Genomic DNA, 470,644 nt, shown 5'->3' with positions numbered 1-470,644 from the left:
GACAATCCGACATACAGGTGATACTTGATCATCAGATATACAGATGATACATGATGATACTAGACAATCCGACATACAGGTGATACTTGATCATCAGATATACAGATGATACATGATGATACTAGACAATCTGACATACAGGCGATACTTGATCATCAGATATACAGGTGATACATGACGATACTAGACAATCCGACATACAGGTGATACTTGATCATCAGATATACAGATGATACATGATGATACTAAATCATCCGACATACAGATGATACTTGATTGTCCACAATTCACGCCATACTATTAGTTAATGTGTAAAGCCACAGAAAATTTGTGTATGCATTTGTAACCATTAGCTTCAGTGTAGTTTTGATTACATGTTACGTGGATTTTAACAGTTTGTACCCTATTCTGTTCTTCATTAAATTTCTTTGTCCAAAAACACGTAAATTAATTTAGCCAATCCCTCTATAAATCCTGTGATACTTAATCTGGCACACATATGATACTTAATAATCCGACATTCATATGATACTGAAATATGCAACTATCATATGATACTAGATCATCCAACATACATATGATACTAGATCATCCAACATACATATGATACTAGATCATCCAACATACATATGATACTATAGCATCCGACATACATATGATACTAGATCATCCGACATACATATGATACTATAGCATCCGACATACATATGATACTAGATCATCCAACATACATATGATACTAGATCATCCAACATACATATGATACTAGATCATTCAACATACATATGATACTATAGCATCCGACATACATATGATACTATAGCATCCGACATACATATGATACTAGATCATCCAACATACATATGATACTAGATCATCCAACATACATATGATACTATAGCATCCGACATACATATGATACTATAGCATCCGACATACATATGATACTAGATCATCCAACATACATATGATACTAGATCATCCAACATACATATGATACTAGATCATCCAACATACATATGATACTATAGCATCCGACATACATATGATACTAGATCATCCAACATACATATGATACTATAGCATCCGACATACATATGATACTATAGCATCCGACATACATGTGATACTAGATCATCCAACATACATATGATACTATAGCATCCGACATACATATGATACTAGATCATCCAACATACATATGATACTAGATCATCCAACATACATATGATACTAGATCAACCAACATACATATGATACTAGATCATCCAACATACATATGATACTATAGCATCCGACATACATATGATACTATAGCATCCGACATACATATGATACTATAGCATCCGACATACATATGATACTAGATCATCCAACATACATATGATACTAGACCATCCAACATACATATGATACTAGATCATCCAACATACATATGATACTAGATCATCCAACATACATATGATACTAGATCATCCAACATACATATGATACTAGATCACCCAACATACATATGATACTAGATCATCCAACATACATATGATACTAGATCACCCAACATACATATGATACTAGATCATCCAACATACATATGATACTAGATCACCCAACATACAAATGATACTAGATCATCCAACATACATATGATACTAGATCACCCAACATACATATGATACTAGATCATCCAACATACATATGATACTAGATAACCCAACATACATATGATACTAGATCACCCAACATACATATGATACTATAGCATCCGACATACATATGATACTAGATCACCCAACATACATATGATACTAGATCACCCAACATACATATGATACTATAGCATCCGACATACATATGATACTAGATCACCCACATACATATGATACTAGATCACCCACAAGCATATGATGCTTAATATCACCTGACATACATGAGATGCTTAATAATTCGAAATATATTTGATGCTTAATAATCCGACATATATATGATGCTTAATAATCAGAACTACATGTGATACTTGATAATCGGACATACATATGATAATAGATCATTGGACATTCTTATGATACTATAGCATTCGACTTTCATATGATACTGTCATAATGCAATATACTTAATAATAATAATTCAACATTCATATTTTACTAGATCACCCGACAGATATATGATGCTTAATAATCCGGAATACATGTGATACTTATTAATCCGACATACATATGATGCTTAATAATTTGACATACATGTGATACTAGATCATCCAACATACATGTGATAGTTAATAATTCGACATTTATATGATACTTAATAATCCAAAATACATATGATAATTAATAACCCGACACATGATACTAGATCATCATATGATGCATCATCATGCCAATTAAATATGATACTTAATAATCTGTTACGAGTGTGTATTTTCCGTGGTTTGAGTTGTTATTTATTATTATTGCTGTAGTTGTAATTGGGTCACAACATTTAAGGTTTTCGTGTTAGTTATTATGGGTCACATTTCCTACAGAAAATTATTTAAGCGACAGGCCTCTAAGGCAGTACTTTAGAATTACCTCCCTTTGCAAAACATAAACCCGAGACTACTATTGTTCTAGAGCTTTCCACGTTAGTGGCGATGGTCGTATGTGCTCAAACTTTCAGGAAATGACTGAATGTATATAAATGCTAGTTGCCGTGTTGTCGACGGACACGGACACACTATTATTGGATTATATACGAGGGTTGGCTGAAAAGTTCTAAGCCTCACTGTGAAAAAAAGTTACAAAGTCCACGTTTGTAATTTATTTTTCTACATAGTCCCCTTCCAAGTTCACACGCTTTGCCAGCGATGCTGCAAGGCCCGAATCCTGGTCAGGAAGAAATCTTCTTCAGCTACCCTAAAAAAATCAGTCACAGCGGAAATGACGTCATCATTACTTGCAAAATAGCGACCGGCGAGTTCCTTTTTCATTTTGGGGAACAGGTGGAAGTCAGAAGGAGCCAAATCAGGTGAATAAGGAAGATGGTCAATGAGTTCAAAGCCACAATCGCGGATTGTTGACATGGCCACCACCGATTTGTGAACAGGCGCATTGTCTTGGTGGAAGAGGACACCTTTAGCGATCATCCCTCGTCGTTTGGCTTTGATTGCTTCTCGCAACTGGATCAGTAGATCAGCATAGTATCTGCCGTTGATAGTTTGACCTTTTTCAAGATAATCAATGAGCAGAATACCCCTGGAATCCCAAAAGACTGATGCCATCACCTTTCCAGCTGAAGGAACAGACTTGGCTTTCTTCGGAGCTGGTGAATCAGGACGCTTCCACTGTTTTGACTGTAGTTTTGTTTCTGGTTGAAAGTGATGTATCCAGGTCTCATCCATGGTTACAAATCGTGCCACAAAATCATCGGGATCTGCTTCAAAACGACGCAAATTGTCAAGGGACGTCTGGAACCTGACACGTTTCTGTTCTGCTGTCAAGAGCTTTGGCATCCATCTTGCAGAAACTTTAGTCATTCCTAATTCGTTGGTGATAATATGCTGAACCCTCTCATGACAGATGCCCACTACACTAGCAATGTGTCGAGTAGCCAATCGTCGATCATCCATCAACATATCGAGCACTCGCGTGATGTTTTCTGGAGTGGTTGCTGTTGAATGCCTTCCTGAGCGTGGGTCATCATCAAGGCTTTGTCTGCCACGCTTAAATTCTGCAGCCCACTTCTTTACTGTGGAAAATGAAGGAGCATCATCCCCTAGAGTGGAGACCATGTCAGCATGTATCTGTGTTGGGGACATCCCTTTCTTTTGCAAGTACTTGATGACTGCCCTGTATTCAGTTTTGTCCATTTCTGATGATTTCAGAGGGTAGGTTTACCAAAAGAGCTGTAGTTGAGATAAAACTATTAGTACGTTTGTAGTTCTTGTGTCTATGATTCACTAAATGATTGTCCTCATTGGTGGCAAACACCTGTCTCTACCTGGTGGGGAAAAACCACTCAGGTTGAGAACTTTTCAGCCAACCCTCGTACATCGACAATCCCCGTCAACGCTTGATCTACATAACCGCTGCCTTACCGCTCGCTACGTTACATTCTGCATAACTGTTCTCGCACTCTCTGTTCTGTCTCTCGCAGTAAGACTTTGGTGAGTTTCCTATATGTTTTGTGACCCATTGCCTTAGATTTTGTATAAGTTTGTGTGGCACGTGTGCTGAACAAACCCTTAAACAGTTTGCATGACAACATGAAATGAGACATTATTGACAGTTTTACGAGCTGCGAGTGGTCAGAATATGTTTGTTCACGGTTCAAACTAATGTTGTTTCAGACCTGATTAGCATCATTAACAAGACAAATGGTTTTGATTTTCTTGTAAAATGTATGAGAAAATCAGGGATTCGCGTATTGAAGCTGAGTTTGAATTATACTTGATGTAATAGGCGTAACCTAACCGACATAAGTGTAACTTGATTTTCTAACTGGCACAATTACTATTTACCTGCAAGTTTCAATGCTTTCATTTCAAAGTTTGAGTATCAAAATATTTGGAAAAGAAACGTGAAGCATTTGAATGTTTTTATCCCTTTGTTATTAGAAAATACTATATTTTCTTATTTCCTTATACTGCACCAAATACTCCTCACCCCACCCCCACCCCACAAGTGTGCAGAAACGTTAACGAAAACAGTCAAGGATTCAGTTCTGGACTATGACAAATCACGACAAACTGAAACATCTGCAAGGAGCTAGCATGGCAATTTTACATTAAACAAATTAACTTTAAGTTTACTTTAAATCTACTGGACAAGCTTCATGTTGTTTGTTACTTTGCACGTCAAAAGTACGGTGCGTGGTTGCACTGAAACGTATAATCTGTCGGACCTTCTACGGTGACCTCTTGGATCGCGTTCCACTAAACAGAGAATGTCTTTAACTGGAACCGAAGCCTCATCTGGATCATCCGACCATTTGGCTTGTTTCTAACCTTTTGTTGTCAATCTTCTTTATGAACTTCCAGACCATTTTTAGTCACCATGCACTACATTAATGAATGAATTTACATCTGGTACTTGTCTTGGATTTAAGGAACTGTGAATATCCAGTGATGGCTCTAGGAGCTATAAAATTCTCATTTTTTCAGGCCCTTCTTCACCAAAGCTCTAGTCATGAAAACTTTCTTTTGGTTTTGTGCATTACCACTGCAGATGACATGTTTTGTCTATCAGTCACAAAGCAGCTGAGCATGGGATATGATGTTGTTTTGTACATAATTATATATTAATTTCCTCAACGATATATCATTCTCTTTGTATACTGATGCACAGAACATCCATACTAAACTACGAGGCACCCAGCAAGCCAGAAAGGAACTGTGATAACTCCCATATGTTGTTAATTACGTATTTTCATTGTCTGCTTTCCAGTAATGGCAATTATCTTTACAAGATTACGCTAAGTGTACTTATTATAAACTTTTAAATCTCTTTTAACTTGAGGAATATTTGTTATGTGATGAGTTTCCTCGATATTTAGTATTTGCTAGAGATTCAGGTGTTGTGATTTTAAGCAGCCGTGGAAAGAGGCAGATATTCTGATATTAACTATTAGTTAGTTTATATCTATCCTACAGAGTGACAAATTGGATATGATAAATAAATGTATGCATATTCTCATATCATGCAAACAAGAAACACAAACTGTACATACTGTAGAATGTGCCTATGTGTTACATATTATAATGACTGTATTCTGGGACGGAAACCTGTTACTGAATAAAATGTCTGTCTGTCTGTTTTCATCAGTCACCCAACAAATATGTTGATAAACTCTAAAAATCTTCTTCCTGCGTACCTTTGTGGCTACTAAATTTGGTATCAAGTGACAAAACTCACACCGACTGTGCAAATCACGTGCGATATAAATGTGATTTCAGAATGGAATTTAAAATGTGTATTGTTACGCAAATCGTTACTGGGTACGTTTAAGACAGGTGTAAACTATAATCGGCAATTCTAAGGCTGTATAAACTAAGTAAGGTGAGGATGTGGCATGTATGTATGTTACACGGCTGTGACGAAGTTACGTTTTGAATATTTCTCGTTCCATACTAACGTAACTGTTCAAAGTATCACGTACCTGTTACAATTCAACTGAACACACAAAATATCCTTTTCCTACACAAAATTGCTGAAGCAAGAAAAATTAGTTGTGATACGTTATTCTGCAGGCCTTCAACGTCTTTGAAAAAAAGGTTTTGATTAACTGCAATCAGTAGTTACACCCAAACCCACAGTATTTACAGTAGCAGTAACGTATCTGTTCACCTGCGTACACAGTTGGTGGACCTCTCAGTAGCAAATGCTGTGCTCTCTGATGACGATGTGAAACGATTCTGGTAAGATCCACTCATACAGGATCTACACACCTCTGTCCCTTCAACGTAGACATGGGGTACGACTGGATTTACTCGGAGCTGGTGTAAAGGGCTATTTTACTCCTTATTTGCTGAAAGCCAAACTTCATCCTAACCAAACGTTGAGAAATGTTTTTGACTTGAGGCTCCCTGCTTTAAGTGACCTAGCAAACCCACATTGATAAGGGCTTTTCCCTGGTATATGAAGATTTCCTCCATGAATGACTTGACTTTCAAACTGATCAGTAATATCGGGGATAATGTTCTCTTTTGTGTCATGACGTGGAATGGCAATAGAAGTCACGTGAATGGGTGACAGTCACACAATGAATAATTCATGTGTGTGAGTGAATGTTACGCCGCTTTTGGCAATATTCCAGCAATATGACAGCGGAGGAGACCAGAAGTGGCCGTCACATATTGTACCCATGTGGGGAATCGAACCCAGGTATTCGGCGTGACGGTCGAGCCCTTCAAACACCAGGCTGCCTACCCGCCCTCATGTGTATGAATACACAATGCCATTTAGAAAGTGGTCAAATGTAACAAATGTCATATTTGGAATTACACTTCATTATCAAAGTACAGATTCTACTACTTTTGTTGGGTTGAGTGCCATCCGGGATTCGAACCCACATTCTCAGAGTCAGGCACCTTAATCGACAGCAAAGTGGAAGGCGCGGGTGCCGACTAGGCCAATTAAGCGGCTGACATTGTGTGCTGGTTATTAGGTGTTTTATTATGCTTCGTGTTTGGGGCTCGCAGTTTGACAGACTATACACCGCTGACGTAAGCCTGAGAAACACACGGAAGGTCAGCTATTAGGCATGTAAAGAAGAACCAAAGCAATAACTCTCAAACGTGACAAGGATCTGTAAATAAGATTTGATTGTCGTAGAGAATGGAATGCTTTCGCTCGCCTAATAAAAAATCATTAAGTCGTTTAATAAATGGTGTTAAACGGAAGGTCTCTTTATATTAACAGAGGAACAAAAACAAGGACTCAAGGTATTTAAAGAAAATATACATCAACTTTGAAGTGACGACAAAGTCGGTTATTAGGCTTATCGAACACACTTAAAAACTTTGATTTCACTAGTTATACTCTTATCAACGATTCTAAATTCTAATATCCACATATTAGTCCAAGAGGAGAATCTCAAAAGGGGCCTAGAAATAGAATTTCGTATCCTCCCAGGTACTGATTTAGTTTGGCACTATTTTCAGTTAGTATGATGTCTTGGGCTCATGAAAAGGCCTGTAATACTCTCAGATTTTGCTGTCAGTTTTTTTCGCATGCCAGTTTATGTGGTGGGGGTCTGTGAGCATTTTCATGACATTTGGTTTGCTGCCCGACAACATCTCAAAGTTAATCATGGATAGGTTTACTACTATCAGTCTGATTACTTTCATTTGTGTGACATATTTTTGCTTTTGAAAATAATTAAAATAACCATTTCGGCCGCCATCTTGAATTGTCGTTAAATTTACATAAAAATTAACACCCAATGTGTCCATTGACATCCAATGTTGATACTTTTGATGTTTTTTTACACTTGTCTCTTCTAGAGTGGTGGAACCCATGCTTGCCATACACGACGTCAGTTCAACCAATCCACGGGGAGCAGGATCTCTGGACATCAGAAAAGGGATAAGCTGACCATCACAAATGCTCCAACCAGGGCCAACTACACTAATTCCCCCAAAGTCTGTAAAGCAGAGGAATGAGAAACTCCACACAACAAATGGGTCACAATTTTGATGTTCACGAAACACTCGTTACAACTTGTGCACAAGTTTCTAATGCTATGTATGTACCAAATAATCTAGTGGTGTTTGTAGATGAAGTATTGACAAAAACTCCCACCAACATCCAACAGTCTGAAACGTCTTATTGAGCGAGTTAACTACCATATGCATGTGTGGATACAACCAATCATGAAGATTCCTTCACCAGTTGGCCCTGGTTGGAGCATTTGTGATGGTCAGCTTATCCCTTTTCTGGTGTTCTGAGGTCAAGAGATTCTGCTCCCCCTGGATTGGTTGAACTGACGCCGAGTAGATGCAACAGGTCAGCATGCCAGCAGAGAGATCTATGTCAATGCAGATGAACTGATTTATTGTGCGCAGAGACCTGTCTCTTTGTATGGCAGGTGATTGTTGCCCGAACAGATTTGGCTTGTAGATGACTCCAATTCTGACATGATGTAACAAGTGATATGAAAGAGAGTTAATTGTAAGCTTCTGAATGTATCAAAAGTGATTAAGAGTTATCTGACTGACCATTTGAATAGCGACAAGAGCTTATATTTTAGGAATGTGAAGCTTTAACATTGAACTTCACTTTTTTGTATACTGTGTTAAACACGTGACACCAAATGAATTGTTTTACATATAAGTACAAATTTAGTCCTCTGCTATGCATAAGTAGTAAAACTACAATGGCGGCCATCTTGGCAACCATTTTGAATACTGGGTAATATGAAACAATTCCATATAACATGCTGTCACTCTGGAAGTAAACAGGAAACAAAAACAACTCATTCTAGTTACAAGAATAATGCAAACTTTCAATAAATAAACCACCACACATTTCCATGAAAAGTCGGAGAACCGCTAAAATCTCCTGTCTCAAAGGATAAGCTGTAAAACATTACATTACCACGACATGACCATACAAAGTTCTTGTTTTGTGCCCAAGCCACCACTCTAGAAGAGACAAGTGTCAACAAACATCAAAAGTATCAACATTGGATGTAAATGGACCCATTCGGTGTTAATTTTTATGTAAATTTAACTGCCGAGAAGGCAACACACAATTCAAGATGGCGGCCAAAATGGTGGTCATTTTGATCATTTTCAAAAGCATAAACATGTCAAAGAATATATACATCCTTTAGCAATACACAAACGTCAAAATGAAAGTAATCAGACTGATAGTAGTAAACCTATCCATGATTAACTTTGAGATGTTGGGCAGCAACCCAAATGTCATGAAAATGCTCAGAACCCCACCACAAAAAATGGCCTGTGAAAAAATATTGATACCACAATCTGAGAGTATTACATGCCTTTTCATGAGCCCAAGACATCATACTAACTGAAAAAAGTGTCAAACCAAATCAGTACCGGGGATGCTTCGACATGAGATTTTTCAGCTGCCTCCTCCTGGACTAACACAGGATGCTTTCATCTATGTCATCTCCACATTGTGAATATTGTCAGATATAGTTTAGACAAATACCTGTACCCCTATATGACATACATGTAATTAAGGTTGGTAGTTGGTCTTTGGCTGCTTGTATAATTTCATTAAGCCTTTTCGGTATATTTCACAATTAATTGAAATCATGTTACAATTGTCACACTAGGAGCATTAAACAAAAAGAGCTTCACCCATGCTGTACCCAACTTTGGGATTGAACCCCAGTCTTCAGTGTGGTCATCGAACACATTAACTACTACACTATCCCACCAAACCCCTTAAGCAAGGACTATCTGGCTCAAGAGTCTATCCTTTGCCCCAGGTGTATCCATGTCAAACATGCAGTTAAGTCACTAAGTGAACTAGCTCTACAAATCCGAGACAACTACCATGATACACATCCATGTAACATCATACATCAATACAAAACGCATGTGATCTCATGAAAACTTTATTTACACATTGGAAGTTTAATTCTAGCAGTCATTATATAGTCCAATGAAACTTGTTTCAAACACAAGGCTGTAACAACACTTTAGCCACTATGTTGTCAGCCAAATTCTACAAAACAATCATGACAAGAAACAGTTCACATTTTATCTAAGGGCATGAAGCTGTTTGCCAAATACATTTTGGTTTGATAAACTGAAGCGGTTCAGATTTGTGTTTCTGCCCACATGTACGTGACTATCAAGGTTATGAAATATTGCATTGTATCACCACCCTGACACTGTACATACCAAAACAGATTGTACTGTCCTAGTCAACACATATAGTGTACACACAAGCAGGGATGTACATGCTTCATGACATGAAATGATGTTCTGTTAGTATTTGTTCATAAAAATCCTAACCCTCCAATATCAAATTGGATTCTCTGACACAGATGTGTGGTGTATCTAAAATGCCATACAGGTAAACTGTCATAAGAATGGAAGAATGAACATCCAACCAAAATATTCAGGTATGTTCTATTGACAATTTATTTCAAAATCATAAAAATAGATAATATGTACAAGGATAGATAGGCAAGCACCACATCAGATCAATTAATTCAAAGGCAACATATACTAGTTCTTTCATCACAGTCGACTTATGCTGGGCTACAATACAACTTGAAAAATAAAAAATGTAATCATTTATCTGATACTTATGGGTTATATTGCACCAGGCCTATTCGTATTTGCTTTACAAAACTGCCCACAACGAATGTTTCCAGGAAGGAATATTAAGCAAGCCTATGTGACATCCCAAGTACCACCGGCAAAATGAAATAAGACTTTTTAAAACAATTTCATTTCATGAAATGTTAGTCTCCACTAAACCCAAACAAACATTTATGGAGAAACATGTTCAAACAAACTTTGTTGATTCCGAACAGAATATTAATAAGGCCATCAACCTGATCCCATTAGTCATGGTATTTCAGTATCACACTTTCTCTTACACTAAAAATATTTTCCAATCAAAATGACAGGTAATGATTCAGTACCAGCAGTTGTGATGACAGTCCAAGTGGTGATTTATATCTGACACACTGGATTTACTAGGATACTTTCTGAAGCAATGTACGAGATTCCCACAACATACAAGTAATGCACAGATAGAAGTTATTGTATTAACTCAAAAGTATGAGATTAAGATTTAACTGAATCATACTCAGTGCTCCAAAGTCTAACAGAACATTTATAAATAATACATATATGTTCTGTACATTATTTCGATACATACCAACACACAAATTTGTCAACTATTCCAATAATGTCACCAGATTACAGAGATGCAAAATTTGTAAGCGCTCATAAAATGGGATACATATAAATATAATACAGAAGCTTGTTGAACCCTTTTGCAGTCTTCAATGTAAATAATAACAACAATTTATTCATATTAACCCCTTAACCCACTCCCATGGGTTTGCTACCAAATCAGACTCACTGATGTCTTTGTTTCTTTGTAATAGAATTTTTTGTGATTTTCAGGATTCAAAAACTGACATGCCAAAGACAGCTGTCAAAATCATTTTAGGGTTTGGCTTCTTGTGATACGTGTTACCTCCCTGCCTTTTGCCTTATAGCAATGTTTGGCTGCTCTGTAAATATGTCATGAAAATCAAGAGTGGGCAAAATGCAATCTTATAAACCATGGGAATCGATCTCTAGGTTGGTGCAGGCTTACCCAAGTGTGAGCCCTGGTCTCCCTATATAGCAGCAATCTGTCACCCACCTATATGCACAACACAACAATATATTCTAATAATATTCATACAAGGGAGAATCTTGTTTGCAATTCTCTCCACAGCAATTTGCTAGTATTGAGTTCAACCCAACTCAACATTCAAATTTGCACACGAACAAAAAAGTTATTTCTGCATGTAACTATTAATCTATTGGGTTATTCAGAGTATGTGTTAACTAATCAATACACAAGAACTCACTTCTGTCAAAGACCAAACGAGGTTTTGCACTTTACAATGGTCATGCAGAAATGAAGCAGAAATATTCACAAACCATTTTCCCCCAGCAATGGCATTTGTGCACAACACCCAAAAATGCTGTCAGAGAAAACAACCCATTCAGAAATTAACACTATTCATACACATTATTGATAGTATATGTTTGGTCCATATTCATTGATTTCTGTCACTTCCAAACTCCCTCAAACAATTCCTTGATTTACAAATACACTAATGCTACCTTAGTGATCACTGCAGCTATCTAGTGCAGATGTCACACTGACGGACGTAAAGACATTGTACAGAGGTTAAACCATATTTACGACAGGAAAATCATAACTGATGCTGGACAGTCCTTATATTTGAATGTAAAATGGAATGAATTTGGCTACTGTATTATCTGTAAGTACAGATGTGTAGAGCAGATTATGCTTAATGCATATTGTATAGCAGTTGTTGATATAAGATAATGTTTAGCTTACTTACTACTGCATGTCTCATTTTCATTTGTTATCTCCAATTGGACATTTCTAAAGCACTGACATCATATTTAGTGTTACTAAGGCCTACAAAAGAAATTTTTTCGACGTGCAGAAAAACATGGAAAAGCCCACACTAATCGTAAACACTCCCAACTAAAAACATAAAACTGTCGACTTTAAGTCACTAAAACTGGATAAAAAACGAAAAGCCTGTAACTTTGTTTTAGCGCATGTGCACATGGAAAAGTAAATTCAATCTCATGTTGCCATTTTCCAGTTTGGAAAAGAGTTCCATTCCCTTTGTAAAGTATTTCTGTTGTGTTATCTTCATCATACTTGTGTGCACACTTCTTCAGTTCATTTTCCTCGCGTGAAATGATTGGTGTAATTACTTCAACACATTCAAAATTCTTTATATGCAAGGCGAATCATAGTTGCTCAGAAATTTGAAAGAAGTGCGGATTTTAAAGCACAGTAAAGGTCTAAGATATAAAAATGTTGCAATATCATAGTCTTCTGTTGCCGATTTTTACGGTTTCGGTAGTGAGGTAATGTGTTTATGTTGCTATTTCCATGATTAATGTGGACTTTTCTGCACAGTGGGAAAGCTTTCATTGGTAGGCCTGTTAACGCTACACTGAAAAGGTATTGGCTGTGGTGCAGAAATAACCCCTGGCCTAGGAGTCTTCAGTGTGTTTTATCCATTGGATGAGACACCTACTATATGCAGGCAACAAAAACAATCACAATAATATTGGTTATGTTACAGACTATATGCAGGTATACAGTGGTACACAAGTCTAACTGGGTAGGAATCTAGCCTAGTTTACAAAACAAGCACACCGCCTATCAGTTGTTCTAATTTGAACATGCCCTAAATTACAGTTACAAAAATGTCATTTGAAATGAATCTGTTACTGCTGCAGAAAGTACCTGCTCTCTCAAGGGGCCCTGATTCAAGAAAGATGGAACATCTTCACACAGTGTTCACCAACAAATGGTGACATATATTTTCATTTTCGATTTCAAATCTCTTGGATATTTTGGGGTCAGTCATGGTGAATCTGTGTAAATGGCCATGTACAATTTCCAATGTTGTTGTTAGCAACAATGAATCTCTCTAAGACCAAACTACTTTACATGCCCTTAAGACCTTCCGACGTTGACTACACAATACCTGAAATGCCATATCATTAGTTGGGGTAAATGACAGCAGATTTATAAAAATTTCATTTCATAAAATCAAAAAGCATTCAACAAAAGATATACTGTTCTTACAGAAACAGACATAAAAATTGTCATTACAAAGATCACATACTTTAAGTTTTATGTCAAACTAAAAAATTAACAAGCTACAGTTCCCAAACTATTTAAAATTGACACCTGTCAATGAACATCCTTTCAGTAAAGTAAATAAGTGAACAATATACATGTGTGGATCACTGACATCTTCTGGCTTGTTGAAATTTGAAATTTAGGTATGTTTGAAAACAAATGTCTGCGCTGTTTCATGCAGCTGCAAGTGACAAATGTATATTAATACAGACAAAAATAATTTGTATGGTAAGTAGAGAGTCTCAGAGATGAGGAACAGCACATAAGTTATGCCTGACCACATACACAGGCTGATTGTATTTACCGAAAACAGATATTTTCTCTAATAGATGTCCTTGCTGAGTGGGGATCTGACAAGGCTCCACAGATAACTGTATAAGATAAACAATGGCAAAAAATTCACTGACATCCTTCACAGAGGATGTCATATGTCAACAACTGATCTATTTTCATTTTTCATTCTCCAAACTGGGAAACCCTCCCCGAATACACATTCCCTTGACTGTACTCCCTCTTGGGTTAGATGCCATGGCAGTCAGAAATACAAGGGTGTAGCAAATATCCACAATAGGATGGCAAGGTCCTTATTTAACTTCGGAACTGTATGTTCATATTTGAGATATGGTGATCAGATGAGCTACTCTGAATGCTTCACTTACTCAACTTAAAAGCCTTGACATTGTTAAGCTGATTTGAATGTCCACCTGACACACTTGTCTTCACACACAAATCAAGGTGCAATCAACTGAAAATGTCAATAACCTGAGAATCGCCTTGCTGTTATCCCTACAGTGACCCACTTCTTCACAAGACTGAAACCCCAGCAGGCTTCCTCTATACAAAATGGGAAAAGAAAATCTAGAATCTTGTAAACAGCTCTTTTGGTGTAGTCTAATATAGTAATAATGATGAATTAGCATGACCGAATAAAAAAATGTAGTAAATAATTAAATGCTACCGTTCAAAGTAATGGGTAGTAAAAGTTTATTGGTGGCCGGAACCCTGCTCATCAGCTGTTTTTATGGAGTATCATGATATGGCACAAGACAGATCAGACATGTCCATTATCCTAATTGTATGCATATTACAACCTCTGCATTATTACTATTATGCTCACTAATCAGTAAACCAAGCCTGTCCTTTAACCTCGCTGATAACTGGCTGTCTTCATGATTGGCAAAGTTACCGAGAGACAAGCAACTATCAGATACCTTGGTAAACTGACGTAATCCACAGAATTCTAGACCTGATTCTCAGCAATCTTGATGACTAGATCATTCCTAATTCAGTTTTATGTACACAATGGTTTTATGAATGCAATTTCTACTGGAACATTTGTTACTGATTTTACAAGAGTTCAAATAAATCATGTCAGAAAAACCCCATCACACAATAACCTGAGAAACAAAGTTCCATAGAGTCTCAAAACACGAAGCGCTGTGAACACAAGTCTGACACAAGTCTGAAGAACACATTTACTTCCTGACAAATCTGAGCTATGTCCTCCATGGCTGTGTTTCAAGGCTTCGGTCATACTGTGTACTGTGTGTACTGTGAAGAGGCTAGTGAAAGACGGGGGCCAAGGGCAGTGGGGTGGCAGACATCAGATTACACAGTAGCTACAGGAAGATGAGTTAGGATGGGGAGAACCTAGAGTCAGGCCCTGCTTGTCTGTCTCCCACAGACCTGGAGTCTGGATGATCTGCAACAGAGAGAAATTCATATCACACTCTTGCAAGAGGCAGTGGTATGATCATGGTGATTGTGTATTAACATGTAGTGGTACATAGAAAATCTGTATCTGTCTACTAACATCAATTATACCACACACAAGCTGATAGTTACAAAATATCAGAGGCATGCTGAGGATATTTTTAGTCTTATCAATCAGTGTTGATATATTTGATATCAGAAGACAAAAGGGTGAGATTTTTTTCAGTATTTATCATAAAAAATCACTCCTAAGTTTTCAATGAAAAATTTACATCTCTGAACACAGTACTGCTATTAGATTTGCAGTGCAGTGATGTCATAGCACAGTGATATCATCAGGATCATGTTGTCAGGGCATTGTACAAAATCAAAAGTCATAATGATATCTCCTACATGATATCATGCAATATCTCTAAGGGAACACAGTTTTGGAAGACAACACAATGTTGTAACAGGCAGTTTTGTGATGGTGTATTATCATGTAGTGGTATTCAGGGGTTAAAAAATACAAACACCAGAAGTCAGTTTTCATTTCAGGCAATCAAATAATGGTATCTCACTTGTCCATGGGTTAGTAGGTAATTTATGCTTACAGTTTCAAACTGCAAATAAACTTGGATTTTGTTTCATATCTACCAAAATGTAGCAATCATATTTTGCAATGATAATAAAGTAGAGGTATCGTTCTTTGCTGTTGATCACTTTTTGATAAATAGTTCTGTAAACATTAAGTTCAAACACCATGTTGATTTATTTGTTTATAATTACATTATCATGATTATGTCATAGAAATCAGGGCAAGTAGAGAATTAGTCAGGACATATTTCTTTCTTAAAGTTACTTGCCCGGTATTACAATGTTGTAACAGGCAGTGTATTATTCATGTAATGTTATAACAAATTGTAGCAGGTAACATGCAATGGTGCAAATTTGTATTGAACAACAATGTGCCTACACTGACACCTGATCCACACTGTATACATACTGTAAGTCTTGAATTTTACAGGAATCAGTTTATGCCATATGTTCATGAAATTCCTACCAAAATAAGCATGCCACAAAAATACCTCCACTGTTCAAACATTGATGTGTAACCTAACCTGAACTTGAAATACCATACCTTTTCCACGAGTTCTTCAAACGCACACTGTACCCCTTCTTTGGTTTTTGCACTTGCTTCAATGAACAGCATGTGGTGTTTGCGAGCAAACTTCAAGCCCTCTTCCTTGCTGACCTCCCTTCTCTCCTGAAAAATGAATCAACAATGAAGGTATGGAATGCTGTCCTCATAACACATTGCAAAACTTCAGTAAAACCCTCTTAATCATTAAGACTGGTACAATTTCATTTCTTTGCATTGAATTATTGTGCGAGAGATTTTACATTTTGAGACTACAACCCAACATACATGAGTAACCAGCTGTATTCAGACACAAACATTTACTTTCAGCTCATGAGGATTTAACCTCAGAGATTAGTGACATGTACCCAACATGCATGCACATGCCACATTCCGTGACATCAGTGGTTTCGTCCTTGAGACGTGCAATACGTTGTTGTACATGCATTCCAGGAAAGAGAAACAGAGCAAATGAATGCCATACAACACTGTCGCTTTGGAAAGCTCAATCCCTGCCCGTAAACGGCACAGCACGTCAAGGCTAACATCTGCACAACGTCACGAGGCCATTGAGATGGTCCATCGGGGAATGTCTCCATGACAAGTGGCTGCACATTTCCACTGCAACTGGAACACAATTTCTGCACTGTTCAGACGCTACCAGAACACAAATGCCGTCATCAATCAGACAAGTTCTGGACGTTGACGTGTAACAACAACACAGGACTGATGGATAAGGGCAACCCATCTTCGCCACAGGTTTCAGACTGCAATGATGACTGCCTGGACCATCCCGGGACTTTACCGTATTCACCCCAACACAGTTCAACAACGTTTATATCATCACGGGATCAGACCACGACGTCCCGCTACTCAACCTATCCTGACACGACATCGACAAGCTCGCCAAATGTGGTGCCGAAATCATGTCCGCAGACCCTTGTTTTGGTGGAGAAATGTTGTTTTTAGAGATGAGTCCATGATAAACATTTCCCATAGTGACGGATGTCAATGTGCCTATAGACATGTGGGATAATTTTATGCGCTTTGGTGGTGGTTCCATGATGATTTGGGGTGGAATAACAGCACGCCAAGGAACTCCTCTGGTGACTGTTCAGGACAACTTAACTGGTGTGGGCTTCAGGGATCAGATTCTTTGACCTGTGGCAATTCCTTTTCTGCAATGTCATGGCCCTGGGTTATCATTCCAACAGGACAATGCCTGCCATCATATGGCAAGGGTTGGTATGGATTTCTTGCAACACCACAACAATGAGTGAGTGACTTGGCCTGCAAATTCACTGGATCCCTCCCTAATATCGCATGTTTGGGACAAGATGGATTGACGTCTATGCAGTGTTCCTCATCCATCAGATAACATCACTGACATCGCAACAGAACTTGAGAGAATGTGGCGTGACATCCCACAAGCCTTCCTTGCACATTTGATAGGCTCTATGCATTATCGATGCACTGTTTGACCCCTGTCCCACTTGTGGACTTGTGACGTCATTGTGCTTGACATTTCAATTGAAATTCTCCTGACTTGTTATGGTCTCATGATCCCTCCATTAAAGTTTATATGTACCTTTGACATTGTTATCAGTGGACATTGCACAGTTTCTTTACATGGCTAGTATACTTTGAACTATTTATGAACGCTGAGGTACAGGCACGAAGTGTTACTGTTAGCTACTTTGAAGTCAATGTGAATGCTGAGGTACAGGCACGAAGTGTTACTGTTAGCTACTTTGAAGTCAGTGTGAATGCTGAGGTACAGGCACGAAGTGTTACTGTTAGCTACTTTGAAGTCAGTGTGAATGCTGAGGTACAGGCACGAAGTGTTACTGTTAGCTACTTTGAAGTCAGTGTGAACGCTGAGGAACAGGCATGAAGTGTTACTGTTAGCTACTTTGAAGTCAGTGTGAATGCTGAGGTACAGGCACGAAGTGTTACTGTTAGCTAACTTTGAAGTCAGTGTGAACGCTGAGGAACAGGCATGAAGTGTTACTGTTAGCTACTTTGAAGTCAGTATGAATGCTGAGTTACAGGCATGAAGTGTTACTGTTAACTAACTTTGAAGTCAGTATGAATGCTGAGTTACAGGCATGAAGTGTTACTGTTAACTAACTTTGAAGTCAGTATGAATGCTGAGTTACAGGCATGAAGTGTTACTGTTAACTAACTTTGAAGTCAGTATGAATGCTGAGTTACAGGCATGAAGTGTTACTGTTAACTAACTTTGAAGTCAGTATCAGTGCTGGGGTACAGACATGAACTGTTAGCTACTTTGAGCTGATTGTGAATGCTTGGATAAGGCAGGAGCCAACTATTACTCACCTTGTCAATCTTGTTCCCTACCAGCATCTTGACCATATCATGCTTTGTAGCAAAGGTCTCCAGTTCGTTCAACCATGCATCCAGCCGGCTGAAGGATTGCTTGCTACAGACATCATATACTACAATGTGAAACAAATGGTTATTATTTACTCAACTAGGTTTCATTTGACAGTCTTAGACAATTTTAAGGAAGAAGATCCATTTGGCAGTTCACTAGAGTTGGTTGTCCTCCTGACCAAAGTATATATAACATTGATTAAATTTTTGTAATTTAATTTGTAGTTTAATTTAATTTAATTTTTGTAGTTTTGCTGCTGTTGCACTCACCTAATATGACTCCTTGAGCGCCCCTGTAGTAGCTGGGAGTGAGGGTCCGGAACCTCTCCTGGCCTGCTGTATCCTGACCATCATAGAAGACAAATATGTCTAAATGTGCAATATTAAACAGATGAGCCCAACGAGAAGCACTGTAAATCATACGTATCTTGTGACATGTACAGGGCACCCACATTTGCTGTTGATAACAGCACAGATACTAACACGGTACATTATAAGTTGTTCACTGGTCACAAAGTTAGGGAGGAAGTGGGGAAAAGCATGGGTTGATGCACCCTTGATGTTTGTTTATGTTCCTTCAGCCCGAACAGAACATAAACAAACATTGATGGTGCATCAACTCATGGACCCAGACGTACTCATGAACATAGTATTTATCTTATCGAACACCTAAATGTTAATTTTGAATTGTTTGGGACACAGGGACAAAACTTTTGGCAGTCGAGATTTTGCAGACGAGAAACAGATTTAGAGTTATCTCCCTTTCATCGATTTGCATTTGGTACATCAAACGTTCAATGTTATTCAAGATACTACCTAGAAGTACCAAACAAATTTGGCATTCCCAGCCGGGTACATAGAAATGTTCCTTGCTTGTACAAATAACAAATAACAGAAGTGCACTCGGCCTATCAGATAGCGACATTTATGAGTAAGGAAAGATACAATACAATACATCAACCTACAAACTCAAACTTATACAGTTATATGTGATGTGAAGACATACTAAAATAAATATAGTAGAATCGAATATTTTAGAACTTGAGACTCTTTGTGCTGGAGCAGAAAATAGTATTATCATGACTATTAATCATCTTTTAACACATATCCCAAAGGTGAATCATTATGAATCTTTGTGAATCAATACATAGCCTATGATCAACCCTTCACTACAAAACTTCAAACTGATGTCAAACCTATATAGTGTTCCACACTGGAAATCCTCAAGATAGCTAGTATACGAGGGTCCTACCTTGCCTTGTATTCCATAATACAAGCAGGTGTACTGAGGAACTACCCTGCCTGGAAACCCATAATACAAGGATGTTTACTGAGGAACTATCCTGCCCTGGAAATCCACAATACAAGCACGTGTACTGAGGAACTACCCTGCACTGGAAATCCACATCACAAGCAAGTGCACTGAGGAACTACCCTGTCCTGGAAACCCACATCACAAGCAAGTGTACTGAGGAACTACCCTGCACTGGAAATCCACATCACAAGTAAGTGTGCTGAGAAACTAACCTGTCCTGGAAATGCATATGACAAGCAGGTGTACCAAGGAACAGACACAAAAATCAACTATTACTCACCCATATTGCCAACTTTGTCCTGTTTCCATCAACTGTAAGGGTCTTCACCTTGAAATCCACACCTAGCAAAGATGGAAAAAAAAACTTCAATTCTGAATGATCTGTTTGCCATGTAAAACACTGCATTTCTCTATCAGTAGTGTGCTAAATCAAACTTTATTCAAAGTCAGGGCAAAAGTGATGTCTCCACAAAAGAGACTGTAAATTGTTAAATTCTTGTCATAAGTGTCTTAAATGTTGCCATATTTAAAGATGAAATAGTTGTAAAAGAAATATATTCATCCAACAAATGTGAGTCAGTTTCTTTTAATCAAGAAACTTGATACCAAGTTCAAGAAAGCAGTTAAAACCTAAATTTATTGTTATTCACAAATTCAAACTTAAGAGTCGCAAGTCAAGTTTGTCGCTATGTTTGTTTAATGACATTTTTTATACTCTTTTAACCATTACATATGAATGACTTGTAGTTAGTCTTAAAAACATGTGGTTTAATTAATTAAAACCAAGAGAATAAATGTTGCCAAAAAGTTGTCTGCTTCACTCGCCCCCACCACTGAAACCACACACGTAACTGTCGCCAGAGCACTGCAGCAAAATGCAATGACATCATGTGAGAGAGGATTTTCAGGTAGTTGTATACAGAATGTGTAAGAATTTTGCTTATATCTTGACATCAACAACGACATGGCAAATTGTTGTATTGCTGTCAAATGCTCCTAGGTGTGGGCTGATGTTCTCACCATGCACAGATATCAGGATCCCTCAGTTTGTGCTCAATGCGTTGTTTGCGAGTGTGAGCAAGCTTTGTGGAAGCCTGTACATATATAAATTGGGTGGTTCGACACTTACCTCGCTTCTAAGATAGAAGATGCTATTTAGATTTGTTATCATTGAATTTAGGATGATAAAAAGGATTTTGCATGACACAGCTTATAACATAACAATTTCTTCCATGGAAGCGGTTGTGGAGGAAGTGAGTATCATATTGACACCCACCTTGCTTCCATCAGTGCAAAATCATGGAAAATCCTATTGTCCATCAAGCAAAGACATACTTTACTACCAGTAGAAAGTAGTTTAGATTTTGTAACTCAGTGAAGACAATAAAAAGCAGACTGGTCAATGTTTGCAATAGGGCGCAGTTATATTTTAAAATCATGGCTTCATGTCAGTTTGAGAATCAATTAGAACTTAAATTATGGCTTGTTTTCATCAAGCTGAAAAATCAAAACTACTTCCTACTTGTTGTAAATATGCTTTTGAATCGTGACCAGAAAGATTCTGCATGACACTGCTTGGAGCGATTTATAAACATTATAACAACAAGAGATCTTAACAGAATCATCTGTGAAAAACAACAGTATCTCCGAAAATAAGCAAAACAGGTGACAAGATTAAATGGTAATAGACTGTGGAAACATAGAGCTTTCATTTTTCAAAACAATTGTCATGATTGCAGATTCAAACATACCTATAAACAAGATAAACTAACCCCGGAAATGTACAGGAATACCACAGCAACCCACATAGGTATACCTCACATTATGTCACATAGGCACATACCTCTGAGTCTTATTGGTTGAAATTTCGTGATTTTCACAAAGTATTGTGCACTATTGTAATAAACATTGATATAAGGTAAAAAACTGTTGTAATGAGTAGTATTAATGACAATGTTTCATTTATAATGATGTCAATAAATGGGTTTTTTTGTATTTGTATCCCCTTAGAGTATGTGATCTTTAACAGGTAACAGGGGCGGATAAATCAAAGCAAATGAATCTGGTGCTTCCTGTATTTTGCATTGCACGTTCATCAGCGAAAGTCAATTATCAATCTATCAACAGACATACAATTGATACTACATCAATTGTTTTTAGTATCTACCATTGATCAATTGCTAAACGTGCAGTCTATCGATAATTTCATGCATCGTTACAGCTCTCAAGTCCACACCTACCAATTGTAGCTGCCTGTTCTGGGTCAAAGGTGTCATCTGTGAAACGCAGCAGCAGACTGCAAAAAAGATACAGACATCATCTAAATGATGACTAAATTGCTAGAAAAAAATTAGATTGTGTTCTATTCCTCTTACACACAATTTTCAGTTCTCGATGGCATTAGAGCTGAGAGTGATGAACATTTTAACACAAACAGTAGTAAGAACAGAGCCCCCAGTATAAAATGACAGAATCAATACAAGCTTATCTTCATGTCTACCCTATTAGTCCATTCAGAAGATATATCATCATTAAATGTTTCCATTCATGACAACTTAACAATGATGTACATGGAAACCTTGCAACCCAGGGTCTTAAAGGGGCACTGATGAGGAGCAATTTCCGTGGACTGGTGGTTTCTTTTGTTACTGTTTTTCCCCCGGGAGTACCCGGATGATATCCCAGAATTCATGACTGGTTCATGATCTCTGCCGTGCCTCCCATATGCGCAATTGATAGTTTATGTGTAGACTGATCAACACAGATAAAGTCATTTTATTTCACTATTTTGAAAACAAATCAAACACCTTGAAGTTTACTCATCTGCCAGTGATATAAAAAAACATGTTAGGACTGAAAAATAATGAAGTCAGTGTACGTCTTTAGTTCCTTGTCACATTTGTATGCAGTTTGAAAGTTAATAAAAAAAACCCCACACTGTCTGCTTATACTTACAGTGAATTTCTAACATGATTTCAATATCTAAACATTGTACAGATTGCCAACGTGAATCATATTTCACACAGACCCTAGTTGTGACCTAGTGCATGTTTTCTGTAATACAGATTCTGCTGAATGCTACAAGAAATAAATTAAAACAAAATTAAATTTAACACAGGCGAAAGTTATAACAATGTCAGGCTATTACCTCGTTTAGGAATGTATCCATCAATATCCACATAAAAGAACCATATTCCATTCATCTGCAGCTGGTAAATAATCCTGCTCTATGTCCTGTGTCTTTCAACAGTCTAATATGCGAAAAAGTGACATATCGTTTGAGAAATTTTCACACTGGTGTATACATAATCTCACTGGTCACCCAGGACAGCACACCTGGCAACTAACTGTGTGATGTCCGCCATTAATTTGCCAATAATGAGCAACAATCAATCAATCAAGGCAGTGGCGGCTAATTATTTGTAGGAAGGATGTTGTTTTTACACTTGTACTTTACGACAGGGTGTATTCAGTATAGATTACGTAAATCTACACTCATAAACACTGCCTTTTTGACAAATCTGCTGTGGAAGTAATTAATCAATCAGTGTGTTATCGGTTAATCCTTTGATCGATGTTTGATTTTGTAACTCAGCTGACAAACCCTCTTGCATCACTTACATGCACATATTACATAACATGCAATACATTTGCCTCTACAGACCTAAATTTATAATGTTGCGTATTTACTCCAGACAGGAGAAATGCCAAATGGGAACCTATGTCGAGTACTTTTAGTAGTTTTACCACTATTTATACCTGTTATAAGTTCATTAACTCATTAAGCCCGAGAGCCACTTCACTGCTCAACACCTGGAGCCCCGTGCTGATTGCCTGGCTGGCTGTGGTGAGGCTAATTCACACCTGATATCCCTGGGTCATGGGATGGGCGTCATCAAAGTTCCTGAATAGTATGTTTTGTATCCCAACTGTTCAATATAGTCCCTGATTTGTTATCTATGACCAATCGTATCATGAGATACCTGTCACATAGGAAATGACAGGTGATGGGGCGGGGGCTAAATTTCTGAAGAGCATGTTCTGTCACTAGACAGCTTGGATACAGATTGACTATTGGTTAGATCGCTGACCAATCGATATGCTAGATTTCGGCTTTATCAACTCTAGCTATCATGAAAAAGTTTGTGTATCGTGAACATACATAATTGTAAGGATGCCTGAAATGTACACGTAGGACTAACAAGCACTTTGACGAGTTTATTTTTCTCTGAAGTGCTCAAAGCACTACAATCTGATTATTTTTATTCCCGATAACCCAATCCAAACATTGAGTAGAGATAGTATTTATTTACATATACATTTTGCGCACACTACTTGTACATCAAACATAATGGCTTGCTGAACATTTCAATATAATCTGCACATTGTTACGAATAAATATCATAATTCAAGTACATGTATTATAGAATTCAAAAAAGTTACGCAATGCTGATTTATTGTGATGTATACACTTGTAGTTGAATCTCCCCAAATATTTATGAAGATATTTGTTTTGAAAGCAAATGAGGTTCAAAAGATTGACAATGGGCGTGACTCCACTAAACAGGTTGTCCAATGATGTAACAGCACATAAGTTTGTTTTACACTTGTCACGGGACAAAACTTTACCTGGCCATGCATTTGGCCATAGGCTGTAATTTTGAGGTTGAAAGAGGTTTTCATATATCTCATTTAGTGTTGTCTGATTGAATGGTTATATGCATCAATTCCGTAACTGATATATTATCGTCCTTTTATTGACGATGGATCTGATACACGTGATCATTACACTGGATAATTACAGAGATCAAATACAAACGTTTCTCACACAATGCTTATGTAAACTGCATGGAAAAATCACATTTCAAATCAGCATGAAACAGCTTGAACAAAATACCCCAATTACCTTTGTATGGTTTATGTGTACTATATATGTATATTATGAGTTGATGCAAGAGTTATCACTTCATATTCGATTATGTATTATCATCAACTTTAAAAATCAATAGTCGCAAATTAATTAAGTCTAAATTACTAACTTGGTTTATTTCAAATCTACACGAACATTGGTGTAATACAGTATTGATATTTATGTCTATTATGTCTATTATGTGAACTTTTACAACGAATGAATAAATGATTTAACTTAGAAGAAGGTTTAGTAACCTTGTCACGATTAATTCAATCAATGTGCAAACATAGTATCTTAGTATTCACTCCCAATGACGAGTAACAAACACTTACCTCCTGTAACAACATCTCACAATCCCCTTTCTCGCAGACATGTGTTCATTTGCCTGTATAAGCCCCCAACATTGCAAGCAATTGTTATCAAAACACATTAATAGTTCTTCTGATTAACACAGAAAGTAACCTCTCTCGTAAGAAAAGCTAATCTTTGATCATTACAGCTAAATTGATTGAAATTATAGGTACAGTACGAATTTAAAATGTAAAACGCATATCCGAGTCTCTTGTTCAATAAGGCGTGATTTTCATAACGCCCAATACACGGCTCTTGCTGTGAGAAGATAATTAATTTGCCACACATACGTGGCTCTCGGCCTTAATGAGTTAACTGACCATCAAGTGAATGATGACAAATAACACATGTAGGTTTATACCATCAAACGTGAGTTACAGCAAGGAAGATGTAATCTCTGTGTCGCATGCAGCCTGGAAACACTTTTGGGCTGAAACTGTTTTGAGGATACCAATGGAACTTCGTTGTTACATAAGAAATGTACATAGGTATTTGCTGTGTACTTGGGTAAATGGGTATAAATAGGGGTTTTTTTTACGTAAGAAAATTTTCAGATGTCTCTACCAATGGCAGAGTCATTTTTACTAGTTTGTGAATTCAGATAAATCAACTGTGTGCTTTTTATTATTGTAGAAAAGAAACCAGGGTCGTAAATACCAAACTTTACGTATGATGTCTGCCATGACAGCTGGGCCAACCCTCAAACTATCTACATATAAAGCTTTGCAATCTTTCGGACTTATATGAAACAAATAGCTTGCTACGTGTATGTAGACATCATATTTTCATGTGACATGATTAAATATCGAGGTAAAAAACACAGAAATAGGATCAAATTGGATCAGTCACTATACCATCCAGGCATCAGAAGAAAACTACACTGCTGGGATATTTTGTTACAATCAAATAAGAAATTCCATGGATATTTTTAAATAACAGCATGTGATGGGCATCCGGCCTTCTCACTATTTAGGGTGAAGAAATTCTGCTAATGTGGACAGGAGCCCAGTCCCTTTGTCCGTCATGGTCAAGGGAGTGGGTGCTGACCAATTTGCTGCTTGGCTTTGTAATTAGACCGTTGGCAAGAAACATTATTCACTCCGCATCATTGCCCCTTTAAGAACCGTCAACCAGTGATATGATATCAATTTACCAAGTTGTCTTGTATTTCAAAAAAGAAAACAAAAATGAATAATAATGCACAACTCTTATGAGAACTGATCTGAGTTTGTTTGTGTTTTCTGTTATTTCATATTGCTGGCCCTTGATTATACTTTGTTGTTCCAGCAACTGCATTATAATGGTATAATTGTCTGCTTTCCACCTCTACCAAAAACATCTGATTCTGTTTCATGTCATTTAAGAACTCTGAATTCAGCCAACTGTAAAATCTCTAACTGTCATTTTGGAAAGCCAAGTGTAGTTCTTGTCAAGGTTCTATACACTCCTGACATAAGCCTGAGGAAAACACGGTTTTTCATTTATATCATCAACACTCAATATTCACTACAAGCATCTATAAATAAGATTCGAATCTCATACTCATAGCCAGAATGACACGCGAGACGGAGAGAGGTGCTGCAAATGCATGTCTCTGTACTGATGCGCAAAACAGCTGTAACTGGCCAAGCTGGCAAAATCAAAACAAAAGATTTCACCTTGACTTTCCAACTCCGCTTTCACCTATAATCAGGATTTTTAAGGTCGTGAGGATTTCTTGCTCGTCCATTAGTGGAACGTGGTATCAACCCTAATGGTAACTTGTGCAGATGGACCTAAATTTAAAGAATGTTCTTCTTATTACAACGCATCTATAGATCACGAAAATGGCGTAAACAATACCACATGAGCAATTCGTCATCAGTTCCGTAGTTCCAGTTTGTTACAGTCATTTTTATTGGCTCGTACTGGAAGATCTTATGCGCAGATGTCGCACTTCGGCATATGCTGGTTCCCGGCTCCCCTTGCGCGGGTCAATTCATGATATGCGAGACGGGGCCCAGCCTAAGTTTCTGGTATGGACCTATGGGTAGGAGAGTGCAGCGATGTGACTGTAAGGACTAGATTAATCGGAAGCTCCGCAATCGGTCGTGAACAAATGCTATCTAGCGTTTCAGTTCTAAAGAATCACTAGCGACATCACGCAAGTGACTCATTATCCCCCGGCATGAAATGCGGGCGAATAATTTCGACGCCTCGTCTGTCTGTCCGTCCGTCAGCCCGTCCGTCTGTAATCATTTTGTTTCCGGAGCATAACTCAAAAACCGTTCAATATTTTTAAATAAAAAATGATAGATATAATAAACTGAACCTATGGTTGTGCCTTTTGCTAATTACAGATTTTTATCATTTTTATGTATTTGTTTATTTATATATTTATTTGGTCTTAGTTTAATGGGAGGGGTACGCTTTGTGATTTATTATTTTCTCGGTTTCCATGGAAACGTTTCGGACTTCTCGAAATAGAAGGATGGGCTTCGTTTCCGGAGCATAACTCAGTAACCGTTTAATATTTTTCTGCAAAACTTAGTAGATATATCTATCATAACCTAAAGTGGTACCTTTTGCCATTTACAGGTTTTTGTGATTTATCATTTTCTGGGTTTCCACTGAAACGATTCGGATTTAGTCTCAGAATGGAGAAATGGACTTCGTTTCCGGAGCAGAACTCGAAAACTTCTAAATATCTTTCAGAAAAACTCGGCAGATATGTGGGGTGGGGATATGTCATCTTCTTTCTATGAACTTAATACATCCACATATAGTCCAGGAGGAGGCAGCTGAAAAATCTGATGTCGTAGCCTCCCCAGTACAGATTTAGTTTGACACTATTTTCAGTTAGCATGATGTCTTGGGCTCAAGAAAAGGCCTGTAATACTGTGACAGTGCACGATTTGTCTTTGTATTCCTCATATCCGTATATTTTATATATGTATGTATTTTGTATATATCTTCCACGTATATTTTTCTGTATGTATGTATTTTGTATATACTTGCCTGAAAGTTCACCTTCATTTTCAAGATTTGCTAATACTGAAATGTCACTTTAATTCGCCTTCATGTCATGGCTCAAACTGATGTAACGCACCTGGCAAGGATAATTAACAGGTCATATGCCAATGAACATGTCAAGCTTAAAGCTCAAGCTATTTTTTATCGCACCAGTAAATGTCTAAATGGCACACTGTATAGACATCCAGACCACAACTGTAATAAATCCAGTCTAATTAGCCCCAACTACTGTTGTCACGGCAAGGTGAGATCAGCTGTAGGAACTTGTAAAACAAACCGTAATGAAGCCGGTGTAATAATCCTGTCACGGTCACGTGACTGCCCCTCCAAAAATTCATTTCTGCTTGTCCAATCAGGAACCAATAGTAAAAATATCTGATCTTGGTCAACCAATCAAAATCGTAATTGTACCTTTTCGGTCAGTCACAGAAGAATTCCAACATTGATCGGTGATGTTTCGGCTATATAAAGAGGTCAGTGATTTCTTATCAACACACTTGACCTCAGAATAAAGGTTGAAACATCTGCTTGACTGATCATTGACTTACGGAATTCTACATTCTATTTAAGGATCTAAACTTGTTACCCCACACAACCAGCTAACAATACTCTCAGATTGTGGTATCAGTTTCTTTTTTCCCACACATATTATGACTGCATGAGTGTTGTTTTTACACCGCTTTTAGCAATATTCCAGCTATATCACGGTGAGCAACAACAAATATAGGCTCCACACATAATTCAGATATGGGAAATAGAATTAGGGTTGTTTGGAGAGTCATGAGCGAATGCTTTAACCATTCGGTTATTCGACGATCCCCATAGATTTAAATGCAAAACAAAATATGTCGGGACGTGAAAAAATTAATCTAAATTTTAAACTGAAATATTGAAATACTTTACCAGCAGTCGGCCAGTACACTGATCCTCAAAGTGACCATCCGGGACTTACTTTGTCTCGAACTACCTATTGAAGGACGGAATGGTGGGTTAAGACTAAGTTATACTATCTATAGATAGCATCGTACAGGGCATGCACGAAGGGGGCCCTATCTACACTAACCCCTAATCTACCAGTCAAGTGCAGTCAGCATTGGGTCTACTGGGGGTGCTGAAAAGACTGGGGCCACAGAGTGTGCCAACCCTAAACTAGCTGGGTTGCTGTAAAAAAACATCCTGACTGTACAGTCAGGCCCTAGCACCGAACCTACTCCATGTACAGTCGGCGGGGGGCTACGCGGAGAGCGGATGTACTATGGAGCCACCATGAGACAAAAGCTCATCCCATCGGTTCCTCGAAAAGCCAGTGTACCGAAGTCCAGGTGGAAGGGTTTAGAGGGACACAACACCAAATCCAGAATGTGCCAGGGTTCCTGCGTCTGAAAGAAATGAGTCATGCATAAGCATCAGGAATCACATTTCTCACGTATATAGATTGGTTTAATAACAGTGAGTAAGTGTGGTTTAATGCCGCTTTGGCAATATTCCAATAACGGGCCAGAGAAGTGGGCGTGAGGCATACTATTTAAGTGGGAACTCGAACACTGGTACTGAACATGGCGTGCTAACACTTGAACAAATAGGCTACACTACAACTTCGTTTACATGCAGAAACCAGTATCAACCTTTCCCATCTATACCTAAATGGCTATATACTATCAGAGAATGAGTGTGCACTGTATATTAAACAGATATTCATGAAGACGCATATTTTTTTCCAAATAGATTTGGAAACACCTGCCTGTCTGGTCCTCTGTCGCCCTTCCGAAGAGTCCTTGAAGTCGTCCTACCTCAACAGGATTTCAAGACTTTCTGTCCCAGAACGAATATTTCACATCAGTTTGAGTCAGTGCTCGGAGTCAAAGCGGGCTTCTGTCGCTCGCGTAAAGTGTGCAGCTGGAAACGACAAAGGGTAAACCAGCCACCTTACACAACCTAATCCCAGTCGACGAACCCGAAACAAAGGGTTAAAGCTATTGAAAACACCTCAATCACAAATGTTAGCACAGAGAGTAGTATAGGGAATGGTGAGAAAAACCGGTAGCGGGTACACTTTGCTCAGAAGCTTCGGAGTATAGCTAATTCTGCTACCAGCATATATATTCAACAAGACCCTTTCGATAAGACCACTTTTCGGCTGCTCCCAATTACTCCCAATTATAGTGTATTCCCAATTAGAGCTATGCGGGTACATAGACATAGAAATATGCCAGGAACCAAGCTCTCGCGAGAAGCATATACCGAGATCCGATCGGGTCGTTTGTCCATTCGGGAAGCGAAGAGGAAGTATCACATATCGCAAGCTCGATACACACGAATCCGAGGTGGTATAGACAAGCCCACAACTCCCGATATATCCGAAGACTTGGAGGCCCTGCTGCAGAAGTGTCGCCCTATGTTGCTTTCCGACCGAGAGAAACAAATCCTGGAGCAATCGGGACACACCTTCTACGAACACTACCAGATCCCCAAACAGTTTCTCGAACTCTACTTGCTGTGCTTTCGTCCACTAGTAGAAGCCGGCAAAATAGTTGATTTCGTCTACATCTGCCCACCCAACCAATTTCGACCCTCGGCGGGCAAACTCCGAATCATTCTCGCTGATAACTGCTATCCGGGCCCCAAGGACAGACACAACCGATGCACCGACTGCCTAGCCACTCTATCGGAACTGCCTGCTCTCTTCGGACCCGACAACTCTACGTGCAAGTGTGGTGCCACCGACCACTGCGTCGACAGCAAGAAATGCATTCTCTGGGAACAGAAAGCGATAGACTACACACCCCAGGAGCGACTTCCACTCGAGGTTCCAGAAGAGATCGAGGTTGGCAGCTGTTGTGTGAATATAGAGAACCTATACGACAACGCCTGCCTTTTCTGGAGCATAAAATACGCACTCCTCATCAACAAATTGATGGACTGTTGTACGTGTAAGGAGAAAGAGTCTTGTATCTTATGGCGGTTATCGGAGAAAGCAGAGGTACCACAGGGGCGGGGTAATATTTGGCATACCCCATTACCCGACTATGGTGGACCCAAGCATATGGAAGTAGCACCCCCTCCATGTAGCGAACACAAAAAGGCTGCGAACGTCCCAGAAGGAGTCTACTTATGCAAAAAGTTTGCTGTAGCGGGACACGAAGGGAAGAACCGGCTGTTATTGCTACTCGATCCCCCGACTGGGGAAACGATTCCAGTCTATGGCTACAAGATACGAGAAACGATTCGGGCTGCCGGGGGAATAGAACGCCTACGGTTAGTGCGGGAACCGTTTCTATGCAAGCTCGGTAAAATCTGCTACTCACCTATATCAGAAAAGAAAGACGATAGAGAAATCGAATTACTGCTTCCAGACATTGGACGAGAATAGGTCCGGCAGCTCGCCTAGTATTTTGGTAGATGCAGTCGTGGGCTTACAAAGGACGAATACTTATCTAGGCTAGTTTTTCGTATTCCAACTGCTTTTCGTGGTACCCTACTACTTTTTTCCCTCAAAAAAAACAACACTCTACTGCATAATGAAGGGATCCCCACGTTTCGTCTTGGGTGTTTCTACCTTCTCGGTCGGTGTGTGCACTGATTTGCTGTGCTTCCAGGTCTTGTAGACGACCTTCCAGAGAAAAACAGCGGCTAGCGAAAGGTAGGTCCACCTTTGGGCTGTTTCTAGTATCTGCCGCACCTTCTGAATATCCAGATGGGTCTCTTCTTGTTCCTCCTCAACGTTTTCTATTTCCTCTTCCTCATTGTCCTTATCCAGCATCGACAAGATGTCGACCAACAAATTCGTGGTTTGCTCCATATGAGCCGACAACGTATTCGTGGTTTGTTCCAAACGAGCCGACATCGCTGCAGTTTGCTTCACACTAGCCTCTAGCCTCCCCAAGCGGTTGTAGAAGTCCTGGATGGTGGACACAGTCGGCTCTGCAGCAGGCAATACGCTCTCGCTAGGGGGTAAGATGGCCGCAGGCAATACGCTGCCGGCAGACGTCTCACTAGCGGGAGCAGGCAATGCGTCTGTGCTGGTCGGAGGTTCTACAGCAGGCTCTCGCCATATGTCGTAGAGTCTTGTGGATCCAATACCGAAGCGCTTTTTGACCTCGCTTGCTGGGAGCACCCCTCGAAGGGAGCGTATTTCTTGGACCTTTTCCGAAGACAAATCTCTTCTTGGTGGCATGGGGTGTTTTTCCTGGGAATATATATATATACCATACTTCCTACTTGTCTATATAGGAACCAATCCTCTCCCAGGAAACTTCTAATAATACTTAGCAATGCTTAGCAATGCTTAGTAATGCTTAGCAATGCTTAATAATACTAAGCATTTGCTAAGCATTACTAAGCATTGCTAAGCATTGCTAAGTATTATTAGAAGTTTCCTGGGAGAGGATTGGTTCCTATATAGACAAGTAGGAAGTATGGTATATATATATATTCCCAGGAAAAACACCCCATGCCACCAAGAAGAGATTTGTCTTCGGAAAAGGTCCAAGAAATACGCTCCCTTCGAGGGGTGCTCCCAGCAAGCGAGGTCAAAAAGCGCTTCGGTATTGGATCCACAAGACTCTACGACATATGGCGAGAGCCTGCTGTAGAACCTCCGACCAGCACAGACGCATTGCCTGCTCCCGCTAGTGAGACGTCTGCCGGCAGCGTATTGCCTGCGGCCATCTTACCCCCTAGCGAGAGCGTATTGCCTGCTGCAGAGCCGACTGTGTCCACCATCCAGGACTTCTACAACCGCTTGGGGAGGCTAGAGGCTAGTGTGAAGCAAACTGCAGCGATGTCGGCTCGTTTGGAACAAACCACGAATACGTTGTCGGCTCATATGGAGCAAACCACGAATTTGTTGGTCGACATCTTGTCGATGCTGGATAAGGACAATGAGGAAGAGGAAATAGAAAACGTTGAGGAGGAACAAGAAGAGACCCATCTGGATATTCAGAAGGTGCGGCAGATACTAGAAACAGCCCAAAGGTGGACCTACCTTTCGCTAGCCGCTGTTTTTCTCTGGAAGGTCGTCTACAAGACCTGGAAGCACAGCAAATCAGTGCACACACCGACCGAGAAGGTAGAAACACCCAAGACGAAACGTGGGGATCCCTTCATTATGCAGTAGAGTGTTGTTTTTTTTGAGGGAAAAAAGTAGTAGGGTACCACGAAAAGCAGTTGGAATACGAAAAACTAGCCTAGATAAGTATTCGTCCTTTGTAAGCCCACGACTGCATCTACCAAAATACTAGGCGAGCTGCCGGACCTATTCTCGTCCAATGTCTGGAAGCAGTAATTCGATTTCTCTATCGTCTTTCTTTTCTGATATAGGTGAGTAGCAGATTTTACCGAGCTTGCATAGAAACGGTTCCCGCACTAACCGTAGGCGTTCTATTCCCCCGGCAGCCCGAATCGTTTCTCGTATCTTGTAGCCATAGACTGGAATCGTTTCCCCAGTCGGGGGATCGAGTAGCAATAACAGCCGGTTCTTCCCTTCGTGTCCCGCTACAGCAAACTTTTTGCATAAGTAGACTCCTTCTGGGACGTTCGCAGCTTTTTTGTGTTCGCTACATGGAGGGGGTGCTACTTCCATATGCTTGGGTCCACCATAGTCGGGTAATGGGGTATGCCAAATATTACCCCGCCCCTGTGGTACCTCTGCTTTCTCCGATAACCGCCATAAGATACAAGACTCTTTCTCCTTACACGTACAACAGTCCATCAATTTGTTGATGAGGAGTGCGTATTTTATGCTCCAGAAAAGGCAGGCGTTGTCGTATAGGTTCTCTATATTCACACAACAGCTGCCAACCTCGATCTCTTCTGGAACCTCGAGTGGAAGTCGCTCCTGGGGTGTGTAGTCTATCGCTTTCTGTTCCCAGAGAATGCATTTCTTGCTGTCGACGCAGTGGTCGGTGGCACCACACTTGCACGTAGAGTTGTCGGGTCCGAAGAGAGCAGGCAGTTCCGATAGAGTGGCTAGGCAGTCGGTGCATCGGTTGTGTCTGTCCTTGGGGCCCGGATAGCAGTTATCAGCGAGAATGATTCGGAGTTTGCCCGCCGAGGGTCGAAATTGGTTGGGTGGGCAGATGTAGACGAAATCAACTATTTTGCCGGCTTCTACTAGTGGACGAAAGCACAGCAAGTAGAGTTCGAGAAACTGTTTGGGGATCTGGTAGTGTTCGTAGAAGGTGTGTCCCGATTGCTCCAGGATTTGTTTCTCTCGGTCGGAAAGCAACATAGGGCGACACTTCTGCAGCAGGGCCTCCAAGTCTTCGGATATATCGGGAGTTGTGGGCTTGTCTATACCACCTCGGATTCGTGTGTATCGAGCTTGCGATATGTGATACTTCCTCTTCGCTTCCCGAATGGACAAACGACCCGATCGGATCTCGGTATATGCTTCTCGCGAGAGCTTGGTTCCTGGCATATTTCTATGTCTATGTACCCGCATAGCTCTAATTGGGAATACACTATAATTGGGAGTAATTGGGAGCAGCCGAAAAGTGGTCTTATCGAAAGGGTCTTGTTGAATATATATGCTGGTAGCAGAATTAGCTATACTCCGAAGCTTCTGAGCAAAGTGTACCCGCTACCGGTTTTTCTCACCATTCCCTATACTACTCAGAGACATGTTTTCTGATTTAGCGTGAGCCAAGTAAGACCTGATAATATTCTTTATTGAAACAAAATTAAACAAAAAAATCTTTAATTAATTACAGACTTATTTATGTAAGACGATATAATTAAAACATAATCAACTGCTAATACAATACAGGTATGACGCATTGTAAATTTAAAATTACAAGTTAATTACAAGTTAAAGTGACAGGTGTATGGATCATTCAATTCAAATGAATTACAACAAACTGTCGTCCGTAGGTGGGAATGTTGTAAATTGCTCTGTGCTTCTCCCTGCTCATCGCATTCGTGACTCACTCGTGTCATTCTGCGATTACAGTCTGTTTGCCGTGAAAACGTATAGATGAATGTCTCTTTAAACAAAAGAGTAAATCGAATAAAGTGAAATTAAGATCGCAAATTCTTATAATTTTACCTTGCCAACTGAACATTTAATTCTCAGAATTGTATTCAACTTAGGATGAAAGTTGTTTAACAAACGATCATAATTTCAAATCACTTTCTTTGTTTGTATTACAAGGGGGTATGCACATTAAATAAAACGCCGAGAAGAATTTGGGTTGGTCTAAGTTAACGCTCATCACGTGCCTCAAGTGCTCTAGTTTCAAAGTTCAAACTGCTGCGCTTACCCCCTTGCAATGCGAACCAGTGATAACGATTTCAATTTATGATCGTTTGGTAAACAACTTTTATCCTTTGCTGAATAAAATTCTAAGACTTAAATTTTCAACTGACAAGATAAAATTACGTGGATTCGAAATATTAATTTCACTATGTCTGGTTTACTTTTGTTTAAAGTGAGAAATCATCTCAACATGGGACACCGCCATATATGTACATGAGACACCACCATCACATTCACCAATACGTGGCGCACCACCACCGGCATTACATGGGTACACCACAACATCCACGGATTTGAATGAATTAAATCTCTCGATATGGATGAATTTTACGTTAAAGGAATATGCATTTGAAACTACAATATTGACATCTAGGTGATTTGCAAAGTACATATGGTATACTCCCAGTTTTGCGATATTCTAAAAACACAACAACAATATAACTTTAAACACATGACGCCTTTTATTGATAACAGTACTTCTTTTTTGTTCTTTTTACCACGTTTCAGAGCTAATTCTTGCTCCTAGTCAGCTATTTTTTCCAGATGATAAGATGTTATGTTTACTAGCCTGTGTTTAGAATACCTCTTGGCTACATTTTCAGGTACATGTACTTTTGCAGAATCAGCTATCACGTTGATACAAGTCATAGTGTGGATGCATCTTCCAGTCATCGTGCACTGTAGGTTAAACATTTGTGGATTTAGATCTGGTTTTACATAACCGTAGATTGTACATCTGTTTATGCAGATTTGCATCTAAATGATCGTAGATTGTACATTTATGGATTAAATCTGGTTTTGAATAATCGTACATTGCCCATGCGTGTATTAAGATCTGGTTGCAGACAATAGAACATATAAATTAATACATGTTTTATATAATTGTATCAAAGTCCGATTTATTCCCTTAAAATTTAAAGATATTCTTGTGAAATTCCGATGTTTTAATGACCTTTCTTGTGTCTTGTTTCGGGGAAGGGCATAGTCGGTAGACTGGATCAACTGCACAAAATGATGACATAATAATATAGGACTTCACTAAACGTGAGAATCCTTGAGAATGGCTTTAAAACTAACATTTTGGAGGATCAAACGTACACTAATTGTCAAAACACTTCACTCACTTACTCAGTTTAGTCTGGACGTGGGGATTTGATGGCCGCGTTGTATGCGTATACAATCTGGAACATTCTCTGACATTACATTGAAGTGTTTTGACCTGTTTCCACAAGGTGTTAATAAGACGCTGTCAGGTTAATGAAAGATTTGATTTGGGACGGTTTTATATTCAAACTGTCCACAAGATATAATGACCGACAAAATCCTGATTGTGACCTAATTGTGTGAATGTAGTTGGTGAGTTTCAGATGACTTCAGTAAGACAATTCCCATTGTCCAATGTTCTACATGTTCTAAAATGGTACGAAGTGATAACACACCTTAAACAAGATTGCCGTCTGACGAACGGAATCGCCGTAATTCATACGTAATGGGGATGTGTGCAGACATAATATAGTTGGACATCAGTTGCAATACGTTTGTACAGTTTCCACCGGGTCAGCTCCGTTCGCAGACAGACGAAACTCGACCGCATTATGTTCTTAGTTACTTTGGTATTCCGGGCAAATATTCTCAAATCCAAATGATTTGTTCTTAAGAAGTTTGTAGTACATTTCTACTCGGTTCTGCAAGAGCGCAAATGGATTCTCATCAAGTTCTACCCGTTCTGCGTTTATGTAGGTCTCACACAGGTCTTACTATGTCAACACTGTGTGCATTATGATATGACACGGTAGGGTATACAGACATGTGTTTTTAACATGTTCTCCATTTGGGATAAAAAAATTCTGCCTGTGAAACATGAACAAATTTGCAACTATCAACATGCTGAATGCTTATTTCCTTCAATTTTTGTTGGAAGCAGAACAAGAGTACAATGGGTTGGTATAGCAAGAAAGGAGGAAACGAAAAAGAACTTCTTTGGTGAGAAACTGGCTTTAACCTGAGATGCCATCAGCTGTGGAACATTTCGTCAAATGACACAGGATCTCCGCCTTGATGATCATGAGTCCTACAATTTCATTAGAATCACCCACCCATGTTTGATTAACTTTGTTCACATGGGGTGAAGGCGCATTTCTTCCCAGTCTATACGTAATACCAACTGTCCGGGGATTGGGCACAGAAGAGGTAGACATACTGACAACTGATTATGATCAAACGAGAGCATCGTAATTTATATAATCATTACACGTTCTATTCCATCCAATCTCTTTTTTAACAGTTATTGTTAAGACAAGTCAGAACGTCCTAAGAACTACAAATGTACCATGGTGTGCTTCGGGACTACCAACATCTAGCATGGCCGGACTAACAGAACCCCATCGTTCGTTCGTATGTGCGACAAGACAAGACTTGCTGATTTGTCCCAATGTCTTGATAGTGGTGTGTTTTTACGAACAATCTTGACTTCTTGTGCCGTTGACGATCATGTTTCATTCGCTCCCCTACTTTGACCGACTCTTATGGCAGGTGATTGTTGTGATTGTTGCCCGAACAGCTTTGGCTTGTAGATGACTCAAATTCTGACATGATGTGGCATATGATATGACAGAAAGAGAAGAGAGTTAATTGTAAGCTTCTGAATGTATCGAAGTTATCATTTCTCAATTAGGGGAGCATTATTAACATTAAAAGAGTGTTGTATCAATTATACGTTTATGCATAAAAAGTAACTTATAAAAATATTATAGGGGGCAGCTGTATCCCTGCTTCGCCGACCTTGTTCAACTAGAGCTTAGACGCAGTTATGAGCCTTGAAGCATAGTTTTCTTTGGATGATGTTATTTCATCAACTAGTTTAGGCAAATGACGCTTTCATAAACCATACCATTGAATTTTTGTTCTTTTTCGATATTATATAAAACATTTGACATCAAATGAATTGTTTGTTTACACTCGTAACAGTACAAACTTAGTCCTCTGCTATGTATAAGTAGATAAGTAGTAAAACTGCACTGGCGGCCATCTTGGCAACCATTTTGAATTCTGGGTAATATATGTTATAATTCCATATAACATGCTGTCACTCTAGATGTAAACAGGAAACAAAAACAACTGATTCTAGTTACAAGAATAATGTAAACTTTCAATAAATAAATCACCACCACACATTTCCATGAAAAATGAATCGCTAAAATCTCCCGTCTCAAAGAACAAGCTGTAAAACATTATGTTCCTACGACATGACCATACAAAAACTACTTGTTTGGTGTCCACGCCACCACTCTAGAAGAGAAAAGTGTCAAAAAAACATCAAAAGTATCAACATTGGATGTAAATGGACACATTCGGTGTCAATTTTTATGTAAATTTAACTGCCGAGATGGCGGCAAAAATGGCTGCCAGTTTGATTATTTTCGAAAGCAAAAATATGTCAAAAAGTTCTAAGTCCTTTAGCAGTACACAACAGTCAAAATGAAAGTGATCAGATTGATAGTAGTAAAACTATCTATGATTAACCTTGAGATGTTGTTGGGCAGCAAACCAAATGTCATGAAAATGCTCACAGACCCCCACCACATAAACTGGCCTGCTAAAGAAAACTGATACCACAATCTGAGAGTATTACAGGCCTTTTTCATGAACCCAAGACATCATACTAATTGAAAATAGTGTAACCAAATCAGTACTGGGGAAGCTATGAAATCCTATTTCTAGGTCCCTTTTGAGATTCTCCTCTTGGACTATGTATGCAAAATCCCCTGTTGACAAAAAGCCCATCATGTAGGACAAAAACCCCAAAACGCCAAATGAATAATGATTGTGTATTATTCAAATATACCACCTTTAGTTTTCTTCAGTAACTCCATGCTAGAATGCTGCTGCTTGCTTAGTTTATGGAGCATATATGTATACCAGTTGTATAGTGACAGTGAGTTGAAATACTTAATAATGTTTACATATCTATATACTAAGTTGATTGATTACACTTTTAGTTCTCTTGAAATAAATAATGAAGCTTCACCCTTAATAATGTTTACATACGAAATACTAAGTTAATTGATGAAGCCTGTTAATCTATATCACTTATAATCCTTATTACTGATTCAATGAAAAGAAGTCAATCACCCAGAAGCTAAAACATGTTTGGGGGTTTTGTCCTAGGGATTTTGTCCTAAAGTCGAAAGCATTGATAACATTGATAGCATCACCCGAACACAAGCGCCCTCAGAAAAAAACACATTCGAAATGTGTGGCACGAACGCGACCCACATTTCACACATAAAAGCTACATGTAATGATTCCTCTGGTACAACAAGCGAGTCCTAACTTCATGTTTATGATTGATATTGTCCCTCCGTGTATGATGATGCCTGAGAAACAGACTGGCCTGCAAGGCCACCTGATCTTAATCCCACTGAACATGCTTGGGACATTATTGGAAGTCGTGTTTACAGCCCCCATGCTCACCCCCAGACTCTGGATGACCGTGAATAGGCGTTACAGAGAACATGGCAAAACATTCCATGACAGCAGAGTGGTCATTCTAATGTGTGTAATAACATTTACATTCGTCAGGGAGATTATTCTAGTGAATGCTAAAAATATATTTGGTAAAATGATTATTCTAGTGAATGCTATAACTACACATATGGCAGATGGATAATTCTGGTGAATGGCATGACACATATGTCAGAGTAAATTCTTTTGAATGCGATAACTGCATATATGGCAGACTTTATGTCTGAGTGATACTTTAGTGAAATATCACACGTTTTACATATGGTAGAGTGATAATTATAGTGAATGCTATAGTTATATACATTTCCACCGTGATAATTTCAGTGAATGATATAACTATACACCTGGTAGCTGTAATTCTAGGGAATGACATAGACATAATACATATGTCAGCGTAATAATTATTGTGAATGATACATACGATAGAGTGATAATTCTAGTGAATTAAAGAGTTGGACATAAGGCATACTGATAGTTTCATAAGACGCCTGGTCCACCATTTGATAATTTGTACGATGTCGGATTAGCAAGTCAGTAAGCAGCTGGCGTAAAGAGAATTGTAATAGAGAATGCTCTGGAAGATATTTTCTTACTTACCATGGTCGAGATGAACAGTAACTTGAACAGATCCCGCACTGGTGTATTGATTTATACTTTCAGCTGTGAAAACGAAGAAAGACGGTGCTGGAGGTTTTACAAATCATATATAATCATACACATGCAAAGGATAATACGTTTCCAGTACATATTAGATATACGAGAATTAAGGTGCTGTTTTCCGTTCCATGCTTAGATGTTCTAAAGATGTCTATTAAAAGTATTTATCACCTAGGAATGTTGTGTTATCAGATGTCTCTAACTGTTAATTCGTACAAAGCTTGTGTTTTCTGCTAAAGTTTACCAGCAATGTTCATAATACAGATATTCATGATGAGTGTATATGTGTGAACCTTTACAATTCGTGCTGCTTTTAATTACAGTTGTACGTTATATATCCAACGCGATACGTTTCGATTCGCTTTGGTTTTGATTGTCAAAACTGTGTAAAAACCTAAATGAGTTTGGTTTCAATTTCAAGCAGTTGGGTTTGCAGTGAACGTAGAAAGACTTGGGATTCTGACGCGGAAAGATAGCACCCCTTTACGCGAACAAGATCAAAGCCAATGACCCATATCAAGATATGTGGTAGTTAACTTTCACACGTCGGATTTCTGTTATAGAGTATTAAAATAGTATATCACCACTGATGCACACCAGAAATTAAACTTTGGGATTAATTTAAACAAGCTTGAACACTTCTGTAACCACACTGTTACCTGTTACATGTGTGTCAGAATGATGTGAAACACTGGGTAACATACAGTAGAAGTGTAGCCTCTCAGCTGATGTCTAGGGACAACTCTTAACACCCAAATCAGGATGCATTATAACATCTTTTAAAGGCATACTAATTGTTCTCTGTATGTGAACTGTTGTGCAATGAATTTCTTTAAGGAAAGTTAACAGTTTGAAATGTGTGTAACAGTTGTGATATTCCTGACATTACGTCTAGTGTAATAATACAGTATCATGCATGTGCTTGTGTTTTGTTAACATTCAAAGCAGTAACTGACTCCCACCTGGGCATGTTTTTGACCCCTGAACTGTCTCAGATTTAACAGTGTGTGTGTGTGTGTGTGTGTGTGTGTGTGTGTGTGTGTTTGTGTGTGTTTGTGTGTGTGTGTGTATACAACTGTGTCAAAAATACGTTGATTTAATATTTTGAAAAAAAGTACAAACACATGCACATAAGACCAGTTCCTGGTTTAAGACTAAACTATCCTTCATGACTTTTACTTCATTTCATGAAGATGTTTCCTGCATTAATACGCATATTTCCTACCTTATATTGTACCTAACTGCATATGAAATATATTTACAGACAGTTGTGTTTAATTTTTGAAATTTCTTATTTGTGAGGGAAAGTTAAGAAACAGTGTAATAGTTTTGAATACATTATGCGAGACTCTTTAATAATACCTAAATAGAGTACATAAATCATGAATGGGTAGGTGGTTTTGTGTTTGTAAATGTGTTACTTGGTAGGTAAAACAGAAAACCAAACAAGAAAAACTATTCAAGTTTATATTTTGTTGACGGGACTCCTGTTATCTCTCGCCCACATCTATCCTTTAACTATTCCAGTTCAGTGCCAACCTGCATTCTCTCACACTTTTATCTACCTCCACTCACACTGACGGCTTCAGTTCATGACAGGTCCTACAGGAAGTGTTATGGGTGTGGATAGACATTCAATAAAAGACGTAAGCTCCGAGGAGATATGGTCATCGCATTTACACCAGTCTCAGGATTAAACAAAGGAAAACAACAACTAACCCGCAAAACATATATTTCCATCTCCACGTTCAGTGTGCAATGCAATAATTGGATCCCGGGTTTATGATGAAGAATATCATAAGGGAACAACTGACTCGTGCTCACGGGGAGGAATTACATGTAAGGTTCATTGTCATTGAGGACACTGAATAACAAGTCATGTTTACAAAGTCTATACTGTCAAACATGTCTGATGTGGATAAATAAAATCGATAGGCGGGCTTGAAATGCATAGGAAGTATAATGTCAATGATATTCATTTATTTTTCTTCGGGGTACAAAGCATGATCAACTATACATTGCATCAGTCATACCGTTTGCCTTCACTAATAAAAAATTCCGTTCATGAATGATATTGTGTCATGTATCTTAATGTAATCAAATGCTTTGTTACATAAGAAATAAAACATTCATATAATGATAACTGTAATATTCCCTGGTTATGAGAATGTCTTAGCACAGACCTAATTTACATACTTCTGCACTTACTTAGGCTTCCTCTATACAAATATGAACCATTTCTATTTTTGAGTATTCTTGACTTATGAGTAAACTGTTACAATGGCAGACATATGTTCATCAACCCCTACCCCACTTCCCCATTACCTCTAGTGATCCACTGTACTGTCCTTTTATACTGAGAACTGGTTCTCCTTGTCTACATAACCTTCAAAGACGTATATTTGAAATAAATGATTATTGTTCCAAAGACATTTAGTGTGGTGTGGGCCGTGGCTAGTTCGTTAAGACTTCGCTGCTTCAAGCTACCCAATGCCTTGTCTCTATGGTGAAAAATAATACTTTATATGATAATTTCTAAAAATTAATAAACAACAGTATTGTCCGCTTATCCAGACTTGCCCCTTTGAGGTTAGAATTACTATACATCCACGTGCAAAGCAGTACAGCCCTGGAGCAAAGCCACCGAATTCCCAGTGTAGAAATTACTGAAAATCTTTTGATACAAAAAACAAAAAGACTTACTGTAGGTATCTAGCAACCTTACATCATCATTGAAGTCCCATGCCTAAGAATTTATCCTTCCTTGAGAAGAACAAAACAGCAAGTGAGTTTAAAGTCTGGACATTGAAGTTACGCTGTGACCAGCTCGGTCAGCTAGTGAAACAAAAGAAATGGCAGAGAGCTGGGTTATGGAGTGTTGTAAGCAGAACATATATAAGGCTTTTACAGATGTTCTTATCATTAAACACAGTAAGTAATGGGAATAATGTCACCCACCTCACTAGTCAATATAATCTTCATAAACTTTAATTTAAAAAATATGTACATATTTCAAAATATAAAACTGCACAATTCATATTCGTCACTGAAAACGCTGAATTTATGTCCACTGCTCTCAGTCTCCTCAAATCTTCGAATTGCTTGGTTTCCCGTGGAGACGAGTTCCTGCGCGAGTTGTACATGGTTACCGGCCATTTCCGAACCGGAAGTTTCCGGACATGTAGCAGAAGGTATTTGAAAATATATTGAAATTGTTTCCCGCGCTTTTTGGGGCTGAAATAAATTCGTTTGCCATTCTTCCTTTATTTGTATTGCATATATCAATAATTGATTTGAAGACACCTTCAAATTTATTGCTGATACCATTGGTTTTAGATATCAGTAAATAGCAAGAATTGAAGATTTCTATTATCGACGTAAATATATCTCTAATTGACAGTGTCTGAAATAAACAGAATTCAAGATATCTTCAGTTAACTTATAATACAAGTATGTACACAACGATTGTATTTGTTTTATAGACATCTTAAAACACATTTCGAGATGTCACGAAATATGTTCTAGATGTCTCTATGTAACATTTTGAGATAATATAATTCAGTAATTTTATTTTGGATACGAGAAATAAAAAAATCTTCAATCCTCTTCTGATGTCTTTAAAGCATTATTGATATCTTTAAATATAATACAATGGAACAATTGAAGATATCTTTACTTCTTAATAAATGCGAAAACGGCTTGCCCTGCGGTTTTCCAGGAAAGATAGCCTCCCTGTCTGAGAGCATCGCTCATACCACGTATTCATCATGTATATCCTTCTGCAAACAAGCTTGCTCTACTATTCACTTCTCAAATTAATACCGTTATAAACAACATTCCTAGATGTATATTTCAGTTATGAAAAACGTATGAAATATTTTGTCTCCAGCTGATCTTGTGTTCACATCTCTGTACAATTATACTCTGACTTCATTCCATCACTTATGTGTATAAGGGCCGGTGGTTCCCTTACCGAATAAACAATCCAACCGGCACCACTTTGGGTTTTTATTTCACATGTTCAGACTCCAGTTACAGGTTGAAGATTGTCCCTGGTCAAACATTTTCTGTTGAAAAATATTGTTGTGTCCAGTTGTGCTCCAAAAACGAAATGATTACGGATAGACGGGCAGACTATGAGGTGTTCACATTAAATCCAACAATGCTTCTTTTCAGTCAAACAGAGAGTACGGCCTGATACACAGGATTTGAAAGACCGCACGAATCATGTCGTCCTAAACTTCGTACAACGTCCATCGGCAGTATCGCTGTATGGAGTATACGACAGACCCTGGTCAGAAACGTCCACGAAAGCCTTTGCCGTATCAGACACTAAGCTGGTCCCCGACTTCCATTGCGCGATTCATCTTGCGCGCAAGCTTTCGATATGCGAGACGGGACCCAGCATAATTGGGAGCCTGTGCAAACGTCATAGGTTATGTACATCCGGTATACAGGAGCGCCATTTTCAAGTGCGAAGTCGTTGGCTGTCAAAATTGACAAAAAATGTGAGCATAATATATCTATGCCTGTACTAAAGTAATGGAATCTATTCCTGTGACAATACCAGGTCACAAGGGGGCATTGACATGATAGAAAAGTTCCATTTATAAGGTTCTTTTCCAGGAAGGACTTCTGCTCGTAACCCCCCTTTTTAACCTAAGAATCTAGATGTTCTTTTCTTTTTGAAAGCCTACCCCAATCCTAACCCCCAACCCCTCGAAATAATCATAACGAATTGAATACATTTCAGGTGGGGGATACGAGCGGATCTCTTACCAATTTTACAAAAATCCATCCTGAACTCATTTCATGAAAATAATTTCTGCAACACTGCAATAACATGTTAGTCTGTTGCAGTTACCTCTAGTATGGATATAACGTATGAGTCAACCTTGAGCCGCAGGAAAGAGCCCCTCCTGTTTTCCGATGTTCTTTGTTCCGCAGATTAACAGACGTAATACTAAATGGTTCAACTCTATATACTGTACATAGTTTTGAGAGATTTCGTTATATTTGTGAGTCCTCTAGCAAATGTTCTGTTAGGTGTTGTTAATAATTCTAGTATGTATTAGTTTATAAGAACTATTATTTGGGATGGGGGAATGGGAGGAACACTGAACGACTCGCCAAACTATTTATATATTTACTGCTTTTAGTGATTTTTAAAGGCCATGACACAGTCGTACCTAAACTGTCATTACTCATTGTAAGCTTTGTAATGGACAGCATTTGGGTCGTGGTTAACAACAATGGCACTTAACTGCAAATAGAAGAGAAGAGACATGCAGAATATCCACATTTGTCTTCAAGCAAATATTTATTATTTCTTAGTCAAGGGTACAGACCCATGCAAAAAGTATTCTTCAACTTGACCGAATTTCCATAATTATCTTGCCCATAATCACATAATTTCTACATAATTTTGTGTTGCTCATTATCAAATGGCAACAATTTAATCAACATGTGTACAGTGCCATGAACTCCTTTAAAATGGTGGCCTATGGGATCATGCACTGCGGAACTACAAGCAGTGATAGAAATTAAGTCACCCCCATGCCCAAGGTGAATTAAAACCTTGCTTGGCACTTGGCTTTACACTGTTTGGCAACAGGGATATGTGTCATTGATTATGAAGATGGAAAGACTTCCATCCACGTCGACTACTCTGATAACTGCTAATAAAGCCTCATCATCTAAATGTGTGTGCCGTAGTGCAGTTGACTTGCCATTAAATGATTTTAACTGTTTACATTCTGATAGAGCACTCCTTGTGTAAGTTGTTATGCTGACCTTGGAGTATGTAGTTGTCTGTAAAATACAATATAATGGCCCAAACAGTTTCTGACAGTTTCATAACACATGATGGTATTAGAATATTCTGCATCAGCTAGACTTCCTATGGACTAATGTGCCATTTCTCCCCTAGATGTTCCAGGCAGTGTGGACGAGTAGCTGAACAACACAATGGATTACCAGCAAGAAGTAGAGACGTTTCGTTCCAAGCTGCAGGAAGCCAGGGAGAAGTTCAACCACTGGACGGGAGATGAACTACGACAGCTTACACAAGATCTTGCTCTAACTTCCAACAAACTCCTTCAGGATTCACTTGGTTTGTCAATTATCTGGGATTTATTACTTGTACAATGCCAACTATTTAAAGTGGGATTTTGTGAAATTTTTATGCGTTTTAGAGCATATCCTCTAATGAAATTTCTTCATGGTCAAGTGTTTCAGGTTAACTTGAATTCCTGATACAAAATCAAATGCAAGACATGTTTCTGTAAATGGTTCGAAACATTATCGACAATGTGACTGCGTTATTGCTTAAGCAGCCTATGCTCAATGTATGTGTTTCAGTCTCAAGATGTTTAACTACTGAAATGACATCAATGAAATGACATCACATGATCACTTCAGACACTGAAACTGGTTAGTTACACTACACTCAATGCGTATATTATTAACTTCTTTACTTTATGAGATTTCAGAGTCAATTCTTAAACCAAGATCAGTTTTTATGCTGATGTAAATGGCAGTGTATGAAATAGCGTCTGCCTGGTGGCCCGCTGCTTGCTGGATACATGGTGGGCTTACAACTTTACTTTATAGCCGTCCCTGTGTGCCAATACATTTTCCAAGGCTACATATTTGACCATGTCATTGACAACAGGAATTTTTCAAAAAGGATTTACAGTTGTGGTAACTAGTTGATGTCTATATAGTTCATTATCAATCAAACTGTAACTTCCACAGACCAACCTACCCATTTATCTAACACTAAATGTGACTGGTCTAGTGAATGCTTTCAGCCAGTAAATAATGATGTTCTTTCTTGATGGCAGTTACACTAAATGAATAAACTGTGACCACCAAGTCATGGTTTTATTAAATTCGCTTTGGCACATGTTTAAGTTTACATATCCCAGTTTCCTTTATTTAATCCTATAGTTATACAGAGCTGGTTGCATGTTAACTGGGCCGGCAACATTTTTAAGTTATCAGCCCCGTGGGCCTCCTGTCATTTTGAAGGCGTTTCATACACTGTAAATGGATTACTGAGAAGCCTGGTAGTTAATTGTTATAATATCGAGATAGAAAGGACACATGTGCTGTTAATGATAACACACGATACAACAATGTTGTCTGTTTTTGAGTGCTGTGTTGGAAGTGTCTTGTGTTATGTGTCTCAGCTATGGGGCTCTCTTAAGGTTGAAAATATAAAAAAATTACATTTGTATCATTGAAAGCAGTGATTTGGTATCCAAAAATCAACTTGTAGTTGTATAGTATATACCGAACTTGGTCGTTATCCTTGCACTGCCAACATATCTTCAATATTATCAAGTACTGGAGTAAGCTGCTAGGAACTGATAACTATATTCTACGTGTGTGTTATGAATATATATATGACAAGTTGGAAACAAATGGGCCTTTCAGGTTAGGTATATTCAGAGAACTCTTGTTCTTGAATGTATCTTGTCTGCCTATCATTGAACAAAGACTCACTGATCATGCTTCCAGTTTATTGGAAGTCATCCTTGATACATGTATCTCCAGGGCATAATTTCTGATGAATCTTTACTATACCCTGGATGCCTCTACGGGTCAGCCTGATAATGTTATTACCTCCCTTTGCTGGCTCTGCATTCTCACAGTAGACAGTCAGCTAAGCCACTGTTACAACTGAGCTTGCCAGTGTCAACAAAGAGTCACAGCTGTGAAGGTTTGGCTGATATTTTGGGGAAATCATACACACAAATTGACAGGTCTGAAACTTTAACAACATATATGCAAGAACCTCTTCCATCTCTTCCAGAAAACTTCCGCATGGCTTCTGTTGCCATATTTAATCAGTTAGATAATTCAAAAAGCGAAAGTGATTTGTGATTGCTGCACTCAACTTCCCTGTGTAGGCACCTGATTGGCTAAAAAGCCAACCAAGGGAGGTAATAAATTCATTGGGCTGAGCCATAGATGCATCCAGGGTATAGTGGAGATTCATCGGAATGTATGCCCTGGAGATATCAAGGATGAGTTTTACTGAGGGTAGATTGTATAAACATATTATTGACATTTTCACTTTAAAATATTATCTTCAATAATAAATTCCTGCATTTATACAAAATATTTGTCTAGATTTCAGTTCTATTCCCATAACTTATGTATTGAAACAGGAAGGTATAATGATGTTGATATAAACTAGAGAGAGAAGTAAATTGACAGCTGTAAGGGGATGGGACATTTATGATATTGACATATGTCAGACACAGTACTATATGTTTAAAGATATCAAAATATCCAAGGATATATATTGTTGTGTGTATGAAAAGCATTACTTTTCTGCAAATATCACAGAATTGTTTTCACAAAAATGTGCGAACCCTGTGATGTGTTTGCTGGCAGTAGGTGATCAGTCTAACCAAGTTGATGTCCAAGGACTCTTTGTATCCTTCAGAACACGTTATTACTGTTAACAAACCAACAAATTTAGGAAAAGGATTTAAGATACAAAACATAATCTTGCCATAGTTACCATTGTGACTTTTCACATGGAATATATCATCTTTTATCTTTTGCTATGGTGTCAATTCTCTATCAGTGCAACAAGATCACATGATAAATCATATTGCTTCAAATAGAGAATATGCTTAAAGGGAATTTCTCTTAGGCCACTGATTGTCTCAATTATACCAGTATTTCTGGCATGGTTCAAGGACAATACTTACTGATTTACATTTTTCCTTTTCCTGATGCTTATTATGCTTATCTCCTCCCTTTATGCGAAGATAGAACACTTGATATCCCCTAAAGTCCCTTTCTAATTCAAGCAGATGAACAAGCCATGCTTGCCACTCTCTCCTTAATTGCCTGATGACAATGACAATGACCAATGACTTCGACATGACTAGCGAGAGCCTATGCTGTTTCAGTGTTTGTCCTTCGCATGCAAACCTGTTTGTTCTTCCAGTGTTTGCTGTGAACTTTGCAAGAATTTAGCTGATTCAGAATTTGCACTATATTTATATTCTGCTCAAAGGCATGCGAAGGACAAACAGCATAGGCTCTCGCTAGTCATGTCTAAGTTGGTTGATTCTGTGTCTTGTATCTGCATGTTGTTAACAGCTGACATTTGTAATTTTTGTGATCAACCAGACGTACTCCAGGAGCATGGTCGAGATACCATTGGGTCTTCATCTAGATCTCAGAACAGAACGCCATCAGAATCGTGATCATCTCAACCTGAGAAGTTGAAGGCGTCTTTGTCAAAGACTAAGTGTTCAACTACTAGACCTGTGCTGAAACAACACTCCACTGAAAAGTCTTTCTGTGATGAGATCATCCTTCTCAATGAGCGTAACATCTTCATCAGATACAGACACATGTAGAAAAGAGCGAAGGCAGTCACGGAATGGTAGTTGTTCCAGGGATGCATGTAGACAGGAGGACCACGCTCACACCCGCTGCATGGACATCGTTCTCCACTTGCAGAAGGACAGAGATGGTCATCATCGATCTCCATCACTGAAGGAAGCCCTCTTCTCAGACTCAGAGATTGTATCAGGATTATGACAGTTTGGACTTTGTCTCTAGATTGAAGGACTCCAATGAGGCTCATACCTGTATGATGAGTAACAATTGACCCTTTGACGTTTCAGCTGATATCTACCATCCTGGAAACTTTGTCTACAGCCTTTCACACGGCGACTAAGTATCAGTAACAACACATCCTGGCCTTCAGTGCTTGTCGATTCTCACTTCATGATAAGGTGCCCTTTATGAAAGCACCCAAAGTAGACGCATCATACAAGCTCATCAATGAGACTCGCAGTAGATCCTACAAAGTGAAGGCTTAGCGACTGGCTCAGCTGAATACAACCACTATCAACGAGACTCTCATCTCCAAGTTCAACAACTTGGAGAATGAAGAAAGGATGATCCTCTCTGCAGTTATGACTTAGAAGAAGGATCAACAATTCATTCCAGAGCATCTACCCTCGATGTCTGCAGGATTGAATTTATTTCGCCAACAATCTCTACTGTCAGGGTCATCTTGGGGTGACAGCTTTACTAAACCCTTGTATAGAACTCCCTGGTCAGCATCCAAGGTATCCAATGGTAGAATGGTAGGATGCTGCTCAAGCCGTTACTTGGGACTTGAGGAAGTAATGATGATGAAGTTGATCGACACTTTAACTACTGTCTTCAAGCAGACTTCTCAGTGTTACTCCAAGAAGTTAAAGTTCTCGGGGGTTCATTGAGCAAGGGCTCATTTTGTCGCTCAACTGGAGGAAACAGGTGCTCACATGGAACAGGACACACTGCCAGGAGTGCTACAGGAGGAAAGCCCTGAAGTTCAGATTTGGAACAACGGGAGCCTTCCACCCCCTGTCATTCGTGTACAACCTCGATGAGTGGGTTGATGTGTACATTGCTACTGGAGGAATTGGGGACTTCTGAACAACGATCTCATCCTACGACAGGATCCCACAAGAGGCAACACTACCGCGCACAAGACACCCAGCGATCTTTGTGTATGCCAGGGATCAACAAGACAAACTAGCTGACATCCGGACCCCAGGAAATATCTGCACTTCCTATTCAACGGTCAGCACTACCAATGGATGGTTCTACTATCTGGAATATTTTTGGCTCCATGGCTGTTTACTCGTGTCACCAAACCAATAGTCACTTACCTATATCTGCGGCTACTTCACAACGCCTTCAACCTGGATGACAGCATTCAAGTGCATGATGAGACAAGTCACCTCTACCACTACATATCTACTATGGTGGACTCACATATCAAATGTCTCCGCAGGGACCTATTTACTAGTGCTGGTCTACAACAACCATCCCTGAGTACATGCATTACTACAAGGTCGGGGTGCTCACCTAAACGAGATGACAGTAGGAATGCATTCAGCATATCAACCACCTAGAGATGATAGCTGTAATCAATTCAGTATGGCATTGGTTCAGATCATAAAAACCCACAAAGGTGAACCTTTCTACAAAGTTGACAGTTACGTAAAAAGTAAGGGTCATGATATTAGGCGATTTCCACCCTATCCCTGTGACCTTAATCCCATTGAAATAATGTGGGATATTGTCAAAAGAGATGCTGCCAGATCAAACACAACTTTTAGGTTGTGTGACACAGAGGTTTTGGTTATTGAATCCCTTAACAAAATCACGACTGAAACTTGGCAAAACTGTGTCAACAAGGTAGCTAACGTCATTGAAAAGGTTACTGGTCTTGGTATGGCGTACAACAGGCAACTGCGGCACCACTTGTCATCCCTTAAGTCGTGACTATGACACTACGTCAGAAAAGGAACTAACAGGTCTCCCGAAATAGATTTTGAGATTGTCCTCTGCCATGACTGGATGTTCCGTTTCTGTGGTGTCACCCCGCTGTGACAGATAAAAACTTTTGCGTTTTCAATGATGATACTTGTAGTTTCTTAAACAACTTTTTTGGTGGAGTCCAGAAATGTTCAAATATAAGAAAGCTGTTGGGTATTTGTAAATGATAAACGTGTACTATTTATATTTATGTGGCAATTTTGTACAATGATAAAAGTTGCAATTCATTGGTCCGTTTCTGACTCAAAATGGACTATAGTGGGATGCCAGCTGATATATCATATCTACATATCATGTTCCAGTCAACGAATGCTTCAAAAGAAGACAAGTTTGACTGGATGTGATCGCCTCCCATTGCACAGATGTATATTGGAAGAACATGACCACGGGGAAGTACAGAATATACTTATATGGAAGTCAACAGAATCTAGAGTGGCCTGACCCACCACTGTTTCTGTCCGTCGGATTCTGGAAGTATAATCAGCATGAGTCATGATCAGGAAAACAATGTAATTTTCTGAATAAGACTGATATTTAATACTTATCCTGACTCGTGATGCCAAGCCCTCCCAACCACCCCTTATCAGCGCTATATTCACAGTAATTCTTGAGTTGGGCTACTGAAATGAGGAGAGTGTGGCCAGGATGGCTGGTCATATGACCATATTGGCAGGAAAGGGAGGCTCTTGATGGGTGAGTGTATTGTATGTCTGCTTCAGTTAGAACTTCAAGGTATTTCAAGTGTTCCACTATCTTCACACAGAGGGTGTAGATAAGCATAATAAACATGAGTCAGGATAAGGGTAAACTTTCATTTTATTCAGAAAGTTACTTATCTGTTCCCACTGAAATCACAATGCAGTTTCTGTAGTTCATGTTTTTTGTTGTGAGCTCAAATCCTTCTTTACGTATTTCCAGAGAAGAAGAAGGATCATGAGGATGAATTAAACAATCTCAGACATAAGTGTCAAGTTAGCAAGAAGGGTAAGCAACCAGATACAAGCAGTGACAAACCTGTGTGTAGTCTGTAAACCAGATCATGCAGATCTCATAAACTCATCAAACATCAGAAAATGGTCAAATGCAATATATGTTAAATTTTGGGTTACACTTTCTCTGTAAATTGCAGGTGCTAACAACTATGGCACTTGATATGACTAGTTGCAGCTGTTAGGACAGATCAGGTCTTAACATGATTTCATTTTCTGGTTTTAGATTTTTCTGATTAGCACAACAGAATTTTAATAGTTGCCTGTGAATAACAATTTGTTGCTTTTTCTTCCCAGATAGGATATATATAGTATTCTCTCAAGATAACATAGCCAGTTGGCATGTGGGCATCCTCGATATCTCCAGGGTATACGTTCCGATAAGTCTCCACTATACCCTGGACGCATCTACGGCTCTGCCCGATAAATTTATTACCTCCCTTTGCTGGCTCCACCTTCTCACAGTAGCCAATCAGCTAGGCCGCCGCTATAACCGAGCTTGCCAGTGTCAACAAAGGTAGCGGTAACTGCGATGGTTTGCTTGCAGTGCGTCCCAGACTTTAGGGAAATCATACAAACAAATTGACAGGTCTGAAACTTTAAAACAACATATGCAAGAACGCCTTCTACCTCTGCCAGAGAACCTCTGCATGGTTTCTGTTGCCAAGTATACTCGGTTAGATAATTCAAAAAACGAAAGTGAGTTGTGATTGGTTCGCTCAACTTCCCAGCGTAGACACCTGATTGGATCAAAAGACAGTCAAGGGAGGTAATAAATTTATAAAATTTATACCCTGGAGATAACGAGGATGGCATGTGGGTTTAGTTTTACAAAACTTTTAAGCAATATTCCAACAATATCATGGTGGGGGACACCAGAAATGGACTTCACACATTGTACCCATGCGGGGAATTAAATCTGGAATGATTATATTCATAAATGATGGAAAATTTTCTTATTTGAATGTTTCAGCTCTTAACGAACACATAGCAAAAGTACAGGAGTTGAAGACTGAACTCAACCGCCTCAATGAGGAGTCTGATGAAAGACTTGAACAACACAGACTGATGGAACAGGAGGTATTAAGTGTAGGAGAAGACATCAGCAGGGAGAAACAGTGTAAGACTTTCTTGTATTTCTGTGGAGAAGTGTTGCCCTTGGTTGTGCCAGTGATCAGATGTACTAATTGCTGATTACACCTGCAGGTGTCTGCCTTGGTGGTCCTTGGTCTGGTGAGGATCCACTGATCAGGTGTTCTAATTGCTGGTTACACCTGCAAGTTTCTATCCATTTTTCAGAATTTTTTTCATATGAACTGTAACATGAACAAGGAACAGTGTCATGGGCTTGGGATGTGAGGTATGCTCCATTAGATTTTCATGGTATTTAGGACAGACTCAAGAGATATTATGAGCAATACACTGAAATTAGATTCTCCCCTAATTTTTGTCATATTACTACTCCCATGTAAAAGCATGAAGTGATGAATGCCAAAACACTTTATATTTATAATTAGATGTCCAATCAAACAACACACTATCCAAGAAAAAGTCATGTATTAGTCACCCTGCCCTAATTCCATTGTCTCCCATGCCCTTCCTGTTCCTTGTTAGGATATATGGCCAGTCTTTAAGATTGGAGGAAGTCAGCTATTGAAGCTCTTCACATACATTGTGGTATACTGTATGCGTTACAGTATTAGTTACACAGTGTTATGAAAGGGTGTAAGGTACTGTAAGAACCAAGTAAATTCTATATATCCTTTGGCTGCGACTCAGGAAATTTAGATTTTCCAAGGGTCTTACAGTCCATACACCCTTCATAAACACCACATTATAAATTGATTACCCTTAGGATGCTTAAATTGAGCATATCATTAATAAATGTTTTCCAACACTTTCTGAAAATGTCTCCATAAAGGGAGATAACTCAAGATGGGAACGACAAGTGAAATACAGAAACATTTTGTTTTGGAGACATTTATTGACACAAAAGGAAATTATGGCAACAAGTTTATTACCATGTTTACACTAATTGTAGAATAAGCCTTCATCACCCCATTGCTTGCGATAAAAGCTGACTATGCTTGTCGTAAGAGGCGACTAATGAGATCAGGTGGTCAGATTTGTGCACTTGGTTGACATGTCATCAGTTCCCAGTTATGCAGATCGGTGCTAATGCTGTTGATCAGTGGATTGTCTGGTCTAGACTGGATTATTTACAGACCGTCACCTTATAGCTGGAATATTGCTGAGTGTGGCATAAAACTAAATTCACTATACTCATAATTGTATGCATCAACTAAAAACTTCAAAGTGATCAGTCATTTGGCAGCCACATTCCACCTAAGATGAAGGTAATTTGTACAGCTCATGTAGTGTGTCACATGAGAGATTTGCTGGGGTATACGGTTGGTATTGACCTATCAGAATTCAACAAATTTATCTTAAGGGTAATAAACATCACTAAACTCTGGCAACTTTTTACAAGTTCCAGTACTTGGCTAGCTATGTCCACTGCTACTGCTACTGTTAACTATATATAAAATATTTACAGTGTTGTCTGCTCAAGAGAAAGCTATATCTGATAAGTTGACTGAGCTGGAGAGAGCAGCTGCCATGTTCCAAGACAGACTTGGACTCAAGTTCAAGAAAACATCAGGTAATTCTCACAGATTAGAATTACTCATAGAATAGAATCGAAATATAATACACTGAAGAAGCAAAGATATTTGAACCCATACTCAATACATAGAACAGCAGTTTTTAAATACTGAAAAGCTGCTCTATCGTTTGACAGGTGGTCGTCTCCAGGTGGTGTTCACTTGTGTTGATGACAAAGATCCAGATGCCCGCTTCTACTTCTATGTGCAGATTAACCAGGGACAGTACATAGGTGAGTTTATCCACCACTGACTAGCTTCTATATCCAAGTGCAGGATCTTTTGGCTTGAGGATATTCTGTGCTAGAACTAACTGGATTGGTGGTGATGTCTCCCTCAATAATCTGGGCAGACTTCATCATTCTCAACTAGAGCCATGCATGTGCATCAATCTGTATTGTTTGGGGCAAATATGTTGCTAAAAGCAGCAAGATCTTACTCAAGTTGTCAGCCCAATATTAGAGTGATTCTGTATCAGTGATGTTGTGGACAGGTGGTAGAAGGTTACAGTATTAGTCCTCAGTATGTTTGTTCATATTAGAGCAGACTGAAGAGGTATTGTGGTTACAATGCATGTGGATTGTCTGCCTTAAGACTTGAAAATTTACATTTGTGATGCTACCATGCAGTAGGTCAAGACTCACCCTTACGCTTTGACCATGATTCATACATATTCAAAAATTTTAAGGATGTTGTGATTGTTTTGTGTTCCAGTTTCTGGCTGTGAGCCATTGGTGGACAACTTCGATGTCTTGGTGGAGAAGCTCAACTCAACAAACAACTTCCGATCTTTTGTCATTGCTGTAAGAAAAGCTTTCAAATCAACTATAAAAAACTGAGCAAATACAAAGACTTACTCCCATGGGTGTAAAAGGGAGCTGGGTATGGCACACAAAAACATTATTTGATGGAAATCCAGCCCTGCCTACCTGGCATATTTCATATGATTTTTTATCATTAAATACAATTATACATTGTAGATTGTATGCAATCAAACTATATTCATCAAAAAATAGTTTCATTCCAAACTATAGTTCAACTTTTAGTATTGACCATCATTGAGAAGGTCCTTGTCTGATCTTCCAATATTGTTTATCAATGCCAACATGCATACCCAAGTCCTACTGATATTCTCTGATTGCTTATGAATGGCAATAGCATTGCTAACCAAGCCATGGACATGCTCCCAGACTTGAAAATCCAAAAATTACCCTTCAGTCAAAGGTTTCTTCAGAAATACATTTCCATCCCCAAAATAAGCAGATCCGCTAAAGAATGTGTGTTGTACATATTGCTGTGCAGACATTAACATTGTGCATTCAGGAGACATGCTGGGAGGAGTTCAGCAATATTATATTCCTTATGAGATTGTACACGTTTATGCCTCAAAATGCACTTTTAAGCCACCATGAATACATCTTGAAGGCAAGTGGGGTAGGCAGGTCTGGAAAACTAAGCTTCCAGACATCATGTGGACCTTGAACACATGAATGTTGTGATAATTATAATTGTTCTCAGAAGCTCTGTGTATGTACACTTCTTTGAGATGTTCAGTAAGGTTTAGTTGTATATACATACACACATGTATAAATTATTTAAAGAAGTTAAAACCAAGGTATGTTGAATTCACTCATAATTATGTGCTTCATGCAATCTGGCTGATTAAAGAAGTTTTTAAATCATTAAATGTCTATTTGTCTTGTAATCAGTGTGAGAAGTAGCCACAGATGGCCTAGCAGGGCAGTGGCTAATAAAAAAACAGTCGGGCCAGTAAATCTTACAAGTTACTGTGGAACTGTCTTGTGAATTTTCATCTGATCATTTTTTAAATACACCATGAATAAAAAGTTAAGCACCACTCAGTATATTTTGCTAAAATATAGGTTGGCACATAGCTTTTTTCTGAAGGATTTCCTTTCATAATTTGGTTCAGTGCTTTTAGTTTAAAAACAGAGCCATAGTGGAAATTATCTTTTACTTCCCACATGATGCATGCCCTTTTGGAAAACATGCATTTTGTTTTCCTAAAAAAGGTTACCTTCTTTTGAAAAGTGAAAACAGAAATGACTAACATTTCCCTATCTTATCATCTTAGTTCTGAAATAAGCTGGCATTTAACTTTTTCTTCTCGGTATGTACACTGTATTCAACGTATTAGGTTACAATACACATTTGAATCATACAAAATTATTGTCTGATGAATGATAGTTGGTTAGCCTAGTAGTTAAGGCATTCACTTGTCACACCAAAGACCAAGGTCCAATTCCCTACATGGCCACAACATGTGAAGCCTATTTCTGGTGTGCCATGCCATGATACTGCTGAAAGTGGTGAAACTCTTTACTTGCTCACTCCCATGTACATGTCAATCTATTTGAACGTTCAGGCCAGTAATATGCACGCCTAAAGTAGAATGACATCTGGCTTCACTCAATTAATTATGCATGTGTGAGCCGATATTGGTTCAAATAAAGCATCTGTCAACCTGTTTCAACCTTTGTAGGCTAAATATTCACCAAAAGAAACAAATACCAAATAAATGATCTCTACTGGTTTGAAAAAAAACAAACCCATCATTTATTATCACACAGGCAGACAGGGCCAACCTGGTGCAGGTCAAGTGCATTGTCACTGTCAAACTCCCTGTGTGGGTGGTGATAGAGTGTGCACCACTGGCTTAATCATAGTCGTTTTTCAACATTATTGCCTTTCATCACACTGCTGTGGCTGAAAAAAAAAATGTCCTCACACCTGCACTTTACAATTTCAAAATGAGCCAAACTATGTTCATGTTTTCATTTTGGAAATGTCATAAATTCAACACCTCTCAAACACTTTGTATAAGTCGGGCAGATTGGCAAGCTGCAATAAACTGGCATCCTCTGCAAACTGTCTAGGGGGAAGTAATTGTGTCCGAACTGCTGGGTATATGACATGTTCCACCGTCCACCGCCAATTATCTCCCTTGGACTGTGATTTTGGTATTTCCTTGAAAAAAAAAAACATTTACACTTAGAGCATACTTGAATTAATACTTTAAAAAAAAGAACAAATCATTCAGAACCTTATGTAAACTGTAACCTGAAGTTAATATCCGACACCACAGCAAAGGTTATTTATCAACAAAATACAATTGTTGGAAAAATGACTATGATCCTGATTTTATACCTGATACATGGTGTCTTAAATACAGAGAGGAACTGGTGGTGTATAACTTGTTCTGCCCTGATGCCATCACTGCTCCAAGTTATATTCCCGAGGATATATTGCCCTTACATAGGAGGAGATTACACCGACCTGTGAATCCTCCCCTTGGCTTGGTCTTGAGAACAGACTCTTCTTGATGCAGTAGAACTCGCTGGTTTCTCGGCAAAAGGAGTCAAAACATTCCCTCTCCTCCTCCCAATTCACCTGAAGTAGAGAGATGGCATATAGAGAGGGCTTGCTTGGCTCGAGTGAGCAAGTTTGGTTTTACGCCAGTTTTAGCAGCATTACAGCAACATCACTGCTCGGAACATCAAAAATGAGCTTCACACATTGGAGTCTTCGGTTTAAAGCGAATGCTTAACCACTAGTCTACCCCACTGGCTTTATTGTGACCATGGGACTCACAGTATTAATATTGGGAGGCTGAAGCCATAAAGATGAGATTCTGCACACAGTACATTCCAAATTTGATAAAATATGTACGATTTGTAGACTGCTGTTCTCCCTGTACACAACACCACTAGGAAAATTAGCAGACAAGCATGAAGTCAACTAACATCAATATGCAGATGGCAATCAAATCTATTCTTCATTCCCTACGACAGGAACTTGGAAACTAAAACAGAATCATGCTTACTGGATCAAAAGCAAAACTTTCCAAACTAGACAAGCCATCTTTCCAGATAGGAACTACTACCATAACCCTAACTCCAAAGGCCAGAAATCTAGGTGTTATTCTCGATGAAAATCTGAAAATGGACAAGCATATTTCCAACATCATTAGCACAGGTCATTGCTCAAACTCCCCAGTTATCTGCTGACACTACTTCAAAACTTGTGCTATCTCTGGTCATTGTCCTACTGTAAAAGCCTTCTCAACAATGTCAAACCAAGATCAGCTACATCGCCTTCAAGCAATCCAAAACTCTGATCAGAGACTTTAGACTTCAGCACATTACTCCAATACTAAAAGATTTACAGTGGCTACCAATCACTACAAGAATTGACTGCAAAACCATTGTAATGACTTACAAGTGTCTCAACGGAATGGCCCCTGGCTTCCTTGCAGAGTTACTGCCCCTGTATGAGCCCTTATGCTCACTGAGATCACAAAACCAAATGCTTGTGACAGTCCTAAACATCAAAACCAACTTGCAGCAATGAAATGGAATGTGCTACTGCTTGAACTCAGAACTCACTAACATCTTTGAAGACTCCCCACAAAACATACCTGTTCAAGTGCCACCTTCCATCATAAGCGCACAGAGCATTTACCAGCGAATGATGCACTATACAAATGCAATTATCATTACATTTGTACTATTATTATGTTTTACAGATTAAAAATGAAAAATGCAGCAGAGAGGGTTTGGTTGACACTGGCACAGTCAGGCTAGTAAGGCTCATCATTAGCTCAGGGTCCTCGCACCCCCTACACGCAGCCAAGACAGCAAATGGGGCTTCTCCCAGGAAACACTGCCTAGTCGAACCCACCAAGAACTTTCCGGAGAATATGGAAGCTCCCCAACACTGCAGCCTTCTGCATTACCCAGATTGTCAGAAGGGCTGTGCTCCCGGTGGAGAACCCGGACACTCTGCTGAGTTCAGGAGGTACCAAACCCAGGGCAACGAGAACACCAGGAGTCTGATGACAATGTACTTGGGATGCGAGTGAGACATTTCAAAGGCAAGATCTGCATATTTATCATGCTTTTCCTAAATCTTGCCAATCACATTGCTGTCAAAAGGGACAGAAAATTCAATGATATAAATAATTTCATTGGCTTTGTCAAAAAAGGACAAGATCAGTTTTGTTGGCTGGAATTCGTCTTAGGCTGTAAATTGGTCTATTCCAGAGGTTTTTAAAAGCATCATTTTCCATGACGCCCTGGACATGTTCAGGGTTGTACCATGGATGAACCTCGGGGTTAAAACCACAGGCGTGGAGACAAAAGCAGAGAGCCATGCCATGATGTCTTCAAAGATATGCTGTTTGTGCCAAGGAAGGGCATCCACTGACAAGGTGTTGGACAGTCTCTGTAAATTCATTGCATAATTAACATTTCATGTTAATATTTTGATTAAGAATCACATTCTGATAATTGTGAGTGGAAAGTGACTGGTGCTGAGTAGCGAAAAGGAAGCCCTCAGTTTCACACTTGATACCAGCCGACTTCATCCAGGCGAAGGAGTCAGTTGGACTGTTCAACACACTTCACTTCATGATGCAATGGCTTCTTCTCCTCTTCATTGTCTTCTTCTTCTGATGATGATGATTTAAAGTACATTTGCCTTCATGTCATGGTGAACAAACATCTTTTATTCATGTCTGGTTTGTTGCTGCATGGTGTTAGTTTAGTCTTACACCATTCTCAGCCATATTCCAGCTATATGGCAGCTGTCTGTACATAATTGAGTCTGGACCAGACAATTCAGTGATCAACAGCTTGAGCATCGATATGTGCAATTAGGAAACAATGTCCTGTGTCAACTAAGTCAGTGAGCCTGACCACCCTCGCTTCTTATGACAAACATGGGTTACTGAAGGCCAATATTCTAACCTGGACCTTCACAGGTACTGCTGCAGGGAAGTAGATTTGTACAGTAATTTACTGTTGAATGACAGACCAAAAGGACATTGCACAGTAAGGCCAGACTGCTTCCAAAATTAGAAAATATGTATTCAACATACACATGTTCTAGAGAAGTCAGCAGAATGTCTTAGTTTGGGGTACACATGTTGTAATTGTACAATACAAGAACATACATCAGATTGTAATGGATCACTTAATTAACACATGTGATGACAGTATGTTTATAGAATGTACGTAATTGATTAGTTTATAAATAAATGAATTAGCAGTTGGTATACTTCTAATTATTTTTAATGGTATAAGACAAAATGTTGAAGAACAGTTACATTAGAAATCATTTCTTTTTTCAAACCACTCATTAGCAAAGGCATGGCACTATGGTACAGTAATTACAGACAAGTGGTAAAGGCATGGCACTATGGTACAGTAATTACAGACTAGTGGTAAAGGCATGGCACTATGGTTCAGTAATTACAGACTAGTGGCAAAGGCATGGTACTATGGTACAGTAATTACAGACTAATGGTAAAGGCATGGCACTACGGTACAGCAATTACAGACTAGTGGTAAAGGCATGGCAAGGCATGGCAGTACGATACAGTAATTATAGACCAGTGTTAAAGGCACAGCCAAGAATATCTGAGTGCAATAGTTATCTCCCACTGAAGTCCATGGTTGACTGATCATTACCGGGCCCATATGATATTGCTGGAATATTGCTAAAAGTGTCATGAGAACCTGAAGTAAACGGAATATAATGCAAGGCCTCATAAATATACTTTGTTTGCATTATGTCATTGTGTTAATGTGATGTGTAGGCAATACAGTTTTCCTACCTGCAACAGTCACAACAAATCATGCCAGATACACATATTCAAAAGCAAACAACTGTTTTTGAATGAAGGCCCACAGGGATGATGTTTGAGCTTGATTCAGTCTCTACATGTCACTATTTATCATGCTGCACACTGAACCATGAACCAGACTGGAAGCAACAGGAAGGGCCTGTAATATGTATTGTTGCTTGTGCCTATTCAGAATAAAATTTTATATATAAAATGTTACCACTTTTGGAAATACCTACTAATCCAAATGAATAAACAGGAGAGCATAAGTGAGCAACTTCTTGAGCAAAGTATTAACTTCAACACCAAAAGCAGAAAAAAAGAGAAAAAAACCAAAAATACCCCCCCCAAAAAACAACAAAAAACCCCCAAAAAACCAAAAAAAAAAACAAACAAACAAAAAAAACCAATGCAAATTCATTCACCAAGTTCAAAGTTTCACACTGAATAAGATAAATGAAAAAGTCCTTTCCCCTCATTGAGAAAACAATCTTTACCTGCTATAGTACAGACTTTGCATACCCCTTTGATAAGTGTACAAAAGTGCTAGAATATGTTCCTTATCAAGTAAGAGAAATCCCAAACACAAATTGTTATGTAGTGTCATAGTTATACAAACTTTGTGGTACTACTTCCAAGACAAAGATTCAAGCATACTTCTGTTGCAAGCCGCAGAATATAGAGAGGCAGTCCATCCAGTACAGGGTTGTAGTTATCTAGAAGCATTGGCAGTGTCAGCAGGTTTCCAGACTAGAAACAAAACAAACACTTCATTACTTCTAGTCAAAACACAGAATAGTTTTGATGCAGAAAGGTAAAATCTGTATCAAGAAAGATAAATGTTGAGAAACTATCTGTAGGGAAAGCCACTGCCCTCTTGAAGAAAGTGCATTCAGTACCTTAATCTTGAGCAAGTCCACAAATGGGGCAGGTCTTACTCACCTTGTCCACCCCTAGGGAGAAGTAGTACTCTAACATGTGTACCTTGAGCTTGAGGAAGTGCAGTAGTTCCTGCATACTCACCTTATCATCCAACATGGGAGCCTCAGTCTTGAAGTGCATGATGTACTGGGCTTTTTCTATACTCATGTACCTTGTCCACCTCAAAGGAGAAGTAGTCCTCCAACATGGATGCCCTGGGCTTGAGGCACTGGGCGTGTTCTTACCTACTCACCTTGTCTCAAATATGGGTGCCTTGGGTTTGAGGAAGTCCATGAGGTACTGGGCCTGTTCTTACCTCCTCACCTTTGTCTCCAACATGGATGCCTTGGGCTTGAGGAAATGTATGATGTCCTGGGTCTGTTCTTACTCACTCACCTTGTCCACCTCTAGGGAGAAGTAGTCCTCCAACATGGGTGCCTTTGTCTTGAGGAAGTCAACAATGTATTGCGCCAGATCCTCCTTGGGTCCATCTGCCTCTGTCCAGCCACTCTCTGCTGAGTCCAAGGCCATCATGGCCAGGTCGTAGATAGGAGCAGGTTCCTGATGAAGGGAGGGTGTTTGTGAACAACCTTACTTGAAAACTTGTTCAAGCAGATTGATGATGATTTCAGTTTTCAGGAAAAGAAATTATCACTATATGTTCTAGTTCTGTCATCTAAGACGTCATGTGATTTCCTAACAGACATTTAAAAAATGGAACCTTTAAATATCATGAAAGTTTGCATATTCAAAATGCCTACATTAACAACCATTGTAGAATGTTTACTGGTCTGAGACAAAACCAACCAACCAACCAACCAACCAATTACAGTTCAAAATGACTTAAACCGCAATATTGAAGCAGCTGATGGAAAATATGATCTGATTCATGTTTTCGTCTGGTAAACTGGTGCCTTTTTTCAATGGTGGGATCTATATCTGATAATTTATGCATTCCTCCCAGATACTGAAATCCAAGGGCTCAACTGGGCTTGTTACTATTTTGAAGGGCTGTTCTCTAGGAGTTTAAAGTTCTAAAATATCCATGTTTGGTACAACGCTGCTGGATGAAGGTTGGTGGCATATTTTAGCACTGATCACATGTCAGTAGCCTCAGTCGGAGTAACATATATGATTGGGGATCCCAGGGATGAGTCAACCTCTTCATTCAAATTAATAGAAATCTGATCCTGTCTCAGTGAGGTTTTGATCACAAATCAAATTTCTGCCCTTGAAAGGTACTCCAGTGTGAGTGACTGTGTGGTTGTAATCTAATGGTGTGAAACACAAGGCCAGGATTAAGCTAGTCAGCTCTCCCTGGTCTAGTAGCCATGACAGCAGGCTGCAACGTAGGCTTATATTTTCGGGGAAAATTAGTCATTTGTGAAGAATAAACTGAATTTCTATCTTTTTGTCAAAGTCAGTATTCCTTTGCTCCTCATGTCATGAGGGGTTTGGAACCTTGTGTCACAACTTCTTAGTGTCCCCCTGTCTGTCCTCAACAGCTTCAATGTTTGCTGATGTTCTTCCCCAACGGTACTTTTAATGGTTTGCTTCAGTACACGGCACTATTACTTTATACACAGTGTCATAAAAATACAGAACAAATGAACAAATTAGATACATGACACAGAGCTGCATCAGAAATAAGAATGTGTACTGGCAACCCTGTCACACTTGTGAAGGCAATGAATCCCATTTTAGTGTTTTCTGCCTTTTTTTCAAACATCATCAACACACACATATATCCCAAACCATCATGCTCAGTGACTCAAGTAACTGTTTTGGTTGGTTATGTCTGGGACTTTGACGTACTTTGAACTTGTTTGCTCAAGACTGATCATTCGGTGTGTTACTTCTCCATACTGATCTGATCATACCATTAGCCCCTGTGATCATACTTTAGACCTTGTGATTGTTCCATTAGATATGGCTGTGGACCTAGGGACCCTTGGACTATACCTTTCGACCTTGTGATCATTCCAGTAGACCTTGTGATGATACCTTTGGACCCTGTGATAACACGTATAGACCCTGTTATCACACCTTTAGACGCCGTTATCACATCTTTAGACCCTGTAATCATACCACTAGTCCCTGTGATCATACCTTCAGACCCCACGATCATACTCTTAGATAACTTTTTGAGATGCCATCACCAGTAAGAATTTTGTATCAAACTTTGTGCTGTTTCTATAACTTGTGATAATAATTCTATGTATGGTGACACATTTTCACAAGACAATGCCAATCAAATAAACTATTATTAATTTTCCTTTGACCCAGAAGCTTATGTGAGACAGTTGATATATGGGTTACTTACTGATAGCCTGAGAATGCCAAAGTTGCCAAAGTCTGCCAACAGTATCTGATACAGTAGTTCCTTGCTGGAATGTGAACATTGAACACTAGAAGTAAGTGAAAGCATCACAATGTGTATGTGTGTGTGCTTGTCTACATCTCTTGTGACCGTGATTGAGAGTGGGCTGAAGCAGAGATCCAGGGAACAAATAATAGCTATCTAAGATTTGAAACAGTTCCCTAATGACTTCTCTCGAAAATCTTGTTTTGTATGTTGACGTGTAGGGAAGGGAGTGAGTGAGTATGGTTTTACACCACTTTTAGTAATATTCCAGCAATATCATGCATGGGGACACCAGAAATGGGCGTCACACATGCAGGGAAGTGACCTGGGGTCTGATATTTGTGGACCTCCCAAGTCTTCGTCAGCTTCAGAGGCCACCCTCGCAAACACAGGGATGATTACACATTGAAGAGAGTTCCATTTTGTATATCAAAGATGAATGGTGATATTTTAAATCCATGTTTTGTGAAGTCTTTGTTATTCAATTATAATTCATGGTTCTTTTTGGTGGTTGAAAAGGGAATCAGCCTATGAGTTATGACTTGATAACCTACCTTAATTTGGTGGTGTTAGCAAGGTAGAGTTTAGTCTGGTGTTGAATCAGGGCATGCTCTTCACTTACACAGCCCACAAATGTCATACTCTGGAGTATGTCTCTCACACCTGTAACACAATAATGAAAGTATCCTGAAGTATATCTCTCACACCTGTAACACAATAGTGAACACATCCTGTATATCTCTCACACCTGTAACACAAAAGTGAAAGTATCCTGAAGCATATATCTCACACCTATAGCACAAAAGTGAAAGTATCCTGAAGTATATCTCTCACACCTGTATCACAAGAGGGACAGTACCTTGAAGTGTAGCTCTCACCTCTATAACACAACTGTGTTTAACACATCAGGCACTTTTCAGAGGGCCTCACACTGGAGACACAAAGCTCAGACATTGAAGTACCTGTGTGTTTTTCATACTTGTTAAAAGGAGGCCATAAACAACGGTCAATGGTTTTAGAGAACAACCAAACATTTGGCTAGCTTCTTATACACCACTGAATCGTTGCATGCCACTTGAGCAATGTTCACCCAACATCACAGTACAGTTGGTGTCGTATGGGCAAACATTTCTGGTTTCTCGGACACTGATAGTTTCAGACAAAGCATATACATTGTACAGGAATGAATTGACTACTTGAGGTACAGAGACTGTAGGCAGTGTTGCAATCAGTGGTACTGAAGCTGTATAACCATTATGTAAAGTCTGGACCCGGAAACCCAGTTTGTTGATAACATAAGCAACCTAAAGCTCTGTTACAGTCTGTGTAGAACGATTGTGGTTAAAGCACTAAAACGTTCAGTTTCTTTCACATTTCAAAGTATAATTTCACATTTAAACCAAATCATATGTTTCCCTTGGGTGCTTTTAGTAGCCAGTATTGCCTGGTTTCTTGATAAACATAGATATGAGCCACATTTGAGCCATGTGGCATTGGTCTGTAAATAAATGAGTCTGGACCAGACAATCCAGTGACCAATAGCATGGACACCGATCTACACACCTGGGATAAAATATCACTGACTAATGTGTTAGTTGCCACCTACAACAAGCGTGGGCTGCTTAAGATTCATTCTGGATGTTTACAAGAGTATCATAAGTGTGTTGTTGTCTGAATAGGGCACATTTACAATAACTATAACAATAATCATCAACATCTTGAAGTATGTACAATGAGCAAGGTGGTAAGCATATGCATCTATGGTGTTTTCGGTGTGATGTACAAATGCTTTATACATTAGATCTTCCCATCCCTGCCCCATTTTGGAGGAACGTAGTGCAGCCTTCTCCCAGGTGATTTGAGGCACCATTTGCAACCCCTACTGTAAATAGCAGGATGCTGTCCTGAGTGAAATCAAGATTCTGGGTGTGTTAGGATGGTTCTGTAACAAAGGCACCAACAAAATCTATTAACACAAAGCATACGACTCTTCCATCTTGAAGTCAATCAGTCTTAACTTTCACGAACAGAGCCTAACTGAATCACCACCTCCCGTCCTGACAATTGGAACTCTCATACACATCAAGAGGAACAAAGTGATTTCCCCAATGAGACATGATATCAAAATGCAATGAAGATAATGTCCCACTGATTCAGACACGAGGTTCTTGTTTCAGTAGCTCTGCTGGGCACTCACAGACTCCTTATCATCAATCAATTCTGTAATTATCCACAGGATGTCCTGTCGCTCTAATAAGTCATGACAATTTTGAGGGAAGCATCCCACAGTTCCAAGTAGGAACATAAAGACAGTGAAAGTCTTGGTAATTCCATCACTTGATGGACAATGTCTCCATATTGATGGCCTCACTTGTTCTCTGGTTATCCGCTGTGCATTTCTTAAAGCAATGGATGCTCATAAGACACCTCTGTTAGCGTCTTTTAGGTGTGCCAAATCTGATGATTGTCCTAACTATAACTATATACTATAACTGTAATTTTCATATTCTTGGCACATTACCTTGGCTTCCCTAGAGAAGTAGTATCTGTGACCTAGATCAGTTTCCCACACACCAAGATGAATTACAGGGTGGTGGGGTAGCCTAGTGGTTAAAACGTTTGCTCATCACGCCGGAGGCCCAGGTTCAATTCCCCACATGGGTACAATGTATGAAGCCCATTTTCTGGTGTCCCCCGCCATGATATTGCTGGAATATTGCTAAAAGCGGCGTAAAACTAAACTTACTCATTCACTCATGATGAAATACTGATCATGAACAGTGACAAACACCAAAATTAGCTTTAACTTTTCATAAGAATTTTGATACTTAATACAAAATATACAGATTTTGTACAACAATGAACTCACCTAAATCAGTTTTAAGTACCCACATACATGTATAGCTGAACACAGTGTGTATAAAATTCATTGTGTATGGTGCATGTGCTATTTGGCAACTTAATTTAATGTATTTTTCGAAAGGTTTGTTGTATAGTTTTATGCTATCATATATGCTATTTATTTTGTGATAACGAATACAATAAAATCATATGGGTTGCCATGTCTGTTCTATGTTAATGAGTTTTCTATGTTAATGTCTTGTCTATTTTCTAAATAATGTGACATGCAACTAGGGGTTGGTATTGCAGAGATTTTTCATATTGCAATAAATTGTGATGCGAAAACATATGTTTCAACAACATGTTTCCTAAATCCATATATTATCTTGTGCATATGAACTGTGACTTGTCAGCGCTTTGAACATTGCCTTAGCGTGGTGGAAGTCAGTGCCATATGAATATTCTTTTTCTTCTTATTATACTCCGATACAGATTGCAATATATTGCAAGGTTATTTTTAACTAAAACCTACTTACAATAGAGTAAATGCTTGATTTATATAACAAAAACACAATAAAATGACCAAGCTTGATTAAGAGTTAATAAAAACCTTTAATCATGATAAGATAAAAATACTAATATTTGGCACAAATGAAACAAGGACACATCAAGACTGTGGTTACTAGTTTTGACCTAGTTTCTCCACTCTCTTAAAAACCAAATTTAAAACGTTCTGATCCAAAACATTGCAAAACACTTGAACAAAAATTAAGAACATGTCTGAACTGGTATCGGTAAACTGGTTATATTACACAGCCATACACACTACCATGATGACACTGAAAACGGCTTCATTCTGATTGGTTAAAAAAAGATATTCCTTTTCCTACTGAACTCTTTACAACATTCAGCCTTTTCACACAAAATCAATGTGTATATATATATATGTATACAGCTATGCAATAATAAATTGGTGCTAATCAAACATCAGAACTGAAAATCACATTTGCAAAGTAGGATGCTGAGTCTCTTACTCACACAGGCTCCTTTCAGAACATTAGGTTTATCTGTGGTGGTGTGAGGTGCTATGAAAAGAGCCCTGGGCACAAATCAGTTGAAGTTAAGTAATGATGGTTGCAGGCAGACCTAGGATGGGGGACTGTATTTGGTGGCTTGACTCTTGAGAGTTTCCATGATTTTTGTCCTGCCCCACAATGAGGCAAATGTGAAATAAGTGGTCCCACACTTGGCAAGTGACTTTAAGACAGTAACTTGTCCTGACAAATTTTCTACTTGTCCTGATTTTCATGGCATAATCATGATAACGTAAATATGAATGAATAAATCAACATGGCATTTGATGATAATGTTTAGTGGACTATTTATCGGGAAGTGATAAATAGCAAAGAAACATAACTCTTCTTTATTATTATTGTGAAATTTAATAGCTACATTTTGAGCACATATGAAATGAAATCCAAGTTTATTTGCAGTTTGAAACTCTAAGCAGAAATTATCTTGTAACCCACAGACAAGTAAGATACCATTATTTGACTGCCCAAAATAACAACTGGCACGTCTCAGGCGTCGGGTGATGCAATTTTTGAAAGCCAGATGTTGTTCATAAATTGCTTCTGTTCACCAAGCAGTAAGTGGGTACCTAGTGGGATAAGTAATAGGACCAAATCCATGCATTGTTAGTGAACTTACCTCTGGATTAGTCCTGCTGTTTCACAGATACATATGAAATTTTAAACACTAAGTCACAGATATTCCTAGTGCCATGACTCTCATATTCCTGAGTTATCTCCCCTGATCCTGACATGACCATATTGTTTAACTACAACTCTTCAAATTTCTTCTCAAAAAAGACCAACATACATATATGAAATCTTCGAAGGATACAACACGGGGACGATATCCCTATAATCCAGAGGTAAGTTTAATGACAATTACTAGCAATACATGTAATTGTTTCTAATTATAATGTAAACCTTCCTTCTGGATTATTGTAGCCTGTATCGCAAGTAAGGAAGGAAGGTTACACTTAGAAGATAATACCCTCTATACTACTAAATGATAGCTGATGACTAAACCTCCAATGGTTTAGTCAGAGATAAATAGAATTATCTCCGGAATGGTCAGTAGGAGAGAGGGAATACATTCCCAGTGATGGGGAGTTTTCCAACTTCCTTTGCAAGTATGGTTGACAGAACTGATAATATCACAATCCGAATCTGTAAGTAATGATGTTTACATAGTCTCTGACAACTTATCCTGCGTTAAGATAGTTCCCTTTACTTCCAGAATGATTCTATCTGATTTATCACAAAATACCAGTAAATCTAAAATCTCCTCTGGATTCTATGACATCACTTCCAGTTCTATGAACTGATCTCTAGGACCACTCTGTTAGGAAAAGTGTCCTCAGTTGCCACCTTGTGATGTCACTTCAGGTTATGACTCCATTTCCTGTTTCATGACATCACTTCTGGTTGAAACCATCACTTGGATCTAACCATATCTTATATACACAAAGAACTTAAGATTCTTACTCTCAGCTAGTATATAGTCAAACACAATATATATATATAGTCAAAGTCATAAACCATAGCCTGGAAGTTAGAACCTCTGTCCATCTTGTGCTCAGTTAGGTGATACTCATGCATATAGAGGTTCCTCCCAAGACATCTTTGCCTTGTTCCAGGATGTCTCATTGTCCATGGCTCCATCTTTCACTGCTTGCTTCACCAATCTTGTAGTTGTAGATGATAGATCTATCTGGAGTCTACATAAGTCTTGCATGAAATGATCAATCTACGATGTATTACGACATCTTTGGTAGGCATTCTAGAAACTGAGTAGAAGAAGAATGAGGACTATGATTTATGGATTTACAACTTTTTTCATTCAGTGAGTGTGACGTTTCGACAAAGATACTAATATCGTTGTCAAGCAAATGGTCATAGTCCTCATTCTACGATGTATTACGTCTAAATGCTGAAAAACACTGAATATACATGTGTAGGGCACGTATGTCTTGTCTGTCTGATCTAGAGGTAGATGAAGGAAGCTGATGTATACCATACTAGGCACATAAAGAAACTGTGCACACAAAAATTTAAAATGTAAATTTATCAAACCTGTGTAGACACATAAGGATTGAAACTTTGAGATTAGTGACATGTATCCAACTGTCACTTTGCCTGCCCTTGCGATCGTTCAAAATATTAAACGGTTATTGAAACACATAGCATGCCAAGGCTAATGTCTGAACAATGTCATAAAGCCATTGGGATGGTCAGTGGGGGAACGTCTCAATGACAAGTGAATGCACATTTCCACTGCCACCAGAACATCGTTTCTGCACTGGTGAGATGCTTTGATGGTGGTGGTTCCAGTGATGATTTGGGGTGGAGTAACAGCACACCAAAACATTCCTTTGGTGATTGTTAACTGGTGTGGGCTACAGGGATCAGATTCTTTGACCTATAGCAATTCCTTTCTACGATGTCATGGCCCTGGGTTATCATTCCAACAGGACAATGCCCGCCCTTATATGGCAAGGGTTTATATGGATTTCTTGCAACACCACAACAATGACTGACTGACTTGGTGAACTCAAGTGAACTTGAGATAGCTTCCACACATGTAACACAAGTTGACTGACATTCTTGTGAAATCTGTTGGGCTGACTGATCAGATTGTGCCATAACGGAAGACATAGAGGTCTGTCTATCAGAAGCTGTCGTAGAGTGGGGTACCAAGGTCTCACAGGCAATGCTCGAATAACTGTGTACACCAGACAGTCATGCTGTTGAAGTTTTAGAAGAACTCAAGCTCTAATGGAGGGAACACATAGGCTATCATTTTGTCTGCCGAGATGGAGAGAGAATTAACTGACCAGGTCAAAGGATAAGGAACCGGCACTGGGCTCACAAAGGTTGGAAGCCTATTGTTGCTGGAGGTGGTATGCAGATCTATACTTGGCGTTTCCCAAGTCTCTCCTATTAAATTTGAACGCGTCTTCCTTCAGCTTAAACTACTGTGTCCTGTCGGGGGAAAGAACTCAGAAAACAGATTTATTTGACCTGGAATGTGGTTCACCCTGACAGAGCATTTTATGGCATCCCCTTGAAAAAGATCCTGAGTGATCAGAGTAGCTGTTGAGATTTGGTACAGCCCTGTGTGGAATTGTCCAACACCAACATGAGATTCTTCCCATGTTAGCAACACACCCAGCAATAGAGTGCTTTTAGCTGTGCAAACATCTCCAGACAGTTGATACGTAGATTCTCCTCTAATGGACCCCACATGCCTTCAGTCTGCCAAATACCTGTGTGTGCTTCCCAGTCTGAGTTTGAGGCAATCACATAGAGGGTCAGCTCTGGCATCAGAACACATAGGGAGACTCGCAGTAACATGTTCATACCCACAGTCCACCAGAATATCTCCCGATGAACTGAAACTGGTTGAGCCAGACCTGTGGAATCCTCAATCTTACCCTTCCTTTTACAAAAAAATCCTGGACTGAAGTGAGAGATACTATTAGGGACATCCATGAGCAGACTGACACGGCTGGTTATCTTCGTAGAGATTTCTGACCAATGTTCCTGAGAATTGTAAATGTGGCATACCCCCGAATTCAAGATTGTTCCTAGAAACTTGATTCACTTGGAGGGAATGAACTCTGACTTGACAGGATGCACTATTAATCCCAGATGCATAAACACATGGATGATAAAGTTGGTTTGTCCCATGAGAACCACTGCCACCATATGCCTTGCCAAAAAATTGTCCAGGTATCTGTGAATTGCAATCTTCTTTTGATGTAGAAAGGCTAAAATCGGGGAGATTACTTTCATTAAAAGCCACGGAGCCAGTGACATTCCGAATTGCAGTACCCTGAACAGAAACCTGCATCCTGAACTTGGAAGGTTTCAACAAGAATAGCTTGTTAAAAGTTTTTAAGTCTATTATCATGCACATTTCTCCAGTGGCTGATGTACTGATAAGTTTGCTCTTGCAAACAAAACCTGAAGACCCTCTGAAAAACTTGTCACTGGATGCTGCTTGCTGTAGGGAAGTACGAATCCTCTGCTCAAGACTGACAATTATAATAACCTCCAATGTTCAAGTAGTAGGCCAATCTGCCCCCAACTGGAAACTGAGACACTGGGTGTACAAAATCTAAAATCAAATTCAAATCAAGGGATGTTTCAGATTCATAAGGAGGAGAATGCCGTACAGTGAGACCCGAGTCAATATTTCTTGGAGATTGATCTTGATCCTCAAAAAGACCTACCTCCCCTACCTCTATTCCGAGATGAAGTTGAGCCTCTAGTAACAGAGTTGTATGCAAGACAATTTCTGCAGTCCGAGGCACCGAACAACGAAGATCTTTGAAAATTCTGAATATAACGTGACGTAGTTGAGGTAGATTGAGTCGTGGTCCTCTTCTTGGCATGGAATCTGACCTCCCTCTACTCTGGAGTATGAGTGCCGACCCAACCACTGATTCAAGTTCCTTGCAGTCAAAGCATCACAAGCCTTAACAGCTTGTTGACACTGTCACTAAATATGCTCTGATATTCCAAAGGTTGTTGAAACAAAGCCTCCTTTGATACATCTGGCGCAGTCCAGCCATAAGGCATCCCAAAATATTAACCTGAGTGGCCATCGCATCAGCTGTACTATGTCCAGGAGTGAAACTGCAAATACCACCTCCTGAGCAGTCATGAAAACCAAAGTATCCTTCTTAACCCCAGTAAAATCTTGAAACACTGAAGGAAGCAAGGCACAAACTACAGCGGAAAACCATTTTGGATAAGACAGAGTATCAATGGCTGCACGAGCCACAGTGTCCAGTTCCTTAAAGTTTTCAATTCTTTAAAGTGACCATGAGTGTAGAAAGGAACCCTTGGGGAGCTGTTCTGGGGGTAAGTTCCACGGGTATCTGTATCTCCTGTTACTCAGACGGAGACAGAAGAGCATTAGGATAACATCCATGCAAAAGCTCCATTGTCTACTTAAATGGCTGCTAATGTGTCCATGGGCCACAAAAAACGACAACAAACTCCCTTTCCTAGATGTCCATGTATCCAGAGACCCTGCAACAAGAAGATCAAAACCACAGTCACCCACGCTGACCAGTACATCCACTTCAACTCCAACCACCCCCCTAAAACCAAGTCTGGTGTCATCTCAACCCTGACATGACACGGCAAGAATATTTGCTCCAGCAGCGATGACCTACAACAGGAACTCAGTCACTTACAACATGTCTTTACCAACTTCAACCAGAATCCACCTAACCTAGTCAAGAGGACCATCTCCACCATGCTCTAGGACAATCCCAAACCGACCAAGCAAGAAACCACCCACATTAGAATTACCCTTCCTTACATTGGCAAGACCTCCCATCAAATTAGCAGACTCCTTAAACACCAAACAGGCACTGACACCATCTTCTCTGGCTCTCCAACCATCAAGACCATCCTCCAAGCCAATGGCCGTAACCCATCCTCCAGCATGCAGCCCCAAAAAGGAGTTATTTACAAGATCAACTGTGAATGTGGCGATTCATATATAGGTGAAACCTCCCGCCCTGATGACACCAACATCAGGCCCCCCTAGGTAATGGAAGGAATTACGGCAAATTTGAAGGAATTGCATCTCAAATGTAAACAAACGCAATCCACTCATGAAACAATTGCAGCGATATCAGAAGTTTAGCGGCAATAACATAAACACAACGTCCCTATCGGAAACAATGTCGGTAATACTTGAAACAAGATCGGCCATCTTCGGAGAATTCTTGGCTCAGTTCCGTGATTTGTTGGTCGCGTCCTGAAACTCACACATCAAAACATAGGGTCACAGGAAGGAGCACCCGTCTTGGTGAGTTTTGTTTTTCAGTTTCTACTGTTTTCATTTTCATAATTATCCATCTTTGACCACCCGTGCTGAGGTGTTGTCGAGAAGCTGTAAATGCTCAGACGTAAACAACTTCCGTGGGCATGACTTATGACGCTCTTTTGCAGTGACGATCTTTTCCTAAAAAAATAATTTAGTCATTAGTCTCATCTGTCAATGGTTCCACTGGTTTTTCTTACCTTCTTACCTTGTTTGAGATTGGATTAGTTCACATGATCCCGACAAAACACTACAGTTCCTGTGTAGGAGATAAATAATGTCTGCCAGAGGCAATAAACCCATATACCCTTCAAGACAAATTCAGGCTGCACATGGATGTCTGACAGGGACTATGAATCCCACATGTTATAGACAGAATAACACTGTCTATTTGGTAAAATAATCAGTACAGTACAGTACAGTACAGGTAGCCCTTCACAGAAAATAACGAATAATACATCAACACGTAACTTGTTATTGTATCCTTCACTTAAAGTACTTAGTTGTAACCAAATGTCTGTCATATGTTTTGCCTCACAGTGGAATGGTTGCAGCCCTATTCTCTGCAACAGCTTCCGTCATAGACAGTGTGTGCATGTGTGGAAGGCATAAAACATACATAATTGCCGCAATGAAGACTGACAGACCTGGAAATAGAGTTTTATAATGCAACTACATCAAAGGGTGGGTACACCTAGACAAGTCCACACTACAGTCTTGTACAATCCTTATATACCAAGAACAAGAATATGCTGTGTCTGCCCATGTGGGATGTGTTCAACACAAAACTAAGTTATCAGGCAACCAGAACCATCTCACATGGCTTCAGACAGGCATGCAATACTGCCATCAATCCTGTGACAGCCTCGTACATGAAGCCACTATCAAGTTGTATAATATACATTAAGTTTCACATTTATCTCAATTTGACCCTGATGCAGAAAACTGTCAACGAATTAAATTGTCTCAACAAAGGCGCTAAAAGAAGCATTTGCCAAAAAATCCCTTGGTAATTGCAAAATGGTTGCTGTGACAAATGGTCTCGTTTTGATGTTTCTGTTCTGTGAACATGACGGATGTCATCTTCATCGAAATGGAGGAAAGTCACATCCAGGGAAAGGAAGGGATGTCACGTTTAAAAACACCCGATAGATGTCAAGTGATGTCACATTCAGCGAAAGAGTGGAGTGTCATGCTGAGTGAAATTCTGTCATGTTCAGTGACAAGAAACGTCACGCTGAATAAAAGGGAGGGATGTTATGTTCAGTGAAAGGGAGGCTGTCATGTTCAGTGACAAGCAATGTCACGCTAAATGAAAGGGAGGGATGTCATGCTCAGTGAAAGAGTGTGATGTTATGTTCAGTAAAAGGAAACAATGTTATGTTGAGTGAATGGAAATGTCATGATCAGTGAAAGGGAGGGATGTCACGTTGAGTGAAAGAGTCATCCAGGGATGTGATGTTGAGTAAAGGGAGGGATGTTCAGTAAAAAGGTGGGATGTCATGTTGAGTGAAAGAGTCATCCAGGGATGTGATGTTGAGTAAAGGGAGGGATGTTCAGTAAAAAGGTGGGATGTCATGTTGAGTGAATCGTATCCAAGGAAATAATTTGAGGTTTCCCTTGCTTTTGTTTAGAGAGATAATTCCTGCACATAAACATAACACCAGGAGGAGCACTTGGGAGAAAGACAACACAAAACCATGGAAACTTTCTATTCAAGCTGAACATAGACAAGGATTCAAAGACAAAATTTAGGAAAAAAGTAATCAAGTGTTAGAGGTAGTATTCATAAGAATCATACATTTAAAGAATATAACCTTAAGTCCCTGGTGATAACATGGTCTTTTGGTATGCAAAGCATAATTTAAGAATTTTGCTTAAGATAGTATGAAAGAGACCAACGAAGGATTACTGCCAGACACACAAAAATGAGAGAACGCATAGACAGACTGATTACTACATCCCTGTTAGAACATGTACTGATGGTATCATTACAACACCCATGCATGGTAGGTTTCATTTACTTCAAACTTCAACTTCTAACATACAGCACAACAGAGACAAGAATGATTCTTAGAGCAGCATTTAAAGTGTAAAGGACAAATTGCAGAATACTGACATAAAACAACAACCCACATCATGTATAACTGACCATTTCCCCTTTTCCCCATCAGCTTCAAGGACAATCATTTTTTGCTGCAGTATCTGTTTTATTAGTCTGTTGCCATCAAAGAAGATGAATACAGACATTACTGAAGGATGAGGACATGAGTCCAGATAAGAATATGGACACAGGTTCATAAAATCAGAATAACACACCTATTCCTGTAATTACCTCTGTTATCACCAAACACCATTAATTTGAACAGCCCCTTTAAGAAGCCTACAGAATATATTCTTGTATGTTCGGCACTGAATCAATGATCACTGGAAAGTAGATGGTTACAGTCTATTCCACCAGGCCAGCCACTTACACCACACTGCCTAAAGCTTATATTCTAGCAGACTGACAGCAATTGGATCTGGTGGAGTGTATTGAGCAAATTACTTTCATCGCTGTCATTGCTCATCATGGAGAAACATTGGGAGAAGTAGATCATCAGGGAAAATAACACAACTAATGAGACCACATTTAATTTCTTTCCCTGCGGTGTGAAATCATCCCCTGACAAAACAAGTAATACTGTGTTCCCTGAGAGAGTGCTACATCTTTGTAGGTTGAATCCCAGAATGTTGATCTGTCTGTGAACAAAGATAATCCCCTGTATCATACCAATACCAGGGGTCCTGCTACTCAGTAAACTCATGATCACTTCTGTGCTTGACCTAATTCAATTTCCATAAGCCAAGACATTTCCATTGAACTGTCAATAAAGAAACTGCTCAGTGTGAGACAGTGAATCAGTGAGTTTGGCTGGACTTTGTATCTCAGCTCAAATACAGGGATCACAATGGGTATGAGTGAGAAAAAAAGAGGAAAATGAGCTGGGGGTCTTGTGTGTCTTACTAAGTGAAACAATGTAACATGTATGATGAATGACCCTAATGCGATTAAATCTGAGAAATTCAGTGGATTCATGGAAAAATCTCATCCCAACAAATACCTTTTTAGCTAATTGAGTCCATAATCTGACACAAATGATAATCAACTGTCACTGAGGTACAATCCATAGAAAGGAATATAAGACTAGCATGCATAACTGAGGTGCAGATGGGATTCAAACTCATGATTAGTGGGTCCTTGCATTCAGAGCCCACTCGGCCACCTGCTGCTTGGATCACCTGGATTTGGAGATAGCACACTGCAAGGGACAAAAGTAAACAAGACCCTGCAGATTCTGCAATTTACAGCTAACTGGGCAATACTAGAGAAATGGCATACCATTTATGTTTTTACATCAATATCACTTGTGTGAGGGTTATACTACACAAATCAGAAATCAGATTCTGCAGTGTAACAAGTATGTTTCATAGCACATCTAATGCACACTGAATAATCTGACAGGTATCATTGGATGATTTAGTGCAAGTGTTTTGTGTTTCTAAAATGTACATCCAGCCAGTGATTAAAATAACCGTATATTTCAACATTTAATGTCGTTTTCTTTTCTTAACATAATGATTTATATTGAATGTGTGCTGAGATATACTGGGTGACATTTGGTGCTGATATCTGGATGGAATGTTCAGTTTCCTGTAATCAGAAAGAGAACTGGTTAACTTAGCAAAAAATTTGTTTTTGTTATTGTGGCTTTAACTCATTAAGATCGAGAGTCTCTTCACTTCTCAACACCTGGAACCCCGTGCTGATTGCCTGGCTGGCTGTGGAGAGACTAATTAGGGCTATTCATGCCTGATGTCCCTGGCAGGTTTCAGAGATTACAGGAAACTGTCTTGTAATATGAGCAAGTCCTGATTGTTTAATTGTTTAATTGCGTTGTAAAGATATATGTTGAAAGAAAGCAGGTGTGAATACATGTAATATATGTAACATTTTATGTAATTTTATTGTACTTTCTCTTGTAGACTTTTGGAGGCGTGTACATATGTATTTTCTTAACACGTTTGTATTGTTTGAATGTAAGATATACTTAAACAAACTGCCCCTCTCATATCATTGTATGAAGTTAAATTTTTCAAAACATCTATGTCAATGGCAGTAAAGAAGAATTTACGTACATGCTTAATAATCTTCTGTGAAAGAAGCGTTTTCGCTGATACATTGCTGGTGTATACTGAATATTTTAAGGTAAGTACTAATAAGTTAGTCTGTGACTTACATGGAGCAGATTCACAGTTTGGTTCATCTAGATTTAATGCAGAAAATTCATGTTATCATACGAACATACATGCATACATATTGTAAAATACTATTCCTTGCACATATATAAGACAAAGGGTCATGGGATGGGGCATCATCAAAGATCCCGAATAGGACGTTTTGTATCTCAACTGTTCAATACAGTGGCTGATTTGCTATCTATGACCAATTGTATCATGAGATACGTGCCACATGGGAAATGACAGGTGATGGGGCGGGGGCTAAATTTCTGAAGAGCATGTTTGGTCACTAGACAGCTTGGATACAGATTGATTATTGGCTAGATCACTGACCAATCGATATGCTGGATTTCGGCTTTATGAACACTAGCTATCATGAAAAAGTTTGCGGATCGTGAACATAAATAATCGTAAGGATTAACAAGCACGTTGGCGAGTTTATTTTTCCTTAAAGCTCTCAAAGTGCTACAATCTGATCATTATTACCTCGGATAACCCAATCCAACCACACTACTTGTACATCAAACATAATGACTTGCTGAACATTTTAATATAATCTGCACATTGTTATGAATGAATATCATAATTCAAGTACATGTATTATAGAATTAAAAAAAATACTGCCTTATTATAATGTATACACTTGCAGTTGAATCTCCCCCACAAAATTTATTAAGAATGCATATTTGTTTTGAATGCGAATGAGGATCAGAAGATTGATAATGGGCGTGACCCCATAAAACAGCTTTTTGTTTTAAAGGCTGTCCAATGCACATTAGTTTGTTTTACACTTGTCATGGAACAAAACTTTACCTGGACATGCATTCTGCCAGAGGCTGTTATTTCGAGGTTGAAAGAAGTGTTCAAATATCTCATTAATCTTCTCTGATTAATGATTATGCACAAGCGTATTAATTCCGTAACTGATATATTATCCTCCTTTTATTGACAATGGATCTGATACATGTGATAATTACACTGGATAAGATAATTACAGAGATCAAATACAAACGTTTCTTACACAATGCTTATGTAAATTGCATTGAAAAATCACATTTCAAATCAACATGAAACTTTCAACAGCTTGAGCAAAATGCTTCAGTTAGCTTTGTATGGTTTATGTGTAATATATATTATGTATATATATATATTATGAGTCGATATTCCATATTTGATTATGTATTATTATCAACTTTAGAATTATCTAAAATCAGTAGTCACAATTGAGTTAGGTCTAAATTAGTATCTTGGTTTATTTGAAATCTATACAAACATGGGTGTAAGACAGTATTGCTATTTATGTCTTCGATTCATTATATAAACTATTATAACAAATGAATGAATGATTTAATTTAGAAGAAGGTTTTGTGACCTTGTCCCTGTTAATTCAATCAATGTGCAAATATAGTATTTTAGTATTCACTTCCAATGACGAGTAACAAACACTTACCTCCTGTAACAACATCTCGTGTGTTCATCTACCTGTATAAGCCCATGACATTGCCAGCAATTGTTATCAAAACACATTAATAGTTCTTCTGATTAACACAGAAAGTAACTGTAAATTGAAAGTACTGCTAAATTGATGGAAATAATATGTATAGTACGAATTTAAAATGTTTAACGCACATGTGAGTCTCTCGCTGAATGAGAGGTGCTTTCTGGTGACGACCATGTGTGGCTCTCGCTGAATAAGCAGTGTTTTTTATTACCGCCCATACTCGGCTCTTGATGTGAGAAGCTAATTAACTTGCCGCACATACGTGTCTCTCAGCCTTATTGCGTCAAGGTCATAACATGCACATATATACATTTAGTGGCTGTTAATGAATTGGTTATTTTTAAGACAATGTAATGGTACTGTGTAAGCCTAACGGAAAACATTTGGTCTTGTGTAGAATGTGAAGTGACACAGGAGTAGTTGATCAACCTATCATACGGTGATCCTTGTATCATGATACAATTACTGTATTGTCATATCATCACACATTAAACATTGTAATTTGGATTGCTTGGCCAATGGTGAACCAGGTGTCATAAAATGGTGACTTGAAATTAAGCAGTGTACACAATGACAGAAACATTATATACTGTATTATTTCTTGTTTGAAAGAGTGAGCTTTGTCATACGCCGCACTCAGCAATATTCCAGCTATATGGCGGCAATCTGTAAATAATCGCGTCTGGGCCACACAATCCAGTGACCAAAAATATGAGTATCATTTTGCGCAACTGGGAACCGATTACATGTCAACCAAGTCAGAGAGTCTAACCACCCGATCTCGTAAGTCGCCTCTTACGACAAGCATAGTCGCCTTTTATGACAAGCATGGGTTGCTGAAGGCCTATTCTACTCCAGGACCTTCACAGGTCTTGTCTGAAAGAAAACAGACTACAAGAAACCAAGAAAATAAAGTTTCAAACAGAACATGACACATTTCATAAATGCACATGATTGGATGATGTGACCAACTCACTTCAAGTTTCAATAACCAGATCGTCACTATTGATGCCTTGAAACCAGCCTCAGCTGCCATAAGTGACTGCACAATACTAAGTCATACATGCAGCAACACTGGGTTTATATTCAAGCTTGCTTGATGCTCCACTATCATTATAATAGGATATTTATATGGCGCAAACGTCCAGGCAACTAGTACATCAAGGCGATGGCAACTTTCCCCCTCGATTATTAGATGTCAATCTCAACACCACATGTTATTATCAAGGTCAACTTCTTAGGGAGCACACAACTCTTGCAGTCACTAGACTCATTAAGTTATTGGGGTATCTCATACTTACAAGTCAAGATTATACTAGGATCATCCTTGCACTGTTTCTCCTTCATGAGCCTTCTGGTTTCACAAAAGGCGAAGACAAGACACAAAGTTTACAGGAAAGACTCACTGACATAAGCTGACAACTTTCACGGTGTATGAACTAAATATGTACAAAGTTTAAAACAGCATACAAACAAATGTAAACTCACATACATAAGGTACATCTGTACTTCTTCATACGTATCTAGATTTACATCATGTACCCCCAGCCTCTGTTGAAGATCTAACCTAGCACCCTGTATCTCTCACTCTCACAGATGCACATTACACATCATTTACAATGATGTAAAGAAATTTGTCTCTGTTGTCTCAAGTGGCAACCAGCTGCAGCTAGCAACTGACAGAATATTGAAAAGCAATTTTTGAGAAGAAAACTGATGGATGTACTTAGTCCCGACTGAGACATGCTGGGTAATTACCTGACGCGGGGATTCACACACTTTGTGGAAGACATTGATAATTTTCCTATTTGACTACACTCTATGGTACAGGCCAATCAAAGATAGCTGACCCATTCAAGATATTTACAATCTGACTGAACTAATTTTCTTTATCAACTACACACATCAGCTGAGACATTGCTACACAGTGTAGCCAAGTGACAATGATGGTGTATTAAACAGCCGTAACTGAGTCAATATTGGACCATGTAGCTAAGAGTGAGTGAGTGAGTGAGTGATGTCAACGTCTATATTATGTAGCATGTCCTTCCTCCGTCATCAATAGTAAACAAGGTGACATCCATTCAACTCTCTTTCGTATGTACAAATTACTTCTATATGCCATGTAAAGACCTGTAGTGCATCTTCTGTACATAAAAATTAATTAAGCAACACCTGTAGTGTTTCAGACTGTGCAATGCAACTGAGCATCATTGTTTTACAATTTTAGTTAAAATAGATAGAAAACAAAGATGTTAGGCTCTAGGGTTAAATTCTCTGACCAAGGCTGGCTCTTGCCATGGGGTTGTACTGACTCTATACAACATTCAAAAGCTACCTGTAAGAAATTGATTTTCAGTTCCCGTGAATAAAATTGCAATAAACTTCTTGCAACAGTGGCTCTTGCTATAATGCTCAGCAACTACAAGCATGCCATTTGGAATGAGTGAGTTGGGATTTACTTTCACTTATTCTGGGAAAATCATGCGCAGACACCAGAATGGACTTCACACATTGTGCCCATGTGGAAAATCGAACCAATGAACCCACTAGGCTACCCCATCAACCCCAATGCCATCTGGAAACCAACTGATCCGAACTTAATAGATACCCATATTCTGTTGTTATAGCAACAAATTCACCTGTTGAGGACAAGTAGGTAACTTGCAGCATATTCATTATTACAGAAACCCATGGGCTGTAAAGAATTCCGTCATTTGGCAGTTGCCACTAAATGCTTTAATGATAACAGTGACAAGGAACAGCATCAGTGGAACTCTGGCAATTATGTTCTTCATGTTGAAGACCATGATTATATACATCAACCCTAAGTTGACCTTCTGAACACTGTCTTGCTAAGTATTATCTGGTGTGGATGATCAGTAATGGAATGACCACAAGAATGGGCGGAAGTAACTATAGGTTCTGTGGTCAGTGGACACTTGTGATCCTCATCAATCATATGCTGTGGTCTTGTCCGGCTGTCCTGGGTAATTGATGGACACAAATCTGGAGTGCTGGTCATCAGGTGATCACTCTCCACGAAACAGTCTCCTGGTCAATAGATATATGACGAATCTCAGGCTGATGACTTCAACTGTCCATCAACCCTCATGCTGTAGGTCCACTTTCTGTGTTTGTTGATTAATGCAATAACCATACCACCATATATCTACACCAAAACAACTTGTACAGGAGTCTTGGAGAGAAATACAACTGGCTATCAAAAGGGCCCATAGAAGAGTCATTGACAGCAGTACTAGTATCCTATAGCACTCAGTACTCAAACTACTGTCATTCACTCTTAAATGTGCTTTACCGGGTGGCCCTGGAGGACCAAAACCATAATGACTGCTCTGTACTCAGGCTTATCCAACTCTGACATTCTGTAGGGGTACATGTGATCACATGACCATAAACTAGTGACATGCGCATGTCAATATTACATTTATGTGCACAATATAAGCCACTCTTCCATATCATACTGTCATTTTTATCATGCATACATCAGAAGTATTTTAGACTCAAAACTTTTTGTACATCCCCCGAAGACGTTTGGTATGACAACATGGAATCAACCAGGACACTGACCACCCAGTCCGTCTGGTCATGATACTCTAGTTTCCCATGCGTTACCTAGAATAAGAATATTTTGTGGTAAATTGATATACCCCTATAAATATAGTTGATATGATTACCAGATTTCAGTGACAAAACTTGCATTCGATTGAGGTAAGTACTAAATGTATTTTCCTGGGTAGAATCATAAATAGTTTTATTGAACAACACTAAATCAGGTGCATTTCATACATAAACAAACCCTTATATAGCTTTGGAGCCATTCTAAGCATTTGCATGTATGAACTGCAACTGTGTCATACAGTTCTATTCCAGAATAGTCAGCCCACATGTAACAAAGACAGCAGATATGAGACAATTAACTTGGTCAATGCTTCAGTGAAGATGGTCCTGTAGTAGCAAATCTCAAATGGGGATGTCACTAAACAAGTGAATTTCTTAAAAGGGCTTGCATGTACAAAGAGTCTGGTGGTCAGTCAGATCCAGGACATGGATGGATGATCACCTGGGAATGCCAACTTGATAATCAGTCTACCACATGCAGGATGGGTCAAGCCAGATGTTTCATACTCTAGTCAACAAAGTTACACAGCATCTTGACTGGCTCTAAATAGCAGCAACATGGGCAGCACAGCCTGGGATTTCTGAGCATGTGAATCCGGGACATGTTGGTTAGTTATAAGAAGGGTGAGGGTAAGTGAAGGTGTGAGTGAGTGAGGGTGTGGGTCAGTGAGATGTGAGTCAGTGAGGGTGTGGGTCAGCAAGGGTGTGGTCCAGTGAGGGTGTGAGTCAGTGAGCGTGTGAGTCAGTGATTGTGTGACTCAGTGAGGGTGCGGGTCAGTGAGGGTGGGTCAGTGAGGTGTGAGTCAGATGGTGTGAGTCAGTGAAGGTGTTGGTAAGTGGGTGTGAGACAGTGTGGGTGTGGTTGAGGGAAATCTATGTGTCACCTGGGGATTGTCCATTCAGCTACCTTTCTGAAAGGTACGACACAGGCTTTAAACACAGATAAGGGTGCATTGTTCTTTTGTACCCTAATTCCTATGTGGAGGTACTAATATTGTTCTTCCAGTTATCCACGCTGATGAAGTGAAAATCTTCCCTGACCTGTTTATTTCAAGATGGTCAATCTCCAAATACAAATCTTCAGTAACATCTGAATTAAATGCATCTAAATGACAGTAATCTGAGCTAGTGCCAAGCAGTCGCATAATATAAATGTTAATCAAGCTCATGTGAGCCTATTACTGCAATATAAAACCTCCCAAATTGGCCATTAGGCTTATAGGGATCAAACCACCGTTTTCATGTAAACTGATTACAGAAACATCATTTAATGCTGAGAGTCAGATTGGAGGTAATTACAACTTACTTAATTTGATTTGTACTTGTGCGTTAACAATAATTTGTCCAGACACTGAATTTGAACACACTCAGTTTCAATGCTTAATCTGGGAGCACATATAACTCAGACATCAACATCGTGCACCACAAACATCACCATCACATTCAACACGAACGCGATACAACAAACATAATAACAAAGCACCATAAAACCAAAAAAAACCCACCTACAACAGAAAAACACCTACAACAGAAAAACATCCTACAACAGAAAAACACCTACAACAGAAAAACATCCTACAACAGAAAAACATCCTACAACAGAAAAACATCCTACAACAGAAATACACCCTACAACAGAAAAACACCTACAACAGAAAAAAACCTACAACAGAAATACACCCTACAACAGAAATACACCTACAAAATTATTATACAAAACCAAAACATCCTACAACAAAATAAACACCATAGACTAATACTTGGTCTCTGAATATATAAAGGTTTGATAGTAACAAACAAACCCATTTTTTAATTGAAATGGAGACCCACAGAAATCAGAGAAAATCACTGCAGAAAAAACGTGGCAGAAGGGAAAATAATGTGCTTCAGGGACTGTGAGACAGAATATAAACACCACCAAAAGCAAGAATTACACAACACAAACATCTTGCAACAACACAAACATTATACAACAACACAATCTGTGAAATTGTAATGTGCTATGAGCTAAGTTGAATCAAATCTTTAACTGGCCTCTAACCACCCGACCTCTGTCCCCACCCTGACATCGGAACCTGTCAATCATCTCCATGCTCATGCTGCATGCTCAGATGATCATGTGACAATCTGTATCTGTCATTCTCATATTGGAACTTTCTGTAATCTGTGATGCGCATCAGGATAGGGAGCATCCACCAAGGGAGTACGAGAGAATTCCAAAGTAGATGCAACAAACAGCGGGATGAAAAGTCACTTCCGTAACCTGCAGCAGTCCTTAGAAGCTGCTATGTAGGCAGCAGTAGAATCATAAAGGTACAGTCCAGCTGATCCAGTAATTGATTTTTGGTAAGAAAATCCCACCGCAAACCAAGAAAAACCTTTGCAGCAGCTGTGACCAGGGCTAAAAGAAAAGGGGTCTTAAAGGTGAAATGCTCAAAATCTTTCTCTTCCAGAGGTTCATAATCTGCTGATGTAAGGTGAGTAAGAATAATGGAAAGATCCCAAGCCGGAGGTCAGAATTTCTGGGACTGGTCGGCCAGCTTATAAGACCTCAGTAGAGACTGGAGTTCAGGGACAGTGGATATCTTCAAATTTGAAGTCGATGCAACAACTGTAGTATGGATGGCCAAAAGTCAATATTGTAGAGTCTTGAAGCTTCTTCGAGGTTCTAAGATGCTGAAGGTATTCTGCTACCATCTAAAGTGAAGCCAGACCTGGTGGAGGTGTTATGTGCCGTAGTAATGGTAGCAACTACAAGCTTAGAATATCCTTTAGCTGTCAATGACTGATGAAGATGCACCAGACATGAAGATGGAGCGTGAGCAGAGACCAGTAAATTTTCACAATAGGGAAGTGTAACTGGATTGGATTCGGCAAGCTCCAGAAGATCTACAAACCAACTTCTGGCTGGCATGAAGGGCGCGACCGAAAGTAGGGATATCCCCTGGGTAAGCTTTGAGATCCTCCCACGGAATTGACCCCAAGCCAATTGGTTCGGAAGTGGAGACAAACTGAGGCTACTGATGATTGATTGACTCGTCAATGGAAGGCAAAAGGTCCTGAACACCTCTGGATGAAGCTTCCTCTCTGTCAGAGAAGGACGGCTTGACCGCAAGTCCACAATGACATTCTTCACTCCTGGAATATGGCTTGCTGGAACCATTTTCTTGAGAGAGTGCACCAGGTTGAGGAACTGTTGTGTCCATTCCAGAAGTTGAGGTGACCCCATTGACCCCATCCAAATGATGTGCCACACCACTGCAGTGTTGTCTGACTGGATCATGAGGAAAGTCGCTAGTAGAAGGTCTTGCCCATGAATGATGGAAAGGATCACTGTCCTCAGCTCTAAGCTCTAGAATGTTGATGTGACAAGCATGATCTGCTTGAGACCACTCCCCTGGCACTTGGTGATCAAGGAGGTGAGCACCCTCACTCCTGTGCAGAGACGTGTCTACGTACAGGTGGTGAAAAGGGATAAACATCTCTAAACAAATTCCTCCGCAAACGTTCGATCCACCAAGGGAGATATAAGGAGAGAGAGCAGGTTCACCCAATCTGAAACAATTGCAGTGGCTGAAGCTGAGGTTGAGCCCGAAGTGTCAGTGCTTGAGCTGATGACAGAATTTTTTCCAACATTCCGTCCTAGGTTGTTTTGATGATGGATAAGGATGGACCCTCATCCAATCTCTGTCTGACAAACATTGACTCGCTACTCGAAGATACTCTGAAAAGGCTTTGTCATCAGGACCAACACAGAAAGTACAACGTTGCAATCATTTGCAATGCCCCAAACAGTCAACACACGTAGCATGTGGGTCTGCCACAGAATTGCTATTACAACTGCTGCAAGGTTTCTGTTTCTTTGAGACGATGACGTAACAAGAAAGAGAATTGCAGGTACTGATCGCCACATGATCATCTAAGCATGCAGCACAAGCATGAAGATGACTGACAGTGTCAGGGTTGGGGCAGAGGTCAAGTGGTCGGAGGCCAGGAAGATTTGATTTAACCTAGCTCATAGCACATTTCCACACACAGCCGTAGGGGAAGAGGAGAGCTGCATAACATGAGATAGGATAAGTTTAAAAATATTACAGAATAACACAAATATTATACAATATAAACATTATATGACACAAACATCAAAATACACTACATAAAAAGATAACACAAACATCAAACAACACAAACACCAAATAAACTACACCGTAGGACCCATGACTTAAACTAAAAACAAAAACAACATACAACACAAACATTCTACAATTAAAACACAATACAAGAGTGAGTGAGTGAGTGAGTGAGTGAGTGAGTGAGTGAGTGAGTGAGTGAGTGAGTGAGTGAGAGTGATAACCAGCACATGCTGACCAATGTGGTTCAGCACAAGACTGGCCAGTGTGGCAGCCAATGACTGATATATGCCACTCTTCTGTCAAACAGACCAATGCAAGTCTAGATCATGTGTCTACATTTCCACACTCTCCCTGTTTGCTCTCAAAAGTGAATTGGAGACACTGCTCCAAAAACGTCCCTCACCACTGACAGTAGGAAGGGGAGGTGTTGAGGGCAATAAATACAAGGGAATATCAAAAAGTAGTGTTCCCTACCATGACAATGATATAAATGCAGTTGTTTTTATGTTATATTTTTCTACATAATATCTGTGAACCTGAGGCAAATTGGTTTTGCTATGTTCCACCCCCATGATCACATGTTGTGTGACTTTTTATCTTGATCCTTAGAAAACAGTGCCTGTCTAAATCTAAATAAAGCAATCCAAATCTTTGGATTTTGATGATGACAGGAATTCTTCCAAGACCATTCTGAACATATTTTACACGATATTATCTGAGGACATACCATTATCCAAGAGGTACCAAATGGCATTTCATTTTCTGCAATTACATGTATTTTACAAATATTATACCCCAATGTGTTGTGATCTCATGAACCAGTTTACCCACAAATATGTGAACCTTTGGACCTGGCTTTGCTAATAATCCCTTCAGAATCAAATGGAAACATTACAAACATTGGACATCAAGAATATAAGTTGAAACACTGATATTCAATACCGTGTGATGATGACTACTTCGTCTCCTGTCCTCCACACGCACACACACATACCATCAATATTGAATTGAGTGAGTGAGTGAGTTTAGTTTTACGCCGCACTCAGCAATATTCCAGCTATATGGCGGCGGTCTGTAAATAATCGAGTCTGGACCAGACAATCCAGTGATCAACAACATGAGCATCGATCTGCGCAATTGGGAACCGATGACATGCGTCAACCAAGTCAGCGAGCCTGACCACCCGATCCCGTTAGTCGCCTCTTACGACAACCATCAATATTGAAATTGACATTGATGCTCATAGTTGTAAGTTCATAACAATCAGACACTGTGGAGTCATAAATGCCTTGACTGAAGACATCATCCAATTACTGGATGTATTGAAATAAAGTACTTATTACAAAACTATTCCCCTCACAACATACATAACTTATATATGTCAGTGTGCTGTATGTATTGTGGTCAAAGATAAATAGGTCTGAAGGGATGCATGGTCATAACCCTCCATAGGAAAACAGAGTCTCTTACCAGTAGGTCAGTGGTGTGGTCTTGTAGGAACACCCACAACTAATTATTCTAATGTTTATCTATATTGCTGCAATTCTCCTCTCACACAGTGGTGTCACTGACACTCGATGAATGTATTTCTGACATGGGATGCTATTTACCAGAGTGAGGCACTGATTTTCTACTGCAAAAAATATATACAGTATGTCACAAGAAAAAAACATACCATGATACAAATATGTCAAAACATAATAACTACTTTTTCTCAGTTATCTCAAAAAAAAAAAGAAAACAAGATGGTATGACCTCCCAAACCTTAATGACTCTACCACAGCTACCACAGAAGCAAACTCAAGTCAAGTTCTTACCTTCACTACCATATCACCATGGGGTACAGTAGCCCACCTCAATAATTTTCATGAGCATTTGCTGGTAATACGAGGATCCTGTAGAGTACTGGTGTAGTGTACGTTCAGATAATTAGTTTCCATTTTGCAATGAACTTGTGATCAAGTGGACAGATGCCATGATTGATAGGTTACACAGCACACATGCATACTTAACTACTCTAGCTGTGTTGTAGGTATCTATGGTCTCGGTATGCTTGTGCATCTCTTCAGATGTAGTAGTTGAGGGGATTTTTTAAGAGAATATTCTCTACATTTGTGCATCAAATAAAACCTTGTTCAGTGATAATCAACTTCCTTGGGATCCATTGTGTGACACAGTCGGTAACTGCAGCGTCAAGTTTCATGCGTTTGCCCTGATCAAGTATACAATAAGGTGAAAAACACCTCTGAATCAGACTAAAATACAGAATTATGACCATGCACAACCACATGTAATCAATTATGTGTGATACATTTTCTCATACTACAGAGGAACTACACTGAACATCATTTCAAAAACAGCTGAGACACACATAGATAAAATGCTTCTAGTTGGAAAACTACCAAACTTTGATCTTGGGCCCTATCATTGACTTGAAATAAGTTGTTCAAAACTCATTATTAACCAAAGGTGATCTTCTCTCCGATAATGTTAAACTAAATTTGAAAAGATAACACAAGTAAGGATATGTGAAATCAACAGATGCCTCCATTTTTTAATGAATGAGGACACAAGCCTCTTCATCCATGCAGTTTGTAATGTTAAGGGCATTGGTGTTTCAGGACACCTCATTTCAGGAGTAACCTCCCCTTTCATATGTCCATGTTGACGATGTCATGGGTTGTTGGGTAACTGCCTTGTGTCAGGGTGTAACCTGAAATTCTTGGACAACTCATTAAAACTGGCCAAAGCAGCTCCCGCTTGGTCGTCATTAATAAAACATGGTGTCAGAAGTGAAACAACGGGTGTAGAGACCTGGGACTACAAAAACAAGTGTGTGTACTTTGAACTCCAAATAGCAAATGGAAACTGGGACAACTTCGAAAACTTCGAACCCCGGGAGAGATCGATGTGCACAATGAAGACTGCAATATGGATTGTCTACTCTGAGGTGAACAAAAGGTGATATTGTTCTGAAATACCAGCTTGAATCAAATACCTGAATTACATACTGTAAACTTAAGACTTTCATTGCATCAATATTGTATAAAAGTGAACTTTTCCAGTGAGAATTGTAACAGAGGTCAGTCACGGTCAAAACAACATGGTGGCGCTATTCCAGATCTGACCACCTGAAAACTTTGATTTTAGGAATCCTTGTCAGTGGGAGCAATGGTACAGAAGGATTAAACGTTTCAGAACATCCTATCATGAAATGATAATTCATACCAAAATTCATTATTAATTGTAACCAGTACAAGCAATACATTAGCATTCAAATATTAGGAAAATATAAATATAGAATATTAGTTTCATCATGTATCAGTAACAGCTTAGACAAAGACTCCTGTCAAGAGCAGTAAAACTTACCTCACAGACATTCAACATATGTCATATTTGGGATTTCACTTTCTTAGTAAAGTACAAATTCTAGTACTTTTTTCGGTTGAGTCCCATCCGGGATTCGAACCCGCACCCTCAGAGTCAGGCACCTAATCGCCAGCACACAAAGTCAGCCGCCTACCCCGCTCAGCCACCACGACTTCCACAAAAATGAAAGTCGGACAACTGGTAGTCTAGACTGCGTACTTTGTGTACCCCTCTGATGAGTGTAAATTGGCACAGCTCCCACGGCCGAAAGCTATGATTACACGATGCCATTTAGAAAGTGGTCAAATGCAACATATGTCATATTTGGGATTTCACTTTCTTAGTAAAGTACAAATTCTAGTACTTTTTTCGGTTGAGTCCCATCCGGGACTGAGGGTGCGGGTTTACACTCATCAGAGGGGTACACAAAGTACGCAGTCTAGACTACCAGTTGTCCGACTTTCATTTTGTGGAAGTTGCGGTGGCTGAGTGGGCTAGGCGGCTGACTTTGTGTGCTGGAGATTAGGTGCCTGACTCTGAGGGTGCGGGTTCGAATCCCGGATGGGACTCAACCGAAAAAAGTACTAGAATTGTTACTTTACTAAGAAAGTGAAATCCCAAATATGACATATGTTGCATTTGACCACTTTCTAAATGGCATCGTGTAACTCACAGACATTCTGTTGAAAAAGGTATAAGTTATGACCACACAATTTCACAGAGTTAAAATCCTGGTCTGAGGTAATCAGAACTCCACTGTAAGACAAGCCATTCACTAAGACAAGGGTTATGTCCAGACACTAAGACAGATTAATAAACTGCTTTGATGAGGTAAACATGCCATCACTTACAGTAAAATAACATTATGCAAACACCACTTAAGGGCCGTTAAAGATCCAGCCCAGAGTAAGCAATCAAGCCAATGTAAGCAATGTACCAACAAGATTAATGCCACTTAGAATAGGATTAAAAGATTAAGTACTACCCCTGTCTGGTCATTGAAGTTGTTCTGGTAGGACACACCCCGTTTTGTTTATTTTGTATTTCATTGGCTATTGTAGGTTACACCCTTTTCTGTATCAGTCAGCAAATCCTAATCTTGATATTGTTTCAGTTTTAGTTCAATAGTCTCCACTTCCATTTGCCCATCAGTAGGGTTTAGATTCCCAAAACAGGTCAGCTCTAGCCCTCAGCCCAGAGGGTTGTACCGACTCTCGGTGGCCACCCTTGTTATTCTATCTCTTGTAAATAAAATTGTAATTAGCTTCTTGGGACTTCGGACTCTTTGCTGACTTAATTCCCCCAAGCAAACCAGCATGCAAGTTAGATAAGGGATTTCACTGGTTCCCTCACTTGGGACCAAGACCCGTATCATAACAATCCTCTAAACTATGTGACGAGAGTCACGAATATCAAATAAGCACTCTGATTTCCTCAACGGGTTAAGAATCAGAAGACATCCTCTCATCGTTCAACGTGTCTGAAAGAAACTCTACAGATTACAGCAAATTAGTAGAGAAATTTCAGTCGTTCTTTGTGGTCAAAAGAAATGGACCTGTAAAGTTCCTGGGGTAGAAGAGGTCTTCAGCAACCCATGTTTGCCATAAAAGGTGACTCAGCTTGTCGTAAGAGGCAACTAACGGGATTGGGTGGTCAAGTTCAAAGACTTGGTTGACACGTCATCGGTTCCCAATTGCGCAGATCAATACTCATGTTGTTGATCACTGGATTGTCTGGTCCAGACTCAATTACTTACAGACTGCCGCCATATAGCTGGAATATTGCTGAGTGCAGCATAAAACTAAATTCAATCATTCACTCACTCACTCAAAAGAAATGTGATATTCGAGAGAGCAAAATTTAACAGTAGAAAGCAGGAAGTGGGCGATTTTCCCAGTAGATTCATTCATCACATCACTCTACGTACTAGCTGCGTAAACCTTAAACTCAACTTTGCCACAGATGTGAAGAGGCAAGTCATTTGAATGCAAAATGTCCAGCTAAAGAGACTAAATGTAACACATGTCACAAGAAAGGTCACTGGGCTAAAGTTTGTCAGAATGCAACAGCTCATGAGGTTATGGAATCTCGAGAAGATCGAGAATTTCTGGGATCTGTCGTCAGCGAACCAGTTGACTCAGTGATAAACACTATCACTAGATTCAGGTAAACCATGGCTTGTAAATATACAAGTATCTGGATGTCCAGTACAGTTCAAGATCAACTGTGGAGCAGATGTTACAGGAAATTGGCATCTCAAGTTCCTCTCCAAGACTCAGACAGAAAACAAACAGAAGTCGGTGAATACAGAATGAAAGTCTGTGGGTGATTCGATGCGGATCTTCGGTTGGAGGACAGACAGACTCGGCAGAGGGTCTATGTAGTCAAAAACTTGGAAGTGCATGTCCCGTTGTTAGGTCGACCAGCGATTGAGTCACTGGATCTGAGCACTAAGGAGGCCAGGATAGACGCTGTATGTGTGGAAGAGAAAGAGGAATTCAAAATTTCCTATCCTAAACTATTCACAGGAATGGGAAATACTAAACAGGAATACAACATTGAACTAAAGTCTGACGCGAAACCTTTTGCACTGTCGCACACCAAGACGAATAGCACTTCCCCTGATGCAACAAGTCAAGGAAGAATTGACGAGAATGGAGGACTTGGGGCTCATCTCCCCAATATCAAAACCAACAGAGTGGTGTGCAAGCATGGTGGCCATACCCAAGCCAGGTAACAAAGTGCGAATTTGCGTGGACCTGACAAAATTAAATGAGAATGTACTCCATGAAAATCATCCTCCACCAGCAATAGATGAGACTTTGGGACAACTGGCGGGTGCCAAGTACTTCACTAAACTGGATGCCAACTCAGGATTGTATCAAGTCCCTCTAGCCAAAGAATCAGACCTTCTCACCACTTTCATCACACCGCTTGGGCTGTATTGCTAAAACAGACTGACATTTGGTATCTTGTCAGCCCCTGAAGTATTTCAAAGATAGATGACCCAAATCCTAGATGGAATTCCAGGAGTGATGTGTCAGATGGGTGACATCCTGATTGCAGGCAAAACGATAGAGGAGCACATCACTTGACTGAAAGCTGTATTGGATAGAGTGCAGGCTGAGTGACTATAAACTTTGACAAATGTGAATTTGCTCAAATTCAGATTAAGTTCCTGGGGTTCATCATCAACAAATCAGGTATCAGAGCTGACCCTGAAAAAGTCAAAGCTATTAACGACCTGCAAGAGCTATCTTCTATTGTAGAAGTTCGTCGTTTCTTTGGAATGGTCCACTTCCTTGGAAAATTCTCACGAAAAACAGCAGAAAAGTCCAAGCCAATAAGAGATCTACTCAGCCGATTCTGCATGGTGTTGGGATAAACCACAACAGGAAGCACTCTGACAGATCAAGGAAGAGATAAGTTCAACGAAAGTCTTAGCTCACTACGATGCATCAAAAGCCACCTAGGTATCCGCTGATGCTACATCATATGGTCTGGGACCTGACAAAGACTGGAGACCAGATGCCTACGCATCAAGATCACTGATAGCGACGGAACAGAGATATGCCCAAGTGGAAAAGGAAGCTCTAGCTACAACATGGGCATGTCAAAAGTTCTCAACCTACCTGATTGGGCTGGACTTCATCATCGAGACTAACCATAAACCATTGGTAGCATTGCTGGGATCCAAGGATCTTGACTTGTTGCCACCAAGAGTACAGTGGTTCTGAATGAAGTTGATGAGATATCGCTACTCTGTCAACTACGTACCCAGAAAACCCCTAGTTGTCACTGATACACTCTCTTGTGCACCTCTTAAGTCAACAGCCTTGAAGTCAGAGCAGGAGATCAGTCATGAAGTTGTTGCATATGTGAAACAAATTACCCAAATGACTCCAGCATCAGAAAAGTGTCTCGATGAGCTGCGCAGTGAACTCCAACAGGATGAAGTTTGCAAAGAGTTGATGAGACTCTGTCAACAAGAATGGCCTGACCAGAGAAAACTGCCTGGAGCTATCATACTGTTCTACCCCTTCAGACATGAATTGACTGTCGAAAATGGATTCCTTCTCAGGGGCAACAGATTAGTCATCCCCATGTCGATGCGTCTCGATATGTTAGACCAGTTACACAAGGGACATCAAGGCATAGTCAAGTGCCGAAAACAGGCAAAACAATCAGTCTGGTGGTCTGGACTTTCTCAGCAACTACATGTGTTGGTAGGAAAATGCATGGGCTGCATCAAGGAAAGAGTAAATCATCCTGAACCACTCTTGCCGTCATGTCTACCAGATCGCCCTTGGCAAAAGATTGCAATGGACATCTTCCATCTACAGAACACAGACTACTTACTGATTACTACTCAAGATACACAGAGATAACCAAACTATCTCAGACTACAAGCTTGGATGTAGTGAAGCACCTGAAGTCTATTTTCGCCAGACATGGTATTCCAGAGATAGTCATGTTCAACAATGGACCACAGTTCTTGAGCAATTACTTCGATGAATTCTCAAGGGGGTACGGATTCACTCATGTAACAAGCAGTCCTATCTTTGCTCAAAGCAATGGAGAAGCAGAAAGAGCGGTGAAGACTGTCACACTTCTGCTAAGAAGGAAAAGGATCCCTATCTAGCCCTGTTATCCTACCGGACGATGCCCCAACAGAACGGTTACACCCCGCAGAACCTCTTCTGGGACAGCGCCTACAAACAACAGTTCCAGTACTTCCAGAGCTACTCAACCCAAAACTACCAGACGTCAGCAAGCAGAGGTTAAAAGACCAGCTCAAAGCAGACCAGAAGCAGGTCATATTGGAGAAATCGACAGCAGTTGGCATCCATGCCAGGACTTCCAGATCCGCCTGCATAACAACAAGCTCCGATGCTTCAGTGAAATCACAGCAGCTGTCAACATCGCCCTGTTCACCACTGAAGATCAGATCCGGCAGATGTGTAGTGCCACTCAAAAAGCTGAACTCGTGACTTTTAAATTTGCATTTTATTTCATGTTGAGCTTAACGATGATATTTAATTTTAAGCACCTCAGTGCATACTAAAGTTGTGACTTTCAGGTTGGAATTTGTGTTGCATCAAAGGTTAGTTTCAAGACTTGTGTGTGCCAAAGAGACTTTTAAATATGGCCAATACCTTTTCCCTTCATCAAAGTTATCAAAGAAAAGGGGGACGTAATGTTAACCGCATCGGTGTTCCAGGACACCTCATTTCAGGACTAACCTCCCCTTTCGTATGTCAATGTTGATGACGTCATGGGTTGTTGGGTACCTGCCATATGTCAGGATGTAACCTGAAATTCTTCGACAACTGATTAAAACCGGTCAAAGCAACTACCTCTCGGTTGTAACTAACACAACTTGGTATACTTTGTTTCCAGACTGACAAGCTTTCCTCCTATCTACTTTGTTTCCAGGCTGACTCCTATCTACTTTGTTTCTAGACTGACAAGCTTTCCTCCTATCTACTTTGTTTCCAGGCTGACTCCTATCTACTTTGTTTCCAGACTGACAAACTTTCCTCCTATCTACTTTGTTTCCAGACTGACTCCTATCTACTTTGTTTCCAGACTGTCAAACTTTCCTCCTATCTTTCTTTCCAGACTTACAAACGTTCCTCCTATCCACTTTGTTTCCAGGCTGACTCCTATCTACTTTGTTTCCAGACTGTCAAACTTTCCTCCTATCTAAATTGTTTCCAGACTGACAAACTTTCCTCCTATCTTTGTTTCCAGACTGACAAACTTTCCTCCTGTCTACTTTATTTCCAGGCTGACTCCTATCTACTTTGTTTCCGGACTGTCAAACTTTCCTCCTATTTACTTTGTTTCCAGACTGACAAACTTTCCTCCTATTTACTTTGTTTCCAGACTGACAAACATTCCTCCTATCTATTTTGTTTCCAGACTGACAAACTTTCCTCCTCTCTTTGTTTCCAGACTGACAAACTTTCCTCCTATCTAGTTTGTTTCCAGACTGACAAACTTTCCTCCTATGTATTTTAGATCTTTTGTCACTCCAAAGAAAATCTGTCACATAGAGCAACAAGGAAAGTGACTGGGAAATCAGGAAGTAATATCACTATATAACTGGGTTTTGATAACAAAATGGACTCAGTGACTGCCAGCCTACCTACAGGCTTCATCAGTCCATTAATTAATATTAATATCCTGCCTTAGCTCAAATAAAGTTCATACTTCAGATTTCTGCAAAATTTAATTCAGAGAATTCTATACTATGGATTCCATCATACTGTCACATCATTATTACCTCAGCAACTTCTCTTGGAACCAAGCCAGAGGCTCCAGATGCATTAGTTCACTCGAAGTCCTGAAAACAGGTATTGCAATCAAGACAAATGATACACAATACAAAGGAGGACTGCCTGGCATAAGGCAGTAGTTCTATACTGTCAGCGAAGACAATCATCACAATCCAGCAGGAAACGTTTGAAGTCCCTGTTGGAGTAGATGATATTACCTGGTATTTCTGCACAGAATATACATCAGGTGGCAGATGGTCACACTACTGTCAAATATTGCTAGACCAAGACAACAAATGATTTTTGATGGAAGTACAGCTTCAGCTTTCACATCATTGCAATATGCATTATATTTCCTTACATTTTGACTGAATTGGCCAAAGGACAAGGGTTGTCCATAGACGACGAGGATATGGAGTCAAACGCCTTCTCAAAGTCTCAAACATAGCCTTCATAAGACAAAACATGTTAAAAATTTTAAAATTGTCAAACTTGGGTTTTCACATGTCAAACACAACACCAAAAGTTTGATGGGAAAGTTGGTGAGGAAAGTTTGACAATTCTGAAATTGGTGTTGATAGTCAGTTGTCAAACTTTAGCTTGCCATGTGAAGCTCACTTGAGGAGAGGCATACTGAGAATGTGTTTCTGTAAATGAGATGGCATGTTGCGAGAAAGGTATGAGATATTCCATAAAAATGTGCAACAACTACGGATCTTTTGATATATGAGCTAAATAGTGCAACTGCATTCCCGGTTGTGGTGGGTGATAATACCAGTTAACCGGTATATTGCAATTTGAACTTGACAATACAATATATGGTGGTACACTTTTGACAAACTGGTTGATTTCACCAATAATTTTTGCGATGCTCTCAAAACTACTAATAACATTCGTATTTTTTTTATATAAATGTACATTAATAGTTCTGAGAATGTGTACTGGTCATACAATTGCATCTGTGTGACATTTAACCACATGAATAATAAAAATTGATTGGTATCTGCCCTCACTGTATGGATAAAAAAACAAAATGACAGACATCAATGCAGATGCCCTTTCTAAAGTTCCAAACTTCACAGCAAAGTCTTCAATTTGGAAACACTTTCAGTTATCACCTGTACAATCACATCTGAGTCCGTATAATGACCATGTTGTCGTCATCAATCTCTGGCCTTGAGGTTGTGTAATGTAAATCTGTGTGATCTTCACAATAGATACTTTCATACCCTGTGATAACATGAATACAACTGAATCTATGACTCTAGCTGTGCGCAAAACAGTTTTCGACATGTCATGTCATCCTGACCAAATCACGGTATGCATGGTGACAGCAGTTGTTATATAATCCACCAGTATTTATAAAAGCTATGTGAAGTTTTTGAATGTTATGCTCACAAGAGGTTACAAATGTAAATATGTTCTGAGATATGGTCCTAAAACTGGGCAAGTCTGGGAACAGGGCATCAAAGTTTCACATTTCGTCTACTCTCCCATTCTGGCTATTTGTGTGAAGACCTGTCCATTGATCATATCTCAGGGTTTCCTATTATGATAAGGGTCTTGAGTCCAAGTGAGGGTTCCGGTGAAATTCTTTATCTAACTGGCATGTTGGTCTGCTTGGGGGAATTATCTCAGCAAAGAGTTTGAAAGGACAAATAATCTGAGAGTTACTGATTGCTTTTTTAAACTAAGTTTGAATTGTTCCCATGGAATTCATGGAAATTATAACTGCCATATATCTGTAACCAGCAAAGTCACAATTTCAAGATCTGTCTCATATATCTGCCAAAAACTGTTGAAAGATATGAAATGGTCTTCGAGTTGTGCTCTGGGAACGAAGCCCACCCCTCCATTTTGAGACTAAGTCTGAAATGTTTCCATGGAAACCAAGAAAATAAAATACATCACAAAAACCTTTAAAAACCAAAAGGCACCACTTTGGGGTCTGCTTTTGAGTTCTGCTCTGGAAACGAAAAAAAATGTCTGAAACATTTCCATGGAAACCAAGAGAATAATAAATCACAAGAACCTACAAATACCAAATGGCACCACTATAGGTTCAGATTGATATATCTACCAAGTTTTGCAGAAACATATTGAATGGTTTTTGAGTTCTGCTCTGGAAACAAAGCCCATCCCTCCATTTTGAGACTATGTCCAAAACGTTTCCATGGAAACCAAAAAAATAAAAAATCACATAAACCTGTACATGGCAAAAGGCACCACTTCAGCTTCGGACTGATATATCTACCAAGTTTTGCTGATATTGAACGGTTTTGGAGTTCTGCTCCGGAAACAAACCCCACCCCACCATAAGACTAACACCAAAATGTTCCATGGAAAAACAAAAAAAATATAAATGCCAAAAATCTGTAAAAAGCTAAAGGCACAACCAGAGGCTGAGATTACTATATCTATAAGGTTTGGTCTAAAAATATTGAGTTATGCTCCGGAAACAAAATGATTACGGACGGACGGATGGATGAGGCGTCGACTATATCCCCCCGCATTACATGCCGGGGGGATAAAAAAAAATAACAGTACATTGCCTAGTCTAAGATTTATTATTCCACTGTTAAACGGGGAAGGAATGACCCTGAAACAGGACCTCTGATGGGCGATTTTACCTGATGTTACTCAGTTGACCAAAGCTAGACAACTGAATACGGAAAGCTAGGTCACTTATTTAGCATTAGCACTCTAGAACCACCTCCAACACAGGTCAAAGTTCACCTACAAGTCATGGACGTCTCCGCCAATCAGAGAATACCCAACATATCTAGCGCCAACCACATGGCTTACCCAATGTACCTAGTGCTACGATGAACAGTCACCCTGGTTGGAAAGTTGTCCCGTAACAGAGGCAAATGAAACAATGTGCTTCAAGACCAACTAATACACAGTTATTCTATATGTGGTATGTAATGATGAAATATTCCTTCATGCACCCCCATGCCCTGTACTTATGAGACCATTTAACCAAGTTTTTCTACAACTGTATGCTTGGATGCTTATGGTATTTCAATAATGCTTGGATAGATGTGCTTCCTCAGGGCCATGCCTTAATGACCCTCCATTGGTGGTTGCTTAATGCCATGACGTGTACCTCATCAAAGCAGTTTATTAAACTGTCTACACAAAACTCTTGTCTCATTGAACGGTTTGTCTAACTGTGTAGTTCTGAATACCCCAGGCTAGGATTTATCTGGAACAACAGTGAAATTGTGTAATCGTAAGTTATACCTTTTTCAACAGTATGTGAGATGATTTATACTATTTTTGTCTTGAGTCTTTCTCTAAGTTATTACTGATATATGATGAAAAATCTATATTTAAATTTTCCTAATAAACTACTCAAAAAAAGAAATGCATTGGTAGTATTTTTCCACGTAACTTTTTGAATTTGAATCATTGGTGTCCATGCAATCCGTATATCTATGGTGAACGCTGTCTGCAAACATTTCCGAGTTTGAATCCATTGTCATTGAGGACAACTCGTCAAAATGCACTAAAATCTGTTTTCCTAAAAAAATGCAATAAACTGTGAACAAGAAGAAATTCATGTGTATCCTTTTGCGTGCACATTCCAAGCATCATTTCCAATGAAAGTCGGGGGGTTTCAATGCTCTTGCAACAGTTGACTTACTCTGGCTCAACACAACAATGCGATTGGTCATTTGGAGGCTGGGGAGTCTCAGTGTGCGACTGCAAGGCAAATGAATGTGTCACAGAGTACCATAGCAAGACTTTGGCATCGCTACCAGCAGCAGGGGTCAACAGGTGATCATCCCAGGTCAGGTTGACCCTGTGTGACCACTCAGGACAGGCTTATTTGGCTTCAACATTTGCAGAACAGGTTCACCACAGCATCCTCCACAACATCGGTAGTGCCAGGACTCATAACAATTTCTGATCAGACTGTTAGGAACCGTTTACATGAGGCTGGTATTCATTCCAGAAGACCTTTGCAAGGACCTGTCCTTACACGTCAACATTGGCAACAACACAGACAGTGGTGTCGCCAACATCACCCATGGCCATTCCAAAGGTGGATATCTGTTATCTTAAGTGATGAGTCACGTTACATGCTGCAACTTCCTGAAGGAAGAGCATGTGTATATCAAAGTCTAATGAACACTTGCTTCAAATTGAGTACAGGAAGTGGACAGATCTTATTCAGGTCCCGTTCAATTTGATGAACTGCCAGAACATCATTTTTCAGCATGATAACGCTTGGCCGCATACAGAAAGACAAAACCAGGGATTTCCTGGCCCAGATTACCATTCAGGTTCTTTAGTGGCCCACATGATCACCGGATCTTAACCCTATTGAACATTTGTGGGACGAATTGGCCCCTCAGCCACAGATGTTACCTGTTCAGTTTGTGGCCTTGAGGGAAGAGTTCCAACTCATTCCCAGGCACTTCATCTGGAATCCAGTCTATGGGACACCAATGCCAAGTAACCATTGATGCTAATGGCCACGCAAGATACGGACTACTCTGTGACCTTGACCTTGGAACACTTGTAATTTTTGACATACACTTTCTTACAGCATTGCACCGTTAATGTTCATTCATGTTTTCTTCATTACTGCCCTGCACTACTGAACCTTAAGTGTATAAATTGACAACAATTTTCATCTATGGGTTTCTTTTTTTTTTAAGTAGTATATCTGAATGCTAATGTATTGCTTGTACTGGTTAATATCAATACTGTAATATCAATACTAGTATTCTATATCTATATTTTCCTAACATCTCAATGCTCATGCATTGCTTGTACTGTTAGAATTAATAATGAATTTTGTGTGAATTATTACTTCATGATATTTCTTCAGCCTTCATTCTTTCATACTTGAACATTTGAAAACAAGCTTCCATTAACTATTCAAAATCCCATTTGTGTGTAATTTTGAAATATACTGTGACATGTTGAAAATAAATACCATTATCTACGGGAATGTGAATAATTCTGTGAAATCAGAAGCAAAAGTATCTGTGAAAGTACTGTACATGTACAAGGTACACAGGTAAAATGAGATGTACTTGTGTCAAGTGTTGATGTTATACAGACATTGTTGATGTACATGTATTGTACAAGTAAACAAATCCTACACCTCATGAGTAACCCTCTTTATAATCATGGGCCAGTGGCCGACAGTAAAGACAAAAGAATTGAGCTGGTATTATGCATTGAGCTGATGAGAGTGAATGGACCCCCATGCTCTCTACCATGTCCACTAATTCCTGTTTGTGACAATTCCACTCAGATATTGATGTTGACCTTATTACTTACTCCCTACTGTGACGTCTGACAGATGAGACATCATGTAAAGGGAACCAAAGTAATCTCACAAAGGATCTGCTGACAGCGTTTCCTGCATGCATGCTTTAGAACTTATACCCTCTTAACCCTCAAAAACTTTTGTCAAGGCTAAAGGCCAAGGTCCTGCTCCACCAAGAGTCAATAAAAGTAACAAATGCCTTTCTACACCTATTGAAAACAGCAGACAATTTTGATAATATCATGAGCCAGTGTTTATGAACCTGTCAGAACCTACCAAGTGTTTGTGACAAGGTGAACACGTCCTGCCCCCTGGTGGCACCCATCATACAAACACATACAGGCGATGACTAGTAAATCATTAACATGAACAAAAGAACCAAATGGGGACCTTCCACCTCAAAAGTTGTAAAATGTAAACACCAAAGACTGGAACTGTTGGAATGTTGAATGAAGAAATTTTAACCATTGGAAAGTCAAATATTTTTCTTGTCATAATATTTGGTGGAGAGTTTCTTGTCCCTCCATGCACTGCTCTATATATGCAACACATGGGTGTTTTTCACTGGTCCCATTTATTTGAAGGACTTGGCTGTTGGGTGAATGATATGATTCAAATTAAATTCATGTCACTAAAATTATTTCAAGACTAAGGCATTTTAGTGAAAAGGGTAAATGATACACAAATGACTTTCCTCTGACATTAACAATAACGTAGGTCAATCAGGAGCTTCTCCCATTAAGCCTTTCCTAAAGGGGATGCAATTTCATTCAAATCAAGTCTTAGTTCTTGATAAAGCAAAACCTTCATCTGAATCCATCCCATGATGTATCAAAACAGATCAGTCAATATAGTATCAAATCATATTTAAAAGAGTGTTCTGAATGACAGTTTAACACACTAAAATGATAATCTATATACCACATACTGAATCTCTCAACAGAGAGGACTGTACTGTCATACAATCTTGGCCATCTAGCTGACATTCAAGAATGCTCTGATGTTCAGGTTTCAAGTCTGGAATCAAGATCTGTTCGAATATTTGCAAAGAATATCCTGGAAGGGAACTTGCCAGTTTGAACCAAGAGGAAAGGTATAGCATGAGAAAGCTGCTTTTTGATTGTTTTTTGTTCACATACATGACAATTTGCTAAAGGTCATATTTATATGACCTGTGGGGGCGATGTCCTCAGATATTTGTTCAGTGGCAACAAGAAATAGGTTCTGAATTTAATGTAATCCAATAGGATCATATGTATAAAATTTCAGAGCTCAGTGGTGAACAATCTGAGTTTCTGAGCGTGACTTTGATCAATGAATGACCAATCAATGTAACAAGAACAGGATATTATAGACAATACACTATTTGAGAAGTGTGTTTCATAGCAGCTGTCAAATTTACACATAACCTCAGGAACATTCTTCAAAACAAACAAATTACACCTGGGTTGGGTACCATCTGGTCATGAACTTATGGAGTGGTAATTACTTGTAACATGTCATATCTGGGATTACATTTTTTTTAGTAATTACCTGCATGACACTTGTCAAGGACATCTTGGCGCAGCTCAAGGACACTGGTCAGTTTTATTTCTCGACGGTGTTGTGCTTCACTGCTTGATGTGCTTGGTTGAGATTTTACTGCTTCCCCGTCACTAGATAAAACAAATATTTCTTATTGTAAATCGAAATTAAAGTAGACAGCTCTTTGAATCTGAATTGTTCCAGCAATAGTACTACCCCACTGTATCCATGAGGTTGACACAGTCCAGGAATTTGAACATGGTAAGTGAACCATGTTCAACCTCACTGACAGAACCAGTCATAACATCAAAGCTGGAAAGTATCATATCTATTGCACCTATTCAGAAGATCACAGAAAATACTTCCAGAAGAACTTCCATTGTGATTTCCTGGACACTTACAAATTTAACAAAAGTTGACAAAATCACAGTGCAATATTGATTTTGATTGGCATGTAAACAAGTCATTTCCAACCAGTCTTCAAACAAAAATGAAACATTCGACAGGCATAGATATATAAAAAAAACTTAATCATTATCATTTTAATGATTGTTTCTGTAGACATATAAACACTAGTGACAAATAAATAAGTGGTTGTCTGTGGCCCTGAGAATATAGCTCAATCAGGTCAAGTAAAGCAAAGTTGCGTGTGGACAGTGCTAGGATGGGTGACCTTAATTGGCAGCGAGACTGCTGAAAGTTTCTAGGACTTAGTCATGTCCCAAAACGATTTTGAAGCACGTGTGATACATGTGGTCTCACCTTAGGCAAGTGAGTTTGTTCAATATTGCCTCTGTTCGCCTTGCAGAAAATGGGTATCCAGTGGGATAAGTCATGTGACTACTAACCTTAGAGCGCTTTGAGCATGTCCTTCCATGCTGCAGAATTCAGCACATTACAAATGCCCTTACTAATCAAGAAACCAATACATTAATTAAGACACTGTTAGTTCAGAAACACTTCTTCCTCATGTATGTGATTTTTCTCAGAGCAAATGATGTTAATCCTCTACCTGTCTTCATCATTAACTTCCATGATATTATCGATACTAGTGGATGGTGATGGCTGTTTGCTACCACTAGCTGATGGTGCATTCAGATTGGTTGAAGTGACTGTTGCTTCCTTCTGATTGGTGGATGGTCTGTTCAAGAAGGCATCAAGCTTCTGTTCCTTGCTGTCTGTTCGGACAAGGTGATGTGCATATACCTTCCCTCCATCCCCTGGAATGAATTCAGTGGTACATATCCTTCACTTAAGTTGGTGTGGGGAACAATGAATAAAAATCAGTGTGCACAAGGCTGATATCGACAGATTTTAAACCTGAAATCTGTATGAGGTATCAACTGATAAATGTTCATACCTTCTCTTGACATACTAAATACTTATGCTTATGCAAGTGCTTTTCTCATCCAATACTGGTTTCCAGAGGAGACATCACTTGAAGAAGACAAGTGAAATCACCTAGGAGACATTGTTTTGGTAAGTTTTGAGCTAATTGCTGATTGGTCAATATTTTTTTAGGCTACTTTCATCTTCCTCAGATGTGAAAAAAAATCCAATACATTTTTAAAGTTATTTTTTGTTCATGATTTATTCTAATGACATTAAAGTTGACACAAAATGTCACCAAGAAAGGTGAACCTTGCGCAGCACAGAATATGAAGTAAATTGTCGCGTGCGTATCTTTCAGGATGTAATGATGTCACTCTTTCCCTTTTCCATCACTTTATTCATATACAAGTCTTCAAATAAACTTATTACAGGTAAGATCTTGTTTTCAATTTCTCTACTTCTTGTCTAAGACGTCTATCCTTCTCACCATGCTGTTTCTCAAGGATCAGTAAACCAAACACTGTGAAGAAACATTTTAATTCCCATTTTTATTGTTAGTCATCTTAGAAGAGTGTTTTAATGAAGTGTTATAAAGAAATCAACAGATCATATAATTTAGCAGGGAAAAATTACCCAACTTATGTGAGATTTTCAAATGGAGGATTCTCTGTCATAATCACTGGTATGTGGAATCTCCTAAATAGAGATTTGATAGAAGACTAGATCCCTGTACCTCTTCCCTAACAACTTGTTAAAACAGTGACCAAAGTATTGCCAGACACACGCCAGCTATCCCCCATGCTCCCACCATCAGTCGCCAGTTAGTCCACTGTTGTGACACTTATCAGGAGACTAGAGTATACTCCAATACTCAGTGCTGTGAGTCTTGTCATGTTACCTGTAGTGAGATCCGACTTGCCGCTACTGTCTTCCTCCAGAGAAACAGGGGCTCCTGGTAACAAGGCCTGAAGAAAAGAGGCGTCCTTACTGTAGTACCAAAGAACATGCCACTTTGACTGAAGTCCAAAGGGTATTTTTCTTTGGTTTGAAACTGCCATGACATCATTCAAAGTGACATCCCTTTGGTGACATATAAGCAAAATAGAAACTTCTCAAATACATCAGCAATGTCAAAACAGAATAATGATTTATAGGTACATATACATGAATTAGGAGATACTGTGCTGGAAAATCTGAGCAGTAAAACCAAACTTTAATAGCTCAAAATTTGATATAAAACCAAATGTTTAGCATCAGGTTTTAAATAAAAAATTTAGAGCTATTATAATGTCGCTATATACCTGTGATTTTCCACCAGTATATTTATCTCCACTCTACCATACCTGCGTTATTCTAATTAAAGAAATATACATACAGTATTGGTAAATCACATGAGTACATATATAACATGATTACATATCTCTGAATTACTTGGATTAACCAATCACAATCCAGTATTTACTGAAGCCATTGTAAAATGTATCTTTGCATGTATATCATCTGTCGTACAATGTCAACAGATCTAATTATGGTAGATAATGCTGGGCGGGGTGACATGGAAGGTGTCATGTTTTCTGAATCCCACTGTGCAGTCAGCCAGCCAGCCAGCCAGAAAATCTAACTAGGAGGATCCTAAACAAACAACAAGAGTGAACACCTCAGAGATTTTCAAAATATCCTAATGAAACTACATACTTATACTTGCATAATTGGCATACACACAGTCTAAGTGTCACTCATAAGCATTTCTGCTTTGACTAGGGTGAGTGAGTAGAAGTTTACACCACAAAATTCCAGCTATATGGCTAAATGATCGAAAACATGAACATCTATCTACGCAATTGGGACATGACGTGTCGGTGAGCCTGATGACCCGATCCCTTGCCTCTTACGAAAAGCATGTGTTTCTGAAGATTAGTTCTAACCCTGATGTTCTTGATTCTCAACCAGGTAGAAAATTAGACCTCTACCTTAATATACATGGATGTATTTATATACACATCCCATGTATAAGTAAGTATAAACCTTATCAAAGTTAAAGATGTGTTGTGGGTACAGAGAATAATAATGTGCGCCCTCTATATGCACTGATTTTTGTGTCTCTTCTCACAATTTGTGCATACACTGGACGCACATTTGAGAATAGTGAGACTAGAACATTTGTACATCCCTCACTGAAATGGGTTGTGCAAGTCTAGTCAGCTCTCTCTCTTGCACGCACGCACGCACGCACGCACGCACGCACGCACGCACGCACGCACGCACGCACGCACGCACGCTCGCACGCACGACTGTAATACAGCTGACCATGTTAGTGTCAACATGTGTAACACAGCTATGTGGTGAAAACTGTAACGAGGGTCAAGCTACCTGAAGAGAGTCACGTATGCTTGGACTGGTTACTGAAGCTGACAGGTGCGTGTATATTTTTGCTGACGATGGACAGTCTTGATAGATGACCATCGGTATAAAGAAGTAGTTCATGTGGGGCACTGTGTCAGTTAAACTGCCTAGAATAGTAGGTGAAGGATCACGACCAGATACGTCAGCCTGAGGCTATAGGCCAAGTGTCGACGACCAGTTGTGACAAACAGCTTAAAGATGTCGGTATGACATACCTGACAAAAAAACGTGATGATAGAGTCACGAATTGGGTCAGGGGGGCTCAAAATAGGACGCACACTTCTGCCCATAAAAACGAAGGTTTTTCGAAGAGAGGCGGAGAGGCGGCAGACAGCGTCAGGCAGACGACCGAGACACAACCAACAACCATCTCCAGCAGCCCGCAGCAGAAAAGGTCCCGAGCGAGACTGAGGGTCAGAGCCAGAGCCAGAACCATCGCCCGTTTAAACCTGTACTTTCTCCTTACAATAAAATTAGCCTGGATTGACGAAGCGTGTTGTGTTACACGTAAGGGACTCCCTCTTCTTTTTTTGGTGCCGTGACCCGGATCCAGGCAAGATCAAGTACTAGGTAGGTGACTTTTGGTTTCTCTCTGATACCATATCTCTCCTCGGGTACCATTTCTGACTGTGGGCTTGTTGTTGGTAATTGTTAGGCATTCGACACAGTAGATAAGGTATTACTGAGGAAGTAAGTCAGTATCATTTGAAGAAACAAGTAGCTAGGTAAATTGAAGGTTAGTGTATAGGAAATTCAAGGGATTATAACAAAAATGGCAGAAAATATTGAAACTCTGTTTGGGCATATCGCTGTCCAGCTGGGAAATCTCCCGGAAACCATAATGGCTGGGATGAGGCCATTGTCAGTGACGGTGGAGTCACAGGTAGGGCAATTAGCTCAAGCTATAACGTCTCAAAGCCTGTCCCAATATGTACAGCCATATGAAGGCGACCCTAGAAAGTTTAAGGAGTGGATAAAATCTCTGGATAAGTATGTCAGTTTGGCCGGCATTCCCGATGATAGAATCCGATTAGTGGCTTTTCAAAGTAGTCGAGGTCCAGTGAGCGATTTCCTACAGAGGTATATCCAAGATAACCCAGGCAGTACATGGGCAGTAGTAAAGAAAGAACTGGCGTCACGTTTCGCAGAAGTTACAGACCCCCAGTACGCATTCGCGTTACTACAAAAATTGAGGCAACACCCGGATGAAAGTGTACAAGTGTTTGCCGAGAGGCTATTAGCCTTGGCAGAAGAAGCGTATGTAAATCAAGGACCAAACAGTAACACTGCGGTAGAACGCCAATTGATAGGATTCTTTGTAGAAGGTCTAAGACACAATTACTTGAAAATGAAAATCATGAGGGATAACCCGAATACTTTTGCGGAAGCTGTAACGATAGCAATGAAGGAACAAAACTTAAGAAAGAGATTTGATTTGAGGTTGGGGACACATGAAAGGGTTGATAGAATAGGCAGGGCTACACCTGAACCTATGGAAGTAGACCATTACAGGACGCCAAAAAAATGTTTCAAATGTGGCATTCCAGGACACAGGGCGAAAGAATGTAAACGGGGAACCATTAATGCAATTACCTCTGAAAACAAAACGCAGGATAACAGGCTATGCTGGTATTGTAACCGCCCGGGACATTTCAAGGCACAGTGCTCAATTAGGAGACAGGACATAAACGCGGGACGGAGAGATCGTAGGCCTTTAAACTAAGTATGTCTCCTCCTGGTGAGGTACAGGCGGGGACTACAAAAGGAAACACCTTTACTATTAATTTGGCAGGGAATCCAAACTCGTGTGTAATAACCATAGGAAAACGTAGGTATAGGGCACTAGTGGATTCGGGGGCTGAGGTATCATTGATTCACCCCAGGGTAAAGGAAGCCTTACGGGGAACCCCAACAACAATATCTGAAAGTATTTCTTTGCAGTCAGTGGATGGCAATCCGTTGACAGTGGAAGGATGTATAAAGGTACCGTTCAAGATAGGGAGACAAACTATGGAACATAAGTTTTATGTTGTACGAGGCATCAATCGCAATGTGATTCTAGGTCGTGAGTGGTTGACAGACAACGGAGTACGACTGTATTTTGACCTAGGGAGGTTAAAAGTAGGTGAAGCTTATGTTCCCTTAGAGGAGGATATACAAATAGCATCAGTAATCAGACTCACAACTAGGTCAGTCATCAAGCCCCAGACAATTAATGTGGTCAAAGCCCGTACTAAGAAAAAAACATACTTTGATACAAATACTTCATATGAAATCCAAGGGAAAAGTGAAGACTATATCAACTCGGAACCAGGTTTAATGCTAGGGAATTCTGTAGGCAAATTAAATAGGAAGGGAGAAATACCTGTGATGATAGTGAATAGCACTAATAAAACTTTCCGATTAAGGAAGGGATGTATCATAGGACGGATAGAAGCCGTACCTGAAACAAATACTGTAGATCTGAAAGAAATAACAGACGAGCTGAACCCCAAAGTGACAGAACAGATTAATGAGATAGTTGAAACAGAGGTTGATGTACCAAGAGAACACAAGGAAGTTGTTATAGGATTACTCAAGCGGAACCAGGACTTGTTTGCACGGACTGATATGGACTTGAGTCACACAGACACAGTTAAGATGACATTAGACACTGGCAACCATGCCCCAATTAAATTAAAACCTTACAGGACCCCTCTGAACAAAAGAAAGATAGTGGACAAAGCAATAGATGACATGCTAGCGGCAGGGATTATTAAACGGTCTCGATCACCATGGAGCTTCCCCATTGTAGTAGTAGACAAGTCTGACGGAACTAAACGCTTCTGTACCGATTTTAGAGAACTGAACCGTATCACTAAACAGATATCTCATCCTCTGCCGATCATTGACGATATTTTGGCGTTATTAGGCAATGCAACATACTTCAGTTCGCTGGATTTAAAATCAGGCTATTGGCAGGTGTTAATGGACGAAAATGACCGTGAAAAGACGGCTTTCACCTGCCACAGGGGTCTTTTTGAGTTCTCAGTTATGCCATTTGGTTTGAGCAATGCACCTTCTATCTTCATGGAACTCATGAATATAGTGCTCCAGGGTTGTGAGGCTTTTGCTATAGCGTATCTGGACGATATTCTGATATTCTCATCAAGCAAGGATGAGCATATAGAACACATTGGCATAGTGCTTAACAAACTACGAGAACACAGTCTCAAGTTAAAGCTGAGTAAGTGTAGCTTTATGAAGGAGGAGACGAAATATCTGGGTTTCGTTGTCAATAAGGACGGAGTGAAACCAGACATGAGAAAGGTGGAGGCCATAAGGTCGATGTCCCAACCTTCCTCGGTAAGAGAGGTCAGGAGCTTTATGGGAATGTGTAGTTATTACAGGAGGTTCATACCGAACTTCTCAAAAGTAGCTGAACCTATAATATCACTGACAAAGAAGTATGCCAAGTTCAAATGGTCGATAGCGTGTCAAGAAGCATTTGACTTCTTAAAAGACAGCCTGACTGTTGTCCCATTGTTAGCATATCCTGACACTAACAAACCATATGTGTTATACACAGATGCTAGTGACACTTGTGTTGGAGCGTGTCTTACTCAGGCTTGTGAGGGAGATTCATGTTTCCTCCCAGGCATTCCCAATGAGAAGCCAATCTACTTTTTATCACAGAAACTAAGTGACTCTCAGGCTAAGTGGTCTACAATAGAAAAGGAAGCTTATGCTATACACTTTGCGTTACAGAAGCTAGACCACTACTTGCACAATGCGGAATTTGTCATTAGAACTGACCATAAACCCCTCAAGTATCTATTGGAATCGCCAATGCAGAACAGAAAGATTCAAATGTGGGCGATTGGAATTAGTGGCTACAACTGCAAGATAGAATATATTGCGGGGACTGAGAATACATGTGCTGATTTATTGTCTAGGCTACCGGAGGACAAAGCACCCGTACAAGCTATGACATACGAGGCTGATCAGGGTCAGAAAGGTGAAATTGAAATCAGTGAGAACACATTTCAGATCAATGCACTGAATTCGAATAGGTTTGCTCCAAAGACATACGCTAGTTGCGATATCGAACAACAGGAACCCCCTGTTAAGTCCAAAGCAGGAATGTCGGGATATGACATGGCAACTGAACAGGCGAAAGATGTCGGAATTATGGAGGCAAAAAGAGCTATTCAAACAGGACGGGGTGGCAAGGTAGAGCAAAATCGAATGATCATCATGGACGACGTAGTATACTTTATATCTGACCCTGATGACGACCCAATCATGCGACTGTGGATACCAACACATCTTCAAAAGTTAGTTGTACAGCAGTACCATGACGACAATGGTCACATGGGTATTGACAAAACTTATGACTCCATCAAGCAAAAATATTACTGGCCCAAGATGTACAAGCATCTCTATGCATACATCAATCAGTGTGTCTCCTGTCAGGAGAGAGTAATGAGAAAACACAAGACACCCATTCAGGAAACAGACATTCCCCCATACCCGTTTGCGAAAATAGGATTAGACTTATCAGGACCTTATCCCAGGTCTCTGTCGGGAAACAAATATATTATCAGTTTTGTGGACCATTATAGTGGATGGCCAGAGGCTTTCGCCGTACCTGACAAAAGTGCAGAAAACGTAGTACATCTTTTACTTGAAGAAATTTTTCCCCGATTTGGCTGCCCATTACAAATTGTCACAGATAATGGCACTGAAAATGTGAATAGAGTAATGAGAGAAACATTGAAGGCATTAAACATTGATCACGTCACTACCTCTTATTACCGGCCCCAGGGTAATGCTAGGGTAGAAAGGTTTCACAGAACCCTTCATGATGTACTCTCCAAGAAGTTGAGAGATGACCTCACTACATGGGACTTATATTTGAACCAAGCCTTGGCTGCAGTTCGTTTTAATGTAAATGAATCTTCCAAATTTTCCCCTTTCTTCCTACTCTACAACAGAGATGTTGTGTTACCCATAGATAACCTTCTGAAACCCAGACGAAAATATGCAGGCGATGAACAACACAAGATAGCCTTGCAACAGCAGCACAAAGCTTTCATATTAGTGCATAGACACTTGAAGAGATCAAAGCGTAGGCAGAAACATTATGCAGACAAGGGTGCCAAGCCAGTAGAAATTAAAGTAGGTGACCCCGTCTACTACCAGCGTAACCAACGGCAAAGCAAACTTCAAAGTAAGTGGGTTCCATATTATCGAGTGGTTGAACAAAAGTCCCCTCTTACTTTTGTAATCAGAAGTCAGTTAGATGGATCGATTGTCAAGGCCCATGCAGGAAATTTAAGGTCAGCCAAAATTGATGAATGGGAAATTCCCCAACCAGAAAACAGTAGAGCCCGTAGAAAGGCAACCTTGGTAGTACCCCCAGAGAGTAGTGAATCAGACAGTGATGATGACAGTGACACCCCTCTCGATAGAATAGCTAGGAGATACAGGAAGGAAAGGGATGACTCTTCAGAGGAAGACGATATCCCCCTCATGGAATTATCTAGGCGTATGAGAAGTCGGTTGCACGATGCACATTCAGAAAGTAACTCTGAAATCACACACAAGAAGGTAAGATTTGCTGGACCCACAAAACTTGATCCCGTCCGTAGTGACAATGAAAGTAGTGACATACTAATGGACTCAGATACTGAGTTGATGGAGGTCAATACCATTGACAGTAACAGACGAGACCCAGAAGCAGTTGGTAAAAAAAGAACACAACGCACAGACAAGACGATTACTAGAGGCGATTGTAAGCCTTTTGTAGTGAGTCATCCTAGGATGAGATGTAGAAATATATATATAGATGACAGGTTATGAGTTGTTGTCTCTGTTCACAGGAGAATGACAACCACGGTAATCTTCTTCCTCTTAGGGTTAACCATTGTTAATTCATTATTAATACGTGAAAATGTAGTGTTCCGTAAGGTGAAGGATATTTCCATAATGAGGTCACATTGGCTGGTAACATTTGTTATAGACTTGAAACCTTATGAACGGCTTATTGACAAGTTAGAAGCAGATATAGAGGGAGTTGCATCAGTCACAAATAGCATAGTCAGTCGCAATTACAGCCCAACTAAGAAGGATATTTTTGTGCTGTTCAGCGGGTTAAGCAGTGATATTTCATCACTGAGAGCTACACAAGTGAAGCTAAGGGAAATGTTTGAAGACCTTCAAACATTAAGTAAAGGCAGATCTAAACGATCGGTACTGCCCTTTGTAGGAAAAGCCCTGAGTTTTCTGTTTGGCACAGTATCCGAGGAAGACCTGGAAGCAATACATAAGAATGTGGAAATTTTGTTTAGGAATCAGAAAGCTCTAACGCATGTTGTGGAAGAAAGCCTCTCTATACTGAACACTTCCAGGGTTGAAATTTCAGAAAATAGACATATGATCAATGAACTAGCAGATGATTTACACCAAGTGGACATGAAATTCCTGAATATCACCAGAACATTAGAAGATAGAATGTTAAAGTTTGAACATTATGTAATAGTGTATTTGGGATGTTCGTTGGTCGTTGGAGAAATTCGTGAAGTTATACAGAAAACAATGTTTTATCTACAACATTTACACTTACAGTTAAACATCCTGGCACTAGGAAAATTGACACCAAGTACTATTACCCCATCTAATTTGAAGAAATTACTCATCGATATTGGTAACCACTTGCCTCGTACAGTACAATTGCCAGAAGATCCTAGCAAAGAGTTATGGCGATTTTATAGAACTTTGCAAAGTTCTACGGTTATATATGAACATAAGATTTCAGTGATTTTAAAAATTCCTTTGTTAGATGTTAGTGGAAAGTATGAAGTTTATAAAGTTCATAATCTACCAGTACCCAGGTTTATGGAGAATCTCCAATCTAATGAATTAGATAACATGGTGGCACAATACCAGCTCGAAGCAGATTCACTTGCGGTAAATGTGGAGCGGACTAAATTTGTATTACTTACTTCCGAGGAATTAGAAAAATGTACTAGGCCCGTGACTGGTTATTGTTCTATCAAAAGCCCTGTTTATCCTATAAACCTAAGTAAGTTGTGTATCACTACGTTATTCGTGAATAAGAAAGCTGACTTGGAAGACAAATGCAAAGCCATTATCAGGTTGAAATCTGTTTTACCTTTAGCAGAATACTTATCTGATGGCGTGTGGGTAGTTACAACCATGAGAAAACTAAGCTTCTCTGTTATCTGCCACGATAATGTAGTAGTAGCCTCGACAGTTATTGTTGAACCCCCATTAGGCATCGTGAGGCTAAATATAGGCTGTTATGCCTCAAATGATCACGTGACATTGCCACCACATTACCAGAAACAAAGTCAATTTCCTGTAGAAGAATCTTTCTTTGAAGCTATCAAAGTATTTAATATTACAAGTCTAAAATGGTGGGAACCGGTTCATTCTACCCTCAGTACGATGAACACAACGAAATTGCCAGATCAGTTAAAAGACCTCGAAACAATATCAATGGATCAGTTAGTGAATGAATTGAAGGGAATGCAGAATCAAGTTATGGAGGATAAGGATCCAAAATGGCCATATGCCATATTGGCTATAGTAATCGTAGTTACTATCATAGGGATAGTTTTAGGATACCACAGGTTTAAGAGATGGTTAACCCGGAGAGTGAGGGGTAGGAGAGATGCCAGGGGCACTCCTAGTTACGAGATGGCGCCGATTAATTCGGGAGGAGAAGTTTCATCCTTCAGACACGGTGGTTGTTCTGCGCCTCTACGTCAGGACGGAGAAGAAAACACAGGGCTGGTCGTGGGACACCACGTGGCGACGGTGGAACCGGAGGGCAGGGTTATTGCCCACAGAGGGGAGATACCCTCTGCGCCATTTAAAGAAGAAGACGTGGAAACTGTGAACCATGCAGTGCGTCGCCTCTATCCGGCTTTGGATTCATGAGGAAAGGTGTCCAGGGAAGGCCAGAAGGGTGTGCTCGTCTGACGGTACGACGGTGTGTTCCTAGAGCCCTAAGGGACGGGCATCATAATGTGTACATAATGTGTAAGTTGGGAGACCTCCTCAGTGCAACCAGTGTGATGTTGATCTTCCCGGTCTACAGTGAAGCATAAAAGGGACTAATGGCCGCACTTAGAAGTGAAACAAATGCACCGACATTCAAGGACACTTTCAATTAGTGTTGGGAGGACGGAATTCTCCACATGCGTAAATAGAAACAGTCAATACATACATAGATTATAATGGTGACTGGAATTGTTAATAATATTGTGACAGTGTGTGACCCTAACTCGGTTAAAAGGAAAACACGGACACTGACAGTCATGTATATCGAATATACTGATAAATCGGTCAGCACTTGTATGGATAATAGATCAGAATTGTACATCTACATGTATAATTGTATTGTTAATGCGGAGATGATTGTAATATAATGTGAATATGGGCATTATTGTAGTAGACTTGGTTCTGTTAAACGGCTCTGAAACTGGCTCGGTTTTAAAGAAATCTCCTCCGGATATTTCTTAGTAGATGGGGGCGAGTGTAACACAGCTATGTGGTGAAAACTGTAACGAGGGTCAAGCTACCTGAAGAGAGTCACGTATGCTTGGACTGGTTACTGAAGCTGACAGGTGCGTGTATATTTTTGCTGACGATGGACAGTCTTGATAGATGACCATCGGTATAAAGAAGTAGTTCATGTGGGGCACTGTGTCAGTTAAACTGCCTAGAATAGTAGGTGAAGGATCACGACCAGATACGTCAGCCTGAGGCTATAGGCCAAGTGTCGACGACCAGTTGTGACAAACAGCTTAAAGATGTCGGTATGACATACCTGACAAAAAAACGTGATGATAGAGTCACGAATTGGGTCAGGGGGGCTCAAAATAGGACGCACACTTCTGCCCATAAAAACGAAGGTTTTTCGAAGAGAGGCGGAGAGGCGGCAGACAGCGTCAGGCAGACGACCGAGACACAACCAACAACCATCTCCAGCAGCCCGCAGCAGAAAAGGTCCCGAGCGAGACTGAGGGTCAGAGCCAGAGCCAGAACCATCGCCCGTTTAAACCTGTACTTTCTCCTTACAATAAAATTAGCCTGGATTGACGAAGCGTGTTGTGTTACACATGTGCTGCAAGTTTTCCAGCAGGATCTGCGAGGGATAAAGCATCTGTTTGATAATCATTCTAAATGATATTAGTTTTGCTGGAATGGTCCCTTGGAGAATGAAAAAATGTAAAATCTGACAAAATATTTCTTTAGGCACACTCCCTTCCTTCATTTATCAGCAACACAGCAATCCCAATCAATCTGTGAGTGGAGAAGGTTGTGAGCAAGTCAAGTGGTTCAGTAAGCATGCCTGCTATACCACAGGGAGCTGGACACTTGACAGATGATTAGTAAATGCCAATAAAAACCTCAGCCAGTTCCAAGATGGATAACAATGCCCCAACAAGAATTAATGATGCAACGACAAAAGTGAAGAAAAAAAATGATATCAAACAAGTTTCGGAAATGGATAAAATGTTTGCATACTTTTTATTGTTAAAATCCTCCTTAAATTCATATTTGCAGAAGTGCAGAGTGATAATATGTGAAGGAGAGTGAAACAATATTTCCATTAATGAAGTGCTTGCCTGTGATGTTACATTGTTGCATATTCTGTGCGATTCATATTTCTGTGTGTTGTATGGAATCATATTTCTAGGAATTGGAGATCCTGTGATGGTTCTAGCTCCCATTTGAGTAGATTTACAAGCCATCCTAACTGTGTTAGTAGACAAATGGTGAAATCTAGCTGAAGTCTGAGATGACTGGGATCTTGATGTATTTGAATCCCATCGTTGACGTAGAAAGCACTGCATAGACCTCGTTGATGTAGATTTTGTCCGATAGGTTTGGTCACTTGAGCAAACAGCCCGGGGGATGCCAATATTCAAAATGGTAGGACGCACAACTGAAAGTGATGCCCCTTGAACAGGAACTGTAGACATTTTCGCAGGTATGCGCTCGGAGATCTGTGCTTGTGAGGTAGTCTGCCAAATGTAGGAAGAATGTAAGAAGATGTATCGCCTTGAAATCTGCACGCTTTTCATATTGTATATGAGACGAAATTTTTCTCTGGTGTTTTTTGTGAGAGCTTGAAAATTAGGAAATAAAATCCTAGTGTGAGGTGAGGTCAAACTCCTTGGCAAGTAGAGTTGTGATGACACCGTCCATTTTTTCCATCTGTTTGATCGCATAGCTGAAGACAATTGGCTCTCTTGTTCATAGTGGAGTGGCTCAGTGACTCAGTCTTGTATCCTCTGCACAGAGCTTGAGACACAGTGGTCCTGTAGTATTCCCCAATTTTCCCAGTACTGTTGATGTCGATACCACTTGCTCTGAACCTGAACTTCAACGCTTGGAAAACTTGGCACCTCTAGGTGAATGGCCTCATCCTGAGGTGTTCTTGTTATTTCCTATAGGCTGACAAAAACAGCCTCTTCTGCCTCTGGAGACAGAGAACTTTCTATCCTTGTCCTTCTGTACCCCGGAAATTTGGATTTACTTGAGTAATGTTGCAACATCTGATGTATCACGTTGGCGCATGTGTCAATGGATTTGATCATCATTACTTTGAGGGACTCTGAAGGAGCATTCATTGCAACTGCAATACTGCAGTCAAATAAAGTTGAGGCCGGCAAAGGCATTTTAAGTAAAGGTTAAGTGTAGTTTTCACTCCAAGTACATGCTGAGAGGGCTAGTCCAGCAGAAGTTGACGTCAAGTGTTCAAAGATAATATCTGGTCTTTCTTAGGGGATAGTAATGCAGGTAAGATCATTCAATCTTCCTCGGAGTTTGGGTCCTGGAATTGTGAAATCATGGCTTTGTTGAGGACACTTGATCATGTAAGTCCGTAAAACGAGCATCAGGTAGTTGTATCCAGGTGTACAAACTTCTTATCTTCAACCTTTCAAGACCTGCTGCGAGACTCTGATATAAGCTTGTAGTCTTCGTCTACATCAGGAGCCATGGTAAACGGTTCCATGCAGTGCAGGGGAAACTTCTTTGGGTTGAACAGCGGTATATGCTGATCCTGATGTTTAGCTACTTTATCAAAAGCTGTGTGTAGATTCTCTGGAACCCTACAGATAGGTTAAATTGGCAGAATGGTGAACATGTCAAAATCGTCATAAATCATCTTATAAGTACAATCATCCCTCACAATGACCCGCTGAGCAATACTTAGAATTCGGTTAAACCGAGGGGTAATCCATGGCTCCCATATAAAAGGTTGAATTGTAACCACACCCCTCCAAGAAATCGAAAATAGTTCATAAAAAATCTGCTGTTGTGCTCAGATAAATTACATAAACTAGCGAAATTCAGTGTGGATGGCAACTGACAGTGTTTATCGTACATATCCACTGCATTTCAGATGCTTAAAACATGCAGGGTTTTCTCAATAATAATCATACCAACATTATAGTAGTAACTTATGAAAGACAAGACATGCCATCAGTTGAATTATAGGGTACACAACAACACATTGGGCTATCGCGTGGTAAAACACACTCGGATCGGATTTACCTGAATCACCGGTACACTGGACCCAAACATCTGAGCACAGCTGATCGCTATTTCCAGCTTAGTTGAATACCAGGCAGCATATAACAGGAACAACAATTAAGTTATCATGTCTAGTGATTTTTGACCCTCGTTATGGCGAGGGATGACTGTATGTGCATCATTAGATTCCTTGGAAGGTGATGTTCAGTCCAAACCATCATCAATCCAAGATGTTACCTCTGGGTCTGGACAAATGACAACCCCTTATCCTCAATTGGTAAGTGTCAATGCACACAGGCTTGTGTGCAGGTGAGCACTACTGATAATCATCTCTAGAGGAGTCCTTCATGCAGATAAATCCCGAGATTCGTAGCCTCAGTGATGATCCTCCAAGTCTGACAGCAATGAAGACTCATGCTTACGGTGACTTGAACAATTTCTACATGTAAAGTCCCTACGCCTGCGTCATCTGGAGGTGGTTGACTGTTCCTCGAGGTAGACTGATAACTTCTGCTGTCCTGTAATCCAGACTTGGACTGAACACTTGCGTGTGGGTGTCCTCATGCAGGGCATCATCTTAAAGGTGAGCATCTGATCAGCTGCCAGTGGCAGCTTTGTGCAGGACCTTGTGACTATTGTATTCTTGGTCTGATTGCATCAATGTACTTGTAGCACTGCCACATACGGTTGCTGACAGCAGAGTGGAAGACTTAAGAGTTTTTCTTCTGCGAAGTATTTCCATTGTGGACATCATCTTCTCCATAAACTGCTGCATGAACAGGTCTGGGTCAAAGCTCTGCGCCGAAACTTGTGGTTGTGATGAAGGGGATGACAAGTGTTGTGTCTGCGATTGCTGTAGGGGTTCACCCGAGTCCTGTGCAAGAGTAGAAACTGTCTCTGTTGCTCTAGCTGGCGTAACAGGTCGACTGAAAATCAGGTCAGGTTGTCAAAAACAGGAGTATCTCCGAAAATGACCTTGACTTCTGTGAAGAAACACGCTGAGAACTTGACAAAGTCTTCAAAGCTTACAATTTCTACTTCCCAACTGCCCATGCAGATTTGTGCTTCTTAGTCTGGGATGGCAGCAACTCATAAGATGATGACCTCTTCTGGTTGGAGACGGAAGATGCCACTGCACCAGATGACTGCTCCCGGAAGCCACTCTGCAATTTACTGGAACGATGAATTTCAGCGTCGGCCAACAGACGGTTATTAGCGCTGTTATTAATATTTTTACCTGACATGACTTATTTATGATTTCTATTATAATCCTTTGCATGCTTGAGAACAGTACATATATAAATACTGAATTGCTTAATTGTTACATTTTTACGAAGGATACAACGGGAGCTGAAAGAGCAAAACCTCAATACAGGACGGATGATATAAATGCGGGTTAAACACAGATAACCAATATTTGCAACGTAAACAAGTTTTCATCAAATGTTACGATATATGCAGCGATGAATACAAGTGAAGAGAGGAATAAATTGTGTAAATTATGCAGCGATTTCCTCACCTGTGTAAAGAATGTCCTGGAAGCATTTGAGCCAAGAAGCTTGGACTCCACTGTAGCCTGAATACTCTCGATGATGGCGTCCTCATGCAAGAAGTGAACCTCATGCTTCGTTGGATGAACATTGACATCAACATTCTGAGGAGATATCTCTAGGCTGAACAATGAACACTGTCATAAGTACAAACATGTTTGCCTTCTCTCTGATCTTTCAAACGCATTTATATATGTTGACTAATAGCTCAGAAACTGGGAAGGGCAATCCCTAATCTCTGGAATAAGACAAAGACAGTAAGTAAACAACAGACCAATCCAGGGGGCAAACAATGACTTTGAAGCGATGTACTTCAACTCATGCCATTTACACTTGCAACATCTATTTCATGTTACTGTGATTTGATGTGCACCATTGAGAAAACCATGACAGTCACGATAAAACATTTGAAGTGTATCAGTAAGTGTGAAACTTTGTGCTATAAACACAGATGATTCTCGTAACTAAAAAATTTTTCAGTCAATATTGGGCATTGAGATGGTACACCATAAAGCTGAAATGAGATAGGCTAGAAAGCTATGACATAATATAAACAATTTTGAGAGTGATCTGATTTCAGTTAGGATCCACCGAAATGGGTGGTGGATACTGCTGCCTTCGCTCCTTGATATTTTTAAATATGTCACACATTTTACCATGTTTAAAATTTCAGAAGCACAATGTGAAGGCTTACAGTATCTGGAAATAGTGCAAAATATGCAAGGAGAATTGTGTGTTCTTTAGTAAAAGTGGAAAGGTATTGAAATAATAATGAATTATTGAACTGATTCATAGATCAGATTCATATGATTTTAAAGCAGAACTAGGCAAACAATTTACCATTCTTTTAAATCACTAAGATGACAGAAACCCATTACAATTTTTTGAAAAGCAAAACAAACAACAGTTACTCTTCCCCTACTAATCTCTCTGACGTGTATTGCTAGATAGAGTAATTGGTTTGAAAGAAACTATGCTAGTATCCTAGGACTCTCAGAAGCTGGCTGAGATGAATTTTCATGGGGTATAAAACAGTTTTTCACTCGCAAGTTTCAATCTGTCAACTATAATATATTAAAAATCAAAAGTTTAACGACAAATTCCTCTTTTAATGTGATTCATAAACGATGGATACCAAAGTAACCATAAGCAAAATTCATCATTTGCATTGGTAACAATTGCAATCACATTCCCCCAGCAGTGACACCATTGTCATGAGTTATTGGCTGTCCCCCTTAGTACTAAAAACAAAGTAGGTGTCGGGCTTAACAACCCAAACTGGATTGGTTTATAAGTACTTAGGCAAGGGGAGTAAGCTGATCTCTGGAAGAGGCAAGGACATTAATCTGAACTCTGTGGTATAAAAAGGACAAAGGCCAAAAAAAATGACAATAATAGCTGTACACAGTAGATGATTTCTGGAGTAGGTTAAGGGCAGCAGACTGATCTCTGGAATAGGAAAAGGAAATAATTCGAACTATGTGGTAGAAAAAGGACTATATGTTGACAGTAAGAATTGGACAATGGTAATAAGCTGATTTCTGAAGTTTGATAAGTTTCATAAAACATACTGAAATGCATACTGGGCATAGACTATATGTTACTGGAAGATGAACAATCATAAAACACTTTTTACCCAGAAATATATTACAGCATTTGGTACATCACCAAAGAGACAGTAACTGACAAAGAAATTTCCTAAGTGTGCAACATCTTACCTCATATACACAAAAGGGTGAGTATTCTTGGGGAGGTAGGCTTGATACACTGCATCTAAAGCTTTTCGTAGACTTGTAGAATCAACAAGGCGATCTGAAACATATCAAAGAAAACTTCAGCTAAGCTAAAATACATCACACAAATACAGTTGTTCTCAGATTAGAAATCAGTTAATGTCATTTATCCAAAGAATTCATACCCTTGAAAATTCTGGCTGGCATATTTCGGACTACACTTTCTCAGTAAAGTACAGATTCTAGAACTTTTGTCAGAGGGGTATGCAAAGTCTAGACTTCCAATTGTTCAGCTTTTGTTTTGTTAAACCTGTGGAACTGAGTATAAGCAAATATAAGCAAATATAAGTTGGTCGTCTGCACCAAAGTTACGAATTCTCAAACACAGAAAAAGGTGTTGGTGCTTTGTCATCAAACCTACTCAAGATGTGATGTGTACTGCCGACTTAAGTTTATATCGATGTTTGAGAATTAAACTATGAAGGTCTGTATAACGTTTTTGTTGTTTTTCCTAAATGTTAGTAAATGTTGCAGAATATTGAAAAATAGGGTGCTGTAAAGAAAGTAAAACACCTACAATATCACAGATATACAGTTACAGCTAGCAAGGAATCATAAAAAGATATGTCTATATATATATTCTTTTAAACAAAAACAAAAACAAAACAAAAAACTTTACATAGGAAAAAATCGAATTTTAGGAAAATATTTGACAAACGAATCCATGCCGAATCCCAACATGTGGGGGAATGGCTGCTGCTGATGTTTCAGTAATTTGTAAAGTGATGATTGTACTGTAAGTGTGTAAGTGTGCAATGATGTCATGTTTGAAACAGTTGTATGCACTCAGTAAATAAACTCCAAAACAGAATGTCAAGTTTCTTTTTTATGAAGCGTGAGTGAGTGAGTTTAGTTTTATGCCACAGTCAGCAATATTCCAGCTATATGGCGGCGGTCTGTAAATAATCTGGACCAGACAGTCCAGTGATCAACAACCTGAGCATTGATCTGCACATTTGGGAACCGATGACATGTGTCAACCAAGTCAACGAGCCTGACCACCTGATCCCATTAGTTACCTCTTATGACAAGCATAGTTACCTTTTATGGCAAGCATGGGTTGCTGAAGGCCTATTCGACCCCAGGACCTTCACAGGTCTATTTATAAAGAGTACATAATACATAACAAAAACAGGCTACAGACTGCAATCAATTGAAAGGTAGGTCATCATTCAGACTTGCAGTACATTTCTTACTGGCATGGACCTATATTAACAATTACGGAACATCATAGAAACACTTTTTTCTTTGAATTTTGGGGGACTTATGTACCCTCCTAGGCAGACAAAAATTTTACAATGCTTTAAACTACCACTAGTAATCTCAGTTGTTAATTTAATCTACCAATTATATAATACCTTTTGTCTGTTTACAAAATATGTAAGAAACTTTCAATCAAACAAATGAAAACTGACATGAATAAAAAGATTCTTTTTGTAAGAACTTTTGAAAAACTTATCCCTTGCCATGATCAATATCTAGAGAATGACTGCAATACAAAATGGAGGACCCTCATCCAGGGCTCCAGATAATTTTTCAACATGAGGAGTATGTACACCTTATTTTTTTCAATATAAGAGTACCGGGAAAAATTATGAGTACATTTAGAGTACTGAATCTATACATGGGGTATAAGATCTTACGTTTTTCCAGCTGTTTCACTTTCTACTGATGATGTCAACCGGCATTTGATAGCAATCCAGGCACTTCACAAGAAAACTTCGCATTTAATCCGAGGTAACTGTTAATATCCGAAATAAAGACCATTTTTTTATATTGTTGCCTTGTTTTTTTTTACGTATATTCTCTGCAAATAAATTTGAAATGGCCACCGATCCAGATATACAAATTACATGCCAGCTGACATGGTAAACAGACATGAGAATGACAAATTGTAAAAAAACACTGAAACATCAAGCCGGGGTCAAGCGGAGGCGCTCTTTCCAGACGGTAGGTCAGTAAACAATAACGCAATACTCTCTGAGATAAATACATCCGTAGATGATTCTAAGATCATACACCATTGTTGTGGTGTGTATCTGCTAAATTTTCCAATTTTTTTCCTACTGTATCATGCATATTTTGTATCTGTACATACGCTGATACAGCCCTTATCTGGAGCCCTGCTCATCTTTTAATAATTACTTATGCAGGTATCTCTAGTGGCCAATATGGCATCACCTTAATATGACCTCTTCAAAAGTGGACTGATAGGCCAGGTGGGTGCCACCAATAGTTGACTGTTTGAACAGACACACATTAACACTGACAGCTCACCTAAAGATGTACATTTATAAATGATTTCATTCTTGTGACTAGTCAGATCTGGAATGCTTTTCAAAAGACAAGATAAAACATATACATCACAGAAATGTAATCACAAACATCTTGCATCAAAGACAATGAAAGAAATAGTGATGTTCACATGGATTACCCAACATGGAGGATGATTATAAATAACCACACTCTCATGATTGCAACTTAAGCTGCTTGAGACAATAGGTAGTGTCTTAAGGTGTTTAATATGCATGAAAAGTACAGTAAAACTGAGGTATTGGATGTTCATATACTTGATTTGCAATTTCTCACATCTAGAGATTGTGAAGCTGTTGCTGTGAAATGAGTAAAATTAAACTCCCTCACTCACAACTTCTGATGATAAACTGTTCCACAAATGAATCATAAATGGGAAAAATGACTCATGAGAAATATTTTTTCTAGTTTTTTGGCAAGGAAATATTGCTCACATTTCTTATATTACAATGGCTTCTACAGTCTACACACTCAAGAAATATTTCTTGAAGGTAAGCTGAACTTTCTTTCTTCCGAAGATAATATTCTTCTATGTTCTGACAGTGTTACAAATGAACAACAATACAAAAGAAAACTTACCTGCTAAGGGATTTTGCTACCTAGCTGTGAAACAGGTAGCAAGTACTTGCGAAAAAATGTTAATTTCGAACACTGGTTAATCTTAACTAGGTAGAGAGAGTGGGTGAGTGAGTGAGTGTGAAGTTTTACGTCACACTTAGCAATTTAGTGGTATTAACAATGCTATTCTAGGATAATTAAGTCATAACTTACATGGCCTTGAGATGAAACATTATTTCACTAAAGATTATTAATTAATTTTTGGTTTATGAGACAGAATGTGAAAAGTTTGACATATAGTTGATGGTGAACATTACAAGTCAAATTTCTTTGAGAGTAGTGAAAATGTAACTTTTCTCACATTCAGAAATCTCGATTTCCACAAAAGTTGATTACCAATCATTGTATCCAGATATTTATATTCTTCTACTGTATCTACTGTTATTCAATAGACAATGGTTTTATTTTGTCCTTTTTGCATCAGAAGTCAATTGTCATTTCCTTTGATTTCATGTCAATCATACACATACTCTGCAGTTCCCATGCTACCATCTCCCAAAACTCCACTAATCTCTTATCCTCCTCTCATATTTGTGCACTGATTAAAATATATTATGTTTGTATATCATCAAACAATACATAAATAGACATTGATGTCTTTTGTAACAATATCTTGATTAAAATCACTATTTCTGTATATACAAAAAGATAATTGAGATGAAAACATGATATACTGAAGATCAGATTGCACATTTGATTTAGTCTCAGTAGTTGGATGCCTGAATCCAAAGCTTTTGACACTAGTCTTATTTAAGTACTACAACTTGTATGTAACATCACACATGCCCATGGTAACATCAAGTTATGGCTCAGTCCCAGTACACATGCCCATGGTAACATCAAGTTACGGCTCAGTCCCAGTATACATGCCCATGGTAACATCAAGTTATGGCTCAGTCCCAGTACACATGCCCATGGTAACATCAAGTTATGGCCCAGTCCCTGAGTACACATGCCCATGGTAACATCAAGTTATGGCTCAGTCCCAGTACACATGCCCATGGCAACATCAAGTTATGGCTCAGTCCCTGAGTACACATGCCCATGGTAACATCAAGTTACGGCTCAGTCCCAGTACACATGCCCATGGTAACATCAAGTTATGGCTCAGTCCCAGTACACATGCCCATGGCAACATCAAGTTATGGCTCAGTCCCTGAGTACACATGCCCATGGTAACATCAAGTTATGGCTCAGTCTCAGTACACATGCCCATGGTAACATCAAGTTATGGCTCAGTCCCTGAGTACACATGCCCATGGTAACATCAAGTTATGGCTCAGTCTCAGTACACATGCCCATGGTAACATCAAGTTATGGCTCAGTCCCTGAGTACACATGCCCATGGTAACATCAAGTTATGGCTCAGTCCCAGTACACATGCCCATGGTAACATCAAGTTATGGCTCAGTCTCAGTACACATGCCCATGGTAACATCAAGTTATGGCTCAGTCCCTGAGTACACATGCCCATGGTAACATCAAGTTATGGCTCAGTCTCAGTACACATGCCCATGGTAACATCAAGTTATGGCCCAGTCCCTGAGTACACATGCCCATGGTAACATCAAGTTATGGCTCAGTCCCTGAGTACACATGCCCATGGTAACATCAAGTTATGGCTCAGTCTCAGTACACATGCCCATGGTAACATCAAGTTATGGCTCAGTCCCTGAGTACACATGCCCATGGTAACATCAAGTTATGGCTCAGTCCCAGTACACATGCCCATGGTAACATCAAGTTATGGCTCAGTCCCAGTACACATGCCCATGGTAACATCAAGTTATGGCTCAGTCCCTGAGTACACATGCCCATGGTAACATCAAGTTATGGCTCAGTCTCAGTACACATGCCCATGGTAACATCAAGTTATGGCTCAGTCCCTGAGTACACATGCCCATGGTAACATCAAGTTATGGCTCAGTCCCAGTACACATGCCCATGGTAACATCAAGTTATGGCTCAGTCTCAGTACACATGCCCATGGTAACATCAAGTTATGGCTCAGTCCCAGTACACATGCCCATGGTAACATCAAGTTATGGCTCAGTCCCAGTACACATGCCCATGGTAACATCAAGTTATGGCTCAGTCCCAGTACACATGCCCATGGTAACATCAAGTTATGGCTCAGTCTCAGTACACATGCCCATGGTAACATCAAGTTATGGCCCAGTCCCTGAGTACACATGCCCATGGTAACATCAAGTTATGGCCCAGTCCCTGAGTACACATGCCCATGGTAACATCAAGTTATGGCTCAGTCCCAGTATACATGTCATTGGTAACACCAAGTTATGGCTCAGTCCCAGTACACATGCCCATGGTAACATCAAGTTATGGCTCAGTCCCAGTACACATGCCCATGGCAACATCAAGTTATGGCTCAGTCCCAGTATACATGCCCATGGTAACATCAAGTTACTGTCCCAGTACACATGCCCATGGTAACAACATCAAGTCATATCACATCTGTCTTGACGTCTGACGTTATATGACAGACAGACAGACAGGCATGTCTCTATATCACTCACTCCAGCTTTCTCAACACATTAAGTCAAGACTAAAGTGTCCAGAGCTCAGTTACATAATTGATTACAAATCTAGGAGTACAAAAAAAGAATCACTTAAAACCCAATAGGTCTATGATACCCTGTGTACTTAGTCAATTAACTAATTGGTTTGCCTATGATTCATCATGGCTCCCAATCTCTACAGCAGCATTAGTAAATGGTAGTTGATACCCATATAAATTACATATACTGTTATAGCAGTAGCCACTGTCCAGAGTTTACGCTAACAGTCATATGACGTCCATGTTGGGTATTTAAAAATGGCTGAAAATCATTTGGTAATAACAGCTTTTAGTCGATTGAGAAGCACTTATACATGTATTTATAAATGTAGGAGAGTTATTAAGGATAAGAAACTCTGTGTAAAAGTACTCAATTCTTTTAACTAGTGGGAGTATACAACATACTAGTTACTCCTCAAAACATGCAATTACTCATACATAAACAGACATGGGAGTAAATACCCAATTGCTTGAAAAATTATCTGGAGCTCTGAGTGTCACAGTAATCTGAACAATTGTTCTTCTGAAATTTTGCCTTTTTTCAGTCAATATGCATCTTGAACAGTTCCTTGTACTTGTCTGGACAATGTTACAGTGGCTCCTTTACGTAACCTTGTAGACAATGGGATGTCAGGACAGAGACAATCACGTGGAAATTTAATCTCAATAGCAACCATGTACTCCTAGGCCAATGAAGAGAACATTAACATCAGGTAATATGACACATCGGCCTTATCACCCATATTGCATATCTTGATGTTGAACACCTGTGCTTGTCGCCATCCATCAGATCACATGGTTAATACTCAAGTAGTTGATCTGCAAACATGTGGACAGTGTTTCAACAGTGGGACAAACTTTGTTTGTTTGGAGGAACCTGATACATTCTCTGGCCAGTTCCATATCAACAAGAAGTTTTGGTGGGTTGAAGTGTTTTACTAATTACTGGACAACACTGTTACTGCTCCCAAGACATCCTAAAAGATAGGGATATTTCAAGCATTTGGCTTAGGACTGAGAGGGAAAACATTTGTTTCATAAAGCAAGGTAAACTAAGGGAATGCAAGAAATGCTTTCAAAATGCTCTTTCACAATATTTGATAATGGTTCATGTTGCAGATTCAAAACTCATATATAATCATTTACACCAATCTGACCTAATATAGCATATGAGTAATCATACTGATTACTAATAAGATACTGAAAACATTACAGAAAATTCATGTTAGAGACACTTCTAAGAAACAACATATACTGTGACCCAGACTGAGTGACAGCATTCATGTGATGCTCCAGCAGTGTATGGCAAGGACCATCTCAAAATATCAAGAGTCAGTATCACTGGTGGTCAAGGACTCAAGAAGATTTACAACAGGTGCATTTCAGCTGCTGTTCATGCCATTATTCGTCCTTGATTTTGAGAACACAGTCTTCAGCCACACTTTTGGAGTAATTCTCGCAAAAGAAGCATGCACAAGCTCTTTAATTTCTGAAAGCTTGAATGTGACATTATTGCAAACAATAAACTTCTTACAGTTACCCCAGATGACCTCAATGGGTTCACAGTGCAGTACAGGTGTACATAAAACGATGTGGCCTTGTTTTGCACCTAGTTCATCAGTGAAGTGCTGGATTGGCCTTTTGTGCTGTTGGATTTTACCCATGAATCATTGTTCCTGATTGCCTGTAAAGCATGTGACAGGAAACGAGAAAATCCTGCAACTGTCTCAGCCATGAGATTGCTCATGGAGGGTGTGATGGGACCAGGGACATACAGGTTATGGTAACTGGCGTTATCCAAACTGATAACGCTTGGTTCGTCCAGCAGTGTTAAAAGTTGATTTTTGAAAACATCCAAAAATACCTGCCCATTCATTTCACTATGGTAATCACATCTGATCAGTTAAGTGATTTTTATTACATCAGGTTTCATCAAGGTATATAATTTGAAACCCCAAATTGTGGTATTCTTCGACTGTTCTGAGGTGATCACATGGACTTGCGGATTGACTACTTTTCTCAAAGCACAGCTAACCTTTGGTGTACCTGAACCCTATTTCTACCACAGCTACAATAACTGCAGTTTTCGAGACATTTACTGTATCTTTCGTATTTATTGTATCTTTGATCTTCTCTTCTCTTTTACCATATGTCAGTGGGGTTTTGCCTTCATACAGGTTAGAAACTGCATGGCGCATGACATCCTTATCAGAGCTATCCAGTTTGTGTTTGTTACCTGGTTTTGATTTTAACACCATCCCGGAGGTAAGAGATTTGTTGACAACTTTGTACATCTAACTGTATGTCAGATTAAGGGTTTTACACATTTTATAGTAAACTGTGTCCTGTCTGACAAGAGGTTTTCCCTTTCGTTTCTCCAGCATGAAATACTGGTATAAATATGAAATTAATTGTTCTGCAGATATATCAAGTCACATGTTGCCAGTTCATGCTCATACACGAAGTGAAATGTCCATGGGCTGCAAGATGATCTCTGTGGTTTAACTTAAGACTTTTTAACAATTATTATGAACATAACAGTGTGAGTTCCATCTTTTTCCAAGATGTTTAAAAAATCCCCTAAACGTTTTGCTATCATATATGTAATCTAGCAAGTGGAGGCTATACATCAATAATTATAGTCTGTATTTCAAAGCCACAGTTTGTACTTGTACAGTATATTTATGAACATTGTTAGACCAAATTTCATCCTGTGAAGGCACCCCTCCAGTGTATTTTTTCCTCTGAGCTTAAATATGCAACTGGGCAGAGCCATACATGTATCATGTATGTACTTTTATGTTGTGTCAAATTCATTATATTGATATTGAAGCCAAAAGGCATTTTCCAAGAATCTCCAGAATTACATTAAACCTAGTTACACTCCAATACTATGACATTGTTACACAAGTCATTGACAAAACAAACAAATCTGTAAAGTTTTCGAAGTTGCACAGCAGGGATTCACCTTGAGTCCTGTACCTGAGGGTTCCTGGGGTCCAGGGCAATAAAATGGGGGGCCCCAACACTTTGATATTATGATAAATACAGTTACTGTAGTGTGTATCATGATCGTCACATTAAATTATGAAATTATGAAATTATTAAATTTCATAAAATTTATTATTTAAATTACAAATGATACTATTTCCCAGCTTGCAGCAAATTAAGTGGTAACTTATTGTTACTTAAGTGGAATTTTTACAAAAAGTATTAGATTTCATCTGAGTTCCTGAGTCTGTGCTTAAAAATTTTGTTGCATCCATTGTCAATTTTTATAGGATGCAAGAATTGGTGTCCTGTAAATCCCTGACCAGAGGGAGACCTTCAGGTAACATCAAACTTCAGAAGACAGTGACAGAGACCTTCAATATGTTTACCATACACGCGGTTTATCAATGGTACCCAAAGTTCAGGAGGTCAAATGTGCACCATCAGGCCCAAACAGGATACGTTATTTACAGTTTATGTTGGTTTGCCTTCAGCACATACTGATCATAAGGTCAGAGTTTTATGACGGCTTGGAATGTTCAGCTGATACCAAACACCAACCTCCATAACAGAGCTATGTTCACCACTCTCTACATATATGACATGTCTACAGATCTGAAAGCTAAGTCAAGATTTTCCCATAAAACCTATGGTATTTTTTAGCTAATGTAAACAGAATTAGGATTCAATACGCCAGTCCAGATGAGACAGCTTTGAACACCTGACAAGCCTACATGTCAATATCTGTGATCACTGCTGCTGTGATTGGTCAGATCCCAGCCTAGCAGCTGACACCACCACATCGGAATGTTCTGTAAGTCCAAAGCTGATATTCAGTGCTACAGTAATGTCTCACAACACATGTGTCTGTATACTCCACTTTTCAAGACAACACATGACACAATAACGAACTCAAAGTCATTCAATGATATTTGACAGAATTGTAATGTTTTTGTTTCTCAATAGATTAAGGCCTAGTCTCCGAATATATATAATTTTGATACAAGCAAACCCATTTTAATTAAAAAGGAGCCTCAGGGAGACCGTAGATTCAGAACCTGAGGAAATCTAGACTTGCTTCATTGAAGGCTTTAGCACTGCAAGAGAAGGTTGTTATTCCAAGCAACCAATAAAGAGATGTGTCTAAAGATGCCGTCATACTACAGAGGCCATGTCCACAGGCTCAGGGAGACTGACAGTTGAGATGGCTGATGGAATGCATGAAACACTGTCACTGTGGAGTTCTGAAGAATATCATCATCTTGTATATAGAACAAGTAAGACTGTTGTTCTTGTGAGTGTGACACGTCTCAGTGTCACTGTATGATGAGTCTTAAGTACTTTAATGTTAATTCTAAGCCTCAAGCAGATTCAAGCAAACCCAAACAAAGCATATGACACAGGTCCTGTGAAATAGAAGCCAGAAGGACTTTTGATACTAAAACAAACTGATGATGAGCAGTTGTCTTCATCAGTAGATTGGCTGGGAAAGGAGATTATTGTCCCTGGGGGGAACATGGTTATATTTGAAAATACCATGGTCCATCTTGATAAAGTAGCCTTATAGCCTAATGTACCGAAAGTTAGCCAAGCAGGTATTTGTGTAGCTCAATGGAAACATTGCCTTTGGAAAAAAGAGGGTTGGGAGACACAGAACATGAGGTCATTATAACACATTTCATAAATGATGTGAAAACAACAAGATGTTGATGAAGTGGATGGTGATTTCAATGACTCCCTGGCGGTTGTTCTAAGGTACCAGTATATTACTGGTAGTTCTTAAAGGGCACTGAAAGATGGTCATCATGGTCTCATGGGATCAATAAACACACAATATTTCCCTAATTTTCAAAGAAAATAATTTCTGACTTTTAACCCCTACCTTCCTGGACATACATCACACAGAACATAATGTAAAATATGTGACGGAACAGAGGCAGCTAGCAACTAGCCTGTTGTCTTTCTAAACTGGACTGTGCCTGAGACAAATCCTCGTGGGAAGACACACTGAAATGAAAAATGGGCCAGAACACAGAGATTATTTTCTTGCAGTGGAAGAGAAACAAGTGTAGAAGTGAGCACAGCACACATAATCCCGCTTCTCACTTTGGAACATGGAAATATTGATATATACTCTTTAAAAAAGCAGTGGTATTACATTGCTTTTATTTACGATTAAAAATATTTTGGAGATTTATTAGAGTCAATCAATGTTGATATATAACTGAATGTTTTGATAGTGCATCACCATTTGCACTTCCTTACAACCACAGCTATTTGGACTGTACTCGCTGTTGAAAGATGATTGGTGAATGGCATGTAATTTGCACATGTACAAAAACGACAAGAAACAAACACTAACAAATGTGTGATGTGAGATGTGTCAAAGTTAATATTCTAAGTGATTTCTTGACCTTCTTGAAAAACGTCAAAATAAAAAATAGGACCCCTTGCACGTGTATGCGACTCCACGTTGTACACGTGCATTGTGCAAGCACACGTGCGTTGCGTTTAGGGGTGATAACAGAGGGAAATGGTGGTGCGTTCATGAGATGTCTGTCCTTGAAACGTTTGTTAACATCAAAACTGAAAGTTCAGGTTCCTCTACTTTTTTTGAAGAGTATACAATTTGGCAAGGATCAGCAGTTCAGTTAACTTTCTCCTTGACTGTACTAAACTTCATATACATGTTAGATAATTGTCTTGATATGTACAAATTTATTTGCATATATGAAATGAAAAAAAGTGAGTATTTAGAATCAATAAGAACTATATTTGTACTTATGACATGAACAAAACTACCCATGTAGATACAGAAAATAAATCACATTTTGATAACATCAAGGAAATAGCTAATCTAGATACTGAGAATAAACCACATATTGGTACATATGATATGAAGAAACACCATGAAAAGTGAAAAGTTAACACAACACTTTGAATAATCACATTTTGCGGATAAATAGCATGTGGCATATATGTGTGTCATGGTTTACTTGTGTTTTAAGTTTGGTGAACTGTGAATATATAGTTCCAGTGGTATGCTGTGGCCAGGTAAACATCAAACACATTTTGCACCAAGTCGTGTTTCCATGAACCCAACAAAAACCAAAATTCTGAAACTTCAAAACAGCAAAAGGCAAAAACTTTAAGAGATGCGCTGCAGGGAAAAAAATCATCAAACACATTTGGCACTAAGTCATGTTTCCATGGAAACAGCAAAAACCAAAATTCTGAAAAACTTCAAAATAGGAAAAGGCACATCTATGCCTAATGATTAACATGTGTGCGATGTTTGGTGAACTTAACATGCAAACTTTAGGAGATATGCTCCGGAAAAGGTTTCAGGACTGACGAACAGAATGAACACTGTAAACACCAATGGAAACAAGGCATCACTTCTTCAGTTAGTCAGATATGGAATGTGGAAGACTGATTAGGGCTCCCTACTGTCAGTTTTAGCAACAGGTACCAGTATTTCTACTGAAATGTTTTGTGAACAAACAGCCATACTAACAAATATAGTCATTTTACACATTCAATAAAGTAACATGCATGAAATTTGTTATGCATGCATACATATTGTAAATCATGAAATTAATGGAAGCATTTTGATATTCCAAAAATTGTGTCTGTACTCTTCTCGTATTACTATAACAAGCATTGTCACTAAGGTTCATAATCCCCTGCTGCATACTATCAAATCAAACTCAAAAAGAAATGAAAGTGAAAGTCGTAGTTTAAGATGAAGTAAAATGGCAACAGAAAACATTACTTTCAAATTCTCTTGATATCTTGCACCGTAGTTGTTCAAACAAACATATTTTGGAGAGTCACTTAGACCTTGACCAGTGGATGAAACTCCTAAAAAAACAGCTGCAGTGACCTTGGAACTTAACTGAATTTCACCCAAATTGACTGGGCCCTGCACCTTCCCAAGAATAGGCTTGGTGTTGATTATGAAGATAATCCAGTGAACGGTTCTTGAGATATCCTGCTGACAAGCTTAACATGCAGCTTACATGTTGAAATCTTCAAAGTGTCGCCGCAACTTTGAAAGTCAACAAATAATTACGACCTTGAAAGTCAATGAATAATTAACTGATAATGAGACATTTTATAGTTACCATGTCTACTTTTGACAAATGAAGACAGAAAACGTAAAAATCATGTCAGTGTTTGCTTTCTTCAGGTTGGCATTCATCATAAGAATAAAGAATATGACAACAATTTAGACATCTCTCATAAAAGTAATTACAAATGAGCACAAATTTGCATGGCACTAACTGATATCCATTGAACCTACTGAAAGGCAAATCACCCTACCTCAAAGTGTTGACCCTACACATTTCACTGATACAGGTCACTTCCTCGCTACAGGTATCTCAGGTCACATGTAGATATCACTCAAGGTCACTCAAGCACGCTAGCCAGCAAGACCAGTTATGGCCATGGAAAGCGAAATCTGGATCAAACCTCCTCAATCAGATTTCGCAGGAATGGTCAATCTACGTTGAATACAGATCTTCACATTCCCTAGGCTCTCAATACAGGAGAAAAACAAAGAAATGTGAGTTGTTGTCTGATATCGAAGTCATGGTAGAAATTTGATAAATATATAACAATAAATGATTGAGTAACAGGCTGTTCACCAATAAGTCACATATAGGTGGAAGACTGAAGATGGATCAGGTCAGTGACATGATCTGTGTAGTCCATGACACCGATGATGTTGTTGACGAGGTTGTCCTTCAGTGACTGCAGGCGGGTGTCAATATTCCGGCATTTTCTCTTCCTGGGTGGGACTGTTCAATGTGCTCCGATCCACTGGATGCCGACTTCCATGTAGGAGTGTTCTTGCTGGAACAGTTTAACAATCTCAAAAACGTTCGGATGGCTCTTCCTGACAAGTTTGTTTATTCTGTGGTTCCATCCCTTGATGTTGGTGGTGGTTCGATGTCAAGGATTGCCAAAGTGGTTCCAAACTTCTGGTCCAAACTGGTGATGTTCCACCCATGTTGTCATAACATAGACCATGAATGCTCAGGCTTTAGGATCTGCAGAACTGTCAGTGATGGTATGAAGCCAGACTTCAACCTTGTCCAAGGGAACAAGAGGCAAGACAGCAACTCTCCTAACTAGTCATTGGACCTCTTCATCATCCTTGTACTGTTATTGTTAATTATCTTAATTGTTAAAAATAGCCTGATTTATTCATTTACAGTGTCTTTATAAGAAACAACTCCCATTCAGGTAGCTCTCTACTCAGCTTACTCAGGAAACAGGAAACTTCATCTCAGTTAAGAAGCTCTCAGATGTGTGCTAATCTGAAGTATGGGAATCCAATATTTTCATAGCATCCACTTTCACGGCACTTCTAGCTGAACTCTGGTTTTCGCTTTGCCGTGAATGGGGATTATTGAAATTTTGCTTTCCCAGGCTGACACCTCACCAACCATGCAGGATCATTTTGTGCTCTTTGCTCAGTTCTGAAGTGTTTCAATTCAGATTACGTTTAGAAATGTTGACAAGTTGTGAAAAGGCAAATCATGTGATCAAACATGACAGTGTAATCAAAACATCTTCAGCTCATTTCCATTCATTGCTTAACAAGCTCAATTCAGGTTATTTGGTAAATAATGTGTGAAAATAATAGAGGTGTGACGATACAGAAAATTCATGATACAATACATTTTGCGATATCTGGGACTGATACGTTTTGATTCAATGCACATAATGATATGCTATGTTTAGTTATTTTCTTTTAAAGTGTATGTTTTTAATTCAAGTAGCAGTGCAAATTTGACATAACCATCAATTTCTAGTGAAAATTAACAACTTTAAGGTATCACAATACATCAATACATTTATCGTCTGATTAAGCATTATGATTACAGATACTATGATATATCATCACAGATCTAGAAAATAAACATCAAACATTCAAGGTGTCACATTTCATCAACAAAGATTCCTGAGTGCACATTAATTTCGTGACACATTTTAGACTAGACCCATGCACTCACATTAAAGTTGTGACAACATTAATTTCATGATTTACAGGTATCTTCCCATTCTGACTACTCCCATTCTGACTACTAATTAAAACACACATATAATGGACCACCCATTCACTTAATAATGTACTGTACCCATATTCCCAGTTTGGAGATTACTCCTCTACAACCCAAACTAAGGTACTTTGAAAATTTAAAATACAGATTGATTGTTTTGGAAGTACCCAAGCTATGATAATCCTTCTACTCTGATCAAAGATATAGATACTCAGTCTTCATCCATACTTTCATTTGTTTTCAAAACTGGACATATTTGGAGATCACTCCTGTACAACACAAGCTAAGGTAATCCCTCTACTCTGATTAAAAAAATAAAATGTTTTAACTACCATATTTATCAACAAGTATATAAGACCCAGTTACACGTATTTTGTATTTAGCTATGGTTGGTGTTCAGAGAACAGAGTTAGTTACATCACAGAGAGGAGCCCGACAAGTGTTGCATGCTGGATTTCGGTACAACTTGAACAAGTTTGGAAATGTGTCTGACTACTGGAAATGTGTTGTTCCTAGGTGTAGAAGCAACTTGTCAACAACTGGAGAGTTCATCAGAGCAGTTACTGGCGAGCACAATCATGGGCCCGACAATTCAGCCACAGTTAGACTGCAGTTGATGCTGCTGCTGTTGCACAACCTCTGTCCAGTGTAAAGTCAGCATTGTATAGACACAGAGGAAGACAACTCCTGCATTGCCTGAACATCGTAGAGATGTCAACCTTGACGGAAGATGGATTACTACATCTGATGGTTGTCGTTTTCTTGATGTTGAAGACGGAGATGGTGACAAATTGCTGGTGTTTTCTACAGAAGAAGCACTCTCAACGTTACAGCAGTCTGATGTCCTCTTTATGGATGGAACTTTCTATTCGTGTCCAAGACTTTGGCATCAGTTGTACGTGATTCACTCTCTCACTGGCTATACTATGATTCCCTTAGCTTTCTGTCTCATGCCTGATCGTCAACGTGCTACCTACTGTAGACCTTTACATGCGCTGAAGGATGCTGTTCAACAAACAACTGGCAGACCTCTTCTACCTCTGACTATCCACGTAGACTTGAGTACCCTGTTCATAAGACTATCTCTGATGAATTCCCTAACACATCTGTTAAGAGGGTGTTACTTTCATTACACGCAGTGCTTGTGGCGCAAAATTCAGGACCTGGGGCTTGTGACGATGTACAAAGAGAATGATGACTTATCTGAGTTGTTTAGATCTGTGGTAGTCCTTCCTTTTTTACCTCCTGAACTTGTCCAAGACACCTGGCTTGAGGCCATGAACCAAGCACCAGACATCCAGGGATGTGAAGCATTCAAGGACTGCGTTGTGAGTGTCTGGCTTGATGATGATGCAAGTTTCCCCATTCCTGTGTGGAACCATTCAGAAACAGATGGTCCATGGACAAATAATCACCTCGAGGGTTTTCACCACTCCCTCAACCAGAGCATCAGACACAGTCACCCTAACATTTTTTAATTCATCCAGGCGATCAAGAGAATTGAGGCAAAGAGAATGTAAGAATTGCCCAGCTGGAGTATGGAGCACCTGCACCCTCAAGGAAAAGAATGTACAGAGATTTAGATGCTTGCATCCGTCGCTTGCAGGATCAGCTCCAGAGACAACAGAATAGCTATGTTTCGAACATAAGTACATTCAAAGTTTTGAAGAAAATGTGCTGACATATTTAGCTTTTAATTTTGGACTTATTGTTGATTTATTTCTCAAAAATTGAGATGCACCTCGTGGAAGTTACATTAAAAAGTAGGTTGTACTTTGTAATATTGGGCTGCACCAGTGATAGTAAGAAAGCGCTAAATTGAGCCCATCTTTCTGTAAAGTACATCCTATGACAGTAGAGAGGGCAGGTTGTCGTCAGGTCACATGGTACCTGAAGTATCAAGCTGCAGATGAGACATTTAACTTGGTGATGTATAGATTAAGAAATTAAGTCTTCATAACTGCCATACCATCATACTGAACAGGTGTTTTGAGGGACGGCTAAAAACCATGTGTATCTCCAGAATTCTATTTTGCGTTTGTGCCAAGCTGTTAGTAACCATTCTAACATAGCCTTCACCATGGGACACATTTAGTACTGAAGGTCATGTAGCAGTGTGTCATGCAGAGAGTCTGAAAACCTGTCATTTGATACTTAGGATCCAAAATTCTAGTCATGTTTCCCCTCTTCCTGAAACTCGTAACAACCCTCTGCTGAGATATCAACCTACTAAAACCGAAAACAAAGCACCAATAAGCACATCAATGGACATAAACCAGAGTAATCAATGGCTATTCCTGACGATGCAGTATGGTCGGCAACTATTGACCTACAACACCTGTAATTATGAAGCACTACTGAAAGGCTTTGATCCTTTGCTGGACAAATACAATACATTTTGCGATATCTGGGACTGATACGTTTTGATTCAATGCACATAATGATATGCTATGTTTAGTTATTTTCTTTTAAAGTGTATGTTTTTAATTCAAGTAGCAGTGCAAATTTGACATAACCATCAATTTCTAGTGAAAATTAACAACTTTAAGGTATCACAATACATCAATACATTTATCGTCTGATTAAGCATTATGATTACAGATACTATGATATATCATCACAGATCTAGAAAATAAACATCAAACATTCAAGGTGTCACATTTCATCAACAAAGATTCCTGAGTGCACATTAATTTCGTGACACATTTTAGACTAGACCCATGCACTCACATTAAAGTTGTGACAACATTAATTTCATGATTTACAGGTATCTTCCCATTCTGACTACTCCCATTCTGACTACTAATTAAAACACACATATAATGGACCACCCATTCACTTAATAATGTACTGTACCCATATTCCCAGTTTGGAGATTACTCCTCTACAACCCAAACTAAGGTACTTTGAAAATTTAAAATACAGATTGATTGTTTTGGAAGTACCCAAGCTATGATAATCCTTCTACTCTGATCAAAGATATAGATACTCAGTCTTCATCCATACTTTCATTTGTTTTCAAAACTGGACATATTTGGAGATCACTCCTGTACAACACAAGCTAAGGTAATCCCTCTACTCTGATTAAAAAAATAAAATGTTTCAACTACCATATTTATCAACAAGTATATAAGACCCAGTTACACGTATTTTGTATTTAGCTATGGTTGGTGTTCAGAGAACAGAGTTAGTTACATCACAGAGAGGAGCCCGACAAGTGTTGCATGCTGGATTTCGGTACAACTTGAACAAGTTTGGAAATGTGTCTGACTACTGGAAATGTGTTGTTCCTAGGTGTAGAAGCAACTTGTCAACAACTGGAGAGTTCATCAGAGCAGTTACTGGCGAGCACAATCATGGGCCCGACAATTCAGCCACAGTTAGACTGCAGTTGATGCTGCTGCTGTTGCACAACCTCTGTCCAGTGTAAAGTCAGCATTGTATAGACACAGAGGAAGACAACTCCTGCATTGCCTGAACATCGTAGAGATGTCAACCTTGACGGAAGATGGATTACTACATCTGATGGTTGTCGTTTTCTTGATGTTGAAGACGGAGATGGTGACAAATTGCTGGTGTTTTCTACAGAAGAAGCACTCTCAACGTTACAGCAGTCTGATGTCCTCTTTATGGATGGAACTTTCTATTCGTGTCCAAGACTTTGGCATCAGTTGTACGTGATTCACTCTCTCACTGGCTATACTATGATTCCCTTAGCTTTCTGTCTCATGCCTGATCGTCAACGTGCTACCTACTGTAGACCTTTACATGCGCTGAAGGATGCTGTTCAACAAACAACTGGCAGACCTCTTCTACCTCTGACTATCCACGTAGACTTGAGTACCCTGTTCATAAGACTATCTCTGATGAATTCCCTAACACATCTGTTAAGAGGGTGTTACTTTCATTACACGCAGTGCTTGTGGCGCAAAATTCAGGACCTGGGGCTTGTGACGATGTACAAAGAGAATGATGACTTATCTGAGTTGTTTAGATCTGTGGTAGTCCTTCCTTTTTTACCTCCTGAACTTGTCCAAGACACCTGGCTTGAGGCCATGAACCAAGCACCAGACATCCAGGGATGTGAAGCATTCAAGGACTGCGTTGTGAGTGTCTGGCTTGATGATGATGCAAGTTTCCCCATTCCTGTGTGGAACCATTCAGAAACAGATGGTCCATGGACAAATAATCACCTCGAGGGTTTTCACCACTCCCTCAACCAGAGCATCAGACACAGTCACCCTAACATTTTTTAATTCATCCAGGCGATCAAGAGAATTGAGGCAAAGAGAATGTAAGAATTGCCCAGCTGGAGTATGGAGCACCTGCACCCTCAAGGAAAAGAATGTACAGAGATTTAGATGCTTGCATCCGTCGCTTGCAGGATCAGCTCCAGAGACAACAGAATAGCTATGTTTCGAACATAAGTACATTCAAAGTTTTGAAGAAAATGTGCTGACATATTTAGCTTTTAATTTTGGACTTATTGTTGATTTATTTCTCAAAAATTGAGATGCACCTCGTGGAAGTTACATTAAAAAGTAGGTTGTACTTTGTAATATTGGGCTGCACCAGTGATAGTAAGAAAGCGCTAAATTGAGCCCATCTTTCTGTAAAGTACATCCTATGACAGTAGAGAGGGCAGGTTGTCGTCAGGTCACATGGTACCTGAAGTATCAAGCTGCAGATGAGACATTTAACTTGGTGATGTATAGATTAAGAAATTAAGTCTTCATAACTGCCATACCATCATACTGAACAGGTGTTTTGAGGGACGGCTAAAAACCATGTGTATCTCCAGAATTCTATTTTGCGTTTGTGCCAAGCTGTTAGTAACCATTCTAACATAGCCTTCACCATGGGACACATTTAGTACTGAAGGTCATGTAGCAGTGTGTCATGCAGAGAGTCTGAAAACCTGTCATTTGATACTTAGGATCCAAAATTCTAGTCATGTTTCCCCTCTTCCTGAAACTCGTAACAACCCTCTGCTGAGATATCAACCTACTAAAACCGAAAACAAAGCACCAATAAGCACATCAATGGACATAAACCAGAGTAATCAATGGCTATTCCTGACGATGCAGTATGGTCGGCAACTATTGACCTACAACACCTGTAATTATGAAGCACTACTGAAAGGCTTTGATCCTTTGCTGGACATTTGTCCATTGATCTTTCAAACATCATTACTGACTGGCCACTGCACATGACCTGTGCATACATCCTAACTTGCAAGTCAAACAAGTGTTTGCCACTAAGATGGCAATGTCCCTCGTCGCTAACAAAGAATGTAATATTTATAATACATTCATTACTCTTTACTCACACACAAGACGAGTGAAATGACTGGTGTCTGATAATCACCCAATGTATGCTGTCAACAAAATTGAGGACATTGGTTGCAATATTTTATGGAATATTGTGTTAACATAAGTTTGAAAAGTGGACAAAGTATTGTGATCATATTGAAAATAAGATCAAAGACACCAAAATAAAATGGTGTTTGCACAATCCCCTAATGCAGACTCACCAAAGGTAGGCTGTCACCATATTTGAAGACATCAAATAAAATAGTTCATGAGATATCTTCAAGTGTATTCAAAGTGTCATAGTGACCTTGAAAATAAAACCGACTGGTGTGTAATCTCCTAGTGTAGGCTGTCACCAAGTTTGAAGATATTGGGTACAACAGTTCATGACATACCACATTAACAAGAATCTGAAAAGTGTCCAAAGTGTCATGGTGGTGACCTTGAACATCAGCTCAAGGTCACCAAAACTGATTGGTGTCTGGTGTAATCCTGCAATGTAGGCTGTTACCAAATTTGAAGATGTTGGGCGCAATAGTTCACGAGGTTTCCCTTTAACAAGAATCAGGACGTCAAACACATAGTCCTCGGCTCTGTTTTGCTGCAGATGACAATCATGCATAAGACATGATCTCATCCATGTTTGAGCATTGAGTAAGCAAGATTTTGAGCATTTGGAACTTGTTTACATGATGAAAACTGAACTAAGATCTGTCTGTAGTAGTGAGTTTAGTAGTAGTGACTTGTGCCTTGATGATCTATAGAAGACTTGTAGTGCTATGAAGAAGAACTAATTTTATCTGATTATTTTGAAGGTGGCCTTAGCATAGAGGCATTATTTCTATTTAAAACCAAATATATATATATATATATGTGTGTCTTGTTTGGCCCAGTAACTGGGTCGCTTGAACAGAGACTTCTTTCAGATCTTGAATTTATCCTTAATTTGACTGTTCTCAACTTGATGCAAATATTTTAGAAAAAAAATAAAACTTTGATCCCACTGACCAAATTTGTTTCCAACATATCACATACATAACTTTTCTTGTAGCATTTGTACTTTCCATGTGACAGTATAGGAGATACGAACAAAAGTTAAGACATCTTAGGTTAATGAGAGCTTTATGAAATGGGGCCCAAGTAAATATCATTCACACAAACATTATGCCGATATATCTTAATCTCTGAATTACGCCATGTAAAAAAAACTTTTAAAGTTCAGTAAGTTTTATGTCTAACTAGGCATTTTGCAGATACTGTGTCAAAAGACTAAATGCCCTAATAGACAAAATGTATAAACATAGAGTAAAAGATGACTGGAATATGACATTTTGTCTTTTCCCAAAAAACTGTGTGAAGGACAGCAATATAAGGAATTTCTACTATAAGCTTATCCAACGTATCACAACCATCACAATCATTTCTTCATAAAATAGCTGATAGAGGATAACCTATGTACATTTTGTCAGTAAGAAATTGAAACTGTTCAAACTATGATAAATGAGTTCAAAGTATGGTCTGAAATTAGAACCTATTTAAGACTTACATATGAGCAATTTTCCTTCTTGGCTATCCAAAGTTGAATATTCTTGAAAACCACCTTTTCATAATTATCAAGTCTTATATTCAAAATTGTCATTACAATTGCCTTGCTGAGTGTCAAACACAACACTGATGAATTAACGTCAAAATGACCCAGCTCCTACCTCTTGATTATCCACCTAGGTGCACAAGTTTGCATGCAGTCATCTATGTAAACATCAAAGTCCTCTGTACTGGTGTAACTGTGTGATGCGTTTTGTGAGGCAAGTAAATAGTAATAAAATGCAAAATGTAAAGACCTTCATTTAGTAGTGTATTCCCTGGAGATGAGCCAAAGAAACTTAAAATGATCTGTGAATACTACCGGTGTATGTAGATACACATCTCACAGATTGAGACTGAACATGTAATCTGGATTGTTGATCTGACGAAGGAGAGCAGTGGAGACCATTCGGAAGTGCTGAGGTATCTCCAGATAACGAGCATTGAAAGTATCAAAGGTGGAGGTTTAAGTAATCAGTGCTAGAGGATGATGAAGTAAATCAACTATGGCAGAATCATAGACAAAACAAGAGAGATTGTTGACTGAAGTCATGTTCCAACTATGGACATCATCTATGAATGCGGGAAAAGAAAGTAATCACAAAGTCTGTTGACAAAAGATTAAAACTGACAGGACTGTCAGAGGCCATGGAACATACACAGACAAAGTTGAAGGGATCACAAGACAAAGCTGATGTATGGACCAATTCTTACAACAACCATTTTCTAAGTAATAGACAGGATGGGTGTCAGAGTACTGGATGGTTGGAAGATACTCCCAACTTTCTTGCCATGATATGCGTCTGGACCTAGATTTTCAAAGCCCTCTTAGTGCTGAGATAGCCATAAATTATAGTTCATGTATGGCACTAATGACTATGTTAGCGCTAAGAGAGCTTTGGAAATCTAGGCCCAAGGGAGCATAAAAGGAAAGAGAGTATCGCCAAGAGACAAATCAAGAGACTTATCTGCTGACGGGAACAGTTGTGTCACTGAACTGAACTCACTCAGTGCCAACAGCGTACGTCATAGACCCTTTGGCCTAACAGACACTCGGTTCCAGAGAAATGAATCTTACACATAATGAGGGAACTGAGATAATGGCAAAAACGTCACTACTACACTAAACCTGACATGTAAAAATACCATTAAACCAAACTACGTCTTTGTTTTCAGTCCTTGTACTTCTGCCTATTACTTCTTTATGAGTTGACGTATCATTCCTATGAACTTCAGCCCTTACATCTCCTACAGATGCAGAGTGATAAAGCTGGTATGACTTGTTACAGCAGATGTAGTCATTCATTGGTGCAATTACTACCAGTTTCTGAGGGGCACCCAGGGGGGATGTAGAGGCAGTCCACACAAACAAATGGCTAGAGCACACCAGAATATATACGTCTTCATCACTCTCAGGCATTTTGTTTCCATACTGCTGTGTAGGACGAAACTCTGTACATGGTCAGGCTGTGCTTGTTCACATGAAATATTCATTAGGCTCAATAATAAAAAGTGAAACGTTTCTCGTGCATTGGCATGTCACTTTTATTTGTGCACATAGCGATTTTTAATTGCTATTAAGAAAATAATAATTTTGACTTTACAGCATCCCATTCATCCATTTATCCACTATAAGAATGTGTGTCATAAGCTGTATTTCTGAGTAAAAAGATCAAAATCAGGCCCAATAAAGAAAAGTCCTACCATCCTCATCACTTTTGAATAAAAATTGCCCAAGAACCATTTGATTTATTTTTTTTTATGTAGCCTCAGAAAGTGAGATATTCAGGCAACACAGTCATACAATTTAAATATAGGAAATTGATTTACTTTGTTTTCTTGGAGCCTGCAGACTAAATTGCTGGCATCTCACATCTACAACTTCATGAGGATTCAAATAAATATAACACATGTAACTGGGAGATGATGTATCTCCCTAACAAATCGCAAAGGTGTGTACAAGAAGAATAAACCTCCGAATGTTTAAGAACTTACAAAGGTTTCAAAAGCATTAACAACATGGAAAATAACAAGGTGAATGTGAATGTTTTCCGGTGTAGTTACTAAATCCTGAGCTGTCACATATTGGCTCACATGTCACAGATAACGTGCCTGGTCCCCTTCTCAGTAATGCCTGTTCAATAAAAGCTGGAGGTGTTTTGGTTTACATAATGTGAATATATTCCCCACCTGAAGTCAGTACTTTCCAGTGGAGTCAGTCCTAGCTGGTAGAGTCAGCCCATTTAGATGGGTCAGCCCTTTTGGGTGGAATCAGTCCTTTCAGATGGAGTCAGTCCTTTCAGACGGAGTCAGCCCTTTTGGATGGAGTCAGCCCTTTTGGGTGGAGTCAGTCCTTTCAGTTGAAATCAGTCCTTTCAGACTTGTTTGTGTGCTGTCCAATCCCAGTGCATAAGCCAGTGACACAACAGGATGATTGATCAACTGCTCAAAGACGACTGCCCCTGCCTCTGCTGGGCATCAGGCACTAATAGTCCCCATTTTGTCTGAAGACCTTCTTGAAACAGGACAGTTATAGCTAGATACTGGCAATTACAGCTGTAATAGCAGAAAACCAGAGAAAATACCTTGTTTACTTTTAACTCTAGACTAGATAATCATAATAACTAACAGCATCTGTAGCTAAACAACTATTCGTTTCAAAGTTTTATTATATTTCAGAACACGGACTTGCTTTATTGTCATTTGTGTAATTTTAAAATGTATGTGTAAAAGCTCAATCAATTCTGTTGAGCTGCTTTTGTGGAGAAGGGGATAGACTTCATCTCCTGTAACGCAACATTCAGATAGAAATTCAACCACATTTCTGCAAGCTCAAACGGCATTCAAATTGGAAAAATAAATTAAATACAAAATCAAAATATGAGTTGCACACGTTTAGAGCCCCAATAAAGCACATGTGTAATCTAAATGAATTCCATACTGTAGTTTTTGAGAAGTGGATGACGCACACCCCAACTTCATCCCCTTTTACAAAATCATCACAGGGAAATTTTGCAAAATGTAATTAAGTTCAAGATGTCACTAAACTAACATAAAATCAATAAAATATAAAAACAAAATGGGAGATGCACACCATTAGTGTCCCAAGAAAGCTAATGGTTAAGTTTGTTGAATTCCATAAAGTAGTTTTTGAGGAGAAGTGGATACATAACCCCTGTTTTGGATGGATGGACATGGAGGGTAACCCTATATGAACCCCATATTATGATGGGGGCATAAAAACAAATTGGGTATAACATCTTAACAGGCAATACAGTGTGTCAGATAAGTGTGAAAAGATATTACAAGTCAGGGCACTCAAAAATATCAGAATCTGTAAGTCTTAGGACAGAGTCCTTGAATGGCTCACATAAAGGAAAGATTTTATGATGTAAACTTTATTATCACAATGTAACATGTATCATAGTGGATAGAAATGTGTTCTCTGTAACAGTTGACAGAACTGTGTTTTCACTGTAACAGTCAACAGAACTGTGTGTTCACTGTAACCGCCAACAGAACTGTGTTCACTGTAACAGTCGACAGAACTGTGTTCACTGTAACAGTCAACAGAACTGTGTGTTCACTGTAACCGCCAACAGAACTGTGTTCACTGTAACAGCCGACAGAACTGTGTTCACTGTAACAGTCAACTGAACTCTGTGCTCACTGTAAGAGTTGACTGAACTGTGTGTTCACTGTAAAAGTCGACTGAACTGTGTTCACTGTAACTGTTGACTGAACTGTGTTCACTGTAACAGTCAACAGAACTGTGTTCACTGTAACCGTCGACAGAACTGTGATCACTGTAACCGTCGACAGAACTCTGTGTTCACTGTAACAGTTGACAGAACCATGTTCACCGTAACAGTCGACTGAACTCTGTATTCACTGTAACAGTCGACAGAATTGTGTGTTCACTGAAAGTCGACAGAACTCTGTGTTCACTGTAACAGTCGACAGAACCGTGTTCACTGTAACCGTCGACAGAACCAAGTTCGCTGTAACAGTCGACAGAACTGTGTGTTCTCTGTCACAGTTGACAACTCATCAAGGTCGCTGGGTAGAATAGGCTTTCAGCAACCCATGCTTGCCATAATAAGCGACTATGCTTGTCGCAAGAGGCGAATAATCGGATCGGGTGGTCAGGCTCTCTGACTTGGTTGACACGTCATCAGTTCCCAATTGTGCAGATCGATGCTCATGTTGTTGATAACTGGACTGTCTGGACTCGATTATTTAAAGTCTGCCACCATGTAGCTGGAATATTGCTGAGTGTGGCGTAAAACTAACCTCACTCACTCACTGCAACAGTTGACAGAACGCTGTTCTCGTTAACAGTCAACAGAACCGTGTTCTCTGTAACAGCTGACAGAACCATGTTTACTGTAACAGTTGGCAGAACTGTGATCACTGGAACAGTTGACAGAAATGTGTTCTCAGTTTCAGTTGACAGAATTGTGTTCACCATAAGAGATGTGTGTCTTGACTTGACATGTATTTCGTGAATCCAAGAGGAAACATTGTTTAACTGGAAGCAGGAAGGAAAAGTCAAGTCACAGGCCCCATCGCTCCTGTCTCCACGTCTACATTATGGAAACATTTATGAAGCATCTCAAATGTAGTTTCAGACATGAAGTAAATCAACTTTACACAAGTTCCTCACTGTGCAACTCTATGCTGAGTGGTTAATGAAAGTGCCAAATGCTGGGATGGAGCTTTAAAGAACTGAAGCAGGTCACTCTATTTCACAAACTGATGTAGGTGAATCACAATAGGATGCTGAAAATGTGCCATTTTATGAGCACCTCGATTAGGAAGGCTTCAGTTATTGGGCACTAACAATCATCGGAAATGAACAGATAGTAAACAATGCCACACCCACTCTTGTCAGATTATATGCAATCTTTGGTACAGTCACTGTTGTCACATTACACATACCTCTTTGTCACACAGCATCAGTTCCTTTTCACACTACATACACTCTGACAGATTACACATAATTTGGTCACATTATATGATCACTATTGCCATATTACTTTCTTTCCTACATTACATTCAATCATCCAGACTATAGATGCTATATGCCCACTATTGTCATAATAAAATCTTTCCTACATTACATTCAATCATCCAGACTATAGATGCTATATGCCGACTATTGTCATATTACAGTCTTTCATACATTACACTCAGTCATCCAGACTATAGATGCTATATGCCGACTATTGTCATATTACAATCTTTCATACATTACACTCAGTCATCCAGACTATAGATGCTATATGCCCACTATTGTCATATTACATTCTTTCATACATTACATTCAATCATCCAGACAAAACATGCTAGAGAGTTATAGCCAAATGACATATCCCACTAGGTATCCATTTTCTCCTGGGTGAACAGAGGCAGCTTATGAACAAACTCACTTGCCTATGGTGATACCACATGAGTGCTTCATTGTGGGACTGGACTCACAGAAACTGTAAAGACTGTCCACAACCATTCAACCATTGTAGCTTAACTTCAACAGATTTTTGAACTGAGCTCTATGCAGAAGACCACACACCGCCATGTTTGTTATTTCCTGATAATTCATAATGATACAGTTATCTTCGACAAGTATCAGGTGAAGGAGATAAAAGGAGCTAAATAGTCAGTACAAACATATTTCCCTTCACCTGATACATGCTGAAGCGATCTTTATACTAATTACCATTTAACTTTTACAGATAAACATATTTGTTGACATTGGAGAGATTGCCTGATGTGAGAATGCTTGAAAACACAAATAACTCTTCAAATTACTGTTTCAACCCTAGAAAGTAAGACAAAAGTTGCTACCTCACATTACAACAGAACATTATGAACGAGATAATGGATAACACACGATCAGAATCAATTAAATCACTACAGGCATGCAGAAGTGAGTCATAGTCATCTCAGTAACAAACCTGAACAAACAAAATGAAGCTACTTAGCAAATAATGTGAGATTTTGATCATAAATGTCAAGATATACGAAACACCACTGAGTAGCTATCTAATTTTTATATTCATCACCCCTACAACTACTGCAGTGCATGAAGAACGAAGAACTGGAACAGTAAAGATAAGGTATTAGGCTGTTCATGTTTTAGTATGTTTCCAATCTTCTGCTATTTGTAATTGCAATGAGAACTATAAAGTAATCTGATCTTGAGTTTCATGGCCCTCTTGGAAATTTTCACTGAGACCAACGTACTCTTTCCACTGTGCACTCATTAAAGGGGCACTAATGCGGAGCGAATAATGTTTCTCGCCAAGGGTCTAATTACGAAACCAAACTGTTGGTCCAGCCCCGCTCCCTCGACCGTGACGGACAAAGGGACTGAGCTCCTGTCCGATATTAGCAGAATTTCTTCGCCTAAACAGTCAGGAGGCTGGATGCCCATCATATGCCATTATTTAGAAATATCCGTTGTATTCCTTGTCTGATCGTAACAAAATATCCCAGCAGTGCAGTTTTTACGGATGCTTGGATGGTATAGTGACTGATCCAATTTGATCCTATTTCTGTGTTTTTAACCTCGATATTTAATCATGTTATGTGAAAATATGATGTCTACAGGCACACAGCAAGCCATTTGTTTCAGTCCGAAAGATTGCAAAGCTTTATATTTAGATAGTTTTGAGTGTTGGTTCAGCTGTGATAGCAAATATCATATGTAAATTTGTTTATTATTTATGATAATAAAAACACACAGTTGATTTATTAGAATTCGTAAACTAAAAACGATGACTTTCCCTTTGGTAGAGAAATCTGAAAATGTTCTTATGTAAAAAAACCCCAACCTCAGGGTGCATGCGACACAGAGATTACATCTTCCTTGCTGTTGTAAACCTACACGTGTTATTTGTCATCATTCTCTTGGTGGTCAGTTAATGAATTTATAACAGGTATAATTATTAGCAACACCACTCAGGTTACTCGACAAAGGTCCCCATTTGGCATTTCTCCTGTCTGGAGTAAATACTTAACATTATAACTTAACTCATTAAGGCCGAGAGCCGCATATATGCGGCAAATTAATTAGCTTCTCACAGCGAGAGCCGTGTATTGGGGCTAATAAAAAGCACCTCTTATTCAGCCAGAGCCGCATATTGGGGGTTATGAAAAGCACCTCTCATTCAGCGAGAGCCGCGTATTGGGGGTTTTACATTTTATTTTCGTACCTATAATTTCAATCAATTTAGCAGTAATGATCAAAGATTAGCCTTTCTTACGAGAGAGATTACTTTCTGTGTTAATCAGAAGAACTATTAATGTGTTTTGATAACAATTGCTTGCAATGTTGGGGGCTTATACAGGCAAATGAACACATGTCTGCGAGAAAAGGGATTATGAGATGTTGTTACAGGAGGTACGTGTTTGTTACTCGTCATTGGGAGTGAATACTAAGATACTATGTTTGCACATTGATTGAATTAACGGTGACAAGGTTACGAAACCTTCTTCTAAATTAAATCATTCATTCATTCACTGTAATAGTTCATATAATGAATCGTAGACATAAATAGCAATACTGTATTACACTCATGTTCGTGTAGATTTGAAATAAACCAAGTTACTAATTTAGACATAATTCATTTGCGACTATTGATTTTTAAAGTTGACAATAATACATAATCGAATATGAAGTGATAACTCTTGCATCTACTCATAATATACATATATAGTACATATAAACCATACAAAGGTAACTGGGGTATTTTGTTCAAGCTGTTTCATGCTGATTTGAAATGTGATTTTTCAATGCAATTTACATAAGCATTGTGTAAGAAACGTTTGTATTTGATCTCTGTAATTATCTTATCCTGTGTAATGGTCACGTGTATCAGATCCATCGCCAATAAAAGGAGGAGAATATATCAGTTACGGAATTGATGCGTGTAATCATTCAATCAGACAACACTAAATATATGAACACTTCTTTCTTCTTTTCTTAGAGTTGATGAAGCCGAAATCTAGCATGTCAATCTGTATCCAAGCTGTCTAGTGACCGAACGTACCCTTCATAAATTTAGCCCACGCCCCATCACCTCTCATTTCCAATGTGACAGGTATCTCATGATACGATTGGTCATAGATAACAAATCAGGGACTATATTGAACAGTTAAGATACAAAACGTCCTATTCGGGAACTTTGATGACGCCCATCCCATGACCCTTTGTCTTATGTATGTGCAAGGAATACCATTATACAATATGTATGCATGTATGTTCGTATATTTTCTGCGTTAAATCTAGATGAACCAAAGCGACAAACTGAATCTGTTATATGTAAGTCACAGACTAGCTTATTAGTACTTTCCTTAAAATATTCAGTATACACTAGCAATGTATCAGCAAAAACGCTTCTTTCATAGATTATTATGCATGTGCGTAAATTCGTCTTTACTGCCATTGACATAGATGTTTTGAACAATTTAATCTCTCACAATGATATGAGAGGGACATCATTTGGTTTAAGTATGTCTTACATACAATGAAACGGACTGGCAAACGTCGAGACATCAAATGCAGATGTTCAAGCTGTGATGTGTTTTTGTGCGTTGACTGTTTTGAGGCCTACCATAAAGACTTGTTCCATGGACGGTAAAGCTTTATGCACTAGTTGTGTTGTACAAATGGTACCGTATACCATTCTTGTCAGTTGTTGGGCACAATGTGTGAAGCCCGCGCGATAGTGCTGGAATATAGCTAAAATCGCTGTAAAACTAAATTCACTCATTCTCTTCAATTGTTGCATTTCAGTCGTTATTGTTTTACATGTCCAAAATACTAAGACATGTGTGTTCACCATCTGAGAACGAATACACTCATCATAGTGTCAGTCTACTCCCATATGTCTTATGTGTTTCTTTCATACATCATTACAGTAACTGATGTTATGTTTACAATACACAAATTGTTGCATGATAGTTGATACAGCCGAAACACAACATAGCCATTGGTCAACGATAAAGCCAATAATCAATCTCTACCCTATCACTTTGAGTGTCCAAATGTGCTCTTCAGAAATTTAGGCCACGCCCCATCATCTTGCCCTTCCAATGTGACAGGTTCTCACGATACGATTGGTCAAAGTATCAGCCAATATAATAAGTAACTGAGATATAATGTGTTACATTCGGGATATTTTATCCCTTCACATGACGGGAAGCTTTGTTTAGCATCGAGTAATGATAAACGTATCATGCAGTATGCATGTGTATGAATGGTGATGTATGTTTGCAACGTTAAGTTCAGATGAACAAAGTGACAAACTATAAATCTCTATATGTTCCATGTTACTTACACACCTATTGATACTTTCCTTGAAATAGTCAGTAAGCACGAGCAATGTATTGGCAGAAAATCTAGACGATTATAATGCAAGCCCCCCTCTTTTTAAACTCTATTATAAATAATATATTATAATTCAGTCCATATGATGAGAGAGACAGGAGGAATTTGTATATTTGTTCATCTCGTACGTACAAAGACCGCGTAGGTGTTGATAAAAATACAGCACACACTGGCAAAGGGGTATGAGAGACACAGGTAATAAATTACATGAAATGCTGTAATATATGTATTCGCATCGCCCTCTTTCCCATTTACATCTTTACGACACAATTAAATAATCAGTACTTGTTTGTGAGGCTAGACAGTTTCCTGTCATATTCGAGACCTGCCAGGGAAATCAGGCATGATTAGCACTAATTAGCCTCGTCGCAGCAATCAGGCAGTCAGCGAGGGGTGCCAGGTGTTGGGCAGTGGAGCGGCTCCAGGGCTTAATGAGTTAAGGTCTGTAGTGGCAAATGTATTGTATGTTATGTAATATGTGCATGTAAGTGATGCAAGAAGGTTTATCAGCTGAGTTACAAAAACAAACATCGATCAAAGGATTAACCGATAACACACTGATTGATTAATTACTTTTATCTTCTACAGCGGATTTGTCAAAAGGCAGTGTGTGTAGATGTACTAATCTATACTGACTACATCCTGTCGTAAAGTGCGAGTGTAAAAACAACATCCTCCCTTCAAAGAATTAACCACACTTGCGTTGATTGATTGATTGCTCATTATTGGTTAACTAAATTACTTAGAATGGCGGACATCATACAATTAGTTGCTGGGTGTGCTATCTTGGGTGACAATGAGAGGTTTATCAGGTTTTCACCAATGTGAAAGACGTGAAACGATGTATTCGCAAAGAATTTATTCGTTGTAAGAAACACGATATAGGGCAGGATTATTTACCAGCTGCAGATCAATGGAATATCGTTCTTTTATGTGGATATTGATGGATACATTCCTCAACAAGGTACTAGTCTGTTTTACATTCATTATTTGCATTTTGTTTTAATTTATTTGTTGTAGCATTCAGCAGAATCTATATGACAGAAAACACACACTAGATCGCGTATGTGTGTGAAATAGCATCCACATTGGCAGTCTATACAATGTTTAAATGTTACAGTCACGTTAGAAATTTACTATCAGTATAAGCAGACTGTGTGTTCTTTTCTTAATTTTCAAAAATCATACAAATATAACAATAAACTATTTAGGGACAAAATATAGAGACGTACATTGGCTTCGTTATTTGTCCGTCCTAACAGTTTTTGACCATTTCTACCACTGGCAGATTATTAACCTTCAAAGTGTTTCATTTGTTTTCATAATACATTTGTAATGATGTTATAATGACTTCACTTTAGTTGATCTGTCTATAATTACACTCTCAGTTGTGCATATGGACTGCACAGCAGAGGTCACGAACCAGTCACGAATTCTGGGATATCATCCGGGTACTAATGGGAGAAAAACAATAACAAAAGTTTCCACCGGTCCACGGAAATTGCTCCGCATCAGTGCCCCTTTAAAAAAATAGGGCAGTTTGATCTTTCCATGGCTGTAGACTCAAAATAAAGAGCAGTGCCAAGTTGTTAAGCAGATTTATGCATAGTAAAGATTATCTAAGATCCTCATCAATGACAGTGAGTGACTCTAGTTTCATGCCGCTTTAAACTATATTCCAGCAGCATCACCGGCAGGGACACCAGAAATGGACTTCATGCAATGTGCCACAATTTCTTGAGGAGTAACTAGCATTTTGCGTACTCCCACTAGTTAAAAGAATTGAGTACTTTTACACAAACTCTCTTATTCTTATTGGGTATTTAATTCTTCTAATACAAAAAAATCAATTAAAAGATTTTAGTAATTGCCTTATTGCCAAACATTTGGCAGCCATTTCTAAATACTTATCATGGAAGTCATGTGACTATTACAGCAAACCCCGGGCAGTGACCACGGCTATAACAGTATATGCACACAATTAGCCATTGCCTACCTTTAACTAATGCTGTTGTAGAGTTTGTGTGCCACAACAAATCATATGCAAGCCAATTCAGTTAACAGAGTAATGTACTCAAGATATTATACATCTATTGGGTTTTAAGTGATTCTGATGCGTTCTTGTACTCCTAGATTGAGTAAATTAATAGAGTAAATATGATTTTGATGAGTAAAATATGCAAATCATGCTTATTCAGGAGTTCTGAACTTCAGATTTGAAACATTTTTTTCCAAAATAATTCAGCTGCTTCTAGCAAAAAACAAAATGAGTCCTTGAATGGTTACCAGTTGTCTAAAGAAAATATAGGTTTAATGAGAAATGCGTAATGGACAATGGTAACAGGGCTATATGTGTATATAAAATCTGTATACAAATACAAAATGTATATTTTCAGCCAAGCTTCTGTCATCACATTATACAAATATACCAATCTTTCCCACATCTTTAAAGGATTTTTAAAAAGGTTAAACACTATCATTTTCATTACATAATGTCATTTAAACATGAATATATACCACATCTGCACCATCCATTTATGAAAAAAAAGTCTTAAATATAAATATGAACGAAAACCACTTTAGTACCACCCACTTGTATGCATATATTTATTTTTAGCTGTCAGTGGGTGTGACGTCATCCGCTCGTTGAGTTTACATTTCATTCTACCATGACTTGAGAAAATACTGGATTCTGATTGGTTGTTTAGAAAAATCACACTGCATTAATTCCGGATTGATGCTATCTGATTTTACGATGTTCCACCTAGCATTAACAAGTCTTATTGTGAGAACTACTTCCATTTGACCACAATGATGGTGGGTCATAACAACAACAACTCCATGGATTTTGACGCTGACTCTGGAATTTGCCAAATAGGTCTATTCAGTTCGAAATTTTTGGATTGAACATGTGTCTGATTTCACAGCGCTTCACTACGCATGTATACACAACATTGCCGCACTACTTGACCACCAACATGACTGATATCAACACAACAGACATGATGGAAATGCTGATAAAAAACATTCATTCAAACTAAATACAAACTAAATACAGTTATATGATATTTCCTCCACAATTACATGGGAATTTCACTATCATAATACCCTCTATTATAAAAACATTAAATTACAATACATAATTACAATTCAATTACAATACACAGCCCCTAACATTAACATTTTCTAACACATAAATCAGAATGCCTTGCCAAAATACACCCCAATCAAAATTGTGAAGCAAAACGTTAGTAAACATTTACCTACCTGGAAAATGGGATGTTTGTTTCCATTTAGAATGGGTAATTTGCAAGATAACGGTCTGGAGAATCATCAAATTTATGCTACTTATACTCCATCATGTCACAATAATATATGTATCTATATCAAAAAAAAAGGGAACCACCAGAGTTCTGCTCTGCCATCCTCCCCGCAAGGCAGTACTAGTCACTGTTATGTTCGGACACTTTGAGAAAAGCTTGGCCTCAGTCCATCCCCAAATGATGAAAACAAAGTTTCCAGGAATCCCAACTTAGTCGCATGTACACACATTTTGACAAATGGCACTGTCACTCCTTTGCCGCATGCTGGGGTGGAGGCAAGTACATGAAAGCACAACTGACACTCGCCAAGCATAAATATCAACAGTTTTTGATTAGTTACAGATCGTAGGTCTATCAGAAAAGGATCTATTCTTCGATTCTGGATGTTTCTGATTCAACATCCAATCAAGTATTTTCCACTTTTACGTCAAATTTCAAACTTTCGCAAAATGTAAACACTGTCTCGTCCACCATTTCAAACTGCTGCGTAACTCTAATTCCACAAAAATAAGTAGGTCAGATGATTCCATTATTGTGTAACCAAGGGGGTAGAGTATCACGGCAAACAAAACAATAGGCTGGTTTCAGTCATGTAGAGTTGGGATTATAAAAAACAAGCCCTTAAGCATTACATTATTGCATCGAATAAACAGTTGTTTTGTTTTCTTTAGACACAATATTTTTTACGTTGAAATGTTTAAAAAATACAAAAGGCACCAACCACTCTTTTCACAGACGAGGTTAACTTGCCTCTCATCCCTCACTGGATCACACAATGTGTTCCGCAAAGTGAGGAAGTTTAAATGGGTCATGGTAGAATGGAGAATGGAGATAAACCTACTGTGTTTGAAAATCAGAGACATGCTGTACTGAATTGACCGCGACTGAATATTACAATTGAAACCTCATGCTGCCGTTCAGTTCCCATTGAAATTTAGTCGCCATCAATTCAGTACAGCAAGTCTCTGATTTTCAAACACAGTAGGTTTATCTCCTAATTGAGTTGAAGGTGACATGAAGTGCAATATTTTGAATAAAGTGTTGTTGTAGTGATGTACTGAAAACTGACAACTACATTTCAAGTTTTGGTGATTATCCAGTTGTGTAAACAACATTGATATACATTTCCTGAGCAATTCTATTTGACAAGAAGGTCATTGATTACTTTCATGCAGATTTTGTGAACATCTCCACACTTGGTCATCTGTGTTTGTTACATATTTGGAAAAAGTATGACAGACCATAGAGCTTGCGAAATATAAACATGAACAGGCAAAACTTTATAAGGATGCACTTTATTAGGCATTGGTTTCGACATGGTAAACAAGCACAGAGGCCGAAATGTCAACTTGGGATGGAGACTGAGAGAGAGTTGCACTCTGGAAGTGATGTTGGTTGCAGGTGAGTTTTAAATGTAGTTGCTTTGGAGCAACATAAACACTCTAGTAGCTGGCTATATAAAGAAATGGTTGATATAAAAGTACGTCATAAATTGTGTTCATGTTCTGTTTTTGATCAGAGATGTTACGAGTGTATTTTCTGTATATTTTGTTTTTAATTCTGTAATAATTATTATTGGGTCACAATGTTTCGTGTTTTGAATAATAAATACGGTGTGTCGCATTTCGTATGATAGATGATCCGCATTTTTAGGATTCAGGTTTTCCAGGAATTATCTGCCCTTGACTTCCTGTTTGTTTACATTTTACAGTGCTGGCGATGGCAGTAAGTGCTTGTACTTTCGGGAAACGACCGAAAGTATATATAAAGGCTAGTTACCGTGTTGTGAGCGACACAGAGACACACATTCAGACATTCACTGGAGTTACATTGCCAACGCTTTATCTGTCAACGCCTGATCTACTGCTGTCAGACCGCTCACTGTGTTCATTCTGCACGACTGTTTCTCTCTCACACTAAGACTTTGGTGAGTTTGCTATACTATATATTTTGTGACCCACTGCCTTAGATTGTGCCGGATTTGTACTGTATTTGAAATTTGTATTGTGAAATTGACTTGTGACTTTGTATAACTTGCTCTCTCGTTGCTAAATAATATAATATCTGAATGTTATAAACTAATCTTGTTCTGTTTTGCTGGTTCACAGGGGATTTCTTACATTGTTTGTCATGGTAAATTCTTAACCGTAACAAAATATATTTTCACAGCCAAAGTAACTGTTACTCAGTAGATACAAGTCACATATTTCCCTAAACAGGTGTGTTGTGGTGTGTGTGAGCATGTGTGTGTTGTGTGTGTGAGCATGTGTGTGTTGTGTTGTGTTGTGTTGTGTTGTGTTGTGAGTGTGTGTGTGTGTGTGTGTGTGTGTGTGTGTGTGTGTGTGTGTGTGTGTGTGTGTGTGTGTGTGTGTGTGTGTGTGTGTGTGTGTGTGTGTGTGAGTGTGAGCGTATGTGTGGAGGAGTGGTATGGGTATGGACAAATGAGAACTTGCAACACATGGAGGTGGTGACAAGAGAGAGCACATAATTACTGAAAAGTAAGTAAATATGAGTCATATCAGATAATTATCCATCAGGGACTGGTCCCCACATACTTTCAAACTGAAAAGGCTGTATGTATGTGATATTATTTGCATCTAAAATCTAGTACATCATCCAAAATCAGGTTTGACTTTCTGGATTGATTTATTTGATAAACCAGAAGCAGACCTTAGTAAGCGAACAGGCTCTGTACCACTGTATTTTCCGTGTGTTGATAAAGTGACTCTCGGGTATGACGTCACACTACCATGTTATCACCTACCTCATTATCTTGTGAATTGATGAAATACTTACAAGGGACGTGCATTTTAGATTGCCAATAGACGTCGTACAATGAAATATTACTGTTTATATGGTATTTTGTGTATATTATATGGATCTAGGTGTTCACTAAGATTGAACATAAACCATGGGCAGTGGCCTTTTTAATAATCCATTAAGAATTGTAGAAGCATATTTGTCAGTGAAATGGTGATTATTTGTGAATCAAATACTTTAACAGTGTGAAAATATAGTACTTACCCACAATGGCTATTTTTTTTCAGTCATACATCAGAAGTAATATTATAGTCTAAGAAAGAAAGAACGATATTGTTGCTATTTCTTCATACATGACATTGTTTGGTAGAAGACGGTGATATATAATATAATAGATGACATCAAATTAGTATTTGTAAACTATGCATTACCTTCATTTACAGACTGATTCTAACACAAAAGTTACTTTCTCCCAGTTCGAGTGGTTTCCATGGTAACCAGGTTTTGTGTGGACGATGATGTCTGAAACAACTCAGCCATTATCACACTTTACAAAAGCTACAAAGTTCATGAAAACAACTCCAGGTGTGATTCAGTGTCATAGACAACAAGTACATAGCAACCCTTTTATGTCAGTTCTTAGAAGCTATGAGACACCTTTTTGACTTAATTCCCGAATTTCCAATAGTTTGGTTATTATTGAGCTAGGGAGAAATATACTACTCATCAAAGGTTTAGACTCACTTACTTCAGTTAACTGTTGTAAACTAGATTTTGCAAAATATTACAAGGTGTTTACAGATAGTTTTTGCACATGGACTGATGGACTGTAAAACAAATTCATAACATTGAAAACATTATTGTGATGAGTCCAATAAATGATGAAACTCAGTGAAAATTCTTAACAACTCTACACCAAGGCACAGCTGTTCACATGCATGATATTTTAATATGCTTGATCCAACAATTTGTGTAAGATTTGCAGTTGGTTCCCCCAAGTAAGTGGAAAAATTCATTTTTGGTGAAACAACATACACATACATGACATATAGTGAGTGCTTCAAGTGAGTCTAAACTTTTGATGGGTAGAATATAAATGGCTTTATGTTCCAACATATCACAGAAACATGTTTAATTGGTAGATCCAATTGTTTCTTAGACTCCAAAAAGATTAATCTTTATTGTTCACAATGTCATTTACCACTTCTCCCATCAACTATTTTCATCATGACATTTCAGTACTTTAATGACAATGCTCCGACATATCCAATAGCCGAGTCCAGAATATATGTGTAAAGGTGTGGATAGACACACTGTAAGTAACTCCCAGCATGTGCTGCCAGACAATAGTCCCTGCTACTTTCCTACAGGATTGGCTACAAGCTAGTCACCTCCAACACCTGAATTCAAGCAGCAGTACTGAGAGACATCCTCTGTGCTATATTGATCTCATCCCCCTCACTCTATATACTACCTTATACTCCATCCATCTGCTGCCTGGACACTCACGCTCTATACTCCACCAACTGTAGCTCACTTCTTAAAGTGGACTGTTGGCGCCAAGCTACAAGACTGATCGTGAGACTTGATCAGGTTCCTGTTTATCTGCTGACATGGACCTGTTACGTTTCTCTTAGTGACCAGCTGCAGACGTGGAAAAAACAGTTAGGTATTTTGTATCGTGACATTTGTGTTGTGTGGGGCTGGAGGGACTGTTGTGACACAAGATCCGAAGGAAACACAATGTGTCATGATGTGTCTCCTATGTGGACAGCATAACATTTAGATGACAGGTGATGCAAAACTGGAGACTTGTTTCTCTAAACTGTCAGATTCAGACTGTGTCAACACTGTCCATCTTAAAGGAACATATCAAGGTAGGATATTTTTATATTTTTGATTTATGAGTTCCAGTTGGTCCATCAGTTACAGATAAAAAATGCAGCTTCCGTTTTGCCGAAAATTAAAAAATGTCTTGTGTAATAACTAATGATGACAATTTAAAAAAATAGTGTGTAACAAATTATAAACATATAAAACAAGTTTCTTTCCAAACCTATGATTAATTCAGTGAAAATAATTAGTAAATCAGGAAACAGTATCAAGCTGAGGCCATCATATCCTAAACATTTCCACAAAGGAAGCAGGAAAGTAACATGGTGATAGTCACTCTGAACTTGTCAAGTTCCCCTCTTGTGTTCCCATGCCAGCAGTGGCATGGACAGCTTTTGGGCAATCACTGATTCAGGTGATCCCGTCACCCTATTTATCATGAAGCACAGAACATTAAAAAGAAACAATAGACTTTTGTTTGATAAATCAGTTGGTCGACTGACAGCAAAGTGTTGAGATATATTGTGATTTACCACAGCTGTTCAACTGTGCAACACACCAGAGCTGTTCGGCTGAATGTTGTATTGTGACACTAGAGCTGATCATCTGAGTGTTTTATTGTGATACACCATAGTGTTGCCTCATGATAGACAACTAACAACAGCTTTTGAGTCTTTAATATTGCACCACATGCTTCTTCATGAGCCAATTCTTTCAATGTGTTTCTAACTACTCATCCTTCCTGTGTCACTTAGATATGACAACTAAATCTAACCCATATGAAAATATTTCTATTAAATTATTTGTCAAATCCACACAGCTGCCTCGGTCCTCTCAAACACAGTGACGAGGCTGAGTGTCAAACTGCAAACACAAAAACACTGTAATACACAACTGATGGTACCTAATGATGCTACAAAAAGGTCAGAGATCTGACAGCACCATGGCATGACTAAGCATAGATCATAAACATGTACTGGGGTGTGGCAGGTGGAATGTTTTGAAAAATGCAATTAAAAAATGAAAACCTTGAAATCATAAAAGAGGTATACATGTATTGATTTCAGAAATTGGATACATTTATCAAAAAAGGACAATGGATTCTCCGGATGTTACCTTTGATCCCCACAAAGAGATTATACATATCATACAGCAGTAATTATATATACTCACTCGACTGTCATTACTGCCAGTTCATCTATGAAAACGCATGTATTTTGTCTTTGTTATCTGTCATGTCAACCACACCACAGCAGCAGGTAAGGTTATCTTTATGAAAAGCAGTTACATGTAAAACATGAACACTAGCTGTGCTGCCTTCAAAACTATGGAACAAAAGTCTGAAAACACTATTTTGCTATTATATATACATATTTTCAAAAATCTTTTTCTTTTCTGGACGTTTATATATAATGTCATGCATATTCATATAACATACATGCAATTGGGAGTCAGTTCATAGATTGCACAATGGCTTGCACAGTGTTTTATATTCAATACATGTGTTCCAATGTACATAATTCAACTATTACAGCTTACACATTTTATATTTGTACATCCAGAGCTACAGATAACTTTTTAGGTCATATATTGTACCAAAGTAACTCAAATTCAACTGCCTATTTTGCCATTTCAGCTTATTGCTAAAACATAATACAATTCAAATGTTGGTTTATGTATTTGTTATTTATGTTTGATCTGTAAAATGAGAAACGATAAGAAAGACTGCAAGTTGCCAAGTTCATGTGCTGTCCCCTCAACATGCTTCAGTTTTTGTACATAATCTGTGTGAATATATGTAAGATCAAATTTATTGAGCATTTTAAAATATTCAAGTGTATGCCGCATACTTTATGCAGACATATACTTATCTGTATTTTGTAAATCAAATGCACCTACATGCTTGCTAGTATTTTAGCACTGCAAATTAAGTAGTCTCAACTAGTTTTCAACCCTTCCTACATGACACACAATACATGCACATGGTTTGCCACACTTAACTTTCAGCTGCAACACTCTCAACAGCTTGTGGGTTGCTGTAAAATACCCTTGCATGCCGTGAGGAATACCTACAAGCTAATTCCACTTTCATGAAAAGCAATGCTTGGTATAAATAGTGAATGATGTATTTTGGAGAAAAAATGATTTTTTGAGTATTATATCAGTATAAAACAGTTTCGCAAACATGAGGCAAGAAACTTGGTCAGTAGAAATGTAAGTTGTGATAAAATATTACTTGACATATAGATTTACCATTTGAAATATATTTCTGGTTCTGCTAAGTATTGTTCAAAGGCAAAGATAATGATGTGCATCTTCTCATTATCTATGCAAGCAATACAGATCACACGCACACACATTTCTTCCACATCTACTAGTGACTATAAGGAGAAAAAAATCCCATATGACAAAAAGAAGTCTTGGTCATAACAAGGAGACAGAATGACAATCAGTGGCTGCTGAACATTTTGTCTGAACTTGGCATGGTGCTGCAAGAGGAGTGGAACATACACAAACAGTCATTGAGCCTCTCATCACAGTATGTGAAATTGTGCTGGTTTTACGGGCTAACTAGGGTAGTTTTATGTCACACTTCACTGCCAGAGGTAATGCCAACTCATTCATTATAATTATACTTATATTACTAGAAACAGTGTCTACATGGCCTAAAATTATTCAGTTAGGTAGGTACAGTTCAGTAGGCTATGTGGGGCTTCATGCCTCACTGGCTTTATGGGGTGACGATGGATTATTGCTGGACTAGTCTATTATTGACCACAGGATGGATGGATCGTGAGAAACAACAAAGCCCAAATATTCATTCAATAAATGGTTGGGATGAGGGTAATTTCAGTCATTGCCTGATCCAGTATTTTTTCTGGAAGGTTAATTATACTTCTAGCTGCATTGCTCACTTTCCAATCACTGTTGATGTTTCTCACTTTATTGCTTTTTCAGCTGTGAAAACTAGGTAAATGTTAATGTTGAGCTGTCAAGCTGAATCAAATTTAACTGTTAGGGTTTCACAGTATTGCATATGTTATATGTTATTGAAACTAGAATTCAAATAATGTCGTGCTGTACAATCATAATCTAATACAACATAATAATGTAACAGGAAGACTAAATTACATTTACTACAGTACCAGTTATCTGACATCATGTTTCCAGTTGTTATGGGCCTAAGGTAATGTCTTTGTGTTGTGAAGAAACATCAAAACTCATTGAAAGCATGGATTCTGCACAAACCTCATTAATCTGCTGTATAGTTTGGGAATTGCACACCATACACATAAAACTACATTTATTTTCCCAGTCTCTATTGGTCCCCAGGAGGAGTGACCACTATTATTAACAAGAATAAACCCATTCACCATTCCTCTCATTCTAGAAAATAATATATTCACATTTGATATAATGCGTAATATGTGAGAGAAGTGGAAGGAGATTCCAGTTTATGTGCTGTCAGAGACTCTGCCGGTAATACTTTTTTCTGTATTGCATGTTTTCATAATAAACTTTCCTTTTGTCAAATATGATTTATTTATTCAAAGACAAATAATGTCAACTTTTGAAAAGAATCTGTCTGCAAAGTACGCAAAATATATTGCTTTACGATCTTTACAGTCAGAAATCAATGAATTTGCTTATGTGTTTCCCAGTTATAAATAATAAAACCCATTATTGCCACAAGGTGAAAAATTACCAGTGCCACACACATACACATATATATATACATATATAACTTTTGCCAGGCAACCATTGTTTTTCTTCTTTCTCTGTGACATCATTAAACAATTGAATGTGATGTCAGTTAAGGTAGTCATACTTGCTTACCATGTTTAACTGCACAAAAAGTATGAATAAAATGGATAATAAAGAAATTGTTACACTCAAGCAAGTGTGTCATATGTCACATCAATGAAACTCATGAAAAATCATTTGTTTCATTTAAACCATAAGTACTAATCTGTTTATTGATATTACATAATGTAAGAATGAAGATTTTTATGGATATCAACTTCTTTATATGAGAACACAATGTTTTGGAGTTAATTCTTACTCCTTCATCATATCAACTTCTTTAAATGAGAACACAACGTTTCGGAGTTAATGCTTACTCCTTCATCACCTGATGAAGGAGTAAGCATTAACTCCGAAACGTTGTGTTCTCATTTAAAGAAGTTGATATCCATAAAAATCTTCATTCTTATGTATTTCACTTCTAAATGCCCTCCAAGACTTGATATTACATAATGTGTATTTTACTTCCAATAGCATTCACTAAACCAAACACTAACACTACAAGTAACATTACAAATATTTAAATTTCTGAAGAAATTCCATAGAAAAGTAAAAGTGTGTTAAGTGCTCCTGTAAATCAGTAAATGTGGGCTACTACACACATGAAGGTGCTTGTTCAGCTAAGCAATTGCAGATGGTGAAGAGACAATATTTTTCAAAAGTATGATTTTGTTTTTAACAAAAATAGATCATCTACAAACAACTATTCAGTTGTATACACAGAGGGCATCCAACCTGCACTTTGCACCTATTTTTGCCTGGTTCCATACATTCATACAGTCCTGGAGACTCACAGAAAACAATCTTTGGGCCTCTAAGCATAACCTTGATGTCTGATCACAGTCTACAACTACGCTGGCTGCTGACATGCTACACTTGACTCTGTAAAAGCTTCTTGAGGTCATTAGGAAAAACTGCCTTCATCTAATTGGACTTGGTGATTTTCTTGTTTGGGACAGATTGGACATTAGTTCTGAAGCAGCTTGTACTCTCCTCATTCTTGTATTATGTACGATACTGTGACCATTATCAATGATACAAATTTGCAAGTTCATGTGTACAGCGAATACTAGCCGTGAATACAGTGCAGTTGGTACACAGAAAACCTGTTACCAGTTTATCTGTCTTGTACAAATGCCAGAAAAACTCCACCAACACAAAATGTGTAAACTTAATTGTACTTGTTTTGATTTGGGCAGCTAGTATATGTCTCACACTCATAGTGAGTTGGAGGATGTCAGTCTATCATACTTCATCTCAATTATAGAAATGGGTCAGACAAAGGTAATAGTAATCAGTTGGATGGGAATCACCATATTTCAGCTGGCAGCTATATGCCAATACACATGTTAAAATTAGCCCAGTGGTCAAAGTGTCAGCTCATCATGCTAAACACGTAGGTTCAAATTCCCACATGGGTACAACGTGTGAAGCCAATTTCTGGAGTTCTCTGCCATGATATTGTTGGAATGCTAAAAGCAGCATAAAACTAAATTCACTCACTCACCGACTCACTGAGTTACTCATCCTGCTGACATATGAAGAGAGTTTGTCTGTAAGTTAAAATATCACTATTTAATGTTTACAAATTGTAGATTCTCACAGAACCCAGTACAAGGGGCCAACAGACATTCTTCTTGATAAATATAGGTCCACTACATTTTTCACTACAAGGTTCAGGATGATCACAGGAATTGGTCACAAAACACAGGCATGTTCAGATATATCCGAAGGTTTGTTATCACACATGTTAAATATACTTTGTGGCTGCACTGGATGAATATGTGTCCATTATAAGTTTGAGGTACAACAACAATTCTGATGAGGGCAAGGTATGGATTTTGTAAAAAGTTATGGTAAATCAAAGATTGACCCTGACATACCTACATGTCAAATACCAATGTCAATAATGGTCAGATCGCAAATTCTTTACCTCTGAGCTACCTACCTGAATTGAGAAAAAATATAGAGCAGTGAAACACTCATCTGATTCATATGCAGAACATTCAGAGGGGCAGAAACGATGTGAAGACATCATGTGAGTACTGTCATGTTGTCAAATCATGGAAAACCTGTTAACATGCTCCATTCAAAAACATAAACTCATTCTATGACCTCTAATATAGTATTGTTTGATAATCATGTCATACTTGGAAAAAACATCAAAAGACTGAAATGAAAGATAACAATAAATGAAAAATTGAAAGCGCTTAAAAAAAGAGAGACTGTGTCAGATGGATTTGAATTTTGAAACTTCTGAACAAGCTCATTCACAAGGGCAATGAACCCTTAATCAATCAAAGAATGACACATAATTTTTTCACCTAGTTTCATTAATAAAACTCACATAGATAAACTTGTGATTTCCTTTTTACAGTTTGTTTTGGTATCAGCTAGTTTTAAATTGTATCAAAACAAGAAAGGCCTTAAATGGGTCTGATTTTCTAACTATACTGGGCCAGTATTGGCCTGTTTATGTGATGTTAGCAGAGGTAAGATAAGAAGATTTCAAAGAGCACAGTATGGCTCTTCTTCAGAACATCAGGGATGCAGAATTTATGGCCTTCTCATCATTGAAAGGTCTGTGTTACTCTTATTTGTACTAAAGCATTTCACTTGCATACATCTGTGTACTCACTTAGCTGATGTCTCCATGATCTAATCTATATAATCTTTTCTTTAGCTTGAAGCAAAACTCCCGACAAGATACTAAATAAAGACACCTGTGAGTAAAGGCAAAATTTATTTATGACTGTATGCAATATAATCTGTTCATTATACTGGCTCGAGATCTTGTTCTAGCGGTCCTCTGGATGTTCATTGTATTTAATGTGACATACCATTCCTCAGTCATGTCACTGTTAGGCATCTTCACATTTCACCTGAATACTCCAATCATCAGTCCATTCAGTTAAATATCAACTAACACCAAACTTTCATTCAATCCAGGTAAATGTCATGGAACACTAAACCTTCAATCCATTCTCCCGATGAAGTGTTAATGGGACGAAAACTCAAAGCAACAGAGTACCAAATATTACAATACATAAGCCAAATTTTGAGAACCGTCACAAGCAGTCTGTAGAAGGGGTCAGCTTATCTATGGGTTACACTTTCATCAAACTTTTGTCTTGTAGTAAGAAAATGACATCAATGAACATGAGAAAACTACTTCGTCAGCGAAGACATAAAATCTGCAATTAAACATCACTAGACAAGATAATTTTCCTTTTCAGTTTTAAATGATTGTTGCTAGGCATTGTGTTATATGCAGGGATTAAGATTACCATACGTCTCATCTATGTTACGAAGGAAATCTTCAGAAATACATAAAGTCCCTGGGGGTCAAAGCGATAGCACAATATCACTGACTCCTTTAAGTATTCTGTGAAAACCCTAGGGGTCAAAGCGATAGCACAATATCACTGACTCCTTTAAGTATTCCGTGAAAACCCTGGGGGTCAAAGCGATTGCACGATATCACTGACTCCTTTAAGTATTCCGTGAAAACCCTGGGGGTCAAAGCGATTGCACGATATCGCTGACTCCTTTAAGTATTCCGTGAAAACCCTGGCGGTCAAAGCGATAGCACAATATCGCTGACTCCTTTAAGTATTCTGTGAAAACCCTGGGGGTCAAAGCGATAGCACAATATCACTGACTCCTTTAAGTATTCCGTGAAAAACCTGGGGGTCAAAGCGATTGCACGATATCGCTGACTCCTTTAAGTATTCCGTGAAAACCCTGGGGGTCAAAGCGATTGCACGATATCGCTGACTCCTTTAAGTATTCCGTGAAAACCCTGGCGGTCAAAGCGATAGCACAATATCGCTGACTCCTTTAAGTATTCCGTGAAATCCCTGGGGGTCAAAGCGATTGCACGATATCGCTGACTCTTTTAAGTATTTCGTGAAATACCTGGGGGTCACAGCGATTGCACAATATCGCTGACTCATTTAAGAATTACATGAAATCCGTGGTTTAACAGATTCCCTGTAACAGATACAGAGCAGAAGCAACCAGCTGTTCTTGCATCTACCATGATGTTGGTAAGGTGGCTTATGTGTAAGACATACCATTTTCATACAGATTTTAAGGATCAAGTTAGGACCTAGTTTTATCTACAAAATTGACTTATCTATGGTAATATACAGTAAATGACTTTTTCAATCTGCAGTTTCACTGTCCACTGTAGTTGTTTCCAATTTCATGTCTGCAACTTAATTGTCCTGACAATGGTTTTCAAGGAATCAGTGCCCCTGACAAGTGGGAGTGTGGCCCACCTTGTATGTATACATGTCAGGATCAGTATTAGCATCAGTGTAGGGGCCTATATGTCAGGCTTTTCAGTTCAAGTTCTGCTGATGTATGTAGAAACAAGCCTGGTTGTTTCTGGATGAATTGGTAATTCAGAAAGCCTCATAACAGGTTCGTGTCTCCAATGATTAATTCACTAAAACTTTCTTTAAAAGTTATATATTTCTTGTTATTCACTTCACTGTCAGTTAATGTCTTTATTACAAGTATCAATTACTAAGTGTGACAAGGATGCATAGTTATCATTGTTTCACTTGTGGCATGTCTCATGGCCTGTCTCATGTCTGTTGCTATTATTCAATCACAGATTGGGTTATAAAAAGCTTTGAAGTGTGAATATATTACATTTTGTTCAAAATGCACACAAACTATCATCAAAGGATTAACTTGACAATACATGGCTTCATCTAGTGGTATTCTGATGATCACAAATAACTGAAAATCAATTGAAAGAAGGATTAAAAATCATTATCAACTGTCATAAAAACATATTTATCATTAATCAGAATTTTGTTGTTTCAGTATAACACACCTGAATAAAGTAAGGTAACTATAAAATTTGAAGAATGTCCACGAGTAAACATGCTCAAAATGTAAAGCTATATGACTTGTGAAATTTTAAACACTTTTTATGGTTTATTACGATTCCAGTGTCTTTTGTGTATTTCATTTCATGAGAGTATTGGTTAAAACAGACATTAATTAGAAAATAAAAGAAGTAGAAATTGTTGATTTGAAAAAAAACAAACCCTGCAGATATTTCAAATATAATCGTTAATCAGTCCTCCGATAATTGATAGTGATTTTGTTTCCGATTTCCAACACTATGCTTCATCGGTTATATTATGCACCCACTGACAATATCACTGTGTTATAAATCTAAATAAATTTTTTATTAGCAGTAGTTTCCCTGATTATGTCCATAACACACTAATTTTAATTCCATGAAGAAGCAACTGATCGGTATTTTGATGCTTTTAAAGATGGAGTTTTGTTTCTCATTAATGTCAAAAAGAATATGAACTGTGAGAACCTGAACCTGCATACTCACATATATATCATAACAAACCTGTCTACCTTCTTGAGTGAAGTGGGTTTTGCACCACTTTAGCAATAACTGAACCTGGGTCTTCAGCATGACAAGCAAACATTTTATTACCAGTGGGTTACACATATCTGCTGGCAACTTCCATGACTGAACAGAGAGCACTATGACTGCAGAGAGACAATTTTATCACCTTGCCTTGGTATGGACAGGAATTCATTACTAGTAATGTTCTAGGCAGATCCTCTGTCCACAAGGGACAGAAAGAAACTATTCAGGCATTTTATTGAACTGAGAAAAGTGGTAACCCTGCAAGATTGTGTTGGCCACTTGAGATGCTACAAACCATGTTGAAGCCATGTGCTGGGACCCCCACAGACTTCATGCAAACACCTTGAATAATAAGTACCTTACTGCATTTGTCTGCCACACACTGACTGAAGTCTAAATCCTGATGGTCCATTAAGTAGAATACAACTCAACATCTGGTAATGACGTGTTGACATTATTCCTGGATATTGTGTGAGAACCCATTGTACACGGGGAATTAATTCACTGTTGAATCTAATCAAAGTCAAGCTATTGTAAACAAAAATCGCCCTGTAGCTGTTTACGATTCTGTAGTAGACTGAATAATCTACATGCTCATGTATATAAAGAAACTAAGACTACAGCAGCTAGTGGAATAATTACATAAGTAACTATACTTGTTCACTTCCAAGTTGATAAATGTGCAGCATTAGTTAATAATGAAGGTACCCCAATCATTATGGACAATAATGGAACAAAGCATCAGCATTAATCTAACATGTTTACCATGTCTCCGGTAACAAACAAAGCCATGGCTTCTGTGCTACAGCATCACAGAAAGTGTCTGGTATATCCTTCTGATTCTTCAGCTGAGATGGGATTAACACCAATACTCCGCCGGCCACTTCTTCCCCTGCACTTCCATTATAGGCACAATGAGGAAATCTGTGGCCCATTCACATACATGCACTGAGGGAATCTCACACATTATCTGTAAGGGTCCTTGAAATTACCTACAAGCAGGGATCCTAGCACTCCTTGCTTTTTAAAATCATGAAATGGTTTGAAGGCCTACGTACACAAATATTCCTGACTTTTTCAATGTCAATAAACACTTTATTCATGAACAGCATATTTTTGGTGAAGTTATCAAACATATATACACATATTTTAGTATGCTGCTAACAATGCTTCTTTCATGTATTGTTCATTTTTGTCACTGCGTTTCTAAGGAGATGCCCTATCACAACCATTTGAGTGTATGTAGATGAGAGAGCACGTTGCTCTGCAACCCTATCAGATGAACAATCCAACCAATTACACATGCTACTTAACATTTCATATCAGACACCTTCAGATTGGATTGCTGTAGTACATCCCTACTATGATGGTAGTTTCTGGGACTTCTATCTTACCCCAGAACAAGGCACATGCTATACATGTGGTCTCATCCTAGGCTTGTGATGTTTGTTGATAAACTGGCTAGCTAGCAGTGTTATCATTATTACAATTCATGCTCTGAAACCAGATTTTAAGACACGCTTCTGACAAAATGACACACCAAAATGCTGTACATTTTCGAACAATAAAAACTACCAGTGATACTTCCAGTAAAGCAAGTAACATATATTTTCACCTGAATTATACCACATCTAGTTAGGAAAAATTTACATCCAGGCACAAAGCCTGTTATAAACTCCACAAAGAGATATCAAAAAGACATTTTTAATGGCAACACTTCTCACTTGGAACAAGACATGCCAAAGGCAGTCATCCTTAAAGCAGAATTTCCCTACACTGCCCTCCACTTACCTTAAAAAGGAACCTAAAAGCACAACTGCCTTGATCATCAGATTAAACCAATCATGTTTAGTTTATTCTTGTTCAAATTACTAATAATTAATTTTTATTATTAATTACTATTAATTTTACATAACATATTTATAGGGTTTGGTTCAGTGTACAATGTCAGTGAAATTTAAAAAAAAAGCATACCCACAACCTTGACGTTCCTAACTTCACTGTGCCTATTTCTGGAGCTGAACTTGAAACTTCTTAATAACTTTCAGCAAAACTTAGCTGATATGTGAGGCAGATCCCAGATTTTTTCAGTTTCCATGGAAATAATTTGGACTTGGTCTCAAAAGGGAGGGGTGTGTTTTCTTTCTGGAGCACAACTTGAAAATTTCTATATTTCTTTCAGCAAAACTTGGCAGATTTGTTTGGCAGGTATTGAAGTAGTGTCTGTTGCTATTTACAGATTTGGTGCCTTTACATATTTTATGATTTTCATGGAAACGATTTGGTCTTAGTCCAAAACAAAACATCAAGCTGGTCTTCACGTAACTGTCAGATGATAAGTTCTTTCTAATAATGTGTAGGAGCTGGAGGATATGTCATCTTCTGATGACTCGTGTTAAAATAACTGTTGTCCTTTCATACGTCTACCATATGTTGATTTTTCCAGCACATTTGACTTGTCATTAGATAATTTGACAGTTCCCCTTCTGGGACAGAAGGCACCACATACCAACACAGTTTGATTAGGATTTACTAACAAATTTTCATGAACAGTTGGAACTGTATGTCAGGCACAGTTTTCAGTAGATATTTCATGCAATTGTGGAATTTATTATTATTCTTGACTTACGGGTGTAATGCTTGTGTAATGATTTGGATAAGTGTCCCATCATGGGCTACATACTCTTAAGACATTGTTACCCACAAGAGGTATTTGGAATCATTCTGCCCTGTGTTTTATCTTTAAGCATTATGCTCTCTGTGACCATTTTCAGTTGGAACAATAGTTTTGTGCCACTGAATTTTTCTCAAAAAGATGGTGGTGTTTTTTCTTGCTGTCCAGGATAATGTTCTCAAGACACTCTCCACTGATATTGTTGGTCATATTTAAGATATACAGTTTGACGCACTATCATGTATAGTGTAATAAAGCACACTTTCCCCCTGAACTCTTATAGTTAAAACATGAGGAGGCTTGCATCTGAGTGCTTTAACTTTGTATTAGGTCGCATTGAAAGTGTGCTTTATCACACTATACATGGTGGAACAGCGAACTGTATTTCTTTTCTAAGATGTCGTATTTAATACTTTCTAAGGATAATATCAATTAATCTAAGGCAGAAAACAAATGACGATGTCTGTAATCTAAATTAAGAAAAATAACTGATGCGCCATTCTTTTGACATGTCTGCCCCACTTCACTGAGATGAACATTACCAGAAGAACACATGATAAACAATTTGGTGACAATTCATGTTCGGGTTAAATATCTTCTCTAATAAATTATTTTCATTACATCTGTGATTAACGTAAACCACATGGGGCAACATGAACGTCACGCTTGTACTACCAACTTAAGTATAGTTCATTACATCCAGATGAAGCTGACCCGTGAAGGTCCAGGGGTAGAATAGGCATTCAGCAACCCATGCTTGCCATAAAAGGCGACAATGCTTGTCGTAAGAGGCAACTAGCTGGATCGGGCAGTCAGACTCGGTGACTTGATTGACACATATCATCGGTGTCGATGATCATGTTGTTGATCACTAGATTGTCTGGTCCAGACTCGATTATTTAAAGTCTGCCGCCATATAGCTGGAATATTGCTGGCATAAAATGTGGCATAAAACTAAACTCACTCACTCACTCCAGATGAAGCTGACTAGTTGAGCAACATTACATGATTGCATTGTGGGAATGTAAACATGCAAACCCATGCAAAACAAGAAATGGGATGCAAAGGAGTAGTTTAGTAGGAGGCTATATGAGGTGATGACAACTGACATGCATCATGACGTTGGTTACATTGTGACATAATGCAAAAGTGTTTGATTACGAGGAGACAGACTAAATTGGTGCAGTGACACCAATACACTGTGACGTAATGCAAAAGTGTTTGATTACAAGGAGGCAGACTAAATTGGTGCAGTGACACCAATACATTGTGACGTAATGCAAAAGTGTTTGATAACGAGGAGGCAGACTAAAATGGCGCAGTGACACCAATACATTGTGACGTAATGCAAAAGTGTTTGATTACAAGGAGGCAGACTAAAATGGCGCAGTGACACCAATACATTGTGACGTAATGCAAAAAATGCGCATTATCATCTGATAAAGGACTGTCGGTGCCTAAGTGATGTTTCACCGGAGCATCTTAGAATTATTCTTAATATCAGTGTTTTAAAAATCTGTGATAACCATTTCAGAAGACAGACTGAAGTTTGATGAAACAAGTCATACAATGCTTTGATCTTGTTAAAAAGAGCATATGCAACTACATTTGAAATACGTGAAATATGCACACCAACAGTGCCTAACAAAAAAGAAAGTTGACAACTTGAAAGCTGTCACATTCTAAAAATGAACAGACATGGCAAGTTTGTCTTTTTGAGGTGGGAATATCAAAGGGAGAGAACTGACTACATGTGCATTATTGGACGAAAACACAGCATAAATATTCCTAAAGCTTGTTCTACTCTTCGCCAAATTCCCATTTTGTCCATCAAAAATAAAAGAAGAAAAAAAGATTCCCTTTAAAGAGCAAAAACACAGAAATCAAGTGACAAGAGCAGATGATGCCCATGCATATGCTGCCTTTTTGCCTTAATTTTCTATCTTCAGACTGGTTCTTATGAGCAAGTCCAGCAATTCAAACGTTGGTTCCCCTGTAAATTGTGGATGAGAGTTCCTTTCATTTCTCACAGACTGTTTAGAACCTTGAAGACAGAAATCTAAACATATCTGTCTCGTGACCTATTTCTCAGCCTTCAAGGGATGAAGTTCACTCAAAGCTTTTTAGCTCAGATGGGAATGGGGAAGTTTTGCAATACACATATGATCTGTGGTGCTAGAAGTCACTGAGCAGATTTTTGCACCTTAGTTTTAAACATGGTATGCTGACTGAACGTATGAACCTGAGCTGGTCTGATTGTGATGCTTTATTTGTCAGCTACATTGTGAGTGACTATAGTTTGATGCACTGCAGTTGTAGGAGAGAATTACGACATTGCTGTTGAGGACTACTTTCATAAGGAGGACGACAACCTTGATTGTGCAGGTCAAGGTGATTCATTAAGTCTGACACGTCAGTAGATGATAGTCTTTTTGTAAATAAAAATAATTGAAATCCAAATTCGCTCTTTTCACTTATGCAGGAAAAGGAGACAAAGTCATCAATAATACCTAAAGTGTAGAATGAGTTTGACAATGTCAAAAGTACGGTTTGGTGTACCTTAGTAATGTTGATAATGGACATAGAGTAGTACTGTTGATTTGTGTATATAGGTCCTTGGACACCCAAAAATGGAAGAACCACCACTAATTTCAGTCAAAGTCAAACTTGTTGCCATGAAAACAAAAACATTTGAGTTAGAAATCCAAAAAAGTACCACCACTAAATCAAGAAAAAGCAGCACCGCCAATTAAAGTTGAAGTTAAACTTGATGCCATCAAAACATACAAAATATTTTATTCAGAAATCCAAAACTATCAAAAGACATTAGTTCACCATAAGACGTGTCTATGTGAAAAGGTTGGTGAAGAAATATTGAACAGTTTCTATTTTCTGGTCCGGAAAAGAATAAATACAAAACATCTTAAAAATTGTCTGAATGTAATTTGAAATACATGGTCATAAACCTCAAGCTTTCATTGCGATCTGAGTACAAGTGGAAGACTAACAATCATAGAATCATATGAAACAAGAGATCTAACTGTTGAATTACACCTCAAAACATACACAGAAAATTCGCAAAATGCTGTTTTCTGACCTTGCTTACTTCTAGTTACAATAATTATATTTGATTGGTCATTTAATGAAATATTTGAACATATACAGTCTTTTTTAATGAGATGTTTAATAAAAAATATACGTGACTTATTTTCAATAGCTAGTGACATTTGGACCGTGTCTTTGGAGCAGGTCACATGCACTCATTAAAAATAATTCTGCAACATCTGGGACCTCTAGCTTTTGAGTTTTGTCCAGTGTTTAGTTGTCATTACAAGATATAACTGTCATTACAAGATATAACTGTCATTACAAGATATAACTAAAACAATGATCACGGACGTGTTCAACATTAACCCAATCACAATAACAAGTTGATGAGTGGATTTTCGAATCCCACTGCTACCTAATCAGAAACAGATGTCTGCCAGAGACACGGCCCAAGGTCATTAGAGACTTTCTCCAGCACCTGCCATGTTCTACCACACTCACCTTCAGAAACCTTAAAACAGAACTAAGCTTGGCAATATTACACAAAGCTGATACCCCCGACATATGTAACATTACACTCAGTTGTACCATTCACCACTCTTGATGTGCTGATATCCCTTACAAATGTAATATTTTGTACAGTGATACATACACAACATATTTTACAGTGTGCTGATACAATTAACAAATGTGATAATCAACCTTGCTGTGATCACAGCAATTTTGGCATTCCAACAACTGGCTCATCTGGTCTTGAGTTATTTGTTTAGATGCTACAATAAACTGATGGCTACAGATTTTGTGGGGTGTCAAGTTACATGTCTAAATTATCACCTGATACACCTCACAACCCAGTGTGTATTCCCTACTGCTGTGTGGTTGGTAGATTGTCATACAGACCCTGAAACAAATATATCCAAGAGAGCCAATGTAAGTACAGAAAATGTGGCAAGTCTACAATTCCACAGCTTATGAAAAATACAGAAAGTTTCAGGACTCCTATTCATTATATTATATTGTTTTTTACTATGAGATGTGGGGTTTTTTTTGTAAAATGTTTCAGAGACTAGTTGTTAGTCTAGCAATAATATTCAATGAATGTTTGGGTTTTATGTTTTGGCAAATTGACAGTAAAAAATTTGTGGATTTTAAAAATGGATTTTAAAAAATAGGGATTATAAAATCGTCTGACCTTTTTCAGTTATCATCTAAAGTTAATCAAGGAAATAAATATCTAGGAATCTAATCTTTACCAATCTAGTTAGGCATTTACTTTATGCTTAAATTTATGTAACTCTTCTTAATGAAACTAATTATATTTTTGTTCAATTTAATTATATGGTTTGACTATGATATTTCAGTTGAAAAAACAAATCCACAAACTATGATTTCACTGGAGATTCTAAAACAAAAGTCTGAATATTGCTGTCTTAATTCATATCTTACTGAACCACGAGTGAACCACAAAATAATGGGCAATCCTTAAATAATTTTGTCCTATATGTTCACATATTGTCTTGCAATCACACAGAGATCAAAGAGAGCAAGGAGTGACCCATCCCAAATACAAATACACATTGTAAACTTCAGTGCAATAAAACAAGATAAACTGGTGATTGGGAATGAGATTGCTTATAATACCACAGGGTTAGCCTTGATGTATTCAAGTGAAAGACTAATTGTCTTACTAGTTCCAGCTGATAGGGTTGCTTGCGTTAGCATGATTTTCCAGGGTTAGATTTCAAACAAACTTTGAAGAAAACACTTCACAGTAACTTGTTAGGTAGATATCTTTTTTTGTCTCCTCGGAAAAAATCATCCCCTGTTAAGCTTGAGAAGAACTTGGCTTGTATGGTGAACTTTCTGATTGGCTTAACACACATTCACCCTCTTTCTGTATAATATAACTGAAGCATTTTTTGTAGAACTTTATTAGATTTGTGGTCCATTTATCCACCAAGGGCACATCACGGATCAGTTAATGTCAAATGCAAAAAATGATGAAGTATTTTGTTGTTGAACTGACAAGATTATTTGATTTGTTTACAGGACGACTGTAAATTAATTTTAGAGGCAAGCTGTGTTTTAACTTGATTTAATATAATATTTTTTGTAACAAGTTAACCATCATAAACACTGACACATGTACATCTAGAATTAGTACAAACATATAAGATTAAGGGTGGAAGATTGTAAATAAGGTTTCTCTCACCTTTCTAAAGCACTTAACATTAGTGCAACTAACATTAGTGCTTCAGAAAAGCATGAAAAATATTTGACAACATTACAAAAGACAAATAACTTCCTTATGGAGGCCTATGTTTCTGATAATTCAATTGTATAAACCTAAAAAGTGAGTGAGTTTAGTTTCACGCCGCTTTTAGCAATATTCCAGCAATATCACAGCGGGGGACACCAGAAAATGGGCTACACACATTGTACCCATGTGGGGAATCGAACACAGGTCTTCGCAGGTAACGAGCGAACGCTTTAACCACTCGGCTACCCTACCACCCCTATACCTAATAAAGCCATTGCTGACATCGTACTACAGTGTCGTGGAATTGGGCACGTCACTCATCATCATGCAATAATTTGTAATGAATGCTTTGGCTTTTCCATTTTGAAAAATTGACAATCAAAGCAATATGAAGTTCAAATTGTCTGACCTTAGTTAATCATGATTTAGAGATAATAAAGATAATCAGTATTTAGAACAAAAATTTAGGGAGTGAGTGAGTTTAGTTTTTCACTGCTCTCAGCACTATTCCTGCTATATATGGCGGTGGTCTGTAAATAATCGAGTCTGGACCAGACAATCTAGTGATCAACAACATGGCCATCGATCTGCGCAATTGGGAACTGATGACATGCGTCAACCAAGTCAGCGAGCCTGACTGCCCGATCCCGTTAGTCGACCCTTATGACATGCACAGTCGCCTTTTATGGCAAGCATGGGTTGCTGAAGGCCTATTCTACCCAGGGACCTTCACGGGTCGAACATAATTTAAGCTGCTGAAGAAAAATTGACCCATTTTAATGGGTTGTTGGGGTGACCTTGTGGACAAAGAGTTTACTCGTCATGCTGAAGACCTGTGTTTGATTCCACACATGGGTACAAGGTGTGAAGCCTTTTCGTGATGTCTTCTGCTGTGATATTGATGGAACAATGGTAGATGTGGCGTAAAGCTAAACTTACTCATTTTAAAAACTCTTCCACAAGATGGAAGGGTGAAATAGGTGGAACTTCAGTAACAGTCACAGTTAACCAACAACTACAGTCAGTGGAGAAAAGATGGATGCAGAAGTTCTGCACCTAGCAAAAACAGTAGTCTAACAGAACAATTCCCTAAGTATGCCTTTAAGTGAAAAGTGACTTTCCCTGCATTAGCATAGGTGAACACCTACACTAATTATTCAGGTGTTGAAACATGTCTAAAAACAATAGGGAAATCTCTGCGGGACAATCATATAGGTGTCTTCCTCTCCATGCTCTGTCAAACCTGTCACTAGCAATGAAATATTTATTCCTTCTATGATGTCAGTGGGTAGTTCCGTGCTGACTATTTGGGGTGTTTTCTGAAGCAACACCACTGACAGTCCCCTGGGTTATGGACAACTACCAGCTGTCAGAATGTGGCTGCTAGGACTTACTGTACATATCCTGGCCAAGACAGTGTGGTCAATGAAGAGAAGAGAAGAGTAGCAGGAAAATACAACAATACCCATTCATTTCTGACTGAGGTCAGTGACTTACGTAACATTGTGGTTATAGCTGTCACTTGCAATGCTGAAGACCTTGGTTTGCTTCCTTACATGTGTACAATGTGTGAAGCCAATTTCTGGTGTCCCTGGCCGTGATATCGCTGGAATATTGCTAAAAGCAGTGTAAAAGTAAACTCACTCAATGACTCCTTTCTGAGGAGGGAAGGGGATACACTTTTGTCTGACGCAAACGTTTTCACAGAAGCAATGAACAAGGATCAGTTCGAAAGTTCCACTCCAAATAAACATCTTGATATCTTATCTTTACCAGATGGGAAGCAGGTGAACATGCAAGTTTTCCATCTGATCAAATTAACTTCCTAAATAAAAATGTAAGAGATCAGGAAACTAAAATAAGTAAAAACTTCAAATCAGTTTAATCAGTGTTATTTGGGATCAAAGGAATAACAGGATCTGTGGTCAAGCTCACCGACTTGGTTGGCACATGTCATCATATCCCGGTTGTGTAGTACACTGTTCAGACTGTTGATCACTGGAGTGTCTGCTCCAGACTCGATTATTTACAGACATCAGCCATGTAGTTGGAATATTTCTAAACTAAAACTAAACTCACTCACTCACTGTGACCATATATTTGCTGTTATCATTTGCTTAACAGCCAATCTCTCTATCATGTTTGTTTTGTCATTTCAAACACAAGCAATAATTGATATTTGTGCAATGTCATAATATTGGCAATCTACAAAGAACCCAAGAACGATTCAGAACGCTCAGTAAAACCATCTCTTTGTAAAAATCAATGACACTTCATAAACTCACCATTTTCAGAATTAAAATTTCTTTGTGGGTTGACTGAAAATGTAATGTATTTGGTCTATTTTTTTATTGGAAATTTGATTTTGTCAAAAAATTAGGGATGATTGTTTGCTACAAATAAATTCACCCACATCAACCAAGTTTTATTATCAATGCTGCTTTATGCACAACATAAAAAATATCTGAATACTTAACACAAGACACTATTGATCTTCCTAGATTGATACAAAAGATAATCAAATCATTGAAATCTTTCCCTTAAACTTTAAACAACTCATATGAAACAGAAAGAGAGTGTCCATGCATAGAAACCACCAAACAATGCAGACATGAAACTTTAATAGGCTAACTAGAGAATGGACTGAGGCACACATAAGTATTTCCACTAGCAACAATGGTCTTCCTGAAATCTCCACATCATCAGTGTACATACATGACACTTGACATGCTCAGTGCGTTCATAATCTCTTCCATTGTGAAACTGTACAGGCTAGTTAGGTATTCAGCTAAACAGTGCATGGGATGATGTCTGGAGTTTATGTCACTACAGGGAGTTATATTTTCAGGAGACTTACACTCAGTTTAAGTTCTCCTACATACAAGTATCAAATGTGGTCACTTAAATATGTTTTTCACAACTCATGCTTAAAAGAGGTTGGGGCTGTTGCAGTCATAATTAGTGCAAGATTAATGGTTGCAGCTGACTTTTATAGGAAGTCACACTCCTGAGTGGTTTATTCTTTGTTTGTTATATGCCCTGATCCAGCCAGCAGTGGTTGGCACGATGTGATGTGACTCAACATTTGAGCACCTTAAGGGCAGCTTGTGTAGTGGCCTCCACAGGGATCAGTGAATGAAAATCTAGGTAAATATAACTTGGTGAAATACAATATAAGCGTTTATGATAATCACTATCTTACAAACGTGAGTCAATTGATTTGGCAACCACAGGATATGAAATCAAGATATGATTCTTATACACACAGCTGACATGACATTTGCTCTGCAACGTAAACCCATAGACTGGGACTTCTAGCATCGTTATTTCTTGGAACTGTCTTGAAAAAGGGATTAAAATGTTACCTGGTGAATACATCCAATGTTTTAGTTTCATTATGCCCTGGAATTTTGGTTTATTAGGTATTTATAGATTTATTAAAACAGCAAACATCCATATGCTGCTGGTCTGCCTTACCATGGGGCCACCTTTGCAGTGATTCAAGTAGTTTTGTAATGACAAGGACTGATATCAAGTGACCAAGGGCTCCATTGGGGTTACCTTCAAGCATAGGAAAAAGTGCACTTGTAAGGATATTCACATTCAATTTATTGCAAAAAATGTTTTACATAAATCACATAGGGAGCAGGAAGGCATGCTTTGATCTCAGTCACTAATATCAGATTCAAAAGGGTTGCCTTGATAAGTTCTACATTTTCCTTTCAGCACTATTGTCCATTCTTATCTGCCACAAAAACGCACAAGAACAGTCCACAAGGGACTTGGGAACAGCCCTGATATACAGGGTACTAGGGAAGAGCCTAGAGATACAGGGTACTTGGGAACTGTCCACAGATACAGGGGGAATAGCCTCCAGATACAAGACACTTCGGAAAAGCCCACACATACAGGGTACTTGGGAAGAGCCTAGAGATACAGGGTACTTGGGAACTGTCCACAGATACAGGGTACTTGGGAACAGCCTACAGATACAGGGCACTCACCTTTAGACACAGGGTACTTAGGAATAGCTTAACAGATACAGGGTACTAGTGAAAAGCCCACAGATACAAGGCGCTATAGCACAGTCCACAGATACATGGTACTTGGGAACAGCCCACACATACAAGGCGCTATAGTACAGTCCACAGATACATGGTACTTGAGAACAGCCCACACATACAAGGCGCTATAGTACAGTCCACAGATACATGGTACTTGGGAAAAGCCCACAGATACAAGGCGCTATAGTACAATCCACAGATACATGGTACTTGGGAACAGCCTACAGATACAGGGCACTCACCTTTGGACACAGGGTACTTAGGAATAGCCTAACAGATACAGGGTACAAGTGAAAAGCCCACAGATACAAGGCGCTATAGTACAGTCCACAGATACATGGTACTTGGGAACAGCCCACACATACAAGGCACTTGGGAACAGCCCTCACATACAGAGCACTTGCGAACAGCCCACACATATGGGGCCCTTGGGAACAGCCCACACATACAGGGCACTTGGGAACAGTCCACACATACAAGGCACAAGAATGAACCCTGAAATTCACACAGATCAACTGACTAGATTAATTAAAAGTTATGGGTTGTCAGTTTAAAAACGTTAATTTGACTCTAATCATGTGGTGAATATTCTGACACCACAAGACAAGTTCAAGTTTGCTGTACATGATCAAAGCATGTCATCTCAAAAGTAGGGAGTTGAACATCACCTCTGACAGAACCGTGACACAAACGCAGAAATACAATGACAGGTTAGTGATCTGTGGTGGCATCATTGCAAGAGATAAGCTGCTTACTGACAGCAGCTAAATACGACTGGCAACAAGGCATCACAACACATTAGTGTTGACACTCCCAAATGCATATAAAACTTGTCAATAGCTTAATGAACTGAATTATCCTTCCATCTCTTGATCATGGAGATACCATGGATGCTACCATAATAAACAGGAAGTTTACAAAGCCTAATGGTGGTGTTTATGTGTTTCATGCTATAATTACAAAGAGATTTTGTGAAAGGTGCTTTGTGCATAGTTCTCAAGGTATGACAAAATGAGGAGCAATAAGACTTAAAGGTTCTTCAAAACAAGAAAATATTTCAACATGTTAAAATCACTTTTGGGCAATAACGATGCATGATACAATTACCTATGCTCAGTCAGAAATGAATTGTGTTCTGTCTACAGATCAAGATAGAACAATAACAACACACTGACTGGCCTACACTAGATATGGGTGCCAGGCTCTGGAAGATATTCCATCAACAAACACAAAGGATAGAGGGCTATTCAAGAAGGAGTCTGGACAACAAAACTGTATCAACATTATGCAGAGTGTATGTCTAACCCCCAAACTGGCTAACTGATAATTCAGTCTCAAATGAGAATGTGTCACCATTGGCATCCTTCTCCACGGTTACTTTGTTGCTGAAGCATCACTTTACATATCACAGGTCTCTATGGTCCTTCAATAATATAGCACTGACTCTAGGGTATATGTAGTTTATCTGCCTGTAATTTCTGTGGTGTATCTGACAAGTAGCACAGTCTATCTATCTGATAGTACTGTCTTCATCAGTCATTCAGGGCTGTCTCTATGTTCTATTGGTCATATCAATCTGTTTCTAAGTTCTATTGGTCATACCGATCTGCCTCTATGTTTTATTGGTCACACCGATCTGTTTCTACGTTCTACTGGTCATATCGATCTGCCCCTATGGTCTATAGACTGTTTATCTGTTTTTATGTTTAAATATGAAGGTAATGGAGAGGGTACTTCACAGTAGGGACTGTGTTCCGTGGCGCCAATGTTCCAAGTAGTTCTGGAGGCTGTCATATAGAGTTACTCTAAACGAACCAAGGCTGAATCATCTTATGTATAATGCACTTCATATACTCTCTTATTAGACCAGCTATGATCTGTCCTACACAAGGACATTTGCCTCTGGTGTATACAGCCTCAAGTGTTACACATTCAGTATCTATGTCTGGATCAAACTATCATCATTTATGCAAGTATTATTCTACTAGATGTAAAAGGCTTTGATAGTTGGCAAAACATACTTTCTTAATTATAATTTCCTTTTCCATTAATTTATTCATAAAGTTTGCCAACATGTCAGTTTTCATCAACAACCATGTCAGTTAGGATGCATACAGAAATTACAGCAGACATTTTATAACACCAAAATGCTTTAAGCACTGTGTGGTTTTTCAGTATTCTACATTGTCCTGGGTACACATCCTGGTACCTGAGAGACGGATCCCTAGCTCATGATGTGTGTGAGCTGTATAACAAACAAACTGATCAACAATTACTACAGAAATTAGTGAGTTTGTGGAGTGGTGTAATTCAAGTTTTCTATTTTTAAATGTAAACAAAACAAAGGAAATGATAATTGATTTCAGGAAAGATATATTATCTAACTCGCCAGTAAACATAAATGTCAAGGACATTAAAGTAGTTGAGGAATACAAATATCTCAGCAGTATTTTAGACTCATAATTATCATGGAATTCTAACACTAGCAGTATATTCAAAAAATGTAAGCAGCGGTTTCATATTCTATAGTTCTATAACTTATAGTTAGACCAAACCATTATGGTGCTTTTTCATAGAATGTTTATCCAGTCTGTTCTAACTTGTAATTTTCTATGCTGGTATGGGAACCTGTATGTTCAAAACAAAAACAAATTGCTCAAAAGTCTTAATACTTCACCAAAAATAATTGTTTACCTTTGGTAAGTATCGACTATTTTTATGAGCAACAAATTATCAAAAAGATGAACAAAATTCTACGAGACCCAACTCATGTTCTATTTTTGGAATATTCCATTCTCCCTTCAGGTCGTAGATTGTGTGTGCTGACATGTAGCATGTCTTTTATACCTTCAAGCATATGTGAACTAAATAGGGACTGAATGTAACTTTCAAGATTGCTGTTCTTTGATGCTGTTGTTGTGTCTAGATGTTTTTTTATGATTATTTTAATGTGACTGAGACATGGAACTGTGCAATGAACATTTCCACTACATGGGCAATAAAGTATTATCTTATCTTATCATATATTCTGTACACTCTGTCAACTCCTCAATCAGCTAAGGAACTCTCCCCTGAGATGGGTATCTCTTGACACAGATCTCAGTTCCCCATGTGAGCTACACACAGTCACTCCCGGCATCAACTTCGACATCTTTGTTATACATCAACTAATTCTACTGTAGGTGTCTCAGATCAGGCTTAGAGCTAATACATTGGTAACAGTATGCATAATCTGTAAACAATTAATTGACAATGAAATATGCATGACACGGACGTGGTATCACCGTGGTTACGGATGTCGCAAATGTTTCATTTTACTCTGGACACAGGACACGGAAACAAGTACAAATCCTTCAGGGCATCAGGGACGAAAACAGATTGGAGATAATGAAGTTTGGCTGATCTGTAAATGAAAATGATGCTTTCATTCCATATAACCATGTCACTCTCGCTTATCCCTGGCAAGACTGCCAAAAGCTATGCAGTAGGGCTCAAATAAGCTCACTGATCTGGAGGCAGCATGAATCTTCATGTTCTGACAGACGCTGTGGGCCTTTTGATTTGAATAGAGGCACCTGCTAAGACGAAATTGGTATCTCCATGTTGTTAGAAGATGATCTTGCCAACTTGATATTTGGGATTACACTTTTGTGTTAAAGTACTTCTTGGACTCCTTTATGTTATGTCCAAACTGGGACTCTCTCTCTCTCTCTCACGCACGCACACACACACACAGAATGAGGCACCTAACTGCCTGCACCGAAATTCAGCGACCAGGCCTATTCACAGGGGTTTCCACTAAATATAAAGTCCAAAAACTGGTCTAGATGAAAGACTTTGTGTCCTTAACTCAGTAACATAGTGTAGCTCAAAGTGTAATCCCAATAGAAAAAAGTGCTAGATTCATACATTAATGAGAGGGTGTAAAACAAAACATGATCACATTTATCACACTCTACAAGTGTCTGTGTGTCCATGTTAAGGCCCATTTATGTTTAGTTCTTGTGGCATGCTGGTTTCCACGAAAACAATATCACACTAGAGTTAAGGGAGCATGTGACAGGTTCTTTCATGATGAAACAAGGTGATTTACTCCAAGTGTCAAAATGCTGTGTACTTCCAGCCCCCAACATTTCTCCCTGACCTTGACCTCCATCATCTAAGTGCCAGGTTTCAGTGTGATGAGTGAATACTTTCACCACTAGTCTTTCCACCATCTTGCATGTTTTACAAAAAGATAAGAGTTAAACATAACATTTTACTTGGTCTGACGTAAACCACAGCAGTGCCTCATCACAGAGAAATCAAACATCATTAATACTTGTTTGAGAAGTCTTACAAGCCCTCCAATGAGATGTTTCTATTCAGTGACTTAGCCCTTTGATCTCGATGCATTTGTGAAAAGAATCCTACCAAGACATTTTTTACCTATGCTCTCTAGAGAATTATGGTTTGAACATATATATATTCCTAAAGAATCCAGTTTGGTAAACAAGCAGAACTTTGCCTATATCAAAACCAGTACATATAGCATTGAAACAAAGTAAACAAGAACTGGATACAACAAACGACAAATCAAATCATATACAGTGCACTCTGTCTAATTTGGACTGGTGTGGGTATTGTTTGTGGCTCAAGAATAAGAATAAGGAATTGATCATTCGTACAATTATCAATTATTATTATTTGTACAATAAACATCGAAAATGATTTCTTCATGGTTTCTAGCATTTTTCTGGAAAGACAATACTTAAAACTTTGGAGACAGTTTATTATAGGGCTAACTTTCTTAACAATATCTTCAGTATGACTTGTCCATGCAAAGTCAGAGTTATGTAAAGTTATGCCTAAGTGTTTATGACTTTCCACTTCTTGTCTCAGCTCAATTCGTGTTCGAGGTCGGAATCGTATCACTTTTATGTTTATGAGAGAAACTGATTGTGTCAGTTTCATCAGGGTTGACGTCAACTTGCCACTTGTCTGCCCAGCCAGATATATAGTTTATATCATCATTCAGACACAATTATCCTCCCATCCTTTTCATTTAAAATTTGACACAACCACGGTTGCCAATTTCACCAGGAATATAAATATGAATGGTAGGGTTTTCTATTCAAAATGAGTCAACAACAGGCTGTTAAGGATTTTCTAAAATAAGCCATACTGCTCACTTATCTTATTTAGAGTATTTACAAAGTCTCATGACATTAACCACAACAAACTATAATGTTCCTACCAAGCAGTATTTCGATAAATAAAATCACATAAAAGCACCAAACAGATATGCATATATTGGGCATGGTGGGCGAGCTGGCTAAAGCACCAGGCTAGTGATCCATTGAGCTGGTTAGGTGTCACGATCAAGCCCACCTGTGACCAGATGTTACAAACCTTGCAGTCATCTTTGTGTGCAGATTCTTTCAGTGTTGTCACAACCTCTAGTGTACAGTACACAACCCTGTGCACGTAGAAGAACCCACAAATCTGCTGGTAACTGACCAGATGGTGGCTACATGAATATATGCAAATACCAAGTTGCAGGTACAGCGACATGCAGTAAACTTGGACAAAAAAACCTGTAATTATGTATGTCCCAGCCCACGCATCTGTAAATGGGTACATGTTAAAGATGAGAAGGCCACAATATCTCAATGCATCTAGTGGCTGCAAGAGTGATCCCCGAGGAAATGAGATTGATCATGAGATGTGCAATTGATAGTGACATCCAATAATCAAGGGTAAACATATCAGCACCTTGAGCACGTACTAGTTGAGTGGATAAATGTGCTTTATATAAACATCCCATAACTACATGTTTCATCCTGAAATAGTCAACAGCATCTGAATTTGAACTGAAAAAAAATGAAAATTACTAACCAAACTGCATCAAAGTATACAATGTCCAAATCATGAAATAAAGACAAATCAAAGGGCATCAGTACTGTAGTTTAAAATATGCTTTAACACCCCTACTCCCTTATATTCACTCACACATATCATATAGGGACAGGCACTGACAGGAGTTGGGAAGTGGTACAAAATAATAACACACATTGTAAGGACTATTTTTGTAGATACTTCAGACAAATTTGGGTCTTCTTTACCATACAGTTAACAACCAAACCTCTTCTCGGAAATGACTGTATTTAAGATGACGAAAGTCAAAGCTCCCCTACTTGTGACCATTATGAACAGAACAAGAAGTTGTCAATTATTAACTGTGGTAGAAAATTGTACACCCTGGTGGGTTTGTGAAGATGTCAAACAATCCAGTCATATCAAATACCCAGGAATGCTCCAGGGATCCCTTGGATAACAGTGACAGTGTGTAATGGGCTGGAACTGAAGGTTAGAGGTTGTAGAGGGCGGTCTGAGTAGAATGTGTACTGATGTTGAGAAAGTATCTCTACATTGTAAAATTACAACAAAAACTAGTACTTCAGTTTAAACATATCCTATTATGATCTCAACTGAGAAACAAATAACTAACTTGACAAATGGTCAGTGACAAGTGTTTCAAGATGTCCTTATGGATTTACAGGTAACCTTGTGGGCAAGATGTAAAACAATGACAGCCAGATCATCGTGGATCAAGGGGTAGTCTCATGTACATGCCACAGTAAGTCATGTTTCTAGAAGTCCTTGTTGATATGTAAGTAGCCTTTTGTTTGTAGAGATCCTTGTTGATAGATAAGTAGCTTTCGGCAACTGATCAGAGTCAAATGTTTATAGAGATCCTTTTCAATAGATAGGAGCCTTTTGGCAACCAATCGGCGCAAATGGTTTGTAGAGATACTTATGAACTGACATGTTTGTGGGCAAACTAGGTGACAGTGTATGTGTTTCTAAACATCACGATGGGCTTTGTGGGCAGGGCGGTGGGGTAGCCCAGTGGCTCAAGTGCTCACTTGTCACACTGAAGGTCATGATTCGATTCCCCACATGGGTATAATGTGTGAAGCCCATTTCTGGTGTCTCCTGCCATGATATTGCTGGAAGATTGCAACAAGTGGCATAAAACCATACTCACTTACCCTTGTAGGCAAACCATATAACAAAGTGTATGCTTCTGTTCCCTCTGTCTGTGTCAAGTGTGTGTAGAGGTTGTTACGTAATGACACATACCATTACAGGCAATCAATGTAACAAAGTCAGTTTTTTTCATGACACTCTTGCAGACGGACATGTAACCTTTTGGGAAATCCATGATCAATGTCAGTTTTTTCCAGAAATCTTTGTTGAATGACGTGAAGTGGTTTGGCAGCCTATGATAAAGTGTGTGTCTAGAGATTGATGTTCATTTCCTTTTGGAAACCCATCTTAATTCAACTTGAGATGTATGTAGATTGGCATGTAACAATGTGACAATTGTTCATGGGTTCTACTTAGAGGAAGCCAGGTCTGGCAGATAACTTTTTACAGGAGAATATTAACACAAAGTTGTTGTTTTTTCCATAAACATTCTAAAAGTCACCTTCCATAACTAAAATTCCCATTTAAACAGCCAACAGAAAATATATGGAAATATCTTCCACGATAAAAGAACACGCTAACATATTTTGAGATATACCCTTTCAGACAAATCCCTACCAATTCTCTATATATAATGTGGACAGTAAACAAAGAAGACTGTGTAAGTTATATTATTGGTGTCAGAGTAATCAAGGTCACATCATCTGTAGTTCTAGTAGAAGTCTGAGGGTATTCAGTGCACACAATCATCATGGTGATTTTCATTAATACTGTAACATGAGGACAGTAGAAAAAACCTTCTCTCGTGGGACTTTCTCCATGCAACAATCAAGTTAACGCTCTCACTCACCTTGTGCCTCCTGCTTGAGAATATCAAGTATTTAATCCAAGGACAAACAAGAGATCCCTTGAGACATGGTGATGTACAACAATGTTATGTCAAATGTTTTAACAAAGTACATAAAATACGTCATGTTTATCTTTTGGGGATTTGATTTGATACTCTGCACTAAGTGAACACATGTAAAACTTTCTAACTGATTCTAACCAATTCTCTTGCAGGACGTCAATTCACTCCATTATTTAAAGGTGGCTGTCACAAAAGGAGAATATTACTGACAGTAGATGATGGTGGGGTAGCCTTGTGGTTAAGGAACTGACTTGTCATACCCATATGGGTACAATGTGTGAGGTCCATTTCTCGTGATATTCCTGGAATATTGCTAAAAGTATTGTTAAACCATTCTCACTCACTCACTGACAATGGCAGCAAACATCCAAAAACCAGAAGACACAGGAAAATATCAGTGATATCCTCTATGATTAGAGTCCAGGTGACTAGCCATTTCAATATGTATATGTACATGACACATACATTGTGCTAAAAACACGGAAATATACAGAATTTCTCATCATTTTATGTTGTTCATACACATTTCTTTGTTCGAATTGAAATTTACACACTGAATGAGGAAAATCAGTTATTGACTGTCCAAATTTGAAAGTATTATCAGAACTGAAATATCACATAAATATGAAATGGATCATGCAATAAATTTATTTTTTTTAATTCAAACACTGAAATAACTTTCTTTCATTCAATAAGATGTCCATAATGTGTCCATTTTCAGATAATATGATAATATGATAGCATTTCGCCTTAATGAGTATGTCAATGAAACACAATATGTTGTGTCAGTTATTGTCCATATCACACTGTTTGGCATCAGTTATTATGTTCGTATGACACAACATTTTGCATGCGTAAATATGTCCACAAGATAAAAAATAGTGCTGCATGACAGCCTCACACCTACATGACACATCCTGGCACAACCTGACACAATATAGCCACCTCATTCGTTTTTTCCAAGTACATGTGTACTCACGGTTGATGAAGAGGAGTAGGGTCCCTTTCTTCATGGAGTAGTTGGCATTGGAGACAAATCCATGCATCTTGTAGGCCAGATGCTTCTCCTCATTGCTTACTTCAAGCAGCTCTCTGAAACACCACAAACAGTAAAGAAGGCTACATAATTGTATTCTGTATGCATGTGGGTGTAAGACAAACATCCAGACTGCAAGGACTTCCAATAAGGAACAGATATATTGCATAAAGGAAATTACCATGGTTACTGTTCAAAAACATCAGGCAATATTACACTTTCACAGGATATGTCAAATCCTCCTCAGAATACCTAATCGTTGAGCTGAGTTAAAGTTTTATGTCAGTCGGCATTGGAATGGTAATGCAAGAGGGAAACAACAGCCAACTCATTCACCTCCTTACCCACTCCCTCCCAAACCAAACCCTTCCAGCTCACCCACTCCCTTCTAAACAAAACCTTTCCAACTCGCCCACTTCCTTCCAAACCAAACCTTTCCAACTCACCAACTCCCTCCAAAATCATACCCTTCCAACTCACCCACTCCCTCCTAACTCATCCACTCTTTTCCTAACTTACCAACTTCCTTCCTATTGTGACTCACCCATTCCCTAATACACCCACTCCATTCCTAACTCCCCCACTTCATACTTCCTATCTCAACCACTCTGTAACTCCCCACCTCTAACCCACTTTCTAACTCACCCACTTCCTTTCTACCTCACCCACTTCCTTCCAAGTCACCCTCTCCTTCACCCACTCCTAACTCACCCACGTCATCCTTCCTAACCCAACCACTCTCTAACTCACCCACTCTTACTCCCGCCCTTTCTAATTCACCATTTCCCTTTTTCACTCACCCACTCCCTTCCTAACTTACAACTCTATTTGTAACTCAACCAGTTCCTTCCTAACTCACCCACTTCCTTTCTGACTCACCCACTTCCTTCCCAAATCACCCACTTTCTTGTCCACCCTCTTCCTAACTCACTCACATCCTTACCCACTTAATTCCAAACTTAGCCAGTTTTTACACACTAATTCCAAACCCACCCACTTCCTTACCCATTCCCTTCTTAAGTTGGTAGCCTTGTGGTTAAGACACAGATTTGCTCATCATGCTGAAGACCTGGATTCCCCACATAGGTACAATGCGTAAAGCCCATTTCTGACAATATTGGTGGAATACTGCTAAAAGCCCCATAAATCCATGTCAACACTGACCCCAAAGTACGGTGATCCACCAATAAACTCCTCATGTGTTGCCCTTTTCACCATGTTTTGCCACATGCCTAAAAGAGATCTCTCAGATATTTACATGAATCATAATGCCAAATTACCAGAAATCTTAAAAGCTTGGATGCTAAGTGTGACTGGAGTTGTTCATAGTGTGTCACTTGACATCCCTTATCATAAATAATATACCAGCCACATTGTGGTGAGGACTCAACAAGGAGAGTTCAACTGTTAAATACTGTGGGGGACCTCTGTACCATAGGTCTCAATTACACAAAGTGGAACAGAGTTAGGATGCTCATATGTCAGATGTTAACAATTATAGAAAAGCTTGGGGCACTTTCACGCTTGTGTGAAACTTGCACTAACCAAAAGAGCAGTGGTCAGCTGGACAGTTTGAGAGGTCAATGACTGGCCTGCACTGTAATGGATGAAAAGGAGACAGGGTTTAATGTCACCGTGAACTTATTCCAGTTATATCATGGTATGTTAGCTCAGTGGAGGGGAAAGCCCAAGTGTTGCAGCTCTTACATATCTGCCATGAATTGGAAACCTTTGAGTGTGTCTATGGAACAGACAAACCAAGAAACATAATCAAGATGATTATTCAAACCCACAATCAAATGTTGCACACAACTCTGCCCCTTTGTAGCACCTTAGACCACACCTGCCCGTTTCACTGCTGGTCATGAATGTTGAACCATGTGTAATTAATTACAGTGAGTGACTGAGTTTAGTTTTATGCTGCTTTCAGCAATATTCCAGTTATATGGTGGCGGTCTGTAAATAATTGAATCTGGACCAAACAATCCAGTGATCAACAGTATATGACATGTGTCAACTAAGGTAATGATAACCATGGGTGGTTGAAGGCCTAATCTACCCTGCACCTTCACAGGTCATAACTCATTACACCATTTACTATATTTGAGCAGGAACTCCAAAAGATAGCTTTGGGTCAACACATCAATAGCCTCCTAGCAGACAAAGTGTTAAATACACAAACTTGGTATCTATTCAGATTGCCAAGTACTGTGTTTTTAATGAATATTATGATAATCTTATTCAAAATTTTTCAAAATACCCATGAACGTTTCAAGAAAACAGTTTCTTGCTCAGTGTTGTAAGTTGAGCAAATTTTCTTCAACGTCAGTTCTGTAACTCATCTGTCTTGAATTTATCAACACAAGTGATTGTGGGCAAATATAGATTAAGAGATACCATGCCTAGTAAATCATTCCGAGACATCTGGACCTCCGTTACAACCCTTACAACATGAAGCACGTTCCACCTCTATGATTCCTTATGGTACATGGAGCCAGTGTTTGGTTTTACATCATTTGCAAATACATTACAACATGACGGGAAACAATGACCTACAATGAGACTCAGTGAACTCTGGCTTTTGCCATGAAGAGCAAGTGCTATGTCAAGTGGGCTACCACCAGCCTATGACAAGTCTGAAGCACCAGGATTCTACTCCGGTTTGAGGGCCAATGTCCATGTTTGTTAGTGCAGTGCCTGTAAGGACTGTCCTTCCAAACACCTCTTTCACAGAAATGTTTTTACTCCTTTTCAGTATAATTCACTTAAATTATCAAACATAAAATATTAACAAACTGTTCACATCTGATCTTGAACATTCAAACAAAAATGTATGTCCTCAGAGATTGAGTGGTTGACAGATTTAGTTACAAAGTCCATAGAACTAAAACTTTGTTTCAGTTACAAGGCATGCACAGTTTTCACTTAACAAATCCTGTAATGTGTACATGAAAATATGAACTGTCATCTAAATGGTTTTCCAGTGTCAATAAGTTTGGTATAGAATTTGGTTGGGGTGTATACCAAGAATGATTAAGACAGCAAATACAGGTCCATGATTGGTAAATGTAACTCCATGGTGATGACCGGTGGTCAAATTATGATTGGTTACTTTCTATATTGTTAAAGATCCCTCAGATTTGTGTTGATACTCAGTGGTATGATGATAATCTACGACAGGGATAGATCACTCCCTTGCTTTCTTCACCATTTGTGCTAATTAGTGCGTGCCTCGTCATACTCCAACGCACGTAGTGACGTGGCTTGTCTTCAGCTGTGTTTAACAGAATTTCAGCCAGTTTATTTTATCAGTCCGAATTTTACAATGAATGAATGAAAGAATTACAGTAAAAGTTACATAAGAATCATATGATAATGAATGAAAGAAAGAAAAAGAATAAAACAAAAAAGTACATATGTGAATGAATGAAAAAAATAAATAATACACCACGGCCATCCCTCACAAAGATTATGAAACTATCACTATTACTTGCAAACACATTTCGCCTGATAGTATATTCCCCCATAAAAATTAAAGGTGTATGTGATAGATGTTTTTGAAGCAATAACTAGAAACACTCAAACAACGCTGTGTAGTATTTCAATGGTGGATCAGATATGTCATATTTTTCACATAGCTCAAATCACCGTAACCATTTTTCTAAGTCATAAAACTATCACTACTACTTGCAAATACCTTTCAGCTAAAGGTATGTTTCCCTTCTATGAATTCAATGAATGTGTGAGAGAAGTTTTTATCGATACAATTTAGTCTATTTTTACACTGAATCAAGAATGGAAGCCAGTAAGCTGTGACATACTGACTTGAAACTTTACTACAATCTACTGTCCTAATACTGACACTAATAACAACTATTTGACTTAAACTGAAGTCACAAAATGGTTAACATATATCTTCTACATGTACATTTTCAGTTGTCACAACACTCAGCGAACTTAATCAGCTATTGAAAATAAACCGGGCTCACTCCTAAATACTAAGCTGCCGACCATTTTGGCTACATTGGTTACGTTATGACTCGCGACATATGTTCAGGGGCTTTTCGCGGAGTTTCCTCTCCTTCTTATATATAGTCTCTCTGATGGATGTCACAGGAATCAACTCCTGGTCAGGCTGTACTACACAGCTTTACTTGAGACTATTTAGCATATCAAAGCCTAAGTTGTTCTGTCAGCTACTGGAACCAGCCTGACAGAAGTCCACTTACACAGACAGCTGTCAGACATCACAGCACTGCTATGTGTTGGGTGAGGCAGTTGGGCAGATCACCTCAGTAATGTCCCACATATATGAAGCAGGCTGACCAGATCTGTACAGCTAGTAACCTGCCTCATTTCTTGTCTTCAAAACTATGCCTTCATACACCTTGCACATGTTGATTCGGAAAGAACAGGGGCAGTTTTTCTGTGTGTCAGGAAAAAAAAGCCTTACAAAAAATATAATTATATGGGAAAAAAATAGTTACATTTTTTAATCAAATAGGAGCATTGCAAATAATAAGAATTATCAAAGATTAATTGTCTAAAAAAACTCTTCAGTTGTGTTTAACAAAAAGTGCAAAGCTTTCAACCAACAAAAAAAATTTCAAATTTGTCTACTGAAACTTGATTCACTGTACCCAAATAAGAGATAAAGATGATATAAAGGAACCACTGGCAAAATGCTAGACTTGCACAATGTAATAAATAACAGTTTAAAAGATAATTTTTAGAACCAACTAATATCCCTCTTAGCATACTAGTACTGTCCAGACTCTCACAAGGACAGAATTACTATACATCAATCAGCCATCAGTACAGCCTTGGAGCAAAACTAGCTACGTCCAAAAGTTTATACACCTGTTTATGTGTCATTATAGACCTTATTTCCATATTTGAATAAAACATTTAACTGCCTTATGTAAATGAAACAAAAATTCTATTTATAATTTTAATCAAAGAACATATGCAAATTCACACATGCTGATATAATCAATCGCAACATGGAACATAATGACAATAATCAATGGATGAATGCTTTACACATGGCTCCTTCAAAGAATCAACATGGTTAGTTTTACATGAATGGGACATTTCCTGCAATGATTGCAGATGTACAATCATGATAGGTGATCATGACTTGTCATGCACATGTACCATAGCAACTGCAGTTGCAACATGTCACTGGTAATGTCACATGTCATAAGATAATTACAGCTCATGTGACATAACTCTTACGTAGAAGGGTTTGGAGTCATCCAACGGATGACATCCTCACCCTGTCAACTTACTGTCAGGGTTAACCTCTTTGGTAATGTGGACAAGGCGGGATTATCCTCTTTTGTCATATGGACAAGGCAGTGTTAACCTCTTTTGTCATGTGGACATGGCAGGGTTAACATCTTTTGTCATGTGGACATGGCAGGGTTAACCTCTCTGGTCATGTGGACATACCAGGGTTAACCTCTCTAGTCTAGTGGACAAGGCAGGGTTAACCTCTTGAGTCATGTGTACAAGGCGGGATTAACCTATTTGGTCATGTGTACCAGGCCGAGTTAACATCTTTCATCATGTGGACAACGTGGGGTAACCTCTTTGCTCCTGTGGACAAGGTGGCATTAACCTCTTTGGTCATATGGACTAACATACCTTTTGGTAAAATTTTGATCAATAAGTTTAAAGTTGTTACCATTCTTACGTTTTAATTTGTAAACAGCTGTTAGTCTTGGAAAATCTCAATATCCAAATAAAAAATTGAACTGCACATCTCTAGGTCTCCAAACTGAAAAACAATCCAACCCATAGTTTTGCAAGGACAGACAGACGGAGAGAATACCTTTGTATAATGATAATAATTGGCCACTTACGTAGTGTTGAACTCCACACAACAGAGACATGCTCTAAATGCATACAGCATAATGGACATTATTACCCCGGATAACCCAAACTGCCTGTGAAGTGATGGAAGCTTAATGACTAATACCACTGGCTACCCATTTTCTGCTGGGTGAACACAAGAAATTTAACAACCTCACTTGCTTAAGGTGAAACCACATGTCTAATGTGCTTTGTTGTAGGGCAGTACTGGTGTCTTAGAAACGCTCAAGAGTCAAGCTGTGAAACACCCATCCAAGCACAGTCTGTAGTCAGTGTTGCTTAACTTCACCTGATTTGTGACCTCTGGTCTATTCACACCACCAGTGTGCCCTGTCCCCAAAGCTGAACCAATGATTCTGAAGTCAATGCCAAAGTATAAATTGTATTAGAGTCACAGTGCCAAAACTGAATTATGGGACTAAATGACATTAGCAGAATCTATAAATGTCAAAACTGACTTCTGCAATGAAACATGGCAAAATGCAACTCTAACAATTCCAGCATCATAAAACATGATTTTAATATCATGCTTGTTGATTATTTTTTTCAGTTTCACGTTTGTACAATAGTATTTGCAACTGACATTAATCCAGTAGTAACATTTTCTTGTTTTCCTTTTCAGGTTTGTCTGAGAACTGGATGCAGCGTGGAAAAGTCTGGATATAAAGAACACGTCTGCTGGTATCATTTCCATTAAGTAATACCTACTGTCATCACTGTGCAGATCAAACAGTCCCAGCCTACCTCCCACCAGCGGCCAACAGACTGGGCCTGACAGAGCGCTCAGCTTTTGACATCACAAACTGTGGCTTGTCACAGGTACAGCATTAGGATAGCAGCGGAGGACTGCATCAGGATCATGTTACCAGCAGGGTTACACAGTGAAAAACACTAGTGGCAGACAATATTGATGGTTGACACAAGCAAAACGTGATTGACGAAAAAATGTTACTAAACAATTAAAGGCCTCAAGGAACATACAACTTTCAAATGAAAAAGGATTGTCCCTAATATATAAGATTTCTACACAAATATGAATCTTTTCTGACTAGAAACTGTTTGGATTAATAGAGGATCCAAGAATTCTCAGACACTGTCTTAGATGTGATTCAAGATGTCAGATTATTAATTGTGGTCTGTATTGAAGAACTGGACAGAAACTTAGTCCAAGGATACTGCCTAACGACATTTCCAGTGTTCAGGAAACAAACAATAGTATTGTTCCTGACAATATTGAAAAAGTTTAATTGTTTTTAGATTAACAATAGGCGTCCTTTAAATATATCTCCCTCTCTGACTTCTGCATCTTTATCAACAGTACACAATGTCAATATTAAACATGAGTACAGTGGCAACTTTGACACCTAACCTGACCCAGAGAATGACGAGGACCTGGACACTGGAGGAGCGAGCACAGTTGATTCTCACCCAACCTGTTGCTATCATCAGTCTCATTCTCTGCTTTCTTGCTATCGCCGCAAACTGCTTCTCAATTCTTGCAACCATTATGGGCCCGAATGGTATGGTAACACACAACAAGCTGATAGTCAGCCTTGGACTGTCGGACATCCTGCTCAGTTTCAGCGTGGTGAGTCACACCGTCAAAAAGGTGTTCATACCCTACCCAAACCCCAACTCTACCCAACAAGAATTCCTCACATTCTATTGCATGACAATATTTTCATTTGCACTCTACACAATGGCCACAGTTATCTCCCTCTTGAACCTGTTTGCAATGGCTGTGGATCACTATGTTGCTATCATGAAACCCCTTCATTATGCTGCATATCTGTCTCGGGCACGTGGCAACTGTTTAATTGTTACCATATGGATGCTAGCAATTCTTTGCGGATTTTCAGTGTTTTTGTCTGACTTCCGGAACTATGGCAAAAGTGATCTGAATTACTGCCATTATCTGAAGAAAAGAGATTTCCAAGGGGAATATCTCATCATTTCTGTTGCATTCTTCTGCCTCCTGATTATCCTGTACACATATCTTCGTATTTACCTTGAAGTAAGACGAGTTCACAGACAAGGCCCATCAGCGCGAATGGATTACATACGAAATCGAAAGGCTCTCTTTACAACCTTGGTCATCATTGGAACATTTGCTGTCTGCTGGCTGCCGACATGTCTGATGCAAATAATCCTGACAATCCAAGCCAAACAAAGTCCACAGTCCATCATCAAGCACTTCGGTGTCCTGCTGCGCCTTCAGCGCTATCTCAACTGCCTGATTCTAGTGAATACTCTGTGTGATCCCATTGTCTATGCAGTTCGTCTCAGAGATGTTAAACTTGGATACAGAAGGATTTTCCAGAAGTGTCTTTTTTTTCGGTCCAAACGCCGAGGCAGCCTACAGCTGACCATGGAGCGCCGAAACACCCAAATTGCACGCCTGCTTACGATGGATAGTATCGCAATAACCACCGACAAAGAGGCAGGCACCATACCCTGTGCAACCTCAATTGACAAGTGCAGTGATTCACCAACTAAAGAAGACCAAGTGTAATCCAATCAGTTGCTTCTACTCAGCAGGTATGCAATACAACACCATATGTTTCACTGCAGGGGCTCTACTGCAAAGCAACTCACTTCATAACATGAGGTATCTCAATGTTACTGAAAAAGTAGCCTGTATATAGATGACTATCTTTCTCATTAACAGCAGCAAATGAAAGGTATCACACTTCAGGTTTCTTCAATTGATACAAAATCACTATACAGAAAGGTGTGTATGGAGATCTTTTAGTTGGAAACACAGAGAAAGACTTCAGCATTAAGTGTTAATTCATACACACATTCTAATTACATCTCAACCCAAGACTTTGACATGTTAGGATACTAAGCATATCCTGGCATCAATAAGGAAACTAACTCTGCATGACAAATCTGAATGTGCAGGACCTCAGTATAGTACTTATCATACTACAAGTTTGTGTACCTTAAGGTATACCTCCTGTAAACACACTAATATTTCTAAAATTTTGAAATTGAGTACAGACTTAGACACAGATGGGCAAGGGATGCCATATCATGAGTAAAACATGAATCAACACAATAGGTAAAGTCTATCACTCCAGGAGTGCATATGAATAAAAACAAGTGTTTGCCACTAGCATAGCAATGTCCCCTGCTGCTTAAGATGAATGAAATATTTATAACATATTCATTACTCTTCATCTTTTGCTCAAACACAAGATGCGGGAAATAACTGGTGTCAGGATAATCACCCAAAGTAGGCTGTCAACAAACTGGAGGACATTGGATGCAATGTTGCATGGAATATTGCATTTACATAATTTCGAAAAGAGGACAAAGTGTTGTGATCATGTTTTGTTTGCAAATCAATCCTCTAATGCGACTCACCAAATGTAGGCTGTCACCAAATTTAAAGACATCAAGTAAGAGTTCATGAGATATATTAAAGAGTGTGAAAAGTGTTCAAAGCGACCTTGAAAATAAGACCAAGGTCACCAAAACTGACTGGTATCTGCATAATCCCAAATGTAGTGTCACCAATTTTGAAGATGTTGGGTACAAAATGAGATATTGCGTTAACAAGAATCTGAAAAGTGGCCAAGCATTGTGGTGAACTTAAAAATACACTCAAGGTCACCAAACCCCATGAAAATAAGCTCAAGGTCACCCAAACTGACAGGTGTCTGCGTAATCCCCTAATGTAGGCTGCTAAGAAATTTGAAGATATTGGGTACAATAGTTCATGAGACATAGCATTAACAAGAGTCTGAAAAAGTGGCCAAAGAGTCATGGCTGTACTTACAGACTCTGCTGAATACATAGTCTCCCGTTCTCCATTGCGGTGGGGGACAAATATATTATATTCATTTCAACTCATTTACAACTTAGGACAACACAAAGCAAAAGTCAGGCAAGTAAGTGGATAAAGAAGTGGGTTTTTTTCATGATGACATATTGTAAAATGAAAGTTTTTTATTCCTGCTGACGGAACATAGAAGAGAAAACAGTGCTGAAGTTGTCAATTTTGTAGTTAGAAACAAATCATCCTTTTTAGTTCACTTTACATGACACTTTAGGACATGAACCCACCAGAAAAATAACCATAGCATGCTCAAGAAAAAACCCATAGAGCCACAAGGGTCCACAGCTCAACTGACAGACAGACAGACAGACAGAGAGAGAAGTTTATTCAATAAAAGGCCACAGGCCCATCATACCGTAATATGCGTATGGTATTGATGGTTTAGTGCACATTTCTAATGTGATGAAGTATATAATACAGAAAAATACTGTCATCTTTTATGATACAGTTATTACTTGTTTTCATAATGATAATAAAGTTGGCATTTGGATCAAAATCAGTCAAATATTACTGAATATATCTTAAACCCAGATCAGAAAAGTGTTCACACTTTAGGAGTAAATGAAATTCATCATCAGTAACATTTTCGCCATTCAATTTACAAAATTTACATTACCTCTCACTGTAATTAACTTTACTGTACATTCTAGTTTCAACTGCTACATTAAAATGACATCCAATGTTCAACAGTGCAGATCAAACATGTAAAGGAATATCAGAACTTAGATATCTTTCCCCATTTAAAGGTGTCTGGAATTGGGAGTAATAAAAACATTTATTAGAATTTTGAAATGAAGTGAACCAAAATTGCTTAAGATTATCCGGAAGTCTCTAATCAAACAAAATTATAAAATAGTCAACACTGCCAGTATCCTGATTCATCCATACATGGCCAAAACCATAATTAAATACTGAATGATACAGAAATAATGGTGGCCACATCCGGTGGGTGATTTCACATCAGATGTGACTTCCATGTACAGTTTTTGGACGCAATATGTAATGATTCATACAGTTTGTATATCCTAGGAGAGTTGTTTTCAGAGAAGATTCTAAATGTAAAGGTCAATCATGCAGTCACATGGGCCAAGATTACTGTTGGGAATTTGTTCAAATCTCATTACCAATGAAGAGTCATCTAAAAATATTGGTTAGCCTTAATTTTCAGATGTTCCTATCCAGGTTTTTATTGCAAATATGTATAACATGATGCAACTTGACACTTTAAAGTGATGACCAATATATATCATGAACATACATTTCCTGGAGTCTTCAAGAAATATTTAATCATGACGTTTGAGTTAGTGAAGTGTGTTTTCTAAGAACTGAAAAAGCTTACAGGTCTTGACAACACTGAAGATATCGTTCCATAGTCAAGTGTTTCAAAGACTATCATAATAGTTCTAAAATTGTTTGTGTTTGATTATGAAAAAATGCAATTGACTGCTTGGTCGTTTGGTCACTGTGACTAATCTTTGATTATGTCAATTAATCGGAATACCACCAGCAAAGACACATGCTAACATCACTACTACAATTTTCAGTTGATAGATTGAGCATCCAGTTGGCTAGAAAGTATGTTTTTGTGTTGTGTGTGACGTTCATGGTAACAAATGCATTGATGATTTAACTGTATTTTGCCTGTAACAATCATCTCCACATGCTGCCTGGGGGTAGTCAGCACTGTTCAGGTATTAAAGTCCGAAACAATGTTTCATCTAGAAAATATCCCCCTTGTGAGATGCTAGATAACAAGCATATAGGTCAAAAATGTGATTAATACCTCAAACATTAAAGATTTGCAGAAAGATGAAAAGTAAAGTACTTACAAGCTATTTCACAACACAAAAGGATTGTGGTATAGAAGAGGCTTTGTATGAAAACTTAGACGTTATTTGACAAGCATCAAAGTTGACTACAGACAGAAATTACTTTAAAACATGAATCTTGTCTGAAGATATTAACAGAGAATTCTGACATTTACTTCAGGCAGTTGTAGACAATCAATACAACTTGCACTCAGCACTTTACGCTGACATTTACAGACCTCACAAGACAGTGAGAGAATAAGGAGAGTTGGATGCAAGTTCTAGTGCAACCATGTCAGCTTGACACCATGTAAGGAAAGGAAGCCAGCTAGTGGTAGCACTCCCCGCTGGGCCACATGCTGGCATAGTCAGGCATCATTCTGTGCCATCCTTCAACACATTTAATGTTATATGTTTCAGATACATGCTAGAAATTACAGATGAAGTTGTCTTTTGGATATTTTCACGAACTCTTAAAGTAATCTTTTAGAACTTTTAATTCTTTATTTTGTGACACTGTTAGACAGATCTTAAGTAGATCCATACATCAAAACATCCTATAGCTTTCAATAGTAAACCAATGAGAAAGAACATCATTAAGACCTGACCAGTTTTATATCTTGTTTTACAGATCAGCCCGTTGTGTTTTCACAAGAAGAAAAAAAAAATATTAAATTTCCCTTCTCAAAACATAAAATCCAAACGTTTTTATTGACTTAAAATGTAAACTTACCAGGCTTTTTTAGATTATGTTTTTGCCCCATTTACACTTCATAAATTGTCAGAAGTAAAATACGCGTAGCATTTCACAGGAATATTGCTTTGTTGATGTTGTTTCTTTCCTGCCCTTAGGTTTTCTGAGAACAAAACCATAATACAAGAAATCAAATTGGTCTGTCCAAAAAGTTTAAAAACAAAGATCCATGGAAATCACATCCCTTGTCATCAGACAGCCTTTAGCTGATGTCAGCTGACCCAAGAAATTAAAAAAAAAAGGGAAAAAGGTTGACATTCATCAGAGTTAGTCAATCAGAAAGCTGATGTCTTAAGAAAAGTGTTTGTGTACTGAAATTTGATAGTTCTTATTTCAAAATTTGAAAACTGAACATTCTTGAATGTGAAATACTAACCAAGTAGCCAATAGATAGTTTAGTACCATTACATGGCTTGGCACCATCTCCTCCATTCACATCTTTTAGTGAAGCAAGAATAGAAGTGTAAGCAAGATGATTCATTTAAAGGATCCACCTGCACTTTTTGTAACTTACAGTTGGAACACCCTGTGTTAACTATTTCAAGACTAGATAATTAGAAAACACTTTCCAAGAGTCACTTTCCTGATCTTGTAGAGACATGGTTGCATAACAGGTACATCTGACATGACCAGAAATGGGATGCTCTCGGAAATGTTTTCAGGAGTTGCAGGAACTAAGAACTTTAAAGATTTGGTGAGATGCATTTCTTTATAATGACAAAAAACAATTTTATGGAGATAAGGCCATATTTTTCCAAAATTTATTTTGGCATCAATAACAAAAAGCAGTGGGAAGTCACTAGTGAGTGTGATGGATTTCAGATCATGTCCACTTGATGTACGAGGAGATGCGCAAGTCTTAGATGTTTGCCACTTTGGCAAAACTCATTAGCATGAACTTTTTCTCCATAACCGCAACTTTTATGTGTTGGATAAAACAAAACATATAAACTATTACCCATTTGGTTTCACAACCTTCCGTGCATCACCAAGTATAGGCCAGTTGTTACCTGGACAGGTTGCAATATGTTGGTAGAAAATCTCACATTGTGTTTTGACTGGAAATGTCAACCAGTGTCCAATAGCTTCAGTAACTTCCAGTCATCATGCATAACGTATTAGTACAGCACATAGGAACCATGTTAAGACGATGCATAATTTTTCTTGTGTGACACACAGACACTGTAAATACATCTAGTGCATGTTTGTCGTCCTTTTAAAATATTTGTTGATATCAAATGTGCACTTTGTTACAATTTATAACATCAGTGTACATGAACTGTTTTCTTCTAGCTTTCAATAAATAAATTCAAACAACACATTTCACTGAGTGGAGTCAATTTATCTATTACAGACCTTAGAATCTATTTGAAATACTAGAGCAAAACTGGAATGTCTTCACCTTGCTAGACGATTCCAACATTGTACATTTAGTGTTGAAATGTGAATGGGAAGAACCATGTTTGTGTGAGGAATTCAGCTAGATCCTCTTGTTGAGAACACTACTAATTGTCAGTAAAATCTCTTCCACGTGTTTGATACGGACAATAGTTCAATAGTTTGATAGACAATAGTTGTAACCATTAATACTTCAAATTACATCCCATTCCAATAAAGGAATATTCAACTTAACATCTGCAGCTTTTGCATCAAAGTCAGCTGGGTTTGTGTAAGCATTTGCATGGATAACTTTATAAAATATAGTTTGGTCTGTGTTAATTTCAGTGAGTGAGTGAGTGAGTGAGTGAGTGAGTGAGTGAGTGAGTGAGTGAGTGAGTGAGTGAGTGAGTGAGTTTTAGTTTTACTCCACTTTTAGCTACAGTCAAGCAATATCGTAGCGAGGGACATGAGAAGAGAGTGAGTGTGACACGATGCATCAAGTTACATAATGTAGACATCAGTCAGTCATTTGTCTGCTCTTTCAACAAGCAATAGATACTTGACATGTATGCATCATGTATGCAAATCATCACCCATATTACTGGCATACGAGGGTATAAAGTTGGTGGGTATCAATTGTGATCAATGCCATATACAGGTTCTTATTCATACATCATGTACATACATATGCACAGTCATGAAGCAGAAGAATTCTATTTTTGAGGAGTAATGCTGCACGTAACAATATTCCAGTAATACACTACCTGTAACTGCATCTGGACCAGACAAACCCATGACATGAGCATCAGTGCATACAACTGTGATACAGAGACATGCCACCAACTAACTCAAATGACAAAACAATCCATTTAGTCTTCTCCTTCCAGATGGTTGCTGTGGAACTACATCCCTCCCAGAATGCCCCTGTGTTCAGGAAGCACGGGCATGGAGAACCAAAGCAGACACATGGTCTTATTGGCCATATAGGGGAAGATCCGGTTTAAAACGAACTGTCAGTAACCCATATTTATCAAAAAAGGCTATTAATGAGACGGGGTGGTCAGACTTGCGGACTGGGTTGATACATCCCATTGTATCCCAATCAAGTAGATGCTGGGTTGTCTGGTCCATATTATTTACAGATCACCACAAAAACTCAACTCACCCACTCACTCACTCATTACCCATACGTTTTAAAAGCTGAACTTAGTAATTCAGTCACCAAAATCTTTGCAGAAGAAGAATGCCATGTTGTTCCTCAAACGTTGTGCAGTGCAGATACAATGTTTACAGCCCAGATGGGAAGGAGAGCACAGTGTATTAGTTTCCTGAAAGTCCCCATTAATGTAGGTTACATCCTTTGGTGAATGTTGATTGGCTGATTCCAGCCAAAGAAATAAAGCCACATCACACAAGTAAATATACAGGGATTCCCTACATCACAAGTTTCCTTACAGAGAAAATGTTATTTTCATTTTAGCATTCTTATAGGTCAAAACCTGACATGGGTAATAAAACAACAACCAACTGACTGGAATGACAAGTCTCGAGAATTATGTAATGAATACTCTGATACTCTGTCATTCCCATCACTCGTTAGTTATTGTACAAGCATTACCCATCCTGTGACATTTCCTCCTTCCACATGCAAAGGTTGCTGTGGAACTACATCCCTTCCGGAATGCTCCTGTGTTCAAGGGCATGAACCAGGGGCATGAAATACCCAAACACACGCAAAGTTGCATTGCAAATCAGGTGATGTCTGGCATATCCCATATATCTGTAACAACATCCTCATGAAGGTCACACTTTATATGTCACAAAACAACCGCCTTCATTCATAAAACATATGAAATACTATTAACACGACTCCCTACAGATTTTAGTGGTCAGTCAGTCAGAAAACAATAATTAAAATCAATCATAGTTCTCGCTACTGTTAAACAAAGATCTATGGACATCCCATTACTGGTCACGACTGAGCAACCTTTCAGAAACTGTAGCTGACAATTATTAGCACATGGATCAATTACAGACACAATGTCATGTTATATTCATTGACCTTATACACAGGAACTACCGATAAAGCAGCAAAACAGTGACCACTACTTCTCAGCAAGATGCACACAAACACAACATGTTGGCATTCACCCTACAATTCATTTATTTCCAAACCAAAATATGTACCTGAATGTCAACAAGGATTTAGTGAAAATGTCATGCTGTGAGCAAATTTTGCTGCAGTTAGGTGAGCGAAGAAGGAAAGAAGAAATTATTTTAAGTAAAAGATAACAAAGCAGCATTTATGAAAATATTCACATAAAAAATGAACAAATTATGTCTCAATACTGCTGTACCACTGGGAATACAAAATTCAGTGTAATTAACAAATCTCTAGCATGTTCTTTCACATGTGTCAAAGAGATGAATGATGTGTAACTAATTTCCTTATTAGAATACCGGAGAAACCAGCAGAAATCATCCCATTGATTATTTTAGCTGGGCTGCTGCATTGATTCATTCTGTCTCTATAACTGGGGATGTTCATGGACAAACATTTCTTTTGCATGGCAGATATATGGCATGGGTAGTCAGAATATGCTCTAGATACTTCAAAAGATATACCTATTTTTAGTAATATGTAACATTACAATGACAAGCAGTCACATTTATATTCATTAACAATGTCGGCTGGATGATTGGAATGGCATCATAAAGTGAACCCATGTTCGTCTTGTACACTCAAGGATGATGCAAAATGTTCCGCTAACTACATATACAAATGTATCTGTACACGTGTAACAATATAAATACATAATTATTACTTACACAGAGACACAGAAGACATAGCTATACTCTTTGAATTACTGAGGGGTACAGGCAAACTTCACCGTTAGGGTGCGTTTTTAGCAATATTCCAACAATATCACAGCAGGGGACACTCGAAATAGGCTTCACACATAGTACCCACTAGTGTTTGTCAATTATGCATGCTAATACACATCAACTGTCAGGGTGTCAGTATATAACTCATGACAAGCTGGGGATAAGATTGATACATCATCATCACATGGATGTTTTGAGAAGTTAAAAAAAAGAGGACAAAAAGTCCTTTTAAATTCGTTAGTAGTTGTATGATGCCGTTTGTTATTGGTTTCCCCTAAGAGCTGTCTACTATGATAATCAAAGTTAAAGCAAAATGTGTGACTACACTGGGCCTGATCAGCTAAAGTGTACCTTTGTTGCGCGTTTCGTACGAAGTGTACTCATCAGACGGAGATACTGGAGGCGCGCGTGCCTTTTTATAGAGAATCTCAGTAGTGGTGTTATTTGTGACGTCACAGGAGTGTTCTCATGTTGTGATGCTTGGCGACACAACTTGTCGGTGGGAGATTCCCTGTCGGAGAACTGCGATGTGGACTGACCATATTTAGTTGGTTGAGTAGGCTTTTTAAATCTACCCTTGTTTGGGCGTGTGTTTCCGAGTTGGATTGTTGTGAGAACACAGTGGGTTTTGTGACTGTATTGTCAGAAGGATAATCTGACAGCTGTTGTGAAATAAGGTATTTGTAAATGGGATTAATTTGTAAATACAAGAGTCATCTGAAGACCTGGCAGCCACATATTTGAAAGGACAAATCATCTGACAGTTTCTTGATGTTTTCTTAGAGTATGTTTGAATTGTTTGAATGCAAGTCATGAAAAATATAAATGTCATATATCTGTAAACAGCAAAAGGCACCACTTCACGATCTGTCTCACATATTTGTCAAGATATCAAATGGTTTTCGAGTTGTGCTCTGGAAACGTTTCCATGTAAATCCAGATAGGAATAAATCACAAAAACCTGTACATAGCAAACGGCATCACTTCAGGTTCTGATTGATATATCTACCAAGTTTTGCAGGAAAATATAGAACGGTTTTTGAGTTCTGCTCCGGAAATGAAACACACTCTCACTTTTGAAACTATGTCCAAAACGTTTCCATGAAAACCGAGAAAACAGTAAATCATAAAAACTTGTAAATAGCAAAGGCACCACTTTAGGTTCTGAGTGATATATCTACAGTCCGTTTGATTCCATTTGAGACCGATGAATTGCTCACTAACAGAAAATCTAATAATTTCAACAAAACCAAATGTTGCACAACCACATGAAATGTGACCAACTCTAATGATGTGTCTCATAATTTGGGACACCCGATTAAAAAAGTTTTTTAACAAACAATCATCATCTTCTTGTCACCTTTCGCTATTTTGTACGAGGGGGGGTCTCTTGCTGTTAGAACAGCCAGGTAATCAACAAGCGTGTGTTGTGAAGATGGGGTCATCTCAAAAGCCATTATCTGGTTACCACTTGAGATGTTCAATGGGAGTCAGTGTTGCCACTTTCAGAAGATGCTGTTGTCCGAATTGGTGTCGCTTTCGTCAGAGTCTACCCTGATGAAGACAGACTTGATGGTGGCATGGTCCAGTCCACTTTGTTCCCAATAATGTCTTTCTATTTCATGCCCCACTTTATACTGCTAGCTCTGTGACAGTTAGTAGCATTGAAGTTTTCAAAATGTCCTCATGGGTAGCTCCAGGTTTGATCTCCTGGTACTCTTTAAGGATGTTATCCAGGTTCGCAGATTGGCGGGGGATGTAGCCTTCTTCACTGGGACGGATTCTATTGGGGACATCGTCCTGATTTTGCTGGCAGTACACCACCCATGGCTCGGTGATAAGTTCATCTTCGTCAATGGTGTGCGACTAGTTATGAAATGGCGGGACTGGCGTGAATCCCACGTATGTGACCGACTATGTGGCTGGGTGTTTCCAGACGTTTTTGTAGGTGGCTTGACTGGGTCCTGGTTTGGACTTAACAATATGTAGGTGAAACCGAAAGATGTTTCAGAATCTGATTAACAGAACACTAACTGATAGCAGGCACAAGCGCGACAAACCCATCGCACTTCACTTCAATTTGGAACACTGTAGCAAAATGATCTACAATTCCAAATCATAATCCAACTCAAAGACAATCCGACTCAGAGACAACCACGAAAAAAAGAAGACTTCCTGAATTAAAGTGGATATATGAGCTCCATACGTTCCAGCCACAAGGACTTAATGACAGGATTGTAGGCTGAAATATCCCTTTCACCTTACCTACTGTGATAATGAAAGCTTAAAATCTCCTTTACACCTTGTTCCTTCCCCTCCGATTGTTCACAAGCGAAGAATGGAAGAAAAGAGGCTATTTACAAAGCATGTTTTTCACTGGCAGGGTCAAATCATATTTGTATTTGTATACCTTCAGATATGATTCACATATCATTTGGACATGTGGACCTGAAGCTGAGTACCTGAGCCTAGATTTTCCAAGCTCTCTTAGTGTTAAGATAGTGGTAAGTAAATGTTAATGGACTTATGAATGGTAAGAGAGAAATTTAGGCCCTGGCGTGTAACACATGACTCATTCACGGCATACATGTTCTGGCAAGGAAAGTAGAATGACAAGCTGCGACCACCGATGCATGGACAGTCTTAACAACAACATACAACATAACAAATAAGGTCAGCATATGAACCGAGGCAAAAACCTGCTGTCCTCCATGACATCTGTCAACTGGAAACCTGAACATATGTCCATTCGTCTTTTGTACTCCACTCCAAAGCTCCATAAAATCCACACAGAGACAGCTAATTAAATTGCTGGGTCAAGCATCAAATCCCAGTGTCAAAGATTGTAGTAAATAAAGAGGCAGTAGAGACCAATCAACTTCTGGTTCAGCACTGACAGAGTGACCATCTCACCTAGCCCACCATGTTTCAGATTTCTTTTATAGTACTGAGGAAAATGAATTCCAGGAACAAACTGGAAACCTCATATAGTAACAAAGACAAACACAACATTTCACGGAATCCACCATGCCATCTGGGAGTGAGTGAGTGAGTTTGGTTTTACACCGCTTTAAGCAATATTCTAGCAATATCATAGTGAGCCCATCTGGGAAATGAATGAGAACATGTTCATGGCTCCCAATAAGCCTTGATCCCGGAACTCCAGAGTCTCTTGTGAGCTCTAAGGGGCTGCTGGTGTTATAGTGGGATGGAAGGTGCTTTACAACCAGCTACTTACACACTGCTTATTTCCCAAGTAAACAGTCCAAGTTAGTAGGTTCAAAAACAGTTGCACTTATGGGATAATTCTTGCATCATAGCTAAAACAGACACATTATTGGTTAAATCACTGTGATTTTGTGATGATGTTCTTACAATGCTATGACCTCATTTTGCCTATACCCTTATCAAAAACATTTATGGCTGACTGCACATCACGAAAATGTTGTTATACGTTTCAGAAAATGAACTCTTCCGCTAATGAGGCATACTTCCACTAATGAAAATAAACTCTTGTGCTGGTGATTTATACATTAATAAAGTCATATTTAGTAGTATAGGGAATAGGGGTTCTGGACCACTTTCAAGAAATGTCTCTACAAAGCCTTATTTAGTAAATAAGGCTTTGGTTGGGTCATTAGCTCTTGCTACTATTACCCCTACTACAAAAAAGTTGGCGGTAATTACTATGCCTACTTTGTGTTGGTAGGAGGTAACACTGTGCCGTACGGTACGATCAATAATTCTTCTCTTACAAACCCCCTACCCGGCCCATCCCTCAAGTAGTACAAGTTAGGTTCGTCGGCTTTCATATCCACTTTATCTATGTTGTAAGTTTTGACTGACCATATAGGATCGGTGGCTCGCTTACGGCTATCGCCCTCGTGTTCCCCCGGCTGGTATAGATACCTCACTAGGGCCCTATCTGGTATCTGTTTCTCCTTCCCACGCAATGGAGCGGCCGACTCTGCAACTATTGATTTTAGTTTGATAGCGTCTGCCGGTTTCTTACCGGTGAGACGGGTGACTTCATGGTTGATTGCCGACACCACCTTGGGTAACCTCGTGACCCATTCAGTCGATCGTTTTCCAGGGGTGGCCATCTCCCTAGCATACTGATAGCCGAACAAGCGCTCAGCCAAAGTCCTATTAACTATGGCTTGGCTGCGATGGGCTCCGGCCGTGCCACGCCTGACCTTTGTATCGTGTTTGGCTAGCAGTTGTGACACGGCACCCATGAACTCCCGTCCGGGGTCAACTTGCAGCTCTGTTGGCCACGTCAGCGGGCTGCGTTTGTATATGCGTTCGAATCCTCTGGCTACCTGGGCCGAATCTTTCGTGGTCAAGGGTTCGGCTTCCTTGTAACGACTGGCTACGTCCACTACGGTTAAGGCATACTTGTACCTCTTGTCGTGGGGTAGGAACAGTAGGTCTGCCTGGTGAACGCTATTAGGTATGTTAATACCGAACCTCCTTCTAGGCACGTAGCGTGGTGCCGGCAAATAGATCTGCCACAGGGCTTGTTTTTCAAGCCACGCTTTGGCTTCCTCCGGGGGTACTCGCGCTATTTTAGCTAGCTTATCTACTGCGCTAGCTCCTTTCCAGTACCCACGCGGGCTGCAGTAAATAGCCTCAAATTTTTTCATGTCCATATGCATATGTGTTTATCCCATCAATAGCTATCCAACGTTTCGTGTCCATAGGCGACAGGGACGTCTTGTTTATAGTCAGTCCGTATATCTTATGTCCATCACTTCTAAGTGTGTTCATTTTATGCCTAAAGGTATGGGTCTTGAACAGGGCTTCCTTGAATCTGGCGTGTTTGATGTGTTGTTTCACCACATACTTCTTAACCCCCTTAGCCTTCCGGATCTCACTATTGTCGGCTTTCAGTATGGAGTACATCTTAGGTCTCAAACCTATGTACTCGGCTATGGGCGTGCCAGCACACTCGTCCTTCATCTTACCTAGGACCTTTTTATTTACAGTACTGTGTATGGCATGGGTCTTAGGGTAATCGCTGGTGTCGTATAAATCAAGGTGTTTTTTCATGTCCTCGTACACGTCCTCGGTTCGAATCTCCATCAGCAGGGAATCCGTGTCAGTGTACAGCACTTCACACCTGTCACCGTACTGTTTCTTGAGCTCGTTGTAGTAAAAGTCGTACATCAGGTGTTTGGATAAATCGAGGATGCTCATCCCCACGTAAACGGGCCGGTTGAATTTTATGTGACTTTTCTTCATGTGTAGGGCAACCAGGTTGTCTGTGAATATCTTACTACGGTTGAATGCCGGACTGGCTATCAATCTCCTGAGCTTGTCTTCCTCACTCGACCGAACCAGCTTCACGGTCACGCGTTTCCTCAGGTTCTCCATAGTCTTACCAAACACCGAGTTGTTCATGAGCTTGTAGAGATTTTTCTCAAAATCACTGGTGGCTTTTTTTCGTAGGTCTGTGTTCATTCTGATGTAGGGCTCCATCCATGGACTCTGGTCGAACATGAGCACCCTGTGTATTTTGGTCAGCCTCATACCCAACGACAGGTACAGCTGTAGGTTGCGATAGTGAACGATGTACTTGGTCTTATTCATTAAGTTAGGCACGAGTTTTTCAACGTCTGTCACACGCCCACCTGACAAGTTATGTTGGTACTCAGACATCCAGTCTGGGTTAACCCTCATACGTTCGGGGGCCAGGGGGTAGCTGTTGTGCGATGTGTGTAATTCCTTGGGATACTCTAAGTCAACCTCGAGGATATAACCTTTGTTCGAATCTGGTGCAACCCCCATAACATCAACGTGGGGTACCCATTCGAATCCCCCTGTAGGTAGATACTGACTCATGGCCCAGCCGTACAGGTTGTTTGCGTCGAGGTAGAGAATGTGATTGGTTGGTTTGTTAGGATCGTAACCTTTCACGTATTGATTATTTGCTTTCGCGTATCGTTTGGATGCCATGGAAATCCCACCTCGCAAGCCTTTCTCAATGAATAGGTGCATGTCGTAATCTGTGAGCAATTCCAAATTAACTCCGGTCTTTTTAAGCAAGGCATCCCACGACAGATCTGGGCTGGTGTAATACCATGCGGGGTCGAGTTTATACTGCTTGAAACATGTCCGCCTAAACGTTTCAAACACGTCGGCTAACAGCAGTACATCTGTCCTCAAGTACAGGTCGTGATAATCACCCAGGTTCTTACAACCCAGTTTATTCCATACGTTAGTCGCGTGCGAGTAATCATCTCGTGAGACGGACGCCTCATTCAGCTTGCTATAAAAGCAGTCAATAGGGGGTAGTCTGGTCTCGGTGAACTTGACCCAACTATCCATGTACTCATAGGGGTACACACCCTTCCTCATAAGCAGGGGTCTAGTCTCGGCGTCTGTGTATCGATCGGTGATAGGGAAGGTATTGTTGGCCTTGACCAGACTGTCGAGTGACGACAGGAGGAACTGAAACGAGTCAATGAACCTAAGTCCGTTTAAGCTGAAGGAGATGTATCTCTCCATGTTGTTGGGGATGCACGTTATATTACCATCGATTTTCGCGATGGCCTGCATGATCAAGTGTGAGTCGTACCCTCTCAAGTTGTGAAAGACAACGGGAATGTTTATTGTCTTAGGGTTGATTTTAAGCTTGAGGTTGCACGCGTTGTGAGCGGCGCCTCTATACTTACCAGTTATGTGACAGTGATCTCTCACCGAATCACCGTTAAGTGGTGATTCACACACGTGACAGTTAGTGCTACTAGCGTGGGCTAGCCTGTCGACTCGGGTCAGACGCATGGGAGCGATTTTATACAATGCATTCCTAATAATTTTTTCTTCCTCCTGCAAACACTTTAGAAACCTTTCAGCCGCGTCAGGCCCCCTATACACTACCGGAGCTTTCGTTTCCCCGTCACAACAGACGACAATGTATCCAAACGAACAGGCTTTATGCTCTTGTGTTTTGTGGGTGATGGGAGCCTCGCCGGCGGCAGCCACTAAGGCTTCGAAGTCGGCATATATAATATAAGGCACAGACATTTGGTTCTTGTGGTTATTGAATTTTAGGATATTGTCACCTTCCTTAGGCATGTCGACTCGTATGGCCGTCTGCCCCACACCTTGACAATCATCCCGGTGGGATTCTAATAAATCAGCTCGGGTGAAGCCATGTAGACATCGTTCACAGAAGTGGGTCTTTCCTTTGTATGCTGATTGGTCATACAACAGCTTGCTAAAGTGTTTTATCCATGTGTAGTGATACTTGTCACCTCGCTGGATCATGAATATATTGATAACTTGGCGATCCTTCACCGGGCTGACCCTGTGTACTATTGTTGTGTTACCTTCGTGCCCAAAGACATTTATAGCCAGATTATTCTGTTTTTCTATTTTAGTGATCTGGGATATGGGGGTGGGTTCATCTATACCATCCCAGTTGAGCCCATCGTCTTGGGGATAGCTAGAAAGCCTATCTGAATGAGTGCCAGCTGGAAATAAGGCTGACCTGATAGCTAACCTCAGGCAATCGTTTCCTCTATTCTTAACGTTTACTATGGCATGTTTGTTTCTATAGTAGGGAGGCAAGGCTAGGTATGACCCGCCTCTGAACGGCACGTAGTTAGCTATGTCTAGATAGACATTATCGATTTTATCTACAACCCACCCGGACCCCAAGTGTGTGTAGCGTTCTAGGTATTCTCGTATCTGCTGAAAACTGGTATCGATTGATGTATCAATGGTCTCTGTATGTGTGGCGACCTCTTGTTGACCTCGGAAGTAAGGCTGAACATACTCAGTGGTACTCCCAACCTGCTTATCGAGCGACATTTTCACTGTGATCTGAAACTTGATACTTCCTAGATTATTTAGTTCCTGGTTGACCTTATCAGCTATCAGAGGCTTGATATCTGTAATGTCTATGTTTCTATCAACGTGCATGCGCCAACCTCTCAAATAGTTGCCTACAGCGCGCTCAGTGCACACGAACTGTAGGTCAATAGCTCTATTCTGTCGTAATAATTCTACAAGCTGTGGTTTTCTCATACGGGAATACCCGCCTAAACCCAAATCGTGTGCCTCGACTTTCAGTTGTTTTACAGTGAGAGGTTTTGCTACGGGGGCATGTGATAACAATGCGGTTAACCCGGCTCTCCCCAGGTTTGAATAACCCGTGTATCCAAGCTGTTTTGCTTGAGCTTTTAATTGTTTTACTGTAGGAGGGGCTTCTAAACCTAGTAATCTCAACAATGCTGACTTCCGCATTCGAGAATACCCGATCACACCTCTCTGTTTTGCGACCCGCTTGAGCTCGCTTACAGTAGACATCATGTTTACACCTAAGAGAACCAATGTCTAATTGGTTCACAGTAAGGGGAGGTAACCCTTAAGTGGCTATCTTGAGCAGTCGCCTACGTTCTTTTATGTAGCCTTTTTTATTCTCGTAGATGAGTTGATGTCTGACTACGTTCGCTCCGTGAGCTTTACATAGACAGTAGTGTCCTTTAACCCCGATACCACACACAGAACACGTGTAGTTAGGACTTCCCATATGGAAACAACAGAACCCCTGATTCCTGCATTTCCTACCACAGGCCTCGGTCTTCCCCATAAGTATATATTCGCATCGGTATGGAGCGGGTCTCATGTTTACTTATATAGGTATTTTAATTTAATTGCTTCGCAACCAACGCAGTAGCTGCTATACCCAACACTATGAAGCCCAGTTCACGATTCATTTGTCCCTTGGATGGTGTGTAGTACTGAGCGAGTGTGGGTTTATTGAGCGGTTCCAATTGTTTACCAGTTAGTAGGTAGTATTCTTTCATTGCTTCATCGACATCGTAGAATGTTTTAATGGCATGGTTTTCACGCTTGAGTTGTTCGTTAATAAAATCGATCCTCTGGAGGCGTTTTTTAACGTACTCGTCCTGTGCTCTTTGTAATTTCTCAGTAGCGAGATCGTGTCGCTTCCTTTCTTCCTGTATTTCAGCCGCGTGATCATCTCGTAGTTTAGAGAAGAGGAAATTACTCCCGGAAAATGCCAGGGCATTCACTAACGCCCCACCGACCATCATAGCTATCGTGGCCATCCCTATATTTATTTCATTATATTATCAGGTATTATTCCTTGTTTTACTAGGATGTCTTTTGTGGCCATCGCCATACCAAGGTTCATTATGAGCATACCCATATCCTGCAGGTTGAAATCTAGCTTGATAGTTGGTTGTTTAAGCACCATTTTAGTCAACCGAGCGTACCCTACTGCTAGACTGGCTACCACTGTGGCGTGGTATGCGTCGTTGACGAACGTTTTCCCCTCAGACATTATGTATATATAAAAAATATTTTAAATTATAACATGATATGCGGGTCGACAGTGGGGCCTGCCGGCCGGTACCCCCACGTATAACCATGTTATAACCACGGCAGCAGTTACGCCTACAGCCAACAACAGTCGGGGGTTGGTCACTTTATGTTGGTTACACCACCGTTTTTTACCGGCAGCTACTCTCTTAGGATTCTTCTGCCTGGTTACTGTGGGGGGTACCCCCACTGAAGGGGTTTCCACCGTCACTGTTGGGGGTGGGGTCTCCACCGTCACCTCGGGAGGGGTTTCCCTCACTGGGGTTTCCTGTGCAGCATCCATCTATACTATTATTATTATTCTTTCTCTCAAATTGACAATGTTTTGCCGTGATAATCGCCGCCGTCACTGGAGCCAACAACATACCATATTTGTGGTACAGCCCGCAGCTGATAGAGCTCACGGCGTGTTCGATAAAAGGGTCTTTATCTAGGTCCTCCCACAGGTAAAGTCGGCGCTCTGGTGGAATGGGAAGGAAGTGTGATACAATACCGGTGTATATCTGGGTCATAGCCGATCCTATTGTCTTTGTCATTTCTGCTCCGAGCCGGGACTCGTATCTAGCGTACAGCTTATCGATTTCTTCGGCTGACATTTTGTGAATTTTATCCGGAGTGTAGTCTCCAAAGTAATGTTTGGCTTTGCCACCAACAGCCAACGCCACCAGTTTCTCTCGCTTGGGGGAATCCCCCACAGTGGGGGTACCCCCCAACTGTTCGAGCAATTCCTCACACTCCATCTTATAATATAACAAGTAAGATTTAGTTTTAACTATATAATACCCGATGCAGACAAAACACAGAGAAATGAAGGTTAAGTTGCACACGACAAATACTTCAAATATCATAGCTATATGCTTAGCTTTGCTTAGCTTTGCTTAGCTTTGCTTAGCTTTGCTTAGCTTTAGCATACTATATATGCTACTGGTTGGTCGGTCTTTAGCACGAGCTTAGCGTGTTTAGTTTCAGCGAGCTGTTTCTTTACCCGTTCCCGTTCTAATTTACTCATCTCATCGTTCTCTCTCAAACACTCCTCGAACGAATCCCTGTCCTTACAGTGAAATAAGGCCACCCATCGCGTCTGCTCCCTGAGGTCTTTCAACACCGAGTTGAACTTCTGCGTTAGCACCCAGACGCTGTGATTTGCATGCCGGCCGGAGAAGGCCAGGTACGATAGCATGTCTCTCTTTTTTGTTATCTCGCGATTAGCGCTGCAGTCATCCAGTATGAACAGCGTCGGTTCCCCTTTAAATTTCTCGTGAAGAGCTTTCAACCAGTCCTGCAGGCGTGTTCCAGGGTCGATTTTATGTACGTCCGGGTCCGTCATCACCCAAGGTCGCGCGTACGTTTTATTCATGCTCAGAGTAGGGCACATGATAACGATGTTATCGAACACATCCTTGTAGTAACCCTCCAACATATCCAACACGAAAACGGTCTTCCCACAGCCAGTCTGCCCGCACACTATGGCGCAGTGTGGGTCAGTGGGGAGGTGGGGGTACCCCCGGGGGGTGTGGGGGTCTCCCCCACTAGTAGATGGCTTGCACGAATCTCCCATTGTCTATATTAAGTTGCGCGTCCATAATAACGTACAGATATAATTTCAACTTACCAGCGGTTTGAGCCTTCTTAGTAATCTGGATGGTTATCCCTTCGCTGCCGTTATCTATACGGCGCCCGCTACCGTGCAGTTTATCATCATCCGTGGATCGCATGTCCAACCATAGGGCGTACTTGGTGGTCAGGTATTCACCGATCTGCACGGAGCCGAGGTCCAGGTCCTTTGTTATATAATCCCCCACTGGTAGCTTTTTTATCTCATCCCACTGCTGGTGTGGTCTCATACCATGACTGAACAGCTGGTTGGGCACGCCCTCGATGGTAACTTCCACCTTTTCAATCTCGGGGTTGAAAAACTTCTCGCTGTCCCTCCGGAATGGATCGTAATCCTCCACGGGGACGACCAGGATACCTTTCATCGATCGCGCCGGCACGTTCAGGTTGATATTCCACACAGTGTCGCTCTTATCTCGCACGACTGATCTATGCCTCAGTACGCGATCGTACAGGATGGCCATCTTCCCAGAGTACTGGCTTCGAACCTGCCTGGCCAGCTCCGGGCTAGTGACCATGTCGAACTCAAGAGAGATGTTGTCTATGGCATAACTAGCCTCATCACCGTTCGGCGTACGCACTACTTTGCTATAGTCGTTAAACGTGAGCTCGTATTCGAGCCTATCACCCAGCGCGGCCTGGTAAAACGGCGCGTGTCCCGTGAGCAACTCGAAGTCGAGCGGCACGCAGAATCGATTCCCGTATGCTAGAGCGATGGCCTTTTCACCGTCCGATAGCTTGTCTTGCTGGTCTTGCGTGAAGACATACCCTATGCGCGCCCGGGTTGATTTGCTGATGCCCTGGTACACATCATTGACTCGTTCTCTCTCGCTTTTCCAGAGATCCTTGTAGCAGTGAAACACGTCGCTGTCGTCGATGCTCAGCACCTCGTTACCGCTGATCTTGACGGTCGTTTTCTTGATGATAGCTCGACCCACGTTCCGCACTAGCTCGCGTTTGTCGTTGTCGGAGGTCAACGTGATATTGAACGCCAGTCGAACAGTGCCTGGTACAATGAGGTCATTCTCACCAAGGTTTGGAAATCTAACCAGCAGAGTTTGATTCTGGTCTATCTTGCTGGGATTGTTGGTGATGGTCACCGACTGGCGCACGGCTCTGGCTCCTAATGGCTCTCTCAATCTTCTGAAAGGATCTAATTTTCTGCCGTACATTGTTATATAAAAGAAATATATTTTTAATACTAATGGATGAAGACATAGATATGACGGAGATGCCGGGCGCTAGTGCCCAGGCATTCGATGATGAGCAGGAGACCTCATTTACTAGTTCACCATTGAACCAAGAACTCTTGGAAACAACGGTAAATGATTATTACGAAAGTTTAAGAAGAGATAAAAACTACGTTGAACCACAGGGTCGATACCATAAGAATTTTTTTATTGATACAAAGGGTGTTCTACGCCTTAAGTCTGACCCAGGGGTTGACCTCTTTAACAAGAGTAATAAAAAACAACTGGCCTTGTCACCTCTAGCCAGCCGCCATGGTGTCGAATTTATCCGTGAACATCTAAACATGCATGATTACGGTGGTGCAATACCTAAGGCCGTTAAAGAAGATCTGCAAGCTACCAGATCCCACCTCACCACTAGAGATGAAATGACACCACAGCGTGCTACAGAAGCCTCGGACAGCATAGAAAAACTGTTGAGCACCTACTGGGACAAACCGTTACCGGGGTTTGACTTTCCGGTAAGGGAACTGCGCGGCTTAGACGAAGCCGTGAAACGCGTGCGTGGAGAACTCGTGAACAACATGGGGAAACTGAACGAAATCGACGAGCACATCGCTAGGGAAAAAACTCAACGAAACTGAAAACGATGATATGAAGCGTCGTATCAATGAACGAATATGTGATTTAGAAGACGAGAGACGTACACGATTGGAAGCCGCTTCCTCGAATCGTGAACAGCTTCGATCCCAGATCAGTCGTATTCGGGAAACAATCGATAGAATACTGAATGAGGATACAACTTTAGCCAACAGGATTCGGATATTGTTCCGGGAGCAAGGGATCACCATCGCCAGCATTCTAACTGCATTGGGTTTCATCATATCAACCCTGGTGGTGTCACTGACAGGGGGAACCCCCTCACCTGCCGGCGGGGGAACTCCCACTCCCACAGGCGGTGGTGTTAAAGACTGGATAAAAAAACTCGGGGAAGGCCTAGCTAAACTGGCTGGTAAAGCCGCCGAAGCCCTTCCCGGCATCCTGGGTAGCATCGTCTCGTGGTTGTTGAGCGCTCTGTCTAAAACTGCCATGTGGCTCAGTCAAAACCTGTGGGCAGCCATCGTCGCCGTGGCGGGTCTGGTGTACGTAGCGGCTAAGAAATCTTTAACCAAATAAGTCCCAAAGTTACCCCACCAACCACTAAGGCTGTTTTATTATCAATATGCTGCTGATAGGGGGCCTGAATATGGGGGTGTGGTGTTGGTCCGGGGGCGGCGCCACTATACCCGTTTCACGTGGTGGGATGTGTGGGATATAGGGGGTGTTAATATCGGGGTTGATACCCAACTTTTGATCCGCCGTGGCTATGACTATTTTGTTGTTATAACCCACCACTTTTTTTACTCTCAGTTGCATATCATTCGGAGCCATGTACAGCCCCACGGCGAACACGTAGTCGACTTTCGACCTGGCGTATTCTAACACGTTTTGGTAGCGTTCGATAGCCCGCGGGAGATCAACTGGAGAATTGATAGCATCCTCAACGTTGGAAACGAATTGTGTCTGAGCGTCGTAAGCAGTTCCCTTACCGAGGATGTTGGAACGCGTCATCGACTGCGCACCCAACAGCGCCCACACGTACGTTCGAATCGAGTCGTTCAACCTGACTACCCCGGCACAAGTGAATCCTTTCGACGTGTCCAGCATGAACATTTTCCACCCGTCTGAGGTTGACTGCTCCACTTTCTGGACTGTGAAAGCAACCCCACCTTTAAAGCTCATACGATCATCCCTCCATTCATTACTCGACAAAGCAAAGTCCTGGCGTAGTATATCTCGTTTTAGTAAATCATCACTGACTTCTTTCACTGGTCGCCCCCCATCATAAGGAATACCCAACCCGTGGTTCGGGCCCGGCAAACGCCAATCCGTCTTCGGGTTTATTTCGAATTCATTGCAAATACGTTCGTAGGCCCGTCTATCGTACGGGTTGTTTGTTGCGCCCCACGCTTTGTCCTGTGGGAGGGGGGCGCTGATCTCTTTAAGGATATGTCTGACCTGGTAGTACACGTGGAACTTGAACACAGACTGACTCAGCGGTCCACGCCGAGTGTCGGCCAATGTCACACCACACCCCGTTGTAGCGCACCACACGGCAAAGTTTAATTGATTCTGCCAGAACTGCATAGGGTTGTTGAACCAAGCGTGGACTGCCTCAATGTTAGTCACCGAAAGCTTATACTGATCGAACACATCTAAAAACTGGGCATTGAAATACAACCCAGGAGCAACCACGATCTTCATGGGGGAGAAATCTACGTCCAGTTTAGGGTAAAACACACCAGGGGAATACATTTTAAAACTATTATATAATGAGCATATATACTCTAACATGTACATAACACTTCCAGGAATAACGAGCGGTGAGGCCGTTCAGCTGACGCACGCGATCGATAACATGCCAGGTCAACTCGAAGTCGCACTCTGCGATATCACCTACCTACCGCAATGGACTAACATCAACGCCAGCAACAATAAGCTGTTCGTCAGTGGAACTCGCAGTCAGATAACTGACGGCTACTACAGTGTGTGCTCTCTAAACGACGAGGTCTTCAAACCCCTGGGAGCCGAACTCAAGATGAACGACTCAAACGGCACAGTGGTGTTAATCAACAACGGAAGAACCTCCTTGAGGCTCGGCCGACCATTAGCGAGGATACTCGGTATGTCTCCTGACGAGATAAAACCAACAACAACCGTCACAGGTACGAAGTTACCCGACCTAGTACCGTACCGAGAGCTGTACATTCATCTCGATCAGGTGACACGCGGAGACACGCGCGGTTTCGACGCTCCCGGAGTAGATGGTAAATCGTACGCCTTGCAACTGAAAAACAACATTTACAAACGCGTTGAAATCCCCTCTGGTGGAACCCTAAGTGATATGATAGATACCACAAGAGCAACAGTCAACACTAAGTACGCCCTTGTCAACACCGGTGATAATAACTGGATAATATACCCATCGTTCGGGGGTAAACTGTTCGACTTAGACGATGTTGAGAGCACTACCGTCGCCCGAAACAAGCCATATATGCTCGTCTTCACCGAAGATGACAAGTGGGTGTTGTTACCCGATAACGACGACTGGTTTCTCAATATTAGACTCGTCTCTCCCTACGTGTTCACGGATAACAAAGACAACCACCTAAACAAAGTCGTGAACAATGGAACCCTGCTCGTGGCTTACGTCCCAACTCAGAGACGTAGCGTAGTCGTCAGCCCAGTCAACACTATGGCAGCCCACATGCTATCGAGTAAACCGGCCATACAAAACGTGAAATTGCAGTTGGTGTCTGAATTCGAAGGCGTGGTCAAGATACTAGAGAGTCTACCGGCAAACTCAACACTGGTCATCAAAGTCTACCTAGGGGAACCATCAGGGAATGATATCGAGATCGTGAAGGGGATCAAACTCGGGTGGGTGAAACGACACCAGTATCAAGTTTGCAACGTTTACGTGCGGGTGGGTGTTGGAGCCGACACCAGTCTGCAGGGGGTCAACGTGATCGTGGAAAACAAGATATCACTAACCAATATCTTCCTGCCTGACAACATACACTTCATGGGTATGAAGTTCACCCCTGAATTATTATCAGAAAACCAGTTGGAAATTATATCGTAATAGTATAATAATGACCAGTCATCGTCCCAACACTACGCTTAACGACCTGGGAGATACGGAGGGATTCGATCAGCCTGGTGAGGAAGATGAATTATATATCCTGCACTTCAAAGACAACGTGTACAGACGGGTGTCGTTATCAGATTTTAAAGAGCCCAAATGGCTGATCAACTTAACACTCACCTCACCTTATATCATATTAAACGAAAATAGGTTTGTCTCTAAGATTAGGAACAACCGTATCTGGGTCGGGGATTTCATTCCGGAGGTATCCATATCCATAAGAAGTAACGGGAAAAATAGGTTAAGGTCTGTATTAAAAAATAAATTAACATTTAGCAATAATCCTTATGGTAAAGATCTTGTTGATAGAATATACTCCTCTTTCACACTCATCATAGAAGTCTTCTTTAACCAGGAAAACATCGCAATAGTACACCAAATTTTACCCGGGGTGTCAATACGCTGGCATGCCGTACACACAAACGAATATTGTCGTATTGTTATACAACGGGATACCCCCACGGGTCCTATAAACCACTTAATAAGCCTCCGTAAGGGAGTTTATATTACAACAGAAAAGTCTATTAGCCTCTTACCTATTACCATAACTGATGGTCTAGAACTTGTAGACTTCAAATTCATTGATAGATTTTTAACTGAAACCCAATTAAAATATCTTTCAAAATATACATTATAGGATGGGTCTGTACCCAGTCGTAGAGGAAGTAGCGAAGACGCTGGAAACCGTAGATGGGTTCCGCTTGAGGCAGTTATGTGATGTGAAACGTCAACTAGAACAAGACCGTGACACGCGTAAAGCACTATGTAAAAAGTACAATAGAGCTTTCAATATCGTGGACAGGGCTGACACTACCCTTTTGGCAACCAGCATGGGACTAGGGGCGGCAGGCGTTGGGTTGTTGGCTACCATCGTGGCTGCACCTATAGTGCTAGGTATTGAAATAACAGCTGGGGTGGCAGGGTTAGCAGGATTGGCGCTTAAGTTAGTATCACGCAGACTTAATCGTAAGGCATTGAAACACGAGATCAGGGTTCTGGCCGAAGCAAAGCTGAACACAGTGAGTGAGCGTATTTCCACGGCACTCTCTGATAGTAAGATCTCAGAAGAGGAGTTTCGTTCAATCCTATCTGAACTCAAAAAATATAACGGAATGAAACAAGATATTCGATCCAAGTCTCGTAAGTCTGCTATCAGCGAGGACGAGAAAAAAAAGTACATAGAACAGGGGATACAAAAAGCCCAGCAAGCCTTTATTATGAACACCAAAGAGATCGTAGGCGGTTCACGTTAAACTGTTTCATCGATATAAACATGACATAGGGGAACACGAGGGCGATAGCCATAAGCGAGCCACCGATCCTATATGGTCAGTCAAAACTTACAACATAGATAAAGTGGATATGAAAGCCGACGAACCTAACTTCTACTACTTGAGGGATGGGCCGGGTAGGGGGTTTGTAAGAGAAGAATTATTGATCGTACCGTACGGCACAGTGTTACGTCCTACCAACACAAAGTAGGCATAGTAATTACCGCCAACTTTTTTGTAGTAGGGGTGATAGTAGCAAGAGCTAATGACCCAACCAAAGCCTTATTTACTAAATAAGGCTTTGTAGAGACATTTCTTGAAAGTGGTCCAGAACCCCTATTCCCTATACTACTTATTTTCAATAAGTTAAAACACCAGTATCATCACCATGATGAGTCACACGAATTAATCACATACATCATCATCAGTGATTTTAATTCAGTCACACAACAATTATATTTTTTCACAGCATCACAGTTTTTCATCCAGTTGCGAGGTGGAGAAGGTAGTCCTTCAAAGCTGTAAGTTGACACTAACCATTCATTCTGTATCAGTAGCTAGCATGAAGCACTCATTCACTCAAGGTTTCACTAAGAACTGGTCTCCCTTGTATGGAAGTGTACTGGTGCCATAGTTGACATTTCTTATCTCCTGTAGTAAAGATGCTTTCATCGGCAGGAAGTAAGTTATTATCATCTACCTTGTACTGATGTCATGACCCAGGTGCCTCCTGAAATGACATGACCTCAATACTAAGGTCACGGTACAGCTTCACAAGAAGTATCATGATACTTCATTTCCAACACTTTCTCCATAACAAACAGTCACTACCCTGATGGCAAGCTGACACCATAGCACGCCAGTCCCCAAACACCGCTTAACAGGCAATCCATGTCCTTAGTCATATGTCCCCAAACACCTGTTCACAGGTAATCCATGTCCTTAGTCATATGTCCCCAAACACCTGTTCACAGGTAATCCATGTCATTAGTCATATGTCCCCAAACACCTGTTCACAGGTAATCCATGACATCAGTCATATGTCCCCAAACACCTGTTCACAGGATATCCATGTCATTTAAGTCATCATAATGGCCCCAAACACCTGTTCACAGGTAATCCATGTCATTAGTCATATGTCCCCAAACACCTGTTCACAGGTAATCCATGTCATCAGTCAGATGTCCCCAAACACCCCCTGTGAAACTCAGTTCATGAAGTCTTCATGAAGTTCATGAAGACTTCATGAAGACTTCATGAAGTGTTCATCAACTTTCGCTTTAATCTTCATGAACTTACTTCATGAAGACACACTTCATGAAGACTTCGTCAACTTCATGAAGTAATTTCACACATCATGAAGTTTTGTTACTTCATGAAGACATACTTCATGAAGAGTTCTTCAACTTCATGAAGTTATTTCACACTTCATGAAGTTATATGTTACTTCATGAAGTTTTTGTTCATGAAGTAAGTCTAGTCTTATTCACTACAAATTTCCAGAGTAAACTACATTAAAAAGAAAATACAGAATAAATATTACAAGCTACAATACTTTTATTCATGTTACATAAGTTGTTATGTAAATGATTACAGATGAGGCATAAACATACTTTCCACATATTTAATTAAGTTTAAATTATCTGTAAATCCAATCTCTTGTGGCATTACTAGTTTTTGTCTAGTAATCTTTGTTGTTGTTTCATAATTTATACAACAAACAATGCATGAAAGAACGCTAAACGATTCTGTGCCTAACAGGAGTTGTTTTAGTAACATAGGGACTGTTCAGGTTAAAACTTACCTTCCTAAAATAGCTGCGTAACCAGTTGGTACTGTGGAAGTTTTCTACTTGTCTTCCTTATTCATATTTACTCCATAAAGTAAAGTTTTCCTGTCAAAATCGTCTCATTTCTTTGAATTTCTCCCGTGATTGCTCACGATCGGACATGCATGCAAATACTTTACTATCACAAGAATGTCTTCCGCAAAGTTCATAACGAAGCAAAAACATAAAACTGTCAAAAACATTAACAGTCGACTCGGTACTAGAAAAAAAAGAAATGTGGAAAAATATTTTGATATCGCCATGCTTCTGACAGCTTTCATAGCCCGCAAGTTGATCTTTTCGTTGAAAACATTCCATGCTCTCGATTTTAGAACACATTCCACTGTCACTCCCTTTCCAGCACGATATGACCCTAAAACTACGTCAGTTTAGACTAATGAAATAAAATTTATGACCAGGGACATGTGCATTATAAACTATTCTTCCAAGTTATGATCGACAACGGAATGTAAACTCAGAACATGTTTTTACGGGATCCTCGCCGTTGACAATAATACGACATGTATATTGACAAGTTCTAATTTCGATATTGATACCTAAATATTGTAATTCTTGCCATTATTTGTTCATAAGATGAGAAATTATACACTGTCGGTATGATGGAGTAACTTTCGCGCCAAAACTGCCCCGCCCTTCGTTCTTCAGAAATCTATTGCGACTTTAAGAACAGATAACAATAATCATACGTCTTATTTTATTATAGACACGATTTACTCCTGATCTAAGCTTTATATTTACACTTAATTTTTCTTTTCTATCAAAAAATGTCTTTACTTCAAACTTGCAACATTCTATACGGAAAGACGCGACCGTTTCCCGGCATGACACCATTGCTGCTGTCTTCGAGCGCGAGAGCGAGAGCGAGGCAGAAGGCGCCAAATGCAACTTCGCCAACAGACAACGATTCAGGCGATGAATATCACTAATGAATTTGCGATTCGCGCATTTCGTGGATAATACAACGATGGATATGTCAAGAACTGACTCAAGATAAAGGAATCGACTAGATTAACTGCCTATGGATGCATCCCAAGGTGATTTCCATGAGCGGTACGTAAATAACAACAATTTTGAAATTATTTTGAGTGCCGGAATATGCATAAACAAACATTGGTGAAGGGATAAGCTTTAGGGAGAATGACAGAAACAATTTTAAACATATAGCAGTGTATGTCTCAGAAGGAAAATCAGTAATGTGTACGGAATGATAATGTGAACGTTGTGTACGATGGGACTTACACAGGGGCGTGTAACGCTGGTGACTTAAATCTGAGCACATGCAGATGGTGTCAGAGTTCAAGGTACTAGTTTGGTGCTAAGTTTGTTTGGTTTAGATCATAAACAACAAAATAAATTCAAATGAAAAGGGAGATAATTGCTATAGGCACTTTCAGGGATGTTTCATTTTCTCTCTGTCGTTTTTGTATTCACTTTTGGAATAATTACAGATTGTCAATTAAAAGTGAATGTGCCACAATGTTTAGTCATCTATTTGAGTTGGAAATAGGTTCAGTTACATGAAGATACGTTTTTCTATGTTATGATGTGCTGATTATTTTAAGTGTTGGGAAATGCAGAATGTAGACTAGTGATTTAGAAGCCAGTTTTGTTACTTGATATGCACTCTTTGTATTAAAAAAAATAATTTAAGGTCATCAGTGTAAAATTAAATTATTAAATTATTTAAAATAGTTTAATTAATCCGGTGAAAAATTATCTGAAACAAGTTATATATACTTAACATTTTGAGCAATTTTTTTTTAAAACAACAAAGTTTCAGTATTTGCTTTAGACTCTTTGAAATGGAAAGACTATGATTAAATGTTGTTGGTTGCAATGTTTTTCAGATTTCCACTGGGCGATTCTGAGGAAATGGGGGCGATTCTGCAAATGTTGAAACACAAAGATGAAGTTCTCCTCGATGATTATATTCCTGAGCCAAAGTGGTCACTCTTCGCACTGAAGACTTGGGTTTGATTCGTAACATGAGTACAATGTATGTAGCCCTTCTCTTGGGTTCCTTGTCGTGATATTGCTGGAACTCAACTCACTCAGTCACTAACCATTCTTAAACCAATGTGGGCATCTTCAGTGATGTTACCACTGCTCTTCCTGAAGGTTCTTCCATCCTGTGTCTTCTGAGATAAATTGTGATGCCCCATGTACAACTTCCAGGTAGATGATTAAAGGCCCTGTTGTAAATTCTCTTTTGGTTGTGACTCTCATTGTCTACTTAAAAAACATATAGTCTGAAGGGATTACACTTTCTGAAATTGTATATTACAATCTACTGCATGAAATGGTGTTCCTGAATAAGTTCATTTTCCTGGATACAGACTGATTGACACCCAAGCTGTAGTAAAGATAGAACAAGTATATATGGATGACAGCTTCTCTAATTCTAGAGCACAATGTTTGGATACAGGTTTTTGTGTTGTTTTTAAATAATTAATCAGAATTTTCTGCTGAAGATTTGAATAAAAAGGAAATCCCATCAAAATCTAGTTTTCTGTTTGTGTCCTCTTTGCTGCTTGATATTTAATTTATGTTACATCTATTGGTGATGAATTTATATGTTGCCTGCCAGCTTGCATGGCATGGTCAGATTATGTGACTTAATGTGTTGCAGAAAAAGGCCGAAAAAGCTCTTCAGGAAGTCTTCACGAACAGTTCAGGGGGGTCTTCATGAACTCTTCAGGAAGTATCTTCATGAACTCTTCATGAAGTATCTTCATGAACTCTTCATGAAGTAGATGTCTCATTTAATGTTCATGAATTCTTCATGAAGTATTCATGAACTCTTCATGAAGAAACTTCATGAAGTCTTCATGAAGAATTCATGATCTTTTCGCAAGGGACCTGTTCACAGGATATCCATGTCATTTAAGTCATCATAATGTCCCCAAACACCTGTTCACAGGCAACACTACCCTGACGGCAAGTTGACACCATATCACGCCAGTCCCCAAACACCTGTTCACAGGCAATCCATGTCATCAGTCATATGTCCCCAAACACCTGTTCACAGGCAATCCATGTCATCAGTCATATGTCCCCAAACACCTGTTCACAGGTAATCCATGACATCAGTCATATGTTCCCAAACACCTGTTCACAGGCAATCCATGTCATCAGTCATTATAATGTCCCCAAACACCTGTTCACAGGATATCCATGTCATTAGTCATATGTCCCCAAACACCTGTTCACAGGCAATCCATGTCATCAGTCATATGTCCCCAAACACCTGTTCACAGGTAATCCATGTCATTAGTCATATGTCCCCAAACACCTGTTCACAGGCAATCCATGTCATTTAAGTCATCATAATGTCCCCAAACACCTGTTCACAGGCAATCCATGTCATTTAAGTCATCATATGTCCCCAAACACCTGTTCACAGGCAATCCATGTCATTAGTCATATGTCCCCAAACACCTGTTCACAGGCAATCCATGTCATTTAAGTCATCATATGTCCCCAAACACCTGTTCACAGGCAATCCATGTCATTTAAGTCATCATAATGTCCCCAAACACCTGTTCACAGGCAATCCATGTCATCAGTCATATGTCCCCAAACACCTGTTCACAGGTAATCCATGACATTAGTCATATGTTCCCAAACACCTGTTCACAGGCAATCCATGTCATCAGTCATTATTATGTCCCCAAACACCTGTTCACAGGATATCCATGTCATTAGTCATATGTCCCCAAACACCTGTTCACAGGCAATCCATGTCATTAGTCATATGTCCCCAAACACCTGTTCACAGGTAATCCATGTCATCAGTCATATGTCCCCAAACACCTGTTCACAGGTAATCCATGACATCAGTCATATGTTCCCAAACACCTGTTCACAGGCAATCCATGTCATTAGTCATATGTCCCCAAACAGGTCTAAGTCCTTAAACAAATAATTTCACAGCGGATCAACTCATAATATTTGTATGGTTCCTATTTATGCCATAAACATAATCGAGTACATAAAAATCACATGATGCACAAATGTAATAAACCCTAAAGCGAATTTCATTGGTCAGTTATCTGACCATGACCTCCATGACCCCTTTGGAATGTGGAACTACTTTTTTCATTCATAACTTTTTACTACAAATTTACTACGAATGTTCAGTCTCACTACTACGAGAACAAACCAAGGAAATGCTATCAAATACAAAATGTTACAAACAAGCAATTTTTCACACACCGTGTTTATTGATATGAGATTTCACGAAAAGGTAAAAATAAATTCGGCTCAATAAAGACAAGTGGAGCACTGGCTCACTGGTGAGAAACAGCTAACTAATCACAGTGCATGCAAACATATGATTCAGAAGTTCCAAGACAATAACATATCATGCAAGTCTCTGGACATAAAAATGTACAGAGTGTGAACAATTATTCACGCCTTTCTGATGCATAACACTGGGAAATAGGAAATCTGTTGTCTTCGACTGGAAATCAGCCTGCCATGCTTCCATGCTCGCATCGCGCATCTTCAATCGTTCCGTCATCGGCAGTTTGTCCGAAATAAATCTAACATCCCAATGCATGTCATACAGAACCACAAGCAAAGCCTTGTCTAGTGATGTTGTTCACACTATCTTTAGAGGTCCAATATACAGGGGGAACATTCCACATCAAAATTGACAAGTCTTTTATGGCAGTGAGACTGAGCCGTTACAAACCGTCGCCATGTTGCTCGCTCTCCTCTCATTGATTCTTCTGATGATGAAAAACTTTCCCATTAACAATGTTTCCAGTTATACAATTCTAACAGTTACTTAAGTTGATAAAGATTTTTGAATTTCAATTCAAAATGTGTTTGTATTTTTTGTCTTCGTGATTGTAAATATGTCGAGCTCTTTTCTTAGTAGCATTAATTACACAGGGAGTTTACGTCCATAGTGCCGTACCACTGTATTCTTACGCGACCTGGACCTTTACGTCAAGCGACAACAGCTGATTTCATTTTACGTGGAGCTGTTTAGAAATAAAAAGTTGGATAATAAAGAAATTAACATATTCGCTTGTGTATTATTCTCTATATAGGCATGTGAACTTCACACTACATTATTGCACCATAAATTACCTTTTAAAAGGCTTGAAACTGCAGCACTCACAATGACAGAATATACAACAATATGAATGACAACTAAACAGACCTGAAATCTAGCACTTCTAACAAGAATTTTAAAAGTCACCATACTTTCAAAACATCAAACAAAAGCTCTTAAAATGGAAACAAAACTCAAACTTTAAAAGCACTGAAATATGTTGATTTGTTGTTTTTTTGATGGAATTCAAATGAGTTTATCATGGACTATACTTCTGACAGGTTTTACTTGAGTTCAGCATAGTTCTCACTACGCTGGCAGAAGTAACACATATGACAGGTTGGAAAAATGAACAAGGATATACAAAAAGGAGGTATGGTTAAGAAATGTTTTTGTTGGTTAAAGTATACAAAACTTAAAGTTTGATGCTATGATAATAATATGTGAGAATAATGAGAATATTTATAACGAACCTTTTCCAGGCTAGATTTCCTGCTCTAAGTGCACAATCAGATCAGTATTACCACAGATAACCCAAGCTGCCTGTGAGGTGCTAGAAGCCTATAGTCACATGACTTATTTCCTGGGTACCCATTTTCTGCTGGATGAAGGCAATATTGAACAACATCACTTGTCAAAGGTGAGACCACATGTATCACAGTGAGCTTTGTTGTGGAGCAGAACTGAAGACCTAGACACTCTCAGGAGTCGAGCTGCTGACATGGTCACCTAAGCAAGGACTCACTGCGCTTAACCTTGCCTGACTTCAACTGATTTGGGACCTGAGCCCTAGACCCCACATTTGTATCAGTGAATATCAATATCAGCCCTTCAGAGACTTCAGCTAGAACAGCTGAAAACAGACTTCAGCTAGAACAACAGCTGAAAACAGACTTCAGCTAGAACAACAGCTGAAAACAGACTTCAGCTAGAACAACAGCTGAAAACAGACTTCAGCTAGAACAACAGCTGAAAACAAACTAAGTATTGTCCAACAAAATGTGAAATCAGAGATAAATTTTCACTAGATACCATGATTAGCAAATGAATTGTACTTGCTGTTCTCCTTGATACGGATACATACGTAGACTTGAAGAGAACACTGTATGTCCTCATAAACTAAGCTGGGAGCAAGCAATCAATTGTACGCACATTTCTCTTATTTCCAATGGTGATTTGGTTAAAAATACCCAATACCATAGTTCAAAGAAATTTGGTGCCATGATTAACTGTAAGTATTATCTAATCAGGAATCATATATGCCAGTATCAAGTTATCTGAGAGGTAAGTTTTACTACATACAGCCAATACAATTTAGTTAACTGATGGCTTCTACCAGATAATTTGTACATAAAGGGAGACTTTGATCAGTAACCACTGACGCCACACAAATGAAATAATTGACTGAAAACAAAATACAATAACATGATTATTAAAAAGCTATAAGAATAATATCAGATAGTTGTTAGTGCTGTACAAAGAAATTTGTTCAATGAAACAATATAATGCATGAAAATATCTAAAACGTTCTGTGAGAAAAAATGTGTTTGCTTCTGAAAAGATTGTTTGTTTCAGCTGTTGGTTGTCATGCTTCACTGGTTTAAGTAAGTGTCAGTGAGTTCAGTTTCACGCTGGTTTTAGCAATATTTCATCAGTATCATGGCGAGGAACACCAGAAATGGTCTTCACACACGTGGGGAATCAAACTCGGAACGTGGGGAATCAAATAGCAAATGCTTTAACCAGTAGGCTACCCCACTACCCTGTCTCATTGGTCAGCTTAGAAACTACATTCAGCATCTATGTTCATCTATGGTTTTCCACAAATTTCAACTTAAATTGACAACAATAACAACCACACAACATAGTTTGGGCTAACCCTCTGATCTCTATTGTCTCTACACATGCACCTAGAGGTGTGTGTATTCCTAGAAGCATTCTGGCCACATTTACACATATACAGTAGAAAGGTTTTTGCAAGCATGATCTGATCAAATTTGAGAATTAAAAAGTATTTCCCTGGCTTTCTATGAGGCTTTCACTTTCTGGTCCAGACGTCATTTGCTGATGCTGATTGACATCTGGTAATTATGTGGGCTGATTTACATGAGGCAGTCTGGATGTCCAGAAGTCTTGTTTCCCTCTAAAACCAAAGCACTTACACCCACTGTACATACATGTGGCACTTACAATAACATTAGAATCCTCTTATCATTCACATACCCAAACGTGTTGAATTTTCCTAAAAACCTAGCAGCACCTCTCTAATGACACATGGAGAATGTTTGTGGCCAGTATTCTTTAATGGACTTGTGTCAATCAGTATGAATCTGTTCGTCAGTGGGGTCTGGATTCAGCAGCATCCATCTTTGTGAAGGGATATGACACTAGGAAGTGACACAGCAGCTGTAGCATCTTCGATGAGAACCAGCAAACCATAAATAACATCCAAACAACAAATCGCTAAATAGCTGGGCTACACAAACTGATGCCTGACCCAGCCCTAAATGGTATTAATCGAAGTTCATCATTTCCAGAGTCTCATGCTGAAGCTTTTACCATCTTTAGCTGTGATACTGCAAGTGTGATCACTTGCTGAACCATCTTGGCAAACAAGTCATTTTAGTCCAACCAATCTTGGTGCCATCATAGCTGTCAAGGAAATAATTGGTCCATTATAAACAGTAATGCGATCCATCTGCCTCTGACCTTGGCAAGAGACTGTACATGTGTACTTTAGACTGGTTGAGTCCTCTCTGGTGAGGACTGCAGGGGTAAAAGACTAGATCACAATCATGGACGATGATCCAAGACATTGGTCTCCTGAAAGACTCTGCTCTGAAGGTGACTCTCTGCTTAGGATTCAGTTGCTGGGTGAATGATGAGATAAATATGTTACATCGCATTTCCCTTACGATAGCCTCACAATATCCAACAAACAAACCAACAGTTCGTATGTTTGCTAGTATGTCGTCAAGGCATTAGTCTGTTTAAGATGTCTGCAATGGGTAGACATGTGGGCAAAAAAGATAATGAGTAAGTGAGTGATCAAGAGAGTACAATCAAATGTTAACAATGCAGTTGGACAAAATGATTGGGCTTTCCAATTTAAAAATTTCTTGTGATCCTCATGTCATCAACTATTTTCAGTAATTCATTTGACTTTCAATATGGAATTTTTCGTAAGATAATCAAGTTTGATTATTCTCTGGAATAATCATTTTATATTTATGCAGTAAGTAAAGGTCAATATCTTCTTTTTACAAAGATGTCATGGTTAATTCATGACAAAATTCAAGAATTATCTGATTGTATGGAAACAAAATAGCACTACCTACCTAAACTTCACACGTTATCACCACTGACTATCTTATCACAGAAATGAGATTAATGCATTCTTCAGAATTTGTATTCCTGATAATGCAGACATCAACTTTTTGTACAGGTGGCATCAAATAATTCATTTCTACACACACAGGTGTTTTCTGGACAATGGGCCACATAATGTACACATATTTCTCAATTCATTCAGATATGAATTGCAAAACTCATGCACCAACTTAAGAACCTGTGAATAGGATTCTTGCAAAAGTGAGACCATTGGTTTTTTGCTTCATACCTCAATGAACAGGGCTTCAATTTTTTTTGTAAAAGCCAAGCGGCAGGGCAAGTGACTACAAGAAAGTAACTTGTCCTGACTAATTTTCCTCTTGCCCTGATTTTAATGACAAAATCATAATGATGTAATTATGAACAAATAAATCAACATGGTATTTGATGTTCATGTTTACTGGACCATTTATAGAGAAGTAATACATAGCAAAGAAAGATAACTCAACTTTATGATCTTGGGAAATTTAAGAGCTACATTTTGAGCAGATATGAAATGAAATCCAAGTGTATTTGAGTTTGAAAGCATTATAAAGGAGAAATTCGTAGCCAACAGACAAGTAAGATACCATTATTTGATTGCCTGAAATGAAAACTGACTTGTCCTGGGCGTCGGGCTATGGGATTCTTGAACCCCTGATGAAGCAAAAAAGAAATACATACTCAAATCTTTATAACTGTGTCAGCAATGAAAACATGTAGTATCTTACTAGTTTAAGTCCCTAACCAATCACACAAATAAAATCAGACTACAAATGACAAGATTGGCAACATGCCAGGTGAAGAAACATACACTGTGGTGTGGTGTGATCCTTGTCACAACTTGATTTGTGCACATAGCTTGACATGCCAATACATTCAGTAGCTAATCAGAGTAGCATCCAAGTTAATAAGATGTGTCAATCAAGGCTAGAGATGAGAACAAGTCAGGCTGCAATGTATAAGGCACAGAATATGGAAACAAATATGTCAGGAAAACAGTGGTTGTTTCAAAAGACATGGTCAATAACCCCCACTAGGTTCAAATACTTGTAAACTGAGAACGGCTAGAGACAGCTGAAAAAATTGATTTTGAAATGAGTGACCGACTGAGTAGATTTTTACATCACTTTCAACAATATTCTAGCAATATTAATATCATGGCTGGGGACACTAGAATGGGTTTCACACTCAGTTCCCATGTGGGGAATCGAACCTGGGCCTTTGGCAAAACAATCAAACGCTTTAACCTGTACACTATGCTAAAGCCCTCGAGTTGGAAATGAAACCTTAAGTTTCAGTTATCCAGGCAAGTAAGAGAAAAGCTGAGAGTACATTCCAGATCTGAACATATTAAGGAAAATGTTTTCATCCGTCCAAAGGGTGGTTTAGGTGAACCACACCAAGAAAGTTGCCAAAAGTCACATGAATGATGTTGCAGCTAATCAGAAGAGGTGTTCCTGTGACTGTAACAGGGATCCCGTGAACTCCCATGTTCTACAACAAAGCAGTGAAAGTAGAGCACATTGGCTGTAGTGGTTCAAACTGTTTCATTAATTTGTGAACAAGTGGTGATCAACATATCAACCAAATGTTTCAGTGTTTCAGTGAAGGCAACACAGTGGTTTCTGATCTGTGTTTAGTGGTTCTCAAGAATTTACATGACTGATATGGTATTGTTAGTTTGGACTATTTTCTTGGACAACACATGAGTTAGTGAGTTTGGTTTTTTGCTGTGTTTAGCAATATTCAAGGAATATCACCAGAAATAGACTTCACATAATATACCCATGTAGGGAATAGAACCAGGGTCTCCAGTGAGATGAACAAATGCTTTGACCACTAGGCTACCCCACCGCCCTAAACAATAAATGTAGATACAACAACAAACCTATATTGCTTATCAGAATATTTCTAGAGTATAATATTTATTTCAGAAGGCCTGACTAGCATTAGGAAAGACCAACTATTGTCAACAAAATCTCCAAAGCATAGCTGCAAATTTGACAGAAGCTGGAGACACTGCAAGTGACCTAATGGGTGACAGATTATTAAGTGTTAAGACGAAAGTCTCAAAGACCTACTGTTATAATGTATTTCTTCTTTTCATTATTATTTGTATCAATTTTGTACCAGCTCTCCTGGCCTAACTACTGAGGCAATTTCCATAAATCTGTCAGGGATGACAGCCTATATATTGAAATTGACAGAATGAACAAAAATTCCTGATTTTCGGTAAGGGTAGATAACCAAAAATGTGAAAGGTTTTCAAGCTGAATATCTCCAAAACTATATGTCCTATAAGAGATAAATTGACCAAATTTTCAATCTTTGTAGACAACATCATTCATTATCGATTCAACACATAAAGGAAGTTGCCCACCATGATGGATTTTCCACCATTTGAAAATACTGAAAGTTTTGTCAAATTTCGCATTTTGATGGATATCTTGAATAGACTTTGAGTTATCAACCTTGAAAGTTGGTCAATTTTTCCAAGATGTGTTTTTATTGGGTTCATAAAAATGTCATAAATCTGTTCAATGTACCAAACTATAGATAATTGAATTGGAAACACTTTTGCTTCACATTATAGTTATGTAAAAATCAATACTTACGTCACTATTACGATATAAAGACAAAGATTGTAATTCTTCACATTTCTGCAGGTTCTGACAGTGCCTTCTCCTTCTCTTGAGTGGCAAAAGGCACCAATGTGTTTGATGCATCGCTGTGAAGCCCACACTCCAGACTACATAGATTGCTCAGGGCCCACTTGCACAGAGCAATCTTAGTTACAATCAATCTTAGGCCCCCTAAAATCAACTTTACAGTCAAAATACAATTGCTCTAATCCACTTGCACAAAGACGATCTTAAGACAGCATGGATTTAAGATCGCAATCTTAACTAAGATCGAACTCTTCAACATTGGAGGCATAAATTTCTTAAACTTGACTCCTGTCTACAGTTGTGTTCATAGCATGCAGCGCAAATAAAACGTGGAACTGGTTACTGCGTGCAAATGACATCCCTTCCTTAATCGAACCTTGCAGATTTTTCATGAAAACCAAACCAAACCCCCCCAAAAAACCAACCCAAAAACCCCAACCCACAAATCTTTGAAAGAAATGATAACGTTGAAGAAGGAAGTGATAATGTGGACGGTAACATGCATAATCACTCGTACCTCAGGGGCTATTCTCTAATTTTTCTACATTCTAATTTTTTATGAACTAAACATGTGATACTGCAACCACAGAAATATCATATTTTATGTAAGTACTGAAATACAAACAAATACGTTAACAAATTGGGTCTTGAGTTATTGACCTAATAATCATGAAATTAAAAGATAACACATAGATAAAATTTCCTTATGATATAACACCTAAATATACCATGATTTGTCAGTGGCTGTCAGTTGAACATAGTTTGGCATCTCGTAGGTGTTACTTGGAGTAAAATCCCAAATATATCCCACAAGCATTAGATTTGTAAAGATATGAAAGTGTGACATGACTGTGGGAGTGTTATGGAAAATTCATAGCAGGGAAATATGAAAACGTTATTATTTCGTGTGTGTTGTACGTGTTGTTGAATGCTCATCCACAGTATATTAATTACTTTATGCTATTTTGTTGATAATTGTAGTTTCGTTTTGTTAAACAAAATGCTTTATGCAAATTTCACATACCCCAGCAAGTGTATTTTTCCCATTTGAAGAATACTTGAATTATATTTAAAACGCATAGATTACAACTCTTGTCTCTCGTCAGATTCAATTTTTACAAGTAGAAAAATTATAATTTTGCATGTTATCCAACTGTAGATTATTTCTATGATAAACTAAGACAAAATCATTAACCTGACAAGAAACATGTGGAGATCTGTTCTGTCACAACAGAACATGCATTGTATTTGGGCATGGAAGATTTTACAGCAACGGCATAACATGCAAAGGGAAACCACTCCCATCTTGCGTAAAAAGAATAGCTGCCCTTGAGTTGGAAAGGTCCTGGCCACTGCTAATCGCATGCAGAGACCTTTTGTTACTATCCTTTCCTTGTTTATCAGAAAGGTATGGCGTTCATACTTTTTCCAACACTGAATCGGGTGAGAATTGTACCCTATGATATCGACTCCATAATGATGTTGTTCACTACCTCAAATAACAATATTTCCGACGTTAATTCGACGTTGCATTCTCCGTGTTGTTGAAGTGTTGAAGTGTCATGCAGTTTTATGCAATATAAAAGCAACCCCCAAATGAAAGCTAATTATTGGCGTGAAACTGACAACTTGAATGCCATTTTGCTACTGACTACAATGATCTTAGCTCCTTACAACTGGAACATTTTTGCTTTGTCATGAAGATTAATTAACACCCACTGTCACTGCAGGGTATTTTCATTATGTACTAGTTTCTTGTAAAATTGTAACTTGAAAAGCATACAGACACTGAAATATCAGCAATCTCTTGGCTGTATTAAAACGAGAGCAAATAAAACACTGTAAAACCCAGGTGTGGAATTTAGCTACGTAGTCAATGATGTCTCTCTAATCAGCAGTAACGCTGCAGTTATATCACCCTTTACCGTAACCCCTTGTTTCTAAGAGAATCCAATTATAAAGAATGAAAATAAAGATCAATGTCTGCATATCCATCACCAAGATCAATTTCCAACAAACATAGATTCTTCCAGTACATGTTTGAAAGAGGGCAAACACATTCAGCTGGGCAGGACACACAGAAAATACACGCACATAGACACACTAACTCTCTCACTTGGTGAAACTGGAACCAGTATAGATCAATACAGTAACTACAACATGGAAGTTGGAAATCCAGGCTTTGAAAGCTGTAGATGTATCAGTAGCATCTAACATTACATGAAAGAGAAATTGCAAAATTTAATATTATCATTGCACAACATATTCAAGTCATCCATGTCCATAAAAAAACAAAAACATAATATTATTAATATTATTACTGTAACTGATGGAATGTATGAGGTAAACATCTTATCTACTTCCACAGTTTCCATGCCAATACAGAGCCATGGAGTTGTAGCTCACCTGCATCCCTTCCTTACAATTCTGTCACCAAATATCATCAGTTAAGAAAATTTACACAAAGCCTTAACAAACATTTCTACATTTGTTCAACACTCTAAGGATATGTACAATTTATGTCAGCAGAAGTTCCATGCCAAAGTTTCAGTTATCCAAGAGCAAACCTTTCCGAGTGGAAATTGGAAGAATAACCATGGTCAAAAGTCAGACTGGCTAGGTCAAGGCAAACGACTGACTTGAAACAAAAATTCCTTTGGAAAAATAGTGAAACACAGGAAAGGTCAAGAATTCAGGCATATATTAAGCCACATCAAAATGGAAGCAAAACCTGGGGTGCAGGCATAAAGGGGCCCACAGCGAATCAACTAAACGTTATCATATTTCAATTTCTACTGTTATTCTGATATAGAGCACCATTACATCACTGACATTTGTTATCATGTTGAGCATCTCTTATTGCACTAATACATGATGCACAGCCATTGCTGCAAATAGCATGTTGCACAGCCACTGTTACACTTAACACAAGTTGTGCATACCATGCCGCACTTAACACATCCTGCACAGCCCTTGTTGCATTTAAAACATTTTGCATAGGCTGTGTTACATTTAACACATGTTGCACAGCCCTTGTTGCACTTAACACATGTCTCACAACCAGTGTTGCACTTAACACGTCTCAAGACCAGTGTTGCACTTAATGCATGTTGCATGTCATATGTTCACAGTACACATGTTGCGCATAATGCATGTTGCACAGTCCATTATACACTACAGTGACTTTGATTTATTACCTGCCACCTTATAAACTGATCATATCGTCTCAAAAACTCACATTTTAACCAAACTATGTGACATGACAGATGACAGCATTCCATCAAATTAGTATCAATAACTAAATGTCCACCCAGAGTGTACCCCACGCCTAATGGCATTGAAACATTGACAGTTATGATATATCTTAGACCTACAGCCAAGATCTATCAACCAGTCCACAACAGCATGCACTGTCCTACACATGGGCACATAGTGCAGTCTGGGCTTGTTGTCTTTAACAGTGACAGGATCAGTCTTCTTGTGCCAGAAACATGAGTCAAGACAAAGCGAGACTGTCTAATGGGACTGTCACACAATCGTTGAACCCTGCAATCATAACAGGATTGAAAGATATTGTTATAGGACCTGGTTTGTGTACAAATTTCAACAGTTTAAGTCAATACAAAACATTCTAAGCCTCAGCAGTTGTATCTCTTTGAAGAATGAGACTGTAGGCCAGAGGAACAGACTCGGAGCAGCTTACAGAGGCTGCCAACAGATACACCTCAACCAGAATGGGTAGCTCAGGGCTAGCTACATCATATTGCCAGTATAATGTGAACAGAACTGGCATGCTAGTATCAAAGATGTGTAATGTCACAGTGAAACCTTCATGGTGCCAACCAACAAGGGATAATAGAGGAAAACAGATAAGCTAATTAGGGAGATTCAAGCCATTAACTATCAGATCCTGGCATGGCAAGACCTCTTTCACTGGGGTAACAGATAATTCCTCTCTTGACGTTTTGACAAGGTGAGGTGAAATGGAATTTAACATCGTTCTTCAGAATATTTTGCTGACATGACAACATGCAAGCACGTGTATACGTGACTGCTCGCACTAGCCCAGACCAAAGCTGGTTTCATAATGCTAGCTCCCTGAAATACCATGCCACAGTTAAGTATGAATACCCCACTCGGACACATTATACATACTCCTAGCCGACCAGTCCTTGTAGCAGCTATTAATAATTAGCTCCAGGAAGGGAATAACAAGTACCATATTTCAACGTCTTTTGGTATGACAAGGTCAGGCTTTGATGCCACAACCTTCTGTACTCCGGGCAGATGCTACATTCACTGCATCACAGAAGTTGTTTTCAGACATTGAGACAAGGTGAGTTAAAATTTGAAGCTGACCTCATTTCTTCAGAACCTTTCTGATCCTCCTCAACGAATTTACATATAAACTGTCAATGTGCAGCTGAACACCTGAATCAGTCAGACAGACATTGCAATAATGTGAAGCTAATCGTATTTACTGTGTTCAGTAATATGGTCACCTTAGTGATGCCACACTGAAGCAGCCAGGAGTTCAGCCAAGAAAGAAAAATCCTGTCTCCACCTGAGGAAACAGAGCATCGAACGACATGTCTCTTCAAAGGGAAATGTCAAAGAAACAATGAAGTAATTCAGTCAGCCAAAATGAGGCCAATTTTAGTCCAGGAAACAAAGAGAAGTTGCTGAGAGTGCTGTCTGATTGGTGTACATGGCTGACATATACAGGTTTCCAGTCTTTCCAGGTTGACATTTCCATGGTGTTGAGGGAGAAGAAGAGATCACATTTTCTAAAGAAAAAAAAAATGAAAACAAAAAAGAACTAGAAAAAGAATTCACAAATACAATGAATGAATTGAGGGTAGGGATTGCTTAATTTAAGATTGTATGTATGTCAGTGACTGAAATTTTGAAAGACCTGGTTTACTATCATGCCTGTTTATGTGATGGCATAGTGTTAGTGTGACAATACCGTCTATGTGATGGCATAGTGTTAGTGTGACAATACCTTCTATGTGTTAGCGTGAAAATACCTTCTATGTAATGGTACAGTGCTAGTGTGACAATAACTTATATGCAATGGTTTAGTGCTAGTGTGACAATACCTTCTATGTTTTAGTGTGACAATACCTTCTATGTAATGGTATAGTGCTAGTGTGACAATACCATCTACGCAATGGTATAGTGCTAGTGTGACAATACTTTCTATGTAATGGTACAGTGCTAGTGTGACAATACTTTCTATGTAATGGTACAGTGCTGGTGTGACAACACCTTCTATGTAATGGTGTAGTGTTAGTGTGACAATACCTTCTATGTAATGGTATATTGCTAGTGTGACAATACCTTCTATGTGTTAGTGTGACAATACCTTCTATGTAATGGTACAGTGTTAGTGTGACAACACCTTCTATGTAATGGTATAGTGTTAGTGTGACGATACCTTCCATGTAATGGTACAGTGTCAGTGTGATAATACCTTCTATATGTTAGTGTGACAATACCTTCTTTGTAATGGTATAGTGTTAGTGTGACGATACCCTCTATGTAATGGTATAGTGTTAGTGTGACAATACCTTCTATGTAATGGTACAGTGCTAGTGTGACAATACCTTCTATGTGTTAGTGTGACGATACCTTCCATGTAATGGTATAGTGTTAGTGTGACAATACCTTCTATGTGTTAGTGTGACGATACCTTCTATGTAATGGTATAGTGTTAGTGTGACGATACCTTCTATGTAATGGTATAGTGTTAGTGTGATGATACCTTCTATGTAATGGCATAGTGTTAGTGTGACAATACCTTCTATGTGTTAGTGTGACGATACCTTCTATGTAATGGTATAGTGTTAGTGTGACAATACCTTCTATGTAATGGTACAGTGCTAGTGTGACGATACCTTCTATGTAATGGTACAGTGTTAGTGTGACAATACCTTCTATGTAATGGTACAGTGCTAGTGTGACAACACCTTCTATGTAATGGTGTAGTGTTAGTGTGACAATACCTTCTATGTAATGGTATATTGCTAGTGTGACAATACCTTCTATGTGTTAGTGTGACAATACCTTCTATGTAATGGTACAGTGCTAGTGTGACAATACTTTCTATGTAATGGTACAGTGCTGGTGTGACAACACCTTCTATGTAATGGTGCAGTGTTAGTGTGACAATACCTTCTATGTAATGGTATATTGCTAGTGTGACAATACCTTCTATGTGTTAGTGTGACAATACCTTCTATGTAATGGTACAGTGTTAGTGTGACAATACCTTCTATGTAATGGTATAGTGTTAGTGTGACGATACCTTCCATGTAATGGTACAGTGTCAGTGTGATAATACCTTCTATATGTTAGTGTGACAATACCTTCTTTGTAATGGTATAGTGTTAGTGTGACGATACCCTCTATGTAATGGTATAGTGTTAGTGTGACAATACCTTCTATGTAATGGTACAGTGCTAGTGTGACAATACCTTCTATGTGTTAGTGTGACGATACCTTCTATGTAATGGTATAGTGTTAGTGTGACAATACCTTCTATGTGTTAGTGTGACGATACCTTCTATGTAATGGTATAGTGTTAGTGTGACGATACCTTCTATGTAATGGTATAGTGTTAGTGTGATGATACCTTCTATGTAATGGCATAGTGTTAGTGTGACAATACCTTCTATGTGTTAGTGTGACGATACCTTCTATGTAATGGTATAGTGTTAGTGTGACAATACCTTCTATGTAATGGTACAGTGCTAGTGTGACGATACCTTCTATGTAATGGTACAGTGTTAGTGTGACAATACCTTCTATGTAATGGTACAGTGCTAGTGTGACAACACCTTCTATGTAATGGTGTAGTGTTAGTGTGACAATACCTTCTATGTAATGGTATATTGCTAGTGTGACAATACCTTCTATGTGTTAGTGTGACAATACCTTCTATGTAATGGTACAGTGTTAGTGTGACAATACCTTCTATGTAATGGTATAGTGTTAGTGTGACGATACCTTCTATGTAATGGTACAGTGTCAGTGTGATAATACCTTCTATATGTTAGTGTGACAATACCTTGTTTGTAATGGTATAGTGTTAGTGTGACGATACCCTCTATGTAATGGTATAGTGTTAGTGTGACAATACCTTCTATGTAATGGTACAGTGCTAGTGTGACAATACCTTCTATGTGTTAGTGTGACGATACCTTCCATGTAATGGTATAGTGTTAGTGTGACAATACCTTCTATGTGTTAGTGTGACGATACCTTCTATGTAATGGTATAGTGTTAGTGTGACGATACCTTCTATGTAATGGTATAGTGTTAGTGTGACGATACCTTCTATGTAATGGTATAGTGTTAGTGTGACAATACCTTCTATGTGTTAGTGTGACGATACCTTCTATGTAATGGTATAGTGTTAGTGTGACAATACCTTTTATGTAATGGTATAGTGTTAGTGTGACGATACCTTCTATGTAATGGTATAGTGTTAGTGTGACAATACCTTTTATGTAATGGTATAGTGTTAGTGTGTCAATACCTTCTATGTAATGGTATAGTGTTAGTGTGACAATACCTTCTATGTAATGGTACAGTGCTAGTGTGACAATACCTTCTATGTAATGGTATAGTGTTAGTGTGACAATACCTTCTATGCCCTTGACATTATTGGGCATTATTCTGATGAAGCTGGCAGTGAATTCAGATTGCCTCTTTTCAATCTGTGAATAAGTAATAGTATAATGTTTCTCCAACATGCTTTTGTGCAGCATCAGTGGGTTTCTTTCCATATCAGACCATATCCAGTACAAAACACACAACAGCATCTAGACGGACACACCTTTAAGACTTCAAAATGAAAAAAAAATCACTGATGCAATCTACAGATATACTAAGCACACATGAGAGTTGGTAATGAGATTCATTCTGGAAAGGCAGTTTTAAATAAGTAGGTTTTAGCTGATACTGGAAGTTGGCAAGAGTTGAAGACTGTCTGAGACAGAGTTAGTGATTGTTCCATTTCTATACTGCATTGAAAGCAAAGGAACATTGTCTATATTTCATACACTTCACAGCTGAAACTTGCAACATGAGCTTGTTATCTGACTGAAGTGAAGTGAAGAGCTGGTTGTACTCTGTGATAGAACACAGATTTTGTGGAGAATCTCAGACAGGCATCAATACAAGATGTAATAGCTGATTCTATATCTGATGGGCAGCCACTGTATTTCATGTAAGATGTGGGTGAGGAGGTCGTAGTTCTGACGTGACTGTATTCTGTCAATACCTGTGTATCAAATGTTGTTCTCGCCCTACATCTGCCTTCAATAAGTGTGTACTATATGTTGTTCTCGCCCTACATCTGCCTTCAATAAGTGTGTACTATATGTTGTTCTCACCCCACATCAGGCTACAGTGTATGTAGAACCGGACAAACATGAACCTGATCCTGTTACTTGGTGGAACTAATGCCATTGCTCATGCAAGTAGCAAACATAACATCCAACTGAGTTTCTGAGGGCCCCAGGTGGTTTCCTGTAAGCAAGTGTTCCCCAATTCTAGTCCCCTAAGCACTTCACATCAAAGCATGTTTGGACAGCTAAACAGCATCTGCTGTAATGAGGCAAGACTTGTTTTTCTTGAACTGATGACATAATCTTCAAAACAATTTCTCCTTAAATCTGAATAATTTTGCCTTTTCATTGATGTATGTATTTACAAAAGTAAATGCCACAACAAACTCTCTATACATCCTTGAGCTGTTTGTACTAACACTGCCTAGCTGACCGAAAACAAAACCCACACAAACAAAACACTTCTTAAAAGGAGTCAGCGACCTGACCCAATTTTAGTTGAATTTCCAACAACAAAATACTGTCACACCGTGGTTGTCTCCTGTGGTATTTGAGTTATCTGGGGTTGAGGACAAATGACTCCAGTTATCACCATTGACCAATTAAATGTTTCCTGTCTTTCAAGCATGCATGACCTATTATGTTTAGGCCATTATGACTGATGCATATACTCACTTGGGGTAATTACTCTTTCTCTTTGTAACATTTCAATTCATCAGGGTAGTTATGTTGATTTAACTTGGACTATGAGACTGAGTTTGACACAACTGAGATAGACAAGTCATACATGAGAAACAGTTTGCCAGGACTGTGAGCCCAAGTGGGAACTGACTCATACAGGTTCAAGACATGGGTTTGACCATAATAAGACACTAAGGCACAAGGCAATAGCACAACAAATTACAAATGATTTTTTACAGTAGCAAGGAAAACTTGCCGAAATGTACCTTGTACGCGGTCTAAGTGAGTGTGTCAGGTCTGCATTTCACTGCTTTTCAAGAATAATATTCCAGCAATATTATCGCAGAAGACGGGTGTCACAGATTTTTTCACATGACAATTGAATGATTTCACCATGTAGTGATCCCATCTTTCTTATATACACATATACGTAATATACACTAAGCTTAACACAACCAACATCAACTGACTCCCAAACAAGGCTATGTAAGTCTGCCCCAGTCATTCTATGAGAAGACAAGGACTCAGGGGGTTATTACAACCTTAGCTTATACATACTGAAAACAACAAACACAGACGTTCAGAAGGAAGTGAGTGAGGAAGCAATGAATTGGGGTTTAATTATAGTTTGAACTATATTTGAGTCATATCACAAGTTTCAGCTGAATGCTGGAGGAAAGTGTTGCTTGTTGCAGACATTTGGGGAATCCCATGAGAATGGCTAGGATTATCCAAGGATCATGATTAGAGAGGGCAAGAAACAGCAGTCCTAGGCCAGGTGTCAGCTGTTCCACCGACCAGATGAACACAATCTATCATGTGCATTGGCGGATCAAGAACAGAAGTTTGAGATGACACAGAACAATGAAATATACAAAGTTTGATATAAACCCCAGGTGAACGAAAAGTCATACACAAATAATTTCACAAACAGCAGCAGATTCATCGGAGTTTCCCTGACAATAACCTTGAAGGAGAATACTATTATGACAAAGGTCTTGGGTCCAAGTGAAGATTCCTGTGAAATCTCTTATCTAACTGGTGTGCTGGTCTGCTTTGGGGAATTAACTCAGCAAAGAGTCCAAAGTCACAAGAAGCTAATTACAATTTTATTTAGAAGAGATAGAATAACAAGAATTGCCACAGAGAGTTGGCACAACCCTCTGGGCTGAGGGCTAGAGCTGACCTGTGTTGGGAGTCTAAACTCTACTGATGGGCAAAATGGAGTTGGAGACTATTATTTAACTAAAAATGAAACAATATAACTAAAAATGAAACAATATCGAGATTAGGATTCGCTGACTGATACAAAAATGGGTGTAACCTACAACAGCCAATGGAATATAGAATAAACAAAATGGGGGTGTCCTACCAGAACAACTTCAATGACCGGACAGGGGGAGTACTTAATCTTTTGATCCTATTTGGCACACTTTGGCACACATGTACATCTTGTTGGCACACTTTCTGGATGCTTGATTACTTACTCTGGGCTGGGTCTTAACGACACTTAATTGGTGTTTGCATAATGTTATTTTAATGTAGGTGATGGCACGTTTACTTCATCAAAGCAGTTTATTAAACTGTCTAGACATAACCCGTGTCTTAGTGAATGGTTTGTCTAACAGTGGACTTCTGACTACCTCAGGCTAGGATTTCAACTTCTGTGAAATTCTGTGGTCTTAGCTTATACCTATTTCAATAGTATGTCTGTGAGATGAGTTTTCCTACTTTTGACTGGTGTCTTTTTCTCTAAGCTGTTACTTGTACATGATGACACTAATAGTCTACATTTATATTTTCTTTATATCTGAATGCTAATGCTGGTTATAAGTAATAATGAATTTTGGTATCAATTAGCATTTCATGATAATACACTGACTTTTCTCACCCAAAAGTGTCTACTACTCAAGCCTATAAAAGTTAAGCTCGGAGAGAGTTGTGATGTTCATAGTTACATGGTGTCTGTTTCATTTCATACACGTTCAGTTTCAAAAACAGAATGTTCACACTTAACCTTTCCATCCACTAACCATACCCAAGATGTGCATGTTTTATAAATCCAGGAATAAGACATCACTTGATACGCTTCATCCGAACTTCACCGACAGCATCGAGGAAAGCTGATCCAGTGCTCAGCTAGAAGATCAAAACAAGATATTGAACCTGCAGACTCCGCATCTCCAATGGATTACCAAACACAGACAAATACGTCAGAATATCCAACACCATTTCAACAGATTTCAAGGCAATCATGTCCAAAGAAACTACATCACCATCCTGAGTCAGAATGGAAATGTACAAACGTTTCCTTTAGGCCTGAACAAATGCCACATTTGACAACCAAGTTCTTTTGTAATATTGCAAAATACTTTAAACTACAAGCAATTAGAAACTAAGCTTATAAAGTTCCCAAAATTGTCTTTCCTGTACACACTGGTTAAAACATATCTATTTCTGGAAAATTGTACAGAAACAGGATCGTCAAACAAGCAAAAAGCTTATACTACAGCCTCTCCTGACAAAATGACATTTGTGATGTGCATTTCACAAAATTACTGCAAAAGTACATGATGTCACCAACAACATTAAACAAACAATGTACATGAACAAACCATCCACACACTGAAAATACTTTCAGTTCTACAAAGGGCCAAATAAGAACTTAAGATTGATTAAATCTTCTAAAAGTGATAATAAAGTTCAGTGTTTCCAATGGCATTTTACACTTGGACAATGTGACTAGTTAGCATTCAAATACCATCATTTGTAAGTTTTACCGATTAAAAGATCACTCTTTTCATTGTACGTGAGACCTTGCACCAATCAGAAATGTAGAGGCCTGGATTTTCCAAATCTGCTATTTTTGATATTTGATAACATCTTGATGTCATTAAGAAAATGTAATCTTTTAGGAGGAAAAATACAATTGACAGAGGTAATTAGACCACTGATTTTAAAATATGTCACACACAGTGACTGACAGTCTTTGACTTACTGAAGTTACATACTGTTTTGATGACATCAAGGTTTATGGATCTAGGTAATTATGGGGTTAACATACACAGCGCCATTTATATAATACCCAAGTTGAAGCAGAATGAACACTAGAAATGTCTTGATTTGTTTGATTGGCATTATTAGAAGCTGGTAAGGGATAAGAGGGTAAGATTCTTTATGGATAACAACTTCTTTATTGCATATTTATTGTTATCCATAAAGAATCTTACCCTCTTACTAGAAATGTCAGCAAAAGTGCATCAATGCCTTCCAGGCAGACCTTGACAAATTACAAGGCACTACAAATTATGTGCTCTTCCTGTTTTGTTGCAACATCATTAAAAAAATATTCTGATGAAAATCCAGCCATAAACAGAACAATTCTCTGGAAGAGAAAAAAAGGTTTTTACTTTTGCTGACATTTACACCCTAATCAATATTTCCTTTTCTTTCAACAGAAACAAAGACAACATTTCACATAATTCCCTCTAGTAATGACTTTTTGTTTATTAAATATAGGGCACATTGCCAGTGAGAGTATTTGACTTGACTAAAGAGCACAACAAATTTTAAAAAAGGGCAAATATCTAGGTGGAATGAATGGTTCATAGGTTACTGAGTAATTATGGTATCTTCATGAATACTGTTGCTTGTCAAACCATCTTTGATAATGTAAAGGCAGTGTGAAAACAATGTATTGTGTTAGATGTTCCACAGTCTGGGGCATCATAGTGAGTCTGCAACAATACTCGAGTGCTGTATTCAAGCCAAGATTCCTACAATGCCTCATAGAGTCCTTATGAGCTGAAATGAGGACATAGATTCATTGTTTGTGAAAGACTGCCACTATTTCAGACAATTCCACCACAGAGTGTTGACACAAACACTGGCACAGAACCAATAGTACTGACTGTCACACAAGGCTGTGAGGAATAGCTATTTACATCGCACACAAGGAACACTCCTTAACTTCATGTGCCTGTATGTGCTCGGAATGCTTACAGCTGACATATTTGACCAGTCATATCCATACGTAAAAAGAGAAGGCTATCATCAGTACACAAAATGTTAAAAGCTATTGGTATCAAAGCAAACAACTCACTGATTAATGCATAAAATGGCACAGTGCCAAACATTTTTAAGAAACACTTAACAAGTTTGTTTGTGTAATTCATAAAACATTGTAGTAAATGTGTAGTGACAATAAAGGGAGGAAACATCTAAATTGCCTTTATGATTATTGATTCCACCTAAAAGATCATCCGCATGATGACAATGTTCTCTAGCAAAGGTCTACCATTCCAAGGGATTCAGATCATTCACACTTGTTTTCTTTTCATGTCACCATTTATGAGCTGTTTCTACAACTGAGCCTGTGTCCAGATTACAATGTTTCTGCAGGGGTCACAAACTCTATTCCTTTTACAGCAAGAGATGTTCCCTTGAAAATATCTGTCATCCCAGGTACAGATCACAGAGAAGTATGGTGTGATATGTCAGGGCTGCATCAGCTCAATGTAATGTTTTTTAAATGTAACATGCTACCGAAAGTACATGTAACATTTGTGCAGAGTCACAGTGGGTAAAGCAATCATTGATATCCAATCTTTGTTACATCAAAGCTGGTCCACCTGATCCTGCTACAAACACAACCATTATCAATTAGTATAGGATTCTGTGTGATCAGAATTCTGTATGATATTGTTCAAACTTCTCTTTTCTTTAACTGTAAAGAGGAAAAACAACATTCTTATGTAAACACAAAGAAAAATGTGATATGAAATATTTTCTACAACTACAGTTGTATTCCAATTTCACTAAGAAAGATCATGTTTTTCAGTTCCACATCATATTGCAGCTGAAGTCACAATAAAAAAGACTCTACACACCTTCATACATTTTCAGCTCTTTGAAGTCATTGTTTCTGAACGGAAGATTCTTTAACAGTTTTGACTACAGGAGAATAAATTCCTCAAATTACAATACAACTTCCAGTTGTACGAAATCTAAAACCTGTAATTATGTTGTAGCACCTCATATCAAAGCAGTGTTTCAGTTGTCAAAGGCAATGTCGTAATACATAGGATTATGGTGGGATATTCAATAGATTCTCAAATAGTACAACTGACAAGCAGTGTAAACATTTTACAAATGGTTCAAATATTATGACTTCTAAGAACATTTGTCTGTTTTCTCAGTTCTTTCCATAATGGCTCCATCCACCAGACCCCACCAACATTGACATCATGGCCCCATCTACCAGACCCCACCAACATTGACATAATGGCTCCATCCACCAGACCCCACCAACATTGACATCATGGCCCCATCTACCAGACCCCACCAACATTGACATAATGGCTCCATCTACCAGACCCCACCAACACTGCCATCAGGGCTCCATCTACCAGACCCCACCAACATTGACATAATGGCTCCATCTACCAGACCCCACCAACATTGACATCATGGCTCCATCTACCAGACCCCACCAACATTGACATCATGGCCCCATCTACCAGACCCCACCAACATTGACATAATGGCTCCATCTACCAGACCCCACCAACATTGACATCATGGCTCCATCTACCAGACCCCACCAACATTGACATCATGGCCCCATCTACCAGACCCCACCAACACTGCCATCAGGGCTCCATATACCAGACCCCACCAACATTGCCATCATGGCTTCATATACCAGATCCCACTACCATAGACATAATGACTCCATCTACCAGATCCTACTAACATTGACATCATGGCCCCATCCACCAGACCCCACTAACATTGACATCATGGCTCCATCTACCAGACCCCACCAACACTGACATCATGGTTCCTTCTACAAGAGCTAACCAACATTGATATCATGGCTCCATCTACCAGACCCCACCAACACTGACATCACAGTCTTCATCTACCAGACACCATCAACATTGCCACCATGACGCCATCTACCAGCCCCACCAACATCATGGCTGTATCTGCCAGATCCCACTACCATCGACATCATGGCTCCATCTACCAGACCCCACCAACATTGACATCATTGCTGCATCTGCCAAATCCCAGTACCATTGACATCATGGCTCCATCTACCAGTCCTACCAATATTGACAAAACGGCTCCATCCACCAGACCCCACCAACATTGAGAAAACGGCTCCAACCACCAGATCCAAACAACATTGGTATCATGGCTCCATCTACCAAATCTCACCAACATTGACAAAATGGCTCCATCTATAATACCCCATCAACATCAGTATCAATGCCAATTACTCAGGCATGTTATCAATAATGTTCCATGGTGCCATGTTGTGGTAGACAGACATCTACAGTTCAGTCAATTCTGCCAATGTTATCATCCATTTCCAACCTACACATACTGGCAAGACACTGAAGAAAAAACATCCACAGCTCAGTTGTACTTCCAGGGTCTTCCAGCTGGCTTACCAGAGTAAAGAAAGAGTTGAGAGTTGTACGACACCAAAGGAAAACTCTAAGATGGAGACAGACATGATGATATGAAGGTGTCAGCAAATGCCATCAGTGCTTCACCAAGTGTCATTTACAGATAGTGGCCAATTGCTACTAAGTAAACATCTTCGTGTTCGACTTTGTTTGCAGGCACTACAAGGAGTGACCTGCCTCACAAGGGTTAAGTATGAGCAGCCTCTCTCCACAAAGCTGTGTAAGCAGTGCAGTGCACTACAAAATGTCAAGGCTGTACTAGATATCAAAGTAATGGATGATAAAATTAAGTGCATGCACTGAAACTAGATTTGTCTGATTAATTGGAAGAGCTATGGTCACAAAAATGCCAATCTTGCATTACTAAATACAATGAACGCTCAATTTCTGTTTAAAAAAGTTCAGTAATAGGGCAGTTGTGCTGCAGTGTAAAGGTCAGACAGACACTTAGTAAGACACTACCCCATCAACCTAATCTGCAGAACAACAATCATCAGACATGTTACTGCTGCTACATTTGTCCCTCTTCTATATTTGGCCTGGGCAGGCGTAAATGCACTTGCTGCTGCTCTAAGGTTTCAGATTCAGAATTAATAGAAGTACATGATAAATTGCCCCCTTGGTTACAGCAAATTACAGTTTTGAGAATTTGATACTATGAGAGGCATGTCTGCTCATAAGCCTCTATTTAGCCCCCACAGCTGTCTACAAATATTCCTAACATGGAATTAGAAATTTTCCAATTCATGCTGCATAATGTTATAGTATTGTACACTTTTGTAGACAAACAATTTCAGTAAAATAACACTTTTCTTCCCAAAATGACTGCCACATTGAGTTTGGAACCCTTGACAAATCCTGTCATCAAATATGGCATTCAATGAAACAACAGAACATTTTTATTGCTACTGGAAAATTATGCAAATATGCCTATCTATCAATACTACATCATCTGAATATTAAAGCCAATTTGTGAATGTTAAAATTATTTGTTTTTACACCTTCCTGTTATTAAGGACCCATGAAGATCCAGGTTAGAATGACTTTCAGTAACCCATGCTTGTGGTGAGAGGTGACTAGCGAGATCAGGTAATCAGGCTCGCTAACTTGGATTACACATCATTGTATCCCAGTTGCATAGATTGATACTCATACTGTTGACCACTGGATTGTCTGGTCCATACTTGATTACTTAAAGGCCACCACCATGTAGCTGGAATATTGCTCAGTGTGTGGCATACTCGCTCACCCAATCCTGTTATTAAGCTCATTAATTCAAAATGGTAAACACTGGAATTACCATTGACTCAGGGTGTTTTCTGTCACATGCTGGTGTTTAATGGAACCTGTAGCAACTCCAACCAAGGTAACATTCTCAGTGCACACCATTTATTGGAAGAACAATGATTACTGTAACCTATCAATCACAATGTCTCATTAAACATACAGGACCTTCCTTCCAATATCATATTCACCATACCAACTGATATTTTTTCTTATGATTGTTGGATTTGTGGATGAAACATTCAGGTTAGTAGTCAAGGAAACAGAATCAACTTTCAAATTTGGAAATTTTAACCATAAATCGTATACTTACATCCTTGTCCTATCTCATGTTATGCATCTAACATATGAGACAGGATAAGTTTAAAAATATTTATACTGTCAACATGAAAATGTTCAGCAAGCATAGAACTATTCACTCTGAACAATGGGGGCAACCAAATCATTCATACGATGTATTGAGAAACTTGTTTGATGTCACTTGTCATTGTAACATCCTAATGTTTCTCACTATCTATATGCATCATAACTTGCCTCTCAACTGATAGTTTGCTTCAACTGTTTGACCAGTGTGTCATGCTACCCATGCGAAACAGCAGCATCTAGCTTCCTCATACCCATGGTTTCAAAAAATGAAAAATCAGTTTAGTTGGGATACAGTGAACACTAAATCAATATATTTTTGGCTAATTCTTTAAAGAATGTATGCTTCCACACAGGTACCTAGATGTGAGTATGTTCCTGTGTGTTTTAGTAAGCCTACATATAAAATGACTTTTCAAGAATACACTGTGCAAGGTAACAGTAATGATTAATTAATCAATCACATATTATCAGTCAATCCTTTGATAATGTTACTTAATATAACAGGCCATTCCTCTCTTGCTGCACTGCCACATGTAAATCACACAGTACCGAATAATTGTGCACAATCATACTCCTTCCATAACTGACTCTCAGACCGAGTAATTACATTGGACAGGAAATACCCAGTGTGAAGCACCAATTGCTATACATCCTTGATGCCCTCATGTGTGGGAGGAAACTCTCCCGTAATCACTGACTAGAAAATAATTGAAAGTATACATTTTGTTTAATAAAACATGTATGAACAGAAGCAATAATTGTTGAATTGTCTGCAATGTGCCTGAAAAGGGAAGAGGAATCCCTGGTTTTAGTACACAGAATGACATTCACTGATCCCAAAACAAGAAAAGTCTTCAAACAGGCAATGTCAGAGGTACATGAGTAAATTAATAAACTTGAGACTATTTAGGGGTGAAGATGATTTTAATGTTCCTCCATCTAAAACATGGTATTCAAGATCAGTACTCACATAACAACTACAGTGCTCTCATCTCCAGTGTATGACATTTTATCTCAAAGGTCCTTGTTATGTCTAACCATATCTGGAAATGAAGTACCAGTCACGAAAGGAGGAAACATGGTCTTGTATATTGCTTCTATTTTATGGCATTTTATGACTCATCCCCAAGACATGAGATTCTGGGTTCGCACAATGAGTGTTAAGATGGCACAACATGCATGTTAAGTACTCAGCACTCGCGATACTGTTACTGAACATACCTCTCAAACTGATTCTGGGAAAGCAGTCGGCCCTTTGCTAAATTCCAGGAAAAGCTAATGGGTGGTACTAACTTGGAATGGATTTTCAAAATTGTGTGCTGAACTAGTACAAGTGTGCTCTATTTCATGTAAAATTATTTTGAACTGAAAGTGAGTCAGTCTATTAACACTTTTCATCAGTATGGACAAGGAATGGGTTAATATTGAAGATGTATAGCAAGTTTGATTCCCGCACTAACTATGCAGTACATTTGGGTAATAATCACATAGCTCCTAATTGGCAATTAGCTGTCCATCCAAGTTTATGTCATAGTGGGAAATTTCACCTTTACACCTCCATCCAATAATATGTACACATAACTGTTGCATATTGAAATGTACAACTGTACATACCTATTTAAACACATATATACATATGTATATTTGCAAGGTGATAACATAATTCAATCAACTATGAGAATTCAATTGCTTTCCCCTGCTACTAGTATTCTAAAAAGCTCCCTTGCATGTGCAAAACCCAGTTTCTTTGATGGCTGGACAGTTAAAACTTGGACCATCAATCTATAGCCCTGGACTCCCAGTTAGATCATCAAGGTGTAGCCCTGGACTTCCAGTTAGACCATCAAGGTATAGCCCTGGACTCCCAGTTAGATCATCCAGGTGTAACCCTGGACTCCCAGTTAGACCATCCAGGTGTAACCCTGGACTCTCAGATCAAGGTATAGCCTTGGACTCCCAGTTAGACCATCAAGGTGTAGCCCTGGACTCCCAGTTAGACCATCAAGTTATAGCTGTGGCCTCCCAATTAGACCATCAAGGTATAGCTGTGGACTCCCAGTCAGACTATCAAAGAATAGTCCTCAACTTACAGTTAGACCATCAACGAATAGCTGTAGCAACAGCACTGGACAGATATCCTGGCTAATCGTACTTTAGTCAAATCTCAAGAACTCAGACCACCATGGCAATGCAGTCATCACAAACACTTGAGCTAGGTAGCATGAAAACATGTTGTTTGTTGAAGCATTTGCGATGTTGTCTGGTTGCTATCCAATTACAAACTGAGGTAAGTTTTTACTTTTCGCCCACTTCCATGTTTCCTTTGGGAGACTGATAGGCTGTTTATTGTTCATTAGTGAAACAATTGTTTGATCATCACACATGCAAGGAGGATGGTATTGAAATAGTTGATGGGTTGCCTGTTTGATTGTATTTGTTGAAAAAGAAGGCCAGTGTTAATTAATTATCCTCCTCACCCATTACTTTTCATACAGTGTTGTGGCAAGTTGCCGTGCAGGCTGTTACAGTATACGGCAATGTGCAGCTCTAAGATGACAAGACAAAGTACAGTAATGAATAACAGCTGCATCTTAGCAATGTGAACCTCTGTCAATACTTGTAATCTCTCAAAGTTATCAAGCAAATTAATCCATTTAAAGGGGTGTCTGTGCAAATTAACATATGTGTGCCTGTTTTATGATGAAATTTTAGGTCCACTTTAAAGGTACATATAGGTTATCACGCAAGTGTGCTTGGGATGGTTAATATATATGGTTAATAAGCCTTGGCTGCTAAATACACAGTCTTAATTCCCAATGCAGGATATTAAACATCCAAAAACACACGTGTGGGATAACCTATTTATCATATAATGTCACTCTAACTTTAAAATCTAAACAAATGTGATTTCATGTGCCACAGATCATGAAACTAAACTTCATGATATGTGCCCGCATATCTATGACGTCACAAACGTGTGTAGTAATACCTGACGTCACAAGCTCGGTGATGCAGTTTTCTATTGATCACCCATTTGACTGCGTTACATCATGTAGTTCCCAGTCAGCTTTTATGTTAAAGAGCATATTGTTGTCAACAAATATTAACTTAGTTTGAAAAATCACAAAAAACAAATAAATTTTCTCTCATTAAGGCACTCACAGTACCATAACCATGGTCATCAATCTGGACATGATCGCCGATAGTAGGGGGTGACACCATGCTTGTTTACAGTGTGAAAGTAGTCCCTAAAATTTGCATATGACCTCTCTAATCTGCATCAGTATTCGGATACTAAAAATAACCATTGGCTTTATCCTGCAGAGAATACTACCCATTGTATGATAAAAGGTTTTATTTACAAGCAATGTAAAACTGGTATGTAAATAATGAAAGCTGAACTCTTGCAATGTTGTTTGTCGAAAGCTCTGAATACATTCCTGATGTAGAAGTAAGAATTTCAAAATTTCAGAACCTTCTCCACATGCCATTCAAAGTCATAAAGTGACATTAAGCATATAGCCTTGGTATGGGTTCAGACTAGACTGCATATCATAAGGCACTGAGCATGAAGATGTTTCCCTATAGTATTTGTAAATGGTTGGTTTGACTAATCAAGAGAGTTTCACATCTTCTGAAGTTCTCATAGTGCAACCGATTATCTAAATATTAAATCGAAGGTGATGTAACAACGCTTGCCTGGTGACAAGAAGTTGAATCAGCAATGCCAGTTAACTCGTGACAGAGAGGCAAATCAGTTCGTCAGTGTTACTTACAGTCAATTACCATCATAACTGGATTTTCCTACACATTCTCAACTGGAACCAATCATTATTGCATCTGCAGCAAGATCAAACAGTGCAATCAATAAGTCCTTGGAGGATACAGAGAATATGAAAACAGAATTAATTTTAAAACTGTAAGCTGATCCTCCTTCCCTCCTGATCAGGACCAAGAGAAACCTCGAGGAAACCCTAGACTGGATCTGTTTGCTGTTGCACAGCTTCCCAACATATCAACATAACATAGGCCCCCACTGCAGGTCACAAAATCGATAGCCCCAGTTTACTATCCAAGCTCCCTAATATATAACATATATAGGTGCATCACAGATATGCAGCAGCATGATCGAAAACCAGACAATAATGCAGTCATCAATTAATATTTTGTAAGTCTCACAAGTATCAAAAGCTTTTGTCCATATTTCCAATGTGTGTTGGAGGCATATACACAAGCTTTCCATGGAAATGCATTTGTTACTTTTTTTAATTACCAAAGACCGAGTTGCTGTGCCAGAAGTATACAAAATTAGATCGTCAGCGCTTGACTTCACTAACTCCCGCGTTCTGACTGGCTAACACATCACACTGATTGAATGGATTTTTAAGTGTTCCTTTCAAAACATATTTTCACTCATTTTTTAAATTATTCTCAACAAATCCTTGAATGAAAGACGTCCCAATTTCCCCTCAATTTCGTGCTTACATTTGTTGTCATTGGATAGAAAAGCAGGACTTAGTTTATCGATTTTGTGACACTATGAATGTGGTAAGGTAATATTTTCACATTTCATTTATTTGTGTAAATACAGTACCATTCTAAAATAGTTTGGTAGTGGTATTGTTTTTTATCAGAGTAGGTTTTCTAGTAGAGTATGTATGGTATATGTATCCAGCTTGATTACCCCAAACTGGATCTTGGCTCTTTTGTGTCATTGTGGGAGAACAGGGTGTTCTTTTGTTCTCAACTCAGAGGGCAAGCTATTCTTTGATATCTGATTGGTCAGTTTAAGGTTGAATGTTTTCTTCTGTACTAACACCAGCACATCTTAGTTAGTCTACCACATACAGCAGCATAAGAAGCACCTTCATATATGACAGAGTAGTGACACTTTCACAGACGACTGATTTCTCTTTCACTACAACCTCTCTGTTTAAGGTTACTAAACTTTATTATTAACAGTAAGAGTTCCGCCCGTACCCCCCTCCCAAAACATTAACTTATGAACTGTCACTCAAATTAATCACTATTTATACCATCAATAATGTGTGTAAAGCATGAAAAACAATACATGACTTGCAATAACTGCCGTTCCCGTATTCAGCCTCGGGAATCGAACGGGTGTCCACATCTGTTGAGATCAGCGTAACAACATCGCCATATGTAAGCTATTTTCCATACAACTTATCAATACTCAAGTAAAGTACAATGTATCTCTACTGGCCTCCCGAGTAAACGGAGCCAATGTCCTCTGCAATGTTTCTCGGCACTACAGCGATACATATACTCGGCTACATGTAGAGCAAAGTAAGGTCGCCGAGTGTGTGTTGTCGGTAGTTCCCTTTTGATGCACCACCACCGGTTTTCAATCAGGTTTGTATCATAAGACACCGTTAGTGGGATTTAGCACTAAATACTAATCATCTTTACTGGAAATGGCGGATTAATTGCAAATCATTTCGCGCGCATATACCATACTGCATGCACTTACCTTAAAAGTTCTCTAAATGGTTGACTGTACTATGGGTATAACCCAGGTCAGACAGTCCGTGTCTGCGTGTGACATTTTATGAGCAAAGCAGTAGGTGAGCAAACGGTTTTTCTCAGTGACAAATTCGAGAATACGCCAGAGAACCACGTACACCTCCGTGCTGGAACTTGATTTTTGTTACTTTTTTAACATACTTTGCCGTTACATTAGAAACGACAGTCGGGAACCTTACCCCTACGATTAACTGTGTAAGTGCGAGTTAGTACTTGCTGACAGTTAGGACAAGTTGCTTGGGCTGGTAACACCCTGTACCGCTGGCAAAAAGAAACAGTGCTCTCGGTGCTACCTAAATGTGAAAGTAGACAGAAAAGATTTGTGGGAGGGGTGTGTGTAGCATTGTCCAGAACGTGTAACAACCCAAGGTGCTGGATGAGGTGCTGGGGAGAGGTTTCGAAGGGGTGACACGTGGGGGTGTGGGGTGAGACACTGCAGTGACAGGTGAAGGTATGTGAGGGCGTGGAGGTGAGACAGACTGGAAGGGATCTGCAGGAGTTAAACTGCACTTACGGAGACGGCTCGTTTCAGATGGTTCAGTGAACGGGACTTTTGATAATGCATTTAGGGCGTGTTTGAAGGAGACGGCATACTCGGATTTGCAGAAGATACGGGAGCAGTGTTCTTACTATTACTGCAGGCGTTAATATTTTGAGTAAGTGAAAAAGATACACCTGTGCTGGACACTGAACTATTACCGGGCTGACTGTCACTCGTTCGTCGCTCAGTTGATGGGTCACTGACGCTTGATGAACCCGGTGAGTCCTCGTTCAAGTCGTCAATCGCTCTCTGACCTGGGTCGATGTCACCATCCGATAACGGAGGAAAGAAATACAACAGTGGATCTGGTGAAGGAGAGGGCTCACGATCTCGTACTACGTTAGGGGGAATATCTAAATTAGAGTATGACGACATTTCTCTTACACCGGGAATGTGTACCACGCCCAGCTTGGGTCTCGCATGGGAATGACAAGAACGTGTATATTTTACTCAAAAAGCATTAAATCATGGGACATCATTACATACAAGCAATCGGTAACAAAATCATCAGATGCACGGGAAAAGCACAACAAATTTCGCACTCACCAACAGCGTACGACATCACAATTCCTTTACTACAATTAGTTGTTAAGCCACTATTACCTCCATATGTCAACACGGTAATGGAAAAAAATAAATTCACGGGGAAGGGGGTTCGATCTCATGAACTCGCCATCCTTATCTCATAGTGTGTGTCCACTGTTCCTCGGAGCCACCGAGACTTCTGAAATGATCTCATCAATTAATACAGTACAACCCACGCAGAAGCCTGAAAACTAGCGTCTAAATACAATAAGTTCCGCTCTGTCGGTCACCAATCTCAGTAGCACTGAGGTAAGACGGAGGACTCTCAACCAGACGACCCGGGTTCGGTTCCCAGAAGCGACGTCGTTTCTTTCAGACTTAGTTAGATTCTTAGTGAAGTTAGTTTAGTTAGTTATGTAGTTCACTTGAATGCTTACACCACTAACATTAGACGTATGAAAGTAGTATGATAATTCACAGGAAGTTGCCGGTGACGAGAAGAGACGGGCGGAGCAAAGACAGAGGAAGAAACACGGACACAGAGTAGATGGACAATAAGGCGTTTTATTTTTTATCGCCTCTCCCTCCCCCGACTTTTTGAATATTACCCCCAAACTTCTAAACCCCCATTAAACGCTTTAACCCCCCCAAAATTTATACCAGCGCCCCTTTTTCAAATCGGGGAATAAATCCCCGAGACTGCATTTCTTACTGAAAAAAGAGGGGGGGTACAGGCGGAACTCTTTCCTTATAAACATTTAATGCAAGACATAATATTTGTTAAATATAGTTACATTATATATATCATTCTTGCTCAGGTTATAATAATAATGTGTGATGTGAAGGTATGAATGTGTTATATGAACAGTGTAAGTAAAATAATATGTGTTTAATGGCATGATTTTCATGTTTATTGCATCAAGATTATTACTACAAATTTACAAGTAAATAATTGAAATCTTTTACAGCCATGTTTTATACCTGTTGCTGGTAAACGTTTTTGTGCACCACTTGAGATGCCATATCATTTTATAACTGTTTACAGTATATATTTCTGTGAATATCACAGTACATATAATGTTGTGCTGTAGGGTATATACATATTATACAGGTTTGTTTTATAGAGTTGGTTACTTAGTGGTTTTATGTTATTTATACATGGGGCATGCTGTGAAGATATGGACAGAGTTCTACCCATACCAAACTCATGGAATATTTCCACCTTCCCCAGTGTAATATTCCAACACTGAAATAAGTTAATTGATTGTTTGTTATTATATCTGTTATAGTTTATCAAATATATCTTTAGGATCAGCCTTGCAGGTCAGTTTGTAGCTTTGGCTTTTGACTGGGGTGAGGGGTACGAGCAGAACTCTTACCGAAGATACCTTAAGGTAGACTACACACCATCACCTAAGTATCACATACTTGGTATGTATCTTATCCTTTTTTAATGTGTTTGTATTTCATATTATTATTGCTGCTAATATGTGTGGAAACATATGTATTTTCCGTCATGATTACAATTGTAATACTTTGAGACAGCAATTAATCGATATGTTCTTGTGAACTGCATGTGTTAATTAATGTCTACCTGGAATTTATGCCGTTCAGTTAATTTGTATTAGTATACTGGGATTGTGTTATTAGTACACATCTGGTATGATTGTTTTATTGATTATCTTTATCATGTTACAGGGTGGAAATTGAAACCAAAACCAATAAATTGTGGCGTCAGTCACAGCTCAAACCCCAGCAGGCATTGGTCATTATTGAGTATAGAACACCCTATATTCTGCTACATCTAGTTGACAGTTATCATACGTTCACAGGTTTAACCTGACATTTTTCTGTAACCAGCTGGACAGCAAAAGCAACACAGGTTTCATCAAGTCACACGGGATACATTAGGTCACCATCACTGTGCTTGCTGTGTACCAAGACACAAAACTCCTTAAGGCACACAGGCATGGAGTTAACTGGATACATTAGGTCACCATCACTGTGCCAGCTGTGTACCAAGACACAAAACTCCTTAAGGCACACAGGCATGGAGTTAACTGGATACATTAGGTCACCATCACTGTGCCAGCTGTGTACCAAGACACAAAACTCCTTAAGGCACACAGGCATGGAGTTAATAGGATACATTAGGTCACCATCACTGTGCTTGCTGTGTACCAAGACACAGGGTATACACATTCACAGCTCAGGGGACTCCCCAGTACATGGCAAGTCATCACAACAACAAATAAAACCAGTCCAATGTCATGGTTACACTCACAGGCAAATGATGTGGCTGGATGAAAGATTGATCATGGCAGTCGTAGTACACACAGTTAGTTTCATCAACCCCAATGTTTGATGATGACAATGTATGAACACACAGGGTTTATGTTGTTACTGTGTCCCTCCAACAGGTGAACAACCATCTCACCACACCCAGCAGTCTTTAATTACTTGTTACTCATCAAACATCTCTAGGAAATCCTTGGGCAGACAGTAAGGTACTATCTCACTCCCTCTGGTACACAAATGGTTCAAGACCTATGGCGATCTGCTGTTGACAGACTACTGTAGTTCTCAGTGAAATGCCCCTGAAAAACTACTAATCCAGACTACAATTTCAATTTTAAAAAATTATCTGCACTAAGTACAGTCACAATGACTTAATGAGGTTGCCCCAAGTTTTCAATAATCTTATTACTGTCTGTGACTGCAGATCGAGTCAGTGGTCAACAGTGATGATCAATTTCACTACTACGAGAACTGCACATGATCTGTTGTTAGTTGCTTTTCAAATGATAATTTCCTTAATGAGTTAATTTTCTTTCCAGCTTGAACATTGTAAGTAAAATCAGCTTGTCAACCATCATAATTTACATACAACAGAGTCTGGCCTTTCACAGCATGAAAAAAGACTTGTTTACATGTTTTATTTCGATAATTGATTCACCTTAAAAACATGACAGGAAAAGACTGCTGTCATTCAATTGTGGAGGAAAGAATTACCTGTATTTGTCACTACCTGACAAGAAAAGTCACCTGCACAAGCAGTATTTAACCTACACTGGTGCAGACTGGATATAGCCAAATCGATGAGTGTTATCTCAGCAAAGATAGAAAATCCATTATTGTGATACCTCTTACTGAATAGCCCCTACATCTGCTGAACAGTATACTATGGACAAGGTTCCCTACATCTGAAGTCATTGTGCCGCATATCAGTAATCAGTGAGTGAGTGAGTTCTAGCCATATTCCAGCAATATCACAACAGGGGACACCAGAAAAAGGGCTTCACACATTGTAGGAGAAACTGATATCACAGGATTGATCGGTTTGAAACAAAAAGAGCAGTAATCTTCGGATCAGTGGAAGCTTGCCATCCCTTGTACTAGACAGCTTGTTCTCAGTCATGTAAAGGAGGGCTTGGGTTCAGTGTGGACAACATTATATCATTTCCACACGCAAATTTACATTGTACAGGACACAATCAATCTGCATCAATCTGCGCAGCTGGGAACCAACGACGTGTCAACCAAGTCTGACCACCCAATCCCGTTAGTTGACCTTTGAGACAAGCATGAGCTACTCTACATCAGTTCTAAAGTGAACGTTCATTGGTCAGAAACGCTACAGTGACAGTGAGCATGACAGTATCAGCCATGGCCAACCCAATCCCGTTAGTTGACCTTTGAGACAAGCATGAGCTACTCTACATCAGTTCTAACCTGAACGTTCATTGGTCAGAAATGCTACAGTGACAGTGAGCATGACAGTATCAGCCATGGCCAACCCAATCCCGGTAGTTGACCTTTGAGACAAGCATGAGCTACTCTACATCAGTTCTAACCTGAACGTTCATTGGTCAGAAATGCTACAGTGACAGTGAGCCATGGCCAACCCAATCCCGTTAGTTGACCTTTGAGACAAGCATGAGCTACTCTACATCAGTTCTAACCTGAACGTTCATTGGTCAGAAACGCTACAGTGACAGTGAGCATGACAGTATCAGCCATGGCCATATTGTCAGGCATGCACAAAAGGACATCTTCACACCTAATTGTACAACTATTGTCAAATTGTAATTGTTGAGGGAGAAACAATGGAAATAGTTCTCTCGCTTTAGTGATGTTAGCCATTTCATAACAGGAGGAACCTTCAAACCTAATATTCATGAAAATGATCATGAAACCTGTTGAATGAACTGAAGTTGAGGCAATTCTACCTGGCTGGCAGCAGATTTACAAGGAGAGCATCAGTTAGGATCAAAGCTGGATCATACGCCAGCTGCCACACTTACACAATGGTTTGTAGGTCAAACCTCCCATTCACTAAGGTTGTAACATTACGACATAATGGAGTATGAGGGACACTGTGTGAATGGTAATTTATCTCCCTGGAAAGAGGGCTCCTTTCGCTTCATATTACAACAGCAAAAACAGCCTAGCGTCTGTCAATCAGACCATGTAATTGACTTGGTAAATCCTTACATTACACTCTGGCCATCAGCAAAATGGTGATAATCTTGTTTCAAGAGAGCTCAATCTGATCAATAAAATCTAGCCTCTTCACGTAATAGTCTTGACAAGACACTGCACACCAGACAATGGCCAAATCATTTAAATATCTGTGCAATACCAGAAAATATGAAATTAGTTAAATTTACAATCATACCTTGCAACGGAGGCTCCAAAGATTGTCCGGATATTATCAACATGTGTAGAGTTGACAGGAGTGCGTACATCCGCCATACTTTCACCATGCTGAAACACAGAATCCAGTCAAAAGTTATGCAATGGAGTATCAGTTTAACTGAAACATGGTGGAATAGTGTGGCATGACATAAATGTACAATAAGAAGACAGTTTATAATATAACGGATCCGTGAAGGTCCGAGTTAGAATAGGCCTTCAGCAACCTATGCTTGTCGTAAGAGGCAACTAAAAGGATCGGGTGGTCAGGCTCGCTGACTCGGTTGACACGTCATAGGTTCCCAATTGCACAGATCAATGCTGTTTAGACTCGATTATTTAATGACCATCACCATACAGCTGGAACATTGCTGAGTGCATCATAAAACAAAATTCACTCACTCACAATATAAAGAGTGGCAAAATATACGAAGAAAAACACAGTTATCTTATTACAGAAGATGTAACAGAATTTCTAAGAGCAAGAGCATCTTAAATATATAACAAACCATTAACAAGTGTTTGCTGCTAATGGTGCTGCTAATGACAAGAAGATTTATTATCAGCACGCTATCCTGTCCACATTATGGACAACACTTATCTCTAATAAATTTATATGCTGTACATTCAAACATGAAGTAAACTTCATCCTCATTCAAGTTGTAGTTACCCATTCTTCATATCTTACCAAATATTAACATCATCCCAAAGAAGTAACATTCGCGTTCTACATAAGAAGCTATTGTACTTGGAAGATTTCATCGAGACATCTCACAGATCCCACAAGACACAATTTGCACATTGTTTTTTTCTGTCAAGTACACCGAAGTGAATCCATTCTTTATTGCCTTTAGTTACTATCTCATCCTTGTGTTGCACTTAATTTCTACATTCTTGATATAGCAGGGTGAGATTTAGTGCTTTGGTACTTGTACTGGTGCAACCCAATATTACAAAGTGTAGTCTAGTTATGTCTTAACTTGCACTCAATTTAAGTCAAGTTTTGAGAAAAAGATCAACAATAAATCTAACATTATAAGCATAAGAATCTCAGCTCATTTTACTTCTATACTTTGACTACATATGGCACCAAAACATTGCTATTTATAGACACATCTCGGTTATTACAGTTCTTGACAACATGGATCAGATGTGTCTCTGTGTTGCTATGGTTTCATTTGTACTTCATCACGGAATGTGTTTATGTCCATCAAAACTTCTGACATTTAATGGACTACATTGTGACTGGAATTTGGCTGCTGTAACTAGGTTTATATGTCAGGTTGCACCGGGTGTAACTAGGTTTATATCTCAGGTTGCTCCGGGTGCGATTAGGCTGACATCACTAACATCGAGCCCTGAATAAAAGGAGCAAGTCATAACAAGTGAGCACTTGAAAGACCCCTCGAATCTTTCTTTCAAACACCCTGCAGCATTTTACTGATATATACTGCAGTTTGGACAAGAAGTATTGTATCAACATTCCTCTCTAGCATGATCAAACCTCAAGTGGAGGTGTGTCTTATGGGAATCAAATTTAACGAGAATTGGGCATGAAGTATTTAAGCTGACTGATTGATGGAACATTAACCCCGGTATCATCAAATTGTCCATATACTGGTAATGTCAAATTGTTGAATGTACAGGACAGCAAGGCAGTGTCACGAACAGTCACCACTGACTCATTACCATTAACTTATCTAGGCCTGTAGTAATGAGAACAGCAGTATCACGAGAGCCTTGTAACTGGGTTAGTGATGCATTCAATTAGTCTGTTTCCATGCATGGATGATGGAATGTATGACATGAAAGGCACCCAAGAGCAGATGAATCAGCCATAAAATATTTGTTCTGTTGAAGATTAACTAGTGAGGGAAAGACAGTCTTTGGGTTCAACGTTGTCATGAATGAGTGGTCTTACATAACTTGGTGTGTTTCGAAGAGGAAACTCTTTACTGTCATGAATCATACTATGTTAATACTTTGGAAACACCTCAAGCACTAAAAACGTAATAAACAGTAGATGACAGTCAATGCTGTTTTCCATCAAAAGTTGAAACTGGATAACTCTAATATCTTCAATGGAGCCATCATTAAATTCTTCAACCATGGCTATAGCCAACTGCCTTGTGTGAATTTCTGCTGGTGCCTTGCATTAAACAATGCCCCAGATAGCATTCATAGCTGGCCCAACAGCTGCCAAACACTGAGCCAACTATGAATGTTATCTTGGGTATCAGTCTTCCAGCTTCACCATGCCCTTCCATATAGGGTATCTGTGTAACTGAGGGAAGAATGCCCTTCCATATAGGGTATCTGTGTAACTGAGGAAAGAATGCCCTTCCATATAGGGTACCTGTGTAACTGAGGGAAGAATACCCTTCCATATAGGGTACCTGTGTAACTGAGGGAAGAATGCCCTTCCATATAGGGTACCTGTGTAACTGAGGAAAGAATGCCCTTCCATATAGGGTATCTGTGTAACTGAAGGAAGAATACCCTTCCATATAGGGTATCTGTGTAACTGAGGGAAGAATACCCTTCCATATAGGGTATCTGTGTAACTGAGGGAAGAATGCCCTTCCATATAGGGTATCTGTGTAACTGAGGAAAGAATGCCCTTCCATATAGGGTATCTGTGTAACTGAGGGAAGAATACCCTTCCATATAGAGTACCTGTGTAACTGAGGGAAGAATACTCTTCCATATAGGGTATCTGTGTAGCTGAGGGAAGAATACCCTTCCATATAGGGTATCTGTGTAACTGAGGGAAGAATGAATGACAGTTATGTATTATCAACGGTGACAACTATGTGTCAGTCACTTTTGCTACATCATGCGGTGTGGTGGAGATCTAAAGTGTTGGAAATGGGTCAAATTATTTGAAATCTGAATAATACATAAACTGAATCCCATGTCTCTAACAACTTGCCTTTTTCAGAGTGAAGCCGATCTTGCTGTTGTGGATTGCATACCTGCAATGGAGGGAGAGAGCTGTGAATTTGGCAGATGATCATACACTGAAGTCATCAATATACCAGGCATATCACACAGTTGTGCATCATCAACATATCAGGCATATCACACAGTTGTGCATCATCAAGATACCAGGCATATCACACAGTTGTGCATCATCAACATATCAGGCATTTCACACAGTTGTGCATCATCAACATATCAGGCATATCACACAGTTGTGCATCATCAACATATCAGGCATATCACACAGTTGTGCATCATCAACATATCAGGCATATCACACAGTTGTGCATCATCAACATATCAGGCATATCACACAGTTGTGCATCATCAACATATCAGGCATTTCACACAGTTGTGCATCATCAACATATCAGGCATATCACACAGTTGTGCATCATCAACATATCAGGCATATCACACAGTTGTGCATCATCAACATATCAGGCATATCACATAGTTGTGCATCATCAACATATCAGGCATATCACAAAGCTGTGCTTTATCAGCGTACCAGGCATTTCACCCAGCTTTGCACCATCAAAAACATAGGAATATCACACAGTTGTGCCTCATCAAGAACCAGACAAATCACAGTCGTGAATCATCAAAATACCAGATATATCACACATTTGGCATCGTCAAGATACCAGGTATGTCACATAGCTGTGCATCGTCAAGATACCAGGCATATCACACAGCTGGCATCGTCAAGTTACCAGGCGTATCACACAGTTGGCATCATCAAGATACCAGGCATATCACACAGCTGTGCATTGTCAAGATACCACGCATATCACACAGTTGGCATCATCAAGATACCGCATAATTCACACAGTTGTGCATCGTAACTCCTAACTTCCAGGCTATCCTAGCTCACCTGCTCAAAACCTCCATGATATCCTAACGTACCTGTTCAAAACCACCTGGCTCTCCTAACGCACATGTTCACGATCTCCAGGCTATCCTAACGCACCTGCTCACAACTTCCTGGCTATCTTAACTCACCTGCTCACAACCTCCACAATTTTGGAATGTTCCTCTGCTGGGCTTCGCAGAGCCTTACGTCTGGTGGCAACATTGTAGAATAAGTCCTCCACCTACACAGACAATATATTGAAAATTGTTGAAAAGGAAAATGTAAGTTACAGACCAAATGAAGGCTTCAGATTTATACAAAAATCTCTAAAAGAATTTTAAAATAGTCCTCAGTGTAGAGAGAGACAGTCTCACCGTGATCTGTGTGCCCTGGTTGCCTGCACAGGGTTTTACAGCCTCCTTTAACTTGCCATCCAGGAAACAACCCCTACAACAACAGCACTAGCTGTTCACACAGCATCTCACAACATATTCAATCGTCATATTTCTTTACACAATACTAATGCCCTGTAAAACCATGTTTGATTGTTCCCCGGTCAAAGTGGAGACAACTCTGTACAATTATCTCCCCTTTACTCTTTCCAATCACCATCTTAGTTTTCACAGTAAAGGGAAAAAATGTAAGTATAGGACCTGTTTCTTCAATGTCTTCAATGTGGAAAAGTGTGGTGATAGTGATGCACCATGTTCAACTGTTCATTATTAATGCCCTGGTGCATAAGTAACCTTTATCATTTGCAGTGAGTATGGATTTTAGCAGTTTTAGCATTATTCCAGCAACATCATGGCAGAGGACCCCAAAAATAGACTTCATACATTGTACCTATGTGGGGAAAGAAATTTATCTGTGTGAAAAATGTCACTTAACCTAGGATTCTTCATTAGTCGCATAATTCCTCATTTTGTGCACCATACAAGACTACTGAAGAAATGACTATATTGAGCAGGTTGAAATAAAATAGTATACATACCTGTAGGCACATTTAGATTCTGCAGTCCTGGTTGTTATGGTGACATGGGCCACGTGACTGATGCTAGCCAGAGCTTCACCACGGAAACCATATGTTGATATAGACTGAAGATCCTCAAACTTCTGTAACTTGCTGGTTGTGAAGCGTTCACAAACAATCTCCATATCTTCTTTCTTAACAGATCAAATACATTAAGATAATGACAATATATATCAAGAAAAATACCAGATTTGATCATGAAAAACGATGAATGATTGTAACCTTAAAGCATGAAATATCAACACATTTCACTTTGATATTTGGCATGTTTCAATGGAGAACTTGGCCCTGAAGGAAAGGCAACGTGAGAGTGAATGTTTCAAAGGGATGAGCATATACAGCACTACCCTCCTGGTCATACCAACCTACCCTAATGCCTGTTCCATTCTGCTGTATCTGTAGCAGCTTTGGACCTCCTGGTCATATCAACCTACCCTAACGCCCGTTCCTTTGTCCTGTATCTGTAGCAGCTTTGGACCTCCTGGTCATATCAACCTACCCTAATGCCCGTTACATTGTCCTGTATCTGTAGCAGCTTTGGACCTCCTGGTCATATCAACCTACCCTAATGCCCGTTCCATTGTCCTGTATCTGTAGCAGCTTCGGACCTCCTGGTCATATCAACCTACCCTAATGCCCGTTACATTGTCCTGTATATCTGCAGCTGCTTTGGACCTCCTGGTCATATCAACCTACCCTAATGCCCGTTCCACTGTCCTATATCTGTAGCAGCTTCGGACCTCCTGGTCATATCAACCTACCCTAATGCCCGTTCCATTGTCCTGTATCTGTAGCAGCTTCAGACCTCCCTGTTTCACCGTCACTTGGATGTTGGTCGACTTGGCATCAATACTACAAACAGCAGGAATGGGGCTTTGTAAAACATGGTTCCAATCCTGATACATTCTCTTCTTCTCATCACTATTGAATCAGTTACAACTAACACACCAGCTTCTTAACAGAAGTATATTTTCACACTTCAAGAGTCAAAACTAAAATGGTCACACAACATAAACTCAACAATGATAACACAGGAAACACTTACTCACAAAATGAAACGGCACTGTAAATATCAGGGGCCCTTGAATATTGACTTCGGACAGTAAAACTACCACTTTGGATACATAAAAATACTACTAAATACCCTATGATGTCACTCATTATGGTTGGGTGCCTTCTACACTAGTGTCAGCAAACTGACACGTCTATCATAGGTAACATAATGGGTCATTTAACAAATGTTTGCAATGGCTTGTTTATCCAACTTTTGGAAAGGCAAAGAAGAACCTGTACCCAAAGTACTACACTGTGTTTGTGGTAAAAGCTCAAACATGGCTTCCCTGTATCATATATATGGGCAGAGGGGTAACCAAGTAGTTAAAGCATCTGCTCGTCACACTGAAGACCCACATGGGCACAATGTGTGAAGTCCACTTCTGGTGTCTCCCTCTGTGATATGGCTGGAACATTGTATCATTATCTGTGCTATGTGTATCACTTCACTAGCATCTGGCATTGTGAAGCATCTTCCCAGCCTTGCAGCAAAACACCCCTTCATCTCCTTCTAACATACCAGTTCTCTATCACCTCCTTCTAATGTGTTAGTTCTGTATCATCTCCTTCTAACATACCAGTTCTCTATCATCTCCTTCTAACATACAGTTCTCTATCACCTCCTTCTACTGCATTAGTTCTCTATCACTTCCTTCAATGCATTAGTTCTGTATCATCTCCTTTTAACATACCAGTTCTCTATACCTCCTTCTAATGTTTTAGTTCTGTATCATCTCCTTCTAACATACCAGTTCTCTATCACCTCCTTCTACTGCATTAGTTCTCTATACCTCCTTCTAATGCATTAGTTCTGTATCATCTCCTTTTAACATACCAGTTACTATCACCTCCTTCTACTGCATTAGTTCTCTATCACCTCCTTCTACTGCATTAGTTCTCTATCATCTCCTTCTAATGCATTAGTTCTCTATCATCTCCTTCTAATGTGTTAGTTCTGTGTCATCTCCTTCTAACATACCAGTTCTCTATCATCTCCTTCAATGCATTTGCTGGCCTCTGTATCACCTCTCCTGCTGCTATTCTGTTGACAACAACTTCATCCAGCTTCCGGATGGATGGCGCAGGAGCTTTATCACTCATTTCAATTAGTTGAAACTGTAAATGAAACAACATAGATGTTACGAAGAACACTTGATTCCTCAGGAACTCAACAATGATGTATTTGCACAATAGTACATTAGTATTCCACTGATACTGATACCTCCGTTAGGACAGGATACTGAGATACATGCTTTGGGTTTGTCTTAGATGGACCTAAGTTCAGCACTGACAGATGTTCTCAAGTGCTATAACACAGGTAGTTAAAAGTTACAGCTTGATACTATTTTCTGAATGACAACCCTTTTGTTCAGTGGTTTTACAGAACACTTAAACCAATCTCAGTACACAGAAAAGTTTACCAATGGTTATAAGCATGCTATGTAGTGTACATAGTATGGTTAGAGCAGTATCTTGACACTATAACTTCCCATGCAAACCTGATGATATTCACGCCTTTTGACACATGGAGAATGAAGCATGTAACTGGGTCATTTTCAAAATTCATGTGAATTTCAGAGGTACACAAATGACAAAACATTCATTACTGAAATGCAAATTTTAGTACCTTATTCATATAACTGATAATCAAAAAACACCAATATGATAAAATGCAACCTTAATGTGTCTTTTTTCTGGCCAAAAATGAGCATTTAAACATTGAGGTCCAAAGAATATTTTCCATCCTGTTACCATGTCAAAAACAGTACAGTATGAAGATAAACCTGAGGGGAAGTAATCCAAGATAATATCTTACCCAAGTCTCTGCATTGTGTTTGTAATTAACAATATCTACTTTGTTGTAGAAAATTCGAAAATTGCATGTTAGGCAAATGGACAAACTGTCTGAAAGAAACTGACAAGAATAAACCAAGAACACAATGCAGGGACAATTTACACATTACCAATTGTCATCATGAAGCAATAACTCCATTTAGTGAAGAAATATTATTTATTTCGTATCATTTATTGCATGGTAACAGGATGGAAATGTTGGTACCAGGATATACTAAAACGGTAACAGGAAAGAAAAGTATTTATGTAAACCTTCACAGATTGTTAATCACAATCTTGTTCATGGTAATTAACTGCAAGTACCATGAACAGGTGACGTACTAACAGGTGAAGAAATAAATTTCAATACTAACACTCAAATATTTAAAAAGATTTTGTGGAGCACAGTACTGATAGTAACAGTATGGGATCTTTGTAACACAATGGAAAGACCAGAGCAGTAACAAGAAGGAATTACTTTGAAGACACTGTAACTCACTGATGATCCTTACATTTTTCCATGATAATGAACTGCACCTAACATGAAATGTGGCTTCCGTCAAATGAAGAAATGTTTGCTATGAAAAACACTTCAAATGTTGTTGTTTTTAAATATTAAACAATAAACAAGGTAACAGTATGGTACATTGGTAGCAGTATGGAAAATACCGTAATAGTAATGGGTTAGAATTTCTTTGAAGATACTATAATTCACTGATGATCCTTTTCTTTTGTTCAGTCAGAAACTGCACATTATGTGAAATGTAAAAAATGAAAAAAATCTATGAAAAGCACTTAAAACATTGTGAAAAATGGTAAACAATAAACAAGGTAACAGTATGGAACATTGGTAACAAAATGGATATGATTTTTATCAGTGCAAGATCAAACATGCTCACTGTTTTGAAAAAAATGCAATTTTAAAGGAATCACAATAACTGATATGGGATGATTTGAAGAGGAGTCATTCACAGCAGTGGGCCAGTATCTCCTCTAAGAGGAATGTATCTATGGCATAATGATAGCCGTTGGTAGGTACAGGAGGTGGAATTACAGCAATGATGTTTTCAAACAAATACAAACCTCTATCTTTAAATCTTGTTGGCCATGAATAAATACTGCTTTTTCGCCCACCTTGGTGCATGCATCATTGATGCCTGTATATGTCATCCCTTCATATATGACCACCACATACTGGTCAAGTAGATCATCCTTGTTTATCTCATGATTCTTGACCAAACCATATAGATCACTTTTGTGATCTCCCCAACCCCGGCTTTCTCTCCACCAACAAGCCCATCCTTCTCTGCACCAGCAACTTCTCATTTCTCTGCACCAACAACCTCACACTTCTTTCCACCATCATACTCGTCCTTCTCTGCACCATCAAGCACATCCTTTTCTGCACCATCAAGTCCATAGATGTGTATTTAAATAAACTTTAAATAAAATGCAACAGTGAGTAAAGGTATATGCACTATCAACTGTGTTACCGTATATTTTTGTGTGATAAGCAACAATCTTATGATATCTCAATACGTTTCTGTCCTAACAGCAAAATTTCTTTCATGTTACCCATTTTTGTAGAAAGACGAGAGCACAAATACAAATAGATGTTTGTTTGAAAATACCTTGGATAAAATGCAGTAGCTGAGTACAAGAATATTCATTTTCATCTGTGTTGCCATATATTTTTATGTGATATGTGGTAATTTAATATTTGAATAAGTTTCTGTCCTGTTACCAACGGTTTCTATCCTGTTATCCATTTTCACAGGAAGATGAGGGCAGAATTGACAGACTGACAGATGCTTTAAGTTAAAAATACATCAAATACGTGTAATACGTAAAAAATTGTAGTGAGATATACATCACCTGTGTTGTTATGAATACTGCTTTGATAAGTTCTTGTTAAAGCATATATGGCAAATTTTCACTCCTGTTACCAAAACTTTCTTTCCTGTTACCAAATATGTGGTAATAGGAAAGAATTTAACAGGAGAGAAAATTATCCACAATAATTGCTTTAGAAACAATTAATGATCCCCAATTTCTTTGGAAAGGAGCTGAGTGAGAGATACCATAGAGCACCTTCATAGCTGCAACATTACATATTTCATATTGGCACCTGCAGTCATTTAATGACTGATAACAGGAGAGAAAACTTAAAGGGGCACTGATGCGGAGTGAATAATGTTTCTCGCCAACGGTCTAATTACGAAACCAAACAGCAAAGTGGTCAGCACCTGCTCCCTCGACCGTGATGGACAAAGGGAGTGGGCTCCTGTCCACATTAGCAGAATTTCTTCACCCTAAAAAGTGAGGAGACCGGATGCCCATCACATGCCGTTATTTAAAAATATCCATGGTATACATTTTCTGATTGTAACAAAATATCCCAGCAGTGTATTTTTTCTGATGCTTGTGTTTTGTATCTGTGTTTTGTACCTTGATATTTAATCATGTCATGTGAAAATATGATGTCTACATATACGTAGCAAGCCATTTGTTTCATTCAAGTCCGAAGGATTGCAAAATTTTATATTTAGATAGTTTTTAGGGTAATCCCAACTGTCACAGCAAACACAAATTTGAGTAGCAGTGACCCTGGTTTATTATCTATGATAATAAAAAAGCACACAGTTGATTTATCTGAATTCGTAAACTAATAACAACGACTTTGCCATTGGTCTGGAAATCTGAAAATCTTCTTACATAAAAAAAAAAATGATTATGCCCATTTACCCAAGTACACAGCAAATACCTATGTGCATTTCATATGTAACAATGAAGTTTCGTTGGTACCCTCAAAACAGTTTCGGTCCATATGTGTTTTCAGACAGCATGTGACACAGAGATTACATCTTCCTTTCTGTAACTCGCGTTTGATGGTATAAACCTACACATGCTATCTGTCATCATTCACTTGATGGTCAGTTAATGAATTTATAATGTGTACAAATTGTGGCAACACCACTAAAATTACTCGACACAGGTTCCCATTTGGCATTTCTCCTGTCTGGAGTAAATATTCAACATTATAAATTAAGGTCTGTAGTGGCAAATGTATTGCATGCTATGTAATATGAGATGTAAGTGATGCAAGAGGGTTTATCAGCTGAGTTACAAAAACAAACACCGATCAAAGAATTAACCGATTGTACACAGATTGATTAACTACTTCCACAGCGGATTTGTCAAAATGGCTGTGTTTATGTGTGTAGATTTACATAATCTATACTGAATACACCCTGTCATAAAGTATGAGTGTAAAAACAACATCCTTCCTACAAATAATTAACCGCCACTGCCTTGATTGATTGATTGTGGCTCATTATTGGCTAATTAATGGCGGACATACAGTTAATTGCCAGGTGTGCTGTCCTGGGTGACCAGTGAGATTATGTATACATGTACACCAGTGTGACAATTTCTCAAATGATGTGTTACTTTTTCGCATATTAGACTGTTGAAAGACAAAATACATAGATCAGGATTATTTACCAGCTGCAGATGAATGGAATATCGTTCTTTTATGTGGATATTGATGGATACATTCCTGAACGAGGTAATAGCCTGACATTGTTGCTTAAATTTAATATTTACATTTTAATTTATTTCTTGTAGCATTCAGCGGAATCCATATTACACAGGGTGTGTGTGAAATATGATCCATGTTGGCAATCTATACAATGTTTAGATATTAAAATCATGTTTGAAATTCACTGTAAGTATAATCAGACCATGTTGGTTTTTTTATGAACTTTCAGAATGCATACAAATGTGACAAGGAACTAATTAGGTTTATAAGACAATACAGACCTTCACTCACTTCGCTACTTTTCAATCCTGAGGTTTTTATCATATCACTGGCAGATGCGTAAACTTCAAGGTGTTTGATTTGTTTTCATAATAACAAAGTAAAATGACTTCATCTTTGTTGATCAGTCTTCACATAAACTATCAATTGCGCATATGGGAGGCGCAGCAGAGATCACGAACCAGTCACAATTTTGGATATCATCTGGGTACTTACGAGAGAAAAACAATAACAAAAGAAACCACCAGTCCACGGAAATTGCTCTGCATCAGTGCCCCTTTAAAAAGTACTACTCACACTCTGCACAATGTAAACCAAAAAGTTAAATCATAAAAACAGGTATGCTTCAGTATGTGTCCACCACGCTCAAGAACAGGAAGTACCCTGCATATGGTACCAACTTCACTTTCAAATCAAGGAGAAGTTTTCATTTGATTGTGCTTAATGGTTAAAAGTAACAGGATGGAATCAAACCTTGTGACAAACATATTCTTCACTTTTTTTCAATAAAAGCATGCAATGATAATGTTGCATGTTTGTTGAGGAGAAAGACAAAAATGTGCAGATTAACAATATTTAGGAATCAGAATTTTAAGGAATACGATAATTTTATCATTGTTAGAACCATTGTCAAAGTTACAATTTTCAGCATCATTGTGACATACCCAACATGGTAAACTGTCGATATTTAAAAAATATCAATTTGTTCATGAATTCGAATGTTATTTCTTAAAAAATTATGCATAACCCTTCAGGAAAAACTATAACATCAAAACATTTTCTTGAAATTAAATGATAATGTCACGTACAACCTGTGGGACAGAAATTCGCACGAATTCTTAAAATGACCCAGTTACACGTTATCTGACCATGTCATTTCTATATGTCATTTGGGTCCATGATTCAGTTACCTATTTCTCCCAAATTTGTTGTAACATGCAACACAATATTGTTATTACAGATCAGCCAAGAGATATATTTCTGACAGTTACACTCTGAACATGCTGGTTCCCGCGGTCTTGTTTTCTTGCATGACTTCCGCTTAACGGGAATTACCTCCCTTGAAGAATAGCTGGAGGGGGTGGTCTCAAAAGTCAGTACAGTTTTGTTAATTCATTCTGTGATTTGCTGCATGTGATACATTGCAGAACACAGCAGTTAAAGGTTATATACACTCACACAACCACAGGTGTTCGAATCACTGTTTGAGCGAAAGAAAAAAATCAATTAAAAAGCTAGACTTATGCAATCGTACGTTGTTGTTTTAACTGTTATGATTAACATTTCAACGAAATTGGCTAAGAAAAGAATACATGAGAAACTTTTACGTAAAGAGGGGGTGTCTGCATGTAAAGGCACACGAAGGCAATGTCTCAGCGTCAGTGGATAAGCAGTTGAGGACTGTGAGGTAAGCTAAAATTGACGATTGCCCTATTCAAGATCAACTGATTATACATCAGCAGGACACACTTTCGATAATGACGGCGGTGTTTTTGTTTCCCACACGGTGCGATTTAGAAGGTCAAGCCAATGCCTTCAACTTTATCCACGTAACCTGTTTGATAGAAATAATTCAACTCATACAGCAACGACAAAGTGTTGGACAGAAAACCTTTAAACCTCTGAATTTATGTTCGTGCAGTTAGAGATTTGGGCCTTGCATCATACTTGGTATGGTGACAATAACAAAGGCCATATTGTGTAACAAGTACATGTACAAAATATACAATTCGTAAAGTGTTCTAGAAAAATAAACTATTTTAGCATGTCCTATTTATCTGCTTTGGATCAATTCAGAACACCTTAAACAATAATACAATTGTCAGTGAAAAGGTTTATATTTACACATGTCCATTATGGATTCAAATTCACCACTGGGTCATGGATTGAAAGTAGTTCCAATGCATATTAAACAAGTGTTAAGGAGGTCAGGTACAATGTATTTTTGATGGAGCATTATATATTCATATACATAGTTTCAGATTTGTATTATACAGACGAAACTACAGTAAATAAACCAGAAGCACAGCCTCGACGGACCTTGGTCTTGTGTTGTTGAGTCATCCCCGTTACATTGCACTTTTTGTGGCATTCTAGGAGAACTGTTTTTTTTCTTGTGTGTTGGCGAGGTGGGTCATATTTGTGGTTAAAATATTTGCTCGTCGAAGACCAAGGTACATACATTATATAACGTACAGTCAGCGTTCGAAACTAACTTGGGTCTTATGCCTGAACCCGACTGAAAAACACTGGGACACACACCCTTTGTTTTCTGCAGATCTTTATGGCCGACAGTTTTTTCATCCCCACTAACGAAAAGTGGTATTTCAGAATATACCATTCAATTTCTAGTTTGAATTTCTAAATTAAACTATTTAACCCATGATCAGTCTGTTAGTAACTGTTGTCATATGTTTCGTTTGCTGGGAATTACTTTTGTAGCTAAAATATAGGGCATACAGATTCAGAGCAGGAGCCAAACTTCTGGCTTTACCAAACAACATTTTTTGATGACTTAAGTTGTTGGATACATAGGATCCCTGGGTCCTTAAGCCTGCATCTTTGCGGCAAACACTACACTACAGTCAGAATTGCCGTTAAATCGTTGTATGTAGCATTCTCCAACACATACTTCAATACAAAATCAAGGTTAATCATCAAATCTATCTGCATGTGCAGAATAGTAAATAGTACTTTACAATGTCACAAATCATGTCATTCAACGTTCGTATGTTTTAGAGAAAAATAGCTTTCCCTCACCCCTTTCTGTTTCTCCCAATTGTACTCCACGTCAAAACTTAGATCACTTGTGCATGCTATGCGTTACGTACAATTTGACACCTATTATCAGTGTTTTGGTGTAAGGTATATGGTCCAGTGTCCATTATGACCCGGACAGTTAGAAGCTTCTAAAATCACGGGTGTATGGCGCTTGTATTTCCCGCAAAGTCTGACGGAACACTTCTGATAGTTTGACGTATACTTTCAATCTGAGTTTTTAATACCACGATCTTTGACACTGGAAACACATCTGATACTGCACGTGCACCGTTGATTACGACAGTCCGCTCATGTCGGGCCAAACACGTGACAGATTTACCAGCATGTGTGACATATGATGAACAATCAAAATATGTCATTTTGGTGAATGTTTTATTGTTGTATATGCTTTAGCTATCAAATGGTGAGCGGCCACATATAATGTATAAGATATAGTATTGCACCTCCACAGTAGTAGCAGGTAGACACCAGCGCCTCAACCTGGTGAAATGTCTGACGTGATGTGAACGCTGGATGGATATGAGAATAGATAAACACCTGTGTAACATTCTGCAATGCAGGTTTAGTAAGAAGAGCCCCGACCGACTTTATCAATGGTGATGTTAACAGCGTTCCTGCAAGTATCTGATCACCACAGATTTGTCACCTAATTTGTCATGTTTGAAAGGCGATACTGTCCTATATACTTCACTGACCTTCTTCACTATTTGTAGATATGACTCGACGACATCTTTGTGTCCAAAACCACACCCAAAGATTTCACAGTCAAGCAGTTCCTTGGACTATTTTGGCGAACACCTGGTGTCATCAATGATCAGCCAGCCATCCGATCAATCATTGATTATTTTAGAAACCTTTCGTCCATATGCTTACAAATGCACATATATGGTGACATCCTCGATACCGTCCAGGGTATACGTTCCGATTGGAGTGGGATTTATCAGAATGTATGCCCAGGAGATTATCGGGGATGTGGTGGTGGTGGCATTATACATTATATCAAACTTATTGTCATACTTCTCTTCATAGTCATGAAAAACAGGCAGAACTGTTTCATATGGTCTTTTCCGTTTTCAAATAGTTTTATTTATTTATTTATTTATTTATTTATTTATTTATTTATTTATTTATTTATTTATTTATTTATTTATTTATTTATTTATTTATTTATTTATTTATTTATTTATTTATTTAAATGAATGTATATTTGCGATTGTGATAATGTAGTTTGAACATATTTACGTCTTGTTGCATCACAGTTAGCCCTTTACGGAAAATATCTGGCTACATACATTCATTGTTTCTCAAAGAGAAAAGTCCTTTTCTTGACTAAATAACTTCTGATGCTTCATTTCCCTAATTCAGTAAAGACACTTTTCTGCTTCTATGAGTGGCGGAGTAATATAATTGTATGCTGCTTTTAGCAATATTCCAGCAATATCGCGTTAGGGGACACCAGAAAAGGGCTTTACACATTAAATTGTGACTGTTTTGGCAATCGAAAGAAAACAAAGCAATTAGAAAAGACTACATGTCTAATATTTGAGACAGCGTCTACTATTTAGAAAAGGAGACTTCACATAAGCAACGAAATTTCTCCAAATGCTTCTTCAGCTGCAGAATGTTCAGAATAAATGAAACAGGACTTCCCTTTGTTTAAATTACTACGCTTTAGGTTCATTTTGGCAGCCAGGATGTACTTTTTGTGACAGCTTATAGTAAATGATAAATAAAGCATGTGTAACCCTTCGTCGGAATAATTTTCAAGAACATGCTTCAACTGTATGTTGATAGACTAGATACTTTTGTGGTAAATGTTATCGTAATACATATTTCTATGAAAACATAATTGTTTCCTATATTTATTTCTTGTAACATTATCAAGGCTGGTGTTGCTGATTTTACGAGCGCTTTCCGATATGATGCATATTTCTGATAGTAATTTGGTTATCTCCCTGTCAATATTGTCAGATTTTTGTTAGATTTTAAGTGGCGTTAGTGGTTTCGGGAGTAGAGATTTGGTACTTACGTTGTCACGTTTTGAACATTTTGTTTTTGTTTTCACTGGCTTTTGGTTTCATTTTATATAATGGCATGTTTAATTTCATGTTCATTTCTGGAATTAAGTTGCGAAACACAGCCACGTGGGCTGCAGGAATCCATATGAACTCTACTCATTACCCAAGTATGTTTTACCATTTCGTTTATTAAGAACGTGTCTGTTAGAATTAAAATGTTATTGTATTGTTTGACGAGCGTTAGTGGTTTCGGGAGTAATGATTTGGTACTTACGTTGTCACGTTTTGAACATTTTGTTTTTGTTTTCACTGGCTTTTGGTTTCATTTTATATAATGGCATGTTTGATTTCATGTTCATTTCTGGAATTAAGTTGCGAAACACAGCCACGTGGGCTGCAGGAATCCATATGAACTCTACTCATTACCCAAGTATGTTTTACCATTTCGTTTATTAAGAACGTGTCTGTTAGAATTAAAATGTTATTGTATTGTTTGACGAGCGGGTCGTGGAGTGCTGTTATAATGCAGTAAATACTAATTGGCTTTCTGGGTGTCTGTAGGATTCAGTTTGTGTTGAGGGTTTGTGGATGCCGAAACCTGTCCGTTCTGATTCGTTGGGTACGTCTGTGTAGATGTGGTACCAATTTGGCCAGTGTTCATTGTTTGCGTTTTAGTGTTGTTTTGGGGCAATGTTTGTGTTTGTGTTTTGATCGCAGATAACGGCACTGCTGCAACAATGAATGATTTATAAGTGGTCAAATAACCTAGGCTGTCAGTGGGTATGAGTGTGGTCGCATGTCAGTTTGTCGTACCAATGTCTTTCTAGTATGATAAAGATAAAATATGGGAAAGGTGCTGATTCACATGCAAATGAATTGGTTCATGGTTTCCAGTAAACTGTCAGGAAGATCCGAGATCCGACACCTGGACTGATCAGCCAGAAGCTGGCTTCTTCGAACATATACTCTCCCCAAAAGAAACGCATAGGTGATATTCATTTATGGAATTAGAAATGTTTTTCAAAATTAGAGTTTGATTATAACATGCCATTATCATGCTGATTTAGCACATGGAATGCACAACACAAAAACGCATTACCGGAAACTTTTATGCACGTTTATGTTTGAAAGTGTCAACTTGCATGAAAATGTCATTCGCAATGTGTGGGCTGATCTCGGACGTGTACATGAACGTCTACCGGCGTCCTAACTCAACGGTCTCAGGTAAATGGAGGAATACGCCAGAATTCCACAACGTCCATTCCAAAGACTTAAACGGCGCAGAACAGTTTGGGTGGTGGGGGCTTATGGTGGTCACAACGGATATTGTAGACAACGCCTAACTGGGAACGAATGCCTTCACGTATTGAACTATTTATAAGCGACATATGGTAACAGTCATTTGATTTGTTATACTGTGAAATTAGGTTGCGACCGACATGTGTTATCTCACAGTTAATTTAAACTAAGCAGATTACATTCGTGAGGAAATAAAAACAAAAAAGAAAGAAAAGAAAAAAGCCCAAAAAAAACACCTGTAGGTATCCTTCCAGGGAAATCTGAAAACCAACTAACGGCTTGACAATGTAAAGGATCTGGTGAAAGGCGGGTGACGATGAAAGCGCATCACACAACCTTATTTCCACTGTTACAGCGAGCCCAGGTATCCGAGGGTTGCCGATGATCCGTAAGTAGACGGATTAGACATGGGGGTGCCATAGTTACAGGAATACGGAAATATTGAACTCATTGGGAGGACCTGTGAAGGTTTTAAAGAAATCTAACATTGTGGTTTCTGAAGAGAGAACAACGTATGTACATTTCGTTGATAAACCGAAATCATATGAACAATATCGGTGAAGTATGATGGCGGGTATCTAATCCTTTCATGGCTGACAGATGTAGTGCCAAAATGGTCTTATCACTCAGTGAGTTTGGTTACAGTACAGCACAACGGAAACAGTTTTTATGCTCAATAAAATTAGAAACTTGACACCAACTTTATTGGTAATAATTGTGGAGGTACATTATAATCGCAAGATGATAATAATAATTCACAGAGAAGCAACGCCTGATGGAAAATCTGTCACAGTACACAGTGTGTACCCGTTTGTTTCGTCTCACTATATTTTATTCGCAAAGTGAAAAGGATTTCAAGGAAAGTCTTACAAATTCTTATACTCCTCTCCCCGTCTGCAACCGTGGCAAATGGACCCAGGACTGGGGCGCCGCTTGTTACTTCACCCCAAGATGACGTTCATCCGCCGCAAGAAACATTTGTTCAGACCCCCAGGAATCGACTATGCACTGCATATTTCCAAGCTAGACGACCACACACATCAGAAATCTGGACCATCTTGAGGTAATTTCATTATGCTCAACGTTTCCACTGATTTAGCAGACATGGCAGGTTCAACCAGATCCAGCAGAACAAAGTGAAGGTTGTTTTCAGTGACGACACTGTGCTTCACACTGTGTTTTGGCCATGCTTGGGTGCGTGTAAGGCGTGTGAGGGAGGAACATCACGTGTTTCGTTCTCGAGGGTGACCGCTGTAAAGGGGGGACACGGAACATATTATTGTCATCGTCTGGCCGCCCCGCCCCCTTGACCCGACCTAATACATTTGGGATGAGTTGGGTGGACGCAACAGATAGTTGCAGGATACTGTCAAATAGCTTTCGTTGACTAGTCTTGACTAGTCCAGGTAGAGTGTTCCTACAGGTTCTACTGTTCATTAGGAGATACTGTGTTTTCCCCCTGGGAGACCACACTCGTTATTAACTTCTGTCCCTCAGTTGTGTGAGTGTGAAGTTCGCGTTAAGTGTTCAAGAAACGTCATGTATTATGGCGTTAGTGAAGGCTGAAACGTTCCTATAGTCTCTCTCAAGTTTCTTCTCATGATTTATTTTCACTGTAGGTGAACATTGGGAAATAAATAAAGGAACACTTAGTTTTCATGTGTTTCCTTATTCGATTTCATCGGTAGATCTATTGTTCTGCTGCCATGGCATATGAATGATGAGTGGATAAAGGGAGAAAGTAAGTAGGAAAGGGAGGGAAAAATAATAATGAATAAGCGAATATGCGAATAATTTATAGACAGATTTTGACATAGAGGAACAAACAAGCCTCTGTAAGCCAACTACATAAAAACGTCACGAAGAAAACAATCGCTGATGGAGTGACGACCGAATGAAAAGTATACATACCGTCAGAGACCACACATATAAAGATGTGGCCTCTGACATTGTTAATTATCAGACCAACAAAGGAAGACAAGACGATGGCTGTTTGGACACACAAGGATGTAAACTGCTGACGTATGCAGATATGCACTTATCCCGTGAGTGCCTTTGACCCACTGACCAACGAACCCGCACACAGCCTCACTCTTTACCACGTCGACATTGTGAACAGCTCTGTACGACGCTTACCATACAAAACTACTCACACTATCTGCAGTACAAGTGAAATGACCCAGTCTTTATGCCAGCAGTCTGATTTCCTCTTTTCCTCTTCGTCTGTATACTGCAGAGATTATGTTACAGTCGATCACATTACAAGGATTGTCGTTCATCTTAAGAAAGGAATGTAATATAACCTTTCAATTAGGTACATTCAAATGTCGAGACATGTCTTGACTTAACACTCACACATGGGATTGTTGACGCACGTATTTTGGTCAGCATTTGAAGGTCATTGGTGTTGGTGTTGAGTTATCACGTGACTGTCATTTTACGCCTGCTTGAACGTGTGCACAGTATATTTGATGCTGCTAAGTATCTTAACCATGCAACTGTCTCATGAAGCGAGCACTCGAGCAATTATAAGATGAATAATGGTCATTCCTCGGGTTAAGCTTATGGGGCGGTGGGGTAGTTTCTTGGTTCACGCCGAACGTACATGAGTACAGTACGCGAAGCCCATTTCTGGTGCCCCCCGCCTTGATATTGCTGGACTATTGCTAAAAGCGAGGTAAAACTAATATACTCACTCACTCGCTTACAGCTAAATGAAACGTGTGTTACCAAACGGGAGAACGACCATGTTTGAGTTTACTAGCCTCCCCATGAAGGTACGTGGTTAATCAACGCCGGTGATGTGTCAACCTGACGGGTACCCACTGACCAACAGTAATAATGGAAGGAACCATTTGTTGCCATCTTCTTGAAAACGTCACCATTACGATATCAGTACGATATCTTCACAGGATTTAAAATAGTGAGACACCTATAACGTGTTGGAACATCAGCAAGAAATGTTGTACAAGTTTACCAAATCTCCTGATAGTTATTGCATAACGAGTCGTGGGCAGTGATAATCTCCGACATGTTGCCAAGGTAACTCTGCCTTAGCTGTAACTAGCATGCGCCTGGTCTGGTATTTGCAGGCCTGTGAGTGTTAAAGTTATCTCTGGTCTCGTGATAGGGACAGAGTGAGTTTCCCCAGTCCACTTCGTCCCTAGATATAAGCTAACCAGCTCTCAACCGCGATACTGAGACCTTGGTATTAATTACACTGTAATTGATATTAATTTAGAGCGAGTAATTTCAGTCCCGGATAACACTTGGACGTTGCGTGGCCGACTTTCGGAAAATGTTTAGAAAATCTCCCCCCCAATTCTTCACCCCCGAGGGACTAAGCCGCTCACCCCACGGGGAATCTTACTGATCTACAGAGGATTGAACTAGGTAGAGTCCCATGCTACCAGATGGGCCTACAAGCAAAGACGACGTTATAACAAGGCGGGACGGAGTTAAGGAAGCCAGAGTGAAATTAAAACGGAATATAATGTCGTTAGTTTAAGACAACGAAGTGGCCAGATGTAAGTAACACAATTATGAAGTCTGGGTCGAGTTTCAGCTTGGTGTGACTTGTGGGCATTTCAAATGTCGAGGATGTAAATGTCCTGTGCAAAAACACGTTGACATTCAGAACAAGTGCTACTATCAATGTTGATGGTCATAGAATCATGTTATTATACAAACTGTGTTGTATGCACGTGTTGCCGAAGGGCTCGGTGAACACCGCGATAGTTGGTCCACTCAGAACTTGTGACTATTATCAAAGCCGAGACTATTCGAACCTTAAAGATACCCCAGAGCAGAGGTCTCCCAGGTTTTGATTCCTAGGAAGGAGAGATTACCTTTCGGGGACATATCTACCCTGCAGCCACAACTGTGAAGTTGTCAACATGAGAAACACCGCTAAAAATGTCGAAAACGAAGCTAAAATAGGAATACCATAATTTCTTGGATTTTAGTAAATGATGAGAAGACCATGACAAATGATCCTCGAGAGTTAGCCGTTCTGAAAGACATTGTTGAAGATATGCTTCCAGTGCTTTGACTTTCTTCAGTGGGTGCACGTATTGTTGTTGTGGAACATAAACTGTTACACGTTCATGGTGTCCCGTATAAGTCTTTATCGAAAGTGACGAATTCTACATTGATTCAGTATTCAAAGTTGCAATAGTTGGAAATACGACCGTATTTCTCATACAAGGACTGCATTTTACATGACAACATTCGCTGAAACGTTTAATACAATTATACAAGTGATTGTATCAGACAATACATAACGGTTGCTGAGACGACTAGATTGAAAGACGCCACAGCTATCGTTTTCCCCAACAGTGGAGCGCACATCCAGCAGGATCAGTAGACAACGAGCTGTATACGATGTTGTCAGGACAAGACAGCTCGTGCACAGTTTAAGGTAGGTGCACCACCTTCTGTTGTATTGACATAGTTCCGCGCCACTTTGAGCCTCGTAGGGAGAAAACAGCTACATGGACTTTCTAGATTAATTTTCATTGAGATACATGCAGGTCGCGCTGACAGTGACGTCACTCTACCTTAGAAGAAATGGGTATTTGTTCTTTCACGTTTTAAAGCATTTCACAATATTACCATTAAATTCAACACGTGATATTCCAATATATAAAACAAAGCAGATTCACATAGACAAGTAATGGCAAGTTGATCAAAATTTATAGAATCAACACATATTACTCTCAGTTATCACTGAATACTCATAATGTTATAATAGGCAAATTATTCAATAATTTATTAATGAATTCATTTTATTATGAGCACAACAATACACAATGACGGAATCAATCGACAAGCGGAAGGCGATTAATGCATACATATAATAAAATTAATAGCATTTACGCCGTCTTGTTACCTGTCTCCGTGTTAATCTCCATCGTGCTATAGCCTGGAATGAACGTGGTAGGTTGGCAAGGTTTCCCAATTACCACATCATAGTTATATTTTATCTGGACTACTTCGTTGACGATGTACGGCTCTGTCTGAGTTGTCACAGAGTGTAGTTGAAGCAGGTATTTCACGGGCTCTTACAGGAATGTACCTTCTTAGACCCACGCAGAAAGTCGTAAAATTCGTAATGAATTTCTTTGTATGTTAATGGGTAATATTTCACACAGTATGCCTTCAGGAATTTACGTTTTTTTTTGAGATCGCCCAATTTTCGTTAATAATATAGCTTCCATTGTTGATGTGCACGCCTTTCCAGCGACGAAGTAATATCCGGATGATATTTGTAAAGGATGAGTTTTGATAAGAAGCTTTAATGACACAAACGTTCAACTGATGGCTCAGAAACAATGATCAAATGGTAATGAGCCCATCACACAGGGTACACACACACAGACACACAGACACACACATTGGAGTATATATATATAACGTTTTGGTAGTGTTTCTGTATGAAACGTAAAGAGTCTCATAACTTGCTCTCTTAATGACTCCCTAGTACTTTACAACCACTATCTTCATTTCTTTCTGGATAAATAGGGCACAAGATGGCCTTACGGGCCTCTTTATTCATTAAAGCAAAACTGCCGCTCTTAATTAGCATGTAAACCCTCAAACAGATAAATGTACAATTATCTATTTATACTGTTTACTTTATCGTCACAGAAATAACCCGTCAAGATCCAGGTTAGAACTCGTCTTCAAGAACCCTTGTTTGTGGTTCTGGGTAATCAAGACTAACGGGATTGGGTGGTCAAACTGGCTGACTTGATTGACACACACCATCTCAACTGTGTAGACCGTTTTTGTCATATAGTGGATCACAATGCATATGTGTGTGTTTCGGACAATTTGTTGCTGATCTGAACTCCTAACCTTAAGGTAGGGACACATGACCGAAATATTCGGCATCGACTGTGTGGTGCTCATGTACTGGATTCAGTGGCTGAAACTGATATGAGTCGCAATCAAGAAACAGAGAAGTATGGAAAAGGTACCACTGACGAGTCATTATATTTAGGGATAGTACCGGATAATGCACTCGTCTTCTCTCCATTTCACAGGCGGCGGGGTAACCCAGTGGTTAAAGGGTTCGCTTGTCTCTCTGAAGACCCGTGTTCGATTCCCCATATGGGTGCAATATGTGAAGCCCATTTCTTTCTTGATATTGCTGGAATATTGCTAGAAGCGGCGTAAAACAAAACTCAATCACACCATCCATTTCGTGAAGTGAAGAAAATAAAAATCCTTCCAAAATAATTTGTCTTCATCATTCATATTTTATTTTCTAAGACAGTGATAAAAAGTGGGAAAACGGCCCATGTTGTTTGATAACTGTACATTTGCGGTTAAGGAACCGCATCGGTTATTACTTCACCTAACGAAACATACAGTGACATAACTTGAAGGGATGTTTTGTGTGAAGAACCTGTTCCTTCCATACTTCTTGTATCAGAACACGTTCATTGGAAACGCTACACTTGCTCATTCCTGTTACTTTTTGCCCTGATTGAACGGCTGAAGAATCCAGGTGTGAATTCCCTTTTGGCTACTAACGATGTTGGATGGGCACGCTCGATGTCTTGGTTGATACTAGTACATATACTCAACAGTAAAAGAAACGCAAGTTTAAAAAATGAAATCTCACAGAAGTAAGCGTACATGTTTATGCCCCCTGTTTAAAATCTTGACAAAAAGACAGTGTTGCGTTTCTTGTGCTGTTCAGTATACTATAACATTAGGGGAGGTAATTGCTCATAACACCGGTCAGTCGACTGACAGGATCCGCCTCGACTACTTGACTTGCAACTTGATTGTTGCCAAGTGACAAACAACGTATCGTGTGGAAATTAATTCAAATAAAGTTGTGCCACATTCGTCTTATAAAGATAGGCTCGATGTGTGAAGAAAACTTTTTAGATAGCCAGCTTTTGGTTCGGAGCAACTTTAACCCACGTTTAACACAATTAATGTTATCTGTGCTCTCGCTGATAGTAGTGCATGTATTCACCGCGCAATGGGCGCATTTGTAGGAAAGGGAAGGTTTCCAGAGCGATTAATTCATGCACTCCAGATCAAATACTAAATATCTAAACTTGCGTTGCAATTTCGTCTAATACAGCCATACGTTAAAGCAATATGAATCTACCATAAGGTTTTTTACCGTCCCCGTAGCTACCGCTGAGACAATCGTTCACTTATGAGTCTATTCCATTTATAGGCCCTTGGTTTGATGTCATGATCGGCCATAACATTAGATGGGTGTATCTAAACTAAACTAACCTCAAACCCACATCAGAGTGAAAACAAGCCTTATCAAGCAAATTAGTGTTTTCAAAAGAGAGACCTTATTTTAAGAGATAACTCCGTGGCGGGGATCGGATTTTTACAAGTGAGTGCCAAATTGAATCCGGCGGAAAAAATCAAGGAACGCCATTACAACACACAGACTTGGGCTACAACCGCTCGTTTGTGTGGAGTGGAGGTGTTGTCTTTTTCATATATAAATGTAGCCCCCCCCCCCCTCCCCCAACTACCCACTCTCTCTCACACTCACTCACTTCATCATCTCTCTCACTGCCTACTCTAACTCATTGCATCCTGTCACTCAAATAATCCTCTCTCTCACTTCATCCTCTCACCCACATCCTCTCTCTTACTTCCTATTCTCACTCACTTCATCCTGTCACTCAGATCATCCTCTCTCACACTTCGTCGTCTCACTCACAACATCCTCTCTCTTACTTCAATCACCTCCCCCCCTCTCTCTCTCAGGGAGGTGATATGGCTTGGTGCGATGTATGTGTTTTGGGGTCTATGAATGCCATCTAGAAGTATACACATAAGGAAGAATGTTGTAAAAGTTATGAACATCCATAAAACACCCTTTCTTACCCATTTTTGGTTTGAAAACATATTCTCGATCTGTCAGAATTTAACTATCGATCGACATCACAGCTAATACGATGTTGCCCCCATTGCTCCAACACTGAACTGAATGAGGATGGCTACTACTCACTCCAACGGGACATTGGCATAACATTAGTTTATGCTAAATCCTTGTCACTCACAGGTAAAATGAATGTATGCCTGTTTTTGTGTGTGTCAAACCTTGGTTGTAATAGGAAAATACCGAGGTCTATCCTTAGGCAAATAGAACTTATAACCTCGTGTCACGTTTGATAGTTCTGTGAGATATATTCGCTCAGCCTAGGGGCTCGCTGCTCTCCTTCCCAGTCGAGTACCTCGTTCCTCCTACGACAAAGAGCTCACGGCTAACAGAGCGACTGAATGAATTAAGCTCGGTGTAACGTGATAGGTCGCCATTGCAAGCACCAGTGACCGAAGGAAGAGACTGTAACACGGACTTTTTTGAACAGTTAAGATAGTTTGTATGCCAAACCATTTTATTGTGAAATTCACCACCATTTTCAATTTTGCTCTCATTGGGACATAAACATTTAGTATACAGTATGGACGTGAAGCGTACTGCTACAGATAGATTTATTTTCCCTCGCTCATCCCGTTTTCACTTATCACCCAAACTGTTTCATTAATTCCGTACTCGCTCTGTCACCCTCATCATGTTTCTCCCTTGCTTTTTAGTATCACTAGGATTGTCCAGACTCGATTACATGTATTTACTATATTTACAGACCGCCGCCACACAGCTGGGATGTTGCAGATCTAGTGTGGCGCAAACTAAAGTCACTCACTCTAATATCACTCTTTCGGTTGCTAGTCCGCCCGTTCCTCACTCTTTTCGGCCCTCCAAGACATCTAGACCCTAAGATGAAATCAGTGTAGGGTTGATTGAAAAGTAACAGAAAGGAAGGCAATGAATCTCATCACGTTTCAGCCTGACAGCGAAAAAGTATTCTGATAATTATAAATCTATGGAAATCAAGGCGAGCCAAACTATAACAGGCTCGTTTTTTGACAGATTTTTAAATATGTCGGTATCATTGTCTGCATGAGAGACTAATTCTATTTCTCGTCTTTCTCTCTCTTTACTAAAAATTTAGATTCTCTGTCTGTGATTATCTGGTCACTTTACTGTCCTTTGCTGACAGATTTTATAATATAACATCATATATTATCAATAGATAAAGTCACAATGTAGCAGAAATAATGACGGTGTGTTTATAATTTTAACTCACTCACTCTCACGCCGTCGAGTTTTTACTATTTGTCTCCCACCCACTGTATCTGTGTGTGGCGGACGCTGTCAGTTGTGTCATATTGCTGGTTGCGTCGTGTCTCTCAACCGCACCAAGTTGCTTATCCATGTTCAGATATTATGAAATTGGCCGCGTTATTTGACACATTTCGCCATGTTTTGAATAACTTAGGTCACTCGTATGTGTGTATTCTCAGAGTTTCATTTCCGAAACAAAATATTGGAACAGAGGGAATTATCAGGACTGTGACAGGTACCTGACTCACACATTGCTCCATTTGCTGACAACGGTTTGAAACATTGAGTGTAGTTTTCGTCTGAAATAAATAATTAGTTTGTTATGAAAGTACTTCACAGAGTTCAAAATGACGCACACTTGCTGTCTGCTGCAGTGGCATGTTCATGCAGGCCACATCGAGGCAGCCTACCCTCGAGCATATAGACGTGGTTTCTTGACAACGACATTAAATGAGAACTGAGAATTCAATATAGTTACCCATTTCCGATACCGATATATCAGACAACAAACTGTGTAATATGTTATTAGCTGCAGGTGAACGGGTGTGTGACCGCCCCGGGTGTTTGGGTTGGCAGTTTGGGGTGTTACGACACGTTACATGGGAATGCTTACTGTTGTACACCGTGTTGTGTTGCAACAATCATACAAGACGTCAGTGACAAAGTAAAATCCATTTTACACATACAATAGTTGTCTGTTTTCTCCATTACGACCCAAACAAATCAATTCTAAAACACTGAGAGAAAATATACTGAAAGCAGATGCCATACATCGGCAAGAGAAACATACGATAAGTGAATACCACACATCGGCAAGAGAAATAATATACTGCAAGTAAAAATGACACATCGGCAAGAGAAATAAATTACTTTTAGTGAATACCACACAACAACTAGAGAAATATTATACTGTAAGTGAATACCACACATCGGCAAGAGAAATGATACATTGTAATTGAATACCACACATCGGCAAGAGAAAATATACTATAAGTAGTACCACACACAGGCAAGGGAAACATACCGTAAGTGAATACCACACAACAGCAAGAGACAAAATACTATTAGTGAATACCACACATCGGCAAGAGAAACATACAGTGTGTGGATACTATACATCGACAAGAGCACATTTGAGTAAGTGTGTACGTCAAACGCTGCTTACGTTAACAACACATATACCTCACACATCCGTTTTAAGACTTGTCTGCAGAAACACATGCTTGTTATCCGACATGGGTGTCCAGACTTGGTCAGTGTCTCGGTTGATACCTGTCACTGTATCCCAGTCCGTTCATGTCAGTGACTCATGTTTGGTGAAGACACCATTATTTACATGACGGTGCCATATTAATGTGATTATTGGTGATTAACTATTCTTCGTGATCTGGCGGGGACTGTAAATAGTCTCTGGTCGATGACGAGCTGTCTAAGGCGCTAGGCTAGTAATCCAGCGAGCTTGGAGGTGCCGGGACTGATCCCACCTTTGACCGGGAGCAAAAAACCTTGACGTCGACTTTGTGTGCAGACTCTTTCAGTGTTGTCACAGCCCCTAGTGTGCTGTACACAACGCAGGAATCCGTTGTTAGATGACCAGATGGTGCCCACACGAATACGTGCAAACACCTAGTTGCGGGTGCAGTAAAGTGGGCAAAGTACTGTGACTATGTGTCCCAGTCCACCCAGGTGTGAACGGGTACCTCGTAAGGATGGGAAATCCACATTACCTCGATCGCCTAGTAGGCTGCAGGAGTTGTATGATCCCCAGGGAGTTGAGATTGAAATTGCATCTGTGTGATGGACATCCAGTGATCGGGGGAAAAACAAAGTGCCCCTTAGCAGTTCAACTGGCGAAGTGGATATGGGCGCTATATAATAGCATAATAATAACAGAATATACAGACAAGGGTTAATGGGGAACTGGAAACACATAAAAGAAAGCCTACTCTAATCATATAGCGTCTGTTTGACACATGGGTTACACAGCAACCAATGCCGTGCATCTCGAGACACACGGAGACAGTGACACGCCCAACAAGGACACACGCAACACCGATATAGTTGGACAGTGACACACCCAACACCGATATAGTTGGACAGTGACACATCGAACACCTATACAGTTGACCTATACAGTTGGACAGTGACACACTCAACACTGATACTCTCGTCAGTGACACACTCGACACCGATACAGTTGGACAGTGACACATCCGACACCCATGCAGTTGGACAGTGACACACACAACACCTATACAGTTGACCTATACAGTTGGACAGTGACACACCCAACACTGATACCCTCGTCTGTGACACACTCGACACCGATACAGTTGGACAGTGTCACACCCAACAATGATACGCCTCAAACTGATACTCCCAACACCAATGTTCAACTAGGTGGCAGTCACAAAGAAAGTTATATAGATTGCTTGATCAAATTGTAATGTTTTATCTGATAAGCTGCAAATTAAATTAGAAAATGTGAGACATAAATACTTCTCCTGGGACATTATCACACGAATATGTTTGATTGACTGTACGGTTCCTGGATGTAGTCAGTATGTGAGCTATCTGTGGTATCTGTGACTATCGGGAGATCACAACCCGAGAGTGATGTATCGCGGCACCAAAACTCATCTAATCACGACATGTCATGTGTGGGATGCGCAGATGCAGTATCTACGTCCGACTCGTAAATCTACGGTATCATAACCACGCCTTGTTATCTGTCGGAATATCATCATGGCTGACGGAATGTGTCAAATTACTGACTTGATAGTTTATTTGTTAATAACATCAATAGTGCGACTACAACTTTGCTGCTACTACTGCTGCTATTGCTACTAGTACCATTAATGTCATACCACTTGTGGCATCGAGCCATAATACGTCACCCGTAGCAAATAACTGCAGACAAGAACGCCGACTAAAGTGACAATCGGTAAAATGTTATCACCAAGTGTTTCCATGAGTGTTTCTGGGGCTCAAAGGGCTTTTGTACACAGTGGTCATCGCTGCAGTCGACCGAAATTGGTATCAAATCAGGATCTGACTGCACTACTAACATGCCTGGCTGAGAAAATATCTTAATGGGATAGCGGTACACATCTGGCGTAAAAATACACTCGTTCACATTGTTATGTACACAATACGTGTGGTGGTGTATGGTCCTGAGGTCACAAATCAGTTGAAGTTAAGCAGCGTTGGGCGCAGTGAGTCCTTGGATGGTTGACCGTGTTTGGCAGTTTGACTTCTGACACTTTCTTGGACTGTAGTCAAGCAAGTGAGTTTGTCAAAATTGTCTCCATTCATCCTGCAGAAAATGGGTACCCGGTGGGATAAGTTAAGTGACCATAACTGCTAGCACCTATAAAAGGCAGCTTGGGTTATATGTTAGCGCACTGAGCGTGTACAAGTGCGTAATAAACGGGCCTATAAATGGCCCTTTTACTTATGGCTAGTATTAAGTAAAAATAACTGAAATGTCCAGAAACCTAGCGATGCCTTGCACGATTCCTCTCAGGGGCAGATGTTACGGATTAGTAACCCTTATAACTTTTAACTTGAGAAGGATTTGTTAGGTTATGCGTGATCTATGTAAGTGACGATGTCTAGGACAGGTCACATGCCTGCACTTGCTGCTTAGCTGAGATTAGTGGAAAGTTGTGGGGAGGTGGATATATAGAAGGGCCGGTCAGAACACACTGCCAGCTACAGTGAACCTCAGGTGTCTCTGGAGTACCAATCCTACTTGTGGACTACCTCGTACCCCAAAATAAATCATAGGTAAGCATATCTTACTACAGTTATCGCGAATAACAAACAATACAAAGTGAATCCAGATTGTGGATTTGCACAGTAACCAGTTCTAGATTTCCAAAAGTAACGGGGTTCCTATCGCCTGTTTAAAGTAAGGCTGTCCACTGAGATGGGATTCGCTTTAGACGATAGTGAGAAAACGATGGATAGTGAGTTTTTTTTCTTGCAGCCATGTCGGTATCGTCCAACATGAGCAAGTATAATTGATGAGCATGCGAACCCCATCCCAACCAACTATCAGGCCCACCACAGCTGGACAGAGATAACCCAGCCTGTGCCTGGATTCCTGGCTGACGGGTTATCTCCACCACACGCCCCGGCTGCGTCAGTGTCTCCAGACAAAAGGCGGGTCAGCCATGCATCATATGTATATCATACGTGAAATCCTGTCCATGGTTCGTCATTACTACAGATGTCTTGTTTTGTTTGTGTAATTTGTATCCGCACCACTATGCCAGGAATGCCACAAAAGTGCACTTGACATCAAATCCCCGGCCAGCTTGCCAGGTCAGTTGGTTCTTCCAGTACCTTTTGACGGTATAAGAGATCCCAAGTGTTTCGTGTGTCGTTAGAAAGAACGAAAGAAACAGATAGCACTACTACTTTATTTTATATTTATGTTTGAAACTCAAAAGCGTACCATTTACCAACCGTCATACTATCGTCAGCTGCATGGCAACTGAAAGTCCATGTCACATAAGGGAATTCCTGTCGATAATATAGTCTTGTGCTTGTTTCATTCGGACTGGGGAAACAAAGTAACGCCGAGAGACCGCAACTATGTGTTCACCCAAACTATATCTGTTCCCCATAAGACAGAAGATGGTGTTAGCTTGTATATATAGTGAAACCCAAACTCGAAACATAATAACAAAGACTCTCTTCAAGTAGATAGGCTTATCAAACTGTAATATTCAACTCATTACTGGAAGAGATTACTCAAAATATTTAGTGATACGATCTTTGTTCAAGCACGCCATGGAGTTCTTTCTGGTTGTCTCTTTGTACAGATAGGTCTAGTTAGGTTGTAACTAGAGAGGATCTGTTCGTCGACACGGCCGGGGTATCTTTGTTATCTTAGCTATTGACTTGCTAGTCCGGATTATCGTGAAATAAATGACATATTAACAGAGACACGTGGGAAATATGGGGCTTTAACATAGACTAAATCACCAGCCACGTTTATTGCAGATAGACAAATCACTGAAAACGTTTGCATTATTTTGAGAATGGCGTGGGCTCGAGAGGAAGTTAAAGTTGTAATTAGGAGGTGACTAGACGTAAACGAAATCGATGAGCGCTTAACACAACATCCATCCAGCACTACAACATTCACCACAAACTACAACATTCACCTCAAACTACAACATTCACCACAAACTACAACATCCATCCAGCACTACAACATTCACCACAAACTACAACATCCATCCAGCACTACAACATTCACCACAAACTACAACATTCACCTCAAACTACAACATTCACCACAAACTACAACATTCACCACAAACTACAACATTCATCCAGCACTACAACATTCACCACAAACTACAACATTCATCCAGCACTACAACATTCACCACAAACTACAACATTCACCTCAAACTACATTAATCTCAGACAAAACATTCACTTCAGACAACATTTCATACAACGTTCAGCTCAATCTACAACATTCACCACAAACTACACTATTCATCTTACGCTACAGTACTCAACTGAAACTACAACCTTTAGCGGGTACTACAACATTCACCTTAATCTACAATATTCACCTGAAACTGCCACCTTTAGCGGATACTACAACATTCACCTAAACCTACAATATTCACCTTAGAAACAAACATTCATTTTGCACAACAACGCTCAAGGTATATTACAACATTCATCAAACGCCAAAACATTCACCTGCACACTACAAAATTCAAGAGTAACAGTATTCATTTTATACAGCACTTATCCATATTACAGTATTCATCTTATACAGCAGTTATCCATATTACAGTATTCATCTTACACTGCAACATTCACGTATGAAACTATTCATTTCACACTACAACGTTCACCTATCACAGTGTTCATCTCACACTACAATGTTCACCTATCACAATACTCATCTCACACTACAACGTTCACCTATCACAATACTCATCTCACACTACAACGTTCACCTATCACAGTGTTCATCTCACACTACAACATTCACCTATCACAGTGTTCATCTCACACTACAACGTTCACCTATCACAGTGTTCATCTCACACTACAACATTCACCTATCACAGTGTTCATCTCACACTGACGAGATCAGGAATCCAATCAATGTTATTCAAACCAAAGAGGTCTACCAAATACTAGACTTAAGTAAACATTGTGTGCATTCGATTGTCGGGGAAAATGCACCATCCCATATTGGGACTGTACATGTACCTTCTAATTATTCTGTCATCGTTTATAGAGATAACAGGGACACATTTGCGCTTTCATTTGAAACACCATGATTCCTTCACCACGTCTTTTTTGTCAACTCATTAAACCTTATCGTCAACATCACCATCACAGGCTTATCTTCTTCATGAGATTTTCCCAACAACTTATGGATTGTTTTGTATGTGATCTAACAATAAGAAACGCCGGCAACTATCAGTATGGCATGGTTGAGGCGGTCAACTGTTTCTGGAGATGTAATGCTGAGCTATCAACTCGCGCGCCGTGTATATTTACACACGTTTTGTTACAATAACGTTTTACTTATTGTTTGGTCTTTTGTATCTACGGCATGAGGAAAAGGGGTTATGAAACATTCTTGGCCAGGTCACACAGGGCTTTAGATAATGTATTCGTCTGGGGATCGAACAAGAGTATTCTATACCTTCACCAGGCAGGCTACCCATACTGAGTTAATTTGGAAGACACATTGTCACACTTGAACACGTCATCATGCTGGTTTACTTAAACCATACTGTAACTAGAAGACACAGTGTCACACTTGAACACAGCATCGTGCTGGTTTACTTAAACCATACTGTAACTAGAAGACACAGTGTCACACTTGAACACAGCATCGTGCTGGTTTACTTAAACCATACTGTAACTAGAAGACACAGTGTCACACTTGAACACGTCATCATGCTGGTTTACTTAAACCATACTGTAACTAGAAGACACAGTGTCACACTTGAACACAGCATCGTGCTGGTTTACTTAAACCATACTGTAACTAGAAGACACAGTGTCACACTTGAACACGTCATCATGCTGGTTTACTTAAACCATACTGTAACTAGAAGACACATTGTTACACTTGAACACGTCATCATGCTGGTTTACTTAAACCAGTCTGTAACTAGAAGACACAGTGTCACACTTGAACACAGCATCGTGCTGGTTTACTTAAACCATACTGTAACTAGAAGACACAGTGTCACAATTGAACACAGCATCGTGCTGGTTTACTTAAACCATACTGTAACTAGAAGACACAGTGTCACACTTGAACACGTCATCATGCTGGTTTACTTAAACCATACTGTAACTAGAAGACACAGTGTCACACTTGAACACAGCATCGTGCTGGTTTACTTAAACCATACTGTAACTAGAAGACACATTGTTACACTTGAACACGTCATCATGCTGGTTTACTTAAACCATACTGTAACTAGAAGACACAGTGTCACACTTGAACACAGCATCGTGCTGGTTTACTTAAACCATACTGTAACTAGAAGACACAGTGTCACACTTGAACACAGCATCGTGCTGGTTTACTTAAACCATACTGTAACTAGAAGACACATTGTTACACTTGAACACGTCATCATGCTGGTTTACTTAAACCATACTGTAACTAGAAGACACAGTGTCACACTTGAACACAGCATCGTGCTGGTTTACTTAAACCATACTGTAACTAGAAGACACAGTGTCACACTTGAACACAGCATCGTGCTGGTTTACTTAAACCATACTGTAACTAGAAGACACAGTGTCACACTTGAACACGTCATCATGCTGGTTTACTTAAACCATACTGTAACTAGAAGACACAGTGTCACACTTGAACACAGCATCGTGCTGGTTTACTTAAACCATACTGTAACTAGAAGACACAGTGTCACACTTGAACACGTCATCATGCTGGTCTACTTAAACCATACTGTAACTAGAAGACACATTGTTACACTTGAACACGTCATCATGCTGGTTTACTTAAACCATACTGTAACTAGAAGACACAGTGTCACACTTGAACACAGCATCGTGCTGGTTTACTTAAACCATACTGTAACTAGAAGACACATTGTTACACTTGAACACGTCATCATGCTGGTTTACTTAAACCATACTGTAACTAGAAGACACAGTGTCACACTTGAACACAGCATCGTGCTGGTTTACTTAAACCATACTGTAACTAGAAGACACAGTGTCACACTTGAACACAGCATCGTGCTGGTTTACTTAAACCATACTGTAACTAGAAGACACATTGTTACACTTGAACACGTCATCATGCTGGTTTACTTAAACCATACTGTAACTAGAAGACACAGTGTCACACTTGAACACAGCATCGTGCTGGTTTACTTAAACCATACTGTAACTAGAAGACACAGTGTCACACTTGAACACAGCATCGTGCTGGTTTACTTAAACCATACTGTAACTAGAAGACACAGTGTCACACTTGAACACGTCATCATGCTGGTTTACTTAAACCATACTGTAACTAGAAGACACAGTGTCACACTTGAACACAGCATCGTGCTGGTTTACTTAAACCATACTGTAACTAGAAGACACAGTGTCACACTTGAACACGTCATCATGCTGGTCTACTTAAACCATACTGTAACTAGAAGACACATTGTTACACTTGAACACGTCATCATGCTGGTTTACTTAAACCATACTGTAACTAGAAGACACAGTGTCACACTTGAACACAGCATCGTGCTGGTTTACTTAAACCATACTGTAACTAGAAGACACAGTGTCACACTTGAACACAGCATCGTGCTGGTTTACTTAAACCATACTGTAACTAGAAGACACAGTGTCACACTTGAACACAGCATCGTGCTGGTTTACTTAAACCATACTGTAACTAGAAGACACAGTGTCACACTTGAACACAGCATCGTGCTGGTTTACTTAAACCATACTGTAACTAGAAGACACAGTGTCACACTTGAACACAGCATCGTGCTGGTTTACTTAAACCATACTGTAACTAGAAGACACAGTGTCACACTTGAACACAGCATCGTGCTGGTTTACTTAAACCATACTGTAACTAGAAGACACAGTGTCACACTTGAACACAGCATCGTGCTGGTTTACTTAAACCATACTGTAACTAGAAGACACAGTGTCACACTTGAACACAGCATCGTGCTGGTTTACTTAAACCATACTGTAACTAGAAGACACAGTGTCACACTTGAACACGTCATCATGCTGGTTTACTTAAACCATACTGTAACTAGAAGACACAGTGTCACACTTGAACACAGCATCGTGCTGGTTTACTTAAACCATACTGTAACTAGAAGACACAGTGTCACACTTGAACACGTCATCATGCTGGTTTACTTAAACCATACTGTAACTAGAAGACACAGTGTCACACTTGAACACAGCATCGTGCTGGTTTACTTAAACCATACTGTAACTAGAAGACACAGTGTCACACTTGAACACAGCATCGTGCTGGTTTACTTAAACCATACTGTAACTAGAAGACACAGTGTCACACTTGAACACAGCATCGTGCTGGTTTACTTAAACCATACTGTAACTAGAAGACACAGTGTCACACTTGAACACAGCATCGTGCTGGTTTACTTAAACCATACTGTAACTAGAAGACACAGTGTCACACTTGAACACAGCATCGTGCTGGTTTACTTAAACCATACTGTAACTAGAAGACACATTGTTACACTTGAACACGTCATCATGCTGGTTTACTTAAACCATACTGTAACTAGAAGACACAGTGTCACACTTGAACACAGCATCGTGCTGGTTTACTTAAACCATACTGTAACTAGAAGACACAGTGTCACACTTGAACACAGCATCGTGCTGGTTTACTTAAACCATACTGTAACTAGAAGACACAGTGTCATACTTGAACACAGCATCGTGCTGGTTTACTTAAACCAGTCTGTAACTAGAAGACACAGTGTCACACTTGAACACGTCATCGTGCTGGTTTACTTAAACCATACTGTAACTAGAAGACACAGTGTCACACTTGAACACAGCATCGTGCTGGTTTACTTAAACCATACTGTAACTAGAAGACACAGTGTCACACTTGAACACAGCATCGTGCTGGTTTACTTAAACCATACTGTAACTAGAAGACACATTGTTACACTTGAACACGTCATCATGCTGGTTTACTTAAACCATACTGTAACTAGAAGACACAGTGTCACACTTGAACACAGCATCGTGCTGGTTTACTTAAACCATACTGTAACTAGAAGACACATTGTTACACTTGAACACGTCATCATGCTGGTTTACTTAAACCATACTGTAACTAGAAGACACAGTGTCACACTTGAACACAGCATCGTGCTGGTTTACTTAAACCATACTGTAACTAGAAGACACAGTGTCACACTTGAACACAGCATCGTGCTGGTTTACTTAAACCATACTGTAACTAGAAGACACAGTGTCACACTTGAACACAGCATCGTGCTGGTTTACTTAAACCATACTGTAACTAGAAGACACAGTGTCACACTTGAACACAGCATCGTGCTGGTTTACTTAAACCATACTGTAACTAGAAGACACAGTGTCACACTTGAACACAGCATCGTGCTGGTTTACTTAAACCATACTGTAACTAGAAGACACAGTGTCACACTTGAACACAGCATCGTGCTGGTTTACTTAAACCATACTGTAACTAGAAGACACAGTGTCACACTTGAACACAGCATCGTGCTGGTTTACTTAAACCATACTGTAACTAGAAGACACAGTGTCACACTTGAACACAGCATCGTGCTGGTTTACTTAAACCATACTGTAACTAGAAGTCACAGTGTCACACTTGAACACGTCATCATGCTGGTTTACTTAAACCATACTGTAACTAGAAGACACAGTGTCACACTTGAACACAGCATCGTGCTGGTTTACTTAAACCATACTGTAACTAGAAGACACAGTGTCACACTTGAACACAGCATCGTGCTGGTTTACTTAAACCATACTGTAACTAGAAGACACAGTGTCACACTTGAACACAGCATCGTGCTGGTTTACTTAAACCATACTGTAACTAGGAGACACAGTGTCACACTTGAACACAGCATCGTGCTGGTTTACTTAAACCATACTGTAACTAGAAGTCACAGTGTCACACTTGAACACAGCATCGTGCTGGTTTACTTAAACCATACTGTAACTAGAAGACACAGTGTCACACTTGAACACAGCATCGTGCTGGTTTACTTAAACCATACTGTAACTAGAAGACACAGTGTCACACTTGAACACAGCATCGTGCTGGTTTACTTAAACCATACTGTAACTAGAAGACACAGTGTCACACTTGAACACAGCATCGTGCTGGTTTACTTAAACCATACTGTAACTAGAAGACACAGTGTCACACTTGAACACAGCATCGTGCTGGTTTACTTAAACCATACTGTAACTAGAAGACACAGTGTCACACTTGAACACAGCATCGTGCTGGTTTACTTAAACCATACTGTAACTAGAAGACACAGTGTCACACTTGAACACAGCATCGTGCTGGTTTACTTAAACCATACTGTAACTAGAAGACACAGTGTCACACTTGAACACAGCATCGTGCTGGTTTACTTAAACCATACTGTAACTAGAAGTCACAGTGTCACACTTGAACACGTCATCATGCTGGTTTACTTAAACCATACTGTAACTAGAAGACACAGTGTCACACTTGAACACAGCATCGTGCTGGTTTACTTAAACCATACTGTAACTAGAAGACACAGTGTCACACTTGAACACAGCATCGTGCTGGTTTACTTAAACCATACTGTAACTAGAAGACACAGTGTCACACTTGAACACAGCATCGTGCTGGTTTACTTAAACCATACTGTAACTAGGAGACACAGTGTCACACTTGAACACAGCATCGTGCTGGTTTACTTAAACCATACTGTAACTAGAAGTCACAGTGTCACACTTGAACACAGCATCGTGCTGGTTTACTTAAACCATACTGTAACTAGAAGACACAGTGTCACACTTGAACACAGCATCGTGCTGGTTTACTTAAACCATACTGTAACTAGAAGACACAGTGTCACACTTGAACACGTCATCATGCTGGTTTACTTAAACCATACTGTAACTAGAAGACACAGTGTCACACTTGAACACAGCATCGTGCTGGTTTACTTAAACCATACTGTAACTAGAAGACACAGTGTCACACTTGAACACGTCATCATGCTGGTTTACTTAAACCATACTGTAACTAGAAGACACAGTGTCACACTTGAACACAGCATCGTGCTGGTTTACTTAAACCATACTGTAACTAGAAGACACAGTGTCACACTTGAACACAGCATCGTGCTGGTTTACTTAAACCATACTGTAACTAGAAGACACAGTGTCACACTTGAACACAGCATCGTGCTGGTTTACTTAAACCATACTGTAACTAGAAGACACAGTGTCACACTTGAACACAGCATCGTGCTGGTTTACTTAAACCATACTGTAACTAGAAGACACAGTGTCACACTTGAACACAGCATCGTGCTGGTTTACTTAAACCATACTGTAACTAGAAGACACATTGTTACACTTGAACACGTCATCATGCTGGTTTACTTAAACCATACTGTAACTAGAAGACACAGTGTCACACTTGAACACAGCATCGTGCTGGTTTACTTAAACCATACTGTAACTAGAAGACACAGTGTCACACTTGAACACAGCATCGTGCTGGTTTACTTAAACCATACTGTAACTAGAAGACACAGTGTCATACTTGAACACAGCATCGTGCTGGTTTACTTAAACCAGTCTGTAACTAGAAGACACAGTGTCACACTTGAACACGTCATCGTGCTGGTTTACTTAAACCATACTGTAACTAGAAGACACAGTGTCACACTTGAACACAGCATCGTGCTGGTTTACTTAAACCATACTGTAACTAGAAGACACAGTGTCACACTTGAACACAGCATCGTGCTGGTTTACTTAAACCATACTGTAACTAGAAGACACATTGTTACACTTGAACACGTCATCATGCTGGTTTACTTAAACCATACTGTAACTAGAAGACACAGTGTCACACTTGAACACAGCATCGTGCTGGTTTACTTAAACCATACTGTAACTAGAAGACACATTGTTACACTTGAACACGTCATCATGCTGGTTTACTTAAACCATACTGTAACTAGAAGACACAGTGTCACACTTGAACACAGCATCGTGCTGGTTTACTTAAACCATACTGTAACTAGAAGACACAGTGTCACACTTGAACACAGCATCGTGCTGGTTTACTTAAACCATACTGTAACTAGAAGACACAGTGTCACACTTGAACACAGCATCGTGCTGGTTTACTTAAACCATACTGTAACTAGAAGACACAGTGTCACACTTGAACACAGCATCGTGCTGGTTTACTTAAACCATACTGTAACTAGAAGACACAGTGTCACACTTGAACACAGCATCGTGCTGGTTTACTTAAACCATACTGTAACTAGAAGACACAGTGTCACACTTGAACACAGCATCGTGCTGGTTTACTTAAACCATACTGTAACTAGAAGACACAGTGTCACACTTGAACACAGCATCGTGCTGGTTTACTTAAACCATACTGTAACTAGAAGACACAGTGTCACACTTGAACACAGCATCGTGCTGGTTTACTTAAACCATACTGTAACTAGAAGTCACAGTGTCACACTTGAACACGTCATCATGCTGGTTTACTTAAACCATACTGTAACTAGAAGACACAGTGTCACACTTGAACACAGCATCGTGCTGGTTTACTTAAACCATACTGTAACTAGAAGACACAGTGTCACACTTGAACACAGCATCGTGCTGGTTTACTTAAACCATACTGTAACTAGAAGACACAGTGTCACACTTGAACACAGCATCGTGCTGGTTTACTTAAACCATACTGTAACTAGGAGACACAGTGTCACACTTGAACACAGCATCGTGCTGGTTTACTTAAACCATACTGTAACTAGAAGTCACAGTGTCACACTTGAACACAGCATCGTGCTGGTTTACTTAAACCATACTGTAACTAGAAGACACAGTGTCACACTTGAACACAGCATCGTGCTGGTTTACTTAAACCATACTGTAACTAGAAGACACAGTGTCACACTTGAACACAGCATCGTGCTGGTTTACTTAAACCATACTGTAACTAGAAGACACAGTGTCACACTTGAACACAGCATCGTGCTGGTTTACTTAAACCAGTCTGTAACTGGGTGACACAGTGTTCCACTCTCACACTCCTTCATAATGGTTCACTTAAAACAACCTGTAACTGGGAGACACAGTGTTACACTTGGACACATCATCGTGCTGGCTCAGCAATCTGTAACCGGACGTTGAATGGTACACCTATCCCAGGTACACGTGCCTGACAGTGTACATATTTGCTATGCCGTATGAAGATACTGAACGAACGGTTTCGATCCTTTAAATTACTCTACCACTCCCCAGCAAATACATAATGTGCTCATTACTGTACCAACTGAGACCTATCAAGGACGTGGATGTAATATCTCACAACAGCATGCATCTTTCAAATAGTTTGCTTTAACTTTATATAGGGCCGTGCACGTATTTGCCGAGATTAAGGTCTCTATAAGCACCGGGACAGAGCTTCTATTGACCTGTGTTGTACCTGTTCCTCAGAATTCACTCCCACCCTAATCATTGACTGAATGGACACACAAGCACGCACGAGGGAGCACACATACACGTACGCACGCGCGCAAACGCACATACGCACGTGTGCGTGCGAGCGTGATTGCATCTAATATATATTTGTCGCGTCTATTTACACTTTGAGCGATCAACAAGCCTGTGGTAATGAGCAGCCATGCTAAGCCCTCGCTGTAGGTAGTATTTCAGCAGGCTCAGAAAACTGCTACCTGTTCATTTGTCTGTCTGTACAGCGTTAACTGAGCGTGTCACGAGTAGGAAACACGGTCGTTTGTTCTCGTTTGCAAACGAAGACATAAATCACCGCGTGTGTTTCTAGGGTGCGGTGTTACCATAGTATGAAAAAGTTTGAGGAACAAGTGCGTGTGTGCGGTGTTCGAATGTAATTGCGCGTTCTCCTCGAGATAAACGACCACGCTAAAGGTAGGCGCGAGCTGTGCTGTAATAAATATCTCGCCATCCTCACAAATCTAGGTAATTATGTTCGTCAATGCTACATGTTTAACTCTTGTATTGTCTATGTGGTATATAAATTAGATATTTTCCACGGCGTTTTACGCAACCACACGACATGGAACTTACATAAGCGATAACATATGCCGTAACTGATGAAGCTGGTAGCTTATGTATCGGAATTCACTTGTCTTGCGCCATATGTCACCTCCTACAGCGTCGGCGCATGCCCCCGGAGCACAGGTTCAGGGACCGCGTCACAGCACAACTTGTAACGCAAATGTTACTTATTGTTTCCTTGCCTGTACATTAAGGGAATAAATCACTGTGAAATTGCAAAGTGGGAACTCAAGAAGATACCGACATGAACCCGGCCATATATTCATCCCTCACACACACACGCGCGCACGCCCACACACAAGCACACAATGTGCTTTAGCAATGCATGCGATCTTAACGCCCTACCACGTCTCCTCGGTAAGGGGATATATACGTAGTCACCGTGATTGTCAACCAATTGACGTGAAGATATCGCATGATTTCGATGCACGTTGGGATGTGACAAGTCTGTTCTTCTACAAAGCACATATAGAAAGTTATCATTGGTACTCGGTAGAAGTGTGTGGTCTGTGAAACTGGCGACAGAGACGGCTGTTTTCGGTAACAGTGCCACTTGCTACCAAGGTTGCTGATCTGATCTACAGATGTATTGTTCCCATCAAGATACCACACGAGTGCGGATACGAACAAGCATTGTTGAATCTAGCGGTATTACATCACAAAATAAGTATTTAGTTAGGGAGTGTTCATAATTTATGGGTAGGATGAGGGGGTTGTGCGCGTGTGGTGATAATGATGCTTCCTGCAGAGAAGCACAATAGATCAACTAAGGTTATGTGCAAAAAGTGCCCCCTTCACCCCTCCAACAATGTATGCAAAGTTGATGCCCACCGTACCTCCCCTGAACAAAATGGGTGCCCCCATCCCTTAAAAAAACACAAACCACCACCACCCCCAAGCCCCCCACCCACCCCCTTGTGAACTTAGACAGATACTTCAACAATAACCAACATCTCTTCATCTATTTCCAAACTTCCCGTTTCTCTAAACCCCGACCATTTCTTTCATGACGGTGACAGCCAGCTGAAAATTGACACTGCGAATGTAAAGGTGGATACGTTAAGATATGCTAATTTTGATACTCATATCTCCGCTGCAAACAGATGGCCTGCTGTAGATAAGGTCGGCTTTCAATTTGTAGCGAGAATGGCCTTCATAGATGCACCTTACCGCTTGGTTTATCAAACCATTGCACCATGCGCACCATGCGCACCAACCACCGTGAGCAATCTCCCAACACTGACCCTAACACATGTTCCTGCTGGGACTACGCATATCCGAGGCTTTGTTGTACGACCTTGGCTTTTTTCGCAAGAACACACGGATACAACCTTTAGCATACCAATTCCATGTTCATTATCACAGCGTTACAGTCTTGGAAGATATAAAACCGCAGTCTAAAGGTCAGGATACGTTGAGTTTAGAAAGTGAACAAGCTGATCTGCATCAAACAAGAAATATGTCCTAATTCCCAAAGATGTCCGTATTAATGGAAATACGGTCATCCGTGGCACAGGTTAATCGCTTATGGTGGTCCTGGTGACCCTGCCTTCGTGTCCACACCAGACACCCCCAGGGAGGCCCCTTAGTAACGCATGTGTTACTTTGTGTGGGGATGACAGACCCTGAATCGACCGCTGGGTTGTTGGTACCTGGGTTAGTGGTGGTTATACTGGATGATTTTCCCTGTCTTCGTGGAGTGCCGGCACTTGTGGTGATGGGATTTGAAGTGTGACGGTTTGTGGGTTTGTGTTGGTTGTCGCTGGTTTGTTAGTGGTGACTGAGTGTTTGTGTTGGTTGTCGTCTGGTTTGTTAGTGGTGACTGAGTGTTTGTGTTGGTTGTCGTCTGGTTTGTTAGTGGTGACTGAGTGTTTGTGTTGGTTGTCGTCTGGTTTGTTAGTGGAGACTGGGGGTTTGTGTTGGCTGTCGCCTGGTTTGTTAGTGGAGACTGAGTGTTTGTGTTGGTTGTCGTCTGGTTTGTTAGTGGAGACTGAGAGTTTGTGTTGGTTGTCGCCTGGTTTGTTAGTGGAGACTGAGTGTTTGTGTTCTCTGTCGCTAGATGATTTGGTGGTTTGTGAGTTAGTGAAGGTTGGCGGTTAGTGGGCGATCACTCATGTCTCTGTGTTGGAAACCAACTAGATTCTTAAAGTGATTTATGGACACCAAAACAATGAATTTCAGTTACACTGACCCGATCGTTATTTACTCCTGTCTCGAGCTCACACTGCTTTATGTCGAATGTTCCCATAGACATTTGATGTAAGCTAACCGCAGCTTATTGCAGGTAACGTCACAATTATTGCGTCACATGCAAACCAGTGGTTGTTGTTGGAAACATCAACACATGGGGCACAACTAGTCACGGTGACGCTACACCTCCTGTAGGACGTACTGTTCATATTCCATTCAGTTTGGGTGGGGTAGCATAGTGGTTAAGGCATTCGCTCGTCACGCCAAAGACTCATGTTCGATTCCACACGTAGGTGCAATGTGGGAAACCCATTTCTACTGACCCAAGACGTGATCTTGCTGGAATATTGCTAAAACCGTACTCACTCACTACTCCTCTCAACTATCGCCTCGACTGAAGCTGGGGAATGATGTTGACCAGGCCGTGGTTTAATCATCCAACAAGCATGTCTGAAGTACTGAAACATGTGCACATGGAGTGACACATTACACATTCATGAAATATCTCTATATACAAACAAGCCCCTGATAATAGTGGGGTTACGTCAACTTTGGATTTTATTTAGTTATAATGTCTGACAGTAGTGTCAACTGATTTCTTATTTCTCTATAATTCTACATGCAAAGACCATGTGCAGATTAGTAGTTGCATGGCATACACAGAATGTGAACTTCACCGTCCAGAACAACTGTCACGTAGGTATATCTGGAAATAATCTGGAGAAACATTTTCACTGTCACAGGATCAATGTGAAACAGATTAACAGCCGCAGATATAGTTGGAATAATTCCTCCTCCAATACGTTGCCCATGTCTAACTGAGAACGGTTGTATGTCTTGCCACGTTTCCCCAGCGGCTGCTATATGGGTAACATGCAGGGTATCGTGTTTAGTGAAAGTCATGTTCTGTCGGTCGGTGATGGGAATATATTATCAGTAGGAAAGAACAGTCTTTCGGTGGGAGACGTGTGTGTATGTGACTGGGTTTGTGCCACTGCATGTGTTTTGTCTAGTTATGAAGGAATAGTTGTACTGTTTACCTTTTTGTACATGCCTTTAATGGAGGGATAGTTGTTTGCCTGTACATGCCATGAACTCACGTCTAAACACCCAAACATATCTGTCAAGATCCGGGTTGGAATTGATCTTAGGCGACTAACGGGGCCGGATAATCAGACTCGCTGATTTGCTTGGTTTCATGTCATCGTATCCTAATTGCGTAGATCGGTGTCCATACTGTTGATCACTGGACTGTCTGGTCCAGACTCCATTAATTACAGACTGCCGGCATATAGCTGGTATATTTCAGTGCGCGGCGCTACACAACAACCCAAATAAAATCAACTCAGGCCCAGCTCACACAACGCGAGCCAGTCAGACAGTTTTGCAGTTTTCCACACACCTGGTCTGTGCCCCATCTGCGGCAGTGGTTGACAGGTGACTCGGACACACACGTGCGTACACCGGATGCGTTTATACAAACGCTGGTGTGATGACAAGTCGACAGGAAAACATTGTTAACATTACGTCACTCAGCACTCCCATGTGGTGCTCGCTTGTTCTGGAAACTGTTGTACAATACCGGCACACCAGAACTCCAGTACTCTCACGTCTACCCAGCTGGAAGATGTGGGGGTAGTAGCCTGGTGGCTCATCATGTCGAAAACGCAGTTTGGGTGTCTCGTCGAAAAACCCAGCCATTTTATTCATCGCTGTGAACTTCTAACCATGCATGTATCCTCCGCTCTCCATATCTATTACCTACAATACCTATGAAGATCCGGGTTAGAACTGTTCTTCAGCAACCCATGCTAACGGGAACTTGCTATCTATTCTCGAAACGTTCGTAGCCCTACGAACTTCTTAAGCCCATTCTTAACACATTGGCTACGATCAAAGTTAAGAAGTCTTAGGGCTACGAACGTTTCAAGAATAAGGGCCCTGGTTACTAACGGGAATAGGTGGTCAGGCCCGTTGACCTGGTGGGGTCACGTCATCGTATTCCACTTGCGTAGATTGATGCTCATGATGCTGATCACGGGATAGTCTGACCCAGACACAATTATTTCTAGATCGCCGAAATATGCCTGGAATATTGCTGAGCGTGACATTAACCAACAGACCAACCAACCAACCAAAGTATTCCTTTGAGGTTCAAGCATCTCTCGTATAGCTCCAGTCAAATCCTAGAATTGACCGTGCTAGCTGATGCAGTTAAATGTGCTATTTGATCCCGTGTACATGTGCTAGCTGGTTCAGTGTACATGTGCTAGCTGATCCAGTGTACATGTGCTAGCTGACCCTTTCTACATGTGCTAGCTGATCCAGTGTACATGTGCTAGCTGATCCAGTGTACATGTGCTAGCTGATCCAGTGTACATGTGCTAGCTGACCCTGTGTACATGTGCTAGCTGATCCAGTGTACATGTGCTAGCTGACACTGTGCACGTGTGCTAGCGGATCCAGTGTATATGTACTAGCTGATCCAGTGTACATGTGCTAGCTGACCCTGTGTACATGTGCTAGCTGATCCAGTGTACATATGCTATCTGACACTGTGCACGTGTGCTAGCTGATTCAGTGTACATGTGCTAGCTGATCCAGTGTACATGTGCTAGCTGATCCTGTGTACGTGTGCTAGCTCATTCGGGATTCAGCTGATCCTACGTGGTATTAGATACCCACCACCTTCTTTAACACATGACTCTGTGTGGTACATGTCTGAATGATACTGACTGTATTCATTCACTTTCTCGGTCATCTTACAGAACTTTACCATATGTTACAAAATATATATCTGATTAATGCGTTTTACATTTTAACCAAGAGCCCTCAGGAGCAGACTGGATCAACTGGCACTCTGGATCCAGTACCAAAGGCGAGCAAGTGGCACACGAGATCAGCTGGCTTACGGGATCATATAGTTCCCAGGATCAACTGGCACACGGGATCAGCTGGCTTACAGGATCATATAGTTCCCAGGATCAACTGGCACACGGGATCAGCTGGCTTACGGGATCATATAGTTCCCAGGATCAACTGGCACACGGGATCAGCTGGCTTACAGGATCATATAGTTCCCAGGATCAATTGGCACATAGGATCAACTAGCACACGAGCTCAACACGTATTTGTGACGTCAGGAGCGAACACAAGATCAGCTAGTTTACAGATTCAGCTGCCACACAGAATCAACCAGCCTACACGATTAACTGGCACATAGGATTAACTAGCTTATAGGATCAACTAACTTTCACGATCAAACGGCTTACATGATCAACTAGCTCACAGTATTAATTGACACACAGCATCAACTAGCTCACAGGATCAACTGGCACACAGGATCATCCAGCTGACAGAATCAGCTAGCACATGGGCACGTCTAGAATTTTTGACATCATGACGTTATGTTTTTAGTGTGAGAAGCAAGCATTTTCTAAACTATATGATCAAAGCATGGTTTTGCTGGGATGCTGGTACTGAAGACAAAGTTATCTTTGTCTAATGTTGGGAACAATAGCAACATGCCTGTGCGTCATAAAGTATAAAGTGTCATGTTCGTAACATTGATATTTTGATGCCAGATATTGCCTTATATTGATATATTGTTTGTCATAATAACCCGGGTTGTAAGTAAATATTTCTGGTGATGTATTTTAGGAACATGTTGTATTGCGTGTTATCATTCCTGATCATGAGTGAGTGAGTGAGATTAGGTTTACGTCGCTTTTAGCCACATTCCAACCATATCAGGACAGGGGGCACCAGAAATGAACCCTGGTCATGAGCTTACATGAAAGTCAAAAAAGTCGCTCTACTCTTCCAGTAGTCGCCAGATTTAAAGACATCGAAAGTAATTTATACATGCGACATTGCAAAGTGCTTTATTCTTAACTGTATTTTGATAGGACTGGCGATATCCCGGCATTTCCCAAAATCTCCGACTCCCTTTGGCTGACTTGTGTCCCCAACAGAGTCCGACCCAAACCACGTAGACAGCGTGTAGCGGACTTGTTCACGTGTGGCCTGACAATGCGGGTCGTCGCACTTGCATCTAATCTGACATGGACAGTATTATGACAACCTTATCATCCGTAGGTGTCACATGACAGTTGCTGTACCGTGAGAGAACTGAGTACTCTAGGGTTCGGGGTGGGGGGAGACATGAGGGAGGTGCAGCCATGCTACATATACTGAATACAGTATCGTTTCTCCCACAGTCACGACAAAGACGGCGTTATCACTGTGCTCATCGAGAGAGCGGACTGGATCGGATTATAGACAGAGCACAGAGTTGTGACAACCTCACACAGACGTGTCTGGGAGGGGACATGCAGCTGTTTTCAATGTGTGGTCAAACCGAATCGACATGTTTATTTCACGTGGACGCTTGGACCGTATATGGCCATTGACTGAGGACTTGTGTTGCAGTACGGACATGTCATAGATTCAGGCTGGAGGCGGACATTGTCGCCTTGGTAGACACACTGGTAAGACATGCAGTTGGAGTACGACTCTACAAAAACAAAGCTTCCAAAGACTTCAGGAAATTGGTTCGTGAACATTTGTGCTTATCAATGTGATCGGATAGACTGGATTGTCCCAAGAGTTATGCTAAATGTTGCATTTTGTCATTGGCTGGTGTTTCAGAGAACGTGGTGTATTCAGGTTCAGATATTGGACTAAGTATTTGGTTTCGACATTCTTTAGGTTTGGATTAGAATCCGGGTTTGAACTGCATCCCCCTGCTTCGCATTCCACAACGTTGATTACATTGTAAGAGATATGTTCTAAAAGTCAACAGACATTCGGCCATCAGGCTGAACAGCCTCGTTTCTTGGATTAGATGTGCAGACATTTCTTTCATGATCGTATTGTTATCCTTTCCCATGGTCTCATACTGAGAATATATTTATTGACAGTATACTTGGTGATATTGCGCTGTCCTGTCCTGTCTTTCCTGGCTGTTTTTTTTAACTTGGTTTGAAGGTGTTCTTGTTGATGAATTATTCTAGGTTTAATTAAACCTTAGTATTGGTTGTGTTATAATTGTTTTAATGAAGTCAGTTGAAGTGTACCCCTGTAGTATTCCATTTTAAGGATATACTCGTACATACATTTATGCTCATCCATCCCCGGACGTTATTATACATAGCCAGTCCTCCAACAGCATTGCATCATTTCTCTACCAGATCAGTCTCCCGCTTGCGATCGGGTTCTTTGGAAACGTTGCCCGTGGATGTGTCGTACATATATCCAAACAACTTCAGTGAGATGGCCATGATCAAGACTCTCACAGTGCACAGTTCGAGATCACAAAACCGGAAGTGACGGTGCTAAGTCCAGTGGTTTTCCGTTGCACATGCTTAGTGTTGTACGCATGCGCAACTGAAAATCAACGGCGCTGGTACTGATGTCGTCCCTCTTTGGATAGAGCTCCAAGTCAGAAGACTCCAATGGACAATGAATTCATGTATTCCCGGGGAAGTACTTATAAACGTGTGACAATAATATTCTTCTCTGTTATTTGTTTGTCTTTTAATGGTATATGCTGATGCAGGTGGCAATTATTTAACCAAATCATAAAGAATGATACCCACTTTCGCCTGTCAAAGGTTAGAGTCTGGCATATATCAAAGCCTGGTAGCATATTTGTTGGAACAATTGTTGGTATAACTTGGACGTCAGGCGCGATGATAGTCGATTTTTTCGTGTAATCACAATAGGTTGCAAATTATTTTTATGCAGACTTTATTGATGGATCAACAATGTACAACCTCGAATGTTCTTAGACTATTATAATGGTAGCTTCGCCGACCTGGAACGTGGGTACAATTCCCCACATATATAATCCATGTGGAGGTCCTGACACGTGACTCCGCCTTATACTGGATATTTCCATGCAACTGTACCCACTCACCCACTCACTTCTACACAGCTGGTCAGAGTAGTTGGTCCTGTAGTTGGACGTATATGTGAAAACCCGGTGATGTGATGTTCACGCGACCCTATCATCGTGTTGCACCATATCTGGCATGACGTTGAGACGCCCGCCATGTGGAGGCAGATGTATGCAGCCGCCACCACACACTGATGATGAATCTGTTATAATCAGTCATGACTCCCATGGTGGGAAAATGAAGATCTATCTATACTACTATACTATTCTGACTATATATGTTACCCTCTTTACCCACCTGGGATAACATGATGGCGGTGGATCATTTCAAACATTCTAATGTTTACATTTGTCGAAGACATGCGTAAACGGTTTCAGCTGATAGTAGCTTTACCGAGCATGTAGACAGGTTTACTTAATGTACATATAGTTGGAGTTAACAGATCCTTAAAATGTAGTTTTAACTGCAAACGTTTCAAGGGCAAAGTCGAAATTTTGTTGATTAGACAAAGCATTGATGTAACACTGAATGTATCAACGTCAGTCTGTCACAAAGGCACAGGCACGTGCACACCATACACACGCAAATGCATGCGTATAATATTGATATGCTTCGTTTCATATGTTCTGTTTTAACTTAATAGCGGATAAGGCGGGCTTAATGTATGTGTGCAGACGTGACGGGACATGATTAGTGGATATTGTATCACTTGCTTTATCAAACAATCTTTATTCGTGTAGCAAATATTGTCTCTCACACAAAACCTGTAAGCAGAGGCGTTGCATGGGTGAGGCACCTCACGCAAACCCAGTGTCAAGAGTGGCGACTTGTCCATGACTCCTTCTGGTGGAACTACCACAGGCTCTGTGTCTACAACCTGGGACAGAGCACTGAGATTTGGTGGAACGAGTCTTTGATCTTTGAATCTATTTGGCGTTTGAGGAAAAAAACCCAATGCAATTGCATGACAGTTATCGATATTCAGAACAAAACTTGTCTGATCCTTGCTAATTCTTGTGCTTTTTCTGCATAGAGTTTGCTACTTTGATTTCAGTTTCATTAAAATATTTAATTAGAGGGGAATTGCAATAGTTTGGATATTTATACGTAGAACTGTATATGGAATGTACCCAGAGAGAGACTAACTAGTATGTCAGCAATCGTAGACTACACGGCTCAACTAGCACACAATGTTCACTGGGAGTACAGACAGCTTGAGAGGTCAGAGTTGTCTACAGGACATAAAGGGGGAGGGGGTGGGGGTGGTGATCTTAGCTAAATACCAACTTGCAGATACACATATTCCCCACACAATCTTGATAACCCCAGGTAAAGCCACGCGAGATTTACTCAATCAACAATGTAAAATTACAGGTTCCATGTTGTTGTCAGACTTGATACAGCACTTGGGCTCAGATGTTACACTTCTACATGTTCACATTTTTCACAAACATAAGACCACTTCAGCGCACAGTGACACTTCAAAACACATTTCCACGTCAGCACAAATCAGACCTACATTTTGACATATGCCTACATTTGAGCCGACATTCACAGATCTGGACATATTACACACTTCATTTCGTAGTTAGCCAATGTAGTCTTCAGCACAGATTTACACTTCATCGCAGAATTGCACCCGAGCACAAGTTTATACTTCATGCGCATTTACAGAGAGATTTGAACACAGTTTATGACTTGAACAAATACTTACATTTGAAGATACACAGCTATCACTTGAACATATTTCATCGTATCTTACACCTGAAAACACGTCACCACCACTTTACACTTGAGTGCACGTTGCCACCACTTTACACCTGAACACACGTCACCACCTGCATACTCCTGAAGAAACGTCACCACCACTTTACACCTGAACAGATGTCACCACCACTTTACACCTGAACACACGTCACCACCTGCATACTCCTGAAGAAACGTCACCACCACTTTACACCTGAACACACGTCACCACCACTTTACACCTGAAGAAACGTCACCACCACTTTACACCTGAACACGCGTCACCACCACTTTACACCTGAACATACGTCACCACCACTTTACACCAGGAGATGTGACAAAAAGCTTACACCTGAACAAACGTCACAACATCTTACACATGAACACTCGTCACCACCTGCGTACTCCTGAACAGACGTCACCATCACCTTACACCTGGACATACGTCACAATCATCTTACACATGGCTGTCTGTTCACAAGGGTATTAAATCCCAAGCTGATGTGCTAAGGGTAACTGGGAATTATGACCCAACGTAACTAAAGTGTGAACAATCCCACGCATGACCACATGAGTGTACACTCAACAAAGTATATGTTTCACAATCATTCAAAATAAAACGATGGGACGAGATTTTGAAGCAACAATAATAGAAGGTCATCCTACAGATGTCAGAGCGCGTCCAGTATTTGTCATAGCTGAAATCATTCAACACGAGACAAGTGCTCGGGCCTGGACTGGAAGAATTATTGAAGGAAACAGGTAGTGGCATCGGTACCTTCAAAGATCTACAGGTGTCCCGTCCGGAAAGGTCCATAACTCTAGAGTAGAAGGGATATCGCAACTGGCGTTGTCTGGCTTGAAGCGGTATGCGTGTTGGTGTGGTACTGTGATATGCTATAGCGTTTTAGTGGTACCATTGTGTGATATGGTACTGTGATATGCTATAGCGTTGTAGTGGTACCACTGTGTGATATGGTGCTGTGATATGCTATAGCGTTGTAATGGCACCATTGTGTGATATGGTACTGCAGTCGCCTAGCGTATGGAATACGCCCAAAACCATGCCAGAAATCATGGCTAGTAACTTCAAAATATTACTGTTCCAAATTGGATTTAACAGTGTAGAGAATCAGAAGAAAAGGTACCGTCATAGAATATGTTCGCCACCTTGTTTTGTGACTATTTTACCATGTATATATATATATAGACTACGAGCATCGGGGAATGAGAAACGATCCACGCCGGGGTTGAGATAACAGCATGCTCATAACAGATAAATAGAGAGTCTTTACGGTAAGCTGGAACAGGCACCTGGAGGGTGTGCACCCTTAACTGCCTGTATGTACCGACCATAGCATCATCCAGTTTACTTATGAACAAGCATTACCTCCACAAACCTGGCTTAAACACCTTTTTTCAGTAATCAATGCACAAGAGAACCAAAGTAAATGTTTAGACATCAGTGATAGAAACCCCGATGTGCTGTCACGGGACTGTGACTGGAAGGTAATGTTGAATCTTTGAGATTCAGGGCACGAGTTGATACCAATAACAACAACAGTAGCGAAAGACCTGATGTCCCTTGCAATTGTCAGCAGTGAATGACTTTCGTGCTGAGCAGTTCACAGTCAGAACGCTGGTTTCTCCTGGGAAGGACAGTACGCAGTGATCAGCTGTTTGTTTTCTGCTGTGCCCCATGACAAACAAGGCGTAGTGTTGACTCATATTGCCTATTGACTATTATTGAAGATTGTGCAGTGTATATTCCTGGTAAACCACTCAGTATGTGTAAGGTTGACAGGAAAAGACCGTGTACTTCTTGGTCATTTTAGGACCATTACAAGTACGTCTCTCAGTTATAGTGATCGAAGCGTCTTTGAATCTTGACACGATACCAGTGTGTGATGGATGTGTTGTAGTGTAAAAAAGATTTGGTTCCCCATTATAGTCCGTTTGACTAGTGGACCAATGAACTGCAGTCTAACTCGAAAACTGTTAAACATAGTATACTCAATGAAACGCTGATTATAATGAACACATCATACCATATCTGTGAGGTCTGTGAGGTTTGTTAAAACTCTATCATAAAAATATTGACATGATCGAAATCCGGACAATAATGAAAAAGTGTTCAGTTTGCTTTATATGTTAATTTGCTGTACAGTTTTCGTAAACTTAAAAAATTAAGTTAACTTAAACACATTCTGGTGCTTGCTAAATTCTGGTAACTGGTCACAAGCCTAAACCTTGATCTCGTCCGATACATAGTGCTACGAAGCTTCGCGAAAGATGAAATCCTTAATCCTCCTTTTTAAGTTTTCTATGGTGCTGTGGTGAGTGTTGATCCATTGTGATATGATGCTGTGGTGAGTGCGTTCCGTTGTGATCTGTTCTTGTGGTGAGTGTGTTTCCGTTGTGATGTGTTTCTGTGGTGAGTGTCGTTCCGTGTAATATTGTGCTGAGGTGAGTGTGGTTCCGTTGTGATATTGTGCTGCGGTGAGTTTGGTTCCGTTTGAATATGGTGTTGTGGTGAGTTTGGTTCCCTTGTGATATGTTGTTGTGGTGTCGTATGGTGCTGTGGTGAGTGTGGTTTTCTTGTAATATGATGCTGTGGTGAGTGTGATTCCTTTGTGATATGATGCTGTGACGTATGTGGTTCCGTTGTGATTTGGTGCTGTGATGTGATTCCGTTGTGATATGATGCTGTGGTGTGTGTGGTTCCGTTGTAATATGATGTTGTGGTGAGTGTGGTTCCGTTGGAATATGGTGTTGTGATGAGTTTGATTCCGTGATATCGTGTTGTGGTGTTGTGATATGGTGTTGTGGTGGCTGTGGTTCCATTGTGATGTGTTGTGTGTGGTTCCGTTGTAATATGATGCTGCGGTAAATGTGGTTCCGTTGTGATATGGTGGTATGGTGAGTTTGATTCCGTTGTAATATGATGCTGTGGTGAGTATGGTTCCGTTAGAATATGGTGTTGTGATGAGTTTGGTTCCGTTGTGATATCGTGTTGTGGTGTTGTGATATGGTGTTGTGGTGGCTGTGGTTCCATTGTGATGTGTTGTGTGTGGTTCCGTTGTAATATGATGCTGCGGTAAATGTGGTTCCGTTGTGATATGGTGGTATGGTGAGTTTGATTCCGTTGTAATATGATGCTGTGGTGAGTATGGTTCCGTTGCGACATGGTATTGTGGTGAGTGTGGTTCATTTGTGATGTGATATTGTGCTATGGTGACTGTGGTCCCGTTTTTATATGATACAGTGGTGAGTGTGGTTCCTTTGTGATGTGATGCTGTCTGAGTGTGGTTTCATTGTGATATGATACTGTGGTGAGCGTGGTTCCGTTGTGATATGATACAGTGGTGAGTGTGGTTCCGTTGTGATGTGATACAGTGGTGAGTGCTGTTTCGTTGTGAAATGATACTGTGGTGAGTGTGGTTCCTTTGTGATGTGATGCTCTGGTGAGCGTGGTTCCGTTGTAATATGATACTGTGGTGAGTGTGGTTTCGTTGTGATATGATACAGTGGTGAGTGTGGTTCCGTTGTGATATGATACTGTGGTGAGTGTGGTTTCGTTGTGATATGATACAGTGGTGAGTGTGGTTCCGTTGAAATATGATACTGTGGTGAGTGTGGTTCCGTTGGAATATGGTGTTGTGATGAGTTTGGTTCCGTTGTGATATCGTGTTGTGGTGTTGTGATATGGTGTTGTGGTGGCTGTGGTTCCATTGTGATGTGTTGTGTGTGGTTCCGTTGTAATATGATGCTGCGGTAAATGTGGTTCCGTTGTGATATGGTGGTATGGTGAGTTTGATTCCGTTGTAATATGATGCTGTGGTGAGTATGGTTCCGTTGCGACATGGTATTGAGTGAGTGTGCTTCATTTGTGATGTGATATTGTGCTGTGGTGACTGTGGTCCCGTTTTGATATGATACTATGGTGAGTGTGGTTCCTTTGTGATGTGATGCTGTCTGAGTGTGGTTTCATTGTGGTATGATACTGTGGTGAGCGTGGTTCCGTTGTGATATGATACAGTGGTGAGTGGTTCCGTTGGAATACGATACTGTGGTGAGTGTGGTTTCGTTGTGATGTGATACAGTGGTGAGTGCTGTTTCGTTGTGAAATGATACTGTGGTGAGTGTGGTTCCTTTGTGATGTGATGCTCTGGTGAGCGTGGTTCCGTTGTAATATGATACTGTGGTGAGTGTGGTTTCGTTGTGATATGATACAGTGGTGAGTGTGGTTCCGTTGTGATATGATACTGTGGTGAGCGTGGTTTCGTTGTGATATGATACAGTGGTGAGTGTGGTTCCGTTGAAATATGATACTGTGGTGAGTGTGGTTTCGTTGTGATGTGATACAGTGGTGAGCGTGGTTCCTTTGGAATATGATACTGTGGTGAGCGTGGTTTCGTTGTGATATGATACAGTGGTGAGTGTGGTTCCGTTGGAATATGGTGCTGTGGTGTGGTTCCTTTGTGATATGGTGCTGAGGTGTGGCATATAGACATGAGGCAAAACACAGGAAGGGTTTACATATAAGTTTCCTCGGTCAGTAACAAGAATCGCCACCTTGAGTCAGGCACCGTCGCCAGTAAACGTCCATGAAACGCCAGTAAACAATTCCATATTCGAAAGGGGACTGTGTGGCATTGCTGGAGGATGCAGAAGTCCCTCCATTTCATTTAGGCGTGTGAAGTGGAAAATGAAGGATCTTGCTCACCAAGATATCACATTATCATTGTTTTGATATTCCTGTTCACCTTGAGTAACGTGTTATCTGCTTCACAAGAGACGGTGATGTTTGGCGACAGAAGTGCCACCAATAACGGATGCAGCTGACGTGTAGACGGCATTGAAGTGTTCTTACTGAATATAAGGTGTATTTCGGGCTGGAACCTATGTGGGTGTTGCGTGGTTCGGATCAAACGGTCTTGACGTGAGATCAATACTGGTAGTGGGATGGTTTTTAAACATTGCAATAGTATCGCCACGACTGCCAAATCATGTTTCTATGTTGAATTGACGGTCAAGGTACTGAAGCATACCTGTGGCTCTCCATCTATCTCCACTTTTCCCCGTTGTGTGATATGGAATATTACTGATTTTTAGTGTTGCCACTAAAAAGTTACTGTTTCCCACACCTTCGCCTACATAACTTTAACGGCTACAGTTTATTAGCGGGGCATATGTGGTCTTGTTGCGTCTTCCGTTAAACCTTCTGGCGTGAGATTCACCGCATGCAGCTCGCATTCATTATTTGTTTATGCTGCCCACTGCAAATCAATGTCAGCAATAACAAATATAGAACAACAATAACAATAATGACAAATTGTGAATGTACACAGTCTTCAGACATCCCATTTTTCTTGATGCCCTTGGTTTGGTACCTCCTGATCTCTTGGCGCAGATCAGGAGAGAGCCCGGGATCTCTTCTGATAATGGGAGAGTACAACAAGGAACACAGTCCTTCTGAACTCTGGGTAATACTAGAGATTGAAGAGTTGGGATGTTTCCGCATCCTACTGAAAGAGTTGGTGTGGGAAGCGCTTCCTGGATGAAGTGCCATTCGCTGTCTGGATGGCTTGAGTTCTGATAATTAGTTTAACCAGATTGATTGCAATGATCGCATGCATCATCCTTCTCTCATGTATTTCAGTCTGTGAAACATAATTACAAAACATGCTATGTTATAGAATTCAGACAGGCACACGGACCAGTTCGTGTTGAAACTGGGTCAGTGACGCTGTGACAGGGGCCGTTTGTCTTGTTTTTGGAGGAAAGACAATACGACCGGAAGGGTCAAAGGATATAATACATTCAACCAGTCATGCTGATAATTCATCTTAAATGACTAGGTAATTGGATGTTTTCCAGGTCAGATCCTTATCATCTTAGATAATTATGAAAATATACGAATACCTTGCCCGTCTTAACCGACATCCTAGGAAACAAAAGAACGACGAATTCGCGTGGGATATTTTACCCAAACTAATGTGGCAATAGTCTACCAGTGCTAAACTGTGCCCTCCTGTCGCCCTGCAAGTGAAATGTTCTGCCGGAAAAAGACCAAAATGATTTTAAATTTCAAGCAGGGACATATTCTTTCTTAAACCTGCCGTAAACAAGCATAAAAATTCGCACGAAAACAGTCAATTCGGGAGGTTGGGGATAAGAAGAAAAGATTGCACCACTGACAGACATTCTAATCTTGGAGTACACGTGCTGATAATCCCACATGATTCATGCAGAATATACATTAATCTCCCACTGTGGCAAACACTGCATAAACACTGATCACATGCAGATATAGCCTCTTTCGATGTTAACACTTCGACGATAGATTATCGACTAGGCCATCTATAAATATAATCCAATACAATCGGAGCAGCACTGGAGAGATGTTCACCAGCACGAACTGACTATTTGTGATTGTCACTGACAACAATAACAGATGGGTCTGAGTAGCTAGTTGTGATACATAACACATTGCGACATTTCATCGAGCACCTGAGAACGTATGCAGCTCACAGTACGATACGTTGTACACCGAAGGAACATATTTACCAAGCTAGATGAACTAATCTCAGATAATGAGTGTTCTGGGATAGATTAGTGAGGTGCCACGTTTACCGCATTGGTGAGCCGAGAGGCTAACAAGACTAAATCAGGGTTAGAACTCATAGACAACTCATGTTGGGAATCGAACCTGGGCCGATGGAGCGGACGATGAAACCACATGGCTACCCCACCGCGCCGTGCGAAGTAACTATTATAATCTAGCTCCTAAGACCAGTGAGAACTCCTAATGTCCTGCAGTTTAAGGCTCGGGGTTAACCAGGGTGAAAAAAGAAAGGCGTTGGTGGAATAGCCAAAGGAACAAATAACAATTATATTACAGTCGCTTCTGCCGCTTGATGTGATTGATTTTTCAGTGCAGATAAAACCTCTCTTCAACACGATGTCATCTGACATCGACACCAAGTTTGAAAGCCTTTGAGGCGATATGTTTTTGGCATCTATCTCTGTATGCCAGTATATTTCCTTAAATCACGGGGCAATACTTCGCCACTTATCTGCCATTATACTCTCTTACATACCACAACGGTATTACCTTGCCACCAGTGGCATTAATGAAATACGATGTATATTCCGATGTTACTTCGCTTTCAGCAGTATTCTCGCAACCTCACGACGAGGGATATAAGAAATGGGCTTCAAACATATTGTACCCAGTGGAGATTCCAACCTGGGCGATCGGAGTGACGAGCGAACGCTTTAACCACTGGGCTACCCCTCCGAGCCTACGTATTTATGACATGCTCCAGGACTGCATGACAGTACTATACCTAACTCCAAATGACAGGCAAATATTATTGTATCACCATTGAGATTTTAGCGAGCCTCGAGCCCCTGTGAATCTCAGAATGCATGAGATAAGGAGTAAATATTTTAAACAATAAAACAAAGTCACTCTCATTAGTTTCTGTATCGGTCTTCCCGAGGGACCTTTACATTAACAAGACTGAAATGTCTGAATTTCAATGTATTTGAGATTAATCAATTTGTGCCAGTACAAAAGATTGACATGTGATATGTTTGTAGATGGACAAAAGCCAAAAGGCTGCAGCTTCCAAGAGTTAGTACTTCATTTACGAAAAGGATCATGGGTTCTCCGGAAAGCCGTAGACTTCAGCACAGTGCATTCCATTTAATCTAGAGGTACCAGACGTTTCGCCAATGCCGAGAATTCGTCCTGGTGGTTTCATTTGGCAAGAGCAGAGTTTGCGGTCTTTGAAAAGTTACTCATGGCATGATAACAGTGGGATTCTCTGTAGCATATATTCTATTTTGGTGTGGAACAAAAGATTGGTTTTACGGTCAGATTTCATCCGAGAGACCTGCCAATAGCTGCTCCCCCTACTGAGGATGCACTCCCGCAAGACGATAAATTTGATTAAAGTAGGTACGACTAACATTTGTATGGGTTTACTTTATCGCTTAATTAGCGCCGCTTGCCATGATTATTGGCGCAGCTCCGGCACGGGCGCCCTTCTTGAAGTCTGCTCTCAATCATATCTGGGAAAACAAGATGGCCGCTGTACCAAAATGGCGTGTGGCATTTATAGCATTGTACAGTTGATAGCGTCAGATTTATTTACGTCCATCTAAAAGTCTACAATGGCCGTGTCTACTTGAACTGATAGTGATTTAACTACTCGGTGTACATGTGCTCTTAGCGGGGCAGGAGATCATTGCTCCATAGAAAAACCTAGCGGTTGCTTCATTTCAGTTTTCAGTGAAACAATTGCTGACTTGGCACTGACCATTATTCATGAACTCGGCTCTGGGATGTTGAAATCATATGGCAAGCATTTTCTCGTTGAGAGTCAGGTGTATTCCCGATGCATCTGGTCAGATCACATACTCTTTCCGAGTCAAGAATCATCAGGTTTTTGTGTGGTATATTATATTGTAATTCTTGTAATACATTGACCTGAACAATATCGTCATAAAACTAGATTCATGTCATATGATGAACCTCGGCTGCATCGAGTAGTGGAAGTATGTATTCCTGCTCTTGTTCAATATATGTAATACACAGTTGCGTAAACGTAGATACCATATTGCCTGTCCCTGTTTTTCTTTACAATATGATTTTTTCCAGTGGATGTTTCGCAGTTTTCATTATGTAACGGGTGACAAGAATTATTTAACTTGAGGGACTGTGGAAAAATGTTCGATAAAACAATAAGGTATCTGAGGAACATTTATGCTTGCACACTATATGCGCGTGGTATAATTTCGCCGGTATATTACTTCATAAACACGTACTCCCACGATACTCTTGATTACACGATGTGTATTGATTTTCAAGCCTGAGCAAGAAGAAGTATCCCTTTTCCCGACAGTGAATATATAGATGATGTAGGCAGAAGTCTCCAGTGGCTTCTACAAGCATGGAGGACGTTCCCCACTGAGGATTACAGCATCGTGTGGCCAATCAGAATACCTTTGATATGGAATATTTTTTATGAAACTAATATATAAGTTTATTCCACAAGTACTGTTTGAGTGTTAATCTGATGAAGGTGAACGTCCTTCCATAACCTTCCTCAACACCCGCGTAGTATCGTTTCAAACCCAGCCGACTCACTCACAGCTGGTTTTGGCTCCAAATAAAAGAATTGCCTTCTGCACCACTTTTTCCATTTCATCATGCAAGACAGTATGCTCCTTGCAAAAACTACTTGCGGGCATCTACGGACCACCCGTATCAAGTGACACTGTATTACAGGGAATTGTGTGAAGGTCACTGTAACACTCCGGGCTCACAGGAATAATAAAAAATATAAAAAATGGGAGGGCCGTGAAAAAAGTGCCAATCGTGCCACAAACATTGTTTTGTTTATACATAAACCCTTTTAAATGTTATTGGTAACTTACAAATAGTTTAACTACCTCACACTTACATCAATGATATACACTGGTCGCCACCTAGCTCTACCCAGACATACAATACCTTACTATTAATTAAATAGCATACCTTTGTCTGTAATCTTTTCTTTCAACCCCAAGGTGCCCATATCATGCCTATCACATATCTCATTAGCACACATGTCTTCCTGGAGCTTGTGAAGACGGGCATATGACTGTGTTACGCCCCATCGGACAAGTAAGTACTTTGTTCATAGCGGGATTAGAGACCCGCTGTTAACATGGACACCACATGGTATGAGCGACGAAGATACGTTTTGGACTGGTAGATTAACAAGTACTCTGTTTTCGTCATACCATCCCTTGGTAGAAACAATTCAATACTCTGGCCTGATTAAATCAGATCTATAGCGCCTTTCGTGAGCCATGGATTGACAGTCAGTGTTACGGTCGACTAGCTGCACTACCAGCTCCCTAGTAAACAAGGAATCGCTGATATGTAGTTGAGGTTCTCAACCCTAAATGTACTAGTAAATGTCAATTGTGCACTGACGGAGTTGACACTGTCAACTGAGACGTCTCCTGTAGCGTGTTGCTGTAGTGAACGGTGCTCCATCACCGGTGTCCTTGAATTTGATCCATTCTGTGATGATGATCTCCCGTGTAACAGGGGTGTTTACCTTCAAACTCACAAAAAGTACATGATTTTGTATCCATTATCCCGTCTGTGATGATGATGATTATGACGATGATGTTGGTAATAATTAGGATGGACAACAGTGAGTGGCTTGATTCAGTCACTTTCATAAAGGATTTTTGAGGAATATGCAAATCATTTTGTTACCACGCATGACAATATTGGTGGAACAATGCACTTCCATTGCAATGAATTACTTCAATCAAAAAAATACTTGTTTTGCCACCACAACTCAAACTCGATGTTAATAACCAACTATATATATGTCCACTTTGTTAACTCCTTGAAGTTCTAAACCTGACTGATTTCACCTTACAATGAAACAAGTATCAGGGACAAGTACATATTTTAGTTGAAGCATATCAACTCTTCGTCAGACCGAGCGCCAGTCTAACTAATAAATCGTACGTGTAGTCAGAGGCCCTTCAAAGACCACGACAACATTAAGCAAACACTGGAGCAGCTCTTATATGCCGCCTTTGAGTGCCATGTTGCCGTCAAGGGAAGACCTTTAATCCTTGTCCCCTCAACCCTTTGTTGGACATAGCACAGTGATTAAACCTGTCCAGGAATCATCAGGAGCTTTGGACATTAAGCCATGGCTTGTTGCAAGCAGTGCCCTGGCGAACCATTCCAACCCAATATTGAGGAATATAAATTGCATTAATGTTTACTCAGGCGAATTGAAAATATGTAAATTGTTCGGTGAAACGTATCCAGTTTTTAGACTTAGTTACCGTGATGCTGTTTATTCCCTACTGCTTGTTGACTCACTTCCCTGATCTTTCCAAGATGTCAGATTTACAAAGTGTAGAATATTTTCCCGCCTTTAATGATCTTGTCGTCCATGATGTATTGCCGTTTGAAAATCCATGTTTCCTGAACCCTCGAAACATGACTCCCCTGCGCCAAGTCTACGTGGCAGATTTGTCTGTTATGCGTCTCAATACAGAGGAGGAAAATATTACTCTAAGTGTCACGTTCTGTGGTATGCTAATGTACTCGTTAATGAAGTTAAAACTTTATTACGTACATACAAACACTTACATACATATCGATCGTAATGCAGAACAGGTTTCAGGGACACGCTAAAACATTTGTGCGTGCGTGCGTGTGTGCGTGTGTGCGTGCGTGTGTCAAATATGTCTGTCTCCCAAAAACAAAAACAGGGATGAATTTGGGGCAGGGAAGAATTTTACGGTAAATCCAACGCATATGAAGGTCAAAGGAAACATGGGGAATGCCATATTACCCAGTTATTATTGCTATGTTGGTTGCCTTCAGTCTTGTAATAACTTTAATATCCATGCATCGATATCATGGCTCGCGTAGAGGAGAACACGCTATGTTGAAAGGCCGTCTTCGCATCAAGATGATAACTACTCGAATGTTTGGGACCCACGTTGTGAGCCTCAATCAGATCTCGTCTGGTAAACGACGACTGAATCTTCATCGATGAAATCTCGTACAATCTTACAAAACCAGTCAAATTGGCACACTTAATGGAAGTTGTCTTCCTCTTGGATATGAAGGTAAGTTCACACCTTAATTTCCACTCCGAGATAACATAAGCAGAGCGACCCTTTACAGCATGTTTTGACGATTGAACATTATGACTATACTTGCTAACAAACAATGGATTTAGATTAATATATCATATTTAATGTGATTGTTGCATTGTTTTGCACATTTGCGGGTTGTACTGAAACTAGGTTGATGTTTTCATTCAGATAAAAAAAATGTAGTGAAGACATACGAGTAGAATATGAGTACAATAATGATTCACCAACTTAGAATATGTTTTCCATTGCTATAAAACTAAGTTGTTTAGTCTCATTTATTTTCACGGTTGTTGTTGTTGGTGTTGTTGTCCATAACGCAAGGACATAGTTCATTCTGTTGTGAGTTCTTAATAGCAATCTGCCATCATGATCTTACTCTATGCACCATAATACTTAAGCAGAATATAGACTAAGTTCATCCCGCTATTTGCTCTGAGATGGTATCCACGAGTCTATCATCAATATTTCTAAGGTTTGGTTATAATATACTGTATATTTCCGCACGTTAATACCCACTTTGGTATACATATTGTATTGAAGGGCGTGACTTTACAATAAGCTCTTAGGTTCAGAAACTGTAAAGATCTGCACTGCTACTCAAAAGGAGTTAAGGGTCAACAGTAAATATCAGCATAACATTTAGATACGCATAGCAAACACATAAAACAGAACTTTCAAGCATGATAATGTTAGAATTGGTTTATGCTGTCCTAAAGCTGATAATTGTATGCAAAACATCTGATATCTTATCTATACAAACACAACAACTGTGGCAATCTGTTGGAAATTCACTCATTGAGCAAAAGAAATGGTGACCAAAGCTGATTGCATAGCACGAACTCCTTTTGGTATTGCACGTGCAGTCTGCGGTTTCTCTGCACAGTTTAAGGATAAAGTGGGCCCCGCTAACATGTTGTTCTCAGCTGAATTTTCCTCCTGTCCCGATCTCGACGTCATGCTTTTCGAACACTTCTTCCAAGTCATAGGCAACTGGTGCACACGTGACGGAGGCAGGAGACATTGTCAGTGGGACGGATACTCTTCACGGACGAATCTAAGTTTGCCTTGTACATACAGACCCATGCAAAATGTATTCGGACACTTGACGTAATTTCCATAGACTTACATGGTAATTTTAGTGTAGCGTAAATAATTTTCAAGAATTTAATTTTCGTAAGACCCAAGACAAATTTTGCACATTAGTGGGGAATCATCTTACCTACAATCACATAATTTCTGTTGAATTTTCCGTTGCTTATTTATCGAATGGCGACAGTTTAATCAACATGTGTAAAGTACCGCTTCAACATGGCGGCCTATGGGATTGTGCATTGTGGGACCATTCTTAAGCTGATAAGTGTGATGTCATTAGTTATATAGTGGTCGGAAAATTGAACTGAAATAACGTGCGCAAATCGGAGATAATTTCCAATTTGCCAGTCAACTTGTACAAAGATCCACACTAAACTCACTTCATGAAAATTATTTAGGCTACACTGAAATAACATTTCAGTTCATGGAAATGTGTCCGAATACTTTTTGTACGGGTCTGTAGTTCAACGGCCAGGTGAAACGTTTGCTGACGTCGACGTCAGACAGCATCATCCTTTTGACAGTGGTTCGGTGACTGTGTGGGATAGGATTTCTGTGTACCTGACGAGAAATATGAAGTTTTTACTGCTTTTCGCCAAACTGGAATTTCCCTGAATTGGTTCTCTTCTTCAGGATGATAATACTAAGCCACATCGGGTCAGACTTATGGATGTTTTTTTAATGAAACTGACATTGTCAGAATGGACTGGCCTGCATACTTTTTACTGCTCTTCGCCAAACTGGAATTTCCGTGAATTGGTTCTCTTCTTCAGGATGATAATACTAAGCCACATCGGGTCAGACTTATGGATGTTTTTTTAATGAACCTGACATTGTCAGAATGGACTGGCCTGCATACTTGCAAGATATGTCAGCGACTGAGCAGGTTGGTGCGGGACAATCGTCTTCAACCTGGTAATCTTCAGGCATAGAGGCAGGCTATCCCAGAGATTGTTTTTCGCGGTCTAACTGACAGTATGCCTCAACGATGTGCTGCTTGTTTAGAATCAAGTAATGGTTTCACCCGATATTGACATACCCGTTATTTCGTTAAGTGGTGGCGAGTGGTCCTGTGTGTAGTACTCAGGTCAGAGATCAGTTGAAGTTAAGCTCTGTCGAGCTCGGACAGTCCTTGGATGGGTGGCTGTGTTTGGCAGTTTGACTCCTGAGAGTTTCTAGGACATCGGCCCTGCCCCACAACGAAGCACATGTCTCACCTTAGGCAAATGAGTTTCTTCAAAATTGCCTCTGTTCATCCAGCAGAAAATGGGTACCCGGTGAGATAAAGTCATGTGACTATAATCTAGCGCCTAACACGCAGCTTGGGTTATCCGGGGTAATAATAATGATGTTCAGTATGTTATGCGCTTAGTGCATGTTCCTTAGTCATGTGGATCAGGCGCCATATAAGTACTAAGAGGTCAGCCCTAACTGGGTGATGTATGTTCAGTTCAGGGAATAAAATTCCCCTATCTAGGTCCACCGCGAAGATTCGTACATCATCAGGCCCTTATATTAAGCGAGATATGCAGCAGAGAGGGAGCGGGTGATTCTGGCACAGTCAGCCTGGTAAAGATCATCAGCTCAGGGCCCTCGCCCCCTCTACACGCAGCCTAGACAGCGAATGGGACAGGAAACACTGCCTAGTCAAACCCACCAAGACCTTTCCGGAGAATATGGAAGCTCCCCAAAACTGCAGCCTTCTGCATTACCCAGATTGTCAGAAGGGCTGTGATCCTGGTGGGGAACCCGGGCACAGGTACCGGGTACCAAACATAGGGCACCGAGAATAATGGGGAGCCTGACGACAGTGTACTTGGGATGCAAGCGAGACATTTCAAAGACGACGTCCGCATATTTATCATGCTTTTCCAGCTTTTCCTGCTTATTGTTGTTATTAACTGATAAATTAAATTCAAGGGATGCTTACAATAATTGAATTTGCATAGAACATATTATTTCCACACAGTGCTCAACTTTAGGACAGCATAAACCATATTTATACATGGAAATCCTGCTGGCTACGGATTATTAATTGCCATGCTTAAATGTACCTTAACTTCTTTTGTGCAGTATATGTAAATCCAGCATCTTCAAGCCACAACCTTTAGAAACGAAGCTGGTGTTTTTGGCTTAAAGGTGGATATCATCATTTACATCAACCAGATCTGAGATGAGATGTTGGGACTGTTTGTTAAACATATTTTCTATCATCCAGAGATTTACTGGGGCTACTTAGTGGGTTCTGGACAGTTAAATTTGTCTCACCAACTAGGGGTCCGAGATGGATGCCATGCAATGAATGTAATAATGATAATTGAAAAAAAACTCTTGCTCATTTCGTAGATGTTTTTAAAAATCATATTTTACATGCAATTTTCTATATACGTTTTACTAATGTTTGTTTGCACTTGAAGAGGTACTCGAACCTGCATCAATAGACATTTTATGTGACAAAGATCATTGTTTTGCTATTATTTGAAGCCCACTCCTCAGCATTCACTCCTTTGCAATCAATACCGGGGCAGTATTCACTCCTTTGCAATCAATACCGGGGCAGTATTCACTCCTTAGCAATCAATACTCTAGTCCACGTGACTTACGTGTGCTCAGAGGCCCGTATTTATAAACACGTATAGAATTCCACAACTGAAAAACATCCATGCTATAATATCAAGAAATTATGTTCCGTTTCTTATTTTTTTAAATAAGATCGCAAAGAAATGAAATTTTGAAGAACAGATGAAAATTCTGAACATCAGCATTCATTCTCAAGCATGTTTTTGACTTTTCTGCGACTCAGAACCTGCACTTTGTAATTTTCTCTTTCTAGTTTTATCAGGTAAATCACTGCCATAATACCAATTCATTCATAGTTATAGTATTTTCACTTATTTTTGAATCTTATTAACATATTGTCAATTTGAGACATGTAAGAGGTCCTCTGGAAACAGTGTTGGATTCATCCATGTATAATTTGAATGTGTGAATTTAGGTATACTCCGCTTTTGACAATATTTCAGCAATATCAAGACGAGGGTCATTAGAAGTGGGCTTCACACACTGTGCTCACCATTAGGAATCGAACCCGAGTCTCCAATGTGAAGAAGGAACGCTTTAACCACTAGCCTACCCTACCACCCACAACCACGAATACGAAAGCAACTCATCCATTCATAATGCATGTATCAAACCAAGGGACGATGATTAATACTTTGAAACAGCGATTATGTATCTTTATTTAGTATAGATCAGGGTCATATACGCCTACATTCAGCAAGATTCATTTTACAGATGTCCACGCTAATTTTGAAAAAGGACGTTACTCAATAAAAGGCATATACCGCAAAATTGTATCATCCACGTCATATTATTCTTCTTGTAACCAGATCATTGAATTTGAACTAACTAGCGTTCTGCTCATTCACTGAAACAATGGACACAACGATATGTAATACTGATTTCTCTTGACGAATAACACGTTGCCATTTGGGCCGACAGGGATCCAGTGTCACCATATACAAACAGATCTAGAGATCCACTATATTATCTAGATACCATCATCCCCGGTCATTATAGCATTCTGTGTAGGAAAAGTAACTGTTATCGTAAATTTGATATTCCTGATTTTCTAGATTTTTAAAGCACATCAGTTGAAAGTGAGATCCCGTGGAGGAAAGTGTGGAAATGCGGGATCAGAAAGCAAATAACATTGTTAAAGTGGAATAGCGTTTAATTGTTGAATATGTGTTAATCAGTATGATTCATATTTAAAATACGCATGTTCCCCTGGTCAACGTCACGATATCTGGCGATGTGATTAATCCACCACGGTGGCATTGTGGTTGTTTAGATAACCAGGAAATAGACGGAGTGCATATATACAACGCTTCCTAATTATTGTCCCCCGTGGATGTGTGTCGTAATAGTGGTCACTATAATGACGAGCATGAGTTTAACCTCTGAACACATTACTGTATGTCACGCATACACAGAATAATAACTGAAGCACAGTACGCCGCCTGACTGTACAGGGCATGTGACGTGTTTGCAGCATGAACATGAAATGTTTTAATCTCTTGCACGATCATTCATACTTATTTTCTCAAATCACATATTGAACTTTTCCCGATTGATACATCTTTTCAAATGTGGTTAATTTGACAGCATATTGCTTTACAAAGTGAGAAATATTTTTGTCTTCGTGTCATCTTGAGTGAAATGACAGTTGGCCGTCAATATCAGCTTGTCAATGTCCATTTGACGTACCACCCCTCTTGTGATATCAACCGTGATAAAAGACACGTACAATAAATTGGTGTATACTAGGGACCATCGCTGGACATCACGATTATTTTAGCCATCTGCTCAACAATGTGATTATTTCTCCTTTGATGTTTCAGTGAACTAGAATAGGAAACTGATACTGACAACGACACAACACAACACACTGGCCATTTGTGTCTTGAAGTTTACCCTTACGTTCACTTCAGACACAAAACTCACTCTGCACTTTGGGAAATAACTACCATTCTTTTAAAAAAAATAAAATTAAAACCCATGCAAATGACACTAATGTTGTGCAATGATCAAAATACATGATCAAACCGACGTTTGAGTACGTTGGTGACATCGCCAATCAGTATACTGTACACGATACATAAGGTATTTCGAACGTACAGAAACATGACACATAAAGAAACATGGCACATACAGGAACATGACACATATAGGAACATGACACATATAGGGATATGACACATTCAACGGTGACATATACAGGTACATAACACAAACAGGAACATGAGACAATGCTGCATGCAGTGACTAATATAATACACGTGCAGCACACCTACACACGTGTAGATACAACTTTCATATTATACAAGTACGTGATACACAAGGTACAAAACCCATACAAGTACACGATACATACAGGCGAGTCAGGTCAAAAGGTTCGATTTATTATAGATGATTGCACTTGTCAAGATATCCGTGTATGTGGCTGCATGTGCTTGTTCAGTGTAACGCATATTTCACTAGAGTGTATTTTACCAGAACATATTTTGCAAGAGTATTTCACAGGAGCTTATTTGAATAGCTTGTATTTCACCAGAACATATTTTCCTAGAGCATTTTGCCAGCTTGTATTACACCAGAACATATTTTCCACCTTGTATTTAACAAGAACTTACATATTTTACCAGAACACATTTTACCAGATGGTATTTTACCAGAGTATATTTTATCTAATGGTATTGTACAAGAACATATTTTACCAGATTGTATTTCACCATAACATATTATGCCAGACTGTATTTTACCAGAGCATCTTTTATAAGCATGTATTTCATCAGAGCATGTTTCACATAGTTAAACGTGCACTGGAAGTCGTCCCGTGACTGAAACATGTAAAACACAGAACTTAAAAACTCGCACGGCTCTCTATTCACAATGTTCCCGTCAAACCGAGACAGCAGGGTGTGGGGTTCAGTGGAAGCCTGGTATAAATAACACCCTCAGATTTATACACTAAAGCACTGCAGGATTGGTGGCGCTGTTTCCTACATAGGTTTAGGAATGAAATGGGTTCAGCAGATACATTTTATGTTTACATAGTTTTTATGATTGACTTAAGGAAATTGAATTGTCCGGAAACATCTCATACAATTCTTTGTAGCAGATATCAAACCTTAAACGCACGAATGATACTTAGCTTAATAACTTACTATGCTACGCCAGACTGACGTTTATGTTGAGTTCTGAACTAAGCGATGGTGTATGAACGGATATCGCTGGGGATTGGTGCGATAGAAAAATGTCACATCGACCAAACCATAGCTAGGTGGAGAGGTACTGCTGGGATTGCGGTGTCAGATTGTAGAAAAATAAACCGCATGTTCTACTCTCAAACTTAACGCTATATTGTTAGTCATGATATTACTTCACGCAGGAAATGACCAGATCGATTACTAACAAAATTCAGCTGGCTGCACCACCCCAAACACCAAGATTACAGGTTGCGGGGTGAGACACAGTGTTATTTAACACTGTATTCGAAATGTTATTTAACGCACCGTTACCACTGTATACATACAGGCAGGTCCTTTAGTCTCCAAGTCACGTGGGCTTAATGATAAACCTTGTTGGAACACATCCACGGCCTACCGAGAGTATTTCTCTCACATTGACAAGACAAACTGTGAGTACAGTAGTGTAACATCGTATAACCCATCTCTGTATCGCGTCTACCATGTCTGTTTATTATTATTCGTCCAATGATAGATACTTCAGTCTACTGTTTATATGGCAATATCGCACTAGTGTAAGACCGCTGGCCGCATGAAGTCATAATGGTTTACATGTATGACGAAACAATGCTAAAACATCAGTTACAATGGTACTGAAACCCTGCTTGACTCGCGAAAAGCTGAGAATCATCACCCTTTAGGCAGTTTCTATCAGTTTATGTTGGAGTGCAATAAACAGAATACTAAACTCGCTTCCGTGAAATACCATTTTTATTAAAACGAGTGAATGATTTTTTTATGAAACGATAGAAAGCGAGGGTCGTTTAGTACCCCCTATATGTTCATCGATGTCGCATATTCCACTGATACAGTAGAGATGTTATCGGGAGCACTGTTTAGCTACATGCATCGTGAAGGTTACCCATAAAGATAAACATTTAAGTGAATGATAAAGGGCTTATGAATTCACACGGAATTTGTTTACACTTTTTTGGACATGGAGATAAATATGTATAAACATATGACCTTCGTTATAATAATCACCCAGTTGCAACTTTACCACACAATGGCAAACTTTCATGTGTGCACTATCTCGGTCTGACAGCGGTTTTTGTTGTCAGAGTGGCACATTGGGGATCAGAAAGTAATGTACTAAACAATCAGTATTTAATCGTATCTACACACGCAGGATCATGTCGTTAAAACAAGCTTTAACCATGTAGGGGGCTCATGTAGTCTCAGTACCAGGCCAGGAAAAAGTACAGAATTGAACATAATTATAGATTAGTAGGCCAACACGTCTTGTATATGGGACAAATAGACGTGACAGTCAACATGTTGCGTCTTGAAGTACTGTGTTGGACATTCCACATTGTGAAATTGTCGACATTCCCTTACCGAAATGAAACACTGTACTGAAATGAAGTCTCCCACAAGATTCCTATGCTTTATTTCCTCCCTTGTGACGAAGAGCAGTACATAAAGGAACAACACAAACTACAAAAGAGTAAATCAGTCATAAGACTGGTATTCTAGTGAGAGTAGATTGATGCTTATAGTTTTCGTAAGATGAAAGTGCCTGCCTTACTGTCAAACTCCAAAGGGGTTTTGGTTATGAATTCTCCACATGTCAGGTTTTCATCACGTCATGTAGGTTGTACATGTGAATAATTTCAAACAGTTCTGAGACAAAATCATTTGGATAACTTCTTAATCCTGCAAGATATTTACCAAATTCCTGCTGAATATTATGGAACGGCTTTTGTTTGGGTTATAAACGAGGCGCCATTTTGTGTGCGTGTGTGGATGTGGGTGGGGGTGGGGTGGGGGGTGGGGTGGGGGCAATAATTCAATTCAATTCAATTAGAGATTACATTCCGTGAGTGGTAGAGCTCATGAGCATCATCAGCTAGTGTGTTGTTATTATCCATGCTTATACCACATGTTGTAGTCTGCAATTCTTTTATGAGGTCATCATTAAAACACAGATGAACCATGCAGACAAAACTCTTCCTTTGTCTCTTCCTTGAGATATGAAATGACCCTGACGAACACCTTTGAAACATAACGTATGCTTGTGCTGTACTGTACAAATGACAGATGGGTCGCCAGCACTTTGAGTTTATGCCTAGGTCAAATAGTTTGTGAAACAAGCCATCTTGCCATACGCGGTCGAAAACTATTTCATTATCCAAGAACTTTGCATAAAGAGGATACTTAGAGTTGATGTATTGAGTGATGCATTCCTGGAGTGTCCATGCATTTAGCCATCTGGACTCCGTTCTTCTTTTGGAAGCTACATTGTAAAAAGTCTGGAAAGTTAAGGTCGTTTTGCTGAATCCATTGTTCTGTTCTGTTGTATGATCAAAAGGTTTTCCGATGGTCGATGTACTTGTGATACGTTTATAGTTTCTTGGACCTGATTTGTCTTTGCCCTGTTGTTCATAGATACGAATGATAAAACCCGTTCGATATGATTTAGGAGCATATTAGAATTAACTGTTCTTGGTTATTACTTTCTTCTGTCAGTTTGTTTATATCTAACTCTTTGAATTAACCTCTGTAGCTAAATCTATAAAGTACTCACGCCAGAGGATTGTAGTGTTTTGTTGTGTGTTTTGCTGTTTCACCGCCGTAACTCATCAAAGTAATAAAACTGTTTTTTTCTCTTGAGTCGTCTAATAGTTTTTGTAGAAGTAGCCAATATCTAAGTCGGAGCTTATCTCTGTGTCTTTAATAATATATTATTTTATTTTGTTACCGATTGTCGCTTTATCCGTTGAAACGTTCGTTTTGATGCCTTATATTTACTGTAACTATGCGACATTGGATCACGTGGTCGTCCGTCTAATTTCCACCGACGACGAGAATGTCTCATACGATAATGATCAACATGAAGGTCATCACTTTTTTCGGTATGGTTTTAGGTAGGATCTGTATATTCCATGTACAATGTACCTTTCTGACGCAAGTAGCATGCTTTGTACAACCGTTGTATTATAAACCGACGGGCAAAAGAAACTATACCAAAACAAATGTGTCTCTGTGAAAACAAGAAGAAATGTCAAAAGTTATGTAATTCATTGTTCAGCCATTTGTCAATGGATATTCATAAAATTTACAGCATTTAGGGTTGACATTACAAATGTACAGAAGTGTAAATGAAGAAGGTGTGATTTGTAAATTTGCAGTTGTTAAGCGACTTATTGGAGCTTGTTGAAATGATCAGTACACAGTTCAATATCAGTAACGGGTATGCACTCCATATGGATCGATGCATGTTTAAACACGACGTCTAACAGAGTTAATCAATCGCGGAGTAACGTTGTTTCCAATGGCCTACCACTCCACTATCAATGCATTTACCACGTCTTGACGATTTGCAGGTGGTGGGTTACGTGAACGAATTTGTCTGTCTAGGTGATCCCACAAGTGTTCAATCGGCGAGAGGTCTGTGGATCGAATTGGCCATGGCAGAACATTCATGTTGTTATGCTGGAGAAAGTCCTGTACAATCCTGGCAGTATGGGGCCTGGCGTTATCTTCCCGAAACATGACACGCCGATGTTGCTGTAAGAATGGCAACACAACAAGACACAAAACTTGATCAATGCAACGGTGGGCTGTTAAGTTTGCAAACTACCAGCTGTGTCGTCAAATCTCTGCATATGCCGCCCCAGACCATGACACTCTCTCCACCAAAAGGAATCGTCTCTTAAATGCAGCAGGGTCCTGTTCTCTAACCTCTGCAACGGCAAACTCGAACCGGACCATCTGCACGGAATAACTGAAAACGGCTTTCATCTATAAACAGAATTCGTTGCCAGTTCCGATTCTGCCAATGCTGCACAGAGCGGGCCCACCTCAAGACTGTCAAGGGGTCAAGGTCATCCCACGAAATAGTCGATAAGACGAATACCATAATGTCTCAGTCGTCTGGTAACTGTTCTTCGACTGACCACATGATTCAACGATGTTGCTGCTGATGACGTCACAGCGATGAAGCGATTACTAAGATGCAATAAACGCAAGTACAGGTCTTCACTGACGGTGGTAACTCGTGGTCTGGCGCTCCTTGGCCTGTCAGCAGTGCTACCTGTTTGCCCCAGTCTTGTCTGCAGCCTTGTTATTGTTGTTCGAGTGCAGCCACAGGTGAGCATGCCTGGCCCCCAGTTGGAGTATACCAATCACTCTCTCACCCTATTCTCAGTTACTCTCGGCATGTCAGTTGAAGTACTCTTCTTGTTTATGGTCTTGGAATACTGACTGTAGAGTTTTTATACCCATTACCATTTCGATCATGGAATCCTCGTGCATTACATTTTTCATAACTAAACCTGATTTTCGCAGGAACCAGTGCATTTTCACATAACACGTGCTCAAATTATGTATTAAATTTATGTAATCTGGAAACTAAATTCAGTTCAAACATTCAAACTACTGGAATCCGAAATTTGGTATAGTTTCTTTTGCCCGTCAGTTTAGCCTTCTATATTATGTTTCTGTGGAACTCCCTATCCTTATCACTAAAGCTGATCCCATCTCTAGAAACTTTTAAGTTCAGTCTTAAAACCCACATTTTCAAGCATTATACCTTAAATAAACCATACCATTGGGAAGACCTCAACTGCCTCAGTCTGTTACTATTGCTATGGGCTATGCACTTTGAGCATACACATGGCGTGGATATAGCGCAATATACGTGCCTTTGTCTTTATTGTATTATCAAAAATGCATGTATGTAATTTTCAATATTAAGCGGAGGAAATACAAAATTGGGTTAAAGCATTTCGTTGGTTACCAAGACTGATGACATTTTTAAGTAAAGGAGTTGACAAGAACGGATCTCGCTGGTGTTGACGGGAAATGTGCCGATCTTGTAGAGAGGCGGTGACCCTTGGTGGCTCCGAGGAAGGCATCTATATAGTGCTGTATCGATGCTGGAGACAGTAAATCGTGGTTATTTTAACGTGGAAATGACGGGCAACATTTTGGACAGACACTCCATCTTCCAAATGTCAGATACCCTGGTTTCTTTCAACGAGTTAAAATTGACATTGTCGAGCAAGGAGTGATAGACCCAACTTTTGTGCAGTCTTATACCCACCAATGGTGGTGGCAATTCGTGCATGTCCGATTTAACTTGGTATGGTGCGTTTTATTGATTCCTTCTATTGATGTGTATTTACTCTGGCCTTCCAAAACGCAGCAAAATTATTAAGAACACCATAAGTAACATCTGTCATTTCTAGGGACGATCTGTAATGACAGATTCTCTTTAAGATACAAGATATCAAGCAGAACTAAACATGGGCAGGGTCTGCTGAAGACAGGTTTCATATGCTGTTAATGTGTCATCCCATCCCTTCCGAAAGTACGATATACCAGTCTGTCCATATAAACCCATAGCTGTCATATCTGAAAATGTATGCCTTAATCGTCAAATACTGTACACTTCTGATTTAAATAACGTCAATTATGTGTGAGCAGCCTTTAGTGATGTCATTGAAGATAAAGCTCAGGATATGACTATTGATGGAATATGGCTAACCCTTTCCAATATTTATCATCTTAATATACACGGCCTTAGCTTGTATGTTGCATTATTGCTTTGTATAGAAATGAATGAACATTAATATGTGGTGACAGATGCAGTGTCCCTGATTCCTCCATTGCATTAGGAGTGTTACAAGCATATTAGCATCACATGAGGAGGAACCGAAATGGAATGCTGTGATCTGTTAGATGTTTGGAGAGACTCAAACAACAACTGGGATCTTTGTATGATCAAGATTAAAAGAATACAATGACTTGAGGAGAAAGATACTTAACCGTTATGGGAACAAATATTGTCATGAAAAGCCTGCGATTCTTAAAGTTCAACCATCAAATGCAGACAATCCATCACCCTTGAAAAGGAAATTCCAAAAGAAAATTCACTGCACCACAGGTAGTCTCACAGTCCCTGAACCACATTATTTTCCCTGCAAACTGGCTCTTCTTGAAAAAAGCCCTAAATAACGCAAGTCTAGACTTCCTCAGGTTCAAGATCTCGGGTCACTATTGGCCGCATACAGCACTCCAAGTACAGATAAGAACAGGTCAATGATCCGGATACAATAGGTGAATATACCAAGTGCAACAGTTAAATATATCGAGTACACGCATTCAATGCTGTAGGTACGTAACGATGTTTTATACAATGTAGACTTGATGGACAACAACCTCTGTATTTCGTGCGTACAATGTTTCTGTACAGACTTATTCCTACAGACAGCGGTTATCTGTATCGAAACGCTGCACGCGAGACGTAAACAAGTTGCTTTCTATGAAGTTCCACTATATTGTACTTCCCAACTTCTAATATGCCATTCCAAGACGTGCCATGTACTAAGTGCAAGAGGGCAAAGTAAAGTGTAACACACTGTTCGTGTACAAGCTACGAGAACTCAGTTGCAATGTACTGATCATATACGTAACCCAAGAGATAAGATAGGATAGTACTTTATTGCTCGTGATGAAAGATTGTGTACACAACAGGTATATGACATGATAAAACAGATGGCACGATAAAATAGACAATAATATTTAAGACATCCAAAGCAGCAGGACATATACATCCACTAAAGGTTAAACACAATAAGTGACAATAATGATAAATGACAATACCTCCGAGCCTAACGTTACAGATAACAGAATAATTAGCATTGGTTATATATTCATGTTGTGTTGAAGCTTGATGTTATGTTACATGGCCACGCAAGTGTGTAATTTAAACTTAAATTAAATATCAATTGTGTTTAATGCCGTAAGTTCTATGGACGTTCGCTCAGCCTTGACTATAACGGCTGGGTTAGCAAAGAGTTGAGATTAACGCACGCAAACCTTCACATGATTCCGATTACAGTTTTTGTTAGTCCGAGCAATCCTGGGCCACAGGTCGCACGCTATAATCACTGTTTATTAAGTGCATGTGACGTTTCCTGTAATGACCAGTATGTTTCTGATGTTAGCGCATTAACTGTATCAGCGTAAGAGCGATACTACGTACAGCAGAGAATCAAGTAGCTCCTAACACCGACTCAATCTCAACAGCCAACGTCTTAAAGCGTTTCCGTTCATCAGCTCGGTTTCACCGTACATCGATAGTGTCAACCTTCATGTAAGTACGTCCTGACCAGAAACTCAATATGACCACCATTTCACTCAGCACAGTTTGTTGTTAGTTTGATATGGTGATTTATCGTTTATCCGATTTCCATCACTTTTGACGTTGGGTAGTGGCAGGAGATTGACAGCGTGAGGACGGTGTAGCGAGGATGGGCGAAATGAGACATGGAGGTTTACATTCCGCCAGTTTGTGTACTTCTCCAGACGCCAGGAGCACATGGGTGTATTGTTCATCGTAGTATGGTGTATAGAACGGATCTTGATGCACCATATTGTCCTCCACGTTATTACTGAAACATATTGTCAGGTGACATTTTAAATACACGTGTGACCAAATCTAAAGCAAGTATAGATCGTAAGTATACCTACGTACTTTTGAGTTATGCGTGAGAGGGTACTGTTTATATATGATGAAGTGTGTGTGTATGTGTGTGTGTGTGTGTTACTTCTCTGAGCCGAAGTTGCCCTGCCATGATTAGACGAATGATTGTTTTCATACTTAAACCTACTTACCACAATATATATGATTTAGAAATGGCCACCAAACATCATAGCGTCCCTTGATATCTGTTCACCCAGATTTCGAAACCAATATTAATTCTGACTATATATTGAAGTTATTGTTATGTCCTGCCCATTGCCCAAAGAAGACGACGTACCATACTGACTGGTATTCGCAGCCCCGAGAACCTGATACCTTCACACCGGCTAAGGGGCACAACTCCAGTTCCTTCCTTTGTTTTCTTATGATACCATTCGGAAGCTGTATGTCCTACACAAATGATTGATCTCAGTATGTAATAACAGTATCGATATGGTGCAATAATGATTGAGTGGGTAATGGCTAATCAATATCCGATTCAAGGAAAAGCATTTCGCATGTTGGTGAGTAAACTGAGCGACGGACGTGTGTCACCTTTCTACTGTGTTATGTACAGTCATCAGTGTACTGGTAGTGTAGAGGTTATGTCAGGGTGACACTGTCAGATGTCACGGCGACTTACCAGAGCGTTAAGGGGTGTCAGTACCATGAATACAGTTGTAGGACTTAAGTAATAGATAGACCACAGATTAAACATCACATCAGCACGCAAACCCCAACACGGGGTGGTTCGGGATTTGCAACTATTATCTGTAATGAAATTAACACTGTTCGATAAACAATGTTCATGTACAATTCAAAAGAAGCAAAATCTGAATTAAAAAATGACGACGTTTTTCCCTTCATATACAATTCAAAAGAAACAAATTCTGTAATTAAAAAATGACGTGTTCCCCTTCATATACAATTCAAAAGAAACAAATTCTGTAATTAAAAAATAACGACGTCTTCCCCTTCATATACAATTCAAAGAAACACATTCTTTAATTAAAAATGACGAAGTGTTCTCCTTCATATACAATTAAAAAAGAAACAAAGTCTGTAATTAAAAAATGAGTCCTCTCGATTTGTAAGGAAATCTGTACATGAATGTAAGGAGCTAATGCGTGTTGGATTGTTTACCTCCCAAGTGTTCATAAAATACTTTTGGTTGAACATAAGTAAGACAAAGGCACGCTGTCTCTTGCTGAGGCCACACGTAGGGCTGATACAGACAGGAATGGCGTTTAAAGATGCTGCTAGACATTGTAATGTTCATCTTATACAAAAACATTAAACATTCTCTTTAGCAACGTTATCTACAGCCTGGCAACTCTTATTGCCCGCCTATGTGACGATACGTCACGTCCCCAAGACAACCCTATTCGGTTGATGTTTCCAGCAAATTAATTCCAAGCTGCGACATGAACAGTCCATAGACCGCCTTGGGATGAGGTCAGTTTGTGGCAGTAACAGTGAGAAGCTTGCTCGGTCGGCAGCACAACATCCGACCACGAGTCCGGCGACAAGGTCAATGCGCTTCCTTGTCACCGTCATCCACACGCATAGGTTCGCGTGACTCTGACAGTACACCATTCAGATGTTATCTCAGTGTCCAGGAGAGCGTTTCATTACTCATCCCAGTAATGTAGGGACATGGGCAGTGGCGCCATAACTCGTTGTTGAAGGCTGTTTGAAATGGTACAGGTCCACCATTATGTTCTGCCCATTGCCACTGGCACTGTCATGGTTTTGTCAACTTAACCCTGTAAATATTGAACTATTAACACACACTCTTAAGATGCTGATTACCATAAAATCACAACCTCCCTTACGCACACACCTCTCTCTCCCCTGCCTCTCTTTCACACACCAAATAAATAAATAAATAAATAAATAAATAAATAAATAAATAAATAAATACATAAATAAATAAATGAATGAATGAATGAATGAATGAATTAATGAATGAATGAATGAAATCAAACACTCACACAATCAACCACTCACACAGACATACACTCACACGCATACACCGATATCATGCAGGCGGGTTTCAGTAAGTCTTTATGTATTTAGCAATGATCCTCACTACATACAGCTAGTATTACGTGATAAACGATGTAACTGAGAAACAAATATACACGTCTATGGTCCGTTACCCACTCACTTGTACACATAAACAATTATCACAGTCTTGTTTTTGTGTTACTGTTTGAAAAAATAACAAAAAAGAAATGTTACTGCAACTTTCAATATCTTTATGTGCTGACCATGAAGTATTTCTTCTGCACCAGTATGTTGTAAGATCTTGAGTGACAAGGAACGATTTGTCTGGTACTGCCCTCGTAACCACTGCCTGAATGACGTCATATAGTACAGGGAATGACTGTAATGAACTGCTAAGACCAGCTAAAGGAACATCGCGCCAATTTGTACTTCGTTAGATATTGAAAATGTAATAATAGATCAGCATTACGGCAGTTATATGCCAAGACGTTTCTATCTTTGCAGACATAACTATCCTGTCCATGAATACTGATAATAAGCGTGAGTTGGGGTTTTAACAGATTTCACTTATATTACGGTATATCGCAAGTCAATGAAAAAGTATGGCTTTACGTGGCTTTAGGTAAAGTTCAAGGCCATATCACGAAAATGCTAACCGCGTAGTCTCGGAGACAAGTGAATATTTCATTAGCGATGAGTGAAAGCTTTGAATCACTGGGATACCACTCCCAAAAAGGAGGAAAAGGTTCGCCACTTTGTGAGATTGGGCGATGAGGTAGCCTAGTGGATAAAGCGTTCCCTCGTCCTGGGTTCTATTCCCCACATGGATAGAATGTGTGAGGCCCATTTATTGTGTCCACTGGACATTAGTGGGCTACTGACAAAAGCGGCATAAAACAAAACTCACTCACTCGCTTTCTGATATCCTCGAGTGGGATGTTGACAGACCTAAGATCACACGTGTGACGTCATGAACTAATACAATGATAACTTTCACGTGCCTCTCACATAACAATGTTCAAAAATGATACTACGAGCTTGTGATATCATTAAATTAACTCGAAATCAGATGTCAAAATCACCTACACATCACAAAGAACTAATTTTAGCAGCGAGGCATGTTCCTCGTTCATCATCGTGGCGGTTACACAAACGGTGAGTTACATGGCATAAGAGACTGGTCCACTGTGTAATGTGGTTGAGACATCGTGAGACAGTTAATTATGTAATCCATGAATGATGAAACACTGCTAGCTGTTTGGTAATCATACCGCGCGTGAACACCTCAGTTATACCAGCACCAGACACAAAAATAGTCAACAGACAGAATCGAAATGAGATCAGATCCTGACAAATGTTAGATCAAACTATAGATTTGTCTGTCCTCCTCGGATACGTGTCGTGGTGTCAATGGATGAATGACGGACAGATTTTGTATAGTGTCAGAATTAACTTTTGCTTTGAAACATTTTAAACTCCAGCTACAAATGAGTTAGCGGTTGGTACTTTCGTCCGCCCAGGTCCCAGGAGGATGAATATGCCTCCCATGCATTATCCATGTCTGTGAAATCACACTCAGGCAATGAGCTACTTCCCGTCTAAGGTATGCATGGGCATGTATGTTTGTCACTGTCGCACCGTCGGTGTATGGGCGTCAGTGTTCTAGTCTCACTGTAGTGCCGTCAGTGTATGGACGTTAGTGTTACAGTGTCACTGTCGTACCGTCAGTATATGCACGTCAGTGTTCTAGTCTCACTGTAGTGCCGTCAGTGTATGGACGTTAGTGTTGCAGTGTCACTGTCGCACCGTCAGTATATGCACGTCAGTGTTCTAGTCTCACTGTAGTGCCGTCAGTGTATGGACGTCAGTGTTGCAGTCTCACTGTAGTGCCGTCAGTGTATGGACGTCAGTGTTGCAGTGTCACTGTCGCACCGTCAGTGTATGGACGTCAGTGTTACAGTGTCACTGGTATCGTCAGTGAATGGACGTCAATGTTCTATAGCTAGTCTCACTGTAGTGCCGTCAGTATATGCACGTCAGTGTTGCAGTCTCACTGTAGTGCCGTCAGTGCATGGGCATCACTGGTGCAGTGTCACCCTGAAGCGCCGTACCAACAGCGTCTGATATTTGATCATGTATTATATTTCAAATATATATCGCTGTTATACCTGCATGCTCAGTCTTAATCAATGTATGCTCTGAGCGTTGAGTACACTTTCAGGACGCTCTCACTAGCTCTCTGTTGTGTTCACAAATGTGTATGGGGAGACGCGCGATTAATATCCAACATGACGTATGAAATGTCCTTGAGACTTCAGGATAAATGGTGCGTCCAGTAAGTCGAGGATGAACCCCCAAGGGATGGCAGCGCCACACCTGTTATTTGGTTAAGCTTAATGCTATACACAGAAACGTCATTGAGTATCTCTCTACCGGACATGCAGAGACAAGCCACAATGGAGCTTGACGAGAAAGAAACTTAGGATTGTGATAAGTACCCTGAATCATTAACAGTCTGAACGTTGACCCGCGAGGTAGTGGGGACACCCCTTAGAAAAACCCAAAGTTATTAACTATACAAAAATATGTTGCTCTTATTCTCGTGTTAATGAACGACTTGTTTCAGCATCGGCGGGTCCCCAAAACACAAGCTTTCTGAAGTGAGAACTCCGCTCGACAACCGTTTCAGGTTAGCTGCGGACGAAGGGTGCCTGCAATAGCTCGCAGTGATAAGATATTCAACGCTACAAGACTACTCACGACCAGCGGTAACGGTGAATGGAGAGTGTTCACTGGAAGCCATTCAGTGTGGACATATTCGATCTGAATCAAGTCTATTCTTGGATCCGTCATATGAAAGTGTGCTGGCATCGGATTCAGCGCAATCCCACTCAAGTATGAAACTTTCGTAAGGTACAGTCAATATTATAACACAGTTTTTAATTTTGATGTTTTGTTGTCCGATGTGTTTTTTAAAGTGAATAATTTTCATAACATATTTTCTTAACATAGGTTTAGAATATAAAACGGTAGCTTGTATTATTACAATACTTTTTTCACAGTTTGATTATTATTTATTCTGTATAGATGTTCTGGTAGCCATCCACAGTGTTCTGCTAGTGGGACTCAGTCTTTGGCGCCATCAGCTTGATTTATTCAAATCAGTGGGCAAAGGAGAGTATAATTAAGGCGAGGGGATAAAGGAGCCTCAGGTCATTATCTGGCGAGTTTAAAATAATCCGCATGCATTTGATGCCATTTGATTTATTTGACAGATTCCTCACACTGGACGCAATTATTCTTCACTCAAACAAGTGAGCAGTGAACGTACAGCAACCAAGGATACCTTCGTCAACGTCGTTGGTAGAAAGGTTTGAGTATTTGACGACGATTTGCTGTCGTTCACGATGCCAATGTTTCATACGCTGAAATGGCACCTAACCCAGAACCAAACTTGGAAGTCGGTGATGATTAACCTGGACTGACTTAGCTTGTAAGATGAGACATTTAATTGGGTAAGGTGGAAGCAGTCTGTGATTAACCCGCTGGAGAGACATACTTTATAAAGACAGACTTTCTGAGGTCCAGAGAAAATGAGAGCAGAGTGTCATTGTTTGTTATTCCTGTACGGATTAATAGCGACAGACTAAGGACACCCAACGAGACCTGCAGGTAGGGACATAATCTTGTGCTTAATTCCTTCACAATATGTGTATGACAGTAATAATTGCTGCAGATGGATGAAGAATATGTTATGTTGAACATCAGTCGGAGGCCTGAACGTATTATGTCAAATTAAATAGACGCCTGTAAGTCCATGTCAATGTTCATATCTCTACCAGCTGTTCAGATATAACACACACAGCGTGCTCTGCACCTGTGATTGACGTGGAAACAACTAGTTACCTGAGTAGAAGAGCTTACATTGCTGACTCCACCATTTCCCATTGTAGACGGACAAGGCTTTCAGACTTAACGTACACATCGGTGCAGCATACAAAGAGCAAGTGTGTCCTACGAAAAGATTGTGAAATTTTGTATTTCCCGAGCGAAACGCATTTTGTACGAGCTTCGTAGAGGACATCTGACACACTTGCTCTTTATTGTCCATGTTTTTCATGCACATTTGTGCAGTACGTAGAACACGGTAAGCAAGTGTGAAGGTCATGTTCATTGTGTTCAGTTGTTTAATGAGCTCACAGCCAGCCAAATACAGAAACTATAGCTGCTAAGCAAAAATGATGTCAACTCATGTTATGTATTACCCACGTGGTAAACACATGGATAGTTGCATACTAATCTCGTACGTCACATGAATATCGTGTCGGGTTGACCTGTGTCGTAACGACTTGACCAGAGATTCTAACGATTTGATTGGATAAGCGATGAAATCTCATTTACGTCACGTTGTGACGGAAGTACGTTTCCATTCATAACAAACACGTGAATTTGTTTATTCTGCAACGTATCATTCTCTTCCGACAGAGGTTACTCCTGTCATATCTTCCTACGTAACCTCTGTTCTAATACGGCCATATTTCCCGGTCATCGAGAAATCCCCTTACAGCAAAAAATCGCAACAGGAATTATCTCCTTTGTTACTATCCAATCAGAACACGCGTTAAATAGACTTAGCTCCAATATGGCGGCCCCCATGGAGTCGGTTCGTCAACATGCGAAGGAAAGATTCGGTATTTCATGTTTAACTTAAAATCAGAAACTGACAATCGGGAGTACAGGGATCAATCGCCAGGAAGTGTTTGTAGTAACAAAAACTGGTAGTGGCAAGTTTTCCAGGTGCATTCGGAAATTACCGAGATCTTGCGAATGATCACTCTTGAAACAACGTCTCTGATTGCACAACTAAATCCGAATGCCTCCAATCGCGAGTCTTGAACACTCGCACAATGAAAGGGTCGTATTAGAACAGAGGTTTGTGGGAAGAGAATGACAACTTATATGCGTTGTGGGAATGCAAACATTGTCCCTGTTTAATTGTGAGTCGAACTGTGACATTTTATCCGTCGAAAAAACATTTACGCAGTGTTTCCATCAGTGATGTTAGCCGAGTGAAGCACCTGCAAAGCAAGAAATAGGGTGCTGCGGAGTAGTTTACTGTAGGCGGCTGTACGAGGCGATGACCACTCACATGCAGTGGTCCCTGCTGTGTCTTGTCTCCTGTTTCCACGCGTACGTCCCCGGTCTTTCCTGCTGTGTCTTATTCCCCGTTTCCACGCGTACCTCCCCGGTCTTTCCTGCTGTGTCTTATTCCCCGTTTCCACGCGTACCTCCCCGATCTTTCCTGCTGTGTCTTATTCCCCGTTTCCACGCGTACCTCCCCTGTCTTTCCTTCTGTGATTTGTCTCCTTTTTCCACGCGTACCTTCCCTGTCTTCCCTGCTGTCTAATCCCTGTTTCCACGCGTACCTTCCCTGTCTTCCCTGCTGTGCCTTATTCCCTGTTTCCACGCGTACCTCCCCTGTCTTTCCTTCTGTGTCTTGTCTCCTGTTTCCACGCGTACCTCCCCTGTGTTTCCTTCTATGTTTTGTCTCCTGTTTCCACGCGTACCTTCCCTGTCTTTCCTGCTGTCTTATTCCCTGTTTCCACGCCTACCTTCCCTGTCTTCCCTTCTGTGTCTTGTCTCCTGTTTCCACGCGTACCTCCCCTGTCTTTCCTTCTGTGTCTTGTCTCCTGTTTCCACGCGTACCTCCCCTGTCTTTCCTTCTGTGTTTTGTCTCCTTTTTCCACGCGTACCTTCCCTGTCTTCCCTGCTGTGTCTTATTCCCTGTTTCCACGCCTACCTTCCCTGTATTTCCTTCTGTGTCTTGTCTCCTGTTTCCACGCATACCTCCCCTGTCTTTCCTTCTATGTTTTGTCTCCTGTTTCCACGCGTACCTTCCCTGCCTTCCCTGCCATCCCTGCTGTCTTATTCCCTGTTTCCACGCCTGCCTTCCCTGTCTTCCCTTCTGTCTTATTCCCTGTTTCCACGCCTACCTTCCCTGTCTTCCCTTCTGTGTTTTGTCTCTTGTTTCCACGCCTACCTTCCCTGTCTTCCCTTCTGTGTTTTGTCTCCTGTTTCCATGCGTACCTTCCCTGTCTTCCCTGCTGTCTTAATCCCTGTTTCCACGCCTACCTTCCCTGTCTTCCCTGCTGTGTCTTATTCCCTGTTTCCACGCCTACCTTCCCTGCCATCCCTGCTGTCTTATTCCCTGTTTGCACGCGTACCTTCCCTGTCTTCCCTGTTGTGTCTTATTCCCTGTTTCCACGCGTACCTTCCCTGTCTTCCCTGCTGTCTGATTCCCTGTTTCCACGCCTACCTTCCCTGTCTTCCCTGCTGTCTTATTCCCTGTTTCCACGCCTACCTTCCCTGTCTTCCCTGCTGTCTTATTCCCTGTTTCCACGCCTACCTTCCCTGTCTTCCCTTCTGTGTTTTGTCTCCCGTTTCCACGCGTACCTCCCCGATCTTTCCTGCTGTGTCTTATTCCCCGTTTCGACGCGTACCTCCCCGATCTTTCCTGCTGTGTCTTATTCCCCGTTTCCACGCGTACCTCCCCGATCTTTCCTGCTGTGTCTTATTCCCCGTTTCCACGCGTACCTTCCCTGTCTTCCCTTCTGTGTTTTGTCTCCTGTTTCCACGCGTACCTTCCCTCTCTTCCCTGCTGTGTCTTATTCCCTGTTTCCACGCCTACCTTCCCTGTCTTCCCTTCTGTCTTATTCCCTGTTTCCACGCCTACCTTCCCTGTCTTCCCTTCTGTGTTTTGTCTCCTGTTTCCACGCCTACCATCCCGGTCTTCCCTTCTGTGTTTTGTCTCCTGTTTCCACGCCTACCTTCCCTGTCTTCCCTGCTGTCTTATTCCCTGTTTCCACGCCTACCTTCCCTGTCTTCCCTGCTGTCTGATTCCCTGTTTCCACGCCTACCTTCCCTGTCTTCCCTTCTGTGTTGTGTCTCCTGTTTCCACGTGTACCTTCCCTGTCTTCCCTTCTGTGTTTTGTCTCTTGTTTCCACGCGTACCTTCCCTGCCTTCCCTGCTGTGTCTTATTCCCTGTTTCCACGCGTACCTTCCCTGTCTTCCCTGCTGTGTCTTATTCCCTGTTTCCACGCGTACCTTCCCTGTCTTCCCTGCTGTGTCTTATTCCCCGTTTCCACGCCTACCTTCCCTGTCTTTCCTGCTGCATCTTGTCTCCTGTTTCCACGCCTACCTTCCCTGTCTTCCCTGCTGTCTTATTCCCTGTTTCCACGCCTAGCTTCCCTGTCTTCCCTTCTGTGTTGTGTCTCCTGTTTCCACGCCTACCTTCCCTGTCTTCCCTTCTGTGTTTTGTCTCCTGTTTCCACGCGTACCTTCCCTGCCTTCCCTGCTGTGTCTTATTCCCTGTTTCCACGCGTACCTTCCCTGTCTTCCCTGCTGTCTTATTCCCTGTTTCCACGCCTACATTCCCTGTCTTCCCTGCTGTGTCTTATTCCCTGTTTCCACGCCTACCTTCCCTGTCTTCCCTGCTGTGTCTTATTCCCCGTTTCCACGTCTACCTTCCCTGTCTTTCCTGCTGCATCTTGTCTCCTGTTTCCACGCCTACCTTCCCTGTCTTCCCTGCTGTCTTATTCCCTGTTTCCACGCCTACCTTCCCTGTCTTCCCTTCTGTGTTGTGTCTCCTGTTTCCACGTGTACCTTCCCTGTCTTCCCTTCTGTGTTTTGTCTCTTGTTTCCACGCGTACCTTCCCTGCCTTCCCTGCTGTGTCTTATTCCCTGTTTCCACGCGTACCTTCCCTGTCTTCCCTGCTGTGTTTTATTCCCTGTTTCCACGCCTACCTTCCCTGTCTTCCCTGCTGTCTGATTCCCTGTTTCCACGGGTACCTTCCCTGTCTTCCCTGCTGTGTCTTATTCCCTGTTTCCACGCCTACCTTCCCTGTCTTCCCTTCTGTCTTATTCCCTGTTTCCACGCCTACCTTCCCTGTCTTCCCTTCTGTGTTTTGTCTCCTGTTTCCACGCCTACCTTCCCGGTCTTCCCTTCTGTGTTTTGTCTCCTGTTTCCACGCCTACCTTTCCTGTCTTCCCTGCTGTCTGATTCCCTGTTTCCACGGGTACCTTCCCTGTCTTCCCTGCTGTGTCTTATTCCCTGTTTCCACGCCTACCTTCCCTGTCTTCCCTGCTGTCTGATTCCCTGTTTCCACGCCTACCTTCCCTGTCTTCCCTTCTGTGTTGTGTCTCCTGTTTCCACGTGTACCTTCCCTTCTGTGTTTTGTCTCTTGTTTCCACGCGTACCTTCCCTGCTGTGTCTTATTCCCTGTTTCCACGCGTACCTTCCCTGTCTTCCCTGCTGTGTCTTATTCCCTGTTTCCACGCCTACCTTCCCTGTATTTCCTTCTGTGTCTTGTCTCCTGTTTCCACGCATACCTCCCCTGTCTTTCCTTCTATGTTTTGTCTCCTGTTTCCACGCGTACCTTCCCTGCCTTCCCTGCCATCCCTGCTGTCTTATTCCCTGTTTCCACGCCTGCCTTCCCTGTCTTCCCTTCTGTCTTATTCCCTGTTTCCACGCCTACCTTCCCTGTCTTCCCTTCTGTGTTTTGTCTCTTGTTTCCACGCCTACCTTCCCTGTCTTCCCTTCTGTGTTTTGTCTCCTGTTTCCATGCGTACCTTCCCTGTCTTCCCTGCTGTCTTAATCCCTGTTTCCACGCCTACCTTCCCTGTCTTCCCTGCTGTGTCTTATTCCCTGTTTCCACGCCTACCTTCCCTGCCATCCCTGCTGTCTTATTCCCTGTTTGCACGCGTACCTTCCCTGTCTTCCCTGTTGTGTCTTATTCCCTGTTTCCACGCGTACCTTCCCTGTCTTCCCTGCTGTCTGATTCCCTGTTTCCACGCCTACCTTCCCTGTCTTCCCTGCTGTCTTATTCCCTGTTTCCACGCCTACCTTCCCTGTCTTCCCTGCTGTGTTTTATTCCCTGTTTCCACGCCTACCTTCCCTGTCTTCCCTGCTGTCTGATTCCCTGTTTCCACGCCTACCTTCCCTGCCTTCCCTGCTGTGTCTTATTCCCTGTTTCCACGCGTACCTTCCCTGCCTTCCCTGCTGTGTCTTATTCCCTGTTTCCACGCGTACCTTCCCTGTCTTCCCTGCTGTCTTATTCCCTGTTTCCACGCCTACATTCCCTGTCTTCCCTGCTGTGTCTTATTCCCTGTTTCCACGCCTACCTTCCCTGTCTTCCCTGCTGTGTCTTATTCCCCGTTTCCACGTCTACCTTCCCTGTCTTTCCTGCTGCATCTTGTCTCCTGTTTCCACGCCTACCTTCCCTGTCTTCCTTGCTGTCTGATTCCCTGTTTCCACGCCTACCTTCCCTGTCTTCCCTTCTGTGTTGTGTCTCCTGTTTCCACGTGTACCTTCCCTGTCTTCCCTTCTGTGTTTTGTCTCTTGTTTCCACGCGTACCTTCCCTGCCTTCCCTGCTGTGTCTTATTCCCTGTTTCCACGCGTACCTTCCCTGTCTTCCCTGCTGTGTTTTGTTCCCTGTTTCCACGCGTACCTTCCCTGTCTTCCCTGCTGTGTCTTATTCCCCGTTTCCACGCCTACCTTCCCTGTCTTTCCTGCTGCATCTTGTCTCCTGTTTCCACGCCTACCTTCCCTGTCTTCCCTGCTGTCTTATTCCCTGTTTCTACGCGTACCTTCCCTGTCTTCCCTGCTGTCTTGTTCCCTGTTTCCACGCCTACCTTCCCTGTCTTCCCTTCTGTCTTATTCCCTGTTTCCACGCGTACCTTCCCTGTCTTCCCTTCTGTGTTTTGTCTCCTGTTTCCACGCGTACCTTCCCTGTCTTCCCTGCTGTGTCTTATTCCCTGTTTCCACGCCTGCCTTCCCTGTCTTCCCTTCTGTCTGATTCCCTGTTTCCACGCCTACCTTCCCTGTCTTCCCTTCTGTGTTTTGTCTCCTGTTTCCACGCCTACCTTCCCGGTCTTCCCTTCTGTGTTTTGTCTCCTGTTTCCACGCCAACCTTTCCTGTCTTCCCTGCTGTCTTATTACCTGTTTCCACGCCTACCTTCCCTGTCTTCCCTCCTCTCTGATTCCCTGTTTCCACGCCTACCTTCCCTGTCTTCCCTTCTGTGTTGTGTCTCCTGTTTCCACGTGTACCTTCCCTGTCTTCCCTTCTGTGTTTTGTCTCTTGTTTCCACGCGTACCTTCCCTGCCTTCCCTGCTGTGTCTTATTCCCTGTTTCCACGCGTACCTTCCCTGTCTTCCCTGCTGTGTTTTATTCCCTGTTTCCACGCGTACCTTCCCTGTCTTCCCTGCTGTGTCTTATTCCCCGTTTCCACGCCTACCTTCCCTGTCTTTCCTGCTGCATCTTGTCTCCTGTTTCCACGCCTACCTTCCCTGTCTTCCCTGCTGTCTTATTCCCTGTTTCTACGCGTACCTTCCCTGTCTTCCCTGCTGTCTTGTTCCCTGTTTCCACGCCCACCTTCCCTGTCTTCCCTTCTGTCTTATTCCCTGTTTCCACGCGTACCTTCCCTGTCTTCCCTTCTGTGTTTTGTCTCCTGTTTCCACGCGTACCTTCCCTGTCTTCCCTGCTGTGTCTTTTTCCCTGTTTCCACGCCTACCTTCCCTGTCTTCCCTTCTGTCTGATTCCCTGTTTCCACGCCTACCTTCCCTGTCTTCCCTTCTGTGTTTTGTCTCCTGTTTCCACGCCTACCTTCCCGGTCTTCCCTTCTGTGTTTTGTCTCCTGTTTCCACGCCTACCTTTCCTGTCTTCCCTGCTGTCTTATTCCCTGTTTCCACGCCTACCTTCCCTGCCTTCCCTGCTGTCTGATTCCCTGTTTCCACGCCTACCTTCCCTGTCTTCCCTTCTGTGTTGTGTCTCCTGTTTCCACGTGTACCTTCCCTGTCTTCCCTTCTGTGTCTTGTCTCTTGTTTCCACGCGTACCTTCCCTGCTGTGTCTTATTCCCTGTTTCCACGCGTACCTTCCCTGTCTTCCCTGCTGTGTCTTATTCCCTGTTTCCACGCGTACCTTCCCTGTCTTTCCTGCTGTGCCTTATTCCCTGTTTCCACGCCTACCTTCCCTGTCTTTCCTGCTGCATCTTGTCTCCTGTTTCCACGCGTACCTTCCCTGTCTTCCCTGCTGTCTTATTCCCTGTTTCCACGCCTACATTCCCTGTCTTCCCTGCTGTGTCTTATTCCCTGTTTCCACGCCTACCTTCCCTGTCTTCCCTGCTGTGTCTTATTCCCCGTTTCCACGTCTACCTTCCCTGTCTTTCCTGCTGCATGTTGTCTCCTGTTTCCACGCCTACCTTCCCTGTCTTCCCTGCTGTCTTATTCCCTGTTTCCACGCCTACCTTCCCTGTCTTCCCTTCTGTGTTTTGTCTCCTGTTTCCACGTGTACCTTCCCTGTCTTCCCTTCTGTGTTTTGTCTCTTGTTTCCACGCGTACCTTCCCTGTCTTCCCTGCTGTGTCTTATTCCCTGTTTCCACGCGTACCTTCCCTGTCTTCCCTGCTGTGTTTTATTCCCTGTTTCCACGCCTACCTTCCCTGTCTTCCCTGCTGTCTGATTCCCTGTTTCCACGCGTACCTTCCCTGTCTTCCCTGCTGTCTTATTCCCTGTTTCCACGCCTACCTTCCCTGTCTTTCCTGCTGCATCTTGTCTCCTGTTTCCACGCGTACCTTCCCTGCCTTCCCTGCTGTGTCTTATTCCCTGTTTCCACGCGTACCTTCCCTGTCTTCCCTGCTGTGTCTTATTCCCTGTTTCCACGCCTACATTCCCTGTCTTCCCTGCTGTGTCTTATTCCCTGTTTCCACGCCTACCTTCCCTGTCTTCCCTGCTGTGTCTTATTCCCCGTTTCCACGTCTACCTTCCCTGTCTTTCCTGCTGCATCTTGTCTCCTGTTTCCACGCCTACCTTCCCTGTCTTCCCTGCTGTCTTATTCCCTGTTTCCACGCCTACCTTCCCTGTCTTCCCTTCTGTGTTGTGTCTCCTGTTTCCACGTGTACCTTCCCTGTCTTCCCTTCTGTGTTTTGTCTCTTGTTTCCACGCGTACCTTCCCTGCCTTCCCTGCTGTGTCTTATTCCCTGTTTCCACGCGTACCTTCCCTGTCTTCCCTGCTGTGTTTTATTCCCTGTTTCCACGCCTACCTTCCCTGTCTTCCCTGCTGTGTCTTATTCCCCGTTTCCACGCCTACCTTCCCTGTCTTTCCTGCTGCATCTTGTCTCCTGTTTCCACGCCTACCTTCCCTGTCTTCCCTGCTGTCTTATTCCCTGTTTCTACGCGTACCTTCCCTGTCTTCCCTGCTGTCTTGTTCCCTGTTTCCACGCCTACCTTCCCTGTCTTCCCTTCTGTCTTATTCCCTGTTTCCACGCGTACCTTCCCTGTCTTCCCTTCTGTGTTTTGTCTCCTGTTTCCACGCGTACCTTCCCTGTCTTCCCTGCTGTGTCTTTTTCCCTGTTTCCACGCCTACCTTCCCTGTCTTCCCTTCTGTCTTATTCCCTGTTTCCACGCCTACCTTCCCTGTCTTCCCTTCTGTGTTTTGTCTCCTGTTTCCACGCCTACCTTCCCGGTCTTCCCTTCTGTGTTTTGTCTCCTGTTTCCACGCCTACCTTTCCTGTCTTCCCTGCTGTCTTATTCCCTGTTTCCACGCCTACCTTCCCTGCTGTCTGATTCCCTGTTTCCACGCCTACCTTCCCTGTCTTCCCTTCTGTGTTGTGTCTCCTGTTTCCACGTGTACCTTCCCTGTCTTCCCTTCTGTGTTTTGTCTCTTGTTTCCACGCGTACCTTCCCTGCTGTGTCTTATTCCCTGTTTCCACGCGTACCTTCCCTGTCTTCCCTGCTGTGTCTTATTCCCTGTTTCCACGCCTACCTTCCCTGTCTTCCCTGCTGTGTCTTATTCCCTGTTTCCACGCCTACCTTCCCTGTCTTTCCTGCTGCATCTTGTCTCCTGTTTCCACGCCTACCTTCCCTGTCTTCCCTGCTGTCTTATTCCCTGTTTCCACGCCTACCTTCCCTGTCTTTTCTTCTGTGTTGTGTCTCCTGTTTCCACGCCTACCTTCCCTGTCTTCCCTTCTGTGTTTTGTCTCCTGTTTCCACGCGTACCTTCCCTGCCTTCCCTGCTGTGTCTTATTCCCTGTTTCCACGCGTACCTTCCCTGTCTTCCCTGCTGTCTTATTCCCTGTTTCCACGCCTACATTCCCTGTCTTCCCTGCTGTGTCTTATTCCCTGTTTCCACGCCTACCTTCCCTGTCTTCCCTGCTGTGTCTTATTCCCCGTTTCCACGTCTACCTTCCCTGTCTTTCCTGCTGCATCTTGTCTCCTGTTCCCACGCGTACCTTCCCTGTCTTCCCTGCTGTGTTTTGTCTCCTGTTTCCACGCGTACTTCCCCTGTCTTTCCTGCTGCATCTTGTCTCCTGTTTCCACGCGTACCTCCCCGGTCTTCCCTGCTGTGTCTTGTCTCCAGTCTCATTCTTGCTTGGTATTATTTTATGTATCTAACGCTTTGCCCTATCTCTGTTTTCCTCGTCTTCTTTCAGTCCTGTAAGTCTTTAGCTTGTTCTGTTTAGTGTGTTACATACGTTGCATGTTGTCTTGACCCCTTTATCTTACATGCTTTACCATTCTCCTCCGTATTCCTATTCTTGGTTTCATCTCTTGGGTCATATACTATTTCATGCTCTCTGTTCTTTAATCATCATGCGTTCTGTGCTTGTCTACTGCTTCACGTCTCGTTCTTCCATGACCCCCTACCTCTATGTATATTCTCACCCCCGCTTTCCCCGTCTGTCGTTCGGTATATTTAACTTGTCTAGTCTTCTTTCTCGCACATCCAACGCATTCATCAATAACGCTCTGTGGTAGCGAAAAGCCAAGACCTGTCTGTGGACTTCCGATATTTGAACACCGGCTGATGACATATTGTTGACAGTACACTCGTCTCGCATGCATTTCTATGCGGCCTGACAGCTTTCATTTACTTCCATGTCTGTCACTATAAACAGTCGCAGAAATAGCACGCAGCGGAAAATGACGACTGATGTAGAATCTGTCTTCACTATTGAGATACCGTTACCAATACAGCCGGCTCGATTGCACGGAACAAGTCCGACCGATCCCATGGCAAATTCTCGCCCAGTTTAGGACAAGCCCCGTTAAGATCATGTTTAATGATGAAGATTTAGCACTAAAAAAATATAAATATTCCTCTAACAGGCATACGTTACACCCCGAACTATGCTTGTTACACAGTAAGGCAACATTCTGACGTTAGAAAATGTCACATATTTAAACAACCTCTTTACAGCAACTCCATGCACATTTTTGTGCCGTTCTCAAGCACGTAACACTATGAGAATCTGTACTGAAATGTAGCACCACCTGAATAAAGAAGCTGTTCATCCATCAAGCTTCTCCTTAGCTGATTAACCAACTTCTTTAAATGCCGCTCAAAGAAGTCAATCAAACCCACGAAAACTAAAGCATGTATTAGAAAATTTGTTCTCTTTCAGACCAAACCTATTAGGATGCTTCATGAAACCATCAGAAGTATGTTTGGCACTTGACGTTCGAAATGTGTTGTGAATGACAGCCGACATTTCGTTTTGATCACGTTACTTTGGTCATTTGACCGAGTGCAAAATAATTCCTGCAGCACGCGTTGTTGTTACACAATGTGCAACAACACTGTTGATTTATATAACAATGAAATCTTCAAAGGGTGAATAATAATAATAAATAGAGGCTATTGTGTGAGTGCCCATGGCATGCTGTGTTTACGACACGAGTGCCTAAATGTTGGTATGTCTCGAGACAGAGCTAGGGATATGCATATATTATGGCATGCGTGTCGTAAACATAGTATGATATGAACACGAATATTATATTCTGTTTATTATCGAAGTTGTCGCATTGAGGATAATAAATCCAAATCTACGTTCAAACATAGGCTGGTTACCCGGCGTCGCTGTATGTAGAACGCAACGTCACAGCAATGTTCATGACGTCACGTCACCATACTTGACAAAGTGATATTTTGCCCATGGATATCGTATGAAAAATATGAACCCCAATAGTTTCGCCTTCGTAGGTGATAAACCTGGTTGGCGCTCTTCTATTATTTTCAACGTACCCAACTTATAAGCCAGGTACATTGCAATGTATCCCGCTGCCAATGGTAAATCATTCAGTACTTCATAGTGGTACTTTTTTAAATATCAAATAACATTGAATCACGGAAATTACCAAAGGTTTGCGAATGCAAAATGATGGAAGGGAGATATAACTCTAAGTCTGTTTTTCTTGTGTCGTTTGCAAAATCTAGCAATGGCTGCGACAAGATTTGTCTCGCTCGCATTCCAATAAATACATTTTGAGGAAAGGTTCAAATGTGTGAAGTCCCTGGGAATATAAAGAAGGGGCATTACACCGCGGCGACTTTACTAAGACAATACCTGCGGAGAAAGTAGCAAGATACAAAATTTGACTTGTTTGATTCACACAGGCTGGCTGAAGTGTACGATCCGAAACCCATGCTTCAAATAGTTCAAACTAATATTGAGGTGTTCGGTAAGGTAAATCCGTTGTTCACTGGTCCCTCGGGACCCATGGGTTGATGTCCAACTGGTGACCAGCCAGTGTACAACTTAATTTATCCCAAGTATTCATGCAAATATTCCGAGGAGGCGGACAAGGACGTCTATCTGTTGTAGCATAGTTGCTTCTTTTGTGTAAACGTTTAAGCAATTCAACGTGATGCTTGTGATCATGTACATTTGTATAGTATACTGATATTTTGCTGACTAGAAACAAACTGAAAAACATACATCACAAAATGAAAGCAGCCAGCAGCCATTAGTTGGGTTAAGACGGAGATTTATCAGCGTTAGGTACCACACCTAAAGGGATATCAGCTACAAAAGACTACATACATGTACCGTGTAATTGGTAGCGACGTTCCCGCACGTGTCCGTGGGTGATTGGGCGTGGTGATGATGCTGGACACAGAGGAATGTGTATATCGCCGTCGGGAACATCATCTTCTGAGATATTCAACCTTGCAGTCGTTCGAGACATATTGTCACAGCCTGAAACAACATAAATCCCAGCTTTTCAAGTTAATCTTTCAGATGATGTATTCATGAGATTATCTATCTTCCGAAGTGTGAGATATTTGCCGTCACATTTGTTGCAATATATTATAGATTCTTTTGAAGTAGCACTGTAATCCCTATATCATTAATCTGCTTACGTATGTTTTCTTCTTGTGACGCATTTGCAGACACATGAAAAACCCTTTGTTACATGGCAGTAGGATATTTGCCAGTGACTGACAAATAAGTATTGAAATACCGATATATACCCTGCACAAATGTGTAATTGCATATTAGAACTACATATGAAGACAATATCGATTTACACTCAGTGATTAGTGCATGCATCATATAAGCATTTCCTAACGTTTGCTGTTTCGGCAATGGCACGTATAATGCACCTCAATATACATCGCGGAGCAGATACGTGTCAAAACCTGCTACTAATATTGGGGTGGGGTTTAATTGATGTTTGATCTTTCGTAAAAATAATGGGCTAAAGAGCCGCCTGTCATGGTACGACTGCACAGCGTGAGGAGGCTACTGGGATAGCACTCTCAACCTCAGGGAAAAGAAACTGACATTCCAGCTGCAATGACCACTGCTCAAACCATCCAGGATTCCGGCGTATCAATTACAAGGACAAGAGCTGTCTTCATAGGAAAACGACCACGTCATCGGGCGTCAATACCTATCCTGACGCAAAACCATCAAAGGTGGTGCCGCAATCTTGTCCCTCAAACTCGATTGAGGTGGATAACTGTTTTTTCACATACGCCTTAAGCTTTAACGTTCCCCGCACTGATGGAGAAGTAAACATGATCCTGTGGGGTGGAGGTGAGACGAGTGCCGCCAGAGAACTCATTTCCTTTTTGTGCAAGGCTATACAGATTTCATTCTCGGACCAGGAAGATATTCTGTATCTTCCACATCATGGAACGGGATTAGCATTCTAGCAGGCCCGCAGTTAGATGGCGGTGGTTCCTGCGGCTTTTCGTTAACAGCGCATTGTTCAAGTACAACTATGGCCTACAAAGGCATCCCATCTCTCCTTGAGAGAATTACAGATTCATTATACGCATTTAATTCCCCGCACACGAATAACTGACGCTACCTCATTCCTTTGAGCAATCACCGGATTTGGGTATGAAGAATCTTGTTGAATTCTTCGTGCAAGGCAGGAGTCAATTCACTCAGAGTCTGGATAGGTGAGTCTGTCTAACGGCGGTCTAAAATGGCCCACAGATGCTCAAAGGGATTGAGATCTGGACTTATGGCTGACCATGGGATGGTCTCAACAGCATTTTGTTGCAACCGATAAGTAACAGAACGTGCTCCATGAGGCCTGGTATTGTCATCGATAAAGAAGGGTCTTGTGGTTTGAGGATGGTTAATAATATCAACATGAGGGACAACAGCCCACTTCTGCTGACACAGAATCCCATTAAGGTTACGATGACTGGTAATGACTTCAATCTTATAGCCAATGCAGTACACCCTCAAACCACGAGTGGCCCTTCCTCAAAGGGAACCGTCTTCTGGATATTGTGAGGAACCAAAACTGTCTCCCTTTGTCTCCCGTCGAAACTGTAAACTCGTTGATTATGCAGGACAAGCCGTGCAGTTTTCTGAACTTGATGGGTTCATTGGTCCTGTATCCTGCTGCTTTCGGACAATTCCTCACATGCGTGTGCGAGCGTATGTGCGTGTGCACGCGCTTGTGTGTGTGTGTGTGTGTGTGTGTGTGTGTGTGTGTGTGTAATGCCTTATCACCGAGTTAAATTTGTTTGGTGAAACAGTGAAGCTGGTGAGACGCCGGATGTGTATAAATCTAATACAACAGTAAAGCGTGCGAGATATTGAATAAGTGATATCTGATGACTTTTGGTCTGTATTTGAATAACTGACGAAAGTTGTTTTAAACATTAGAGAAGTAAGCTGTGATTGGTAAATGACGTTTTGGACGGTTACTTTGGAGGAGTCGTTTAAATATTTTAGTGGTACCAGGTATTCTTTTATGACGAAGAGGCAACAAATCTCATGAATGAATCGTATCATCTGAATATACTTTTGTTTGGTCCACGTCTTCGGAATGCCGGAATTAAAACACTGACGTATACATAGGGAGATGTAATTACTACATGGAATGATATATACTACCCATCAAAAGTTTAGATTCACTTCTAGCACTCACTCACATATATACATGTTTACATTAAAGATGATTTTCTCCACCAACAACTGCTAACTTCATGCACAAAAGCATGTGCAAATATCGTGCATGTAAACAGCTACGTCTTGGTGTAAACGTTTGTTAAGAATTCGCCATTTTGTTTGAATTTCATTATTTGTAGAACTTATAACTATTACGTTAAGAATGTGTTTTACAACTCATCAGCTCACGTGAAAACAGTACATTTAAACAGTATGAAAAATATTGCAAAATCTAGTTTGAAACAGGTGACTGAACCCAGTGGCTACGTTTACACTAAAGAGTCTATGTTGCAAAATCTAGTTTAGAACAGTTGACTGAAGCAAGTGGGTACGTTTAAACTAAAGAGTCTGTGTTGCAAAATCTAATTGACTGAAGTAAGTGATTACACTTACACTAGAGAGCCTTTGGCAGTAGTATATGAAGCGGATGGCTCGAAGGTATAACGTTTAGCATCAAACGGTCATGCATATAAATGGCGTCTCATTTCAGGGTCTTCATGAGATACGTCACGACAAATGGAGGGACACACTAGTATCCCAGTGTACATACACTCTGTCTCGACACCTATCTGGTCCTGGTGCATACTTAAGGAGGGACACACTAGTATCCCAGTGTACATACACTCTGTCTCGACACCTATCTGGTCCTGGTGCATACTTAAGGAGGGACACACTAGTATCCCAGTGTACATACACTCTGTCTCGACACCTATCTGGTCCTGGTGCATACTTAAGGAGGGACACACTAGTATCCCAGTGTACATACACTCTGTCTCGACACCTATCTGGTCCTGGTGCATACTTAAGGAGGGACACACTAGTATCCCAGTGTACATACACTCTGTCTCGACACCTATCTGGTCCTGGTGAAATATGCCTTAATTACAGTATTATTGATTTCATGAAAGAAGTACAAGCACACAGGGGATCAAACGTTACCTATTACGCCCATTGGTCTCCTTTAAATATATGCATGCTCTACTCTCAGCTCATTACGATTCCATGTACAGTCAAAACATCCTGGCGCTAAACTCTCAAGAACAAACTTCCTGAACGGTGGCTGTAGTTGTATTGTGTATATTCTGTGATGTTTGATGTTGCAACTAAATACTTGCTAATACTGGATTGAGATTAACATGGCTTTTCCCTGGTTATATTAATCGCGTTTAGTACTCTTCTTCCATGTTCTCCTTTACTTAGTTTGCTATAATTCTGTTGACATATTTCACATGCAATCATTCCACGACGTTGTCAATGACTTGAATATGTCCTATTATTTTTTATCCTTATGATAATTTGGGGTAGGTTTTTTTCTAGACATGTAATGTGGGACGTGGGTCATAAAGCGTGTTAACCATTCTATTTCCGAAAGTGCTCTCCGAGAGTAGCGTCGTTTGTTTTTGCAATGCCGTTATGCCTACATCTTCTTTGTTATCTTCACAGAATGCCATCGCCCTGTTATCTACAGAGTCCTTGATCACAAGTACAGGATTAGATGTCAACATCGCCTGGAAATACCAAAGGGTCTAGGGGAAACTCAATATTTACTTGCCGTGATAACGAGGCTCTCACACTTCATTCAACCGGAAGTTCTGGCCTCGCAAGGGTTGTACGAAGTGTATTTGGAGTAAGAAATTCCATTTTCTGGTCACAGATTCGTGGATTGCTTATATCATTTTTGCCAAGATGTAGACAGTAGTATGAAAACTTTGGCCAAAGGTGATCAGATAGAATGGTGTTGCTCAAAGCCTAAAACAGAACGCCGAACTGTAGGTGCCGGACTGAAAGCAAACATGAATATGTCCGTCTTCCTTCCATCCTCTATTTTCTGCAGTTCTGTTCTTTTCATCTTGATACTCCCCAACCTGGCCAGCACGACGCCGACAATGGTAAGTGCTAATGAATGTTCTATACGTATCAGTTAACGCACTTCACGAATTAAACGTAGAACCTGATGTGCTCTTGAGAAAGAGAAATCCTGAAACGTTACAACGTTATCGAACACAATGTATTTTAAATGTAAAAATCTGATGTGGATTTTAAACTAGACACATCTTCGATTCGAACTATTCTTGGTAAGGAAAATCTTTGAGATACTTATTCTGCTTTGTAATGATCCTGGTTATTTTGAATATGTGATTGAAATCGAACACTGTACATTTGAACCTGAAGCTTGAGAACAGTTATGTTCAGAATGCGAGTAAATCTGTTTTGATATATATCTATGCGCAAACCCGACTAGATCAAAACAGTTGTTCTTCTAACAAACAGTTTTCCTTCGGGATCCATGTATAATATAACATATCTCCATTCCTATACAATTTAGACCCCCGAAGAACTGTGTTAGAAGTGATACATGCAACCCATGCTTGTCCTAATTGGCGAATAACAACATCTGGTAGTCAGGTTCCTTAGTTAACTGATGCATGACAACCTAACCCAATTGCTCCGATCGATGCTCATGATCAGTTGTTATAGCTTGATTGATCTAGACTGGATTACATACAGGCAACTGGAATATTGCTCAGTGTGGCCTTAAAACAAAAGAAATATTTTTAAAGCCTTACAATTCGAAGTATTTCTGGCTGTACATGTTGTACACATACTCTTCACAAAATATAGGGGATAATGACACGTAAATGTTAATACCAAAGATTGACGACGATTGTCTGCGCCACCATATCAATATAACTACATACCACTGACCATGTGTGGTACATGATAGGGATACTGCTACATGCCTCTGTCAGGGACACTTTAGGGATTCTTCTACATGCCAGTGACCACGTCTGGTAGACGATAGGGATACCGGTAGATGCCACTGACCACGTGTGGGACACGATAGGGATACCGGTAGATGCCACTGACCACGTGTGGGACACGATAGGGATACCGGTAGATGCCACTGACCACGTGTGGGACACGATAGGGATACCGGTAGATGCCACTGACCCCGTCTGGTAGACGATAGGGATACCGGTAGATGCCACTGACCACGTGTGGGACACGATAGGGATACTGGTAGATGCCACTGACCACGTGTGGGACACGATAGGGATACCTGTAGATGCCACTGACCACGTGTGGGACACGATAGGGATACCTGTAGATGCCACTGACCACGTGTGGGACACGATAGGGATACCTGTAGATGCCACTGACCACGTGTGGGACACGATAGGGATACCGGTAGATGCCACTGACCACGTGTGGGACACGATAGGGATACCTGTAGATGCCACTGACCACGTGTGGGACACGATAGGGATACCGGTAGATGCCACTGACCACGTGTGGGACACGATAGGGATACCTGTAGATGCCACTGACCCCGTCTGGTAGACGATAGGGATACCGGTAGATGCCACTGACCACGTGTGGGACACGATAGGGATACCGGTAGATGCCACTGACCACGTGTGGGACACGATAGGGATACCGGTAGATGCCACTGACCACGTGTGGGACACGATAGGGATACCTGTAGATGCCACTGACCACGTGTGGGACACGATAGGGATACCGGTAGATGCCACTGACCACGTGTGGGACACGATAGGGATACCGGTAGATGCCACTGACCCCGTCTGGTAGACGATAGGGATACCGGTAGATGCCACTGACCCCGTCTGGTAGACGATAGGGATACCTGTAGATGCCACTGACCCCGTCTGGTAGACGATAGGGATACAAGAATCTTAGAAGATCATTCTGTTAATATCCAGTGGCAAAAGTCGCAGCATGTCGTCGCAGCACTCTAAGAATTGACTTCAGATGAAAAATGCATTCAGCATGTAACAGTGCATGTTATTGGCCTTAAGGCAATGACATGCAACACCTTTTTGTGAAGACGTATTTTGATGCTTCATTCAAAATATATCCCTATCAAACAACATGTTTTGACATATAACTGAAGGATCTGGAGTGACCATGTATGTTTTTTCACACCTTTATCCCCACAAGTGTATAACAATTTAATCTTTGATGCTTGTGTTGTACCTATGACCGAAACTGCACGTAGTGGTGCAAAATTATGGTTGAAACACATTGTGATGAGTTTGCACATAATTATTTGACGTATTCTGCTTTCGATTACCTCAAAAAGTTATAAAAATAAACAGATACAAGGTTTTAAATGACTGGACGATATTCGTCTCTACCTAGAGCGTGGCCAGTGTTTCCTGGTCCTATGATCCAGCTGAAGAGTTCTTTGCCGTGTTCCTATGTGTATCATGATTGTAAATGATTCCTTCTGACAGGACCCAGCCAGCAAACAGCTGTTTAGGCTGTACCTGGCTAATGTCACTTGCCAAAAGCGGATTGCTGAGACCAGAGCCCCTTTAACAGGTAAGTGAGTGTGACGGTGAATGTACAAGACAGCGACAGAGCTGCCAGGTCATCCATTCCCCTCTTTCTCCCTCTCTAACCCCTATCTCACTTCTTCCTCTTTCTCCCTCTTTAACCCCCATCTCACTTCTTTCTCTTTCTCCTCTCTAAGCCCCATCTCACTTCTTTCTCTTTCTCCCTCTCTAACCCCATCTCACTTCTTTCTCTTTCTCCCCCTCTAGCCCCCATCTCACTTCTTTCTCTTTCTCCCTGTCTAACCCCATCTCACTTCCTTCTCTTTCTCCCCCTCTAACCCCCATCTCACTTCTTTCTCTTTCTCCCTCTCTAACCCCATCTCACTTCCTTCTCTTTCTCCTCCTCTAACCCCATCTCACGTCTTTCTCTTTCTCCTCTCTAAGCCCCATCTCACTTCTTTCTCTTTCTCCCTCTCTAACCCCATCTCACTTCTTTCTCTTTCTCCCCCTCTAGCCCCCATCTCACTTCTTTCTCTTTCTCCCTGTCTAACCCCATCTCACTTCCTTCTCTTTCTCCCCCTCTAACCCCCATCTCACTTCTTTCTCTTTCTCCCTCTCTAACCCCATCTCACGTCTTTCTCTTTCTCCTCCTCTAACCCCATCTCACGTCTTTCTCTTTCTCCCTCTCTAACCCCATCTCACTTTTTCTCTTTCTCTTTCTCCCTCTCTAACCCCATCTCACTTCTTTCTCTTTCTCGATCTCAAACCCCATCTCACTTTTTTCTCTTTCTCTTTCTCTTTCTCCCTCTCCAACCCATCTCACTTTTTTCTCTTTCTTTTTCTCTCTCTTTAATCCCCCTCTCACTTCTTTCTCTTTCTCTCATCTCAGGTAGCATAGATAATAGTGGATTCACTATCTATGTCCATGTTCAGACGCGTCTGTGCTGGGAATGGACTATCAAACAATTGGTACGCCCACTCACGTATTGGTTTTACATGTAAATTTCTCCTTACAACTTAATCAGACAGTAGAAAAATAATATTCTGATCTTAGATATTTCATGAACGTGAAAACATTATATTCATTTTCTGAAATGCGAATTTGCCATTGTGTTTTCAGAATGTCATAATCTTTCAAGGCGTGAATCTTTGCTATCCAAATTTACTTTTGTTTAGTCGGAATGCTAACTTCAGCTTTGATCTCATTCTTCGATGCTGTCACTGTGTTAGTGTGAGCGATCTGCACCACCGTAGGCGGAAATACTGGTCCGCACGGCACTACGCCCACCTTGGGCACTCACTCACATTTCACATGACCACAGTCCGCAACCTCCCATTTCGTACACTAGAAACATTGAATGTGTATGTGTCACTGAATATACAACAAAACAAATATGATTCAAAAATAAAAAAAAGAACACAAACATTATCCCACAAACATTGAAGGTATTAATCTCTACCTGTGTGCTTTAGGAATTTACTGCAACATGACGTTTGACGAAATCATGTGCTGGCCTCACACACCTGCAGGAACTGTTGCTAGGCAACACTGTGCTGACTATGTAGATAACTTTATTACGTCAGGTGAGTTGGGGTGATCTATATCGATTCCTACGTATCTCCAATCTGTTTCCTTAAAGGTGTTGATGGTAAATTAATCCAGGACTGCACGTGTATGCAGCCAGTTGCTGATCCTATAGGTATAATGTACACAATTTCACTGGAACGCTTCGAGTTTCAGTTAACTATAATTTATGTTCGTCCTACTGTAGGTTAATGTTGATAGGATACTTATAAAGTGTGTTGGTGTTGTTGCTAAACCACTGGTGTGTATGTGCAGACTGAAAACAATAGCTCCAATATCGTTGTTCCTTCATTAACCCCTAACTACCCAATCTACCCCTGTCTTCGCTGTAGAGAGTCGACGTGTGCTTTGTTTATGAATAATCATAAGGATTTTGCTTATTAGGAAAGACCCATTTCGTTTTCTAGTTTGTGCGAGCACTGGAGTGTACGAAACCTATTTTGTGGTTTATTGGTAAAGAAAAAATGATCACCTTGTCTTCTGCAACACAAAAGATAAATGGTTCAACCTGAAGTGATATATATCAGTCTGTTCATATGTCTGCTATTTAATATTGTATTTAAGGTTGTCAGTATATGGTATCGTTTAGGCAGACCCGCTACCCCCAGCCACCCACCCACATCTCTTTATTCTGTTTTAACTCTGAAAGAGCCGTAATAAAGCGCCGTTGTACGAAACAACCTTAGCGCTGAGACTAGCACAAGTCTATGTTAACGTATGGGAGTTACGGTCACCTTAGTGCTAACATCACTTTGTACATCGACACCCTGAATGGTGCTGGGATCTGCGGATGTGTTAACACGTACTTGTAGTTGTTATCTGACTGCATTACGTAGATATAAGTTATCTTTCCTCACACATAAATGTCGTTTTCTGATTGGCTAAGTTCTCTTCTAGTATTATGAATGTACCCTACTGACAGTGTACCCCGCTGGCAATGGCAACACATTCGGTACTTCGTGGTAGTACTTCATTATCTCGTATAACATTGAATCTTGCAGGCGACAAGAAAATCAGATTTAGAGTTATCTCCCTTCCATCGATTTGCATTCGCAAAGCACCAGTAATTTCCGTACACATCATAAGTGTATTCTGCATTCCCAGCGGGTACTTTGAATATGTCACTCGCTTGTAAGCGGGATACACTGAAAAAAATAGAATAGTGCTCAGCCAATCAGGAAACGACATTTGTGTGTGAGGCAAGAAAACTTGTGTAATGACAATGCTGTTTTGCCAGGCTACGCCACCCGGCGTTGTATGGAGGACGGTTCCTGGTGGTTCAACCCGTGGAAGAACAAGACATGGAGCAACTACACCGACTGCGTTCCGAGACCGCACAGACAAGTGGATCCCCTAATCAAGGTAGTGCCACGGATGTACATGGACGTACATCTTTGTATCTAACCATAATCTGGCCCAACTTTCACATGCAGGACTCAATCGAGGTATGACAAAGCGGCATTGCATCTGATACCTTATATTTTATCAATGACCACTACTTACCATTAAACGTGCATATATGTTCCCGAAGAAAGAAAGAAAGAATACGAAAAAATGTTGATAATAAATAATAATAATATACAAACTGATCAAGACAGGAAGAGGTATTCCCAGGATGTACCAGACGCTGCCTTCTCCGCCAGTACTGACTCAACAGGAAATCGATTTTTGAAATCGGCGCCGAGGGGTTGTTTCTAAGCCCCCCCACACTACATGCATACAGTATGCATCACTCCATTATGGGTGTGAAAGTGATATAGTAATCTGGCTCAGACTTTTTGTCAACGGTATCTGGGCGCTTCATCAACTCCGAGTGCACACTCAAAACTCATACTTTGGATATCATTATGAAAACAGTATTTTAGCCTCTATAATACATATCCACGAGACACCAGGTGTTGGTTGCTTACACGACCGTGTTTTCTCCCTTAAAACTATCATTCGCTGAAGGAACATGTTTGCAATATAAAGCAGATTATTCACCATGTGCAAATATTTTGTGCGAGGTACATGAACTTAGTGCACATGAAATGTGTTGTTTGGGGCACATGACCCAAGTTCCGTGCATATTTACAGTACATGGTAGAAGGCAATGTGTAGAAGGCAATTTACATCATTTCGACTGATCTATTTTTTCTCAGTCACAAATTCATTTATAAACAAACTGAATGGGATTATGATACTGAACTTTGAACAGCGATGTACATGAATACTATACGAAAAGGAGGGGGACCTGAACTTTTAAGTTGTATAAGACGTTTATGAACGCATCACCATTTATCTTTATCACCATCCCTAAACACAACGCAGTACCCCATACACGCGCATGGGGGGTCATTCTTGATTTGGACGGATTGCAAGAAGGGTGATAAATCACTATAATTTTGACATCATCGTGAATCACACAGATGTTAGTGTTTGTTTCTGGCCGTTTTGGTTTTTAAAATGAAAATCGCACATATGCAAATCTCAAGTCATACACGCTTTCAAGAGCTGCTACTGCACAAACAGTGAGTTGTGATGCACTTTCAAAACATGCAATATGATCATATCAACATTGACTAACTCCGATATATCTCCCAATTTGTTTCAATCGTAAAATAGTAAATTATGTTCTACATTTTAGGAGAGCGTATATAATTGTTCTGCTATGATCTGATTAGTACACCGTCGTTTAAGGTAACACTTTCTAATGTAAATGTACAAAGTAATAATTATTGTCTAAGTCATTAAAGACGGTACAAATATCTGCATGTTATACTTTATTTCACAGCATTATATACAATCTGCATCCGGAGCTTACCACTTGAGTGTAAAAACGTATTACATCAGTTTAAAATGCACATGCATTAAAATAATTGCGTTAAAGCCATTGAACCAAATCAGATCATATGCAAAGTGGCATGCCATCACACAGCAGTTTAGGAGGTATCAAAATGTTAAAGGAGCCGTAAATGATATCTAATAAGGTACATTTTCCAAATAGTGAATGGTAACGATGATAATAATATTAGTGATGACGTGTTCGGTAGCATTGTTCATGTACTGATTATATCGGCATTATCGACTGCCTTGCTCTGTGGAGAGATCGATGTACAGTCATGTTGACATGTGAGGGTCATCAGTGGCCGTCCATCAGATTTCATGTACAATGTTGACTTGTGAATGGTCTTCGTGTCCCGTTAATCCAAAAACATATTTCCGAGTTAGTCAACTTGTTTAACACATGCCTGAAAAGTTACCCCCTTCTGTAAAATACATACTACCTTTGTCCTGAAGTTTTCCAATTCACAGCCTCATGTCTATGCATTGATGTTACTGTTGCAGGAGCACATTGAGGTAGTGATGCTGATCTCGCGGCTGGGCTATAGTATATCCCTGGCTATACTCCTCCTCGCCATCGTGCTGATGCTAGTATTCAGGTAATGGGTAGCTGTATGAAATATTCAAATGAGTTGTCCACGGTGAGCATGTTCTAAAAGTTAATGGACACTTTCCGGAGATGCATTAAAACTCATTTAGGTTTATGTGCAAAAAACAATTTTAACACTTTGCACCTAAGTTCTGGACTCATTTCCCCAACAAAGCATGTCTGTATTCAAAGTGTCACTATTCCAGCCAACACGGCAATGTGGCATTCTGTTAGTTAGTGAAGGGGTAACATAGCATCAATGAAACAACTCACCTGGTTAATTTCGTATTATTTCTTACTAAATGTACCTTTCACACTTAATAGTTACTTGTATAGTCTCCACAACCTTTCACCTCTATTCAGCTGAAAAAGACATAGCATCCTATTCGAGACAGTTGAACACGATCTATCCTCACTCCCTTCACATCATTTAGTCGTTTCACTGTGCACCATTAGTCATTAAGTTACCATTATCTATCCCAAACCCATGTATTTTGTTTCATATGAAATCTTCTCAGGCCACAACTCAGGATTGATATTTGCATGCATCATCTGTTCTGTTGATATTCATACATTCATCATCATCTGACTCGCATTTTAGTTGAACAACTCGTTTGACATGACGAAATGGAAACCAATTTACGGTAAATAGCCATATACATTTCTAAAGTGAAAGTAATGTTTTCTCCGCTCCTCATCTAAATACCACAAGCCTCCAGTTAGAGAGCTGAATACTCTGTAGGCCTCCGTCTAGCATGTCCAGACCACGTGATGCATCAATCAACAGTACGTGTCTCAATTAAAGGCTAACGTGCATTGTTCTACAAGTGTCAGGCTTGGTTAGGCTCATATAACAGAATGAGAAAATACTTACCTTCTGATTTGCCTGTAGACATTTATTACAACAAATGTATGTTTAATGAATTAGTAGCACAGCGTTACTGCACCTCGTGTATGAAGTACACCAATTCAATAAATATCAGGAACTCTCAAGTTATTATCTAAAACGTCCTAAACTGTCAGTAGTGATGGTTGATGGTTTGACTTTGGCTGTATTACAGTTATTCATGTCAGGGTATGAATTATACACAGTGGTATATTTCCAGCTTGACATATTTAATCAGACCTATATATCAGACTTTCTCGCAAATAGATTGTATTTGTATGTGCCATTAACATTGAATGTCAAAAGAAACGAAGGTTACATCTTATCTGTGTTCTTCAATCCCCCTTATCTAGTATCTCCTGATGATTTATCCAACCCAACATCCTTCATGTAGTTAGACCACCATTATTTCACCCAAGCCGAGAAAATATCATCTTTGGAAACACATTTCTTTCCTTTCTGTAATAACCTTTCAATGTTGATATACAGCATCCATTCTGAACCCACGACTGAAACGTTTCTCAAATTTAAACAACAGGGAATTATTTACCAGTACATTAATCAGTAGTTGTTGGGTGGGTTGGGTGAACGTGTCATCTCGGAGTCTAGTGCTCCGAGTAATGTCCACAAACAGTTGCAGGATCCGCATATCGCGCGACCGAAATGCAGCCTAAGGTACTATTTCTGGATTTATCATTCGTGTTCGTGTTAATTTTATTTCACGATGGAATTGTCTACTAGTTTGATTTGGACACTATTGGGTCAGTATGTCAATCATATAGTAGTGCATTCAAAAGGATGATTGATAACTGGAACGAATGATTATCGAATAGAAGTCGAGTCTGGACAGTTTGAATTCCTGGACCTTGAACTAGTTCAAAGAGTAACCTGTAACCCCGTTAAATGAACCAACGCATGTATAAGTATATGTGTTCCAGTGACGACTGATTCTGACTGTGACTGTTCAATATATGACCTACAGGAGACTGCACTGTCAACGCAACATTCTGCACGTCAACTTGTTCGTCTCATTTGCCCTGCGCGCTATTCTGTGCCTGTTGAAGGAGACGGTGCAAGGGACAGGGACAGATGTGGAGTCACGGCAGGCGGGGTCGCCGCCCTCGGTACAGGAGACTGTAAGTCCCCCCCACCCCCACCCCCCACCCTCCACACACACGCACACCTAACATCACCAATATCATAGTACATGTACATGACGGAAGAGATGGCAGAAACGCCCCTCTCTCAAACACGTGTTTTGAACTGCCCCCACCATGTTTGATACTGGGTTAAGACTACTTCACAGAATGATAAAATCATACAGTACTTTAAACATAAACACGTATGAGTATTTCTTGCAGTTGTCAAGGTATTAAACATGAACTGCAACTATATTCGTCTTAACAGACTTGCTTCCTTTGCATTTGAAAGAAAACACACTTAACATGATTCGAAATATAATTTACATTGCAACAGTCAGATGTGTTTACAGAGCTAAAACAGGCTATGTGAAATGTTTGCTATCTTTACTCAAGTCACTTGCATTGGAGCTATAACAGAGAATGTTGAAAGTCAATGTTATATTGACGTGGAATGATTCCTGAAAATTGTTACTTAAAACATACACATAAATACTTTTGTTTTATGATATAATTAATTGGTTTCGATGTCAGTTTGAAAAAAATAAGTAACTGTTATCGAGATCAAATTAGATAGAACTCCGTTATATGAAGTAATATGAATACCAGAGTAATTAACCACATAACATTGCCTAAAGTTGTCGAACTACTGTTTGTGTCAAGGTCATTGTTGTGTGTGTGAACAAATGTATATTCGCGATAGATGACACATTGTTCGATTAGAGTAGGTCATGAGACTAATGATCCGTACCCTTAAAGCAAAAGAGCTTAATGAATAGGATGGTTTATTGACTATGTGGCAAGAGAGTCGAGACGATTTATGCTGTCCAACAGTAACTGTTCCGTTTAGTCGAGCAACACTCCAGCAGCCCTGACCTTTGATAGCTGTAAGTCACATCTTTGACTTTCTCTCTACCTAAATATTAGTCTGATTAAGGTTACGACATTAATGACCCAAAGGTTTCTTTTAAAAGTTATGTCAGACGTTTGGAGGACATTTTCACATTTTACACATCACAACAATGATGCCCGATGATATTCCTGGTTTTCAGGTTAACACTTGACTCGCCTTTCCGTGTATTTATGACGGGTGTCTCTGGCTAGGCAGGATACCTTCGTCTTTTCGTCTGTCATTATCACATTTGATAGTGATTCATAAACATATGCTAAAGATGTTCACGATGACGTGAACGTCTTCTGAAATCAAACGTCACTGTCAAATGCATGATCAACATAATCCATGCATTATTCATGTGTTGGACTGTATGCCAAATGCCAGGATAAGCATCTGTTCACAGCCACACTAATCAAATATATTCAGACAATATTCACAGCATACCTTCAATCAGTAATAGAGACCCTTATAAGAAATATACTTTTCCAAACCAAGTTTGCAAACGAGTAGACATGTACAAGAATATCACCGTGAAAGCTTTATGACGGTAGAAAATTGGTTCATCAAGTACTGTATATAAGAAAGGTCAGGAGGGATGCATTCGAATCGACTTGCTGGCGTAAAGATTAATAAAAACCGACAAAACCAAAGATAGCTATTGCTTACATCATATCGGTGGCTGAACAATCGATTGAGTACCGGATACTGAAATACACAACTGGGGAACATAGAGCGGAGTTATGACATGTTGGTATACATTATTTGAAACAGATATGATTTGTGTTAGATGTCTTGTAACCATTAACCCATGTAAAATGTCTTAATCTGATTTCCTGACGAGATTGCTTGGAGGAGATGTGCGAATCGCCTCTGTCATGTGCAATGGAAGTCAGAGATCGATGCTGGAGTCAAGTAATAACGACAGAGAATGAATTGTTGTTAGTTGTAGGCACCTCCCTGGGGTTATGAAGTACAATGAATGTTTAGAGGGTTTCAGACTTTTTCTGTTTCTGTTCCCCATGCGATGTTTAAGTTATGAAATGGAAGCCGTTACAATGCTCACTCAACTTTAACACCAATACTTATTTTGAAAAAAAAAATAAAGAAATTTGTCCATAAGATAGAGAAATAATTACTACATGTACCCATCAAACGACTTGTATTTGATTCGTCTTACAGCAACCAGAGGGAAACACCCGTAAAACGTTCGTACATTTTTGTCACAAGACAATTTATTGTTGGAGAGAAACATATTAACAAAGGTTGTACTGTAAAACGTTTTAGGGCAAAAAAACGATTTTTAAGCAATGAATGTTCTAAATTAGAAACATGCATCATATGCATTATAAACTCGGATGCGCTGAAATATGAAATAAATTTTACACTGAATAAGATTATTTGTCGTTGGAAATAGGTCAACAGATAATATAGCCTGGAATTAAACGTGTCTCTCTGCATGTAAGCAGCAAAATTATGAATTTATTAACAATGGCAGAGAAACACTTGCTCTCGTGCACGTGTTTAAGCACTGGAACTGTAATCTTTACATTTCTGTTGTGTTTTAAGCACTGGGAATGCAAGTTACTGTTCACCCTCCTTCACTATGCCCTTGGAGCCAACTATATGTGGATCTTCGTAGAGGGCCTCTATCTCCACACTCTCATCATTCTAGCAGTTTTCTCACACAAGCGCGTCTTCAAGTGGTATATTCTTCTTGGCTGGCGTAAGTACACCCTTATCACTGTCTGACTGCGTGTTGTATTCGGTGTTGTCACCAGGACATCTTCACCAGGTGTACAGTAGGTGTTTGAGCCAAGCGTACCTCTGGAAGCGCATCGATGATATTTAGCACATCAATATATTCGCCATTCAGAGAGGAACATTGTTCTCTGGAAAAACATAAAAATATGATATCGTTTAGGTATCAGCGGCCATGTATCACTGTCAGTGCAATGAAAAAATTCAGACTCATTCTTTCTGATCATATTTACTAACCTGCACCAGTGCTTTGCATTCATTCATTCATTTCATTGAAAGTCATTCCCCAAAGGTGTCACGACAACCCCTTTCCAAAACAAGATTAAATCAAAATGCAAGACGGTGCATTAAACAAAATTTCCAACCTCAAGCTGAAATCGGAGTAAGTTCTAGGGTCTGCAAAGTGCATCAATAAAATGCTGACTCTCTCATGATGGAAGACGAATGCTCCGGATGTGAATATTCCGTAAATTCAGAAACCTGGCGACCGATACATAACCTTTCTCTGTGATGCATTTCGTGTCGGAAATGGTGTTTTCAAAGTCGTTGATGATATATACCGTCTGTGACAAGTAACTATTTAGGGAGCAGATAGGACCCACGCTATGACTATATGACCGATTGTTGCACATCCTTCTCAATGAAACGTTGAAATACGATTTTGTTACAGGATATGTCTACTAAACGATTCTGACATTCAGACAACTCAGTTTGTCAATGTCGTGACGGTGTTTGCAAATGGCTTTCATCGAGCACACTGGGATGACCATTATAGAATGTTGAACTGTTAACATTCGTTTGGAAGAATAATTCCATTCGACATGAATGTTAGTATTAATGTTTTCTCTGTTTTGTGACGATTGACTTAAATATATCAAAAACAACGAAAAACCTATATACCAGCATATGTTGATTTATTTACAAGGCGTTTTCATTAAACAAGGGCAGGTCCATGTGAATAACTGACGTACCTCACTTCATGTAGTGACCGCCACTCAATGCGGAGGGTTGCCTCCTTATTCCTGGCAAGATCCACAAACTGGTGTTTCGACTTCGCCCTCTTCATTACTTCTCTTTTGTCAGGCGTCATCGTATTTCAAATGGTAAAGACCGCGACTTGCGACATTAATGTCCAGAGCCTCACTGTTTTTATCTCTATCTTCAGTGACGCCATTGCTGTTCGTCATCCCTTGGGTTATCGTCCGAGTCTACCTGGACAACACTCTGTAAGTAAATACTTTCCACCTCTCACGTCAGTGGTGAAGGTATCCATATGATGCTTTCTTGACCTAGGTATGCCAAGTCGGGTTACATGTGGAGAAAAGTATTTACTTTAAGACTGAATGTGACCAAACAATACACACATTGTAATCTGAACGGAAATAGCCGCAAAATGAAGGTACGAAATTCAGTTCTGATACCCGTAAGAATTATCCCGATGATGTCAGAAAGCAGGAGCCATCAATCAGCAAATTGCAGTAGTAAGAGGCAGTAGAATATTCGGTTCTGTAAAACGTTTCTTGTGATCAGTGAATGTAACTTTGCGGCAGATATTGGAGGATACGTATATTTTGACTAGAAGTGAGAACCTTTGTTGTCAACGCTTGTTGCGGGTAGAAGGAGCATTTGTTGTAAAGAGAGACCAGACCAGACCAGACCAGACCAGACCAGACCAGACCAGACCAGACCGAAACAGAACAGAACAGAAGTCACATGCCTGAGGATATAAACCCGGGATGTATCACACTGTTCATGGTTACATCAGGTCATATCAGATATGCCAAGTCTCTATGTATTACGGCATCCCGACAAAGCACCCATTCACCCACTGCCCATCACTGAGATAGCTGGACTGTATCCGATAGCTAAACACACATTTTGCATGTCTTACACGCCTACACTCTCTTGTTTGAGACGTTCCTTGTCAACTCCCAAGAAACCTCAGAAGTGGTACTTCAGAAGGCATTCTGCCGTTGTGGTGTTCCAAGGTTCATCGTCTCTGACCAGGACCAAACTTAATGTAAGGTCGTTTGTGCTTTATGTGAATCATCCACGATATCGTACAAGTAGCTGCCATACAAGGACAAATTCCGTATGTGAACGGACAAACAGTACCAACCTAAAATCACTTGTGACACTGATCACTTAAGCAGGCCTAGTTTGATTCCAGAGATAATGATGACATCGCGGGTACAATTTAAATATGATTTTGTTTATTTTATTTGCATATTTACTTTTGGGCAAGGGAAGGTATGTTGACTTCGACACAGCAGTATTACCAAAGATTTACCAATTTCCACAAATTATACTTCGGATTACACTTTCTTAGTTCTGTAATCGTGAGCAGTTACCAATATGCGGTGGGAAATATTTCAATATGCAATATGCAGTGGGAATGTGTTGGATAACCAATGAATTTACAAAGAGACTTCGTCTGGATAATAAATCCTGTCCTTATCAGTGGTTTCCTGCTGCAAACACAGTTTAGTTCGCCGTACACATGGCAGTTCGACATTTTGGAAGTCATCATGGCAGATGACCGGAGAGGTTGAAGCCTAGACATCCAGATTAAGATCAGCACGTCAGTAAACAAATAATCACGAGAAAATCATAGACAAAACCATCTAGATCTGACAATACCCGTATGAGTGCGCCAGCCTTGAAGATAAAGTCGACCTACTTCAGGAATCACCAGCTAGTTCCTCCGACATCAGTGTGTGAGAATATCTGTGAATGAATGTTTCATTACTTGAAGCTAGGTTTGCTTCATGCCCAGACTATGTTTCAAGCAGACTGAATACGATGTTCCTTTCATAGCTCTATTACAAAATGTAAACGATTACAACAGTGTCACCGAACCCTAAGAGTTGTTCTAACTGGTGGACACATAAACTTAATTGGAAACACATAACTAACATCTTCAGCGTCATCATTGCCCCTTGACGACCCCTTGTAGACTAACCTAAGTATTTGCATCAACTGTAGCCTTCTTATATTCGGGAACTTAGATCAGTCTACTCGTCCGCGAGGCCAGTTGTTTGCTCTTGAATTGTAAATATATATGATGTCAGTTAATACTTTCGGAACGAAAATTCTAAACGAACACGCTATGTGCTATTGCAAATTGTAAGTATAATGGACCAAACGACTATTTTCCTCAATCCTGTCAACTGATAATCAACTCGGACATAATCTAACACCAGTATCTCCTATTGTGGTGGTCAGATATTCCACTATGATAAACACGTACATTTCGGTGGTAAACTCGCAGCTGGTGTCAGCTATTATACATATCTATAGTGACGTTGTCGAGAAAGCACCACCCATGTTTTGCATGAACAACTTCATCGTCAGTTAAAGTAATGAACTCAATTTTCTGTGATAGAAAATACGGACGTCAGACAGCCACATCAGATTCCGTGGCTATGTGTTTAACTTATCGTTCATTTACTCAGGATCGTAACTTAATGATCTACTTTGTCAAACTTTTGTTGCGTATTAATACATCGTAACTATAAGATACAACCTAGTAGTTAATGGGTTCGCTTGTCACGCTGAAGACCCTGAGTGTAGAGCCCCGTTCTGATGTCCCTCGGTTACCTTGCTTGATGATTGCCAAAAGCGGCGTAAAACTATACTCTCTTACTTCCTTGAGGATTATTTGGAACATATTACATTGAGGTGTATCTCTCAGACGTCCCCATCTTCTACTTGTCATAACAGATTACTTCAGTTCTGTCCCCTTCGTTATGCTGTTTACCTTTGAATATATCTTGTGGCAGTTATAGAATGTCCATTGTATGAATCTAGTGTGTTGATGTATTAGCAAGGATGTATCACCATGTGCTTCTTTTTAATGTGTATCGTGATTGGTGTAGTGTATCACATGCTCAAATTATTGATTTTAAACATTTCTATTGTCGACTGATTACCAATCATTTCTGTGACTGTAAAATAAACTGATCGTTTACTTTCTCCGATCTTTGTTTTGTGAGTTGGTTGTGCACCTTGGTACATTTGCCAAATGATTCTCGTTTAAACATAAGATCAGGATCTAACCTTAACTTATCACCCTATCACAACATATCGTCTATTTTCATCAATATCGACGTTATTTGCGAGTACGTACTGTGTCTAGAGCTTTCATAACCAGATGTAGCAGGTGAATAAGAAATATGTACATACCATTCATGAAGTAGGGAGTAGTTGATTTCATGATGAAGCCAATGAAGAGGAGAAATTAAAGGAAAATATTAGTGTGACAATTTATTCCATTCCATTGCAAATGTTTCATCTGTATGGAAATATATCACTTTTGCACGTATGTATTGGCATTGGCTAGTGGTATGCTCGCAAAATGGAATATTCCCTACTTTTTTTAATGGTATTTATTTTACAGTAAATGACATTTGTTTTTCCCTTGCTTCAAACAGATGCTGGAACACTCACGAAGGAGGTTACTACTGGATACTGAAGGCGCCCATAATAGCGTCAATATTCGTGAGTCTCTTACGTCTTACTTCAAACAGTTTGTTTATAGTATGTATTAACAACCAATGATCTACAGATACCGACGAGACAAATACAGCGAAACGTGTGGCAGGGTGAAAGTGTCGCAGTGTGGGAACGAAGTGGTAACTGACTCGTGTCTCTGACATACACGTTTGATTTTCCCATTGTTTGTGTTTTCAAGTATAAACTGATAGCTTGCAACCAAATGATGCAATCGACTGATGACGTCATTCCCAGTGACAGGACACGTGCTACGTCCAGTCACATACTGCTTGCTTTTGTTTTTTTCTATTCCATTTAAAGTTGCATGTACAGGTAGAAGAATGGCATGTGTTGGCATTGACGTCATCAAGTTAGTACAAATCTGTATACACATACGAGGGTCTACATATATAGACAGGAGCTAGGTGAAAACATTATAACTGCAGTGGGCATATTATTTAGAGTATGTTAAACTGTATATGTGCTGAATTAAAAAGTCAGATTGTCGTATCTAAACGTTGCCATTTCCTAGTAAAATAGCTAATAAACCTTTCGATATAGGATATGTGGTTCAGTAATTTGAGAAATTCAGCAAAGGACATATCCTGCGATTTAAAGCTTAATCTTTTTGCAGGTAGTAAAATGTGTTTGCTATTTGATTTTAGGGCAGTCCAAACATGATAATTAAGTTAGATAGTTTCATATTGGTTTGGAGGCTATCATTCAGGAATTGTTAAACTTTAAGCCAAAGGTTATGAACAATTTGACATTCAAGGCAGACATGCGATATATCTTCTGATGCTGTTTTACAAAGTGTCCAGGTATCATCACCAACTAACTTCATTTGCAATTGTTCTGTTTTTGTATAAACTATTCTGTTCATAAATCTGTATTGAAAATCTAAGAGCTTGCAGTCATTTGTACATGTCTTATAATAGCTAAATACACCTTACCAGTCAATCTCGTAAAGACTTGTATAATCATTCTTAATAAGTTCATCATAAAATATCCTTGAACCATTAGCATTACAGATAATATATTTGTATGTATTATGAATATTTGGTTGATCAAATGTTTTGTGTTTCTTATTCGATATCTCCGTTTATCTGGAATATTGTTTAACAAGTGTTGATAGTCTAAGAGAGTTCCATGTATTTTGTATCTGTTTTAAATTTTCAAAACTTTGAAAGCCATTTTCATGACATATATCTTTTATGCACTGTATTCCTTGACTAAACCAGTTTTTTTATTATATATGATGATTTAAAGAAATGGTTTAACCAAAGTGGTTGTGTCAAGATTTGGCCAACATCATTTTCATAAATATGAATTTTCCTATAGAATTTCCCCCAAGCAGATAAAATGTCTCTCCAATAAGGATTATCATGGTCAGATAAACAGTGAACAGCACTGGAGCTACGTGAGAATAAATGAATAGCAGGGAAGATGTTTGTCGATTCCTTAGTTTTTCAGTGAGGGTAATTTCAAAGCATTAATGAAACATTCTATATCATTCTTAGACCTCCATCTTGATAATTTCTGCTTATAGTGGATCTCTTTATTTATCGTTTTTATTTTTACATGAAAATGTATTAGTTATTTTATTGAGTTCTTTGATGAATTTTTCAGGTGGGTTTGGCAGTACAGACAAAACTTGTAGAAGAGTTGAGATTGCCAAAGTTTTAATAACAGTGATTTTTCCAATAAGAGTCAGATTTCTTCTGCGCCAATTGGCAAGTGGTCTATTGATGTGTTCGGAGCGTTTCCTTGTGTTAATCGCCCACATGTCATTTAATGAAGCATTTAAGGTAATTCCTAACATTTCAAAGTGTCAGTCAAGAGTTAGGGTATTGACTAAAGCCATACTACTTCCGGACATTGAACCTATCTAAAGAGCCTTGGTTTTTTCCATGTTCATTTTAAGTCCTGAGATTTGGTGAAGTTTGTTCAGTGTTTCAATTGCTGCATTAAGGCTTTTTTCAAATTCATCTAGTTATAACTGAGTATCGTCAGCAACTTGTTGCTGCTTGTTGTTGGTAGCCTGACAGCGATGGCAGTATTCCATATTACCAAATGTCCAGTGATGTCTTGGCGACACTGTCAGCAATGTCAAAATATCAGATGTCGTTTCTCAAACGTAAAGCGTCTCGCTAGTGTAGTAATGCAAGACTTCATGTTTGTTTAGTTATTAATAACGCTGTATAGTTAGGGGTTAATTGTCTCATTCCAGGGATTTTATGAACGCTGCCATATATCTTGGTTGGTTGGTTGGATTTTTGTATAACAACGCATTCAGCAATATTGCAGGTATATTCCAGCGGTGCCAGCGGTGCCATATATGTAATGTAAACAGTCAGATTTGTGCATGTAGTCTTAAGAAACGGGCTTTCTAGATTTGGCATTTGGAAGTTTCGAATCACAATAAACACCTATGATAATACAGTTTACTTGACGGCCACAAACTGAGAAGATTACAACATTTAAAAAAATGGGGGCATTTTGGAATATTGATGGGTAAAAAGGCTTGTTTTAAAGGCTAGAGGGAATACGATGAGTTTGAGCTTTGCACTGTCATCGCGTCAGAATGGTGGGTGTCACGTCCAGTTTGTGACCTGTGGTGTAAAACTAAGCATGGCTGTTTCAAGGATTGGTCAGTTTTCTAATGTTGGCGTATGAAAGCCAAGTACTGCGCGCGCTCTATCGCGGCTTGTATTACTTTTGTTTAAAGAAAGTAATGGGTTTTCCAAATTGATAACCGACTGGAGTAACGGATTTTGTCATCAGAGATTATGTAGTATCTTTCTAGATGGTAGGATGCCAGCTGACAGTCCAGACACAATATTAGCGCTCCACTGAACATGTGAAACGTTACGCTGTGTATATGGTTACAAATTAAGAAGGGTGAATATATAATTACTTTTTCTCATCTTTTTATCTGAATCATCTATAATTAATGACTAAACAATAAAACAGCTGTTACATTTCCTATTTGTAGTTTGAAATAGGAAACATTCTACCAGTCGCGGCACATTCATTATAGTATGCAGTAATTAAAACATTAGTTAATTCATTCAGTCTGTTCAGACACAGAATCTGCCGGTCTGAAATAGTGTGGAAAAGTTGATAAAATCTTTCTTAGATCACTTTTGCTGCATTAATGAAACCCCCAAATGGGCCTTTGTTTCCTACTATATATGCTGACTCTGCGTCAAATGTGCCTAGCAGTATATCACATGGAGTGACTGGAATTGCCTGATTGTATCTATATTTAGAAATCATCTCTCTCAGATGAGGGTGTATGTTTCACCGTGACTGAGATGACTTGAAACTGTTTAACGAAGTTACTAAGTTTAGAAATTCAATTTGCATTCAGTTTTGATGAAGCTCACCTTCCGGGTTTCAAAAGCACTAATTCTGCAAAGTGAAAGTTAGGAATCCGTAGTCACTTAAGGAAAGCAACAGACCGTCTGAATTTCGATACGGATTGTGAAATTTCATCAAAAGTGACTTCTGATATCTTCTTAAGGTCTTAGAGGATGTTTTGTCCTTTTAAAGCATCAGATCGACTCTCTTAAGTGTATACTGCATTGTCTCTCAATGAGGAAGGAGCAAACACGGTGGGGGACACCAGGTATGGGTTTCAGACATTGTACCTATGATCGGAATCGAACCCGGGTTTCCTGCGAGACGAGCGAACGCTTCCTCCACAAGGCTACTCCAATAACCGGCTCTCTCCCCAAACTTCGCACAACTTGGGAAGCCCGAATCCTGGTTTATTGAAGGATATACAGTTTGTAGACGTTTGTCACAAATCATTACCAATGAAGATCTACTTAATGATGTGTCTAGTACTTGACTCGAAACACGACGATCAAGAAGGGAGAGAATAAGCCGCGATCTCAAAGCTCTCCAGTTTCCAACTGACTGTCTCCTGTTCCACAGAGTCAAGCGCATACATTATCGTATACCAGTGTATGGCAAAGTGTCCGTTGTGGTGACCGATGACGCTGATATTAATATCTACTTGTAAGGGTGTTTCCTGTAGTCAGTCCGTAAATAAACCCAGTGACTATAGCGAGTTACCGCAGGTAAAGATAGTGTTGTTACAAGATGAACTACTCTACTATTCAACTCAACTCTCTGAGCAACAATGTCTGATATCGCTCACTTTGTTACCAATTTCTGGCGTTACCTGCTAAACTCCTGTGGTGTTGCATAATATGAATCCATTCGGATGTAATGGATAGAATGCCCGTCGTCAGGTGGATGTAATGTCTCCAGGGTGTATCACTGCATGTCCACTTGTTGGGAGAAACAGAACATGACACTACTGAAACATACAACCGTGATCAAAACGCTGATAAAAAAATGACAATAACTGAAATTAGAATACAGGAAAAGCTGTTCCTGTCAGGGCTGAGTTACGGAGTTATTGTGACAGGCATTTGTCCTCCTTTAGGGAATGTGCATAAAATGATCACTTCAAGTTTACAGAACATATTACTCCGTGTGCATTTCTGTGACCATGGATCCATGAGAGCAGACTGCATGACAGATATTGCTAGTTTGGACCTATGTCCCAGCACAACTCAGCAGTGTACCCCTTGTTCGTTATCATAAGTTCTGACGTCGTCGATCTACACAACTGAGAGACGATGACCTGCGTCAGACCATACATACCCTACCCCCGTGATTGTCAGTTAAAGGCAACACTCAGTACAGTCAATGTGTATTATGTTTTGTGACCTGGAAACCTTTTTGCTTTTTTAGCTTTCTTTCTCATTTGATATCAATTCTTGTCTCGTAGGTGAATTTCTTCTTCTTCATCAACATCATCCGGGTCCTGTTCACGAAGCTGATGGCCAACAACGCCCGCGACCCTCGCCGCTACAGGTAGGAGAACCACCACCGCGGTCGCCATATAGGCTCTGTTAATATTGAAAATATTGAAATTTGACGACTGTAAACTTATTTATCCATGTTCGAAGACTACCCCAGTACCGAAGTAATGTACTTTATGAGCTTTCATTAAAAGAAAAACTTGGTGAAGGCGTGATCTAGAGGGCAGGGCAGGGCAGGGCAGGGCAGGGCAGGGCAGGGCAGGGCAGGGCAGGGCAGGGCAGGGCAGGGCAGGGCAGGGCAGGGCAGGGCAGGGCAGGGCAGGGCTGTCTTTTTTTCCAACTTCAACTTCATTTATTCTCCAAAGACCACCAATGGTGGTATGGGAGTACATGGTACACACATCAATCTTTACATACAGTCAAAATGGCGGCAGAGTATGACAATATATTATAACAAATCAGTTGATGATATGACATGTCTGTTACATAACAGTTTTTATAGCAGAAGAGATAGCATTCACAAACTTTGCTAAGTTATTTTTTTGTACAGTAAAATCTAAACAAGTAAACAAAAAATTATACGATACAGTGTTTGAGTGTTTCAATAATTTGGTTGGTATTATTTTTTTCCTAGATTCGTTAAAGGCAGGACAGCGAAAAATATAGTGAAACTCATCTGCAATTGCTGGGGAGTCACATAATTTACAGGCTCTATTATCTCTTGGAATATTATTCCAGCGTCCGGTTTCAATTGGTAGCCAATGATTGGAAGTTCTGAATTTTAATAATGGAAAATAAATATATTCGGGCAATAATAGAAAGGCTTCAAATGAGAGTAGAGTTTTAATATATCTATGATATTGTCCCTTAGAGCTCATTTCTATTTTATTCCTCCATTCTTAAAAAAATAATCTCTTAATCTACATTCTACCATATTCAACAACCATGTTCGACTAAACTTACTGGGGAAGATATACACATTGCTAAGTTTAAGATATTTTCAACAAGTTTAAGCCAAGGAAATGATTAGTTACTACACTACCTAGTGACATGAGATTATAGATTACCTGCGATAATTTGGATTGGGACATGGTCCTAGTAAGTTTATGCCAATAACTAATAATTCTTTTAGATACATGGAAACTGATAGGATATCTTCCTAATTCACCATATAAGAAGTAATTTGGTGTAGACATTCTGAGACCCGTGGCCAATTTTAAAAAGTTTATATGTACGGTTTCAAGTATATCAAATTTACCATGGCCCCAAAATTCAGAGCCATACAACATGATAGGTAAAATCATTATATCAAACGCTTTAAGTACACAGTCTAGTGGTAAGTCGTTATTTCTTGCCATTTTCAACAACAACAAAAAATACATTGTTTTGTCTGTGTAGCTAGTACATTAATACCGAAGGAAACCTTTCTATTTTTCCCGGTATCATCAATCCTTTATATTTCATATGACTATTTGATTCAAAATCACAGTAAAATGGAATCTTGCATTTAATTTATCATAGATTTCGTTTTGGTTGTTGAAACCAATTGCTATTATCAGCTTTTCTGATTGGTGGGTATTTCTGGATAATTGGCCAAGTCAGTTATATCAAAATGATAATAGTTAGAGGTGTTTTCCATAAGGGCAATTGATTCCAAGCTTCAACAGCTGAGGTGATCTATACATGTAGAGGGGAAGCGATTAGTGATCTGCTTTGCACTGACTCAGGATTTGTTTGTGATTTTGTTTGTGTCGATCTTTCGTGAGAGCTCGTACGTTTGACTCCGTTTACGAAAGTACGTTCTCACTGTTGCACACCTCAATTATTCCTGAAGACGGCTCTGTTGCCTGGAAAGGTTCGTGTAAGCGTTATTGTAAGTATTGTCTAATTAAATTGAACACGGTGCCTATGTACTCAGGAAACTGGCCAAATCCACTCTGGTCCTGATCCCTCTGTTCGGCGTGCACTACATCATATTCATCATCATCCCAGACGAGCTGGCGCCACAACTCAAACTTATTAAGTTCTACACAGAGACCATCTTCAACTCCTTCCAGGTCAGGCTTCGTCCATGTTTTCATGTGACACATAATGAAAACTACTCACACAGTATTTGTCTTAACAAATGTAGTTAATGTGTATATGTGTATGTTGACGGGATCTCTCTAAACATGTGGGTCTGTAACGATCATCTTCAATGAATATGTTTTTTTCTATAAGTATTTCTCGTTCCAGGGAGTCATCGTTGCCTTTTTGTTCTGTTTCCTAAATGGAGAGGTACGTATTATGACCAGGAAATATGGGACGCTAAAACGTTAGACAATAAAAATGGATGCAAAATACATTAGGCGTCGTTCATCACAGGGTATACGGTATTTTAGGTTCCATATTTAGTATCTTGACCTTGACGAGTATCAGTATTATTTCTACTGCCGTAGCCTCTAATACTACTAATACTACTCAGAGTACCAGTACTACTGTTTTCACTATTGCTGGCAATACCAGACTAGAATATGACGATGGTTGTCACCACTTAAAACAGACAACTGGACACTCGCCTCCCTATATGTCATATTAGACGGCTTGTGAGATGACGACAACGTGCACTTCTACAACGACTTCTAGATCTATACTGCATCTGAAATACTTACAGTAGTAGATCTCATGTGTTAAATGGATGTATCTACTTCTACCAGGTCCGGGCGGAAATAAAGAAGAAATGGGTTCGTCATCAGCTGCGGAACGACAGCACTTTGTGCAGCGGTCGGTCGTCAAGGGCGTATTCAACCGCGTCCTTCTTTACCCGATATCGTGGCTCACTGACACAGAACATCGCAATGTCGGACATTGGTCAGTCAGTTACCTCCTCCAACAACAACGTCAACGTTGACATCACGCAAGACACTGACGATATGCCGACCCTCAACGGGACGATGAACATTATCGGAGGTATGCAACGTTCAGCTGACGGAAATGACGTTGTTAATTTGTCACGGGTTCCGGAAGAATCAGAGGAGAGTACCCCTATGTTATTTCAAAATGGCGTATCGTGAATACAGGTGTGACGTTCATATACGTTGTTGATTCGAGCTGTGATAAGGACGAAAACAACATTTAAACATCTTCGCAATCCAGGATAGAATTGTCTACGTTCTTCGAGCGATCTGAGAGGCGAGGACTGGAAGTTAAGAAAGAAAAAAACTCAAACATTTACTAAGATGAGAACCTACTCATCTTACAACAGAACATCATACTGTGTACGTATGGTGCACCAATGCATTAATGGATACTGATACATCTATCTCTATCCCTCTCAAGCTTTGAGTAGCATGCTCATCCAGTACATACATATCCTTGTCCCCTGTGTGAACCTGAAGTGTACATATGCTGAATCTGTTCGTCTTCCTGGACATCCGGTGATAGTCATTGCGTCCATTTTGTTTTAACACTGTCTAATATACAGGATGCATTGTCACACATTGCTCAGTGTGTATTTCTTGATATATCGTGGTTGACGTGTTCCATGATATGAAACTACATTACATGTTTCATACCTGATTTCTCAATAGCGACCATGTCGCCTCATTATATACGTTTTCCTCCATGACATAGCTTTGCGATGCTTTACAGGGGTGATACTAGCAGAACCTATATCCCAAAATGTCATACTTTTTAGTTTGAGGTGTGGTTTGTGTTTATTCATTACGAAGTCATTATGCATCTTTAGTGTACAATCAGACGCAACTGGTTCCTTACATGATGGAGAAGAGGTTAACTTTCAAGTAAGCTATAAATAAGCATGATAAACTAGTTTCCGCTATTGAAATATGTTCTATTTTAACGAGCGAACGTTTTTTTATGGTCTCTCTTGCGCAGGCGATGTTTCTGACAATATGGCTGTTTGTAACATTCGCTCCTGGTCTCCTGCCGATAATCTTGAAAATAGTTATACCTTTAACAGGTACATCACTAACATCTAGTCACCTGTGTTTTATAACCGCCCTATCAAGCGGAATCAATGTAATAAAATGATGGTTGTCATGATATCCCACACACGACCCATGGTATCTGTGCGGCTGTGGGCAACACGTTCACAATATTTGTGACTTGTTGGTGACAACCAAAACACTTCAGGGAAATAATCCCAAACGGCTTCGTACTTATGCTGTATGTCAGTCTCTGAGCATAACAATATTAATCCGGACAACTGAGAGTATTTATCCTTGACACGGCTGAAAGAAGTGTGGCGGTATATATAGGAGAAAACACTCCCCCGAGGTTTTGGTAGACAATGTTGAATCGGAGGAGGAGGGAGGATCCCCTCGGGATTTCCCTACCCGGATGGTATTACGTTGTCTACCAAAACAGAGAAAACCATGTTTTCTCTAACATACATACGATAGATAATTACAATATTAATGATCATTTAATGAAGCTACAAAACAATATGTTAAGCGCACAAAAAATAATTTAATGACGGTAACTATAAGTAGAAAATTCAACTCCTATTCTCTCCTCGTCGACCCAGAAGCCGTGTGGTAGAACATCTGCTTTGAAATCTGAGAGTTACAGTACCAGTCTTGCTAGGGAAAACATTTTCACTTTGAGCTTATTCTTGAACGATATTTTTCAACTGATTTCAAACACTCACATATCATTTGAATGTTGATGTTCATACAGAGTTCGAAGAAGATTGATAGCAGAAAGTAAAACCTGCAAAAATACCCACCCACCCCCACCCCTAAAAATATATATATATATATATATATATATATATATATATATATATATATATATATATATATATATATATATCCTGTTAATATGTATGCTGTTTAGTTCCTCTCAAACGGACGTTACGTTAGACGTACATTGTATTTAGGCCTAGTTCAACGTAGATCACCTGTGACTGTACATGAAACTTCAGTTACCCCATGATTTGACCGTGGTCCAAATGTTTCAACATGTTCAGAATACCTCTACGGTTAGCTACAATGCCAAGACTCTACTGTTACCGTAGTTTGAACCCGGTTTACCCTAGTTCTCCCTACTAGACCGTAACTGAACCTACTGTACCGTGGTAATATGACTCATCAAACTACTGTTTACTTCGCTAATCCCTACAGTCCAGTAGAACAACTTTCATGATCGTAAGAGGGGATTCGTGATTCAATACACAATATATGTATAACTTTTGAGATTTCCAAACACCATGTAATAAGCTTTGGTTAAGCCAATATGTGCAGCCTCTAAAATATACGTTTATCTATTTTACAAAACATCCATTTTACCAACTGATTATAAAACAAAAACCCATTTTACATATGATTATCGCCGATACAGATATTCTTATTAAGGAGCACTGATGATGATGATGATGGTGATGATAATGCGTCCATCAGTGTAGTTGCCGTGTCAGCTAGCACCCAAAGATACACCTGTCAAGGTAACCTCACCACACTCTAGATGTTCCACTTAAATTCATGTACTTTTAAGAAATGTATCTGCTGGACTGTAAGGAGCGAGCCGTTCAAACCAGTTTTTACTGCTGTGGCAGAGCTTGGTGCCATTATGGTAGAGAAGACATATACCTGTAGGTGTCATTGTGTCGCATCGTCCTGAATGTGTCGACTCTCAGCTCTTGGGTGTTGCCTGTACGTGCATACTTATTTCGGTGGCTCAATGTAGTTTAAATTTCTGTGATGAGGTGCATACCGAGGATTTCAGCCAAGTCATTGCATAAACAGATGGTGCAAAATCTGCACATAGCAACATCAGCCCCTGTATTATGTCTGACAATGTCTTCCATTTCCTGCACGATGTCATTAGTCTGTGCCGTATGTTTCCACACTCGCAGTAAGTTGGGACCGTATGTTTCCTCACTCAAAATCAGTTGGTAGCTGTTGCACACCCTGAGTATGTTTGTTTCCCCAATTAACATCGCTAATACCTGTGACAAGCCAACATTTCTTCTTTCTGTGGCATTAGACACACAAGCGCACAAACAAAGGGTGTTGACTCAGGCGAAGAGGTGTTCCTAAAAAGATAATTTTTACTTGCTATACCCTTCATTTTATTCGGTCTGAACGGAGTTTGAATATTGATTTGAGAAAATACCTTTCGTTCGTTCATTGTACATATTACATTATTATACCACAATATTATCAAATATTTGCTCATAGAAATATACTCTGTCATAAAAATTTTGTGGTGTTAATAACACGTGTAGAGTTTGCTTACTGTGTATTTACAAACAGTACATGAGTGTATGTCACATGTGTTTGATTTCACGGCACAGCATACTCAAGAGGCGGAGTTTGCGCAAGGTCGTGTTTTGAAGGTCTTTGTTTTTTAGGTCATAAGGCCAGAGCTGAAATATCTTGTACTGTTCAGGTGAGAGTGAATATTGATGTTACCTTTTTATGTCAGCTTGCGAACAATGCTCCGATACGTACACATTTTGGGGTCAGGACTATCGTAAATCCTTGGAGGACCGTGTAACGATAATAAATCGAAACACAACGATAGCCTTAAGGAATACGCGACAATAATAATAATAAGCAGCCAACCATAATAGGTATCAGACCAATATAGATTAATGCCTGTGAGACATGAAATCTCAGACAACTTCCATTAGATGTGTAAGCATGTATTGCTGTATGCCAAAAAGAAACAAGGGGTTTATCTACCAGTACAGAGGTTACTGGGATGTTTAACCTGTCAAATTAAGCTTGCTATGTGTTACTAGTGATTTCATATTTATTTGACTGTTGAGTCATATATAGTTGCTGGATTTAAAGTGTGGAATATTAAACTGTATTTCTGATATGGAGTTTTGTTTTAAATGAGACTGTAGACATTTATTCATACATGTTACCGAAGAGGTAAAAACAAAACACTGACGGTAAACTTTCTGAAGCATTATTGAGACCATGTAGAGGGTGGTGAATTATAGATTTTACGTGCGCTTCTCGACATCATGCACATTTCGCCCACATCATTTCTCAGGAGTGAGTGAGTGAGTTTATATTCCAGCTATGTGGCGGCGGTCTGTAAATAATCGAGCCTGGACCAGACAATCCAGTGATCAACAACATGAGCATCGATCTGCGCAACTGGGAACCGATGACATGTGTCAACCAAGTCAGCGAGCCTGACTACCCGATCCCGTTAGTCGCCTCTTATGACAAGCTGAGTCGCCTTTTATGGCAAACATGGGTTGCTGAAGGCCTATTCTACCCCGGGACCTTCACGGGTCTCATTTCTGGTCAGTTGAAAGGAGGAGTAATTTTGACCGGAAGAGAAAGTCACTTGAGTGGATTGTTAGGGTTGTAAGGGCCATCTGAGTGGATTGTTATGGTTGTAAGGGCCACCTGAGGGGGTGGTTGAGGTTGTAAGGGTCACCTGTGTGGGTTGTTAGGGTTGTAAGGGCCATCTGAGTGGGTTGTTAGGGTTGTAAGGACCACCTGAGTGGGTTGTTAGGGCTGTAAGGGCCATCCGAGTGGGGTGGTAGGGTTGTAGGGCTTCTTTGAAAGGCATTTTAGAAAGTTGTATAGATGAAGGGAAACCAAGTTTTATGGATGTCAACTTCCTTATTACAATGGGTTCGACGTTTCGGTGTAGCTACTTACACCCTTATCGAGCAAGTGATACATTGTATATTGTAATCACAACTAATCAATATGTACATCAACCTACCTACTCTCTTCAACCATGTCAGTATACAATTTATGTATTGTATTAACTCATTCAACATATTGTTTTAAGCACTATTACCCTGTAAATGTACCTACTCTGCTCAAATCACTCACAATCCTGTGTACATCAACCTTGAAAATTGTAGATACACATTTGTGTGTGTGTGTGTATATATATACACATATATAATACAGTAAATGCCCAACCTGCAGTCAAACAAAAACCACGGAATATGCCGTGCAGTAGCATTACTAATGGTGGTTCTGGGTCAGGTGACACAGTTGTACACATACTCTTCCATGTATGTTTGACTGCAGTTTGGGCATTTACTGTATTTGGTATTTGAATTTATTATTTGGCAATTACGTAGGCTTTCTTGTTGTGATAGGCTTTTGATTTGTTCACACAAATGACTTGAATTATGGGTGATGACATGTCCCGTTCAGGACTGTTGCTCGTCACTGTAATGGTTGACATCGCGCCCCAAAATACGATACAATATGATTTGATGCTGTACGTCGGATCTGCTTTATTTCAGCCGCATAGCATCGGGAACAAGTATTCACATATCTGCTTCCTCTGTCACTCCATTTTTCTCTTTCACGAATAATCTAAATATTAATCAATAGACGTAGTCTAATGCAAATATATTTTTAAGATGTACCTGTTTGTGCGATTAGCACTCGCAGTCCGTAGTTGGTGCATCTGGTGTAAGACTCGTGTGGGACAGAACCTGTCCGGATGAGACTCCTTGGTTTGTCCACACCATTTCCTTATACACGAATTCTCGCACAATATGTTAACAGCTATGGAGCCCCCGTTCAAAGTCTGGCTCTACCCAAAGACGCACATCTCAACACCTTGTTACACCATGTTTTCCAGTCCACGACTGGTCAAAATGCAACCAACTACCTTATAATCAAAATAGTATAATTGCTTTCATTAAATTTGGACATCCCAGAACCAGCTATAGTGTGCTATTCCTATTTCCATGGTTATTCCCATGTAGAGGCATTCACGTCAAGATCTATCACTTGAACAACATTTCTATATCCCCTGTGTCGACATTGTTCATTATTTTATGGTGTTCTGTTTCTCGTGGCATGTTCTCAACTTTGCGTCAAACAAAGAGTCAGAACGTGTACGAGATTGTCCAGGGGAGACAACCCGTGGAGTTATGGTATCAGAGACACCCATTTGTGTGAAATGAACACTGCCGCTTACCGGGATATAGTGAACATTTGGGGATATGGAACATGCCATTTTAGAAAGCATGCCAAGTCAGCACTTTATGGCGATTGTGCATATACATTTACCCTTTGGGGACGTTTCATTCTACTAACTTGCACTGGCCACGTAGTGACTTATCATGCCACTACAATATATTCTTTAACTGTGTCAGGAAACGACTACATATATTTTTTTAAAATATAACTAAAAGCCTCCAATCGTGAGAGTGAGGTTGGTTGAAAATGAGTTCACCACCGCGCATATCTTACGGTACCATCTCGCCACCCATGCATATGTTCCCTCCCCACCTCTCCACCATGCATATGTTCCCTCCCCACCTCTCCACCATGCATATGCTCCCTCCCCACCTCTCCACCATGCATATGTTCCCTCCCCACCTCTCCACCATGCATATATTCCCGCCCCACCTCTCCACCATGCATATGTTCCCTCCCCACCTCTCCACCATGCATATCTTACTGCATCACGTTACATTCTGTGCACAGTTTTCTCCACTCATGCATACTGAGGTGTGGTTGTATAAAACATACAAACTGACGAGGCGAAAGTGAAATCCATTGAACAGAAACATTCCTTTTGAATTATTTTGTGCAGATCGTCAATGGCCCTACATAGCAGTTCATGTCATTGTCTGTAGGCTATGACGAATGCACACACATGCTCATATGAGGCTTAATTGTTGATCTGTATTGATCGATTTATGACAAACTGCCCTCTTGTCGGAGAGTTCTCTATGTTGCCAGTGGTCCTACCGTAAATGACATGTTATGGGGCACCTGAGTAAAGTAATACGTTACTGTCTGGGACTAGAATGACTAGTCATCTGAAGATGAATGCATCTTTTAAAACTACAGCGACACAGCGACTATTTAACGAAACAGGGCCTGCTGTTGGTATTTGTTACAGACTCTGCAGCGCTGGGCAAACATGGCAAATATTTAATATTTAATAAAACGAAGACGAGGTAAATATACCCCATCAAACCCATTCTATGCGCTTTCGATGTATCAGCAGCAGGAAAAATCTGTATGTCCAGGAAGAACTGTGTAATAATCAAGTATACATTACAGGTATATATGGAAAGATGCATATTCAGGGTAACGCAAGTAACGCACACACATGTAACATGCAAGGGCAAGTCAATCCTTCACATAATTTAAACAGCAACAACCCCCATCCCCCCAAAAAAAACCAAACAAATACAAAACAACACCCCCCAACCTAAAAAACAACAACAGAAAAACAAAACAAAATAAAAAAAGACTTCCCCCACCCCTCAAACCAACCAACCAACCAAACCAGATCAAAGACGAACAGACAATTCAACAATAAAACAATAACAACAAAAGAACATACCATTCAAAGAAAAACTACACACATTCTCTCCCCAAGATAATAAAAAAAAAATACAAAAACAACTGAAATAGAATCCACACAAAATATAGACAGCCCCACCCTACCCCTCAAATGAAACCAAAATAACTGAATAATTAAAAAGAACCCCCAAAACAAATTAAAGCCATGCAACCTAAAACACAAAAAGACCATAAAAGAACGAGAAATAGAAGAAATTAAGGTATTTCAGAATCATATGTTTTGCAACGCAGTTGGTGAACACATATTCATATGTTCCCAGGTGCTGTTTCCCGATGTAGTTGACGCTCAAGCGTGACAAGCTGCATGGAACATTCACATGATCACCTACATACAAAAGATACAGCGATGCAACCCGATCAGTATGCACGCTAGAAACTAAATAAAATAGTAGCCCAGCGTCGACCAGACTCGGAGCTAAGACATCATCTTAGCTGATATACGGTATGTTGACACGATATATCAATCAGACTAGACTGTCTTACTTTTAGAGATCATTTCTGTAGTATCCATCGCTATGACTTCTGTTAAAACTGACAGTCTATTAAACCACGAGGTTTCTTACCGTCTGCTCAGCCCTTGCCAACACTCTAAAAATGAAAACAGGTCTAGTTTTGCTCGAGTTCAGAATCTCCCCACTCACTGGGGGGCCTTACCAACTTACTAGCATTCTTCTTTCATATCGACATTATGTATATTCGGAGACTTGGCCTTAGTCTAGCGTCACCCACAGCTTGGCGGGTGAGGGAGACAACACAGCGTGTTGCTGACAACGTCATAAACACTGGGTCAAATTGCCACTCCATATGTTTGTTCACAGCCCACAACCTTCAGCTCACACCGTGGTCTAGTCTGTCATACAGACGATGAAGCAAATATTTACAAGAAGGCCCGCGCAAGTTCGTAGAATATGTGGCAAAGCAAGATTTCTATAGCTTGACGAAAGTCTCAGGGCGATGTTCACACCGTGGTCAAACGGACCTCTGGGAGGACTCTTGTTGAAATATATTTTGTGTTATAAGTTTGGAATAATACGGCAAAACGATAAGGATAATGCCACTGGACAGTGTCATGATACCTTTGGGATAATTTAGGTGTTCATTATTAGTTATGTACATGTTTTTTTCATGGTATGTTTTTTCATATCATTATGTCTTTCGTCATACCATTTGCTTGGATTCTACGTACGAGTGTACAACTGTTTGGTCAGTTGTTTCCCTCATGCCAACACAGATAAAGGAGGACGAAGAGTTTCACAGAGTAAGGTGTAAACTAAGCATCCTCCTTGAATCGACATATTAGCACAGATTGCAGTCAAACATGCATTCCCCGATATACCATATGCTGCTACACACGCTTTTAAAACAACCTTCCCGCTGCTGGATGTGTTGGCATAGCGACATCAGATCACCAGACATCATCAGACAGATCGGCGTATAGGGTTAGTACTACAATGACTGGACGATGATCACATTCAGTGAGACGTCAGATCCAAGCCATGAAGATATAGATCCACAGCGGCACACGCTTGTCGTCATGGAGCAGGTAGTTCAATGGATCAATGACCTCGTCCTCATCGATTGCATGCTACCGTATCCAAGTATCGCGGCCATCGATAGTAATACTGAACACATGCCATACAGGCAACAAAGAAAGAAAGGCAACAAAGTGTTATTTTGGACAATAATTGTGTCGACCGTTGGGGTACAGTTCGGCCATGTTTTTTTATGGTAATTGTAAATATCCTAAAAACTAGTGTCGTCACTTGTAGCAGCTCGATGTCATCGTTCAAGGCAGAAACTGCGTGATACTTCTCGTCTAGATAATGTTATTCCTTATTGTATTAATGAATGCAGTTGCATGAAAGAAACGAGAAAGAAATTGTGAATGATTACCTACACGTCTAAAATACACGCAAGTGATTTTTTCCGTCTGCTTCGGGGAAACACGGATGTCCCTGTTTGGATTAATAAACACGTAAAATGATTTGTAAAATATGTTTCCAGAACTCAGTGAAACCACTGACATAGTTGTTTTTTTTCTCAAGTACTGTACTCAGTGAAACAACTGACATAGTTGGTTTTTTCTCAAGTACTGTACTCAGTGAAATTAGAAAACTTGACACAATGGAAGGAGTGTTTGTCAGATGTGTGTCATAATGCGATCATCTATGGTTGGTATATGCCTGTGTTGATGTGTTTCGTGTCACTGTGCATGTGTTGTGTTTGAGAAACGCGTGTACTCGATGCTGCCTTTGTTAAAGATGAGGTTGGGAAATGATGCTTTTGTTCTTGTACAGTTCATCATGTATGTGTGCACTGACATGTCTTAAGCAATACACATGTGGAAGGCATTTGAGGGATCATTTTATGTCTTGTGTCCCCCAAAATATAGTGCAAAAGATGGATAAGTATCAGATTTTACCAGTGTGACACTTACAAATTATGAAAACTGCGGTCACCCACATTGCCATAACATACATTTGTGAAATATGTAAGATGGGAACACTTGCGCTACATATAGCATATTCCCAGGGGCACAACAGCAATGTATTTATAAAACTAAACAAGTTTATGTTGAACCAACAGCGACCAATGATATCATATATACAAATGCCCTGGTTAAAGCGCGACACAGTCAGGTGATACAGATTACTGTATATTGTTGCCAACTGCGGACATGGTCCGTGTACATATTGCTGGTTAGAAACGCGTGTACACCCGAACCTTGCTTAGCACTTGTTGGCACACACACAATGTTTATCAGGTTGCCTGGTGTAACAACCATAACAACAACGGCCGATGCCACAACTCTGTAGTCATAAACTACATGTTTGAACAACAACATTCCTGCCGCCCTCAATCGAACAAGTCCTCGAACGTTTCCAGCTGGCAATCTGCACGAACACGGAGTACACATGAACTAAATCTTAATTAGCAGATAATACAATGTTTCAGCGTTGGAAACATGTAACATCGATCCTGGTTCGGCGTTCTAGTTTTATATATTCATATCGCAGTGAACGTTATAAAGTAGTGAGCCATGTGTTGGTGCCAAGTCTTTATCATGTCTTGGAGTACATATGTAAATGGTCGTGTTTACTTATACTTCCAAACTGTCAAATATGTAATATGGCAAATAGTTAATAAATATGTTTCTCCACTATTCAGTTTCACATTACTTTACTTCGTTAATGCAGCTCGCGTTACAGTTTTGAATAGAACAATAAAGGGGTTGCGTTTTTCTATTTTATAATATTTGTTCGTAGTTAATCCAATGTTTCATTAGTTAACTACACGCAAGCAATAGTCCAAACCAGATCTGTCTATGATCTATCTATCTATCTATCTACCTACCTATCTATCTATCTATCTATCTATCTATACTGTTTGATATAGTCTACATGTACACTGTTTGATACATTCTAGATGGATACTGTTTGACATAGTCTACATGTACACTGTTCGATATATTCTAGATGGATACTGTTTGATATAGTCTACATGTACACTGTTTGATACATTCTAGATGGATACTGTTTGATATAGTCTACATGTACACTGTTTGATACATTCTAGATGGATACTGTTTGATATAGTCTACATGTACACTGTTTGATACATTCTAGATGGATACTGTTTGATATAGTCTACATGTACACTGTTTGATACATTCTAGATGGATACTGTTTGATATAGTCTACATGTACACTGTTCGATATATTCTAGATGGATACTGTTTGATATAGTCTACATGTACACTGTTTGATACATTCTAGATGGATACTGTTTGATATAGTCTACATGTACACTGTTCGATATATTCTAGATGGATACTGTTTGATATAGTCTACATGTACACTGTTTGATACATTCTAGATGGATACTGTTTGATATAGTCTACATGTACACTGTTTGATACATTCTAGATGGATACTGTTTGATATAGTCTACATGTACACTGTTTGATACATTCTAGATGGATACTGTTTGATATAGTCTACATGTACACTGTTTGATATATTCTAGATGGATACTGTTTGATATAGTCTACATGTACACTGTTTGATACATTCTAGATGGATACTGTTTGATATAGTCTACATGTACACTGTTCGATATATTCTAGGTCTACATGTTTGATATATTCTTGATATACACTTCTTGATGTTATGTAGATATGTACACACTGTTATTATATTCTGGATGGTCACTACTTGATATAGTCTAGATGCACACTGTTTGATATAATCTAGCTGTACTCTGTTTGAAATAATCTAGACGTAGACTGTTTGATATATACTGTTTGGTTTCTAGTTTGTTAATGTTTCGTGTGTCAGCATGTTTGTTCCCCGTTTTCCATGGTCCTGTTCTACACGAGTTCCACCAACATTTAGAGTGGTTCATGGAACTCATTGTCATAAATGTTGCCCTCATTCAAAATTCGACCCGATGTTGCACAGTGGATTGAAAGAGGTAAAGTAGAACAGTAAATAATGCTCAAGTGGACACAGTGTCCCAGACAACCTGAAACATGTCAAGCCAGGGACACATTAAACTACTCTGTCAAGTCTTGTCGAAGTCCAGGTAAAGCCTCCGAGTCTCAGTAAAGTCTTTATTTGTTGACGCATTAAGTCAGCATGGCTGTACACGGCATTGGTCAACTGACACGTCTGTACGCATGGTTTACCAGAGCAGTTATCTGGTGAGACACTGACATTACGCAACACAGTCGGAGAAGCCCACGCTCCTGCGTTGATATTGTCCAAAACTAAATCCAATAATTTACCACATGTCTCGTTAATCAACATGATACGACTTTATACCACTAAGTATGCTTCTCATTCTTCACTCACTGTTGACATTGTGACAAAGTCTCAGTCATGTTGTATTTGCACAAAGACGGTTATGAAGAATGTTGACGTATGTGGTGATGTTTGGTCCAGGTCACTTCCGGTTCTCCGGAATGCCTCGAAGTTGAATATGACAGCATAAAAACTGGAGTATTTTCAGACAATACTTGTTGGTAATGAATTAATGCCAGAAACCAATTTTGTCTGTAGCACAAATCCCTACGGCGACTAAGTTAAATATGTTAAGACAAATATTGCCGCTTCCAATGATTTTTTTTCTCTTCCTCAGGACCATTTTAATAATCTGTGCCTTAAAGGAAGATTAATATTTTAGCAATTTCTAGGGTGTATTATCAACAGGGTACTGTTTGCACTAGTTGGGGCATATTGGTCCACGTTCGAGCGCATATGGTGTCTTCAGTGGAGGTGTAAGCACTCGGATTCCAGATTGCTAATATGAACATGTTACCACCATGACTGGCCGTGGTCATGTGGATAGAGTATCTGCTTAGGTACAGAAACGTGGCGTGATTCTCGGACGTGCCATACCAACAGTTGATCATGGAAGTAGGACATTAGATACAAGTTTATGCATATTTGATGACATTTTAGATCACTGTCGTACAAGTTGTGATAAAGGGGTATATACTGAAGAGTGATAATGGGGTACAAATTCACTCGCACAAGGAAATGGATCACGCAACAATTTGACTAATTAAGGAGAAGATTTATAAATACTGAACAGAGGGGAGGCTGGTACAACATTCGGCTTTACAAGTTCATGAATCAACGCTGAACATTCACATCATAGGCAATAATGTCCCCAAACAACTTCCCAGCCTGTCTAGCGCTTCTCCCTATAAGCTGGCTGGCCATGCCACACTCGGTGAACTGACAAAAGCTTATCACCCCCAAGCTGTACCTCAAGTTACATAGGTGAAGGCCCCTCACATGAAGATAAATCTAATTACACCGGGTGTACTCATCATAATGTAAACTGTGCATTATATCGGCAATATATGTTTCATTACCTATAACACATTGTATATCAAGAGTCAAGTTTCAAGAATGAATTCTGTCAAAAACCAGTACAAATCAACTCAGTGAAATATTTGCCTGTACACATGGCGAGGTACAAATGTTGATAACATTATTGTCCATGTGAGGATATGTGTAAACAAAACATTGCAAAGAAATTATCAATTTTTTAACTTAAGATTTGATAAATACGCTTAAATTTAATACAGCTTTAAATTGTTCATAACTATTTTCACATTTTAGCAATTTAATAGTCTTGAAAAAACTTATACACATTTCTCGATAATTTGGACAAATCCAGAGTATGCGGTACTCATCTTCTTTTCTACAAATCAAAAGTTTAGACTCATTTAAAACACCCACTATGTTATGTATGTGTACATGGGTACAACGAAGATGATTTTCACCACTAACTTGGTGGAAACAACAGCAAACCTTATGCAGATTACTTGCACGAGGATCATGCATCGAATTGCTGAAAAGCACGTGCAAATGTCGTGCATGTGAACAGCTGCGATTTGGTGTATAGTTTTGATTAGAATTCGCCATTATTGTTGAGTTTCATCATTTGTTGATATCGTGACAATAATCTTTTCAACGTTATGACTTTGTTTTACAATACACCAGTTCATGTGTAAACATTCCGTTTAATCAATATGAATTATTTTCAAAATCTAGTTTAGAACAGTTGACTGACGTAAGTGGGTACATTTACATTAGTGAGCCTAAACCTTTGATGGATAGTATATTTCGTCAGTATAGAAATGGGATTTTAGTCTTACTCCCTCTTCCTTGTACAGTGGTAAGCATATGTGAACCAAGACGTTTCAATATTGGTTAGTTGTTTCTCGATGCACAAAGTTTCTTTAGCATGAAGATACAATCTAGTTTCACCTAAGGTTAATAATGGATGTTTCAACATTTGAGAGTCTGTTGAGAGTTTGTACATTTTCTCGCAAAATCATTAGATATACCTTTAAGAACATACCGGTCAACCCAAATACATGTATATACAACTTAATTAAGCGCCTTTGTATTTTTGCAATTGTTTTTTTTTTTCAACACGTACGTAGCACCCTTCGTAGTGAGCATTATGGAAAAACATGATTTTTTTCTGATCCGTATGTTCCTTTGACTCTCATATAACATGCGATGAAATGATTTGATTGGTTTGAGGGTGATATTTGTTCATTAAAAAAACCCCAAAAACAGCAACATAAAACACTGATTTTCAGTCAAATCCATATCTGTACAATGTTCAATGTTAAACTCATTGGTGAATGTGAACACTCAAAATGTCACCTTGTGTGTCTTACACGATTCAAGGTCAATACCGAGTGTTAGCGCCATGTGACTGAGTGGCAGCTTGCACACTCCTCCGTCGGCCTTCTGATCCTCTTAAGGGACAGTCTAGTCTGTCGTACAGACCCTGAAGTATATATATCCATGAAAGCCCACGCAAGTCTAGAAAATGACGCTAGATGTTACACGCTACAGAGTGGACATTTGACGCTAGACCTAGACTAACAGCTAGTCTCTGAAATGAACATATTTTACTGAAATATGTTCATAGTGAAAAAAATATATATAATGAAATGGAACCCTGAGACTTTCTTCATTTTCAGCCTGAAGCTAGACTTGCCACATTTTCTAGACTTGCGTGGTCTTTCTTGGATATTTATACTTCAGGCTCTGTACGACAGACTACACTAGATCGCACACGCTACACACTGGACACTGGACGCTAGACAATACACACAACACGCCATGCACTACACACTGGACATTTGACCCTAGACGTTACACGCTACACACTACACACCATACACTACACACTATACACAACGCGCTACACACTGGACACTGGACGCTAGATGCCACACATAACTCATCATACACTACACACTGGACAGTGGACGCTAGACGTTACACACTACGCACTACGCACTACGCACTACGCACTATACACTGTACTATACACACCATAAACAACATAATACGCACCATCCAATGGATACTGGACGCTAGCCATTACTCACTACACAGTGCACACTACGAACTACGCGCTATACACCATACTCTATACATTACACACTATACACTGGACACCAGATGCAAAATGCTAAACACTAGAACTCAGGATACCAGACTCGGACTCCAGATACCAGACACACGATCCTACTCAATAGAAAAGGAAGTTAGACACCAGGTGTCGGTCAGCATATACATGGTGCTAGTACAAGATGCAACAGAACCATTCCCAATATGTTGCTTGACAATATGGTTGAAAAACCAATCAAATGGGCTGTCTTCAAATGTTAAAGGGATATACCTGAAAATACACTTACATGGGGCTTATGCGTTGCGCACGTGCAACCCACATAAAGTTCATGTTCATTTACGTTTTTGAAGCGTATACATGTCACTCTTATACCTAACTTCACTAAACCTCTACAGGGTCTTGATTCTAATGATGAAGCCAAATCAACATGTTGGAAGCAGGACAGCGTTTGAGAATGTTTGCTTGTATGAGTGTTTGCTCATGTATGCACATATATGTGTATACTAGAAGGCTTGTCTACTTACGTGTATTCCTCCGTATGTTCGAGAAAACTTATCTGTTTACGTGCCTGTATTCCTGAGTGTGTTCGAGAAGGCTTATCTATTTACGTGCATTCCTGTGTGTGTTAGTGAAGGCATATCTATTCACTTGTATTCCTGCGTGTGAGTCGTGGGAAAGGGGAGTGAAAATATGTACACAAATGTTTTGAGCGAGTTTTTTAGGTTCTACATAGTGACATTCCTACTGAGAAATGTCAGCATTCAGTTCTATGCAATGAATCAGATGAGTTTGAAACGTGATGATTTTATCCCTTGCTCAAAGTATATAATATGAAACCACTGTTCCGTGGCATGTGCAATGGTGCCATGTGCAATCCGTTATGAAATAAACGAAGCAATAACACGCATCAAAATGATGGCCTTTTTCGAAGAGCTCGTCTAGAAGTGTGTTTGGAGGAAATAGTTCGACAAAATGTGTTTGTCACCCCCTTCGAATTCTAGGACACATATAACACTATTATTGACTAACAATATCGATGTGGTGTTTCAGATCATCGTTTAGCACGATGTTTGTCTGACCGACGCCACTTTGTGCTTGAAGTCCGTTGTCGTGTTGTTCGGCGATGGATGTGTTTGTGTGAGTGATGGAGGTGTGACGAGCAGGAATGGGTCTCGTGAATGTTTAATAACCAATCAATAACGGATCAATAGTAAAACAATTATGTCCTGACTTCACAACGGAAGGCTTCTCATTATGTTCTTTGGCGCGACAGACACAACAGTCTCTGTTTTATCACGACAGATAGAGGTATATATACTTGTAGCTGTTTATACACCTGATTTAGACAAGTACGGTTTGACGTATCTGTGTAGGAAATGGGAGAACGGGTATAATGTTTCACGAAATATATTTATCGATGAAAATGTGGAACGGAAATCAAATTGCGAAGAAACAGAAGTTGAATATGGAAATAGCTATGGACACAGGTTTACAAGTTACGAACAGACAGAGGAGGACAGGTATAAAAGTAAACTGCAAAGGAACAGACATCATTCAGCGAGATTCTCTGAAACATTATATTCATCATATGGTTATTCGTGTGAAGTGGGTTGTGCAGCTTGTACGTTTCTTGGGTCACAAATGCATGTGCCTAGACTGTCGGTAGATTTGTAGGTGTGTAATGCTGGTGTTACTAGGTAGGTGGGTGTAGAACCTGGAGCACATTTAACAGCATTCATCAGAGTACTCCACAACTCCACAGCCCATGCTCACTACCCAAAGTCGGCGACACACCCTACAGTCCAAGATTTGATTTTGTACGTATTAGCCCACGTGTTCCTCACACGGAATGGGATATATGACATGTAGGATATGTGTGGCGGACACTCAAGGTAGTCCGGGACTGGCATGCTTGACCTGGCCTTGAGGAGAATGGAAACACCTTACTGTAATAATAGTCCATTATTTTACACTGTTTTACTGTGGGCGTGACGTTCCATATAATATATATGCTTCACACCAGTATTAGTATCTGCCCAGAATGGATAGCATTGTCTCCCGTATAAATCACGACAACTTCTAATGCCACTTAAAGAGGTTTACTAAAATATATTGCTTATTTCGGAGAGGAATCATTCACTTAACATTGCTGTTTCGGACTTGCCTAGCAATATTTATTTATGACTCTTCTACATGAAGAGGGTTCATCTAGTTCAATTCGTGGTGTAAACCATGGGTAACTCATAGTTTATTCAGGCATTACTCTTGAATCTCTCCATGAGCTCTGATGTTACCATGGAGAGGTGCGAGGTAGCGGGACGGTACTTGCGAACAATAACTCTTGTCCAGAGCTTAGAAAGTCAAGTCAAGTATAATGCAGATTGAAAGTATGGGATTTACATCTTTTCCAGAACGAAATATATATCTCATAAGTATAATGCCATGATAAAAAAGGATAAGATTTACACGGTTCTATAAGAATACCTCTGCATACACACACACACACATACACATACATACACACACACACATACACACACACATACACACACATACATACACACACATACACACACACACATACACACACACATACACACACATACATACACACACACATACACACACACATACACATACATACACACACACACATACACACACACATACACATACATACACACACACATACACACACACATACACATACATACACACACATACATGCACACACACACATACACATACATACACACACACACATACACACACACATACACATACATACACACACATACACACACACACATACACATACATACACACACACACATACACACACACACATACACATACATACACACACACACATACACACACACACATACACATACATGTATGTGCTTATTTAACTACATATGTGGGCAGAGGGATTGTTAAAGATCTGTGTAATTAAATATATATGTGTCATGGTAAGTTATGTGAAGCCAGTTTCTAATGAATCCCGCCGCATCGCCACTGAGCAGTGACGTCTGTCAAAGACTCGCTCACTCCATCCTCTGTACAGTGAGACGATCATATTACTGTATCACGTTTAACATTTGCCATTTTTTTCACATTTCTAAATCATAATTCATATACTAGTAGAGTCCAAGTCAACTAATTATCGGTGCGTCTAACAGCGTCAGTTAGGGATATAGCTCCAGACCTGTGTTACTGTTTGCAGATAATGTGAATATGTTCTCCTATACAGTTCTCGGTCTCCAACAGCAACTTGGTCTCCAACAGCAACTTGGTCTCCAACAGCAACTTGTATAACTTTTGTAACAAATGGTGACTTCATCTCAGTTTGATAAAGACAAATGTTATTGTATTTCGAAATGGTGGTGTATTGAAACGTAATGAAAAGGGTACTGTGGGGATTCTCAAAATGAGGTCAGTTACTTATTATAAATACTTTACATGTTTTCATCCAGATTAAACTGGTCTCTGGTTTGTAAATTATTAGCACTCTGTTTAGAAAAAAACTCCATATATGTCTTTTAATACAGCATGTAATATATATACTCATGGAAAAATTTAAGGGAACGCATGAAATAGCTGTGACTTGTAATCTTTGAATCAGTAAGAGAAAAGTTCATGCAGGTGAAAAGGCTTATGTCAAGTGGTGAAAATCAATATCGGGTGTGTCCCCCACGTCTCTGGAGAACTGCTTGGCACCGTCGTGGCATGTTGCGAATGAATGTACGGATGGTACCAATCGGAATTCTACGCCATTCTTCCTGGAGAGCCTCGAAAAGTTCATCAAAATTGTTGGGTTGAACATGTCTGTCCCGAACACTGCGGCCAAGAACATCCCAAAGATGTTTGATGGGGTTAAGGTCAGGACTTTTAGCCGGCCATTGCAACACCCGGACACCTGCAGCCCTCAGTCTGTTCCGACAAACATGAGCGATGTGAGGGCGGGCATTGTCATGCTGGAACTCGAACATTCGACCTACTGTACGCGCAAAGGGGATCACAATAGGGTTCAAGATCTCGTCACGATATCGTACACCTGTTATCCTGCCATCAACACGCACAAGATCTGTTTTGTGGTAAACTATAAACCCGCCCCACACCATAACCCGTGGGGTGGTTTCCTTTTTCCACCCCCGACCACGCCTCATTTTGACGTCACCAGTCGCTCTATAGAGATTCACAAAGTCTGGATATCGCGCTAACAGACTTGTGAAATGTTGTTGCAACATGTCACCATTAACCATGTTGCAACCTTCCACCATCAACCATGCCAATTGCCTCCCATTTCTGTGCCAAAGTTAAGTAGTGTCTCGCCATGTTAACAATGTTTTTAACCGTTGTGTTTGACAGTGCACATACATGTAACGTGTAAATTTAAGTGCATGTAACCCCAGGAGCAAGTACTGCACGTGCATTGAAATCATTATGATGAGTTTGAGAGAGCTGTTCTTCACGAAAACGCTAATACACGGCGCTGAAGTTAGTAAAGAGAAATTTTGAATTGCCCTAAGACACATGCGTTGCGTTTAATTTTTCCATGAGTATATATATTTGACACAAAAGTAGCCCCGATGTTGTTATATGGAGCTGACGTGTAGGGATTAGAATACCACAGCGACATTGAAAAAAATCGCGGTCCAACGAATGTTATTGTAATTGTACAGTAGGCCATTTGGACCATGTTACCGAAACAAAGAATCTTGAATCTTGACTCTACACACATCAGGATGCCCGGTCATGCCACATACTATCGCCTGCAATTTCCAACGCGGTTGTTTTTCCTGCACTCTTGAAACTAACATACAAACTCTACATGGGGACAATGGTTGCCTAAATACCCGTATTTGTTTTATGGATTCAGTAAAGATTTGGGCCTGTTGTAACAGAAAGTGATTGAAAGGCGACAAAGTCACTTCCAGACAGACATCGGGCTTTCAAACACTAAACACACTACAATGTCTTATAGAGATGGGGAATGCAATGTTTATTTGTCCGTTGTTTCAATCTAGGTAAACAGAAGAAGAACAGAGAAGCTGTCATATTATTTCCAAGTTTATGGTGATGACTCGGTCGGTTGGCCGATCAATCGTCCCCTCCCTCACTCCCTCTCGCACGGATGCAAGCACGCACTCACTCACTCACTCAATCAACCTCCCACACAGTCTCTGACTGGCTGACTGACTGACTCACTCACTGGAAACGTGAAAAGACGATGAAAACTTGAGGGTGATTCAGGGTATTCCATTGATGCAGAAACCAGGTGACCCAGCATTTAACATCGACCGTTCACTGGACCGTGACATGCCATGAAGCAGACATGATCCTCGTTCACTCGTCTTTATCAATTATTTACAATGTTGCAAGAATGCATTGATTTGAACTGCCTGCTCTCGATAAACTACTATTACAGTTCAGCAACGCACGATCTCTTTTTTTAGCAAAACTGACACATGGGATATTGATATTTTCAGCTCCAGGTGTATTCTGTCTTGCGAATTCCACTCAGTCTACTACCGTAACCCGTTGTGTTGACGAACTGCACGCCGTCTACCGAGTACATCACATCCATCTTCATGCTGTGGCGTTCATGAGTCCTGCTGAAACTGGTTTAAACCCAACAGTCTACAACCAGAATACAGTAGTACCTTTAGCTCACTCAAAAGATTGTTTTTGTGTTTGCTTGTTTTTAATACCGCAGTGTTTCAGCTATCTGGTGGCGGTCTGTAAATAATCGAGTTTGCACATGACAAGCCAGGGACCAACAGCATGAGCATCGATCTATACAATTAGGATACAATGACATGTGTTAAACAAGTCAGCGAGCCTCATGATCATCATCCGATCCCGTTAGTGATATCTGAGAACAAGCATGGATTCCGGAAGACCACCTCTAACCCAGATGTTCAACTCAATTCTCTTTATTCAGTACAATGTGTGAGCCATCGACCCTATGTACAGCAGCACGGCCCGTGCCTTACACGCAAGTACAACAAAGCTGTTGAGGCAATGCAATCGGTTTAGTAGAAAATTATCCAGTGTGTCCACGCAACCAGAAAATATAGCATTCCACACTCCTAAATGCCAAGGTTTATGCTACCAAATAAATGTACAAAGGTTTAAGACAGGGCCCACTGTACATCACAGTCTATGCATTACACAAGAGTGTATTCAAAAACAGCAGGACTATATGATAATTCAGTATGTCGGTATTGCAAAATAATTACCCATGTATACCCGGGTATGAAAGATATTGCATCCTACGTTCACTGATACCTAGTTCTACGCTGCAGAATAAATATACAAAAGTATTAAGACGACTAACCCGCATGTTCACGGGTGCCATGCTAAAAGACAATTTCGGACAGTGTTACGTATGTTGTTGAGTATCTTTATCCCTTTGTCAAGTAGCTGTGGGTTATACCTTAGAATGTTGTAGTATTAGTTCATCTTTGTAGAATGACCTCTGAATCAGCCTTCAGCGATCCCTACCACTTCAGTAGAATGTCGACTAGATTTTAGTTTATAATACAGTATTGTGTAGAGCTCGAAATAACGTATTCGATCTGTAGAGCTTGAAAAGAAACGCATAATGTATACTTTAGGGCTGGAATAATGTATATTGTAGAGCTGAAATAGCGTATGCTCTACAGCTAAAATAACGGAATTAGATCAGATATAAATCGAACAGCTGTCTAGCTGTTAGTTTTGCGGAAACGCTATCACCTCTTCATGGGAGGTATTTGTGAGACAGTCTCCCAGTATCACTTACGATATCAAACATTTGTCACATGAAACATACAATTACTTGTACCTGTGAAAGTATTGCCATTACTGGTGCTTCAAATTTCTAACATTACAAGTATACATGCAGCCTTTCTGTTTTCTTTTTTAAATTTTGCTCGTGGCTATACTTCGCATGTTTCAATGACGCAGTGCCCGCGTTCACCGATGATACTGCCATTCTGGGTGCTGACAATAGAGGACGTGTTTCTGCAAATTTCACTGTTTGAGGTTTTCTTGTGTACAGATGATTTGCGCACGGTAATGGCATTCAAGAGATTCGATTACAAAAGATTCTAACAAAGGACACGAACACTTGATCAAGTTTCTTAAAACCATCAGATCTGACACGGTGGCTGCCTCTCTATAGGCCTGACAGTGGTAATCCCAGCAGAGGTAGCAGCAGTAGTTCTATACCACTACCAGTTACTGTAGTAGTGTATTGTTGTAGAGGTTGTGTTGGACATTGCTTTCGTGACATCGACCAACTATCGTCCCCATGTCGCATGGCTTACAGTTCTCAGTACTATGCTTCTCATTTCAACTGTTACTTTGAAATGTTACTATGGTGATGCTATGACAAATCGTGAACACCAACAGTGTTTAGCATACAAATCGAAGTTACATTGTTCATAATGCACAGTGACCTCTTAGAGTCCACCCACTACATCGGCCCTATATTGGCTGCCCTTCACAGTGAATATATGTAGTCAATCCTTTACAGCTTACCTACAAGGTACATCATCTGCAGCCCCTCTAAACACTTCAGCCTTTGTATGGAACTTTATCATTCATCCTTTCAATAGACCATATATACTTCATCCTTTATAGCATTGATAGGTTATCGAAAGCCTCACCAATTGTTCATGCTCAGTTGCCAGTGGTAACAATAACTAAACCAGCATTAAATATTAAGACGCACGATTTCTCCACACCAGAACGCGCCCATTGTTCCCCACACTTGCCGACCTTCTGGTGAATATGTTCTCACAATGGCCATCGATGCAGCAGAATTCTATAAAATGTCCACAAAAACAAAAGAAAGACGACAGTTGTAAGAACCATCATGACTGCACTGTCCAATCAAATCGTCTATTTATAAAGGTCGTCACTGACAACAAGAACGCTTCTGTTTTGAACACTGATGCCATCAGTCTAACAACCAGGTGTTAACGACAGACACAGTAGACGACGAGGCAGGTAGCATTTGGATAAGTATTCTTCGAGACAGCTCGGAACATATTACAGCATGGGTGAATGGCAGCATGGGTTATGTGGATGTTTCGATAATTTCGGTATCTGTATTATCACCTACTTTGTGCCTTGTGTGACGGCAGGCAGGAACGCTGAAGCCGTGGGGGAGAGCTGCTGCCTGTACGGCTTTCTCTCCATGACATGCGTGGGACTGTGGTCAATGACGATGATCAGAGGGAAGATCAGACAAGCGAAGGGCATTGAAGTAAGTACCTTCATGATGCAGCCTATCTGAGCTTCATAAGAACATTTAAAATATGTCCTGGCTGATTACAGCCCTTCTAATATCTTCGAGAAATTGGGATGTACGTCTTCAGTTAAAAACTATTGTTGATAAACGTTTCTGTGCAGTTTTCGTGGGGTGTTATATATTGTGGCTAGGATGAATCTTGCACTTTCAATCATACGCATGTCTATGGATTACTTAAATATGTCTGAAGAATCACAGGCATGTTTATACAGGGATGACTTAACATTTGCTAACGCTGTTGTAGAGCTCGGGCTCTATGACGATTTATCACAGGCAAGCCAGTTTGGCTCACTGAGTAAAGTACGCAAGGTGTTATAGACCTATTGGGTTTTATGTAATTCTTATGCGTTTTTTGTATTCTATATTTGTAATTAATTGAGTAAATGTGATTTTAATTGAGTAAAATACGCAAATACGCGCCTTCTATGGAACTATGGAATATTACAGTTAAGCGCGAGTGCTTTAACGTTATAATAATACAGACAAACGTGTGCATTGTTACACTATACTTTGTGATAGGGCGAATTCTATTTCTTTACTAAGATGTCGAATTAACACTTTCTAAGGATAATTTCGAGCAATAATCTATGACAGAAAGCAAACGACGGCGTCAGTGGCCTAAATTAAGAATCCTCGCACAGGGCTAACTGACGCGCGATCATTTAGACGTGTCTGGGACCCTACTTCAAGACTAACGTTACCAGAAAAAAACCCCGAATGATTAACAGTTTGGTGGCGGTTTACGTTCGTGTTAAATATCTTGTCTAGGTTATTTCGTTAAGTCTGTGATTACCTTAAACGATATGGGGCAATTTGAACGTCACATTTCAACTACCAACATAATCATAGGTCATCACATCCAGATGAAGCTGACTAGTCAAGCGACATTGCACGACTGTATTCTGGAATTGTAAACATTGCGAGCGTTACCGTGTCGGTGTAAAATTGACATTAGACATTTTATCCGTCCGAAAACATAAACGTAATGTTTCAACTAGTAATGTCAGCTCAGTGAAACAACTGTAAACCAAGAAACGGGATATAACGAAGAAGTTTACTGAGGGAGGCTGTACGAGGCGATGACAAATGACGTGTATCGTGACGTCGGTTACATTGTTATTTGTGACGTAATGCAAAAGTGCAGAGTAGAAAGGCACAGTGACACCCAAACATTGTGACGTAAAGCAAAAAGAACACCTTATCGTCTGATAAAGCACTGTTGACGCATTTGATTTATAAATTCACCGAAGCATCTTAGAATAATCTCTAATGAAAGTCCGGACCTCCGCAGACGAAGATGGACACGCTTTATTACCGAATACTGTCTCCACGCATCTAATGTATAAAATATAAGCATGATCACTTCGACCCGTATAGTCAGTAGGGTATTCCTCTAGGAGGAATCGGTGTATGTATCTGTGTTTTATATCGATAGGCCGCCAGATAGCTTTGTCCCCTGTGGAACTATATATAAAAAACGGCGTGAGTAAATTGGGCCAGTAATACATGTAAGACTAAAGTTGCGTGTTAACACGACAGAAAGGCAAGACACATGAAGCAGGATCTAACTATTGATTTCATGGGACAACTGAATTCGCGATACAGGGGCCACATCCCGGTATTAACTTTGTATTCAATAAAATGTTGTTTGATTCAATGTTGGTGCACTGTCTGAGGTGTACATGAAACCTGTCAGCATATCAGTAACCCCCAATCATCAGGAAGAAGAAAGAGAAGAAAGATTAAAACAGGTAGTCAATAAAACAATGTCGATTTGCTGCGGGGAATGCAGGAGGAAACATCTAAAAATAGTTTTACATTATCAGTGGCATCCATTTTGGGATCATACAAGCAAACAGTAAAAAGTACGCTGTGGTTCATCTGAGGTACATAATATGTAAATATGTACAAAGTGTTATAGACTGATCTATCCTAAAAAAACAAGTGTAGATGTATTTTTAAAAAAAACCAAAACAAAACAATTTAAACAACATTTGTTCAGTACCATTTCATAACCGGAGATATTGATGTTACAGTTGATGTTAGCCAAATAGTTTCCAGTAGCACAATGTTGTTTGACTAGAATGATGGGTGCATTTATAGGATTATTATTTTCACTTTTAATTCCAAACAAAACCTTTTCAAACGTAAAGTTCTTTCATGTATTTGAACACTATAAAGCAAATTTGTTACTTCACTCCATAATATCCTTACATCCTGACATTAATTTTCCAAAAGAGCTGGTCAATAGATTCTAGAATCTGGGGTCAGGGGCACACTCGGCACTGAACAAGCTCCAGTATAGATGGCAAGTGACCCCAGCGTGCTAATGGTGACTGCAGAGAGTGCACCAAGACCACTGTAATAAGCTCCATTACAGATGGCAAGTGACCCCAGCGTGCTAATGTTGACTGCAGAGAGTGCACCAAGACCACTGTAAAAAGCTCCATTACAGATGGCAAGTGACCCCAGCGTGCTAATGTTGACTGCAGAGAGTGCACCAAGACCACTGTAAAAAGCTCCATTACAGATGGCAAGTGACCCCAGCGTGCTAATGTTGACTGCAGAGAGTGCACCAAGACCACTGTAATAAGCTCCATTACAGATGGCAAGTGACCCCAGCGTGCTAATGTTGACTGCAGAGAGTGCACCAAGACCACCGTAATGTCTAATCCTGTTTGTCCACTCATTACGTCCACAAACAAGATCTGTACACCACACTTTGCATATCTGGGACATGAAGTAACACACATGAATTTTCATTTTGTTCTGTGTACATCTATACTTAACAAGAGCATATCCACTTTAGCACATGTTGTCAACTGCATACAAATACTTACATTACTTTCACGAGTTGAGTAGGAGTTATATCCTACACAGTCGTATTTATATGAATGCTATAGTTTTTCTACACATGGAGGCATAGATCATTGCACGTCCTTCTCCTCCACATCATCACAATCAAATAATGAAAATACAACATTTATATAGTTCCAGTCCCAAAGTACTGATTCCTGAATGATAAGTTAGACACTGAATGTTTTCTTAAAAATGTATGTCTTCAGTTTGAAAATATTCAGGATGTTATTTGTCCTTAACTGGAAGTTGATTTGGACCATAAGAGCCTCTGCACACCAGATGAATCCTGGCGGCAGACATCATACCACAAGTACCTCAACGCTTCCATTGATAGCGGCGTAGATAATGAAATGCAATGAAGTGTGGCGATTTGTCATCAAATAACACTGTGTTGTGTTGTTGCTATAGGACGAAACGCTTTCATGCCTAATGCGTTTCGTACCTTGCTAGCTTGCTAAATTAAATCCTGTGTTAAATAATTTAAGCTTTTTTCATAGATATTGATGTACCGTACATCCAGTTAATGCACAGTTGCACGTCAATGCTTGGAAGCAAAGTTATCATTATTAATGCACTGCATGCGTCATTAAACGTATAAAAGTGTCTACAAACCATTGCACTGAGACCTGATTATTACACACAGCCAGACAGTGACACATAAATACCCACAGACATATTGGAAGTACTTTAAACTATGCTATAAAATATCCGTATGAATATGTTGAGGTACGTAGTAAAATACTGAAGTACTCAAAGGAATATGTCCATGTAGTCGTAGAAATATACTACCGATCACAAGTTTAGCCTCACTTGAAGCACTCACTGTATGGTTTGTATATATTGAAGGTTACATCGAAAATGAATTTCTCCATCAACATAGGGGAAACAACAGCAAATTTTTTGCGTGTTATTTGGACGAGGATCTTGTATCAAATTGCTGAAAACATGTGCAAATATCGTAAATCTGAACAGCTACGTTTTGATGTAAAGGTTTGTTAAAAACGTTTAACGATATTTTTATCATTTATTGAACTCATGACAACAGTCTTTTCAACGTTAAAAATCTGTTTTACAATACATTAGTTCATATGTAAACAATACCTTTAAACAATATGAAATACTTTGCTAAATCTGGTTTTAGAACAGTTGCCTGAAGTATGCGACTACACTTACACTAGAGAGTCTAAACTTTCGATAGGTAGTGTATGTTGATGTACTCGTAAGAATATGCTGGTGTACACACGTGAATATGTTGAGGTAATATGCTATGGTACGGGTTAACACTGTTTAAGCATTTCTGGGATATGAAGTATCTTTGATAGTGATGTCCATAATAGAAACATCTGTGTCAGGAATGTGTTAGAAATGGATATGTTATGGATAGCTGTCTAGGAAATATATTTTAAAAATATCTATGTTTTAATTTTGCTCGTTAAGAACGTCCATATTAAGATAGTTCACATTTCAGACCCACCATCAGAAAACACAGTAGACATGACCGTCCCTCTCACTAGTGCCTGAATATAGTGCGGTATATATCTATCAGCAGTATTGTATTACATACTGCATTCCGATAATTTATTCCGATCTTTTATTTGTTGCAGGGCAGCTGTATCAGGTGCTATAGACCTGTTATTTGTTTCATGGAAGCTGTAAGTCAGACTGTATATTGATCATGGTCTGTTGTTTGTTTCCGGAAGCTGCACTGGATACTGCAGACTGATCATGGTCTGTTGTTTGTTTCCGGAAGCTGCACTGGATACTGCAGACTGATCATGTTCTGTTGTTTGTTTCAGGGAAGCTGTACTGGGTGCTGAAGAGTGATCATGTTCTGTTGTTTGTTTCAGGGAAGCTGTATTGGGTGCTGAAGAGTGATCATGTTCTGTTGTTTGTCTCATGGCAGCTGTACTGGGTGCTGAAGAGTGATCATGTTCTGTTGTTTGTTTCAGGGAAGCTGTATTGGGTACTGCAGACGGATAATGTTCTGTTATTTGTTACAAGGCAGCTGCATTGGGTGCTGAAGACTGATAATATTCTGTTGTTTGTCTCATGGCAGCTGTATTGGAGACTGAAGACTGATCATGTTCTGTTGTTTGTTCCGGGGAAGCTGCATTGGGTACTGCAGACTGATCATGGTCTGTTATTTGTTACAGGACAGCTGTAGACTGATCACGATCTGTTGTTTGTTTCAGGGCAGCTGTATTGGAGACTGTATACTGATCATGTTCTGTACACTGTGTACTTTAGTACAGGAAGGACAGGTAGGTTTTGTTTATGTACCATGTGTAATACAATTGTCATAATGTTCGAAATATAACATGAACGTGATGTTGCCAGATCCAGTACGATTTTGTATCGAATAAGAAAGTTGTGACGTATCAGATGTTTTACAACAGTTGTGGTCTATAACAACATGATATCTCATATCGAAACCAGCAGTCAGATTGTATCAGATCTAATGCAATAGGCATCAGTTGTGTCACATTCACTACAATAGTCTAGATTTATCAAATGCAATAAAATAGCATTCATGTATCAGCTATAACACAAGTGCCGTGACATATTAGATAGATAGCCATAATTATTAGATAGACCTTAGAGAAAGTTTGTATTCGTGCACGTCACATATACATATTTAGGGCAGATGTTCTGACAAACGAGCTATCTTTCTATACCCATGTTTTAGAATGTGTTAATGTTCTATTTGGATGTTACAAAGATATTATAAAGATCTTTGCATTGTTACACACCGATGGTGGACAGGTTTATGTCGTTGTGTCAAGTCCTGAATGTTTAATGAATAATATTCTACGTAGGTTATATCAAGATCCTATTGCAATCACTGAGATTGAACTGTGTATTGGGTCGGAAGAGAAAGTACAGGATTTTTACTTTGTCTTGATCATTGTAGTGTCAGAACATTGACAACATTAAAGGAAAGAATTACTTATATTTCTGAGAGTGACGTTTCGCTGCAGATTCTTGTACCGTTGTGTCAGAACATTGACAACCTTTAAGGAAAGAATTACTTATATTTCTGAGAGTGACGTTTCGCTACAGGTTCTTGTACCGTTGTGTCAGAACATTGACAACCTTTCAGAAAAGAATTACTTATATTTCTGAGAGTGACGTTTCGCTACAGATTCTTGTACCGTTGTGTCAGAACATTGACAACCTTTAAGGAAAGAATTACTTATATTTCTGAGAGTGACGTTTCGCTACAGGTTCCTGTACCGTTGTGTCAGAACATTGACAACCTTTCAGAAAAGAATTACTTATATTTCTGAGAGTGACGTTTCGCTACAGATTCTTGTATCGTTGTGTCAGAACACTGACAACCTTTAAGGAAAGAATTACTTATATTTCTGAGAGTGACGTTTCGCTACAGATTCTTGTACCGTTGTGTCAGAACATTGACAACCTTTAAGGAAAGAATTACTTATATTTCTGAGAGTGACGTTTCGCTACAGATTCTTGTACCGTTGTTGTTATCCATAAAGTTTGTTCTGTATTGTTCTTCCCAACTTCTAATATGCCACTGAAACATGTTACTTATATTTCGTGAGTTTCGATACTGATTCTTGTACACATGAAAGTAGTAGTTCAGTAAGACGATAATGTACCGATCATGGACATATTAGCTTTGTAATGTATGACAGCGTAAATAGCTGCAGTACATTATACCGATAATGTAAATGGCACTTGTACAATATACCGATAATGTAAATGGCACTTGTACAATATACCGATAATGTAGGTTGTAGGATTTGGATGCATTGACAAGGTGCATAATCGTACTCTTAGATACTGACAATATACTTACTAGAACTGAAGTGTACTGGCACTGTATGTTGTAGTTTATTGATCGTATACATTTAACTATTGTAGAATACTGATAATGTATTATAATACGCACTTGGTAGCATTGTAGCATGCTGATAATGTACATGGAAATATTGTAGCACAGTGATAACGTATATGGAAGTATTGTAGTATACTGATAATTTATATGGAAGTATTGCAGTATACTGATAATGCACGTAAAAGTATTATAGCGTACTGATAATGTACATAATGAAATTGTAGTGTACTGAAGATAGTATCTGCTCCTGCCACATGTCATACCTGAAGTATCTCCCCGTGCCACATTTCATACCCGAATTATCTCCACCTGCCACATGTCATACCAGAAGTATCAACGACCTGCGACATGTCATACCTGAAGTATCTCCCCTGCCTCGTGTCATACCTGAACCATCTCCCACAGCCACTAGCCATGCTTGAAGGATCTCCCTGCCGCATGTCATCCCTGATGTATCTTCCCTTCTACATGTCACACCTGAAGTATCTCCCCACTGAAAGACGTCGTACCTGAAGTATCTAACCCCTGCCACACGTCATACCAGAAGTATCTCCCCCTTGCCACATATCATACCTGAAGTATCCCCCCCTGCCACATGTCATACCTGAAGTATCTCCCCGTGCCACGCGTCATACCTCAAGTATCTTCCCACTGCCACATGTCATACCTGAAGTATCTCCCCGCCTGCCACACGCCATCCCTGAAGTATTTCCCCCTCCAAACTTGATACCTGAACTATCGCCTCCTCCCCCCCCGCCACATGTCACACCTAAAGATCTTCCCCTGCCACATGTCACACCTGAAGTATCTAACCCCTGCCACATGTCATACCAGAAGTATCTCCCCCTTGCCACACGTCATACCAGAAGTATCTCCCCCTGCCACATGTCATACCTGAAGTATCTCCCCCTGCCACATGTCATACCAGAAGTATCTCCCCCTGCTACATGTCATACCTGAAGTATCTCCCCCTGCCACATGTCATACCAGAAGTATCTCCCCGTGCCACACGTCATACCTCAAGTATCTTCCCACTGCCACATGTCATACCTGAAGTATCTCCCCGCCTGCCACACGCCATCCCTGAAGTATTTCCCCCTCCAAACTTGATACCTGAACTATCGCCTCCTCCCCCCCGCCACATGTCACACCTAAAGATCTTCCCCTGCCACATGTCACACCTGAAGTATCTAACCCCTGCCACATGTCATACCAGAAGTATCTCCCCCTTACCACACGTCATACCAGAAGTATCTCCCCGTGCCACACGTCATACCTCAAGTATCTTCCCACTGCCACATGTCATACCTGAAGTATCTCCCCGCCTGCCACACGCCATCCCTGAAGTATTTCCCCCTCCAAACTTGATACCTGAACTATCGCCTCCTCCCCCCCGCCACATGTCACACCTAAAGATCTTCCCCTGCCACATGTCATACCTGAAGTATCTAACCCCCTGCCACATGTCATACCTGAAGTATCCGCCCGTGCTACTGTCATGACTTAAATGTCACCCACTGCCACATGTCATACCAAATATCCTCCCCCCGCCACATGTCATACCTGAAGTATGTCCCGGTGGCACCGTCACAACTTCAGTACCTCCACATGCCACATGTCATAACAGAAGTATATCCACCTGCCAATGAGCCAGTTGACGTGGGAAGTTTGTTCAGTGTGTCACTCATGAATTACTTCACTCAAGTCAATGGTGGGTGTTTAGCGCAGTCGATAGAGAACACACTGATGATGACTTCCCACTGTCGGCCTGAATACGTCCAGTGGTTCAGGGTGGTTGCCATAACAACTACCTTCTCCGTGATAGCACGTGCTAGAACGTGCTCACAGAATAAACGTCCTCACAGAATATACTGTCATAACGTACCACAGGAGTGGAAATACTGATATTGAGTGAGGAATCCGCATCATGTTTCATGTTTCTGTTTCAGGAAGTGGAAGGCATGACTCAGCAATCTATCGCAAGAGAGTAAGACTGCCTGTGACCTCGGACCTCTCGCAGCATGCACTTCCGTCCTTACTGCTACTGCTGAGTACTATGCACTGTCATACATACTGGGAATTGGGTCATACTGACTCTGCCAGTACATACATCATTCGAACGTTTTGTAACCCTTCCTTGACAATTACATTGAGTATGTACTGGGCGAATGTAAAACATGTGTTACAATATTTTCAATAAAATTCCGACGTATGTCTTTCTAAGAAATAATGGCCTCATATATTTATGTGCATAAACTTTCCTGTCTTGTCCACAGTATTTTCATACGAAATTAAAACCTTGTTTACTCGAAGTCCCTGTGACTGTCGAAAATATCGTCTACATGGTCCATGCGAAACGGGCTTCGATACTAAACCATTGTAACATTAGTTTATCAGAGGAAACTACTTACATATTGTCACAGTTCAACGTCAGCTTTGGCGTCTATAGGCATAATACGCCTCCATCGCAATGGTACTGTACCTAAATACATTATTAGATAAACTGTTCCTAATGTGAATATCGTACTTTATATTCAACGAAGGCGCACTGGTAAACTGTACAGTGAAAATATCTTGGTATCTGTGTGAGACCAATTCCTCACTTCATCAGCTGTAAAGTCATATTTTGCATCCTCCGTGTGTTTCCCTTATCACCAAATCAATAAAAGGCGAAACAGCGTACGACCGCGTTGGTGTCAGTTATTAAGTTACACAGCCGTCAGTCTGTTGTGGTGACAGTAACGTATACACAGTATAATTATAGATTTGCCTTTTCTCCGTCAAATCAGAATAAATAACAGCTTGAAAGTATCACCTAATAATGTTCATATTAGTGTCATGTTTATGATTCACTGAGTAAACAGAGGTGAACAGTTCACATCTTAGGACGACGTACCACGCTAAACCGAGGGCCATGAAACTGAAAATAATTCTATCTTCAGAAATACAGTGTAAATATTACACTGGGGCGGATGCTTGTTATAGGCAGAGGTTACATTGGAGTGTGGCATTAGTAATTTAGAAAAATAATAATAAACAAATCCATGTCTACCTGAAGACATGAAAACATCACCTTGTTCACATGCGTGACAAGATGGTAACCTGTACCATCTTACTACACGTAATATCTAGATTACAAAGCAAACAAACGACATTTAGGTCAAACGGAACCGTTGCCCTGACATCTGATCTAGGTCATGTGCCACACTGCTGATATTGCAGGTATCAACCTTACAAGTTCACTCCTAGTCGGCTCGTCTGCACAGAGAGAGGTTAGCGTGCCTGTCCTTGTAATGCCTTCACAACTAAATATCCTATCACACGTACGTAACTGAAAACATTCCACGTGGGTTCTCTTTCTCTATCCCCATGGTAAACCACTGGTTATTACCCGGGTTCAATTGCCCACATGGGTTCATTGTGTGAAACCCACCTCCACTGTCCCTGTCCGTGATGTTGCCTGAATGTCTCCAAACGCGGCGTGAGACGACAATCACACACAGACTCACTGTGATTTACATGTGACAGACATGGACATTGTCAAGGAGGCGAGGCAACTCCACCACTGAATGACCACTCCTTGGCAGTCAGTTTCTGTCGAACGTTTTACTATTTGAAGAATCTGACCTGTACATCAATCATTCCACCTCTGAATGCAGACGGTGCATATAATGAAAAAGTGTGATCTTTGCAAAAAGAAGTGTGTTTTATCTATCCTGAGAGTAAGAAACAAAGGATGCAAACATTATCCCTTCTCAGTTCAGAGGTATTTCATTACGACCGACTCAGAAACTTAATCTTTGCCATAGAAAATATTCCCATGTGCTCCCTACAACAGACAAACACCCAACGACCAACAGTTGCAACTGCAAATCGTGTAAAACCAATAAAACCCACATGATGTTCCAATAACTTGCTCAAATCTGGACCTTTTTCAAATTGTTATGATACGAATAGAAAATATGACTTCTCGCACTGGTCACATCGATTACTGTAGAATTCTTGATGCATGTGACACAATTCTGCAAGCTAGGTCATATATGCCCCTAAAGTACTGTTAGCACCCGGCCAAACACACATGCAAATGTCATACATTCATCCACCAAGACAAGCCGGTTTACCCTTGTGAAATACGAGTACTCCTGTTTGATAATGGATATCAATTCCTGTCTTTCAACTGCTTATCAGTAATTTCACAGCAACGTTAAGATAGTCACGCGATCTGTTCGTGTTATCTCCCTTGTAACACAATATGTCCAGACACAACACCCAGACTGGAAGGTCGAAAAGTGAGGGCTTACCATAAACTGTCACCGTTGTAGGCCACTATATGTCATAGCAAGTATAATAAGTGTGAGTACTGTTGTATTCCCCACCATCAGCATACATCTTTACAGTATAATAACACTAACACACGTTGGTGTTTCAACACCATTTCTTTGTCAAACAACGTATGTCGACAGTTTTCCAATGTAATGAAAATATTGCGGCAACTGATAATTTAACTTCATAATTTAAAATATAAATTTCGTTGTAATGTCTTTCAAGCCAAAATCATTGAATCCCTCAAAGAACTATGGTTCGAATCTTAAATTCCCTCATATTTACCACAGCTGCATTATATAATATAACATAACACAGTGACAAATAAGCATGGCTGTCAATACTTGGCCCTATATTACCATGTTAACCTCGCTTCCATTGGTGTTTAACATAGGTTTAAATAATATTTTCAAAAATTGTTTGAGGACGTTCGGTGAGCTCGATAGCTACATGTGTGTTCATAGAAGGTTAACGATGTTTCAATTTGACAAGGTGTTCCGATCAGAACCTGCAGTTGTCGTAGAACACCTATTAGTTAATGTCACTCTGTCCTTAACACCCAATCATCGGTAATATTTTGTTTGACAATCACCACTAGCAACGGCACTGTAACGCCAGCGGGCGTATATTACCTTGTGCATGCACAACCTTCAGACATACCTGGCTGGGTTAGGGCGTCTAAAGCACCATCAATATGGGCGAGTGGTCAAACGGTCTCTTCGGCTGCTTCAATGATTGCGGATTATGCATCATCACCTATTTTGCACCGTGCTACACCGCTGGGAAGATTGCAGAGAAAACTGGTGACAGCTGTTGCACCTATGGATGCTTAAGCATTTTAGGACCTATTGGTATCTACACTAGAGCCAAAACAAGGGGCAAGCTGAGAGAAAGCAAAGGAATCGAGGTAAAGTTGAAACGTCACGTCACGTTTATTGCGTGTAATGGTACACTTCAGCAGTTCATAAAGGCATGCGAGAGCTCGCTATGGTGTTCCACGATAATTCGTTTTATGTATCTGTTGCATGTTATAAATCAGATACCAGCATGACAGGAACGATTTACACACGTGTTTTTCAAGGAAGTGATCTCGAGTCAAATACTTTTAAGATGAAGTGTCTAATCATTAGGTCCTCTGTCAAACGTCCGCACTATGACCTCTAAAATAATAGAGTGTAGTAGGATTTCACTTTGATGATAATTCTTAAGTTTAATACGCCACTATGTTTGTGTTGCATTCAGTATGTACACTTCTGTTCATGGTATCTATAATATACAGTAGTTACAAAAAAATTACTTGCAACAAAATTTCGAACTAAAACACTGTTCCTCTTCAGCAATTTGTTTCCACGTGGCTTGGAAATACCCGAATGGTAATTTGTTTTTAAAACTGATCATATGCAGAATTTGTGGCCGTCAATGACATCATTTGCATTTCAGGGCGGCTTCTGTAACGACTGCATCATGCACTGGATCTGTGCAATCTGCTCACTCATACAGGAAGCTCAGGTACGACTCACCATCGTGATCACTATTATCACCAACAGTATGGTTGGTAGGTACATAGCGCACCCCACCTGGGCATAATAATAATTACCTGTGGTACGTGAGACTTCATATCATTTTACCCGATGCCCACTCTAACCGCGTCCAAACCTCAATGTGTCTCCGCTCATACGGGTTACCACGGGAAGCCCACAGCCATTCTATATAACAGAGACCATCGGTATATGGTCTCTTACTGGAACAAGATGGCAATTCGCAATACGACGGACATACTGGCAAGAATCAAATCAGTTCCATTGTTTCAAATATGTTACTGTGAAACTATCATAGTGCTAACATTTTATCAAGTTGTTGAATTCACTTGATTCTCATCCGTCGAAAGTATGAATTGTCACTCATAATCAGGTATGCTCAACAGGATTGGCGGCAGGATTGCGAGGGTAATCTTGGCGTGGGGTACGGTTATTTGGCATGTTTACACATACTTGTGTAGAGGCGGGGCTTCACCTTTAACAGTAGCGCGTCCACTTCAAGACGATTCGTTTACTGGTTGCTATGGGCCACCCATTTGTAGTCGCCCCTTGTCTCGTGCTGCAACATATATGACCCTTCCTGACAACTAAGGATATCTCTCGCATTACTCTTCACTTATGGATTGTTATGCAATCCAAACTAGGCTAAAAACGTTTCCCTGAAGTGAATGTAATTTACAGAAATAATGTTCATATTAAAAGAAATCTAATGAAAAGGAACTCTGAGATTGTTTTCAACTTGTCTCCGAAATGAGCGTAGTTTACAGAAAAAAGTTCTTAGTGAAAAACATAGTGTAATGAAAAGGTATCTGCTTCTTCGTTTCCCCCTGTGGAAATCTAGACTTGCCATATTTTCTCGGCTTTCTTGGATATATTTGCCACAGGAACAGACTAATTCCGAACAAAACAATATTGGTTGATTGTTACAAATAGAGGAAAAGTAACCCCCACAACTTCTTTAGGTCATATCACAAAGGGAACATATAAATAAAAATTTGTACTTATTATGTGTGAAATGTATAACATCATGCTGAAATTCCGAATAAAACATTGTATCATCACTTGTCTCGAACGGCAGGTAAACGTCAAAAGGACCTAAACACACTTTTATAGTACTCATAATATTTTTCTAATAAAATGGATCTTCTTTGACAGGATGACATATCGAAAACAAATAACACACTCTAAAAAGAAATTGGCTGACCCAATATACCTGATATTTGTTTGTTTAAAATCACTTCAAATATGTACTTTTTAGGAAGTAGACGCACTGGATCGTGCAGGCCAACAACAGTCGATGGCGCGACAGTAGGTGTGTGCTCCGGCCCATGTCAGACCCTCCGTCCATTGATGATCCATTGATCAGTTTCCACCTGTGATACGGCCTATGGATTATATCCCATATTTTCGTTGTCGAGCAGTTGATTCAGCCAGCCAGCCAGCCAGCCAGACAGCTTTCGTCCAAAGATGAATATCGTCTACATAAACAACGCTCACGAACATTCATCGACATGACATTCATCATGCCACATGTCAACTTGTGATTACGTGTTTTGAATAAAATATTTATCGTTTTATTAACATATGAGTCTAGTGTTTTATTATTCATGTGAATGTACATATGGAATTCTTTAAAAAGGATGTCTACGTCGATACTGACATCGAGTATTGTGAGTGAATGTAGCGTAACACAAGCCGGTGAAAGATGGTGCTCATCTATGTGTTACAGTGAAGATGTAAAGCCAGGGATTATGTCTGTATAATCCATGAAATTTTCAGTGATTATGTATAATGTCTTATTCTCTAAGTGAGATTATACATATTTTCAGAAATCACTTCACGTGTGGAATTAGACTTTTGTATTCAGCAGAATAGAGACGTTTCTTTGCTACAATAATATTTTCTAAAATTCAAGTATATTTTTCAGTGAACATGTACGATCCTGAAAGTTGCATTGAATATCCATGAGTCAATCACACATTACACATCATCACTGAAAATTTCAGGGATTAAACACAATCCCTGGATTTACATATTTACTGTCACATATACATACGAGATGAGATGTGCATGTCGAGCCAGTTTGCTCCAGCTAATGGAGACTTAAACAAGGAGTATTTGGAATACAGATCCTGTGATCTTCAGCTCATTAGTTTGCGCTTGTCACACCATTTCTCACTTACGCCAGTTTTCCTGAGTATGCATACATGGTTACTGAAATTATTGGTCGGTACTTCCGTAAACAGGCGGACTGATTGCTCTGATCGTGAAGCCATGAAGCGGTTCCCTAGGGAGGTTACCTGAAGAACACTCAACATGTTCTATACCCTTCAGCTAGAAATTGTTATTACAGTAAATACTACGTTGTCTTAGCTACAACAGAGGCATCACTTGACTATGTCTATGTGCAGTGACCACGATCGTCTCTGGAACGTGCTCCTTTATGTGCAGTAAAACAACACATTACTAAATGTATATTTTACATATAAACAGTGGAGACGTTGGTACGGGTCATTTGGGTCCATACTGACCAGATGGTCAACTGCCCTCTCCCAGATCATACCTGTTTCCCAGTCCCAAGGCCGTTGTTTTCCCTTCGGCGAAACATTTCAGCAATCAAAATGCTCCAAATGATGCAAGTCATCAATATCTTATTCAGATTCTGAATTTCCATTCTTCCCATTTCTTTTTGAATGGTGTTATTAAGCTACAGTGGGTTCCCATCCCCAACAACACAATAATGATTATAATAAAATGTGTAGCGTTTAGTTAGCGCGACGTAGGTGAAGTCAGCCAACCTGTTTAGTCGCTGTTCCAGAGTCAAGTCACGACTTACACTCAGTATAACCCGGAGATAAATAACTAGCAGATTGCCACGTTATTGTACACGGTACTTGGTAACAGTTAACTCAGAAAAATAGTTTTCACAGAAGCAAGAATCCGTTTGTACGTTTAAATGGAAAGGCGTCCAAGTAGGATTGGAATTTTCAGATTTGCTTTTATCAATGACTTTCTCATTGCGAAGGTAGGTGGGAGACACAGCACTATATATAGTGTCGACAACCATTGTGTGGTATCCTAACGCGCATCATGGTGCCGTAGGTCTTCACCGGTTCAATGGCGATAATTTAACTTTAATGACAGGCAGCAGACCTACACATGACTTAGAGCTGCATGGTGACCTTTGAAATAATAACCCAGCCCTTTTGATCTAAATCTTATGGACTACACTGTGAATACGAATATCAGCTTACTAAACTCCGAGAAGCTACATAGATAATATACACTCCCTGCTACTACCCATGTTCCGTGAAGGAATGTTGCTGTAGGACAGGGGCTGAAGGTCGAGACAACTCTCCTTCATTTGAGTGAGTGAGTGTGAGTTTAGTTTTCAGCCACTTTTAGCAATATTCCAGCAATATCACTGCGGGGGACACCAGAAGTAGGCTTCACACGTTGCACCCATATGGGGAATCGGACCTGGGTCTTCTGCATGACGAGGGAACAATTTACACAATGGTCTACGCCACCTTCCCTCCTTCATCTGAGACCGCAATATGGAACGTCAACCAATTTTACTTATCGGATCCTCCTCGTCCTCCACTAAGAAGATCGGTGATGGTCATGGGAGGTTAATTGTACCGGGACGTGACGACTGGTACTGTCAGTAAATCAACACATGATCGCCCATAAGGCCGGGTGGCATTAGTAATAGCAGTGATTGATACTTTAAATTATAGTTCAAGACTTTTATTGGCCGTCTTTGTGTATCATGACAGTGTCAGTGAGTGAGTGATTTGGGGGTACATGTTAACTGAATTCTAGGTGTATGGTGACATGTATAGGCTTTCTGCAGGAGGAACTTCCCACGTCATGCAGAACGTTAACGGACTTCGTATCTGACACACATATGAAAGGTATAGACATGGCCATCCGGTCTGATAACACCCGGTGTCATAAATGATTGCAGTGATTCATTAATAGATGTCTATTTGTGATCAAAATATGACGTTAACTGGCCACGGTTTGAATACATATTATCATGAAGAACTACCAACAATAGAAACATAAAACGTTGATACATTTACGCAAAGTACAGCAAGCTTTATTTTGAGCGCTGGTGTTTGTGAAGTGTACATAAGTCAGCACCTGATATAACATAGTCTTGTAACCATACAGTCTCCAGTTGCGTTTGGAACCAACCACAGCATGAGATCGTTGGTATACTAGCAACAGACAAACAAAACAAACCCCCTGCATTCATAGTACAGGTCGATAATTGGCCTTAAGGTATTGGAATACTAGTCCTGCACTGGCGTTACCGGCCTACAAGTCACGAATACGTGTTTGCTGTAAGGATATGCAGGGATATTATTTCACGTCATGATCATAGAGAGAACCGAGAATTCGGTAACGCTCTGTCACATATATTTATTTCATTTACATATATAATGAACCTAAAAGGTTGCAACAAAAGGGGAACTTGTATCCCGATATGTCAATGCACAATATCAACATAGCAGCTAGGGTCAAATATTGATCTAACCCCAACAACGGAAACTGGTTTGTTCAATGTCTACTTTGTTCAATGTCATGTTGGCGTTAACGCTGATGTACAATCCAATGCAATGGTCATATATTATGACAGTATGGTGGAGGCTTTGTATGTATGATGGTAATGATCCCGTCTGAAACGACCACGTTTATCTATTATTCCAATTTACGAATCTTTTTCTTGAAACCACCGTTCATTTCTCTGTCTTGACCATCAATGCGTATGAATGTCTTTGCAGATTTTAAGTCCTAGATCTCTGTATTGCTAAAGGGGCGCCTGATATTGCAGGGAACAGTGAACACATACAATGACAAGTGCATCATATTGGTAAACTGAAAACAGAGAGAAGGTGTTTATGAACTTTGTAATGACAAAGGCTTCATCAAGTGCTCGTCAAGAATGTGGCACATAATCAAGCACATTTGCACATCTCAACAGAAAACGTATTGTTACGCAAAACATCCGTACTTCACTGACTACAGATGACACTACTTCAGATGTCTATTCTCAGATGATATCAGCACAGATGTAATGAGGCATGTCATAAAAACAGATGTAATAAGAGTTAAAGATGTAAGAAATACGGACCCGTGAAGATTCAGGATAGAACTGGTCTCCAGCAACCCATACTTGTCGTAAAAGGCGACTAAGGGACAGGTGGTCAGGTTTGCTAACATGGCTGACATATGTCATCGTATCCCAATTGCGTAGATCGATGCTCATGCTCTTTATAACTGGATTGTATGTAGTATTGTATTGCTGAATGTGACATTAAACAACTAACCATAAACACAGATATTAAAGAACATGTCATGAATGCATTTGTAATAAAGTCTTCTTTGTACACACATGCGAAAAATTGTCATGAACAGTGATGTGATACAGCATGTCGTGCAGACAGATGTAATAAAGCTTGTCGTGAACACAGGTGTAATAAAGCTTGTCATGAACACAGGTGTAATAAAACCTGCTTTGTACACACATGCGAAAAAAATGTCATGTACACTGTGGTAATAAAGCTTGTCATGAACACAAGTATAATGAATCTTGTCATGAAGACAGATGTTATAAAGTCTGCCTTGTACACAGATGTAATAAGGCTTGTCATGTACACTGATGTAATAAAGCCTGCCTTGTACACAGATTTAATAAAGTCTGCCTTGGACACAGACGTGATAAAGCATGTCATGAACATATATGCGAAACACTATGTCAGGTACACAGATGTAACGCCTGTGTGTAAACGTTTTCAATACTCTCATACAGTAGATATCAGAAAAAATAATCATGGTCCTTCATACTGGCACATGCACTGGAAGTGAAAACTCCCATAAACGGTTAACACTTGTTTTGTGTGACTGTGTGTAAACCAGAAGCCTTTCGACTTGTCTCTGTGGCGGCTCATCTCTCTCTGCACGTGGCGTTCCATTCAATGCGATCAATTCAGGTCAAAGGCTTTTGTACACTAAATCACGATCTTCACAGCATGACGGAAGGTCCTCGCGACTAGGTCTGTTGAACCGGTGTGGTCATGAGGAAATGTATTAACGTCATATTGAACATTGAACCATGACATGAAGTGTATCTTTACGATTACAATAGCACCTCTACAATAGTACATGGCGAAATACATGGATCGGTTTGTTTGACTGTAAAGCAGAGTTCATGATACTCATGTTTGCAGCAGTTAATAAAATATAAAGACAGTCATACATCAATGTCTTACAATTATTCAGCTACATAGTCTCACACCAACTGTATTCACTCCGAACAAACTTTTGGAAGTGGAACGAATGGAATGTAAGAGCCACTAAAACACTTTGAAGCATGGAAGTAGCTACTGCATTTCGCACAAAGGGTACACGTTTACAACAAATATGGACAGACCATATGGCTCACAGAAAATCCCCATATTGATCTGTACATTGTAGTTTTAATCGACACACAATAAGACTTGCTGGAAATGCTCAGAGATGTGTGGAAGAGCATGTCATATATACTATCCCAAAAAGATACGCATAATCGATTTGAAATTTAAAAATTTATTAATTACCTATTGTGTTCAAACAAGCGTCAATATATACAACAGAAGTGTTCATACCAAGATTTTACACAATTGCACAAGTAAAAAATCAGTTTAGCTGAAAATGTTGATTTTGATGAGATTTCTTACAAAGATGTCGATGTAGGATGTTAGGTGAAGGGTGATATATATAGAGTTTTGGATAAAAGGTGATATCAGCAGACAGTTGGATAAGACCTACTGTATGTAGAATTTTGGATGATGCGTAGTGAGTGTAGAGTTTGGGATGAAGTATGATCCATGCAGAATTTGGATGAGGGGTGATTTATGTAACGTGTGTGGGGTAGGTGTGCGATATGTGTGAGTTTAGCAATTAGCAATGTTTTAGCAATATCCCGGCAAGGGACAAACATTGTACAAATGGGGGGAATCGAACGAGGGTCTTCGGTAATCTTTAACCACTAGACTAGTCCACAGCCCCCGTTGATCTTTCTAGTGTTGTGTGTTTAGATTGTGAAGATTCGTTTATGTAGGGTGTTGGATGAACGGTGGTGCATGTAAGTGTGGTGAATGAATGAATTTTACATTTTCTTCGTTTCCTGCAAAACATTCGGCGAGTACGGTGAATTATGACACGAATACAAACTACATGATTACGTAATCATCATTTAATGATGGGAAAGAAAGTTAAGCATATAAATGCTTGAATAAAATACGAATCATAGGTAGACCCTGCTCTGTGGGTTCCACGAACGAAAGATTGTGTATGTAAGGCGATATATGTGGTATGGTGTGTGTAGAGTGTGCAACTTCTTGTACATAGAGTGTAGGATGAAGGGTGGTGTATCCATATTTAGCATAGTGTTTGTAGATTGTGTAGATGCTGTATGTAGGTGGAGATGTCAGTAGTGTTATGTGTGAAGGCTGATGTGTGTAGTGCGGTGTTTGTAGACTGATGTGTGAAGTGTGGTGCGTGAAGGCTGATGTGCGTAGTGTTGTGTGTGAAGGCTGATGTGTGTAGTGAGGTGTGTGAAGGTTGATGTGTGTAGTGTTGTGCGTGAAGGTTGGTGTGTGTAGTGTTTTGTGTGAAGTTTGATGTGAGTAGTGTGGTGTGTGAAGGTTGATGTGTGTAGTATGGTGTGTGAAGTTTGATTAGTATGGTGTGTGAAGTTTGATGAGTATAGTGTTTGAAGGTTTATGTGTGCAGTGTAGTGTTTGGAGGTTGATGTGTGTAGTGTAGTGTTTGAAGGTTGATGTGTGTAGTGTTGTGGGTGAAGGATGATGTGTGTAGTGTGGTGTGTGAAGGTTGATCTGTGTAGTGTAGTGTTTGAAGGTTAATGTATATAGTGTGGTGTGTGAAGTTTGATGTGTGTAGTGTTGTATGTGAAGGTTGATGTGTGTAGTTTGGTTTGTGTGTAAAGTGTAGGTTGGTGATGAACATTATTATCCCTGATAATTGAAGATACCTGTAATGCTTCAGAAGTCCTATTGCCTGGTGGGTGAACAGATGTAATTGTAAACCCTCGCCGTAGGTCCTTCGTTGTGGGGCAGGACTGCAGACTTAGAAACCCTCAGAAGTCAAGCTATCCATGGACTGTCCGAAAGCAACTTTGCTCAACTTCACCTGATATGCCCACAGGGTCATCCACATCCACGAGTAATGGCAGGCATATCTGAAGGATGAAAATGGCTTTTCCAAAGAAACACATTTGAGTATAAATTATGTGTATACACTTTTGTACTTTTGGCAAAAAGAAATACCGATGCGAATACGAATAAACTTTTGTTGCTATGTTCTTTGATAATGATTCAAATACTTTGTGCACACAGTGAGCACCACACAGTGCCACTGCCGTTGAGCATGAAAATGAAGATCTGTAATTGTTGCCACAAAACTATATAAAGATGTTCCAGTATTTATACGTTGAATGATTTTATTATTCACATCAATGAACACATGTTCTTCAGCAATCTTTGAAGCATTTTCTTTCAAGATGCAAGTATCAAATACCAGAAGCGAACGTAAAATATCATCACTCACCCAAACAATGCAAAACGATTTTCCCCGTGTGAGAGGATAAGTGATGTTCCTTGAATCTTCAGTATAGATGGCCCTTACGTTATAAATTATTGATAATTTATCAAAGTGCTTATTTTCTTTTGCCTTTTGGCATTCTTTCATTCTGCATCATATATCTCAACATGTGTTGACATAAAAAAGTCTTGAAATTTTCTTTTAACAGTAATGATGACGACAACAATTATAAGATCAACAGTAAACATCAGTAACAAAAATAAAAGCGTGTAACCGCTAAGTTTTATATCTACATGGTTTAACTGGTATATCATAACAGGTAAAATATGTTGTATTTATCGTGTGTACAACATCCTCAATACAACTTTATCCACACTGCCAAAACAACCTTTTCACAGACCATCATGAACACTGTTCGTGGTAGGTTTTGTACGAGTGCGTGCTGAAATAACATTTTAAATATGTAGATCAAATATCTTGCGCGTGAATGTTCATGACAATTTTTGTCATATGTTGCTGTTTAGAGTACTTTTTGAAATTAAGAAGATCAGAATCTATGCGTGAAAATATTGGTTTTTTGCGTGAACGCGAACACTGATGAACATATCGGATGCAGCAAACCCTGGTTGAATACCTGTCCACCTACGCCATTCTGGAAACAAGACGAAAACAGTGCTTTACCCACACAAAATAGCTTCAGATCTTCACTCGTAACTCGTTTGTAGCTGCGTTTCCTGAGTATGCAACCTTCATAAACTTCACATTGTTTCACAAACAACTCGATTACTATACTTCGTGAACAACCTGAACTAACTGACCCGTGGACGCGTATAATCCCCACTGCTGGGAGCTAGGTGTAGTCCTCGAGTCTGTTCGTTTTCTAAGGGAGGTAACTGCATGTTTCAAACAGCCTCATCATGATGGCCGGGTCACAGTGCGGTAGGGTTGGTCATGTCGTTAGTGCATGCAGCGTTCGGTTACTGCATCGATACAGCGGAGGCAGATGTAGTTTGGGTAGGCACCTATAGTAACACCTTGATGTAACACTGTTGTCTGTGTAACGGGTTTTAGTGTCGAGGGTAAGTGTGTTGTGTGATCATGGTGTGGAGGGAAGGAGGGGAGACAACTCTCGCTGAAGGATGCATTCATAAAATGTGTTGGTCATATGGATGATAGCGAATGGATTGTGCAAAGTAAGATTGGGTATTTTGTATAGGCCATTAAAAGGATCGAAGACCTCGTGATTAAAAATTTTGAATTACGGGGTGAATTAATATACTTGTCACACTCCTTAGCATGAATCTTGTATTATATTTGTCAAATGCCTTCTGTGCATTTTTAGAAAGGTCAAGATTGTAGGTGGTAATTAAAGTACAGTTTATTCGCTGACATGGGATTCTGTGTACTGGCATTTTATTAGGCTCTATTTGACTTGCATGGTAGCATGTTTTGGAAAGTAAATACCAGTGTGTTATATTGATACACTTATGGCTGTATAGGTCTCCGTTACCATATGCATAAACCCAAGACGCTCTGTTTTATATTTCTCGAACGGTTATATGATTTAGGTCAACATTATTTATTTCTTGCTCGCAACACAACCCGAGGGATACCCATTTGTGGAGTCTTCAGACCTTACGAAAGTTGTTCCTTACGTTATGAGGTCAATGGTACACTATAGTATCAACATTCTACCTTTCCCATGTGATGTGTGTTCAACTGATGCTCTGAAAATCCTGTTTCTTCAGTTACAAGGAAGTGTCTATCAACTTCATCAGAGCAGTCGGAACGAAGAAGTCCCCTGGAAGGAATACGAATTCTAGATCTTACCAGGTAGATGAGCATACCATATCGTTGCATAGTTAGACAATTAAGAAATGTACTGTCTTATTTCTTCACATTTCGTGAAAAATATATGTGGATGTCTGTCAGGACTGTTCTGTTTGATGTTCTGGAAGGATGATATTGTTTTGTGTTTTTGTAGGGTGTGTATTGGGCCACATTCAACATTCTGAAAGTCTCATTCTCTCATGTGATCCGACAGTGTCACGTGTTTGAAGATCTGGCGGGGTGAAACTGTGTAATCCTATGATTTGGTCGTACTGCTTTATCGTCTGGTGGGGTCGTTCTGTGTAATGGTATGACTTGGTCGAACTGATTTATCATCTGGTGGGGTCGTTCTATGTAATGGTATGACTTGGTCGTACTGCTTTATCATCTGGTAGGGTCGTTCTGTGTGGTGGTATGACTTGGTCGAACTGTTTTATCATCTGGTGGAGTCGTTCTGTGTAATGGTATGACTTGGTCGAACTGTGTTATCATCTGGTGGGGTCGTTCTGTGTGATGGTATGCCTTGGTCGAACTGTTTTATCATCTGGTGGGGTAGTTCTGTGTGATGGTATGACTTGGTCGAATTGTTTTAACATATGGGGGGTCGCTCTGTGTAATGGTATGACTTGGTCAAACTGTTTTATCATCTGGTGGGGGCCGTTCTGTGTAATGGTATGACTTGGTCAAACTGTTTTATCATGTGGTGGGGTCGTTCTGTGTAAGGGTATGACTTGGACGTACTGTTTTATCATCTGGTAAGAGTCGTTCTGTGTAATGGTATGACTTGGTCGAACTGCTTTATCATCTGGTGGGGTCGTTCTGTGTAATGGTATGATTTGGTCGAACTGATTTATCATCTGTGTAATGGTATGACTTGGTCAAACTGTTTTATCACCTCGTGGGGGTCGTTCTGTGTAATGGTATAGTTTGGTCGTACTGCTTTATCATCTGGTAGGGTCGTTCTGTGTTATGGTATGACTTGATCGAACTGTTTTGTCATGTGGTGGGGTCGTTCTGTGTAATGGTATGACTTGGTCAAACTGTTTTATCATCTGGTGGGGGTCGTTCTGTGTAATGGTATGACTTGGTCGTACTGTTTTATCATCTGGTAGGGTCGTTCTGTGTAATGGTATGACTTGGTCGAACTGTTTTATCATGTGGCGGGGTCTTTCTGTGTAATGGTATGACTTGGTCGAACTGATTTATCATCTGTGTAATGGTGTGTCTTGGTCGAACTGCTTTATCATCTCGTGGGGTCGTTCTGTGTAGTGGTATGACTTGGTCGAACTGATTTGTCATGTGTGTAATGGTATGACTTGGTCGTACTGCTTTATCATCTGGTAGGGTCGTTCTGTGTAATGGTATGACTTGGTCAACCTGTTTTGTCATGTGGTGGGGTCGTTCTGTCTAATGGTATGACTTGATTGAACTGTTTTATCATCTGGTGGGGGTCGTTCTGTGTAATGGTATGACGTGGTCGTACTGCTTTATCATCTGGTGGGGTCGTTCTGTGTAATGGTATGACTTGGTCGAACTGATTTATCATCTGGTGGGGTCGTTCTGTGTAATGGTATGACTTGATCGAACTGTTTTATCATCTGGTGGGGGTCGTTCTGTGTAATGGTATGACTTGGTCGTACTGCTTTATGATCTGGTGGGGTCGTTCTGTGTAATGGTATGACTTGGTCGAACTGTTTTATCATCTGGTGGGTTCGTTCTGTGTAATGGTGTGAATTGGTCGATCTGTTTTATCATCTGGTGGGGTCGTTCTGTGTAATGGTATGACATGGTCGAAGTGATTTATCATGTGGTGGGGTCGTTCTGTGTAATGTTATGACTTGGTCGAACTGTTTTATCATATGGTTTGGTCGTTCTGTGTAAGGGTATGACTTGGTCAAACTGTTTTATCATCTGGTGAGGTGTTTCTGTGTAATGGTATGACTTGGTCGAACTGCTTTATCATCTGGTAGGGTCGTTCTGTGTAATGGTATGACTTGGTCGAACTGTTTTATCATGTGGTGGGTTCGTTCTGTGTAATGGTGTGACTTGGTCGAACTGCTTTATCATCTGGTGGGTTCGTTCTGTGTAAGGATATGACTTGGTCGTACTGTTTTATCATCTGCTGGGGTCGTTCCAAGTAATGGTATGACTTGGTCGAACTGCTTTATCATCTGGTGGGGGTCGTTCTGTGTAAGGATATGACTTGGTCGTACTGTTTTATTATCTGGTGGGGTCGTTCTGTGTAATGGTATGACTAGGTCGAACTGTTTTATCATGTGGTGGGTTCGTTCTGTGTGATGGTATGACTTGGTCGTACAGCTTTATCATCTGTGTAATGGTATGACTTGATCGAACTGTTTTATCATGTGGTGGGGGTCGTTCTGTGTGATGGTATGACTTGGTCGAACTGTTTTATCATGTGGTGGGGTCGTTCTGTGGGATGGTATGACTTGGTCGAACTGTTTTATCATGTGGTGGGGTCGTTCTGTGTAATGGTATGACTTGGTCGTACTGCTTTATCCTCTGTGTAATGGTATGACTTGGTCGAACTGTTTTGTCGTCTGGTGGGGGTCGTTCTGTGTAATGGCATGACTTGGTCGTACTGCTTTATGATCTTGTGGGTTCGTTCTGTGTTATGGTATGACTTGGTCGAACTGTTTTATCATCTGTGTAATGGTATGTCTTGGTCGTACTGCTTTATCATCTGGTAGGGTCGTTCTGTGTAATGGTATGACTTGGTCGAACTGTTTTATCATCTGGTGGGGGTCGTTCTGTGTGATGGTATGACTTGGTCGAACTGTTTTATCATGTGGTGGGGTCGTTCTGTGGGATGGTATGACTTGGTCGAACTGTTTTATCATGTGGTGGGGTCGTTCTGTGTAATTGTATGACTTGAGCGAACTCTTTTATCATCTGGTGGGGTCGTTCTGTGTAATTGTATGACTTGGTCGTACTGCTTTATCCTCTGTGTAATGGTATGACTTGGTCGAACTGTTTTGTCGTCTGGTGGGGGTCGTTCTGTGTAATGGTATGACTTGGTCGTACTGCTTTATCATCTGGTGGGGTCGTTCTGTGTAATGGTATGACTTGGTCGAACTGTTTTATCATCTGGTAGGGTCGTTCTGTGTAATAGTATGACTTGATCGAACTGTTTTATCATCTGGTGAGATGGTACTGTGGGATGGTATAGTTTGGTCGTACTGTGTGATGTTTGGGAAGTTGCTTACTTTTTTATGTTTTAGGTATGTTAAATTGTAATTTACCCCTATGAGAGGACCTCACACTATCAACAGTGTACATGAGGATACCCGTTGCCTTCTATCGCCTTCAGATCGGACATGACTGCTCTGTGTGACGTGCTCATGCTCTATACCTTGTCTGCAGGGTTCTGGCAGGTCCGTACTGTTCCATGTTGTTTGCCGACCTTGGAGCAGATGTGATCAAAGTTGAACGGCCAGGTAAGTGTTGGCATTCACATATATAGCTCCTTATAGTTCTCCAGTCATGGGCGCGGTCGGGTAGCCTCGTGGATAAAGTGTTCGCACGTCACACTGAAGACCCGGGTTCGATTCCCCACATGGTTTCTTTGTGTGAAGCCCATTTTGGGCGTCCTGCGACGTGATATTGCTGGAATATTGCCCATTCAGTGACAATCCAGCCTTGATCATTAATATGCCACAACCTGTGCTTGATGTGATTTGTATGTATGGTTTATATGGTCACTTGCTCCATGGTGCTCCCTCCACCCCCATCTCTCTCCTTCACTCCCGCCCTCCCAATCTCACATCACTCTTATTGGCTACCAATTAATATTGTTGCAGGTGCAGGGGATGATACTAGGAGCTGGGGACCTCCCTTTAAGGGCACAGAAAGTGCATACTTCCTTTCTGTTAACAGAAACAAAAAGGTCAGTTTGAAGTCTCCCGATGCCTGTTCTCCATGTTTCAGTGTACAGCAGTAGACTTTGAGAGACTAAAACGTAGAGAATGTCTCTCTTGATGCCTCTTCCTGTGTTGCAGAGTATCGCAGTAGACTTGAAGAAACCGAGAGGTGTTGAGATTGTCAAGCAGTTAGCCGGTTCCTGCGATGTGCTCATTGAGAATTACCTGCCAGGAAAGCTTGGGGAAATGGGTCTTGGGTATGATGACATGAAAGTTCTCGTCCCTCGGCTGGTATACTGCTCAATCTCAGGTATGAAGTGTTTTGTTGACTAGATGGGGTTAGATAAAGATTAAATTCTATTTTATATTTACAAACTGGAATCTGTTGAGCATATTGATGATAGAACGAAGAGAACACACCTTGTCAGTAAGTCTTGCATTTTCAGACATCTGTTTGGGAACAGGTCGGGGTAAAGTGTTGGCTGACAAACTGATTAAACCAGGGTAAGATTCGGGGTTGGGTAAATTGTCATCGCAGATATTCATGGTTCCAGGATATGGCCAGACAGGACCATACAGATCCCGTGCTGGCTACGACGCCATCGCTTCAGGTGTAGGAGGTCTGATGAATATCACAGGACCACGTGACGGGGACCCTTGCAGGGTGGGCGTGGCAATGACGGACTTGTCAACAGGATTGTACGCATTTGGCGCCACCATGGTTGCACTGCTTCACCGTCAGCAGACTGGGTGTGGTCAGCACATCGACTGTAACCTTCTGTCTACACAGGTATACAGTTACCTTTCTGCATCAGAAACTATCCGTCCATGTATCCATGCAGAATTAACAATGGCAACATTACAAACTCTAGAAGCAGATCTTTTTCTTCATGAATATCATGTCTTTTTGTAAATAGAGAAGACAGATTGATACACATCATTACCTGACTGGCACTTTAATAATTTTAACCAAATGTCCTGTGACTGTTAATGATGATTCCATTTCACACAATGCGTTATGTATTACAAAATATGCACAATATTAAAACTTTTTATGATGCAGTTCACAATTTGTTAAATCGGTGCTAGAATAAAAGTTGTACTCTATTTCATAAATTAGGAACAGTAACCTTCTCCACAAAAGTGCATACCAGTAAATACAATAAACTTACTGTGGCCCTTCGGAACAATCATATTCAATCTTCGTGCTTGCCATATTGTAATTGTTCTTTGTCAGCTGCAACATGTCACTGCACTTATACGTAGGTGGCCTCACTTGTGAACATTGCCTCCAACTATCTGAATGCTGGGATGGAGGCGAAACGGCATGGAACAGGACATGAGAGCATTGTACCGTACCAAGTGAGTGCTGCCTCATACCTTAGATTTGAGGAGCGACTACTACACTCGAATCAGTCGATGCAGTAGCAGATGAGATCAGTGTTTAATAGAGGATTGGTTTGATCGTTCCTTAATGATTGAAATGTCTGCTCTTGCAAGTCCTTCATACTTCCTGTACGTTCAGTGACTGGTTGAACTGATCTTTTGAACAGCGTCAAGTTGGTTGTACTGGCGTTTTATGACTGTTGTCTTGGTGTTTCGGGACTGTTTTTTTTCAGATGTGTCAGTGTCTTGTTGTACTGATGTTTTGGGGGAATTTTCTTACTGGTGTTTTTGGACTATCAATTATGATGTTTCAGCGACTGATTGCCATGATGTTTCGGTGCCACGTTGTCGAGTTGATGTTTCTGTCAGCGTGTTTGATGATGTACTTGCAGGCATTCAAGACCAAAGACGGGGGATATATGTTGGTGGGAGCAGGAAACGACAAACAGTTTCAACTTCTGTGTAAGGTGAGCTGTGGTCAGATGGCTAGGGTCATCTCAAATATCAGTTACAGTGTTTTATAAAATCAGATTACACAATAAATAAAGAATGTACAACAACGAAATTTTAGAGAAGCATAATACTTTATGGATACAGGGTTAGGCACATGTTTCCTCCACTACATTTACAGTGGCTATGTTTCCACTGCAGTCATCTACGTATCATTGGGACATATGTGTCTGTGACGGCATTGTGATAACGTCAGTACCTGGTGTGACCAGCACGAGCATCGATCACTACTCTGCACCGCCTGAATGAGTCGTCGAATGAGGCTGTCGGCGTCTAGCAGATCCCACAAATGTTAAATAGGCGGTTTAGATGACTATGGCAGCACATTCACGTTGTTGCTGGCAAGATAGTCCATGGTAACACATGCAGCATGCGCTCTGTGTTGTCTTGCTGGAAAATCTCTCTTCTGACGTCAGTGGCAGAAATAAGATGACGTTAGAGGATTTCATTACGGTAGCGTACAGCAGTTAAATTTCCCAGTACGTGCACTGGATCTGTCCTACCATTCAAGGATATTACTACCCACACCATGACACTTCCAGCGCCGTATCTATCAGCTTCACGAATACAGTGTCGAGTGTAGCGTTCATTTCTCCGTCGGTAGACACGCATCCTACCATCATGGCGATACAGAATGAACCGCGACTCACTAGAACAGATCCTCCTCCTGTGCACAAGGGTCCATGATCGAACTTTTCTGCACCATTGCAGACGTGCAGGACGATAATGATGCCGTAGAACAGGTGCCATATATGGTCGCATTGGTCGGTTTGTACTGATACTCTAAGCATGCAATGAATTAGTGTACGGGCTGTGTTCACAGTTAGCAATGACACTAACACTGATTTCAAGCATTGTTTATTGAAACATTCTACTTTGAGAAACAAAGTTTAGCTATGCGTGTTTTTTTTTTGCCTAGTACCTTTAATTGTCAGCCCAAAGACAGGCTGATCATGAGGCAAGACGCTTTAGACTGCTCTTGTAAGCAAGAGTGACTGATGTGACATGTCAGATATCTCTTGCAGAGGATGGACTTACCAGAGTTGTTGGAAGATGAGAGGTTCCAACAAAACAAAGCGAGAGTGGCAAACAGAGACATATTACTGCCCTTGCTAGCAAACAGGTAAATGTGTGGCAGCATGGAAACGTGGCGTGGTATGCAAGAAATGCATGGGTTAGAAGGTAGGAGACCAACACAGTGACGTAGTGCAATTACTTGCAGTCTTCTGCTTCATAGTGGGTACTGCATTAGGCTAAGTAAAAAATGAAATGTTTCTCGGGCATGGGCACGTGACTTTTATTAGTGCACGTAAAATTTTTATTGCCATTTAAAAGAATATGATTGTGACTTTGCCGCGTCCTGATCAACCGTTTGTCCACTATGAGAAGGAGTGTCTGTAAGAACGAATGTGACTGAATCTACAACTCATAAACACGTGCTAAACTTTCGTGCTGTATTTTTGAGAGAAACAAGAATACCATTGTGTTCCTCCCTCGTCACTTTTTTTAATAAAAAAATTAAAAAATGCCCTACCGCTCTGCCCTACCGCTCTTTTGAAAAAATGTGCCCGAGAAACGTTTATTTTTTTATGCTACCTTATCAGATGAGAATTCCCTTCATTCATAATCATTACGACAAACTAAACTTAAATACTTATCTACTCAGCCATGGGTATTGCCCAGGGTTTTCTTTTTTAAACAGCCTTAACTAAAGGATTAACTAGTTCCCCGGGCACTTTGATCCTGACCAACACAGACATGTCCAACACAAGCGGCGAATGTATCAGACATAGAACAAACTTTATCGAGCTGAGCTTCAGGGAGTAAAGGACTTGCAGTAGTCCATGCAAAATATGATGCTGTCTCGAGCTGCCTGCCTTATGTCATGTTCCTCTTATCCTATGTTCGAATCTTGTATTATGTTCACTCTGAAAAATGGTTTGTTTTTACCTCTAACGGTGATCGTAGACTTGACCAAAGCCGTCTACACATATTGTTTAAATTGTCTCTTCACCCCACAGCCCATCCTTAATGACAGAAACGTGTCTAGGGAAATCAATACTGAAACAGAATCCAAAGAGTTCTGTTTCAGCGAAATTCGTAGAATCTAAGAGTTAATACATGTTTCTCATTCTATGCACTGTCGAACAAATTCTTAGATACTAGTATTGGATTACGAGAACCTCCAGACCTGGCGGAATGGAAAGGCAAAGCTGACATGGAATGTACACTGTTAACGCTATTACTGTGACCTAGGTTTGAGACAAAGACCTCCTCACAGTGGATGCAGGTGCTCGAGGGGTCGGGAATACCGTATGGTCCTGTCAACAACATGCAGGAAGTCTTCTCCGATCCTCAGGTAAAAGCATAAACACGTCACTGTTGTCAGTACGTGTTACTTTCCTTCAGAAGAACTCACAAGTAAGCTTTTGAGGTAACTCTGAGGTTTACTGAGAATATCAGTGTACCTGACGAGGGTCTGGTTACTGTGTGTAAGTGCATCGCATTTGTGTGTACGAGGATTTTGTGGTAAGTTCTGAGTCTCGCCAAAGTTGAGAGAAATAGTGAAATCTTGATATTGACAGGAAGACATCATTATTTCATTGTAATATATACAGTAAGACAATCTGAAGATTGACATAGACACACATAGACACGTTTAGTGTTGCAATTGTAAAGGGTGTTTGCCAAAAACCAATTCATTAAAATATGGATACAGTACAGAAAAAAACGCTTCCTATGCCACTGTAAAGAGTCTAAGCACGGTAGGTAGAGCCTTAAGACGAATCTTGATGGTATGTATCATCAGCAACCAGAACAATCACCCCTAGAATACACGATTTGATGATGACTGACGACCAGAGTTATACTGATGGTTCAGTTTCCAAAGAGAGCGTACATTCGATTGTGACAGAGACCTTGGCTATGTAGAAAGTATCAGCTTGTTGGGTTCAATGTTTCTGTCATCCGACTCACTATATGTTTGAATCTAATTCAACATCAAGGGGTAATAGCAATTAAAAACCCCATGAAATATTTGATACCACCACCATACAACCAAAGAGGATGGCAAACACAAAGTTTATACCCTCCGCTATCTGGGCTTCTTTGGTAGACTATCTTCCAACAGACAATGGACAGGGCATTCTTTAATATGTTTTGAAACAACAACGGGATCATTTTGGGACTAAGGGGTATGGAACGACAGGGAAAGGTGTTCTCGTCAATCTGCAAAATACACGACCATACAAATGATTGCATTTGATACATTCGACGAGGATGGCACTCACTTAATCAAATGATCTTGATCTAGTCCCAACCCCATCAAAAACCGACGATGATGACGACGTCCTGGTAGAGGTGGAGAACGATTGGCAGTCAGATGAAGTGTTTTCACGGAACTGGAAATATCCCTCAACACCGTACCACTCTGGAAAGAGACAATATTGGAAAATAAATTGTTCTCATATATGAGTATTCGAACTGATCAATTGTAGAAGTGTAATTCTAAAACATTACATTTTTCTTCTGAAACTTTCTGGGGCCGATTGGGTGGCCTAGTGTTAAAACGTTCGCTGGTCACACCGAAGACTCAGGTTCGATTCCCCACATGGATACAATGCGTGAAGCCCATTTGTGGTGTACCCAACCGTGATATTGCCGGAATATTGCTAAACGCAGCATAACACAGTTGTCAGTTAACGTTTGTCAGCTGGATGGGATGGGATGGGATGACAATACAAACGATGGTGTCAGTGTCATAGTTCGCTGCTATATATGCAACACTATTCTCTGTTTAGGTGGTCCACAATGGGATGATCCAGGAGGTTCAGCACCCTACAGCTGGAACAGTCAGACTTCCTGGTAAGCCTGTTCTCACTGGATTAGCACACTACTTCCCTTGCATAACTAATTCGGGTATGGCACCTCGTTCGTTGGTGTATGTCATTCTGTGTTAGTTTACCTCCAGGTGTAACTCAGATATTCGCATAGTCACTAAAACGCTCCTCACCAAGTAAAAGGTATTGGTATCAGTACGGGTTACAAGGCATACGCATCGGATTTGCATATTATTTGGTGATACCAAATGATTTCTTTCGTACTGACAGGACCAGCCGTGAGATACAGTTTGTCCCAGACTGTGGTGCCACGTCCCCCTCCAACCCTCGGACAACACACGCAGGAAGTGCTTCAGGGGATTCTGGGATATTCCGACATGCAGCTTAAGCAACTGATAGAAGCTGGTGTTGTACAATAGAGTTCATTGCTTTGAACCGATTACGTTGGGTTCAGACAGAATCAGCTTCGTTATCAACAGTGATGCAACTGCGCTATAACTACAACAAAAAATATGGTGATGGAAAAGGTGATGGAAACACTGTTGGCACTGAAAATGAGTTTGAGGATGGGTGGATGTCACTTTAGATAAAACTGTTGATTGTTATGACAAGGAAATCAAAAGTAATATTGCAATGCTGAAACTAAATATATGGACGTCAGTTCCGTCCGATGTTTAATGCTATTCTGATGGCAGCTTTCTGACCATTTTGTGCATTAATTGTAAATGTGATGAAAGGTTAATTTGTACGTGGACCTTGAATGATGTAGTTTTACGGTACTGTGGTCGCCAGTTTGATTTTGAATGGACTTGCTGATCCTGAACTGTTTGAGATAAGACTACATATACTAGATGATATATCGCACATGCTGTTGTGATCATCATGAGTGCAATAGTTGCAATTTCGAATATGAATTTGTTAAGTGCCTTTATTGGTTACAAGATTGATGCGTGTGCGTGCGTAAAGCAACAAAATTGCGGCACAAAACGTATTTACCTTGATATTCAGGAATCGAGAGATTACAGTTACTGTAACAAACTGTACCGTTGGTAAATATGTAATGACGTCACAAACACCACCACGTCACATTAGTGGCTTGCAGCGTGAATGCAAAGTTCAAATGGGTAGAAGATATTATATGTGACAAGTGGCACGTGCATGTTCTTAAGCGCCTGTGGTCAAGACCCAAAGCCCGTGATTGGCTACTCCGTTGTGATGACCTTGGGCCAGATGATGATGAGCTGCGTTCCTGACAAAGATTCGTTCTTATGTTATTCAGTTACTCGTGCTTCAATCGAACGGAAACCTTTTACTCGTGCCAAACATCTTTATATACATATCTGCTATTTTCACGTAAACAAGTATTTATGCAATAATACACATTTGAATAAATATAACATAAATCTTGGTTTGTTTCTAATCCCTTTATCGTTTGCAGCTTTCTAGTTTTGAATTTAAAATGGCTTGAGCTATAAATGATACCGCTTAATACCATTATCCGAATTATGAACATACAAAATGTACAAAACTGGGTAAAGGTACAGTCATTTTACATTGCAGGCATGTGCAGACATCTGACATTACAGGCATTTCACATGAACCTGCATCTCACATGTACAGACACATCACATGTACAGACATCTCACATGCATCTGCTTTACACGTGTACAGACATCTCACACGTACAGACAACCCACGGGCAGAGGCATCTCAAATGTACAGACATCTCACGTGAAACTGCTTTTCACATATGCAGACATCTCACATGTACAGAAATCTCACATGTACAGACATCACACATGTGTCTGCCTCTCACATGTACAAACTTCTCACATGTACAGACATCTCACATGTACAGACACTGCACATGTATCTGCTTTTCACATGTAAAGAAATCTCACATGTATATAAATCTCACATGTGCAGACATCTAACATGTACAGATATCTCACACGCACCTAGATCTTACATGTACAGACGTTTCACGTTTACAGACACGTCACATGTACCTGCATCTCACATGTACAGACATCTCACATGTACAGACGTTTCACGTTTACAGACACGTCACATGTACCTGCATCTCACATGTACAGACATCTCACATGTATCTGAATCACCCATGTACAGGCATGTCAAATGAACAGACATCTTACATTACAGACATCTCACACGGACAGATATCTCACATGCACAGCCATCTTACATTACAGACATCTCACATGTACAGACATCTCACACGTACAGACATCTCACATGTACAGACATTTCAAATGCACAGGCATCTCACATGTACAGACATCTCACATGTACAGACATCTCACATGGACAGACATCTCACATGTACAGACATCTGCATCTGACATGTATCTGTATTTTACATGTATAGACATCTCACGTGCACATGTATCTGCATCTCATATGTACAGACGTCTGACATCTACTTGCATCTCACATGGACAGAAATCTCTCATGTATCTGCATCTTACCTGTGCTGATGCCATAAAAGGCCACTCAGCTTGTCGTAAGAGGCGACTAACGGGATATGGTGGTCAGGCTTGCTGACGTGGTTGACACATGCCATCGGTTCCCATTTGCACAGATCGAAGTTCATGTTGCTGATCACTGGATTGTCTGGTCCAGACACGATTATTCACAGACCGCCGCCATATAGCTGGAAGATTGCTGAGTGTGGCGTAAAACTAAACTCACTCACTCACCCACTCACATGTACAGATGTCGCAAATGTACACATATCTCACATGTACAGACATCTCTCATGTACAGACATCTCACATGTACAGGCATCTCACATGTACAGACATCTCACACGTACACACATCTCACGTGTACAGGCATCTCATATGCACAGACATCTGACATGGGCAAACATTTTACATTACAGACACCTCACATGTACAGACATCTTACATTACAAACATCTCATATGTACAGATATCTTACATTACAGAAATCTTACATGAACAGACATCAGGCATGTACAGGCATCTTATATTACAGATATTTCACATGTACAGAAATTTTACATTACAGAAATCTCGCATGCACATACATCTGACATGTACAGACATCTTACATTACAGATATGTGCTTGTACAGACGTCTGAGATGTACATCTGACGTGTGCAGACATATGATATGTACCGGCATCTCACATGTACATGCATCTCTCACGTACGGGCATCTCACTTGTAGAGAAATGTCCCATATACCTCCAGCTCACATGTACAGGTGTCGCTCATACATCTCCATCTCACATGAACAGACATCTCACATGTACAGGCATCTTACATGAACAGACATCTCACATGTACATGCATCTCACATCTACAGGCATCTTACATGAACAGACATCTCACATGTACAGGCATCTTACATAAACAGACATCTCACACGTACAGGCATCTTACATGAACAGACGTCTCACATGTACAGGCATCTTACATGAACAGACATCTCACATGTACAGGCATCTTACATGAACAGACATCTCACATGTACAGGCATCTCACATGTACAGGCATCTTACATGAACAGACATCTCACATGTACAGGCATCGTACATGAACAGACATCTCACATGAACAGACATCTCACATGTACAGGCATCTTACATGTACCTGCATCCCTCATGTACAGACATGTCACTTGCACAGACATCACATATGTACAGGCATCTCACATGTACAGGCATCTTACATGAACAGACATCTCACATGAACAGACATCTCACATGTACAGGCATCTTACATGTACCTGCATCTCTCATGTACAGACATGCCACTTGCACAAACATCACATATGAACAGACATCTCACATGTACCTGCATCTCACATGTACCGAGGGGGTATTCTCAGGACGCCTACTCTCCAAAATTTTCATTTTCGCACGAAGGTGACCTCCAGTTTGATGTTTGATATTGTTATAAACAAGGAATAACAAGCGAATGTCATCAGTGGGTCATCTCAATGTTAGACAGGCAATGAAAAAAGCTCACTCCTATCAGCTCAGCAACTGGGGTGAACGCTGTTCACTTTAATCTAAACCCTAACATGCAAAGGACAGTGTTCACTCAAATCAACTAATCAGCTCACTATGTTCAATCAGTGACATATATACAGTATATACAGTGACGGTACAATACATACTTGGAGATATGGATGTTGTCACATCGCTTGCGAAATGGCAAACGCTCAGGTTAAATTGTTTCTCCCAACAGTAAGTCGTGGCAGATATGTATGTGTAGCTGGTTTATGTCTAATATCTATAACCAGTGAACTCTGTAGTGTCTCTGGAACAGGCTAAGTCCCAAGTGGGGTTGTCTCTTCTCCCATCACACCATTAATTCTTAGAACATCATCAATCAAGCTAAAGAAAAACCCGGAACTTCTCTGTGAAGCTCCTATTCTATATGCAGATGTGACATTCTGATCCTTGCCCAAACTATTCCTGCGGGCGTATACCATCCGCATCGAAGCACAAGGGTTCAGATAACCTCTTGTGTACATGCTACTGCCCAACAAGCCCCAGGCAACCTACACCGCCGCATTCCAGTTGTTGAGGACTGAGACACTGCGACTCCATCTGCATCTCCAGCCACAGATTCTGTAGGTAGATTTTGAGAAAGCCGTTGCAAACGCTGCCCACACTTCTTTGATGGAGTGGAAGTCCGTTACTGCTACTTCCACTACGCCCAAGCATTATGGAAGAAGATACAGCATCTTGTACTTTGCATCATGCTACATGGAGAATGTCGACTTCAGGGAACTGGCTCTCAGAAAAAAGACCCTCCCACTTGCACCCATCAATCAAGTAGACATGTTTGGACAAACGCTATTACCGGAGCACCCATTTATATTCCACCTGCGGGTATATCACAACATGACTACGGGTGTGATTCTTTTTATTCGGTGACTGGATATTACAGTCAGGCCGCGTTAATCCGGACACTTCTATTTTTCATCAAAAACGTTCGGATAGTGAAACGTACGGACTACTGAAACGAACTTTTATGAACACAACTACAGTAGGGTTACTTCCTTTTGACATGGCAATACAAAAACATACGAACGTATACAAGTTTCAAAAGACTTTATTACAGTTTGTAGACATAATAACTTGAATATTTATACAATAACCAATCAAAGCATACAATCATGTCTGGATAGATTATACATACACGTAACAAAACTCACTTGTGAAAGAAATCTACATGACGGTAACAGTTCTGAATGGTGGAGCTTTTTTACTTCGGACCAGGCAGTTTTCTCAGTGCTTCACGGAGATTAAGCGTCTGTGGCCAGTCGGCACACTGGATGAAATGCTTGACGAGATATTTCTTGCAGTGGGCCTCATGATCCCAGCATCCATTGGCTGAATGTGCGATGTGGTGTTTGGGGACAAGAAATTAACTTTCACGTTGGTCAGTTTGACATTGGCACACTTGTGACTGGCAGCATTGTCACGAAGTAAGATCACCTGTCAACCACGTGATAGCATCTGTCCGTCAAATGATCATAGCCAATCACAAAACATATCCGATGTCCGAAATTGTGCTCTTGCCGATAGAATGTCCGAATTCTTTACCAAAATGTTTACACATAAGATCATTATTTCTTATCACACCCTTGGCAGCTGTAAAGTTTGAAATGTGTAAAGTTGCTGAAGTCTGTCAATGACTCATCTGTCTGTTGACTGAGGTGTAAGTTTTTTTTAAAAGCATGCAAGTTAAGAACAGTAGCTGCAGCTAAAAACAGAACATTTGCTCTGAATGCAACAAAGGGAGTAGTATATACTATGGAGGTACGAGACCAGTTCAAACTAATTAGTAATTAATATCAATAACAAACATCTCGACCCCCTTTCAAAAACACAAACCCCCAAATGACACAATCCGTCTTCCGTTCACACTAGACCACAGTGGAAGGGCGACAACCTCTGTGGGCTTGTATTCCCTTTATTGCACACACGTCTAAATGGGGAATCAGTCAATAACTGGGTTACAGCAGCTGTGTCGCGCCAGTTCTCAGCTGGTGACAACCAATTAGAGAAATCATTTTCATAAGGTATGAATTCTGCAAAATGCCGATAGTGCGTGAGATGAGATTGACAGTGAAGGCCCTTGGTTTGCGGGGTTACTCTCGTATGAGTTAGGCAGAATTACTAACTTCATTAGGTATAACACATCAAAAACCTCCTAATGTGAGAGATTTAAAATTACAAGCTTGTGAAAGGGGATTGAAAAATCATTCACCCATGAGAAAGTCTGAGCTCATTGAACTACTCAATGAACAGGCCCCTATACGATTACAATTCACGCTTACTGAGCCTGCTATAGGGAAATATTTGAGAGGGTGAAAGATGGAAGTTCAAAGAAACATAGACATTGAAGATATAAGGCAATTGGTATTTGATAAAGTGAATGAAGAACTGAATGATTTAACATGTATTGAATTTCAACTCACGGTAAAGATGACACTAGAGAAACAACAGGGAAATGAAACAGACCAGACTATTGTTTACTTCAGAGGTAATCAGGAAGTTACAATACAGCCAGATACTATCAACACTTCTATTCACAGGTCATTCAAAAACATTCGTGAATCACTAGAACGTTTCACTAATATGGGGTCTGGTTGGGTGGTAGATAAGGTCAATATGATCTACTTGGATATAGCAACCTATAGACCATTTATAGGAGCCTTAAAACTTGTAGGGCACCATGAGTTTTGGCAACCCCAATGCAATGGGAAAAAGAGCTGAACGTTTCGAGATTTTTTACAACACACCCATTACATGCAGACAAAAAATATACATTGCTTGTAGTTCGAGGTGCATACATTTTCCACTCCATGGGAGGGGCCCTGGACTTTGTGTCGTCCTGTTTGTGTATGGGGTGCACGAACTGTGAATCATCTTGTTTGGTTGGTGTGCAATGCTTCCAGGTCTTGTGGAAGACCTTCCAGAGAAAAACAGCAGCTATCGAAAGGTAGGCCCACTTTGGGGATGTTTCTAGCATCTGTAGCACCTTCTGCAAATCCAGACATTTCCCTTCTTGTTCATCTTCTATATTCTCCTGGACCTCTTGGAGTCCTGCCTTGTCCAGCCTCAGCAAGATGTTGGCCAACAAATTCGTGGCAGCCAGCAATGTATTCGAGGTGTCCTCCACACAAGCCAACATCGATGCAGTTTGCTCCACACAAGCCTCAAGCCTCCCCAAGCGGTTGTAGAAGTCCTGGATGCTGGGCGTAGTAGGCGGTGGTTCTGCAGCAGGCAATATGCTGTTGGCTTTCTCTCCATTGGCCATATTCCTTGTGGATCCAATACTGAAGTGTTTTTTGACCTCACTTGGAGTGACCACACCGCGAAGGGAGCGTATTTCTTGGATGTCCTCCGGAGACAAGTCTATTTTGGGTGGCATAGTTTTCTGGGTATATCCTATACTTACAAAAACAAATGTCTATATAGGAATCCCAATACTATACCAGGAATCCCAATACTATACCAATACTATACCACCACTATAGGAGTAGAACACACAATTAAAAATATATACTGTGCTGTGCATACATCTCGAGCATGCATATTGTATACACCAGAGGAAATCCACCTCGCTTCCCATTCGAGGAGTTCCGAAATGCCCTAGCAAACAAACCCATTGTGGAATACAAATCCTTGCAAGATCTGCAACACATTGCCGAGAAAATAGAAACGCCTACCATACTTGGGCATATTTCTCCTGAAACAGCTAGGAAGTGGAAGAACTGGTCTCTTGGTTGTTTGTATCCAGTAGCCTATTGGGGGAAGATTTTGTTCTGTATTTCTACTGGCCATGTTGTTGTGTAGACCTTGCAATTTCTAGCGTACAGTATCTATCGTTCTTTTTTTTTGTGGGGTTCCGTTCAGTGTGCCCATGGAGCAGAGAGCAATTTCTTTTTCTAGATAGAATCCACATACGGGTACATGTACGTCTGTTGTCTCCACTCAATCAACAGTCGGAGCCAGCCACAGTATGGTTCTCTGGTTTCCGCGATAGGTTGTAGAAGCAAATTTCCAACACATGTATTCTTCAGGAAGCATGTCGTATATACACTTTGTTTCGTTGGCTTTGGTTGGTTTTGTTTCTTCTATTGCATTTTGGCATAGTCTTTCGAGATCTTGCACTGCAGCTTCCGTAGCAAGTGCTCGACGAACAGATTCTTCCATAGCATCTGGCAACAATACGACAGACACTGGATACCAATAGATAGGAGTACCATTTCGAAACTCCTGCTAGGCTCTGTGCAGAGAGAAATTGTCCCATAGGGAGTCCAGTATGTAGTTTGTCCCCACCTATCACATGTCTCTTCTGCAAACTGGTTGCATGCCAAAAGAATTCGTTCCAACCCTTTGTTTGCCCAAATTGCTATTGGTTTGTCGTTGTTTTCCACAAGCACTCTGTCGGTAGTCTTGCTGGAGTCCCATTTGGATTTCTGTATGTGCCATCCGAGAATGGAATAGGTTTTCTTCTCCAAAATACAAGACAGGCGGATTGTGCTAGGGCAGGAGAGACCTTTTTTGAATCCAGTGCTTTTTTCGTAATCTCAGCATAGTATTTTTTGGCAGCGACGATCTCTTTGAGGCGATGGACTTCCTCCATTCATTTTTCTTCGTTCTGTTGGTATTCCTCTCCCATCGACTCTAGATGATTCCATGCATCTCTATGACATTCTTCTGTGTTGGCAGCATGCAAAATTTCTTCCAATCATCTGTTGCGATCTCTCGTTGACCCGCACAGTATAGTACGACCAACCATGATTTCTGGTACCTCCTCTATCTCGTATTTCGAAGTTTCTACACCGATGGCATTTTTTGTCTTTTTTGTCACGCCATTCGAAAGCAACATGTTTGTTTGGAGGTAGCATTGTATCTGGATTTGGACCTTGGGGATGTAGCTGTGTTGGCCTACGACTTTGAGATAGTATAGTTCTTGTATGGGGAGCTTTTGTGTAGCATCATAGTGGTCCTGTTTCTACTCCTGTAGCTGTGGCAGCCAAAATGTCTACTCGGAATAGAGGACATGCTCGGAATCCAAAATCGGTTGTAGCCCATTCTACAACGTGGTTCCATCTGGCATCATCTTCCATGTTGGCTTTGGTTGGTTGTACTTGGATTCCCGATACTCTTCCCGTGCCTGTGTATGCATACCAACCCACGAAGATGGTTACCTGGGGTCTGTCTGCAAGCACCATGCAACGGTCTAGACATTTTGATAGATTGTCCCACTGTTTTTCTGGTGCTTGTACAGCAATGTATTCGAGGTGTGCTCCACACAAGCCGACATAGGTTTCCCCCCAAGAACAGCTCTAGTGCTTTGTCCACCAAACCGTTTGCCATTGCAGTGTTGGTTCTATGCGCGTACAAAGAGACCTCTATGTGAGTACAACCTCAAGCCTGGACAGGTGTTCGTTAGAACAATCTGCATAGTCGGCCAAATGGCCACCGATGTGTTCTCGTACTTCTGCGGCTTCGAAATTGGAAACTACCTTGTTGTAGATTTTTGTTCGCATGGTATAGCCATTCCAGGTTCCAAACCAAGTACACACGTGGTTGCCTACACTCCTCGTATTGTCCAGGATGGTGGGTCCATCGCAGTCCATGGCATTTGCAAGATCTCTTTGGTTTTGAAAGTCATGGAGGTATTCCATGAGACACTTTCTATCTAGGGTGCCAGAGAAATCCCTTGTATAATCAATAGAATACAGACCATAACCATGTGCCAACAGAATTCGTTCAAATTTGGAAATATTGGCTTGTATTTGCTCTATGGGTATTTCCAAGACATCCACTTTTGCCCACGTGTAGAGATTCCCATTGTGCCTTTGCTGCACAGTTAGTTTCTCTTGCGATCCTTCGTACAGTGCTCCGTATTGCAGAGGGCATCTATGGCATATTGTAATATATGTACGATTTTGGTTTGCATATAGCCCTCCTCTTGCTTGAAAGATTCGTGTACTGCATTCAGTATGTTGGAAACTACAATAGATGCTGTTCCTTTTTCTCCAATGGTGCAATACACAGCTCCTTTTCAATAGACACAGTCTTTTCGCCCAAGATAATCAAATATGTATATATCGTCCATAAACGTGGGTAGGCCTTCCAGTGGTTGGAGGTTTGTTTTGCCTAGACTGCCATTGAGATAGTCTGGTAGGTAGAAGATTCCTTCCCACGATATTTTCCAGTAGGAGGTGGTATGCCACCGCTTTTTCGACTCGCAAGCCCATATTTTAGAAAGTTGCTTCGGTTGACATATTTCTGGAAATATAGATAGGTTGGTGTATACCTACATGGGCACCAAATATCTAATAGAAAAATCTCGAAACGTTGGGCTCTTTTTTCAATTGCAGTGGGTTTGCCAAAACTCATGGTGCCCCATTTAGACGTGTGTGTAGTAAATGGAATACAAGCCACAGAGGTTGTCGCCCTTCCACTGTCGGCTTGTGTGAATGGGAGGCGGCTTGTGTCATTTGGGGGTTTGTGTTTTATAAAGGGGTTTACATCTTTGTTATTAATATTAATTAATGATTACAACATATGTCATATTTGGGATTTCACTTTCTTAGTAAAGTACAAATTCTAGTACTTTTTTGGTTGAGTCCCATCCGGGATTCGAACCTGCACCCTCAGAGTCAGGCACCTAATCGCCAGCATACAAAGTCAGACGCCTAGCCCGCTCAGCCACAGTGTAATCATAATTACTAATTAGTTTGAACTGGTCTCGTACCCCATAGAATATACTACTAAGGGAACTGATAGCGTTGTGACTGAGCCAAGCATAAACAAGTTAAAATATTTAAGGTGTAGTGTCACCTCTTCCCGATCGCCCATATTGCAAACTAATACCAAATGCTTATATTAGTACTAATACTTATAACTTACACTAATATCAGTAACTAATACTAATAACTGATACTAATATCAGTACTATATGCGCTATATTTTAATAACTACTAGTTATACTAACACTAATGCCAATATCAATGCTAATAATAAGTACACTGTATATTTGTTCATTAGTTGACACTCATGCACTTACATGTGACTGTCACACGAACAAAAACGAACGATATCCGCCTGGTCCAGTACGCCCCTGGTCAAGGCCTCCATCCCACGAAAAAGAGGTACCAGGACGGTCATAGAAGACTCGGCAAGCAGAAAGACAGGTTACGGAGTGGAGACATTGACATTCTAGACTTCGCTGATGCTGTCTCCCATATTGTCAAACCTCAGTAATGTCCATTGTATCAACAGTTGAATTGCATATTTGTATATGCTGTTTGCTTCATTGTTAATTATGAAATGGCCATTAATAGATATCTTAGTTGGTTTATTTCTTATTCAGTCCCCCAAACACAGGGAATTAAATCCTTATACTAACACTGACTGTCAATTGTTTAGTATAATTGACTACTGGTAGCACTCGCGGGAAGGCGACCAGCTATTATCGTTTTCACCCGACTTGAGGAGTCATCATCCTGCGAATGAACCGTCCCCGAGTCGGTAAGCTACGATAAACGGTGTGCAAAGGCGTCCTAAATACCAAGCCTGCCTGGCGTTGGAAGATCTCGCCGTTGAATGCATTAGCGGCAAACTGTAAGTCGATGTTCATTGTTACATTATGCTTTGTAACGAATACACACGTACAATGGCGATACGTTTACTATGTACGTAGACACATATCCCATGCACATGTTGGTCAATGAACTTGTTTGGATAATTGTGGGTCGTTGTTCAGGCGAATCTTGACATACAATACATATCACAGGTATCTATAGGTCACCATGGGTCAGGGTAAGGCCCCATAAAATATTCTAGTTTCTCATCAATTTCTAAAAAAGATATGGGTCGGGTGTCTTTTCTTTTTACATTTTAGTTTATTTCATGGCTAAACCCCACGGAAGTGTTACAAAATATTCATGCACAATTTGAGAAGCAACAAGTTGCATTTGCAAACCTTTTCAGTCGCGCGGTATTGAGAAACAAGAACATTTGTGTATATTGCCTGACCTCGAGAGCCATTATCGGCCATATCAGTACGCCACTCTCCAAGTCTAATCTAAGTCAGCCTATCCTCTTTCAGGTGAGGATTGACCATGACTCACTTCATCCATAATTACTTGTTTCAGTGTGTATCCGCTCATTTTCCAAGTTGAATTACTTGAGGCTGATCCCACAATTACTTGATTTGTGTGCATTGTGACAAACGAATTTTACTAAGAAGGGGAATACCTGTTTTATCTGATTTAACAAATAGGCCAAATGCAAGTCTAGAGTTAGACTTGCGCTTTATCTCTGAATTTATAGAATTTTGACAAAGAAAACCCAAACAAGCAATAACAACAAAGTATTTAGAGAGGGCGTGGCAGTAGTGAACGTAATGTGGTTCGGGAACTGTGAGACAGACTATTCTACAATATGTGTCATGTCTACGTCTGGACACCTGTTCAAGATATTTTATGATAATATTCTGTGAACCGATTTATCTGTAACTTATGTTCATTTCAGAGGGCAGATTTTAGTCGGGTTCTGCCGCTACTCGTGTTTTGATCATAGCTGTGGCAAACGAAAGACTGGTCCACTTTTTGTAATACGATTGTATTTCGGAACGAGCATATGCGTTACTTGTACCTTACACCAGTCGTACATGTATAGCCAGTATTGTACCCTTCTTAGCATTAATACCACCTATGTAATCATATCAGCAGTAATACAAGCAAGTGGCTTTATGAAAGTAAGTCAGGAATAATTGTGATGACAGGTTTTAGAGATTGTGTCAGCTCAGAGGTACATGTATATGTAGCATGTTAGAAGGACGTATATTTAATTTTGAAATTATTTCCGAGAAGAATTTTCCACACTTCTACTGAGGTAAAACGCCATTATATAGACACAGCTTGTTCTTTTTCTCATGCTATCCCAGATGATCCCTGACTTTAGGCAGGGTCTATGTTTGTCAGGAATCTTTAATGTCTCCACTCAATCGATCACTAAAACCTTTAAATCTTTTATTCACACTTTCAAACACGCACTCAATAATCACACACACGTTATCACTTAATGAAACATATGTACGCAGTCACACAATCACTGGGTGGGGTACCCTAATAGTGTGACTTAATCCAGACAGACTAACAGACACAGACAGACGCACACACGCGGTCGCACACACACATACGTGTTTAAGTCGCTCACTCTTTTAACCACCGACTTGGTTACTCACTCACGCGACATCTCCCTGGCTATCGCATACATAATTATTCAGACACACCTGAAAACACATAGAGCTGCCCACTTAGCGGATCACACACACACATACTCAGACATATTTGAGTCATTGTTCTATTTCCTTTCTTCTGGAGGAAGTCCATTCTCAGGAGAGGGTTTAATTACTTCTTTAATGGGTGGACATTGTTGTTTTAAAGTGTCTTGCTACTGGAATGTCTTGCTAACGGGAGGACACCCTCATACACACTCGATCAACTTCACCTAATTCTTACCCGCTCGGTACGGAAGATTAATTAGGTGATGTGAGTTTGTCATGCTTGGTTGATTACTCAGTATTTGTTGAAGTGGGTATGGGAGAGTCCATATCTAGTAATCGGAGGGAGCGTGGCAACAATGTCGAATTAAAAGAATGACATAAAATTCAGTGAATTAATGAACATATTTTACATATGATATATAAGTTTTATGTATTCCGTTGATAAATTAACATTTCATGATACATAAGTGCATGTATGACATGCTCAATAATAAATTAATAAAAACGTTATTTTTGAAATAAGGATACATAAGATATTCTGTGCTAATTTACCATTACCATTTCCATAACACATCTAACATGTATAACAACATTTTAGTTTAAAGTTGCATGTCGGTGTATATAAATGTACCATAACTATATCACTATTGATAGTGCATGTTATCACTTTATGCATCATGTGGAATTTATCATGCTGAGTTTTACTGCGATGTAGCCATTTAACCTAATATATCATCTATTCTCTCCCTGTATCATTCATACTTGATAGCGATACAAGAACCTTATCGAAATGCCGTGCTCAAAAACTAAAGAAGTTGTTATTCATACAGACATGCTCTATCTGACTTCCAGCTTGTAAAGATGAGACTAAAACAAGGCATACACTATTCCACAGGGTGCATTTTACGTTAGAAGACCTCATGCATAACCCGAGCACCTCTATTCTCCAATTCGCACTATATCACTATATCACTATACCACTATATCACTATACCACTATATCACTATACCACTATATCACTATACCACTATACCACTATATCACTATATCACTATATCACTATACCACTATATCACTATATCACTATACCACTATATCACTATACCACTATATCACTATACCACTATATCACTATACCACTATACTACTATATCACTATATCACTATATCACTATACTACTATATCACTATATCACTATACCACTATATCACTATACCACTATATCACTATACCACTATATCACTATATCACTATACCACTATATCACTATACCACTATATCACTATATCACTATATCACTATACCACTATATCACTATATCACTATATCACTATATCACTATATCACTATACTACTATATCACTCTATCACTATATCACTATATCACTATATCACTCTATCACTATATCACTATATCACTCTATCACTATATCACTCTATCACTATATCACTATACTACTATATCACTCTATCACTATATCACTATATCACTCTATCACTATATCACTATACTACTATATCACTCTGTCACTATATCACTATATCACTCTATCACTATATCACTCTATCACTATACTACTATATCACTCTATCACTATATCACTCTATCACTATATCACTCTATCACTATATCACTATATCACTATACTACTATATCACTATATCACTATATCACTCTATCACTATATCACTATATCACTCTATCACTCTATCACTATATCACTCTATCACTATATCACTCTATCACTATATCACTATACTACTATATCACTATATCACTCTATCACTATATCACTATATCACTCTATCACTATATCACTCTATCACTATATCACTATATCACTCTATCACTATATCACTATACTACTATATCACTCTATCACTATATCACTCTATCACTATATCACTATACCACTATATCACTATACCACTATATCACTATATCACTATACCACTATATCACTATATCACTATATCACTATACCACTATATCACTATATCACTATATCACTATATCACTATATCACTATACTACTATATCACTCTATCACTATATCACTATATCACTATATCACTCTATCACTATATCACTATATCACTCTATCACTATATCACTCTATCACTATATCACTATACTACTATATCACTCTATCACTATATCACTATATCACTCTATCACTATATCACTATACTACTATATCACTCTGTCACTATATCACTATATCACTCTATCACTATATCACTCTATCACTATACTACTATATCACTCTATCACTATATCACTCTATCACTCTATCACTCTATCACTATATCACTATATCACTATACTACTATATCACTATATCACTATATCACTCTATCACTATATCACTATATCACTCTATCACTATATCACTCTATCACTATATCACTCTATCACTATATCACTATACTACTATATCACTATATCACTCTATCACTATATCACTATATCACTATATCACTCTATCACTATATCACTCTATCACTATATCACTATATCACTCTATCACTATATCACTATACTACTATATCACTCTATCACTATATCACTCTATCACTATATCACTATATCACTCTATCACTATATCACTATATCACTATACTACTCTATCACTATATCACTATACTACTATATCACTATATCACTATATCACTCTATCACTATATCACTATATCACTCTATCACTATATCACTCTATCACTCTATCACTATATCACTCTATCACTATATCACTATATCACTCTATCACTATACTACTATATGACTATATGACTATATGACTATATGACTATATCACTATATCACTATACTTGCGTGGACCATAATAATCACTGATGTATTTTACGTTGGAGTATTTTACGCATTTCATCTCAAAGTCACAAGCTGTTGTGACCCGCGATGGTCCGGGTTAGAATAGGCATTCAGCAACCCATGCTTGCCGTAAAAGGCGACTATGCTTGTCGTGAGAGGCGACTAACGGGATCGGGTGGTCAGACTCGCCGTGTTGGTTGACACATTCCATAGGTTCCCAATTGCGCAGATCGAAGCTCATGTTGTTGATCACAGGAGAAACTCGATTATGTACAGCTGCATATAGCGGGAATATTGCTGAGTGTGGCGTAAGACTAAACTCACTCACTAGATGTTGTTACGTAGAACGTAGAGAAGGGAACTTAGCTTGCTCCAGTCTTACGCCACGGTTTAGTGGTTACAGATATTAGGAGTTCTGAGCTCTCTGCAAATTAGGTGATGTGGGTGAAGGTTAGACAAGAAAAGTAGGTGATATGGGTATGCTCCCATTCATTTACTCGACTGCTTAGTCATTGACCCGCTATCATTAACTCACACTCTACTGGCATCAAACACTCCGTCTCAACCAGGTCGTTAAAGATAATGTGTTTCTATTATTTGGTATAGACCGGTGTTACAAATGGTACCTCTTTAGTAAAATGCGTCTTGCTTCATTGAGATAAAGTATCAAGCTTTCCTTCTATTTATAACTTGTCCACCAAACTCAGAATAGCGTCGCTTTGAAGATGTTCACAGATGCCACACGTACCATATTGTGAGCACAGAGCTTATGCAGTATGAAACATACAACGTATGTTGGTGTCTCTCTCCCCACACCAGGTATTTAAGATGAACTGTATGTACAACTGTGCATTGTTTCTGTCTCGCTCATCACACCAGGTATTCAAGATGGTGTGGATGTACGTTGTAGCTGCGGTCGTAGTTTTTCTTCTCCTGAAAGAGCTGATGAGACTTCCAACTGTCGGCAAATATGGGGAACGTTACGTGTTCATCACCGGTTGCGACACGGGCTTTGGGAACCTACTGGCAAAACGACTGGACTCCCTCGGCTTCAACGTGTTTGCAGCGTGTTTCTCCGAAAGAGGAGCAGACAAACTGAGGGAAGTGTCATCTGCCCGACTGAAGACGTTGTCCTTGGATGTGACTAAACCGGACAGCATTGTGAAGGCGCGTGCAACAGTAGAAAAACAACTTCCGTCAGATAAAGGTAATTATTTAAGATAATACTAGTTTAATCTATACTGGAAAACTTCACGCATACAAAATCAATTGATCATTATCTACAGCTTCTACCTCTACCACAGCAACCACCTTTATTGTCACAACTGCTACTGCTACGACGACGAATACAACAACTACTACTACCACCTCGGAGACTGAATCTGAAACACCTTTTTGAATAGTAATAATGCCAAACTGGCTGGTATTTCCGTCGCATGTCTGCTGGGGATATCCCAGACCACCACTTATATATAGCATCGTCAAAATAATAAACAATGGTGGTTGAAAATAGATGAGTGATCCAAAACGTTAACATGGAAAACGCTGAGTGAAAGTATTATGACCTTTTATAAATGGCATGTTAAATGGAATCCTCGGAGTTTGACTAGTTTCTAGTGACCAGTGACAATATCACTATTTAGCATATTGGTCCCTGGCGTGTTCTGGTTTGTCTTCCTCCAGGGCTGTGGGCCGTCGTCAACAATGCTGGTGTAACTGGGAAGCTTGGCCAATCGGAATGGATGACAAGGCAAGACTATGAGCAGTGTAACTCGATCAATCTGTATGGCGTGATTGACGTTACAAGAATATTTCTGCCACTTGTGCGCAAAGGTCAGGGTCGCATAGTCAATGTCTCCAGTGTGATCGGAAGGATTGCTGCAGCCTTTGCACCGTATGTTGTGTCCAAATATGGCGTCGAAGGATTTACAGATTGTCTCAGGTTTGACTGTTTACATCTAACGCCAAATATTAGTCCTTTTCAGTGAATGTTCATTTTGTCTGCTGTGAACTAGCCTAGTGTTGTCACCTCCCAACATAGGAACATACTATGGCTGCAATACAGCAACACGTGGTGTAAAAACTCATTCTCTCAGTCATCGGTGCCATTCAATGGATATGTTGTGATATATATCTACTTGAGTAGTTGTTCGAGTAGTAGCGGGCGTATTTTGTATTTTCAGACGTGAAGTTTTAAAGCAGGGTGTGACTGTCCATTTACTGGAACCTGGTTACTTCAGAACAAACATGTTGAACCCCGATTCTATGAAAACATCCTTTGAGAACAGTTTTAAACAGACGGATCCGGATGTCCAGCGGTATTACGGAACAGAATTCGTTCGGAAAGGTTAACATATATGTAGTCCCATCTGCGTGCATCCCAAAACATCTGTTGCTCTGCTTGATATGTCTTTATATATGTCCGGGAGGTAGCACATCTTTGGCAGCTTAGCCGGAAGACGTTAGTTGAATGTCCACCCAGTGCATGACTGTGAGCTTAAGGTGATGTCAATTAAACTGGCACCTAGGAGCCCATATTTGATAACCCTCACTATCAGAATGGTCGTGGTGGTGTTCTTACTCTAGAATACTTGTATAGCATGCCGCCCGGCGTCTTCCAGTTCTATTTCTATGTCTTTGGACAACACAATTTCACGTAGAATATAACTCAATACACCGCCATACATCACGCACATTACTGATTTCACTGTTTTACTTTCTTCGTGACATTTATGTTTTATTATGCTGTGACCCGTGAAGGTCCCGGGGTAGAATAGGCCTTCAGCAACCCATGCTTGCCATAAAAGGCGACTCAGCTTGTCGTAAGAGGCGACTAACGGGATCGGGTGGTCAGGCTCGCTGACTTGGTTGACGCGTGTCATCGGTTCCCAATTGCGCAGATCGATGCTCATGTTGTTGATCACTGGATTGTCTGGTCCAGACTCGATTATTTACAGACCGCCGCCATATAGCTGTAATATTGCTGAGTGCGGCGTAAAACTAAACTCACTCACTCACTTATTATGCTGTAATTGGTGATATGAGGAAATTTACAAATCTGAGAGCGAGAGAAGGGGATTGATGCAAACGTTTGATCAGGATCAGTGTTAGTAGGATGTTCCGCAGCAAATCAAATTTGTTCTTGTCATTTACAAGTGGGGCAGTCGGAAGTTGAGCGGCAGGTGAGCTTTTATACCTCAGGACTGAATATCTAATCTCTAATTTCTAGTGCTTCCGATATTTGACAAAGTCGCATGTGAGGCTGCATCCCCCAAGACGCACCTGGTTGTGGACGCTTACATACACGCCATAACCGCCAGGTTCCCCTGCAGTCGCTACCTGGTGGGAAACGACTGCAAGTACTACTTTAGATTGCTGTGGAATATGCCTGAGTGGATCTCGGACCGGATACTCTCTGCTAACTATGAAGTGCCAGAAGCAGCTCACTGGCGACGTCAATACTGAGACAGGTTTGTGAACGAATTGTGTCGGACAACGCAAATGAGCCTGTCAGTCGTCCCTTCACGTACTTGACCTCTTGACAAAAGGAAAAATGTAATTAAATATAGACTTACCCGAAAGATTACAAACGTTATGACGATGTTACTTGGATGGAATCGCTGAAACACTGCAGATTTAATGTCCAAATCGTAGACATGATAACCTACCATGTCTGTCGTCATTGAATATTGACCAGCTCTTGTTTGTTTCCATTTAGCTGCCACCTTCTTGCGCCCATCAGTTCATTTAAACTCAGCAACTGGCACCCCCTTATCTCTTGTGGCGCTGAGGACCTTTATTGGATTGTGACATCTGCTGGGATCAAATCAAGGTTTTTTGTACCACAGCCTGACTAGTACTGGATTGTTCTTGAGTGAAGCAGAGAATCTGATCTAATATCTCCTTCAGATGTACCTTCCTTCGGTACAGCAAAACTGTTTTAGCAATTTTGTCTCCTTAACAAATAGATCATGAACAATATCTGTAAAAATATGTTTGTACAGGAAACACGGATCTTCATGAAGTAATATTTAAAGCATTCATTTCTAAAGGTTATAAGCACGGGCTGATGTTTTGTTTTCAAGGATGTATGGACAAAGTCACCAATATGCACATTCTCCAAATAAAAACCCCCCAACCTGTTGAGAAGTCTTCGAAGTTGATGATGACACAGAGCTTAGGAAGATGCTCCACTGGTGGGAGTAGCCAATATTTGTTTGATGTGCAAGTATTTTTATGGTAGCATAGCCAATCAGTTGGGATACTTTCACGGTAAAAATTCTACCAATATATGAAGGTTGTTTCAAAGATGTCTGCAAAGATGCAAATTATGGATACCTTTTGTTAACTCTTATTTACGTTTGAGACTGCAAACCCTTTGTTAGCAAGATGTACAATAATCATGAAGTTTTCTTCACGGCTACTTATAATATGAACAGACAGGATCACAACTACTGGAAATCTTAGACTTCGATTGAACAGATTGTCAAACGAATATGTACCTGTTTTACTGCCACTGAAGCCTGCATGTCCGTTACCCAGGAAAACTCTTGGTATTACATGGAGACCGAAAAGAACTGTGGGTCAAACATGCCTCATGTAAGTAAGTCGCCAACCAAATGTTTTGCGATCATTTCAAGAACAATTTCTCTAACAAAGAACAATGTGGAGTATGTGGAGTAAGGCCACTGTTTTGTTCATGAACTGGTGGCGAGAGTGTCGCGCAAACACGTACAGTCTGTTCTAGGCCTAAACTATGTACAGACTCCCGGCTTTACAGCATAGAGCAGAATTACTGAGAGGATGACGCGCCAATACCCCCACCACTCCCTTGACGCGCAGCAATAATGAAAACCTCCTCCCAGGGTAAACCAAAAGAGGCATAATTGTGCACAATACATGTTAACATTATGCTAAAC

At 40.0% G+C, this 470,644-nt stretch overlaps 10 protein-coding genes across 11 annotated transcripts; 7 read left to right on the top strand and 3 right to left on the bottom strand.

The window, feature by feature from the left end:
* Nucleotides 1–10,046: 10,046 nt before the first annotated feature.
* LOC137256004 (ras-related protein Rab-18A-like) lies at nt 10,047–27,553 on the bottom strand. Its single transcript, XM_067793644.1, has 7 exons — nt 27,350–27,553; nt 22,669–22,724; nt 20,709–20,770; nt 19,384–19,456; nt 19,057–19,175; nt 16,717–16,842; nt 10,047–15,585 (listed from the first exon to the last, which is right to left on the bottom strand). The coding sequence occupies exons 1-7, from the start codon at nt 27,418–27,420 to the stop codon at nt 15,487–15,489; spliced, it is 606 nt and encodes a 201-aa protein (XP_067649745.1). The 5' UTR covers nt 27,421–27,553; the 3' UTR covers nt 10,047–15,486.
* An 18,001-nt stretch (nt 27,554–45,554) lies between these two features.
* Nucleotides 45,555–58,019, top strand: LOC137255676 (kinetochore protein Spc25-like). Its single transcript, XM_067793159.1, has 7 exons — nt 45,555–45,647; nt 47,069–47,251; nt 53,428–53,493; nt 54,472–54,618; nt 56,056–56,160; nt 56,299–56,394; nt 56,876–58,019. Exons 2-7 carry the CDS (start codon nt 47,107–47,109, stop codon nt 56,998–57,000), a joined length of 684 nt encoding a protein of 227 aa, XP_067649260.1. The 5' UTR covers nt 45,555–45,647; nt 47,069–47,106; the 3' UTR covers nt 57,001–58,019.
* A 682-nt stretch (nt 58,020–58,701) lies between these two features.
* Nucleotides 58,702–281,255, bottom strand: LOC137256606 (DNA mismatch repair protein Mlh1-like). 2 transcript variants are annotated; one of them, XM_067794487.1, is made up of 20 exons: nt 281,185–281,255; nt 275,519–275,655; nt 274,248–274,338; nt 273,448–273,620; nt 272,831–272,903; nt 272,606–272,697; nt 271,551–271,593; nt 268,602–268,690; nt 193,409–193,521; nt 124,430–124,523; nt 122,681–122,834; nt 108,101–108,167; nt 106,883–107,090; nt 105,880–106,001; nt 66,648–66,756; nt 66,052–66,115; nt 64,125–64,289; nt 63,465–63,557; nt 59,459–59,572; nt 58,702–59,149 (listed from the first exon to the last, which is right to left on the bottom strand). In XM_067794487.1, the coding sequence occupies exons 2-20, from the start codon at nt 275,638–275,640 to the stop codon at nt 58,979–58,981; spliced, it is 2,157 nt and encodes a 718-aa protein (XP_067650588.1). In that variant the 5' UTR covers nt 275,641–275,655; nt 281,185–281,255; the 3' UTR covers nt 58,702–58,978. The 2 variants fall into 2 exon arrangements, with proteins under 2 accessions (XP_067650588.1, XP_067650587.1); XM_067794486.1 differs by having other exon boundaries at nt 281,104–281,250.
* On the top strand, nt 200,667–201,854 carry LOC137256382 (melanocortin receptor 5-like). The gene has a single exon (XM_067794211.1). It carries the CDS (start codon nt 200,667–200,669, stop codon nt 201,852–201,854), a length of 1,188 nt encoding a protein of 395 aa, XP_067650312.1.
* A 53,332-nt stretch (nt 281,256–334,587) lies between the features above and the next one.
* LOC137255370 (ribosome-binding protein 1-like) lies at nt 334,588–362,138 on the bottom strand. Its single transcript, XM_067792812.1, has 6 exons — nt 361,975–362,138; nt 360,928–361,140; nt 360,088–360,396; nt 359,079–359,291; nt 358,339–358,551; nt 334,588–334,681 (listed from the first exon to the last, which is right to left on the bottom strand). Exons 1-6 carry the CDS (start codon nt 362,136–362,138, stop codon nt 334,588–334,590), a joined length of 1,206 nt encoding a protein of 401 aa, XP_067648913.1.
* Nucleotides 351,560–393,822, top strand: LOC137256608 (gastric inhibitory polypeptide receptor-like). The gene is made up of 15 exons (XM_067794489.1): nt 351,560–351,696; nt 352,059–352,455; nt 368,480–368,925; nt 371,296–371,383; nt 372,811–372,921; nt 374,160–374,284; nt 376,250–376,344; nt 378,203–378,356; nt 380,821–380,977; nt 382,178–382,238; nt 385,446–385,512; nt 390,314–390,399; nt 392,266–392,404; nt 392,583–392,624; nt 393,044–393,822. The coding sequence occupies exons 3-15, from the start codon at nt 368,737–368,739 to the stop codon at nt 393,398–393,400; spliced, it is 1,671 nt and encodes a 556-aa protein (XP_067650590.1). The 5' UTR covers nt 351,560–351,696; nt 352,059–352,455; nt 368,480–368,736; the 3' UTR covers nt 393,401–393,822.
* A 22,649-nt stretch (nt 393,823–416,471) lies between these two features.
* On the top strand, nt 416,472–426,330 carry LOC137255816 (uncharacterized). Its single transcript, XM_067793369.1, has 3 exons — nt 416,472–416,882; nt 421,979–422,047; nt 425,598–426,330. Exons 1-3 carry the CDS (start codon nt 416,673–416,675, stop codon nt 425,637–425,639), a joined length of 321 nt encoding a protein of 106 aa, XP_067649470.1. The 5' UTR covers nt 416,472–416,672; the 3' UTR covers nt 425,640–426,330.
* A 2,227-nt stretch (nt 426,331–428,557) lies between these two features.
* LOC137255815 (uncharacterized) lies at nt 428,558–430,878 on the top strand. Its single transcript, XM_067793368.1, has 3 exons — nt 428,558–428,878; nt 429,412–429,480; nt 430,768–430,878. Exons 1-3 carry the CDS (start codon nt 428,666–428,668, stop codon nt 430,819–430,821), a joined length of 336 nt encoding a protein of 111 aa, XP_067649469.1. The 5' UTR covers nt 428,558–428,665; the 3' UTR covers nt 430,822–430,878.
* An 8,119-nt stretch (nt 430,879–438,997) lies between these two features.
* On the top strand, nt 438,998–450,985 carry LOC137256609 (succinate--hydroxymethylglutarate CoA-transferase-like). Its single transcript, XM_067794490.1, has 12 exons — nt 438,998–439,136; nt 439,871–439,955; nt 443,337–443,410; nt 443,774–443,859; nt 443,972–444,143; nt 444,388–444,623; nt 445,100–445,195; nt 445,612–445,686; nt 446,755–446,852; nt 447,986–448,088; nt 449,530–449,593; nt 449,839–450,985. Exons 1-12 carry the CDS (start codon nt 439,040–439,042, stop codon nt 449,985–449,987), a joined length of 1,335 nt encoding a protein of 444 aa, XP_067650591.1. The 5' UTR covers nt 438,998–439,039; the 3' UTR covers nt 449,988–450,985.
* A 10,150-nt stretch (nt 450,986–461,135) lies between these two features.
* Nucleotides 461,136–469,871, top strand: LOC137256605 (retinol dehydrogenase 16-like). The gene is made up of 6 exons (XM_067794485.1): nt 461,136–461,221; nt 466,605–466,932; nt 467,409–467,667; nt 467,909–468,072; nt 468,955–469,195; nt 469,444–469,871. Exons 2-5 carry the CDS (start codon nt 466,614–466,616, stop codon nt 469,188–469,190), a joined length of 978 nt encoding a protein of 325 aa, XP_067650586.1. The 5' UTR covers nt 461,136–461,221; nt 466,605–466,613; the 3' UTR covers nt 469,191–469,195; nt 469,444–469,871.
* The last annotated feature ends 773 nt before the right edge of the window (nt 469,872–470,644 follow it).

This window comes from Haliotis asinina, chromosome 11 (genome assembly GCF_037392515.1).
Source record: "Haliotis asinina isolate JCU_RB_2024 chromosome 11, JCU_Hal_asi_v2, whole genome shotgun sequence".
NCBI classification, from domain to species: domain Eukaryota; kingdom Metazoa; phylum Mollusca; class Gastropoda; order Lepetellida; family Haliotidae; genus Haliotis; species Haliotis asinina.
Note: the sequence above shows the minus strand (reverse complement) of the source record. Positions and strands in the feature narration are given on the sequence as shown.

Excerpts from the sequence above, each read along its gene's own strand:
- LOC137256609 (XM_067794490.1), top strand. The coding sequence starts at position 439,040 with ATGATGGCCGGGTCACAGTGCGGTAGGGTTGGTCATGTCGTTAGTGCA. Across the intron at positions 444,624-445,099 it reads GTAACCTTCTGTCTACACAG|GTGGCCTCACTTGTGAACAT; the intron begins GTATACAGTTAC and ends ACTTATACGTAG. Across the intron at positions 445,196-445,611 it reads AGAGCATTGTACCGTACCAA|GCATTCAAGACCAAAGACGG; the intron begins GTGAGTGCTGCC and ends ATGTACTTGCAG.
- LOC137255815 (XM_067793368.1), top strand. The coding sequence starts at position 428,666 with ATGGGCGAGTGGTCAAACGGTCTCTTCGGCTGCTTCAATGATTGCGGA. Across the intron at positions 428,879-429,411 it reads GAGAAAGCAAAGGAATCGAG|GGCGGCTTCTGTAACGACTG; the intron begins GTAAAGTTGAAA and ends TTTGCATTTCAG. Across the intron at positions 429,481-430,767 it reads CACTCATACAGGAAGCTCAG|GAAGTAGACGCACTGGATCG; the intron begins GTACGACTCACC and ends TGTACTTTTTAG.
- LOC137256605 (XM_067794485.1), top strand. The coding sequence starts at position 466,614 with ATGGTGTGGATGTACGTTGTAGCTGCGGTCGTAGTTTTTCTTCTCCTG. Across the intron at positions 466,933-467,408 it reads ACAACTTCCGTCAGATAAAG|GGCTGTGGGCCGTCGTCAAC; the intron begins GTAATTATTTAA and ends GTCTTCCTCCAG. Across the intron at positions 468,073-468,954 it reads AACAGAATTCGTTCGGAAAG|TGCTTCCGATATTTGACAAA; the intron begins GTTAACATATAT and ends TCTAATTTCTAG.
- LOC137255370 (XM_067792812.1), bottom strand. The coding sequence starts at position 362,138 with ATGCAGCAGGAAAGACAGGGGAAGTACGCGTGGAAACAGGAGACAAAA. Across the intron at positions 361,141-361,974 it reads CAGCAGGGAAGACAGGGAAG|GAGACAAAACACAGAAGGGA; the intron begins GTAGGCGTGGAA and ends GCGTGGAAACAG. Across the intron at positions 360,397-360,927 it reads CAGCAGGAAAGACAGGGAAG|GAGACAAGATGCAGCAGGAA; the intron begins GTAGGCGTGGAA and ends GCGTGGAAACAG.
- LOC137256606 (XM_067794487.1), bottom strand. The coding sequence starts at position 275,640 with ATGAGTGATAAAGCTCCTGCGCCATCCATCCGGAAGCTGGATGAAGTT. Across the intron at positions 272,698-272,830 it reads ACCAGGGCACACAGATCACG|GTGGAGGACTTATTCTACAA; the intron begins GTGAGACTGTCT and ends TTGTCTGTGTAG. Across the intron at positions 122,835-124,429 it reads CACCCTTTTGTGTATATGAG|CCTAGAGATATCTCCTCAGA; the intron begins GTAAGATGTTGC and ends TTCATTGTTCAG.
- LOC137255816 (XM_067793369.1), top strand. The coding sequence starts at position 416,673 with ATGGGTGAATGGCAGCATGGGTTATGTGGATGTTTCGATAATTTCGGT. Across the intron at positions 416,883-421,978 it reads GACAAGCGAAGGGCATTGAA|GGCAGCTGTATTGGAGACTG; the intron begins GTAAGTACCTTC and ends TGTTTGTTTCAG. Across the intron at positions 422,048-425,597 it reads CTTTAGTACAGGAAGGACAG|GAAGTGGAAGGCATGACTCA; the intron begins GTAGGTTTTGTT and ends TTTCTGTTTCAG.
- LOC137256608 (XM_067794489.1), top strand. The coding sequence starts at position 368,737 with ATGAAAACTTTGGCCAAAGGTGATCAGATAGAATGGTGTTGCTCAAAG. Across the intron at positions 378,357-380,820 it reads CGCCCTCGGTACAGGAGACT|CACTGGGAATGCAAGTTACT; the intron begins GTAAGTCCCCCC and ends TTGTGTTTTAAG. Across the intron at positions 385,513-390,313 it reads CCATAATAGCGTCAATATTC|GTGAATTTCTTCTTCTTCAT; the intron begins GTGAGTCTCTTA and ends CTTGTCTCGTAG.
- LOC137255676 (XM_067793159.1), top strand. The coding sequence starts at position 47,107 with ATGGATTACCAGCAAGAAGTAGAGACGTTTCGTTCCAAGCTGCAGGAA. Across the intron at positions 54,619-56,055 it reads CATCAGCAGGGAGAAACAGT|TGTTGTCTGCTCAAGAGAAA; the intron begins GTAAGACTTTCT and ends AAATATTTACAG. Across the intron at positions 56,395-56,875 it reads TAACCAGGGACAGTACATAG|TTTCTGGCTGTGAGCCATTG; the intron begins GTGAGTTTATCC and ends TTTGTGTTCCAG.
- LOC137256382 (XM_067794211.1), top strand. The coding sequence starts at position 200,667 with ATGTCAATATTAAACATGAGTACAGTGGCAACTTTGACACCTAACCTG.
- LOC137256004 (XM_067793644.1), bottom strand. The coding sequence starts at position 27,420 with ATGGACGAGCAAGAAATCCTCACGACCTTAAAAATCCTGATTATAGGT. Across the intron at positions 20,771-22,668 it reads AGAACAGGCAGCTACAATTG|GTGTGGATTTCAAGGTGAAG; the intron begins GTAGGTGTGGAC and ends CATCTTTGCTAG. Across the intron at positions 19,457-20,708 it reads GGACAAAGTTGGCAATATGG|GATACAGCAGGCCAGGAGAG; the intron begins GTGAGTAATAGT and ends TATGATGGTCAG.